This window comes from Pelodiscus sinensis, chromosome 4 (genome assembly GCF_052426305.1).
Source record: "Pelodiscus sinensis isolate ZL-2025 chromosome 4, ASM5242630v1, whole genome shotgun sequence".
Taxonomy (NCBI): Eukaryota; Metazoa; Chordata; order Testudines; family Trionychidae; genus Pelodiscus; species Pelodiscus sinensis.
In genome coordinates this window covers 92,407,685-92,885,880 of record NC_143055.1, presented here as the reverse complement: position 1 = coordinate 92,885,880, position 478,196 = coordinate 92,407,685, and the positions used below count along the sequence as shown (strand labels likewise).

General features: G+C 43.6%; 2 protein-coding genes and 1 pseudogene across 3 annotated transcripts in view; 2 read left to right on the top strand and 1 right to left on the bottom strand.

Moving 5' to 3' along the window:
• Nucleotides 1-103,119: 103,119 nt before the first annotated feature.
• Nucleotides 103,120-460,517, top strand: MAML3 (mastermind like transcriptional coactivator 3). 2 transcript variants are annotated; one of them, XM_006123998.5, is made up of 5 exons: nucleotides 103,120-104,434; nucleotides 322,206-323,696; nucleotides 449,230-449,475; nucleotides 451,620-451,704; nucleotides 455,476-460,517. In XM_006123998.5, exons 1-5 carry the CDS (start codon nucleotides 103,985-103,987, stop codon nucleotides 456,459-456,461), a joined length of 3,258 nt encoding a protein of 1,085 aa, XP_006124060.1. In that variant the 5' UTR covers nucleotides 103,120-103,984; the 3' UTR covers nucleotides 456,462-460,517. The 2 variants fall into 2 exon arrangements, with proteins under 2 accessions (XP_006124060.1, XP_006124059.1); XM_006123997.5 differs by having other exon boundaries at nucleotides 451,617-451,704.
• LOC149524550 (uncharacterized) lies at nucleotides 270,308-274,050 on the top strand (annotated as a pseudogene).
• A 4,032-nt stretch (nucleotides 460,518-464,549) lies between the features above and the next one.
• MGST2 (microsomal glutathione S-transferase 2) overlaps nucleotides 464,550-478,196 on the bottom strand; it is a 24,900-nt gene continuing 11,253 nt past the window's right edge. The window contains exons 4-5 of the mRNA XM_006123999.5: nucleotides 471,029-471,110; nucleotides 464,550-464,968 (exon numbers count right to left, since the gene is read on the bottom strand). Coding sequence (XP_006124061.3) covers nucleotides 464,836-464,968; nucleotides 471,029-471,110 — 215 coding nt within the window. The 3' untranslated portion in view covers nucleotides 464,550-464,835. The remainder of the gene's footprint in view (nucleotides 464,969-471,028; nucleotides 471,111-478,196) is intronic.

The window sequence follows — 478,196 nt, the reverse complement described above, 5'->3', positions numbered from 1 at the left end:
CCTGATGACCCCCTCTGACCGGACGCAAGGCATCTGGCCAGAGGGTGTCACCGGGGAACTGTGTGGCGAGTGGCAAACCTTCGCCTCTTTGTAGAGAGGCAGAGGAAACCCCGGGCAGCTGCGCGAGGCTTCCCCTGCCTCCCTGTAAAGCAGCAGAGGTTTGCCGCTCACCGCGCAGTTCCCCAGTGACCCCCTGTGGCCAGATGCCTTGCTTTCTGCCAGAGGGGATCACCAGGGAATGGCGCTGCAAGTGGCAAACCTCTGCCGCTTTGCAGGGAAGTAGGGGAAACCTTGCACCGGGAAAATTGTGTTATTGCGGGGATGGGGTCGTGTTGTTTGAAAAATGTTCCCTACAAAAAAAATCATGCTATCATGAAAACGTGTTAAGCGGGCACGTCTCAAGTGAGGAATTACTGGATTCCGCTCTAGAGTTAGCAGAGCCAAGATGCAGCTTCTTTCAGCTGGGCACAAATTCAGGGGCAGGGGCAAGGGCAGTGGCAGGCCCACCGACAGGAAGGGCAAAGGAGCTAACTGTTCCAGGGCCCAGCAATACAAAAGGGCCGGAGCTTCTGGCTGCTGCCCTTCCTACTGTGGCAACCACTGTGTCTGGAGCCCCAGGCCCTTTCAGTTGCTTCCAGAGTACCATGTGGTACATTCTAGACAGCACTGAGAGCTTCCTAGCCCCAGCACCATCCCTTCCACCAGAGGCCTCGCCTCTTGTAGGAGCAGGTCCTTCTCCCCCGGCCTTGCCCAGGAGTCCAGCCAGCTGTCAGCCCACAGGTGGCAGGTAACCCCATGTGCCCACAGTGCCCCACTTCTGTCTGCCAGGGGACAATTACCCCTTCCCTCCCCCACAAAAAAACCCCACAAAAACCCCAGTGCTCGTGCTCCCACTCACTGTTTTCTGCAGGGAAGCACAGGAATTCTACAGAGGGGGGACGTTTTCTGCAGGCATGCAGTCACACGGAATCCCTCCAGGAGTAATGAGTAAAGTTATTCACATGTCTAAAGATAGGACCTTATGTACTATGCATAAGTAGGAGGAGAGTGGAGAAGTTGTCACAGACAAATCCTTCTATATTCTTTTAGGTTACATTTTTTAATCAAGTCTGGTAGGTTTTCATGGAATTCTGTGTATATGTTGAATTAGATATGACAAACTAGGAAATGCCCCTTGAACTGCGCCCCTCTTAGAAACATACTTTTGTTGCATTCATGGAACTAAGTGGCCTGCTAGAACTTGTCTTAGAGCTTGTCAACATAGTGAGGTAATTAATGCATACTGTAGGGTAATTGAAATCAACATATTTGAAAATGTAGAAAAAAATCCAAAAATATTTAATAAATGTCAGTTGGTATTTTGTTGTTTAACGCTGTGTCTGAGATCTGTTTTGTTTGGGGAGGAAAGGGCGCTGGCAGCCTCTGTTCTGTAGGAGCTGGGCTCTTTGCATCCCAGCAGAATAATGTACAAGGAATTTAAGAAAATGAATCTCATTAGGCTTACAGTAGCTCCCTTCTTTGGGTTTCCCTGAGAGAAAGGATGTAGGACATGGGAATTGCAATTCTGGATGAGACCATTGGCCACTTAATCCAGTAGCCTGTTTCTGACACTGGCTGTCCCTCTGCAAGGTAGCAGGGGAATTGACTCTTGTTGGAAACTATAAATGGATGGTTTTAAGAATCGTTGTTAATGAAGCAGTAGAGCTGAGCTGAGTAAAATAGATGAGATTTTAATGCTCAGATTCACTCAGCGTCACATATTAAATATACCAAAATGTTTTTTCTTGTAGTGAATAACAGGCCTACTAGTACTTTATAGAATTGTACCCAATGAAGGAATCGCAGTGAGGGCATAGCAAAGTTGGAAAAGCACCTTTAGAATGGCTGCATTGTTATACTGATTCAGTGTAGTGCCAGTGGTCAGATCATTCTCTTAAACCACTGCATTGATATAGCCGCAACATTGTACTTTCAGTAAACATAGTGCATACGCTCTAGGGTTTTTCCATCAGCATAGGTAATCTCCCTCCCCAGAAAGGGTAGCTAGGTCAGTGGAAACTTTTTTTCATTGACCTCGCGCCACCTATAACAGGCGTAAGCAGTGTTTCTTAAACTTTTTAAGACTGAGGAATACCAAACAATTTTTTTTATGGGAAACACCAAGGATTTTTTTGTTGAGCCCCCCCCCCCCCAAAGAAAGAGGTCGGGGGGGGGGGGGAGGAGAGATATTGAGCAAAAAAAAGGTTACCTGCCTCAAAAGGTTGGCCATTTTGAATACTGTTGTTCTCCGTGGCACACGGTTTAAGAAACACTGAGCTTAAGTGAACAAAGTTGCATTTCTCAGCAGTATCAGTTTTTCATACTACTAAGGAGGAGAACTATGCTGATATAAATTTCCAGTGAAGACCTTCCTTTGAAGTGACAGGGAATACTTAGGGCTTTATGTCTGCACTAGTTGAGGGCAAGTATGAAGGAGGTGTACGGCTGTGAGCATTTTGTGGAAAATGTTAATAAATTTCACAGCAGAGCTTTGGTAATAGTTATGAAATTAAAAGAATGGCAGTTTAAGTTTGATTAAGAAAATAATATATTTACTGTGTGGTTTGTGAATAGTAAGGAAAAGGTCCAGAAAAATCAGCAAGTAAAAGAAGGCAATGAGAATAATAATATTACTTATAGTGGGGGCCTGGGAAAGATGTATGGTTTAAAGAGCAACCGATAAAGTGAAAAGCTGCAGTAACAAAACAAAGGAAAACTGTCTTAAAAGAAATAAGCACAACCCTTCCCACTGTTCTGCTAGTAAGAGGTAGGGCAGGGGAGATAAGGAAGGCCTTGGAGGAAGGAAAGTAGCAATGCTAAACTGCTTCAAACTGGTTTTTTTTTTAAATTAGCAAGTTAGCTGAAGTGCACAAAGAAAGTTGTGAATTTGAAGGTTCTTTGTCAGACCTTACCTCCTCGTGCTGGAGCGTGCCAAAACGAGGTCCCTTCCAGTTCTAGTATTCTGTGATTCTATGATTCTGAGACAGTTTCCCTAGGTCTGGCCTATTTCTAAATACCAGTCACTAGGAATGTTAGATATAATTTAATTGAATAGTCGTGTAACTGCACCAAACCTTATTGCCTACTCAATTATTTGATAGTCCCTGGATATGGTGCTGGCAGCTAGTGCACTCCTGGCCCCATTTCAGGGGGACCCCCTGCCACCCTGCAATGCTGACTCTGACACAGACAAGCAGTGTGGGATGGCAACAGCCTCTATCTGCAGGGGGCCCAAGCTCCCACCCTTTGGGCTCCCTTTGTGGCTTGGTTCTAGCTATGCATTTTGCTTAGCTGGAGTTGTGTACCTTAAGCCAACCTTCCTGGTCTAGTACAGACCAGGCCTAGGTGAGTGTCTGCAATTGGTTATTCTTCAAATTCTATGAATGTAGTTGCCAGCAGTTATGACTTACCACACAGCTCTTTCTAAGCAAGCCCATTTATTCTTAAAGTGAAAGCATCAAAGAGAAGACACACAAAACAATAAAAATGGTAAATTATTAATAGTAAAATGTCCCTTCTAATTCTTTGTAAATGCATTATGCTACCTTAACTATGTAACTATTGGAAAATCAATTTTATTAAGTGATGAAATGTACAATTTGTATTTTCAGTATTAAAAATAAAAAGAAATTCAACTGGGGCATTTAATTGTAACTTGATTTTTTTGGTGTGGTGAACATAGCTTGGGGGTATATATTAAGGAAAATTTCCTATTTGTGGTTATAAATTCACATACGTTTTAAAAGATCATTTTGATTTACATTTTTTTCAGTAAAGACAGTGGAGTACTTCTGTGAGTGAAGGATTGCAGAATCAGGCCCCAAACATGTGATTGCATAATTATGTTTGCTCATTTGAGTTTGTCAGCTTTTCTCCAGTTCAGAACTAGAATATTTTTAATTATTTTTCTTTTACAGAATTTGGTCAGACTTCTCCAATTAATCAATCATACATAGTATGTAAAATACTATATTTTTAAAGCATGTGTCTTGTTAGAAAATGACAGCTGTCACTGCATTTCTCTTATAATGAACTCTGATGGAAAGAAGCTATGGCTCATGTGTTTGGTGCATGCTAATAAAGTAATGATATTACTAGTAAATTCATGGCATGTTCAAAGCTAGTCTGTCTGACAATAACCGACTTGCAGAACAACAGCTTACTAAGGTAGTGACAGAAGCGCATTAGAAGTGTCATTCATAGTCTTAACCAGTGAACTGAAATATATTAATGCTTGTCAGTCACTCTCCTAACCATATTTTCTCCCTTTTTTTCTCACTTTCCCCCTCCTCCTGTTTATCAGTTTGAAACACTTGTACATTGTGTGCTGGGGTTCAGATGGTTCTACATGCATTTGGGGACAGATTTTTGAAAACTAAAGGTGTGTGTTGAAAAGTATCTAAAAAGTTGTACGTGCTGTTACACAACTGCATGCCCAAATGGTTCATTGGGCACCTAAATTGCTGTCTGAAATTGCACATGTAATTTTGGTAAATGTATGCACACTTCTTACACGATCAAATTGGGTTTTTTTATGTGGATCTGAGCATCTGCCTTCTGAACATTTGGCTCTGAAAATCCAGATGGACGTTTGCTTCTTCTTAAAATAGGGTCCATTTCTTTAAAATGTAAGTATTATACCAGAGCTTTTGATATGAAACTTTCTGCGTGGTGGTTCTGCATATTTCTCTATTCTCCTGCTGTTGACAATCTCCTCCCTCCTTTGAACCACATTCTTCTCTTCATGTAGCAGCCCTCTATTCCATCCTCAGCAAATTCACCTTCTGTTTCATCATCCTCTCTGATTTCTCCAGTCATTCAGTTCCTTGTTTTCATCTGATTTGTTCTACAACCCTGAATCAATATTCTCACTCACCAAAACAGCTTCTTATTTGATCTGGTCTTCACCAGATATTGTCTCTCTTTCATCTTTGTCTAATAACTACCTCATTACCTGAACCACGTGTCTATCAGCAACTGCTCCTTTTTGGCTCAGTCCTCTTTTCCTCTAATCTTTTCAGCTCTTGCTTTTCTCCATTACAAGCTATTTGGGGCAGCTGCTCACTTTTATTTCGCATGTTTAAAGCACCAAAGCATAGTTAGGCCATACTCGTGGACTTCATGCATTGTAATAATATAAATGTTAAATAATGTTAAATTCAGTGCTAGAGAGACAAGGTGAATGAGGTTTCATCTTTTATTGGATCAATATCTGTTGGTAAGAGAGACAAACTTTTGAGCTACATAGAGCTCTTCTTCCAGTCTGTTTGGCTCAAAAACTCGCTCACCAAGTAAAAGATATTACATTACCCGCCTTTAGGATTGCCTTGCCAGCTTTCTAATTGCACAAAATTGAACACTCCTGCTCCTCATCCTGCCCCACTTCTTCTCTAAGGCCCCACCACCTGCTTGCTCTCCCCCACACTCACTTAGGGTATGTCTGCACTACAGAGTTTTCTTCCTGGAAAAACAGCCATTTTTCCAAAAAAAAAAATGTCAGTTACATCCACACTGCAATTGCATTCTTCCAAAAGAAAATCAAAAGAACAGAGGGGGGTTTCCGACATTGGTAATGCTCATTCTATGAGAAAGAAGCCTTTTTCCAAAAGAGCTCTTTCGAAAAAAGGTATGTGTGGACGGGGAGGAGGGAGTTCTTTCAAAAGAAGAGAAAAGAGGAAAATGCACAAATGCCCTGGTGGCCACTCCGTCCATAGTAATCACAGCTGAACTGCGAGATAGCAGATTGCTTTTCCAACACACTTTTGCAGTGCGGACGCTCTCTTTCGGAAGAAGTTTTTCCAGAAGATCTCTTCCATAAAAGCTTCTTCCGAAAGAAGCCTGCAATCTAGACATAGCCTCAGATACACCAGGTTTGGAGTGCTGGAGTGAGGGCTCTGGCTGAAGGTGTGGGCTCTGGGAGGTGCCAGAAATGAGGTGTTCAGGAAACAGGAAAGGGCTTGGGGGTGAGGCTGGGAATGAGGGTTATGAGGTGTAGGAGGGGGCTACGGGCTGGGATTGGAATTTGGAAGGGGAGTTCAGGGTGTGGGGTCCCAGCAACGTTTACTGCAGCTCCCTAGAAGTAGCCACCAGGTTGCTGCAGTCCCTAGGCACAGGGAGGCTCAACAAATTGACCCTGCAGCCAAGGGTCCCTTTTCAATTAGGAGTTCCAGTAAAAAAAACCAGACCCCAGGCAACCCTACCCCCTTTGTCTCTCTAATTTCCTGAGACAGACATGGCTAGAACACTCCATACAACTTGGAAAATTTCTTTCTGTTCTCCACCCTCAACTCTTTTGCCCCCTCCCAAAAGAACTCCTGCCCTGTCAACTCCTAGTCCTGGCTCACCCTCAACTTCTGTTTCCCCAGCTCCTGCCTTCTTGAAGCTGAGCGTCTCTGGTAGAGGGTCTGAAACCATGTGGATTTCTACTATAAATTTGTGCTTTTTTTTTTCTTTTATCCCTTCTCTCCTTTTAAAGGGGTTTCCCCCAAGACTCTTTCCATGGCCTATTCCCTTTCTTCTGCTATACCATTTTTCTGGGTGCTATTATCTGTTTGGCTTTGATTAATATATTAATGCCAATGACTCACAAATCTGCTTCTCTAGCTAATGAGCTGTCTCCCTTTATCTGATCTAGCATCTCAACTCATCTCTCTGACATTCTTTGTGGATTTTTTTTTTCAACACAAGCTTCTCATTTCTACCTTTAGGTTTCTTCACTATTTAACTCTGCCCGGTCAATCAGATCTATTATTGCAGTGTTGTTTAAAATTATTATTACTTTAACTTGTATTACTATAGTGCCTAGGATTTCCAGTCATGCATCTGGTTCCTTTTCTGGTAGGTTCTGCACAAACATAGAGCAAAAAGACAGTCTCTGCCCCAGCTTTCACCCCTGATCCATTGATTCCAGCCTTTACCTCCAACTTGTCCACTCTTCCCTCAGACACCTTTTGAGTTTTTCTCACCCTGCCTCCTATCCCAAAATCCAAAACCTTACCTCCATATTGCCTTCAAATACTCAAAAGACACCTCTGTGGGGTTCCCACAGACACTGCAATCTTGCTACGGTAGGGATCATACTGACCTTCATGTTCCCTTTAATTGTATCTGATTCTCCTACTTCCCAATTCCTTTGTTTGTGTCTTCTGCTTGCTGAATTCTCCATGATTCTAAACTGAGCACAGAAGGGTCCTCACCCCCTAATTAAGGCTTCTTGGTGCCACTGTGCTACAATAAATAATGATCATGTTAGTCTACTCATTCTTGTTGAATAAACTCAACCTCCTTTTCTCTTCCCCTCCCAATGAAAATGTGCACCAAAGGGGTGGAGCAAATGGGATTTTATTAAAGGAGAAAAATTAGGGGAATAGGATTATTTTTATTATAGTACCTAGAAGTTCCAATCAAAGAGGAAGTTTGCTTTAGGTAATTGCTTCATATCAGATATCCATAATGAGCAAAGTTATAATCTTTCTCAAAAAGATTGTTGATAAATATTTTGGAGAGTACAATTTATCCACTGACAGTGGTTTTTGATGAGTGTATATAGCCATATTACCTAAGTATTTATTTTCCCCCTCTCATATATAGTGTACCAGTGAAGGTGAATTGGACACAGTATGAGACAGGAGTACAGAGGATCAAACAGTGTTGTCACCCTATTCTGGGTAGGTCTGTCTTTTTCTTATAGTTTTGGCAACACTTGTCTAGTTTGTCAGGACAATAAGGTCTCATTAAAATAATTGATCAGAAAATCTCCCCTATTTCTCAGCCCCTTCCAGGATCCCCCAGGACTCCCTGTGATCAGCAATGCTTTGTGTACCCCACTCCACGCATTCCAGAATATAGACATTTTTAACATTAGAGCTGTCTGAATAATTTAATTTTTCAAAAAGTGTACCTTTGTATCACTAGGATTCTGTCTGGTCAGGTGCCGTTCTTCTGGTAGCCACCTTGCCTCTAGCAGGGCTGCTATGCTAGGGGCTATGAGGAAGGGTAGTAGTCAATATGCTGGCCCTGCACAGCTTCTGCTCCAGAGAAATTTTCTCCCAGACTGCTGTGGCTCCTTTATAACTCTGTACATCACCAGAGCAGTCTACAGGGACCTGGGCAGAGACCATAAGCATGTTTGGACCTCATCTATTTTTTTTTCTGGCAGTCAGTGCAAGGAGTTCCCATCAGGCAGAATATATTTTTAAATTCTCACCAAAGGAAATAAATATCTCGCTACCTTGTGCAGGCTGAGCACTGCTTTACTGATAGCTGGAGTAACAGAAGTTACGACTGCAAGCTGTTGACCAACTGCGTAGAAGTGGAAGGTCACTGCAAAGGGAAAATTTTGTATGCACACATTTAAAAGTAGAGGAAATATAAATGTAACTGATATGCCAGCAGTTATTTGTAAATATCTGGCTTCAATATTTCCTGTTTTCCTCTACTGTGTTGCCTGCTTTAAAGGCCAAGTTTATTATTCACTCTTCACAAAAATCCCTGATGGAATGCAGCCATGTGACATGGTGTGACAGATCGGGCCAGGTTTGGGCACCGCTGAAGGCATCCGCTCAGGGCAAATTGCTCAAAACTAGGGCTGCTTACAGCCCCAGACTGGAGACCTTTCCCAAACAGGTCACAGACCAGTCACACAGAGCACTCCAGCTGCCAATCCGGCTAGCAGGAAGCCTCATGAGCAAAACCCCTCAGACACCCCAGCTCTTCCTGTGCCAAATCAACCCCGGGCCTAACACAAAGGTGAGGGATTATAGGACGCAATCTCACCTACTCCGAATGGGTTCTTCTGATCCCAAAGAACCAGCCACAAATCCCCAGTCAGTTTACACTTTGGATCTTACCCACAAGAGCATGCTGGGCCAATCCTTTAGAATCTAAAGATTTATTAACAAAAGTGAAAAAAGGTTGAAAGTAAAGTTATTAAGGAGACTACATTACATGCATCAAATCACCAAATTCTTGATGCAGGCTCTCAGCAGAGATGTTATAAACTGCTATCTTAAAAGTCTCTGGTGTACATCCTATGTCAGGATGGGTCCACGATTCTTCCCAGCTCTCTGTCCCTCACAAAGCTGCATCTGGGATCAGTAGCAGAATTGAAGACAAGATGGAGACAGACTCATGGGATTTTTATATTCCTGGTGTCTCGCAAGCTGGAGCTGGTCACATCATCTAGTGACCTATTTGTGTTTCACATGCAAGTAGCCATGAGGCACTGGCTAGTTTGCAGACTTCCAGACGTATTCCTCATCTGTGTATTGGCCACTCTGAGAGCCATTGTCCATGGAGCAGTGCTAGTTAGTACAGCCATTCACTGAACTATTATTCCTCACAATAGGCAGTCCGGGCCCATTGCTCCCTTCCAGACAGAGAATATTTACAGTACAAGAACAGAGCCCATACTCATCATTTCTCATACAAACATCATAAAAGTACATGAACAGCATACATAGAATCAGTAGATCATAAGCTTTCATTTGACACCTCACATGGCCCACTTTGTACAGAATTTGGGGCAAACATCACCTGTGGGTGCAACAGTGATCTGTGCTCACTTTAAAATCCAATAACTTGACACCAACTCATAGAATTTTATCAAGAGTTTGGTAATATTTGGTGTTTTCTTAAAGCCTCAGCTCCTGGAGCAGGAAAGCATTAACTTCAGATGTGGCAGGTAGCAGCTGGAGAACAACTCTGCTCAACATTTCGCAAAAGGATGTGAAGAATATTGTATCCAATTGAGACTACGTATACAGAAATTAATGAACAATCGCTTTCTTACTTAAACAGTTAGGACTTTGTGTATTCTTAGAGTTCTTTGCATCCTGTGTACTAAGAGTCAAGTCCTGAGATGCTTACTCAATCCTTACACTGGAAAACTCTTTGCCTGAGTAAAAACCAAGTTAAGCATTTGTCCAAAGAGCAGTTCCTTCTCCATCCATTAGAATTTACCAGATCAAGTAAACAATTAAAGGGTAAATTGGTTTCAAAGGTGGGGGACAACATGTTTTTGTCTAGTACTCTTTTCACAGAAAGTCATTTTAGTCTTTATTGACTTTCCCAACAGACTTTAGTACTGTCCTTGTATTAGTTTCCAGTAGATCAGTACTCTGACACACCAGCAGTGTTCTAAATCAACAGTCAGCATTCACTGATGAGGTTGAAATGAATTAATGATAATTATTTTTGCTCTGTGTACTGTATGCTTTGCATGCATATGGAAACTATATCTCTACAGCTATTTTGTTTGACTTGCAAAAAACACAAGCAGCACACAGTTTTATTCCATTTCTTTGTTGCACACAAATTAAAAAGTGAAGTCAGAGCCAAAAGATTTTTAAATATATTTTAATCATTTTCCATAGCCCTACAGCTAGGAGTTGTAACCTTATCATATTTTATAAACTTAAACCAGTCTGTGCCTGGACACTGCTGCAAAAAGAGGTGGAGGCGATTTGTTATAGTGAATGTTTCCCATTTCTAAAATTGTTCCCTGGAGAATTGCTCATTAGCATGTCCAGAGGCTGAGCATTCGTCTATTCTCAGCCACAAACAGAGAAATATTCAGTATCCACACATAATACATGCTTATAACTTCACACACAGACATTATACAATTACATGAATAGCATATATAGAATCAGTATAAAGTAAGCTTTTGTTTGACACCTCACATGGCCCCCTTTGTACCCACTTTTGGGGCAAACACCCCCCCACGGGTGCAGCAGTGATATGGCTGCTCTCCTCAAAATCTAGTAACGTGACATGCTCCTCCCCTCCAAGCTCATAGCTGTGCAAGAGAAATGGTTTGGCAGATGCTTTTCTGAGCAGCGTGTGGGTGGGGCAAGGCAAGCAGGGAGCCTGCCCTGGGGCTCTCCGCTGCATCTGTGGGCCAGATCTAATGGCTTGGCATTTTGCCCAGCCCTGGTCTAATCAGTTCTTTTTTGGCCAACTTCCAGTTTGATTGATTATTTTCTTCTGTAACTTCTCTCTGAAATTTCAGATGAACCTAATTCTACACTGCCTTGCATGTGAGGTTGAATAGTGCTTTACACCTGTCAGAGTGAGTGTAAAACTCTACTTGCAGATTTTGTAGAGAATTAGGGCTAGTAGTAACATTTCACCCCAGAAGTGTCTGCAGCTCTGTGGATGTACATAAAATTGTGGGGGAACTAGGCTAAATGTAAATTCACTACTGTACTTTCTTATCTTGGGAATTCTAGAAGCAAAGCAAGAATTATTTTCAAACCAGAATATGTACTGGTTTTCATAGCACAGAGTTTCATTTAGTTACAATTTTTTTTATTTAAATTTCCTTTGCGTACAATTGGTTTTAATTGAGGAATTATTTAAAATGACACTCAGAATTCTACAAAATCTTAATGTAAAATAAATGATGTTTCCTAAACATCATATCTAGTATAAATCAATGCAATTATGTCAGAATGAATTTGTGAGATATTTTTCTATTTGTTGCTGAATATATTTGTGTAACACATTCATTTAGCACCTTTCATACCAGAAGACCTTGCAAACTATGAGACATATGTTGATCTAAAATATCAGAACATAATTCTTATTGAAGTTCACTGGAATACAACCAAAGAATGACTTTTTTTCTCAAAAGAATGAGGGGAAGAAGAATACTTAATTTAAATGTCTGTCCCAGCCCTTCCGCCTTCCCCCACAATTCTATGTACATCCACAGAGCTGCAGACACTTCTGGGTGAAATGTTACTACTAGCCCTAATTCTCTACAAAATCTGCAAGTAGAGTTTTACACTCACTCTGACAGGTGTAAATCACTATTCAACCTAACATGCAAGGCAGTGTAGAATTAGGTCCATCTGAAATTTCAGAGAGAAGTTACAGAGGCAAATAATTAATCAAACTGCAAGTGCCTCTGTTTCATTGAAGCACTTCGTTTCTATTGTAGTTAGAAGCCACTATTTTTGAGTGGCCTCTAAAACATGTACTGAGATCCTGATTAAAATTAGCCCTTTGTGTGATGTGGCTCAACTTAGCATGTGATACAGGTGTCATCTATACACATTAGTTTGAAATGTTATGCCCTAGGAATAAAGCCCTACTAAATTCATGGATGTGAAAAACATGTCACAAACTGTGAAATCTGTTTTTTTCTTCTTCGAGGATGTCTCTGTGGGTGCTCCACTGTAGGTACTGGGCTACTTTTCTGGAAGCAGTACCCGGCTGGACCGCGCATGCGCCATGGCATCTCACGGCATTTGCGCCCTTTTGCCTGAGTGCGCAGTCTGGCCCCCGCCAGTTCCTCTCAACCACCTCAGGCTGCAGATGAAATGAACTGCGCTCTTCTTCAACTTGCCTTGTCGTAAGATTACCTTGTGTATAGTTCTTACTTTCCTCATTGTAGTATTGTTATTATTTCTTCCGTCCGTTTCTCCTTTACAAAAAATTATTAGAATAATATATAGTTAAATACCTCAGAGTTCGAATGTACCGTGTTTCCCCCTACGTTTCCCCCTCCAATGTTTGTACATAGTTATATAAATAATATACAAGCTGTTCTTTTTTTAAAAAAAAAAGAGAGAAGAGAAGAGAGAGAAATAAGAAAATTCTAAAAGACTAAAATAATCATTATGCTGTCGTTGCCTGGGTTTAAAAAGTTCAACTCTTGCCGCGAGGCAATGCCTGCTTTGGACAGCCATTCCTCCTGTATCAGATGCCACACCCTGCTTCTGCCTCAGAGGATCAGCCCTCAACGCGCAGGGCCTCGTCTCCTTCAGCAGCGTCGCCAACCAGATCTTTACCCTCCGTCTTGCATGGCAGAGTCAGCTCTGGAGACAAGCCCACCACTTCTGGCACAGTGAAACCGCTTTCAAAAATACCCACGGTGCCGAAGCTGACGAAATCGGGAGAAGCGGCACAGTCTGCAGCACCAAGGATTGCATCGGCTCCGCCTGTACCCAAGCCTCCGGCACCGACGACCAAACCGGCACCGAGAGCGTCATCGGCACCGATAGCTACAAAATTGGCATCGGTGGGCGCTACGGCACTGGACAATCATGCAGCACCAGTGAGTGTAGCACCACATCCATCCATGGTCGGCACCGAGACCCCGGCACCGACAATTCCCCCACGCCGAAGCTGCTCCCGTTCACTAGTTTTTTCTCCGGCACCGTCTCCCTTCTCCACTGGCACCGCATTCTCCAGCTTACCACAATAGCTGTCACAGGTCTTCATGCTCCCCACAACAATTATAATCTCCTTTTCTCAAATCATACCCTGACCATGGCAGACATCACCATTGTCATCGCTCCATCTCTTCTGCTTCCTCCAGAGCTTCTTACATCAGCGCTCGCTCTCCACACTCTTCCCACATCCATCATTGGCAGCATACCCAATCTGCTTATTCTGAAAGACGCTTGCCGTTGGACAGACTCTACCACCGTGATAACCTTTACCATCACAACTCTCGCAGCAGATATTCATATCACTGCAGATCCAGGTCTCACGGGCAATCTTGCTGTGAATGTGCATCCTCCAGGTGCTCACCAACTCTGGCTCCCCCTACTCCAACAGGACAAACTACATCCCCACCTCAACTTCCCTTGGAACCGGAGTGGAGTATACCCATCTTGATGAGCGGCCACCAGAGGTGTCTCCTGTTGACTCTTCTTCCCCAGTTGAATTGGATGTCTCTCCACCAGATGACCTTTGACAGTTTCAGGAGCTTTTTAAACGTGTCGTGGTCAGCCAGGAAATACCATTGGAGGAAGTGAAAGACATGCAACATCATCTTTTCAAAAATCTTCAACCACAGCACAGGTCAAGATTGGCTATTCCTTTGGATGAAGCCGTCCTAGAGGTTGCTGAGGAAATTTGGCACACGCCCGCATTGACACCACCGACTGACAAGACAGCCGATAGAAAATCCTTCATCCCCCCCAAAGGGAATGGAATTCCTCTTCACCCGTCCCCAGCCCAACTCCTTAGTTGTGGAAGCGTCCCATCACAGGTTCAAGACTCCACAATATAAACAAACAGCCTCGGACAAAAAAAATACGAAAAGGTTAGACTTGCTGGGTAGAAAAGTATACACATTGGCAACACTAATGCTCAGAATTGCCAATTATACAGCACACCTCTCCAACCATGTCTTCGACATGTTCTCAAAGCTGACCCCATTGATGGACCACTTTCTGGACTCTAAAAGACCCATATTAAAGTCTGTGGTTCAGGAGGGCTATACGTCAGCTAGACCAGCCCTCCAGATAGCCATGGATGTGGCAGATACAGTGACCCGTTTTAATGCCACTGTGGTGGTCATGTGAAGGGCATCTTACCTTCAGGCAGCGGGAGTCTTCAAAGATCTACAAAATAAGGTTGAGGACTTGCCATTTGACAGAGAAAAGTTGTTTGCTGAAAAGACCGACAGCGTATTGCACTCCTCGAAAGACTCCCATACAACTCTTAGGACATTGGGTATGTATACCCCTCCATTTAGAAGGTGATGATACACTCCATACCAGTGAAGATATGACTACCCATATGTTAGACAGCACTGGCAGCAGCCACAACAAAGAAATTTTGACCACCAACTCTCACGGCAAAGACCTCAATGGCGTCGAAACATAGGCAACCATATGCAGACCCCATCAAACAACAAATAGCAGGTTTGATGCCTTGGTCAGGGGCATGCAAACAGTTCTCTACAGCAGCAATGATCACCACACCCTAATTTTCCACCAACGTCTGAAGCCATTTTACCATCAGTGAGCCAAAATCACTACGGACAAATGGGTGATGAAAATTGTTCAATCGGGTTATACCATCCCCTTCATCACCATTCCTCCCCTCCGACCCCATCCCTTTTCAGGGTCCCATCTCATGAGACCCTGCTACACATCGAGGTCAACCATCTGCTCTCGCTAGGGGCAATAGAACCAGTCCCAAGCAAATTCAAGGGCAAGGGGGTTTTACTCCCACTATTTCCTCGCTCAGGAAAAAGTCAGGGGGATGACAACCGATACTAGACCTCCGCTACTTGAACAAATTCCTACAAAAACAGCGATTCAGGATGATCGCACTAGCTGCTATAGTTCCCGCGTTAGATCGCGACAACGGGTTTGCGGCCCTCGACCTCCAGGATGCCTATTTTCATGTTTCAATCCATCCAGCACACAAGAGATTCCTACGTTTTGTTGTTGGCACAGACCATTACCAGTACAAAGTCCTGCCATTCAGCCTTTCGTCCTCCCTCAGTGTATTCTCAAAATCCTGGTTGTAGTTGTAGCCTGTCTTCGCTGACGAGGAGTGATTATATTCCCATACCTGGACGATTGTTTACTCAAGGGACGCACTGCTGCCGAAATAGTAGATATGATTCGCATCACCAAGCAATCCCTTTCACGCCCTTGAACTCCTCGTCGATGAGCAAAAGTCCATTTTGCATCTGACTCAAGAGCTGGAATTCATAGGAACTCGGCTGGATTCAATGACAGCCAGAGCATACTTACCTCTACAGAGATTCGAGGCTATCCAAGACCTCATTCATATCATCCAAGACAGCTCCACTGTCCAGGTCATCACTTGCCTGAGACTCATGGGTCACATGGCCACCACCACTTATGTGGTACGTCATGCCAGGCTACACTTCCGTGCTCTTCAGTATTGGCTGACACTAGTGTACAACTGCACCAGACACGATCTTCACAGGCCAGTAACTCCTCCACAATCTGTCCTTCAATCACTCCTTTGGTGGACAGGTTGCAAGAACCTTCTTTCTGGGGTACCGTTTCATCAACAGCAACCCTAGCACCGCATCACAACTGCTACTTCCCTTATAGATTGAGGAGCACCGTGGGTACGATTTTGGCACAAGGCCGATGGTTGGCACCAGAGACTCGACTCCATATAAACCTTCTAGAATTATGAGCAATTTTCAACGCTTGCAAACACTTCCGCGAATGTATTCAGGATATGACAGTGAGAATCCTCACAGACAATGTCACGGCCATGTATTACGTGAACTGTCAGGGCAGAGCTCGAGCCCGCTCCCTCTGTGTGGAATCAATCCGATTTTGGAATTGGTGCGTTCGCCACGGAATAACACCTGTGGCATCCTTCTTACCTGGCACTACGAATTTCACTGGGGACTTTCTCAGCAGACATTTTGCCATGGAGCATGAGTGGGAACTACACAACGCTATTCTCCACATCCTTTTTCAACGATGGGGAATTCCCCTAATAGACGTCTTCGCGACTCATCACAACAGAAAGTGCCGCAAGTACTGTTCCAGGGCGGGTTTTGGTTCGGGCTTCCTAGGAGATGCATTCTTTTATCAACTGGCACAGACATCTCCTATATGCCTTTCCTCCTACAGCCCTCATCCCCAAGGTTCTGCAGAAAGTGAAGTCAGATGGAGCCAGTATCATATTGATAGCCCCAGCATGGGCGCGTCAGCACTGGTTCCCCTTCCTCCATCGCATGTCATCACGCAGACCATTTCAGCAAAAGGGTGCAAACGCTGAGAGACACTGCAGCGCACGCACAGTCTGGCTGGGTACTGCTTCCAGAAAAGTCTCCATTCTGCAGCACCTGGGCAAGCCCAGCACCTACAGCGGCGCACCCCCGGGGACACCATCTCGAAGAACGACAGTTACTGCACCGAGGTGAGTAACTTCGCTTTTTTCTGTACTTTTACCCTATACTGTACTGATTTCACAGGGGAGAACAGCATTTCTCAGACTGGGGGTTCTGACCCAAAAGAGAATTATGAGGGGGGTCACAAGTTTATTGTAGGAGGCGGCAGTTTAGCTACCCTCATTTCTGTGTCAGGACTGTTTCCCACTCTGGCACTTTGAGTGCAGAAGGTAGGGGCCTGCAAGAGACCTTAAAAATACCTTGCCTCTATAGGTTTCTGCTTAAAAACTCTGCTTAAAAGGTTACAGATTCACTGACTTTGGAAGGTAGCTGCCACCACCAAGTGAAACAAAAGACCCCCTTTCTTCTTGAACCCAGGAAGAAAGCACTTGGATTTCTTCCAGAGGAATACCCCAAGCTCTTTTACCAAAAGAGAGCTTAAAAAAAAAAAAAAGAGAAAACAAACTGCAGTATCTAGTAGCTGATCTCTCAGCCTTAATCATGAATACACACACACAGACCTCCTGTTTCCTTCCAGGATACAAGAATCAAATTGTCACCTTAAAAAAGGTGATTTTATGAACAAAACAAAAAGATACTTGATAAAGCATACTTGGTTGCTGGTTGTTACAGAACAACTGAGTAAAACAAAACATAGAGATCATCTCTTGGTACAACTTAGATAGTGAATGGGGGAGGGAAGGCATAGATTCACATAGAGAAGCTTAACCAAAACAAAGAAAAATACCCTAATCGCAACTAAACATTCATTTCTTTCTCTAATCATGATCCATGCTAATCCGTACTTCACGGCCAGTTCACTCCCATGCCCAATATTCCTTGTAGGCATGGTAATTCTGATTACTGCATGTTCCTCCCTCCAACTCTTAATTTAAGGGTCACACAAAGAGAAACCAGGTGTCTATATACAACTCAAATTTCAACTGTCTTTCCCATTGGTTTTCCTGGCTTTCTGCCAACACATCTTACTAGCTACCTGAGTTTAACCCTTTAGTCACTGAGTGCTGACCAGCACTCTTACTACCCATCACAGCTGCCTTCAGAGCTGGTGGCCATAGAGCAGCAGTTGCTGGCCAGGTGCCCAGCACCCTCTCGGCAGCAGCACAGAAGTAACAGTGGCATGGTATTGTATTGCCACCCTTACTTCTTTGCTGCTGCCTTCAGAGTTGGGCAGCCAGAGAGTACTGGCTATTAACTAAGGGCTCAGCTCTGCAGGCAGCAGCACATGGGTAGTGGGTGAAGGCAGGGCTGGGGGAGGCAAGCCCCTAGCCCCACTCCTTCTGCTGAGGTCCCACCCCCAATGGGAGCCAAGTCACCTCTCTGCCCCCCACTACACTATGATGAGGTAGAGCAGCATGCTGCGCCCTCCCCCCCCCAGCACGGGGAGGGCTGCCCCAGTCTCCCCAGCTTTGGAGCATGAGGAGGGCAGGTGGCACACAGTCCCGGTCTCCCGAACCCTGGAGCACAGGGAGGGCGATACTTGGGGGCAGCAACACTCTGCCCCCAGTATGCCTACAGTAGGTGTTCTGGGGGTGGAGTGTGGGTAGGCCAGGATAGCGGTTTGGGAAGGCAACGCCTTCCCCGGCCTAGCATATCAGCCGCCCATGCAGTAGCATCAGAGTAAGGGTGGCAATACTATACCATGCCTTCCTTACTTCTGCATTGCTGCTCACTGTAGCTTTGTCTTCAGAGCTGGGTTTCACCAGCAGCTGCCACTCTCTAACTGCCCAGCTCTGAAGGCAGCATCATTGCCAGGAGCAGCATAGAAGTAAGGGTACGTCTAGACTACATGCCTCTGTCGCCAGAGGCATGTAGATTAGGCTACCCGACAGTAAAATGAAGCGGCGATTTAAATAATCGCCGCTTCATTTAAATTTACAGGGCTGCCGCGCTGAGCCGACAAACAGCTGATCAGCTGTTTGTTGGCTCAGCACGGCAGCCATGTAAATTTAAATGAAGCGGCGATTATTTAAATCGCCGCTTCATTTTACTATGTCGGGTAGCCTAATCTACATGCCTCTGGCGACAGAGGCATGTAGTCTAGACGTACCCTAAGGGTGGCAATACTGCAATCCCTCTACAATAATCTTGCAATCCCACCACAGGCCCCTTTTGGTTCAGGACCACTACAGTTACACCACCATGAAATTTTAGATCGAAATAGCTGAAATCATGAAAATTACAATGACTGTGAAATTGACCAAAATGGACACTGAATTTGGTAGCACCCTACTTAGGAGTCATTAAATAAAGGAGTTAAGATCTCCAAGAAGCTAATCAACAAGCATGATGACTGTAGGATAGTCTGTGTCAGTGTGAAATACTGTGAAGTAGACAGAAATGTTCTGTTGTTCACCAGTGGCATTGAGTAGCCTTCCTTGAAATGTACAGATGGTATGATACTTTGACATGAGCAATGTGGATTATTCAATAGAGGTAATGTGATGGTCTCAGAGATGCCGTATGCACTGAGACACAACAATCACTTTCAGCAACTCATCATCCATATATCCAAATACATCATAATGATATAAGATGTAGAAATAGATCACAGTTGATCAGAGGTACCTCAGTGCAGGCTTAAAGCAATCCCCAAAGTTATTTTCCAGTAGCTCAGGCACATGCCCATTCATTAAATTCAGGAATAAATAATGTGCAAGTTTCCTGGGCACCATTATTTTTACAGTTTCTATATGGCCCATCATTGCATGAGATGAGGCTTCTCCTTTCATATCTTATAGAATCCTAGAATATTAGAACTGGAAGGGACATCAAGAGGTCATCAAATCCAGTCCCCTGCTTCTCATGGCAGGACCAAGCACCATCTAGATCATCCCTGACAGATGTCTGTCTAACCTCGTGAATGTGGATTTAGTTGGTAGGCATTATAAATAGTATAACAGTTGGAGTGTACTGCATCTTTTAGAGAAAGTCTTAGTGATACTTATAGAAACAAATCTCATTTTGCAAGTCAGTGCTATAGGGGATTAGATACTTTTCTGTACACTACCTCTCTAGTATTGAAAAGAATTAAACTTCATCTCATCTTGTTAGCAGTGTCATGATTGACCATGCTAATAAAAAGTTATACTTTCAGATTCAGCCCATTATCAGAGAAGGATATTCTAATTAATTATGGATATTCCCAATAACTCTAGTTCACTTGAGAATAAACACTACCACAGAAGGATCCTGGGAAGACAACTGAAGGAGTGATAGAATTGATTATCTCAGGAGATCCTTTTGTTACTTAGAGTGGGGGGGGGACCCAAGATGTGACACAAGTCAAACCAGTGATGTAGATGTGAAGATCTTGGATTCACAGAATGTTAGAACAGCTGGATCCAAAAATCCATCTAACTGGCTGGAAACAGTCCCATTGACTTTGGGTCACCTTGTTTGATCTGTTCATCAGTCCTCACAGAGAACATGCCAATCACAACATGCTATTTATATTCTAGCACACTAGTTCTCACTGTTTGTATTGGTGACTCCTTTTATATAGCAAGACTCTGAGCATGATCTTCCCCCTTATAAATTAAAAACACTTTTTAATATATTTAAAACTATTATAAATGCAAAGTGAGGTTTCGGGTTGAGGCTGTCACCTTGCATTCCCCATGTAGTAACTTTGTGACCTCAAATTGGGGGGTAGGGACCCCTCAGTGGAAGTCCTATTGTAGCCATTCCTTCAGCCACTTGCTGGCCCAGCTGACAGTGGCACTAGACATCTGCTTGGCCCAGCACACCACAGCTCAGAACCACTGAGCCCAAGTGATCCACCAGCCTCAGCCTCCCAAGTAGCTGGTGCACTCCACTACACCACAAACTTTGGGTCAGACCCTGAAATAAGGGGGCCTTTTAGGCATGATTTACCAGAAGTGGGGGAATCTCACTCTCGAGAGCTAGATGAGGCCCCCAGCTTGCCTGAATCCAGCCCCCAATGCTCACGATTCCCAACCATTATTGGGAAGCCCACACTGCTGCTCCAGCCCCTCCCCTCCTCCCAACACCCCACTGCGGGGCTGGAGCACACAAAATCTGCTAGCCTGGGCCCCCTTAGGTTCTGATGTGCTAGCTAGAGGAATGTGGGAAGTGTCTTTCTTCTCAGTCAGGGGCCATATCAATGAGGGGTTGTTTGTTTTTGCTTCTCACTTGTATGCGTCCCTGACTGATTTTTCCGTGGGACAGCAGCTACCAACCCAAAAAAGATTCCCCGCTCCTTTTTAAACTAAATGAAACAAGGGGAGATTTTCTTCACTCAAAAATCTCATAGGGACTTCCAGCAAACAGAGTACAGGCAAAGATAAAGCTGTTCCTAAAAAAAGAATTAAGAAGGAATGTTGAAATACTAAAACATCTGTTTATAAATTCAAGGTGCATAGGAAACAAGAACTAGAAGCTAATGATAGTGATTACTTTCTGTTGGGCATAAAAATAACCTGATATTGAGGGATATCATAACTGTAAATTACTACAATCTGTGTATGAGACATACAAAGAGGTGATGGTATGTAACGGTAAGGTACATCTGATACTGTATGGTGATAGGGTGTTTGGTTTTTGTTTTGTTTTGTTTGTTTGTTTTAGGAGAAGGAGGTTAGAATAAAAAGAAATGCAAAGGAGAAACTAATGGAGTAGATTGAACAGAGTTCTTGGACTAAATCTCTGATTGTTAAAACTCACAATATACCAGTGTTGTGGGGTTTTATGTGACCCTTCTAGCTGTTGACTAAGAAATGCAGTTGACTATGATGTATCAAAGAGTTTTGTAAGTTATATAACAGGCAGCTTTACAATCCAAAATGAAAGAAAGGTCCTGGTTAGAGCATACAGGTGTCCATCTGACATCAGCCTATTCATCCCCATGCTTGGAATACAGGGAAAAGTGGCATAGCTCTATGTCTGTTCGGTGCTTGTCTTAGGCAGAGGAATAGTCTGTTTGGAGTGTGTGGCCTTTCTCACTCTATTATCTCTGCTTAGCAAATCTGGCTCAGTACCTCTTGAAATTCTGTTTATAAAAGTAATTTAAATCAGCTTCCATGTGAACAGTCATGCAAATTGAAAACTAACTGAAGAAGTGAAGGTATAAAGTGGAGCACTGCAGGGTATCTGAGTTAAATCACATTGTCCTTAAAATCTTATTTAATGATCCAGAGGAGAAAGTAAACAGAATGTTAATGAAATTCACAGGTGAGGTACTAAATTGGGAAGAATTACAAAAACCAGTCACATTAGAGAAATATAAGGGGAATTACAGAGATTAGATTCAGAAGAAGACAATAACAAAATCAGATTCAGTTTAGAAAAATGTAAATTAACATATGCTCAGAGGTAGGGAGCCAAAATAATAATGTTTTATGCAGAGCCCACCTTTAACTCTTTTTCTACAGTGCCCAGCACAGGGTTTCTGGATAAAGGCATAATATAAATAGAAGTGACAGCAAATTAGACAAATTTTTGGAAAAGGCTAAAATAATTTGGCACTGCTTATATACAGGGAGATACTAGTCCCTTTTTAGTCAACCTCTCCTGAAATAGGGGTTTTATTTTTGGCCACATTATTTAAAACATGACAGATTTGAGTGAGCTAAAAGGTGAGCAACAAAAGTGCTTGAGAACTGAAGGGAATGACTTGTGAGGAAAGACATTAGTATGTAGACCTTGGCTAAGCAACAAACAGAAAGGGTGTTGGCTCCAAATATTTGGAGGGTGAAAATAAGGATTTATTCAAAATGGTGCACTAGCAGTAATGAAATGACACTTATTAAAGAAAAACTTAGGCAAAACTTCCTGATAAGTATTGTGTTATGGAAAGGTATCCTAAGGAATGTAGTGAAAAACCCCATAATTTGGAATTTTGAAAATCAGGTTAAGCAAAATGCTAGGAAACGCATTTTCAGAAGGGTTTTTATTTGGAAGAAATACTAGCTGAACAAATTGGTCTTTTCCATCTCTACGTTTTATGATTCTATTAAACTCATTCATGTAGAACAAAGAATAATGAAAAGTCCTATAGACAGGAAAGTGAGGGCCTGAACTGCAATATTTGAGGGTCTGAGAGTGTTTTAGTTAAAACATTATTTTCTTGGATTTCCACGTATTATAATTACTTCGGCAGTAAAGTTTGCCTTTATAAGATCTAAGCAGTGAGTGGGTTTTCTTTGCAAATTTTCAAAAATGAAAATCAAACTAATCTAAGTTTATCTATTTGGGGATGCTATTTCCTAATCCCAAAGTTCCAAAAATGCTGTATAATTTTAAATTAATTTTTGTCAAAAGCATTATTTACGTGCTAGTAAAAACACCTAAAGATTTAATTAAACCCTTCAAAAATGGAATATTTTCAATCCAGGAAAAGATACATTTATTTGTCCCTCCCTTTTTTATTAGTATAACCTAGAGTTATTGGCAAGAATTATGGCTCTGGTTCTGCAATATTTTCTCTAAAACTGCGATTCTGCATATATTTATTAGTAATTATTTATATTATTTTGGCAGATAGGAACACTATTCATGGACTAGGATCCCATTGTATTAAATGCTACACACGCACAGTCTGAAAAGATACTCCTTTACCCCGAAGAGTTTACAATCTAAGGCTGTTATGTTCAACATGCTAGCTACTAGCTCAGGGGTAGGCAATCATTTTTGATGAGGGGACACTCCAAGATTTTGGAATGTGGTCAAGGGCCACATACTTCCATTATATTAATCATAGAATACTAGAACTGGAAGGGACCTTGAGAGATCATCAAGTCCAGTCCACTGCCCTCACATCAGGACCAAGCACTGTCTAGATCATCTCTGGTAGATGTCTATCCAGCCGGCTCTTAAGTATCTCCAGTGATGGAGATTCCACAACCTCCCTAGGCAATTTATTCCAGTGTTTAACCACAGTTAGAAAGTTTTTCCTAATGTCCAACCTAAACCTCCCTTGCTGCAGTTTAAGCCCATTGCTTCTTGTCCTAACATCAGAGGCCAAGGAGAACAATTTTTCTACCTCCTCCTTCTAACACCCTTTTAGGTACTTGAAAGCTGCTATCATGTCCCCTCTCCATCTTCTCTTTTCTAAACTAAACGAGACCAGTTCTTTCAGTCTTCCCTCATAGCTCATGTTTTCTAGACCTTTAATCATTTGTGTTGCTCTTCTCTGGACCTTCTCCAATTTCTCCACATCTTTCTTGAAATGTGGTGCCCATAACTGGACACAATACTCCTACTGAGGCCTAATCAGCACAGAGTAGAGTGGAAGAATGACTTCTTCGAGGAGTGTCCCCGTGGGTGCTCCACCTTAGGTGCTTCAGTGCTGCTGAGTCCATAGCTGGAGATTTGTGACAGAAGTATCCTTGGCTGGCCATTCACACTAAGGGTGTGTCTAAACTACATGGCTCCATCAATGGAGCCATGTAGATTAGGCTGATCGGCAAAGGGAAATGAAGCCACAATTTAAATTATCGTGGCTTCATTTAAATTTAAATGGCTGCCACGCTGAGCTGACAATCAGCTGATCAGCTGTTTGTCGGCTTAGTGCACTAGTCTGGACGCTCCCGCACTGACCTGAAAGCCCTTTATCGACCTCCCCGTTATGCCTCGTAGGATGAGGTTTATTGGGGAGGTCGATAAAGGGCTTTCATGTTGGCAGGGGAGCGTCCAGACTGCCCCGATCTGCTGACAAGCAGAGCCGGACAGCCATTTAAATTTAAATGAAGCCGCGATTATTTAAATCGCAGCTTCATTTCCCTTTGCCGAACAAACAAATCTACATGGCACCGTTGATGGAGCCATATAGTCTAGACATACCCTAAGAGCCAGTGTGTGTGCGGAGGAGGTTAATGCGCATGTGCAGCTACCCCCCACCCCAGTTCCTTCTCAACTGCCGCTGGCTACGGTCGCAGATCAGCAGTCTCTCCTTCACCTCACTCAACATTTACTTCTTTGTATATAGTTTATTTTAGATAAGTTCAATTATAGTTTATATTCTTAGGTATAGTGATAGTTTATATTCTTGAACTTCTCCTCCCCCCCCCCCCCCAAAAAAGGAGAGAAGTGGCAATCACTTCACTACACTAGCAACGCATAACAGTTATGCACTACTGCAGGCCCTCTGGGATATGCCGGGTTCATCCGGATTTAAGAGGTGTACCACCTGTAAACCTTCTATTTCAATTTCTGATGGCCACACTCAGTGCCTCCACTGTCTCGGGCAGCATCAGACAACTGCCCACATTGCCTGAAACCAACCGCTCTAGGAGAGCGAGAGAGCTTCAATTAAAAATGCTCCGAATAGAGAATGGATCAAGACCACCCGCTGACCCTGATCAATACACCCCTCCCAGACAAAGATCACCTGGGACAGGGTAGGAAAGAGTGTGGCTTCTCCTGAGTCGAGCCCAAAGGAACCGTAGAAGAGTAACCTTAATAAAAGGTCCTGCTCCTCCTTTGGGACTGAGTTGCCATCAAAGAAGTGATCAGCCCAGGCTAACGCTGCACCCCAACCTCGGGTAAAGGGGTTGGACAAGCAGTGATCTAAAGGGACTGGCAAGGAGAAGAGCCAAGATCCCAAGCACACGCACCGTGCATCTGACAATGCTCTGACAGAGGCAAAGAGCGAAGCCTCCCTATCAGCACCAGCAGGCAAACCTGTGCCAACAGCTGAGGCGTGAAACAGCGCTCACACACGGTACCTAGCCGGAACACATTACCAGACGCAGCACAGCTCAAACACGCAGCACCGACAACTCATTCAGTGCAGCGTCTGTTCCAGTTAATGCCACCATTAATGCCTCACACCTCCTGTACTGTTTGCCCCACCCCTGATGCCTCAGTTCACAACAGCAGCTGAACTGACGGTTCACTCGGGGACGCCCCGTTCAGTACCAACTGTGGTACTGAACTAACACTTTGCGGGGCACTCTGTCAGCCACTCCAGCCAGCTCTGTGGCAGCAAGCTCTAGTGATGATGAGGAGATATATAAACCACATCACACACTGAGGCATTATTCCCATAAGCCTCTGCAACTGGCTCAGCAATGGCAGCCACCACAGTGGACCCCTCTCACAAGAGCCTACTTCTGCAAGAAGCAGACCACCTCCTTACTGTGGGGGCTATGGAAGAGGTGCTGAAGCAACACAAGGGTAAGGGCTTCTATTCACATTATTTCCTTACCATCAAGAAGTCGGGGGGATGGAGACCTATACTGGATCTCCGCAAACTCAACCGCTACATCAAATATCAACGCTTTAAGATAGCTACAATTATACCTGCCTTGGAAAAAGGTGCATAGCTATCCACCCTCGACCTCCAGGATGCCTACTTTCACATAGCAATCCACCCGTCACACAGAAGAGTCTTCTGTTTTATAATAAAGGACAGACACTTCCAATACAGAGTGCTACCTTTCGGACTGTCAGCTGCACCTCGAGTATTCTCAAAAGTTCTTGCAGTGGAAACGGCATACCTACGCAAAAACCGAATTACAATATTTCCCTATCTAGACGACTGCTTAGTAACAAGCCTTATACAACAGGAAACACAGCAAGCAGTCTTGACAATCCGAGCCCTCTTTGACTCTCTGGGGCTACTTCTCTCCCCTACTCAAACTCTAGAGTTCATAGGGGCGCACATAGACTGTGTAAAAGCCAGGGCCTACTTATCACACCACAGATGGACCTCACTCAAGCCCTTGATAGAAACAGAACAATCAAGTCCTTGTAAAACAGCGTGATTATGCTTGCAAATACTGGGGCATATGGCAGCAGCCACATTTGTAGTACCATATGCCAGATGATTACACACAATCTATTGGCCTCGCATTCACCGTTTGAGCAAAAGCCTATCCATGCCCAACAGGATAAAATCCTCCCTTACATAGTGGACAATACACAACAATGTATGTGTAGGACTCCCCTTTCAACAGATCGTGCCATCAGTAACAATCACTACAGATGCCTCACTACTGGGTTAGGGGCTCACCTACAATAAGAGCTCATGCAGGGTAAATGGACCCACAATGAGACCAAGAACCACATAAACCTACTAGAACTAAGGGCCATAAGGAATGCTTGCATGCACTTTCTTCCCCTGATTTGAAACAAAATGGTACAAATACTAATACAACTTCCCCATGGTGTATTACATCAACAGGCAGAGAGGAGAACATTCACACCAGGTAAGCCAGGAGGCCCTGCGCCTCTGGGAATGGTGTATCCCATGAAACGTACACCTGATTGAAACCTATGTACTGGGCAAAGATAGTATGCTAGCAGACAATCTAAGCAGACAATTCCCACAAAATTACAAGTGGGAGATAAACCAATAAATGCTAACTCACCTCTTCAAGAAGTGGGGATTCCTGAAAGTGGACCTATTCACTACACACAAGAGTGCTCGATGTCCACAGTTCTGCTCCAGAGCGGGCATAGGTCCTCGCTCCCTGGGGGGTGCCTTCAGTATACGGTGGACAGCACATCTGGCATATGCGTTTCCGCCCTTTCCACTTATACAACGAGTGATCCTCAAGATCAAACACAACAGGTCCAGAGTAATACTCATAGCACCCAACTGGCCCAGATAAACGTGATACCCATATCTGCTACAGATGAGCATTTGGTCACCACATTGCTTTCCACCAGTAACGTCCTTGCTGATGCAGCAGAACAGCCAAATTCCTCACCCAGCCATCCACAGGTTACATCTTCAAGCGTGAATGCTCACTGGTTAACTTCCACGGAAAGGACCATTCCTGAAGCAGTACAGCTCATCCTCGCAAATTCCAGATGACTTGCAACAATAAAGTTATATGGTCAAAAATAGAAAAGATTTGTGGCCTGATGTACAACCCACAGCTATGAACCACTCCACACCACAGTGCCTTACATCCTACAATACCTACTACACCTACACAAGGCAGGCCTCTCCATGAGTATCATCAGGGTACACCTTGCTTCCATCTACACTCTACATGCCCCTGTGCAGGGATATTCGATCTTCACACACCCTTCAATCAAACATTTTATACAGGGTCTACACAACCTGTTTCCCCCTTACAGGGAACTGATTCCAGCATGAGACCTGAACCTTGTTCTGAAGATGCTCATGGGTAAACCGTTTGAACCCCTTGCCTCATGTTCATTCCTACACTTATAAATGAAAAGTAGCCTGCCTCGTGGCAATTACTTCTGCACAGCGAACTGGCGAAATAGCCGCCTTAATGGCAGACCCACAGTATACAATACTCTGTAAAGACAAGATGACTCTTAGGACTCATCCCAAATTTCTACCTAAAGTACTTCCCTTTTTCCACTGCAACGAACCCATACACTTACCTGTCTTCTTCCCTAAACCACACAAGAACAATAAAAAGGCATCTCTCCATACCTTGGATATCCACAGAGCTCTGGCATTCTACTTACAATGAACAAAACCCTTCCAGAAGACTCCTTAACTATTTGCTTAATCAGCGGAGAATTCACAGGGGCAGCCTATGTCAAAACAAAGACTCTCGAAATGGGTATCTAGTTGCATTAAACTAGCATACACCATAGCCCAGAGAGAGCCCCCACCAAGTGTACAAACTCACTCAACAAGTGCAATGGCAGCCACAACAGAATTTCTACAAGGTGTCCCAACAGAGCGCATTGACAGGGCCGCCACATGAGTGTCAACAGATACCTTCACTCAACATTATGCGATACAGACATTTGCCAAGTCAGAGACAACATTTGGCCACACAATACTCTCAGCCTCACAACCTCAGCATTTGAAACTCCCGCCTCCTACTTGAATACTGCTTCATAATCACCTAAGGTGGAGCACCCATGCGGACACTCCTTGAAGAAGAAGGGAAACTTACTCACCTTGTGCAGTAACTGGAGTTCTGCCACTCCAGACAGGGTCAGGAGAGAGACCCAGCTCCAAATATTGGTGGAGCAGGGCCCCTGGCTCTGAATATTCCTGGAGCATGGGCACCACGAGCCCATATAACTCGCTGCCTACGTCTGGAAATGGTTATCCAGTCAGTTCTTCTTCAGGTACTTGCTTATGTCCATTCCAATTAAGTGTGAGTGCACTGTGTGCACATATTCTGGAGCTTTTTCCATTAGCTTTTTCCACTGGCCCATTGGGCCAGTCAGGGAGCCCAGCATATCGGTGCAATATACCTCTGCTGGCCCCTCATCCCCTCAGTTCTCTTTTACCACCTGTTATGATAGTTGGAGCGCTACTAAGGCTGATAGTCCTTACCTTTAGTCTGTACATAGTTCCAATTTTCTCTTGAGTATTGTGTTAACAGTAGTTTATTAGTAGTTCATTAGTGGTTGTAAATAGTTTTAGATAAGGAGGGCTTCTCCCCGTCACCCTCTCCCTGGCTGGGGAGGCGATGCCAGGGCCACAGGGATTCAAGCTGTGTGTGTTGTACTTGAAACTTATGCCCTGCAGGGATCCGCATGACTCGTGCTTGAAGTGTTTCAGAGAGGCCCACCATACAGAAAAGTGCAACATCTGCAAAAGTTTTAAACCGAGGACTAAGTGCGAGAGAGCTCCAGAGCGGGCTCCGTCAGTGCACAGTGCACCGACTTCGGTGTGGGAGTCTTTGGTGCTCTTTGCAGCTCTGCTGCTTTGAATGCTGTGTGGAGCCCACGATCAGCTGGGGACTCCAGGCTCCACGTGGCATTTTCAAAGTGGCAGCACTGCTTGAAGCCCAGGATCAGCTGAGGACTCCCCAACTGATCCTGGACTCCACCCAACATTTCAAAGTGGCAGTGCCGCACAGAGCCCAGGGTCAACTGAGAAATCCCCAGCTGATCCCAGGCTCCAAGCGATGCTGCCACTTTGAAATGCTATGTGGAGCCCAGGGTCAGCTGGGGAGTCCCCAGCTAATCACGGGCTCCACCTGGCATTTCAGAGTGCCAGCGCCACACGGAGTCCCCAGCTGACCCCATTTTCGTCAGCTTTTAAATGTACAAGAGTCCCCCACTGACCCCAGGCTCTGTGTGATGCTTCCACTTTGAAATGCCATGAGGAGTCTGACACTGGGCTTCCTGCAGCATTCAAAGCAGCAGCACCACCACATGGAGGAGCTGATCCCAGGCTCTGTGTGGCACTGCCACTTTTAAGTACCCCCTTCTTCTCCCCCTCCTTGCTGCCTCTATATGATAGAGGCAGCAAGGAGGGGGAACGGCTAGGTGACTACACTGTCAACTAGTCCTTTACATCCCTAGTGGGTGCATAACTGGTCTAATAACTATTCTCTGAAACAGTTCTCAATGTTTCACAGTCATGCTGGAAGGATATAATAAGTGGGGTTCCACAGATCTGTTTTGGGACCTTTTTTCGGAAAAAGGCGCTATGTAATGCAAACTGTGCTTTTTGAAAAGAGAGCATCCAGACTGCCTGGGTGCTCTCTTTCGAAAAAGTGGCTTGCTTTTTTGAAAGTACTGGTTGTAGTCTAGATGCACATTTTCAAAAGAGGCTTGCAGTCTAGACGTAGCCATACAGAATGGGAAGTGACTGTCTAAAGAGGAGTACTGCTGAAAGGGATCATAGTGGACCACCACCTAAATGAGTCAACAGTGTGACATTGTTGGGAAAAAAAAAAAGCAAACATGATTCTGGGATGCATTAACAGGTGTGTTGTGAGCAAGATACGAGAAGTCATTCTTCTGCTCTACTCTGCGCCAATTAGGTCTCAGTTGGAGTATTGTGTCCAGTTCTGGGCCTCACATTTCAAGAAAGCTGTAGGGAAATTGGAGAAGGTCCAGAGAAGAGCAACAAAAATTATTAAAGGCCTAGAAAACATGAACTGTGAGGGAAGACTGAAAAAATTGGTCTTGTTTAGTTTAGAAAAGAGAAGACTGACCGGGGACATGATATCACTTTTCAGGTATCTAAAAGGGTGTTACCAGTAGGAGGGAGAAAAATTGTTCTCTTTGGCCTCTGAGGATAGGTCAAGAAGCAGTAGGCTTAAATTGCAGCAAGGGAGGTTTAGGTTGGACATTAGGAAAAACTTCCTAACTGTCAGGGTGGTTAAACTAATAAATTGCCTAGGGAGGTTGTGGAATCTCCTTCACTGGAGATATTTAAGAGCGGTTTGGATAGACCTCTATCAGCATCTACCAGTGCTTGGTCCTGCCATGAGGTCAGTGTACTGGATTTGATGATCTCTCAAGGTCCCTTCCAGTTCTAGTTTTCTATTATTAATATTAATAAGATACATATTAAGACAAAATCAATATGCTTTGTTTCTTTTTAGGTTTTTTAAATGAATCTTGTCACTAGGGGAACATTGCCATGTTGAATTTCATTTTATGAATATGTATACTTCAGGTCACTCAGAAGACATTCTTTTTATTTATGTCTTAATATTGTTGGCACAATGGTAATAACGTTAATGGAATTATAAGTTGTGTTTTGCATTATGGATCTGCCACTCAGCGGGAAAAATCTTGACTTAGTCTCAATGTCTGTTCCTTTTCAGCATACCCCAAGCAAGGTCATTTTTGTGTCTTACTAATTTTATTAAGATCAAAAGAGGCTAGAAACAGCAGAGCCTCCCTGTTTTTATTCACAAGAGGGGAAAAATCCAGACACACATAGGAGACACGGGGTCCTTCCTCTTTGTCAAATATAGTTCTGCTCTCTGCAGTATAGTCCCTACAGGTGGCAGAAGCAAGGAGGCTGCAAATCAGGCCATTGAATGAAGGGGGAGGGAAAAGTGAACACAAGCACTAAAAGAGGACTTGATCCTGCATTTTAAGAGTGGAACTATAAGAGCACTAGTTTATCATTGTGTGTTGGAGAGAGAGAGCAAGTTGTTTCAAGTCCCCTTTCTCCCGAGTTCTTGTGTTGTCTATTCCTAGTGAGTTGTGCCAGATGAAGGGCGGCTGTCAGGGGACCATAGCCCTTCTGCTTTTTGCCACAGAGGCCCCTGCCCCTCAGGATTCTTGCCCAGGGTAGATGGAGGTATTGAGGGTCCACCCATCTCCCCACAGCTGCTTGTGCAGCTCTTACCCAAGGCCAAAGTGTGGGGTCTTGGAGAAGCAGGCCGGTTGTAGTAAGAGCTACGCTGGCAGCTATAGGGAGACTGAATCCCTCCACCTGCTCTGGGAGGGGATTTCGGGGACATGGGCAGGGGGCTGTTTCTGGCTTCTCACTTGGCCGGGGTGGGACCTCTGGAGGAAGAGTCAGGGCAAGGCTGAGGGCTCGGGGAAAGGGACAGGGTCTTGGTGGAGATGTGGAGGGAGTGGGTGTCTCAGTCACTGTCCCCCCCACTTTTGAGAAAGCTCTGCTGCCCTTGCCCTAAGCGATTTGGTTTGACTGCAGGCTTAGTCTGTTGACTAGTCTGAGAAGTAGCCTCTCTGTCATCTTGGGGCTCATGTATCAATCATTCAGTGTAAAAGAAGTGGCACCAAAATCGACCCATGATTTAGTACATGAGAACAATGGGAGTTGGGCTACAGGAAGGTTTTGGGTGCTAAGAAGTTAGGGCTGCCAAGAACTAGTTGCAGAGTGTGGAGGATGATGGTAGGTTTGGAGCTGATGGAGATGCTGCCTGGACGATGGTGGGTTTGGGGGCTTTTGAGTAGGCTGGTACTTGGAGATGTTTTTCATGTCTCTTAGCTCCTGATTACCCAGGCATCCCTGGACAACACTGCTCTTTTAGAAGCATCACTTCCTCTTCTTTCTAACAGAATGGGGAGAGTGTGACTTTGATTGGGCCTGCAGGGAGACAGTTCTTTCTTCCCTTTCCTTTCTTGGGTCCTAGCAACTGCAGAATGCTTCTAATTTTTCTTTCCTTAGAGGGGTGCAATTCAGTGGGTGCCCCAGATATGTTCTTCTGATTAAGTAGTATTTCTGTATACCGGGACATTTTGTATGTGGTTTTTCAGCACCTGTGTAATTTTTGTTGTTGATAGGCTGCAGAAAGTTTGTCTTGTCTTGTCAAGGGAGACAGATTATTGAAAATGCCTGCTTTCTATAAATGCTATATTGGATGCAGGGACACAAATGGTTTTGAATGGTTTAGATGCTGGATTGTGACTCAGATCTGGATTCAATTTTTTGTCTCTGCTACAGATTTCATGTGTGACCTTGGGAAGGTCTCAATCTCTGAGAGCCCTAGTTGCCCCTCTGTAAAATGGGGATAATATCACCTTTCTTCTACTCTTTGTCTCCTGTATTTAGACAATTGATACTCAGACTGAAGTTTGTGAGTCATAAGTGGCTTTTTAATGTCTCAGGCAGCTCTTTGAAGTGCATGATATTAAAACACTGTGAGAATTAATGATTAAAAAAATCTAAGTTATTAATAAATCAGGATGCTTTTACTATGTAATTAACAATTGTAGTTGGTCATTTTGCTGTGAAAATTTTATATATATATATATATATATATATATATATATATATATATATATATATATATATATATATATAAATGGACTTAATAAACAAATTGCATTACTCACAGATAAAGCCCAGGAGATATACAGATCTATACAAAAACCAAAAAAACTGCACGCTAAACTCTCCCTTCACTGACCTCATCACTCTGAGAGCCCTTTGTATTTTGTTTAGGGTTCCAGAGGTTTCACTTCTAGTCCCCTCCACTTGCCTGATGAGAGAGTCTGCTTTTTCAGAAGCTCCAGTTCCCCTGTCAGATGACACCACCTACCCCAGTGCTCCTTCTAGTCTAGGGGTCAGCAACCTATGACTCTCGAGCCAAATATGGCTCAGTACTGAACCAAATGTGGCTCTCTTGTCATTCCCAAAACACACACAACTTTTTATATTAAAATGAAAAGTTTATTAAAAATTTAAAAAACATAAGAACCTAAGTTTTTAAGTACATAAGAGCACGCTTTAGAGGGTGCATGTGCACTCCCAGCCAGGATAGTGAAAGGGGCTGGCAGTGGCAGATACCTCTATCTGGCTGCGGAGGAGTGGCTCCAGCCCCCACCTGACTGCTGCGGTCTGTCACCAGCACCATGTTCCTGAGGCCTTGCAGCCCAGCCCTGGTGGACTGGCCAGGGTTCCGGCCACGGCAGCATGGCCAACACAGCCTCAGTCGGGGCCCAGCCCCCATCTGGCCACAGCATCCTGTTCCTGGCCTTGATCCTGCAGCTGGCCTTGTAGTCTGGCCCCCATCTGACTGCAGGCAGGGCTGAGGGGCAGCCCCCCTCCTGCTGTGGCACAGGTAGAAGGAGAGGCCACACTGGCTGCAGTGATCCTAGCCTGGCCCCTTGTCCAGCCACTGCTGCCCTTGTGCAGCAGCCTAGCCCCCAGCCAGGTAAGGTAATCTGGCCCCAGCCCTCCGCTCTCCCCCCTGCACAAGACTTCCTCAGCACCCATCCTCAGCACCCTGCCCTGCCTCCTGCACTTCCCACACAGCAACCTCCTGCCCTGAGCCCCTCGTGCACTACAATCCTGACTCCTGCACCATCACATCCACAAACTGCACCCTCAGCAGCAGCAGAAGTGCTATTAAATAAAGTCTGTGAGTACAATGTTTCATTTCTGCCATTATTAAGCATGTCAGTTATCAATAATATTAAGTTGTACATCTTCAGTCATGTAGATGGGCATTCTTATACTGGCTCTTGGTTGACCACTTGTTCTGAATGGTGATGTAGTTTGGCTCTGTGGTTTGAAAAGGTTACCAACTCCTGCTAGTCCCTTGTCGGGAGTTACAGTCATGTACGGATCATATTGGAAAACTGGTATCACTGGTCTACAGCCAGCTCATTTAAATATAAGATCATCCAGGTTAATGACTCTTGAGTGCTGTCCTTTGTTAGCCCTCTGCTCGGTGCAGAGATTTCTTTGTCACAATCTAGGCATTTCAGCTCAAGATGGAGGTTCCAGTGTTAAAGTAAAGGCATAATACAGTCTTGCAGATGGAATAGAGTTTTGCCGTTGACTTCAATGGGTCACAATTTCATGCAGAGTTTCTATCACTGGACTTCATAAAATACCACTGCATTTGGACACATTCAGTATTCTTCACAGGCATAACAATTACACTTTAAAAAAACAAAACTTAAATTCTACAGATGGTGCTGGGTTGGTTAGCAGAGAAATGCAGATTTAAATGATATATCAGTTCTGACTCCTGGCTGCAGCTAGTATATCTCATCTCTAAAAAGAGGGGGGGGAGTGATAAAACAGAGTACTTACCTCCCAGATGTGCCATTTAAATTATTTCCAGAAAACTTAATTGAATAAGCAGATTGTATTAACTCAGAAATAAATTGATCCTTAGTTATTATCAACTCTGGATCTAATATCACCTTCCTTGGCTAATAATTGAATATTCCCTTAATAACAAGATTTGTAGTTATGATATACACATGGCAGAGGATGTTATAAGAGAAGAAATTCCAATTAAGGAATTTGTGACATATTGCTTATATAATAGTACTACTAATTTTCAGTCTATTTGAGTTAAATTATTGAAAATTGTGGGGCAGAATTTTCAGGAGTAATTTAGGAATCTTCATTGAGGCACTGTTGGAAATTACCCAACATTACTTTGGCTTTTCTATTCTTTTACTCTTTTTAACAATTGGCCCTGAATTTGTAGAGCATATTGTTATCCAAAACGTTGGAGGAAGATTGAATGTCTCTCTCTATATTTAAAAGAGCTTTTCCTGCATCATGTCACTGTGCATCCCACAGCCCCTCCCTCACTCCTTCCTTCCCTTTCCTTCCCTGGTGCTCAGCAGCCTGGGGAAAAGCAAGGCCCTGGAGAGGCCCCTCTCCAGCTCCCCAGCGGCTGGGGTGGGGGGAAGAGTGCGAGGCCCCAAAGAGTCCCTCCCCACCGGTGACGAGGGAGAAGAGCATGGGCCCTACGAGGCCCCTTTCTCCCTGGTAGCCGGGAGAAAGCCAGACCCAGTGCAGATTGGGCACAGCCCCTCCCAGCAGTTAGGGAGAGAGCCAGGCCTTCCTGGGCCCAGCCCAATTCCCCAGCAGCGGGGTCAAAGGGAGAGAGCTGCATCAGCTTCAGCCCAGACCAACCTCCCGGTGGCTGGAGGGAGAGAGCCAAACCAGCCGCAACCTCAGCCCGGCTCAAGCCCCCAGCAACAGGAAGGGGTGGAGAGTTGGGTCTGACCTGACCTCAGTGGAGCCCAGCAGCTGCGGGGAAAGAACTAAGACAGGCTAGGGCTGCCATGCCCTCGGCCTGTCCCCCCCCCCCCCCCAGCGGCCGGGGGGAGAGCTGGGGCTGCTTACTCCCAGAGTAGGGTTACCAAGTAGACACTCCCCCCCCCCAAAAAAAAACCCTGGACACACATGATCGTGGGCCGGGGGGGAGAGGTGGGGCTGTCTGGGAGGAAGGGGGGCTGGAGGCGGGGCTGGTGGGGAGAGGATCGGGCCGCGGGGCTGGCCGGGAGGAAGGGGAGGCAGGAAGCAAAGCTGGAGGAGTGGGGGTGCAGCCATTGGCTGCGGCCGGAGTCCAACAGGCTGGGCCCCCAGCCTGTCTAGTTGCTAGTAGAAGCCAGGCGGGAGCGAGGGGAACAACCCTCCCCTGCCTAGCTTCTGCATGCAATCAGAGGCTCCCAGCTGGGAGGTGGGGCCGTGATTGGCGCTGGGAGCCTCTGGTTGCATGCAGAAGCCAGGCGGGAGGAGTGGCTGGGAATCCCAGCCACTGCCCCCACCCCGCCCGGCTTTTGCACACGACTACCGGGCTCCCAGCACCAATTGCGCTCCGCCTCCCAGTCGCTCCACCGCCACGCTTCTGTCCAGCGCCCAGCCAGAAATTCAGAAAATATCGGACATGTGCAATGTCCGGTATTTTCTGAATTTTTCTACTGGACAGAGGGCTCAAATACCGGACTGTCCAGTAGAAAACCAGACACCTGGCAACCCTACCGGGGGGGGTTGGCAGTCATAGTGAGTAGGGGGCACTGCCCCCCGTCTCATTATAACCATTGTTTAAGAGAACATATTGAGTAACAGAACCAAAGTGGCAACAGTTGAGTGAAACACCATAATAGCACCTGTTACCACTACTTGTCTGAGCAAAATAAGTAGTCAGAAGGATGTAGAAATATTTTCATGATTGCATCAGTGCCTTCTTTCATGAATGAATGTTACCACAGAAGAAACTTTGCACTGAATACAATCTTATAGGCTTGTCTCAATTGCCTTACCTTATGTAAGCATTTACACCTATGTAAACTGACTAAAAGTTGGTACCATCAGTTTGAGGGGAGAATTCTTGTTCAGTATTGTTTGCACCTCTATAAACTGGAATTCTCTGGTCCGCTGTGGTCCAGTAGGACCATGGATGTTCCAGAATCAGAGAGTCCTGGCACGATGCAGGGGAGCAGAGGACCAGGAGCCTGGCATGTCACTCAACTGGGCTGGAGGGAAAGGGGGGAGCTGAGAAGGCCAGCACATGGCCCTGCTGGCTTGTGGAGAGGGGTAGAAAGCCCAGCATGTGTGGCTCAGATGAGCTGGGGGGGGGGGGGAGCTAGGGAGTCTGGCACGCAGCCCAGCTGGGTTGCGGGATAGTCAGGGGAGGGGGACAGAAAGCCCGACATGCAACCCAGCTGAGCTTCTGGGGGAACCAGGAAGCCAAGTGGAGTGGCAGGGGGGCCAGAAATTACCTCCCCTGGTCCAGCAAAATCCCCCATCCGGGACAAGTTAGGTCCCAAGGGTGCTGGACCAGGGAGGTCCAACCTGTAGCATATTACATATATTTTGTAGAGAAATAAATGACTGCATAGGGGGCAAGGTAAAGGACACCCAGACTCTCTGACTGTAGAACCTTAGCCTATTAGTGACATAGGAGCTATTAGGGATTTGGGCTCAGTCTCTGGAAGAAAATAGAGCATATATTCAATCCAAGGGGGTGATATTAGAACCCTTAGTGGTTAATAATTCTGTTACAGTTTGAGAGTAGATCATTCCTTTATTGGTAATGTATTGGACAATGCATCTGTGGCCAATGGAGAGCATAATGACAGTAAAAATCAAAGGGTGGCATCTATTGTGATTGGTCTCTGGCTTAGGAACTGAAAATGTCTTAGTATGCTTCCTTTATTGGAAGAAAAAGTGTGACGGAATGCATGGTCTGCTTGTCCTGCTTTGTTTAAAAAAAGGGGGGGGTGTCTTTCTTTCTTACAATTATGCCTACTAGAATTTGTATACTATAATAAACGGACCTACCTGTAAGGTACAAAGATTTCTAGAACAGAGATTATTTTTATTTTTGTGGGGATAATTTATTTTGATTTCTAATGACACCTCCTCAGAATATATTTGCCTGTTTGAGATTAATTATGCATACATGAATAACAGTAAGTTAAACTTGTATACTATTTACAAAGAAGGTGTAACAAGCAGCCCTAAAAATTGCTGTTCCTTTTTTCTTTGCCTAGATTTTCACATGTGCAATGTGCATCTTTGTAAAACACATATTTGCAGATGTCACTTTAAATACTATTTTCCAAGATTTTATTTTCATAGAAAACAGATGTCTGTAATTATCTCTTCTTTGACCTCTGAGACTTATCAAAGTCAAATAGGTAATCATCCAATCAGACGGGCTATCATTATCAGAAGAAAAGTAATTATAATCTGAATATGTTTGAACATGATTATTATAAGCCTTAAACGGTTACACTTCTGATTGGGGCAAAATTGAAGACATTATCACTTCATAATTAAAATGATGTAATTTCACTTTTTTGTTATTTTGGAATATGAAGAGCCACATTTATTTAACAATGTAATTCTTTCTTTAAACATGAACAGATTAATGCAATAGTCTCTCTAAAACCTCAAGAAGGCTTCTTCAAATCTTGACAGTGAAATTAAGGGGAAATAGTATTTAAGAAAATTAGAGCTAGGACTCTAAATCAGATCTCAAAATGAGAGGATGAGGCTTACAGGAGCAAGAGTATGTGCAAGTGCATTCATGTGAAAATAAATGTGAAGAGATGTTTTACTGCCTCAGTGTTTATTTCAGCAAAACACTGAGAATCTTCTACAAGAGGGCTCTTAGCATCCAGTGGTTTTGCTCCAAACCTCAAGATCAGGTTCTAAAACAGGCCTGAGCAAAATAGGGCTGACGGGCCAAATACTGGATGCAGCCTGCAGATGCAGCAGGGAGCCTCAGACAGACTCCCTGCTTGCCCCAGTTCCCGCACACCACTCAGAAAAGCAGCTGCTGGGCCATTTGTGTTTCTCAGTTGTGAGTGGGGCGAGTGGGGAAAGGCTGCCCCCACTCCCAACATAATCCCCTTGGCTACCTTTGGCCAGTGGGAGCTTTCTGTTTGAAGAACAGGCAGCACAAGAATCACCCCTCCCTCCGGTTTTTAGTCAGAGTCACCTGGCTCCTGCAGCTTGTGTGGGGTTGAGGCAGGCATGAGCGGTTGCAGCAGCTAGGGCTGGGGGAGGCAGTCATGGGGAGGGGAGGAGACAGGGCAGCACGCTGAGCGCTCCCCAGCCTCCCTGGAGTGCCAGGGAGGGGAAGAGAGGTGAGGGGGCGAGTGCATGCAGCGAGGCTCCCTGAGCACCAGGAGAAAGGAGGAGGTTGTGTGGTTCCAGCCTCCCCAGTCAGGCGCACAGGGAGGGTGGGCGCTGAGGGCAGCAACACTCCGCCCCCAGAATGCCTACAGCAGGCGTAGTGTGGGCATGGCCGTGCCTGGCAGTTTGGGAAGGCAAAGCCTTCAACTGCCTAACTGACCAGATGCCTGTGCAGACAGGGAAGCTGTCTGAGAAACATGCTGGACTGCTGGCAGGGAGTCACCCAGGTAAGTTTCCCAGCCAGAGCCTGTGTCAGGCACCCCAGCCCCATTCTCCCCCCAACCATCTGTCTCCCCACTCCTAATCCCCTACCCCACATAAGCCAAACCCCCATATCCCCTCCCAAATCCTGGAATGGGTCACCTAGGGAGGTGGTGGAATCTCCATAGAGGTTTTTAAGTCTCGGCTTGACAAAGCCCTGGCTGGGATGATTTAGTTGGGAATGATCCTGCTTTGGGCAGAAGGCTGGACTCGATGACCTCCTGAGGTCTCTTCCAGCCCTAGGATTCTATGATTCTAGGATCCTGCACCCCAATCTCCTGCCTCAGATCACAATCCCCTCCTGCTCAAGGTCGCAACTCTCAAACCCCTGCATCCCAGTCCCTGCCCCACGTCTCAACCCCATCCTGACCTAGGTTATAATCCAAAGCCCTGCACCCCAATCTAGTGTCCTAGGTCACAACTGCCCCCTTCACCTAAACTCCCTCCCAGTCTTCACAGGCTCTCCTGCACCCCAATGTCTTAACCCAAGCTCTCTTCTGCACCCAACCTCCATCCCAGACCCCTCACCTCCTCCATTAATATCATGGAAGAGTGAGACCCATTTTCCAACATCTTGGAGTAGCCTCCCATCAAATTTTATTGCTCACCCCTGCCCTAAAACCATAAATCTCATTCAGTCCCTTCATAGACTACCCCCCCCACACACACACACACGCTTTTCATTGGTATCATTGGGAGTTACACAAATTCAACAAAGGGAGCATGGGGGCATAGTGCTTTATTTTGAGATGGTGATCTCAGTCCAGTTCCTAGAAAGTGGATGTCTGCACTTAGAAGGACCACGCTTACAGCTGGAACTCATTAGCATGCTTGCTGGTGGTTTCAGCAAATATAGGACCTGATTCTTCACTGTCATGCACCATATATGATTATTTAAAGCTATGCTAAGTGGATGTTAACTATTAATGTTCTGATTTAATAGTGGGCTCACTTTCTTTCAGGAGGATCTTTCAGCAAGCATTTAAGGTAATTGGTCCCTTAATCTAGAGAGGCAAGCATCTGTACACCTAAGGTGATGTTTTTGTATCTGAGCGAAGGCAGTTGCATCTCCTTTGTTTCTAGGTGGTATGTATGTGTTTTAACTTCTATTATATTTCCCCCTTTATTTCCTTCTGCTGCATTCTTGAGAAAAAACTACAACTTCCCAGGGCCCAGTCATCTCCACCCATACATGCTGCTTTGTGGCTCTTTGGTCCACTTTCTCTACCCTGGGCTCCAGTTATAAGTTTAACAAGTAGGATGCCTAAACATTCATTTTCACTCTCTTTGGAGTGATTCATTCTTACTAATTTCCTTTTTCTATTTGGGGCTTCCCCTCTGTGTCTCTTGTTCTGGGACCCGGATGTATCCCCATTTTGCTACTTGCTTCTCCTCCATATTACACAACTATTTCTCAACATGTATTGAATGTGTATATAATATGATCACATGCATTCACAGGACAATGTAGCACTTTAAAGACTAACAAGATGGTTAAACCATCTTGTTAGTCTTTAAAGTGCTACATTGTCCTGCATTTTGCTTCAGCTACCCCAGACTAACACGGCTACATTTCTATCACTATGCATTCTCAGACAGTCAAAGAATTGCTTGCCCCTTATGTGATGAGTTCCAGGCTTTCTGCAGTTTCATCCTTGGGATTTGTTTAATTGCTTTTTGGTTTTTCTCCACATACAGCATGAGGAAGTTTTATTGTCTTCTCTGCTAATGAGTCATATTGTGATCTTGGGCAAGTCACATAAGCCAAAAATATTCAAGTGTTCACTAATTTTGAGTGCCTAGCTCTATACACGTACAAAATTTTCAAAGGTGCTGAGCATCAATAACTCCAGTTGTATTCAGTGGGAGCTACAGATTCCCATTGTTAAAATTGTGCAAAATGCTTTGAGAGCCTGATATGAAAAGTGCTGTAGAATGCGAAGAAGGTCACTCGTATATATCAGTTCACCTGAAGTCTCTGGATGAAACTGATGACTCCCTCATCTCTTCACCTTTAACAACTAATACCCACCATTAAAAATTAATATTATATTGAAGATTTTTCTGGCCATAACCCATCAGCTAACCATAAGAGATGGTAGGTAAAAAACAGATAGAACTACCTTTAAAGACATACCCATAAATCCTTTCTCTCACAGCATCTCAAAATTTGCTGGCTTAATAAATTCTGTTTTATAGTTTGATCAGCCTTCAGCTATTAAAGCAGTCCCAACAATGCAGTTGGCCTTCTTTATCAAGACAGATTTTAATAATCTAATAGATAAAGGAGAATGTTTGAATGTTTGTGCTCTAATAACTTGGACACTATAAGACCTACCGCAACCAAACTTTCCATGGGATAACCTTTTATCAAGGAGAAGGTTTTAAGGTACTGTGGAAGGGAAGAGATGAGAAACCGACGCCTCTCCCCGGGGTTTCACAGAGCTTGGCAGTGCGGGGGGAAGCAGCTTCCCCACCATTGCTGGAAGCATATGGAGGCCCCTCTTCAATTCTGTGATTGGCTTGGGGCCCGGTGGCCGACCAATGGGGGGCTGGGTTGCTACCGGAGATTGCTCTAGGCAGAGGGGACAGGATTGGTGTTACCGCTCAGCTGCCTCTTTGAAAAAATGTCCGGAAGGAGGAGGCGCATCGGAGACCCGGAGGTGAGAGCCGAGGGGGGGGGGCGTGGTGGAGGAGGCAGTGAATGGGGAGGGTGGATCGTTGGGGGCAAGTGGGTGATAGGGCAGGATTGGGGGCAGGCTGGACCATTGGGAGTGAGTGGGGAGAGGACAGCGGGGGGGGCTGGACCGTTGGGAGCAAATGGGGGGAGGGCAGCATGGGGGGGGGCTGGACCATTGGGAGTGAGTGGAGGGAGGGCAGGATTGTGAGGGGGTGGGGCTGGACCGTTGGCGGCAAGTGGGGGGAGGGCAGGATTGTAGGGGGATGAAGGAAGTGGGGCTGGACAATCCTGCAGGGAGTGAGTGAGAAATGAAGCCCATGGCAGGGGAGGGGTCTCCTTTGAGGGGCACTGGCCCAAGGGGCAGCACTGGATGATGCTGGGTGGGTGAGAAATTAATCCAAGGGAGGGGGTATCCCTCAAATCTGGGCACTGGTCCTGGGTTTGATACTGGATGCTCCTGGGAGGGATGAGAGATGCAGTCCATGGGAGGGGCATCTGGTCAAGGGGGTGATGCTGGAGGAGGGACTATAGAGGGGCCAGCAGGCTCAGGTAGTTGACTCTTAGTTTCATCAAAAAAGATGGGAGAAGAGTTTGATGTGTCACCTTGAAATCTCTCAGATTCAGTAGGGCCAGCCCCATTGATTGACGCATCCCTATACTCAGCATTCCATGGGATAACCTTTACTTGGATGAGAATTTGAAGACACAGCATGCCTATCCCCTACTTCCCTATAAAAAAAAATTAGCTTCTACAAGGATAATTAGCAAAAATACCATCTGATAGGAAGCAAAACATTGCACTATTGAAGAGGGGCCTCCATATGCTTCCAGCGATGGTGGGGAAACAAGCCATGGTGATTTGTGGGCTCTCCCTTCCTCTGTGCTTTTAATGGCTCCAAGACTCATGACATGGGAAGAAAACAGAGACATAGTTTCTATTGATAGAAATGTAGCCGTGTTAGTCTGGGGTAGCTGAAGCAAAAAGCAGGACAATGTATCAGAGGCAGCAAGAGTGGGGGGAGAAGTGGGAGCCGGTGCCTGTGAGGAGCTAGTTTTCAGCAGGCTCTCCACAAGCACCGGATCTGCCTGTTCCCTCCTCCTCCATGCTGCTGCCTCTGATAGAGAGGCAGCAGCGCGGTGGGTGAGTGGGGCAGACCAGAACCAATATGCACGGGGAGCCAGGTTTCAAGGCAGGTAGCCAGTCCAGGAGGGGAGCCAACATGGACCAGCTCCCACCTGTCACCCCGTGTTGCTGCCTCTGATAGTGAGGCAGCAGCATGGGGTAGCAGGGGGCTTCCCAGGAGTGGAACTGGAATGCACTGGCTGCCAGCTCCACCCCCAGATAGTTGTGTAACTGCTAATATTTTATGCAGTTACACAACTATTCAGTTACATGATATCTGACTTCCCTACTATGATTGACTGAAATTGATTTGTTTTCCTATCATTTCTTAAGTTTCATTCTAAAGCCTCTTTCTTTCTAATTGTCAACTCAGTTATATTAGGTGCTCTGAGATAGCTTTCAGGTGCTCTAAATCTGCTTCATAGGTAATTTTTTTTCCTCTCTTAGAATCACCTTAATTATATCACAGAAATCCAGGACTCACCTTGATAAATGACTTCAGCTTGTGTCTTCGGTCATTGTTATACACTGTTGTGTACCCATAAATTCATTCTTTTGAACAGAGCTTCATCTTTTAGAAGACATCTTTCCTTTGATTTCATTATCTTGAGTGATGGTTTGCTATTTACTTAAGATTCCTCCATAAAATATAGTTCTACCTCTTAGAAAAGGTTCCACTACCTATATCCATTTAATTGTGCTTTTTTACTTAAAATTTACCTCATGGTCTCTCCTTTACTTCTTTGGGATTGAAGTCTTCCTGGCCATATAAAGAAAGAAAATTTAGATAATCTACCAAGAGTCAGCATTATAAGTAACAGTGGTTCCTGTTCTAAATGTTTTACACTGCAGGCAGCTCTTGAAACTCTATAGATTGTTCATTCTCTATACATCTTGCATTCCTGATCATGGAAATCAAATATCTGATCTCCTCACTTGTTTTTGAGTTTAAGCAATTTGGGCACTTAGTTTTAAAGATACATTACTGCCGTGGTCCCCAACACGGTGCCCGCGGGCGCCATGGCGCCCACGGGGGCATTTCTCTGCGCCCGCCAAGTGCTCAGGGCTGGCCTGGCCCCGGGCACGTGGCGCATGCGCGGTGCCGGAGCCGGCCCCGGGCGCATGGCGCACGGAGAGCGCCGGCCCCAGGGGCGCCGTGGATTCACGCCCCGCGTTGCATGGGGGGCGGAGAGGGGAGAAAGCGCCGGCCCCGGGCGCGCGGCGCTTGGGGGAGGAGGGAGAGGGGAGAGAGCGCCGGCCCCGGGCGCGCGCCGGCCCCGGGCGCGCGGCGCTTGGGGAAGGGGGGGGGAGAGAGCGCTGGCCCCGGGCGCGCGGCGCTTGGGGAAGGGGGGGGAGAGCGCCGGGCGCGCGGCGCTTGGGGAAGGGGGGGGGGGGAGAGAGCGCCAGCGCCAGCCCCGGGCGCGCGGTGGTTGGGGAAGGGGGGGGAGAGAGAGCCAGCGCCGGCCCCGGGCGCACGGCGCTTGGGGAAGGGGGGGGGGAGAGAGCGCCGGCCCCGGGCGCGCGGCGCTTGGGGAAGGGGGGGGGAAAGAGCGCCAGTGCTGGCCCCGGGCACGTGGCGCTTGGGGAAGGGGGTGGGGGAGAGAGCGCCGGCCCCGGGCGCGCAGCACTTGGTGAAGGGGGTGGGGGAGAGAGCGCCGGCCCTGGGCGCGTGGCGCTTGAGCGGAGAGCGCCGGCCCCGGAATGCGGCTATGGGGGGGCCCGGCCCCGCCCAGCAGGCAAACGGCCACACCCCCTGGCGCCCGGCAACCCAAAATGGTTGGGGACCACTGCATTACTGTTTGTAGAGAGCCAAATACATTGACATTTGGCCATTAAATAAATAAATGAATAAAAGTAATATGTGTCTCTCAGTTCCGATTCTCTCATTCTTTGGAACCCCTGGAAGTCAGCATGAGACAGGCTGAGCCAAACTACATCATGATGGGGTTATAGACCTATACTAAATCAGAGTGAAGCATGGAACAATACTGGATTAGGGAGGCCTCACTCCTCAGCAAATGCAGTGCATGTTCCAGATGGAGGGACAGTTTAAAAGGGCATAGGCAACCCATGGGAAGCCAGGGGGGAAAGAAGTTACAGGTACACCAGGAATTAAGATTGAGACCTAGAGCTATTGTCAGAGATACTGTGGCACTGATGGGATTGCTCTTGAAGCAGTGACTGTCTTCTCTCCTTTCCTCTCCCTGATTCAGAGGTGGGAACCCACAAGAGGTTCCCAAAGAGCTCTCTTCAATGACTGGTGGGAGAGGCTCAAAGGGTCAAGTGACCCCCACCAAGGCCAAGTGCCCCACTGGCCTAGGGAGGAAGGGGTAGGGCCAAAGACTCTCCTCTTCCAGCCATGCTGTTTGGCACACTGTCTGGTGAGCCAGCATTCCCAGGCAGTTGCTGTGCTTCAACAGACAGCATCTGGGAGTGGCTCCAGGGCTTGGCTGCTGGGAAGAACATGTGAACCTGCCAAGGGAAGCCAGGGCAGTGGGAGCACAGAGCCGATCCCCCTTCCCCTGTAACGGGATGGGGATGGGGCAAGCATGTGGGCCACGGACTTGGGGCAGAGTGGGAAGAGTCTATAGGAAGGTCACGTGTTCCCCATTTAGCTGATGCCCCCAATTGTGTCCCTCTCATGAGTTGCCCCAAACACCTCTTTAGGGCCCTAGGTTGGTACCTGGTGAAGTAAGAGGGCCTAAGACTCCTACCTTTCTCCTGGGGTTGCCAGACATCCGGTTTTCAACTGGAATGACTTCAATCAACATGCAGACTGGGATGCTAAAAGTAGAGTCAGTGGCACAGTGAGGCTAAGGCAGACTCTTTGCCTAACCCTGGCTCCACACGGCTTCTGGAAGCAGTGACATGTCCTGTGGCCTCCTGAAGTGCCCCACCTGCAGGTGCTACTCCCACTGTCCAGGAACCATGGTCAGTGGAAGCTGCAGGTGAGGGTGTTATGCTTATAAGAAGCATACAGGATCTTTTTCTGGGGGAAAAGGCAATATGCCACATTTATCACAAATACAGCATGTGCATATTCTCTCTCTCTCTCTCTCTCTCTCTCTCTGTAGCTGTGTCATAGTTACCAGTCTTATTGGTACTCATGCCAGCCTAGTGGCCAATTAGGCTGGGCACAAGGAAGGAGCCAGGTTCTGTCGGCCATCGTCCAATGCTCCAAAGTTGTTTTCCCAGGACTAACCCAAAGCTTCATGGCTACACACCCCACTTTTATGGTTTTAAGTCCCAGCTTTAGTCTCTGGTATTTCTGCAGTGTCATGCTGATGTCATCTAATTGTTTTACCTCAAGGCTGCTTCCACTGTCATGCTCCATCAGTACATTGATGAATGTCCTGGGAGTGACTGCAGCTGGTTTATCTCACTCATAGATCTCGTTCACAGGGGTATGCCCCTGCTTTTGAGTAGTCAGTTCTGTTCCTCTTTGGCCATCCTGAATTTGGCCAGTGCTTGAGTTCACACCTCCTTGTTAACCATTCTGACCATCTGGTGCTGGAGTCTTCTTTCTCTGGTCTTCCCACATTCCTCACTCACACAAAGAACAGTTCATTTCAGAGAAAGCAATTTCTCTTACAAAGGAACAGGCAGGATTCCTTATAGACTTAAAGTTAAAAAGACAATTTGAAACAATTTCTTACTAACTTATAATGCCTAGAATACATTTTAATACCTAATAGTTGCTATAAAACAAAGCTTATGAAACAAAATCTATATAACTATATGAAACAAAGCTATAAAATAAAGCCTGTATAACCACTACTGTATGTCAGGCCTACAAGGACAACACACGGAGTTGTCTGGCTGCCTCTGTGCCTAGAGGCCAAGGGACATGTTGGGTCTTGAGCTGCCTGATGTAAGTATCCCTCGGAACCTGCATCCTAGTCCCTAGCCCAAGCCATATCCTGCACCCAAACTTCACCCTGCAGCACCTCCTGCAGCACAGTCCCTTCAATACTGGTCCTACACAAAAGTCCACATCCCCAGCCAGAGGCCTCACTCCTTGTCCCAGCCCAGAGCCATCTCCCACACTCTGAACCCCTCATTTCTGGGCCTACCCCAGAGCCTGTACCCCCAGCTGGAGCACTCACTCCTTCCTGCACCCTCACCCTCTGATCTAGTCAGCCACTCATACGCTCAGTACCTCTTGGTCCCACACCACAGTCTGTAGCCCCTCCTGTACTCCAACCCTCATTCTTGGCCCTATCTCAGAGTGTGTACTCCCAGCCGGAGCCCTCACCCTCACTTGCACCCCAGCCTCTTGCCCCAGTCCGGTGAAAATGAGAGAGTGAGTGATGGAAGGAGGAAGTGGAGTTAATGGGGACGGGGCCTTTGAGAAGGGGAAGAGTGGTGGGGCAGGTGCCGGGCAAAGGTGTTCAGTTTTCATCAATCAGAAAGTTAGCAACCCTACTTCCTCCCCCATCATGAGAGAGCCCAAAGGGGAAAAGAAGAGACAGAGGAGGACTGGGGCCTTCCGTATACAACCCAGCAGGGACTCCCTCCAGAATTCACAGACTGAAAAGGACTGTGGAGCCATGGCTTGAACACTAGGCAAGCAGGCTTTCAAACTGACCTGCTAGAGAAATCCATGGTTAGATATGACACGTACCATACAAGTGTTTGATTGTGCTGGGATTAATGTCTATGTCGCTGAAACTCAGACTCCCCAAAGTCTGCAAGACTTAATAGCTAAGGAAATAATATTTCCACACTGGAATTACTCAGCATCTTTAGACAATGCAGTAAACTATGTGAGCTAATAGCTCTGGAGAGAATGGCTTATGAGTTGAAGGACTTTGAAGAGACACAGTGCCAAATAAGTTGCACCAATGTAAACCATAAGTACAGTTACTCCACAGATATTCATGGAGTCCATTTGGATTTACTGTGTAACTTAGAGCAGAATTTGGCATACAATTTTTATTTTGTAGCTGTAACACAGAATAATTGGTATTTTCTAACAAAACTCCTGTACTAGACATTGGTCATGTCTTGATGCAGTGTGTACAGTGTTAGTGCCTTGAACTTCTGTACATCTGAGAAGAATTGAGCCCATGTCTGTACAATGTATCAGTTCTGCTTGATGTGAAATTTTATTATGAAAAATTGCTATATCATGAATGCCTATATGTATGTGGATCCACTATTGCTGACGGGGACTGTAGCAGGAACAAACCAGACAGGTACCATGGGAGTGCTTAGAACTCAATGACCCTATTCTGGTGCAAACACTTGGGACAATAGGTGAGCTGCAGTCTTAGAAGCCATTTAGCTGACTCCTCTAAAGGGAGAGGATAAGGATGGAGCAGTGGAAAGCTACTTTAAAAAACAGAACAAAGAAAGCCAGTGGGGGGTTAAAATAATGAGACACAGGACAATGGGGTAGTAAAACAGGAAGAGGAAATTTGGGGTAGGAAAGGAGAAGGTAGGAGAAGCTGGGAAGGTGTTCTGTCTGTGAAAGAGAGAGACCAGCCAGTGTGAAGTGGCTTGCATGAGGAGGGGTCATCTTGCCTGCCTTGCTGGATCTAGAAAGTCTCAGGCGTGGGAGGTAAAGGTGCAGGAATGGTGCTGCAGCACCCCCAGATTTTGGGCATTCCAGCCCCACACCCCTGTTGCCCAGGGTGCCAGCTGCCAGGCTCACTGCTGCCCACGGCTCCACTGCTGACCCTGGGTCCTGCTTGGCCACAGCCCCCCATGACCAGGGGCTCTGCTGCTAGCCCATGATCCCATTCACATGCAAGGTCTCAGCTTCCAGCCTTAGCTCTAGGGCATGGGTGTGCAATAATTTTCACAGGGAGGCCACTTCATGAATTTTGGAACATGGTCATAGGCTGACTCCAGCCCCTCCCCCCAAAAAAGGTGGGGCCTTGGGCAGATGGGGTGAAACTGGAGACTACAAAGAGAGAGAAAGAGAGTGTTCAAATGTGACACACATACTCGGTGTATGAAAGACAGACTTTGATACACACTACTGCACACAGTCAATCTGTATGTGACAATGGCTGTGTGTGTGTGTGTCAGACACACAGAGAATGCGTGTGCTGGCTACTGCTGGGTAAGTTTCTAAGAGAAGCCACCCGCTGTCTCTTTAAGACAGGGAAAGCTGTCCTGCTCTGTGGTCTTTCCCCCCCCCCCCGCAGAGATAGGGTGGGGGAAGTGTGTGTGTGAGTGAGAGTGCACAGGAGCACTGAAATCTTAGAAACAGCCTCTTAAGACAGACACTCCTCTCTTACCATCAATGCTTCACATGCATCCATGCCTTACTGTGTGTCTCCTCCTCTCTGACCTCTGGTCTGCAGACATGAGGATAGGGGCAGGGGAACACCCTGACTTCAGCACTTCCCTTTCCCCTCTCCTCTGCACAGCTAGCAGGAGAATCCTGGGAGCAGCTCAACTGCGGAACAAAGCAAGGTGTGTGTGTGGGGAGGGGGGACTGAACACATATTGAGGTCTGTAAGTATGTACGCTCTGCTCATCAGCTGGCAGGCCAGAGAGAAATGCTTGGCAGGCTGGATCTGGCCCTGGGCCTGATCTTCCCCCCCCCTTCTCTAGGGGGAGGTAAGAGTCATGGACAGGAATATTGGGGGGCAACTCAGCAACCCCACTCCAAAACGTGTTCCACAACCACTGGCCGAGGACTTGTAAGGGGAAGGTAAGCTAGAGCAATGTTTCTCAACCCGAGGTATGTGTACCCTTAGAGGTATGCAAGAGTAGTCTGGGGGGTACATCAACACATGTTCCTGTCAAATTGAATGTTCAAGCTCGGACGTTAACAGTGCCTGGAGGGAGAAGCACGTGGCGGTGGTGGCAGCTCTGGTGAGACCCAGGCATTGGGTTGTGGGGCTGGGGGTGCCTGGCGTAGACAGGAGGGTCGGGGGAGGGGAATTGCCCTCTGGCACCACGCTGGGGGGCGCCAGACTAGGATGGAAGCACATAGCCCCATGTGGCGAGCCCGGCGTTGGTGGGCCCCTTGCTCCTTAGGGCCGGGTGGCGGGAATAGGTGCTTTGGATGATCTGGACCAGTGTTCCCTCTAGGCTCAAGGCTCCATTGATGACTGACTGGTCAGGGCTGATTAATCACCTGTGAAGCTGTGCTGCCATGTATCAGAAGCAGCAAGGCGGGGAAGCAGGAGCTAGTGCTGGGGAAAGCTGGCTTAAAAGCTGGTTCCCCCCATCAACATCTCCATGGTTCCACCTGCCCCCTTTTCCCTGTGCTAGGCAGCAGCGCATGGGAGGGGCAGGGGAGACTACTGCGAAGCAGCCTCTGCCTGCGGTAAGCCCATGGGAGCTGGGACCCTCCACGGACAGGGGCTGCTGGACCTGGTGCAAGCAGTGACTGAGCAAGGCCAGCTTTGCCTTGGCTCATGTTGGGTCTGGGACCTTTCCCCTATTGTAGTTTTGTAATTTAAATGTAATAGGAGCCTGGTTGCCTGCACACCCAGCGCCTACTCCATTTAAACTGCAGAGCTGCACTGGGGATAGCTCCTGGACCCAGCGCTAGACAGGACAGACCGTCTTCCCTTACCGACTAAGCATGTAGTCGATACAAATTGTATCAATTACACAACTAGCTACTTCCCCACCTCTTAACATCCTTAAAGTACATCACACAGGACATGAAAATGTTCACAATCTTGAGTGACAGATCTCTCAGGGGCATGCATAGAAATTTCACTTTGACCCCATAAGGGGGAGAGACATTCTGTGCCTTTACCCGAGCTGTGGCAGGAGCTTGCTCTTTCCTCCTTCTACTCTTCTGCTGTCCCTGGTGAGAGCTTGAGCTCCTCCCTGCAACTTGGAAGCAGGAGGTGGTCACTCTCCCTGACATGCCCAGGGCTGGAGGAGTTCTGTGCCCCCTGATAATTATGGGGGGGGCACACCCCTGCTTGCCTCACTTGTGCACGCCCCTGGATCAACCTAAATTTTAGATGTAGGCCATTTCTGAGTCTGTGGTCTTTCTACCTCTTCAGCCTGTCTTCTTCTACTCTTTATTCTAGGGGTATGTCTACCTTTATGGGATATGTCTACAAAAGTTGCCCCTTCTGTACCAAGTTTTGTTGCCAAAAACTGCCTTTTGGTGACAAAACAGTGAAAGCATTCACAGTGCAATGCGACTTTTGTTGGGGAAAAAACAGTTTCTGTGACAAAAATCTTCCACCCTTATGGGAGATGTTTTTCTTTTCCCTCTTATTATTGTTGACAAATAGCCAGTATAGATTCTGCTGTTTGTTTTGTCGACAAAACTGGCTTCTGCCAATGTTCCACAATGCCTGCCCTGAAGGCTGTGTTCAGTGTTTGATCTCTGCTGCTTTGCATGCATGCACCCCTACCTTTTGCAAAACTCTGGGAAGTATCTGACAGCTGAGTGAGCTGCTCCATTTAGGGAACAAACAAAGAACAAATCATTGAAATGCTCCTATTCTGCCCTGCACAGGAAAACAGCAGCAGGCAGACTGCTGGGCTATGTCTACACTCGCGGCTTCTTGCGCAAGAACATCTTGAGTAAGGGTTCTTGTGCAAGAAAATGTCCACACTGCCATGTGCGAGCTGTGCTTTTGCGCACGAGCTCCCATGGCAGTGTGGACGCTCTCTTGCACAAGAAAGCTCCGATGGCCATTTTAGCCGTAGGGCTTTCTTGTGCAAGAAATCCCTGCCGAGCGTCCACACTGCCCTCTTGCGCAAGAGCTCCTGCGCAAGAGGGCTTATACCTGTTAAAAAAGAACATAGCTCTTACGTAGGAAGCCCTCTCTTACCACGCCATACTGTAAATTTCCTTGCACAAGAGTGGGCGGGCAGTGTAGACGCTATGCGGATTCTTGTGCAAGAACAGCCATACTTGTGCAAAAAGCCACGAGTTTAGACATAGCCCTGCTGTAGGGGGAAGGCTGGAGAGGCTGTTGTGCTGCTTTGACATTTCTTAACACAGAGCACTCACAGAGCTACTCATGATGCCACTCCTAGCAGCTGAGTGTGTTCTGGGAGAACTCCAAGGGAATTCCAAGATGTGCAGGGATCAGCTCTCCCTTTCCACAACACTGCACTGTGGGATACATAGAAAACAGTCACTGCTCACTCTGTCAGTTATGGTGTCCCAAATATGGACTTGATCTGTCGATAGAGAGAGCAAGTGTCAACACCCTCTGGTGATTTTTGTTTTGATGATTTTTGGGTGTCGATAAAAGTTTTGTCAACAAATCTTGGTAGTGTACACATACCTTAGGCTAGGTCTACACAACAAAGAAAAGTCAGAAAAAGATACGCAAATTGTAAACTACAATCTGCATATCTTTTTCTGACTTTCCTTTTGAAAGAGGCTTTTCTGAAATTTGGCCTGTCTACATGGCACCAAATTTCAGAAAAACCTTCTCTTTTGAGACATCCCTCCTTCATGAAACGAGGTTTACAGAATGGCGAAAGATTTTCCAGGATACCTCCGATATCCCAGAAAAGAGCTGCAGAAGACATAGCCTTAGGTTGCTGACTCTTTCATCCATTCCTGTGGTGCTGTAACTGAACTAGAAAAGGAGTTTTACCTTTCTACTTTCACATAAATTTCTCCAATGTCATGATGCCCTGCAATCATTTCTTCACCTTTGCTTATCTTAAAGTGTCCTACCATTTGAATAGTGATAGAGTGTGTTCACAGATATGTGCTAATAGCCTGCTCTGATTCTGGTATCATTTACATTTCGACTAAGAAATTCTCCATTTCTGAATGATCCCAGCAGCTTTTTATTAAGAAATCTCAGTTCACTTAGCTAGTGCCTCTCTGAAAGTCCACAATTCTACAGTATAGCTAATCCTGATAACTGGGTTTCTGTCTAATTTATTCTACCATCTACTTCAGAAATTAACACAAGGTTGATGTATCACTTAAAGGCCAGGCAATTCTACTCTACATTTGAGACCAAATATTTAATAGTTTGATATAAATATTACAACAGTACATAGTGCTATATAAATTATAACAAATAATTGTCTAATCTCAGTTCCACCTGGGAGGCTATTGCCTTTAATTATTGAAAAAAGAGGCACAATCTTCAAACAAAAGACAAAGACTTCAGAGGTGCTGAGTACCTCAACTCCCTTTGATTGTATTACCTTTAAAGAACATTCTCAGGACCTCACAGACTCAAACATAGTGCTCATAAACAGGAATTCAGAAGGTAACTCAACATCAGTACCTGTGCATGTTGGAAGTTTACATCCCACCATCTCCTTTCTTCTTCAGTGTGTGCTTATTTTAAGGGTGTCTGCACCACCGTACTGCAGTGCTTCCAGAAGTCATCATCATAGACTTTTTGGACAGAAGTTCTTGACGAGAGACCAAATCTGGGCAAGTTGAGTTTGAACCCATAGTGGTAATATCCTTTTACCAGTAGCCTAATCTTGACCCTCCCTAAAGGAATCTCCCAGTCTCCTGAATAGTGGTTATGAGGGGGTCCAACAGCTTCAGTGGGCCCCCAGGCAAGGTGTGTGTGTGGAGGGGGGGTCAGCTCAGCACCCATGGAAGGGGCAGGGCCTTGGGTGGACGGGGTGGGGTAGCCCACCTAGAGCATGACACTGCCCCCCCCCCCCCCAGAACCAGTGCTCTGGTGGTGATTTAAAGGACTAGGTCTCCAGCCACTGCTGCTACTGCTGCAGTAGCAATGGCTGGCAGAAAGGGGCCTCTTTGAATCAGTTGCTCGTTTTGTGTCCCTTCCCCATCAGCGGGCCTGGTGGTTACTGACAGTTCTTCAACTGGTTATTAACTAAGAATTAAGAATCCCTTAGAAGGAGATTCTTGCCATAAATTATGTATCTGATAAAGAAGATTTCAGTTGTATCTATAAACCCATTTTCAGATAACAGAATGATGAATAGCTAGAAAATGTTGAAATTGCTAATGACAGTTATTAATGAAAATGGGGACCGGAATGATCATAATACTATGCAAAGGTGTAATGCAAGAAATTAATAATTATTGCTTCAGTTTGTTTTCATTATTTCAAGGTAATGCTAATGATAGCTATGTTGAGCACATTTATCTGTGTGCAAGAATAACTTGTGTTTGTGCGTGTATGTATTATATACAAAAAAAACTTTGTCAGAAGAATACTATTAAGGCTACATAGTCAATCACTCAAATGTTAGGAAATGCTAGAATTAAGGTTGTCTGTGCAAACTTGATTTGACCATTGTCATGTCATTTTTTATCACATTTTCACATGCTAGTTTTTCCTCTTGTCTTTTTCGATGCACAGAGTAGATGATGCACAGTTAGGGTACATCAACACTGCAATATTGTTTTGGAATAACTGATATTATTTTGAAATAAGAAAATGCACGTCTACACAGCAAGTCATTATTTCAAAATAATGTCAAGCTTGAGGACTTCTTACAATGACTCCTGTAACCCTCATTTCATGAGTAAGGGAAGTCGAAGAAAGAGTGTTCTTCCTTTGACTTCCTGCTGTGTAGATTACACCAAAAAACGAATTAAGCTATTTCAACTTCAGCTACGCAATTGACATAGCTGAAGTTGCATATCTTAATTTGACTTCTTCCCTGCAGTGTAGACGTGTCCAAAGTAAGCAGCTATTTGTTCAATATTTGGTTTCTCCTCATTGTTTAATGTGTGCACATTATTCAAACCCTGCTTAGAGAACAAAATCGTTAATTTCCTAGTGAGCTTTTTTGTGGCATTCATTGCTATGATATCTGAGGGTTTCACGAATATTAACACATTTATTTTCACAAAACCCCTGAGAGATGAGATATCCTTTTTATAGATGGAGAACTTAGAGAGATGAAAGTAAAAAGTACCCTCTAATTTTGGGTACCCAATTTGAAATACCTAGGATTTGGGTTTTTAGAATACTTAGCATTATATTATGCTCTTTATATGTTCAACAAGCACCCCACGTTGACCACAGTTGCAGCTGTGAATGCTAGCGCTTCTGCAGATCAGACCTTGGGATGTCAAGTTGGGCACACATAAAAACAAGGAGTACAGGCACATTTAATGTTAGCATTTCCTAACTGTTGAGTGCATAACTTTGTAACATTAGTAGTAATCTTTTAATATTGTTGTTGTGTATAATTTTCTACGTTTTAAAAAATACAAACTAAAACCCCCATAGATTTCATTGTGTGTTGTCACTGACACTCATCTGGGTCATCAGCATGACTGGAACCTTCATGTCCACCACACAGACCCATATTGCTTGAGCTACTGTAGTAACAAATAGGTTGTCATCCCCTATGTGGCTCAGCGCTACAGGAGTCTCACTGGATATTTGCTGAAACCAGAGGAAAAGTGAGACTTGAGAGTCTTGGGTTCTATTCCAGGCTCTGGAGGGAAGTGTGCTAGAGCAGGCATCAGCTCTTCCCTCCATTTCCCAAAGTTTCCCCCTTTTGTCCCAGCCCCTCAAGCATGCTTGTATTCTACTCCCATCTCTTTCCCACCTCTGCTGTTTGTCCCAGTCCTATTCTCTTCACATAGCCAGTCTGCTGCTCAGGCTTCTAATGCTAATTTCAGGCTCTTGGCACAGCCAATCCCAGGTCCTGTCTGACTCCTCATTCAATCTCTCTCTTTCCTGTTCCCACTGGCTCCCAGTCTCTTTCCTCTCTGGACTCTTTTTTTCAAATATCAGTTCCTCACACCCCCAAACACCTTGTCCCAGCTTTTAACCAGCCAGTCCTAGTTTTCCACTAGCACCCTAACTTCTCATCAGAACTACTTTTTTCCATCTTTCATCTCCTTCCCTCTGCCCACGGGTTTCTAATCCCAGTCTCTCCCCCCACCTCAGTCTCCCACAACCCACTGGCTCCTACTTTGTCCCTTACTCCCACTTTCCAACTTTGTCTCCTGGTTCTAGTGTCCTTGGCCACAGATTCCCATTCTCTCCCTAGTCCCCAGCTCCCAGTCCCATTTTCCTTGTTTAACCAGTCAGTGTCTCCTCTCCATCTCCCAGTTTTCCTCTTCTCTCTTATGACCTGGCTTTCAGGCCCTGGCTCTTTCCATCCAGGTTTAATCTACTCCCTGCTTACTCAGGTCCAGTTCTTGTCACCCCATCATTCAAATTAGGCAACTTCCTCTTACCCTTTGCTGTATTTTAGCAGGAGACATGTAATTGAGAGCATGGACTATAGAGGTTCCCAGCTGTCAGTACCACAGTCTGGCCCTGGCTCATGCTGCAGCAGCCAAAGCTGCAGTTCCAGGGTAGTCCAGCTCAGCCCTTAGCTGGAGCATGCCCAGCATTGATGGACTCTTCTGGGAATTTAGATGCACGGCTCTAGCAAGTTTCTGCTGAGCATATGCAAACTGATACTTTATTTTCCAACTTGGACAAATTTGGCCATATTTTCATGAGGATGGCCAAAAGCACATCCTTGACACAAAGGGCCCCCCTTGCCAAATTTCAAGTCACTGTTCCAAAGCACTGTGGTGCTAAAGCATATTAAATAAAGGTGACCTGAATTTATTAACATGGGCAAAACAGCATTTTTCCTTAGCACCATTCTCTGAAATAATTTAACTATTATGAATTACATTTCCCCAAAAATTTTCAGCCTGAAATAGACACTGGTCATGGAAAAATCTCAAACTGTTAGGATGCATCTAGCCTGGCATGATTTTGCGGAAATACTTTTAACGGAAAAGTTTTTCCGTTCAAGTATTTCCGCAAAAGAGCATCTAGATTGGCACGGATGCTTTTGAGCAAAAGCATCCGTGCCCAGTATAGACGCGCTTTTGCACAAGAAAGCTCCGATGGCCATTTTAGCCATCGGGCTTTCTTGCGCAAAAAATTAAGGTGCTTGTCTACACTGGCCCTCTTGCGCAAGAGGGCTTATCCCTGAGCGGGAGCGTCAAAGTATTTGCGCAAGAAGCACTGAATTCTTACATTAGAACATCAGTGCTCTTGCGCAAATTCAAGCGGCCAGTGTAGACAGCTGGCAAGTTTTTGCGAAAAGTGGCCGCTTTTGTGCAAAATCTTGCCAGTCTAGATGCACCCTTAATGTTTGGCAAAGTGATAAGCAAGTGGATACCAGATTTTAAAATGAAAATTGGCGGGTAATCTTAACAGAGGAATTAGACATATACGCCCAATCAACTTGAAAGTATTTGATAGGTTTGATAATATCACCATGAAGATCTAATCTCAACCATTTTGAGACGGGCCAGTACACCCAGCACAGTCGTGGTTCAGTATCCCATTTTGTAGACAGCAGATGAGATGATAGAAAGTGTAAGAATGAATCACTGTAAGTTTGTTGATGGAGTCAACATTTTGGTGGACCTGGGCTTTAATCTGCCTCAGCTTTTGCGATTTTGCTGTGTTTATCTTGACTTCCTAAAAATTAACCTTAAAGACCAAAATGATCCTTCCTAAGATTTTCTTTGAAGTCTGCACAAAGACTTGCAAGGATGTGTTTCGTGGTACAGGTTGAACCTCTCTAGTCCAGCAACATCCATGGTCCAGCATGATTTTAGACCCGGATGTCCACTTATGGGTGTGGCCAAGTTTCCTGTGGTCCCATAAAGTTTGTTTACAGCCCACGAGTCCTGGCTCTCAGTGTTCTGTGCTGTTATTTAGCTCTAATTTACCCCTAAATGTCTTCTAAGAGCGCAGTAAGCCGTTGAAGTGTTGGTAATATTGCTAGACAATGCTGATGTCTGGCGAACTGTCTGGTTTGTCACCACTAAGTTCCCAAGGGTGCCAGACTAGAGAGGTTCAACCTGTAATACCATCCTTTACAACTTAAGGAATATTTTCAAGTCCTAGAGAATGGGATACACAATACCACTCTGGAAATGGATTTGAGGATATGAGGCATCAGCACTGTCTTATTGCTGTGGATCCTATTAACATTTACTCTGTCTTGACTGTTTTGTAACATGTTGATTGGTTTTTCCAAGCAGACCATAGAATATATGGGAGCCAGAAGGAAGGACCAGTATCCCTGAGGTAACAACTTTGTTCTTGTTTAAAATAAAAAAAACAAAGCACAACCTCCTTAACATAATACAAGATCCAATTGATTGATTGGAGATGGTTGGATTTTTACAGGTAGGAAGTACTCTTGCCCAAAATTTAGTGCAGAGTTGTGCTGTTAAATTGTGGTCACCTACCGCTGCATTTCAGCTATGAGTGAAAGATTCACATGGATGGAACATAGAGCAGCACAAATCTGAAAATAAAGGGAGGGTTGGGAGATATTTTACACTTCTATTGCTCATTCTACTTGAGTATCTATAAGAATCCAGTAGCAAATTAAGCCTTACAATATCCTTGTAAGGTAGATATCACTGCCTGTATTTTATCAATGGGGAAATGAGACAAATATTTGTAGGCTCAGCATAGTCCTGCAGCAAGTCAGTAGCAGACCCAGGAATAGTACCCTGACTCCTAATTGTGTGCTTTAACTACTATACTGTGCTCCCTCTGATGTACAGATGTACACCTCCACATTCTCAGTCTCTTATTACTAGGACGTGCCTGCTCTTCTAACAGTTAAATGTTAGTCATGAATGAAAATAGAAAATATTCCTTTTGTAGTCTCAGAATCTGATTCTCTTGTTCTTTATATAGTGAATACAACACAATGTTAAAATAGATTTCACACTGATGACACACAAGCTGCCACCCCCTAAGACTCACTCAGGAATATTTAATTGTCCACTGGAGATCACGATCCACTTAAAATTCACAGCTTTAGTTCTTGTGGCCATACAGTAATAGTGACTGGTCAGTAGATGGCGCAGCTGCAGCAGGCAGCGGTAAGTCTATGAGGGCCAGGCAAAGGGATGAAGACAGCAGACACCTCGCTGCCTTGACTCCCCCCTGGCTTGTCAGCAGTTGGATGCGTGACAGAGACCGGGGGAAGGGGGGTGGAAGAGCAACATGGGAAAGAGGAGGAGGAATGGCGCTGAGCCAGCCTTCAACACAAAGCTCCCAGTGGCAGGCTCAGGCTTTTGCCAGCGCTGGGTGTCTGTCCTGCTGGTGACAGCTCCAGCCTGAGGGAGGGAGTCATCTAGGAGAAAAGTAGCACGAGGCGGGGGTCCCGTCCCCCTCGCAGAGTAGAGCCACCTCGTCCCCAGGCCTGCAGCAGCCAGTGGCGTTTAGCTGCTTGCTGGTGTTTTGTTGAATCCGTTTTCTCCGTGTAAATGGATGTAGGACCAAAGGAGGGGCGGGAATCTGAGTGCCTGACTCCCGCCTCACAACCAGCTGGGGGTAATCAACAATTAGAGCAGCAGCGGACAAGCGCCGTGTTGCTGCTGCTGTGGCCACACAGGCTGGATTCTCCATGCCCACACCCAGGCTTATTTCAGTTCTCGTGGCAAGCCGATTGTTAGAAACAGGGTTGGTGTCTGTGGGGGAGGGCGTGGTATAGGGGAGCTCTTGGTGTTGGGGAGAGGAGGGGACAAGGGCTTGTAGTGCTGAGGGGCGGGGACGGAGCTCTTGCAGAAGTTCTGGAGTGGCAGAGCTATGGTGCCTGGCAGGGGAAGAGCTGCTGCAAGAGGGCTGGGAGGCTGACCATTGGGAACAGGCTTCTTGCTATAGGTGGGGAGGGGAAAGAGTTTTGTTGCTGCATGGGTGCTGTTGGGGGCCCATATCTGGGTGCCAGTCTTGACACATGATCTGTGTTCCACGGAACATTGAAGTGACACGATCCTTGTGTGGGGTTACTGCTCCTGAGAATATGTTTTGAGGAGAGGGCTGTGAACAGGAGGCGCTGCTTGTGCCACCAAGATCCCACCCTGACTGGAGTAGTGGACTGCTGACAGACCTAGCCCACTGGTTGCAGAAGCAGGGAACAAGTCTCTTGTGGATTCAGCATAGCTAATTTCTCACACATAAGTTTATCTCCTAATTTTTAAAATACAGTATGAAAAGTGCACATGTATTAAAGGCACAGCACACTTAGGAACCACTACACCTGTAAATTGGTAGCATTTGATTAACAATAAAACAGCTTTATCTCCATGCCTATGGAACATGGCTTAATCTAGACAGAGTTCTCTGTGCTGCTGAAAGGCAGAAAACTCTTTACTACATAAAAAGAATCCAGATCCTTTGAAATCCAGTTCTCAGTTTAGATATGATTCTTAGCATTTTTTTTAAAGTTTTATTTCTGCTTTTATTTTTAGATTTAAAAGTATTGAGTACGTTTTCTATCGATATAATAACATTATATAGTTGAATTACACTTTTATTTTGGGGAACAATGGTGTACAAATAGTTCTAAAGTTGTGGCATTTCATTTCCTGTAAAAGGAGCAGAATTAAGTTAACTTCACTTTTACATATTTTAATAAAATTTCTAAGCTTTGTAATTTGAATACTTAAAATGTCTAAGCTTTTAAGAAAATTCCAATAATTTCTTGAAGATTTTTTGTTGTTGAGGTGAGAGAGTGTCTTCCTTCTTAACTCCAAGTTAATAAAGTTCCACACACAAACAGGGTGAGCTATTCACAGAGAACAATTTACTCAAATGTTTGCTGTTTGTGAGTTATTTGTGTATTTACTACTCATGCTGTGTAGTTGGTCATTTAAGTCACATGGTATTGTTTTTTGTTCCTAATTAGATGACTCCCAAACCACATGGAGCATTCAAAATGACCAGGGGAACACTTCAAGTGTAAGTACTTGTGCAAATAGAAGTTCACACATATGTTTGGAATATTCAGTGAATATTCCAAAGTTCCCTGACACAAAAGTGGGGCAGATACTATTGAAATGAATTTGCAGTTGTGTTTGATTTAATGTCTACAGTATTTGCCTATCTCTTTCTGCTGGTGACTGGGATGTAAAAGGCTCTGTATTCCTATTTCTGTAGTCAAGTTTCTGAATCTACAGTAGATTCAGCAGTGATATGCTAGATGGAAATCCATTCAACAGGATCATGAACTGGGTTAATTGATATGCGGATCTATTCTTTAAGAAATAAAGCATTTACAAATTGGAATTATATGAAGTAACACTGCTAACACTTGCTCACTTTACACAGATAGCAGGTGAGCTCCAAATAGAGCAGAAGGTGGAGAAGAGCTGAACACTACTGAATCTCTGTGGTCCAGACATAGGCCCAGGCTAACAAACATCATCAGTATTTCGTAGATGTCTATTTAGGAGACTACTTCTGTTTTTCTAGTACAGCACTTATCCAGCCCAATCCTTCAACCTTCGCTCACTTTGAATAGCACTTAGATAAGTCATTTTCTACATGTAGTAAGAGGAATTACTGGCACAAGTGCTACTCAGTATGACCAAGAGTTTCAGAATAGGGACCTTACAAGGAGATCTGCCCCGTCATGATTTCTCATAGGGTTAGTTAGTTGCTACTTTCTATCCAAACCAGGGATCAAATCCAGGCACAGTTTATCACAAGTGAAACAGCATTTTCTAGGCTTCATGTAATATATCTCCAAAGAATTATTGTTTTGTAGATTCTATCATCTGGTATCTTTGCTGGGGGGAAAACAGAAGTCTGACATTAAAATTTATTTTATTTTAGCTAACCTCTTAACAGCTGATTATGCTATGTGCCATTGTACTCCTCATTTAATATCTACAAACGTTCCATCAAAATAGGAAAACTTTTTTCTTTCTGAAATGGATTATTTAGTTGAGCACATTTCCTTTGGTGATAGACATTTGTATTTGAAATCAGAATTGTCCAGCAGAATTATTATTGAATCATGTAAAACAGAGCTAGAAAAGACCAATTAGATCATCTCATCCATCTCCTTGCTAATGTAGGACTATTCCTTACCAGACATTTGAGTGCTTTTTTTTTTGCATTGCAGTTTTAAATGCCTCTAGGGATGAGGCTTCCATCTCTTCCCCTAGGCAAATATTCCACAGCCTAACACATCATGCTATAAGAAATATTTTCCTGATGTTTAACCTAAATTTGTCTTTTCTTAAATACATTTAATTTCCCCTAGATTTATCGCCTTGTACCATTCTAAATAAATCTGGTCATTTCTTGATATTGACCCCCTCGAATAGGCTGTGTTCTTTTCTCCACACCTTATTCCTTTGTCAGTACAGCTATAGATGTTTAGCTCTTTTATTCTTTCCTCACTATTCTGTCCCTCCAGGCCACTAACCATTTTTCTTATTTTTCTTTGAACTTCCATGTTGGAAGTGATTTTTGTAAAATTTGTCCCCATTAAACCGAGGATCTGCCCTGAAAAAAGGAGTTTGTAAAAGCGGCATCACTGGACTCCATGTTTATTGTCTCTCATGACTTATAAGTCAGATCTTTATGCCATGTTATTATAGCCATGTTGGTCCCAGAATATCAGAGAGACAAGGTAGGTGAGGTGTAATATATTTTATTGGACCAACATAAGCTTGCAAGCTAACACAAAGAGGAAGAACTCTGTGTAAGTTTGAAAGCTTGTCTTTCTCACCAAGAGAAGTTGATCCAATAAAAGATAATACCTCACCCACCTTATCTCTGTAACTCAAATTTAGTCAGTTTACAAGTGAAAGATTGTTTTCTGTATTGCCAGCCTTGTAAACTCAGTCTAGAATCAGACAGTCGGGATGGGTTTGTTTGTTTTTTTTTTCTGGCTCATACATGGCACTAATAATGATTCTGAAATCAGAACTTAGAATCATGTTCTCCTCATGATGCAAAAGAAGTTAAAGAATCCAGCTCACACTTCCATACCATTGTGCTGACTACTCCACTCAAAAGTAGTAAAAGTTCATTTTGATCAGTGAAGCTAAAGCAAAAATGACAATGAATGCGCATAGGGACAAACACAGTTCTGTGAGGTAGGTAATCCATTTTTTACATGGCCATGTTTCCAAATAAAGTTCATTTTAATGTTCACGTTGTGGACTCTTTCTCCAGTAAACACACTAAGATGATAAGAAAAGTACTGGAAAGCTTTTGGAAGATTTCTGGCTTTTTAAAATTCCATCAGCTGTAAAAAGTTCTTAACAGTTGGGCCTCCAAAAATCATAACTGTATTTCTCTTTCTCTAGTATAATGATACAAAATGTATGAAGGTTGGATTTTGTGATCACATAATCTTTGTTGAAATAAAATACCTTTTTTCTAGGGGCCTCTAAAAACATCCATCAGTTTTTACTTCAGACTCTCTGGAGAGACTTGCTGGTACATGTGCAAATCTTGAAAGAACTATTTTATTTTTAAAACTGAAGTCCTACAGCCTATATCATGCTTTCTTTAAAAGGTTAGGTTAAGAGAATTTGTTTTTATATAACAGAAGACAAAAAGAGACATGTACAGGCAGTCCCCGACTTACGCGGATCCGACTTATGTCGGATCTGCACTTACAAACGGGGCTTTCTTGCCCCGGAGCTCGCAGGCAGCGATCCGCCACCTCGAACCTCCGGAGCGAGAAAAGCTGCTCCCGGTGCCCCTGGTCTGCTGGAGACCATCCCCAGCAGACCAGAGACACCGGGAGCAAAGTCACAGCGGCGTCGGGTTCCCGCGCCTCTGAGGCTTTGCCAGAGCAAAGCCTCAGAAGTGCGGGAACCCGCTGCTGCTGCGGCTTCGCTCCCGGTGCCCCTGGTCTGCTGGGGACCGTCTCCAGCAGACCAGGGACACCGGGAGCGAAGCAGCAGCTGCGGCGGGGTCTCGCGCCTCTGAGGCTTTGCCAGAGCAAAGCCTCAGAGGCGCGGCACCTCGCTGCCGCTGCGGCTTTGCTCCCCGTGTCCCTGGTCTGCTGGGGGGGGGGGCACTGCTAGTGTGCCCCCCCCCCCCAGCAGATCAGGCTTTTGTTGTGGACCCTGGGGCAGAGCAGCTGGGGCGCTGCCGGTTGGTCCTGCAGCGCCGCTCTGGGCACTACTGGACCAACCCGGCAGCACCCCAGCGTCTGCTGGGGGGGGGGGGGCACAGCTAGTGTGCCCGCCCCCCCCCCCCCCCAGCAGACCAGGCTTTTGTTGTGGACCCTGGGGCAGAGCAGCTGGGGCGCTGCCGGTTGGTCCTGCAGCGCCGCTCTGGGCACTACTGGACCAACCCGGCAGCACCCCAGCTGCTCTGCCCCAGGCGTCCTGATTCAGCCGCTGCTGGTCAGTTTCAGCAGCGGCTGAATCAGGACGCCTGGGGCAGAGCAGCTGGGGTGCTGCTGGGTTGGTCCAGTAGCGCCGAGTAGCGGTGCTACTGGAGCAACCCAGCAGCACCCCAGCTGCTCTGCCCCAGGCATCCCCAAGTCAGCCGCTGCTGAAACTGACCAGCGCTGATTACAGGAAGCCCGAGGCAGAGTTGCTCTGCCCCAGGTTTCCTGGAATCAGCCGCTGATCAGTTTCAGCAGCAGCTGACTTGGGGGCGCTTGGGGTTCTTAAGTTGAATCTGTATGTAAGTCAGAACTGGCAGTCAGTTTCAGCAGTGGCTGAATCTGGACGCCAGTTCCGACTTGCATACAGATTCAACTTAAGAACAAACCTACAGTCCCTATCTTGTACGTAACCCGGGGACTGCCTGTATGCTGGTTGCAGGTCCAGTTCTAGGTGTATTGCTGTCGATTTCATTGGTAACAAGATTGGTCCCTTTGTTCCACATTGAAATAAAGTAGGTAAAGATGTGTAAAAAGAAAAGATTAAATGAAATTCAGCCTGCATACATGTAACTGGAAAATAGTTTTCATGTCAGATGACCATAAGAACCACCAAGGTTACTACTCAGCTAAAGAAACATAGAGACAATATAACAGAAAACAAATAACGGGACCTTGACTAAAATAGACCTACTGTGATTGTCACAGCCTTATATTCATTACTTAATGACCCTGAATAGAAAAATATTATCTTCTTAGGCTGATATAATAGAATCATTTTGCAGATTTATTCAGAAAAAATATAATATAGATCAGTAGTAATCTGCTGCTACAGACAGGGATTCTAAGTGATGAGATTCTTCAAACTTGCACCCTTGTTGGTATTTTACCAAAATTAGATAGGTGACAGCATAGAGATTCAAAAGTACTTTTATGTGGCATGGTAAGCTTGTTAATTATTAGAAGCCTACAAAAAAGTCTGCTAAAAATTGCATAACTAATGTCACTGGGAATTGCAAACTACCCAAAAATAGAGAGTCAAATGAGCTGCTAAAACCAAAAAGTAAAGCTTTGGAATTCTGTTAGAAACATTTCATTTATTTATTGGGGTGCATGAATTCAACATTGATGGCTAGAGAAATGGAAATGTGAATTGGTCATCAACAGTACACTGTTAAAGAAATAAATTTCAGAACTAAAAAAGCAGTGGAAGGAAATGGGCAGTGTAGTTAGCTATCTCATTTATACCTATGTGGTCCAATTCACCATTGCCCTCCATTCTGCTGTCCAAAGTGAGTTTAAAATGGTCCCAAATCAAAATGGTAGCATTTTATATCCACTTTGGTCTGTTGTGAATGACAGCACAAAGTGCAACCCAATGGGAAATCAGGCCTATAGAGTTAACCAAGGAACTTTCTCGCTATGTTATTGGTAACCAACACAACTTTGTGGCAATGATTTTTCCATATGTTTTTAATATATCTAAGTCTTGGCTCTTCTCTACATCTCCAGGTGGCTTCTGAAAACTGGGTTTATGCTCCTAAATTGCTTAGAGTACATTTGCTGTGCAATAAAAGACATGAGGCACCGTTGTGGCTGGCCCATGTCAGCTGAATTGAGTTTGTGGGGCTCGGGCTGCAAGACTAAAAATTGCTCTGTAGGGCTACATCTAGACTGGCATGATTTTCCGCAAATGCTTCTAATGGAAAAGTTTTCCATTAAAAGCATTTGCGGAAAAGAGCATCTAGATTGGCATGGACGCTTTTCCACAAAAGCACTTTTTGCGGAAAAGCGTCCGTGCCAATCTAGATGCAGTTTTGCGCAAGAAAGCCCCAATCGCCATTTTCACAATCGTGGCTTTTTTGCGCAAAACAATACCGCGTTGTCTATACTGGCCCTCTTGCGCAAAAGCATTTGCGCAAGAGGGCTTTTGCCCGAACGGGAGCAGCATAGCATTTCCGCAAGAACACTGACAATCTTCCATGAGATCGTCAGTGTTCTTGTGGAAATTCAAGCGGCCAGTGTAGACAACTGGCAAATTTTTCCGCAAAAGCACTTGCTTTTGCGGAAAAACTTGCCAGTCTAGATGCAGCCTAGATGTTTGGGCTCATATGGAACCTTGGCTCTGAGATCACAAAGTGGGAGGGGTTCAGAGCCCAAAAGCTACGCTGCAGTTTTTAGCCCCACAATCCACTCCTCATGAGCCCTGTGCAATAGACCCAGGCCAGGGCTGCACTTAAGATCTATGGGGCCCTATGTAGTACTGTTAAACTGGTGCCACTATTAGGGATGTAAAAGTGTAACCATTTAAATGGTTAACCAATAAACACAGTTTCTGTTACAATCACATGCTGGCTCCCGGGTTGAGTTGTGGGCTCTGCAGTATAAAGTTATACTTCAGAGCCCACAACACAGCTAGCTTCTGGCGTACACCAGTTCCCGGCTACTGGTCCCACTCCTGTGGAACTGGTTGCACTGTAGGCTCGACAATATAAAGCTTTATACCACTAGGATTTTTAGCGGTTACATGGTTACGTTTTTAAACTGTTTTTTACAACCCTAGTTCCTATACCTGTTGGCAGCCGGGGGGAGGATGATTTTTGTAGAGATAAGATTTTATAATCTTCAGCAGCACACCACTGAAACATTTTAAAACAAATTTTAAACTAAGGTCCTGTAGACAAGCACAATAAATATAGACGCTGACAGTATATACCTGAGGTTGGCAAATGCCTGTTAAATGGCTTCATTACCACTTGAATGGCTCTTTCATGGGTTCAGTGTTCTGCTAATAGGTCTGGCAGGCTTTTCACTTTTAAGTTAACAAGATCCTCTCTGGAGGAAGCAGAGCCACAGAACAGGGATTGCAAGAGGCAAGTGGAGAGAGGTAAAGACCCAAGTGGTGCCCCAAATTTTTAGATGCCATATGTAACTGCATATTCTTTGTATGGATATGGACAGCCCTGACCCAGGCTATGAGACTCAGTGCTGCAGGCTTTTTATTGCAACATAGTCGTACCCGTAAGGCGTTTTTGAAGAATTTCACCCAATATTTTTAACAATTTTCACACACATGCAATAGACACAACAGAATTTCATCTTTTGTTGTATCAGCCAAGCGTGAATGTGATGCTTTGTATGCTATTCCTGGCTTTGCTGCTTCTGGAGCACTAGCCAAAGGTCAGTTAAGGAGGCATGACACTGCTGATACCTCCCTGACCCCTGCTGTGCCCAATGTCACCAGGGAGTTGTCCTGTAAAATAGCAATGCAATTTTTTGTATACTGGTTCTTAAGCCATAAAAAAAATCTATCTAGATATGCCCTACAATTCCATATTAAGTATAGTTTTTTAATAAACCGAGACCACCAGTGCTTATTTCAACCTGACAAAGCCAGTCACACGGATAAACAGCCTAGCTTACTCTTATGGTGCTTCTCACCATTAGATTAATTGTAAAGTCAGTATGTAGTGGTAAAGAGCAAAATATTAGTTATCTCGAAGAAAGGATGGTCTCATGATAAAGATATAAGATTTGGGTTTTTTTCCCCACCCCTGTCACCGATTTCTGCTGTGATTTTTTTGGGGAAATCAATTGTCTCTGTGTCTCTCTTTTCCTAATTGTAAAGTGGAATCTTTGCCTCATGCTAATGCCAGGAGACTGAATGTATTAATGTTTGTGATAGGGATGTGATAGTACAGGTTTAACTTCCCAAATCCAGGACTCTCTGGTCTGGTAACATCTGTGGTCCAGCAACACCTGTGGACCAAAGGGCTCTGAATAACGCAGAGGCTGGGGAGCCGAGGCTGGGCCAGGGAACTTCTGGCATCAGCAGGGCCATGGGCCAGGGAATCCCTGGCTGCAGCTGGGTTGCCTGTGGCCAGGCTGTCCTGGCCAGGAAACCCCCGATGGCAGCAGGACTGGGGGATGACCAGGCAGCCCCTGCTGGGGAACTCTCCAGCTGAAGCGAGGCTGGCAGAAGTGGGCGGCAGAATTCCCAGTGGCAGCAGGGCGGCCTTAGTAGCAGGGGAGGGTGGCCCCAGCTGAAGTACCTGCGGTGGCAGCAGTGGCCAAGTGGTTCCCACTGGGGAACTCAGGAGATCCTGAAGCAGCAGGCAGGCAGCAAGGTGGGGAGCCATGCTGGGCCAGCTTTAGTGGGGCCAGTGGCAGGGCAGGCAGCCCAAGGGAGAGGAGCCCAGGAGCACTGACATCCCCTGGTCCAGCAAATACCCTGGTCTGGGTCAGCTCAAGTCCCTAGGGAGGTCCAACCTCTGCCCAGTTAATCAATGAGCCTGGATTCATCTTTTAACATTCACGGTTAAACGTAGGATCCTGGCACACACAGGAGCTTTTAAGCCAGCTCCTGGCATGCACTGGATCTTGGGGAATCGCCTGCAATCCTGTGTTGCTGCCTTTGATACAGAGGCAGCAGCGCATAGGGGCAGGCAGGAACTGGTGTGCACGGGGTGCTGGCTTAGAACCACTGACATTTTCAGCGGTTACACGGTTACTTAATTACATCCCTAGTTTGTGAATGCTATGAGATTTTCGTCTCAGAGTGCAAATGTTAAAGTCAGCCATCGGTGCTGCCTGTATCACAGGGAATTTGCCTTCCAGCTCCCTTGAGTGCCTTTAAAAAAATCTCACCCTGTCCTCCCACATTAAAGCTGTGGCTTCTCTCACTCACTGGGGGTAGGATGGGGGATGTGAGTCTGATAACTTACTATTGGTGGATAAATCACATTTAATGATCTGTATGATTTCTTAAAGCTCTAAAACTTTCTTGTTTCAAACAATGCAAAAAAATGAACCGGTATTTGCAAAAAATGTAATATTTGAAAAATGCGTGAGTTTTGTGTGTATGTAAGAGTTCAAGAGCCCAGTAACTGAGAGGCCTTGGAGGGAACTTTCAAGACTGGCAACAAGGGCCTTGCACTGAAGATAAGGCTCACAGGAGCCAATGAACGTGATTTAAAAGGAGTTAATCTCCTACTGCTGTCACTATCACTTATCCCGCTGCATGACTGAGTCTGCTCCCGCATGGGCAGTGCCTCCTGTCAGTCATTAAGAAGGAACAACTGTGTGTTTTAGAGCAGACTCAGAGCAACAAAGTAGTGGGTCAGCAAGAGCCATGGTAGGAGGCTTTCTTTCATTTGAGCAAATGGGCAAAGGAGAAGGCAGGGAAAAGAGAGGGGTCAGTCATTCCCTGTCTTCTTAACACCTCTGTGGTTACAGGAAACAGAAGGAATTGTTGCTCTCTTTTAAGCAAGGATGCGTGAGCTTCCTTCGGCTTATCCACTGTAGCAAAGCCTGGGAGTTGTCTCTCAGTCTCTGGGTATGAGGATGCTGTTTGTACTGCTCTCCAGCAACCCTTAGCAGCTGGTTGTAATTATGTATTGCAGCTTCAGAGGAAGTTGCTGGCTGTGGGGAGTGTGCAGTGCTTGGCTGCAGATCTGCTGTTCTTAAGGGTACAATGGAGATGTAGAGAGTAAAAACAGTGGCACAGAATGAAGGGGAGGATGGAAGTCTAATTATCCCCCACTTGAACTAGCTCCCTTGTTGAGTCATTACATGTTTGTGAAAGTCCCTTGACATAACATATGTATGCCCTAAATGAAGTCAGATGAGGCAGAGTCCACGTTCAAATGCCAGGAACTACTGTCACTAAGGATTGAAACTAAAAAACAAGCATCTGAATCCACCTGAAAAACTATTCTTTTTGGGTTTTCCTACTACTCTGCATAAAATAAAAGTTTAAACTGACGTTAAGCCTTTTGGAGAGAGAGAAACTGCATCAGGCTGACATATTGCAATGACTATTTTTGGCCTTTCCATTAAAAATTGCACAGTTATAAATAGAGCTGTGCAAAATGCAGCTATTTTGATTTTTTTCACATGGGCTCATCCAAACAGGTTTGTTTGTTTGATCCTGGATCCTCATCACCACCTCAACTTCATCACAGATTTTGATTTGAACACAAAAGGACCTAAGCACAATTCAGCCAGAACCAGAGTTTTGCAAGATTCTGATCTATTTATTGTTCTAGCACAGTGATTCTTAATGTACCTCTGGGAGTACACAGAGGTCTTCCAGGGGCACACATCAACTCATCTAGATATTTGCCTAGTTTTGCAACAGGCTACATAAAAAGCACTAGCAAAGTCAATACATACTAAAAGTTCATTGCAACGATGACTTATTTATATTACTTTATATACTATACACTGAAATGTAAGCACAATATTTATATACCAATTGATTTATTTTATAATTATATGGTAATAATGAGAAATAAGCAATTTTTCAGTAACTGTGCTGTGACATTTTGTCTTATTTTGTAAGAGTCGTTTTTAAATGAAGTGAAATTTGTACCCACACAAGATGACAAATCAAACTGCTGAAAGGGGTACAGTAGTCCAGAGGTTGAGACCACTAACTAGCTGTTGATTGAGATGAAACATCTTTTCCATGGATATTCTCAGCTGTTAAAGGCAGCCATCAACTCCCTGGCCTCTGAGGCAAACATGGGTCAACCATGGTCTTGAAGCAGCTGGGGGGATGGACGGGGGGCGAGGAGGAGGGCTCATGTTGGAATCCAAATATCTGAGTGGACAATAGAAGCTTGATAATATTCTGTGCAGGTTTATGTATATTTGCTCTTCCTATAAACCTGGACTCTCTGGTCCAGCAGCATATCCCTGATCTGACAGGTCCATGGATGTTCCAAGATCAGGGAGTCCTGGTGTGCTGCAAGGTGGGGAGGTGGGAGCCCGGTGCGCTGCAGGGAGGGGGGAGGTTAGGAGCTGGGTGCATGGCCCAGCTGAACTTCAGGGGGGAAGGGTAAGGGGAACTGGGAAGCTGCCGCACTACCAAGGAGGGGGCTGGAAGCCAGGAAGCCTGGCATGCGGCTCAGCGGTGAAGAGGAGTGCCGGGAAGCCTGATGCATGGCTTAGCTGGGCTGCCCAGAGGAGCTGGGAAGCCCAGTGCGGCAGCAGGCGGGGAGTGGGCGACAGCAGGGTCAGAAATGACCTTCCCTGGTCTGGCAAAATCCCTCATCTATGACCAGTCAGGTCTGGAGGGTGCCAGACCAGGGAGATCCAACCTGTACCTCAGAGCTCTGACTAAGGCCAAAGAATTTTATTTCCCAGCCATAGTACTTCAAGAGAATCATCCAAACTGAAATCTCCTAGGTTGTGACCAGTCTGATTAATCCATGTTATTTTACCATATCAGTAGCTCTTTCAGCTGATATCGTGCTGTTCTGTATGAATAGTTTAGATGAACTTGCTTTGTGGACCTCACAGATTTCATTTTTGTCCCGATGGAGTGACTGAAATATGTTGTCAGCTGGAGGCATCAAAATTACTTTCCCAGAGTTGACGACAAGGTATCAAGTAGTTAATTCAGTTTGGGGATCAGATCACAAGACAGGATTGTGTCATATGTCTGACCAAATGATAAAATCTGCACATTTTAATTTACATAAATCTTGCATGGATGTCCATTAGTTATTCTTCTGGAGAAATAATGGGAAAAAATCCTGAATTTGTTCCCTTTGTGCTACTCAAGTGGTAACCTATGCTAACCCTATGTAAAAGAAAACCCTGACATAGGAAGTCCTCAGTAGGCATAAACCCAAAGAGCCAGCTCACACACCTTCCTCCTGATCACACTCAGAGCAGGGAGCATAATGGAGAAAAGATGGGTGAGTGATCAGCATGAATTGTACTAAAGTAACCTCCAGTTCTTCGAGGAGTGTCTCTGTGGGTGCTCCACTTTAGGTGTCTGAGCACTGCTGCACACCTAGTTGGAGATTTTTAGTAGCAGTGCTCTCTGGTAGGCTACACACATGGAGCAGGTGTCATGCGTGTTGCTGCTACTATGCATGTGCAGCAACCATCCCCTCAGCTCCTTCTCTGCCGCTACTGGCATCAGTCGGAACCACTTTGTTCTCCAACATAGAATTGTGTTTTATAATAGCAAAGTGTAGCATAGTGACCTGTTAGTCTGAGTTGTTATAGTTGATAGTTAATCAGTTCGTGTTTGTTTTTTTTTGTTTTTTTAAGTTTATTCTATTTTTGTCAGTTAAGACCACGTTTTTCTGCTCTAATAATCCTCCTCCCTGGGATGCTGGGTTCCCCAGGCTTTAAACGTTTCCTTCTCCTGTTGGCTCTCTATTCCTGTGTTGGACGGGCATTCACAGTGTGTCTGGTGCCTGGGCCAGGCACATGCCACAGCTCAGTAACAGCGTTGCAAGCAGCTGACAGCCCGGACATAGAAGGCCAGGGAGCTACAACTGAAGTTGATCTCCCTGGAAAGTACAGCAAGGCCAGCCTCCAACCTGGAGCAGTCCCCTCCACCTCGGCATCCCTTCCCAGCAGCTAATTCCGAAAAGGCAGCCCCATCTGCCTCCACTGCTCGAGACTCTTCCCTAGACCCATCCAGGAAGAGGTCTTATTCTTTGAGCAAAGGTGACTCCCCCTCAAAAAAAATAGGGGCAGACCCCTGCACCAACCCAGTCTAGGGCCCAGGACAGACAGACAGGCAGGCACCAGGACCATCATCATCTCATAGCTCCCGAGGTCCTAAGACCTTGCAAAGGCAGCTGACAGGGCACTGGACAAGTCTAAGTCAAAGTTGGCACCGTCCACCTCTGACTCAGCACCCAAAAAGGCCAAGTTGAAAACTCAATACAGGAACATTCCATCGGCACCGAAAAATCCTAAATCACACACCACACTGTCGGCACCCATGCCACCTCCAGTATCAAGAAGACAGAAGCAACCGCTACCTGCTGTTCAGTTGGTGCCATCAGCACCACAGGTAGCTGCAATACCACCATCTTCAATTCCATCTGCACAGCTCCCGTTAACAACAGCTGAGGAGCAAAGAGTGACGTTTGTGCCAACCATCCCATTATTCAGCACCGACAGTATGCCTGCTTCTAGCACCAGGATGGACAATAATTTTTGACTAGGGGCCACTTCAGAAATTTTTGAAGTGGCCCTGGGCCACTTGGAAGGGATGGGACCAGGACACTTCCATGTTTCCCTGCCCACAGATCCTGATTGGTCTGTGGGTGGGGGAGCACATGAAATCTTTTCCCCATGGACCTAGCCCAAGTGCTCTGGCAGACAGCAGCTACCATACCATCAATCTGCTAAAGGTCAGACTGAAAATATTATGTTGCGCCCCAAGGTGCTGACTTCTTATTCTCACATCTGACCCCTAATTCCATAGTCGTAGATAAAGTGAACCAAATGGGCTTCAACTAGAACCACCCCCTATGAGAGAAAATGGAATCTCCTCGACCTCATGGGGAGTAAGACATATTCCTCTGTGTCTCCACAACTATGAGTATCAGATTATGCAGCCATGCGGGCCGGTATATATACCACATCTTCGAATAAATGACACATTTTATTGAGATTCTACCTGAGGACAAGAGTCCAATTCAGGGCCAGTATTAATGAGGGCATCTTGATAACATGCATGGCCCTTCAAGCCGTGGGTGATGTTTCTGACACTGCTTCCCAATCTTGTGAGACAGCAGTGGTGATGAGAGAGTCACCTTGGCTACATATGTCTGGTTTTACATGTGAGGTCCAGGCCATGGTCAAAGATTTCCCCTTTCAGGGATCCGAACTCTTTGCCAACACCTCAGATGCCTCTCTGCACTTCCTAAAGCACTTGCACACTACCTTGAAGATGCTTGGTATTCATGTCCCTGCAGTAAAATGTAAACAGGGAAGAAGTTTCAATCAGAGGTACAGACCCCCATCTTTAAATCATGCGCGCAAAGGCAGTTTGACAACAGAAGAAGACAATGCCAGACTAGGAGATCGAGTTCTGACCAACCCTCCACCTCCTAACTGCTTACTTCAAGACAAACATTTTGAAGGTCAGGTTGAGAATCTGGTAACATGCATAATATTAGCATATGGACATATCTTAATGATTTATGAAAATAAATGCTGTCCTTATATTTATGATTACCAGGATTATCTTACTGTGCCATTGAGACATGCCATGGAGATGTCTGAATGGGCCCTCTGTTTGTGTAGAATTTATAGTTGAGGAATAGCCTTATTGTAATTGGCTTTTTTGTCTTTACTTCAGCTTGTTGTTTCTTCACATGCAGAGATCATCAATAGCTTGGTCTTTTGGGCAAGCTCCATTCTTTCCTTTATTTCCTGCTCCCTTTCAAAGAGGTCTTCTTTCATCTAATAATCTGTATCTTCATTGGTAAATAGTATAGTGTTAGTGATAGTAATAATCAGAGCATGTCCATAGAGACAGTATTTTTATATTTCCACAAGCCGTCACCAATTATAAAGGATAGTAGCTACAGAGCACTTAAAATAGTTTGCAAGTTTTTATGGGACTGCATAAAACTTGGCCACACTGTTATCAAGTGCAACCTTATTTATAATCACTTTTAAAAAAGTCATCCTCAGTCTGAAATTCTGTTATCTAAAACCAAAGATGATAGCAAAGCTACAATCTCAGCTGGGTGACCCACCAACCACAAACCTCAGGTGCTGTGTTACTGCAAGTACACGTGACCACAAAACAAAACAAAAGCAGCAGGTCTAAATTTTGTCCTACCACTCTTAGCGGTGCCCCTTGAAGACAGTTCTTTTCAGTGTTTCTTAAGGGCCTACAGCTGGAATACATATTGTGTCAATAAAAGTATTGTGAACATTTCCCTAAAGATTTTCACAATACATAGCAGCAGTCCTTTTAGAGCTCATATATTGTACCAACAATTTATGCAGTGGTGCTTTGAAGTTGGGTCAAGGTACTTGGAGCCATGATGCACTTTGAAGCAGCTGGAAACATCTTCAGATCTTCAAGGCAAAGATTAAAACAGCTACCAAGCTGTAAGCAGTTGTTCAGGGCCTATTTCTTATAGTGCTGCTAGGGGGTAAAAAAATCAATCAATCAAATGCATCGCTGTATGTTACTTATGGCCCCCATCACTACCATATGCGGGAGCCCCTATGATCTTTAATTTCTTTTATCCTCACAATACCTCTATGAGCAAGAGACATTATAAAGATGGGAAAATAAGGCACAGAGGACCTGGTAGAGACCTGAGGTACCTGAATTTTCCCAATTAAAGACTGACTTGGAGAGATGGTGAACAACTGTATATCCCACTGAAATCAATAGACCTGTGGCTGCTTGAACACCTTTGAAAGTCTGATGACCTATTGACAAAATATATCTACATATGAATATAAGTATCTAATTTTAATCAACATTGACATATTTGGCAGTTTTTAACCATCCAATTCTTATTGGCATTTTTCCAGATTCCAAAAGGTACAAATCCATATTACTGACTAATAGCATGTAAACTTTGCCTTAAAATATAATGTTTTTGAGTTATGAGAATTCAGAAAAGAACCTGAAACCAGACTACATATCTTTTGGCAGTCTTAGAACTTAAAAAACAGCTGGATTTGCCCCCTTCCCCACCATTTTACAAAGAATTTGCTCCTAGGCTGAAACCTTTTAAGTAGTGTGTTTTTACAGCCAGTCTCTAAAGTCTTCAGTGTACAGGTTTACCGTATAATGGAAGCACTGACAAAATCTTAACTGTAGCAGCGGTATGAGCATTGCTATAGGTTGATAATATCCAGAGTTGTTTTTTCTCATTAGACATAAATTTAATAATTTGAAGATACTAGAGAAACTTTTCTCTTAGTGGTAGCAGCAGTAATGGAGAAATGGTCTAAATATATTTTATATAATATTCTTTTTAATAACAATGTCTATTAAAGACATCTGTTGAAAGTCTGTAATGCTGATTTAATAGGAAGAAAAAAATAACAGTTCTTTAGCAATCCTGTCTTCAGTTTAACATTATGAACTGTTAAGAGAGGGTTTATGTGTATGACATTATTAACTGGAATTCTGCTCAAATTGAAATCAGGCATATTGCCTTGACTGATCCTTAGTATGTTCGGTTTTTACAATAAAAACTTTTTAACTATACAAAAGAATTAGTATAATTTTACGTTCACTAGGTTTTTCTAAATTAGCCAAGCTGTGCAAAGAAATTTCTAACCACATATATTCTGACTTATAAAGTATGCCCTCTCCAGCAATATAAAGTTGCAACAAAAATAACTGATTTACTATACCAGTTTATTACTGTAATTATGGAGAGAGACAGAGAAAATCCACCTCCAATGATTGAATTATAAATTGTAATAAAAAACCCAATATTTTAAACACACTTTGTCGGGTCTGGAAGAAACGTGTTTAGTTACAAGAGGGACTAGGACAGAGAGAGTTGAAGCAGAAGTCCAAAGGTCCTGGAAGAAAGCCTACTTACAAAAATTAAATACTGAATTTTAATTAATCATGTAGGTCCCTGGCCATGTTTAACATCACGGTAATTTAAATTTTAAAACTTAAATGATAGATATTAAAATAAACATAAAACGTGTGTTTATTGCTTGAATTTGAAGACGCCCTTGTTTTCCATGTCCATAGCCTTGTTGATTCTTTTGACAGCACTGTCAGTGATAAAAGGAATAACTCACCGTCAGGGAATTTAGCTGTTTCATCACCTGCATAAAAGGCTAGCATAATTCCATGATGATTGCTGTCTAAATGAGTTATACAGTTTCTTCATATACTTTTTGACGGAGAAGTGATAACTCAGGCAATGAATTATTTGCCATTCATTTCTGAGAGAATCTGCTTTCTTTTTACAGATCATAATGCATCTTTCATATACCCATTTTTAAAGCAATAATCTCTTATGGTATGTCTACACTGCCACCCTAGTTCGAACTAGGGTGGCTAATGTAGGCATTCGAAGTTGCAAATGAAGCCCGGGATTTAAATATCCCGGGCTTCATTTGCATCTTGCCGGGCGCCGCCATTTTTAAATCCCCCTTAGTGTGGACTCCGTGCCCGCGGCTACACGCGGCACGGAGTAGGTAGTTTGAATTAGGCTCTCTAATTCGAACTACCGGTACACCTCGTTCCACGAGGAGTAACGGTAGTTCGAATTAGAGAGCCTAATTCAAACTACCTACTCCGTGCTGCGTGTAGCCGCGGGCACAGAGTCCACACTAAGGGGGATTTTAAAATGGCGGCGCCCGGCAAGATGCAAATGAAGCCCGGGATATTTAAATCCCGGGCTTCATTTGCAACTTCGAATGCCTACATTAGCCACCCTAGTTCGAACTAGGGTGGCAGTGTAGACATACCCTCATAGACTACTAAAAGATTTACCTGGCATCACTCGGGTCCTTAACTCAATTTTTGTTTTTTGGAATCATTTAAATCATTGCTCTGGGGATGAGGAGTTCAATATGCAGGCTGCCCCAGGTAGAGAGGACAACCCTAGCCCTCTCTGACCGCAGTAGCATGGGACCAGGTGTGGAGCGCTTCTCCATGGCCACTGCAGCTCCAGGGGGCACAGCTGGGGGAGGGGTGCATGTCCCTAAGCTGGAGCAGGTCCAGGTTTGTCTGCCCCCTGTGGTCCTCCACCAGAGTGAGGAATGGAACAAACTGTGCACTCATCCCTCGCTCCCTGATGAAGGAGAACAGTCAACAATGTTCCTGCATGAATTGGGGGGGGAGGGCTACAGCCCCCCTGACCTTCCGAAAGGCACCTGAGGGTGGGGGGAGGCTCAAGGATGGGGCAGTTCCAGACGGGGCGGGAAGAGGTGTTTCCCCAGTCAGCCCCTTTTACCAGCCCCTGGTGATGCTGTCTCTTTCTGAATGGCTTTCTGAGAAGCAATCCCATTCCAGGCACATCCTATTTTCCTGGCACAACCAAATCCTTATTTTGCTTTTAAGTTGTGAGGAGTTCTTGAAGAGAGAGACACATGGACAGACTCACAAACTCCCTCAAATATTAGTAGATAGTGAATTAATTTCAAATGTGTCCATTAAATTAGCAAAATCATATCCATTAGACTAATATGTCCATTAGATTAGTAAAATTAGATTTCTTCTCTGTCAACTCTTTGCTTTGTTTACAGCATCTGATGACAATGACAGTTAAGTTCCAGAAGTTGTATTGAAAAGTGAAATATATGCCAAAAGGTGCCACTTTTAGAAACTAAGCAGAGGTATCACTAGGGAATTCACAGCTAGCAGTAGAGGTATTTCCATTCTTTCGCCAAAAGCAAAATGCATTACTTGAGGGCCCAGGAATGAAACCCCAGGAAAAATGGGTTAATACTGCCCTATACTATATGACCCTAGATTTACTGGTCCTCTAGGCAGAGTTTTTATGGTGCCTTAGCTCTCAAATCAGCAAGTGTCCCTCATTTTATTTTATTCCCTGTTGCTAGGGATAAACTCTCATTGCTTATTACTTTTCTTCTCCCCAGCTTCTCTTCCTTTCCCCCTTGCTAAGGTGGGGAACTTTTCTACTGACAGAAGTTTCCTTCCTCAATCCTAGGATACAGAGTCTTCTGTGTAAATGATTTTTTCCTGCAGCAACCACTCTGGGGATGTCTGACTGCAGTGCTTTTCAACTGAACAGTTTTTTCCTATAGCGATATTTCTCCTAGACATGGTGCCCCTTGAAATGCAGCACCTTCAGTACAATAGCTACCTAGCCAATCTATGGATTAAACCACCTGGCCTAAATACATATATATCACTGGACACAAAACAAGCCAAATCTTTATAGAGACATAAAAGAAGATGTGTAATTAAAACAATTACACAATTTAACACATGTTGGTTCCCTATGTTTATTACATATTTAACCACAAAAGACATTTATTTAGATTATAAAAGCTGTTGTTCACAAAGCTTATGGTGTGTGTATATGAGCTGAGCTATGGGGCTGACTGGATTTACTGTGCTTTGCCATTGACTTCAATGGGAACAGGAGTAGGATCTGTGTATAGTTACAATATGAAGAAAAGCTCTGGGTAGCTTGAAAGCTTATCTCTTTCACCAGCAGAAGTTGGTCCAATAAAAGGTATTACCTTGCCCACCTTGTGTGGCTTTGCTATAGTTTTGTTTGTTTAGACCCTTTCACCCCCCTTACATCCCCCGCTCCCAGCTGGCTGAGGACTGCTCAATACAGTCTTGAGGAGGTGCACAGGGGACCTCTTCTTTAGACACCCATTTTTCTCTGTCCTTCATAAACTTGCTTTTCTCTTGTAGTTAACTATTTACAACTGAAAATATCTGTATCCTACAGCTGATGCTGCATTTAGTATTTATTTAAAAAACTTAATCCTACCTCCTTGAAATCTTTGTCTCATTGTTATTGTAGGCATTACTGACCGTGACAGCTATACTTAAGCTTTTTAATATTGATATTACTGTAATATCCAGCGACTCCATTCAGAATTCAGACCTGTTTGTGCTAAGTGGTGTACGTAGAGCCCTGCAAATCCTCCTCTGGTATCTGCATTGGCAGATGTGGATACAGATATCAGTGGCTCATTTTTGCAGTTACAGATACAAATTTTGTATCTAGAACACTGCAAATCTGTGGGTATCTACTTTATGTCCACATTCGTGGATGTGGATTCGATATCCACAGATCATTTTTGCAGATGCATATGTAGATACAAATTTTGTATCCATACAGGGCTTTAGCTGTACAAATATACACAGAAACCTGGCTCCTGCTTTTAAAGTATGTATACTATAAGTAGAACAGGGGTGGCCAACCTGTGAGCCGCATACGGCTGTTCACCCCCAAAAGTGTGGCTCGAGAAGCCTCCCTGCACCTCCCCCAATGGCCCGCCTGTGCTCATTGATGCTGCCCCCAAGATGAACGTCGCACTGATGCTACCTTCAGGAACAACGGAGGTAGCGCGGGCTTCCTGCGGGATGGGAGGGAGTTCTGCACTGTGTGCCAGGTCCCGGAAGTACACGGGCTGTTCTCCCTCGCCCCCACCGCCACCAGCTGGTGCGGTACCTAAAACACGGGTCCGTTGCATGCTGCGGACTTTGTTCCCCTTCTGCCTTCCTGTGCGCGGGGAGGTGATGGGGGTCCAGGACTGTGCCGGCTCTGGCAGTGCGCACTGCTGTGGGGAGTGGAGGAGCAAGGCGTGTGCTGCCCTAGTGTTTGGGATTGACACAGTCTGAGACTTCCCCTTCCCCAGCACAGGAAGGCAGCAGGGGAATGAAGTCCCCAGTGCGCTGGCTCCAGCTGCCCGGTCAGCACATGTTGCCATGGGGAGTGGAGGGGCAAGGCACATGCTGCCCGAGCATTTATTGCTGGCGTGGTCCGGGACTCCTCCTCCCTCCCTCCCCCCCCATGCAGGAAGGCATCAGGCATGCGATGGACCAGCGTTTCAGGTACCACACTGCTGTTTGGGGGATGGGGGAGCAGCCCGTGCACTTCCTAGGCCTTGGTGCACAGCTGCAGGATCCCCAGGTACCGGTCCCTGTCCCCTCCACCCCCTCAAACCCCCACAAGTACCTTGCCCCGGCACCCACTGGCACCCTGTCCCCTGCCCCAGCACCCTGTTCCCTACCCTCATCAGCACAGTTGGGGCCACATTAGTGAGGCTTGGGGGGTTCTGAAGGGGTTGTTTTTTTGCATCTCACTTGTGTGGCCCTGACTGACTTTTCTGTGGGTCAGTGACCCCTTACTCAAAACATGTTCCCTGCGCCTCTCATAAATAAAGACAACGCTGAAACATTTTGTGTTTGACATAATATTTTATTTAAAAATGAAGCCTGGCCAATTGGGGCCAAGCCCCCATCTGGCCGCAGCATCATAACACTCCTGCAGCCACCCCCCAGACTCCAAACCTGAGCCAATCATACACTGGAACCCCCGCCCTGATCCTCTCACATCCCCAGTCTTCTGCCACAACACTCCTGCACCATCCACACACTGCAAATCTGTGCCCATCATACTCCCAGCCTCCCTGCCCTGAGCCCCTCATATACCCCAGCCCAAACTCCTGCACCCTCACATCCACAAGCCTGTGGCTTGCTCAGTACCCTAACCCTCCTCCTGATCCCAACACTCTCCAGCCTGGAGCCTCCTCCCTGAACCAGCATCCTTTTCTCTACTTCCTCCTGCACGCAAATTCCCTCCCAGAGCTTGCACCTCTCACCCCTTCCCAGTGCTTTTTTTTTTGTGATGGTACACCCCAGGACAGTGCACCGGCACCTATTTTCCCCCAGCGCATCTTTTTTTTTTTCTCTCTCAACAAATCCCTCCCTCCTGGTACGTGGCTCTTTGCACTCTATCCACTGCTATTTTGGCTCTTTGTCTCTAATGGGTTGGCCACCGCTGAAGTAGAATCTTCATTTGGTAGCTATGATGTGAAAAGGGGTGCATCTTTTTTCAGTTCTTTTCTCATTTTGAAATGACCGTGTATTGTTGCATAGGCACTCTTGTGTAGGATTGTAGCTCAAAGAATTCCTACACTGTTGCCAAGTTTGGAATTGGACAAAAAATAGCAATAGAAATTATGCCAGAGATGATATAATGTATCCCTATGGAAGAGGAGTATTCCATAAAAGCTAAGAGACTGATCCTGCAAAAATAGCCTATTGGACTTCAGTGGAAGTATTCACATAAAGATGTCAGGGTCAAGACCTAAAAAATGGCCACCAAAAAGCAAGTGAGAACATAAATGACAAATGGGTTGCCTTTCTTTACTTTCTCTCTCTCTCCCATTTCTTATCTCTTTCTTCTAACTTTTTGTTTTTCCCATCTATCCCCAGTCTTCCATTTTAGAGGATTTTAAAATTATATTTTTGCACTGTGAATTTCATGTTTGTGAAGGAAGAGGACTGATAGTGGGCATGAACCAGGTACTCTGTTGGCAGGGACTTCTCTGTAGCTCCCTCATACAAAAGGGGGGAGCCCTTGTTACCACTCAATAAGGGTGTGTCTACACTGCACTGTTATTTTGAGATAATTAACTAGTATTATTTTGAAATAACAATGTGACCATCTACACAGCTATTCTGTTATTTCGAAATAACAGCTTATTCCAAAATCTGTAAACCTCATTCTATGAGGAATAATGCCTATTCCAAAATAGCTATTTCAAAATAAGGTGTGTGTAGATGCTCCAATGCCGCTATTTTGAAATTGCCCCTCGCCAGGGCCATTCTAAATTATTCCTTCCCAGTGCCTCCTAGGGCTCTAAATCGAAGTAGCACATCTACATTAGGGAACGCTGCCTCAGACTAATTTTGAGGCTTCCCTGCAGTGTAGATGTGCTATTTTTGAATAACTATTCCGGAATTGCTTACTTCAAAATAAGCGTGCAGTGTAGACATACCCTCAAGGACAGATAACCCTTGGGTCTCAGTTACACTCCCAAATTCACTGCACCAGCTGAAGCAGGGCTTTAAAAAATGCTGCTGGCATCAGAAAGTTCTCGGGCACGTTTGAAACTCACAGCTGCATGCTGCACCTGATTGCATCTTAACAGGGACACATCTTGTGGGAACAGCACACACTCTGCTTATGTAGAAGCAGTGTTTGGAACTGATCATGGTAGTTTCGTTGCTATTTCAGTGCTGCTCTTTCGGTATGATGCCCACCTACTGAGGGCTTGTCTATGCTACTGCTTACCGTGATGTAACTTATGTCACCCAGGGATGTAAAAAAGCTCACTCCCCTGAGCAATGTAAGTTATGACTTAAAGCGGTGCTATGTGATGCTTTCCTGCTGCCATAGCTTAAGTTCTGCTTCTCACTAAGGTGGAGTAATTATGTCGACAGGAGAGCAGTCTCCTGTCAACACAGCCTATCTTCACCTGATGCACTACATTATGTATTGTTGTGGTAGTGAAGATAAGGCCTCAGTCTAAGGTGAGTCCTCAAGTCTATTCTAATATTTGGGTCTTGTTATGTTAGAGCTGTGCAAAAGTTCTGATATTCAAGTCTGAATTTGTATTTGTGATCCTGACATTCAGGTTTATTTATGTTCACTTTCTACCTCCTTTATCCTAATGCATAGTCGTCCCTTCTTCTTAGCAGAATCTGCCAGTCATGCCAAATTATGTGATGGTTTTGTGGAGACTCAAGAGCATTGAACTCATTTGAACCCAGTGTGACGGCACGCTGGGGTCCCCCATCTCCTGCACCCCCAAATGGCACGAACAGACTCCCCCAGCCAGTAGAATGGAGGTAGTTTATTGCATCTCCAGGATATAGCACAGCACAGATGTCATCTGGTTACAGGAACTGGGGCTAAGAGGCCTCAGTGCCCCCCTTGAGATGGGGGAGTCCCAGCCCCCTCCCTAGCTCCTTCTCCCCTGCTTTCCAGACAGCAACTAACCACCTCTCCTCCAGCCCTGCCCCCAGCCAGGGCAGCCTTCCACCTTCCTTTGTTTCTCCCCATGGGGGGTGGCTGGTCAGACCAGTTTGGAGCCACCTTTGCATAATGACTCCCCCCTTCCCTGCTGGGTCTTGCTACAGACAGCAGAGGTCGCCACAGCCCTAGCAAGGTACCCCCACTACGTCACACAAGGTACCCCCCCACGTCAAATCCAGTGCTCCAAAAGTTAAAGGTTAGTGATTTTTAGTTCATTTAAAAATGTTTGCTTAGAAGTGGACACTGTTGCTCTTAGACTACCCTAATCCTTCTCTATGTAGAATCTGCCTGTGGAGGCAGTGCTTTCGGTCACTGATTAAGAGGAGACATTGCTTTCAGGGATGCGGATTCAGCACCGCTATGAGTTGGTACATCAGCAGTGACTGTAAGAGAATGCTAACTATTGGTACAGTACCAAACTTGTTACTAAGTATGTGGAGATGAAATTCCATTCTGTTATGGTAGCAGATAGTTCAGTACAGATGCCTGATTTCTTTCTGGCTTGTAAAACCAGAAAATGGGGAGTCTGTGCACCGAGATTCTGGCTTCTCATTGCACTACTTCAAAGTGATAACCAAGAGATGTGAAAGCATAAACAAATCCCTGCTACTAACACACATTCTATTGGTGTATTCATTTAGTAGGATTGTATACAGATTCCAGAGAAATAATTATCTTACAGTTAAGTTTTCTTTCTCAGATCTCTTCTTGTCTTTTCCATATCTGCACAGCATTAGATGCTTTTATATATCTCTGCTAACTAGACAAACACCTTTTCTTGGATCAAATGATGCCTTTCTGTGCTAAAAGCTACTTAAGCCCCAGTATAAGCTAAAAGGTGTGACAAACGCTTTAGTGCAGGAGTTAAGGTCTAGCACAAGCCTATTCAACTTTGGAAACCCCGCAGGCCACAAAGATACTCACAGCACATGCCGAGGGCCACACAAAGATATATGGGCATTGGAAAAGGTTCCGAAAAGGGCAACAAAAACTATTAGGGGTTTGGAACAGGTCCCATATGAAGAGAGATTAAAAAGACCTGGACTTTTTAAGCTTAAAAAAGAGGAGACTACAGGGGGATATGATAGAGGCCTATAAAATCATGACTGGTATGGAAAAAGTGAATAAGAAAAAGTTTTTTACTTATTTCCACAATAAAAGAACTAGGGGGTCACCAAATGAAATTAATAGGCAGCAGGTTTAAAACAAACAAAAGGAAACTCCTTGCCGGAGGATGTGATGAAGGCTAGAACTTTAACAGGGTTCAAAAAAGAGCTAGATAGATTCATGGAGGTTAGGTCCATTAATAGTTATTAGCCAGGATGAGTAGAAATGGTGTCCCTAGCCTCTGTTTCCCTAGAGGAGGATGACAGGGGAAGGATCATGTGATGATTCCCTGTTGTGTTCCCTCCCTCTGGGGCATCTGGCATTGGCCACTGTCAGCAGACAGGATACTGGGCTAGATGGACCTTTGGTCTGACCCAGTACAGCTGTTCTTATGTTCTGTCTTAAGTGTGGTTGCATAAACATGCAAATATATATGCAAATATATCCATATAGCTTCTTTCACACTGATGGGCATGAATACAAGATTAAGGCAAAACAGTACAACACACAGGCCCCATTTAAATCAGCTCTGATTATATTAATAAAATGCAATATTTACCCGATTTCCACCCATATGACAGCACTTTTAATGAGCAAGCAGTCCAGGAATTTAACTACTAAAATGCATATCAACAGAAGACCATTATATTATCTCCTTTTTTGTTTTGGCTCCCATCCGCGGGTCATGTGTTGAGCCCCATGTAAACCCAAACCACATAGTGGGCCGCAAACAAACGAGCTGTGGGCTGCATATGGCCCACAGGCCGTGTATTGAGTAGCCCTGGCCTAGCATGTTCTTCATACACAGAAGGAAATCTTTGATTGTATCTAGCCTTGGGTATAGTTAAGTAGCAACAAAACATGGACCAAAACAATCAAGATGAACACACAGTTAACACATCCTAATTTATAGATATCCCAGCACCTTAAGAAATGCATCAGGGAGTTTCAGATGAAGTACAAAAGCATTAGTAGAAAAAGCTATGTCTGTCTGCTGTACCACAGTACTGAAAGCATAAATAAGTTCATTTCACTGCTAACAATTCAGCAGAAAAATGCTAATGCATTGTACTAGATGGGAGTGAAGTTTGGGGCCCAGGTTTAACAGATAATTATGTCAATTGGGTCATAAAATTAATTAAAGGAAACCCTATAACTACAGTCCTGCTAACAAAATCTGGGGTCATGGGAACTCCAACATGAACAGCTACAGAGCAGAATTATGATCATGCCACCGATTCAACCAATTTACAGACAAGAACACCCAACTTTTGGTGTCATTTCAATCAAAACAGCAAAGTGCTCAAAATTAAAATACCAAACCCAAGTGAAGACACAAAGCACTCCTGTATCACATCTCTCATAAATCACAACAGCATTAGTCTGACCAGTGACAGAGATCCTCACCCAAAACCAAACCACGCGTGAGAAACTAGTTTGGATCCTAAAATGCAAATACATATATGCAAACGTCTGGGGGAGAGGGGAGACAAAAAATTAGATTTCTCTATATGTTCTCACACGCGTGTATCCTGCCAACAGAGTGATTCACCAAAGTGAAATGTGCAAAAGTAAGGTGGAGTATCACTAAATACAGAACAAATGGCATAATGGAGAGATGGAAAATGGAAAACAGAGAAAATGAGAGCAGAATGACTTGTGCATCAACTGTGATGCAAAAACTGAAGATTCCTGCTTTTGAACAAACTGCTCACAGACCCCTGTTATGGTACTATAGAAAAGTTGAAGATACTTAGAGATCTTCTCCATGTTATAGGGAATTGTTATGTTGTGTATTTATGTAAAGATGGTGCTGCTGATATGCAGCAGTATAAACTGAAAAATTTCTCCCTCCAGGATATGTGCCACGCAAACCACCTGAACATGTGGGTTCATGTTTGTATAACCTTATTCAATTAGGGTGCCCTACTGAGCTATGAAATACAAAACCAAGCTGTATAAACTAAACTAATTAGCCAAAAATATCTAGTCCCATGGAAACATGCTATGTTACAATGTTATGACCCATAAGAACCTCCCCCCAGCACTGCATAAATATTGGTTATACATACATGAAGGAGGTAGGCAAAAAATAATTATGTAATTACTTCACTCAGCAACATTTATTTGCTGAAAAGTAATAATGATTTGACTAAAAATAACACACAGAATAATTCTCAAGTATCTTGTAAATAAAAGAAGTGCCAGTCTGACTACTAGACTGGGTTCTGGTACTAGATTTGCCATTAACTTGCTTTCACTGAACTGTTCTGTGGCTTAGTTTTCCCTGTAAAGAGGGATAATAATGCTTGTTTATCTTTTGTAAGAAGACCTGAGATCTATCCATATGTGTGAAATACTAGTGTTATAAAAACAGTTTGATATGATTCTGATCTCACGAATGTACATCATAGCAAGTCAGGAATAAGGTAAATGGAGTTGCTCTAGTGAAGTCAGTCAGGCAAAGTTTGGTTTGATTTGGTTTGAAACAGGAAAAATGGAAAATGTTTTTCAAAAACTCTAAATAATTAAACTATTGTTTTAAAACATTAAGTACTTCAAATCTGAAGTAAGATGGTAGGAGTCTGAAAGTTCTGTGGTAACTGCAGTAGCTAAGGAGAACCTCCTCTGGTTTTTGTGTGGCCAGTGGTTAATGACTTTATCACTTTTTGGTTAATCTGACCCAGCATTGGAAAGTGATCATCTCTTTCCTTTCAATGACTTCCCCCGTCTTATTTTGATGTTTTTTTCTCTTGTGGTTCTTTTTTATTTGCAGTGAATCTTTTCCCTGAGTAGCACTTTCTGAACTCAGCAATGTCTCGACAGGACTGCAGTGAAAGCTATCTGAAAAATATGCCTGTCAAAGGTGGGTCCTTTTTTTAAAAGAGATGAATGCAAAATGATGCTTAATATCTCTCTTTAAATATCCTATAAATAAGTTTCATAGCACTGTACATTATTAAGGTTGCCCACTACTTCCCATAAGACCGTGTTCTAGCTGCTTATAATGTTGCCAAGCTTTAACTGTTTGAGTTGAAATTTTCAATGCTGGGTGTTTGGGCTGATTTTTGTGAAAAATCTCAGCTAAAACAGTTCAATAGTTCCTGAGAATTAAGGTAGGAATTCATACTTTTATTTTGCTCATGTTAGGACCCTTCTTTGAATGGAAGCTGATGGGAGACCAAGATCAAATTAAGTGCTTGAAGAGACTGGGAACCCATGGCCTGGATGGAATGAGGTGAGGGGACAAAAGACAGGTCTGCTGAGAAGCAGGAATGTGTCAGAAGATATAGGACTGACTGGGCAAAGAGACTGGGACAAGGAGGTAGGGAGGAGACATTGAGATTACACAAGATGCCCAGGGAGGGAGACCAGAACTGGGAACCATTGAGGAGGAAGAAAATGGGCTTGGTGGCAGTTGGAGGATATTAGAGAAGACAGATCAGATGTGAAGCCATCAGAAGATGGGGAAACTGGGATAGCAGGGCAAGAAGACTAGGGACAGGAGGATTTGGGAGTGGGGATAGGAATATCTGCTACTGTGCTCACTTACATGGTTAGCCCATGTGGCAGAAATCTGTGTGGTGGAGCTAAATGTTCCACCCCTGCTGATATCCCATACAGATGTCAGTATGCAACAACAAGATGGTATTTCTATTTTTGCTCTGTATTCTTTTTTAAATAATCTACAAAACTACACATCCACACACACAAAATACATTCAAAGAACATCAAGATTGTAAGTTCAAGCACTCAACAGTTTGGATATGCTTAATTAAAATGATCTGTGCAACATTAATTTGTCCCTTCTGTGCATATGCATGATGATACAGTCTTTAATTACATGACCTCATACTATTTTCTCCACAGGCCCACTACTTCCTTTGCTGTACAGAATGGCCCTGCTCCAGGGATGAATCAGGGTTATGTAGTGAAGGAGGCTGTTGTCTGTCGGATCCCCGCTTTATATGTTGTGGAAGTTGGAAGGTGTGTAGTGACTGGGGCAGAGGACTGCAGGAAGAAAAAGGGCAGTTGGTTTAGGGCATGGTTTAGGAAGTTGAATGCTGCTTTGGAGACTTGGATTCTATCCCTGCCTCTGCCACAGAGTACCAGTGTGAGATTAATCTATTCATTTTAACCAGACTTTCAACAAGTGGTCACTAATTGTGTATTCTTTGCTTTCTGGGTCCTGACTAGACCCTGGGGTCTGATTAGCAAAAGTGATGACCACTGGAAGCTGTTATAGGTTAAAACTCCCTGATCCAGCATCCTCGGGACCTGAGCAGTCCCGAACCAGGGAGGTCAATGCTACCCTGTGCTGGCTGTCCCACTCCTGGGGTCCCAAGGCTGCCAGAGTTCTGTGGGTTCTGGACAGGACTGCCTAGTTGCTGCCAGCCCTGCTGCCATCCCCGGGACTTCATTCCGAAGACCCTCGGCCATCTTCAGCCCCCCTCAGAAGCCATCTGCCCTGTTGCTGCTGGGGATTCCCTGGGGGTCCCCAGCCAGGACTCTCCTGCTGCTGTCTGGCCCCACTGCCACTGGAGGTTCTCTGGCCTGGGCTGCCCATCCATTCTGCATCCGGAGATTCCCCAGGTTCTCTGCCTGGACCTCCCCAGCCGCCTGGCCCAGATAACACCAGGGATTTCCTTGACCAGGGACACTATGCTGGCTGCTGCTGGGAGTTTCTGGGGTTCTTTGGCTGGGGCCACCTGACTGCCACCTGGCACTACTGCAGCAGGGAGTTCCCCAGCTAGGGCTGGAGCTTCTGGTCCGGCTGACACCAGAGGTTCCCTGGCCAGGATGGGGGCTCCCGGTTCACCACCTGGTCCCACTGATGCTGGAGGTTCTCTGGCCAAGGTGAGGCTCCTCACCTCTGCCTGGCCTCACTGATGCCAGGGGTTCCCCAGTTGGGCTGGGGCTCCCAAGGCATATGTTCTCCAGCTGGTTCCCACTCCCACCTCTGGGAATCTTAGGTCCAGCAACATCTGTGGCCCTGCTGGACCAGAGTCCAGGATTTGGAAGGGTCATCTTGTATTGGAACAAAGTTTGAAACCATCCATTTCATGGAAGTGCTATATAATGCTAAGTACTCTGAAAATTCAGATCCTAGATGTGTCGTGCTGGACTCTCTCTCTCTCACACACACACACACACACACAATTTCCTCATCTGTAAAACAGGGTTAATGTCCCTTACTTCACAGAGATCGTCTGAAAAGAAATGCATTCGTTTTTGTGAAGTGTTTAAATTCAGTAGTGAAGGCTGCCACAGAAAAGCCCATGAAGGAATTAATAATTCAATATTCAGAGCAGGGTTTGAATAGTGCGCAGCATGAGACCACACAGTGAACAGTGAGGAGAAAACAATATATCAAATAGCTACTCATTATGTGAGCACTGTCCATTTTGTGAACTGAATGAGGGAGGGGTCCTGTGGAAAAAACAGTATGTTATGATTTAATTAAAGAATGTGTCATAATTAGAGCTGAATCCTAATTTTTTCAGACATATAGTTTATTCTCTGAAAAAATGCAGTTTGAGTTCACGTGAAACTATTAGCAAAAGTGAAACAAATTTGCTGAACAGTTTTAGCCAACAGTAACTACAAAATCAGGATAGATTAATAAGGGCAGTGGTGGCAGCCCTCTCTAACTTTTAGCCAAGTGTATGTGGGAGATCCAAGTTGAGGTCCCCCTGCTACTAAGGATGTTAAATTGCAGTTACCTAGCTAATTGTGTAGTCGATGCAATTTGTATCGACTACATGATTAGTTGATAAGGACTGCTCTACGGAGCTGCACTTGGGGTAGCTCCAGGAGCCAGCTCAAGCCGGGACTGAGCAGTCCCAGCATGTGCCAGCTTCAGGAGCCACCTGCACTGCGGCTCTGCATTTTAAACGTAGTAAGAGCCATCAGGCCCGATGGCTCTTACTACATTTAAAATGCAGAGGCGCAGTGTCCCAGACCAGCACGAGCTGAGACTGCTCGGACCCAGCTCATGCCAAGTCCAGCATCCCCTAGTCATGGCAGCTTCTGGAGCAGCCCTTGCGCACGGCCAGCCCAAGCTGCTGTGGACAGCTGCTGAAGCAGCCTCTCCTATCCCCTGTCCTGCTGCCTCTGATAAAGCCACCTCCCGCCAGCACCATCTCCTGTTCCCCCCCTTGCTGCCTCACATACAGAGGCAGCAAAGGGGGGGAAGCGAGTAGTTGAGTACACCACTTGACTACTCTCTAACATCTGTATCTACTACATGATGTGGAAAGGATTTTGAACTTAGGTCTTCCTTCTCCTCAGGTGAGCGCCCTAGCCACGGAGCTATGGGTTATTCTAGGCTGTCTCTCTCTCTCTCTCTTGTTAAGCTGTTCCACTAGTATAAAATACTTGATTAGTCATTGGGCCACAACAAACAAGAGAATGACTCCATAACCCAGTGGGTAGGGCAGTCACCTGGGAGAAGAGAGACCCATATGCAAGTCCCTGCGCCAATTAATATTGAATTGTTTCCAAGGAGTAAAACCGCTTCAACAGGAGATATTGAGGGAATGGGCCCCACTCCCAAAGAATAGCCAATTGTCTGGTGATTAAGGCACTGGGCTGGAGGAAAAAGAAGTTCAAATCCTACATCAGTTATAGGTGGGGGGAGGAATACAACTTGTGTGGCTCATATCCTGACTGAGTGCCAACCTGCACTAGAGGGTTAAAAGTTATAAAGTGAGGGCTCCACCTCTTTCTCATCCGAATTTAGACCTTTAAAAAAAGCCATAAACAGCATGTTTTGAGTTGAATTAAACGTTTTGTTTGATCTCAAAGAGGTATTTTTGATTTGCTATTTTTTTTAATTTCTGATTTTAGCTTAACACAGCCAATGTTTGTCTAATATTTTAGAACTGCCAGCAATATGAAAAATCATTTATTCACTCAGCTAATTATAATGCATAAGCACAAGGAGACCAAATTAAGATTGTGCAGACAAACTTAATTCTGACACCTAACTTGACTTTTCAACCTTCATTAAGTTCTTTTTAATGTGGCTTTTTAATGTAATACATATGTACATCTATTGATTTTCTCTATCAGTTTCAGCAAAACAGTCTCTGATATTCTCAGTCAGCACACTGGTAGTAGGATAAGGGAAATATACCACGTATCTTTCTATAAGTATGAGCATATAAACCAGGGCTACTGAACTTTGGAAGCCCCAGGGATCACAATGATACTCACAGCACATGCTGCAACTTAAGTGTGGTTGCATGTACATGCAAATAGCTTCTTTCACACTGATAGGCATGAATACAAAGATTAAGCCTTAAGCTGCAGTGCCGGACCCAAACATGGCCAGTGTGAGCCAGTCAGCACCTCTCAGACTCTGCCTGCAAGACTAAGCAGTCAACACTTCCCACAATGCCCCAGCATTCCTGGCATCTCCTCTCTGGGGACTAGAAATGACGACACCATGTACCCGTCTGTTCCAGCCAGCCTGTCTGCTTGTGTCTTTCAATGCTCACTCCACCTGGGAGACACCTCGCTGTTGTGGAGCATGTTCCCAGTGGAGGCCATGTTCAAAGGATCCCAATTGCAGGCTGCATGTTGAGCTCCGTGTAAACCCAAACTACACTGTGGGCTGCAAACAAACAGGAAGGAGGCCGCATGCGGCCCGTGGGCCACGTGTCAAGTAGCCCTGATATAAACCTTCCAAAGAACTGCTGCTGTAGAAAACTGTCTTTACCTTCATTCAGGGCTGGTGACAAAATTCGCTAGGCTTTTGGGAAGGTGTGTGTGTCGGAGGGTAGGTTGGCTCCAGGCCCTCCCAGGAGTGGGGCTGAGGCTAGCTTGCGTTGCCTATACCGTGCCATGCAGGGCTCAAGCAGTAATTTAAAAGGTCTGGGGCTCTGGCCACCACTGCTATTGAAGTAGAAGTGGCGATAGACCATAGATCTGAGCCCTTTTGAATCACCAGGCCACGGGGAAGCTTCCCCTTTCGTCCCCCCATGCTCTCCCGTTGGTGGCCCAGCTTCCATTTTCCTGTAACTTAAAAATTTAAATTTCTCATTTCAAAATTAAATGTGATTGTCTCTATGCCAAGAGTCACACCACAATTATCAGTCCTTTATATGAAGAATGGAAAGTAGCTTTGAACAGTTTGTCAGTCTTCTGGCTTAGAAATTTCAAAATGGTCACATTCTCGCTCAAACTATTGGAAATGACTGACATTTAACATCAATTGCCACAAAAGGAAATGTAAGTTACTCTTCCCTCCTGTCTTTTTATTCATTACACAGCTGGAATTGTTGGAAGTTTGTTGTCTGTTGTTGTTTAAACAAGAGTCTAATTAAGCTAAAAAGACTAGTGGGCTAAAATATCAGGATGTATTGAGAATAACTAGGGCCTCCAAACCGAAGGTCAGATCAGCTTTTGTGTATGAATATCTGCAATAGGCTGGAAAACCTACTGGAAACCTACAAAGTGTCTCCTATAGGGTGTCTCTGGCATTGTTCCTTCTAAGCATAATTTTGAACCCTCCAAAACCAGAAGATCCCCTGAGCTCAGGGTGCATTTTGACTTCAGCTTAGGTCACATGGATGCCTATGTACTGGAACGTGTGAGACATCTTCTCCAGCTGATGCCCCCAGAGCCAGTATCTCACCAGAAGGATGGGATTCAGACAGTTGTAGGGAAGCACTGCATTAATACTGCTTAACTTTGATGGGATAATGGGATGAAAATGCCCATCTATGTAGCTCCACTCCCACCGTATTTCACTGCTCCACAGCCCTATAGAGCAGGGGTCAGCAACCCCCCAGCACAGGTGGCACGTGAGCCGATTTTTACTGGTATGCAGGATGGGAGCTCAGCTCCCTTCCCCCATTCAGTGAGAGCCTGTGTTGCCGCTTGAGCCTTGTGGTCTGTGTGCAGCCACAGCACCAGCTCCGGGGGGCAGGCAGGGAGGGTGCAGACGGGGCTGTGTGCCAGCCAGTAGTTGGTGCTTTTCCCCTTTTCTGCCCACCCAACTCCATTATAGAAGAGATACCATGGAAGCGGCAGTGAGCCAGTGAAAGCAGGCAAGCTTCTGCTGCTGCTGCTGCTGCTGGTGGTGGGGGCTTCTCCTTTGGCACCGAGACTGGGACAGGGGGCTGCTCCTGGGTGGCTGGGACCGAGGCTTGGGCCATGTGGCTGCTCCTCTGGTAACGGAACCGTGGTAGTGAGGCAGAGGCAGCCTGGCAACCCAGCAGGGGATGGGGCAGCATGTGTATTACTGCATGGGGTGGGTGGGTGCTGGCATTGGGATGAGGTGGAGGCAGGGAAGTAATTTGTGCTGTGAGGTAGGGGAGGTGTAGATAATTTGTTTGTGCTTTAGCTGGGAGTAAGGACGCAACAGACTACTGGTGCTTGCTACTTGGAGAAGCAGGATTTTATCCCAGCCCCCACATGGACTGTGGGGAGCAGATTCCACAGGGGTGGGTGTGGAAAGAAGGGGTGGGGATGTGTTGGCATCTGTGTGGTGAGGTGGAAGCAGGAAACAGTATATTTGGGGTGTCTGTCTGAACACTCAGAGGCTTGTGTGCTGCTTAAAGTATCAAACTACAAGCTCAAGATCGGAGAACACAGCAAGGCAAAGCAAAGCCAAGGACCACACTAACCAGTAAGATCTGCATCTTAATTTTTTTATTAATGAAGCTGATGTAAGTAGGACTATTATGGACTTTAAAAAATATCACCAGCACTCGGACCTGTACATATAGGTGAAGAAGTTAAATCTCGGCACACCACTTCTGAAAAGTTGATGACCCCTGCTATAGAGACTGAGTCTTGAGGCTTCCATGTAGCTTGGGTAAAGGAATCAAAGCACCACAGAATGGTACTGTTCACTTTCCTGGGCACACTTTTCACTGTGGGTTTTGTCCCCTAGACCTCCATGTCCTACGTCCATGTCCTGTGCAATCCTACAGTTTATATAATTTATGGGACCATTATGTTAATAGTATGCTAAGTCCAGAGATAGCTTTTGAATTTAAGCTATTAGGATGGAAAGAAGAATTGAAATTTGATATACAAGGCTTTGGGTCTGGGCCTCTTATCCTGTCCTAGTGACACTTCGTAGGTGAGGAAAAGTTCGTCACTTGTGATGCCTTGGCTATTAGTGGATACCTGACAGCCTGAACTGCCTTCTGAAGCTCATTCAGAAATTCTCATTCCTACAGCAAACGAGAAGTTTTTCTATAATAGGTCTAATTATTTGTTTGCTCTGACTAGACGAAACATCATGTGTGATGTGTAGGGCTCTACCAAATTCATGGTTGATTTTGGTCAATCCCACACTCATAGATTTAAAAAAATGGTAAATGTAATTATTTCAGCAATTTGAATCTGAAACTTCATGGTGGTGTAATTGGAGGGGTCCTGACCCAAAAAAGAGTTAAAGGTCACAAGATTATTGTGGGAGGGAGGTTTGTGGTACTGCTCCACTTCTGCTGGCAGCACTGCATTCAGAGCCAGGCAGGTGGAGATTGGTGGCTGCTGGATGGAAGCTCTGTTCTGAGGGCATTACCAGCAGCAGCAGCACAGAAGTAAGGATGGCATGTGATGGTATTGCTACCTTTTCACCTGAGCCACCCCCTGCAGAGCTGGGCCCTCAATTAGCAGCCTACATTCTCTGGTTGCCCAGCGCTGAAGGCAATGCTAAAATAAGGGTGGCAATACTATACTCTGCCCCTAAATAACCTGCAACCCCTTTTTGTCAGGCCCTCCAATTTGAGAAACACTGGTCTCCCCCATGAAATCTTTGCAGTGTGGGGTAAAAGCACACAAAAGACCAGATTTCATGGGGGAGACCAGATTTCGCAGTCCATAGAGCCAGTAGCTATATGTTTTCATGGTCATGAGTTTGGTTGGACCCTAGTGATGTAATACTGTCTGAAATGTCATGTAACGCCCTGTGGCTGCTTCTCTTATGTTAGTAAAATCTGGATTTAAAAATGATCACACAAAAGGAAGTTAAGAATTAATCTCTCATCTGCAAATATCTGATAAGTTTCTGTTAGCCTCTAATTGGAAAAAGAAAAATGTTCCAACTAAAGAGCAATGGCTCAAATAATATGGGAGGTTGTATGGAAAAAATGATGCACCAATTATATATCCAGCAAAATAGAGACGACAAATGACTAGATTTTTGGTTATATTTTTTTCAGAAATCAAAGTATATTCACTTGCGAAAAAGAAAAACAAACTCCAGCATGTGTCCAGTTTTTTTTTAATATTAACATTTGATAGATATGCCTCATCTGTTAAATATGTATAAACTGAGCGAAATCTCTGATTAATAAAGTCACTAAAAATAACACATCAAGGGTGTTGTAATAGCATTTCTATTTCTGCATAATATCACTCTAAACTAAAGATTATAGTTGTAATTATTGTTTTTTTTTGTTTCTGATACTAACCTGACACAAATTTGTAAACCCGTTAAACTTTGTAAATAAATAATATTTTTTAAAATTCTACTCAATCTGCCTGAAACAATATCTCATATAGCAAAGAATCATAGCAGTAGGTGTTTTTGTTTTTGTTTTAAGTTTTTGTTTTTAAATCCAGGGAAGCCTTTTTGCTCATTGCTGTCTTCACTGCTGGCTTTAGATAGCTTTCTCTTTGATTGCTACATGAAATAAGTAATAAAGAAATAAATAGTTGGAATTTTCTGCTCTAGCTCTAATCCCCCAATAGAGAAGAAAATGAAAAATAGTCTTCTCTAAAGCTTCACATCAACAGTGTTTAAATAGCTATTTTTCCTTATACTTCAGGACTCCTAATGTTATAAATAAAAACTCAAATTTTAAAATGTCTATTCTATTTTGGCCTTCACTAACCAGTCTGAATTACTCATATGAATTGAGTAAAGTAGTAAATCGGAACAGTCTCTTAATTTTGTTGACTAAATGTAAGAAGTCACAAGTAGTCTTGCCAGATTTCACCTACATATTTATGACTGTGTGTGTGTGTGTGTGTGTATATATATATATATATATATATATATATATATATATATATTAACTTTCAAAGGTTCCACCTAGGATTAGGGTCCTGTTGAGGTACATACTGTACAAACACATCTGAAGACAGTCTCTGCCATGGAGAGTCAGGTGGTAGAAACCTTTGAAGAGCATCTGATGTCTGAATGTTTCCTTTCTTGAGCTGAGTATCTCATGAGATCTGCTGGTGTGAGACTTCTGCATCGGCCACATTAGAACATAACCTAGATAATCTCTTCCTTTAATGTTGGATCTTTCATTGAAATAAACAACATAGGGATGGATTTAAATCTGAGAATTTTAATCTGAGGCCCAACAATAAACATTTGGAGATTAGATCTGAAGTACTAATTATTGCATATCTCTAGTCAAAATAGAGCTACCAGGTGTACATTTTGTATTGCTTCCCCTTCCTTATTCCTCTCTACACCTCAATTCAGCAAAGTACTTAAATACCTGACTGACTTGAAGTCCCAGTGCAGAACCTTTTTTGAATTAGAGCTTAGGTGATAATGTTGAGTTAAACAAATGTAAAAACTCAGAAAACTTAGGCTCCAGTTCTGCAAAGAGATCCATGCAGGAAGACCCATGTACCTATACTAAGCTCTACTAAAGTCATTCAGTAGGGTTCGCTGAAGGTGCAGAGATAAACTAGATCAGGGCCTCAGTGATATACAATAAGGACAATATGGACCTTCAAGAACAAAATTGGGCATTGTTTTGACTGTTCTAGCTGGATGTCTTAATGCAGGGGTGGGGAATCTAAGCTGGGGACTGGATGCCTGTATTCAGCCCCTGAGGCTTGGGCCCCTCCCCCCAGCATTCATGAGTCCTCGGTGGTGTTCCAGCCTGCCCCACCTCTGCAGGGCTGGAGCACATAAAATCTACTAGCTTGGGCCCACCTAGGCTTTGGTGTACAAGGGGAATGTAGGTAGGGTCTTTCTCCTTCTCAGTTGGGAGCCACGTCAATGAGGGTTTGGGTTGTTTTGTAGTTTTGTTTTCTTTCTCACTTGTATGCAGCAGCCCTTGACTGATTTTGCAGTGGGTCAGCATACCCCGATCCAAAAAATGTTCCCCATCTCTGTCTTATTGGGTAGACAGGTGCTAATAATTGCCTGAAAGCATTAGTATTTACATCAAATTATAAGATTTGGAAGATTCTAGATTATTATGCCAAAGCTTTGAAATTTATGATTAACTACTTCAGGTTTCTCTCTTACCCATTTTTTTAGTTTCTTTTTCTCCTCCTTTTCAGCTATTACTTGGTGCCTTTTCCTGTAAACACTTTAGAACAATTTATTTTGCACCATACTTAGTTTATCACTTCCAGAACTCCTACAGCTTTTGATGTTCTGGAAGCCAAAACTCATTTCTAGCCCAGCTGTCTTGTGAATTTCAACCATGTTGCTAAACAGTAGTTGTGTTTCACAAATACTTTTCTGAAGTTTTTTTTTATTCACCCCCCAACTTTATGGCGGTGTTTCCTCTGCACTCCAATGGCTATTATTATTCTTTTTTTGCTAGAGCTGGATTTAAGGAAAATACAATGGAATAGTCTTCAGCAATAACTGAGATAATTATGATCTGTTCAGTTAAACAGAGCAGGAGCCAAATGATGTTTCTGGAGGAATCTTTACAGAACATTTCTCTGTGTATAGTAAAGCTTTTTCTCACATTTCCCAAATGTTTCTAACAACAGGTTTTTTGGAGTTATATTCAGTGATTGCATTGAGTTGTTGATACCACTTTAGCCTTCCAGCAGAGGAGCCATTGCTATGTCATCCATTGATTTTAGACATAAGCCATTTAATTACTGCAGAATCCTTCAGAAAGGTTTCTATCCAAGCAACCACACTGAAGGTTAAGCAGCTGCCTGCTCTGGGTTGAAACTTGCTGCCATTACAATTGCAGGTCCCAACCCTGATTGAGAACACCAAACACAAAACTGTGGCCTATTGAGTACAGGGTGATGCACATTATCTACATCATGGTATGTTTTATGTAGACCAACTACTGGATAGACAACAGGCAAAACAGAAGTTGTTTTACTGTGTTTGCACAACACATTTTTCATGTTATTTTTGAGGCTCCTCCTAATAATATGAATAGATAGATTATCTGTAAGGTTGTAATTGTTCTAAAGTCATTATTGATTAAATGCTGAGATGAGTAATTTTTTTCAGAAACTACCATTGAAACAAGCCTAGGCTATACTTGCTGCAGCCTAGCAGTGATGTTTTTGTGTCTTCCTCTAAATTCTTCTCCCAGCTGGGTTCTTTCATATTTCAGCATTAAAATAGATTCTTCCTAATTAGACAGATCTCTGTCATGATAATCAGCTTGAGAACTTACATGGCATTTTCATATCATATATATCTTTTTGCAAATCAGGCATGTACTTTATAATTTTTCAAAATTGTAATTGACTGAATAGCTCCTTTAACAGGCAATTGTCTCCCATAACTAGTAATTAGTGTCCTGTCAGTTGATATCGGCAGGCATTAGTGTTCAAACTGCTGACATCAGCAAATTCATCAAATCACTTATAATTGTGATATATATTTCTTTGAACTATCCAGTTGTTAAGAAAGCTTTCTAAAGATAATAATGTTTGCATGAAAGTGTATAAAGCAAATTTTAAAACCACACAAGCTAAATTACTGCATACAAACTAAGTCCACAGTCATAGACTTAGTTCTGGCACATATATCTATCATAAATCCATAAACAAGTCTATGCTTCTTTCAGATGAGAGACTGCAGTTGTTTGGTCAAGGTTATAGAGAATGTCTGATTTAATGACAGAAGTTAGTACTCGACTAGCACTCTGAGATCTCTCAGGTTTTGTCAGGACTAATCATGATGTTCTTTTTCAGTTTTTATTCACTCATATTCATTAGCTTACTAGCAGTTTTGCCTTGAGAATGAAAGTTGAGCTAAAAAACATCAGGGCTTTCATAGAAGACGGTACTCATCTTTGTAAATAATCTTTGACTAAAAATTACACAAAATAAATATTGAAATCTAATCTCTAACAAATTACCACAATTATAAAATAGGACAGCAATTAGGTAGCAGTTTTACAATATTTTCTGATGGAACTTAGATTCAACTGACAATATTAAAATAGGAGGATAATGCTGTATTTTCTTATACATGGGTATAATACAGAAAAATATAAGCACATCAACTCTTAGTGCTGAAATGGTTGAGGAAATATAGCAATATACATTTATTTGGCTCCAGTTTAACCTCCCCCGAAAAACACCTCTTTTGAGCAACACCCACTATTTTAGATTATATTCAGATGTTTTGCACTAAACTACTGATTGATACACCTATAAAACTTATAACATTGAAAGCCAATTAGCATAAACTAGATCCCAAATGATGCTACTTGGGCTTCAGAGCCTCAAGGTTGGTAAGTTATCTGAACCTGAAAAATATACCTGAAAAATCAAATATCTGAAAAATTCCAAAACATCCTAATTCTAGAATCTAAAAGTTGAAATAATAATATTCTGCACAGTTTTAAAGTGGCTATTTAAACATTTAATAAAACAAAGAAAGAAAAAATCTTCTACAAAGTACATTCAAAAGTAATCTAAAAGAAACACTCACCTTATGCCTCACTCCAGGAATGAGTGTTTCCTCTCTGGGGCCCCAGCAACTTAATTTGCAGTTTTGCTGAGGTGCAGAGATCTGACTTTATAGAGCTGCTTATAGGATCGGGATCTAAATTACCAAAAAAAAACCAAGCACACCATTTCTCTTTTTTCATTGATTTATCTGTTTCAGTTTAATATAGCACATAGCACCATAAGCACTGAAAATAAATAATAATTAATCAATTCCAAATAAAATTTTGCTGCATTTTAAATTAGAGAACTACTGTATTACTATTAAGGTGTGTTGCACATTATACATAGTGGGCCACATCCCATGTGGACCCTAAGTCAGTAAAGTTGCATTGCTTAGACTAGTTCTGAATTTGGCCTGCTGCATCAAAGGCAAAGCAATATATATGTACACACACACACATATTCATCTCTATTTTTCTTGGAATAAGTTATTACCCTTTGGAAGTAAACAGCAACAGTTTAGGCCAAAACAGAGTGTAGATTTGCGGAGTCAGTGTGTTATGAGCATTCTTCTTGGCTTCATCAAGCATTCTTCTTGGCTTGATCTAAAGCTCACTGAAGTCAGTGGGGGGAGTTTTCTCATTGACTTCAATGGCCTTTGGATCAGGCCCCTTTTCAGTAGCTCTTTCATAAGCAGGCCTGTCAGCTGAAGGGGATGCTGCAGAGAGGTGCCTGAAGCACTGACTGTTCAGAAGCTAAGCACATCCCTCTCCCTTCCTTGCCTGCTAGGCTGCCATTTTTACTGCAAAACTTCTTAAGAAATGCACTTTTCTTCAGGTCTTTTCTGTCTTTTCATACTGTGGTAAGACACAGTCCACACCTATGGTACTGTATAAATAATACATATATGCTTGCTAGTATATTGTATTCCTGTGAGGCTAATAGGAGAGAAATACTAAAAAACAAACAAACAAAAAAACAACTCCATGTCAGAGCTTCCTCTCTACTGTTATACAGTGTTTCCAAATCATTAGAGGAAGTGCTGTTTGTAAATGGGAAGGCAATTTCACTTCTCACCTGACTCCTTGGTCTCCTCTCTGAGCAGAGAAATACAACCGATTACATGCTTTGTGTAATAACTACTGATCACAGAGAGTGGTAAATAGTTTCAGCCTGATTCCCAGGTTATTTCTGGAGCCAATGTTTTAGTATGGGGAAATATAATATTTGCCCCACAGCCTTATATACTCTATAAGAAGGGAATAATTACTTTAATATTGCATTTGCCCTCCACAAAATATTCTTATACCATCTTAATCAATGTTATGTTGCAATTGCAAAGAACGGTAAGTATTCAAAAGGCAAATTTCATATTGCAGAAGTGCTTAATGAAAAAAGAAAGTGAGTTCCTCCTATTTCTAGGTTGGAAATAGTATTCTATGCTAGTCTGCAAAAAGGCCAGATATGAATATGGTTTGTCAGATCTTATGACTAATACGTGAGATCTAAATTTTCTTGAATTTCAGATACATTTTAGAAAACTTGGATTTTTACCCTAAATAAATTGTTTTATTATTACTGAAAAATATGGTTTCAGGACAATTAGTGTTATGGTTCCATTTAAACGATGATTTGTGCTGCTAGCAAATCATAAACTCTAATATTTAGTTAAAATATTTCATTTAATTCTATTGGGTCTGCAAAATGGTTTAAAACCAGGTTCCTGAGATGTTATTTTTGATCTGTTAATCATCAGTGTTGTACAGAGGAAGCACCTACTGTTTGCCTGGAAAAAATTTTCTGCTCAAGGTGTCATGTTTCTTTCTTTGTTTTAAAATAGAAAGTTCAGCTCTCTTTATTTGAGGGTCAGACTAGCTTGTTCTAATTGCAATAATTGTTTTAATTGTTCAACAATTAGAACAGAAGAGGAACATAAATCACAACTTTTTGAATTGTTTACTACTTGGTTTGTATTATGTTTGCCCACTACAAACTGTGCAGTGTTGTGTATTTCCTCAGGTTCTTGTCCATGAAATCTGCAATCTTTCTGTTTCAGTTATTTATTATTTACTTCTGCTGTCAATAGCCGTTAGTGCCCTAAACATTTTATCAACGTCTTTTATCTTTCTAACCTAATAGCCTATGTATTTAATCTTAAAAATATGTCTGGTGCAAATATACCTGGAATTTAAGAGTAAACATTTTTTTCAAGTTGCCCTCATTTGTATCCCCTATTAGCTCAATGCAAGTTATCTGTCTATCTTCCTGGAGGGGACAGAGTTTCATTGTGTCCATTCCCCCTATTTTTTAAAGGGGGGATAGTGTGGGAAGAGACATTTTTGCTTCTTGGATCGTTTTAAAACCACTGGCTTATTTACCTTTTCTTTTCCACCTGGATGGAGATGATAGACGACGCCTGCGAAGCTCCAGTGTTTCTGCGTGGTCATAGACAAGTTCTGCAATATAATGCATGCATGTGTAACAGCTTGGGCTTGCTTGAGACAGTAAGTCGTATTGAATACAAGCACAAAGGCACGTTCTCACACAGAGGTCAGGAGTTGAATGAAGGCCGCCGTGCAATCCCCCCCAGTGTATGCGTTGTTTCGGGGAGCCCTGATTTCTAGTCTAGTGCAAGGGAATAAGTAACCTGGGCGAGGGGATTAGATGGGGGATTGCCATGTCCGCTCCCGCTGGGTGGAGTCCGCGCCGGGTTTTGCACCTTGTCCCCGGGTCTGCCTCACGGCCTGGAGGAGCTGCTGCTGTGTTTACTGAGAGCTCTTGTCCTGATATCACTCCGCTGGCATGGAGGAGGAGGAGGAGGTGGAGGAGGAGAGCACTTGATCATTGTGATGGTGGCAGCAGGAGCAGGAGCAGCAGCAAGCAAAGCAAAGCATTAGGCTGTATCAGCTCGGCGATTTGCAAAGACTTCAGCTTCCACTTTTTCAGATCGCCCGGATTGTTCATGTGTTTACTTCCCCCACCCTGAGGATTTGCTATTTAGGTTCCTGTTGAAATGCAACTGAGCAGTCAAAGTACTCTGAGCACACGGTGCGGCATAAACACCAAAACTTTTTTTCTGGAAGGAAAATACAATAAGAAAGCGGCTTTGCCTGTCTTTTGGTGCTGTGGAGTGTGAGTGAGTGTGGTGTGTGACCCGTGTGTGCCTTTGCTGGATGTGTGTGAATGTTTGTGTGTGTGTATGCATGTGGAAGGGTGCGTGTTTCTCTCTATACAGGGGGAGCGAAATCTTTGGCAAAATCTCCGGAAAACTCCTGGAATTTATTTTGAAATGATGGATTATAAAAAGGAAAAGGGAGGGAAGGAACTGATCTGAGCTCTCCTCGAGTTTGCAACCCGAATTGCTGCTGCTGCTCACTTTGTTGTGATTCTTTTTACGGTTGTGTATCTGGCGATGGTAACCTTTTAGCACCTTCTTTTGCGCTTTTACATAAATACTGGAAAATTTCGTACAGGTTCGGCCGAGGGAAGAGAGAAACATTCACCTGTGTTCGCTCTACTTGTTGGTGTTTTCCCCCCATGGTTCACTAAAAAGTATCACAAACAGGACCCCAGAGGAGGCAGGGTGTGCGTGTGTGTGAGAGAGAAGGGGAGGATAAAAAGTTCTTCCAAAATAGTGTGCACGGGGAAGAGGATGGGGGATTTTGCAGCCCCCGCTGCCTCCGCGAATGGCAGCAGTATTTGCATCAACAATAACCTGAACAGCGGCCTCAGCGGGGCTGGTGGTGCCGGTATCGGGGTTAATAGCACTCCCCACGGTCCTCCTGCTGCTGCTCATAGTAACAATAATACTAATAGCGGCGGCGGCATTCCCAAGCACAGCACCGTGGTGGAGAGGCTGAGGCAGCGTATCGAAGGCTGCAGAAGGCACCATATCAACTGCGAGAGCAGGTACCAGCAAGCCCAGGCGGAGCAGCTGGAGCTGGAGCGCAGAGACACGGTGAGCCTCTACCAGAGGACCCTGGAGCAAAGGGCCAAGAAATCCGGCACCGGCGGCGGGACTAGCAAGCAGCAGCAGCAGAGCAAACAGCAGCAAGATGCCGAGGCTGCCACGGCCGAGCAGAGGAACCACACTCTGATCATGGTAAGGGGACGGGCATGGGGCGGTCGCTGTCCGCTCGGAGTTATTGACCTGGGCTGAACAGAAGCTCGGACTTTGGGAGACGGATCCGCTTAGCGGAGAGTAAACTTTACGCCTGCTCAGTCGGGTACAGGACACAGTCATTTGTCGCAGAGTGCAAATGGGAGCAATATTGGGGTTGGCGGCTCGTTGAGTCCCCAAGTCTGGAAAATTAAGAGTGGGGGAAACTTTCCCCTGATAGCTGAGACCTTTCCTTTCACGAGAGAAATAGTTCTAAAGTAACGAAGTGCTCCCGCGCCCCAGGTTATCAGCTCCACTGCAGTTAAAGCGACATTAACAGAGCCGTTCCCTGCAGGAAAAGTTAGCCCAGAGTGTGGAGCATGTATTGGACCAGCCCCTTGGGTTTTACAAAGCCGTAAGAGTTTTAATCAGCCTTGCAGTGGGAGCGGAAAAGTGTGCGGGTGTAGGGATGCTGGCTGCCTGTCTGTTTCTACCCAGCAGAAAGGGACGGTAGGAGCTGGCTTTCCCCGCCTGGAGTGACAGCAGGAGGAAAGTTGGCAGGTTTCTCGCCTCAGCTGCCAGTCCGGGGGCAGGAGCCCCTCAGCGGAAGCCCTCGCTGAAGTTTCCTTGTGCGAGAGGCTTAGAGAGGAGCGAAGGGGGCGGGCGCTGCGCTGCCGGGAGTGTAACTAGCAGCAGGAAGTGGAGTTTCCCACTCCCGGCCTGCCTCGCTGAGGAGCAGCGACGGGGCCCGGGTCCGTGCCAGCCCCTCGGGGCGGTGCTCGGCGAGCGGGCTCTCCCCGGAGCCGCAGGGCACGAGCCGCGCACGGCCCGGGCAGGCTCCGGCGGGCGGCTGGGGCAGTGACAAAGCGGGGCCGGGGCGGGGCCGGCGCCTCACACGTGAAGGGCCCGATTTGTTTATCTCGGGCCTCGCCCCTCCCGCCGCCACCGAGGCGCTTTGTCCGCCCGCCCCGCGGCGCAGCTGGGAAGCCAGGAGGTGGCGGAGCCCTCCCCTCCCCCAGCCGCGCCGTGTCCGGGGGGACGCGACTGGCAGACAGGCCCGCGCCCCCTGTTCCCCCCCCGGCAGGGAGAGTCCCCCCCTTCCCCGGGGAGGGTCCCCAGGAGAGTCCCCCCCCTTCCCCGGGGAGCGCGGCCAGGGCACAGAAGGGAAGAGCGAGAGACACTCGCAGGGAGAGGGGGAGGCTTTTGCTTTGCAAACAGGAAGCTGAAAAGCCTCCCGGAGCCAGTGTAGCTTGTCTGATACCACCAGAAATACACAACCACGTCTCTGGGTGAACCCTCCTCCCCTTCCTCTGGGTCTCCGCCTTGCCATAGGCTTCGGGGCTCGAACTCCTCGGCTAATTCCATTTCCCCTCTGCTCAGCTGTTGAATTGCTGCTGTTGACTCTAGTAAAAGAATCTCCCTGGATCCTGGGGATTTGTTTGTCTGACACAAAACACGCTCTCCATTTTGCTGATCGACAGGCTCAGAGGGTAGATGTCTTTCTGGTGGTTCCTAACACCGAAAAACCTAACAACGTAGTTAGTTGGTTGTGCAAATATTGTAATCAAAATTAGGGTCAGACTTCTGTCTGTCTGCTTCCGTGTCTAGGTTGTAAGACTCCCTTCCCAATACTACAGGAAAGCACCAAGCCCTTGGGTTTTCATTTCTGCTCTTCTCTTTTAGTTTGGTTTTGCATGGAATACAGAGGACAAATCATTATACTGTAAAAGGATATTTTTGATACTTGTGAAAGTGGTAGCACAAAGTGACAAAAGCCAAGAAAATCAGTTGCTTCCTGCGTTGGTAACAGTTTGCTTCACAATGAAAAACTTGAAACAATGGTTTAATGTAGCAGTGGAGTTAACAATGGATTTAATAGCTAAGATAAAGCTGGATTTTTTTGGGTTAAATCATAACTGTTTTTTGTGTACAGTATCCTTCATTTTTATGTTTTTAAAGATACATTTGAACATATGTGCTATGATAGACCTCTCATCAAGTTAAACATTTGTAAAAAAATTATGGCAAAGAGTAGGGACAAAATCTGCTTTGTTGTACTCACATAATGTTACTGGTGAGCTTTGACCAAAGGCTGAAAATACTTTCTGTTCTGAAGTACAGTATGTGTAACATTAAAGAGTTATATTTCAATCTGATAAAATGTTCCATTCAAAGTTACTTTTGAAACTTTAAAATATTTCTTTAAAGCTGAGTGTGTGTGTTTCAGTTGTGCAGAAAATAGTTAATACTATCAAACAGTCACTTGCCAAGTTTGTTTCCTATGTGTCATATTTTTAGATGCAAAAACTATACATAGTTGTTTTGGGCGGGGGGAAGGGGGAATGGCATGTGAAAATAGGAAAACTTTTTTTTCTTGAAATGTGTTAAATTCCAAGAGAGTAAAGGAGTAAATGTTAATTTTTTTAAAAAAGAGGAACTTACTGCAGAAATACAGAGCTGTTATCCAGTTCTGCCCTCAGCTTAGGCTGCAGATTTTGAAAGTGATGCAGTCATTAAAGAAATGATCAAGTAGAATCAAGTAATAAACAGATGTGGGAGGGAGCGTTATTTCTGTGCTGCCTTTTTTTTTTGGTCACTGAAAACATATTGTTCTCTCTTATCAAGTGAAGGAGACAGTCCAAGGAGAACTAGTTTTTTTCAATGTGTTGCCCTCCCCTTCTTTCATCCCAGGTTCACAGACATTGGGGGAAGGGAGAAAGAGACATTGTAATAGTGTACCCACAAAAGCTCATCATCTAATAAACCATCGTGTTAGTCTTTAAAGTGCTACGTTGTCCTGAATTTTGTAATAGTGTAAGCACTGTAAGGCTATGGGTGGTAACCTAGGAACTATAAAACCCTCCCACCAGGTGGTGCTGACACACATACTGATCTGCCCTTTAGCAAGCTGGGCAGCTAATGTCAAGGTTTTAAAAGGATTATTGCCATTTAAAGATACACACCTTGATTTTATTCTTTTGAGGGAGTCAGAATCATCCAACAATGAAGATGTTTGTAATCACCATCCCCACAATTCTCACCAATGCATCCTGTTCCTAAACTCAAATGAGAAATTATGCAATTTCCACTGTTCAGAGATTGTGTCCACTAAAGAGCAACTATCACAGAATGGCTATTTTAAAATAGTAACAAGGAACAGAGGAGCATATAATAAGAATGTGAATGGTTAACTGATAAGCCTCACCCAGCCTGACTGGAGTTGTTTGCAGGGGCAGGAGGGTGATTCAGCTGGGCTGAAACCACATGCCCCCTACCTTCCTCTCCCTTTAATCAATTAACCGGTTAAACTATATGTTTAACCCATTAACCAATTAAATGGGATTTTACATCCCTAGTATAGAAGTGACCATACTTGATTATATCTGTGGTCTATCTAGATTAGGTATGCTATTGGGAATCAGAAATAACCTGCTCCAGGGACAATCTCCTAATCCCAAATACTGTTGCTAGCAGTAATCTTACTTCCTGAAACATAAGGAATAGAAAATAGTTACGGTAATTGGGTGGGGGGCAGAGGTACACAGTTTTCACTTAATGAATTTTGGCTACAAAGTCTCTTCAGTCTTATCAACAACTTTGTTTTTAAATGTTTTTAATGTAGGTAAAATAGTATACAAATGTAAAATTCAGACGTTGTATATAGGCATTAAACAGTGACAAATCTGGACCCCATACAAAATAATAAATTATTTGTAACTGGATTAAAGTACTTTTCCTTTACCCAGTTCAACCTGGCTAAGGCCAAAGTTGTTTTCTCTGCTTCTGAGCTGGATTATTTGGATGCTGTACTAGTTAGCTTTTCAAAGAAAGGACTGTGGAAAATTGCAACCCATCCAAAACTCTGCTGCTCATCTTCAGACTGGTTCCAGGAAACATCAACACATTATTCCAGTTCTTTGGTTCTTTGTGAGCTAATCTGCCTTCCCATTTCCCACTGCATTGACTGCAAGATTCTTCTGGCACTTCAGCCATGTTATTTAGTGACCTTTTTTCAGTGTTACAAGCCATCTTGAAATCGCTACTCTACCAAATTAAATGACCTCTGTATCTTATCCTATTGTACTGCTGTTTTTGGATGATGGGTTTATAATTTGTTATCCATTGAAATGCCACTCCCGTAACTATAATTATTTTATACTCATTAGAATCTTAACTTTGCACTGCAACTCACATGTGTTGAAGTTTACTTTGTCCTAGTTTGAAGTTCTTCAAAACCTTTTTTAAAGTAAACTGTATATATCTAACTTTATCGATTCATTATCATCATATTGACAAGTTCCTATTAGGGATGTAAAATCCTGTTTAGTTGGCTAACTGGTAAACATATTGTTTTAGCTGGTTAACCGATTAAAGAGAGTGAGCGAGGAGAATGGCGCTCCAGCCCCCACAGCAGGCAGGGGCTGCTCCAGCCTGGCCAGAGCTGCCCCTGCCTGCAGCCTCCCCACCACAGGAAGGAGTTGTACTTGTTGGGAAGCTGGAGCAGCCCCCGTTTGCAGCGGGCCAGGGTGCCTAGCAAGCAGGGGCTGCTTTGGCATCCAGGTCAGAGCAGGCCCCTGCCCATAGCTGGTGAGGAGCCGCTCCAGCCCCACTGGTTAACTTTAACCGGTAAGCCTCATCCATTAAGGGTGAGGCTTATGGGTTAACCAGTTAAACCTTCACATTCCTAGTTCCTATGCCAAAGACTAACATCTAAGAACCAAAGAAGATGCAGAGCTAGAATTAAACATAACACAAAATGTTATTCAGATCATAGACGTTAGTGACAGAAGTCAAATGACCTATTAGATCATCTTTTTTTATTTCTCAGCCGGGAAAGACTATGACAGTTCAGAGTTAGTTAAGAGCTAGTGAAAACATGACTTATAAATACAGTATCTTCCACTACTGTTTTTCATACTTCTTGGCTGTGTCTACATTGGCCGGATTTTGTGCAAAATCTTCCAGCTGTCTAAACTGGCCACGAGTTCTTGCGCAAGAACACTGACGATCTAATGTAAGATCGTCAGTGTTCTTGCGCAAGAACTCTGATGCTCCCGCTCAGGAAAAATCCCTCTTGCGCAAGTGTTCTTGCGCAAGAGGGCAGTGTAGACAGGGACAGGAATTTCTTGCGCAAGAAAGCCCCGATGGCGAAAATGGCCGCTGGAGCTTTCTTGGGCAAGAGAGCATCTACACTGGCACGGGATGCTCTTGCGCAAAAGCACAGCTTTTGCGCAAAGGCACATGCCAGTATAGATGCTCTCTTGCGCAAATACTTTAACGCAAGAACTCTTGCGTTAAAAGTATTTGCGCAAGAGAGCACCAGTCTAGACGCAGCCCCTGAGACAGCACTTTGCTAACAGAAGTTTAAAATCTTTTCACTCTTTCACATGGGGTTTGGGAGATGAGCAGGCTCACTGTTTCAATTGACATGGGAGCAAAATGATAAGCCTAAAACAACAATAATCAAGTTCATTGTTGAAGGGGCACTCTGCCTATTCTGGAAATATTCCATTACTAAAAAGGAGAATTTTTCCAAGACAGCTTTTCCTCTTGTTGAATTTGGTATATGAAAATCAGAACTTCCTTGTTTATTTTTGTGATGTTTCTGTAGATATCAGTGTTAGTAGAGTGGATAACAGTTAAACACTGCAAGTGAGTGCTTTCAGTACTTGTAGGCAAGTTTGTTTGTTAATCATATATTGCTACATTAAACATTTGTGTATGAACAGGTACACACACAGCTCCCCTTTGAATCTTGATTTCCCCCTGCTCCCATATTGTAATATAATTTATTAAACTTGCTTCAGGGTACCAACTATATGCAGTTTACACTACAGGAATTATACATTTTTCTACCATCACACAGATGAAAATGAAGAGCAGTCTTTTCTCAGTCCCTACTTAGCACCACTGAGTAAGAACTTCAAGATTAAGCCAATGCTAGACATAATGAGCCACATCTGATCTCATTTGTGGTGGGATAATTCAGCAGAAAGGTCTGGTCTGCTCTAAAAGGTCAGATTGACCCAGATATGTCGCTCAGGGTTGTGCAACACACACAGCTCAGAGCAGCATAGTTAAGTCAACCTAACCTTCAGTGCAGATAGTGCTAGGTCAATGGAAGAATTCTTCCATGAACCAAGCCAGTGCCTTCTGTGGAGCAGATGGATTAATTACAGCAATAGAAGAACACCTCAAATTGTCATAGGTAGTGTCTACACTGAAGCAGTACAGTGGTGCTGCTGCATCTGTGCCATTGTAGCATTTCAAGTGTACACAAGCTCTAACTCTACTGAAGTCAGTGAAATTACACTGGTAAAACTGATATGAGACCAGAATCATGCCCAAAGTCAGCAACATCCTTTCATTTAATTTGCAACAGGGAAAGAGTGATTGTACTGTTGAAGTAGAACTTATTTTGCTGTTTCTCAAAGGGTGGATTTGAATGTCTTTTTCTACCAGCTCCTCTGTCAGACTCATGGCTATCCCATCCTCTCCCCATTTTTCTTGTCCATCTAGTCCCACCTTGCACTTGATGCCCCTGTGTGATCATCACCCTTTGGGGCAGGAGTACTTGAAAGGATCTCCTTTTGCAGCGAGTCAGCACCATAAGTTGTGCATAACGTCAGGACAGGATGGCTGTTTGGAGTGATGCTGGGCATTGCTTCAAGTACTCCTAACTGTTTGTGGCCTGTCCACGCTATGATAGAAGAGGTATTTTTACAACATATTAACTAATAGGTTTTAACTTGTTTATAAATCCTAGTGTAGACAAGGCAAGTTGTATTTTAATGTGTTCAGATGGTCATAGTGAACCCTGACTTCAACTTGTTGAGCTATCACATGTGAAAAGTATTGCAAGCATGAAAGGTTTAGGGTTTGTCTAAACCAGGGCTACTCAACATGCAACCCGCAGCCTGACTGTTTGCGGCCCGTGGTATGGTTTAGATTTTCGCGGGGCTCAACATGCGGCATGCAAGTGGGAGCCAAAACAAAAAAGTACTCATTATAATTGTCTTCTGTTGATATGTGTTTTAGTACTTAAATTACTGGACTGCCGTTGCTCACTAAAAGTGCTGTCACAGGGGTGGAAATTAGGTAAATATTGCATTTTATTAATATCAGCAGAACTGACTTAAATGGGACCTGTGTGTTGTGTAGTCTTCCCTTAATCTTTGTATTCATGCCTGTCAATGTGAAAGAAGCTATTTGAATATATTTGCGTATACAGGCAGTTCCCGGTTTACGTACAAGATAGGGACTGTAGGTTTTTTCTTAAGTTGAATCTGTATGTAAGTCAGAACTGGCGTCCAGATTCAGCCGCTGCTGAAACTGACCAGCGGCTGACTACAGGAAGCCCGAGGCAGAGTTGCTCTGCCCTGGGCTTCCTGGAATCAGCCACTGATCAGTTTCAACAGGCTGAATCTGGACGCCAGTTCTGACTTACATACAGATTCAACTTAAGAACCCCAGGCATCCCCAAGTCAGCTGCTGTTGAAACTGATCAGCGGCTGATTCCAGGAAGCCCGGGGCAGAGTAACTCTGCCTTGGGCTTCCTGTAGTCAGCGCTGGTCAGTTTAAGCAGCGGCTGACTTGGGGACGCCTGGGGCAGAGCAGCTGGGTGGCTCCTGGGTTGCTCCAGTAGCGCCGCTCCTCTGCACTACTGGACCAACCCAGCAGCACCCCAGCTGCTCTGCCCCAGGCGTCCTGATTCAGCCACTGCTGAAACTGATCAGCAGCGGCTGAATCAGGACGCCTGGGGCAGAGCAGCTGGGGTGCTGCCGGGTTGGTCCAGTAGCGGCGCGTCTGGGCTGTCCTGCTGCTCGCGTGCTCTGCGGCTTTGCTCCGCGTCTCCCTGGTCTGCTGGAGACAGCAGACCAGGGAGACGGGGAGCAAAGACAGCCGCGGTGCATCTGGGCTTTCCCGCTGCCCGCATGCTCCACGGCTTTGCTCAGCAGCTTTGCTCAGCATCTCCCTGGTCTGCTGGGGGGGGGCTTTCCCCCCCCAGCAGACCAGGGAGATGCGGAGCAGCTTTTCTTGCCCCGGAGGACGCGGGTGGCGGGACTGGGGTGCATCTGGGCGTCCTGCCACTCCCATCTTCCGGGGCGAAAAAAACGCCGTTCGTAACTGCGGATCCGACATAAGTCGGATCCGCGTAACTCGGGGACTGCCTGTATATTTGCATGTATATGCAACCACACTTAAGTTGCAGCCCTCAGCATGTGCTGTGAGTATCATTGTGTCCCCCCGGGGGCTTCCAAAAGTTGAGTAGCTCTGGTCTGAACTAAGAAGAATGTATGAGCTCATGCTGACGCCATAATTGAACATACTAAAATTGAGCTAAAGATTTTAATGTTTATCTATGCTTGGAAAATTGGTCAAATTTAGGTTGCACTTAGCTATCTGTGTTGTGCTAAGCCTGATTTAAATGTAACCTTTACCTTAATATGGACTAGGGATGTGAAAGGTTAACCAATTACCGTATGTTAGTGAATATAACCCGCGGGTTATGCAAAGTTTTACATAACTCCCCTCCCCCGCGGGCTATACTCGTCCGCATGTAATACAGGTTTTTTTTACTGAAAGGAAAACAAGACTGACTCTTACTTGAGAAAAGCAGCATATTTTAATTTAATAATAGAGGCAGTTATATTAAAATTGATTACAATACATTAAAATTTATTAGTTTACTGTGCAACTAGTAAAAGAATAAAAATAATTAAAAAAAAGCCGTCTTCGCATTCTCAATCACTCTCATCTTTAGAATCAGCATCAGCATCCTCCTCCTCAGCGTCTGAGTTCTCAAAACCATCAAAACTCTCGTCATAGTCACTGTCTTTAAAAATGTCCATAACATCCATAGCCAAAGCTAGCTCGGCTTCGGTGACAGTTGAGGTCTGTGGTGCAGAATCAGTATCGCTGTTGTACTCGGAATCAGAGTTTGAAGAGTCAATGTCGGGAAGAATTTCACATTTGCCATTACATACACTTTAAAATTGGCTGTGTAGGATTTGCGCTTAGGCATGTTTAAAAGGTTTAAAAAGTTTAAAATACAAGTTAAAACCCCTGAAGGAATAAATTAATGGAAAAGCAGTGTGGTTCAAAGCGGTTATATACCAGCGATAAGGGTTGTAGCCTACTTAGTACTCGGCGTTATCAACTGCGGCTCATTAACACTTGATTATAGGTGCTCTGCATTAACATTACCCACGGTTTATCTCCTGCGGGCTATACACGTGTGTGGGGTATACAAGACTTTTTTTACTCAATCAGGGAAAACTGCGGGTTATACACAGGTGTGGAGTAATACTCATGTGTGGGTTATATGCGCTAATTTACAGTATTTGGTAAGCTTCACCCTTAATGAATGAGGCTTACTGGTTCTGGTTAACCGGTGGGTGCTGGAACTGATCCCCACCCACCTCAGGCAGCCGGTGCATGTGCATCACAGGCAGGGGCTGTTCCAGTCACCCTGTTAATCAAACAAATGACATTTGACATCTCTAGTACAGACAGGGCCTCAGAACACATTAGATAGAACGTGCTAACTGACAACACACCTTTTTTCCTAGTCAAGTAAAACCCTGCATTTTACAGGCTGAACCTCTCTAGTCTGGCACATCCCTGATCTGGCATGATTTTAGTGAGCCGGATGTCCACTTACCATAGGTGTGGCCAAGTTTCCTGCGGTCTCGTAAAGATTGTTTACAGCCACCGATCCTGGCACTCAGTGTTCTGTGCTGGTGTTTGGCTGTGATTTACCCCTTAAATGTCTTCTAAGAGCCCAGTAAGCAGTGGAAGTGTTGGTAATGCTGCTAGACAACATTGACTCCTGTGGTTTGGCATATTCTTGGTTTGGCACCAATCAGGTCCCAAAGGTGCCTGACTAGAGAGGTACTATGTTTCAGTTTAGAGAATTACTCACATGCTTTTCCATTCTTTCGCACAGACACTGGGATTATAGGAGGGTCATTAAAAATCATTGAAGGATGTCATAATTAAATTTCAGATAACCAAACAAGGCAGTAAGAGTACATCTAAGTTGAACACTTCTTTTGGTAGTGGGCAGGGTACATATATGTGTAGACCCCCAGCCTGGGTATAGATAGCAACACGGTCAGGGAGACATGATTTAGATGAGTAAAGACATTCCTGAAGGGTGCTGCATATGTACATGTACATATACTGTACATGACTCTCCATTTACCTAAGATGGGCCTTCCATCTACATTGCTGTTTTTTTGTGTTGTGCTGCTGCTAGAATCTTTCCTCAGAAAGGAAAAAGGCTCCAGCTGCTGAAGCCTTTCCTGGCTGCCTCCCCTCTGGCAGAACCTTTCACTAACACATACAGCTACACAGTGCAGTGTGGACACAGCCTGCTTTTTCACTGTGGCGTGTAGCTACATACATTCTACTGGCTGCCTCCACAGTTTGCAGTGGAGATGTAGCCTACAGTTATGTCTACACTGCAAGTGAAAAGTGTGACTAGCAAGGATAGGCATAACCATGCCAGTTTTAATCTAGCTACCAATGTGATGGCGTGGGCTTCAACACACACTAGCAACCAGAGTAGATCCCTGGAGGAATTGTGCTCTGAGTGGTATCCCCTCGATGCTCCTATTGTTCCCTGTGCTAAGTTAGCATGGGTATACCTGCACATCCTATAATTACATCATTGGCAGCATAGACAACACCCTAAGATTTGAATGTATGTAGTATGGCATTCTGTTATGCATACTTTAAAAGGTGTAATTTATGTCAGAGAGATGCTTGGTCTAATGGTTCAAGTACAGGCCCAAGAGCCAAGACCTCCTGACTTTTATTCCCTGCAGAGCAGGAATAATAAATTGTACTGATTGAGGTATAAGACTTGATATATCCAGTCCTGGGCTGTATCCAAAAAGCATGGACTGACAAGTAACAGATTTCAAGTCTAAGAGTTAGCAAACCATCAAGATGAGAAGCATGCCGTACACTTGGTGGGAATTTGAGAATTTCTGCTCTACAGTGCTATACAGGTATTTGTTTCTAGCTATTGTTTGTCTAGATCAGTGTTTCTCAAAGTGTTTGTCGCGAGAATCACAGGTCCGATGATGAATACCCAAGGGGGGAAGGACAGAGCCAGGTGGACAGTTTTATCAAATAAAAAATATTTATTTATGACAGAGGTGAATTTATAATATTTATTCTAAGATTTTTAATAGACCGTGTTAATAATGAATTTACAGTATTTATTATATTTATTCTATGGCTTCTAGTAAAACGTGTCAAAGATATAGGGATGGGAATGGCAAGGGGAATAGTCTCTAATCTTAAAATATCCAGCTACAGTAATTAAATAACAGTGATAACTACAAACTCTTATGTACTACCCAAAAACAACTACAACACTAAGCTTATACAACAGGAAAAAATCAAATCATACATACCAACTTACACAGCACACGGAGCATTTCACAGATATCGGTTCGGTTGCGAAGGCCTTGGTTACGCCCGAGAGTCGGGGGAGGTGGCTGGTCGGTTGATCAGGCCGGCAGCGCTTTGAAGTATATGAGAAGGCACACGCACGGTGGTACGTGTGTTGCGAAGACCTCCTAGAGCAAACTGTGCCATGGGTATTTATCCCCAAATCTGCACATCGCTTTCCCGCGCTTGCATATTACCATATATGGCCCAATGGTCACCAAGTGGGGGGTCTGTGTCCCGGGGTTGGGCCGAAACTGTGCAGGTTTCATGCGACCAGGTAAGCCCCGCAGTTCTCACGTCAAGGTGACGGGTGGGAGAGTCTGAGGCTATTTTCCCCTTTTCACACCTTTCCGTTTTCTAAAGGCAATGGTATGCAGGAAGGGTGCGGCCGGTTTCTCTCAAGGAGTACTGCAGCCCACTATAGCAAGAGCGGCCTGGCCAAACTTTTTTACTGGGGGGGGGGGCAGTTTCTTTTCTCTAACAGTGTTCTGTGGGCCTTCTTTAGGAAAACTGCTAGCAGGCTGGGCTACTTTGTTTACCTAAAGGGTTTGTAGCCACAATGCCTTGCAGCTCCCATTGACTCCAGTTTGCCATTTCCAGCGAAGGGGAACTGTGGAAGGTGGTGTGGCCTTCGCTGGAAACAGCAAACCAGAACCAATGGGAGCCATGAAGCTCCGTGGCTTTGGCCCATTTAGGTAAACAAAGCAGCAAATATGCAGCGAATATGCCCAGAGACAAAACTGAGTTAAGGGTTGAGACAAAACTCTCTGGGCACCCCCTAACTTCTTTTTTCCTTTGGTTCACATTTCTAATCCATTGTGGTATTTTAGCTCTTTCTTCCAGTGTGTAATCTACAGGATTATGGCAGATGACTGGCTAGAAAAGGCATTGCAGGTGTTGTGTGTCTTTAATCACTTTCAGGTATTTTCTTACATTCTTGTGTGCAAATCAGCACCTAACTCAGGAGAGGAATTGTAACATTTCCATACTACTTTTTGTCATGCAGTGTTGTCCTCACACATTCTCCAGTGTTTGTTTAAGACAATGACATTTTAAAAAGTAATTTAACTAAGAACAGTTACGGCCGAACAGCAGAAAACAAAATTGAAAATTTTAACGGTGAAATTCCAGAGTAGTTTATTATTTATCAATGAAGTAGGTGGCTGTGTTTCTGGGTTCTGATTTCATTGTGTTCCACTCCAATACACTTTTGAAGCTGTTGGGAAAACTGTCACAAATTTAAGTAATCCCATTTGAAAAGCTCGTTTGGCAAGGTGCATCTGTAGCCATAACATATATTCTTAATTTGCATTGAACCAGGTAATGCTAACTTTGAAGACTACATCAGGCTTACACTTCTGAGTGCAGACTTCTGTAACTGAGTGACGGCTGCATTGTTTGAGCTCCAAATTGGCTGAAGCATTTCTGGCGTGTAATCCATGATTGGATTTGAAGTAATGGTTCAAAATAATCCCTAGCTCCTTCTATTAAGGTAAATTGGTGGGCTCAGCTTGGAGTCTGTGCATTGGGAAATATGTTTGAATTGCTTCCCCACCAGGTGTGTGGATAAGCATGCTGCTGTCAAAATGGGATGTTTGTTCCTTCTTTGATGGTACGAATAGTTTGTGTTACTGGTTTCATAGGCTGAATATTTATTTATCATTTGGAGTCTCACAGCTTCACAAACTCATCTGAGAGAATCCAGTTTACAGTGTTTCACCAGTCATCACTTTGGTAGCCCTTACTAAACGTTGTAGTTTGCTTAACTGGAGTGCTGTATTTTGAAGAATAAACATATTGACTTTTCTGTAATGCTCATTTGTTTTCCTAATGCAGTTTTCACACAATTTTGAAAAGAGAATTGATGTAAGGGTGAACCGCTTAAATCTGTGTCTCTTGGATCACAGTTGTTGCTGGGCCAGAGAGCCCCAGTGCCCAGTAGTCTGAACTGGTCAGGGACTCCAGCGGAGGGGAGCCCCACCATCAGGACCAGTGATCCCTAGCCAGGTGTGGCAGCAGCGGGACCAGTGAGCCCTGTCCCCGTGGAGTCCTGTCCCAGCGGGGCAGCAGCGGGGCACCTGGAGAGCACCAGTTGGACATGACAGCAGCGGCTGGGGAGCTCCATCCCTGGAGAGCCCCAGCTGGCTGGCGACTGTAGACTGGAGCCAAGCCCAAGCCCTGTAGCAGCAGGGCTGGAGCTCAGTGGCAATGGGGCTGGCGCAGATCCAGCGGGAGGGAAAGACAGTGTCTTGGGAGGCTGGTGGGAGAGGGCCTCCCTAGATCTGTCTAATTCTGTCATTCAAGGGTGCTGGACATGGTTAGTCCACCTTGTAGTTATTGTGGATCTCTCCCATTGTATTTGTTCCCTAATTTTTCCTAGTGTACCTGTGCAATGAATTGGGAGAAGAGATGATCATGTTTGAGACCATTTCAGGAAAGAAAAGTGGTGTGAGAAAAAGGAGAACAAGAAGTACCTGGGGCAAGAGATCTGTAAAAAGAATTACAGCACAAATGTAGGGCAAATCGTAATCTAAGGAACTCCTAACAAATGCTCGGATGTTCAAATTCGTGAATCTATGAGGCCAGAGGTACAAGAGGTCCTGCTGTCCCTGAAATGTTTTCTTCATAATCTGATCGTTGTAGTTCTTTTTTCCCCTCAATAATATTTCTGTTGTGGGAAATGCCTACAATGGAGAGTGATAATGGATAATGGGAGTGCTTGTGAAAGCAGAGCAGCAAAAACAAAATTGATTTGACTAGTGGCGTTAAAAGGTTTCCCCAGCCTCAGCTGTTATTGTGTTAAAAATCCATGCGATTCCCTATCTATACAGCCAAATGTGGAACTTAAGACATAAGCAGATGCTGCTGTTGAAGTTGCCTTGTGGACCTTTGAATATGAGATATGTCCAATTCTGTTGTTAGTCAAAATACTATACTGTTAGTCAAAACACAGTGTGAACAACTGGGAATTGACTCTTCTCCAGTTGTTTGCTTATCTCTCTCTCTCCTTTTTTTACCAGAAAGTTAAGGTCATTTACATGTATTGATGAGCAGGCATATTTGTGGACCAGACTTATTTGGCTGTTAAATCTGGCCATCTAGACATACCACAGAATAGATAAGAACAGTATTCTAACACACAGTCACCCAAACAATGCTCCATCAGAATAGCTCAAGAAGATAACCTCTTTTCAACCCTCTAAAACAGCCATCTCCAGCCTTTTAAAGCATGAAATCACTTTTTGCAACGAAAGATACACTCCAAACCCAAACACACTTGCCCTGCCCCCTTTGTGACCCTTCTCTGAGGCCCTACCCCTGCTCACTCCATCGTCCCTCCCTCCCTTTCACCAGGCAGGGGCAGCAGGTCGGGGTGCAGGCTCTGGTCTTGGATTAAGGGATTTGGAGTGTGAGAGGGGCTCTGAGCTGAGCTTGGGGCAGACAGTTGGGGTGCCAGAAGGTGTTCTAGGTGCAGGCTCTGGGAGGGTGTTTGGATTCAGGGGTGCTCAGGCTAGGGCAGGGACTTGGGGTACAGGAGGGGTTCATGACTGGGGTAGGGTTTTGGGATGTGGGTTCCTGCTGGGCACTGCTTACCTTAGGTGGCTCCTGGGTGGTGGTGCAGTGGGGCTAAGGCAGGTTCACTGTCCAAAAACAGCCAGTAAACTCCCTTCCAAGCCCTGTTGTGCCCCCTCTCTGCCCTGTGGAGATAGGATACAGAGTGGGAGAGAAGGGATCTTGACATCAGGACCATCCTCTCCCTTCCTGCCCTGCACAGCAAGCAAGAGGCTCCTGAGGGGGCAGCTCCAAAGCACAGGACAGGTGATGCACAGCAGTTGTGTGTGTGTGGGGGGGGAGAGCTGAAGTGTTGCGTTTGGTAGCCGCTTGGCCAAACCAGTCAGGATCACCTGTCAGAGGCTCCAAGATCTACCAGTCGATCCTGATCGACTGGTTGGTAACTACTGCTCTAAAATGCTATCCATCTCCGTCTCTCTATTTCTGAGAGAATTGGTCATTTAAATGCTGATCAACAATACTTGGCATTAGTTAAACTAAACAAGTTAGTATTTGTCTGGGTCAGAGAGTGATTTTGCATTTTCTGATTTTAAGACTCACAAGCTCAGCAAATAAACTATAGTTTTAGTAATACCATTATTTATGACACATGTCAGTCACACTGGTGTACTTGAAAGGGTACTGTTTTAGTGTCAAATTTCTTTGCAGGTAAAAATTGGGAAATGTCTGGTATCGACAAGAGATGTATGGTGGGATGGTGTGATATATAGGTTTAATCAATATGAATTTGGGTTGGCCACATTATGAGAGATGAAACTGTGAATGAATTATGCTAACCATGTCATATAAGTACCACTCAAGCATATGTAGCATATCTCACCGTAATGCTTTATGTATAGTCTACATAGTTTTTTCTATAAAATCCTTTTAGAGCCTTTTTAATATATATATATATTTTCAAAATTCAGACTGGTTTTCAGTGCCCTCTAACAGTAAAGTCAGGCTGTCATAGTTATGAGTCAAACTATGCAGGGCTCTGATGGAGAAAAATTATAACTAATACACTTTAGACACCTCTAAAATATCTTTTTATACATAATGTTGCATATTCTTGTCTGGTTGCACAGAACTCCCATTTCTCATAATGATGAGTAGCAAGATATCAGACCTTAAATCTGTTCCTGGGCAAGGTCTGAATATTATTCATCTTACACTTTAGACCAGAAGAGAATTTTTGGAAAAATTCCACATTTGATGGGAAAGTAGAAAACACTTTTATGGCTTATTTTTTAAAAGAAGGGGCTGAAAGAAAGCGCTTAAAGGTACAGAGTGAGTAGTAGTCTCAGTGAAAACAAATTAGTGGGCCAAGTGCAGGTGAAACAGTCAATGCAGTTCTGTTAGGGTGCGTATACACAGCACCCTACAGTCGAAATAAAATATGCAATTTGTGCTACGCAAATTGCATCTCTTATTTCGATTATATTTCAGAATAGCTTATCTTGAAATTTGGCATGTCTACACAGCACCAGCTTTCGAAATAACTCCCTATTTCGAGATATCTCTTAACCCTTGTGAAACGAGGGTTCCAGGGCTGCCGAAATAGCTCACTGGTTATTTCAAAAAATATTTAGAAATAACGGGTGGCTTGTTAAGATGCAGGGTAGCTATTTCAGGATCTCTCCGGTATCCCAAAATAGCCGTGCAGTGTAGACATACTCTTATTTACCATCTGGATGCCGTCACTAGAGGTAGTTTGAATGTGTGTGTGTAATTATCCGTAGAGCTGATAGGACTGCCTGTATTTAAGGTTGCCTAACGCTTTTTAAGATCCTGTGTTCAGTTGCTTATCACTTTGCCAAATTTTAACCACTTTGACTGAATTTTTCCATGCCTGCTGGCTGCCTCACGCTGACTCTTTTGGGAAAATTTCAACTAAAATGATTCAGCTGTTTTCTGAGAATGAAAGCAGGGGAAAATACATGTTTTTGTCCAAATTAAAAAAAAAATCTTACAACCATGTCAGTGAGAACCTCCGACATAACCATGCAGTAGAGCAAGACCTGGGGTCTGGGATATTCCTTTTGTCATCCCTGTTGAACATGCTTAAAAAATTGGCCAAGTTATGAGCTTCTGAGAATTTTCAGATTGTACATGGTCAGTAGTGACCTGTTAGAGTTTGGAAGCTACATTCTCCAAGGAGTCAATTTGCACTGAGCATGTTCCATTCCCTCTTAACGAATAAGTATTGATTGAACTGCATATCCATTATTCTCACAGAGTGGAAGACCATGCTTCAGCCATGGGGTGTAGAGCTGGAGAAGGACTTTCCCCGGTGCTCCTCACAGCTACCAGACACTGCAGTGGCTCTAGGCACCAAAACGAAAAGTGGGGGAGTGTCTCACCTGCACTCTCATTTCTCTCTCTGCTAGTGCCAGGCAGCATGAAGGAGATTGAGGAAGCAGCCACACTGGAGTGCAGACAGGTGAGGAACTGGATGGAGGAGTAGATGAGTAGCAGGAGCTGGAGTGTGGATAGGAGCAGAGGCAAAAGGAGAGGACCAGGAGATGGCGGGAAGCAGAGGGAGATGGAAAGCAGGAGAGGGATGGACAGGAGTTGAGTTGGAGGAGGTGGATAGGAGCAGAGGTAAGGGTAGACAGGAGACAGGCTTGGGGTAGAATAGTGTGAGCAGAGATGGACAGGAGTGGGCCTCAGGGATATGAGCAGAGATAGGTAGGGGCTATAGCAGCAGAACAGTCCATAACTATATAACACTCCCGGGCTGTGCCTGGGATTGTAAGCACTGAAGTAATGAAAGGCAGTATAAAACACAGGGGAGCTGAATTAAGGTTGCATGGATAACCTCAGTGCTGGTATTTCCTAGCTTTTTGAGTGACTTTGCAACCTTAATGTCCTTCTAAGATTGTTTCATGAGTGCAGTTTTATACATACACATATAGCCTTTTCCACCAAAGAAAACTTTAGACCCAAGGTACCTTGAGTGCCAGTCTCACTAACATAATATCACGAAGAAATCACCACAGCGCAGGAATGTCACGCTACTTAAATTCACTCACAGATCCCTTATCTCTGCAGCGAACTCCAGTGGATTTTCAGAATACACACATGCACAGTACATACCACACTCCCCTACATTGCATACATATGTACAATGTTAATGCCAGCTTTGCATTTCCCCCATCTAGAAATAAGTGACAGTGAACTTGACCATGTCTGTAAATAGTATATGTTCACATATTTGTCGTAACAGTCAAGAGCATGAGTTTGCATAATGTAAATTTCAGTATGGTATTTGATTTATTTATTATATGTTGCAAGTGCTACTTTTATGAACATATCAGTGTGATAGCAATAGATTAAACCATTAAACATTTACATACTGCTATAACAAATGCATGTATGTATTTTGAGTACTTTATGCTAAAACCTAGCTATGCCTTTATAAAATTTCTTAAAATACGTGCCCCTCCCACACCTTTTATGCATTATCTATTATCATTGTTATAACAAACATTCCAATACTTTCTTCTCAGTGTCTGTACATCCAGAGTTAATGCATGCAATCTAGGCAAGATGTGGATTTCCAACTTGAGGTGGAAAAGGGAAATTGAGTTGGGTATTGTGTTTTTGCCAAACCAATAGAATCATGGAAGGGATCCTTAAGGAATCCATTTTGAGACACTTGGATGAGAGGAAAGTGATCAGGAATAGTCAGCATGGATTCACAAAGGGCAAGTCGTGCTTGACCAATCTGATTAGCTTCTATGATGAGATAACTGGCTCAGTGGACATGGGAAAGTCAGTGGATGTTATATACCTTGACTTTAGCAAGGCTTTTGATACCGTCTCCCACGCTATTCTTGCCAGCAAGTTAAGGGAATGTGGATTGGATAAATGGACGGTAAGATGGATAGAAAGATGGCTAGAAGGCCGGGCCCAGCGGGTAGTGATCAACGGTTTGATGTCAGGATGGCGGTCGGTTTCTAGTGGAGTGCCCCAAGGTTCGGTTCTAGGACCGGTTTTGTTCAATATCTTTATTAATGACCTGGGTGAGGGGATAGATTGCACCCTCAGCAAGTTTGCAGATGACACTAAGCTAGGGGGAGAGGTAGATACGCTTAAGGGCAGAGATAGGGTCCAGAGTGACTTAGACAAATTGGAGGATTGGGCCACTAGAAATCTCATGAGATTCAACAAAGACAAGTGTAGAGTCCTGCACTTGGGACAGAAGAATCCCAAGCATAGTTACAGGCTGGGGACCAACCAGTTAAGTAGTAGTTCTGCAGAAAAGGACCTGGGGGTTACAGTGGATGAGAAGCTAGATATGAGTCAACAGTGTGCCCTTGTAGCCAAGAAGGCTAATGGCATATTAGGATGCATTAAGAGGAGCATTGCCAGCAGATCCAGAGATGTCATTATTCCCCTTTATTCGGCTTTGGTGAGGCCACATCTGGAGTATTGTGTCCAGTTCTGGGCCCCCCACTACAAAAAGGATGCGGAAGCATTGGAGAGGGTCCAGCGGAGGGCAACCAAAATGATTAGGGGTCTGGAGCATATGACCTACGAGGAGAGGCTGAGGGACTTGGGTCTGTTTAGTCTGCAGAAGCGAAGAGTGAGGGGGGACTTGATAGCAGCCTTCAACTTCCTGAAGGGAGGTTCCAAAGAGGATGGAGAGAGGCTGTTCTCAGTAGTAACAGATGGCAGAACAAGGAGCAATGGTCTCAAGTTGTGGTGGGAGAGGTCCAGATTGGATATTAGGAAAAACTATTTTACTAGGAGGGTAGTGAAGCATTGGAATGGGTTACCTAGGGAAGTAGTGGAGTCTCCATCCCTAGAGGTGTTTAAGTCTCGGCTTGACAAAGCCCTGGCCGGGTTGATTTAGATGGGATTGGTCCTGCCTAGAGCGGGGGGCTGGACTTGACGACCTTCTGAGGTCTCTTCCAGTTCTATGATTCTATGATAAGGGGATGGTTGGGTGAAATAACATAATCTTGGTAACTAATTGACCATTCATTATCAGTTGGAAATAGGTCAATGGAGGGATGATAGGAGTTGCTATAGGGAACTTTCTGGGTGTCTGGCTGGTGAGTCTTGCCCACATGCTCAGGGTTTAGCTGATCGCCATATTTGGGGTCAGGAAGGAATTTTCCTCCAGGGTAGATTGGCAGAGGCCCTGGAGGTTTTTCGCCTTCCTCTGTAGCATTGGGCACAGATCACAGCTGAAGGACTCTCTGCATGTTGGGGCCTTCAAAGTATTTGAAGGCTTCAATATCTGAGACATAGATGAGAGGATTATTCTAAGAGGGGTGGGCGAGATTCTGTGGCCTGCACTGTGCAGGGGGTCAGACTAGATGATCATAATGGTCCCTTCTGACCTTAAAGTCTATGAGTCTATGAGAATAGTGAAATTCAGCTGGTGAAACGTGTTTGAAGTAGTTTGTAATTGTGCTGGCTATTGCCTGTGTGTATCATTGCTCTCTTAATGGATTGAAAATTGCCCACCTGTGTACTTTGAGCGCTATACTGCTAAAAAGCGGAGATTGTTCCTTTTAACTCAGGCAGTAATATCTCTTATTTCTAGAGTATGAAAAGCCAAGATGTGCAACAGGTGTGTTACAGATTTTATAAGGCAATAAGCGATAGTAAAAATCAGACTTTTCCATCAGCAGAATAAGCTTTAGTGGAGGATGCGGGTACTCAGAGCTTCAGAAAATCAGGCCATGGATTTAGATTGTGTACTGTTACTCACCCAAGCTTGAAAAATGTTGCAAGGGTGCTTCGTTGAAGCTTGTTGGAAGGACTTATACATAAGATACTGTATTTCAGACAATGAAGTTAAACAAGTGTATGTTTTAAACTACATATTTTTAAATATTCTTGGAAAACCCCTAGTTTTAAATATATTGCTCAAACTGTTTTCTAATGTAATTGCATGATTTCTAAGGGGTATTCTTCACTGATTTGGAGGATATCCTATTAATATTCAAGTCTGTGGAAAGAAACTGTTTTCTGCTACTTTCTTAGCCATTCAGAATATGTTCTGTATTTCAGTTATAAATATTTTCTGGGGCTCATGTAATGATATACTATACTAGGGGTCAGTGTTCCCTCTAATTTTTCCATTTATGTGTGGAATAAATTTTACTATATGCATCAAGGCATGTGTGGATTTGCACCACCAATAGAAACACATACTGCCAGTTGTGAGAGGCTGTGGGTGCTTGGCTAATCAGCTGGGCAGCATCCAAATCTCTCTTGGCGGCCACCTAAGCATCCAGTTTACAGAGAACACTGCCAGGGGCAGGAAATAAAACAGGTTCACCAGAGAGAGCCCCTGCCTGGCCACTGCTGCTATATTTACCTATGCCTTCACAGATATGAGCAACTGCAGCTCCTATTGGCCACAGATTGCCCTACCTTGCCAATGGGAGCTGTGGGAAGCAATGTCTCAGTCTGCGCTGGTTTCCCACAGTTCCCATTGACCGAAAACAGTGATCTGCAGCCAATGGGAGCTACAGTAGCCTGTAACGATGGAGGCGCAGGTAAATACAGTGACAGTGGCCTGCCAGAGGCACACCCTGGGGAACCAGATTTAGCCAATATTTGCCCACCCTGGTACTGTACACTAAGGGTACGTCTAGACTACATGCCTCTGGCGACAGAGGCATATAGATTAGACTACCCGGCATAGGAAAATGAAGCAGCGATTTAAATAATCGCCGCTTCATTTAAATTTAAATTTAAATGGCTGCCGTGCTGAGCTGATCAGCTGTTTGGCATACCTGGGAGGTCAACAAATGCCTTTGATGTCAACTGCAGAGCGTCCAGACTACTGGACAGTTGATCGGCTCAGTGCAGCAGCCATTTAAATTTAAATGAAGTGGCGATTATTTAAATCGCCGCTTCATTTTCCTATGCCGGGTAGTCTAATCTACATGCCTCTGTCGCCAGAGGCATGTAGTCTAGACGTACCCTAAGGGGTATTAAGTTAGTAATATCACTTGATTAGCTGAACATACCTATTATATAATTCCAATAAAGGATTTCATGGGTATTGTAACATACAATAATGGACAGCTCTATTTATTCAGAATAGTAGGGATGGCAGGAAGAAAGAAATGGTCGTGTGCTTATTTTAAATATGTCACACTTCCTGCCCAGTGCCGAAGGAATAGCTGTATTCAGTATGAGTGAATTTAAATAGTATAAAATACCACTCTCTTCTCAATCCCTGTTCTCTTGAGTTGGGGGAGTTCTAGAATGGGAACAGGGTAGTGACTGGAACAGACTGCAGTTGAAGGTTGACTTCAGTCAGAGAAGTTTGGATTTCGCCTTCCAACTCATGGTGTGAGCTTTGGAGGAGAATGAAACGCCTTTGTTTCCTATAATTCCTGTAATCTTCAGTATTGCAAAAGCTTGTTATGCAATATCAAGTTTAAGGTCTGAGGGCTGCTGGATATTCTAGGTCACAAAATACACCTTTTTTATGGGATGGATAATTGAAGAGTGTGTGTGTTTTGATGGCGTTAAGATGCAGTTTGTTTACTTTGTTCTTTTGCTGTTGATTGCTGTATTTATGTATATTATTTCTATTCCCTTTTGTTGTTGTTTTGTAAATACCAACATAAATAAATCATTTTTTAACCCAGTGAAAATGTTGCTAGTATAATAAAAAGGTCATTTGGCCCTAATCTGGTTCATCTTTGGGAAATGGTACATGAAAAAAAGGGAGGGAATCAGGCAGTCAAATTCTGCCCTCAGGAGACAATAGAAGTGGGTGTTTGTAGCAGCATTTAAAACAAATAAGAAAATTGTCCGAAAGCCACTGCTTATGGGCAGAATCCAGCACAGAAAAAATCCTGTTAGAGTCCCTGTAGCAGATCTAAAAAACTGAGGGTTTGTTGCTTATATTTCAGATATATTTTGTGACGATTATTATTATTAACCCATACCTCTTTTTTGTCGAGTGTCAGTTCGGAGTCTGGATCTGCGCAGAATGTAGGGGAAAACCCGGTTTGTGTGCTAGAGAACTTTGCATTTAAAAGACATAGGTCAAATCTAAAATATCATGGCAAATCTAGGGAAAATTAGATTTTGAATGACTATTACAGTACACTGGTTTTATATGTGGTTTGAGATTGTGTCATCATCTAGTGCTCATCCCAAAGGAAGAGGATGGAGCATTGACTATTGCTAGCTAGAGGGAGGACTCCTCTAGCCTGTGTTTTTTGAGGTGAAGGAAGGTGTATGTGTGAAAGAGAGATTTATGTAGAAATTATGTCTGACGTAGGCAGTAAATAGATTCATTATGTCAATACATTTAGAATTGTTGGTAAATGCACGTGCTATTGATAGATGCAAGATTTCATTCATTAGGTCCATAAAAGGCTATTAGCCAGGGGATAAAATGGTGTCCTTGGCCTCTGTCTGTCAGAGGCTGGAGAGGGATGGCAGGAGACAAATCGCTTGATCGTTGTCTTCGGTCCACCCTCTCTGGGGCACCTGGTGCTGGCCACTGTCGGTAGACAGGATACTGGGCTAGATGGACCTTTGGTCTGACCCAGTACGGCCGTTCTTATGTTCTTATGTTCTAGAAATTAGCTTGTGATGGTTTATTTTTATTAAGAGAAAGGTAGCAGCAGAGGTGCTTTATTATAAGCATAGGCTACGTCTACACTGGCCCCTTTTCCGGAAGGGGCATGTAAATTTCAGCAGTCGTCGTAGGGAAATCCGCGGGGGATTTAAATATCCCCCGCGGCATTTAAATAAAAATGTCCGCCGCTTTTTTCCGGCTTTTAAAAAAGCCGGAAAAGAGCGTCTAGACTGGCCCCGATCCTCCGGAAAAAGTGCCCTTTTCCGGAGGCTCTTATTCTTACTTCAAAGTAGGAATAAGAGCCTCCGGAAAAGGGCACTTTTTCCGGAGGATCGGGGCCAGTCTAGACGCTCTTTTCCGGCTTTTTTAAAAGCCGGAAAAAAGCGGCGGACATTTTTATTTAAATGCCGCGGGGGATATTTAAATCCCCCGCGGATTTCCCTACGACGACTGCTGAAATTTACATGCCCCTTCCGGAAAAGGGGCCAGTGTAGATGTAGCCATAGTGTTTTGCTCCAAGGTTGTCATTTGTTGATTTCGAAGATACTTCATTGGTATTTCAAATACTAGGAGATATTCAGCTACACTTCACAGTTTCTTAGCCTGATATCCAAGTTGCTTACAAGGCAATGTAATTCATGTAGGGAGAACCTTGCGGATACTAATAGTCTTTTTATGGTAAATGTATATTTTAACAACTGGGGCCATTTTTAATTTCCATCTGTAAAATTGAAATTTGATGAATTGGAGGTTTGATACTTTGAAAAACTATGTGATTCGAAAAATAATCTTAATTTCCTCTAGAGATCTGTGTTGATGGCACAAGAATTCTGCCAGATGGAAATAGGCAAAAAAGGGGGCCAGAGGATGTGGGGCAAGCTCTCTACCCCTTGATCAGGGTCTTACTGGTTCCTTCGGCTTAACTGTTCTCTGCTCTGAGATTATAGGGACCTACCTCTCTGTGGGCAGCTGCTTTGAGCAGTTGTCCTAGGTTAAGTCTCAGAGGGGTAGCCTTATTAGTCTGTATCTGCAAAAACAATGAGGAGTCCTGTGGAACCTTAAAGATGAACAGATTTATTTGGGCAAAAGCTTTTGTGTGTAGGTTAAGCCTCAGAATTAGTCTACATTTTAAAATTATTTGAAGTTGCTTATTTTTGTATTGTCTTAATTTTGGCATTTATAGTTTTTCCTTCCTGATTTTGGAGTAGTTAGGAGAGATAGTGACCTTCCTATGAATCCTGTATATGTGTTTATTTCTCTTTCCAGAACAGAACTGGTGCTCTAGGTGTGCTGGTATGTGTGAGTGTGGAGGGAGAGTTTTTATCTCTTTCCCATGTCAGTAAGCTGCAAGATGAATCTGTTTTTCTGTAGGTGATGGTGCAGTGTTGAGTACATCTCTGGAGAGCTTCATGCTAGCCAAAGAGAATTGATTCTATGGTAGGGAAGAATAAATATTCGGACCACCCAGTAGTGATAGCCCTAAGCTTTCTCTAGCACCCATTTTATGTTGTTTTTATTGTTGTTGTTATGCTGCACAGACTCTGATATGACAAAAAAGCCCAAATTAGGTTGGAGTGCAGCCCACTACTATGAAGACACTGAGCAGGCTCCTTCTGTCTAAGCCCCCAGGAAAGCAACTCTTTCCCTCCTATCCTTAAGGAAGAGAGATCCTGGCTGAGGAGAAACTAAGGCCTGACTGTTTAATGGAAGACACAAAACTCTCTTCTAAGGTGATTTTTTTAACCTTTATTTGAAGGGTGAGAAATCTGAGCGAGTAGATCCTTTCCTGGCTGGCTTTAGTATGAGTTTCCCACTCAGCACGCACTCCAGCTCTTCTGGGATGTGCAGCAGCCTATCTGGATATAACACTTGACAGGGAGCATTCAACTGAACTGATGTAATCAGCAAGCCCCAGTGTAATGGATTGATATTATCTAATCTTTTTCTTCTTCCTCCTTTTTTTTTTTCTTTTTCTTTTTTTGGTCCAATCTCCACTTGCTGGTTAAAGGAGATAGGTAGGCCCACTTGCTTGGCTGATATAGGAGGACTCTGAGGCCAACTTGACATGGAAGATCGACGCCGCTGCTATGGAGAAGCTCGTGCTGTCATTGGTTGCTGCTTTGTACCATTTGTGGATAGAGGTGATATTCATTTGCTGGTGCTATCAAACAGAAACCAGCATAGTATAGACCAGCTAAATCAAACTCAGAGGGCACCCACATGGGCTCTGGTACTCCTGCCCCTCACGAGGAGTAAGGGAAGCCAACAGGAGTGTTTGCTCCTGTCAACTTCCCACCGTGTGGATGGTTCAGAAATGCTATTTAAGATACATTAACTTGGCTACATAATTAACATAGCTGGAGTTGTATATCTTAAGTCGACTTTCCACTGTAGCGTAGACTAGGCCTGAGAAACCAAATTAGCTTGTAGAAGATTACTCTTGACCTGTATGGAGGATGTGTGTTAAACCAAATTGTGAGTTCAGAAACATATACAGTATTCAAGTTAATTTAGAACGAATGCAGTAAACTATTGTGTACCAGTTTAGGAGCCAGAGGAAAACCAGATAATGAAGTTTCTACCCTTCTGTGTGTCTGTATACATTACTCCCATGAGATACTGAGTGAGACTATCTGTAGTTGAGGCTGAAAGGCCAGGGGATTAGTAATGGAATAGGAGCCTTCCCCCACTGGGTCAAATGTGGTGCATATGATGATTGAAAATATAAAAGCCTGTTGCATGATAATGATTCAGCAGTCTCAGTTCAATTCCGACTATCACTTGATGACGATTGCCTGTTCTGTTCATTTTCTCTGGGGTGCCTAGCATTGGCCACTATCGGAAGACAGGATATTGAGCTAGATGGACCGTTGGTCTGACCCCGTATGGCCAATCTTATATTTCTATATACTAGATAGGATTTTATGTTATAAAATCATCCCACCATCACAGTAGCTAAACAGCAGCAGCAGCCCTGTGAGAGAGTCTCTTCAGAGAGACCAAACACTGCCTGGGAATAGAGACAGAATTGGCCTGTCACCCTTAAGGTACAATGCTGTGGAGAAGTGTGTGCTATCGTTGGCTGCTGTGTTGTACCATTTGTGGATAGAGGTGATATTTGTGTGCTAGTACCGTCAAACAGAAACCTTTGGTGAGCACTAAAATTAACTTTAAAGAAAACCAGGACATGGAGTTAGATCCCAGTCAGTAACAAGGAAACCAGACTGTCAGCTTTTCTGTATTCTGGGGTGAAGTGGTCAGTTACTGTTCAACTGTATAGTTTTAAGTTTTATTTTGTTTCCGAAGACTGATAAGAGCATTAAATCACTGAAAGGCGTGAGCTGCAACACAGCTTCTCCTATTTTTACCAAGGCACAGACAGTTCAGGTGAAGTCACGTGAAAAGTAGAGCAGCATAAGAGCTTTCACAAATTACCCCAAGCAATCCAAAATGGTTTATTAAAGTATATTCTGAGAATATTATGGTTGTGATATAAGCCCAGGAAAAAAATCAAAATACTTCAATCTGGAATTAAATCTCAGTTCCTAGGCACAACGTGGATAACATTATTGGAGCCAATTCCTGCAACTCAAAAAAACTCTAGGATTACTACTGTGTGCAGAGAAAACCTTGGTAATAAGCCACACACCATCCTGGAGGTAAAAATAGCCAGATGTCTGGGATGTGAGATGGCTCAGTAAGCAGGAGGTAGTGGACATTCCCCTTACATACATTGCTTGTTGCGGCAGTACCTAATCTACCTCATGAACTGGGGCTGAGTTTATGTAGAAACCTTTTTGTTCGGTTGTGTTTGTTGTGTTTGGCTTTTACATTTAGTTAATCTTTAGCCAATGCTAGAAGTACAATCTGACAAATTTAAAGAGAACAAGTACAAATCCCACTAATGAGTAAACCATCAATTAACTGAAGGAAGTAGAGTTTGCTGTCTTGCCAACCGGCAGAACCCCAGTCAAGCTAGCGGCAAAATGTGAAGTGATGTCTCAGCCAATTTTGAAATTCAACATGCAACTCCGTTTCACTTTGTTGTGGACTCTCTGCCTTAATGGCTCATTTGCTGTTGCGCATGCAGTAGCTGGCACTGGAGATAAGCAGCCTCTTTGCCACCCAGTGCAGCATGTGTAGTAGACATTTCCCTATCACACGACCTTCTTGTCTGCTGGCAGTGGAGTTAAAGCTGGCAGCTACAAAGGCTTTGTATTGAATGTATCAGGTGCAGGATTGAGACGGCAGATGGGATCCTGTTTTATCTATTAGGACTTTGGTAACTTTCATCTGGAGTGCCGTGCTTTTTGGTGTCATACAGTGTCCCTACATATTATTTTGTCTGTTTTATTTTTTTTTAATTTATTATTTGCAGTCCAGATGCGAGCATTTTTTTTCCTTGGGCTAAAGTCCAGCTGTTCATTGAACTGCTTTGCTCCTGCTGAGTAAACAGTAAGAAAACGTGCAAACTGCATGAGCCTCCCATGCCTTCTAATGCTCTACCTAGCATGTCTTTGTGATTCAGTGATTTCAATGAATCCTGCATTGGAAGATCTGTATAGCAGGATGCATTTCTCTACAGTAACAGGTTCAGCAGCAGCTATCAAACAGCAAAACAAAGTCGTCCTGTCTTTGTTTCAGAAATCTTGGGCAGAGTTTAAATACCCAAATATGGTATGACAGTAACCTTCAGACTCAGAAAGGCTTGACTACATGATGTGCAGATGCTCTTGTTTCAGAATTCAAGTGCCATATTCCAACTTATCTTAAGCTAATCAGGATAGCGAATCCCCTTTAGATTCACACCTTATTTTGTTCTAGATCAGGGGTGGGCAATCATTTTTGATGGGGGCCACTGCAAGGTTTTGGAATGTGGTTGAGGGCCGCACTCTTCCATGATATTAATGGAGATGCGGGAATCTGGGATGGAGGTTGAGTGCAGAAGGGAGCTTGGGGTGCAGAAGGGAGACTGGAGTCTGGGAGGGAGTTGGGAGGAAGCAGATGGTTGTGACCTAGGGCAGGGGACTGGAGTGCAGGGGCTTGAGGTGTGACCTAGGGTAGGAGGGGATTGTGATCTGGGGCAGGAGATTGGGGTGCCAGATCTGGGAGGGAATATGGGTGTAAGAGGGGGACAGAGGGTTTGGGTATGTTGGGGAGGAGGGAGGCAGAGAGTTGGGGCAGGAAAGGGCTGCGGTGCCAGAAGCAGGCTGTGTCCATGAGACTTACTTGCCAGCTAGCCTGTCTGCCTGCCTACCTGCAGATTTAAAATGTGTCCCCACCTGACTGGCCATGTGCTTCATGAATAACTGAGCCAAGGAGAGGGGGTGTCTTCTTGTCTGCCTGTTACTTCAACAAGCAGCTTGCATTGACTGGTTTCTGCCAGAAACTGGCCAATGGGAATGTGCTGGGGATGGGGCAGCTCCTAAAACTTTCCCCCTCCCCTCCAGTTTTAAAGCAGTCACATTTTTGCACGGGCTGCGAGGCAAGCTGAGGAGCCTGCCTAGGGCTCCCTGCTGCCTCTGTGGACAGGATCTAGCGGCTTGGCGGGCCAGATCCAGCCTGTGGGCTGGATTTTGCCCAGGCCTGTTCTAGATTAAGTTTCGTAAGAAAACAAGCCATTAATTCCATCTACCATTTCAGACGGTCTCTAATCCTACCCCCAAAGAGATACACACATGGAGACACAGGTCCTGCCATGAAGAACTCACCATTTAAAACAGCAAAAGAAACATAACTCTCGGAAGAGCCTTTCAGTGCAGTGTTCAGTGTAGTACCGAAGGGAAATATTGATCTGATATATTTGTTCCCAGAATGTTGTTTGTTGCATTGTTCAAATTTATAATTTAGCATTATTTTTACCTTATTTGTTTGCAGTTTCTGGAATCATATAGGCACAGTTGTAAATACTTATATATTAGCAATCCCTGCTGTTCTGGCCAGCCCTGAGGAGCTCCCAGCTAAGCAGTACAGATCCCTCTAACTCAGCCCCGGGGAGCTGCTGCCATCTGGCCAACGCAGTCCCAGGGCAGCCCTGGGGAACCACTGCTGCCTGGCCAGCGCAGTCCCTGAACAGGTCTGGGTAACTGCCGTTGACTGGCAAGCACAGTTCCCGTTGATGCAAGGAGCTACCACCACCCGGCCAGCATGGTTCCCGCCTGCGCTGGGGTGCTGCTGCCCCCACCCTTACCCTGAGTCCCCCCACACCAAATCTTCTGTATTGACTCCTGCACTCCCCCACATTTCTACCTTGGGTTCCCCCATCTCTTCCCCTGACCCTTGCTCCCCCACTCCCTTCCTTGAACCCCCACGTCTCCCAACTCCTTCTCCTAATTCCCACACCCCTCACCTCCTGCCCTGAGTCCCTAATCTCCTGCTCTGTCTCCTTCACCCCCCATCCCATTGCCCTGAGCTCCTTCTCAGCCCCCCAACCTTAGTCTTGCACTCACCCCAAGGGGCAGAAGTGGACTGATGGCTTCTGGTAAAAATTCAAGTAATTATACTGACAAGGATAACTTAAGGATCCTTTTATGTATGTGGGTGGGCTATTTAACTGACCCATGGTACCTGGAATCCTTGTGAGAGGTCTTAGTGACATTTTTTTAACCAGCTCACAATCTTTTTGGTAGTATAACTGCCACTTAAAATATCGTCAAAAAGATGGAGAAAGACAAATAGTCTGAGTAGACACTGAAGTTGAAGCCTCCATTGTGAACCATTGATCCATTATTTTATTCTGATGTGATGAACACAAAGATGATTTGATAGAAAAGTCTCAGAAAAGCTCTCATGTTTTCAGCTGAGTAGCAAAGCTGCAGGCATTGTAAATAAAAGAATAGTTTGTGTTTTAGTACAGAAATAATGTCCCAAATTCCCATATCATGACACTGCTGTCTCCAGAATCTTAAATTTGGTGTGTAGACGACAAGATTACTAAATTTTCTTGTCTTAATGGGGAAAGATAAAAAACTGAAAATCATTAATTGGAATATCCCTAGAGATAGGAATTAAACACTCAATCATATCTGCTATCTGGTGGTTTGGTAGCATACTTTATTGGGATGTCCCCTCTTTGGTCACTGAAATACAAGATTGTTACTGTTTAATAGTGTGAGAGTCAGTTTAGTACATTTACAAGGACTGTTTCGAACTGGTGTCCAGGAACAAAAAGTTTATACTCTTTAAGATATGAGAAAGGAAAGGCTTTGGACTATAGCTCAGGGACCTCAAGCTGCTCCCCATTGCTGTCAGCAGGAGTAGGAGAGAGATGAGAATTGTTCATGATAAATATCTCAGAAGGTCTGCATGAGGACGTGGATTTGTGAAAGGATTTGAAAGATGAGAGAGAGGGTGCTTGGCAGATGATGTTGTTTTACTTCTGCAACTCTCCAATTTCTGCATAAGTAGAACTCAAAGGCAGGTGGCCAGGTTTTAAACCTGTTCTGGCTACTTTTGGTACAAGGCATGTGTCTTCCACTATGTTTGGGAAGTGACTGGCACACTTTGGGTGCTACCTTCATCTGAATGAATAATAACAGCACTGTGTCACTGAAGGTAGAGCCCACAGAAACAAAGACAAGAAACCTAGACATCGTAGTTGTGTTCTTCAGTATCCATGTGACTGACTGACTATAACTCTGCTGTGTTCTGAGGAGTTGCGTCTAGACTGGCAAGTTTTTCCGCAAAAGACTGGCCACTTTGAATTTGCGCAAGAACACTGACGATCTAATGTTAGATTGTCAGTGTTCTTCCGCAAATACAATGACTCTCCCATTCGGGAAAAAGCTCTCTTGCACAAATGCTTTTGCGCACGAGGGCCAGTATAGACAACTGAGAACCATTTTGCGCAAAAAAGCCCCAATGGCGAAAATGGCGATCGGGACTTTCTTGCGCAAAACCGCATCTAGATTGGCATGGACGCTTTTCCGCAAAAAATGCTTTTGTGCAAAAGCGTCCGTGCCAATCTAGACGCTCTTTTCCACAAATGCTTTTAATGGAAAAACTTTTCCGTTAAAAGCATTTGCAGAAAATCATGCCAGTCTAGACGCAGCCAGGGTGTGTAAAACATCAAATAGCACTCTACTAATAATGCTATATATGTCTGCATTAAACTTATGAAGATGAAGCCTGTGGTGCTGACAGTTCAATAGTCCACCAAGATCTACTAACAAATGTAGTCAACACTTACTTCTTTTTGTAGGTAAAAGGTTTACATTGAATCCGGAGCAGACTTTTCCCATTTAAGTGCGTCTCAGGAATAATTTTAGGATAGTTTATAAACGGTAATACCTTTTTAAAGAAAAAGAATATTTTGACCATATTAGAGAGTGCTTAGCTGAAAGCTATTAATCAGAGCATAGTGAGAGCTGATTAGACATGAGAGAGCATTTCAGACTTTCATATATAAAGATAGCAATTTGGTGTAGAACAGTAAAAAAACCCACCAAACACACCCCTACTTTTTACTTTTCTTTTTGGACATTGAAATTGAGAACAAATTAGCAAATCTGGGCTGTAACCAACCTTTCATTTCTGAACATGGAAAAAGATCAAATACTAGTGAACTAAAAATACTTCTTCTAAAATTGGACTGTGGGAAAAAGATGGGAAATTGATGAAATGCAACAGATTAGTGTAGTAGCATTTATGCGGCTAGGTCTCCTTTTCTTTGTTCATTTTACATCAGAACACAGACAGATGCATCTAGACGGTTTCTTTGCAATAGCTTGGCTTGGCACAAATCTTGAATATGAGATGAAGGCTAAAAATGAGCCTTATTTGTTCCTTAATAGGAAAAAAAATATCTAATGGAGGAATAGACAGCAGTGCATCATGGTTTGTAAGAAACATCTGCAGGAAGTATTTAGTATTTAGCCACATCTGGAGTGCATGCAGTATAAGACCCAAATCAGATTTCCATTCATGAATGACTGAAAGTCTGTGCACCTATCCAGAACTTGGGGCCAAACTGTATTGTGAGTTTCACTGTTATAAATCCAACCAGAGTAAGTCTATTTACTTCAGTGGATTTATTCTAGATTGACTGTGGTATTACTAAGAAAAAAAGTTATCCTTCTGGCTCTCCTACAGAAAAATTGGAGTAAAGAGTTAGTTGTCAGAAACAATTGCAGAATTTTTGGAAGGGCTTTCTCTGCAATTTTGAGACTTTTGTTAAGAAGAAAATAATCTCTTGAGTCTGTTCTGATATTATCTCACAGGTTAATCTGATTTAAGGCCCAGCTCCTGAGCAGAAGTATGTAATTTTGTGTCCTGTGAGTAAATCTCACTGATTCAGAAGCAGTTTGATATAGGTCATAAGAGCCCAATGCATGTGTAACCGCCATAGGCAGATTTGAACCCCTAGACCTCTGGAGCTTAGTGTAGGGGCCTCTACAGCTTGACGCTATAAAGCTAGCTGGCTCTCAGTTTAGGCTGTAGAGCTCATTCATTCTTATCTCTTGCTGTAAATGTTCTACATGCTACTACATGGGACAGGGTACCACACCTACTAGGTGTAGCAAGGTTGTTTCACTGTGACAGTCAGTGGTGAAACAAATTGGGAGAAAAATGATGAATATGTGTCTACCAACACAAAGGCCCCAATTCTCCAAGCTGAACCATGTGGGAAGCCCCAAAACCAACTTTGTTGCCCTTTGTGTGGACACAGAGATCCACAGGATAGGGACCTAAATACCTGTGTTGAATGAGAACTTTAAAAAACAAAACAAAAAATTCTCAAACAGTATCAGATAAGTGAGATTGGACTTGGAGACATCAATAATGTGGACTAGGCAAAACATGCCAAGCCCATGTCTTCTAAATCAGCTAGGTTCAGTATTTCTGGATCCTTTCCAGAACATGTTTTCTTAAACGATTTAATACAGTTTTACCTACTCCACATTGGCCAGCAGGCAAATTATGTTTAACTTGTATTAAATAAAGCCTTAAAAAAAGCCTCAATTCATATGAAGATTTTGAGGGCCCAGTCCTTCTATTGCACTAAAAAATGGACAAGAGAAACTCCAGGGCACAAATAAACATGCCTGAGTCACTAAGGGACTTGACAGTAATAATGTGTCACTCTAGAGAAATGCAGTTGGGGGAGGGGGGATCAGGAGAGGCTGAATGAAATCTACAGAAGAGCCCTGAAGACTGTGTCATTGCAAATGGAGGATCTTATTTTCTCCATTGGGCTTGTGCAGGTAATAATAAATAGCGAATAAATAATCACACGAAGAAAAATGCACTTTATGCTAAGTTAATGCATCCCAGTACTGGCCTTTTTTTGAAAAATCTTTACCTGCGTCTAGACTGCCGCCGCGTTCTTTTGAAAGTAAATAGAAAGAACGCGGCAAATGTTTCGATTGTGGTAAACCTCATTTTATGAGGAATAACTACTTTCAAAAAAAGGCGCTATTGAATGCAAACTGTGCTTTTTCGAAAGAGAGCGTCTAGACTCTCTTTCAAAAAAGCAGCTCGCTTTTTTGAAAAATCTGCTTGTAGTCTAGATGCTCTCTTTCAAAAGAGGCTTTTTAGAAAGGCTTTTTTGAAAGAATCTCTTTAGAAGGAGGCTTGTAGTCTAGATGTAGCCTTAGTTCCCTGCTCATGTTTGTTTGTTTTTATTGTAAATTTTGGCCTTTAGCATGTGAACGGGGCTGAAAGTTTCATTGGATCGGAGTGGCTTCCATTTATGCTTATTGTCCTTGATGGCATCTTAGCTGCTGAGATAGACATGCAAACATATTGAGCACAAGATATATGGTATAACTAAGGCCATGGCTACATAAGCAGGGTGACTGTACCATAGCTATGTCACTGTTGTGCCATTCTGTAAATGCTTCCTACAGCAACGGAAGGCTATTTTCCCATCATTGTAGGAACTCCACTTTCTGAAGAGGCAGTAGGTAGGCCAACAAAAGGATTTTTCCATTGGCCTTGCTGAACCTTCACCCAGTGATAAGTTGGCATAGGTACTACAGCGGTGGGCTTGTATAAAGATTTAAAGTGTAGACCAGGCCCAAGTTCTGATGTCAGAAGTTAGTTTTTCTGCTCCAACATCTCTCTGTGTTTCTGCTGGCAGACCACCAGACTTCCTTCTCCATTTGCTCCTTTCTTTGGCTTCCTGCCAGTGAGCTATAGTGTAAAATCTTGAGCAATCGTGTGCATGCACCAGACCCCAACAAAAACATCCTAGTTGCTGTCTAATTTTTCCCTCTTCTATAACAGCTGGATAAAGAATTAAATGATAGCTAACCATTTAAGTTCTAGTTCTAGTGGCTGAGTAAATGAAATCCACTTAATGTACATAAAGCTGAATATTTGGACTCTATGCACGTGGAATGTGGAGACGCTGAGCAAGTGAAAACCTCTCTCTCTAGTTTCAAGATTCATGGCTGTTGCACAGCCTCCTGTGGCCACTATTCCAGATATCCAGAGTACTTGGATGGCTAGATTTGTATAAAGATGCCTCTGTGACCTTTCCTTGGCTTGCTTTCTATGTGGCTTTTCATTCTTGACTATGCAGGACTCATGCAAAGATCCTGTCTGTGATGCAAAATTGGGCAGAGGTGTAGGTGCTCCTGCAGATTGCTCCGGAAGTGCAACCCCATAGTAGGTGTGGTTCTGTGTTTCCCTGTATGCTGAGGTGAATATCACACCATAGTGGTGACAGACATTGTAAATGGCTGTGTTACCCTCAGTTCACTAGACAGAAGTTCTCTGCTTACATATGAAACTTCAGTGACGTTGCTTAAATACTCTGCTGGATTTGAGCCAGAAGGTGCGGCACCGTGCAGAAGTGACCCCATTGCAAGGAACACTGTGACTTAATATGAATGGGAGATTCTTTCTTTTAAAGCTATGAGAAATTAATTCAGCTTTCAGTCTTTTCTAATCGTAGGTTGCGTGAATATAGCCACTGTGTACATTGTGAAGTTCACATTAGAGAGTTCTTGGTTAAAACTAGTTCTAATCTTTACCTCTTTGTTGTTATCAACATGAAGCATAATTTCAGTCACAGATTGTATTTTTTATAATATTTTTTTTAAAAAACGGCAAATTCTATGGAAAATTTGTATAGATAGTAGAGGAGAGACCTTGCTTTGAAGAGACTGTTCTGCATTGTAATATTCTAGAATCTACTTTTAATTACTGCAGCATGTATGGTTGTAAATTAACTTTTCATTTATATGCCATAGCATGAAGAATGGTGGATGTTCCATCAGATTCAGTCCCATGTCCTTGTTTTCCTTTTGGAGTTTTCTGTGTATATTCTTTGCATTCCAAAAGGAGCTTTTGCCCTTGATTCCTTAGATTATCACAGACCAATCCAGTTAGAATACTTCTTTAAGTGAGAGAAATGGTTTTCAAATCATACATACTAGTTATGTGTCTAGTGCATGGATTATTAATGGTTCAGAATGATTAAAAGAGGATGTTTTATTCCATTTCTAATATTTTAGGAGGTCAGACTATTACATGTACAGGAACTTGGAAACAAGTACAAGCCACAATTTCACGACAGTGAAAATAACTGTCTTTGAATAACCTGTGAAATAGGTATTTTGGATGTGCACAAGGGGCAAAATTTAGGGCAGGAGGTGGAGGAATTTTGGAGTAGGGATCAGTCTCTGTTGCAGAAATGTTGACAGGTTAGACACTGTTTCCCTCAACAGAGTGGCGAGATAACAGGTATTTTGTTCTCTTCACAAATGGAATTTTATTACTATCAGTTGTACTCTAATATTTAAGTACATTAGTAGGGAAGAATAACACATGCTGCAAAGCTTATAGAAATTAATAGCACAAAATCTGTTCTTTCTGACAGACTGTACTTCTGCGTATTTAAAGTAACAAATAGATTAAGGGCAGAGTCTGCAGACTTGTAAGAATTGACATGCTCCCATTTTAAGTAGCTCGACATGGTTAGTTTATCAGTGGGAGACCACCATGATGCTACAGGAAGTGTAGTTGGCAGTGCTGTAGGTGGCACTCTTCCCTTTGAGATAGTACTGAATCATTGCCAGTGTGAAGTGGTAGGGGGCACTGTGTTGTTACAATTCTTGGGCCAGATTCTCAGCTGATGTAAATTAGCCTAGAACCATTGAAGTCAGTGGAGCAATGCTGATTTACACCAGCTGACAGGCTGGTTCTGTCTCTTGAATAAGACATGAAATCAAGTTTTTGACCATTTATCATTAAATATCAAAGATCTCATGACATATTTCTTGATAGTCTTGATGTCTTGACTCAATTCCAGTTTTTGTCATTAACATTTTGTTTACCTAAAAGTACCCCTCCATTTTCAGTTGGATATGTTGTTCTTTTCACTGTTGGCTCTGACCTGTTGTGTAGCTTAATGTTGTGGGACAGCTCTTGTACTCCATCTCACGGTTGCTGCAGTTGACTGGTGAGTAGGATGACCCTACACATTGTAAAGGGTTTTGTGATGAAAGACACTTTTTAAATGTAAAGATTGTATTTGAGTTATTATTTATTATTGTTGTTGATGCTGTTTGTTATTACTGTTGATATTATTTAGTGCACATGTGAGAAGAGACCTGCTAAAGCACAAATATAACTTCACTTGTGTTTGAAGTAATCCTCATGAATGCTGGGGAAAATTCTATTAAACTGCATCAGAACTCAAAAAATAAACTTTGTAGGTTTATGTAAGATATGCAAGTATCTTAACTCCCTAGAACTTGTTTTTTAACTTGCAGCTCTAGAGTGAGGTGTTAGACTCCTGGACTCTCTCTCTAGCTGGCAATGAGCTTTTAGACACTGGCTTAATATCAAACTGTAAAATGGGCACAGTTGTATCATTCATGACACGGACTATATTGGAGCCTCTCCAGTTTTAATTAACTAGGAGTGCACAGTACATTGTGATCCTTGTATGAAAAAGGAATAATAAAGTGTTCTTATTTCTTTGTTAGTTTGTTACTGTAAAGGAGAAGTTTCACTGATTGAAGTGATATGATTGACTGCTGATTAGAGGGCTTTGAAATTTTTGACCGGGTAGATGTTAATGTGCTGTTTTATGTCGAAGTGGGTGGTGGATAGTATCAACAATAAGGCAATTCATTCTTCCTTTCTGCTGCTTCTGCCCCGAAGTGTGGTCCATGCAAGAGGACACAAGTGGAGTTTGCTGCAGGATCAGGGCTTTATTCACAAAATATCCTTCTTTTCAGCTATTTTTCTTCTAAAGAGCAACTTTATGAGCTTGATTTTGTTTTTATTCATTCGGTTTCCAGTTCTTAATTTTCTTAATCAGCCTCCTCTAAATATAAGAATAGCCAGCCAGCCAGCCCAGTCTTTTATGTATTTATCCTTTAACCCCCATGAGGTGGACAAGCATTATTATCTCCTTTTTCCCGATAAGGAACTGAGGCTAATATTCCTTTAAAGCCTTCACCGTGGCAGAGACTTCTTTCTGGACCTCCCAGAACTGTGCGAGGAGACATGGAAAAAGGAGTTGTGTCTTGCAATACAGTGGCACTTGCATGCTGCAAAATCCCGAGGGTGGTCAGGAAGGATATACATAGGTGTGTGTGTACCCTCATTTAAAAGGCCAAGGAATAGAGAATAAGGGGACAACAAGGGGCTTTTGCCACTTAGCCATCTCTTGGTACAGATTTTCCGGATTCTGTTCATAGTGACAGTAGTTTGTTTGAAAAGCCAGCCTGCTCAGGGGAGTGCTGCTGCTGCATCGTACATTACGGTGATTGTTCAGTTTTCTTAAGGAGGCGTTACCCGGGAAGAGGAGGGGAAAATAGAGGCAGCTGAGATTCTCTCTTCTCCCCATCAGCCAAAGCCACAAGCATCTTGAGAGATGATCTATGACTGAGAGAGAGAATTTAATTTATCCCTCTTAGTAGTTGGTACATTCCTCTGCTTCTGATTAGTCATTTAACACTGCAAGGGGACAGTTCACTCACATCCTGCTACATTTTTATACCAGTCACAGTCTTCCTTTTCTCTCCTCTTTCCCTCCCTTCTACCTCCCTACACACTCTTTCTTTCTTTCTTTCTTTCTTTCTTTCTTTCTTTCTTTCTTTCTTTCTTTCTTTCTTTCTTTCTTTCTTTCTTTCTTTCTTTCTTTCTTTCTTTCTTTCTTTCTTTCTTTCTTTCTTTCTTTCTTTCTTTCTCAAAGCAGCCATGTGAGAGGAATAAAATAATTTTGAAGAGCATTATATGGTGAGAATTTTGACAATGAATGGAAGATTGTAATTACTCTCTTCCATTAGACTCAGTGGCTTTGGACAGATAAGCTGTATTGAAACGTGTGACCAGGGCATGGGATCATGGATTGTCTTTCATTGTTGTCATGGCGACAGTGATGCAGGTGGCCTATAACTGCCTGGCTGTCAGATCTTATACATCAAACTGGTGCTAAGTGAAAATATGTTAGAGGCATGGGGGGGGGGGGGGGGGGGCGGGGAGTAGAGAATGCCAGCAGTGTTTATAGTATCAGGTGGAGGAGAGCTAGCCAGTTTTTTGTGGCAGCTTTTGGTGGCTTAGAAACAGCTCATCAAAATTTTTACTGATTTGTAAAGGCAAAATGTGTATTTAAAGAAAGAAATTGCTAAATAAATTCATTGTCTGTTTTTATACTTATTTCAACTTTGGGAAGAAGGCAGAGAGAACATAATAGTATCATGCTGAGCTGTAAAGAAGGACAAAATACCTTTAAGCTGACAGCTGGATCAGACCATACACAACATCAGATAGAGCCCACTGCTGTTTTGAGAAAAGATGGGGCTCTTACCTTTAATACTGTACATTGGTACTATGTATCATTACCCAGAGCAAGTTAGCCTGATGTGGAAATGTTGAAGGAGTATATAAGAGACCAAAACTTACATTGTAAAGCAGCCTGTTATTAAAACCAGGATGTCTGACTTAAAGCAGATGCCTATTAGAGCTGCTATAACATTGTTTCACATTTGCAGCATTTGCATATTTAATAGGTTTTCTAGTCTCTTGTTTCAAAGTAAATTCTTTTTCATCACCCCCTCCACACTATTCCAGCTCCTGAAATTTAGATGAACTAATTTAATGTCAGAGAGAAATCTCTGTAATTTTGTTAAGTACCACTTCTTTACACTAGGTAGTGACCTGCCTTTGTCTTCTGATGAGAGACAAACTCTTTGCAAGTGCTTATAATAATAATGAGAATAATAATGATAGTAGAAAAGTTAAACTATACTGCGTTCAGATTTCATATGATTTCCTGACACAATACATTCGACTTAGCAATAGGATGTGAAAGGTTAACTGGTTTACCAGTAAGCATCACCCTTAATGGGTGATGCTTACCGATTCTGGTTAATGGATGAGGACTGGAGCAGCTACCTCCTTGCCCACTGTGAGCAGGGGGCTGCTACAGCCTTCTGTGGACGGGTGTTCTCATGTCTGAAGTAATATTGTATATATTAGCTTGGAGTACGCTTTTTGGGCCAGTGTCCACAACTTTGATGTATGTTTCACTAAGAATATATCTTTATGCAAATACATAGGCAGAAAAATCAACATTGCTTTAAAGAGTGTACAGAAAAACTTACTCTCCAGAGATATATCATACATTTCAGCTGCTCAGCTAGACAGCACGTCATGAAATCGACTAAAGAAACAAGGTGAAGGGGAAAGTGGTTTAGTCTTTCATAGGTAGCACAAGAGACATAAATGACTTGTGGCAGAACTAACTGTCATCAGGTCCTTCCTGCCTGGAAGCAGGGCAAGGCTCACCATATACTTTATGGAAATTGTGAAAAATAATCCACAAAAAGAAGGCAAATGAGAACTCTACCACACCAAATATTAGATGCTAAAACTGCTAGAAAATATAGGATAGAATAAAGGCAGCTTTTAAAAGAGTAGTTTTCATTTTGTACTTGAATAAGTACATTTGTGTTATCAGCTAATCATATCTTATTTTGCAACATCCCAATATAAACCCAGTAGTACATCAATCGAAGGCCTCAAACTGGATTCAGGAGTCTTGAGGCTTTGAACTGTGAATTAAAAAACATCCAGCCAAGCAATTAAGTATCCATTTCTATCATTTAAAAACTATGACCAGCCTGCTTTCTAATCTAGAGTTCTGTTTCTCAAGACTCCCAAACCCAGTTTTAGATGCCACAATTGATGCACCATTGGAATTTTTCATTGCTCAACTTTTGACTGACAACAGAAAGACTTTTGTTTTTCACTGTATTCCCCTAAGCATCTTTCCACTAGTCAGGTGTTCATATATGAAGCTGTCTATTAAACTATTAATGTCAGCAGATATTTACTATATATAGTAAATTCTTGACTTTGCAAGTGGAAAAAGAACAAGATCTAGCAGGAGCATATAGTATAGGGAATACCCCTCCATTGGTAGAAGAATGGACACTGTGACTTTTAGTATTTCTGATGTCTGATTATAACCCACAGAAACCACTGTCGGGTTGCAGAGAAATTCCTTGAACAAGCATATTATTTTAGTCATCCCAAAGTTCCTAGTGTTTGGGGGGAGTGAAGGGTGTATGTGGGAGGGCGAGGGGTGGAGAGAGTCAGGTCCTTTATTAAGTTCGTTTAGCATATGATCGGTTGATGTGCAAAACTCCTCCAGACCCAACATGGGAGATATTTATTTTATCTTTTCTTTCTTTTAATCTTGGCTAGTATGTTCTCCAAGGTTACTTTTTATCTGCCTTTTCGCTCTTTTGATGAAATACATTGTGTGGGCTAGACATCGTGCAGGAATGGGAGATTAGAATAGAATGTGGTTTTATATAGTATTGTGAGGGAATATTGTCTGGTTTTTAGAGCACATGGAAGGGAGTTGAGCAGTAAGGATTCTATTTCCAGCTTTGTCACTGACTTGGTGTCTGACCTTCAGGAAGTTACTAAAACACTCTGTGCCCAAGTTTCCCAGTCTGTAAAATTGTGATAAAACAAGCACTGTGCAGATTAATTTGTTGATGCTTATAAAATTTTTGAGATCTCAGTACCTTGACTGGAGCATGGTATAAAAGGGCACACACTATGTTATTTATTGAATTATTGTAGGCTTTCAGAGTATCCTAAAATTATTTACAGAATGCTGACTTTTAAGTACCAATAATTCAGTACCAGAACAGGGAGACCAAGAAACGGTTAGGTCTCAGATACTGGCCTGGGCATTAAAATATGTTTATTGTAATGGAGAATTTTAACTGAGACAGTAGCCTGACCCCCCGCTCTTTTCCAGGGTGCAATGGTGTCCTTACCGTTCCTTCAGAGAGAGACCAGAAACAAACATAAAAGACCTTGGATTAAACAACTCATGTAAGGGACTGCAGTTCTAATATAGTGTTAAAATCTTCAAAAGCAAAAAATAAATATAAGTGTCCTGTTGGTTAAGAGAAAGAGAGAGTGTTTTACGATGATGCCTTAATTCTCGTACTTGAGATCCTTTATTGTATTTTTAATCATAGGTTGTTGGTGCCAAATTAGCATTTGTAGTAGTTTTGGCATTAGTATTCAGGAATAGTCTATGATGTGTGTTTTTTATTCAAAGCTAGGATGTGGAGGTGGTTTGATGTGTAAGTTTACAGTAACTGTATACAACTTTGAAGGGTGAAAACAGTGTAGAAATGTAGCTGTTAGAACCATTTCCTGACCAACAGGAGGGTCTGGCTGGTGAACTCAATTTTTGTTTCTAGTATGGTGAATCTGATAATGTAGTTTGGATATTAAGTGAAGGTAACCACAGAGGCTTTAGTCTGAGCAGAATTATTACCTCATTATCCTCGCTGAGGGTTAGCTATAAGATTTGACCATCTGTAGTCAGGCAGAGAGAAGGAGGAGGGAAATGGACAATACAGGTTACATCTTTCAAAGTGCTGTGGATCCTGACTGAGTTTGCAGTTCACTGCAGAATCACAGACCTCCCTGGTTTTGTGTATTCTTGTTTAAAAGGGTCTGCTCAGAACACTGACCCCTGCCAATGCTCTGTATAAAAATGTGCCTCTCAAATTTTGTGCTGTAGTCTTTTATGAGCTTAGTCATGTATTGCTTTAAAATGCTTTTAAAGATAAGCAGTGTTTTCACATCTTAAGTTACCTGGAAGATGTAAGGTCCCCTGATGCTCAAAAGAACAAAAATGAATAAATAAAATGGCACTCATTCTACTCGCAGGTTTTCAGATATAATACTTGTTCCTGGACCTCAGTAATTAATGAGCATCCAGTTTACATTAGTTCATGTACAAACAGCCTTCAACAGTGACATGATTATTGCAATTGCTAATAATATAAATTAATGTGATTACTGTAAAGAAGAAAGCCATGTTAATTGCTTTTGCATTATACTAGGTTAAACACGCTCTTAAAAAAAGAAGTCTTGGTCCCTTTCAGTCCTTCTGACTCAAAAAGATATTTGTGTGGTGATTGAAAGATGATGCATTTCTCAGTTGTTTCTTACTACCATAACTGGTAGTCAGGGGCTCTGACAGGAGAGCAAAAGCCTCTGTTAGTGACTGCCTCAGACAATCCAGTAGTGCCTAGTGGGGAGGGGGAGGTTTCCTGTTGTTACAACAAAGCCAGCAACCATCAGGATGCTCAGTCTGCCATGGAGGAGTGTCTGTGTTTGGGTATGAGCTGAATTTCCTGGCTCACTGTGAATCAAGAATCAATTATTGTGGCGCTCACAGGCTTCTTTATCTATCGAAAGTCTCCCTTTCCCTCTCCTCTTCGACATTTACTTTCAGTGGCCTAATTTTGTCTAATGAAATCGTATGTCTTAGAGCAATGACGTGTTTGCCAAGTCACTCTACTTGCTGTACACAATTTCCAAAGAGCCGAAGCTGGCTCTGGCTGCACTGAAATACAACATTCGATTAATTGATTTGAGGGGTAGAATGGGTTTTGGTTAGCCTGTTACAGAGAGCATGTCATAAGAGCATGTCAGCACACATTGGGAAAAGGTGTATCCAGAGACAGTTTTGGAAAATTCTCTGGAATCAGTTGCATACATTGCTGCATCACACACATACACATATGGCAAATGCAGACAGTGTTATATATTGTTCGTCTGTCACATTTTTAACTGCTCAGTTAAGTGCAGTGGCTGTGTCTAGTGCAAAAAGACTTAAATCCACTCACAGTTAGTGTACTTTCCTACACGGTTAGCTCAGTTTAGTTTAGTTTGTTTACAAAGAGATAAGCTAGTACATACATTTACAAGGTTGTAATGACATCAAAATGAGTCCCTGGATCAGTCTTCATTGACCAAGTCTGTGTGTTTTTATATGGAATGATAAAGCAGGCTGGGCCTATGAATGTGGGGTCTTGAATTTCCTGGATCCAGAATGGCAGCAACAAGATGGAATCCCCCTCCAATTCAAGTTAAGCCCCCACCTCAAGTTTTACCCTTTGCCACTCCCTCCAAAGTTTAGGAAACCTCTTCCCGTCCTATTTTAGCAGTGTTTGTCTCACTTTGCATCCCATGTGATGAGGCTTGTAGTAAACTGACAGATAATGGCAAGTATAAGGGAAAATATATATGTTCTTTTACACCGTGTTAACATTTTATATGACAGAGACATGGCCAGTTGCCTTTGGGGATCTCTTTAATTTTATGTTGTTCTGTTTTCAGACTGAGTGCTGTTTGGGGCAGAGAACTGTTTGGTATTTTCTACTTGGAGTTGCCTTGACTCATATCTCATGATACTGAGAATAATTAATAAATAACCATGATAATTAATCATTCTGCTCTCAGAGCTGTGGGTGAAGAGGGACTCTGGTAGCAGAGAGGATTCACCTTCCGTGGCAACAGTAACAGAAGGGGAAAAAAAGGCAGCTCCTGAGCTGTAGTGATTTCTGTTAATTTTGTGGTGATTCAGGCTACCCTTTTTCAGTCCAGTGTCTCTCTCTACAAAGACTTAGGTATCTAAGATCGAGTAGAGGCCTAACTTTAGGTACTCATGTTTGAACACAGAGGGGCTCACGCTCATAGAAGGGGCAGGAGGCTGGGGTAATGCTGCTCAGTATGTGCCATGCGGCCCCCAGCCAACCCTGAGAACCACACAGAGCACGCTGCATGGTGCTCCACCAGCGATTTAAAGGGTCTCAGGGCAACTGCCCTCTTTACCCCTCCCTCAGTCTGCAGGCATGTTTGAACATTTTGACCACAGTATTTCAAAACAGAATCTTAGAGTGATGCTTATTTTTAAATGTATTTCAGAGTCCACATATGTAATACTTAATGTAAGCATCAAATTGTCATTAAAGATACCCAAATGGTACATTTCAAATGACAACTGCAAGTCAGTCCACTTATATGTGGCTGCTTTTTAAATACTAAACAAGTTCCATTTGCTGGAAAAAGCTCATTTCCTTAGTGCCCTTGGGGGAGTAGCTGATGAAATACAGGAATGTTATCTCTGCTTAATTAGGCATTTTGGAACAATAAAAAAATAAGAAACTTTTACAATGTGTGCTCATAACAATTGCTATTTCATTGATGCAGTGACCAGCGTACTCAACAAATGGGCCAAGAAATATGTCTAGTCTAGATAATGTGAGTGCAGCTGGTCTGTGGTCTTCAAGTCCATCCACAAAGCATAAACAGGAGGAAGAAAAGTGTGGCCAGTCTCTGTGGACACCAAAAACCTGGGAAGTGTGTGTGGAGATGTAAAGACCTCTAGGCTTGTTTTTCTTCTTGGTTTAGCCCCCATCATTCTTGTTTTGTGTTAAAAAGAGAGTTAAAAAGTCAGCTAAAGAAAGGGAAAAGAAGAATGGGGTAACTGGGTTGAAGTTACAGATACGTTTGCTATGCTAGCTATATTCAAGTTATTTGTTAAATTTCCCTGTGAAAGATAATGCATTTGTGAATACATTAGTGAATGCATTTGTGAATTCCCGATAAAGTAAAAAGTGTCCTGAAACTTTCTGAGCTTTTGTTATAAAGCACTGAAATCAGTAACACAGGCTTTTTCATGTTAGTTTTGTAGATTGAAATGTCCAGATTAGATTAATAGAACTTTCTCCAGTTTACCTATTGATAATCTTAATGCCTATGGATACAAAGGGGTCAGAGATAATGGATGCTATGGAAATGGAGGAGGAAGGAGGCACATGACCACTAAAAGGGGAAGAGGAGAAAGAACAAGCAGAAATGCAAAGAAAAGTTTTTCTCTTTCTCATTTCTTGACTCTTTTAAGGTGGCTCCCCCCAGCACTGGCTCCTGCTCCCCCCTCTTGCTGCCTCTCTCTGATAGAGGCAACAAGGGGGGGGGGGGGGGGGAAGTGACTAGTTGCTTCTGCTTATCAGATAGTCAACTAGTCTCTTACATCCCTGGTAGCAGACTGTATCTCAGAATTATGAACACCTTGAAAGTAGGAATAAGAGATGCTCCGGAAAAGGGCTTTATTCCGGAGGATCGCGCCAGTCTAGATGCTTTTTTTCCGGCTTTTCCCCAAGCCGGAAAAAAAGCGGCGGACATGTTTATTTAAATCCGCGGGGGATATTTAAATCCCCCACGGATTTCCCTATTCTGACTTACCTGCTTTGCATGACTATTCCGTTTTATGGGGCCAGTGTAGACGTAGCCCTTGGGAATGGAGGTTGTTTGTCACTCAAATGGTCATAACTCCGAACAAAATGTTACTGTTGTTCTTTCAAAAGTTCAAAACTGAATAGTTGACTTAATAAAGCTTTGACATTTTACTATGCAGAAAAAAAATATAGCTTCTTCCCTTCCCTCTTTCTTTTAGTAACTAGTCAATTAGCCCGTCATAAGACGAGATTTTCAGGTCTCTTCTCCACGTCAGTCTTCTCTCCTGAGCCTCCGGTCTCTTGCTCCGTGTCTCTCTTTCTCTCTCTCCTCCTCCTCCTGCCTCCTCCCCTCCCTCTCAGCTCTCCTCCGCCTCCTGCCTCTCTCTCTGTCTCTCTCTTTCTCTTCTCCTCCCACTCCTGCCTATCATTCGGGGGACCGCAGAGCCCAAACAGCCATTTGGACACCATGCTTTCTGTGCTGCATGGGGAGCACGGAGCCCAAACGGTCACTTGCGCCACTTGCTTCCACGTGGCGGCCTAGCTGAGCGGCGCAGAAGTCAGACGAGCCTCACTGCGGGAGGCGAAGAGGGGCAGGGTGGTGACGTTCACAGCCAGGGGCTGAGGCCTGGAGCCAGTCACGCCACACATCACCGTCCTGCCCCCTTTCGCCACCTGCCGTGGCGCTCGGCTGACTCTGCACTACTCAGCCAGGCTGCTGCCATTTGGGCTCCCCCGTGGCGGCCTGGCTGAGCGTCACAGAAGTCAGCCGAGTGCCACGGCGGGAGGCGAAGGACGTGACTCAGGTAACAGCACCGCCCAGAGGGAACAGCCAGGGAGGCAACAGCGCCGCCCAGAGGGAACAGCCAGCATTTCAGTGTTACAGAGTCACAGACATTGGGCTACTATATATATGATTTGTGTTTATCAGAGTATTTTAGTGCATTTGTTGGATAATTTTGGTTTCTGCTGCTGCTTGATTAAATACATCCAAATGATGTGTATAGTATGCTGGTCAGTTTGTAACTGGAGTGTTCATAACTCTGAAGTTCTTCTGTAAATGGGATCTTTGAGTATTTATTACCTGTTGAAATCTGGCTTGATTGCTTAATTTTAGAGTGTGAAATATATTCAATTTTCTCTTGGCTGCGTATCCAATTAGTGGTCCCAGTTATTTGACACCTCCGTTTGGAGGTGTCAGAGAGAGCTCCCTGAATGAAAGGAAAGACCTGCAAGAGCAGTATTTGGTTCTGAATACAGTGTTTTGTTGTAATTCTGCCCGTCTTATTTTAATATTGGACAAAACATCTAACAGGATTTCTATATGTAATAATTCATCTGAAAGTTGGGTGCCCTGTGCTGTTTGGCACTTTGTCTTTCTGTGTTGGAAGGCAGAAAATAAATGTGTTCTATTGAGTATCCTCCTTCAAAGTGGCTGAGTGTTTTAAAGTCTTCTAGGTCCACCTTTTATTTCCCCTTTCAGCTTCAAGTAATTAGTACTAATCAGCAAAGGTCCTGCTGTTTTGTTTGTGTTAGCTCCCACTATCCAATCAGCTTAGCCAGTGTTTTATATGTAGCACCTGCAGCATCCTCTCCTGATAGCATGAGTCTAGGAGTCTTTGCATAAAAGATGGATTATTTTAAGTAGGATTGCCAGGTGTCTGGTTTTGGACCGGAATGGTCAGTCGAAAAGACTCTGACTGCTCTTGTCTGCTGTGCTAACCAGGCTGTTAAAAGTCTGGTCAGTGGTGCAGTGGGAGCCTGGGGCTCAGGCAAGCTCTCTACCTGCCTTGGTTATCTGTGGCTCTGGAAAGCATCTGCTAGTTCCCTGCACTCCCTAGGCACAGGGAGACTGTGTATTGCCCTCTTGCCCCCAGGTGCCACCCCTTCAGCTCGCCACTGGGAGCTGCATAGTCATCACTCAGGGGTAAGAGCAGTGCACAGAGTGCTGGCTCTGCAGGTTCCATTGGCTGGGAACTATAACCAGTCGGAACTGCTGGAGCAGCACCTGCAGATGCAAGGACAGTATGTAGGAGGAGACCTGGCCATCACTTCCAGGGTGCTGTGGTAAGTGTTTCTGGGACCCCACAATCCCAAACCCCTATATCAGACCAGAGTCCCCTCCCACACTTAAATTTCCAGAGCCCTCACCCCTCCTCCTTCCTCTCAAGTGAACCTCCATCCCAGCCCTGAGCCCCCTTCTCTGCACCTCAACCTCCTGTTCCAGCCCCGAGCCCTCTTCCACATGCTGAATCCCTCATTTTTGGCCCACCCCAGAGCGCACACACCCAGCTGGAGCCTGCACCCCAACCCTCTGCTCCAGTTCTGAGCTCTATCCTTCAGCCCATACCCTTCATCACTAGCCCCACCCCAGATCCCAAATCTCCAGCCTCACCGTCCTCCGGCACCCTAATGCTGTGCTCCAGCTCAATGAAAGTGAGTGAGGGTGGGGGAGAGCCGGCAATGGAAAGAGAGGAGAGGAGTGCACAGTTGGCAGGGCCTCTGAGGAGGGTCATGGCCTCAGGAAAGGGGCGCAGCGAAGTGTTCAGTTTTGTGCAATTAGAAAGTTGGCAGCCCTAGTGTAGGTAAGTGTGTGAAGATTATAATGAAGGGGTGTGAGCTACACTGGGCAGGAAATTAGATTGACTTAATGAGAAATCCTTCTGGAAGCTACATCTAAAATGTGATTCACCTATGAAGGCAGGTATTTTGTCCTGCTGGGAGAGGTCACCTACCGGAGGGGCAGATGGTGTTTGCTCTGCGGATTCCACTAAAGGAAGGGCAGTTTTAACTTACAGTTGGCAGCCTATAAAACTGGCAGTGGCTACCTCAGATGTGGACTGCTTTCCACTGCCAGATTGTTCCCCCTTTTTGGAGCAGGTTGCACAGATTGGCTGCAAATCCCCAGCAAACAGCGCCCAGGTGCTCTGAACTATCACACTATTCCTTTTCCTTTGGGAGTATTGATAGGAAACATTCCAAACTCTAGAAGGTTGGGAAGCACAGTGTAGTGGGTTGATGCATTATTTCAGTTCTGGTGAACCGTTTTCAAATTTTGATTATTACACGTGAAATGCATTTGGTTTCAACTCACCATGTTTGAGCATTTCCCAAAACTACAAAGTTCCTTGCTCTCTGCTCTGGATAAGAATGACAGGGTATTACTGGTCTGGATGGACGCGTATAAGCAGAGCTGTATGTGCAGAGCATTCTTAAGCCTACTGGCACTGATCTTGGCTGCAGTCCATATTATATCACTTTGTCACTTTCATAAGCACTGAACGTCAGCAAATTCACCCCAGATGATTCCAATGGACTTTTTTGTCCAGGCCATCATTCAATCTGCCTTTCTTTTTGTACAACTTCCACTGCACACAGTTGACATGATTCCTGCCTCACAAGTTTGTCAGATGGGGATTGGTAAATAAGGAAACAAAAGACTTTGTGTTCCATTTTGTAGCATAGTGAACTATAATATAGAACTGTGAAAGCACATGAACCCAGCCATGCTGCAGTAATTAAAAGTAGATTCTAGAATATTACAATGCAGAACAGTCTCTTCAAAGCAAGGTCTCTCCTCTACTATCTATACAAATTTTCCATAGAATTTGCCGTTTTTTTAAAAAAAAATATTATAAAAAATACAATCTGTGAACTCCGCTCAACATTAGCTGGAATACTGAAGGGTAGCTTAGCCGTACCTTGCACAGTAGTTGTGTTTAGGATAAAAAGACCTTAATCTGTAGCTATATAGGCTCTGGTGGAGGGGGTTTCTTGTTTCAGAAGCCCTGTTCCAAATCCTGACTTCTTGTTTAGGCTTAGCCTTTTTTTTCTTGGTGATTTAAAATGGCAGGATTCCAGATCACCATTGTGTTGTGATTCACTGGAGGGGGAGGGAGAGATTTCATTCTGCATAAAGTTTCCTTTGGCTTGGAGACAAAAGAAAAAGAGCAGTTTGTTGGCTCAGTTTAGCAAACAGGGAGTCCGTAACAGATCAGCTTATTAATATAAAGAGTTTCAAGTAATTTGGTCAGCCAAAAAAAGCATTTAAAACACGTAAAGAGAGACAAAAGGAAGGGTAAGTTACTCTTGTATTGGCCTTTAATTAACTGAGGTTCACACTCTGGCTACTTGCTTTGTAGGAGCTGCATTGGATCATTCATTCTCTTTGTGAGAGGTGGTGGATTATGAAGCAAAATGCAGGACAATGTAGCACTTTAAAGACTAACAAGATGGTTTATTAGATGATGAGCTTTCGTGGGCCAGACCCACTTCCTCAGATCAAATAGTGGAAGAAAGTAGTCACAACCATATATACCAAAGGATACAATTAAAAAAAATGAACAAATATGAAAAGGACAAATTTTGAAAGTGTGTATGTGTGTGAAAGTGTAGGGTTTCCATAATTAGGAGCAGTGGGCTAGGTGCCATGGCAAATTTAAGTCACCCCTCATTTTTCTGGCTACTAATTAAAAAAAAGTCTTAATTTTTTGTTTTGTTTCTGATTTCTGTAGGTAAACATTGAACAGAATCATTTTTAAATACTCAGGGGAGTATTTTTAAATACTCTGTGGGGAGTTGGAGCCTGAAGATTGCAGTTAGCCAGTGACAAACCCGCTCTCCCACACTCCCAAGTAGGAGGGTTAAATATGGTTAGCACTTCACCAGTTCTTTGTATCTCACTCTGTGTGCACAGAGGGTGGATAGTTTGAGTTGCCCCCTGAATATTTTTCTCTCACTCATGGAAGAACCAATGGAAATTTACCTTGTCAGCAAATAAAATTGATTGTTCTGTACATCATCTGGTTCTTGTTGGCTGAAGAAGTCAGAAATCTTATTTTAGTTTCAGATACCACATTGAATTAGATCCAGCTACAACAGGTCTTCCCTATCCTCTTGGGTGACTGCTGTACAACTTGTGGTGATGGAATGGCATAGGGAGCATGCTGATAAGCTGAGTATTACTTGTCAGCTAGGACTAAGAATCTGATCCCCAAATACTGTGAAGAAGCAAAGCTTTTTAAAATGTGGCTGAACTTTAGCAGTAAATGCCAGCTGTGGTACTTTGTGAATACACAGACATACCTCTCCTGAAATAAACCATTAACCAGTTCAGTCAAAATGTCTGAATATTAACACAAAATAAGATGGTTGCATTGTGCTTCTAGAACAGGCATGTCCAAAGTCCGGCCCGCGGGCCAATTGCGGCCCGTGTTCTGGTTTAATACGGCCCCACAGGTAATTTGGCAATATCTATCTTTTATGGCCCCCAACGAATCCATATGTATTGAGATGAATACATTGTAAAATCTCAGTTAATGTCAGTTGGTCTAAATCAGTTATAAATATATTTGGACACAACATGTATACTTGGTGTTATGTTCCTGTTCATATTTTTTTAACTTAAAAGTTGACAGACAACCTTTATTACCAATAATATGTAACGTACTTTACAATGTTCCTGACATATATTTCAGCTTCCTGGATTTTTTTTTCATCTGGCCTTCAGATATGAAAGGCAGAGTGATTTAACACCTGTTTAGATTTGTCATCCATGTGACGAAATGAAAAGTATGCCTTTTGCAATAAACTTTGCATAAAATAGTTAATTTGCATTTAATTTTAATGGTTCAAAGAATGTCAGGCAAAATGGTCGGCCCTCATGCATGTTCACTTCATCAAATCTGGCCCTCTTTGAAAAAAGTTTGGACACCCCTGTTCTAGAATGAAGACCACAGAGAAGGAAGGGACACACTATAAAAGCAGAGGTGCAAGCTGAACACATTTTCTACATGTTTTGTACACCTTGAGGTACTGAGAAAGTGAGCTTTGAGTAAAATATTCCAGAACGCCATAATGCCTTCAGAATAAGTGGGACTCCTGCATTTACACAATATGTATTTCTCTAGCTAGCTCTAAAGTCTGTCCTTACAGATTCCTCTGCTGTGTCTTGTCAGGGCTCAGTCTAAACTAACTTTCTATTGGCTTTATTTCCTCTTTCTGATTTTTCATCAGCATTACGCCATCTGGCAAAAGCTGGCCAGTATTCTGTCTGCCAGGTCTTTGAACTTGCCTCAAGGAAAAACATATACCCAACATCATGAGGCCACATACCTAGTAGTACAACCACCCTGCCCTTCCCACCCCCACCCCCAAATTATAAAATACTGCCTAACTTTAAGCCAACCTCAGGTAACCAAGTTACTCTGCTTCTATTTCCTGTTCCGCTGTTGACTCTGCTGCTCTGGCTCCTGACGGCACACATTGAAATGCAAATGACAGCAGTAATTGGCTGAGAGATAAACCACAATGAGTGAGTGAGCCATGCAGCAGGGAGTTAAGTGGCTAAGTGACAATTATTGCTCTGCATCCTCAAGTATCATGAGCAGCAGTGCCGTTTGTTCTCTGTTTAAAGGAGCTGTAACACATTAATTGGAGTGCTTCTCTGTTAACATGTCGCACTTAGTTTCTCCTCCTGATTCTCCTTTGGTGCGGGAGGGTGGGAGCTTTCTTTTTACATTTTTTATTATTAAATCGTATTGAAATGATTGTTCACCTCATCATCCTTCCTAAAGACTGACATGTTGTTTAATTTAAAACTGTTTAAAAATAATTCTCACTGTGTGGCTATCATCTTAACTGCAAGTTGCTGAGGCGGTTTTAAGTAGAGTTTAATTCTCTCTGATAACAGACTAGTCAGTTTTGGGGTCCCACATTGCCTTCTCTCTAAATAGAAACTCGGGCAGCAGCAGAAGGTTAAAAGAGGGGAAGATGTAAAGGTATACTTTACCACATCAGGGTTTGTTTGTTTGTTTTTATATATATAAAATGTATCTTTTAATTTAGAATAGCAAATATATATAATGTGTTTTTTAATTTGGGATAGCACTAATCATAGTATTGAAGGCGCCGGAGGAGTTTCCCAATTGGTTCCCAAAGCTCCACCTTAGCCTTTAGTTTTAACAAGTACATAAGAATGCCCTACTGGATCAGACCAAAGGTTCATCTAGCCTAGTATCCTGTCTGCCGACAGGGGTCAATAACAGATGCCCCAAAAGGGAGTGAACACAACAGGTAATCATCACCTGATTTCTCTCCTGTCATCCATTTCCAGACACAAGCTAGGGACACCATTCCTACCCATCCTGGCTAATAGCCATTGGTAGAGCTAAACTCCATGAATTTATCTAGTTTTTTTGAACCTGTTAAAGTTCTAGTCTTCACAGCATCCTCTGGTAAGGAGTTCTACAGCTTGACTGTGAAGAAGAAGCTTTGTTTGCTTTAAACATGCTGCCTATTAATTTCATTTGATGGCTCCTAGTTCTTATATTATGGGAACAAGTAAATAATTTTTCCTTATTTACTTTTTCCATACCAGTCATGATTTTATAGACCTCTATCATATCCCCCTTAGTCTCCTCTTTTCTAAGCAGGAAAGTCCAAAGCTTTTTAATCTCTCTTCATATGGGTGGGACCCATTCCAAACCCCTAATCATTTTTGTTGCCCTTTGCTGAACCTTTTCCAATGCCGATACAGGCAGTCCCCGGGTTACGTACAAGATAGGGACTGTAGGTTTGTTCTTAAGTTGAATTTGTATGTAAGTCGAAACTGGTACATATTGTAGGGGAAACTCTAGCCAAACATTTCTCCAGAGCTCAGTTTTATTCTCCCACACCTCACTTCCCTCAGTCCTTTATTCTCAAGCTGAGGTGTCTGCTGAGAAAAGCCGCTCCGCGTCTCCCTGGTCTGCTGGGGGAGGGCGCTAGCTTCGCGTCTCCCTGGTCTGCTGGGGGGACGCAGCTAGTGCGGGGTTGCCTCACCCCGTTTGTAAGTAGGGATCCGATGTAAGTCGGATCCATGTAACCTGGGGACTGCCTGTATATCTTTTTTTAGAAATGAAGCAACCACATCTGTACGCAGTATTCAAGATATGAGTGTACCATGGTTTTGTATAGATGCAAAAATGGTTTACCATGTTTGTATATGGACAATGAAATAGCCATATAAAAATTGAAGAGATTGGATACAGAAGAGTAGAGTTGGGAAATACCTGATAACTTTGACAGACATGTAGATTGAATTGGCCTTTCTGAAACATATGGGGAGGGGAATGATCAATATTGTAATCTCTGGGTATAATAAACTCTATAGAAAACACTGGTTGGTTTGCAGAAGCAGAGAAATAATGCTGTGCTTAAGGTATTCTACAGACCCTCTCAAAAGAGTATTTCTGTGTGAAGAACCATAAAGTAGAATTTGCCTGGATTAAAAAGCTGATGCCATAAGAATAAAACTACAGCCATAAGAGATGTGCTATCAGTCTTTAGATCAGAGCAGTGATAGCAAATGCAGAGGTTAGGGAGCCACAATCTGCTGGATCTGTAATAATAGGTAGCTCCAGCTACTCAAATATAAGATATTAGGTACAAAATTGTATTGGGACATAGTTTGCAGGAATAAAATGTCAATACCATAAATAATTACTTCTTGGAACAATTTTTCTGGGAACTTTCATGAGAAGAGTCAACTTTTGATTTGGACCTCTGTAAAACAAGATTTTGTTCAAGATGTGAGTGGAGTTATTAACCCACTGTTTAAGAATCACCATACTGTAGCTAACATCAATACTACTCACGAAGGTGAAGGTTTGCATTTTGCATGGCACTACCATGGGTTGTGATCTTGACATATCTTTTAAATTAAGGTCTCTATGGGTCCATTTACACTGCACCCTTACCTCAAAATAAGCTATGCAATTTGCAGTATGCAAATTGTGTAGCTTATTTCAACGTAATTTTGAAATAGCTTATTTCAAAATTTGGTGCTGTTTACAGAGTGCCAAATTTCAAAATAAAGCGCTATTCCGAAACATCCCTTAATCTTCGTGGAACGAGGGTCATAGAGATGCTGGAATAGCACGTCCATTATTTCAAAATCTATTTCGAAATAACAGGCTGATTTAAAGACGCTGAGTAGCTAATTCGGGATACTTCTGGTATCCCAAAATAGCTCCGCAGTGTAAACGTAGCCTATTTTTGCGCTGGAGATTTCCATGAATACAGGATGCTGCAAGAAATAGTGTTGGTAGATGTGCTGGTAACACTGTACCCTTTTGATAAGTATTTCACTCAGATACTAGGCAGTAGTGTGCTGTTCAGATGCCTAAAGTAGATATTGGGGCAATACTGAGCGTAGGGGTGCTAATTGTGCTGGGTGAATTCTGTGTTGTGCCTCTGTAAGGGGGTTCTCAGAGGTCAGCCATACAGCTGTCTTTTGCACAGCGGGAATCCTCACCCAACTATAGCCATGGATTTTAAAGTCGCTTTATGCCAATCCAACCCTTTTACCTAGTGTAAAAGGTTTGGTGCTGGGGTAATATTTCACGTGAGATATATCTTCAAGAATTTTGACCAATATTATGGTAACTAACCTCTGGCACTATTTTCATGAGAACAGGCATTTACTATAACGTCTGTCCAGGCAGGATAATTATATTTTGCCTGCCTGAAGTTTCCTTGCAGTATCAATTGCAGAAGGTATTTTTCACTTCCTCTCCTAAACTATTGTGCAACATTTTTGTTTGGTACTCTAGCTCTTCCTTCTAATCAAGGATGATTCACATAAAAAAATCAGACTCTGTATAGTCTGAAAAAGTGCTTTGGGATGCTTCTAAATTAAAGGTATTATATATTCATAAGCTATTAATGTTACTGTGATTCCTAATGTCAAGAAGGCGGATTTTAAGAAATGGGAATGAAAGAACATCACAACTGCCGTATGGGAATAGAGCAGTGAGGAAACTAATTGGAAAGAGTTTGAAACCAAAAAGTGAGGAAATAATATTTAAAAAACTTCTGTTCAGATAGGGGAAAGTAGGACTGGCTATGGTGAAGTAATGCTGTTTTTACACTGTTTGGCTATGTCTACACTCGTGGCTTCTTGCGCAAGTACGGCCGTTCTTGTGCAAGAATCTGTAGAGCATCCACACTGCCCACCCACTCTTGCACAAGTAAATTTACAGAATGGCGTGGTAAGAGAGGGCTCCTTGTGCAAGAGCTATGCTCTTTTTTAACAGGTGTAAGCCCTCTTGTACAGGAGCTCTTGCGCAAGAGGGCAGTGTGGATGCTCAGCAGGGATTTCTTGCGCAAGAAAGCCCTATGGCTAAAATGGCCACCAGAGCTTTCTTGCGCAAGAGAGCGTCCACACTGCCCTGGGCGCTCTTGCGCAAAAGCACAGCTCACAAATGGCAGTGTGGACGTTTTCTTGCACAAGACTTCTTGCACAAGAACCCTTGCGCAAGATGTTCTTGCTCAAGAAGCTGCCAGTGTAGACAAAGCCTTTGAGAATTTGGCCTACAAAGGTTAAAAAACATTCATTGGAACTCAGAGCTTCAGGATATTTTTGATTCAAACAGTTTAATACAGTTGAATTAGGATAAGACCTTTTTATGAATAAAAATAATGTCTTACACAAAATTATAAGGCTTGTCTGTATATCCAAGAGGGAAGGGGGAAGAAAAAGTAGAGAAAAATGAAACACTGTGGTTAAATGAAAAGGTGCAAATGCTTAATTCAGACAAAGAAATAGCCTTTATAAAAGGAAATTCAGCTCAAGTAATCCTAGTAGAGTGGACCATGAGCTTTGGTAGATAAGATGAAGACCTAGATGGATGAGAGGGAATGAAAAGGACAAACAGACAAAAATACAGTGATTTCTTCAACAGAAATATGTGAGAAGTAGGAAATATACCAAAGATCTAATAAGCCAACTAGACCACAAAGATACTCAGGCAATCAAAGAAGATGAGAAAATTGTAGAAACACTAACTAATTTATTTTCATAGGTCTCTTCTACAGTATGTGCTTAGTTCCTGAGTTTAATTTTAACTCCAGGAAAGGGCATATTGTTGGGGTAGTTAGAGACATCAAGAAAAATTAATAAGGATGGTACAAATCAAACCAAGTGGTAAGATGCCATTTAGAAAGTATGGTATTCATTCTTGAGTTCGGAAGAAACTACAAAGAGAGCTATGAACCAAAAAAAAAAAAAATGATTTCTCATTACAGCAACTATAACAGAATACTGGAAAGTAGCCAGTGTTCTTACTTTTAAAAAAGGTAGTAAGGATGATCTTAGGAATTATATTCCGATGACCCTTATTTAAGTACCAAGAAAATTGTTAGGAAAATCATTACAGATGTCATTATAAAGCACCTGAGTATTATATGATAGACACAAACCACATAGCTTCTGTAAGTGTAAATTGTCTCTAATATATTAGAATTATTTGAAAAGTTAAAATAGCAGATAATGGAGAACTGGTGGAGATACTGTAATTTATTTAGATTCTTAAAGGGCTTTCATTAAAGACTCTCACAAGAAGCGATTAAGAAAAGCCGGGGAGAGATTATTCCTAGGGAACTTCTGCATTATTGAGCAATGCAGAATTTTGGAGAAATTAACATTTTATTGCCAGAATGTCCTTGCTCCACAGAAATGGGCTGTTATGCTGCTGGCTGTCAGTCACTGCTGCTGGACCTGGCAGAGCCCAGCTCGCACATAGAAGACACTGTGGAGAGAGAGGGAGAAAGAGTAGAGCAGCGATGGGCAACCAGGAATTGTGAGTGGACCTCCTTCATCTCAGTGGACCACATGACCAGTGGTGGGCAACCTGCGGCCTGCGGTCCACTGTGGTTCCACCTGTGGCCTGCATACCTCTTCTCTGCTGCCTTCCCTCATGCACCTCTCCTGCACTGGAGCGCTGCACTGATCTGCTCTTCCCCCTTCCTCCAGCACTTTGGGAGCACCATGAATCCACTGATTCACACTCTGTCGCCTCTCCTTCCTCTCCCTTCCAGAGCTTGAACAGCCACAAACAGCTAATTGGAGGGAGCAACGTAAACTACTCTTACACAGTTTGCTTTCCATGTTGTTTTGAATTTTGTTCACTTCATCTTGCAAAAGACATACCGGAAATAAAAGTTCAAATGAGAGAAATGAAAATAATTGGAGGCATTAAGGTGAAAAAATGCAGTGCTTTTGGAAAGAACAAACTAAGTACAGTAAAACTCCAATTGTCTGGCATCCAGTGGTCTGGCACTCCCGATAGTCCGGCACCAACTGGAACCTGGAAGTGCTCTGGCCAGCCGGACAATTGGAGCTGCTGGTGGGGAACGGTGCAGTGAGGGGCAAACCCTCCGCCGTTTTGCAGGAAGGCGGGGGAAGCCCCGTGCCGCCGCCAAGGGTTTCCGGGAGAGGAGCGGGCTCCCCACCCCCAGACTGCAGTAGTTATTGCCGAGCAGGGGGGTGACGGGCGGCGCTGCGGGACCAACCTGACAGCACCCCAGCTGCTCTACTCCACCACTTGTCTGTTGCTCGTCAGTTTCGGCAGCGGCGGACTTGGGGAAGTGGCGGAGTAGAGCAGCTGGGGTGCTGCCTGGTTGGTCCCTCAGCACCGCCCCTCACTCTCCTGCTCGGCGCCCGGCAGCACCCCACCTGCTCTAATCTGCCGCTTCCCCAAGTCCACCGCTGCCGCTGCTGAAACTGACGAGCGGCGGACAAGCGGCGGAGCAGAGCAGCTGGGGTGCTGCCGGGTTGGTCCCGCAGCGCCATATGCTGGTCTCTTTTGAGGGAATGACTTTGATCTGGTGGGAGTAAGGGTGAGATGTTGTGAGGGCTTTGTTTGTTTCAAAGCATCAGCTCAAAGCGGGGGCACAATTATATTCACTGTGGAGGTCACTGAGGAAGACTCCCTCCTTTGCTACTGTTGGTCATGAGATAATATAATTGATTGTTTTATTCCGTTGTGACAATTCCTTTACTTCACTTCTGCTATTCCATTTTTGGGTCAGGGCCACAAGAAGTCTGTAGGAAATCATGCACATTCTTTACAGTTTTCCTACAGACTCTGCAGTCATATTTTGAAACTCCAGGAAAATTCGTGGTACTGTCTGAAGTAAATACTCAGCAGATATATTTGGAAACTCCAGGAGAATGTATGGTATTGCCTGAAGTAAATACCCTCAAGGCATACATGAAAACACCAGCATAGTGGTTACCATTATAAAGTAACCATCTGATGTCCGTTAGTATGCATTGGTATCTGAAACGCCACAGTCCTTCCATAATTAGAAAAGGAAATAACCGTGGTGAGCCTGATAACTGGCAAGTGGCAAATGTTGACTTTTTTGTTCACCACTGAGTTTTTGAGTACTTTAAAATAAAATTGTCTTTTTAATTTCACCCCAAAAATAAAAAAGCTACTGAGGCCTCAATGGAATCTTTCTGCATGAAAATTCCAGGGGAAAAAGATCTCCTGGTCATCTCAGCACCTCCTTTCTCATTGAGTTGGTCTTGCTTCCCTTCTTGCCCTGGCTCATTTGATGAAGCCTGCAACACCTAATTTATTCAAAGCATAAAACTAACTTAGGTTATGCATGATAGTGTGTTCCGTGGAGTCCAGTTAATATCTCAAAACACACATGAGATATATCTGTAATGTATATTTGATAGGTATTCACTTATTTGCCTCTTAAGAACTTGTTACTGCCTTTCTGTGGAATGTTCTTTATGAAAATCCAGCTGTCTGGGACAAAGGCATGTTATTTGCTCAGAACCAAAATAATTAACAGGTTGGACATTTAAGCTCTGTCCATGCTTGAAAACATAAAGTTCTGAAACAACTTTTATGTTTTGAACATAGTTTTGGCTAGCACTTTGTGGATAGAGAAAAAGTTTCTAAAAGCAATGTTTTAAAACTATTCTTGTGCTCTGAGGTGTGTTATCTAGAAAAAGTCTGAATTTGGGTTGCATTGAAGATATTGGCAGGAAGTGTGGACAAGACATGATTGTTATTGTTAGCTTTCAGAGTTAACACTCATCTAGGATGACTGGCGGACACCTCCATACTTTTTTTAAATGTTGTGTAGGACTGTCTCTCTGTACCACTCAGACAGAACCAGATTATGTCAAATTTAGGGGATTATCTTGAAAATTAGAAGAGAGAAGTTCTTCAGAAAATATAGAAAAATGCCAAAATTCTGTTGATATATCCCATTGTTTTCCCTAGCCTTTGTCATGGGCTTCTCCTGGGTACCAACTTGTGTACATATGGTGTGTGCTTTCTCCACTGAGGAAGAAATGGAGACTTACAACCTAACACAAGTTTGAACCCATGTCTCAAGATGTGAAAAGCTTGTGTATTCAAAAACTGTTTTACGGAACACTCTTGCACATAAAGGAGGTGGGTTGGGAAAGCACAGCAGGAATTCTTTATATTATGCAACTTCCCAATTTGTTTCTTACATCCATTTAGCAAACCTTGTTGGACAGATACTTTGAGCCTTTTTTTTTAGTGGGAGCTGATAAATAACTTTTGGTTAACCCACGTTGTTGCCATGGCTTCTGATTTAACTTTACTGCCCGTCTAGATTTCTTAATGTGGGTCTTCAAAGCCAAAGGTCCCATTTTGTAGAAGGGCTGTTGGCAATAAAGCTGGCTGGGTTTAGTGTGGGAAATGTAAATCTGATAGAGTAATAGTTTAAACAACTTCAGCTCCATTCCAGAAAAGCCTTTGAGGAAGATATGCCCTGTTTATTGAGCTGTGGAAGGGCACATATTACTCATGTCTTTGGTACTCTGGAATATAGGTACCATTTCTTAGTCTTCTGACTAGATGAAACAGCACATGTTTTTGTTGTTTACTGAAACTGTGATGGAATCAGATCAGCTAGAGTTTGGTGTTTACTTCTACCGTTTCTCAAACAGAATAATTATTGACTTAATCCCCCTCCTTTTCCTTCCTCTCCGCCCACTGCTTTCTGAGCTTACAAAATGTGCACTTTAATGTAGTTGGTACCTTATCATTGTGTCTGCCTGTAAAAGAGTAGTGGGGAAGCTTACTTACACTGTAGGTCCAGCCACTTAAATCCTCCAAAGGACCAAATGTTGACCTCCAAATAAGAGCAGCCTGTTTGAATTACATCAGATGATAGCTGTGTGTTTCTTTATTTTATTATATGATATGTTACTGTTTTTACCCCTGTAACCTCTGAGTCTTCAACTTGGTTGAAACTAAGCTTATTCTTTTCAAAAGGCAGAGTGCATATGTATGTTCAATGGAAGGAAACAGGATGAAGAATGGTACTTAAGTTGTTTTAGAAAAGACAATAATACTATTTTAATATACCTACTTCAAGCAAAGAAATACGTATTTTTAAAGTGTTTTAACTATTTACAAATATCAGGCTAGTCAAAGACTAGCCAGAACTAAAAAACAGGGACATTTAAATTGTCAGTTGATATTTTGGTATCCTGCAGGTTTGATAGTTGTTTTTTTAAAAAAGCTTCTTTGCACAGACATTTTCTAACTGAACACTTTTTCAAAGCACAGGTTGTCATACCATTAATCCTAGGAATGTTAAAATATGTTTATTTGTATAAACGTGTATCTGCTGAAACTATCAGCGGATATACAAATATGAGAGGGGGCAGGAACTGGTGCTTGTAGGAAGCTGGTTTTAAGCTGGCTCCCTTCAAGCACCAGCTCACATTCCCCTGCCTCTGCTCTGCCCTGCTGCCTCCTGTATCAGGCTGACAAGCGGGGCAATCTGCTCTGTGGGAGCCAGCTCCTCGTGAGCACCGGCTCCTGCTTCCTCCCCTCTGCCCATGCTGCTGTCTCTGTGGGAGGCAGCAGCGTGGAGGGAGGGGAGCAGGCGGCTCCACAGGAGCAGGCATGTGGGGGGAGCTGGCTTAAAAACTAGCTTCCCACTGGCACTGGCTCTCCCCTGCTGCTGCCTGTGATACAGAGCCAGCAGGCAGGGGGAGGAGCTGCGTATAATCAAGAGGATTAACTGACCAGGCCAGGCTCATCGGTTAACCATGTACTCAACTATACAGTCATATGTCTAGATCATACAGGTGTCGGAAAAGACTTACAATTCTAACTCTGAATGTGGTTCTTAGCTACTGCTAGGTAAGTGTCATTTACAGAGGGCATGTGAGCAGTAGCATCTGGAATAGGTAAACAAAAGGGGGGGGGGAACAAACAACCAAGTAATCAGCTGAATACTGCATCCTTTAAAGGGACACCGTCAAATTCAAATCTTGTAACTAAAAAGAAAAGAGTTACGAGTAGTTTCAGATACTGCACCTGCCCAAGTCCCCCTGCCAATTTGTGGCTTTGCAACCACATTTTCCTATGTCTAAAAATGTTTTCTCTGTCTGTTGCTTTATAAAAGATCTTCAATAAAAACAGAGGAAATTGACTACAGTGCAACAGTGAAACTGACTATACACAAATTGCTGTCAAGTGGGCAAACTGAAAAACTAAAGAGAAATATTTTTATCTCTCATCTCTTTCCATTATAGCGATCTTAGGAGTTTAAATGTAAGAATTGCAAGTTTTAAAAAAAATCAAAAACCAAAAACTTATAAGCAGAATTTGATTATTTTTTAAGCTGTGCCTCTTTTTAATTAGGCACATCTGTGGTTTGCTTAATTAAGAACTGAAGGATTTGACCCACTATTTTCAGAATTCTTAGTTATTTTATATCTTATTCTCCAGCTTCTTTACTCATAGTCAGATTTACCAGTGATGTAAAGACTGGTACTCCTAGCAGGCCAGGTTCATCCTGGTATAATTTCTTTGGCCCTAGTGGAACTAAAACATGGATTAATTTGGCTCAGGGTTTCTAAATTGATGTTATAGAAAAAGAAAATGTATATTAGTAAAAGAAGGGGATGGGAGCAAAATGGAATCTCCTTGTAGTCTGTAGTAGCACATCATTGCTAATAGCCTTTCCAGGGCTCTCTCATTGTCTTCCTTTACCCATCCTTTATGCTGATTACCCAAGTTCACTTGTACTTCTGCATATTAACCACTTCTAGAGAAATATACTTGCACATATTGGATTATGTTCTCAATTAATGGAAATAATGAGTATTGATACTATAATAAATATCTACAAATTAAGCACACCTTTCAATTCTGTAAATTGCAATTTGGATTATAGGGTCAGCAAGGATAAAAAAAAATAGGAATAAGTTACTGGGTTGATTTAAACATTTCCTGCATGGAATACATGTAAACAGGAAAAACACTGCTCTACATAGATTGTACCCTCTTTGGAGCAGAGGCTGCTATTTTGTTCTGTATTTGTACAGCACTTAGAACAATAGGAACCGTAGTATTGGACCAGGACCCTACATGCTTCTGTAATGCAAATAAACAATAATAGAGCCAGTAGCATAGGTCTCAGATGCTGACTTCTCTTGTCTAGAGTTTGAAACTGAAAGTCCCAATTCCAGGATATCTATTTACCACTGATTTTACAGTGTAGCCTTGGGAACATAATTTAAATGCTGTGCCTCAGCTTTCTGATTTGGAAAATGAGGATAAGCTTACCTTTCTTAAACAGGTTTAGAGCATCTGGACAAGGTTTTATATCATTTATGCCAGTGTAAAACCAGACTAATTCCAAGTGACTTTTGATGGTGTTACACTAGTATAATTAAAAGCAGAATCTGGTGCACTTGGTTTACTTATGGAGCTGCAACATGCTTCTCTCACTTATACAGTGTAAATCTGGAATAAATCCATAGAAGTGGGTGATGTTACATTATTATAAAAATGGTGTGGTAGGAGTATTAGGCCATAAAATGTTGCTCATTGGCAGTGTGTTTATATAGGCATCATAAGGCATTCTTTACAGGTATCCACGCTCAGCTTTGGGTGGAGAGAAAGGGAATAGTGATGTCAGCTGATGCGGGAATAGCCCAGCAAGGAGATAATTAAGAAAGGCTTTAAAACTCCAGGCCAAATTACACTTGGTGTGCTAGAATAGAAATCTAGAGTAACGCTGATGAGTTCAGTAAAGTTGCTGTGGATTTACATTAGGGTACTGGAGATCAGAATGTAATCCCACTGTCTTTAAGAAGCCTGCTCTATTTAGTTAACTTCCAAGGCCAACTTTTCTTGTGGAGACTTTGTTAGAAAAGCGAAACCCAGTCATTTATTCTGAATCTTCTATTCAGTAATGTTTATGAGGTGCTCAAATACCACAGCGCTGGGGCAATATTATTACCTAGTTAAATAGTTTTTATATGTCCATTGCCACTCCCCTGCAGAAATGCTTAGCGTACTTAAATCAACAGAGAGGATTTCTGCGATAATAATTAAAAATGTAACTGAGGTAGATATACAGCAGAACCTTCTGAAAGTGAAAGTTTTTTCCACAGAAGAACTAGATGTGGGCCCATTGCTGGTGTCTGCAAATAGGAAAACTTCCCTGAGTACTCAGTAGGGGCCTAGTGTCACACTCCCTATCACAATAGAAAGGTTACAGTGCTATCAAATCAGAGTGTGGAAGGCAGTGAGGAATTAGGCTAACATTGGGGTTGCAGATTGTCAGTATAAATCAGAGGCTCGCTATCCTTGGAATTGCAGTTGGTACACTGCCAAACAAGTGAGGATTTTAATCCTTCTTTACAAAATGTTCACTCTCTTTTTTTTTTTTTTTTTTTTTTTAAAGAAAGGTAGGCAAGTTCCACAGTATTCATAACCAATCTAGGGCAGGGTACACAGTAAGAACTCTAAGAGGGGTATTAGTGGATTTGCACTGATTGGGCCAAATTGGTTCCTTGTTTTAAATAGGTGCTGCTTCCATTTGTTTCAGGGAATCTGCAGTCTTTTTTTCCTGAGAATGTGAATAAAGAAAAACTTTTTTTCCCTCTACCATTGAAAAGATAAAAAACACCTCAACTTCACTAAGTGAGGGGTTCTGCTACCTGACAATGCAGCATACAAAAAAAAGCAACTATTTTATTTAAATGAAGAAACTGACTTAATTCCAAGAAAAGGTTAATGAGCACACCCACACGCTGATCTTCCGGTTACACTAAATTCAAGAAAGTATCATTAGAAAGTGGAACTACTGGTGTCCCGTCATCAGTCCTAGTCATTGTGACAGGCACAGTTTCGTGTCTTAGCATGATCCCAGCTCTGCCCTAGCTTCTTTATGGCCCTTGCCAAACTTTTAGCAATAAACACGGTTTCCTTGGAGCAGGAACACAACCCATCTAGATGCAACTGCTGAGGAAAGAAAACATTGTAATTTTACTACCCTTAGTTATCCCCCGATTCTTCCCCTACCCACTCCTAAAATTCACACTGTGGCTGGCTGCTGCTGTTTAGTATTGAAGCAAGTGGTGGCCCTGCAGCTGCTGTTTGAATGTGTAGCTGGAGTTCTCCCTCCCTCTCCCCCCTCATGAATGGCGTCAGAGCATGCTGCAACACTGCCCTGAACTTGTTCTATCCAGTTTACTCAGCCAGCTTTTTCCTAGAGATACATTCCTGTGGCTGCCTGAAACTTTACAGGAGAAAAACCTTCTTGAGATTTTTAATTTTACATCTATCAGGGAACAAAGGTCAGATCATCTTTTCGTATTCTGTACGTCCCTCCCTCACACGCTACCTTCCTTTGCACCCTGATTTCTCAAACAAGGAGTCTGTTCTATTAAATGTATATATCTGCAGGGGAAACCAATAATGGGACAGAACTGAATTTGTGTCTCTGATTTTTACTTGAACATTCTACTTCCTGCTCATCCCTACTTTCCCTTCAAATTATCAGCTTTTAAAATGAGCAAAGCAAATGGGGGGTGGGGGAGGAGGCACAGAGAAAGGGGGTAGGTAGACTGTGTAAGATTCTCTATCACTTTGTTCAAGAGTGCTGCAATTCCAACACTAAAATGAACCAGATTATTAAACAAGACCTCCCCCCCCCAAAAAAAAAATGTTATCGAGACTTCATGATTTGTGGAAGTTCATTCACTAAACCTGGAGGAAGTTGCTGATGGAAGCTGTTGTGTATTTAAAGTGTAGAGAGGTGACTAGACCACTAACTAGTGAAGATGTGGCAGGGTCAGTCCCACTCCTGGGCCCTAGACTCCTCTTCAGTCCACAAACAGTCTAAGTACAGGCAGTCCCCGGGTTACGTACAAGATAGGGACTGTAGGTTTGTTCTTAAGTTGAATCTGTATGTAAGTCGGAACTGGCGTCCAGATTCAGCCGCTGCTGAAACTGACCGCCAGTTCTGACTTACATACAGAATCAACTTAAGAACCCCAAGCGTCCCCAAGTCAGCTGCTGCTGAAACTGATCAGCAGCTGATTCCAGGAAGCCTGGGGCAGAGCAACTCTGCCTCGGGCTTCCTGTAGTCAGCGCTGGTCAGTTTCAGCAGAAGCTGACTTGGGGACGCCTGGGGCAGAGCAGCTGGGGTGCTGCCAGGTTGGTCCAGTAGCGCCCAGAGCGGCGCTGCGGGACCAACCGGCAGCGCCCCAGCTGCTCTGCCACAGGCGTCTGGAGAAAAGCCTAGTCTGCTGGGGAGGGGCGTACTAGCTGCGCCCCCATCCCCCAACCCCAGCAGACCAGGAAGACATGGGCGGTGGACCGAGACGCACCGCGGTCCCGCCACCTGGGTCGTCCGCGGCTTTGCTCCCCGTCTCCCTGGTCTGCCAGGGAGACGGGGAGCAAAGCCTCTTGAGGACGCCAGCAGCGGGACAGCCGCGGGGCGTCTGGGCTGTCCCGCTGCTGGCTTCCTCGCGGCTTTGCAAAGCCTCGGGGAAGCCGGCAGCGGAGCAGCCCAGGCGCGCCTGGGCTGTCTCGCTGCCCGAGCCCCTCCGCGGCTTTGCTCTGCGTCTTCCTGGTCTGCAGACCAGGGAGACGCGGAGAAAGCCCCGGAGTACACGGGCGGCAGGACCGCGAGGTCCCGCAGTCCGTGTCCTCCAGGGGAGCCCCGTTCGTAACTGCGGATCCGACGTAAGTTGGATCCGCGTAAGTCGGGGACTGCCTGTACTGTGGCACGGTCCTGCTTGCCCTTGCTGGGGTCTGGGCTTCTGTCCCTTGGCTAAGAGGGTATTGAGGCAGATGCCCCTAGTCAGCATGGGTTGGGTAATCAGTCCTCCCCAGCTACTGGCTGGACTGTCAGGTTTCTTGGTGAAGGGAGTCCAAATACTCCCTGTTGGAGCCCCTAACCTTCCTTGTCTCCCTGGAGGCTGCTGTTCCCTCTGTATCAGCTTCTTTGATTCTTTTCTTATCAACTATCGCTCTTTTCCACCTCATTCCCAAACTCCTCTTCCCCTTCCCCCACCCAGGAAGGCTTTTTAAAAAGCCCCGTGGCAGCCTGAAGTCCAAGCAGCTGGCCCTAATTGATTTATAGCAGCCCCATCTCTGGTGCTCCTACTCGGGCTGGTGAGTCAGCTGCTCCTGGCTGCCCTGAAGTAACCCTCTCCTAATTATCCAGCACCATTTCTGTTTTCTAGAGCTGCCTCTCTCCCCTTCTAATCTAGCCCTCTAGCCTGACCCTGTCAAAATAGCTTGTCAGGGACAACACTAGCCTACAGAGAATCTTCTGGTTCGTCAGCCCCAGGGAGGAGGGTTGGTGAAGACGAAAATGATGACCAAATTTTCTCTGACCTAAGCTCCTCATTGTTTTTTGGTTTGGCATCAAAATGAAGATGGGAAAGAAGTGGGGATGCTTTGTCCCTATGGCTATACCTGAAGGATGGCTTGCTTTCTTGTTCTGACAATGCATCCACTAGTACCCTGTGAATTTTTTGCATCTGCGGATAAATTAATAAAGTGACTAAGCAGACCTTGCTGACTCTACTCCGTAGTATAGAAGAAAGCTTCATACTCACGCTGCTGTATTGGAAGACAGGCCACAGGGGCGTAACTGCATACATCTCAGAGTGAGGTGGGGAGAGGTAAGAGAAATAATAGGAAATTTTCACTGAGATGTCTCTGAAACAAGACTCAATCAGAGGGATGTGCAAGTACTACCAGAGGTGAGGACAGTCCTGTCCCCTGTAAAGGAACTTATGAATTCCAGTCACCTATAGTCAAACTGTTCTACTCCAATTCTGTGACTCTCTAGGACTGCCGTGGCCAACCTGAGCTTGCAAGCTGCATGTGGCTCTTCTTCCCCTCCCCCCCCCTCCCCGCAGGTGCGGCTCATGAAGCCCCCCTCATGGCTCATAAGCCACCCCTGTACCCCCCAAAATGGCTCTCTCCTCCCAGCTCCCTGTGCTGACCTGGGCAGGGGAGCCGTCCAGCACGGCCATGAAAGACCAGAATTAAAGATAGTGTCAGCAGGCGGGAGCCTAATGTGGCTCCAAAGCCTCTAAACGTGTTTAAATGCATTTTCTTAAAGGGGCAGAGCTTTTTTTTCTTCGACCAGATGCGACTGGGGGCTCCTTTTAAAGGGGCAGTCTACTGCTATCTTGACTTTTTGCCCGGAATGGGTTGGTTGCCCCTGCTCTAGGTCCTATTCTGCTGTTGGTCCCGTGCTGAGCTCTCCCTGAAGGCAAATGGAAGGTTTTTTTAGGCAGTAACTTGTGGAATGTGCATTAGAGATAGGAAATGGCCTTAGTTTTGCATGGCACCAAACAAAGGGCTGTTCCCATATCTTGGGGAGAGAAATATAAATATGTATTTCCATACCAAAATGCCTCTTTTCATTTTTTAAAATAAATACTGCCATCCTCTTTATTTGAAGAATTAGCCTAATTTATAGAATTTGTGTTTTGGACCAAGTCCTGCCCCCCTTCTCACAACCATAAAAAGCTATGACTCACCAGAAGAAAGGATTTGGGGACATCTCTCCGCCTTGGTGTCTTCCAGGTGCCTCAGTGTGCAGAGAATGTTGGGGAGGCAGTGGATGTGGCATTATGTAGATTACAACTGGACATTTCTCTTCTTGGATGGGGAGGAGTCCAAGCTGTGGGAGGCATTATTGCAACCTTGGGAGAGCAGTGCCCGCTGTGGTGTGGCTTCACTGCTGCTTCATGATCTGAGGGAGAGGACTCCCCACACTCCCTATGGAAGAGCCTTACCACTTGAGCTACATGGAGAACACAATGTGTCACAGAGGCCACTAGAGGGAGACATGATCACACATACTAGGCCAGTAGTTCCCATCTGGACCTGCAAAACCATTCACAACTTTTGGTGGACTGGTAACATCCAGGAAAGATAATGGAGCAAGTAATTAAGGAAATCATCTGCAAACACTTGGAAGATAATAAGGTGATAGGGAACAGCCAGCATGGATTTGTAAAGAACAAATTATGTCAAACCAATCTGATAGCTTTCTTTGATAGGATAACAATAAGGGAGAAGCGGTGGACATGGTATACCTAGACTGTAGTAAAGCATTTGATACGGTCTCGCATGATATTCTTATCAATAAAAACTAGGCAAATACAACTTAGATGGGGCTACTATAAGGTGAGTGCATAACTGGCTGCATAACCGTGCTCAGAGACTAGTTATTAATGGTTCACAATCCTACTGGAAAGATATAACAAGTGGGGTTCGCAGGGGTCTGTTTTGGGACCGGTTCTGTTCAATATCTTCATCAACTATTTAAATATCGGCATAGAGATTAAGGGTATTAAGTTTGCAGTTCATACCAAGCTCGGAGGGGTTGCAACTGCTTTGGAGGACAGGGGTCATAATTCAAAAGATCTGGACAAATTGTAGAAATGGTCTGAGGTAAACAGGATGAAGTTTAATAAGGACAAATGCAAAGTGCTCCACTTAGGAAGGAACAATCAGTTTCAGACATATAGAATGGGAAGCGACTGTCTAGGAAGGAGTACGGCAGAAAGGGATCTAGGGGTTTTAGTGGACCACAAGCTAAATATGAGTCAACAGTGTGATGCTGTTGCAAAAAAAGCAAACATGATTCTAGGATGCATTAACAGGTGTGTTGTGAGCAAGACATGAGAAGTCATTCCTCCGCTCTACTCTGCGCTGGTTAGGCCTCAGTTGGAGTATTGTGTCCAGTTCTGGGCACCACATTTCAAGAAAGATGTGGAGAAATTGGAGAAGGTCCAGAGAAGAGCAACAAGAATGATTAAAGGTCTAGAGAACATGACCTATGAAGGAAGACTGAAAGAATTGGGCTTGTTTAGTTTGGAAAAGAGAAGATTGAGGGGACATGATAGCAGTTTTCAGGTATCTAAGAGGGTATCACAAGAAGGAGGGAAAAAACTTGTTCTTCCTGGCCTCTGAGGATGGAACAAGAAGCAATGGGCTTAAAATGCCGCAAGGGAGGTTTAGGTTGGACATTAGGAAAAAGTTCCTAACTGTCAGGGTGGTTATACACTGGAATAAATTGCCTAGGGAGGTTGTGGAATCTCCCTCTCTGGAGATATTTAAGAGTAGGTTAGATAAATGTCTATCAGGGATGTACTGGGTCCTGCCATGAGGGCAGAGGACTGGACTCGATGACCTTTCGAGGTCCTTTCCAGTCCTAGCATTCTGTAGTTCTATGAACATTTAATTTGTATATTTGTATATGGCTTATGAAAACAAGGAATATGCAAATAAAATGTTACCGTTTCACCAAAAACCCTGGTCCCCAGAGCCGTCGCAAACAGCTGACTTCAGCTCCAGCCGTCACCATGTGGTAGGCAGCTGCGGCTGCTGAAGCTGGCTGTTTGTGGTGGCTTTGGGGGCCAGGGCTGGGGTACATACCAGCCCTCTGAGTTCCCCAGTGTCAGCTGGTGCCCTAGCTGGGAGGCAGCATGGACCATGTTGGGAAGGACCTACGGACCTACCCTGGTCAGTTGCAAAGGGTGCTGGACGAGGGAGGTACCACCTGTATTAGGGCCATCTAAGCTAGACGAGAAGGCTTGAGCCTCTGCTCCTGACCTTTCAAAGAAAGAAAATGAAATGTCAGAGGAAGTTAGCCCTTTGCTACCAATCATACACTTAAGGCCTTGCCTCCAAAGTGGACTCATAATGAAGCAGCATAACGTGGTGCTGTACCTATGCCCTTTCACAGGGTGTGTGCCACCGTTCTTGCTGCAATTAAGGAGTAACATAGGGTCAAACAGTTCTGTCCTGATTCTGTGGCATACCAGTCCTGGAAACAAGTCAACCATGATGACTAAGAGTTTCCCCAGGAAGCAGATCAGATCCTTAACAAGCAGGTGGTTTATGAGCTGATAAAATGATCTCAAAGGCCAGGAATCAACTGACAAGTAAAACAGAAAAAATGATCAACATCTGTTTCTCCTGCTGCTGGAGTCAGAAATCAAACTGTGGATTTAGTGCAAAGTGGGTTAATATGTTGGAAATTCAGTGCCTACAAGCTATGAAGCATAATAAAGCCCACTTTTCTTGTTTGGTGTAGAGAGAGAGAGAATGCTGCAGAAACAGGAATATTATTACATAATTATGCCTCCTACATAAAGCTTTGAAAAAAGCTTCTAGAGTTGTGCATCATTAAAATGACACAATATGCAGCCATGACCAGAGTCCTGCATGTGCTTAGGACTGTACAATATGTACACACTGTTTGTGTCTTTGCAACATTCATGAATTTCAGCTCACTCCAGTTATGAGGGAGGAGACCTGATCAGAATGTGCTGCACTCTCTGCCCTGAAAACTGAGACTCATTGTCAAAACACTTTTTTGTTTTACAAAGATTTAATTAAAAGATTGAAAGGAAAGGGAGTGAAAATGCAATTTCTAATTCAAATATATTAAGTTCAGACTCAAGCACATTCCTGTTTAGGCCAACAAGGTATGAACAGCTCTATGAGGGGTGAGATTATCTTGGTTGCTTTGCAGTGGTTCCTCTAGTGAATGTGGAAGTGGCATTATGGGAACTGTGTTGTGCCTTCTTTATAAAGACAAACCCCTCCTGCATTGTGAGGCCATAAGCCCGTGTGCTAGAAAGAGAAAAGAATTGTGTGCGTCTGGGAGGAGTCTGTGTATTATATGTGTATTACTGTAAAACCTGATAATTGAAATGCTTAACATATAGGGAGTTTCCTGTTTTAAAGAATTTTAGAAGCAATTAGTATTCACAGTAGCTGGTTAGGCAAGCAGTGTGATCCCCATTCTATAGATGGAGATGAACACAGAAATTAACGTGTAGTTCTACTCTAAAGAATAGTACAACAGGTTGCTCCTTGGGTATGCTCAGAGTCCTGACTGGTGAGATTAGTTACCATGAGCTTTTACTGCTTAGTACTCCTATTAGCCTGGTAGAATTGACTGGACTCTGAGGGGGGAAGCTGTTCTAGTCAGACACGCTAAATGCCTAATTTGACCTTCAAACTAAGGACGTTAAGGACTAGGTGACTATCCAATAAGCATTTGCCTATTGGATAGTCTGTTGACTAGTTAATTCCTCCCCTACTTGCGGCCTCTATGAGATAGAGGCAGCAAAGTGTGTGTGTGGGGGGGTACTTCAAAGTGGCATCACCTCACAGCTGAGCAGGGACCCCAAGGTGGCATTTCAAAGGGGCAGCTGCGGCACAGCTGATCCATGGCTCAGCTGTGCTGCAGCACTGCCCCTTTAAAACGCCGAAGTGCTGTGGAGCCCGGGGCCAGCTGGGGACTCCCCAGCTAACCCCAGGTTCCGTGTGGCATTCCCCCAGAACCCAGGGTCAGGTGGGGAGTGAGGAGCAGAGCTGGAATTGCAAATTATAATTTCCTGACTTCCAGTCCCATACATGAGTCTGACTTCTCCCTGTCTCTTGGTCTTGCCTGCTAATAAATGCTTTGCAATAACAAAATTGAATCAACAATTTTGTTGATCATGCATCACGCAGAAGAGAATCCAGCTTGCTGCTCTGCTGCTTGACGGTGCTAGCGTAGATGTAAAATCTTTGTTTTGTCATTAAAATGATTTTATCTGATATGTCAGATGCCCGGGGAGAAGATATGTTGCACAAGAGGGTGCTACTTAGTGTATAGTCACTCTATGATGGAAAATCCACATTTATTTGTAAAGATAGTATTTTGGAATATTAGGGTGTAACATTATTTTTATGTCTCCCTTTTACTATGAACCAGGAATTGGGATTAGAACCAATTAAAAAACACTGGGCAAAATTCTGATCTCAGTTCCAGCCTTAATGTTCTTTGACTTCACTGGGACTGACTGGATTTAATGCTGACCAGCATTTGGCCCAATATTTTTCCCTTTTGGGCCCCTCAGTTAGAATAAAAAATCAAACACGAGTATCACAGATTATTGAGTGCATACAGCATGAGGCCACATTCTTCCTTTAGCTGAATTCAGTGGAGCCAGCAGAGATGTAAGTGGGGGCACAAACTGGTTAATGAATTATCTGCTTCTTTTTATCTAGTAGCATTCCTCTGAGCACATGCAGTGCCTATTTCTCAGTCAGCTAAGAAAGGGGTCATTTCTTATCTGGTTATTATTATTATTTTATTTTGGACATCCTGTTGACATGAGGACCTGCATGGTCAGTCACAATCTAATGCTTGGGTTTGATTCCATCTTGAATTAGCAATTGTGGGGAGAGAAGACCCAATCACTCAATCCAGTGAGCAAAGCTTGATAAGAAAGTCTCTAGAGAATGGAAAGGGTGAAACATAGTTAACCACATTTAGCCAGAATAGCTTCTGCCCAACTCAATGCTTTTCTGCACAAACACACAAAATACACACTTCCCTAACCTAGGAAGAAAGTGGGCAGCAGAATCTCCATAAGAAAATGTGTGTCTAGCTTTCTGGCCATTGGAAAACATCTTTCATTCCTAGCAGATTTGGATGAGCCATGTCCTAGTCATTTGATTATGCTCTGAAGGTGTCAAAAGCAGATGTGATTTTACAAATGAGTCACTTGGTGACCAGTTAGCACAACTAGGAGGTCAGGAAAACTTCTTAACAAAAAAGCAATTTCGTTTGTTTGCACAGTTTGCCTGACCACATGTTACCTTAGCAAAAAATGCCATGCATATGCTGGGGATTGGAAACCCACCAGTGGACTTGTTTGTTAATATAGTTTTAAACACTGTCTTAGCTAGAACTGTTTTAAAGCTATGTTAAAACTATTCCACTATCATGGTGTAATTCTCTGGATAGGACCACAGCTATAAGTAGCATGAAAGGGTGAAATTCTGGCTCTATTGAAGTTGATGGCAAAGCTCTTATTGACAACCATGCATAATGATTTCACCCATGATGTATATAGAAAATTGAGAATCAGGCCTAGATTCTTCATTGTTTCTCATCTCCCATTTCCTTGGGTTGGAGGAAACAGATGCAACTTTGCTTTCTTGCAGTTATTATGAGCTGAGAATAACTAAGTGCTGAGGAGATTCAAGAAAAACACATCGATGCCCTGCAACACTTTGGACAGTTCACTGGAGAAATATGACTTGATATACAAAATAATCACAGCAGACACATGATTTACAGATTACACCACAACCTACAATTGACCACCAGCTAGTGGAAATTAATAAACTTTGAGTCACCAATCCTTCAAGTGACTGGCTTTTCCAGTAATAAATTCTCTCTCTTGTCTGAACTATGCAACGGGAGCAAAGTTCTGCCACTGAGAGTGAGATTTAACAGCAGTGAGGCCAGGGCATTGTATGTTGTATTAAAGAGCTGGGGTTGTATTTTGCAAAGCATTCTGAAGACAGGCTGTCAGTGTGATGGAAGTACAAAGTAAGAATACTTTCTCTGAGTTGGGCTGAGTGACTTTTGGAGGAAACTTGCATTCAAGCCCTGTTCTGTGTGTATTGTTCCAATGTTGTGTTTTATATTTTAACACTTCTTTTCACGTAACAAAGGCAAAGGAGTCCTGGATTTTCCATTCTCAGCTTCTATGGGCCTGAATGCAGCCAAATTTTTGGAAGTGTGGTGGAGACCAAGCATGAGTAGATAAAGAGATCCTTGTGATTAGTATTGTGCTCGATAGGTAAAAGTAAGGACACCAGACAGGGAGGGGGACTCAGATGCCAAGATTTCATTGTCAGTTGGTAGCTCGTGGAGTTTCAGACAGTAGTTTCTTTTTGTGCTGTTAACTTTCTGTTCTCCCAAAGACTCTCCACTTTTCTCTGATTGCATCCTTACTGCTTTGGCTTGAAACAAATAGGTTTCTTTATGAATATTTGGATATTTAAATATTGGGCTAGTCTTTATAATACCTGTGCCTGATACATATACCTACCCCTGTTACCTTTTTAAAAAAAGAAAAAGTTTGGGGCTCTCTTGAGTCAGCTGAAGATCCCTCAGAATGTTCCAGAAAGAAGTCTCCTCTTGATATTGCCTGTACAATAGGCTCTCTCTGTGACAGGGGAAGGAAGTGTGTAATCTTTTGGTAGAGCAGAGTAACATATGATATGTTGTCAGGCATTTACTTTCACGACAATGAGTAATAAACTGAGCTATGTTCAAATGACTGACTTTGTTCCAGTAGTAACAAACAGCTGTGCTCTTTTTATTAATTAAAAAAACACTTTAATTATAGCATACAACTGTTATGCTATTTTTGGTAATGTGATGATTGATTAAGCTTATGCAGAGCAGGAAAAGTGACTAGTTTTTGCTACAGTGGAAGGAGGGTGAGAGTATTGGTAGAGTATTTCACTGGCTAATGGTTTTGTACTGTATCTTGGTCGAAAAAAAAAACAGAACAAGAATGCTCCACCTTTGTTCATCTGAGGGTTTCTTGGCAACTTGCCAGGAGCTGTATCTAATTTGCTAATTATGGAGCAGGTTTAACCATTTAAATCCACAGAAGAACCAGTCCATCTCTGCTTCATTTTACTAGTATTAAAGAACTAGGGGATCCGTATGGAGGTTTCCAACTGTAATTTCCTTAGTGCTTCTAAAAACTCAGTAAGTGAAAGAAGCTGAAACTTCACAGAACGGGTATCCATTGTCCCCTTCAGACATGTATCTGCAACTGCGAATCTAGTCACTCTTCTTTGCAAAGTGGTTGGGGAAAATTCCTCTCTGCAAAAGAATTCCAACTCCAGCTCCATTTGGAGGCAGAACAGATTCAACCATTTTGAACAATTCCGGTGGCTGGAAAGAGGGCAGCCAAAGGTCACTCTGTTAGTCGCATTTTCCCTTAGCCTCACCACTGCTGCTTGTGGTTGTGTTGAAGGGTTACCCTTTAGTTTGCTGATGGGGAGATTTCAGGTGGAGAGTGCATGTGCCTGTGAACATGGGACCAATTTCACGTATTTGAATTTCAGACATTGAGAGCTATAGCCTTTTGTAACATAAGTTTCTTCCTAGCCTGTTATAACTGATTGGCTACGTCTACATTGGCCCCTTCTCCGGAAGAGGCATGTTAATTTCCAACTTCAGAATAGGGAAATCCGCGGGGGATTTAAATATCCCCCGCAGGATATAAATAAACATGGCCGCTGCTTTTTTTCCGGCTTGGGGAAAAGCTGGAAAAAAGCGTCTAGACTGGCACGATCCTCCGGAATAAAGCCCTTTTCAGGAGGATCTCTTATTCCTACTTTGAAGTACTTTCAATTACTTTGAAGTAGGAATAAGAGATCCTCCTGAAAAGGGCTTTATTCCGGAGGATCGCGCCAGTCTAGACGCTTTTTTCCGGCTTTTCCCCAAGCCGGAAAAAAAGCGGCGGCCATGTTTATTTAAATCCCGCGGGGGATATTTAAATCCCCCACGGATTTCCCTATTCTGAAGTTGGAAATTAACATGCCTCTTCCGGAGAAGGGGCCAATGTAGACGTAGCCATAATGTATTTCATTGGCATCTGGCCTGTATACTGGTGCGATTGTGCTAATCAAACCTCTAATTCTTAGGGTTAGTGAAAAAGAGCATTTTAAAGTGCTTATGCCATTGGTAAGGAACACAGCTGTTTTCTCAGAAACTCACACTAAACCCAAGGAAGGTTTCTTTTTCTTATTTTCTCTGAAATTGCATGTAGCAAGTGCCTCTTACACCAGGTGCGGCACCCTTCTCCATAAGTGTCGGTTACATTAACAAGTCCCCCAGGAAGAAGGTGCCTGAGCCCTATATTTTAATAACGATTCTTCGTTTTGGGGTGTGGGAAGCAGAGGAGAAAATCTTAGTTGCTGGGTATTGAGGCAATAGTGTATTCCCTAGGGCAGTTTTTCTTTAATTTAAGGGAGGGGGAACAGGTTTCTAAAGAGCTCAGATCAACTGCACGAAGGGTAAAATCCTGGATAACACTCACCACAGAACAGGTCCAGCATAAACTGCAGCTGGCTAAGCCTCTCATACTGTCTGCCGCAGCTTGATCTACACAGATCACCTCAGGGGCGTTCCTAGTTCATGTCCCATTTGATTCTGAGATTCTGCTGAGTCTGTAAACAGATTAGAAATAAGTGACAACTGTGGCTTCTATTACATGGACACGAGTTCAGTAAGAACTGGACTTAGGCCACTTTCTGTAGAGGATGCTGACCCAGTGCTGTTAGTTATTATTGCATCTGATGAAGCGGGTCTTTGCCCACGAAAGCAAGCTTATTCTCCAATACATCTGTTAGTCTATAAGGGTACGTCTAAACTACATGCCTCCGTCGACGGAGGCATGTAGATTTGTGTATTCAAAAAAGGGAAATGAAGCCGCACTGAGCCGACAAACAGCTGATCAGCTAGTCTGGACGCTCCCCTGTCGAAATGAAAGCCTTTTATCGACATCCCCTGTAAACCTCATCCTACGAGGCATAAGGGGGATGTCGATAAAAGGCTTTCAGGTCGGCGCGGCGCGTCCCGACTAGCACACGGAGCCGACAAACAGCTGATCAGCTGTTTGTCGGCTCAGCGCAGCAGCCATGTAAATTTAAATGAAGCTGTGATTATTTAAATCGCCGCTTCATTTCCCTTTGCCTATCTGTCTAATCTACATGCCTCCATCGACGGAGGCATGTAGTCTAGACACAGCCTAAGGTGCCACAGGACTTCTCGTTAGTTACTATTTACATGATCAGCAACCTACAGGTTATGCTTTTTCTAGTGAACCAACACTAACAAATTAAAAGGTTTGTTTAAGAAGCACAGAGTGCTTTATATAAAAAAAAGTTTTCATTATGTCACTGAAATTTTAGCCAGGTCCTGCCCTCCACATTAGTGAAGGCTCAGCCCAAAGGCCATTGAAGTCAATAGAGCTTTGAGCTTTGAATCAATCTCTAAATGGCTTTAGTCAGAAAACACTGTTCCCTCACCCCATTCTGCTTCTGTTTGGGCGGATTAGGAAGTCTGGCTTCTAGTGAAAAGCTAGAAAACCTGTGAAAGGATTCTAATGGCTAATGGAATCCTCTCTAAAGAAATGATCCCTCCTTCAGATTCATCTGGAGGTCCTTTTAAAGCAAATGCTATGTTTGTAATAATAGGATCCGTTTCTGGTAAAACTTATCTGATGGAATTGTTCATGGAGTAATGTGTTATTAAAGCCTATATGACAGAACTGAGTAGGTCTGGAGGAGATTCTGTATTAAGATGAACTACTTTAAGGGTGTAGGAGTGCCTCTAGGCCCTTCTGATGTTTAGACACTTTAGGGTACGTCTAAACTACATCCTTCTTTCGAAAGTGGGATGTAAATTAGACATATTGAAATTGCAAATGAAGCCGGGATTTGAATTTCCTGTGCTTTGTTTGCATAATCGCGTCATGGTATTTTTTCGAAAAACACTATTTCGGAAGTAAAACTGAAGTCCAGATGCGGTTCTTTTGAAAAGAAAAGCCTTTTTTGAAAGATCCTGTACTCCTCAAAAAATGAGGTTTACAGGTTCTTTCGAAAAAGGCTTTTCTTTTCTAAAGAAATTCGTGTAGACCGCGATTTCACTTTTGAAATAGCATTTTTCGAAAAAATACTATGACGCCATAATATGATTATGCAAACGAAGCATGGGAAATTCAAATCCCGGCTTCATTTGCAATTTCAATATGTCTAATTTACATCCCTCTTTCGAAAGAGGGATGGATGTAGTCTAGACATAGTCTTAGTGAAATCACATTTCATTTCAGATACTGCTTAATTTATTAATGTGTATTATATATTCAAAGTAAATTTATTTACTATTATTTCTATTAACATTGTGGGAACAGATTCACTCCCATGAAAACTGTCCCATTTCCTTCAATGGACAGAACTTGAACAGGAATGAATGGAGATGGGGACTGGTATTAGTGTGTAAGAGGATGTGCCTGTTGCTCCCAGACATTCTTCCCAGCCAATCAAATTCTGAGATTGCATGATGTTCTGTGGGAGTATGAAACAAAACTGCAAAGACAATCAGGGCTGGCTGTAGATCAGCATAACTTGGGACAGATCCTCAGCTGGTGTAAATCGGTGAAGCTCCATCTGGCCCTAAGTGCATCAGATCAACGTGAAATCCAGAATACTGTTTAGATGGAGAAGAGAGAGTGATTTATAATAGTGAATGCATGCTCTCCCTGATGTCTTGGCTGCTCATAAATCTTTACTTTCTGGGTGCAGTGGTAACACTTCAGTTATGTCTCTCTGTTCCTTAAATTGGTCCATCTGGCATTCAGTTCACAATAATTCTCTTGAACACATTACGGCTTCTTGTGACACCATAAATCCTCTTTTAATTTTGGTCATTTGTTGCCCTCCTTGTCCTGGTTCAAATTTTCTTTCAGGTTTCTCACGTTTTTATCACAGATTTCGTATTGGGCTGTCTGTTTCTTGGCCTTAAGCGATTAGCACATTGGGATGCCATTACCGATAATTCACTTGCACGCTGTCCTAGAGATTTGTTACATAAGTGAGTTTCATATTTTTTTTATAAAGGTAGCTTTACAAGTTCTATGCATCCTACTTGACTGTTTTCTTTGTTTTCCCCCCCTTGATTACTGCATTCTTTACTTCTTTTAGATTGGTTTGAATACAAGTTACTTCTGAGACTGTGGTGGGACAACTGCCCCACACTGGATGCCAGGGACTGGATGCAGGAGGGAGCTGGCCAATCAGGGAGAGGCTTTTAAGGAGCCAATCAGGGTGTAGCTAGGGCGTAGCTAGGGCAGCCCAGTATAAAAGGAGCTGCTCAACAGAGAATTAGGCCCTGACCAGGGAAGGTGCAGGGCCTTGTTCCCAGAGAAGCACCTTTGGGAGAGAAGTGCTGGGCAGGCTCAGGGGGACTAGAGAGGGAGGCCCCAGCTTGATATCTTCCAAGCTCTTGGCTTTGCCACAACCACAAGGGAAATGGCCCAGGGAACAAGAGGCAGTAAAGGGGAATAGAAGAGGGCAAGACAAGGCTGCCATTAGGGCAGAGTTGGGCAATACTTTTTAAAGGGGAGGCCACTTCACAAATTTTTGAAGTGGCCCTGGGCCACCCCAGAAGCAGTGGAGGAAACTTTATGTGCTAACCCCTGCTCCCAGGTCAATCAGGACCTGGGGTGGTGGGAGTGCACAAAGTCTCTCACTCCCTGCACCTGTCCTGCAAGGTCCGTGCAGCACCTAGAGTGAACCGCCAGCTGGTGGATCACTCTAGATGCCTCACACCCCTGGTGGGGGGAGGAAACTTCATGCGCTCGCCTGCCCCAGGTCTTGATTGGCTTGGGGGGCAGAGGAGCGGCAAGGTGTCCGTGGGCCAGATCAACCAGCTAGGTGGGCTGGTTCCACCCCATGGAAGCTCTCTTGCCCACCTCTGCACTTTACGGTATGTCTGGATTACATGCCTCTGATGACAGAGACATGTAAAATAGGCTACCCGACATAGTCAGTGAAGCGGAGATTTAAATATCCCCGGCTTCATTAAAATAAAAATGGCCACCACGCTGTGCCGGCACAGCGCGCGAGTCAAGACATGAATCGGTCAACAAGGGAAGCCTTTGTCGACCGCTCCCTTATGCCTTGTGAAACGAGGTTTACAGGAGCTGGCACAGTGAGGCAGCCATTTTTATTTTAATGAAGCAGGGGATATTTAAATCCCTGCTTTATTGACTATGTCGGGTAGCCTATTTTACATGCCTCTGTCAGCAGAGGCATGTAATCTAGACATACCCACAGTGTCCCTGGGTCAGGAGCCTGAGTCCCCACCCCCCCTTCCTCCTTGCACCATGTCTACCCACTATGGTTGTGTGGCCTGGAAGGACTGTGGCTTTCTCTGATAAAGGGCCTAGATTAAGGCTGCAGTTGGCCATGGTGGCAGGTGCTACATGAACTGCTGATAACCTCTGGAAGGGGGATGAAAGATCGCTGGAGTGGGCACTGCCAGAGGGCAGTATCCTGACAAAGACAACGTGGTGGAGGAGTGACATGGGTCCGGAACAGGAGCATGGAGTGAGGGCAAGGGATACACCAGCCAGAAGGAGGCAGCCTGTGCTAAAGATCTAACTCCTGGGAGCGATGAGCAGGAGGCACTGCAGTGGTGAGCCTGCCCCATGACAGACTGTGTCTTTTATAACACATCAGCTGCTTGATTCAACTAGGTTTTTCTAACTATTTAGGTTTGATCAATACAAGGCTGCTGGGCTGTCACATACAGCAGCCACATTACAATCATATTCCTTTTGGCCAGATCTATGCTAGACTTGGAAGGATGGCTTAAGGTACGCGACTCCAGCTATGTAGAATACGTAGCTGTAGTCAGTTTACCTTAAGCTAAGCTTGGCGGTGTCCACGCACCAGGAGGCTGATGGGAACAAATGCTCCTGTTGGCTTCCCTTACTCCTCGTGACTGAGGAGTACAGGCGCTGGCTGGAGCTGCTGTCAGTTTTCAATTTACAGTTTCAATCAAACCCTCTAAACTGAACGCCAGAACGTCGATCTCCAGCACAGTGAGTGTAGATATGTCCTCTGTGGCTTGCCAAGACTTGGTGCTTCATTCTCGCTTTCAGTAAAATATTAAGAACTAGACACAGACTTGTGTGGCCATGGAGAATATCTAGTCTGGCTGCTCAGTGCCTTGTATGGAAGGTCAGTTTTCCCAAGAACCAGTTTATTAACATGAAAACTATATCTCTGGTTTTTTTTTCTAGGCAAATTGCGCACTATGTGAACAGACTGATGAACTGTTCAAGGCTGAGGAAAATATTTTGAATCCTAGAAACAAAGCATGTTTGTTTGGGACTTTTTAATGGCTCTTCTCACCTGAATAACTGAAGGGGATTAACCACATTTGTCTTTTCCGGTGTGCATCCTTGCTCAGTTTAATCTCCTAATGATGAGAGCCTAGCCAGCCTTAACTTTCCTTCTGCAACCTTGGCCAATGTAGCATTTGTGTGCGATTCTGTATTATATCTGTGTTCACATCAGTTCTAAATGATAGAATCTAACAAAACACATGTGCCCTTCTGCATCAAACAGCCATGTTCATTGTCTTACTTATGTGAAATAATCTCTACCTCTAGATATAGACTGTTTTTAAGCAGAAACTCTGCTTTATTCAGTTTTTAGTGCAGTGTCAAACAAAATGCTTCTGCTTACAGACCTCAGTACAATTTACTTCAGAAATTCCAGTCTGAATTTCAATGAAAGTAGAGCTCAAATATGGGGTGGGTAATATATCTAGTTGCTAACATGGCTTAAGGTTCCTTGTCAGTTCTTGCCCTCCCCCCCCCCTTTTTTTATCTTGCAACTGTGGACACATTGGTCTGTTGGTGGGTTGTAGTGGTGTTTTTTTTTTTTTTTTTTGGAGTCCCTAGAATTGAATTTGGAGCTTGCAGGGATAGATCATACTTGTCTGTTTATAAGATTTCACTTGTCTTGCCAATAAATCGCCATTGACAGCTTTTGCTGTGCTCCATCTGAAATTCATTTCAGTCTCTATTCTTTTCAGTGACTTACATTCTCTATGGCTTTATGTCTCCACTGAAGGAAGTTTATATCAGGTTTAAAAATAATGGATTCCATTTCTGTGCAGATGATACACAGATCTACATGTCTATTATCAGAACTCAATCCAGTTTCTTCTTGATGGCAATGTCTGGTTGAGATCCAGGTTTAGGTGGTCAAATAGCTGGCTTAGTTTGAAACTTGAAGAAGGGATACGTATTATTGAATGTAGTCACGGTTGCATAATGCCTTTATAGTAATACCATATGACTTGATGGGGGTGCTTCACCAACTCTCAGATGGTAAAGAATATCACAAATTTCTAGGATTTTTATTTTGTTATTATTGTTCATGCATACATGGACTGTTTGTCACACAGATTTTTTCCTAAAGAGTATTGTAAGCCATGTAGACAATTTCTCTGAGCAATGGACAGGGATTTTCATTCATGCTTTCTTGACTATTAGACTGGATTACTTCATTCTCTCTACGTTAGCTCCTTATTCTTGGAAGCAAATTAAGATCCAGCTAGGCTGTTGCCAAAAATCTTCCTTACAGAACAGGTGAAGGCTCTTTCATGTGCTTTATTCAATGGAGTATCAGTTGTAAACTCCTTGTACTGATTTATAGAGCTTTGCATGGCCTTGGACTGTCTGGTGAATCTGATTTGATAACCACCTACTGATGCTGCTTTACTATAGGGCTAGATTTCACTCTGCCAGTCATAGTGCATCTTTGTCATTATTCTCCTGCCTTGGAAAATTCTCTTTCTAGGGAGATAAGAACCTTTATTCTATTGAGGCTTTTAAAAAAGGAAACTGAAGTCTGTTTTTCGGTTTGGTTTGGTTTGGTTTGGTTTGGTTTAACCACTTGACACTAGCAGCTTGGTGTTCTCAGCTTGTATTTCCTTACCACTGATGTCACTTGAAGTACCAATATTGCCAAATGGTTTAGAATTACTTGTTAAGGGCATTTTAATAGTCATTTTTAGTTGGTTTTTGGGTGGTGCCCATTTGAAATCATTAGAGGAATGAGTGCATGTCAGTCAGACGTGCTGAGTTCTAATCCTGACTCTACTCTTGATGTGTGGCCTGTAAAGTTCTTTGGTCATATAGGACGGATTCCCCACCCCTTCATGTTGGTTTTACATAGGTCTGACTTCATTGAAGTGAATGGAGACATATTGATGTAAAAGAGAAGTAGCAGGGTAGAGAACTAGGCCCATAATGCACTGTGTAAGTATTCACTTTGAGAAGCTCTCAGAGATACTATTTATAATATGTGTTAGCTTAATAAAGTCACATTGTAGTGCTTTGCTTTCCTATCTGTGACTAATAGCAAAACTTGATTGCTCTGTGGTCACATTAAATTTCTGAGAGCAGAAGCAGACTGGACATTTTAAAGGCAGGCTGATTCTGTTGCTAAAATTTCCATTTAAAATAAAAATAATGTCAGTCTTAGAAGCTGTGAAAATTCCTTTGACTGTCTGGAACTCCCAGATTACTTACTCTGAGACTCTCTACTTAACCCTTTTCCTTTGAAGGAGTATCCAAACAGTTGTGTTGAAATTAGGTGGCCTCCAAAGGCTGGAGTCCAGTTAGAACATAGAAGGAAGTCTCATGTTACCAGCGTTATATGGGCATATACTGGATTGTCTCTTCAAAAGAATCATACAAGAAGGGAGAAGGGAAGCACACTTTTGTTCTTGGTTTAGTGTAGAAGAGAAATCGAGATAGTTTCCAAGATGTTTGTCCCTTAGGTTTTCTCTTGAGTTTCCAGGATCCACAAGAATGGCCATACTGGGTCAGACCAAAGGTTTATCTAGCCCAGTATCCTTCCAGCAGTGACCAATGCCAGGTGCCCCAGAAGGAGTGAACAGAACAGGCAATCATCAATTGGCATCCATTTCCAGCCTCTGATAAACAGAAGCTAGGGACACCATTCCTACTCATCATGGCTAATAGCTAGGACCTAACCTCTATGGACCTAACCATGATGGACCTAACCTCCATGAATTTATCCAGTTCTTTTTTGAACTCTGTTAAAATCCTGGTCTTCACAACATCTTCTGGCAAGGAGTTCCCCAGGTTGACGGTGCACTGTGTGAAGAAATACTTCCTTTTGTTTGTTTTAAACCTGCTACCTATTAATTTCATTTGGTGATCCCCCTAGTTCTTAGGTTATGGGAACAAGTAAATAACTTTTCCTTGTTCACTTTTTCTACACCAGTCATGATTTTATAGACCTCTATCATATCCCCCCTTAGCCTCCTCTTTTCTAAACTAAAAAGTCCCAGTCTTTTTAATCTCTCTTCATATGGCACCTGTTCCAAACTCCTCATCATTTTTGTTGCCCTTTGCTGAACCTTTTCTAATGCCAGTATATCTTTTTTGAGATGAGGCAACCATATCTGTACGCAATGTTCAAATGTAGGCATACCATGGATTTATATAGAGACAATACAATATTCTCTGTCTTATTCTCTATCCCTTTTTAAATGATTCTTAACATTCTGTTTCCTTTTTTGACTGCTGCTGCACATTGAGTGGATGTTTTCAGAGAACTACCCATAATGACTCCAAGATCTCTCTCTTGGGTGTTTATAACTAAATTAATTTCCATTATTTTGTGTGTCTAGATGGGATTTTTTTCCCAATGTGCATTACTTTGCATTTAACAACATTAATATTCATTTGCCATTTGTTGCCCAATCACCTAGTTTTGTGAGATCCTTTTGAAGTTCTTCACAGTCTGCTTTGGTCTTAACTATCTTGATACATTTTTCCTTTTCTTTCTTTGAGTTGGAAGCTGCAAGCATCTAGTCTTGTTTATACACAAAAATCTTTTCTTTGGTAAGTGTAATTTATATCAGCAGAAAGGATGCTGGGGGAAATTCAATTGTTTGTTTCCTTCTAAAAGTTATGTATTGTTGTAGCTAATGCAAAACCTTCATTTTCCCTTATAAAGCTAGAGTCCTTAGCGCAAAATAAAAGGGTAGGAACCAGATTTCCATAGTTAAACTGTGCAAGGGTACTTGATATTTTTTTTAGAAAAAAAAAAAAACACGGAATGGCAAGGGGGTTCCCACTTATTGGAGTAAGAGTAAATAAAAATTAAAAGGTGAGCTGAGAGCAGTAACAGACTTGTCATCAAGTCCCAGCAATGCAGAGTTTGGCACTTACACACTTAATTAAAAAATTAGCTCTTGACTCCTCAACATGTAGCACATGCGTAATCCCTGCATCTATGTGCAGCCCAGTGACATGTGTGGTGATGCAGGACGTGAGCTTTAGAAATAAAAATCCTCTATTCTCCGCTTGGTCAAGCCAATGTAGATGAAGCTCTGTCCTAGAAAGATCAACTCTAGTGGTAAAATAGTAGATTTAACAAATGATCTATGAAGATTATTTTTCTATTTTGATTGCCCATATGGTTCTTTCTCTATGTAAAATGTTATGCAGTTTTAAATAATAACAACAACAATAATTGTGATGTGAACACTTCATAATGAATTGGACTGATATCACCAGCTAATTTCACACACCTCACATGATGACAAAATAGACTAATTAAAGAGTAGTGTGTATACTCTATTGTAGATTATCACCTAGTCCCCAAAGCTCACATTTTGACCTTTTAATTTATTTCAGGTTTTTTTTTCAGTTGTGCCTGTCAGTTCTCTGGGAACAAATGGAAAAATATGAATTTAAAACACCCACAATGATCAAAAAAGTGAAAAAGACAAGCCTTCTAAACAGCCCACCTAACTCTAAGAGACCCCACCCCATTCCCCTTACCCCTGATCAAAACTTCCTGCCTCTACACAGCTTTATTCTACCACCTTAAGTGGTAAGTGTTCCAGGCATAGTCCCAACGAGGACCATACAAATGAATTTCTGGTGTAGTCACTGCTCTTAGGACTCAATCCAGCTCCAGTTGAGGTCAGTGAAACTGCAAGTGAGGTAAGATACTACATATCAGTAAGTGAGAAAGAATGGAGCCTTCATAGAGAGACTGACAAAATGGGCAAATCTCACAGAGTTCTCTGAAGTCCTCAAATTGCGGCTAGGGCAGGCCAAAGAGATGTGATTTCCAAAGACATGGAATGGTTTTAGTCTAACATAAAGCTACCATGACAATTATGTGATGCCTTTTGTTATAGGTATATTTATTTGTCCGTGGGTTTAAGATGGTGGTTACCATAGTTCCCTGTAAGGTGCGTGCCTGCATGGCCTCACACAGTTTTCTGCCGACCCACCTCCTTTGCAGATCTGTGCAGCAGCACTCACATTCCTACTGGAAGGTGAGCAGTGCGGCAGGCAGCTGTTCTGGGTTGGGCCATCTGAGGTGGCATGGTGGGAGGGCCGCTTGGGAGCTGGCTGAGGCCTCATGGTGGGGAGCCTGCTTCAGCGGCTGGGGCCTGCTCTGGTAGTTGGCCATGTGGCGGAGGGCGGGGGCTGCTCTGGAGCGGGGTTGGGACCTGCCACATGGCAGGAGGCTGGGAATCGGGATCTGCTCTGGTGGGCCTGGCCGCGTGGCAGGAGCTCTGCTCTGGCGGCCGGGGAGGGGCACTGCAGCAGCAGCTGGGGGAGGGGCTTACTCCAGGGGCCAGCTCCAGCCATTCCCCAGGGCTGGAGCTATGGCCAGGGCCCCGTAATGGCTGCTCAATTGCTCCCTGCGCTGGCCATGTGGTAGCTGGCCAAAGCTGGAGCTGGGTTGTGGTGCGGCTGCTCTTGCTCCTGGGGCTGTGGCCCCCTGCATCTCTTTCCTCCCTCCCACACCTCTCTTTTGACCCTCAGAGCCCCCTGTTCCCCCAGCCCTTTGTCATTCCCTCCTCCCCCTGATCTTCACATGTTGCTGATCCACCCCCAGCACCTGACTCCCTGCAAACCCTGAGGTGCTGCCTCAGGTGGGGATGCTCAGCCAGCCCCATGAGGAGCAGCCTGGGATAGTCCTTGCCCTGCACACAGGCTGCCCCAGGAGCAGCGCTCCCTGGGGGGCAGCATGTCTTACCTCCCCACAAGGTGGCGAGGCACTACCTGGGAGCAAGGCTTGCGGTTTCTGTGCTGGGAGAGTCTTTTGGGAGCATTGCCATTGGTGGGTGCCACAGTGGCACACATCCAAGCAATCACATATGACCTCATTGTTGGTGCACAAGACAAAATTTTTCCTTAACAGAAACTCCAACTCAGTGAAAAAAAACAAGCGAAACAGATGCAACCCCCCTCCCCGTCTTCCTCAAATATGAAATGAAAAAGTAATTACAAGAAGAGTAAATTTAGAAAGAAACAGGTAGAGTGAGAGAAGTTAAAACTCCCCAAACTCAAATAATTAAAAGCAAAATAATCATTCGTGAGAGATTAAATGAGCCAGCAGGTCTGATGTATCCGCTGAGAAAACTAAGGTAAATGTGACCCTTTGAGAGCCTGGTATCGGTCAATCAGAAGTTTAATTTTACATTTTTGTGAAACTCTCATTCAGAAGCCAAACTATGCATTGTGGTTGCCAGGGTTGATACTGTACAGGAAAGAAGTTTTACAGTGAGGTAGACGGCTTCCTCCATACTGCTTTGTTTCTTAACTTAGACGGTAACAGAAAAAAAAAAGTGAATGGAAGGTCCCACACTATGTAGAGTAAACTTGCTTGCCTTCCTAAAGTGTGTCTACTATTTGCATTTGTTAGCCATGATTTATTACAAAGGAGGGTCCTGAAAACAGGATACTTTGCATACTTCATATAATTTATTTTGTATTGAATGCTGAAGCTGTGATTTAGGGCAAAGGACTAAGAATGGATTTCTGCACCTTTTACGCTCCTAGGTTGCTGTATTCCACTAGCATTCATTCATGAACCTTCAATCTAACAACTTCTGAAACATATAAAACTGTCTTTTCCCCATCCTTGATCATTTCTTGTAGTACCAACTTGCAGCTCTTGGTATCTGCCTTAACATTCAAATCCTAAAGCTATCTTGCCCTCACTGAGAAGGTCAGTTCCTATTACATCATAGCAGAGGGAGGAGCCAGACCAGCAACCATCATTGTGGGTGTGTTTCTAGGACAGTCTACACTTTCCTTTAACATATTTTATCCAGAAGGAAGTACTATTTCTTCTCATTCACTATAAGGCTGTTGCATTTTTTAATATAGATAAAATCCAATAAAATAGTCACAGAGGGGCAAAGGGGATAAAACTTGGTTGAGTTTAAACTCCAAGCTTAGGGGTGGGGTTGTTTTTTTTAACCTAGCTGACCTATTGGGAGCAGTGAAAAGTAGAAGCTGTCCAGCTCTGCTCTTTTTAATACATTTTGCTGTAGTGAAGGCTATAATTAGGATGTAAGATGTTGGGCTACTATCAAATTAGGACAGTCCAAAAATTGTAGACTCAGTCTACAGACAGGGACACATTTACTTTAGTTTTAGAACTCAGGTTTAAAAAGGCATTAGCAATTTGGGCAAAGGATTAGGCTAAAGTTTGTATTTTAACTTTCAGAATGAACTTGTTGGGTGGCACTTTATATAAAAGCTGTTGAGTTCCCCTGTCCCCCATACTCTAGGCTCCTCATTAGCAGTGGCATGAGGTAAAGAGGGCTTTGTTGCTTGTTCCTTAGATGCTTTTGGTATTGGCCATTATTGGAGATACAATCATGAACTAGATGCCACCAGATACAGGTTGAGACATGCATAGCAGTTTCTAGGTCCCTTGAGTGGCACCCTGAATGTTAACCTCTCCACTAAATAACTTCCTATCATTTTGCTTCTTTTCCATAAAGAAAACAAAAAGCCTTCCATACAGATTCCTCCTCTCCATGTCTTTCTCTGTTCTTTCTCTTCCTTATCACCTAAGGAACTGGTTGCTTTAGAAGTAGCTGCAGTAATTGATAACTCTTTTATAGGCTGAATATTATTATAGCCAGTTGTTCACTCAAGTCTGTTCAGTTTTACATTTTCATGCCTTGAGAAACAGTAGGTAAAAAGGCAGGTGAAAGTAAACAACTTGTTTATAATGTTTCATATAAATCTGGGTTCTGGTTTCTCTCACTCGTCTTTTTCTTCTAATGCATCATAGTTTATATCCCTTTTTATCTCAGAGACAGAAAACATACACTTTACAACTCATATTAAATATATGATATAGCAAGACTATTTCTGGTTTTGTTGTTCTTGGTACACTGATTAAACCCCTGTGTTACAAATACAATATGTTGGACTGAGGCTGCTTTCACTTGATGGGACTCTATAAATGTATGGCACACTCAGAATTCCCACTCATGTCCAAGGAAGCTCATAGTACTTCTAAAGGTTGGGCCTTCTATGTGTGGTACAAGAGCAGAGCTTTAAAACCATTCACACTTGCAGATCCAGCTAGTGTCTGGCTCTTCTGCTTGCTGTTGCTAAGTGAGCAGCACCATATCACACACAGGACTGAGCCAATAGCATCCTGACCTCCAAAGGCTGGTAAAAGCTGAAGAAAGAGACTCTAATGTGCTGTAATTTCTTCATTCTTTTTCTGAAGAGGGCTGGTGAAGTAGGAGAGAGAAAATGGAAGAGATAGTCCTAATAGGCATTGTTGTGCTAGAGATTAATGCCATTTTTCCTTGTGAAGCACAGAGAATGTCTGCTTCAATGTATTTACAAACAACAAAGACGTTCATTGTTTCCCTTTGCGCTGCAAATTCCAAGCTATGATTAAGAATTTTGTTAAAACTGTGTGGCTGCTGTGCTGTGAAAGTGTAGCTATGAGTTTTTACTAGCAACTAGCATGGAACTTATCTTGAGATTGATCTTCCTCTGTCTCAGCAAAAGACATTCCATGGAATCCATGAAACCCTCTAAACCCTAACTAAAAATTACATATTTTAATCCACTCATAATTATTGTTACTTATTTATTGTGTGGCGAAGGGTTGCACAGTCATGGAACACTTGTGAGACATGCTTCCTGAAATCTATCTTGTGGAGGTAAAGGAAAGAGTCAGTTGAAAACAACCACACAAGATGTTGGTCATTGTTTGTGCAAGAATTAGGCACATCAGTAACTCCTTAGTGTGGGATAGCTTATGGCTGATTTAGATGCAAACAGAACTTCTGATCTTTATGAATATAATATTTAGATAAAACATGTTACTGATTCTGTGAAGTCTGAGGGCAAGCTATAGTCTACCTTGAATAGCTCACCGTTGTAACTGTTTGTTTCCACTTGCCACAACAGTTCTCTAGGCACAATATAGAGATTAATAAGTACGCACTTTAAGCTTACATCAGACAAAAAATGCTTTTGAAGAAGAACTTTCCCAATTCTGCACCTAACATTATCCTTCCCACCCTGTTTCCCAATTAATCTTCTGCTTCCTGATAAAGCTTGTCAGCTCACTCTTACCATATGTCTTATCTGTAACCGAATCCAGACTTTGACAGATCATGGGGGTCCGTACTGATTCCAAGAGTTCCCTTCCTTCAGCCTCCTCCTGTTTAAACCCTCTTAGTTCAACTACAGGGTTGCTTCTGTTGTGGTATTATACAGGACCCAATCATTTAGGGCTTACTTGGACAAAAGCGACGCTTCACCCTTCACCTAAAATCATCTGTGCAGATGACAGAGAACAGGTGTAATGCATTTTCTCTGTGAAACATTGCTTAATAAGTAGACCTTTGTGCTCTGCACTTTCTGAATGGTAGAAAGCATAGGTACATGTGCAGTGCATTGAACTGATCTAGCCTCGAAGCAATAGAAACATGGATAACTGCAGTGAGGTCTGTATCTGGAAGAAAAGGGCATAACCTTTTTGTTGACTGCATATGATAGACAGCACACTCAGCTGCTACTATTGTGTGGATATGCAAAACCCAACCAAGATCCTGTAGCTGCAAGCCTTGAAAAAAAGTAGTATTCCTTTTCCCCATTTGTTTTTCCCGTCTTTTGCGTGCTATCTCAGTGTAGGGTTGCCAGTATTCTAATTGCACAAACTAGGGATGTAAGTGACTAGTCAATTACCTGATAAGCAAATGCTTATCCCGTAGTCAAGTACGAACTCGACTACTTGCTTCTCACCTCCTCACACTTGTTGCCTCTATCAGAGAGAGACAGCAATGGAGGGAGCACAAGCTGGTACTGGGAACAGCCAGCGTAAAAGCGAGCTCCTCCCCCCCCCCCACAGCACCATCTCTGCGAGTGGCAGGGGGTAGTGGGGAAATGGTGCGAGGGGAGATTGAAACAGTCCCTCTAGTGCCAGTCCCACTGCTGCTCGTCTCCCTTTGGAATGTGTGCTTCAAAGGAAGAGGCACAGAGGAAAACCTGGGCCAGCAGGGACTGCTTTGCTCCCCGCTGGGCCAGGGTCCTGCTGCTTCTTTCTCTCTGAAATGTACAGGAGCTGCCCATGGCTCTTGTACATTTCAAAGGCAAAGAGGCAGCCTGAAAACCACTGCCTCTCTCACTTTGAAATATACAAGAGCCAACAGCTTCTGTACATTAGAGAGGCAGAGGCAACCACTGTGTCTCTCCCTTTGAAATATACAAGAGCTGCGGGTGGCTCTTGTACATTTCAAAGGGAGAGGCGCAGTGGGATAACAAGCACCCCGCCTTATCGACTGATCGAGCAGTCGATGGAAATACCATCAACTATTTGATTAGCTGATTAATCATAATTTATCATCTCGAGCACAAACCTGAAGCCTCTTCCATGTTCCTTCTCTGAAGCCCTGCCTAGGGCTGGGGCAGAGGGTAGGGGTGGGGTGAAGGCTGTAGCTGAGAGTATAGGCTAGGAGTGGGCAATAATTTTTGACTGGGGGCCACTTCATAAAATTTTTGAAGTGGTCCCAGGCTGCCCTGGAAGGGGCAGGGCTTTAGGCGGAAGGGGTGGGACCAGGACATTTCCGTGCTTCTCTGCCCACAGACCCTGATTGGTCTGTGGATGGGGGAGTCCATGAAGTCTTTCTGGTTCTGAACAGCTGGTGGGTCCCTCTAGGCACCCATGCCTCTAGCAGTGGGAGGAGACTTCATGTGCTCCTCCTCCTGCCCCCAGGTCAATCAGGAACTGGGGGGTTGGAGGAGCATGCGAAGTCTGCACCCTCCCTGCAAGGGAGCTCTGGGCTTAGTCACCCATCAGCTGAACAGCAGCTGGCAGTTGAGTCCAGGTCCAGTCAGGGCTTGGGGGTGAGGGGAGCGCATGATATCTCTTCCAACCCTGACCCCCATCCTGAAAGGAGTGCACGGCATTTCTAAGCACCATGCACTCATTGCAGGGCAGCGCAGGAGGAGACTTTGTGCACTTCCCCCCGCTCCCCAACCCCAGCCCCTGATTGGCCTTGGGGCAGGGAAGCATGAAGTTCTCCAGCACCCACCATGAAGCCCTCCAGCCCCCAGCACTTACTGTCCATCGCCAAGGTTGACTCTAAGCGCTGCACACTCCCCCTTCCCTAGGCCTAGATTGGCCTGGGGGCAGGGGAGCAGCAGGACCTCCACAGGCCGGATCTGGCCTGTGGATGCCCTTTTGCCCACCCTGCTGTGGGCTCTGAGATGGGGCCAAAAATGAGGGATTCGGGGTCTGGGAGAGGACTTTGAGCTGGGACAGTGTGTTAGGGTGTGGGAAGGGGTGAGGGTCCTGGGGTGGGGACAGAAATAAGGGATTCAGGGTGCAGAAGAAGTCTCCGGGCTTGGGCAGCTGATTGGGGTTGATGGGAGGTAAAGGCTCCAGCCGTAGGTTTTGGAGTGGGGCCAGGGATGAGGGCTGCAGGAGGGAGCTCTAAGCTGGGGTTGGGGATGGAGTTCGGGTGTGAGAGGGAACTCTAGGCTGGGAGGTTTGGGTGTGGGAGGGGTTCAGGGTCCCACTGGCGCTCACCTCAGGTGGCTCCCAGGAAGTGGCCTCTGCTACTCTGCCAGCTGGACCTTTAACGGCCTGGTCAGCAGTGCCAACTGGACCCCCAGCGTACCTTTTGGACTGGGCATTCCAGTCAAAAACTGGGCACCTGGCAATCCTACCTCAGTGTTGTGTGAGTTGCCTCAGGTAGCAAACACTTATCTGATTTGGGTAAGTCACTGCCTCACTAGGATCTGAAGAAAGGGGAAAATAAAGCTGGATGTCATGAGCACAATGAACCCCTCAAACTGCCTCATGTATAGACTGAAAGAAGGGCTGTTAAGAACACCCTGTAGCCCAACATAAGAACACACAGGACAGATAGGCCATTGCTCTGTATCACCTTTTAGGAACTCTCATTAAAAGTATCTTGAGTAGCCCTAGGATCCTCTGATTAAGGGTCACAGACAATTTCATAACATCTTTTGGTTTGGTGTCAGAAGGAGCTAGTAGATCTAAAAGAATCAGCACAGACACCTCTTTTTCATCCATCACCAGCCGATCAGCTAACAACATGAGTAAACGCTAACATATGTCAGAGGTTAAAACCAAATTGACTGGGATCACAGAGTGCTTGAGGGGTCCAGGTGCTACTGGCAGTGCTTTGCTTGATTAGCTACCCTAGACATTGAAGATAGTGCAATATGAGCAGAGACATTTTGTGCAAGATATGGTTTCTTAAGCATGGGTCTTACAACTGGTCTCCCTAAAAAGAAGCCCTGCCACAGGGAGGCACTGACTGTCAGCACTAACAATAGCCCCCATACCAGCTCGCTGGCTTTCGTCAACTGGGAGGGTCTCCAAAGCATTGAAGAGTAACGCTCAGACACAGAAGAGGCTGTGTTTGTACCTCCAAAAACTCATTCTGCTACCAAAGAAGCTGAGTGATCTTAACTGCAAAATAATTTGAGACCTCAAACAAAAAAATACTGCACTCTGTCACCAGATGCAGATCACCTGGATTACTCCAAGTGATTAACCACTCAGAATAATTCTGCCGATGGAAACTTTGTCTTCTGCGCAGACCGCAGAAGAGTAGTACTTAATTTTGTTTTACTTCTTTCCCTAGAAGCCCCCCTCTTCTGCTCCCTGTGCCTGAAGTTTTAAGGGGAGCTGGGACTGCCAAGAGACAACAGGGCGATTGAGCAGTAACTGTTGTTTCCTCTCTAGCTTTACCTTTCCACAGCTGTGTTATTTTATGCCAGTAAGAGATTCAAACAGGTCTGATTTCTTAGTGCAAAAAAATAAAAAGAAAGCTGGACTTCAGTACTAAAGATTGAAATTTAGATAGCTGGTCAGCATGATCTGATCACTTTATGTAGGGTCAATATGGCTTCAGTAGATGTTTCTTTAAACCCAAGCTTATGATGTCAACAGTTCAGGCACCATGTGGATCTTTCATGTCATTTTGACTTGACATTTCACTGCCACCGCTGTGCCACCAAGCAGGGACATGACACCGGCCCTTTAGGCCAACAGAAACCGTCTGTTAGTAAAGAGATGGCAAATTTGTTTAATGCACTGCAAAATTAGCATTGTGTTTACTTCTTTAACTCCACAGACTGTTGTAAAATGGATACAAATTAGGGAAACCTTACCACACTTAGTAATCTTGCTCTGTGCAATGGGATCTAATGCTACAGCCGTCAATTACTTTAATTAACAAATGACACATTGTCAATCCACAATAGTGCTGAATAGTTTTAATTCCCAGTGCTGAACAACTTCTATTCTTCTCAGATTAATGCTCCTTGGATAGAAAGTCCTTTCCATGCATGCTCACACGTGTACATTTCTTAACTACAGAAAAATGCATTTTGATAATTTCAGTTCTAACTATTTAAAAAAAAAAAAGAATGTGGGCAACATTCTCCTCTCAGGGCTACATAACAAATCTATGCTCAGATATTCTGCTCTTCTTAAGGATGCAAGGCACATCTCTGCCTGCAGGCTGCAGCTAGTGCATGTAGCAGTTGTGCTGCATTTGTATGGTTGTTCCTCCAGCACCTAGACTAACACTGGGGCTCTTCTGTCTTCTCCCCAAACTCCTTCTCTCTGTTGGATTCTGTTGGACTCTGTTGTTCTTGGCATACTCCTGCTTACAACTCTGCAGCTACCCACTCCCCTTCTTAGACCATGTCTCCACTCACCAGAGGATTGACGCTCTGGCGATCGATCTTTTGGGGTTCGATTTAGTGAGTCTAGTAAAGACCCACTAAATTGAATGCTGAGTGCGCCCCCATCCGTGCCAGTGTACTTCTGCAGGAAGTCAACAGGAACTTTTGTCCTGTCGATCTCCCGCTATGGAGATGGCGCCAAGTAGGATTGTCAGGTGTTCGGTTTTCACCCGGACAGTCCGTTATTTCTGGACCCTGTCTGGTTAAAATAAAACAACAGAAAATACCAGACATGTAAAATACACGGGGAGTGTTAAAGGCGCAGTGACTTTTTTTTTGTTCTCCCATGGTTTGTTTGGGGGGGATTTTGGGTGAAAGCATCTGGCAAACCTAGTGCCAAGCTCAGCTTGAGGTATGCTGACTTCAGCTACATTATTTACGTAGCTGGAGTTGCGTAACTTAAGCCGACCTTCCCCCCGTAGTGTACATCTGACCTTAGAGAAAACTTAATTTTGCTGTCTATAGGGCAGTGGCATTGATGGGGCCCATGCCCAGGGGTCCTGGCCAATTGAAGGCCCTTGGAAGAATGGGTACTCTGCTTCCAGCAGCAACCTGCCACAAAGCAGTAGAAGGCTGGCGCATGGCAGACGTTCTTGGCAGGCTGGGCTGGGGAAGCCCACACTCTCCAACCCCAGACTATGGCAGAGGGCAGAGGGCAGAGCGGGGCAGGTCCCTCTGCTGTGATCCCGGTTCCCCACAGAAGCACAGGGTGGCAGGAAAAGCCACTGGGGGTCTCACTCTTTACTGTGGCTCCAGGGCCCTGACTATGGAACAGTGCTTCTCTGATCTTGAGGCTGCAGTGGGGGAGGAGGGTTGAATGGGATGGACTGTGGATTGAACAGGAGGCAGGCCGTGGAGAAGGAGCAGAACGGGGAGAGGAGATTGGGACCGTAGGAAGAAGGGGTAGGGTGGGGTCTACCACTTACACTGGCCCAAGGCATACCAGATTGAGCATACCTTAATCTGACTCTACTTGGGGGTCTCCACTGCCCCTTGTGAATAAGTTAATTTTGTGACGTATGCCTTGCTCTCTCGTTGACATCAACAAGAGGTATCCATGCAGATGTGAATAGAGAATTTTTCACTTGGATTTCATGTTCTGCTCATTAAAGATTCCATGTACCACAGAAGGTTTTTTTCCCCTCTCACTGAAAGCTCTGTTTTATGCATCACGGGTCTGGACCTATGACGCTGGTGATTACGTCACTCCTACAGACGTCAAAGGAAATTGTGCATGTGAAGGGCCTGCAGTATCCAGCCCTGAAATTTTACTCTCTATGTGCAAGCAAAATCTCCTGGTAGACTCAATTTTTTTCTTTTAATTTTAAATGTATGTTAATGCCACTCATATGACATTCACTCTGTTTAAATCTCTGTCTCATCTCCTCCGTTCTGCGGTATTTCTAATGTGACTAGCACTATGGTATCTAAGCACTTTTTAATACATTCCATCTGAAATTCACCATGTGTTTCAAATTTAACAGGACCTGAATGAGAGAAAGGGCCGAGGAAGAAATAACATTGTAAAAGAGTAGTTAGAGAAGAAAAATAGATTTAAATCATCCCATGGTTAAGTTACATTCTCCTGTTCTCGTCTTTCCAAGAAGGATTTATAAAAATGAAATTTTGATATGCAAATTGAGGGTGTCTTGTGTCAGTTCAATTTACCCTCTGAACCTAGACCTATTGATTGCTCTGTCACTTCCTATCATCATACTGTTCACTAGTCTCTTCTACCTCACTCCTGCCTTCAGTGCACATTACTCAGGGCTTGTCTATATCAAGAAATTTTGTACTGCTATAACAAAGTTGACGTATCTGTGCTGTTTAAAACCCCAGTGTAGACACTATGCTGGTGCCGAGTGGGGTGATTATACTGGGTTTATCTAAATTAGCCTAGTGTAGTTTAATTTGAATTAAATACCTGTGTGGTTGCAGCGTGTCTATATTAGAGGTTTGCACCAGTGTAGCTAAATCAATTTATATACATTAGCGCACATTTTCTTAAAGTAGACAAGGGTTCATGCAGCCTAACAGTATAGGTAAACAGAGTGCTACCTACTGCATCACACCACTGGTCAATCAAATAAGGTAGCATGATTCTGGCAGTGACCCACATCCTATGTTTTAGAGAATATCTAAAAGTAATACAGTGTACTTGCTCTGGACAGTGTGTACATGGGGGCAGTCGAGGAATTCCTAACCTTTTGCAGTGATCAGTTTTGTCCTGAGGCATGTTATTTGAGTCTTTCTATTTTAGTTTATAGTATGACACAATATTCATTATGAATAGGCTTTTCAATAGCACTTAAGGGAGTTTTTCCCAACTTTCATTGGAAATCAAGTTCTTTTGAAAATCTCACCTTCTAAAGCTATCTCATTGCATGTCTGTGTGAAAAGGGTCTGTCTTTAAATATGTGACATCCCGTGGCAGTGAATTCCACATGCTGTGCTCAAGTACAACATTCCCTTTATAGTTTTGTACATGTGGGAGGCACTATAATCTGGGGTAAGACACCAGAGTTCTCTGGTTTCTATTCCCAACTGTCTCAGTTGGTGGCTGTGAGCAAGTGATTTACACTATATTTTTAAGCTTTAGACACCAGTGTACAAATTTTTCCTTAATCTCTGTCCACCTCTGTTTACCTTCAAAGTTGAGAGAATATGTGCCTGCCAAGAAGGTGTGTTGTGAGGGTTAGAATAAATTTTATTTATTTATTTAATTTATTTATTTTAGCTTTTGATTTCCAGGAACATTTAATTTTTGTTTAGACTAGACACACAGTCTGGACATTTTTTTTTTCACTTTGCCCTTCCCAGAGATATCTATACTTGAATGCCCCACACTCATCCCCAAAACATCCTTGCATCTTATTCCCTTGATTGATGTTACAGTAGCACCTACACATGTACCGAGCACTTTAGACACTCACTAGATATGGTCTTTGTCCCAAAGATTTTACATTCTAAGGGAGACACCTAATGAAAAGTATATGTGTATTCATCGGCCAGATTTTCCATTTCCTCGCACCTTGCATGCTTATTTATGTATATGTGAAAAGAGAATATAAAAAGCTACTAAATCAGGAATATAGCCTTCTACATCCATTTTGTACAGGTATAAATGACTACTTTAGGTGCAAGTTAGTGAGGAATCAGGGTTGCTTAGTTTCATTCTCCTAGAGCTCCAACCAGCATTGTCTTAGAGCAATCAAATAATTCTATGAATAGCAGTAATAATGGCTTGAATTTTTACAGGTCCTCTCATGCAGAGGATTCCAAAATGCTTTCAAATCTATGCTTGGTACAAAGAAAGGTAATTTCAATGCAAAAATAAGACTATTTCTCTAGTATACGATCATCTGTAGCTTTTCAAATATTTAACAGAGTGAAGTGGATCATGCCTTCCAGATTTTATACAACTGTAGAATTCCTGTAGTATCATATGATCTCTATTAATCACATAGATAGAACTGTCATCTTTGTGGGCGCTACTAGAATTGCTAAGGTGCCCTCTGCAGAAGATACTGTGGCTAATGTTCTCATTACCAACTAATTGGCTAAAGAGACTTCTCTCACATTGCATTTAGCCTGATTGATAGTTTTCTATCACCTGATGGGTGGAATGGACAGCCAAACCAATTATCACAGCAAAGAGTGCTATATACCAGAAGATTGCAGGCAGAGACAAAAGACCATTATAAGATTATGTCTAGTCACAGTGCCAGCTGAGATTTTGTGAAACTACAAATGATTTTTTTTAAAAGCACAGTTTGGATTGTGTTGCTATAGCTGTGGAGTTCCTGAAGTTGCTAGTTTTGTATCACATTGTTAATGATGGATTATGAAAAAACAGATTAAGATGCCCCCAAATAAGTAGCTAGCTCTCTCGCTTTGTCTACACTAGGGATGAGAATGGTTAACCAGTAAGCATCACCCTTATTGGATGATGCTTACCAGTTACAGTTAACCAGCTGGGGCTTCTCCAGCACTGTGGGCCCACTGCAGATGAGGGGCACACCAGCATGGCTGGAGCAGCTCCTGCCCACAGCTGGGGGGCCCCGCCCATCCTTGTTTAAACCTTAGGTTTAAGGGTTAACAGATTAAATGTGTTCCTGCTGCAGCCATCCCATGTGCATGCGGTGCACCGGCTGCTGCTGCCCCCTCCCCCCCCCCCCCCCCCGCAACCCATGCAGGGCTTCCGCTCCTGGCCCAGCTCTTGAACCCCCACAGGACTGGAGCAGCCCTTGACTCACAGCAGGCTGCGGCTCCCTGGTACTGGTTAACTGGTACTAGGGTTGCCAGGTGTTCGGTATTCAACTGGACAATCCGGTTTTTGGGCCCACTGTCCGGTAAGAAAAATTTTTAAAAATACTGGACATGTGCAACGTCTGGTATTTTCTGGTTTTCTATCTGGGTGCCCGATGGAAACGTGGCGCGGGTATGGGGAGTGGCTGGGAGGCAGGGCGCGATCGGCACTGGGAGCCTCTGGTTGCGTGTGATGTAGGAGTGACGCCTTGGGGAGGAGGAGAAGCCCTATCCGTGTTCCTGAGCTCTGTTCAAGCGCATTGTGTAGCAGTAGCTGGACTCACTTGTGCTTCACCGGGACTGTGTGCGGGATGGGTAGCACCTGGGATCTGCATGTGCCCAGGTCAGTCCTGCTCCCTGCTGGCCAATTCTCTCCTCCCCCTCCTTCCCTTCCCCCCGCCAGCCCCGCTCCCCCTGGCCCCTCCCAACCAGCCCTGCTTCCTGCCGGACAGTTCTCTTCCTCCCGATCTCTCCTGGCCAGCTCCGCTCCCCCCAAACCCTCTGCCCGATCTCCCCCAGCCAACCCTGCTCCCCTCCCGGCCGGTCCTTTCCCCATCAAGTATGTCTGGTATTTTTTCTGAAGCTACCTGGTAACCCTAACTGGTACCCGGTAAGCATCACTTAACTGGTTACCTGTTCACATCCCTAGTCTATATAAGCATTTAAGTTGACTTAACTATATCTCTTGGGGATGTGAATTTTTTACACCCCTGAGTGACATAGATATATTGGTGTAAGTGTAGACAAGGTATGCGTAAAAATAATAATTTTAGGAAGTTTATATCTGAAAGAGCTTTGTGATTCATTACACGTTGATATGTGGACTGTTTAGACAGTAACCCTTAGATATAGGGCATTATTCAGATTCTTTTTTGCTCGTTTTCCTTTCATGTAGCTTCAGCCATTTGATGGCTTGTGCAGTTATTTAAATTAAGAGTTATTCCTTTGTAGTTAATGTATTCGTTTTTAGAAGTATTTGCTTGAAATGTAAAGGCCAGTTTTTGAGGGGGAAAGAACATGTTAAATTCTCTTTAAAAAACATTTCAGGAACTTTTGGGAACATTTAATTACTTTCCCAAAGCCATGGCTAAGGATATGAAGAGGTTTCTAATTGTGTTAGACTATATCTTCATGGCTCCAGAGGAGCAATGGGCAACCTAGGCTAGTGTGTGGGCGCATGAATGGCCCTCCTTTATCTCAAGGGGATCTAAGCTTGTTGTAACCAAAACGGTCTCTTGGGGTAGTTTTGCCAACGGCACTTGTGTAGAATTTGCAGCGTGTGCTGACTGAACCTAAGCAGCACTTGGATTGGATGCAGAGGGAGTACATGCCTCTGACAGTCAATGTGTGCACTCAGCAGGCACCTCACTTTACATGCTTTATGTGCGTGTCTCACCACTACCGCTAGGAAAAAATCTATGCAGATGGAAACTCCTGGAATCTGGCACCCCTGCTGATGGGCAATGGTAAGCAATGGGTCTTGTGAGCCACACACAGTACCCCAATGGGCTGCATGCGGTCCTTAAGCCGCAGGTTCCCCACCACTGTGCCAGAGCCTTCTTTTATGAATCCTGCCCTGCTTAGTGACTGCCCTCAGTAATCTCTTGACTTATTTTATCCAAGAATTAGCAGTAGAGTATGTGCAGGTAGAAACTAACTTAGTGCTACTGCTGACTCTAGGGCTACGTCTACACTGGCCCCTTTTCCGGAAGGGGCATGTAAATTTCACTAGTCGTCGTAGGGAAATCCGCGGGGGATTTAAATATCCCCCGCGGCATTTAAATAAAAATGTCCGCCGCTTTTTTCCGGCTTTTAAAAAAGCCGGAAAAGAGCGTCTAGACTGGCCCCGATCCTCCGGAAAAAGTGCCCTTTTCCGGAGGCTCTTATTCCTACTTCAAAGTAAGAATAAGAGCCTCCGGAAAAGGGCACTTTTTCCGGAGGATCGGGGCCAGTCTAGACGCTCTTTTCCGGCTTTTTTAAAAGCCGGAAAAAAGCGGCGGACATTTTTATTTAAATGCCGCGGGGGATATTTAAATCTCCCGCGGATTTCCCTACGACGACTACTGAAATTTACATGCCCCTTCCGGAAAAGGGGCCAGTGTAGACGTAGCCTAGGTGTTCCCAGGCAAGGCCAGAGTATGAAAACCTTGTGCTTGTCGCAACATCAGTGTGTTCTAAGTTAATTCACTGCAACAAGTTTTAGTTGGTCTTATGTGCTGGATGTAGACAGTAAAGTAAATGCTGCATATTCAACTCCTGGTCACCTGTCTAAAGCCTGAATAAAAGGACTTTGCTGGGCATGGGACAATGCAGAGAGCGAGAGGATTGAATCCATACTCCTATCCGGGAGGGAGGGTACAGAGAACACCAATTGGCTATGGCTGCTACTGCAGTCTATTGACAGACAGGTCAGGGCCCTCTGAGCAGTCTCCATGTTTTATGCCATCTCCACCAGCCAAGCCCATTCTTGGTCCAACATACCCGCTGTGGAATTCTGCATTATGATGTGTAGGGCATTGCAGAAGCCTCCTTCACTGACTCTCACGTGGCAGATAGGCCACAAAAGCAGAAACAAAGCATTTCCACTTCATTTTGGTGTTTGCATGCTTGAGGAGTGGCTGTGCCAAAGTTTTGCTATTAGTTATTAGTTCATAGTGGTAGTTGTGGTCTTTGGTGTTCTGTAAAATATGCAACCAACAATAAAGATCATCTCCAGTACAAGAAGGCAGGAAGCAGCTCATCTGTAGTGGAATGACTTTAAATAAGCTCTTCTTGAATCATTAAAAATATCATGAGAATTAGCAGAAAAGAAATTCCTTAAAGGCAGGTGACGCTGGAGAATGTAGGCTTCCTTTTAGCTCAGAAAGACGAGTGCACTTTTTTTTCTTCTTCTTCATCATCTATAGCTTCTTGCTGCATTCTTGGTCCTATTTTTTTAAATTGAGAGCCAGTAGTGTGTTAGATGCTCTGCAAAACATAGATCAGAGAAAGGAAAGGACATAGATTCTGCTGTAAACCGTTGACAGTCTGAAGAGAGATATAACAAGTGAAAACAAAATAAAACAAGGAAGTGGATGAGAGGGAAGAAAAGAAAGGGTTGCAAAGAGAGTATCACATGACTATTTAGGTGACTGTACATACATTTGCAGGGGCAGTTGGTTCTCCTTATTAAGTTTTATTGCTTTTGGGGGGGTGGGAGCACTTACGATGGTTGAATGGAGGAAGGGAAAAGAGTGTAGAGCAGATGAATCTTCTTCAAGAAACATCAGTCTCCAATGAACCTATGTGATTGGACCACAAGGTGTAGGTTTCGGCCTGTCTTGGTAGTAAAATAAAAGGGGGATTGTGTACTGCGGCTCTGCAGTTATTTTAAGATGGAAAAATTAGAAACTACATATTTCTTTCGTCCTTGTCATATCTCACTGACTGACAAGGACACTATACGCTGTAAATGTTCTTGTCTCTTCTTTTTGGGCATCAAGGTCTCTACTCCTCACTGCCCCCCACCACATTATGAAAACCAAAGAAAATGTAATAACATGAGTCTGGGGTTTTTTTTTTCATAGTGCAAAATGTGTTCTTTCATGTTAGGACATAAAACCATCTGCTTCATATGGTTTAAGAATGTGCATTCTAAAGCATTGATGCTTTATTTAATGAATACACTAAATAAAAGCACATCAAAAGGGTGAGTGCAATTAGTATCAGCAAGAAAATCAAAATACTGCTGTATTACAGTAACAAACCATTTAGAAACGCAATAAGCCTCCTCCCTTAATTTCTGATGCTGTGCATTCCATTGCATAGACAGGCTTTGTTTCTTGTTTCAGAGTTTATCTGAGTTCATTCTTGAATATAATGATACTCTTCATTGGCTCCTCCATTATAAATACACCAGGATAAAACTTTTAAGGAAAAAGTAGGCATTGTTCTGAAAGGAATTAGACCAAAGCTTTCACTCTCAACTTCCAATGGTGAAAGGTGGTGGTAAACGCTATTGTCCTATTAGCATTCTCTGCAGGAAATACATGATCTGTCTCTTTAAAAAAACATATTTTATTAAAAGATGCTATCCAGGATAGCACAGTTATGTTTCTGAGTGAAGAGAAAGAGGAGTTTGAGGCCACGATTGAAATTTCAGCCTACGAAGGTTTGTTTGTTGTGTCATTCACCCATTCATAATAGAACAAGATTACATCTGAGACATGTAATTTTTTTTTTTTTTTTACAGTTTTAGTGTTGTTAAAGCCAGCCCTGAGGAAGAGCATTTGAAGTGAATTTCAGTCTGGAGATTTATTTTATCTTCTCCACCTAGCATGGTGTTAAGTTTCAAACATGTTAATTACCTACTGGATCACTAAATATCTATAATGAAACTTAAGCCAGTTGCATACTGTAAAATATGTTTACAGATAAATTATAATGCTAAATATCAGGGCTGGCTTTCGGGGTGGGTGAGCAGGGCAGTTGCCCAACATGCAAAATTCCAGGGCCATGCCACTATACTTACTGGTTGGCCATTGTTTTCCATTCTGTTCCAGACATTTTCCATTTTGCCAGCAAAATGCCAAGAGTCATCCTTGGCTGCTGCTGTTCATTTCAAATAAAGCTTTCAGTCTTCATTTCAATTGATTATATTCTATTTGGCCACATTTGTAATTGATTATGAATACATATTTTATTTAACAATGATTTCTTATAGATAGAAGTCTATCATAGCTGTGTAAAGGGTAACAGAGAAGACTAGCTGGGTTTGAATCTCTGGTATACCAGTTAGGGATGTAAGAATGTAGCCATGTAAATGGATAACTGATAGGCTTATCAGTTACCCACACGGCTACATGCGACACCCTGATAGCCCCTGTATGAGAGGTGGCAGTGCAGGGTGGCAGCTGGCTAAATTGGCAGCAGGGTGGCAAGTGGGAGCCAGTGCGCACTCGGAGCTGGCTTAAAAGCCAGCTCCCAGCACACGCTGACTCCCGGGGAATTGGCTGCCACCCTAGTGTAATGGTGTAACCACTGACATTTTCAGCAGCTACATGGTTAATCAATTACATGCATTTTAACATCCCTAATATTGGTTAGTATTATTTGTATTGCCATAACAGCTAGGAACCCCAGTCATAGATCAGGACCCCATTGTGCTTAGGTGTTGTCGATCCAAACAAAAAGCTTTAGACACCAGTGTCCCTGCCCCAGAGACCTTATAAGACTAGAGACAAAGGCTGGATGTAGACAGACCAATGGGGGAGTACAAAGGAACGGTGAGAACATAAGAGTGGCCATACTGGATTAGACCAAAGGTCTGTCTAGCCCAGTGTCTTGTCTTCCAAAAGTGGCCAATGCCAGATGCCCCAGAGGGAGAAAATAACAGGGAATCATCAAGTAATCCCTCTCCTCACACCCATTCCCAGCCTCTGATAGAGGCTAGGGACACCATTCCTACCCATCCTGGCTCATAGCCATTGATGGACCTAACCTCCATGAATTTATCTCGTTCTTTCTTGAACCCTGTTAGGGTGCATCTACACAGCAGGACTTAACTCGAAATAAGCTACGCAAATTGATCTATGTCAATTGTGTAGCTTATTTCGAAATAGCTTATTTTGAAATTTGGAGCATCTACACAGCACTTATTTCGAAATAGAGCACTCTTCCTCCAGTTTCCCTTATTCCTCATACAATGCGGGTTACAGGAGTTGGAGTAAGAAGTCCTCCAACTTCACAGTATTTCAACATTATTTCAAAATAACTGCCTGCTGTGTAGACGCAAACTAAAATATTTCAAAATAACACTAGTTGTTTTGAAATAATGTTGCTGTGTAGACGTACCCTTAATGTCCTGATCTTCACAACCTCCTTTGCAAGGAGTTCCACAGGCCGACTGTGCTGTGTGAAGAAAACATTCCTTTTGTTTGTTTTAAACCTGCCTATTAATTTCATTTGGTGACCCCTAGTTCTTATATTGTGGGAATAAGTAAATAACTTTTCCTTATTCACTTTTTCCACATCAGTCATGATTTTATAGACCTCTATCATATCCCCCCTTGATCTCCTCTTCTATGAGCTGAAAAGTCCCAGTCTTTAATTTCTCTTCATTTGGGACCTGTTTCAAACCCCTAATCATTTTTGTTGCCCTTTTCTGAACCTTTTCCTTACTTTATCTTTCCCTGTTTTACTTTACATTTAACAACATTAAATTTCATTTGCCATTTTGTTGTCCAATCACTTAGTTTTGTGAGATCTTTTTTGAAGCTTTTCACAGTCTGCTTTGGTCTTAACTATGTTAAGCAGTTTAGTTACATTTGCAAATTTTGCCACCTCACTGTTTACCCCTTTCTCCAGATCAGTGTTTCCCAATTTTATTTGGCCATAGAATCCTTTTCAGCTTAAAGAATTTCAAGGAACCTCTAGAGTTGCCAGGGTAAAATTTGTCAAGCAAAAACTAAGAGGGGGTTGGGGAGTGCTGAGTTCTTGCGAAACCCTTAAGTTCGCTTTGTGGAACCCTGGGGTTCTGTGGAGCACCAATTGGGAAACTCTGCTCCATATCATTTATAAATAAGTTGAATAGGACTGGCCCCAGTACAGACCTTTGGATGATACCACCAGTAACCTCTCTCCATTCTGAAAACTTACCATTTATTCCTACATTTTGTTTCCTGTCTTTTAACCAGTTATAAATCCATGAGAAGACCTTCCTTATCCCATGACAACTTACTTTACTTAAGAGCCTTTGGTGAGGGACCTTGTTCAAAGGCTTTCTGGAAATCTTAGTACACTATATCTAGTGGATCCCCTTTGTCCACATGTTTGTTGACCCCTCAAAGAACTCTAGTAGATTAGTAAGGCATGATTTCCCTTTACAGAAACCATGTTGACTTTTCCCCAACAAATTATATTCATCTGTGTCTGACAATTTTATTCTTTACTGTAGTTTCAATTAATTTGCCCAGTACTGACGTTAGACTTACTGGTATGTAACTGTAAGGATCACCTCTAGAGACCTTTTTAAATGTTGGTGTCACATTAGCTATCTTCCAGACAGTACTGGTCAGCATGGTTGGCAGCAGTCACAGCACACCAGCAGCCTAACTATTTTGTAGGCATCACAGCAAAATGATGCTTTCTCCCTAATATCAATGTAGCTAGGAAAATGCTCTCTGCAGAAGTGATACGAGTGTTGCCCACCATCAAATCATGTCCTCTGTACTTTTAAAAATACATGCATAGTAACCTTAATTGCAAGACTAATTTGGCCTTTTGTTTATTTTAAAATAGTTATGATGATGTCAAAGGCTTATTAAAATGCAAAGGTTAATGAAATCCAATGAATGATATGAAGAGGAGCATTTTCCTAGTCCATCACTTAGACCATGCTCCCCTCCTCCCACTTTGCATCTCTCTCCACTGGTCCCTCTTTTGTATCTGATCAACCAAGCTACTTTTCTTCATATCCAAGGCTCTTCACAGTCTATCTGTACTCTATTTACCATCTCGTCATTCAGTATCAAAAGGTCACCTCCAATCAAGCCAGCCTCCATCACCCACTTGTTACATTTTCAAACAGGCACTTTTGTGCTTTCTCCTGATGTTGCTTCTTGTGGTTGGGCAGAGCTTCCCGTAAACATCAACAGAACTGACTCATTTTCTTCCTTCACATCCCTCCTCAAAACTCTCCTTTTCCTAACTACCAGATGGTTTTGGAGCTGGGTGGTCTGGGCTTTTCTTCCCATCTGTTAAATATTTCCTTGGGAAAATCACTTCCTTTCTCCCTTCTTCAGTTTTCCCTTTGCATTTTGTGGAGGCCAAATTTACTGTTTCTAAGGCAGTTTGACCCCTGGTGATGATGGGAGTACCACGGCAGCACACAGCATCACTAGCAGCAGCACAGTCCCCCTAGTGAAGGAGGAGGAGGCTGCGGGGAAGAGCTGATCAAGAGCAGGGGAGAGAAAGGCAGAGGAAGAAACACATCTTTGGAGGGAAATGGCTGGAGGAAGAGAGCTGACGTGAAATGGAGCAAGTGAGGAAGAAACAAGAAGAGCATGTGGAGCAGAGAGCACAATGCGAACTGAATGTGGGTTGGCCTACCAGTCTTACAGTGCCCCAACCAAGCTCAGGTCTGAGTATGATGTTGGAAATTCAGTACTGGTGCTTCATATTACTCTCCAGCCATCACTTCTGGCCAAGTGAAGGAGCAGCATCAAGTGGCTCTGTTTATTGCTTCTCAGTGGCAGTGAATGGGACTGTCACTATGACTGGTCACTTCTGAGGATGAGGGAGGGTAAAAGGAGGAGAGAGGATCTATGTGAGAACACTGTCCCGTAAGTGGGGAGTAGCGAGAAACAAAACAAAGGGAACTGGGGGAGAAGAGAAATATGGAAAAAAAGAGGGGGCTAATAGGAATAAAGGGGTTGTTGGGGAAATTCTTCACAAAACTAAGAGGGAACTGGAAAAAAAGGAAGAAAAAGGATGAATTGCTCACTTTTGTGAGACTGGTTACATTTGACTTTTTAGCTACCTGTTTAACCCTGCCAGCCTGAAAGACTATGGTGCATGTGGGAGATAACGTGACAGAGGAGGCAGAGATTAGTCTGAATAATTATTGCATTTCATTAGAAAACAGCATTCTGGGTTAAAAATCAAATCTGTGATAAAAGAAGTATTTAGATTGATTCTTCTGTCTGTAATTTGCAGAAAATAATAAATTGGTGGTTTGGTTATTGTCTTTTGTGAAGAAAAATGCACAGAATTGTTGGGCTAATGTAAAAATGGCATTTCAGTAATAATTATGGGTATCTTATTTGTCTTGTTTGGAAACATATAATTGAAGTGATCAATGTAGTATTTATAAATAGTATTAGGGTTACTCATATAATAGTGAGCAGATCTCTCACTCTTCCTTCAGCCTTTCATTCATTTCTCTAATGCTTTCATTTCTAAGGTATCTGATTTTGTAAGATCTTGCTGCTAACTGCATGTGTTATCATGCCACGCTATGCCATGCTACTTTGTGTGCAGAGGAGAACAATCCCTTGCTGCTATAATTGAAGCATGTTATCAGCCATACAGGTGCTATAAGGAGCAGATGAACAAAAATAATAAGAAAGGAGCCTTAGAGAACAGAAAGAGTTGGAGAGTTTGATTTTGTAGGTGCAAGTGCAACATAGTGTGATCTCACTCCTGACATAACATGGATGGGTGCAAGTTATAGGTGGAAGATAGAAAGGAAAGACTGGAGGGGAGCAGAGGTGTCATAAAATGTTAAATGTATTACAAAAGTAGCAGAATGACATTTGATAATTCAGAGGAATATTGCAAGGACAGAATAAATGAAAACATGGAGTGTGGCATCTCTAGTATTTAGATGTACAGAAGGAGAATAAGAATGAAAAATTGCAGAACCTGCTGTTGGGGAACTTGAAATTGCAGTGTATAATAGATTTGAACAAGCCTTCTTTTCAGCCCTGAATGTGTGCACAAGAAGTGTTGCATACCTACAAGTACAAACATTTTTCACTCTTTGCAGGGGCTGGTGTGAAGACTATTCAGAATTTGCACCAACAAAATGCTCTCACCCTAAATGCATTTCCAGGTGCAAATTCTACCACTTATGTTTCCCCAGCTGTTAGAGTATTTTTAGAGTGTGTATAGAATTTTACACTTACAAAATGTGCACGGGTGTATGTGAGTGTTAATTTTGTGTACACGCGAGAGGCAGTTGAGCCTGGTTGAAGGAAGAGTGACATGGGTTGTATATGGTCACTGCAGCTGTTGGAAAGGGTTCCTTATAAGTTATACTGAACCTCTTCTCAGTTTTGCTTCAAGCCCTATTTGGGCCAACAGTGTTTGAATAGCTTCAGGGGGTAGCCGAGTTAGTCTGTACAGGACAAACTTAAAAAACAACAAATGGTCTGCTAGCACTTTATAGACTAACAAAACATGTAGATGGTATCATGAGCTTTCGTGGGCGCAGCCTACTTCTTCAGATGATTGGAGCTTATCAGATAGTTGACACATGAGTCTACTAGTTGCTTCCCTTCCCCCTTGCTGCCTCTATCAGAAAGAGGCAGCAAGGTGGGGGAAGAAGATGGGGTGCTGGGGGAAGCCAGCTTAAAAGCCAGTTCTCCCAGCTCCAGGGGTGCAGAGGTGGCATTCCACCTTTGAAATGTACAGGAATCCCTGCTGGGGCTCTTGTACATTTCAGAGTGGAAGCGCTGCATGGTATTCTGGGGCTGGTGCGGGAATCAGAGTCTCCCACTAGCCCCAGGCTCTATGCAGCGTTTCAATCTTCGAAATCCACAAGAGTCCCTTCTGGGGCTGCAATGCGCGACACTTCAGCCTTTGAAATGTAATAACAGCCGGGTGGGTTCTTGCTCCATTTCAGAGCAGAAGTGCCCTTATCGACTAATTAAACTAATTGATTAATCTAATTTTAACATCTCTAGTCTAGCCTTACTGCTCATTTCCTTGTTTTTAAATGTGATAGCTGAGTATGTTGTTCATAGAATCATAGAACGATAGAGCTGGAAGAGACCTCAGAAGGTCATCAAGTCCAGCCCCCTGCTCTACGCAGGACCAACCCCAACTAAATCGACCCAGCCAGAGCTTTGTCAAGCCGAGACTTAAACACCTCTAGATCTGGAGACTCCACTACTTCCCTAGGTAACCCATTCCAGTGCTTCACCACCCTCCTAGTGAAATAGTTTTTCCTAATATCCAACCTGGACCTCTCCCACCACAACTTGAGACTATTGCTCCTTGTTCTGTCATCTGTCATTACTGAGAACAGCCTCTCCATCCTCTTTGGAACCTCCCTTCAGGAAGTTGAAGGCAGCTATCAAATCCCCCCTCACTCTTCGCTTCTGCAGACTAAACAGACCCAAGTCCCTCAGCCTGTCCTCATAGGTCATATGCTCCAGCCCCCTAATCATTTTGGTTGTCCTCCACTGGACCCTCTCCGATGCATCCACATCCTTTTTGTAGTGGGGGGCCCAGAACTGGACACAATACTCCAGATGTGGCCTCACCAGAGCCGAATAAAGGGGAATAATCACTTCTCTGGATCTGCTGGCAATGCTCCTCCTAATGCACCCTAATATGCCATTAGCCTTCTTGGCTACAAGGGCACACTGTTGACTCATATCCAGCTTCTCATCCACTGTAACCCCCAGGTCCTTTTCTGCAGAACTACTACTTAGCTGGTTGGTCCCCAGCCTGTAACAATGCTTGGGATTCTTCCGTCCCAAGTGCAGGACTCTGCACTTGTCCTTGTTGAAGCTCATCGGATTTCTTGTGGCCCAATCCTCCAATTTGTCTGTGTCACTCTGGACCCTATCTCTGCCCTCAAGCGTATCTACCTCTCCCCTTAGCTTAGTGTCATCTACATACTTGCTGAGGGTGCAATTCATCCCCTCATCCAGGTCATTAATAAAGATATTGAACAAAACCGGTCCTAGAACCGAATCTTGGGGCACTCCGCTAGAAACCGACCACCATCCTGACATCGAGCTGTTGATCACTACCTGCTGGGCCTGGCCTTCTAGCCAGCTTTCTATCCATTTTACCGTCCATTTATCCAATCCACATTCTCTTAACTTGCTGGCAAGAATATTGTGGGAGACCATATCAAAAGCCTTGCTAAAGTCAAGGTGTATCACATCCACTGACTTTCCCATGTCCACAGAGCCAGTTACCTCATCATAGAAGCTAATCAGATTGGTCAGGCACGACTTGCCCTTTGTGAATCCATGCTGACTATTCCTGATCACTTTCCTCTCTTCCAAGTGCCTCAATATGGATTCCTTAAGGATCCCTTCCATGATTTTTCCAGGAACCGAAGTAAGACTGACTGGCCTATAGTTCCCTGTATCGTCCTTCTTCCCTTTTTTGAGGATGGGCACTACATTTGCCTTTTTCCAATCATCCGGGATCTCTCCCGATCTCCACAACTTTTCAAAGATAGTGGTGAAAGGCTCCTCAATGACATTTTCCAACTCCCTCAGTATCCTCGGATGCATTAAGTCCGGACCCATGGATTTGTGTATGTTTAGCTTTCTAAATAGTTCCTAACCTGTTCTTTACCCACCAAGGACTGTCCATCTTCATCCCATCTTGCATCACTGCACATTAGTCCGGGAGCCGACCTTGTCCGTGAATACAGAGGCAAAGAAAGCATTGAGTACTTCAGCTTTCCCTACATCAAAGCTGAAGTCACTAGGTTACCTCCTTCATCCAGTAGGGGACCCACAATCTCTCTGATCACCTTCTTCTTGTTAACATGCCTATAGAAACCTTTCTTGTTATCCTTCACATCCTGTGCCAGCCTTAATTACAATTGTGCTTTCGCCTTCCTGATATCTCCCTGGCATTCTCGAGCTATACATTTAAAGCCCTCCCTGGTCATTTGTCCAAGTTTCCACTTTTTGTAAGCTTCCTTTTTGTGCTTAAGTTCACCAAAGATTTCCCCTGTAAGCCAATTTGGTCTTCTACCATGTTTGCCTCTCTTGCTATGCATCGGGATGGTTTCTTTCTGTGCCTTCAATAAGGCTTCTTTAATATACTGCCAGCTGTCCCGGACTCCTTTCCCCTTCATGTTAGCATCCCAGGGGATTCTGCCCATCAAATCTCTGAGGGAGTCAAAATCTGATTTTCTGAAGTCCAAGGTGTGTATTTTACTACTTTCTTTTTTTCCTTTGGTCAGGATCCTGAAATCTACCATCTCATGATCACTACTTCCGAGGTTGTCACCCACCTCTACTTCCCCTGTTAGTTCCTCCCTGTTTGTGAGCAGAAGGTCAAGCAGCGCACGCCCCTTCAGCACTTGTACCAAGAAGTTATCCCCAACATTCTCCAAAAACTTCCTGGATTGCCTGTGTACTGCTGTATTGGTCTCCCAACAGATGACAAGGCAATTAAAGTCCCCCACGAGAACCAGGGCCTGTGATCTGGAAACTTCGCTCAGTTGTCCGAAGAAAGCCTCATCTACCTCATCCACCTTATTCGGTGGCCTATAGTAGACACCAACCACAACATCACTGCTGTTGTTTGCACCTCTAAACTTAACTCATAGACTCTCAACAGGTTTTTCTCCCTCTGTATACTGGAGTTCTGAGCAATCATAGTGATCTCTTACGTATAGTGCAACTCCTCCTCCTTTTCTCCCTTGCCTGTTCTTCCTGAACAGTTTATACCCTTCCATGACAGTGCTCCAGTCATGCGAGTCATCCCACCAAGTCTCTGTTATCCCAGTTAAATCATATTTCGTGGATTGGGCCAGTGCCTCCAGTTCTTCCTGTTTGTTGCCCAGGCTTCTCACATTAGTGTACAAACACCTCAGATAACCAGTTGATCGCCCTATCTTCTCCATTCGAATCAGGGGTCCTCCTTTCTTGTTCATTCCTCATTGTATTTCTTCCCGGTATCTGACTTTCCCACTCCCCACAGGGTTTTTGTCACCATCCCCAAACGAACCTCGTTTAAAGCCCTCCTCATTTGGTTTGCAAGCTTGCCCACGAAGATACTCCTTCCTCTCTTGATTAGGTGGATCCCATCTCTTCCTAACAATCCTTGTGCCTAGAACAGAGTCCCATGGTCGAAGAAACCAAAGCCCTCTCTGCGACACCACCTGCGCAACCTCAATTTGACGATCCCTGCCCAGTCCTTTCCCTTCAATGGGAAGGACGGACGAGAACACCACTTGCGCTCTGAATTCTTTGATCCTTCTTCCCAGCGCTACATAACCTGTAGTAACCCGCTCAAAGTCATTCTTGGCCGTATCATTAGTTCCCACGTGGAGAAGCAGGAAGGGGTAGTGATCCAAAGGTTTGATCAGTTTTGTAAGCCTCTCAGTCACATCATGAATTTGAGTTCCCGGTAAGCAGCACATTTCTTGAGATTCCAGGTCCGGACGACAGATGGATGGCTCAGTCCCTCTTAGGAGGGAGTCCCCGACCACCACCACCCGTCATCTTCTTTTGGGTGTGGTGGTTGTGGAACCCCCATACCTAGGACTACACATCCCATGCCTTCCAGTAGAAGATGTTCCCTTGCTGTTTCTTCCTTGTGAGAGCCCTTCCAAAGCATTCACCACTGCAGAGCCTGTGGAGAGAGCCTGAAAGCAATTATTTACCTCTATAGCATTGGCGGATTCCTGTGCTGGCCTTTTTCCCCTTCTAGAAGTTACATGCTGCCAGTTCTCTTCCTGGTCCTGTACTGCCCTCTCCAGCTCTTCCACCTGCCGTGCTTGCAGTATTAAACGCTGCCTTCTATTGAGGAAGTCTTCATCCTCTCTGATCGAGCGTAGGGTCGACACTTGGGCCTCCAGTCCTCTAATTTTTTCTTCCAAAATGGCGACTAGCTTGCACTTCGTGCAGATGAAATCATTCTTTTCTTCCGGGAGGAAGGCAAACATGGCACACGCTGTGCAGGTAACAACAGTAGACCTATCACCATCCATCCCTGCTGTCCTGGAGAAAGGATTTAAAAGTCAAGAGAACCTCGCACTCTTCCCAACTCCCTCTCTAAACTCCCTGTTAGCACTCACCTGTTCGCAAGCTCCTTGGTCACTTGCTCACTGCTTTATAAAGCCCTGGACTGCCTGAAAGTCCCTCCCCCACCAAGGCTTAGCCAATCAGTAGAGGCTTCTAGAATTCAAACTTTAATTAGAAGCCAACAGTTTCCACCTGCTAGTCACAGCACACACTCCATGAAGGAGTGGGGGAGGGGAAAGAGGAAGTGGGGGGGGGAAGCATCACTCACAAACACGGGGGGGGGGGAACCCACACACCAACCCTCACTTGTCATTTAGTAGCCTTTATTTGTTTTTAAATAAAGTTTTTGTTTCTGGAATTTCTTGGGGTGTGGGTTTTTTTAATGGCTTTACATTTTTTCTTTTGTATATAGATTAAATGAAGGTATAGTTTTAAAAAATTAAATCAGTGAGAAGGCAGAGTCAAAATATTATTAGCAGGGCAAATGGAGCTGTCCAAGCTATTGATGTTTGTAAGCCGAACAGCCAGCTTTAAAATAGTTTTAGAAAGAATCTATGTAGGAAAATGCATTGTCTTTCACAATATAGCACCCCCAATATATCTGTTAGGGTTATGGAAAACACTTGTTGATGAGCAATGACTGTGGAGTAACATCACCACACCCCTGCACTTCTGGTTTTATCATTGAAATAATTTATAAAAGACAACAGCCACAGTGGCTCTTATGATTCTCTGTCAGTGAAGATGACCGAGAAGAGTGACTAGGTTTTCTAATACTGTCCATGTCTTAAGTAGGGCTGTAAAATCCCATTTAATTGGATAACAGGCTAAACAAAAATAATTAAAGGGAGAGTGGCCCACCCACCCTGGCCACCTCATTCCATGGCGGGTCCTGTAGGGCTGATGCAGCCCCCTGCCTGCAGTGGACAGAGAGCTGCTCCATTCCCCACTGGTTAATTGGAACCGGTAAGCATCACCCATTAACCTTTCACATTCCTAATCTTAGGACAATTTAGTGGTCTTGCCATTGAAAATAACTTATTGCACAAGCCAGCATCAAAGTCTTCTCATCTGTTTATTGGCATGTATAAAATGCTGACGCTGTACATGAGTACTGCATGTGGACTGACACCAACAATTGTCATTCCAGCATTCTTGGCTTAAATGGGACTTGAGTCTGGGGGCAGTCATTAAAACTGACTTTTAGGATGTAATGGGGCTTCCTTGGATTTAACGAAGGATAAAAGGAAAGACACAAAAATTTTTAAAAATTTTAAATTGTCAATGTTTTCATCAGAAATTTTACTTCATATATTGGGATGTACAGGACACATTCTAGTTATCAAGGAAAAATTGAAATCATAAGTATTTTTTCATTGACTGTATTTTAATTTTTTGGCTCTACTAGAGGGATTAAATTTTTCCCTAACTATGGAGCAGCTACTGTAACTCCACAGTAAACCACCAATACCTGCAGAACCAGGCCTAGTCTTAAAACATAGGCCTTCCACTAGTTTTCAGTACAGAAAGGTTTGCTACCTCTTACTAGTAAGCTCTTGTGTTCTTTCTAACAGACAGTAGAGTGCAGCATACTCAGATGTCCATAGGCTCAGATCCTCACCTGGTGTAAATCAGCTCACCTCCATTGAAGTTAGGGCTGGTTCACACATGGAGTTATTCAGGAATGACTATTCTTAGTCTGGAATAGTGTGCCTCGTTCCTTATAAATCAATGGCATATTTCATTGCCAATAACTTCAGGGAGGGCTGTATCAGGACACGATAGGTCCCTAAGAAACAGGAAAAAACATCACTATCCCCAATCAGAATGTCTACACATACAGTTATTTAGGAATACCTGTTACTGAATAACTGCTCCTGAATAACTCTGTGTGTAGCCCATATTGGAGCTATGGTGAACTGATACTGTCCCTGCTGAAGTCATTGGCAAATAAACCTCCCACTGGCCTCTGCAAAGTTGGATTGGCCCCATAGGACCAAATCTACAAAAATCACTGCTGATTTTCTTCAAATGGAAGTAGCTTGTGCACTGACAAGGAGAGTTGATTGTTTCAAAACTGTAAAAGAATAGTAGTAATCCATTTGTGAACTGGAGGGAGAAAAATAAAAGTTTGGCCACCTAAATTTCCAATTGAAGTAATTATGTCTTGTACCTCAAAAACAGTGTAGCCAGTTTTCTTCAAACTCTGTAAAAGAATTATCTCCTTTGCCTTTTGAGTAAAACTGCGTGTTTTCATGTCTAATTTTCTAACACAAAGTAGGGGATAAAAGAAGTATTTAAAATGGAAGCTCATTGCAAACTTAAATATGGAGAGACTACTTCCTCTCCATAACAACTATATTTTGTACAGATTTGTCCATGAACAGCTCCCCTCAGTTTTAAGTTGGTGGGGAGTGAAGGGGCGAGGCTAAGGAAGGCACCTGGAGCTATGGGACTTTTGTCTGTGCTTGGGCAGATAGATTAATGGAAGTGACTATTGTATTGATTGTACCTTTTTTTTTTTTAAACTGGAGAACAAAAATATTCATCTATTCCTACTCTTGGGCAAATGAATACTACTTTGCAACATAATGACATAGATCTTTTATGTGCCATGTTAAACATTCTTATTCTATGGGCATAGCTGGCAAGGCTATTTCAATGTCCACTAAAGCAATCTCCAAAAGAAGTTAAAACAAAAGTCATTACAGTGTGTATGTGATCTAGTAAGTTTAAAATCCTGGGAATGTGCTTTAATAAACTTCCATTGGGTTTCCCCTTCCACAGCATCATATAACAAAATCTGCATTTCCACTGTTTATAAGAAACTGAATCCCTACAGGACATATCCTGAGGACCACTTTTTCTTTCCACATCAAGAGGTATTTATTTGTGAGAAACACAGAAGCCTACCTTACAGTCAATTTCACCTCCAGTTTCTTAAAGATGGAAATAAGAACTCTATCACTGCAGAACAGCAGAGTGCCTCTGTCTCTCACACACATTTTATTTTACATCAGAGTTTTTTCAAGGAGTTGAAAAAGTTATTTTTCAATTGGAGGGATGCTTTATCCTTCCCGAAGGCTGAGCCACTGTTTGTATATACCTCCTATGTATGCAGTTCTTGAAATATAGCAGTGGATGAGATAGCACAGGCTTGTTAATACTTAACACTGAATAAATAAGGCAGGTCATATCCATTGTTATTACTTACCTCCAAATGTAACAGCAGTGATGGCGGCTGACAAAGGTCAGGTGAAAAACAGTTCTGCTGTCTGCAAAGTGGAAATCTTTTGAAACAAAATGCATGGAACTACTAGGGCCCTGCACCCTTGAAGATTGGTCTTGTCCTAATAAAGTATATTGTCCAACTGAAAAGCAGTGTCTAATGAATGATTTGCAAATAAATTGGGAACAAAGAAGCAGCAAGAACCTTGCAATAAAGTATTCTTATAAGTTGAGCTTTACTGTGAGGCTTTCTTGTTTACTAAATTAACTTGGCAACTGCTTCTATATTTTTTTAAAATATTTTTTATTCATGGAAAAATACAAACCGACCCACTGCTTTTTTAGGGGGTTGAATTTATAGAATTGATTATTTGGGTTTTATTTTCCTGGAATACAAAACTCCTCCTTTAAATGTTCTTGTTGTTTTCTTCCTTATTTGATAAGTCAGCTGCACTTGGATATCCACTCACGTACTGGGATTGTGAGGTATTGTCATCCCCTTGCATTTAGTGGCAGGTGTTTGGAGGAGAACCCGGTAGAACAAATTGTAGCATCCATGGGAATTTAAAGCTTCAGACGTGAAGTAGTATACTTATTTCGATCCAGCACATTTAAAAGAATGTTTATTCTTAGTGCTAGGAGGTCCTTGCCTTCAACTAGAATTCCAATCTTATTCAATAAGATTCAATCCAAAATCAAAACTAAACAACCTCTCAATCCCCGATATCTGACCAGTAAAAATGTTTTGCAGAGTGCCTGTCAATACATTTTGCTAGTTTGGATGTACCAATAAGAGGAGTAATTAATAAGTCCTAGGACAATAAAAATGCTTTTAGGTTGAGAGATGTGCCAGATTATAAACCAAAATCCCAGGATTGGGAATAATTGACTGTTCCATCTAACTACAAACATGTGACTGACTTGATATTTACATGGGGTCTAATCAAAATGGGGCTTTGCTTTATCTGATTTCCCAGAGTGATTTTAGTTATGAAGGTCTTGGTAATTAAGAATATGGAGCCTTGCAGCCTTAATTTTCACCCAATTAAACTGTAAAAAGAGTATGTTCAGTTGAACTAGTTTGTGTGTCAGATTTCCGAAGATGCAGTGTAATTTGGGTGTTTGATATGTGGCATTTCTATAATTTAGCAGCAAGGCAGTGTGCCTAGATTTTATTTGCTGCTTTTTTATTTTAAAAAGAATAAAGAAATCCCTCTGCATTCATTCTAGGGTGAGGAGCAGACTTTTTTGTTCTGAGGGTCTTGAGATCTTCCATGGAAACTAAGTTTGTATTTAAAACAAAATACATTTTTAGTCTTTCTGGTTCTGCAGTTAAAAATCTAAGGCTACGTCTGTGCTGCAAGGTTTTTGAGTAAAAACCCAGGGAGTGTCCACACCTCAAATGCGCTTTTGCACAAGGAAATCAAGAGCAAAATGGCAGAACAGAGGGCTTTTTCCTCTGTAGTTAAAGCTCCTTTTACGAGGCATAACTCTCTTTTGCACAAGAGTTATTGCGTAAAAAGGCAAGTGTGGATGCTCCTATGGGAAAAAGCACAGATGCTCTGATGGCCATTCTGTTAATGGCCATCAGAGCTCTTTTGCGCAAAAGCACATCACTTTTGTGATGTGCTTTGAGGTGTGGACGTGTTTTTGCGCAAAAAGTCTTGTGCAAAAGGCTTCTTGCGTAAGAAGCATGTAGTGTAGATGTAGCCTAAATGTAGATTCCTGTACCAATTAGTTTTGCTGAATTTATGGTGTATTACCTCACAAGTTGTAGAGCTAATGCTTAATAAAGCACAGTACTGTGGGAAATGGAGCTCTTCAGGGCAAGGCAGGTTGTCTTTGGACTTGTCTACGCTTACAGTGCTGCAGCGGAGCAGCTGTGTAGAGTTTAGTGAAGATGTTACCAATGCTGCTAGGAGCACGTCTCTCGTTGTAAGCATTCCATCTCCATGACAGACAGTAATTATGTTAATGGGAGAAGCCCTCCTGTCGACATAACGCTCGCTTTACAGGGAATTCAGTCAGTATAGCTGTGTAGCCTTGAGTGAATTAGTTACACCTACTTAAGTTTGTAGTGTAGACCAGGACTTAACGATATGAATAAAACACTGTTGATAATCATAAAGCTATAGAAATTATACATATAAAAGCTACACTTATTTCCACTATCTTCATTTGATTAGGCATCACAGTGTTTTTAAGGACCTGATTCTGCTCCCACCCACACCAATGGAAAACCTCCTACTGACATCAGTGGGAGCAGGATATCTAAGGTAGGAAAACTAGATGATCCCCGTTTTTGGGGTGGGGAAAGGTAAGGGTTCAGTGATTTGCTCATTGCCCTACAGCGAGTTAGAGTGAAAAACAGTGGGGAGAACCCAAGTATCCAGGCTTTGGAGATAGAACTGAGGAAAAAATGTGATTCTTTACTAAGCTCTGCTTACAAACCAAGATCTGCCTTTAGGATGACAAGATGAGATGCCATTCACATTACTTCTGCCACTCTTGCCAATAGGGATGTAAAATCCTGTTTAACTAGTTAACTGGTTAGACATAATGGTTAACCAATTAACTGACAGTGAGTATGCTGCAGTGCCCCAACTTGTCATGGCTGGGCTAGAGCGGTTCTCCCACTCTCATCCCTCAGCTCAATTAGCAAGTCTTATGAAGCAACTTGATGCGTTCACGAGGAACCCATTGAATTACTTGTTTCTCTGCCTACTCCGTCTGGGTCCAGCACACTGCATCTGTATCAGGTAAATAGACATCGACGATCCTATGTGTAACATGTGCTTACAGTCATGGGGGTCATTTTCAACTCAGGACTTAAATCCAGAAGATACAAATATCTGCTTCAGTATGAGCCCAATATGTGGCAAAGAGCAATGAGCTGGAGAGATTTGTGTGCGCTAAAGCATGAATTGGCTAAAGCATATGGTGTTGAAATTCATATACTCATGACTGTATTAAGGGTGGGGTGGTAGCCATTGGAGAGAGTGGATGGTCTCCATCCTGTGTGTAGCTAGAAGCTGATGGAAGAACCAAAAGCAGGGTTAGGAAATTCACAGTTAGTTTGAAATCAATCCTAAGTTTGTAGTGTCTAGGGAGCTTTAAGATCTGTGTATTAGTACAGGCAGTCCCCGGGTTACGTACAAGATAGGGACTGTAGGTTTGTTCTTAAGTTGAATTTGTATGTAAGTCGGAACTGGTACATATTGTAGGGGAAACTCTAGCCAAACATTTATCCAGAGCTCAGTTTTATTCTCTCACACCTCACTTCCCTCAGTCCTTTATTCTCAAGCTGAGGTGTCTGCTGAGAAAAGCCGCTCCGCGTCTCCCTGGTCTGCTGGGGGGGGGGGGGCGCTAGCTTCGTGTCTCCCTGGTCTGCTGGGGGGAAGCAGCGAGTGCGGGGTTGCCTCACCCCGTTTGTAAGTAGGGATCCGATGTAAGTCGGATCCATGTAACCCGGGGACTGCCTGCAGTGTTATTTTAATGGGTGTAGTAGGATGGTTATTTGATGGTCTTAATCTTAACTCTATATTGAAAAAGTTTTTTGTAAGCTCACTTGTTTGCTCTCTTTCAGTCTATATATACTTTTCTAAGCTCATCTGATGAAGTGGGTTTTACCCATGAAAACATGATGCTATATATATTTGTTAGTCTTTGAGGCTCCGTCTACACTGCACAATTATTTCAGAATAAACTATTCTAGAATAGTTATTCCAAAATAGATTATTTCAAAATAGCACATCTACACTGCAGGAAAGCCTCAAAATTAGTTCGAGGCAGGCTTCCCTCATGTAGGCGTGCTATCTCAATTTAGAGCCCCAGGAGGAATAACTTTAGAATGGCCCTAGCAAGGGGCTATTTCGAAATAGCAGAAGTGGAGCGTCTACACATGCCTTATTTTGAAATAGCTATTTCGGAATAGGTGTTATTCTTTGTACAATGAGGCTTACTGAAGTCGGAATAAGCTGTCTGTTATTTTGAAATTATTTCTAAACAACAGAATTGCTGTGTAGACACTCGCATTGTTATTGTGGCATAACAGCCATTATTCCAAAATAACTTTGCTGTGTAGATACACCCTAAGGTGCCACAGGATTACTCATTGTTTTTAAAGTTACAGACTAACACGGCAACCTCTCTGAGACTTTTCTAAGCATTCACTTGGTAGCTGGAAAACTACAGTAATGTAAGTTTAAAATTTCGACTGCATCCTTAACTCTTGCATTGAACTATTGCAGCACAGTGGCTGCATCAAGAATGGCATGATTTTCCGCAAAGGCTTTTAACGGAAAAGTTTTTCCGTTAAAAGCATTTGCGGAAAAGAGCGCCTAGATTGGCATGGACGCTTTTGTGCAAAAGCACTTTTTACAGAAAAGCATCCATGCCGATCTAGACGCAGTTTTGCGCAAGAAAGCTCCGATCGCCATTTTCGCCATCAGAGCTTTTTTGCACAAAACCGTTTTTAGCTGTCTACACTGGCTTTTTCCAGAACGGGAGCAGCACAGTATTTGCGCAAGAACACTGACAATCTTACATTAGATCATCAGTGTTCTTGTGCAAATTTCAAGGGGCCAGTATAGACAGCTGGCAAGTTTTTCCGCAAAAGCCATTGCTTTTGCGGAAAAACTTGCCAGTCTAGACGCAGCCAGTATGTATGGAACATTCTGCTGGATACAAATCTCAATTTGTTCCTCTTTACAAGGCATGCCATTTACATTTACTTTCATCCCATGCAAACGTGGGTATTAACTCCCTGTTTGTTACAGAAGATATTGACATTAACAATGCTTTATCCTAAGTTGTGGGTGAGGATGATTTTTGTTACATATTAAAATTTCTCTCTCTCTCTCTCTCTTTTATTTTAAAATTTCATCCTTTTATTGCATGGGAGTCTATCAGTTTGGCCTTGTCACACATTTAAAGGCCAGAATCATCAGCTTGCAGTCTGGTGTACTGATTTCAGACTCTGTATTAGTTGATGCAGTCACAATGGCTATAGTTAGCATTGGACAGGAAAACTATCCTTAAATTTTTTTCCTTGAATTTTGTGAATTTTAATCCATACATAAGTAATCTTATTTTGGCTGCGAAGAATTTAATTGTATTCCGGATGTAAACATTATGCACTTTTATCCCCTCTAAAGTTTGTTCCCAGGGAAACATAATTACCTTGTGTTCCATAAAATAGTGCTAATATAAGCTGAGGGCAGATGGGAAGATCAGTCCCTGTTGAATGTTCACCGTTAGAATTCTGCCTGTGTGGAGTTTGGAGAGCACATTGCCCTCTGAATACTCATCACATATTATTACACATTCAAAGAGACTGATGGGCAAACCTGATGATTCTTGCATGCAGCCATGATCTCTGTACTGGGCATGCTTCCTTTTATCTGCTGAAAGGGAGCTGAAAGTAAGCCATCAGTCACTACCGTTAGAATTTCAGACATCAGGAACTGCTCAGAACAAATAGTCTTGTCATAATGGGAGAAGACACTATGGTTTCAAAAAAAAAAAAAAAAATTGGGTGGACTTTTTAAAAGAAAATCTTATGATTGTCTGTGCAGCTTTACTTCTCTCCTCCTCCCACCCACTTCCACATTATTTGTGATCTATTATTACTGAAATTACAAACCAGAGCTCTATCTAGTTCTCATTCCAGGTCTCTCATAATGGGGTTAGCTGAGTGCCCTCAGACTTCACTGGGCACAGAGAGAGGCTGAAAAGCAGGCACAGGACCCTCCGTCTACGTCTAGATTGCAAGTCTCTTTCGAAAGAGCGTGTAGACTACAACCAGTACTTTCGAAAAAGCAAGCCACTTTTTCAAAAGAGAGCACCCAGGCAGTCTGGATGCTCTCTTTCGAAAAAGCACAGTTTGCATTACATAGTGCCATTTTCCGAAAGAGCACTTTCGAAAAAAGGCTTTATTCCTCATAAAACGAGGTTTTCCACGGTCGAAAAAACTGCTGCGTTCTTTCGATTTACTTTTGAAAGAATGTGGCAGCAGTCTAGCCACAGGTGAAGTTTTTTCAAAAAAACCCTGTAGTCTAGACACACCCTCTGTGAACTTGTCTAATATATTACCTTTTGCTTGTATATGTTTTCCATTGAAAAACAGCATCCTGCCCCCCTTTTGCTGACTTTTTCTTATGTTGGCTAGTCAGTTTCAAATCAGCAGAGAAAGACATGGTATCCGGTGTTTTCTTACAATCATGACGCAGTGACTACTATGACATTTAAATGGTACACTTCAGGCAACACAAAAGAAAGAAGATGCTCTCCTACCCCTTCCCAAACCTTAACCAATGTATTGCATTGAATAAGATAATGAATTCATGCTTTATTTTGTGTATTGTTTGTTATAAGGTTATGCATGGGGACACTGGAGCTAGCAGCGAGCCAGTGTTTATTTGCAGGTTGGCTGGATTTATAACAAGTTGCTAGGCAAATGCACATCTATACCTCTTTGCTGTAGACAAGAGTGTGAGGGGAGTGCACTGTCATCTTAAAATGGTCTAAAATGGTCTAACGACATAGAAAGAATTTAGGAGGGAAAGGCATGTCTCATGGACAACTTCAGAAACCATTCTGAAAGAACTCTTGTGTGCATGCCTTTATTTGTGTTTATATATTGATATATTCCTGCACAAAAACCTAGGTTAATTTGAATTAGACTTCATATTCCACTGATGAAAACTATAAAGAACAATTAATCGGTCAGATAAAAATCACTCCTTGCATTCAAGAGTAAGCCTTAGAGCGTGGATTGACAGATCCACACCAGCTCTGCTTGAGCTGGCATGCTAAAAATAGTAGTGTGAACATTTTGGCATAGGCTGCAGTTTGAGCAAGCCTTCTGAATCCAGTCCTGCCTTACCCCCTCGCTACAAGGACAAGTGGCTAGCCTGTGTCACTGCTCATGCTGCAATGTCCACACTCCTTTTTCTATTACAGAAGATAAATCAGTGGTAGTGTGAGGGGAGGCGTGCTCGCAGCTGCAAGGTAGAGACACCATTAGCCCTGGTGTACACTAGGGAGTTACTTTGAAAAAACTCCCCTTATTTTGAAACAACAAGCAGAGTGTCCACACTACCAAGCCTGTTATTTCGAAATAAGGGTTATTTCGAAATAACAACTCTTTCTTTCCATGGGAAATAAGCTTATTTTGAAATAATTTCCTAGTGACCCACGTATCTGTAGGGCTTTGAAAGAAAAAAATCCCTTGAGTAATGCTGGATCTAGAGGTGTCAACACTGCATCAGGAAAAGCATGTTTTATCAGCTGTTCTACTTTCCTTCTGTGACAGACTTGGTTCGGCACCAGCTTGACTTGCTTTTTCTTAAGACAAAGACATGTATCTCTCATTGTGCTCCCGTCAATTGTTTTTGTTTATTGGAATAAGACAGAGACCATCTAAAAGGTACGCCATCTTTTTGAGTGGCTGTAAATGCATGTGAAAATAAAGCTTTAAATATTATTAAATTGCCACAACCCATTAAAAAGACATGATGTTATGCTATGTTGTGACAGTTACTGTGTGATGTCATCAATAGAAGCATAATGTGGTGACCCCATATCACCACATAATGAAATAAATGGCACTGATAAGGACCCTTCTAAAAGCATTTTATGGTTTGTATTTAACCCCTGAAGAAATATGAGAAACATCTTGGGTTTTTTTTGTAAAGAGAAGAAACATGAACATTACATGGCAGATGCAGAGCTACTGTGCTGACTCCTCTGAACAGTCAGAGCAAGCGTGATTTGTTAGTTCTCTTTCAGCAGAGAGGAAAGGCGAAGAGCCCCTCATAAAGGTAAAGCTACAAGAACTGATGGGAAGGTAAACTCTGGGAATATTCAGCCGAGGACAGAGCCAGTTTCATGTTTATGTTGACCTGTTTTGAAATGTGGCCCTGAGTTCAAGACTTTGTTGTTTGGAATTAAATCACTGAGGGATTTGTATAAAAGACATTGCCAAAAAGGGAAGGAACTCTATGAGAGCCTGGTTTATCCATGCTGAGTAAATTTTCAAAATGCTTATTTGACACATGAGCCTAAATCCTATTTTCTAAAGCAACTTTGGGACTTAGGTTCCTAAGCCCTTTTTGATTTTCAATTAGACTTAAGTTCCTTAAGCGCTTTTGAAAATTTTACCTGATACATTATTACTGGCTGCAGTTCCTTTCAGACTTTTCTTCTTTTAAAATAAGCTGCAAGAATTCAGAAGGAGGGAAGGAAAGGATGTGTAGGGTAACCGTCACTGGGAAGACTAAGAGGATTTAATAGAAGGAAATAGCAGCTTATGATGAAGGAGCAGATAACAAGTTAACATGGTATACACTCTGGCAGGGTCAACCTGTGCTCAATACACTACTTCTCAATACATATTTATTAAGGCAACCTAAATGAAGAGTACCAGCAGTAGTAGTAGTTTATGTCAATTGGCCTTCACCATAACACAGAAACAAGTAATTTTAAAAAGTCCCAGTAGCTATAATACATATTCATATATTTGATTTGCGCTTGCACATACATGTGCACAAACAATGCATGGCTAGGATCTCTTTCCTTGCTTTTCCTGCTAGGTTAGGAAAATGTAGCCACAGTTGTGCTGATATCTTTCTTTCATTACCACTGCAAGGAATGGACCAAGAGAACCTATTGGACAGCTAGAGAGAACTTCACTGCCTATATTCATTAACAAATTGAACTGAAGAGGAGATAAAAGCAGTAGTCGGGATAGTTCTATAAGTGGGGAATAAAATATTCCATGCTCTTCTTTCTGGGTACACATAAATATCAGAGATTTATTCTCTAGAGAGAAGCAGGCTTCCTGAAACAATAATTATGTTGTAGATGGCTGAAAAGCTGTTCCATTCCTCAAAACAAAAGGCAAGGTTTGTACTTCAATATGAGGTTCAGAGTGGGCCAGATCATGCACATAGACAAATACATGCAAATTGAAGTCCATAGAACTTTCCCAAAATAATTCCTAGAGCAGAATAATTATTCCTACAGGAGAATCCACCATGACCCTTAGCAACTAATTTGGTTAATTACCCTAACTGTCAAAAATTTTTGCCTTATTTCCAGTCTGAATTTTTTATCTTCAGCCTCCAGCTATTGGATTGAGTTATACCTTTCTCAGCTAGACCGAAGAGACCATTATTAAATAGTTGTTCCCCATATATTTATAGATGACAATCAGGTCACCCTTTAACCTTTTCTTTGTCAAACTCTTTAAGTCTATCATTACAAGACATGTATAAATATACAGGCATAAGAAAAGAGTACCAGTCCAGAGTAAGGCTAGAGATAATGAAGTCAATTCAGTCAGGGAGGATGAGGCCCACTTCTACCAGCTGATGTGGAGGTGTGAACACCAAGAAAGGAGAAACTGCTTTTATAGTTGGCTAGCCATTCAGTCTTTCTTTAATCCTAAACTGATGGTATCAAATTTGCAGATGAACTGTAGCTCAGCAGTTTCTCTTTGAAGTCTGTTCTTGAAGTTTTTTTGTTGCAGAATGGCTATCTTTAAATCTGCTACTGTGTGTCCAGGGAGACTGAAGTATTCCCCTACAGGTTTTTGTATATTACCATTCCTGATATCTGATTTGTGTCCGTTTATTCTTTTACGTAGGGACTGTCCAGTTTGGCCAATGTATATAGCAGAGGGGCATTGCTGGCACATGATGGCTTATATTACATTGGTAGATGTGCAGGTGAATGAACCTATGATGGTGTAGCTGATCTGCTTAGGTCCTGTGATGGTGTCGCTGGTGTCACAGTTGGCCCCACAAAATGCAAACGTTTTTATGGCGGACCTGGAACAACGCTTCCTCAGCTCTCGTCCACTAGTGCCCCTTCTCAACTTACTCTACATTCATGACATCTTCATCATCATGGGAAGGAGGCTCTGGAAGAATTCCACTGCAATTTGAACAACTTCCACGCCATCATCAACCTTAGCCTGGACCAGTCTACACAAGAGATCTACTTCCTGGACACTACGGTGCAAATAAGTGATGGTCACATAAACATCACCCTGTACCGAAAACCTACTGACCACTATACTTACTTTCATGCCTCCAGCTTCCATCCCAGACACACCACACGATCCATTGTCTACAGCCAAGCACTAAGGTATAACCGCATCTGCTCCAACCCCTCAGACAGAGACAAACACCTACAAGATCTTCACCAAGCACTCTTGAAACTACAATACACGCCCAAGGAAGTGAGGAAACAGATTAACAGAGCCAGATGTGTACCCAGAAGCCTCCTACTACAAGACAAGCCCAAGAAAGAAACCAGCAGAACGCCACTGGCCATCACCTACAGTTCTCAGCTAAAACCTCTCCAATGCATCATCAGTGATCTACAACCCATCCTGGACAATGATCCCTCACTTTCACAGGGCTTCGGAGGCATGCCAGTCCTCGCCCACAGACAACCCCTCAACCTGAAGCAAATTCTCACCAGCAACTATACACCACACCACAGTAGCTCTAGCTCAGGAACCAATCCCTGCAAAAAACCTTGGTGCCAATTCTGCCCACATATCTACACCAGCGACACCATCACAGGGCCTAACTAGATCAGCCACACCATCATGGGTTCATTCACCCACACATCTACCAATGTAATATAAGCCATCATGTGCCAGCAATGCCCCTCTGCTATATACATTGGCCAAATTGGAAAATCCCTGCATAAAAGAATAAACAGACACAAATCAGATATCAAGAATGGTAATATACAAAAACCTGTAGGAGAACACTTCAGTCTCCCTGGACACACGGTAGCAGATTTAAAGGTAGCCATTCTGCAACAAAAAAACTTCAAGAACAGACTTCAAAGAGAAACTGCTGGGCATCTGCAAATTTGACACCATCAGTTTAGGATTAAAGAAAGACTGAATGGCTAGCCAACTACAAAAGCAGTTTTTCCTCTCTTGGGGTATGTCTAGACTGCATGCCTCTGTCGCCAGAGGTATATAAATTAGACTACCCAACATAGTCAATGAAGCCGGGATTTAAATATCCCTGGTTTCATTAAAATAAAAATGGCCGATGCGCTGTGCCGGCTCACCTGATTGTTAGCACGGCACAGCGCAGCAGTCAAGACGCAGATCAGTCGACAGGGAATGCCTTTGTCGACCGCTCCTTTATGCCTCATGAAATGAGGTTTACAGAAGCGGTCGACAAAGGTGTACCCTGTCGACTGATCTGCGTCTTGACTGCTGCATTTTGCCGACAATCAGCTGAGCCAGAACAGCAGGGAAGCCATTTTTATTTTAATGAAGCTGGGGATATTAAAATCCCGGCTTCATTGACTATGTTGGGTAGTCTAATTTGGCGACAGAGGCATGTATTCTAGACATACCCTTGGTGTTCACACCTCCACATCAGCTGTTAGAAGTGGGCCTCATCCTCCCTGACTGAATTGACTTCGTTATCTCTAGCCTTACTCTGGACTGGTACTCTTTTCTTATGCCTTTATATTTATACCTGCCTCTGGAATTTCCACTACATGCATCTAATGAAGTGGGTCTTTGCCCACAAAAGCTTATTATGCTCCAATAAATCTGTTAGTCTATAAGGTGCCACAGGATTCCTCCTCACTTTTGCAGATGTAGACTAACATGGCTACCCCTCTGATACTTGACTACAAGACATGTTATCTAATACTTTAATCATTCTAATGGTGCTTCTCCAAGCCTTGTCCAATTTATCAATATCCCTCTTGCTTTGTGGGCATCAAAACTTGCAGCAGCAATAGTCTTCTTGCCAAATAGAGAGGTAAAATTACCTCTCTAGTACTACTTGAAATTCCCTTCTTTGTGCATCCCAAGATCACATTAGTTCTTTTAGCCATAGCTTCACATTGTGAGTTCATGTTCATCTGATGATCCATCATAATCTCCAAATCTTTTTCAGAATCACTGCTTTCTAGAATAAAGTCTCTCAGTCTGTAAGTATAGCCTACCTTCTTTGTTTCTAAAAGTACACATTTACATTTAGTGATATTAAATCCTATATTGTTTGCTTGTGCCCAGTTTATCAAACCTTTAAGATCGCTCTGAATCAGTGACCTACCTTCGTTATTTACTACTTTCCCAATTTCTGTGTCATTTGCAAATGTTATGTCTTCTTCCAGGTCATTGATAAAAATGTTAAACAGCATAGAACCAAGAACTAATGAAACATACACTTTCAATGACAGTTCCCTGTTTACAATTACATTTGAAGATCTATCAGTTAGCCAGGTTTTAATACATTTAATTTGTCATGTTAATTTTATATTATTCTTATTTTTAATCTCATCAAAATATCTAGTTAGTTTGACAAGATCTGTTTTTCATCATCCCATGTTGATTTGTATTAATTGCATTACCTTCCTTTGATTCAAGTCTCATAACAGCCACTATCTTGCCCAGGATTGATGCCAGGCTGACATGCCTATAATTATCCAGGTCATACTATTTACCCATTTAAAAAAAATGGTACATTAGCTTTCATCTAGACTTCTGGAACTTCCCCAGTTTTCCACGTTTTATTGAAAAACAATGTTAGTGTTTCAGTGAGCTCATTAACCTGGTCTTTTGAAACTCTTGGGTGTCAGTTATCTGGACATGCTTATATAGAAACATCTCTGACTTTTAGCAGCTTTTGTTTTTCCATTTCACTGGTATCTTCAGAGGACGTTAGAGTATTATCATCACCATATGGTATTATCTAGTTTTTTCTAAAACGCAAAACAGAAATATTTATTGAATACTTTTTCCTGTTCTGAATTAATATTGATGATTCTGCTATTACTAACTAGTAACTATGAGTGCTATTATCAGGAAAGTTTTTGTTCCTGATATATTTAAAAATACAAACTTCTTCTGGCAATAGATTTTGCCTTATACCCCTTTGCTTCACTTATCAATTTTCTACCAGCTCCCCTTTCTTCTGTTTATTATAGATGATTTTTTTTATTTTACTCAATTCTTGCTCATATTAAACTCTGATTACTTTTAATTAGAGCTGATGATATATCAGAGAAAAAAATTGCCATTGCAGGCTTGATTCTGCTCCATTGAGGAGGTGCTCAAACATGATGCAGTTATGTGACCTTTTCACACCCCTCTCTAGCAGTCCCCCCTACATACACATCTTTTTTCTATTACTATTCCTCTTTTTCCATAGTTGGCATGAATTGTATAGATCATATAACACTATGTTTTTCAATCTGTAAAATGTGTTTCTTGTGGAGGGGTTGCCCCTCCTCCCAGATTGGCAAAGGATTTGTTAAAAGGGTAAATAGCCACTGGCTGTCTAATTGTTTGTTTTCTTATGGATTCCCTCTTCTCTTCACTCTCCTCCTCAATTTACAGCCTTACTGAAAATGTGGTGAAAATCCAGTCAAGTTTGCTATTCAGTTTCTTAGTATTTTAATGGTAACACCGCATTGTGATTCTTACACATACATGCACATATATGCACATGTCCTTCAGCAAATGATTGTAAAAATCTTGGGAGAGATTCTACTCTAGAAGAGCTCTCCCATATAGGTGGTACCAAGCAGATTTGGCGATTAAGATGAGTGGATGATCACACAATTTAGAAATAAGGATCCGTGTAAACAGTTAAGCTTTTTGTTTGAAGGAGATTAATCGAATCTTTCCCCTCTCCTGAACCTGCATTCTTTGTTTCCTCCTTACAGCTGCAATGAACCTCCCAGTAATGTTCATGGACAGCCCCTGCAGTCTTTTCTCTGAAAACACTGTCCTGAAGCTGGGGTGCCCACTGCAAATATTTATCAGACTGTGTTAAAGGATTGTTTTTATATACTTTTGTCAGAAGACTATAAGGCTCTCAGTGGAGTGCAGGCCCATAAAATATGGAGGAGAAAAACACTGCAGTGCCATTCCAAATAAAACAGCCCTGTAATCTCTCTTGCAATTATGGTCCCTGATGTGGCTCTCCTCCCCCAGTGCCTTTCCAGTCTTCTGGCACAGTTTTTCAGTGGGTGGGGAGGGAAATAGTGCGTCCAATCCTGCCACAACATTCCTGAAGGGAGTCCCAAAAAATGTACAATCCAGTCAAAAATCTTCTTTTTACACAAATGCAGTAAATAGATTGGATTTTGCTTTGGGGCATTGCTCCCCTTCATTCACTGGAAGACATTGAACACCCTGGAGTGAATTACACATTGTGCATTCATTCTGTGGTTTTCTCTTTTCTGATTGTCTGTTCTAATGGTCTCCAGATGTTTCCCATGTAGGCCAAATGTGCAACATTCTGGGAGCCCAAGAGCTCCCATAATTCTCATCAAATGGAGCAGATTGAAGACATTCTGGTATTTGATACCAAAGTGTGGCTCGGGTAAACTTAAAAAGTCCCAGTAAGCAATGTTGCCTAGTAAGGAGTAGGATCACAGGTGGGGGGCATGTAATCCCCTAGAACCTCCTGGTCCAAATGGACCTCCTTATGAAAGATAAGATGGCTGCTGGATTCAGTGTATTGTGTGTAGAAACCTCTGATCTAGTTTGTCTGAAGTGTCTTACAGAAGCCACAGACTGAGGGAGGTACAGGTTCAGCCGAACATAGCAATGCCCTTAGAAAAACTCCTGAGGTTCAATTGCAGAAATACTTATTAAAGTGTGTGATCTGTAGATGTAGTGTCTGTGATGTTAGTTGGACTGATTGTACTAGTCAAGACGTGGAGTCCTGTGGCACCTTATGAGTTATTTTGAAATAAGGGCCTCGTTATTTTGAAACAATAACTCCTGCTTTCAACGAGGAATAACACTTATTTTGAAATAGTAATTTAAAAATAGTGGTAGTGTGGACACTACACTGCTGCTATTTCGAAATAACTCCTCCCCAGAGTCATTCAAAGTAATTACTCCCCAGTGCTTCCTGGTAGCACATCCACATTAAAGAAGCCTGCCTTCGACTAATTTCGAGCCTTCCCTGTAGTGTGGTAACACTATTTCAAAATAGTTATTTCAGGAGTTATTATTTCAAAATGTTATTTTGAAATAATTTCCAAGTGTAGACATGCCCTTAGAGATCAACAGATTTATTAGTACAAGTTTTCGTGGGTAAAACCGAATTCATCTGATGAAATGGACTTTACCCACTAAAGCTTATGTCCTAATAAATCTGTTAGCTTCTAAGGATATTTCTACACTGCACAGCTATTTGGGATACCAGAGGTATCCCAAAATAGCTACCCTGTATCTTTTACAAGCCGCCTGTAATTTCAAAATATTTTTTGAAATAACGGGCACATTTTTTCGGCATCCCGGTAACCCTCGTTCCATGAGAATTAAGGAATGTCTCGAAATAGTGTGTTATTTCAAACAGTAGAGCTGTCTTGATGCATCACATTTTGAAAAAGCCTATTTCAAAATTCAATCAAAATAAGACACGCAATTTGCATAGCACAGTTGCATATCTTATTTTGAGGTTAAGGTGCCGTGTAGACGCACCCTAAGGGGTGCCACAGGACTCCTCATTGTTTTTGCAGATATTGACTAACACAGCTACCTCTGTGAGACTATTCTGGATATATAAAACTTCTTGTTTTGCCCTGGCATTTTGTGGGCACAAATAATTGCATAGTCCTGTGCAAGAGAAACTGGAATCATTTGGAGTTTAAACTACATTTAACGAAGGTGCATCAAGGCAGACTGAGTAAAAGGCACAGTGTCTGTTTTATTGTTGCATACATTTTAAATAAAAGATGTTTAAAAGGATGGACTGTACCTTTAATTTTTGTTTTAATTTATTGCAGGGGCAGATTGTTCATCTACTGCCTTTTGGATTTGTCCTGTTACCCTCTTTATGATCCTCACTTTCCCATGCTGATCCTTTTTGCATCAAGGAGGCTGTAGACATTCTGTTTGTTCTGTTATTCAAGCTGTCTCATGCCTTAAGATTAGTGATTATTTTGGTGTTTCCAGTTTGGGATGGCTTGCCAGCATCTGACATGCCACCCTGCTCTAAAGGCAACTTGCTGCACATGGTTTGGGGGTGAGAAAGCCAAAGTGACCCAAAATTATTTTAATCTGACCTGACAGGGGTTACTTCCTAGAATAATCTGCCTGTTGTCAAGAAGAGATGGAAGAGTCAGTAGCATATGTGTAACTGCTTTCGCTACCCATGTGGCTGACAGGGCGATACTTCATATGCACATTTTTTATTATTTTTTTCCCCCTTCTTGATTTGAACAGTCCATATTTTTCAGGCAAGGAAGGATTTGGGGCTACTTTTTGAAGCAAGAGTAAGTAACAAAACGGTGTTACATAATGAACAACCAAAAGGCACAGGAGGAAGATTAATATCTGAAGGGAGAAGTAACAAGTGAGAGTAGTGCATGTGACCAGAACCATGCCCATGTTTAAAACTGCCATGTGAAGTATAAGGAACACTAATTGAAACATTTTACCACCCACAGAAACTGGTGTGATTTATCTGTCTGTTCTGCTATGGTTATTGTTGATAATTGAACCTAGTTATAGGACCAAAGTAATTCTGGCTCGGAATTGAGCGGTAGCCTGTATTTTAATCCAGTGTTCCCGGTGTACTTCTCTAAGTCTTCATTGTTTCCTTGTGAATATCAGGGTGTTCTTTGTCTGCATTTGCTTGTGTCGCAGACTCACAGGCCCAGTTTTCTCACTCAGCCTCTTATTTCTGTCTCTCTCAGGATTTGTGAGTGTTATGGTAATGTATATGTGAAGAAGGGGCTGTTTCTAATGAGCTTCTAGGAAGTTAGAAGGCAAGGTAGAAGGCTTTTAGAAGGATGAGGGTGGGAGTTTACACAGAGGGACACTGTATTCTTTAAAAGCGGCGAGGAGTTCTGTGGCACCTTATAGACTAAGGGTACGTCTAGACTACATGCCTCTGTCACCAGAGGCATGTAGATTAGGCTACCAGACATAGTAAAATGAAGCGGCGATTTAAATAATCGCCGCTTCATTTAAATTTACATGGCTGCCGCGCTGAGCCGACAAACAGCTGATCAGCTCATCCCAGGAGGCTTACCTGGGTGGTCGACAAATACCTTTGATGTCGACACCCGCGCGTCCAGACTATCGCGCTGAGCCGACAAACAGCTGATCAGCCGTTTGTCGGCTCAGCGCGGCAGCCATGTAAATTTAAATGAAGCGGCGATTATTTAAATCGCCACTTCATTTTACTATGTCTGGTAGCCTAATCTACATGCCTCTGGCGACAGGCATGTAGTCTAGACGTACCCTAACTGAAGTGTAGGAGCATAAGCTTTCGTGGGCAAAGACCCACTTCATCAGATGTGACCAGATGTGCCCACGAAAGCTTATGCTCTTACACTTCAGTTAGTCTATAAGGTGCCACAGGACTCCTCGCCACTTTTGCAGATTCAGACTAACATGGCTACCCCTCTGATACTTGTATTCTTTAATAGATTCTTATTTTAATTAAGAACACTTCTGGAGATGAGGGTGGGGGGAAGGGCTCAGTAACATATTGGAGGACAGCAAAATAGTTCTGTTTAGATTTTTTTCCCAAAGCATTCTGGGATATATATCTTTGAGAGCTGCCTTTGTTCTCCTGGTTTACATGCCATGGTTAATGAAGGAAGGAATATGATGAAAAATCTATCGAGAAATGTTTAGATATTTTGCAATCCATTGAAATAAATTCTTTGGTGCACTTTGAAGTGCAATTCTACTCTGAACAGTTGACTGTACAAATGGCATAGTGGGGGTTCTGTGTTTATTGTGCCCCATTGATTTTTTAATAAGATTTGCTCTTTTTAATAATAAAAAGGTGTTTTTTTGCACAGCTGTAAAGGCAGGTGTCATTTGAAGACAAAGGAGATTATCTTTACAACCTGTGATTTGACCTGCAAAATGTTTAACTGGCGGTATGAAGAGGAAAAAACCTGATTTGATTCCAGGTATAATCCTTCCTCCATTAAAATCAGTGGGAGTTTTTCTGTTGATTTTAATGGAACCTAGATTTCATCCTCAAGGCTAGTAGCTGGGAAAAAAATCTGGTTTTGAACTGAAGAAATTGATCAGGATGTATTGAGATCTCAGTTTACCCACCTGTAAAATGGGTATGTTAATGCTTGCTTAATTCAGACATATTGTATGGTTTTATTAATGCATGTAAATCACTTTAAAGATTTGCGATTGTCTGTTTCAGTTTTGGATGTTCACTAACATTTTCCACTTTTAAAATGTTTACTGTCACTGATGGTACAGTAAACATTTTAAAACAGAAAAATGTTAGTGAATATCTTAAACAGAAACATATAACCAGCTCGCTCTCCAAAAACCCAAGCAAACACTGTCTTTCCCTCTTAGATTTGTAAGGGGAGGGGTTGTTTTATTTTTTTAGTGAAATTTGATGGAAGATGCTGACTTTTTATTGCACAAAACTTTTATCAGTTCAGATCTAAGTTCCTTTGCATAAGTTTGAAGGATTGATAGGAGGTACAGGCATGAAGCCAGATAAACTGTTTTGAACCATCTCCTGATTATCCAGTGTATTGTCCTCCAAAACATATATAGCTACCTAACAGCAGAATTACTTGTTCAGATGTTGCAAATATATTAACAATATTGGACAATATTCAGACCTCATGTAACCGGGTTCGGTATTATTGAATTCACTGTAGTTGCACCTACTTGTTTTTAAAGTGTTTTTCTTCTCTCCGGTGCTGCATTAAACTAGGGCAACAGTGAAACTGACTATAAAAAGTTTATCTAACCCCCATGGCTACTAGAGTAGCTACTGTTACAGCAAACTAGCCACACTCATCTGGCCAAATAGCCACATGTGACTAGCATGTTGGATATCACAGGTATAACCCATTTCAGTTATTATGATATAAACAAATCAAAGTTATTTTGACAGTAGAAGACAACTTTCAGAGAGAAGGATGGTTAAGCTGATGTCATCTCTTTAATATATATCTTACTCTTTCACAATCTCTTTAGAAAACTGGAGTTGGTTTATTTTAACAGCAACATTATTAGGTACAGATCCCAGTGTTGACTGACAATTTAGTTGTGTCAAAAATACGATTAAGTTGCAGCTGTGGGACACAAAAGTGCCAGATCACATTAGTTAACACAATTTGTGGTTTTACAGCAGCAGTCACTACTGCCACTAAGGTTAAGGGTCTTTACAGTTTTGATGTGGACCCTAATTTGAGGGCCGGAGGGAATTATAAATTGAACGTTTTAATTCATATTACTCGGTAATTTGTGATTAAACAGCAATTGTGCTATACTGTAAAGTCTGCTGGTGTTTGGACTAGTATTAATGGCAGAACTGAGTCAGGATGAGACTCTTTACCTTTGACCCACTAATATGGTTGCTGTGCTCCTAGCTTTCTAGTTATATTTTCAGAGGTGCATTTGTGTTCGTACCTGACGTGGGCGCATGCAGTCTCCGAACATAGTACAAATCAAGTGTGTCTTCGTATTGATATCGATACATGGCTCCAGGGGAGATTTTCTAAAGCCTAACTTCCTTTGATTTTCAATGCGATTTAGGAACCTAACTTCAGTTGGTGCCTTGAAGATCACCTTTTCCAGTGCACAGTATTGAAACCTTGTAGAAAAGAGTCCAGCTCTGTCTGAGACCAAATTGTTCTTTCTGTCTGATTTAAACTATTTCCTTGTGCTGCTTAATTGAACAGACATCCATGATCTGTTTTTTTCCGTAAATCTAGCAGCCCAGATTAATCCATGACGTTAGTAGCATGACACAAGAGATGCATGAGGCTTGCTCTCTAAGTGCTTTTAAAAAAGGTAACAATTCCTTTTTAGCTCTTGTCCCTTTAATTCTCCTAGCACTTGTGCTTGTTGCATGATAGAGACATTTACCTTCTTATTTGCATGCATGATCATGAGGCATTGTGATGTTTATTTTGCAGTGAGAGAGAGGCTATAAAGAAAAAATATCAATAGGCCCTATTTAGCCACATGCCTAGTTTTATTCACCGGGGGGAGGAGGGGGAGAGGGCAGGTTTGTAGAAATTTTGGTGGTGCCAAGAGACTGCATCCCTCCCCCACACACCTGCCTAAGATTCTGGGAAGGAGTTTGGGTGGGGGAGAGGATTTGGGGTGCAGCTCTGGGAGGGAGTTTGGGTGCTAGGTTGGGGCACAGGATTAGGGTGCAGGAGGGGATGAGGGGTACAGGCTGTGGGACAGGGTCTGGATGCAAGCTGGGGAGTGCGGGGCAGGCTCTGGCAGGAAGTCTGGGGGTAGGAGTAGGCATCAGGAAGGGGGTGGGGAGTGCAGCACTTACCTGAGGCACTGTCCCTCTGGCAGTAGCTCCTAGGTGGGGGCTAGGTGGGGGTTTCCACACAGGTACCACTCCTTCAGGTAAAGCTCCCACAGTCCAACATAATTTTTTCCTGGTGTTTTTTTTTGGGGGATGGGGGATGTTTGGTAATTTTTGTTAAACCATCTGACAATCCTACCTAGGCCATTTTAAATTGCACGGGGGCAGCAGATGAGCTGTGGAAGCACTAGGAAAGGCACAATTGGGGGTGACAGGCAGGGCCGGAGAAAAGACTTGGCCTTGAACTTTGCTGGAGCAGGGCCCCCAGGCCTGGAAAATTCCTGGAACCTGGGCACCATGGGCCCATGGAACTCACGGCCCCTGGTCCCAGGAATGCTAATTTCTGCCTTTAATTTCATTATTGAAATTTCAGGACCTCACAGGCAATGTCTATGCTGCAGTTAGACACCCACAGTGGGTATGCGCTAGCTGACGGGCTTGCTCAGGGAGCTAAGGCTAAGGGGTTGTTTAACTGCAGTGTAAACATTTGGGCTTGGGCTGCTGCCCAAGCTCTGGGTCTCTCCCTCTTCACAGAGTCCTAGTGCACAAGCTCCAGCTTGAGCCTTAACACCTGCCCCTCCATTAACCAGCCCCTTAGCCTGTGTTGGCTGGCATGGGCCAGCTGCAGGTTTTTAATTGCTTGTAGGTTTACCCAGAAAGATCTGGCTAAATCCCAAAATGGCCTCTTGAAAACTGTCTGCTGAGTTGCTGCCGTGTGCAGCCAAAGGTCTTTTCCTCAAAATATTGCTGGAAATAAATAGTAGTGATTTATAGGGACAGTGTCTAGTGTCATATCTAACAGATTTCCATATAAATAGAGACAGACAAGGACACTAATTTATCCTCTTCTCCCAGTTTGCAGCTGAGAACAAAGGACTGCAATATTATCTGGATGTCCCATCATCTTTGACTATGCACCTTAGGACTCTGTGAGATATTCAAATGGGCTGACTCAATTGAAGGAATAGGAGACAATTAATATGTAATGCTAACCAAGCTTCAGTGCTACATATTGGTTAATTAAGGAACATTATTGACATCCTTGGAACAATTGTCTGGACATTTTTACAGCAGATGAGGTAGCCAGTTAAAATTGTGACCAAGGCATATGGTGAGAACATAGAGGTCATGTGCATTTTCACCAGTTAGGAACTTTTGGCTTCTGTGTTGTGGGAATATTTTGATGGAGAAAATTAGGATAATCTACTGCAACTATGCCACAGGTTGATCCTGTTCTTAGCAGTGATAACAAATTATGGAAGGTTTTATAGCCATGAGGACAAGGTACTTACGCCCTAGTTGAATATGCGATTTCTTTACAATACTATTCAGGATCACTTCACAGAAGAGTCCTCCTTGTACACTAATCTCTAGTTATTGCTATCAGGGGGCCAGATTTTGCTTTCATGATCTCATTTATACCAGTGGAATTCCAACAAAATTAGGCTCCATTTGGAGGGGTATTTGTGAAATATCTACCTAGCCAATTTTGCCTTTTGCTACACCCACTCCATTGGCCTCAGAAAAGTTTCACTGAAGAGAGAGACTGCCATTTCATTCACTGTCTGTAGCACCGACTGTCTAGGATGTATTTCAATGATCTCCCTTCAAAGAACTCCCTGTTGTTGGGTCTTTGTGCAGAGAGTTAGGGCGGGGCCAAGAGCTGCCCTAATTTGTGTCCCAGCCACCATGGCTCCTCATCTGCCATTGATGTGCTCCTGGTGCCAAGGTACTGTGAAGCTATTTCATACAGTTCCTCTGTGCCTGCTACAGAAACCGTTGCGCCATGGTTAATCCCTGATGGGATAACACAGACTTCAGCCCTTGGTGGGGTCTGTTGTCTCTAACGCACAGTAGGCAGGATGCCTTTATTCTGTTTCTGACATATCCCTGGTACAGCCTTGATCCAAGCCCATGAGAATATTTCTTGATTAGAATTTCAGGACTGGGCCTAGAGTTTAGTGTAACCAGTGTGTGGTTTGGGCATTTCTCTATCCAGAACAGCTGCTTGCCGTATGCAAGCACTAAGGGCCACGAAGTAACAGAAATAGCCTCTTCATAACTAGTATTTTATTTGGGCTTTTACAGACAGTTTTAGGGATTTGTCTTTGGGAATGAGCAGCACTGCCGTATGACTGTCTACCAGACTCGTTTCTCTTTTTTAATATTGTTCTATTTAATTTGTGCCTACATCGTCGTCAGTAGAATTCCAGCTGGTAAAGTCAGTTGCTCTAGCTAGTGGTGGCCATTCATTTAAAGTGGATAAAGGCATCCACCTTCACTTCTGAAATTCACCCATTCAAGGACATTAATACTTACCATAGAAACATCACAGCAAGTAGCTTGTAAGTGTCCATTTACTCAGTCACACTAATAAGCAACAACAAGAAGAAGATGATATATTAATTCTGCTGTGACATTACTGTAGCTGCCTAAATGGGAAAAACTGAAAAAAGAAAAATGTGTAAAGCCCATATTGAGCCATTTTGTTTAATTACTGGAAAAAAATAGGTGAGGTGTCACCATGGAAAAAATTTACACACCAAACGTGTCACTAAAATATGCAATGAGCACAATGGCTCAGATTTGATACGAGCATTATTTTCATCTCCACTTGTAAGGAGACACTGGATAATTCTCAAGTGACACAGTCACTTGATCTTCTCACTTGTGAAGATAAAATGTCATATCGAATCATAGCTGCCATGTATTTTCTCTGTATGTGTGAATGTATGTGGAAATCTGGTGCCTGACCTGAACACTACACAAATCTTTCTGGTTTAAACAAACTCTGAGGTTAGGTCTACACTCTAAACTTACATGGATACAACTACCTTACTCAGGGGTATACAAAATCTAACCCCTGAGCAACAAGTTTACACCAACCTAGCCCCATTATAGACTGGGGATGTGAATGGGAAACTGGTTAACCGGTTACCTGGTAAGCATCGACCTTACCAGGTGATGCTTAACAGATAACTGTTAGCTGGCCCCAGGTGTAGCTCCTGTGTCACGGTGGGCGCGGTGGAGCCCTGCAGGACTGGCAGCCCCAGATGGGGTTGGTGGAGCTGACAAAGCTGTATGAGGGGGTCAGCAGAGCCAGCAGCCCCATGGTTTGGGGGCTGTTAGAGCAGTTCGCCGCCCTTAATCAGCTAACAGATTAAACCTAAAATTTAAGCAGTTAACTGATTAAACAGAATTTAACATCCAAGGGTAGACAACGCTAATGTTAATGGGAGGTTCCTGTTGACATAGCTACAAGTTGAAACTCTCTAATCGGGCACTCTCTGGTCTGGCAACAACCATGGTCCAGCGTGATTTTAGTTACCCATCTTATCATTGGTGTGGCCAACTTTCCTGCAGACCCATAAAGTTTGTTCATAGTCAGCAGTCCTGGCTCTCATTACTCTGTGCTGTTATTTATTTCTAATTTACCCCTAAATGTTTTGTAAGAGCCGTGAAAGTATTGGCAATGCTGCTAGACAATATTGACCTCAGGTGGTTCAGCAAATTCTCTGGTTCCACACCAGGAGTAGCCTGAGGTGGGCTGCAGCAGCTGGCACCCCAGGCAGAACACGCGATCGGTGCCCCCGCCTGCACGGCCAGCAATGGAGTGACGTCATCATCGGGTGCCCTGGGCGCCCTGTGACGTCATCATCAGGTGCCGTTGAAAGCGGCACCCTAGACAATGACCGAGTCGGCCTATAGTCAAGGGCCACCCCTGATCAACATTAATCAGGTCCTGAGGTTTGCCAGACTAGAGATGTTCAAACTGGACTGCCTCTTGCAGAGGTGGATTAATTTCACCGCCGGGTGAAAGTCTCCCATCAGTGTAATAGCACCTTCACTAAAGTGCTACAGTGGTGCAACTGCACCAGTGCGGTATTTAAGTGTACATTTATCTTGACTGAAGCATCATCTTCCTTTTTATGGGTCCAAAATATTTAAATAGGAGTGATCATTTGCATGTATTATTATTATTATTATTTATAAAAATGCCTATCCAATTATCTGGGCATTTAACCAAATATAGTATGTTAATTATCAGGACAGGTAGACTCATCCAGCACTGAACTTTTTGCTGCCTTAGGCTGATGCTTGGCCCTGAAGATTGACAGGACTCAGCTCTTGTGTGTCAGTGGAGAAAATGATTTCCAGAATCATACTGAAAATACCCTGCCTCCAGCCCCTAGATCGGGGGAGAAGAGGGGGAGACGGGACGGGACATCTGGCCCGGGGGCCAGCTGGAAGTGGCCTGCAAGGCTCAGGGCCCCCCACCACCATTGGGGAGTCTGCGTTGGCACTCCAGCCCCCCTGCTGCCCCACCACAGCACTGGACCACACATAATCTACTAGGCTGGGCCCCCCGGGCTCTGGTGTGCATGGGGAATGTAGGGAGTGTCTTTCTCCTCAGTTGGGGGCTACATCAGTGAGGGTTTGGGGGGTTGGTTCTCACTTGTGTGTGGCCCCTGAGCTGGAAAAGGTTACCCATCCCCTGCCCTAAATGTTTAGCTAAGCACTGTTAGCAGTGCCATGGTGGCAGTAGGTGATAAGAAAAGCTTTATATACAGTTCCTGCTCTGCAGTGGGGTTCTTGTATGGCTTGTCTCCATCCTCTATTGGATGGAAATAGAGAAGATCTGATTTAGTGCATTCTCAGGAGAGCCAGTTTCTCCTAGGAAGTAAATGTGTCCTGCAGTACAGCTGCCCTGATGCACATTTCACCTTGTTGCATTTGCAGGGTGAATCAGGCCTGATGTGGTAACCTCATTCAGCATCCACCTGAGTACTATTGTTATCTTTTTTGAAAAAGAATGTCCACTTTGAGATTCAGAGCTGCTCTCCAGCTAAAGTAATTGCTGCTAAAGTCCAAAGCTATGACAACTTCATTTTTGTTTTGTTTTAAATCTAAATAAACCTCTCTTTTTAAAAAATTGTTTGCTTTTAGCCTCAGTCTGCAAAAGTTCTAGTCACATTGGTCTCTGCAGAATGTTTCAATGAAAAGCACTCTTGTGAAGGTCCCCAGTCTAACAAACAAGAACTTGGTCACTGACCTTCAAAAAGCAAAGGTCTAGGGTGCACTCTCTTAATTTGCTTCTCAGAGAGATAATTCCCCATGGTTATCAGGGGACCTCAGAAGACAAGAAGGGATTAGGTGGTGCTAGGTGAGAGTGATACCTAACTGAAGCCGTTATACAATACCTCTATCCATTATAATTTTCAAAGCCCTCAGACCATGTGAGTTACATTTGATAGATTCTGCAGACCCCCATCCTTTGATGTGTGAGAATCAGGGAAGCTTGGCAACACCTCTAAAAAGAACATTTATCCAAATCAGTCAGACAGAGCTTTCAAAGCAATCTAGAGTCAGCCATGTAAATAAATAATTCCTCAATATGCAAAACTAGTAATATATTCTAGAACCAGGAAAAGGTATAGCCCATAGTAGGTAAGTTGCTGAACGTGACGTTGGATTCTTAAACTACTCAATTGGGGAATAATGTGCATTCCATGGTGAAATAAAAGATTAGAAACAATTGTAGAGGGAGGGAAGATTTTATTTTTTCTATCCCTGCTAATTGCTTAATTGACTCAGAATATTTGGTGTCCAAGAACACCAAAGCTGTTCCCTCCACAGCTCAGGTTTCTGGTTACTGGTGTGATGGAACCAAAGTGGTGAGGGTTCTCCCTCTGTGTCTCTAGATCGGGCATGTGAACTGAATGGGACAAGGAGTGGAGTGAGACGTCCGAAGGAAGAAATTTGCTGTGTTTTTTTATTGAGCCCCAAATGATAGAATACATAACAAGTTGCTGTGGTTTCCTCAGAACAGCCCATAGATGGAGCAGGAACAGAACAGTTTTCTTCACAGTATTGGCAAATTACAGTAAAACAGCAGTTTCCAGAACCTGTTCTCTGCAGTGCTTGACTAAAGGGCAAGCTGGGAAGTCGTTGCAGCTTGTACGGTTCATTTGTTTGCTATTCCTTTCCAAGAAAGGAAGCCTTCAGTGCCCCATATTACGTTTATTAGTGCATTTTAAATTCATTTATTGGTTAGGTTGGCTGGGGGAGGGGGGTTAAGTAATATTTTGAAATGAATGTAGTGCTGATGACAGATGGCATTCTGGCAGTTCTGGAGATTGAAATACTCTTGGTATGTTTGTTCTAGTGTCTAGAAACCCCAGTCATGAACCCATTATACGAGGCACCGTGCAAACACAGAACAAAGAAGTCCCACCACCACCGAGTGTGCTATCTGAGTATCCACTCAGCATTGGCAAGAATCTATCAAGCTTCCCAAACCTGCCCCACCAGAGTGCCTCAGCAGTCTTGGAGTCAGCTGTAGAGCTGAGAACGTAATTCAGACACCATGACTTTTCAAACTGGGGCCTCACTGCTGAGACTGACAGCAGTTGTGAGTAGCAGTGTTTGCGTAGTAAAACCTGTACCATAGAAACTACTTTGTTCATTTCACAAAGGCCAAATTTCATTTACCTGGCGCCATTTGGCATTGTGCAGTGAACTTGCCAACTCTTCAAATTAACCATGGCCAGGCTGGGTCAGCACTTGCACAGAGACTTCCCAGAATCACCAAACCTCTGCTGATTATGATGTTTGGTGGCAGTTCCGTAGGTGGCATTCTTCTGAAATCTAAACAAATGAGTGATCCAGTGTGGTAGGGGGAGATGAGATATAAAATTGAGGCTACAAAATGTCATTATGAAAGATACTATGGCAGTGTTTCAAGAATGGGAATTAACCTGGTATCCTTCTCATCATACTTAGCACTTATTAGTTAATACAAAGTTAGTAACTGAGCCAAAATGTTAACAGTACAGTTTTCTTTCTTCCTCCCTCACCTGTGAAGGTACGCATCCTTATCTTCGTTTTACAGATGGGTAAATCCTGCCTAAATATCCAGATTGAGTAATTGTATTCTATCTAAAATTCTTCTGCAGTTTCCATTGGAAATAGTTTTCTTCACTTCCAGTCCTGAATTACTATATGCTGGTTCTCTGCAAACTAGTAGTGGATGAGGTGATCCCCGCATACAGTTTTTAAAAATACTTTTTGGTGCTTATTTCTTCTTATTTTATTACTATTAAAATAAGGTGTGCTTTTCAGCACACTTCTTGTGTTCAAAGGAAGCACTGCTATAGAACATATGCTTTTCTGTAGAAATAATTGCTACAAATTCCTCCTGGGCAGTTATATTCTGTAATCATATGGAAGTTTATTTTTGCTGAGTTAACTAAATGTAATATGATTGTAAGAATGGTTCTGAGGAGTTGTCCAAGTTGCTGAGTTGTCCCTGTGGTTGGCAAAGCTGTGGCGTCACTCCCATGTTATGGGACAGTCTGCCATATGGCAGAAGGAAGAGAGGAAAAGTTGGTGAAGAGAGGATAAGACCATGTGAAGTCAGGAGTCTAGCTGATTGATAGCAAGCAACCAGTCAGGAAATTAGGCCTGGTCTACACAGTTTTTGTATTAACATAATGCTATGGAATGATTATTTTATTTTACTGCCAAAATAGTTATACCTGTACAACCTCTATGGGCATAGTTTTACTGGTCTGAAATTGCCTTGTGTTAGTCGAGCTTATTCTTCTTCCTATATGGGAAGTTAGGTTGGTATATTATAGGTAGTACAACTTTTATGTGTAGACAGATAAGCCGTTAATTGTGGAAAAAGTACCTAGAAAAAAGGGGAACTTACAGTGAGGGAAGACTCAGTTAATTAGCAACTCGGTCTGCCTAGAACAGAACCATAAACTTTGGTCTGATTCTGCTCTCTCTCACTGAAACCAGCATCAAAGTTTTATTTCCCTCTGTTATAAAAAACTGGAAGGGAAATAATAATGTTCATGATGATGAAGCAAAATGTTGCTGGTCAGAGATGAGAAGCCTGGGAAGTGACATCAGAGTAGGCAGGAGCTGGGCTGAATAGTACACAGACTGTTAGAAGCAGACATGTGGGACGGGAATGGGCTTTTTGCTTCTTGTAACCACTCACTGCTGCAGCAACAAATATACGCTCATGTGAAATTGCTGATGCAGGGACATTTCACTTTATGCTAGAACCATGGTGATCAACACGCTAGCCACGAGCCATATGTAGCTATTTGGCTGGATGTGTGTGGCTAGTTTGCTATAGCTGTAGCCACTGTATTGGCTACTGCTTCAGAACTGGTTGGACACCTCAGTGCTAGAACATGTATAAACTGTGTCATCCTATGCAGAAAAGTTTGCTTAAATTTAAATAAAGTTTCTATATTAAAAAGAAGAAGAAAACCCCATGTTCCTTTTACATTTTTGAAGTTTTAGCTGGTCACTATATCACATTTCATCTTGCATACGTGCTCATGTCTTTTAAAACTGACAGGATTGCAGCGCTGAAGCTGATAGTGCAGAAGTGCTAAGTGCATTTGATCGGTATCATTACCAGTCCCCAGCAATTGACTATTGTTCACAGCAAAGTTTCAGGGCAAGCAGAGAGCCAATAGCAATCTCTTAATTCATCAGGCCTGCAGTTCTTGTTCTCTGACATCTATCAGCCATATAATATCTGGCCATTCCAGGCATATCATAGACGGCTGTGTCACATGTGCAATTATAGTGTATCCACTATATTTCCTGCATTTAACCAAGTGAACTATCTGCAATGTGCATGGGCAGGGAACAGAACCTTGTCCTCCATTAGGCCATTTGTTGTCCATTTTCCTCTTCCTTTTCAAATGGATTTAGTTGAGCTTTCTAAAATGCAGTGCTCTGATATTTTGGTTGGTATCAGTATTAATTGCAAGACTCAAGGTAGATTGATTAGAAAAAGACCTCATAGAGGTGTTTGTAATTCAGATATTTGAGATGTGACTAATGAATAGCAACCACCACTAATCAGGTTTCAAAAACTGATGGTAATGAAGAGAAGGGGGGGGGGGGGCGATAACCTGTGGCTCTGCTAATCCAGCATCTCAGTGAACTGTATTGATGCTGCTTCTTGACTAAAACAATTATTTCACTTATGAGGGGCTCTTTGTTGTCACAGAAAAGAGATTTTACAAGGCCAGTGCTTAAAGGCTGATTGCAAGTGACCAGCTATCAGTGGTGACCTGTACATTTAGGGCTATCTTTCACTGCTGGAATTGTTTGGAGACACACAGGTCATCATGGCATCTTGTAACTTTTTTTTGTGAATTTTATTTTGTTTTTTAACTGAGTTTTTTATTTATGGAAGGTACCAGTTTGAAGGCAGTGAAGACTTAATATCCTTTATCCACAGAAGTGGCCAACCGAGGCAGCAGCAGGGCCTTCCCCTACAGAGTCTCACCAATGTTTTCCAACCTTGACCTGTGCAGGGCCTTTTCGAAAACTGACAGGTACAGTAGCCCTCTTTCTGACACCATTCGTCCTTTGCTTCTTGGCTGGGATGCCAGAGGTACATCTGCACAGCAACATTATTTTGAAATAACTTAGTCTGCGTCTACACAGAAGGCAGTTATTTCAAAATAATGTCAAAATAGTGTCAAGATGGAGTGATTCTTACCCTGACTCCTGTAACCCTCATTGTACAAGGAGTAAGGGAAGTTGGAGGAAGAGTGCTCTATTCGAAATAAGTGCTGTGTAGATGCTCCCAAATTCAAAATACCTATTTTGAAATAAGCTACGCAGTTGACATAGCTCAATTGAGTAGCTTATTTTGAGTTAAGCTCTGCTGTGTAGACGCACCCCAGGCTAACCATATGCCAAAGTGCTGTCTTGAACAGAGGTGGACTTTGAGCATATGCTTAAATGGTTTCATGAATCAGAACCTAAATCAAAGGATAACCCCATTGAAACCAATATAGTAACACATCATAGACGTCTTGTGAGATCAGAATTAGGCTTTTTTCTCTTTCACTGTTCCTCTTTCTCCTGTATGCCCAACCCTCTTTCAACAAAAGCATCATTTTCCTGATAAGTCCACAGGTTGCATGTTATTTTTATGTTTTACAGGTTTCTGTTTGTGTCTATCATCAAATCGTGCTCTCCATACTTGTAGGGACCTGCAAATCTGTGGATATCTGCTTTATATTTGCAGACCATGTTTGTGGATTGTGGATCAGATATGAATATTAATTTTGTATCCATGCAGGGCTCTCTCTACTTGCACAATTAATTCCATTGAAACTGTTAGTACTAATCACTGGAATGACACAAACAGAAATAGGCCTTTTATGGTGGAGTTCATCTGCATATCTCTTCCATGTTATATAAACCCATTTTTAGAAGCTCCACAGAAGTTTGCAGCCTATCAGAAAGATTTCAGGAATCCATTTTTATCATTTGACATAGAACTGTCATAAGGTTTGTCTTTTAAATAATAGCATGGAACTTAGCTCAATATGGGCATGATGATAAGGTTCCTCTTTCAGCAGTGAGCAACGTGGTTTCTAAATATGGTTTCTGAAGGAAGCTTGTTGTACTTAATGCCTCAAGTACAGGGGCACAGAGAACACCAAGATGTAGGTTGTGTGTGTGTGTGTGTGTGTGTGTGTGTAATATATGAAGGGCTGATCCAAAGTTTGCTGTCAAAATGTGGTTTTTAACTAAGCAGAGTTTTCATGGAAAGTGTCTGTTGTCTATTGAAAATTTAGAACTTTGGTCTAAAGCCTCAGAACCTGAAAAATCTTTTTTTTGATAGAATCAAAAAGTTCTGCTGCTTCACCTTGCAGATCACCCTCCCATCCACACACACAGACAAATACAGAATATTCTTAGAGGCATAGGCTCCATTTGTGCTCTGGGCTTGAAGCACCCAGGGTTAAAAATAAGTGGGTGTCTAGCATCCACCAGCAACCAAGCTTCCTTTTCCCCCAGCACCTCTCACCCACTGGAAGTCTTGCTGCTCAACTTCTCAGGGGTGCCCGCCCACTGTGAACAGATGTTTTGTGGTGATCAGGAAGGTCCAGGAGGAGGAGGAGCAGGGATGTGGTGCACTCAGGGGGGAGGAGGTAGGGAAGAGGCGAGGCTAAGACTTGGGGTAAGGAGTTGAATGCCGGCAGAGATGGAAAGAGGTGGGGCGGAGCAGGGGCTTAGGTAGGGGTGGAGTGAGGGCAGGGCCTGGGGTCGGGGGAGTTGAGAACCTCCTGGCTAGAGAGAAAGTTAGCACCTATGCTTAGGGGGGAAATGGGGGAAATGCTTTTATCAAGCACCTTTCCCTTTATGGAAAGATGTTATAGAATTTAATTTAAAATTACATCTTTTATATTGCTCTTAGTTATCCTACAGAGAATTTCTTAGTAGAGAATTTTGCGAAACTCCTAAATGACCCTCATCAGCATAGTAAGATAGTGCCTCCCAAGTGTCAATTAATATCTCTGACATAGGATTTTGTAGGATGGCTCACAAAACCTATAGAAACAAAATCATTCTGTGAATTAAGTAGGAGTTTAAAGTAATTTCTCCAAAGCATAATTGTATTCACCATTATCAAATTTGGTGTATTTTCCATACGGGCTGTGTGAGGATTTCAAAGCATTTGTACAAATGTGAATTTACAGACCTTTGACACACATTTTATGACTAACCCTGTTTTAGAGATGGGTAAACAAACACAGAGAGGTGAAGTGACTTACCTAAATGCACTGTAGTAGAACAAGAAAAGGATTCCAAGACTCTTCCTTTGCTTAAACCATAATCAGCACTCTGACACATATCCATGTAAATATTAACAGTAAATCTATTACTATTGTCTTATAATCCAGACCAAAATAAAATCTATCTGATCTCTCCATTTGTGTAATTGTGAGTCATATATAAGTCAGGCTATTGTAATCTGTGTAATTCTGTACAATATGAGGGAGTATGGCATATGTGTCTAGGGCCTTGTAAGTGCCACTTTGTTAGTTGTAATCCCTGGACCAGATTCTGCTCTGAATACTACTGTATAAATTCAAATTTTTTTCGCTGACTTCAGTGAAATTCCTCTGGATTTTGTACACATGGAACAGACCAGATTTGCCCCTCCAGTATCCATAAGGACTTGGAGAGCTTAATTTATCTATAAAGAGTTCTGTATTCCCACTGATGGATAAGGATTTTTTTCTGTAACTCCTTTTAACATTAATGGGATTTTAGTGTGTGCACTGATTAAAGGATAAAGATTTTAATATTCTGATGAAGACTTTGAAAGCTCATATTGCTGTACTTATGCTTCCAAAATTCCCCTTGACTGCTGAACAAGTCACAAATGCTGGAAGAGCTGCTGGTCCAGTGTAGTTAGAAATAGGAATAAAGAATTTAAAAAGTTGCAAAATGAAATGTCTATTTTTAAAATGTACATCACAACTGCTGAGTACTGTGTTGTCAAAGAGCTTTTAATATGTTTCTATGTTAACATTTTACCACCCAAATCATAAATTTGAGTCTGTTTTAGCAGATATTAAAGTCAATGAAAATATTTTTGGTAGCACGCACTACACAATTTGTATGTCTACTTTATGGGGACTGTACTGGCATAGCCACATTGCTCTAACTATGGTGACATTACTTTATAATGTAGCTGCAACTTTTTGTAGACATATCTGCTTTTGTAGTAGGGTTTGGGCAGCATAACTACATCAGTCAGAAAGCGGTGTGATTTTTTTACATCCCTGGGCAGCATAGATGTGTCAACCTAAATTTTAAGTGTAGATCAGGCTAAAGGCTTTGTCTTATCTACAGAACAGAACCTATACCAACATAGCTATTCCTGCATAGCCCCCTAGTGTAGATTCAGTGTATGCCAATAAATGGAGTTTTCAGGCTGGTGTAGAGACACCATTTCCCCAATAATGTTCCTTATATTTTTTTTCCATCCATGTGCAGCATACATTTTGTTATAGGCACCTAAGGTATGGGTGGATGTGCACCACCCATAGCAACACATGCTAATGTCTGCTGCCAGCTGTAGGCACTTTGCTAATCAGCTGGGCGGCATTTGAATCTCTCCTAAGTGGCCACCCAAGCGCACAGCTTACAGGGAACACTGCTCCCCAAGCAATATTAACTATGCTGACAGAAGCATTCTTCTCTTTAAAAAGCTGTATCTACACTTGGGCTACATTTATACTGCAGGGTTCTTGCGCAAGAACTGTTTTGCGCAAGAGTTCTTGTACAAAAGGTTCCACAAGAGCGCATCCACACTGCCATGTGCTTTTGTGCAAGAGCATCCATGGCAGTGTGGACGCTCTCTTGCACAAGAAAGCTCTGATAGCCATTTTAGCCATAGGGGTTTCTTGCGCAAGAAACCGCTGTTGCCTGTCTATATGGCCTTCTTGTGGAAGAGCTCTTGCGCAAGAGGGCTTATTCCTTGTGGAGAAAGGAATAACTCTTACGCAAGAAGCCCTGCTTTCCAATGCTTTACTGTAAATTTACGTGCACAAGAACGTGCGTGCAGTGTAGACGCTCTGCAAGTTTTTGCACAAGAACAACTGTTCTTGCACAAAAAGCCTGCAGGGTAGACATAGCCACGGGATTTTATCATTATAGCTACATCAGTCAGTGGTGTGGATAGTTGGTTTTTTTTCTGACCCCTTACCAACATAGCTATGACAGTGTAGATTTTAATTGTATACTAAGCCTCCATAGGAAGGCCCAGCCATCCTATATTAAGATTGTATAATTATACTGATATAGTTGCATCAATGCAAACCCCTAATGTAGACCTGCTGAACTGGTGCAAACTGGAATTTGTGCCAGTGTACCTTATTTCAGCATGTGACTGGATTAAGATATCCTGGCTAACCCCTTCTTTGACACAGACTGTCTCTGTTAGGGGATTGTGCTGGTGTAACTACATCAGCAGTTACACTGGTGCAGATTGCCTTCTGGTAGACAGCGCTTACGTCTTTAGTGAGATTAAGATCCTTATTGATGGAATGGCTAGAAGATTTACCTGTCACTGCTTGGATCCTTAACGCATATAAGTTTTGTTTTTCTTCATTTAAATCATTGTTCTGGGGTGGAGCTGGGGAATGAGGTGTTCAGTATGCAGGAGAGAGAGGACAACCCCAGCACTCTCTCTCCACAGCAGCCTGTCCATGGCTGCTGCAAAAACAGCAGGCACAGCTGAGGTAGGGCTGCATGTCTCCCAGCTAGGGGACAGACAGATACACAGGCAGACACACAGAGAGACAAACTCTCTGAACTATATAGTAAACAGCTGTTCCTTTCTCCTCCCCTGCCTCCTACTGGCCCAATGAGATTATAGCTGTCTGGTCCCTATCTCTGGCCCCTTGCTTCCTCCCTGTGGTTATTCTACAGTATAAGTCCCTCCTTCCAGACCACTCCCCTATTATGCTGTATTATGAGACACAATCACATTTCAGGCACATCCCATTGTCCTGAGACAACTAAACCCTGACCCTGTTTTAAGTTATGATAAGAGGAAGCTGCATACCAAATTTGGTAGTCCTAGCTCTTACTGTTTAGGAGGAGTTCTTGAACAAATGGGCTCACAGATGGAGAGAGAGAAACACATTTCTAAAATATATAGTAAGAAAGATATTGGGGGGGGGGGGTCATTCATGTATGAATTCCTAGCACAGTGTGGTGCTACAAGGAAATATATGTGAGTCTTCCTTTCTCTGAGTGAGGGCCTCAAATGTTGTGACACTTAAAGGAAGAAACAGAAATGGGGAGAGCAGAGGACAAAGGGAGACTTAAACAGATCCTCATTCCTCTGCCCCCCTCCCCCCTGCAGTGCTGTTGAGAACAGAAGGCATTTATCTTTTATTTTGTTCTCAACAGCTTCCTTAATTTTGTTGCCTCTCCTGACAGAATATCTGTGTATTGATGATCACAGAAGGGGCCAGTGAAACAAATTGTGTAATTTATTTTTCAGTTGTGCTTTGCATGAGAACAGAGATCAGAGGCAGCAGGTTTGTTGGGGGGCGGGTGGGAGAATGCCTTTAAACACGCAGCATTTTCACTCCTCATGGTGGCATGGATGTGTAAAACAAGCTGAAAAAGAGGGAAACCGGAGCCAGCATTGTCCTGTATCGGGGAAACGGGGAGGGGAGGTGGGTTTGCAGATCATTAGTCATTTATTCGCGCAGCAAGCTTCTTCCTCTGCCCATTCAGCCAGCTATTACTGACTAGTGAAAAGTCACAAAGCCCTGTCATTAGTGGAATCAATCACTGCAGGGCCCACAGAGCACTCTCCCGCAGCCTCTCATTTACTCAGCTAAAGAGCTCAGAGCTGCTGTCTGCGGCTGACTCAGCTCCTGTGTCTGCAGCCCTCTTCAGCAGTTCTCTGGGTTTTCCTTGCCTCCTCCCCCTACACTTCCTCTTCGTGTTGTCCCTTGTGCCATACAGTTTGTGGATACAGTGTGCTAGCTGTACCAAATGGGCTTTTGGGCAGCGTGTATGCAACAGCCTTTTAAAATACTGTCCCTGAGCCTTCTGAATTTTGAAAGTTTATTTTGTATTTACCAGAAGTAATGTCGGTTTGGGCTAGACTTGTAGCTGGTAGTTTATTCTCTCCATTGTTCCATCTCCAAATCTGATTTCTATGGTGTAAACCAGATATCTGTCTAAGAAGAAGTTAATGATGAAGCAGAAGGGAAGATATTATTTGGGTGTATTCAAAGTAGTTTAGGTAAGTGGTAGGAAATAAAAGCAAGGCACAGTTTTGTGCAGATTATTTTTAAAAGTCTAAAGGGCTCTAGCAAATAGATAATAAATGAATATATTCTGTGTGGATTTTGTTTCGATATACCCCTGGTTTTAAACTGGTGGTGTCCACACCCTTTGGGTCTACAGACAATGTCTAAGGGTATGTCTACACTACCCCGCTAGTTCGAACTAGCGGGGGTAATGTAGTCATCCGCAGTTGCAAATGAAGCCCGGGATTTGAATTTCCCAGGTTTTATTTGCATGAAGCCGGCCGGCGCCATTTTTAAATGCCGGCTAGTTCGAACCCCGTGCCGCGCGGCTACACGCGGCACGGAGTAGCTAGTTCGGATTAGGCCTCCTAATCCAAACTAGCTGTACTCCTCGTTCCAGTACTCCAGTACAGCTAGTTCGGATTAGGAAGCCTAATCCGAACTAGCTACTCCGTGCCGCGTGTAGCCGCGCGGCACGGGGTTCGAACTAGCCGGCATTTAAAAATGGCGCCGGCTTGGATATCTATATTCAGAAACACTTTCTAGGGTAGATCTGACCAAAGAGAGTCTGCATACTCAGGAGTAGCTAGACTCTATTCTTACTCTTTGTTTGTGCTTTTTTTTCTTTTCCTGTAGTGACTGAAAGACTACGCTTGTTTTAGTGTTTACATCCACTTTACAGTCTTTTCCAAAGAAGCTTGAGAGAGAATATTTTGATCATTTGTTAACCACAGTGCAGATATTTTTGTGTGTAATTTCATTTAAGTATCAGGGTAGTTGCCAAGGTGATGGGTGTCTTGGAAATACCTAAAATTCATAGATGGACTTTTTTAATGAAAAATTGCATTTCGGATTCTAAATGCATTTGATCTTTTTGGCATTCAAGGACACCTGGCTTATGGTTGGTATTATTTTCAGGAAGTCAAGGTCTCTGATTTAGTCATTTTCCATGATTCTAAAGTCCTGAAAGAACTTTAACTGTATAGACATGGGAAACCACACAGAATTCAGGAACCTTTCAGAAATAGTTTTATTCTACACATGAATAAACGGGAAGAAATTCCATCATTAGGACAGACGATACTGGAACTGACAAATTCAGTCATGTAAATACCAAGCCTGTCTTGTTAACGTTCCTGTGAACAAGAGATGTGCCAGCGAAATTAAATGTAGCCCACAAAAGGCAGAGGCAGGAATGTGTTCCCTCTGTTTAAGGGTTGCCAGATAGTTTCAACAAAAATACCGGACACACGTGACATTACATCACAATCTACATTACATCTTATTTAGAAAATACCGAACACTTATATTTTCTCAGTTATATTTTCTCAATTTGTTTCCCTAACAGAAAGCTCATATACTGGACTGTCCGTTTCAAAACCGGACACCTGGCAACCCTATCTGTTTACCTTCAATAGCACAGATTCTCCCTTTTTTATAACACAAAAAAATCCTCCAGAAAACAGCTAAAATGAAGGTTGCCCTATGAAAGGTTAATGGGCCAAATTCTGTTCTGTTGCTGCAGCATATGTCCCCACTGAAAGTCTCAGATAAACCTGTTACTCTAGACCAGTGTTTCCCAACCTATGGGTAGCAACCCAAACATGGGTCGCCATTACATTTCAAAAGGGTCACCAGGTACCTCCCGAGGTGGATCTTTTTAAATTGCCCATGGAAGGAGGGTCACCAAGTCTTCCTGACAGGAGCGGCCCATGACTATAGGCCAACTTAGCCATCGCCGAGGGCGCCACTTTCAACGGTGCCCAATGATGACGTCACGGGGCGCATGGGGCACCCGATGATGACATCACCCCACTGGCAGCTGTGCAGGCAGGGGCGCTGATCGCGTGTTCCGCCTGGGGTGCCAGCTGCCGCAGCCTGCCTCAGGCCGCTCCTGCTTCCTGAATTGTCAAAATGGGTCCCCATCTGGAAAAGGTTGGAAACCGCTGCTCTACCTGTGCCAGTGTATCTAAGAGCAGAAGTTGGAGCTATGTCACAATACAAAAATTAATCATATGTGAATACATGAAAAACCCAAACCCTGAATAGTAAACCATCTCTTTAAAACTATATCTGCCCATGCACAAAACAACTCAGTTGCCCTTTAATATGATGTGTGTGATGAAAAAATATATGATGTTTGTTTACTTGTCCATCAAAAATATTACTTACCTTGAGTGGGTGAGTAAAATTTTTGCTAGTGTGTATTAACCTTAATTTAATTCTCCCCTCACACCCCCAGCCTGACTTAGTCAGTTACTGTTTTAATGTAATTTGTGCTGGGGGAGATGCCTTGTTTTTGCTTTTGATTTATTGCTTTTAGCTTGTGTAGTGGCAAAAAGACACCAGCAATATCATGTTTTAAACATTATCTCTCAGGTTAATCACATTGCTTCGCCAGACATTTTTTACACGTCTCCTCACCTCCCACCCTTTGAACAGTAACTTTCTTTTGCTATGAGTCATACTGTAGTGTACTGTTTGTAAGCAGGTGTGCTTGTTGGTAAAGATCTGCAAATAAATCTTAATAGAACTATCCTGCATGATTTAAAAAGGGGAGAAAAGAGAACACAGTGTGCAAGAACACAACTTTCTGGAATGTTTTCACTCTGAAACCCTTTGCTTCAAAACAGTGGGCATTATGGTCCCCTCCACAAGGCACAGAGGGTGGAAAAGTGTGGCAACTACAATCATATAGGGCAGAATATTGAAGGATAAGGCGAGCAGAGCCTGTACTGTATGCTTCTCTCTGCTCCTGGGTTGATGGAAGCCCTCTATGCAGATTCTCTTGTGTTTCAAAAGGAATTCTGTAGGCAGCTGCTTTAGACAGTCTGCTCCCTCCGCCCCCCCCTTTGGAGACCTCTCACCTTCTTATCCACAACCAGCCTGATTGAATTAGCTCTGATGTAACATTCCCATCTTTGTATTCCTACTATGTGTTTCTTTTTTCTTTTACTTCGTGCATCTGATGAAGTGAGCTGTAACTCATGAAAGCGTATGCCATAACATAATTGTTAACTCACCCAACAATAGGAACTTTTTCCCATGAAAGCTTATGCCCAAATAAATCAGTTAGTCTTTAAAGTGCCACAGGACTCCTCGTTTTTGCAGATACAGACTAACACCGCTACCCCTCAGAGACTGAACTCCTGTTGTTTTTACTGAAACAGACTAATGTGGCTACCTCTGAAATCAATTTCCTGTGGGTTTCCCCTCATAATTTGATATGATTCCATGTAATGTTAATTTTTGATCTGTGCTTCTGTGGAGGTAGATTATCTATGATTATGGACTGGGGTTCAATGTGTAGAGCCCTGCAAATTTGCAGATATCCACTTTCTATCTATGAGTATGTGGATGCGAATATCCACAGCTCCTTTTTGTGGCTATGGATGCAGATACACATTTTATATTTAGAACCTTGCAAATTTGGGGATATCTGTGGGTATTCGCATCCATGGATGTCAGTGCAGGTAGCTGCGACTCATTTTGCAGATATAGATGTGGATGGGGATACAAATTTTGTATCCACTCGGGGCTCTATCAATGGATGCATGCTTGCAGAGCCAGTCATGTTTGCTGAGGAAAAGGTGGTGGATGTCACACAAAGGAATTAGTTGATGTTGTGATGATTTGAGAGCCACAGGTTTGGGGCCAGGATTCCATATGAGTTCTCTTGCTAGATGAGAGCCTGAGTCCTTTATTTTTTCTATGAAGCTGCTTAGTCCCTCTCTTCTACAGGGAGGATGAGTTGGCTTCTGTGCACTAAAATATTCAGTTAGTTCCTCCGGCTCCCTTTGTAGGGTTTTGGTGGTGGGAAGGGAAGGCCCATTATTTTATTTTGTAACCAGGAGAGGGTTTTTTTGTTTACATTAAAACACAAACTCAGGAACTAGGGCTTGACTCTGCTCTGAGTTGTCCCTGTGGGGAGCCCCATTGACTCCAATAGAACTCTTTAAGAGCACAAGGATCTGCCCATGCAGAACTCATTACAGAATCAGGCCCTCGGGCAGTATTGCAATGATAACTGGCTTGAGAAGCTATAGAACTGGTAACATTTTCTAGTGTTTCTGTATTGCAGTCAAGTAATTAGCAACAGGAAATAAATAGATTGGGATAGAAAATGAACAGTATCCAGAACTGTAAGGTCGGTGCATAACATGCTGGATAACCGTTCTCAGAGAGTAGTTAACAGTTCACAGTCATGCTGGAAGGGCATAACGAGTGGGGTTCTGCAGGGGTCTGTTTTGGGACTGGTTTTGTTCAATATCTTTATCAATGATTTAGATATTGGCATAGAGAGTACTATTATTAAGTTTGCAGATGATACAAAGCTGGGAAGGGTTGCAACTGCTTTGGAGAATAGGGTCATAATTCAAAATGATTTGGACAAACTGGAGAAATGGTCTGAGGTTAATATGATTAAGCTGAATAAAGACAAATGCAAAGTACTCCACTCATGACGGAACAATTAGTTTCACACATACCGAATGGGAAGCGACTGTCTAGGAAGGCGTATTGCTGAAAGTGATCTAGGGGTCATAGTAGACCACAAGCTAAATATGAGTTAACAGTGTGACACTGTTGCAAAAAAAGCAAACATGATCTTGGGATGCATTAAAATGAGTGCTAGGAGCAAGACAGGAGAAGTCATTCTTGTGCTCTACTCTGCACTGATGAGGCTTCAGTTGGAGCATTGTGTCCAGTTCTGTGCACCACATTTCAAGAAGGATGTGGAGAAATTGGAGAAGGTCCAGAGAAGAGAAACAAAAATGATTATAAAGGTCTAGAAAGGTCCTATGAGGGAAAGCTGAAAGAATTGGGCTTGTTTAGTTTAGAAAAAAGAAGATTGAGAGAGGACATGATAGTTGTTTTCAGTTATCTAAAGGGGTGTTGCAAGGAGGAGGGAGATAGGATAAGAAGCAATGGGCTTAAATTGCAAGTAGGAAATTTAGGTTGGACATCAGGAAAAACTTCAACTCTCAGGGTGGTTAAATTGCCTGGAATAAATTGCCCAGGGATGTTTCGAAATCTCGATCATTGGAAATAGTTAAGAGCAGGTTAGATAGACATCTTTCAGGGATGATCTAGAAGGTCTCCGACCTGCCGTGGGGGCAGAGGACTGGACTCAATGACCTCACAAGGTCTCTTCCAGTTCTATGATTCTATGATAAAAAAAAGCACGGCAATGTTTTCAAGTGCTCTCGATTATGTGAAATGAATTCTGACCTTTCAACGTGTTGGCCAAACTGCTTAGCTTAATAGGGTCATGCAATTACATAGACCTTGGGATTGTCAAGAAAAAAACAAAAAACAAACAAAAAATCCCTTATCCCACTATAGCAGGGATTTCTTTTCAATTTTCTGGAAAGAGAAAGCAATTCTGATTTTTCCCTCTATTACAATATGTAGGATCTTTAAAATCAAGACAACTTGAAAATGCTCCACCACTTGTTTCTCTCTTTCTTTTGGTGTCATCTGCATCAATAACATTTGTTCTCCTTGGCCTCCTTGCAAAAATTAAGAAAGTTGACTGGCATTAATGGAATGAAAGAAAGAACTCAAACAAGGCCTACTACAATTTCTGGGCCATTACATTGCTATGCATTTAGAGCTGATTCACTGATATTAGTGGAGTGAGTTAAGTGAGAGCAGAATCTGGCCCAGTGTCTAGAAAATTGAGTGGAACCCAAGCTTCATAAAGCTAATTTTTGGTTTTGAAGTGGAGACGTCTTACCTGTGATGCAATTGTATTTGAGTTCCAAAACCTTGCCATCTCTATTTTTTCATTTTGCTCATTAGCAGTGGAATATAAACACAGGAATTGTCTAGCTGGACCAGACGAGGGCTTCATCTAAGTCTAGGTCCTCCTGTCTCTGTGTGGTCAGACCGAGGGGCCAGATTTACAAAGGCATTTAGAAGTTTCTCATTACAGCACACAAAAAGACAAAGACAGTGGGGACATCTGAGCCTGTTGCAAAGGCAAATATATCCTTATCCAAAGCTATGGAAGCACTTGGAGTGCATTGGGTACTTCAAATACTTTTGACTCCAAGGGGCACTAAACATCAATTATCTAGATATCCAACGTAGAATTGTACATTTACTGCTGCTCTCAATATTTGGGGAATCAAAAATATTACCATGAAGTGTAAAATGAAATACCTGCATGCAGGCTCTTGTCCTCAACATATTGTTATATATATTAGAATTGTGGACACTAAGGCCTTGTCTACACTTACCAGGAGATCAATGCTGTGGAGATTAGTCCTAGCTTGGTTAAAATTTCAATAATATTGCTTAAATAAGTACATGTATAAGAGATACAGTATGCATTCTGACCAGAGTATGGCAAAATAAAGCCATGGTATTGCATATTAATCCCCTTCTCAAACCCATCAGCTGAGCAACCTACAGCCTACTACTATAGCCTAGACAACTTTTAAAGGAAAGCTGTATATGCTATTGAAAAGGTGTTCCTTTGATTTTGCCGGATTATTTGGGTGTTTGATATAACAGAAAAAAACATATTCTGTGTGCTGTGAGTGACAAAATTCTACTTGTATAGGAAATGAGACTACAGAAAATCCAAATCCTTTCTGTTCATTCCAAAGGGCTTCAGAAGGATCTCTAAGTCTCTTGCTTAGATTTGGCAACATCAAATTCACTTTTACTCAGGGTGACCATATATCCCATTTTGGCCAGGACAGTCCCATTTTAAAGCCCTGTCCCAGCCATCCCAACTTGTTTTTGCAAAACTGGGCATTAGTCCCGTTTGCTTTTGCCAACTGATCATCCTATGCTCACACTTCCCAAGTGCAGCTGGATATTGGTGGGAGCAAAGTTGTGCAGTCATAAATGGGTTGAGTCCTCTTTAATAATTAAACCCAGTCTATCAGGGATTGCTGTGGTCTGAGAATGGATCAAGGAACCAGGAACTTCAATTCAATCTTGGCTCTGACACTGATATTCTCTGAGGCCTTGGATAAGCTACATAATAACTAGTTTCCTACAGAATCTGCCTACCTCATTGTTGTGTATGTCTTGTTAAACATTGTGGAGCACAAAGAAAATGAAAAGAGATACATTTTAATATTTTCATTAAGAATCTGGTCTGCAATTCTAGTTTTACCCTTCTCATTTATATTTCAGCTTCTTATTCCAAAACAGTGCTGAATTTTCTATGTTTTTGTAGCTGTGAGTTCTTTTAAAAATGTGATAGCTTATTCATTAAACCAACACGATAGACTCCTGCTTCCTTGGACCTTGTCAGGTATTAAAACAGTTTCATGCTCTGAAAGTTACACTCGCTGCACATTCTGTGTGATATAACTGGTGTTCAGCTTGTAACATCTTTATTATTAAACTCCTGATCTACTACTTTGGAATGCTAACCAATGTGTCAGAGGGTCAGAAGCAGGAAGTCCGCCAGAAGGAACATGGACTCTGCTGTGCAGCATCAGGAAGTGAGGGCAGGGATCAAACAGTAGATGGCATCAACCGAGAAGAACTGTGGAAAAGGAGGCCAAAGGATGCTGTAAATCAGCACATCCCTTCAGCAGCTCCATTGCAGGGTCCAGTGGATCCATTCCCCCCCGCCCAGGTAGGGCAAGGGGCAGTTATATCAACAAGGAGTCAAAGTGGCAGTAAAAGATGACACGTGTTCCTGTCTTTGTCAGCTTCGGTGAACTTGGCTCACTATTCTCACCTCTCTCAGGTCTATAAAATAGAGCTTAATTGGGTATATCAGTGAAAACATGATGAATATCTGTTCTCTATGCTTTTGCAGAACCAGACTAACACGACTACCCCTCTGATACTAGTTCTCTATGGGTACATCTACACAGCAGAGTTACTTTGGAATAACATCTGTTATTCCAAAATAACGTTATGCGCTGTCAACCCAAGAAGCCAGTTCTTTCAAAATAAATTCAAAATAACGGGCTTCTTGCTCCGACTTCCTGTAAACCTCGTTGTACGAGGATTGAGGAAGTCAGAGGAATAGCGATTTATTTCGAAATAAGTGCTGTGTAGACAGCACCAAATTTCAAAAAAAACTATCGAAATAAGCTATGCAGTTTGCGTAGCTCAAATTGTGCAGCTTATTTCGAGGTACGCACTACTGTGTAGACTTACCCTATAAGAGGGCACAGAGTGGTGCTGTCTTCCTGTTGGGCTAGCTCAGATATCTGTTTCATATGTCATTTACTCACCTACCACGTAGGGTGGTTATGAAGATTAATTAGTTAATGTTTGTACAGCACTTTGAAGATGTAATGCACTATTAGGCTTTAGTCTCTGCTTGATGCATGAGCAGAACTCCCATTAATGCTAATGGCGGTTACAAGCATTTCTCAAGCAGAGAATATATAAATGCTAAGTATAATTATAATTATACATTATATTGCACAATATTACTTGATCAGCCTTTTGTAATTCAACTTCATTATTATTTTTAAATCTAACTTGCAGAAATTAAAACTATTCTCAATTGTGAATCTGGCTCTCAAACACAAGCTGCAGAAGCTACAGTAAGCAAGAAGTCCTTCCTAGTGTTGCTCTGTTTTCCTTGCCTTTTGTATCTTGTGTATCTTCTGACCAGAGGTACATTTCCACATTCTGAAATTGGCTGTCAGAGATACCTTCCTGGCTAAGGAAGCAAACTCTCAACACCTAGCACAAATAGTATTTGATTACTGCTAATTACAGGGCTGTCACATAGAAGAGGGAAAGAAAGACGGCTGGCTTTGTCAAATAGCAATGAAATAACCTGCTGTCTGTCTACTGACTTAATGGCTTTAATTGCCAGTGCATAATCAAGATCTGGTGAATTTGTTTGAACATATCAGCAGGCACCAAATATTTCAATTAAGTTCAAGTTGTGTAAGGAGTTTTGCTCTAGCTGGAGCTGAAGCAATTCTGACAAAGTCCATTTTGAAACTAATGAAAGGGCATTCCGAGGTACGGTAATGGAACCATAACCCAGACCCTCAAGTTTTAAGTAAAAGCCTCCCCCCCAAATTGAACCTTAGTGGGAGTCTCCATTTTTTTTTTAAATTAAGTTGATTTTCTTCATCAGAATAACCTGCATCAGCACAATCCATGTGCTGACCATTTTTACTGCAAGGAACACCTCCTGCAATTAATCCCGGACAAAGTCATGCCCAGAACATTTCTGGATTTAATACTGAAGGTGGTGTTCCCCCTTCCATGTCAAAGAAAAGATATCTCTTCCTTTTTTTCTGACCCACACCATCCCACCAGGACCATGCTTTCAAAGAAATCAGCTGATCTCTCTGAAGCCAATGCATATTACATAAAAGGATGGGGGGAGTGGGGTGCACCAAATTATACTGTTACAGCAGCTCACAGAGCAGAATTTGTTCGGAAGTGCCACTTTATCTAGATCAAAGTCTCAATCAAAGAATCTTATTCTATCTTTGAACACATTTCTTTGAAGCATTCACGCCCATTCAACCAGCTTATTAACAGCTTCCTAAGCACTGAGGAACACGAGCTCATGAAGAAAGCTGCAAGGCAATGACCTGGACCTCCCTTCATTCTTTCACTAACCATATATGTGTAAATACTTAAAAAACAACAAATAGTCTAGTAGCACCTTAAAACTAACAAAATATGTAGATGGTATCATGAGCTTTCATGGGTACAAGCCACTTCTTCAGATGACCGGATTATCATCTACATGTTTTGTTAGTCTTTAAGGTGCTACTAGACTGTTTGTTGTTTTTTAAGTTTTTCCTGTTACAGACTAACTTGGCTACTCCTCTGAAGCTTTTGAACATATATGTGTAGTGGCTTCCTCTGATGTGTCTTTTGGTTGCTGGTTTCTGCAGATTGTCTTCTCTAGCAATATTTATTTAATCATAATAAAAAAATCCGCCCTTTCTGAACTTGGTACAAAGCTGTGCCTATTAAGTTAAATGGAAAGACAAAGCAGGTGAGGTAATGTATTTTATTGGACTAACTTCCCCTGGATGGAAAGTACAAACTTTGAGCCATATAGAGCTCTTCTTCATGTCTGAAGAAGAAAAAAAAATCAGTGTCTGAACTAAAAACAAGTTGGGACAGATTAAGCATTCGGGTTAATGCATGATGTAGGAAGCAAATTGCTCTAAGAGGTTAAATGCAAATTGATAAGCCTTTCTCTGTTATTCTTTCTTCCATCCCTGCAATCTCTACTGCTTGTTACATCCCAATAGTAAATCCAGATGTGGGGCAGCAGCTGTACCTAGCTGTCCAAGGTGAAGGAAGTTGCTGAGAACAATCCACCTATCTACCAAAATTGCAACTTGGAATTCTTCACAGGCATGGTCATTATGTTTTGGTCTCATGTGAAAGGGACTGTCTTGGCACATCAGTCGCAGAACTAGTAGATCGCAGATATCACAATGTGGAAGATCCTTTGCTTCTGTACTCTGGCAGTCCCAATCATTTACAGTAAACTTCCGATAATATGGCACCTTTAGGACCCAGGGGGTGCCGGATTATCAGATATGCTGGAGTACCGGAAGGGGGGCTATAAGGAGTGGGGGGGTCAGTGGGGAACTGCGCAGCGTGGGAGAGGGCGGCGCTTCTGGACTATCAGGAGTGCCAGACCACTGGATGCCAGACAATTGGAGTTTTGCTGTATATGGGATAGCACTACTACTGCTAGGAGATGCCAGTACCTCCCTGACAACATAGATGCTGGTGTCTCCTCATTTACTTACTGCTTGTCTTAAACATTGGTATGGTTACCTTACTATCATAGTATAGTATGCACTGACACAGGAATCTGTTGACTCAGTTCAAGATAATTTCAAGACCAGTATGCATAGTCCCTCCGCATGATAATCTCGTCATCCTGATTGGCCTAAATGCAGTTCCTGGTTCTTTGCAAACTGGGTTTGAACAGCTCTCTCCACTTGCTTACATTCTGTGCCTTCCAGAATCCTTCCATTCTTAGATCATGGTTCAAGTGGCAATGTATGCACCAGATGTTATGGATCTCTCATGATGGCATCACTCAGAAGGAGTTGGACCACATCATTACATGAGGGGTGGCATCTCTTCACCTCCTGTAGAATATATTCTGGTGCTGAATGTGTGGTGAACACAGATCACCATCTAGCAGTCGCCTGAATGGTGTTGATGCTCCAGTGAGCAAGTAAGATGATGCAGTTTGACAATGACGCACTCCAAGTGCCAGGTTTAGCAAGCAGGTTTTATATTAATGTCAGCAATAGATTCTAATCTGCCAGACGACATGGAGGTTGCGTGATCTCTGTTCACTTCTGTTCTTACGAATCTGCTGAGCAGATGATTGGCTATAGGCATTCAGCGCATCAACCATAGATATCTGAAGAGGCCTTCCAGATAATTAAATTGAAGGCTGCTGTCCTCCAATGCAGTGATAAGCACATTTGTAATCAGCTGAAGTGAAAATTCAACTTCCTGGTATTCCACAGTTACAAGATATCTAAGCCGGGGCAACTTGAAGCCAGAATTCCATGCCATTCACAGTCTCTGTGGTCAAGAGGTATTCACTACAGTGGGCATCCTGAATGACAAACAAGACCATGTAAATCGGATGCTGACCTTCTCTCACGCTGGGTGGAACCACTAGCGCAGTGTCCTGAACCATAGTCCAGCTGCTGCTTGTTCAGAGCTGGATGGCCTGCCAGTCACTGAGGTTCTAGATTTAAACATTTGTATTAATGCATGGAGTGCAGAACACCATCTCTACATTGAAAAATGGATGTGCAGCCAGTGCTGATGGCATCCCCTCAGAGCTTCTAAAGTGTGCTATTGATTCTGTAGCAGAATCACTTCTGGGTATTGTTCATCTGCTGTGGAGAATCAGACACATGACAACTGTCTGGAAGACCGGTACTGTGAATTCACTCTGTAAGGGCAAGGTGCCATGTAGTGAATGTAGGACCTACCGGCTGATCATTCTGCCCTCTGTTCCAGGAAAGGTGTTCTCATATGTTTTGTTGGCACACTGGGGGTGTGTCTAGACTACAGAGTTTTGTCGACAAAAGTGGACTTTTGTCAACAAAACTATACCTGCGTCTACACTACCGCTGAGTTCTGTCGACATTACGTCGACAGAACTCAGCAGTTTTGTCGACGCTGGTAAACCTCGTTTTACGAGGCATAACGCCTTCTGTCGACAGAGTTTCTGTCGACAGAAGGTGTTATTGCATGTAAACTGTCCTTTGCGTCTACACTACCATGTCGACAAAGCAGCTTGCTTTGTCGACAGAACTGAATGTAGTGTAGATGCTCTTTGTCGACAGAAGTTTTGTCGACAGTATCTGTCGACAAAACTTCTGTCGACAAAAGCCTGTAGTCTAGACGTACCCTGGGAGTCTGAAGAGTGATCCCCAACAGTCTGACTTTATGAGGAATGGGTCTTAGACATCGTTTTGACTCTTCGCTTGTTGATGGAGATACATTGTGAGTTCAGGAAGCATCTGTACATAGCATTTGTGGATCTTAAGGCTACATTTGATTCAGTAGAGTAGATCATGTTGTGTTCTGGAAGGCCTTAAAGGGCATACATGTCCCTCCCACTCTGTTGGACTTCATTAAAGAGCTGCATAATGAAACCACTGCCCAAGTTCATCTGCGGAACCAGATGTCAGTGCCTTTTACGTCAGTATCCAGTGTTAGGCAGGGTTGCATTCTGGCCCCTGCACTCTTTTGTCAGGCAATGGATTTCATAATGCTGCACTGACAAATGGCAGGTCAAATGGCATTGACGTTGGTGATCTCTTGCTCACAGACCTTGACTACACTGATGACGTTGTTCTTTCAGTACAGAGCCGCAACAGGTTTTGTGAGGTACTCCAGCATATGGTGGAGGAGTCAGCTAAGACTGGGTCTCCATGTTACATGGTCAAAGATAAAACTGCAAAATCTAGGACCGGGTCTACCTGCGACTCCAGGCTCTTTTGAACAACGAAACTGTCAGATCAGTCTCCAGCTTTTGCTGTCTGGATTCGGTACTCACAGCTAATCCAGTTCTCACCTGCCGGTTCTCCATCAGACTGGCATTACAGCAACTGCCATGGGCCATTTACAATGGATATGGAATCAACATCATCTTAGTATGACAACCAAGTTCAGAATTTGTTCGAGCTGAATCCTTTCTATATTGTTGTATGGCTGTGAAACATGGATAGTACACTGCTTAGACTGGACAAAGCTGGAGGATTTCCACACAAAATGGGAACATCATATACTGGGCATAAAGTGCAATGGCTTTATCTGTAATGCAGATATTTGTGGTTGTTTGGGTCTACAGGCTGGTGGGCCGTTGTCTGCAGGTGGCACCTTAGCTTTTTAGACATGTTGCAAGGATGCCACAAAATGTTCCTGCAAACATTTTGGCTTGTAACATCCGGGATAAAATTTCACCAACTAAGGGGAGGAATCAGTCCAGAGGCAAACTCCCCTATTACATGGGTTCCTCAAGTCTGTTCCAGTGTTGGACTCTGAGGCTGTCCAGCCTTTGTGGTTGTGCCAAAAAGGAGCAAATGGTGAATGATCATGGAGGCCAATTGGCTAAGCATCGAAGAAGAAGAGGAAGTAAAATCCGGATCAGTGGATACTCCTGGCAATAAACTTACCTTTAAATTGAACTCATCATACACTTCACACTGTGGGAAATCCCAACTATTTTTTCTCTCTTATGTTTTGATGTCCTTGTTCCCATTTTTGCAGATTCCTGCTGGTGTTGTGAGCACAAAGTGATCTTCAAAAAATTTAGACTAAAAAGTTAAAAAATACACCTGTTTCTGCCAGAGCTTAAAATGGCAAGACAGCTCAATGGTTGCAGATAACACAGAATTACCTTAGTATATGAGTCTGAGGCTGGCTTGCCAGTAGTACAGTCCACTGAGATGCTCCTCTCTGATGCAACCAATGGGAAATCTCCACTATTTGATCTGAGGAAGTGGGTCTGGCCCACGAACGCTCATCATCTAATAAGCCATCTTGTTAGTCTTTAAAGTGCTACATAGTCCTGTATTTTGCTCCAGTGTTTGTGCCCTTTTCTTCTTACTTTCCACTGTCATCCTCTGGCCTGAACTGATGAAGATACCAAAATGATTTTTTTTCTTCTTTGCTTTCTTTCTTACCCCACATATTTAATGAAGATGTTCTTTTCTTTTGTGGATATCTTCTTCCCCTTTCTGGGGCATCGGGAGGGTGTGTGTGAGTGAGAAAGAGAGAGAGTGAGAGAGAGATGAATAAGAGCATCAGGGATTTTGCTATCATGAGTACAGCTACACCACAGGTAACAATTATAGGGAGAAGAGGCATTAGTGGCTATAACTCCTGTCTTCAAGGTGAGAGAGTTGGCCACTGTGACCTGTGTTTATCCATATCTGTTTATCCATCAATCCAAAGTTGTTCAATATCTGTGCCTTATTTTTCTTCCAAAAGTTTGATCCCCTTTTATCCTTATCGGGATACTGTTTTACTCAGCTTTGTTCTGAACCCAAGAAGAAGAAGAAATACCCTTTTGGAACATATTCTGTGTGCCCTGAGTGACAGAATTTTTCTTATATGGAAAACTGGAGTTCAGAAAATCCAAATCCTTTCTGTTCATTCCAAAGGGCTTCAGAAGGATCTCTAAGTCTCCTGCTTAGGTTTGGCAAAGTCAAATTAACTTTTACACAGGGTGACCTTATATCCCATTTTAGCCGGGACAATCCTATTTTAAAGCCCTGTGCCATCCTGATTTTGTGGCAAAACTGGGCATTAGTCCTACTTACTCTTGCCCACTGATCATCAGGAGGGAGGAAGAGATCTTTACCAAAAATCCTTCAAAAAGTAATATTAATCTGTGGTGTATTGGTAGCTATTGATATCAAGCTCTTCAGTATCCATTCTCACAATTTGTTTTTTTAATTTGCATTTTACTTCTGCTGCTGCAGTTCTTGTTTGATGCCCTTACCTAGAAAACTTAGTAATTTTCCTACATAGTTAATATTCAGATATGAAAAATCCATTACAGTTTAATGATGAATAGATGCTAATTTATACATATATACTTATACTCAGAATGCCTAATTAATGATCTTCTGTGTCAGTCACAGATATGCAAATGATTATCTTTTGCAACTGTATCGTAATTGTATTCCCCCTCTCCAGCTTAAATTTGGGGGAACGTTTTAACTGTGGTTTAGAAAAGGATGTAAAATAAAACAAACAGCAAAACAACCAACAATTATTTAATTATTCATAACTTTAAAATGTGTGGAGTTGTATTGACAACAGTAGTTTTATAAATCCTAACCGGAGAGGCAGCAGAAAGAGAGATTAATGTTTTCTAGCAATATCAAGCTATCATATGTACAGCATGTTCTATTTGTTTATATGCATGTCACTGACATTAGCAAGACACATTACAAAACAAAATATCCTCCTTCCACTAAAGCTCCAGGGGAAGTGGTAAAAGGTAATCATGGGAAACTTCCATAACTAGATTAAAGTGACCGCATGTTCCGGGTGGCCTGGCATATTCACGTGTTTAGTGGGCCTGGATTGATAGGGCCAGGGAGCTCTGTCAGCTGAATGATAGCTCATGTGACTCATTAAAGCACTGGTAGCTCATACTCCTTATAAGAGTGAAATTCAGCCCTGCGCAGGCCTTTTCCCTTGTGCTGTCCATCTAGACAGAAGTCCATTTGACCTACGCACATAAAGAGCCATAATTCCCTGTATCTCTTTCATTGCTACAAAAATGTAGTCATCCTGCAGTGGATTCTACAGTGACTGTTGTACATAGTCATTGTTCTTAGTTTCCTAGGGTATGTCTACACTACCCCGCTAGTTCGAACTAGCGGGGTAATGTATGCATACCGCACTTGCTAATGAAGCCCGGGATTTGAATTTCCCGGGCTTCATTAGCATAAGTGGGGAGCCGCCATTTTTAAATCCCCGCTGCTTCGAACCCCGTGCAGCGCGGCTACACGGGGCTCGAACTAGGTAGTTCGGACTAGGTTCCTATTCCGAACTACCATTACTCCTCGTGAAACGAGGTGTACCGGTAGTTCGGAATAGGCACCCTAGTCCGAACTACCTAGTTCGAGCCCCGTGTAGCCGTGCTGCACGGGGTTCGAAGCAGCGGGGATTTAAAAATGGCGGCTCCCCGCTTATGCTAATGAAGCCCGGGAAATTCAAATCCTGGGCTTCATTAGCAAGTGCGGTATGCCTACATTACCCTCCTAGTTCGAACTAGGAGGGTAGTGTAGACATACCCCTATATAGTTAGTTAACTAGTGTTAATTACCATAATTAATTTCCTCTTGCCCCATTTGGGGTGTACCCCACCTCCAAATTTTTCTGAGGGAGTGTGCCCCACATTCTGGGGTTTAAGATCTGTGCTTCGTGCCCTTGCTTGTTCTCAGTGAGTGAAGAGCACCAACAATGTCTTTACTGCCTCGTGGAAGAACACTGTGAGATAGCGGCAAGGAGTCCTGTGGCACCTAATAGACTTCTGTTAGTCTATAAGGTGCCACAGGACTCCTCGCCACTTTTGCAGATTCAGACTAACATGCCTACCCCTCTGATATTGTGAGATAGTAAGTCCTTGCAAGGCTCATCTTCTCTGCCTGTGTAAGTTCTCATGGAGGAGTTCAGCTCATCAAACCCAGCAGAGCTCCCCCCTCTACCAGTGGCGTATGCCCTGCTTAGCCCATCCTTAAGATGTTCCGGGGGTACAGCTGGTACAGGACAAGCTTAAGCATGAGAGTTGCAAACTTTCTGTGGGCATCACAGCAAGTCCTTGTCACTGATTGATGCCAAGTGAGGCAAGATGCCATCTGTAGATCCTACCGCATCACTGTCTGCACTTCCCCATTCTGAGGGCAGAGCTAAGAAGAGGGACATGGTAAGGATGGTAGCACCACCACCAGATGCATTGGATGCCCAACAGGATTGCTCTTTGGGGATCTCATCACCAGTTCAGTCTGCGTTTCTGCACTCTGCACCGTGGACACATTCCTAGAAATGTCGCCTAGACTCCGTCAGGTGATGCACGCAGACCTGCCTTACCTGTCTCCTCAGCTGTTCCCGGCACTGGAACCCCCAATCTGGAACTTACCTAGCCCTCTGCCCTAGCCCTCTGCCCTCTACCTAGAACTTACCTAGCCCTCTGCCACAGGCTGCTCATACCAGCAGGGCTGGCTTTAGGAAGAGCAGGGCCCAATTCGAACAATTTTAATGGGGCCCCGCAGCAGACATCAATTTTGGTTGAGCAAAAAAAAAAAAAAAACACACACAAGTTTCAATGGGAAGCCCCAGTAAAAACCCTAGCTACCTCATCCGCCAAACCCTGGAGGTAGCTAACACACACACCCCCTCCCACAGCGCAGCGAAACACTGCGCTCAACTCACACCTCCTGCGGTGCAGGCAGCCACTGCACTCCTCCTCCAGACCCGCTCCCGCAGCGCGCACCACACACTTCTGGCTTCAGGGCACGGGGCTCCTTTAGGCGCAGGGCCTGAATCGGCCTAAGGCCGGCCCTGCATACCAGCTCCCCCACTACCAGACATCTCCTCCAACTCTGGCACTTTCTCGAAAGTGGAACCATCTTTCTTTCCTTCTTCTAGCCATAGCTCAGACTTTGTGAAGGTCTGTGCAGTACCAGTATCCTTGAGACCTACCATACCCCCAGTACTCCACCCTCCTTGGCAACACTCACTGCTCTGGGAACTTTATCACTAACCGTATCTACTGTGCTATCCAGAAGACTGCGATACCTCTTGCATCCTCCCGCTTCCCCTCCCCCCATACTGACTGCTGCTTGTTACTTACCCACAATTGGAATACATATAGACTATGTCTACACAGCAAGATTATTTCGAAATAATTAGCACTGTTTCAAAATACTGTCAAGCTGGAGAATTTCTTATTCCAACTCCTGTAACCTTCATTTCATGAGGAGTAGGGGAAGTGGGAGGAAGGGTTCTCTATTTCAAAATAAGTGCAGTGTCGATTCTCCAAATTTCAAAATAAGCTATTTCGAAATAAGCTATGCAATTGACACAGCTCAATTTGTGTAGCTTATTTCAAGTTAAGCCCTGCTGAGTAGACACGCTGGTAGGGACTGTCCCTCTACGAAGAGGTTACTTTTTTGTAACTAGAGGTTGTTGGAGACTTATAGCCCCCATTTGCATTCCAGTGCTTACTCTCCAGCCCCTCTCCTGCAGTCCATGCTGCTCAGCAGTACAAGGATGACTGAGGGAGCACCGTCATGCATAGCCTCGTATAACCTTGCCTGGAACACGAAGCTGCGTATGTCACGCATGCAGGTCAATGAACAGCACTTGGTATCCATGTGCAGCCTTGTGCGGAATACCAGTAGGAATTACGTATTTTGAAGAATCTCTAGTTCCAGGCAATTAACCTCCTTTTTCTATGTGATTACCTATATAAGCAAAATAATTCCTTAATTTATCAAACTGAGGTCTACTTCTGACTTATCAAAAATTATATTGGCATCATTGTTCATTGTCCTCCCATACAAAAGACTCTTCCTATCTGTTCTTCTTTGGGTGTGTCAGGATCCTAAGAAATGGGACATTCACAGTATGGGGATGGTGTAGTTAGATGTATTAGACAGAAGGAAGATGTTACAACACAGTGTAGGATTTTCCCCTCATCTTTCCTTTCCTTACTAGGCATTTTTTCCAGGTTCTAGGTGAGCATATAGGACATTTTCACAGCTTGTCATTCTGGACCACAATTTTCCTCCTTTTTTCATCTAAGGAATTAAGAGCTGTGCTAGGAACAGAGCTGTAAACTCAACGGCTACGTCTACACTGGCCCCTTTTCCGTAAGGGGCATGTAAATTTCACCTATCGTCGTAGGGAAATCCGCGGGGGATTTAAATATCCCCCGCGGCATTTAAATAAAAATGGCCGCCGCTTTTTTCCGGCTTTTAAAAAAGCCGGAAAAGAGCGTCTAGACTGGCCCCGATCCTCCGGAAAAAGCGCCCTTTTCCGGAGGGTCTTATTCTTACTTTGAAGTAGGAATAAGACCCTCCGGAAAAGGGCGCTTTTTCCGGAGGATCGGGGCCAGTCTAGACGCTCTTTTCCGGCTTTTTTAAAAGCCGGAAAAAAGCGGCGGCCATTTTTATTTAAATGCCGCGGGGGATATTTAAATCCCCCGCGGATTTCCCTACGACGATAGGTGAAATTTACATGCCCCTTACGGAAAAGGGGCCAGTGTAGACGTAGCCAACTAGCGTGTAGGCAGGATTCCAGTATTCTGAATCATAGAAACATAGGACCGGAAAGTATCTTGAGAGGCCATCTAGACCAGTCCCCTGCACTCATTGCAGGATTAAGTATTCAATGCACCCTTACAGGTGTTTGGAGATTTTTAAGGACAAATTAAACAATGATGGAAATTCTATAATTTCCCTATTAATCTAATTTAATCCAGTTCTTAACCATAGTTTCCTAATGTCCAACCTAAACTTCCATTGTTGCAATACAAGCCCATTGCTTCTTGGCCTGTCTGCAGAGGTTCTGAAAGACAGTTCTTTCCTCTTCTTTTATGTACTTGAAAACTGTTATCATGTCTCCTCTCAGTCCTCTTTTCTCCAGATTATACAAACCTTTTTTTTTTTTTCAATTTTCTGTCATGGGTTGTGTTTTTTAGACCTTTAATCATTTTTGTTGCTCTTCTCTGGACTTTCTCCAATTGGTCCCTGTCTTTCCTGAAATGTGGTGCCCAGAACTGGATATTCCCGTTGAGACTTAATCAGTGTGAAGTAGAGTGAAAGAATTACTTCTCCTGTCTTGTTTACAACACTCCTGCTAATACATCCCAGAATTATGTTTGCTTTTTTTGCAACAGTGTTACAATCTTCATTCATATGTAGCTTGTGATCCATTATGATCCCCAGATCCCTTTCTGCAGTACTCTTGCCTAGTCACTTCCCATTCTGTATATGTGTAACTGATTGTTCCTTCCTAAGTAGTGTACTTTGCATTTTTCCTTCTTAAATTTCATCTCCCCCTCCCCAACCATTTCTCCAGTTTGTCCAGATTATTTGGAATTATAATCCTGTCCTCCCAAGCACTTTCAACCAATGTTCTGTCTAATTTTTCCATCCGTGTGCAAAATACATTTTATGTGTGCAGAAGCATGTGGGTGCTCTGCTAATCATCTGGACAGCATTTGAATCTCTCTTGGGTGGCTACCAAAGCGCACACCTTACAGGGAACACTGCTTGCAGCCCCTCCCAGTATTGTCATCCACAAACTTTATAATCATACTCCTGTGCTATTGTCTAAATCATAGATGAAGATATTGGGCAGAACCAGACCCAGACCTGATTCCTGTGAGTCTCCATTTGAGATGCCCTTCCAGCTTGACTGTGAACCAGTGTCTGGGAACAGCTTCCCAATCAGTTTTGCACCCACCTTATAGAAGCTCCATTGAAGTGATATTTCCCTCATTTGTTTATGAGAAGATCATGTGAGACTATATCAAAAACCTTACTAAAGTCAAGAGATACTACATTTGCTGCTTTTCCCCCCTCCACAAAGCTGTTACTAGGGATGTAATAGTACAGTTGACTAAACGATTAACCAATGAGCAGTTGCTTATTAGTTAACATTATCAGCTACATGCAACACTCCCCGTCTCCCCAGTAAAGTTTTAGTAGGCTGTCTGACAGGCTGGCTCAGTCCTGACTCGTGCTGGGACCTGGCATCAACCCCCGCGCCAGCTCTCAGTGCTTGTACTGCAAAGCTGCGGCAGGGACTGATGCTGCATCCCGGCGTGAGCCAGGACCGAGTCAGCCTGACCGCATCCCTGCTCTTAGTGCCAGGATCCAGCATCAGCCCCCCACTGCTCTTTAGCAGAAGTGCTTGTAGTGCAGAGCCACAGAGGGGGCACTGGCGGAACCTGGCAGGAGACGGAATTGAGTGCTAGCTGTGCTACCCCTTATCGATTAATCGCTGGGTTGACAACAATTTTTGTCAACTACACGATTAACGAATTACATGCTTCTTAACATGACTACTTGTTACTCTGTCAAAGAAAGCAATTAATTTGGTTTGAATAGATTGTTACTTATCATCTCCTTATTGTCTTATTGTGTTTGCAAATAATATGAGGAATAATGCCTATTCTGAAATAGCTATTTCGAAATAAGGCGTGTGTAGACGCTTCACTGCTGCTATTTCAAAATAGCCCCTCACCAGGGCCATTCTAAGTTATTCCTTCCCAGTGGCTCTAAATTGAGACAGATCATCTACATTAGGGGACCCTGCCTTGGATTAATTTTGAGGCTTCCCTGCAGTGGAAACATGCTATTTGGAAATAAGCTATTTCAGAATAACTATTCCGGAATAGCTTATTTGGAAATAAGCGTGCAGTGAAGACATATCCCTAATATGTTTATGTAGAATGTTTTCTTGATACCTGTCATGTCTTTAGCTAGTTTAATTTAATTTTGAGCCTTGGCCTTTCTGATTTTGCCCGTACATACTTGTGTTTTTTTGTTTTATAGTCACCCTTTGTAATTTGACCAAGTTTCCACTTTTTTGTAGGACTGTTGACAATCTCCTAGTTAAACCAGGGTGGTCTTTTGCCATCCTGGCTTACCCAGTGAGTCTTTAATATGGCAGTATACAGGCAACACCATCACTCTGTCAAACACCAAACCAAATCTCAGGGAAGAATTTGGGAGGAGTTTACAGAATTCTGTGCTATCAAATCATGCAGCAGAACTGATCCTCTGCACGGTGATGTCAAAACCTGATTAGTGATGACCTGACTCTGGGTAGTGAGTCAGTCTAATCTGTACTGCTTTGCGTTTGCTAATACAAATTATGACCTTTACAGCCAAGGAACCTAATAGCCCCATGACATCAAATGCTTCATCATCATGAGATCTACTTTTCAGTTCTATGCAAAGGAAGACAGACATGATGGGGAAATTTTGTAAGAGCAGAGTCCAATCTGTAAACACTGAAAGGATCAAGCATTCTCTATGTTGCATTACTCATAAAGAGTGAATTTAATTCTTATTCCGTATTCCTTTTTTTTCCTCTGTGGAATGAGGGATTTTATTTTTAAAAATGCTGATACTTAAGTGTTTGTTCTTCCTTTATGGATTGAGTCTATAACTAGCTGAAACCCTCTGAGTGTATAGTCAGGTGTCAAGGCTTGTCTGATGCTTATTACTTATTTGAATGCCATATGGTGTGTTGGCATGGACAGTGTTTTGACCACTTACTGCTACTTTGTTCGTCATATATTCATGTCCACAGAACCTGAAAATAATCACAGGTTGGACCTCCCCAGTCTGGCAGCCTCGGGACCTGATCTGTCCCAGAGCAGGGAGTTTGCTGGACCAGGGGAGGTCAGTGCTTAACTGATGGTTGCCCCACTGCCAGTTCCTCTCCCTGGGGCTCTGCAGGTTAGGGTTTCCTGCCCTGCTGCTGCTCTACTAACACTGGCCTGGCCAAGGTTCCACTGCCTCTGGAGGTTCTCCAGCCTGGGCCGTCCCAGCTGCCTGATCCCACTGACGCTGCAGGGAGGCTCCCAGACACCATCTGGCCAGCTAACAGCGGGGTTCCCCAGCCGGGACTCCACAGACCCAGGGCTCTTTGGCACAGCAACATCCCTGGCCTTGCCAGACCTCAGACGTTGCCGAACCAGAGAGCCCCGGATTTGGGAGATTCAACCTGTATAAGCATAGGTAAACTAAGGAGTACATGCATTAGGCTTTCCAGAAATTCCATGGGCTGTAAAGATGAATACCATAAGGACAGTTTGTTGGAAACTCACCTATACATGGCATTTAACAACCAACATGGAAAATGGAGAAATAACAAAACTCACAGAGAAGCAGAAACTCCTGTGCATTGACATCTTTCTGGATGTACTGTAATAGCTTTCTGTAGCAAAGCTTTGCCACACAAATGGGCCATTTCCAAGGGAAGGTTAAGAAAATCCTCTTTTGGTTTTGACCTTTTCCATTTTGTAAAATTGTTTCTCTTTCACGCTGGGATTTGTAGAAAACAGCAGTTTGAAGGGCTTTATTCCATTTGCTTGCTTCATCTACCCCAGCAAACCTGTGGAAGGTGGGCCTGTTAATTTTTTCTTCCTCAGCTATGCACAAAACCTTACAAGTCCTATGTTAATAATATTTTTATAGATGTTTTTAATTTTAAAAAAGCCAACAACAGCTATTTAGAATCTGGGTGTTTCTCATCAGATTATGATGATTGCTTGAAAGTAGGTTAAATTTGGCGCCTAAAGTTTTTGATTATTGTCTTTTCAACCTTGTTTGTCCCCACTAATTAGTTTTTAACTATTTTCAGGTACTGTTTTTGTTTCTGTTGTAACATTTCAGTTTCTGTTTTTAAAAAACTGGAGAAAAAAATGTCCTCCTGGAGCAAAACTTGGGAGGAGAGTTTCATAAAGCTGCTGGAAAAGTAGCACAGGCCCCTCTCTGAGCCAACAGCAAGGAATGGTTCCCTCCTCCTTCACTTTGCATGCGTCAGCCACAAAAATAGCAACATCAGGAACAAAGCTCTGTTGGCTAATAAAAAAGAAGAAAGGTGATGCCGTTCCAAGCTGCAGTAATCAGATCCTTTTCCTGTGATAATCAGGGAACCGGGGTAGTTGTAGCTACAGAAGTACAGAGTCCTGGCATTTCCACTTCTGTTTCTCCTCCTTGCTTGCTTGCATTGGCTTTGTGGTCACTTTTAGCCATGTCAGCATGTTGAAAATTGCTGACAGTAAACACTGAAGGCATGCATGCATGCTACTGAAGAAACCACAAGGAAAACAGCCTTGAGTAAATGGCGGATTTGGTCATTGTAACATGTTCACGGCTCCCAGGCAAAATAGGGAGACTCTTGCAAAATGTAGGGCTTGGGATAGTTTTTATGGAAATGGATATGACCCACAAGTTAGATTTGCTTTTCTTTGTAGGTAGTGATTTGTGCAACTGGAGAGAAGATCACTGTGTATGATGTTGTACAATACAGGAGAGGCTTTAAAAATCCCACTTGAGCCGCAGACACAGACTTTTACACTAGCAGTGTGTACAAGTTCCAGTTATTCAGGTAATAGTATTTGGTTGTCCCTGTTAGGCCATAGAGTGCCTCCCTGGACAAAAATAGAGCCCACAAAATTCTGTGTCATCATGGTCTATTGCTGCCATCATCATGTGCTTGCCAATTTGTCACTGTGGCTCTTAGCTTGGCATATTTTGAGTGCTCTTGAGGTAGGGCAGAAAAAATTCTCATTGTGATGACTTCACACAGATTTTTTGTAAATTATCTAGATGGCAGAGTGTTTGTGCCATGGATGAGTTCAGCCTCTGGACCAAAGTGGGGAAGAGGTGAGAGACAGCTCTGATGCTTGTATTGCTTATTGCTGTCTGAGCTTCATACTGCAATGTAAATCTGTCTAGTATGGAGCCACAGGGCCCTGCCTACACTGAGCCTGGAACTATGTTTGCTTTACAACAACATTGAACTGCCTCAGGCTGTGTGTCCACTCATAGAATCTTAAAATCATAGAGCTGGAAGAGACCTCAGGAAGTCATCAAGTTCAGCCCCCTGCCCTAGGCAGGACCAATCCCAACTAAATCAACCTAGCCAGGGCTTTGTCAAGCTGAGACTTAAAAATCTCTAGGGATGGAGACTCCAGTACTTCCCTAAGTAACCCATTCCAGTGCTTCACCACTCTCCTAGTGAAATAGTTTTTCCTAATATCCAACCTAGCCCTCCCCCACTGTAACTTGAGACCATTGTTTCTTGTTCTGCCATCCGTCACTACTGTGAACAGCCTTTCTTCATCCTCTTTGGAACCTCCTTTCAGGAAGTTGAAGGCTGCTATCAAATCCCCTCTCACTCTTCTCTTCTGCAGACTACACAAACCCAAATCCCTCAGTCTCTCCTCATAGGTCATGCGTTTCAGCCCCCTAATCATTTTGGTTGCCCTCCGCTGGACCCTCTCCAATGCATCCACATCCTTTCTGTAGTAGGGGGCCCAGAACTGGACATAATACACCAGCTGTGACCTCATCAAAGCTGAATAAAGGGGAATAATCACTTCTCTGGATCTGCTGGCAATGCTCCTTCTAATGCACCCTAATATGCCATTAGTCCTTTTGGCTACAAAGGCACACTGTTGACTCATATCCAGCTTCTCATCCACTGTAACCCCCAGGTCCTTTTCTGCAGAACTGCTTCTTAGCCATTTGGTCCCCAGTCTGTAACAATGCTTGGGATTCTTCCGTCCCAAGTGCAAGACTCTACATTTGTCCTTGTGAACCTCATCAGATTTCTTTTGGCCCAATCCTCTAATCTGTCCAGGTCACTCTGGACCCTATCCTTGCCCTCCAGCGTATCTACCTCTCCCCCTAGCTTAGTGACATCTGAGAACTTGCTGAGGGTGCAATCCATCCCCTCATCCAGGTCATTAATAAAGATGTTGAACAAAACCGGTCCTAGAACAGATCCTTGGGGAACACCGCTAGAAACCGACCGCCATCCTGACATTGAGCCGTTGATCACTCCCATTGGGCCCAACAGTCTAGGCAGCTTTCTATCCATCTGTATATCCTAAGCTGGCTTCCCATGTGCACCGGATCTGCCTGCCCCCTCACCTCTGCGCTGCTGCCTCCCCCCACTTGCTGCGTCCCACAGAGGCAGCGGCGGAAGCCCCAGCTCAGCGGTGCCACCTTCCTCCCATATATCAGAGGCAGCCGTGTGGGGTGGCAGGCAGGAGCCAGTCTGTGCAGGGGAGCTGGTTTTTAAATTGGCTTCCCTCGCGGATCGGCTCCCGAGTCCCACCCTGTGCTGCTGCCATCTTGCACGCTAGCTGCCAGCCCTGCCCCTGGGGACTATCAAATAATTGTGTAACTGATAAAATTTTGTGCGGTTACATGACTATTCTGTTACACGCTATCTAACATCCCTAGTGTTTAAACAGAGCTTGAAACCATTTTCTGCCTAAAAAGCTGATTCTGACCTTCCTTATATCAAACGTGCACTGCTGTAACTCCAATGTCACTGCTGATTAATATCAGAGTAAATTAAATCAGAATTAGGCCCATTCGTGGCACTTCACAGGAGGCATTGCTCACAGGTATCAGGGGAAGGGGCATGAATCATGGATTTGGTTTGGGTGCTGCTTTACCATTATATCAGTTTCCCCAGCCTGCTGTTAACTGAAGCACAGAATGGTCCAACCACGTCCATTCTGCCACAATGTGTCTCCTCGCATCCCGGCATATCTTTGTAATAAGGGCTTCAAAACTAGGAAGCGTAGGGGTATAGGAATTTCCAGGTAGGGTGATTTGCTTCCTTTTCATCCTCTCCCATTGCAAGAGTGGCATAAAGTCGGGATTGAGGCACAGAATTTGAGCCAACCACCTCCCAACCCCCATTAGAACACAGAACAGATTATATTTTCTTACTCTGGATTTACACCACTGTTATTCTGTTGAAGTGAAGTTACCCCAGGTTTACACTGGTACACCTGAGATCAGGATTTGGGCCTGGATACCATAGGGATCTATGAGAAAACATGATTTCTAAATTCTTTGTAAACATGATCTGTTCTCCTTCCCACTAGTCAGCCAAACTGCATTTAAACTTAGTTAGTTTGAACTGATTTAAAACTGTGCTTTTAATTTATTCAGTAAAAAATGGCTCACAGCCCCATGCAGATGGAATCATTAATACCTTGCCAGCTAACGGTAAAGTGCCATGTGAAACAGCAGTTAGTAGCTGGGAAAGAGATCGATAATAGGGGAAAATTCAAGGGATTTGTCTATCCTTTGTCTGCTGTGTAGGCTGTCTGCTTAAGGCAGATACAGCTTCCTGGTTGTATATGTCCCTGTGAGAAGTGCTATGTAGATAATAGGTAAAACGCAAAAAATCTTAATTTCTTGACATTAATGCTTACATGAAAACTCTGCTATGAAGTACCAAGAATTTTTTTAAGCAACCAGTTCATTGTAAGGAGGACACTGACGACATAATTTTTTATAAATTTCCCTGAAAAAAAACCAGTTGGGTTTTGTACAATGAGGAGACTTCTGCTATATTTAGAATAAAACTTCATGCTCCCACTGTCAGGATGTGAGCTTAATTATAGCATGCCTCAAACTTTGCTTTTGTAAAGGATATTTTGCTGTGCAGCTTACTTCTGGAAGAAGAGTTTTGCTGCTATTTTTGTTTTGCTTTTGTAACAGCAGCAGGGGTCAAAATGTATTTAGTGCATCATGAGCGGAATTCCTTCAAGGATCAAAGTTGGCAAAATGCTGTTTACAGTAGCCCCTACTTCCAGCTTTTCTAGTAACTGAAATCAAAGTACTTTGGGGGGGAAATGTTCATTACTATAGCTCTGTTCTTTTTACTTATTTAAATTATCATTATCTTACTGCTCTGCTTTGCATTATGCCATTATATTGTAGCCATGTTAGGCCTTTAATAGGGAGACTCCTTTGCTGATGTGCTGGTGATTTTGTAACTGCTAGAGGATCAGGGTAGCAAAATAAGATGGGTAAATTTGGGAAGTTGCATCAGTGAACAATAAAAAATATGCACCAATTGGATTATTTCTCTGAAAGACATAACTGATAGCTCTTTATAACACTTACCCAGCTGACTTTTGTCCTTATAAAATCACTATGTGGTTTGGAGAGACTGGCACACTGTGCTCCGGATAATAGCTGAGCTGTTGCAGGGCAGGGCTGAAGGACAGTGGCAGAAGGCTTGTGATCTCCACAGGGCTGCATTTTAAACAACAAGGAATGTTAAGGTTGCCGGGTGAAACTGGAGAAGTTCAGCACTGGCAAAGGTAGTCTTTGGTGAATCCTTAATCTTCCCTCCCCTGGGATTACACTAATCACATAATGTTGTTTTCCTCAAGACCCTCACCTCGTTTCGTGCAGCAATTGTCTATTTGTCTTCTTACACTGGATACACATGCAGGGGAATCCACACATTATGAACTCGGCTACAGTCCAAAGCCTCATTTATTTTTGAGTAACCTGCAAGGCCTGAATTGACTCTGCACCTCACTGTGTGGAAGAGGCATTTCATTTATAGTGACCCTCTTTACTTGAGGTGACCCATTCGTACAGATTCTGAATGTTCCCTGTAGGTAAGCACCTTCAATTCCATTGGAGTTTAGTCAGTGGGAGTTAAGGGCACTCAGCATCCCACAGAAAGTGCTAATATGCAATGCAGGGGTGAGCTCATGGTAAAGCTGTTCTCTGACACTTCACTATAATAAACAGGTTGCACTGTAGAAAGCAACTATGCCTAATATCAATCCAGACACATTTGATTTCCATAGCTAACTGGATTTTGAACGCCTAAACCCTTGCAACGTCTATGTAGTTTGTTTGCTGCTAAGTCCTCTGAACTGCAGAAATGGAAGAGACCTGGAGAAAAGGGATTTGTAATTACATAAAGCATTTCACATAAATTTAGGGCTTGCTCTCATGAGCAAACAACGATAGAGCAAAGCAGAAGAAAACCAGAAAGGGATGTAGAGTGGGGAGTGACACTGAACCTGAATAGTGGTTGGGATTTCAGAGAAGCCTTTTTTTTCTGATTTTGAATCTAACAAACAGAATTGCATTACTGTATTTTCTGTTATTGACCTGATAGGATGACATGTTCGGCAATAACTCTGAGAACAATCTGAACTCCACAAGTCGTCACAAGAATGCCATTTGTTTATTGTAGCATAGACACAGAAAGTTTAAAGAAAATGTAATATTGCAGCTAATTAATTTTTAAAGGGGTTGTATTTGGCCCTTTTATAGCGAGGAACAGCTGGGAAGTTGGGATTAAGAAGCCCCCAAAACCAGTGTAATTGTCATAACAGGCACCCTTGTTATAATGATGACTTGTATTACAGCAGTGCCTCAGGACCCCAGCTGAGATCATGGCCCCATTGTGCTAGACATGGTACAAACACATAGTAAAAGACTATGACCCTGAGGAACTGGCCATGTAATTAAACAAAGGAGAGAATGGGAAACAGGTGAAATGGCTTGACTGAGGTTATGCAGCAGATTTGTGGCCAAGTTGAGAAAAGAACCCCAGTCTCCTGATTTCTAGTCCAAGGCTTTATCCACTAGGTCCAGTGCTAGTGTAGAAGCTACTACTGAGCTCCTACCTTGCCTGGAAATAAGTCACTTTTTCTCTCTGCCTACATGCTCCCTAAGCTTAGGTATGTTTCACCATTCAAATGGCTCTCACGCTGTACTAGTGAAGCCAGAAGGTTCTAGGGATGTTAAATAGTGGTTAATTGAACAGTCGATTAACCTCATGAATTCTTATCAGTTAGTCAACTATGTGATAGTCTCCAGGGGTGGGGCTGACAGGGGTGCTCCAGCCCCACTCCCCGGGAGCCACCTTTCACTCTGTGCTACTGCATCTTGATCAGAGGCAGCAACGTGGGATGCCAGGCATGAGCTAGTCCGTGAGGGGAGCCAGTTTAAAAACCAGCTCCCCTGGTGGACCAGCTGCCGGCCGCCCCGCACTGCTGCCTCTGACAGAAACGCAGCAGCATGGGATGGCAGGGAGCTCCCTGGGAGTGGGGCCGGCATGAGCCAGAACTGAGCCAGGCTGCTTGCCCGCCTGGCTCCTAATATACTTTAAATGCAGAGCTGCAGCAGGGGTAAGTCACAGACACAGCACAAGCCAGGACTGAGCTGAGCTGCTGGCCAGCCTGCTAAAAAATGTACTGGTAAGGGTGGGGGAGAAATGCATGTAATCTATAGCATTAACTGATAAGCTTTTGCTTATCGGTTAATCGGTTAACGACTACACTATTACATCCCTAGAAAGTTCCAGAAAATGTTGGGCCTCTCTGTGGCAAATTGATTCCCTGGGCACCCTGAGGCTCTTACAATGGGCTCTGTGTTAAAGAAACAAAATTTTCCCCAGAATTTAATTTATTGATATGATACATTAAAAATAGCTGCAGTGTACCTTGTAAGAAGAAACATCATTTTTATTTTTAAAATAGCAGTGTGAATTTTAAAACAACCCTCCCCCCTCCGCGGTTATTAAAAAACCCCAGATGTTTTCTGATTTAATGATATATTATGCAGTACAGCAGCTTGACACCTGATGGAAATTCCCCTCCCTGCAAGGCTCTTTATAATATAGCAACATAAATTCAGATGTCTAAAGGTAAACCATTTCTACTGATCCCATGGGGTAGAAAAATTGCTCCCATTAGCGTGGTTTTGAGGCTGCTCACCTTATGAGTAGAAGAACCACTAAGTGGCCTTTGAAAACCCCTGCAGAATGAGGTTCTAGCTGCAAATCATCATCAATAATTAATAACTGTTTTATTTAGAGAGCACCTATGCCCCAATGCATATAAGTACCTTCACAGAAAATAACTAAAAGCAGTAGTATAATAATAACAGGTCACCGAGCCTATGGGAAAAATCATCCCTCCAAGATCACAAGGTGGGATTTCATCAGGGCACTGTGCTACATGTTGCTGATACTACATTTACATGAGAGAGGGAAGCTTTAGAGCTACAGTAAAACTCTGGTTGTCCAGCATCCAGTGGTCCCGCACTCCTGCTAGTCCGGCACCACCTGGAACACAGAAGTGCTCCAGGCAGCCGGACAATTGGAGCTGCTCTGCCCCAGGCTTCCCCAAGTCAGCTGCTGGTCAGTTTCAGCAGCGGCTGACTTGGGGAAGTCTGGAGCAGAGCAGCTGGGGTGCTGCCAGGTTGATCCCGCAGCACAGCCCCCCAACCCCTCACCCCAGACCTCTCATAGCCCCCCTTCTGGTAGTCCGGCATATTTGATAATCCGGCACCCCCTGGGTCCTAAAGGTGCTGGATTATTGGAAGTTTACTGTACATAGATGTCATCTTCAGCTCTTGACCTGAAGAGGATCTTTGGGTAGCTCAGAAGTTTGTCTCTCTTATCAACAGAAGATAGTCCAATAAAATTATTGCATTGGTCCTGGGACCCATGCAGCTACAAAAACACTTCTGCATACATTATATTTACATGGCAATCTTTCTCTAAGTGAGGTGGCTGATGTCTTAATGAAAGGGGGATGGGTATGCAAGGTCCATCACTTTTCAAACTAGTTGAAAATCCTTGGCTCCAAAAACATTTTTGAGCAATGCTGCTATCCATAAGTCAAGCAAATAGCTGCACCCAGATACATTGGCATGGAGAAGGATGTTGGACTAAGCAGTATTTTTCACAGAAAAGGAAAGGATTTGCTGAAGTGAATTTATTAATTATAGGCCAAACCTTGAAATGCTGCATCTTGAGCCACTCAAATATTTCAGTGTAGGCACGCTCTACAGCAACAGGTGTGCTTCCATTAAGTCAGCTCCCTGAGATGTGTCAATAAAAGAATTTTTCCATAGACCGACCAGCACCATCTACACCAGGGGTTAGGTTGTTTAACTACATCACTCAGGGTTGTGGATTTTTCACATTCCTAAGTGATGTAGCTGGATTGTAGGACTAGCCCAAGACTAAGTAGAAACCGAGGTAAGGCCTCAGGATTTGGGTCTTGATAATTTTGTGGTTGTTTTTCAGAAGGGAGACATGTCAATTAAAAATAACATTATAGATAGGAAAATATAATGAATGTTTTGCATAAATCCACTTTTATCTGTTATTTATCTATTTCTTAAAATACGGTTTAGTTGTAAAAGAAAATATACCACTGAGATTTAAGCTTTAACCTGTCAGCCTCCCTTATTGGAAATACAGGTGATGGATTATAGAGAGTAAGAACTATTGAACTTGCAAAGGTTTAGATATCTCAACATCCCCCCCCCCCCACCAGCCCCAAAAGAGTCTTGTCTACGTGGGCCATGTGACAGTGTCTCTTCAGAAATCTTAAGACCAAGGAAGGGTATTGTTTGCTGAAGAGAGGGCACTTCAGTAACAACCTAATAAAGCACATGTTGGCACTAATACCTTGCCCAGGACATTAAGTAGCTGGCAAAGGAGAGAAAAATGCTGCTAAACATTGTTCCACTTGCATGAAGGTCCCTGTTGTATAAATTGGGCTGGTCTGATGCTGTGAAATGTTTTACTTATTGAGACAAACTGGGCACAAGAACTGACAGACAGAAAATGGTTACATACCATTGGTTCCCCTCTCTCCTTCCTAAAGAATCTTGCAGCATCTTTGTGTAAAAAATTATTAAATCCAAAATCTGTATTCCTTTCCAGAAAAAGGCAATTTATGTCTTATTCGCAATCCCCACACTAATCTACCATTACACAGAGGTACATTTTAATTTTATTCAGTGCCTCTTTAATTTAGCCCTACTCCGTTGCAAGGCTAATCAGAGAATTGCCTGCCAGGAATTGTGGTGGGGTTTGGGGAATAGAACATCTCAGAAATTACTGTCCTTTCTTCTCCAGGGAAGTACAGATATGTGGAGAGAAAAGGGAGAAAAGCACTAGAGAAGGATGCTCTATCTACCATGAAAGGGAGTGTTGAAGACCTCATGCAATTTTTTTTCCATGTAAATGTATTTCCAGCAGGGGTGTGAAGTGTAAAGCTCTCATCTGTATCTTTCTCTTTCCCCCAGCCCCAACACAATGACTGCTAAGTTCTTGTTTTCAAACTAAACCCAGTGCAGACCTTAAGAAGCAGAAGGGCACAAGGGTCAAGAGCAGTCTATTATTATAATACGTTTATCAGACCTGAAGTTTGGTTGGCCAAATTGGATTAGGTAAATATTTAGCAGGCATGGGCTGTCCTGACTGTGCACATCAAAGAGTATATGACAGGCTCAACCACTAGTAGTTGGCAAAAGGCCCAGCAAATGCAAGCAACAGTACAGAGCATTCACTACTGTGAATTAGGGGCCAGTGCCTCTTTGGCAAAGTCCCAGTTACAGAAAAGAGCAGAGGAAGGCACGTTTTAAAATCTAGATTTTCGAGGGCTCCCTTTTTTCTTTTGTGACACTAAGATCTGGTCATATTTTCATTATCTTTGGGCCATTTCAGAAAGAACAGTTGGAAAGAGAGACAGAACTATTCACCAGCTTTTGTATGCATGTGTTTGTGCCGTGGGGCCTTTCATGCTTTCTCAATTATTCTCTGGAGAAGTTTTTCCCTGAGTAAAAACAAAAGATTATTAGTAACTTTTTGAATAGCACCAACAGGGTGCTACTGTAGGCACTTTGTAGCCAGTAGGAGATGTATAGACAGAGTTGCCACAGAAATTAAGGGGCTGCCTACAATCTTTTCCATCAGTGTGCAGATTTTTTTCCATCCATATGCAAAATAAATTTTTACATGCACCAAGGCATGTGCGAATGAGCACCACCAGTAGAAACAAAAATCAAGCAGTGGGCGCTTTGCTGTTCTGTTGGGTGGCATTTAAATCTCTCCTGAGTGTCTGCACAAATGCCCAGTTTACAGAGAACTCTGGCTGCTTGTGTAATCTACCCCTAACGTAGGTTCTGATTTTTATTTGGAGCCATTCCAAAAATGTGACATTGCTGTGAAGTTCAGATCCATATTCAGAATTTCTCCAAGTCTTGGTTTGTTTAATCTGGTGTTCATTTTGGGTCCATCACTAATAAAAATGTTCTCAAGTTCCATTTTGAAGCCCGTTTCAGTGAATGTCCTTGACTGTGTTTGTACTTTTTTTTCCTTCTTCTTTATAATCTCTACACCCCACCTGCTGCTACTGAAATCAGTGTGCATGTTTACTTAGGAGAACAGCAAAAAATGCAAAACTAAGACAGGTGGATGTGTTGCCCTTTCTTGGCACTTTGACATTACCATGATGGATTTACAGTTAAATTTGTGTGTGTCTATCTACTTTAGGGGTGGAAAACCTTTTTTGGGTCAGAGACCACTGAACCACTCTGAAAAATCAGTTGAGGGCTGCACAAAAGTGAGGAGCAACAAACAAACAAAATATCTACTAGGCCCAACCTAGTAGATTTTGTAGGGGGAAAAGTCTCCAGGCAGAACTTTACTGTGCCAGCCAGGGGGGCGGCAGGGGGAGCAGTAGCACACAGAACCGCTTCCTCCCCTCACCGGGCAGAGCCCTTGGGTCAGATCCAGCTCTGGCTTGTTTGGCTCCAGCCCCTCCTTCTCCCCCCAGTGGGAAGCCAGCACTGGTGGTCCACATGGGAAGCTGCAGGGAAAGCTGTGGAGGGGAAGGGGGCGTGGGGCTGGAGTTCCAGAATGGTCTTCCCAATGCTGGGGAAGGGGGATCTCAAAACTTAGGGGCTGAATCTAGGCAAGCCAGGGGCTGGATCCGACCCCTGGGTGTTAGGTTCCCCACTCCGACCTGCTTGATATTGCCTGCAGTTTTCTACACTGTTGCTTGTTGCACCAGAGAACAGACCAGAGATAAAAATCCTCTACAACTGAACAAATGCAAATCAGAAAACTCACAAAGATCTGAGATATATGATGAGCTTTCTTACCTGTCCAGGCCCTCAGCAGTGACAGCTCACGGAGCTACTTATGATGCCACTCCTAGCAGCTGAGAACGCTGTGGGAGAACACCAAGGAAATCCCAAGGAGTACAAGGATCAGCTTTGCTGTCCCACAACACTGCACTGTGGGATGCTTACCCACATTCTTTGCTCTGTCTCTTGGCAGGGTGCTAACAATGTAGCCATGCAATGTTGGCCATGGAAGGCAGAAAAACCGGTTTGACTAGTTTTCACTTTTAGTGACTCTTGCATGTCGACAGCACTTTTGTCACCAAACCCTTCCCAGTGTAGCCTTAATGTCCAAGACTATGGCCGTGTCCAGACTCAGGGGTTTTTTCGGGAAAAGTAGCCTTTTCCCGAAAAAACTTCCCCTGCATCCAGACTCAAGCCGCGTTCTTTCGAAATTATTTCGAAAGAACGCGGCTTTTCTTTCGATGGCGGTAAACCTCATTTCACGAGGAAGAACGCCTTCTTTCGAAAGTTCCTCTTTCGAAAGAAGGCGTTCTTCAATGTAAAGAGGCCGTCTTCGAAAGAGAGCATCCAGACTCGCTGGGTGCTCTCTTTCGAAAAAGCGGATTTTTCTTTCGAAAGATCCGCCTGCAGTCTAGACGCGATCTTTCGAAAGAGGCTCTTTCGAAAGATGCTTTCGAAAGAGCCTCTTTCGAAAGAAGCCTGCAGTCTAGACATAGCCTATGTGAACTCTTGCTGCTCAGATGATAGTTCTCTATGCATTTACTGTAAGTAAAAGCATGTTAGTGACTTCAGAGCCTTCCTTTCAAAAGTGTGTGTAAAGTGCCAAAGGTCTGATCTACACTACCGAGTTAGCGCAACATAAGGTATCTTAAATTAAACTAACTCTTCAGAGGGGTAGTCAAGTTAGTCTGTAACAGGAAAAACTTAAAAAACAACAAATAGTCTGATAGCACTTTAAAGACTAACAAAATATATAGATGGTATCACGAGCTTTCGTGGGCACAGCCCAACACTCGGGTCATCTGAAGAAGTGGGCTGTGCCCATGAAAGCTCATGATACCATCTACACAGGGGCGGCCCGTGAGCCTAGGTGAGCTAGGCAGCTGCCTAGGACGCCGCTGGTCCAGGCACCCGATGATGACGTCATGGCCATTGACGGCCGTTCAGGCAGGGGCGCCGATTGCGCCGCCCCGCCTACGGCACCAGCTGCTGCATCCGACCTCAGGCCGCTCTTGCATCTACATAGTTTGTTAAACTAATTCTGTAATTGTCTATACTAAAATATAGCTCCTACCGATGTAACTTGACATTACACCAACTTAACTCCCCTTCTGCCAAAGGTGCAGTGCTTAAGACAATGAACTTAAGTCAACATAGTGTTAGTGTAGACACTGTGTTGCTTACATCGATTGTCGCTGCCTTTCAGAAACTGTCCTGCAGTTCCCCACCCTGGTAGTTAAATCAGTGCAAGCCCTTCTGGTGAGGACACCAACACAAAGAGTGTAATGTGGACATAACTTAGGTTGGCTTAATTCTGTAGCATACTTGCTTGAAGACTCTTTTAGAAGTGAAAAGCAGGCTCCCAACACTCTTAATCCTTTTGAAAATTCTACTGTTCACCACCAGAACTTAAAGTGCTTTATTTGGGTATCTTAAGCATGAGAGGCATCAACCTTTATCTTTATTCTGTAAGCTTCCTAAAGTACCCAATCAAAAATGGGTAGTTGCAACTTCTAACATGAGTTTATCAGTCCACATATATATGATTGTGTTTCATTGAAATAAAATACAGCTGATAATAATGATGCATTTTTTGTACAATAACATATGGACGGCTGCTTTTGCGGAAAAACTTGCCAGCTGTCTACACTGGCCGCTTTGAATTTGCGCAAGAACACTGACGATCTAATGTAAGATTGTCAGTGTTCTTGTGCAAATACAATGACTCTCCCGTTCGGGAAAAAGCCCTCTTGCGCAAATGCTTTTGCGCAAGGGGGCAAGTGTAGACAGCTAAGAACCATTTTGGGCAAAAAAGCCCCGATGGCGAAAATGGCGATTGGGGCTTTCTTGCACAAAACCGCGTCTAGATTGGCACCGACGCTTTTCCGCAAAAAGTGCTTTTGCGCAAAAGCGTCCGTGCCAATCTAGACACTCTTTTCCACAAATGCTTTTAACGGAAAACGTTAAAAGCATTTGCAGAAAATCATGCCAGTCTAGACGTAGCCATGGTGTATTAGGCTCATTTTCCTTTCATTCACATTTTTGGTGGTACCAATGTAATATCATTAACTTCAGTGGAATCATTCCTGATTTAGAGTAGATAGAGCAGGAGGAGAATTTAAAAAGTGATTTGTGATTTTGATTGCCCGGACTGACACTGGGAAATATTTCAAGAGCCTGATTTCGTGTGGTTGACACTCAGCACTTTCTGAAAATCAGGTCCTTTTAAAATGCTGCAAGTTGGGCATCCAAAATTATTAATCATTTAGAAATAGAGGGTTATATCTTTGCCATCCTGTTTCTACAACTAGACTTAGAGTAGGCATTATTTTATATAATCATCAAATGAAAACAACTGAAATAAGTTTGTCTTTTGTAGTAGAACTACAAGCAAACTGATTCACCTGTGGGGTCTGGGGAATTGAAACCAAGGAAGAAGGCGATGGACACCATTTTTATTCTCTTCCCCCAACTCTTTGTCCTCATCCCTGCTCCTCCTCCCCTTGCTACTGCTTCATCTTAGGCAGAGCTGTTTTGTTGCCTGCTTGTCTCCAGGGTACTTCCCTTTGGACCATGGAAATGCGGAATACACATTTAGTCTGCACATTGCTGTTTGGATAGCTAATCTGATGAAGTCCCTCTCTCTGAATTTTCTCTGGAGGAAATGATGCAGGAAATGGCATTTTCTCCATTTCCTTTACCTCAGCATCACCCCCGTGCATCATCTGATGAGCTGACATTATGCTGTGAGAAACACTTGGGGGATTTTCTCCTTCCTTTTTCTCCTTGCAAATGTAGTCTGTCAATCCTTATGTCTCCCTTGCCAGTGTGAATCATAAGAACTTTCAGGATTTTTAATCTAAGCAAATTGTACAGACATAAATCTAATTCTTTACCCTCAAACTAAATTGTTTAATGTGCAAAAAGCTTCCCATTGTGTCACCCGGGGTGCTGGAAAAGGCCACTTTATTCTCAGGAGTGAATCACCCAAACTCCAGCAATGTAACCATGATACGGCAAATGTTACTTAGAAAGGACAAGAAAAAGGAACTATATGCTGTGCTACTTTAAATCATAATATGTTTTTGTCCGTCTCCTTTAGCTAGGTCTCAAGGGTGGGAAATGCAAGGCTCCTCCGAGGTAGAAATGGTATTTGTGAATCAAACAGTGAAATATTTAATTTTTGAGACTCTGTGAATTGTTAAATACTAGTGAATTATTAAATACTAATTCCTAAATTCTCCTGGAATTTCAATAGGACATGGTATATCTTTCACTTCCTGTCCTGAAATGTCATGTGATGTTGCTGTTAAATAGTTGCAGTTGTCCTCAGCAGAGGTAATTCCATTCTAGGGGCAGATGAAATTATTTGTATATACTGTATATGGCTTGTAGAGGGACTTTAGGATCCTGCAGCATTAATGGCACTATGTCAAAATTATAATACTAAAACTGTGCCCATTAACATATGAATTCTCTCATAAGGAAGGAGGTTTTATTTAGTTGATAAACAACAGGTGGGGAAGTGAGAGCTTGAAAATGTTGTAGACGCACACACGTATACCAATTAGCTGGAGGATGACTGAGGAGGATATGGAAATGGAAAGGTGTTCAGTGATGTCCAAGAATACTGCACTGGTGAAAAATCTAGTTTTGCATCATACAGCTTCTCTTCCCTGTCTGAATTGAGGACATCCCTTCTATTTGGACTTTAAAACATTTGATTGACTGCCTGCCTGCCAGTGGAACAGAAAATAGGAAAATTTTCTTTGGGGTGCTGGCAGGAGGGCAGCTAAGTCGTCAATTTCTGTAGTATTCAATTTTTAATTAAAAAAAAGAGGTTCTAACCTTCATGGCATAGACGAATCAATGCATTGATGGAAGTGAATGTGAGGATTTTTTTAAGGACATTATGTCTGGAGTCAGACCCTTCTGGAGACTCCATCCTTTGTGTCAGCTTTTGACTTCCTCTGCTTGCTCAAAGGGAGCAAATAGGAAACCCATCTCTGCTGCTGATTGGAGGTTCCCTAAGTAACTGCAGAAGTGTAAATTGGCATGATCCTTGTCAGTTTTGCTGCTGCCCAGAGGGTTCCAATGATCATTAATGAATCTTGTTGATTTCACTGTGTGGCTGCTCGCTCCCAACAGGAGCGACCTGTCAGCAAACTCAGACACAGTACTGGAGTGAGTAACCTTTGGAAGGCAGTCCTTGCAATCCTAAGAACTAGAAACTTTCTTTTAAGGTTAAATTCTGCAGCAACCGATGATGTCAGCAACCGCGTCTTTCCTCAGCCTTAGGGGAAATCACCCTACCTGCCATTGCTCAGTAAATGAATGGATTTTCAAGCCCTAATAGAAATGACAGCCTCAGCTCCAAGAGGCAGAAGTGTTTGGTATCACAACAGACTCATTTCAGTCCTTAGAATGCAGTCTGTTTCTTTCATCTGGTTGCTGCATGAGTCCAACAGGAGGAGTAATGAGGACACTCCTTTTTTATAGGGACTTGCTCTGACCTATCAAGAACCATCCCTGTTGAGGGGTGCTTTCAGTGGGAAATCCACTGTATTGGAAATTACAAGATCACCATCTCAGATCTACAGCCGGTCAAGAAAGGATATTTTCTTAGAAAATGTCAACAAAAACCAACATATTTAGAGTATAGAATGAGTAGTCCTGTGGCACCTTAGAGACTAACAAAAATAGCTGCTTCTAGCTCATCTGAGGAAGTGGGTTTTATTTACGAAAGCTCATGATACTATATATATATATATATATATATATATATATAGTGTCTCTACGGGTACATCTACACAGCAGTGTTATTTCAGAATGACTGACGTTATTCCGAAATAACATAATGTGCATCTACACAGCAAGCTTTTATTTTGAAATAATGTCGAGCTGGAGGACTTCTTATTCCGACTCCTGTAACCCTCATTTCACAAGGGTTAAGGGACGTTGAAAGACAAGTGTTCTTCCTTCAACTTCCTGCTCTTCAGACAGTACTTAAAGCTGAGTTAAGCTATTTCAACTTAAGCTACGCAATTGACAATTGACGTAGCTAAAGTTGCATAGCTTATTCTGACTTTAGCCCTGCTGTGTAGAAGGTGCCAGAGGACAACTCGTTCTTTTTAAAGTTACAGACTAACACGGCCACCCCTCTGAGACTTTTGAACATATTTTCTTGTTCATCAGAATGCTAGCTTTTTAAAAACGGGGGTTCGAAGGATTATCAAAAAATCAAACAGGAAAAGCTTTTGCATTGTCACTTTTTCAAGTGGAAACAAGAAATGGATGGCTTCCTGTCAGTGTTGGAGGGGAGGGGAACAGAGACAAATTTTTGTTTGGGGGAAAAAAAGATAAACATTTTGATAGCAAATTTTCAACTCCCTGTACTCAGACCCTCAACTGTACCCCATTGCCTGTTCTCTGGAGTCTGAATCCCAGGAAGAAATGCAGTTGGAGGGTAATTCCAGGCCCCTGAGGTGAAGTTTTGATATTTCCCCACAGTCTTTTCCTCCCAGTCTCCCCCAAACCCATTGAAAACAAAAAATTATCAAATCCCATGTTTTGAAACAAAATGCTCATTTCTCCCTTCTGTTGTGAGGACAGCAGTGTTTGTAGATGGGGCTGACTGCAATTCACCAAGACATTTATCCTCCAGTTAACTGGCACAGATGTTTATCTTTCAGCCAGTAATTCTTAGGATCACATTGGATTTCTGACCCAGGAGAACTTTGCCCAAGATGCTTTTAAGGGACTGCTTGATCCTCAAGTCCTTTAGCCAAGTACTGCCACCGGCCAATGTTCATGGCAGATAGCATGATATGGAGACATTTTTTTTTCTCTTGCCCTGTCAGTCATTAAAATGGACTGAGTTCAACCAGTTCAAGGCATAAGCCGATCATTGCAGCTTCCAGAGGGGATATTTCCCCTAATTTGCAGCTCTGTACAATCAGTCAATTGCAGTATGGGGGCTGGCTGGGGAGTATCAGCTTCTACAGCAGCAGGTGTGGGCCTCTGCTGGAGGCAGGATGCCAGACTTGATGGATCATTGCTCTGATCTGGTGTGGCAAATCCTATATTTCTAGATTCCTGATAGTGAGTGTGACCACAGCAAGTGCTTAGAAAACTTTCCACATAAATTGCAGTGCTGCCCTTTGAGTGAAGCCCAGTTTAAAGCTGTTAGATAATGAAGGAACACCCCCTACGCCCCCCCCCACCTCTTTGTCACTCACTTTAAAGCAGAGGAAGTGGGACATTTTACAAATCCTTTGTTTTGATGTATAATAAATTGAAATGCCATTTCTGTGTCCCTTGATTTCCTGCCCTAGTCGAGCTAGAAAGCTGATCCACTGAAATATTGACTATCATTAGTCTGAGATTTGCTTTTTTTCATGCCCTCTGAAGGGCAAGCCTTTTTTTGTTTCTGCAGCCCTTTTTTGTCCTCTGTCATTTCTGTCCCTTCTGTGTTTCTCTCTTCCCCTTTGATATGACAATGATTCTGTACAGGGAAGGAACCCTTCCAGAAGAGAATTGTTTCAAGGACTGATGAAGAAAAAAATTGGCAGTATATAATTTTTTTTTTAAAGGCACGTCTTAAAGTAACGCTCGGTAAATGCAGCAGCCAGCATTGTTAACAGACCAGCTTAAAGCCCTCTTAACAATGTGCAGTTGCTCGTCCATTGATTTCCTCCTGCCCTCCATAGGCCAGGCTGTAGTTAAGCCTTGTGTCCTCCACGTGATACTGAGCCGAATCAGATTTTCCTTTTAGTTGTTCGATCAAATTTTCCTTCCTAGAGCTTAGAAGGCACACTTGGGACCTTATAGTAATTGCCTCCCCACGCTGAACTGCTGATACCTTTATTGGATTGGCGTAGGGTTTCAGAGGACTGTGTTTAACATGCAGTGAGCCGCAGCAATGCAAACAGCTCCAGTGTTTAAACAAGCATCCATTAGACCAGGAAACAAGACTGTGCCAGCCCATTTGGTGCTCTTTAGTGCTGGCAGCTTAAGGTGAATGGTGCAGTAGTGCTTGCTGGGGGGAGGGAGAGGCGCAATTGCAGCGTCAGGAAAACAAGCAGAGATTCTCTATAGGTTTGTGGAAGGTGGAGGGGGGAACTGTTGCGGCTAGGGACATGTGCAAAGCTCATTAATATCTCATTATGTTAGAATCGCAGTCTCCCAGCAGATCGGCATTAACATGTGCTGTGCCAGAGGAGGAGCTAGAGAAGAACAGCAGGCATGTTTTGGGCAGCACAAGCTCTTTTTTCTTTCTCCCTGGGCATTGAACTGGTCAGGGGGTGTTCTAAGCACCAGAAGAAATAATTTGTGCAGGCAAAAAGCCAAAAAAAGAACAACAAAACTAGGATGTTTTGTATATCAGGCTAGCACACTACACTTCATCAGACAAGAATAGTGCCCTATTGGGTTTATAATAGCAGTATCCACAAGCATCTTTCAGTATTTCTAATAAACCTCCTTTATTTTCAGGAGTGCTTAACTCAGCTGTAAAATTTGGCTCTGTGGAATTGAGCTTTCAGGATCTTAGGCCAGGTATATATTTTTTTTCCTTCTCACAAAACCTGTTGGGGAAAAATAGACTGACACACACACAACAATAGATGTGAGAGAGGTTTGACTTAAAATTTTCTTTCAACTCAAAAATTGGTTTCATTTCATTTTACATTGGAACTTTTGTAGGCCATTCACTGATAAAACAGCAGTGTCTATTCTAATGGTTATGTGGGCAAATTAGTTCTTTGGGTGCAATCCTGGCTCCAATTAAATCAATAACAAAGCCCCAGTGGGTCCAAGACTTTACCCTTTGACTGACTATATACATGCCCAAATTATGCCCTTTGGAAAACAGCTATGGCTCATAATGACTGTTTAACAAAACTGTTGGAGTATTTCTAGAATAAGGCCTCCTCCCTGTGCTTACTATTCTTTAATTTTTGTTCATGTGCCAACTTTCAGTGAGTAGACTGTGTCACAATAATGATAAAAAGTGCTATTATTACATTCTATACAGTACTGGTCCTGTTTAGCTGAAATTACATTACAATGATGAAATTTTACTTTTACTTTTTTGCATGGGCCTAATCACTCTAATATCACATACAAAAATAATTTTAATAGTTACCTGGTCTATTGGTAGCCAAACTGTAAGAACATTATTCTCCTTCAACTTTTTATACTATATAATCAACAAATATTAGTTCTGATTTTCACTAAATATTTGTATGCCCACTGATCTTGGTTCAGACTGCCCATTTTGTTTGAACTTTATAGCTCATTCAGTTTTTTATGTTTTCAACCTTCCCAGTACGTGTCTGTTACTTTCATGGAACAATATTGGAGCCCTCCAGTGGCCAAATTAGTCTTTCCAAGGGATGGAGTTCAGATTCTGTGGAAGTAGTATTCTTATTAACAGTCTAGTAATTTCCCTCCATAAATAAGATAAGATTAAGGATGTCTGATTCATAACTTCTCATATATAAAATAAGTAGGATTAGGAAAGGGACAATTAATTCCTTTAAAGATGAATATTGTAGAAAAAACAGTAGATTAGGATTAGCTATTTAAATAGTTAAGATAATTAAGATATAATTAGGTCTAAGATGGTCCCACTTCTACAGCGAGTTCTCATGTGTTTATAAAGAGGGGCAAAGTTAGCCTTTGCTGTACTTTGCTTTGTTTGACAAATTAAATAGATAACTGTTTATTAATGTGGCTGTTTTTCTCTCATGGCTTGATGTGGTTGAGCTATTCTCTTCTCTAGCTTGGCTAGGGTTGCCAGGTGTCCAGTTTTGAACCAGACAGTCCAGTATTTGAGCTTTCTGTTCAGGAAACAAATTGAGAAAATAGAAATGTCCGGTATTTTCTAAATAAGATATAATGTAGATTGTGATGTAATGTCAAGTATGTCTGGTATTTCTGTTGAAACCATCTGGCAACCCTAAGCTTGGCTTATTTTACATACGTAACGTGTGGGTCCCGATCAGTATCCTCTGCTTGTGAGTTGGGAGGATTGCAGCCTCCATACTCCATTGTTTGCTTCTTCCTCTCACATCTCTGTGCTTTTATTCTCTGTTGCCCCTATACATGGGAGATTATATACATACATACAAAGGATTCTGAGGTACATCTGAAGGGGATATTTATGAATGCCTGTGAGGTTACAGTATAAAAATATTGAGAACCTGTAAAGGACCTAAAATCTTCTAAATGTGCCTGCTGCTGCTTGAGGTGGTAATTGTTATAGCTCTTTCTTTTAGACACTCAGAGATAACAGTGCCCTTAAAATCCAATAGACAGAAGAGATATAGGTCAATAGTCATGTTTTTAAAAAATCAGAGCTGCCACAACTTGCAGTCCTTGGCCCTGCTTCAGAACTGTGAAGCATGTGCTAAAATGTAAGGTTTTGATCTGTCCTAAATGGAGAAGCTTTAATGAATGGAAGCAACAGAGATGTAGGAGTCCCTAAAATTATGACATAGCATTTTGTGTCCAATAAAATACTACAATGTTAAATTATGTCCTGGGTTTTAAAAACTTCAGAATTAGATCACATCAAAACATATTAACAATTTCCTTAAAAAAAAAAGAGAGAAAAATGATTTTTCATTTATTTGAGAAAATTATTCTTAAAAAGGTTGGGTTTTGGAAATCTTCATCTTTCAGTTTTTGGTTTATTCCCTCTCCCCACATGCACACACTTTCTTCCTTTCATTTGACTGAAATGGAGAGGAAAAGTTAGAGGCAAGGGAAAAACCAAAAACTAAAATACAGCCTCTCTCCGGCTTACGAACTGGTTACGGATCAAGCAATTGGTCATAAGTTGGACCCCACACAGTTACACGCGACTGCACTGTTCATAAGCGCGGATTGTGTTCGTAACTCGGGGTCCGCCATTTACGACAGTTTCGGTTGTAACTGCAAACAGTCGTAAGTCTACCGTTCGCAACTTGGGGACCGGCTGTAAATCAAAAGCAGAACATTTTCAATGTGGTGGTGTTTAAAAAAAAAATTGAAATCAGTTTTTGGCAAAAGTGCTTGGTTTTCAGAGAGAATATTTTTCAGTATTGTTTCCATTTTATAATTTTAGCCCAAGCTATGCAAAAACTTGCAGGAATGGTCTCAAACACTGCATCTTACAAGAATGACACAGCAGTGCTGAGGACCATGCCTGTAGACTACGATAGTGTTTTTATAAAGATGTTTTCGAAGGCCGGGTTCTACAGCTCAAGGGCTTCCAGTCATAACCCACTTGGCTCTTAAATTAATCTGACCCTGTGTACAGCAGCCATCATCAGCTCCAAATAGACAATGTGTATATTTCAGACTGAATGCATCCAGAGAGGAGTTTTTCATTTTCTCTCATTATTATTATTGGTAATTTTTTTTTAATTGCAAAGGGGGATGAAAATTAGTTGTCAGGAAATGCTGAGTTTCTGCAGGAAATTCTGTTCTCAGTTTGTACTATGCAAAAGGGCAAATCATGCAAAATTCTTTCACTAGCACAACTTCGAACTTTGGAAGCACCTATGCCACCATCTCCTACAGAATTAATGGTAGGGTTGTTAATAGCATCTGAAAGAGTTAGGTACCGTCTCCTATTGACTTTCACTGGAAAATGGGTGGCACAGATACTGACTTTTCAAGGTGCCAGGTGATCAAACCAGCTGATCTTGGCAGGCAAGAGGCACTGGGAAGGAGTAAGAGGTGCTGAACAGAAGGGCCTGCTAGTGGGCCAGAGGCACTGAAGGGTTGGGAGGAGTTGATAAGGGGGCTGCTGGCTGGAACACCCACGGATTCGGTGTCCATGATGGGTGGAATCCCAGCAGGTGGGGGTGGAGATGTTCTGCTGAATGCTTCACTGAGGCATTGCCCTCAGCTTCACTGATGAAGTCAGGTCCCCTCCCAGCTGGCTTTCAGACAAGCCTCTTGCTGGTGGTTTTTCTAAGTAGTTTTTCAAGTGCCTGCTGATATTTCCAAAACCTGTACTACTGGGGAAATCTCAGAACAATGGGTAGTGTAGCCGGTAGACATGTAAGCAGCACTTCAAGGGAAGAAGTTGTGTTCTAACTCAAAATGGTCTGGGTTCTTTTTCTCGTTAAAGTGACGAGAATAAGACTGGTTCTGCATCATTAATAGTACCCTGGGAATTCCATTAATTTTCCTCTGCACTGCACCTCCTTTCCTTCAAGGCCCCATGGACTTACTGACTGAGGGTGACTGGATTTAGAGTTTGTCAGGTTAATGGTCCAGGAAGTGCTTCCTATTCAACAGAGCAAGGAATTCTCCTCCCTGCCCTTGGCTGCCCAGCATTTCTAATCCTTGCGAGGCTAGGGACCAAGAAACTGCAGGACTGTGAATTCAACCTGCATCTTGCCTTGCATTGTAAAATGCAACTCTTGAACTTTTGGGGATTGCTAGGTCAGCCCATTAACTTTATTTTGAAATATCCTAATTGGTTTTCATGTGACAGTTTTCCAGAAAAAGGAAAGAAAAAGAGTCTTTTTGAAATATCATGACAGAAAATCCCAACTTGATGTACATGTAATTTCTTTTTAAGAGGAACTTTCATATAGCAGGAAACTTTCTCACATATATTTATACATAATACCATATGCTTTTCACATGATTTCCCCTCATTTACTTACCAAGTTTGCTAATTAGCAAAGCTGATTATTATTTATATAGCATTCAGTGAATGTAAAGCACTTTATAGACAAAAAGGACATGCAGTTCCAACCTCAAAGTGTTTATAGTCTAAATAATCTAAAATGATTAGACTTTTAAAGGTGCCAAATGATCAAACCAGCTGATCGTGGCGAAGGATGTGAAAGACTAGTTGACTATCCAATAAGCAAATGCTTATTGGATAGTTTTTTCACTAGTCGACTAGAGACTATAGGCTGCTGGGGCTCTTGTACATTTCAAAGGAGGAATGAGGAACTCCGCATACAGCTGGGTGCCAGCGGGAAGTCCTGCTGTCTCGGGCTGCATGTGGGTGCCTGCTTTGAAATGTACAAGAGTCCCCAGCAGGGGCTCTTGTGCATTTCAAAGCCATGGAGCCCGGGATCAGCGGGGAACTCCCCAGTTGATCCTGGGCTCCCATGGAATTTTCCCAGAATCCAGCTGATCCCGGGTTCTGGGAAAATGCCATGGGAGCCCAGGATCAGCTGGGGAGTCCACGGATCAGCTGTTTGGCAGCTGTCCCTTTGAACCACGTATCCGCGCGATTCAAAGGGGCAGCTGTGGGTAGCCCAGGATCAACTGGGGAGTCCCTAGCTGATCCAGGACTTCATGGCTTTGAAATGCACAGGAACCCCCTCTGGGGACTCTTGTGCATTTCAAAGAAGGCATCCACATGCAGCCCGGCATCAGCGGGACTTCCCACTGGCCCCGGGCTGTACGCAGAGTTCCGCATTCCTTCCTTGAAATGTACAAGAGCTCCTACTGGGCCCTACTGGGGCTCTTGTACATTTCAAGGGAGGAATGCGGAAGTGCCTATTGACTAGTCAATTAACCACATTTTAACATCCTTAATCATGGCAGGCAAGAGGTACTGAGAAGGAGTAAGAGGTGCTGATCAGCAGGACCCACCAGTGGGCCGTAGGCACTAGAGGGTTGAGGGGGAGTTGATAAGGAGGCTGCTTGCTGGAACACCCATGGATTTTACAATCTAGGTAATTAAACAAAGACTTGATACTTCACAATCTGTATTCGGTTGCTTGGCCTCTGCCAGGAAATAACAATCATTTCCAGAGCAAGCAAGTCTGTTGTCATCATTGCAGCTAAATCATTAAGGCCTTACTTACTTTTTTTCTCAGGCTTCATTAAATCAAAACTCCCAATGAGAAAGAGTGGAAAATTAGGGATGATAAATTTCAATTAATCAGCTAATTGAGTAGTCGATGGAATTTTCACTGACTACTCAATTAGTCGATAAGGGAGGTGTTCGCTATTCTTCTGTGTCTCTGCCTTTGAAATGTACAAGAGCCACCTACAGGTGGCTCTTGTATATTTCAAAGGCAGAGGCGCAGTAGGGAACCTGTGTGAGTGGGACCTGCTTCGATTCCCGCTCGTGCCATTTCCCCCACTGTGCCTCTGCCTCCCCTGCCTGTCCACGGAGACGGTGCTGGGGGGAGCCAGCTTTTAAGCTGGCTCTCCCCAGCACTGGCTCCTGCTCACACATCCCCTTCGTGCCTCTGATACAGAGGCAGCAAAGGAGGGAAGTGACTTTTCAAATAGTGACTCTACTACTGGATATTGGATAGGCTTATTGGATAGTTGACTAGTCACTTACATCCCTACTGGAAATGCAGCCTGGGAAAAAACTTCAGAGTTTGGCCCCCACTTGATTGACTGCAGTGCTGTGAAGAAGGAAACCCTTATTAAACTCAAATGTCCTATGCCCAAACACATGGCTTGCCCTGGTAGCAGTGGAAGGCTGCTAGAATTGTCAGTCCCTTGGGAGACCATTGTGGAAAGACTCCACCCTTCTACATTCTTCCCCAGCTTTCTCTGTCTCTACTAGCTGGCTCATAGCACATTCAGTAGCCGCTGGCATCTTTTTTTACACAGTATTTCTCTCTCTCTAATGGGAACAAAGAGGGCAGAGAAATATATATACTACTGGTCAGTGAAACTATTGTGATCCTATATATTGGGGGCAGGAGGAAGAGACTTGTATTTGAATCTTGGCTCTGCTTCTTATTTGATATGTGCCCTTAGGCAAGTCATTTAACCTCTCTGTACTTAAATTCTCCTGCCCTCACACATATGCCCTCTTTCCACCCTAAGATCAAGAAGACCCACATAATTTTGGTTCTAACCCTAGAGTTATTTTTTTCACAGACTAACCAATTAAAAGCAGTTCAGAGCTAACCGCTGGATCATTGGTAATGCTGCAAGAGAAAAAGTGTTTTATGGAAGAAAATAAGATCGTTGGAGGAGCAAGCTGTTTTGGGTGCATTTCCAGAGTTTAACAGCAAACTATGGTATCTTGTGCTTCATGCCTTAGAAGGGTTTAGTAAAGCACTGTCAAACTCAGTGACTCAGCCTTAGATCTTGTTTACCTGGAGCATCTAGCAATAGAAAATACTCCTTTGTTCCTTGTGTGTTTATTCAACATTGTTAGAAGGCAAGGAGTTCTCATTGGTGCATAGGACTGGAAAGCTAAATTTAATTTGGATTAGCCACTCACATATGCTTAGTACATATGGATCTCTGAGGTGAAAGACCATGTGACTACAACAAGCAGCAGCCATTCATTCATGCATGTGTGGAAAATACATAGGGGTTTCTCTGTCACTTCAGGTAAATGCTAAAAAAACTAGTCTATGTATGATGCACACTTAAAGGGCAAATGATACATTTGAAGATGTAACTACTATTTGAGAGTGTTTTTGCTTCCAAGTATGTGGATTTTGGTGGCACCTGGACAGTGATGCATCTTGTTATTCTCTCATCCTTTGCCTCCAGTATGTACTTAATTGGGGTGTCAGCTCCCTAACACAGCCAGCTTGCCAGCCATCCAATCAATCTCCCCTGCACTGACTACCGTGACCTGGAATGATTGTGGAGGAAAGAAAAAAGAGATCTAGGCTACATCTAGACGGCACTGTTAAATCAGAAAAAGATATGCAATTTGCGATATGCAAATTGTGTGTCTTTTTTCAATTTACTTTTGAAAGATGCTTACACAGCATCAGATTTTTTTTAAAAAGTGTTCTTTCAAGCCATCCCTTATTCCCCATAGAACAAGGTTTACAGGGATAGTGACAGAGCACATCTGTTTCCGGTATCCCAAAAAAGCAATGCAGTCTAGATATAGCCCTAGGTGCATTCTGAACATTTGCTTTATTACTTTTTTCATTTTTAAAAATTTTAAGTTTGAATTTTGTAATAATTATTTTTGTTATTAAAAGTAGTGACCAAAATAAGGTGTTTTTTTAAATGCAAGTTGTCATGGAGCCTAAGCCATATTCAGTGGCAGTGGGCATTTGTGTGATTGTTTTCCTTTCTCTTCTTCCCCTAAACCACATAGCTTTGTGCCATAATTGAAAACTATTGGTACTCTTTTACAGTGCAGCAAACACATTTTTTTCCTTTCTACTTATTTTGGAATATCTTCTACAACACCTACTTCTAGCCTTAATTATTATTATTATAATGTTATTTTAAAAACTCAGGACTAAAATTATGGCTTCTCATTGATGTCATATATATACCACCAGTGAAAGACAGTGGCTTGAGCATATATTAGTGTATGATTTTGATTGTCTAGACACTTCTTTCAACTTCTCCTTTCTTTGATTTTGCTGAACTGTTTCTTGTTAAGAGTACATCGTTGCAGTTATCCCAGGGGCTGAATATTACCGAGTGGGGTAGTGTTGGGGACAGTGAGAATGGTCATGCCTCACTCTATAGAATTCCAGAATATCTGGCTGATGCTCTTAAAACTAGCAGCCATAAACTAAGTTACCATTTAAGTGGTCTTTATTAGGTTCCAGAGTTAATACCCCATTTGTTGAATGGAAGCCATTCACACCATTTTTAGAACTATTTTTTCTGGTTGTCTGAAGATTGTCAGAGCTGAATTAGTTCACATTTAAAAGCTTTTTTCAAGTCACATAGGTTGGAAACTAGGGATGTAAATGAGCGGTTGAGTATATGATTAACCGATAAGCTTAGGCTTATCAGTTAATCTTCTCGACTATTCACATTCTCCCCCCCCCCTTGCTGCCTCTGTATGAGAAGCAGCAAGGGGCTGGTGCTGGGGAGAGCCAGCTTAAAAGCTGGTTTCCCCCAGCACCAGCTTTATCCGAGGCAGCAGCATGGGGGTGGGAAGGAGAAACTGCTGCCAAGCAGAGGCATCAGCACAAGGTGACAGGGGGCTTCCTGGGAGTGGGGCTTCCAGGTCTGTCCCCAGGGACTAAGGATAAGGAAATTAAGTACTGGTTATTTCACTAAAGAATAGTCGATGCATTTTTGCATCGATTATTCGATTAGTCAATAGGGCAGTGCTTGGGACTTCCCAGCTGACCCCAGGCTCCGTGTCGCGCTGCCCCTTTGAAACCCGGGATCGGCTGTGCAGTGCTGCCCCTCTGAAATGCCACCACGGCTTTTTAAGTGTACGTCTAGACTACACGCTTCTTTTGAAAGATATCGTCTAGACAGCCACAAGACTTTTGAAAAAGCGATCTGCTTTTTTGAAAGAGAGCACCCGCTTTGAATTACCCCCCTCTGGCCCTCCCTTGCTGCCTCTATCTGATAGAGGCAGCAAGGAGTAGGGAGCAACTAGTCGACTATCTTGTTGGCTATCAGATAAGCATTTGCTTATTGGATAGCTGACTAGTCCTTAACATCCCTACTACAGAATAGTCGAGTAACCACTAAGATTTCATGCAGTTACTCAACTATTCCATCCCCTGATATCTAACATACCTCTTGGAAACTTAATATTTTTAAATAGGGACTGCACATTTTGCAGGAACTGATGGAACTGACCAGAGAAGTGCTGCATGGGATGCCTCCTGTCCAACTGAATGCAGCTGTGGCTGTGCTCTCCCCTGCCCTGTGCCATCCTGCACCACAGCCACAGTAGCAGGCTCGCTCCTGCTTCCCTCATGAGGTTGTTTTTTTAATTCATCCTCATTAGTTAAGGCAAAGTTGCACTTAGAGGGCTGTTTCTGATCTCCCACCTGCAGTTTAAAGAAGGAGTAACTCTGCTGAAGACAGTGAAATTCCCTAGTGTAAATCTGGTATGGGAAGGAAATCAGAACCTCTGACCCTATCTAGTGCTGTTTGCCTTAGCTCTTTTCTTATTGGTGAGATAGGCAATTAGGTAAATGGGGTCCCTTTGTTGAATTTGTGCTTCAACTAACAGGAGAGTCTTTAAGAGATAAACTTTAGTAATCCCCTGTGACTTCTTTCTATCTCCAGTTTGTGTGTTGTTTAAATACAAACCAGACTACGGTACCTTTTCAAAGGCTAAAGGTTTAGCTGCACAACTCCCATACAAGTCAATGGAGGCTTCATTGCTAAATCCTCATTCCATGCTTTGACAGTATAACTCCTGCTGTCTCTAAGGCCAGTTGTAGGAAGAGTGTAACTCTGACTATTTTCTGTGTGACAAGAATAGCCACTGTTGTCTAAATGGTTTAACCCTTGTACACTCAGCTCCCTTGATTAAGACTTCTGCACAATCTGAAATGTTCAGTCACAGGTAGCTATTTGAAATCAAAATAACGCTGAATGGACCTAAAGAGAAAGGAAGCACAGTAGATTCAGAGAGTGGTGTAGGCTATTTGACAATTGTAACAAAATTTAATCCTTGAAATAATGACTATTCTGAGGACCAGTTGGACATGCAGCTAATTTAAAACTAAGAAAAGTGCTTGCACTTCAGTTGCCCATTTTTGCTCGGCATGTGCCCAAAGGACGCTGCATTCTGAGTCTCCTTAGAAACAGCCTTTAATGCTGTGGTTCTCAGACTGTGGGCTGGGTCTCCAAAGTGAGTCACATCCCCATTTTAATAGGGTTGCCTTACAAACTGGGGTTAAAACTGAAACTTACGGGCTTCAGCCCTGATGGCATGCTCAGTTTACTCCCTCCCCCCCTTTCCCCGCCCTCCACTCACACACTTGGGGCTGAAGCCCTTGGGACAGACCTGTCCATAGGCTTTATGGAACCCTATATAAGTTACTTGAGAGGGAATATTAAGGAATGGGAGAGGGGAAAGTGGGGGGTTCACTGAAAGCGGTCCCCAGCCAGCACCATTGACCTTAGTGTGCCAAGGGGCCATGGCCATCATCCCCATCCACAAACCCTTAGTACTTGCCCAGCGCCACTCTTCTGCCAGGGCACTAAGGTGACCACCCTGTGATTTGGGTTATCTACTTGGGTGCTCATTATTCTGGGAGTCCCATATTGGGTGAGGGGGAGCTCTGGGCACATGCCATGTTGGCCTGTTAATCTACTGGAGTGGGGGTAATGGAAGCTCTGTTCAGAGGAGATTCTGTTTTCCAGCACACACAGCTCCCTCTCAGCACCCACAACAGCTCCTAGTTGATCTGCTAGGGCATCTGCTTCTCATCCAGTGGTATGAGTACCCTTAGGGGTACTCGAGAGAAGTCTGGGGGTACGTCAACACAACAAAAATGACGTTTTCTCCAAATTTCAGTTAAGTTTTACAGCGTTTTATTATTTTTGTGCTTTTTACACCCAAAAATTTCATTGCCCGCCCGGCTATGATTAAGTTGTTTAAACAAATGTGTTGCAATGGTAGAAAAAAAATTGTGTGTCTGAAAACTGTAGGTACTTGGGGTACTTATATATATATATATTTTTTTAAAGGGTTACTTTATTTAAAAAAAAAAAAAAAGCTTGAGAGACACTGTGTGGGGGATAGAGGAGGTTCCCCTCCAGCCAGCAGAGGGCTGAAGGGAGTGAGCAGACTGGGAGGGGCTAGGCCCTTTCACGTCTCCCCCACTGTTTTTAAATTCCCCACCTGTACTGCTGATCGGGCCTCCTGATTCACTCTGCACATGTTCAGCAAGGAAGGCACTGGGTGCAAACTGCACACAACCTTGGCCAGCCTGCCTACAGGCAGCACAGGGAGAAGAGGCCAGGGACCCATCTGAGCATGGACTCGGTGCCATGATGCCACTGGCGCTATTGTAAACTTGGTACTGTACACTGTGGCAGTAGGGTTGCCAGGTGTCCAGTATTCTACTGAACAGTCCGGTTTTTGGGACCTCTGTCCGGTAAAAAAATCCAGAAAATATTTCCTGGATTTCTGGCTGGGCACCGGACGGAAGCCTGGCAAGGGCGGGGGGAGTAGCTGGGAGGCGGGGCGCAGTTGGCGCTGGGAGCCCTGGTTGCGTCTGACACTTTGGGGAGGAGGAGAAGCCCTGTCCCTGCTCCTGAGCGCATGGTGGAGCCGCAGCCGGGCTCACTCACGCTTCTCCAGACTGTGTGCGGGACTGACAGCACCCTGAGATCTGCACGTGCCCAGGTCAGTCCCGCGCTCCCCCCCCCCCCGCTTCCCCCGACCCTTCCCGACCAGCTCCACTGCCCCTGACCCCCTCCCAGCCTCCAGTTCCCTTCCCCATCTCCTCTGACCAGCTGTGTTGTCCCCGACCCCTCCCCCATCTCCCCAAGCCAGCCATACTGCCCCGCCCGCTAGCCCTGACTCCCTCCCCATCTCCCCCGGCCAGCTGCGCTGCCCCCGACTCTCCCTATCTCCTTGGGCCAGCTGCGCTGTCCCCGACCCCCTCCCCGCCAACCCCTCCCCGCTCCCAGATGGTTCCCCCCCATCAAGGGTGTCCGGTATTTTTTCTAAACCTACTTGGTAACCCTATGTGGCAGCCCAGTGGTGCCCCACATTTTCAAGTGCTGTACTCAGCTGCATATGCTGTCTGTGCCTAAAGAGGACCCTGCCTTGGGCTTTTGGTTTGAACATAGGTAGGCTCAGTTCCCTCTCCAGGGGTCATTTAGTAATTTTTGTTGTCAGTGAGAGGTTGTGGTGCAATGAAGATTGAGAACCCTGCTTTAGTGTATTTATATTCACATTTCCTTTGGATCTGCATGTTAAATAAAGAAGGAGAAAAGTAGAAATGTGAAATGAAAATGTTTACAGGAAAATGCAAGATTGTTATGTAAGATTTATGAACCTGTATTTCAGCATTGGCCACCAAATTTTTGTGCACATTGTACAGATAAACAATTTGAGCAGCATATTTGCTGTATTTGTCATACACTTACTCCTGCTTCTATCTATTCACAAATTGTCAAACTCTTTACTGTGTTGATAAGTAAAAGATAGATACATTCTGTGGTTAAAAAGAATATTAAGAATATCATTAAAACTGAATATTTGTCTTTTTATTGGAATAACATTAATATTTACATAAACGTTTCTGGTGTGACAGTCCTGGAGACAAGATCTTTATTTATTATCCACAGCCTGGGCAGAGGTAGAGCAAACTTCTCTGCACTGCCCTTCTAATATAGCTCAACTCTGAACCGGAGGAGCCTGTGGCTAGTGATGAATAGATTAATCTACGGTACTCCCACCTTTCTTCTTCCACAAAAACACTGTCTCAATCCTCTCTTTTTCTTTTCCCCTTTCCTCACCTTTTCCTAATAGACACCTTACCACTTTCCACCTTACCAAGGATTGGAATCTGTACTTCATCCAATCCCCTGACCATTACAGTGTCTACCTGATTTATCACTGCTGGAATCCTTACCATCCTGCACTGCTCCTCAGCTGATTCTGTCACAGTTGTTCCATGTCTTCAGCCTGATCTCCCAACATGACCCATTCTCACTTCTGGTTACTAGTCTGCCATCTGGCAGTAGGGAGAGGTAGGTCAGATAGGGTGCGTTTACACTGCACCCATAGCTCAAAATAAGCTACACAATTTGAGCTATGCAAATTGTATAGCTTATTTTGAGTTAATTTCAAAATATCTTATTTTAAAATTGCTATTCCAAAACATCTCTTACTCCTCGTGGAATGAGGTTTACAGGGACATCGGAATAGTTAGCTTGTTACATTTCGAAATAACGGGCGCACTCAAAAGACGCGGAATACCTCTGGTATCCCGAAATAGCACTGCAGTGTAGACATAGCCATAGAGAGCCCTGGTTGGAGTTCTGGCCCTGCATGCAAGCAGATATAAACCCTCCCTGTTTGGAACACTAGGACTTCACACCATAACAGCTCAGCTGAAATACTAGGAAAATGATCATTTCCCACATTGTTTTGATAAGCACATCAGGGTTAGCCAGTATTGTGAGAGTTAACATGGTTTACTGTTCAGCGTTAAGAAATCAAGTTTGTTGTGGTGAGAACTGTTGGCAAACATCTGACCGTTAGAGATGGTACTTAAAGCAGATTTCATAAAGTGTGTTTATTGCACATTTTAAATCTCTCTTCTGTTCACAAGGCCCAAGATGGAGGAGTATGACATGCTTTCTGTGTGCAATGGCAATCCAAAATGATTTGATACAGCAGGATTCAAATTATGATCTCTCAGCCTTGGGAGCATTACCATCAATAGGTTGCAGAAAGAAGAATTCAAATAGTTGGGGAAGGATTGGAGGTGATAAATATCTTAATTAGTTAGAAGTGGCCTTATGTAATGCACTTCTGCTTTGCTCAGCCATTTTTCTGTTAAGAGTTCAGCATTAATTTGTGAAAGGCTATCTCATTCCTTCCACATTCTCCCCCCCCCCCACACACACACTACATGTCCAGTGTTTGCTGTTAAAAATCCAACAATCATCCCTGTCCCCCCGAATCTGAATTACTGTAGCTATTTCGTATTCCACACAGAGAAATGCTGCTCTTTCTCAAACATCAGCATGTTGTAACGGTTGGCTTTCTTTAATAGCACCAGCAGGGTTGGGACACCCCCCACCAGTGCCACGGTGAGCCCGGCAGGGCTACAGCGTCCCCCCCCCCCCCAGCAGCATGGTGGGGCCGGCCGAGCTGTAGTGCCCTCTCCATTTGTGGCGTGGTGTGATGGGGCAGGGGTCCACCGCAGCCCTACTGGGCCACTGGTTCACTGGTTACCCAGTAAGGGTGCTGTTTATCGGGTATCTCGTTGACCCTTTATATCCCTAATCAGTGCATGCATGTGTAGTAGAGAGACTAGGGAAGGAATGAGAAGTCCATTCACAAGCTAAAGCTGAATTCATAACTCATAAATGGCCAACCCCAGAGAGTGGGAAGGTCAGTGGCAGTGGCCATGTCAGCACTCTGGGAAGCCCCCCCCATGGGTCTCTGTGACCTCACCTCAGCTTGCCTTATGCCATATTGATCACCAAAGGACACGAGACTATTACACCTTTGCCAGGGAGTCAGTTGGAGCAAATAAAATTACTCAATGTCATTCCAGCTGTGATATTTTAGGGTATGTCTACACTACCCCGCTAGTTCGAACTAGCGGGGTAATGTAGGCATACCGCACTTGCAAATAAAGCCCAGGATTTGAATTTCCTGGGCTTCATTTGCATAAGCGGGGCGCCGCCATTTTTAAAACCCCGCTGGTTCGAACCCCGTGCAGCGCGGCTTCCTAGTTCGAACTACCGTTACTCCTCGTGGAATGAGGCTCCTCGCGTCTGGGCTGTTCCGCTGCCCCCGTGCTCCGCGGCTTTGCTCCGGGCGCCTGTGGTACAGCAGCTGGGGCGCTGCCGGTTGAATCTGGACGCCGGTTCCAACTTACATACAGATTCAACTTAAGAACAAACCTATAGTCCCTATCTTGTACGTAACCGGGGGACTGCCTGTAGTGATAGAAATGTAGCCGTGTTAGTCTGGGGTAGCTGAAACAAAATACAGGACTATGTAGCACTTTAACGACTAACAAGATGGTTTATTAGGTGATGAGGTTTCGTGGGCCAGACCCGCTTCCTCAGATCAAGTGGGTCTGGCTCACGAAAGCTCATCATCTAATAAACCAACTTGTTAGTCTTTAAAGTGCTACATAGTCTTGTATTTTGTTCTAGCTAAAGGAGGCAGGGTGCTGCAACTGGAGAGGTGGTGAGAGAGGAAGGTGGGGCACGCACAGTAAAATGTGGAAAGTGAAGGTCAGAATGTAGCTGTTGCTACAGGAGAGAACTTGAGCTCATTTGAGCACAGTTGGATGACAGCTCAGCCCATTTGAAATGGGAGGGGGGATGGAAAAGATGATTTTTTAAAATTTATTTTAGCAGCTTGAATCGTGATAGTTCTATGAAGGGAATATTAAGCTGGGTTCTGTTTAGATGCACCTTTTCCCCCTGAGAGCTTCACTTTGGGGTTTGTATGTTTGTTTTTCCCCTGACAACAAAGGACAGCTACAGAACAGAGCCTCATCCTACTGCACCCAGCAGAACTTCCAGATATGCACACAGTAGATGCCATAGTTGTCATTCATGCCATGTAGCATAGGGATTGAAATGGCCACAGCTGGGTTAACAACAGAAAAGAACAGTGGCAACATGACTGACCATTTTGTAGCTGGTAGATGAAAACATCTGTAATAGCATCTGGAGCCGTCTTGTCTAAGGGCCTCACTGATCATCTGACCATCCAGCATAAGGCGAACTGTGTTGAACACTATGAAGTGTGTTTGACTTTTACAGCCAGATAGGAAACAGAAAGAGAATTTAGTCTCTGAGCTTTTTCTTTAAGAGCAATAAAAGGACTAAACAGCAGCAGTCCTGGTCACTCCCCATACATAATTGAAATAGCTGCCCACTGAAGTCAGAGTGAGATTGGGGGGATGGGGCTGTATAAGTGGCTCTGACTGTTGCTATAACAACAGCACCTTGGTCTAATTTCTTTTGAAAAATGAATTGCTGCTGGTGGGATGAAGCAGAGCAGCTTCTCCCAGCAGATGAAAGCTCTGCCGACAGCCTCAAGTGGTCTGTTGTTCGTGTTTTTGATACATTGTGCTGTGCCTGCTGCAGCCCTGTTGAAATTTTCAAAACTGGTTAGATTAGGCTGTTAGAGTGTGTGCATGCATTTGTGTGTGTTTGTGTGCGCACATGCACACCCTTTAGATTTGTTTTAAAAAACCCAGCCCACTAAAGTTTGACCTTTTCCAGTTCCACAAAGTTCCTCTAAGGATATATAAATAATGTTGAGTCCTGCTCCAGCATGCTTTCTGTTTTTCTGCTTTGTGGTAGAAACCTGCTGTGAAATGGAGACCCATCAAGGAGATATTGTCTATTAATAAGAATAATGTCCTACTAGCATGCAGAGGTTTTTATTTTATTTTATGCATCAAGAATATTTTGCTCTTAGAGAAAAAACTCCAAGCTGCTTGCAAATAACTACTTTATGCAAACTGCACATTGCATGTACAAGAAACATATCGTTTCTTTGAGGGAGATGGAAGGTGTTTTATAGTAGAATCTTTTATTCAGACTTTGTTTTCAGAGGTCAAAAGTGACACCGTGAGATTTTATACAAAAACAAGGTAGACTCTTGATGCAGGGAGCAGTTTGCCCATCTACAGTCAATGCAAGACTTCTCAACCATTCACTGCTCTCTAGAGTTGGGGAATGAAAATAAACATTTGAACTAAAATGGTCTAGTAAGAATATTTAAGTTTTATGTCTGAAGAGAAGACAGATTTCCTCTCTAGCCCACCTGATGTAGTCTCAACTTTTTCTTCTTCTCTCTCCAAAGTTTATGACCAGTGCATTCCCTACAAGTGCATTTTTCATGTGGTGTTTCTGTCTAGCATAACTGTTACTAAGACTATTTCAAAGTGCAAACAAAGGAAGTCACACAAGTGTTTATTTTTGATTGTGCAATTCTTGTATAGCCCCAAATCCTGAAATTGCATTAGGAAAATCAAATAATATTAGATGCAAACTTTGAATAAGGTTCACTTGTTTTCATATGCAACAGTACCTGCTTTCTGCACATTAGACATGTGGGGAGAAATGGTTTCCTTGTGGCTTTTTGTTGCAATAAAAAATAAATGTAGTGATTAATATTCATATACTGCTCCTGCTTTTACTCCTGCTGAAGTCAGTAAGTGTTTGTATGTGTGTGAAGTCAGACAGCCAAGTTTTGGAACATCAGGAAATCTTTAAGAATTGGTATCCGGCAGGAATGTTGTTGCTGGTTTTTTGGCACTAATTTGTGTTAGTTTTCATATAAGCATGTCCATATAATACATGATAGGTTCAGTATAAATCATTTAATGATATAATGAAACCTGTAAAGAGATATCTTTATCAGCAAACTCATGTTTAAAATAACCATCTTCAGAGTCTTCCCAAATGAACTGAGTGTAGTTCAGCACCACATGTCCTCTTTCATTAAGCCACATATTTGTTGGTACCTTGAGTGACCACTTGACAAATTTATTTTGAGAAAACAAAGAAACAAAAAAACCTGAATTTAATAGCCTGATATTTAATGCAGGTATTTGTTATGAGACTATTCCGGGGAAACAAAGGGCCCAGCTCTACAAAAGCAGTAAGTTACGATGGGGAACCTGATGAGAGCATAGCCATCCCTTTGCATCAAAATCAGACTTCAGTATCGCAACCTGAGCAACTGTGTTTTAATTGCATATTGCAGGGACATGGCTAAAACAAAACTGGGTTCTGACTGCTCTAGAGGACCAAACCATATAGTAAACTCTCTCCACGGATTATCAGTACAATAAGCAGGTCTTCCAACATGGTTGTTTACACACTGTAGATGGGCCATGCTAAGGACCATAGACAGTTTTCTTCAGGAACTTTGAGCACAGCAACTTCCAGCGCTTTGAAATGCTTCCTAGCTCAGTGTCCGCTTTCATTATTTTATCAGCACAGCAAGTTAGGGTCATTTGTTTAGTGGTAGTGGGAGGTTGGTAAAGGGGAGATTTAGAGGTACTTTTTAACTGATTGTTTAATAGCTGAAATGAAGAGGTGTAGAAACTGAGTACAGTGGATGATGTGTGCCTTTGCCTGAGTATCAGATACTCTACTGGCTTCCCTTGTATATTTTAAAGTGACTCTATCAGTAGTTTCACTGAAGACCAGCTTTTGGGCCAGAACATTTTGACCTTTCTTTTCAAGCTCTAAATCAGGAAAACCTCGAAATGACTGGAAGAGGCAGTATAATATCCTTTGTTGGTTTGTGCAGTCTGATCTAAGGCTATAAAAATAAGCTCAATGGCGTGGCGGTAACCCACTGCCACACACTCGTGACATGGGTTCAAGAGCAGTGAGAGGAGTCTCACCCTTTGCATGGAGCTCTGATGTCAGAGAGTGGTGATCAGGTAACTTTCTCCTTTAGAGGTTATTCTCTAATAAAGCCTGAGTCCTGATTTTCTGTTGGCACTAGTTTTGGAGAAGGGTCCTTCCCCACAGGGAGCTGCCGTGAGACTAAGGATGTTAAATTGAGGTTAAATGACTAGTCCAGTGGTTGATAGGCACTTCCACATTCCTCCTTTGAAATGTACAAGAGCCCCAGCAGGAGAAATGTGGAACTCCGCCTACAGCCTGGGGCCAGTGGGAAGTCCAACTGACTCCAAGCTGCATGCCAGTGTGCCTGCTTTGAAATGTACAAGAATCCCCAGTGGGGGCTCTTGTGCATTTCAAAGAGGTCAGCGGGGGACTCTCCAGCTGATCCCAGTTGTGCTGAAATGCTGACCCCGGACTCCACAGTACTGCCTCTTTGAAACACCGAGGTGACATTTCAAAGGGGCAGCCGCTGCACAGCTGATCCCAGGCTCGGCTGTGCAGCGCTGCCCCTTTGAAACACCAAGCCTGATAGAGGTAGCAACGGAGGTGGGGGAGAGGTGGGGGAATCGACTAGTTGACTATTCAACTAACTATCTGATAAGCATTTTCTTACCGGATAGTCGTCTAGTTCTTAACATCCTTAAGTGAGACTGTTGGGGATGGAGTTCAACTATAGGAATGAGGACCCGGAATTAAGGAGAACGGGAAACTCCGAACTCCAGATCGTGCTTCCAGCTGGCAATAGGTGCATTGAAAGTAACCCAGATGCATGCAAAAAGTAAAATACCAGAGTGATTGACCCTAATCTTATCCATGCTGCGAAATTCATTCTGCTGAGTTTATGATAGGCTTTTGGCTGATGTTGCATCTCATTTATCTATAAAGAGGTTTAGCCAGTGAGAAAAGTTAGCACTGATGACAGATTACAGTGGATGATTATGTAAATTTACTCTATGTTCCCTCATTTTGTCACCTGTGCTTTCTGGTAAAGTGTGTTGTAAAAAGGCATAGGAGGTGGATTATGGTATGTATACTCTGTTCTTCTTGGGTGACGGAGAACAAACTTCCATGTTTATATGCCAACAGAACCTTACTTAAGAGAAACAATCCTTATGTTACTTAGCAACATATTAATCACTTTCCCGTACTGTCCTTCTAAAAATCTCTCCTACTCTTAATACATTTCTGTGGAGTCAGGAGCTGGGATTGGGAAGAAGAACCTGATGTTTTGGTTTCCTTTCTATGTTTATAAAGGGCGAAAATAATTCCTGTGCAGAGGACCAGCACAAGGTCTGGGCAGTGCTAAAGTGACCCCATTTACAACAGTGCTTAAATGGAATTTTAGCATGCATCGGTCCTGTCCTGTGAATTTCACTCCCAGCAAATAAGTCATTCTAAAGCATGTGCACAGACTGGAAAGGGGAATCATCAGGATTCCTCCAAAAAGAGAGAAGAGACCTATTCTATAGCTAGGGAGGGAAGGAGAATGGAACTCCTACTTTCCCATTCCAAATAACCAGAGGATAAAAGAGAAAATGAATGCCGTACCTCCACCCCTCAAGAATTCTTTGATATGCCAAGGGTGACCAAACTTTCCTTCAAGCATCATGAGAACTGGTCTGGAGGACTCTGGGATGGGAAGTCACTGGAGAAATTTTTTTCCTGAATTTGGAAATGTGGGAAGAAAAAAGTTGAACCTCTAGTAGGGGGAGAAGGAAGGCTAGGAGATGAATTTCCATGAACTTAGTCAAGGCAAGATACTTTAAAATAGATAAAATCATCAGTATTTTGTTCTCCATTGTTTTAATATCAAGCATGAAAATATGTCCTGAATGAGTTTTCTGGAGTTGTGACCTCTTTACTTCCTCCACTCCCTAAGTTTCTGCATTAGCCTAAGAAGGCTGCTTGTTTAGCCTGGTACGTAAGCAATAGCCTTAGTGTTTGGCCTAGCATGGGGTAGAGCTGCAGATAGTTGCATTGATGGAATATAAATACATCAACCTGAGCTAAAATACTTGTTTGCTTTTCACGTAAAAGGCTAATTTGGACTTGTTTTGTTAATTGATTATTGCTATTTTATTGTTTTTATTTGTTCTCTATGACTTATGTTATAAGTAAAAAGTTTGTACAATTTTGTTTCTCTGAGCATCTGAATTTATTTAATGTCATATAAAGTGCTAACAATCTTTCTTTTTTAAGTGTATATAGTTTTACATTTTAAGAACAACTTCCAATATACCTCACAGTCTAGTATATTAGAGCAGAATGCTGACTGGATAAAACTTTTTAAGTAAATCATTTGTCTAAAACAGTAGCTCTAAAAGTGTTCTGTGAGTCCCCTTTGGGAAAGCCACTAGCTTTGGTTTCCTAAAGGTTCCATAGCCACAGAGCCTTGTGGCTCTCCTGGGCTCTGGTTTGCCGTTTCCAGCTAAGGGAAGCCATTGGAAGTGGCATGTCCCAGACCACCACTTCCCACATCTCTCCTTGGCTGGAAAAAGCGCACCGGAGCCAATGGGAGCCATGAGGTAAGTAAACAATGTGGTGCAGGCCTGCTAGTAGCTTTCCCAAAGCAGGCCCGAGGAACAGTTTGAGAACCACTGATCTAAAAAAATAAGAGAAAATAGCTCATGTTTGGAATACCAGTATTTATATTGTATATAACTTGTTCAGAAATGGTTAGTGATTTTTTTTTTGTTCTTGTTGATTCAGTTTTTGAGTGCCCAGCATATGAGACAAGCTTACATGAACCTGATTTTCAGAGGGCAAAAGCTCAGCACTTTCTGAAAAGGAAGCTACCTTAAGGTGTCTCAGCTACTTTAGGCACTCAAAATTCCTAGTCACATTTGAAAATATTGGCCAATCTCTTTGGCTGTGTCTAGACTGGCAAGTTTTTCCGCAAAATATCTGCTTTTGCGGAAAAACTTGCCAGCTGTCTACACTGGCCGCTTGAATTTCCGGAAAAGCACTGACGATCTTATGTAAGATCGTCAGTGCTTTTCCGGAAATACTATGCTGCTCCCGTTTGGACAAAAGTCTTTTTCCGAAAGACTTTTGCGCAAAAGGGCTAGTGTAGTCAGCACAGTACTGTTTTCCGCAAAAAAGCCCCGATCGCAAAAATGGCGATCGGGGCTTTTTTGCAGAAAACCGTGTCTAGATTGGCCTCGGATGCTTTTCCACAAAAAGTGCTTTTGCGGAAAAGCATCCTGCCAATCTAGACGTGCTTTTTCGAAAATGCTTTTAACGGAAAAGTTTTCCGTTAAAAGCATTTTCGGAAAATCGTGCCAGTGTAGACATAGCCTTTATGTTTAGTGAGTCATGTAGCAGCTCAATCTTTATAGAAAAGATGCTCAGATGGCAAAATAGCACCAGCGGGTAGGATTCTGCATCTCCTATTCAGTATGGTTCTGCAACCCTATTCAGATTTGTTTCAAACCCTCTTTTCCAATTTCACCTCAATCTAAAGGCTTTTCCTTCTCAGAATTTCTAAAACCTGGGCAATACAAGGAGGGGAAATGATTGTTGTAAAGTTCATAACATGGTTGTGTGAAAGAGAAATTTAGTTATTTAGTTTTTAATTTTTTATTTGTTTTCTTCTTTCAAGCTACAAGAGACAGTGAAGAGGAAACTGGAAGGAGCGCGTTCACCCCTCAATGGAGAGCAGCAGAATGGTGTCTGTGATGGCAGTTTCTCTCCAACCAGCAAGCGGATTCGCAAGGATGTACCAGGAATTGATACAATCAGTAGCTTGCCCAGTAACTTGCCTTTGCCTTCTGTTTCTCCTCCTCACCAGCTTGACATGAAGCCTTCCTTACCTCTGCAGAACAGTGGAACTCATGCTAGTGGGCTGGAAGACTTAGGTAAAAATGGTGGACTTCCAGAGATAAAGCTCCCAGTTAATGGTTGCAGTGATCTTGAGGATAGTTTTAACATCCTGCAGAACAAGGAATTAAAACAAGAACCTTTGGATGACCCCACCTGCATAGACACTTCTGAAACATCCCTTTCAAATCAAAACAAGCTCTTCTCAGACATTAATCTGAATGATCAAGAGTGGCAGGAGTTAATAGATGAACTAGCCAACACTGTACCAGAAGATGATATACAAGATTTGTTCAATGAAGACTTTGAAGAGAAGAAGGAACCAGAATTTCACAGGCCTGCTGCTGAGATTCAAGAAAGTCCAAGTGTTAAGAGTGACCCGTCTCATTCTCCATTTGCTCATGTACCAATGGGGTCTCCCCAGGTGAGGCCTTCTTCTTCAGGCCCTCCATTTTCAAATGTCTCCACAGCTTCTAGTATTCCTTCTGTCTCCAGTGCTCCACCAGCTCCAATCCCTGCCATCTCACCAGCAAACTGTGTTGTTCAGTCACCCCAAACTCCCAACCAAGCCCATACACCAGGCCAAACTCAGTCACGACCTGGAAATGGTTATCTTATTAATCCAGCATCAGTAACTGTTGCAGGTTCAGGGTCTGGTCCTGTGGCTATACCCAGTGCTGACTTGTCTCCAGCTGAACAGCTCAAACAAATGGCAGCACAGCAGCAACAAAGAGCTAAACTCATGCAGCAGAAGCAGCAACAGCAGCATCCAAATCAAGCATCAAGCTGGTCACCTGTGGGACCTCCATCTAGTCCGTATGGAGGACCGTTCACTACAGACAAACCAAATAGTCCAATGATGTATCCCCAAGCCTTTAACAACCAAAACCCTATAGTGCCTCCGATGGCAAACAATCCACAGAAGACCACCATGAATAACTACCTCCCTCAAAATCACATGAATATGATCAATCAGCAGTCAAATAATTTGGGTACAAACTCTTTAAGCAAGCAGCCCAATATGCTTACTTATGGCAACACTAAACCTCTGACTCATTTTAATGCTGAACTGAGCCAGAGAATGACTCCACCAATAGCCAATCCCAGCAAGAACCCCATGATGCCATACATCCAGCAGCAGCAGTCCCAACAGCCGCAGATGCAAGCTCAGATGGCCCATCTGAGTGAGGAACAGAAACGCATGCTTATTATGAAGCAGAAAGGAATGATGAATCAACCAATGGCATACGCAACAATTCCCTCCCTCGGCCAGGTAAGCACAAATACAGGACATACTTTATATAATGCACATGTACCGTTTGTAGAGACGCGAGGCGAGAATAGCACAAAGCTTCAGTGTTAGCAGCTCTTCATGTGTGTCTATATGTTTTCTTTAAGTGGAGGGGTTTTTTTGCAGCAGCTTCTTGTTTTCAGTGTGAATGCTTTTCATTGTGAGCTGACATACTCCGTGACTCCGCTGACTATAGCTTGGTAGGGAGGCTATAGAGAAGATGGGTTTTGAAGTTTCATCTCCTCTGAAAGCTTGTTGCTCTCTCTGTGTAACTTTGTACCTTTGCATCTGGTGCTGCTGTGCTGTTTAATTTTCAAAATGTTAACATCCTAAGAGGGGGGCTTAGCGGTGTCACTTTCCTCTCACTGGTGAGAAAGTGAATGTTCAAGCCAGCATGAAGCAGAGTATTTGGAAAGGATGTGGTTGAGCGGCATGACATGGCAATGGAAGGGCTTCAGGATGCTGAATGCCCTCAATTCCTACTCTAGGAAATAACTTTAAACTGCTTTGAGGTTGAGGTTTTGGGGGTACACAAGTAGATTGATCTAAAATAATTGAGCTAAATAACAATAATATAAATACCAAGTAATGTTATGGGTCAGCCAGATTGGGGGCCCTCCGCTCACACTGGAAGACTACTGGTGTGCATAACTGTTCGCTACCTGTGTGAGGAAGAGGGACCTATATGACCATTTGAGTGTTGTTTTGTTAATTTTAAAAAGAGCTACAGAAAATAATCAACTGTTTTATAAGCAAGCCAGACTTACAGTTAACGTGATACATATCATGGAACGTATTCCACTGAAGTATGTCAGGAATTGTGATGAAATGATATGCTAATAGAATTGTCTATTGTTAGTTTTAGTCCAAACAGCTTTTACTAAATTAGCTGTTTCCACAACCACCTACAGTAAGTGCTTCCTTTTGAGCACAGTTTGAGATAATTAATTGTGACTCACGTTGCTAATGCATATGTGAATAAAGCGGGGTTTTGTATTTCCTTAACCCATTGAGTTTTAAAATCTACCAGTAGGGGGAGCATATCTTTTCCACCTTAGAGCCCTTCACATTTAAAGTGAACTGCAAAGCTAAAAGAGATATGCTAGTGCCTTCCATGTTTGTTCATGATGCATGAGGACAGCTCAAAGGTTTGTTCTTCCGCTTGTCTTTTGCATTTGAAAGTACAGGTCCAACTTCTCCTGGTGAAGGCCTGTCTAAAGAAACAGTGGAATAATGACATCAAAACAGGCTGAAATGTGAGCTACAGTTTTCCTAGCCTTTAACTGAGAGGAAAGGGGATGCTTAGCCAGACTATCTTGTAGTCTGTGGTTTCTATTCTTTGTTGGTTTGTTTTTAAACCTGTTTGAGTCACACACCTGTCAAACACTTCAGAGGGATAGCCGTTTTAGACTGTAACTGGAAAAACTATAAAAAAACAAATAGTCTTGCAGCACCTCAGAGACAAACAAAATATGTAGATGGTATCATGAGCTTTCGTGGGCACAACCCACTTCTTCAGAGGAAGGAATATCTCCTATCAAACAATTAGGAGAAAAGCTGCCACTGTGAAAGATTTAACAACCCTTCACTTGAAGGCTGAGAAATCATTAGTGCAGATATTACCTTAAAAATCTGTTATGTCTCATTATATTCCTCCAGCAAGAACAGGAAAGTCGAGACTTTATATTCCTGTTGTTGGTATGGCTTTTAAAAGTCAGAAAACGCTTGTTTAAAAAAATCACTGAAGTCAACTTAGAAGTTTAAAAGAAAGCAACTTAAAACCAAAAATGTTTTTAAAAATCCTTTGTGTTTCATCTTTAAGTGACCTCACCAGAAATAGAGACCTATTGCTTCCTTATTGAAAGGTCCCTCCAATCTCTGTGGGCCACTTAAGGTGCATGTATAGAAAACGTTCAATGAGGTGGGGAAGGTAAAATAATAGATTTGCAGTGGAAAGTATTTCCCTACTCCTTTCCTTACTGCTTCCCTGAAGATTACTTTTCTGTGGAAAACTGGAAAGCTGTTGTTATTCTGAGGTCTGCTCATTCAGGAATGGATTGTTTCACACAATTATGGGAAAGATCTGTTGATAATTTTGAGCCAAATCTAGAGATAGATGTTGAGCTCCTGCTACAGACTCCAGGATACAGAGAGTCAGAGGTGCTAGAATACCAGATCAGACCCAGATTTTAGATATACCTAATGGAAACCTCTTGTGTTACTTTTTTAAACAAATTTCAAAATATGCATGTGTATTTTTCTGTGGCTTTATAATTGTTATTCTCCCGCTGCAATTATTTTAAGTTTGACATGTATTCATATGTTTTATAGATATATATTATTTGGTCCCTAAAAGTAAAATCAGGATTATTTAAAAACAAAGTTGGTACACAGAACAATAAATAATGCTATAATAGTTGGGTCACACAGTTGACACTGAGCATATATTAATATCACAACTGGTATACAGTGCATACATTTTGCAAGGGCTTAACTCAGCCCCTCTAGGCAGGTCAGTTTGTCACCCCAACACCTCTCATCTTGGCATGCCAGTTAAGAAAGTAAAAATGAAATTACTTGAACTTTAGCTTCTCTTTCATTCCAAATTAAGTTTTTCTGGTATCAGAGGTTATTCAACGGATTGTATAGGACAACACGTGTACATACAACAGTCTTGAGTATTACTTCTGTAATGGCATTCAAATTAGAGTACAGTTTGAACTTCTCTGGTCCGGCAACATCTATGGTCTGGCATGATTTTAGTTAGCTACATGTCCTCTTACAGTGAGTGTGGCCAAGTTTCCCATGGTCCCATAAAGTTTGTTTACAGCCACCAGTCCTGGCTCTGTGTTCTCTGCTGTGATTTAGCTCTAATTTATCTTTAAATGTCTTGTACGAGCCCAATAAGAAGTGGAAGTGTTGGTAATCCTGCTAAACAATATTGAGCTACTGAGGTTGGCAAATTCTTTGGTTTAGCATTGGTCAGTCCTTGAGGGTGCTGGACTAGAGAGGTTCAACCTATATATATCTTTATATCTTAAATCCATACATATCTGCATCTGTATGATTCAGTTTATAATAAATAGAACATCTACCCATATTTATTTTGCATCATTCACTTTATATGATGTATACACTTTATATGATGTATACACCGTTTTATCAGCAAAACTGATGCTATATAAACATTCTATGGCGAGGTCACAAGCCTATAACCTTCTCATTAACATGTCAGTGACTGCCTGGTATTCTGGGCTTATTTTCTATGTTTTGATGACTAGACTGGCATGATTTTGCGGAAATACTGAAAAGTTTTTCTGTTAAAAGTATTTCCGCAAAAGAGTGTTTAGATTGGCAAGGATGCTTTAGCGCAAAAGCATCCGTGCCAATCTAGATGCTCTTCTGCGTAAGAAAGCTCCGATGGCCATGTTAGCCATCGGGCTTTCTTGCGCAAAAAATTAAGGTGCCTGTCTACACTGGCCCTCTTGCGCAAGTATTCTTGCGCAAGAGGGCTTATCCCTGAGCGGGAGCGTGAAAGTATTTGCACAAGAAGCACTGATTTTGTACATTACAAAGTCAGTGCTCTTGCGCAAATTCTTGCGGACAGTGTAGACAGCTGGTAAGTTTTTGCACAAAATCTTGTCAGTCTAGACGCATCCATTATGTTTAAAAGAAAAGGTGTGCAGCTAGAGAGGAACACATGTAGCTCAACATGAACATGAGAAATTGGACAATCAACAGAGTGTTAAATTGGTGGTCATGAGAGAAACTTGTGAATGAGAAACGTTCTTGCATGCACAAAGGTAGTAGAACCTCTCTTAATGTGTGTCTCCATTTCTTGCATTTACCTATTGTGACGATCTGGGGACTCTATCCCAGTAAAGCTTAAGAATTCTGTTTTTGTTATCCAGCTGTACTATGGAATGCCTCTGGTGTTTGTGGAATCCAACTTTTGATGACCATGCTGTCAAAAACAGAGACAATGGAGAATTATTAACCTTAACTACTGGGCTCTAATCTTAACTGCTGGGCTCTTACTGAACAATGGGTATGCTAAGGAGTTTGCTTGAGTGGGGAAACCAGCTTGACCAAGTTTTTCTGCTGGGGGACTGATGAAATGAACAGTGGAAAATCACCAGCAGAACACCACACCCGCACACACAAAACTCAGACATTAGCAGGGGGAGTCATAACTCCAGGGATTCGGAATATTACAAAGCCACCCAAGAATCTTTTGAGGCAGTGGTATCTAATGTTGCCCCTCAGATTTTCCAGCCATGAGCGGAGTGAGTTTTAGCTTGTGCAGCAATATTGAGGTCATGTGCGCTGGTCATGTGCCTGCCGCGTGAGTGCTGCTGGTGTGCACCTCTACAGAGGAAGTGGGCAGGGGGAGAATTTTTTGTGCATGGCAGCACACGCACGCACCTTAGCAGGAACTATTGTGATATTCTGTTCAACTGTGGGATGAGCCAAGGTTAGAGAAAGGTGGCTGACCTAGAGAGGTTCAGAGGTCCTCAAGAAAAGCCAAGAGCTGCAGGGGAAGGATCTTGGAACCTCCAGAAGACTCTGCTCGATCCTAGTGAATATTCCTGAGTGACCAGGAACCTGGGGGCAGTGGAAATACATATTTGAGTTTATTATTCTGTCTGAGTATTTCTTGGGCAACTAAGTGCATACTTATTAATGGTGTTTTAGAATCTTGTGCAAAGCTTCTTTTCCTTCATTGTCATGGACCCCTGAAGAGTAAAACTGTGAACCCTGAGAGCACAGAAGGCTGGAATTATGGGAGAAATTGTGTTTAAACTGTGGGGAAATCTGAGAGGTTATCAGTGGTCCCAGGAGCTATGCATTTGGCCCATAGGATCACAGCTGTGAGGAGGAGGCAATAGCTCTTGTCCACCCAAGCATATGCCTAGAGATTAGGGATGTGATGTTTACTGGTTCCAGTTAACTGGTGCAGCAGGTGGGGGCTGCTCCAGCTCAAACTGGCTGGAGCAGACCCCCTCTTCCCTCCCCCCCAGCCCCCTTTAATTAATTGGTTAAACATCACATTTAACTGGTTAACCAATGAAATGGGATTTTACATTCATACTAGAGACCTCAGCCAGGAGAAATGCCTGATCTCTGTTCAGACTCAGGAGGCTTAAAAAGCACATAGTGCTACTGAGATGGGCTCCAAACACAACAGCCTGAGGAACATCCTGCTGGAGGGGTGTTCTACCAGGCCTGTGTATGTGACAGCACCATTGAATATTGTTCCTGGTAAGTGTACTAGTACTGACTCACTGTTCAATTAAAAGCCTGAAACAGGCACGCAGTGTTTGGAACAAACTGCCACCAAAGCTGAAAAAAATCCTAATTCCTGGAACATACACACTCTAGCACTTTAAGTCCTATATTTATATTAGCTCTAGTTCTGTAACAGTGGACACTTTGTTTTTTTCTTAAAGCTAATTAGTATTGATTGCAAGAGTGCTACCTTCCCCCCCAAACTGTCTCACCAGTGAACCTCAACTGTGCTTCAGAGGGACCACCAATAAGGATACATTTTCAGTGCAGAGTTACTTTGGCTCTTACTTACTTATGCTCTTCTTAAATCCACTCCAATCTACACACACAACCCTTTCCCCCAAGTTTAATGTTTTAGCCTGGGCTACCTGGCTTTCCTGGTGCTGTAGGTTAAACCTCAGGGCTGCGTCTAGACTGGCATGATTTTGCGGAAATACTTTTAACGGAAACGTTTTTCCGTTAAAAGTATTCCCGCAAAAGAGCATCTAGATTGGCAAGGATGCTTTTGCGCAAAAAGTGCTTTTGTGCAAAAGCATCCGTGGCCAGTCTAGACGCGATTTTGCGCAAGAAAGCCCCGATCACCATTTTAGCCATTGGGGCTTTTTTGCGCACAACAGCTCTTCCCTGTCTACACTGGCCCTCTTGAGCAAGTATTTTTGCGTAAGAGGGCTTTTTCCCGAGCGGGATCATGAAAGTATTTGCACAAGAAGCACTGATTTTGTACATTACAAAGTCAGTGCTCTTGCGCAAAATCTTGCCAGTCTGGACGCACCCCAGGTGTTTTCATTTAGACTGATAACCCACCCACTTTGCACTGAGGACGGAGACTAGACCACTCTCATGATGATAGTCCCTTGCCACAGGTCCCACAGGACCCCAAAAGGCTTACAAGTTTCTTGGGAAAGGACCAGAGAGTACCTTCAGTTTACTGCAGCACACAAAACCAGGCGGAATGCCCTAAAAAATCTGAGCAACGTGCACATGGGAGTTCAGAACCAACTGTGACTGAAGATACCCAGGCAAACACAGCAGTGAAGCCCTATAAGGGTGACAGGATAGTTCAGTCTGTATGTAACTTAATATCGGGTTCTGCTGGGACTGCTAACAAGAATGACTATCAGTGCTAGTTGTGATAACAGTGTGTAAAGAAGCTTGTTTACTGGGAATTAGATTGAGATTGTTAACCTGGGCTGGATTATGTTAACCAGGGACCTAGACATTACAAATTCTTCACTCCTTTGCCCATTCTGTGTATTTTCGTTTTACCTTGAGCCACCACAATGGAGGTATGCTCTTTTGTTATGCAGGAATTGATGTAAATTAAGAGCAAAATAAACAACTGAACTTTAACTTCAGTCCTTTATAAAGTGTAAAGCTCAACGAGACTTTGCAAATTAATAAAATCAGCCTTTCTTTATCTGCCAGCTTTAAGATTATCTGCAGTCCTATTCCCATTTTGTACCCCTCCTCCAAAAAACCCAAACCAAACAGTAGTGTTCCCTAGACTGCTTTAAATATAAGGGGGTTTTAGTAGTAGAAAAATGCTAACCACAGTTCTCAGGACAAAGTAATTTCTGAGGCCCTCATTCAGGTAGCTACTTAAACACATAGCTAATTTTAAGCACATGTGTAGTCCCACTGATTACAATGGGACTGCTCACATGCTTTAGATTAGGCATGTGCTTAATTATCTTTTTGAGTTGGGGCCAAAGTGCAGAGTAGTGATGACTAGAGAAGAGAAATATGGTAATAGTGATAAATTAAAAAGAAACCATATTCACATTAGTTGTGTGTTTACATTTCTGGGTATTCCAGATTTGCAAAGCTGACTAAAGTGAATAATCCTGTTGATTTCAGGGTATCATGTTTACACCTGTGCATGTTTCCAGAATTGTGGATTTAGTTAAGTAACCTCAGTAGTGATATTTATTAGCCATGCAGTCCAGATTACCCTGAAATTGGGACCTAACAAAGCCAGTGTGTACTCTGAGCTGTTTAAGCTTGTGTATCCCAAGCTATTTTAGACAGGGAAGATTGTTAGTCAGGGCTGTATTTTGAAGTCATTACATTTTGCTTTTCTTTGCAAAATTAGAAAAAAATCTTTGAACTCTTTAGTGTAAATGTAAATTGTATAGGAAAATAAGCATCACAGAATAGATCTTGTATGACAAGGATCAAATCAAATCTTTGGAACTGAGTGATCTGTCAGAAGTTAGGGAGTGTGAGAAAGTAGAACAGACAAAAGCAAAAGAGAATTTGTTGTGGATGTAAAAATAAATATATAAACTTGTGATTCTTCACCCTGACTAGTTTGTGACCATGCTGTGGCTATCATTTCTCTTGAAAATTCAGATACCTTGTTTGAAATTAGAAATATGTGGGGAATGGAAAGGAGAAGGGGATAACATCATAGAAGAATCTCTTGAGATTCCCTTCTGTATCTTTTTGTTTTAACTTTGAAAACATGTAGCTGATTCAATCAGTCTTTTTGTGTCTGAGTGAGGGGAAAGAAGGACTTTGTATCCATAGATCATTTCTAAAGTGTAACCAGCTTTTCTACTTTAACTGAAAAATAAAAAACATAGAACTATGAAAGAGATCTTGGCTTTCTTCTTGGTTTTTAATACAGTGCCTTTTATACCTAGCCCAAAACAGTCATTCAGATCCAACAGTTCTACCATGAAATCTGAGATTATAGTAGTTCCCCAAACTTGCTTTTGGTACTTCAAAGGCTGTGATAGAATGCTCACACTCTGGTCCAAGGAGGCACACAGGACTGGAATAACAAAAATTTGGCAGTTCAAAATTGTGAAGTGCACTTGCCAAACAATCTGAGTAACTGTAGAGACTACATGTTTGGCTCCAGCCACAGCTTTTACGAAAGTGCCCTGTGGCCTTCACTTTTTCAAACCCTAAAATTCACTCTTCAGAAAGCATAGACAGGGAGAAAGCAATTCACTGAGTCACAGCTACATGAAAAACATAACATGGGTTTAGTGAGTTACATGAAAAACTATGGGTTTAGTGAGCTCATTTGATATCCTTCATATTTAAGAACAGGCTGGTTCAGTTCTTGGTTTGAATTCTACATGTTCCCATTTTATTTTTAGTGAAGGCTTCACAGTTTTTCCTCTCCTTATCCAACATGAACCACTGTCTCCACATATCTACCTTCCTGATAGCTCATTGGCAGCTTCAAGATTTTACATAATGCTTGTGTATCTCTGTTGACTTACCCTAATCCCTATGTCTGTCATCCTGCCTGGCCCAGCTGCCAGTTAAATCATAATTTTAACTGGTGTTTCAAAATCTGAAATTGATTTGAAGCTCTATCACTGTTCTTAACTTTTGCTCCAGACTAGACATCTAGGAGTTCTTCTTGATCCATGAGTTGGACTTTCCTTCAAAATCTCCCTTGTCTATAAATTGGCTTATTGGTATCTCCAGAATGTCATTGGAAATCATACTTAACCCTAACTTTACTGAAATCTGTCTTCCTTCTCCAATTGTTTTCCATCTCCATGGTTTCAATTCCCTCTTTTATATACTATGGAAGAAAATAGAGATAGGGCAGTATCCCTTAAAATAGTTTCTGAGCCCTCAGGTCATGCTCCCTGTGTTTTCTGTTGTAGGAGGTGCCTCAAATCAGTAGTATGCATATGGCCAAATATACCCTGCTTGTTCATTTTGTTAAACCCTCTTTTTGGGATGGAAGTGTTTCCATGGTTTCTTCATACTACCGATGTTGTGTAAAGAGCAAAAGACACAACGGCTTCCAAATTCCTTTGAAAACTTCAGAGAATCCGGAGAGTTTTAACTGTTTTTCACTTTTTTGCATGTAACCCCAACAAGTGGCCATCATGATTTCTCATTCAAAACTGCCTTGCTGGTTTTTAAAATTCTCCTGGGTTTTGCTCCATTCTCTCTCTCTGATTGCTATTTAAGGATTGGGGAGGACAGGAAAATAGCATATAATATTTTGTAGTTCAGTGGCAGTTTTCATGTTAGGATCTTTATTTGCTTTACAAATATTGATGAATTAAACCTTATAAGCACCCTGTCTGATAGGAAAGTTTTGATTTACAAAGGAAGGGAATGAGGCGAAGAGATGTTACATGAACTGCCTAAAGCCATATAGGTTGTCTGTGGGAAAGCTACTATATCTTAATCCAAATATGTTCCTTTGGTCAGAATTATGTTCAGATCATTAGTGCTAAGTAGAGATTGCAGCTCACCTGCTGTTTTCCCCTCTTACAAATTCACTCTTCTTTCCAATTCTTGGCCCTCCCCTCTTTTTCTGACTCTCCAGTCTCCTTTTTCTCTTTAAAGTTGTCTTCTATGTTCAGCTGAATGTACAATTTGAGCTGGAGTCCTTTTAACTAGCATTTTGTTTGGGTTGGAGAAAAAACGTTCACAGCATTTACAGTTTTTTATTTGCCTGGTTTTTTTTTTTCTTATTCTAATTTCCTTGCCCAGTTTAAGGGTTTTCCCATGTTTTCAATTTATTCAGGCGGTTTATCATTCTTGGCCCTACTAATGCAAGTTATAAACTAGATTACCATTTCTTTTTTTTCAAATTCACAATGCCTTATCTGAATCGAAAATTGTTTAAGTAAATCCAGATCTGAATGTATCCAAAAGTCAGCTTATTTGTACTATTCTATATTGTCTACCCTAAGTGTTGAGCAATCCTGAGATTGGAGTAGAAACCATCAGATTTTTCAAAACAGTAATTGTTGGTTTCTTTTTATTTGCCCTCTGCCTTTAGGGTTAAAGTTTCCAAGCTCTTCTCCGCAACTATGTGGGACAGAAAACTTTCTCTCTTTCTTGAAATCTGAGATTCTTACTTAGCCACTTGTCTCCAGAAGCTGGAGACTTGAGAAAAAGACCAAATACAGGCAGTCCCCGAGTTACGCGGATCCGACTCATGTCGGATCCACAGTTACGAACGGGGCCCGTCTCCCTGGTCTCCAGCAGACCAGGGAGAGGAAGCAAAGCGGCGGAGCACGCGGGCAAAGGACAGCCCAGACCAGGGAGACGGGGAGCAAAGCAGAGAAAAGTTTTCCGTTAAAAGCATTTTCGGAAAAGCGCATCTAGATTGGCAAGACGCTTTTCTGGAAAAGCACTTTTTCCGGAAAAGCGTCCAAGGCAAATCTAGACGCGCTTTTCCGCAAAAAAGCCCCGATCGTCATTTTCGCTTTTGCCCGAACGGGAGCAGCATAGTTTTTCTGGAAAAGCACTGATGATTTTACATTAGATCGTCAGTGCTTTTCCGGAAATTCAAGTGGCCAGTGTAGACAGCTGGCAAGTTTTTCCGGAAAAGCGGCTGATTTTCCGGAATAACTTGCCAGTGTAGACACAGCTGGAATGTTTTATAATTGTCCACTCATCTGATGTGTAAGGGTACCACAAATTTCTCACCTCCTAATAAACCAATAAGGAGTAGCAAACATGGGTGAATGTCTATATTATATGGAGAAACAGGCATTTACTTTGAGAGGTTTCTTCCCTGTTTATGTTTGTGCTCTTTAACAATAAAACACTTCCTGTTTTGAGATGGAAGACCCTCTTTTGTTGTTTCACCATCTTTTAAATATATTTATAAATTAACAAATAAAGATTTAACCCTTATTAGATATTCGTAAGGTGCTTTAGATTTCTGAGAGATTAATTGGACCCTCAATGCTTGGTATGTGAACATAGAGAATTATACCTGGTCTGCCTTTCAGTCATTGTTTCAGTCCTGGACAGTGCCTGCCAGTTTTGGGTGTCCATTTATATGTCTGGGTTGATGATGTTAAATTTAAATAAGTCATTCTTGTTTTATGTGTGCTCCTTTGACAGTATCACCTGGCTTGGAATTAAACAGCAGAAAATTCTTTTGCCAGAAAGCCCCTTTCCAAAAATACAGGCTACGTCTACACTATTGCAGTAATTTGACCTAACATATGCAACTTCAGGTTGGGCTCTATCCTGCGGGACAGAGTGGTGTCCATGGGCACTTACCTTACTCTTCTCGTCAGGGGTAGAGTACAGGGGTTGACTCAAGAGCGAGCTGTCGTAAACTTGGTGGGTCTTTTCATTAGTGCAACGATTTCAGAGCATGGATCCCAGCTGTAGTGTAGACCTGCCCACAGAGAGTTTACTCTTCAGTTAGCATTTGTTTTCTGTATGTGTTTGCTAAAGAAAGACAAAAACTAGTTTCAGAAAGCTGCCTCACATAATGATGGCAGTACAAGCTGGGTTATCATCCCAAGTCATGCATCATTTCTTTCTTCAGTAGCTGATGGAAAAAAATAATTTTACACAGAAAAATACCAAAATTGTTCTCAGGCCATTAGTATCAGCCAGCCTCACATTGGGACATCCACTGTTGTACTCTCTCTAGCAGACTCCTTGCTCAGCCTCTTCCTCTAAAGCCCACACTAGATGATTGATACCCTGTGTGTCTTAAGGGACATCCTTTCTTTAGTGCTCAAACATTCTATGATCCATATCCAGTCAGGAGCTAGTAACATGCCGTTGATTAAATAAAAGCACTATTTTCAAGCTCTAGTCGTTGAAAAGATCATACTCTCTAATTAAAATGCCTGGCTTTGTACTATGGATTAAACATCGTGGGTCCCTTAAAATTAAGCTTTGTCCTATGTTTTTCACAGTTCCTCATTTCTGTGAAATATAGGTGATTGTCTAGCTCCTACCCAAAACACACACTCAGATAAATGGAGGAAGAATGGAGCTCCAAAAATGGAGGTAAATTATAAAAAGTTGCTATGGGGCCTGTATTCTTTGCTGCCTGCTGCTTTTCCGTGGGTGGAATGTTTTCAACACTCTGTGCTCTATGAATCCCTCTTTGTGGTCTCCACAAGGAGTTCCTCTTTCCTGTTTACATGTTAATTGGTGAAGGCTCTCCCTGTGGAAGGAGGCAGAAGGGTTGCTACTCCATTTCAGTGCCTGGACTTTGGTAAACACTGTTTGGCAGTGTGGGAAGGTAGAGGAAGCGCTGCACACGAAGAAAAGAGCAGGGGTAACCCAAGAGGGATAGGAGAAGAGGAAACCAGTAGAGTATTAAAGTAATGAGGAAATTCCTTTTTTGGTGAATGGGAAGGAAGTCAGGAGTTGGAACTCTGAATCCTTTCTAGCTCCTTGTGAAAACAGTCACTAGCATTTCTTGTATAGTCTAGTAGGGATGTCATCATGTAGACAACTACACGATTAACCGATAAGCCTACATGTTTTGTTAGTCTATAAAGTGTTACCAGACTATAGAATTTTAAATGTTGTTTTTTAAGTTTATCCTGTAAAGAACTAACTTGGCTATTCCCTGAAGTTTTGATAAGTAGGGTTACCAGGTAGTCATAAAAAATACCGGACACGCTTCATAGGGGGAGGGACCGGCCGGGAGGGGAGGGTGGGAAACAGAGCTAACCGGGGAGGGCAACGGGGCTGGCAGAGGGAGATGGGGGGGCCGATGGGAAGCAGGGCTGGTCAGTGAGGGGGTAGGGTGAAACAGGGCTGGCCGTGGGATATCGGGGGGGGGGGGGAGCGCGACGGCCGGTGGGGGCAGAGCTGGCCGGGGGAACTCAGGAGGAGGAGGAGGGGAGAACTGGCCGCCGGAAGCAGAGCTGGCGGGGGAAGATCCAGAGCAGGAATCGGCCAGCAGGAGGCAGAGCTGGCGGGGGAGGAGGGGGGGATGAGGGAAGGAGGGGAACTGGCCAGAGAAGAATGGGAGGAGAAGTTGGGGAGAATCAACCAACCGGCCAGCTAGGAGGGGGCGGGGAGCTAATCAGCCGGCAGGGAGCAGGACTGACCTGGGCTGTGCAGATCTCAGGGCACTCCCGTCCCGCGCGAGTCAGTGTGGCTGCGGCTCCACCATGCATTTGACCAGTGTGCAGGAGCGTGGACTGGGCTGCCCCTCCGCCTCCTCACATGCAACCAGGGCTCCCAGCGCCCGATCGCGCCCCGCCTCCCAGTCACTCCCCCCACTCCTGCCAGGCTTCCGTCCGGCACCCAGCCGGAAAACCAGGAAATACCAGACATTGCACCTGTCCGGTATTTTCTGGATTTTTTTTACCAGGCAGAGGGCCCAAAAACCGGACTGTCCAGTAGAAAACTGGACACCTGGCAACCCTATTGATAAGTCTAGGTTTATCTGTTAATCTGGTCGACTACACACATTTCCCCCCCTTGCTGCCTCTGTAATAAAGGCAGCAAGGGGGGAAAGCCAGGTCCTTGGGGAACTGGCTTAAAAACTGGTTCCCCACCCCCGTGTTGCTGCCTCTGATAGAGAGGTAGGAGCATGGAGGGTGAGAGGGGCAGGCTAGAGCAGATACACTCCAGAAGCTAGCTTTGAAGCCTGCTCCGCACATGTACCAGCTCCACAGCAAGCCTGGACCTGCTGCGGACAGAGGCTGCTTCATGGCAGCAGCCTTTGTCCATGGGGAGCTCGGACCCCCCACAGACCAGGAATGCTGCCACCCCACAAGCAGGCAGCTGGTCCACAAGGGGAGCTGGTTTTTAAACTCACTCCCCTTGCCGTCCGTCTCCACCTGCCACCTCTCGCTAACCCCAGGGGGCTCCCTCGGAGTGGGGCCAGGAGTGTACTGGCTGTTGGCCCCGCACAGGGGACTATCAAATAGTCCTGTAACTGCTGAGATTTCATGTAGTTACATTACTATTCAATTACACAATATCTAACATCCCTAGAGCCTAGTCAACCTGATGAAAAAGCAGCTGCCATAAAAGAAAAACATTACTTCTTTCTATCTTGGCAGCACCCAAAGGTCCAAGATAGGACCAGGCCCCATTATGCTGTTAAGCTGAAGAAACACCTAGGGAGATGTAATACTGGCCTCAAAAGCTTGCAAGCTAATTAAAGATTGCATATAAAAAAATCCATTAAAAGTACACAGAGGTTGCAAAGTCAAGCACTCAGAAGTTAGGAAATGCCAGGCTGAGGGGATTCTACAGTTACAGAGACTTAAAATGTGCACATTTTGATGGTTCCATGCCAGGAGCGGGTCAATGACCCAGAGGGGAGCCCAGGAACAAGGGCTGGTGGCCAGCAAGGAAGCATTGACAAAGGCTAGTGGCCAGCAAGGAAGCATTCAGTTCCTGAGGGTGCCGGACCAGGGATGTCCAACCCGTGGTAGTTATGCTGCTCTCAGGGACAGTGAGGTGAGGCTAGCATGATGTACAGAAGGAAAAGCAATATACAGGCAGTCCCCAAGTTACGCGGATCCGACTTACGTCAGATCCGCAGTTACGAACGGGGCCCTCCCTCTCCCTGGTCTCTAGCAGACCAGGGAGAGGAAGCAAAGCGGCGGAACACGCGGGCAGCGGACAGCCCAGACGCGTCTGGGTTGTCCGCTGCCCGCGTGTTCCGCCGCTTTGCTCCCCGTCCCCCTGGTCTGCAGACCAGGGGGACGGGGAGCAAAGCAGAGCAAAGCCACGGAGCCTGAGTGCAGCAGGACAGCCACGGCGCGTCTGGGCTGTCCCGCTGCCCCCGTGCTCCACTGCTTTGCTCCGGACGCCTGTGGTACAGCAGCTGGGGCGCTGCCGGTTGGTCCCGTAGTGCCGCTCTGGGCGCTACTGGACCAACCCGGCAGCACCCCAGCTGCTCTGCCCCAGGCGTCCTGATTGAGCCACTGCTGATCAGTTTCAGCAGCGGCTGAATCAGGACGCCTGGGGCAGAGCAGCTTGGGTGCTGCTGGGGTGGTCCAGTAGCGCTGAGGAGCGACGGCGCTACTGGACCAACCCAGCAGCACCCCAGCTGCTCTGCCCCAGGCGTCCCCAAGTCAGCCGCTGCTGAAACTGACCAGCGCTGACTACAGGAAGCCCCTGCCCCGGGCTTCCTGGAATCAGCCGCTGATCAGTTTCAGCAGCAGCTGACTTGGGGATGCCTGGGGTTCTTAAGTTGAATCTGTATGTAAGTCAGAACTGGTGTCCAGATTCAGCCGCTGTTGAAACTGATCAGTTTCAGCAGCGGCTGAATCTGGACGCCTGTTCCGACTTACATACAGATTCAACTTAAGAACAAACCTACAGTCTCTATCTTGTACGTAACCCAGGGACTGCCTGTACTATGCTCCACTCTCTAATGAGCATCCTGAAGGCACCGCATGAGCATAAAGTAAAGATTCCAGAGGCACACTTATACTTCAGAGGGGAGAAATCACTCTAACCATAAGCCCAAGATCTACAGGGCCGCAGCCAGAATTCACCAAGCAAAATACTGTTATCACTGGCTTCTGGTCACCTGTGTACGGCACTGTGTATATGTTGTATGAGGTGGCAGTAGCATTGATCTCTTTGAGCTTATCACTGTGGCCCCAGATATCTTAACTGCTGCATCACATTTGCTCCTTACCATCCATCTCTATAGAAGCTGCTTTGAGTCCAGCTCCCCATTAACATTCATTAAATCATCTCCTTTGGCAGAGTTGTTTGACAGTCCATGCCAAGAGCCAGGAGAATTGTTACCTTGTACCAAAATTCTGCTTCACAAACTTTGCCACATTCTCCCCATTGCAGTATTTCAGTGGTGACTGAAACAGGATTTAAGTAATTTGCATGTATAGCATGAAAGAAACATCTTTCTCTTAACCGTGTACCTGTAGTTATTAGGTGATGTTTGGACTGGAAATACGGAGTCATGTTTTTGTACTTTGAGAAGCAATTGGTGTATTCTTCATGATATCTCTCCAGGCCTTTTGTGTTCACAGCAATCAGTGATTTGTGGACTGTGTCGGCTTTGAAACCGTGGCCAGAGAAAATCATGAAATTTTGTACTTCTGCATGCACATCCTAGTATCTCTTTTTCAGTGTATATATACATTCTCTTTGTTGCTTTCATAACTCTTGTGGCATATGTCACAAACAAACATTCGCTCCCGTGTCTCTGTAGCATCTGTGATCTCTTTCTTCGGGTCAAAGAATTGCTGCACTGGTGCTGATATTACTACATGAACAAATCCTGGAACTCTCCTTCATGCTGATATCCATGTTGGTTCTGTGTCTTTGTAAAGGTGTTTTCTTGGGGGAGTTATCAAGGCTGAATAGCTGGGTATGAACTTAACTGACCTAATGCAACATACCTTGCAGTTCCAGAATTTCTTATCTATCTCTGTGAAAGATTCAGTTGAATCTTGGAATCAGTGGGCATTATTTTCTTTGTGGTCAGTTTCCCTAAGTAGGTGATTCCAGTTGTTTTAATGTGGCATTTTCCTCTATTCATTTTAAGGTTATTTATATTTCCAGTTTCCCGTACAGTCTACATTGTCCTTCATGATATTTAGTAGCAGGGCTGTCCCAGTCTGCTATGTCATTTAAATGTGCATGCTCTCTCCTGTAAGATTTTCTAGCAGTGAAATACTTCCAATGCTGAATGTACTCTAAAAAGTAATCTCAGGAAAAATGGTGTCTGCCAAATACTGTAGTGAAAGTGCAAATCTTCGCACTTTCCACATACAGGAGATTCTGCCAAAACTTGGATGATGCATCTGATTTGCTGAAGAATTTGGCTTCTGCCCTCTCAGCAAACATTTCACTTCTTATGAGCAAGTGGAAATGTCGCCTTTTAATGTCTGTGTTCAACTCCTTAGAATCTATGCAACCTCTGAGTCAGCAACCTTTTTCCTTCCCAATTACTGAGGAGTTGCCCTGTCGGTTGGCTCTTCAGTTCTATGAATTCTGCTCTCCTATTTGCTGCCAGCGCCGTCCCTGGGTCCAGTTGGCAGCAATCAGTGAGTTGCGTCCATTTTCACAGGGTTATGTGGTCTTACTTACCCGCTGACTTACAGATTCTGGAAAGGCCTAATCAGAACTTTTCCTCCAATAGAAAAGCTTACCCCTCAGAGGCACTTGAACTTTATTCTTTCTGTGCTCAGTAAGCCTCTCTTAGAATCACTGTTAAAAATTTTGTATGAAATAAACCTTTTGAGGTATCACTTGAAAACTGATAACTTACCAGTCAATAATGTCATAGTGAAATATATATAACAACATTACATATAAAATTATGAATTCCACCAAATGTTACTTATTCAAAACTACTTTGGTCTCCTAGGCAAAAGTTGTCAATCAGATCTGTCCTTAATAAAGGAATGTCTGTTGACCTCAGTTTACATATAAGTAGTAAACAGAACCTTCAAGACAGCAAAGGGAGGAGACTGCAGAAAATCAAACAATTTGCGTTTTAGCGAACGTGAATGGGAGGGGGAAAAATAGAGTCTCCATTATCAGACGCTTGTTGCCTTCTTCACAGCTTGAGTAGACTTTGCTTTGAGGAGTAAGCTTCAGAAGAATCCATTTCTAAGATTCACTGGACTAGAAAAGAAAGTGCAGAAAACCCAACTATCTCTTGCACGGGGCTGGTCCCAACCAATAGGCGGTCCCACGTGATTATCTGGCTCACCCGTAGGGTTGCCAGATGGTTTAAAAAAAATACCAGACAAAAATTTGTCAAGCAAAAAAAAAAAAAAAAAAGGAGGGGGGAAGGGGTGTTGGGGAGTAACCAGGAAAACCTGGAGGGGAGGATTCGGGAGGTCGGGACGAAATGTACTCGTGGCCTGCCCTTAAGCCTGGCTCTGTCGGTGGCCCCTTAAAAATGGCGGCCCTGGGCGACCGCCCAGCTCGCCCACCCCTAAGACCAGCTCTGTTCTTTCACCTCGGCAGTCCAACGAACTAGCCCTTCCGGAAGAGATCCTGAGTGAGAAAGGAGGTCAGCCATAATCTTGTGAGAAAAACAATCTGGAACAAAGCCTTGAACCAAATCTTCCTAGATTAAGTTTTAAACTTTTAAATGTGTTGCTTGTAACCATTTCTAACTTTTACTTATCCTTGCATTACTTTAGAAATCCTGTAATCTTTTATTAATACACTTGTTTTACTATTAATACTCTTACTGTGTTTATATGAGAGTCATTGTCAACTCTGGTTAATGAGGCAAGCTGGTGAGGTTTGTTTGTTTGTTTGTTTTCTCCTTAAAAGAGCAAATGGATCTTATTATTCCTCTGGGTGTTGCAGGAGAGGACTGGACATAGCAGAGCACACAGGTCTGAGGAAGTTCATGGGGCCACCTGCTAGCATTAATCAAGTGTGATAAAGACAAGACTGTATATGTGATAATTGCTAGGAGGCTGTTGGATTTAAAATGTTTGAATAAGAGCCAGACAGTGTACAGAACACTAAGTGCATGATGGCTGTGTGTATGTCCCAGGCAAGGATCCACAAGTACCAGAAACACTTTGGGGCTCTCAGGGTTATCCTACAAGTGGTGACACATCCTCTCACTAGTCTGGATTGCACCCCAGAACAAGGCATCTCTCCAGTCCGTGAAGGTGGCATTTCTGGTGGCCCTCACCTCAGCCAGAAGAGTAGATGAGTGTGGAGCGCTGAAGGTCCTTATGCCGTATTCTGTAAAGACAATTCAGTCTACATCTTAAGTTCACCCTCAGAATACTTAATTTTAGTCAATTCATTTACCTGGGTTCTTTCAAAAAATGACACATACCCTCAGAAAAGGAGGTTCCATTCTCTCGATGTGTCTTTTCCCCCAAAGAACAAAACCAATCAGAAAATCTGTTAAACTGTTTATTTCCATAGCAGAAAGAGTTCGGGGTTAATTACAGAAGTGGATGGGTGAGGTTCTATGGCCTGCAAAGTGCAGAAGAGGTCAGACTAAATGACCATGATGGTCCCTTCTGGCCTTAAAGTCTGTGAATGAGTCTGAGTCTATAAACTCTCAAAGAATCTCTAAATGGATCTCAGGCTGCATTTTGCTCAGCTATCAATTGTCTAATCTCCCTGCAACTCACCAGGTGAGGCTCATTTCAGAAGAGCACAAGCAATATTTATGGCTTAACTTCAAGAAGAAAATTTGCAAAGCGGCTCTGTGGAGTTCCAGCCACACACTTGCAAGGCATTTTGCCTTTGTGCAGAACTCCTACCCAGATACCTCATTTGGATGGAGGTCCTGTGTTCAGCTCTGCAATCTCCATCCTCTCCTACTTGAGTACAGGCAGTCCCCGGGTTACACGGATCCGACTTATGTCGGATCCGTACTTACGAACGGGGCTTTTCTTGCCCCGGAGGACACGGGCGGCGGGACTGCCCAGACGCGCCGCGGTCCTGCAGGATCCTCCACGGCTTTGCTCCGCGTCTCCCTGGTCTGCTGGGGGGGACCCCAGCAGACCAGGGAGACGTGGAGAACCCGGGCAGCGGGACCGCGGCGCGTCTCGGTCCCGCCGCCCACGTCTCCCTGGTCTGCTGGGGGGGGGGGGGCGCAACTAGTGCGCCCCCCCCCCCCCAGCAGACCAGGCTTTTCTCGGGACGCCTGTGGTAGAGCAGCTGGGGCGCTGCCAGTTGGTCCCGCAGCGCCGCTCTCGGCGCTACTGGACCAACCCGGCAGCACCCTAGCTGCTCTGCCCCAGGAGTCCTGTTTCAGCCGCTGCTGGTCAGTTTCAGCAGCGGCTGAATCAGGACGCCTGGGGCAGAGCTGCCTGGGTGCTGCTGGGTTGGTCCAGTAGTGCTGAGGAGCGGCGCTACTGGAGCAACCCAGCAGCACCCCAGCTGCTCTGCCCCGGGCGTCCCCAAGTCAGCCGCTGCTGAAACTGACCAGCGGCTGACTACAGGAAGCCCGAGGCAGAGTTGCTCTGCCCTGGGCTTCCTGGAATCAGCCGCTGATCAGTTTCAGCAGCAGCTGACTTGGGGACGCCCGGGGCAGAGCAGCTGGGGTGCTGCTGGGTTGCTCCAGTAGCGCCGCTCCTCGGCAGTGCCCCAGCTGCTCTGTCCCAGATGTCCAGATTCAGCCACTGTTGAAACTGATCAGCGGCTGATTCTAGAAAGCCCGGGGCAGAGCAACTCTGCCTCAGGCTTCCTGTAGTCAGCCGCTGGTCAGTTTCAGCAGCGGCTGAATCTGGACTCCAGTTCCGACTTACATACAGATTCAACTTAAGAACAAACCTACAGTCCCTATCTTGTACGTAACCCGGGGACTGCCTGTACTGCTTTTCAGTCACCCATTGTGGAATACACATAAGGACCAGCACTGGTAAATGGAGGTTCTTCAAGGTATACGGTCTCCATCTGTATTCCACTTGCCAGCCTCTTTCCCTTTTGCTTCAGATCATCTCTGATTCATGATAGAGAAGGTACTGGGAAAATTGTTGGTCCAGCCTGCTCTTTATCTCCTTGGTTGGTGGCATGAAGAGAGCCAGGGTACATGCACTTACCAACACACAGTTTTCAGATTTCTCCGACTCTGGATTCATTGGGCACAAGCATACCTGCTGTGGAATACTAGTAAGAACCACCATCTTGAAGAATCTCCAGTTACAAAGCAGGTGAGAGGAGACTCCCTTTCTCCTTGGCATACTACAACCAACATTTGTTCTAAAGTTTTGCCTTTGTTCCTCCCTGACATTTCACACTTACCCAGGACTGGAATTTGTTCCTAATTACAGGAGCTGAGTCTCATCTTTGACTATTCAGGCTAACACACTGGTGTTAAAATACTGTTTTGTCATGTGTTATCCCAGTTCCTCACTACAGGTAAATGTTCAGCTTTTACTTTAAGCAATGAAAAAGTATTTCTAAGTTGTGTTTTGTTTCTTTATCCCCTTTGGAGATTCTGAAGGGAATGCAATTTCTTTAGGGAAAAGAAACCAAAAGATTTTTAGAAAGGTCAACCTGAAAAAGAGTTTGTCTGCCCTGAAGTAATGTACCCTTTTTCTGTGCCATTCTACTACTTACCCCAGCACAAGACAGAACATTATTGAAATAATCTACATTCTAAATTAATATTTATATACAATATTGCCTGGAGGGAAGAAATAGTTTCTGAGAATTCCTGAACCATTAGTTCAATATGCACAATCAAGAGAAAAGTTTTTCCAAGGAGCCGTTCTTTCCTTCACTCAGTATCTGTTTTATAGTATTCCCTGTTGTTTCTCTGCTTCTGTAATCCCTTTTCTTTCTTTCCTTGATTCCCCAACCATGTTTCTTCTGCCTCTAACTCCTGCTTTCCTCACTTCTGACCTCTCTTAGTCCTCATCCTATTTTCCACTCTGTAGCTCCTTCTTTTTGTAGTCTGTCTTGTTTATTATCAGGGGTCTATTGCTTAGCACTGTAGTTCTCATGGCAGCTGATAAAGCTGGGCACAGTTTGCAGGAGATGGCACAAGACAGACACTAGGAAGCCCCATGGAAATAGCATTAAGTATTTGTTGTCCCATAATTGTTTTTGACCAGTCATGGGACAGATGGAAAAACAGGGATCTTAGATACAGTCTCACATAAGTGATGGTGCGGTCCATGTGATAAACTTGGCAATTGCACCTGCACTCTGCCCACTAATTCATGTCCACCAGGCCTATCGAATTCCAAACCACTGAGCAGCTCAAAGAACTGACTTTTTTTTAAAAACAACCTCTGAGAGAAATGTTGCTTTCTCACCAAAAACTACACTGCCAACATTCTTAGTCCAGTGAATCCTGATTCCTCAAGGCTAGAAATAAGAGCTTTATACCATTAGATACTGTGGGTGGACCATTTCCCATGGTTTGGTTTGGTTTGGTTTGGTTTCTAGTCCTAGAAGGAAGTGAGATGTTAAAACCATTAACAATCACAAGTCCCTGAAAGACTTGCCACAGGGTCCCTATCAATGGAGCAGGTCCAATGCAATGTTCCTTCTAATTTTTTATGAGCATGTGTGGAATGAATTTTGTTGTGTGTACTATGTGGAGATGCTGTGTGGCACTTCACCTCCATGTTGGGGCACATAACAAAATTCATTCTGCACATGGACGATCTGTGGTGGGGGTGGGGCCTAGTGGTTTGGAGTATGCGATGGGGCTCAGGGTTGGGGAGAGAAAGGTTCTGGCTGTGGGGGCAAGCTCTGAGCTAGAGCTGGGGATGAATTGTTTGGGGTACAGGAGGGGCTTCAGGCTGGGGCTAATGGGGTTGGAGTGCAGGAGCTGGCTTAGGTCAGGAGATCAGGGTGGTCACAAAGCCATGCAGCTGGAACCTTGGTCCAGCACTCTTGTGCCAGAGCAGGTGTTCCCAGTTTGATTGTAGGAAATAGAAAAGTCCAAAGAGAGCTTAATGAGGGAGGGAGCATGCCTGTTGCATGCTGACCAGCCAGCCCAGTGAACTAATGCTATCGGGAGCCTGGAGAAGGTCTCTGGCGGTGTCTCTACACAGCACCCTGAACTCGAAATAAGATACGTAATTTGTGCTACACAAATTGCATATCTTATTTCAAATCTATTTCAAAATAGCTTACTTTGAAATTTGGCATGTCTTCACAGCACCAAATTTTGAAATAATGTGCTATTTCCAGATATCCCTTAACCCTAGCTACCTCCAGTATCCCGAAATAGCTGTGCAGTTTAGACATACACTGGGGAAAGATGCTAAGAGTAGAAATCTCTCCATGGACCCTCTTTGGAAATATGGAGAGAGGAATTAACACGAAACCAGTGCATGGATTAGCTTGCTGATGTAGACTTTCCTGAGCCAAAGCTACTGCTAGGAGGCCGAACAGGGGTGAAGGCCAGGAAGTCAGTGGAACGATTAGTCTGCTGACTGTTCTAAGACAGAGTTATGGCCAGAAAAGGCTTGAGTGGGCTGACAGCAACAGAGGGAGGTGCCTGCTGGTTTCTGAGCCAGAGAGCCAAAGCCTGAGGGTCAGAGAAGGCTTGCAGCTGGAGAGCTGGAGCATAGAGGGGGAAGAGAGGCACCAGGGCCGATTTTGACCTATTGTTTGGACTGTGGTATTACAGCTTGATGTGGACATATGAGGATATTTGTGATAAATTAACCCCACAAAGGCTATGGGCACAAAGAAAAGCTGTTGAGAGTATTTCTGGGGATTTTGAAGGAGCCAATGTGGGGCAGGTGCAGCTATACTGTGGCCTGCCACATGTGGGGGCTGCAGGTGGGACAGCCAAATTATAACACCTTAAAGATCACAGTGCTGTTATATATAGGAAAGCAATTTTAGGGATTTTCACTTGTTTCTAAGCTGCGTTAGTTATATCTTCTCCTTCCCCATGAGTCTTGTGGATTCAAAAACTAGTACCAAGAAAAACATTTCAAATTCTCTATTTCTGAAACCCTTGTATGTTAAGTGTGTGTATATGTACAGGATGGTATGTTGTGGCAGACTCAGAGGGTGGTATTAGAAACTTGCATTTCTAATAAACATGTCGTACCCCCTTTTAAGGATAAACTGAAAATTTTCAATCTCCAGAAGGGTCGATCCAGCACTAGACAGAAGCTAGTCCCTTTATCTTGGCACACAGCAGTCTCTTCTTTGACCGAATTCATAATGCAGTGGCTATGGTGTTTAAAAAGTTTCTATTCCCCTCACTCAGTTACTGCACCTAGGTTGCAGAAAACATGGGGATTACATCTCCAGTTCTTCCCAGTAACTCCATTACTCAGAAAAAGATCACTGACTCTGATTACATAAAGGGTAGGATGTTTTCCTTGAAATGGGCACAGGTGTCACCTGCAGACGCAGTCACAGCTTGAGTGAGGCTGTTCTGGCTACGAATGGTAGGCATAGCAGATGCATTGTAAGCGTACAATTTTGATGCTAATGAAGCAGCAGAAAAAGCTCAAGATCAGTCACAATACAGCCATGGCAATGACTGGGGAGTGGGAGAGAGAAAACACAGCCTAGGTCAGGAGAAAGGCGCTCATGAAAATGGAGGGGCCTTTACAGCTCTACTCCCTTGAAGAGAAAAGCTCAACTCCTTGCTTGCTTTCGTGTGCGTGTGTGTATATGTGTGCGCACGCATAGACGTGTGTAGTTACGCAACAGAATACTTCCCACTGCGGGTGTGCAGCCATATAAAGACCTCTTATTATTCATAAATGTTTCACTAGAGTATTGCTCAAACCACTAAATACTAATCCTGGATTTCTCCCCCTTTTTCTCTTCCCAATCACTCTGCTTTTCTCTGGCTGCCCTGCCATCATGGCAAACCCACTGATTGCTTTGTAGCTTATAGCAAAGAGTTCTGTATAGTGAGTAGGGATGTAAAATTACGCTTAAAAAGTTAACCGGTTAAATGTTATGGTTAACGGGGCCTGGCAGATGACTCCAGCCTAACTGGACCCACTGTGGGCCTGGCTGGGGTGGTGCAGCCCCCCCTTAACAGTGCAGTAGGCCCTCTCCGGCCTGGCTGTGCACTGGTTAACTGGTTGCCCCGGTAAGAATGTCAGTAAGGCAGGGCTTATCGAGGAAACAGTTAACCCTTTACATAAATCCATGATTTTGTGAGTAAATCCATGATTTGTGCCAAAAAAATTACTTTTAAATATTTTTTATTATAATGTGTATCCCAATCCATTTCAGTCCAAACGCATGTACACATTGACACTGATATAAAATAAATCCAGATATTGGATATTCATAACCATGTAATGCTGATCTACCCTAGCCAAATGTCTCAGCTCTAATTCATTACTTGCGCATCTCCAGCTGCTGTTAGCGGTGGTTTACATTTGCGCTTCCACAAGGTTTGTGTGTTTTTACCACTATGCAGGTGACGCCATGACAAAAGTACTTGTGCTCTATTTACACCCTAGCATCCACTATCACTCTTACTCAAGGATTAGCTCTAGTGGTGAATTATGGCTCATGCAAACACCACACCACATACTCCATGCAGTGCACACACACTGCTCTAGGGTACACCACCATTTGCACAGGTGCAGTTTATTGTGTTTTGAAAAACACCCTAATGTAGAGGAGCTCCTGAGTCTACACTAACGGACTTCATAGTAGCCATAATTCACCACTAGAGCTAATCCTTGAGTAACAGCGATAGTGTATTTTTCTCAACTTCTTAGAGATCTCCTTGTAAGTTCCCCCCCACCTTTCAAAATTAGCTCAGCAACCACATAAGAACCTAACTTCTCTGAGGGTATGTCTATACTACCACCCTAGTTCGAACTAGGGTGGTAATGCAACCAGGATTTGAATTTCCCGGGCTTCATTTGCATCTCGCCAGGCGCCGCCATTTTTAAATGTCCGCTAGTTCAGACTACGTGCTGCGCGGCTACACGCGGCACGGACTAGGTAGTTCGGACTAGGCTTCCCATTCCGAACTACCGTTACTCCTCGTGAAACTAGGGTGGTAGTGTAGACATACCCTGAGAGGGGTGGGTAGTAATTGGCCCACAGGCCAGATGTGGTTTGTCAATATTAGCCCCTGGCATGCTGCCAGATACCGTATTTACCTACGCATCCAGGTACTGCTGTTTGCTGCCTCCATTGGCTGCAATTCGACATTGCCGGCCAATGGGAGCTATGGGAAGCGGCGCAGGTTGAGCAACCACCTCCCACATGTCCCACTAGCTGGGAACAGTGATCTGCAGCCAACAGGAGCTGTGAGGTGGTCGTACTTGCGGACACAAAGTTAAATAAACTACCTGGCAGCCTGCCAGGGACTAACTTTGGCGAACCACATCCAGCCCCTGGGCCACTTATTGCCTACTCCTGCTCTATATGATCTCAGCTTAAGTGCACAATGCCTGCTCTTACTTACGTTTATTCCTGTGCCTTCAAAATTATATAAAATCCAATTGGTGGGACTTTTAATCTAAGAACATAAGAACGGCCGTACTGGGTCAGACCAAAGGACCATCTAGCCCTGTAGCCTGTCTGCTGACAGTGGCCAGCACCAGGTGCCCCAGGGATGATGGTGGACCGAAGACAATGTCAAGCGATTTGTCTCTTGCCATCCCTCTCCAGCCTCTGACAAACAGATGCCAGGGACACCAATTCTATCCCCTGGCTAATAGCCTTTTATGGACCTAACCTCCATGAAATTATCTAGCTTCTCTTTAAACTCTGTTATAGTCCTAGCCTTCACAGCCTCCTCTGGCAAGGAGTTCCACAGGTTGACTACACGCTGTGTGAAGAAGAACTTTCTTTTATTAGTTTTATACCTGCTACCCATTACAGTGAGCCCTCGCTACTTCGCGGTTCGACCATCGCGGATTCACGACTTCGCGGACTTTTTTCATTACATTATGTATATACGTGAATCCGCGATGGTCGAACCGCGAAGTAGCGAGGGCTCGCTGTATACATGTTAAATATACATGTCCCTACTTCGCGGATTTTCAACTATCGCGGTCGGGTTCGGAACCTATCTACCGCGATAAACGAGGGTTCACTGTAATTTCATTTGGTGTCCTCTAGTTCTTCTATTATGGGAACTAATAAATCACTTTTCTTTATCAGCCCTCTCCACACCACTCATGATTTTATAGACCTCTATCATATCCCCCCTCAGTCTCCTCTTTTCTAAACTGAAAAGACTGGGACTTTTGATATACATAAGAAAGCACAAAGATTCTGTTTGCCATCCTGTATTTCCTTCCTTGCTCTGCAATTTTGGGTGTGCAGGCTTGCAATAATTTTCTCTCTCTAAGGGAAAACCTTATGTAATACATATGGAGATACCATAATGCTAATTTATGTTCTAAAAATCAATGTGTATATGTCATCCAGCAACGAGAGATGGTCCTCTCAGAAGCAGAATTGTATCATGCATTGCCTTTGTAGTAAGTCTATTCAGATAAATTTCACATTTATTTAGGCAGTAAATCAGAGAGCACTTCATGATAATCGTTTGTATGTGATTGCATTTTGTTAATTTGTAATCATGTAGAATGCATTGTACCTTGTACGGGCATCAGCTGTTCCCTGGCTCACAGTTTATCCAGTGATATACCTGCAGATCATGGAGGGGATGGGCTAAATACTGTGCATCAAAAATGAGCGCATCAGGAAATCACGCTGTGTATGTTTGCATCAGGGGACAGGTATTAACTATCATTTCTTCCTTGACTTCTGTGTGACCGTTTAATCCAGCTGAGGATTTATCTTTAGGTATAGACAATCCACTTAAAAATTGTGTGTGGGGGGGTGGCGGGGAGCGCTTTCCAAAGGTGTTTTGGAGTTTGTCAGGTTGCCGGCATGGCAGACCTCTGCTGCAGCCTTATCCCTTGGTGCTGCCGTCTTTTCAGGTTGCACACGCCTGGTAGCATCTGGCACAGAGGAGTTCCCTAAGGAAGACCTATGTGCTGCAGGAAGCCATGTTGATGATTCAGCTCTGAGTCTATACTGACCAATAGTGCCCCCACCCTTTATTAGGGGGCATTGTACTGCTGAATAGGGATGTCAAATCCCATTTAATTGGTTAACTGGTTAAATGTAGTGTTTAACTGGTTAACGGATTAAAGCGGAGGAGGGGGCACCGGTGCTGGCCCAGCCCCTCTGCCTGAGGTGAGGGGCTGCCCTATCCCTGGGAGCACAAGGGGGCTCTGCTGACCCTATACAGGGTTGCCAGCTCCCAGCCTGTGCGGGGGCCTGGCGAGGCTGGCGCAGAGCTCCCGGCTGCTGGCTAACCCATAACCCATTCACATCCCTACTGCTGAAAAGGTCATTTTGAGTGCATTAAATGTGAAATTGAGTCCTAGAGCCCATATTACTTTTTATAAAAGATAGGTGTTTGCCCTAGGGTCTTGGCCTCAATCCAAGTCAGGTATTCTTACCCAAAGCTAAGTCCTACTCTCATTTGAGCTGATGGAAAAACTCCCTGTCAAGGCTGTTCCCCACTCTGGCCCTCCGAGTGCAGAAGGTAGGGGCCCACAGGGGACTTGCCTATATAGGTTCTGCTTACAAAAACTCCCCAGAGTGACAGATTCTCTGATACTGGGAGAAAGGCTGCCACCATCAAGTGAATTAAACCCTGAAAACTAGGAAGAAACACTTGAATTTCTTCCCAATGGGGTACCCTCAAGCTCTTTTTGCCACTAGAGAGCTTGAAAAAAGAAACAAAAAACACAGAAAACAAACTGTCTCTGATAGCTGACCTCACAGGTAAGGCAGGCACGCACACAGACCTCATGTTATCTTCCAGGACACAAGAATCAAATCATCGCTTTAAAAAAGGTGATTTTATTAATAAAACTAAAAGGTATACTTGATAAAGCATACTTGGTTGCTAAGTGTTACAGAGCAACTAAGAAAAGAACAGATCAAAACATGAAGAAACACAGTCTCTTGGACAGCAGCTTAGATATGGTGAATGGGGGAAGGAAGGTACATGGAATTCACACAGAGAAGTTTAACCAAATAACCAAAACAAAGAAAAATACCCTGATTGTGACTAAACATACATGTCTCTATCTACTTACGAGCTGTACTGATCTGTATTTCAAGGCCCCGTCCATACCCAATATTTCTTGTAGGCATGGTAATTCTGGTGATTACTTCATCTTTTTCTCCTCGGCCCAACTTAGAACTCTCACACACAGAGAAACAACAAGGTATATATTCACAATTTAAATTTCAGCACTGTATCCCATTGGTTCTTCTGTCTTCCTGCCAACACCCTTAGCTACCTGAGTTTAAGCCTTGAATCTCAAAGTGCTGAACAGCACCCCTCCTATCCATCAAACTCCCATTATCTTCAGCTGGAACAGAAACAATCCCTAACCCTTATAGTTTGAATTTGCAATTGTCTTCTTCACTTGTTGCTCTGAGTGTCTGTGTGTTTTGCTATTCGTCTCCTGCGTTTAGTTCAGGCTTAAATCCTCACCAACAAATCTGGGCCTCACTCTTGTCTTTTCTGCATTTCCATTGTCATTTCTTCTTGATCCTTCCCTGCTATACAAGTCTCCCCATAACATCTATTTGTATCATCTTCTCACTCTTGCCTTCATGCTGTCTTTCCTGCTGCCCTTCGTGCTTCAGACTCCTCCTTGTGTGCCAAACAACCACTTTCACTTAATTCAAATCCTTTCTTTAAAAAACTAAATCTTTTTAGCATGTGCTCCCCAAAGGAAAGAGGCAGAAATAACATTTACAGACCATTTTGGATTCTGTTCTACTTAGGGCTAGTCTACACTAGGAGCACTGCCTTGGTGCAGCTGTGCTGCTGTAACACACCTGGTGAAGATGCTCCATGCCCACAGGAAAGAGTTCTTCCATCGGCATAATAAAACCACCACTTCAAGAGGCAGAGGCTATTTCGGTGGAAGAAGCTCTGTCTACACTGATGCTTAGGTCGGTGCAACTGGTGTCACTGGGTGAGGTATCTTATTCAACACCCTGAGAAATGTAAGGGATACCAATGTGAGTGGTAATGTGTACAAGCCCATAGAGTCGGATGCTGTGTGCTCATCATGAACCTAACTACATCTAATCAGCTAGTGTTTGTTTATACTGTTTTGTGTGTCTAATTAAGAGCCAGAACAATATCAATCTCCTGGGAAGCACACAGTTCCCTCCATGCAGGCCTGAGTGAGAAATGTCTGTGTGTTCTCCTGAGGAAAAATTTCTCCTTGAGTTCCTCTCCAGACAATACAACTCTGTAATTTACAGTCTGGACCTCAGATTATGGAACCCTAGGGCAGAGACTAAATCCTCTTCTGTGTATTACACAGTGCTATATAGATACAGGCTGACGGCATTGGCTGATCTTGCCGTGTGCTACTGTTAAACAGCTGGTATGTTTCTTACAGTGGAAATGGTCTTTGTGTGTGGTTTATATTTCAGTCCTTGGAGCGCCTTTGGAGACGGGGGCCAGGGAGGGGAGGAGGAGATGGTTCTAAAACACAGTAAGATCAATCACCATTCAAGGAGCAGCCATCATTTAAACTCCTCCCATAGCTATTCTGTGTTGTTCTGTTCAGGGAGTGACAATCAGTTCGACTGAAGACTACCCCTTTTTCCTTACACAATGCTAGAAACAACAGCCTTGTTTCCTATCTGCATTGGCCACGCTGAAGGAAATTCTGTGATAGCACGTTTAACGAAAGACCTTCCAAGATTCTCTCCGCTGTAAGAAATCATGATAGTGTAGTCCGGTGCTTCTGCAGAGCCTAATCTGCACTTTCTTGCTCCGAGTCTACCCTTACTTATCACTGGTCCAATTCAAGGTGGTGTTAATAGTTAAGCAGATGTTAGAGGAGTTACCAGTATTAGAGGAGAATCTGGGCCTCTGTTTAGAAAAGGGAAATAAAATAAACCCTCCATGCTGTTTGTTAGTTTTTAAGAGCTGAGCATCCTGAAGACATTCTGTATCTCCACTGGTTTTCATCCTCTCTCTCTCTCTCTCTCTCTCTCTCTCTCTCTCTCTTTCTCTCTCTCTCATGCATCCTTGCCTACAGCCTTGCGTATTAGCAATGCAAAGCAGATTTTGAAAGCCAAGGGAATCGAAGAGTCTCCAGATGAACAGTGTAAGTTTAAAAAAATGTCAAAAGGAAGAAGGTTATCCAGGTACCATATGGCATGAGTGACCCTGCTGTAAGGACAGACTTACGGTGCTAATGGTAATCCTATACTGTAGACAGATAACATTCTAAGGTTAGGAAATCAGAGTCTGTGAATTGAGGTAGCAGAGAATTCATTTGTAGAGCTTGCTTTAACTCATTGGTTTGGTTCTTAGTCCTAGTGAAATGGGGAATTAGTCATGGTAGCAGAAAAGATCCTAGCCTTTTAGATATCCCATGCAACAAAATTAGACTGCAGAAAGTTTAACTTAAGGTTGAAGTGCCCTAACGGAGCATAGACTGGTGCCTGCTGCTAGTAAGGGTAGATTATAGGAGCTGATTCTCTATTATAGCAGTAGATGCTTGGACATCTGCTGCCAAACTGTGCTGTGTTTAGCTGAGTGAAGATGGCATGAGTCACCAGGAACAGTAAATCCCTGGAGTCTGCTGTTGCAGAAGTGTGGTATAGGGGACACTATATTGTATGTGTTGATCATTGAAGAAAACAGCATATATTTGCCATTATGCACTTGAGAAAACTGAGGTACTGTAATTAATTTTGGGCAGTCATTTCCCAAAATGATTTTAGGTGGCTCAGTGTTGAGACTACATGATACTGATTTTCAAAAGTGCTCAGCACCAGTGTTTCCTCTAAGATTTTCCTCCATGAGCTGAATGAGTTTTGTCTTGTGCACCAATACTGACGTCATGTGCGCTTGCTCGGATGTGTGCCACTATAAATAAATTTAAACTATGTAAGAAAAAATATTAAAACAAGGGATAATTAACAAGGTGTATGAACCTGCACCCACCCACCCTGAAAACCACCCAGCTTGGCACCCAATTTCACTCTCACCCAGCCTCACTCCCACTGTTCCTGCATTCATGGGCTCCTCAACCCCCTTCCTGTACACTCTTTACCATTAACTCTTGTGACGTAGTGGGGGTACTTGCTGGGATGTGGTGACCTCTACTGTCTGGAGCAAGACCCAGCAGGGAAAACCTCACTAGGCCAAGGTAATGCCAAACTTGTTGAACCAGTGGCCAGACACCCCCCATGAAGAGGAACAAAGGAAGGTGGAATGCTGCCCTCGCTGGGGGGCAGGGCTGGAAGTGAGTTAGTTGGTTGCTGGCTGTCTGTGAGGATGGAGGAGACAGCCTAGGGAGAGGAGCTGGAGTTTAGGGGCCCAGTCTCCCCCCAACTCAAGGGGGCCTGAGGCATCCTAGCCCAGCTCTGTGACCAGACTACATCTGTGCTATGCTGTATCCTGGAGAGGCAATAAACTTCCTCTATTCCACCGGCTGGTGCAGTCTGTTTGTGCCATTTCGGGGTGCAGGAGACGGGGAACCCCCAACGCGCCGTCACAACTCTGCATTGTGCCCTTCTGCACAGAGTCTCCTTCATCCCAGCCCCTAAACTTTCCTCCCAGCTCTGCCCCCAATCCCCTAATGCATATTTTCTGGCTTCTAAGTGCTTAATTCAACTGGAGCAGGTAAAGTTTTCAAAATCTGAATTTCAAAAAAGGGGGAAAATGGAAAATACGTGAAATCTTAGCTTTTTAGTCCAAATGTATATACAATTTTAATATTCTCTTAAACTAGTTTTTGGAAAATTGACGACTGACAAGGTGAGCATCAGTATGTTGGTCAGAAGTACATAGACGAAGTAAAAAGATGAGCACCTCAAACAGATCTTTATTTTCACCAAAAATAAGATATAGTTAACTACTTCAGAAGTTAACTATATACTTTTAGACCTCTAAGTGTATTTCCCTTTCAGAAAGTGAAAAGAAAATATTTATATTTAACACAGATCATCAGGGAGAGGTTTCAGATCCGTTGTAGACAAGCATTCAGAAAGCATGTAATGATACTTTTCTTCTTTTTGTATTTCCTGCTTACAAGTCCCAAGCTCTAACCAAGAGATGAAACCACCTCAAAATTAATTTACCTTTCTGCAACTCACCACCAGTTAACCATGCACATATTGTACTCATTTCCACATGTGCTGAATGACTGCTCCTGACCTCTTATTTGACCACTGTGCGGGAAACATAAGTTCATCACCTGACAGTTGGCAGCGAATCATTGGTTAAGATTTCATTGGTTAGGATTTTTCTACACACAATACACACGGTACCTCCCTCACAGGAGTCTTGGGCAATGCAGTGTGGTCCAGGATTGAAGGAAAGTCACTCCAGGTGTCTGATATGTGAGGGAGCTGGGCGGTGCCCTGCAACTAAATCCTCAAAGCGGGGCAGCTGCCTGCCACCACGTGGTCTGGCCAGCCAGCCATGGTGTTCCGCCCGTGGGAGCTGGAACCAGGGCCAGTGAGGCTGCCCCAGTAGGAACAGCCTCAATGCGCCCTGGCTCCAGCCAGAGCAAAGGGGGGAAGCCGCTGAGCCTACTGGCCACGGCGTTCCACCCGTCGAGGCTCCCCAGTAGGGACAGCCTCACCATGCCCCGGCTCCAGCCAGAGTAAAGGAGGGCAGCCGTTCACCACCACACAGCCCTGCAAGAACCCATTAGGCCACCACTGCCACCACCTCTGCCATCGCTCACCTTCTGTTCCATCAGGAAAATGAGCGGTGGTAAGTGCTGGTGTGCGGTTCAGCAAATTAGGTAGGTGGGCTTAAAATGTCTTGTGTGGCCGCACAGGTGCGCAGCTTAGGGGGAACCCTGTTCAGCACCCACAACTTAAACTACTGTCAGCAAAGTCTGGCTCTTGGTTGCTCAAACTGGGCACTAGAAAATTAAAACAATGAAAATCATTGGACACATTTGAAAATAGGGATATCAGTGACTTGCCTAAAGCCAAAGAGAGAGTCAGTATAAGAGCTGGCATTCAAGAATTCCTGGTCTTTGCTCTGACTTCCAGACTGCTGTCTCCTGTTGTGGTCCAGGGGTCAAAAATTATCCACCAAGCCCTTTCTGATACTGTGTAGAATGAAACATTTTGAGACCTTAGCACTGGGACATTGGAAGGGTTCCCAAAAGCATCTGTGAGAAAGGACTTTTCACTTACAAACTAGTCTGAGGGATCAAAAAGTTGGAGAAACAGTGTCCCTACATCTCTCTCTGCCACTACTAAATCAAAGAAAAACAAAACATTTAACTAGGTTTTTAAATGTGGTGGTAGAAAATTACCAAGCCCAAGACAAGAACAGCTTTATGCAAGGGGGAAAAACAAGGCTACAGGCTGGGTTGTTTCTTATGCAGTGCCTCATTCTCAATGGAATCACTGTTGGAAAAGTAGTATCATGCAGCAGAGAATCAGGACCAAGATATTTTGACTAATGTATAAAACCACTGTTTGTTTTTTCATCCAGCTTCAATGGCTGGTAGATTTGGATGACAGAAGCTAAGCACAAAGACTCGGCAGAATAAACTTTTTTTAAAGTTTATAAGAGTTCGCAGAATAAACTTTTTTTAAAAAGTTGATAAGATTCATTGAGCCCTTCTGTACATTACAGATGACCAAAATCAACAACATTTTGTTTTATCCTTAAAAAAATAAGATTTTGAATTTTAGAATTGGATGGGCATTAGTCAGGTGTGAAGCTCAGGCTGTCATTTCTTCTTTCCTATCTAATAGATTTCTAATGATCTCACTGCCATAGTATCTAGGTGTCAAATACAAAACTAAAACTTATGAGATATTCAAGGACCTTTGCAACCCTTAGTTGTATGTGCTTTACTTGTTTATTTATATTTAAATGTATTTATCAGCCCTTAAAGAAGCAAGGTGGGTGAGATACAGGTTAGGGATGTGACTAGTTGACTGTTATCAGAGACAGCAAAGGGGGGGAGCAGGAGCCAGTACTGGGGGAAGCTGGCTTAAAAGCCAGTTCACCCCAGCACTATTTCCACAGAGGGGCAGAGGAGAAAGAGGCGTAGCAGGGGACCTGGCAGTCCCAGCTCACACTGGGTCCCAGACACTGTACCTCTGCTTCTTAAATATAGTAAGAGCCGCCAGGCCCTAAGGGTGCCAGACTAGAGAGGTTCAATTTGTAGTATCTTTTATTCTGCGACCAACCTAGCTACAATGCTGTGTATCAGCTTTTGTTTAGTGGAAGAGTTTGTGAGAAGCTGGAGTTTGTACCTTGTTCTGAAGATAGGTTGAACCTTCTTCTGAGCTGGTCATTTTTGTTATTTGTTTTCTCTTTGTATTTTTAAATTAAAATGGCAGTTATGTTAACTTTTAAAACACTGGCTTCTGTGCACATTCAAGGTGCTTTTCCCTTCCACTGCTTGCTGCTTTTTTGCAAATTGGGCTCTATTACTATGCTATATTCATTGGGAGAATATTAAAATTGGATTAAAATACTTAAGCAAGGAATACTCCACTCCTTTTCAGCAGTGTCCCTGAAAAAAGCAACACTAGATATCGTCTGTACACACACAGACACTCTTCTATCATGAATGTTTAAAAATGCAGTCATTCACCAGAGGAGCAGCAGCGTATTTGTTGCAAGTGATCAGCTACTAATAGTTTAAAAACTTAGAAATTCTGGGCTTCTTCAGTAAATCAAGGAGGATGTTGATGATCCAATCAAAATGCAGAAGTGTATTAACAGAGCTGGGATTGTGCACTCTGGTTCATTACTTTACAATGTGTAATTTGCTAAGCACATGTACTCAGAAGAAAACCAGATCAAACAGCTAAAGATCAGCTGTCTGCTACTTCCTGTAGATCAAGCAAGTGAACAAAAACAACAAAACACTATTCTTTCCACTGGACTCTCATAACGACTCTGCTTTATGAAATGTATCTTTGATTTACACAAAACTGTAATAATTTAAAACATTTATCAACAGCTACTTGCCTTTTGGTGAGATTGAAAGGTCATTCTAATATAGGTTTATTAGTTTATCAGGGTTTGCAATCAGAGGGGCTCCCTGTTAGTATTTTGGCTAGAGACGCAGTTAAGGTATTCTAAACGGAGGCTTAATTTGACCAAATGGTTCCACTTTTGCTCTGTCCTCCTGACTGCAGGTTCAGTATATTTGAACACACTGTCTTCTTCTCATGGCTTACAAGGAGATTTTTCTAAAAGGTACAAATTCAGCTGTGCTACCCAGTCACTTAAGTCTTGCAAAGGCTTATGAATATGCTTAACTTTATACTCCAGAAGCAGTTCCTGTGAAGTTAATGGGACTACTCAGAGTTAAGTGTGTGCATAAATTGTTGCAGGATCAGGGAATTAAAATAGATCACTTTCACATGTTGCAAAGTGTTTGTATATTCCCGAGACTTTGAGTTAAAAGAGTGGTTGCTAGGGATATACAGGATTTTCTCATAACTAGGTATAATATAGTTGAGTTTTTGTTTAGGGCTTCAAATGTTTTCTGTACCATTATTGATCTTCTAGTTCTTTAGTTTCACTTGAATATTTAATCTATAGGGGAATATAGCCTTGATTACCATGTTGTGAATTCAAAAATGTAATGTCATTTCCATTAGTAGACACCACAGCTTGAAAAATATACCCAAAGCCTACTAGTGTAAGGGCTATACTTACTCTCTGGACTGAAATAAACCAGTGCCTTGAATCATGCTGCTTCCTACCTAATCTCCCCCTGTTCAGGAACTCCTGCCTCTTGGTTCTGAAAACCACTGGCTTTGTTGAAGTAATTAGGCCCATTGTGACTGGTGGTGGTAATTCCCCTAATGGCCTTTCCTCCAGAGCAGCCCCTTATCCGGCACAACCACCTCCAAAGCAACCTATTCCTAGCAGCAACAGCAACTGGAGTCCTTCTTCCGCTGCTGACCTAACACTGATGGTAACCAGACCCTCCTCTTCCTCTTTACAAGTGAGCACACTCAAGCAGTTCCAGTGAAGACTTTGGATGGTATCACATAATCAATTGACACGAGGTTCATTTTTGGAAGACTTTTTTTTTTTTTGAGAGAGAGAGAGAGAGCCCCAGTGCTCTTAAAGAGGATGAAAGTCTCAAGGGAACAGAGCATTCAATGGGAACAGAGGGAAACCATCCCGTAGTTGGGACCCTCCTTCCAGAGAATGTTGCAGTATCCTCTCGCACTGAGGATACCTCTGAGCGGGAGGGAATGCCAGTTGTTAGGAAGAGGCAGGTGTTAGTAGTGGGTGATTCAATCGTTAGAAACATAGATAGTTGGGTTTGTGATGACTGGGAGAACCGTATGGTCACTTGCCTACCTGGTGCGAAGGTTGCGGATCTCTCGAGGCATCTAGATAGACGTATGTGTAGTGCTGGGGAGGAGCCGGTGGTCGTGGTACATGTAGGTACCAATGACTTAGGGAAGGGTAGGAGAGATGTCCTGGAGGCCAAATTTAGGTTGCTAGGAAAGAGACTGAAATCCAGGACCTCTATGGTGGCATTCTCGGAAATGCTTCCAGTTCCACGCGCAGGGCAGAGCTTCAGAGTCTCAATGCGTGGATGAGAAGATGGTGTAGGGAAGAGGGGTTTGGCTTTATTAGGAACTGGGGACACTTTTGGGAGAGGGGGAGCCTTTACAGGAAGGATGGGCTCCACCTAAACTAGGGTGGAACCAGACTGCTGGCACTAGACATTAAAAAGACCGTAGAGCAGTTTTTAAACTAAGAGATGGGGGAAAGCCGATTGGTGCGGAGATGCACATAAATCTGATGGAGACTTCTCTTAGAGGAGAATCCATTGATAGAGATTCTCTAAGCTGTAGGCAGAAAGAGAGGAGGGGAGAGGACAAACCATGGGCCAGAGCAGACAAAAAAACACATATAAAGGAATCCAATGCATCAGGGAAGGGCAGACAAATAAGCAGTGGCAAATTTTTAAAGTGCTTCTACACAAATGCTAGGAGTCTGACTAATAAGATGGGTGAACTAGAGTACCTCGTGTTAAAGGAGGAGATTGACATAATAGGTATCACTGAAACCTGGTGGAATGAGGAAAATCTGTGGGACACAATCATACCGGGATATAAAATATATCGGAAGGATAGAGCAGGCTGGGTGGGTGGCGGAGTGGCACTGTATATGAAAGATAATGTAGAATCAAATGAAATAAAAATATTAAATGAATCAACATGTTCAATAGAATCGCTATGGATAGTAATTCCATGCTCCAATAATAAGAAATTAGCAGTAGGGATATATTACCGACCACCTGACCAGGACAGTGATACTGACATTGAAATGCTGAGGGAGTTAGAGAGGCTACCAAAATAAAGAACTCAATTAAAATCCCCCATTATTATAATCCCCATATTGACTGGATACATGTCACCTCAGGAAGGGAAGCAGAGATAAAATTTCTCAATGGCTTAAATAACTGCTTCTTGGAGCAGCTGGTACAGGAACCCACAAGGTGAGAGGCAATTCTCGATGTAGTCCTGAGTGGAGCGCAGGATCAGGTTCAAGAGATAACCGTTATAGGACTGCTTGGGAATAGTGACTATGGTGGGAAGAACACCTCAGCAGTCCAGCACTCTGGCATTTAATTTCAAAAAGGGAAATTACACAAAAATGAGGAGGTTAGTTAAACGGAAATTAAAAGGCACAATAACAAGAACCAAATCCCTGCAAGCTGCATGGAAACTTTTTAAAGACACCATAATAGAGGCCCAACTTAAATGTATACCCCAAATTAAAAAACATAGCAAGATACCTAAAAAAGTGTCACCGTGGCTTAACCACCATGTAAAACAAGAAGTGAGGGACAAAAAGGCATCTTTTAAGAAGTGGAAGTCCAATCCTAGTGAGATAAATAGAAAGGAACATAAACACTGTCAAGTCAAGTGTAAAAATGTAATAAGAAAAGCAAAAAAAAATTTTGAGGAACAGCTAGCCAAAAACTCAAAAAGAAATAACAAAATGTTTTTTAAGTACATTAGAAGCAGGAAGCCTGCTAAAAAACCTATGGGTCCCCTAGACGATCGAGATATAAAAGGAGCAATCAAGGACGATAAAGCCATTGCGGATAAACTAAATGATTTCTTGGCTTCAGTCTTCACGGCTGAGGATGTTAGGGAGATTCCCAAATCTGCACCGTCCTTTGTGGGTGATGAATCTGAGGAACTGTCCTGGATTGAAGTGTCATTAGAGGAGGTTTTGGAACAAATAGAAAAACTTAATGTTAACAAATCTCCGGGACCGGATGGCATTCATCCAAGGGTTCTAAAAGAACTCAAATGGGAAATTGCTGAACTATTATCTGTGGTTTGTAACCTATCCTTTAAATCGGCTTCCGTACCTAATGACTGGAAGGTAGCCAACGTGACACCAATATTTAAAAAGGGCTCTAGAGGCGATCCTGGCAATTACAGACCAGTAAGTCTAACTTCAGTACCGGGCAAATTAGTCGAAACAATAGTAAAGAATAAAATTGTGAGGCATGTAGAAGAACATCATTTGTTGGACAAAAGTCATCATGGTTTTGTAAAGGGAAATCGTGTCTTACTAATCTATTAAGAGTTCTTTGAAGGGGTCAACAAACATGTGGAGAAGGGGGATCCAGTAGATATAGTATACTTAGATTTTCAGAAAGCCTTTGACAAGGTCCCTCACCAAAGGCTCTTGTGTAAATTACATTGCCATGGGATTAGAGGGAAGGTCCTTTCTTGGACTGAGAACTGGTTAAAAGACAGGAAACAAAGGGTAGGAATAAATGGTAAATTTTCAGAATGGAGAGGGGTAGCTAGTGGTGTCCCCCAAGGGTCAGTCCTGGGACCAATCCTTTTCAACTTATTCATAAATGATCTGGAGACAGGGGTAAGCAGTGAGGTGGTAAAGTTTGTGGATGATACCAAACTGTTTAGGATAGTCAAGACAGAAGCAGACTGTGAGATCTCACCAAACTGAGTGATTGGGCAACAAAATGGCAAATGAAATTTAATATGCTAAGTGTAAAGTAATGCACATCGGGAAAAATAACCCCAACTATACATACAGTATGATGGGGGCTAATTTGGCTACGACAAATCAGGAAAGAGATCTTGGAGTTATCGTGGATAGTTCTCTGAAAACTTCCACACAGTGTGCAGCGGTGGTCAAAAAGTCAAATAGGATTCTAGGAATTATTAAGAAAGGGATAGAAAATAAGACACAGAATATCTTACTGCCCCTGTATAAAACTATGGTACACCCATATCTTGAATACAGATGTGGTCTCCTCACCTCAAAAAAGATATTTTGGCCTTGGAAAGGGTTCAGAAAAGGGTAACTAAAATGATTAGGGGTTTGGAACGGGTCCCATATGAAGAGAGGTTAAAGTGACTGGGACTTTTCAGTTTAGAAAAGAGAAGACTGAGGGGGGATATGATAGAGGTCTATAAAATCATGAGTGGTGTGGAGAGGGCGGATAAAGAAAAGTTATTTATTAGTTCCCATAATAGAAGAACTAGAGGACACCAAATGAAATTAATGGGTAGTAGGTTTAAAACTAATAAAAGAAAGTTCTTCTTCACACAGCGCATAGTCAACCTGTGGAACTCCTTGCCAGAGGAGGCTGTGAAGGCTAGGACTATAACAGAGTTTAAAGAGAAGCTAGATAATTTAATGGAGGTTAGGTCCATAAAAAGCTATTAGCCAGGGGATAAAAATGGTGTCCCTGACCTCTGTCGGAGGCTGGAGAGGGATGGCAGGAGACAAATCACTTGATCATTGTCTTCGGCCACCCCCACTGGGGCACCTGGTGCTGGCCACTTTTGGCAGACAGGCTACTGGGCTAGATGGTCCTCTGGTCTAACCCAGTACGGCCTTTCTTATATTCTTATGACTTTCTTCACAGCCAGGAGGGTCTTGGCAGTGTGTACACTGCAATAAACCATTCACGGTTGGCCCCGTTAGCTGACGCCCGAGCTCAAACAACTGCACTTAGAATTATAGCCCTAGAGTGAGACCATGAGCCTGAGTCAGCTGACCCAAGTCAGCTGCAGGTGTTTTACTAAAGTGTAGACATACCTTTGGAGACTTAGGACTGGATTCTCTGCTGTTTTAAATTAGTGTAACGCCACTGAATGTGGCCCATTATTATTCTTATTTTAAAGGAAGTTTAGATTCTGCAGAAATTGATGGTAGTGATCCGGAAAAGATATCTACTCGCCCTGGGTAAGTGGATTCTTTGAGCCCCGTCTAAGTACTATGATTCTAGACGCACTCATCCATACATACTCATAAGAGACAATGACATTTGTCAGGAGACAGTTAATCCAATTGGTTATACAGAAAACAACGGGGCACAGTTAGATAGCAGTGAATCAGCAATGAGCAAATAAGGCTGAAAACTATATCCTGGTTTTTCAAATGGGAAGGAAAAGCAGCAGAATAAACCATGTTAGAAGAATCAAATATTGAAAGCCACACTATACTATAACTTGCCTGTGACCAGTTATATTGTATTATTTATTCCCCTGTGATGATTTTCCTATTATACCAAACATATATTTCAAAAATTTTAACATTTTCAGATTCAGAGGAGGGATCTGAGAGCTGCACTTATGCTTGGGTCGCTAGAGCCATCAACTGTCTTAATATCTTAGGGGATGGATCCTGAGAGACAATATACCACATCCAGTCCATGTTCCTAGTGACACAGTTGTTACAAAAGAATCTGATGTGCAGAAGTATTGAATGTTAATATGCACAGATGAAACCTAAAATAGTCAGTGTTGAATTAGATCACTTATAAAATCAGAAATTAAAAATTTATTTCTCTTAGAATATTGAACGATGAACAAGGTTTAAATAATATGAAAAGGTTCTACACTAAGTTCTCAGCATCTAAACTAGGAACAACTTCATACAGTTTCTAATCCCTCTGGGAAGATGTTCTATCCTGTGATTAAACTAACAGAAGATTTCACAATCTGTGGCCATGACAGCTCAGTCCTGTGACTTACCAGCAGCCATGTGAAAATGAATTGATAGGGTTACTCCTTTATTGCACAGCTGCAATCAATTCTTAGTAAGTACTTTGCTCTGTATTCATTTCTTGGTCCAACTCCAAGATAAGGTGTTTCCCTTAATGTCTCCCAACAGCCAGTTTCAACCAGTCTGGCCTCCAGGAGCTTAACATGTTGCAGAGACATTTTGCTTAGCTCTCAGGTGGGGGAAGGGTGAGTTTCAGCTTATCTCTCAGCTGCTGCCTCTTTCAAACAATAGAGTAGCTCTGACAGTGCAGAAACCTCTAGCCTTTTCCTCTTTGGACAGAAATTAAACCATAATTTTGAAAAGTGGTTGCTTCTTTAGAGTCTCATTAGTGGCACCAAAAATTGAAGCATGCAAATCAGAAACCACGTTTGAAAATGTGTCTCTTTTGTCTGTGATGATGTTCCTGCAGGAGGAATGGAAGAGGGTAAAAAACCTAGACTTTGGGGATTTGCAGAGTGTTACCTCCCACACCCACCAGGGTGCTCCTTTAAGCCTTATCTACCACTTATCAGTCTTTGCTGGAAGTGGAAGTGATGACTACTCCGATTAAACATGAAGATGCAACTAGGTTTGCCAGGTGTCCGGTATTCAGCCGGACCGTCCGGTTTTTGGATCCTCTGTCCGGTAAAAAAAAAGTTAATACCGGACATGTGCAACGTCTGGTATTTTCTGGTTTTCCAGCTGGGCGCCTGACAGAAGCCTGGTGGGGGCGGGGCACGATTGGCGCTGGGAGTCTCTGATTGTGTCTGACATAGGAGTGTGACGCCTTGGGGAGGAGGAGAAACCCTGTCCGTGCTCCTGAGCGCTGTTCAAGCGCATTGTGGAGCCGAAGCCGGACTTGCTCATGCTTTGCCGGGACCGTGTGTGGGACAGGCAGCGCCCTGGGATCTGCATGCGCCCGGGTCAGTCCCGCTCCCCGCTGGCTTATTCTTTCCCCTCCGTTCCCCCTCCCCGGCCAGCCCCGCTCACCCCAACCCCTCCCGATCAGCCCTGCTTCCTGCCAGCCGCCCCCCCCAATCTGCCCCGGCCAGCCCCGCTGCCCCCGAAGCCCCTCCCCTGCCAGCCCTGCTTCCCGTCCGCCCCCCTCTTCCTGGCCAGCCCCGCTCCCCTCCCCCCCCCAATCAAGTGTGTCTGGTATTTTTTCTGAAGCTACCTGGTAACCCTAGATGCAACATATTCACTTCACACTACTCATTGCCCCAACCATTTTTTTTCCAGGTGCTCATAGCCCTGGTTCTCAGTTCATCTCTTTTAAACTATTCTTAACTCTTAAAGAGAGACTTTTTGGTCAAGAGGAAATTTTAGAAGAGAATTCTCATGCATATTAAGACCAATTCATCTGCACCTGCAATAGCACCAGTGAGAGCCATAGTGTTGACAAGGCTTCGGTAGCTACCAGGGTTCTTACCAGTGTGTTGCCAATGTTCCCTCTAATCTTTTCCACCTACTTGTAGATTTTTTCCAGCTGTGTGTGGAATAAAGTGTTCAATGTGCACTGAGGCATGTGCAAATGTGCACCACCAGTAGAAACAAAAACCTAGCTGTGGGTGCTCTGCTAATCAGCTGGGTGACACTGGAATCTCTCCCAAGTGGCCACACAAGCACTAAGTTTACAAGGAGCATTGCTCCTTGCCCCAGATCTCCACGACTCTCCTGTGACTGATGCTCTTATTTTCCTTTTCCAAGTAAGCAGAAAGAGAGGGGTTTCCAAGAAGGGCACTGGGGGATTGACAGGTTGTAGCAGAACTGTGGAGAAGGGTGTCTTCAATTTGTATTTCTCCAGAGTGGACTTCTTTTGCCAAAGGTGTGTGTCCCTATTTGTGAAGCTGGAATGTGGGCAATTATGCCCTTACTCAGAACTTCATGATCAGGCAGGATGAAAAACGCAGAGTTGCTCTTTTCTGCTTGAATTGTGAAGGATGATACTAGTTGTTCACCCAACCATTGCAGATTCAGTAAAAGGGTTTTGGGAAGCACCAGTGGAATGTAGTTGTTCCCAGGGCACATGTATGTGGGAAGGGGGCTACTAGCAGACGCACACTCAAACCAAAGGAAAAACACAGAATTTTTCCCTGTCTGTGCCGAGATCACGTAAGAATACCATCTTCTTAAATGGCTATTTGAAATCGTGCATGATTAATGGATGAAGTGCAAATCAGACTGTGTGTCTTTTCTCTCCCTCTGACCTCTGTCTTCCCCTGCATGAATTAAAGATAGGACTGTGCTAAAATCCTGATCTGAACACCTGGAAGCTTTGTACTGGGGCTAAGAATTTTGGATTGGGAATTTCAGACTCCCAGTCCAAATTTTCCAGCTGACTGCTAACCCCATAATGCCCAGAATCAAAGCCTTGGATCCTAACACCCCTGAATTTTGCAGTGTTCAAATCTGGAGCCAGTTCTAAATGTTTGTGTTTCAGGCCCTCACTAATCACATTATATATCAATTACCCATGTTGCACTATATACCATGGCATATACTGATTGTCTACTCCAGCCCCACGCAGGCTATCACTTGCCATTCAGATAAATGCAGGCAGTCATGAAGGACAACTGATTTCTTAATTAGCTGATTTGATTATGTATTACCCATTTCAGGACCCATTTGGGATATAAAATTATAGTTAAATTAAAACCCTTCAAGAATCCGTGATGTAGAGTTAAACTGCGTGCGATGGAGGTTACAGCTTCCAGGAGGGAGTGATAGATCAGTGCTGGGTGGAGGCTGTACTGCCCTTTGCTGAAAGGGGAATGAGGGAAGTTGCAAAAGGGCGGACAGGCTGTACCTCGGACACAGAGCAATCTATAGGTGAATGACTGGACTGAGAGTATTACTCTCCCCCGCCACATACACCCCTTGTTTCCCAGATGAGGCTTTGAATTGCTGAGACTGCAAGGAGACGGCTGGGTCCAAGCCTCAGGCCAAAGGGAAAACAGGGGAAAGAGGAAACAGTAGAGCAGAGGCTGGTCTGAAGTATTAGCCAGAAGGAACTGAGCTGTCCCTTGATCTCTGCCATTGGGCTCTGGATGACGTCTTGGTTGAGTGAGAGGGTCCCAGTTCTTCTCTTCTTTCCTCCTTCCTGACTGGGCTCCCATAGGAGGGAGGGAGTGGGATACACATTGTCATTTGGTTGCCTGGAAGAGCCATCTTAAGTCTCAGAGAGACTTTTTGGTCACAACCTGACCACTTGGCTTGTTGGCCTGTAAGTGAAGCCTGCTCTGCTACTCCCTACCTGCTACGTATAGAACAACACCATGCTAGTCTACAGGGTCTTCTTTGGGTAGCTTTGCTATCCCACAAAGGTGAATTCTGGGGCCAAGCACCTAGTATGCTGTGTGTACTGTCACTATGTAAATAATCACAAGATTGGTGTGATTTCAGAGCCATCTGTGGGTATGTCTACACTACAGAATTTTATTGGAAAAACAACCGTTTTTCCGACAAAGCTTGAGGAACGTCCACACTGCAATTGAGTTCTTCCGCAAGAAAACTGAAAGAACAGAGGAGTTTTTCCGGCATTGGTAATCCTCATTCTACGAGAAAGAAGCTTTTCTGCGAAAGAGCTCATTAGCAAAAGTGTATGTGGGCGGGGAAGAGGGAGTTCTTTCAGAAGAAGAGGAAAGAGCACAGGTGCCCTGGTGGTCGTTCCATCCATAGCAATCACAGCTTACATGCAAGAGAGCGTCCATTCAGTCAGGATGCTCTCTTTCGAAAAAGCAGATTGCTTTTTCGATGCATTTTGGCAGTGTGGATGCTGTCTTTCAGAAGAAGTTTTTCTGGAAGATCTCTTCCGAAAAAAGCTTCTTCCAAAAAAAGCCTGCAGTCTAGACCTAGCCTGTGTGTGCCACTAACTGCTCTCCTAACATGATTAATGGGAAAACTTAAAAAACAAAAAATAGTCTACCAGCACCTTAAAGATGAACAAAACATGTAGATGGTATCATGAGCTTTCATGGGCACAGCCCACGACTAACATGGCTATCCCCTGACGCTTTAACACATGTAGATGGTATCATGAGCTGACACTCAGCATATATCACTGCAGAAAGATGTTTGAAAGGCCACTTGAAAAAGGTGATGGGCCCTAGCATGTCCCCTAGATCCATCTACACAAAGAGTCTCGTCTGCACATAACTTCCTCTTTCCTGCTTGGAAGGAATGCTCAGCCACCTACATCTGGTATCACCTCAGTGGGTCTTCCTGGTTCTGCCAAGGAGGAAGAGAGCATGGAGATGAAAGGTGAGTAACTGGGCCTCAGGGAAGTCTAGGCATTTGGATGGATATTGTTCATGAGGGAGAATGGCTCTTGTGCAAAAGGGGGTTTTTGTGCAAAAAGGAGCCGTCTACGCAGCACTTTTTTGCCCCAAAACCTCTTGTGCAAAAGGGATCCGAGGACGAAATGCAAATGAGAGCGCAACATATGCACTCCATTTGCATTTCCTCTTACAGAAGAGGATCGTAGTATAGACATAGCCTCAGTATTTGCAGTATGTGCTCCACAAACTGTGCCAAAGCAGACAACCAGTGGCATAATTTTATCCTAAATATCAGGATGTTGGGGTCTTGCTTAAAGCCCTAGCTCCTGGAGTCATGTGATCACATGAAAATCTCATTTTTAATTTGGAGTCTTTAGCCCTGATGATAGTGAAGGATAGATAGCTTGAATGATCAAATGCTATATTAGACCGACTGTGAAGATACATATAATGTTTCTTTAAATCTACAACAGGAAGGGGCTAGAGAAAGTTCTAAACAGAAGTTCTACAGTGGTGAAAGAGAGAGCATCTTTGGGGGGGGTGGCACAGTAGAAGGGAAAAAAAAGTTCTTTATTCATAGTTAGAGGAAAGCAGCTGGGTGATTTTTCTCTTGGCACAGACCAAAATCAGGAAGTTCAAATCAAGGTTATTAATTCTGTCCTTACTTTACCCCATTTCTGCCTGGTGTATTGCAGGATTCTCAAGGGGGTTGTTTTGCCCTGCTGCTCACTCATATTAAAAATTACGAAACCCTACTATACTTCTTGATGATACTTCTAAATGCGGCAACATCACTTGTGTTCTGGCCCATTCCGGTGTAGTGCTATTTAGAAGGGGCAGGCCCGTGGAAGGGAGATAAGGCGTGTCAGCCGTTTCTTTTGGCTTCATGCCAGTTGTTGGTTTCTTTTGCAACTTTACTGTTACTTGTATATGCATATTTTGTCTTCTTTTAATGGCCCATTTTATAAAAGAAAAAACTCTTGAGACTTTGTCTTCACTGCAGAAAGATGTGTTTTTGCATGACAGTCTGGAGACAAGACACGGGTAGTTGGTACCTCAGCCGGGCAGATCTTAGCAGCCACCAATGAGGTAAAATCAACAGGGCCTTGTCTCCCTTAGGATTTTACAGCAACATAGCTCTCTCCAGTTAGCTATCCTGGTGTCAAAACACATTGCTTTGGCAGTGAAGATGTAACCGCAGCGAGTGTAAAAAGGGCTTTAGAAACTTTTATATAGAAAATCTTAGGGATTACTTTACATGCAATCTATTGACGCTTCAGTTCCTTTGTCTATTGTGTGTAGCTGTGGTTGGGGTCTTTTATGGTATGAGAATAGGGGTCTACCCTGTATCTAATTGGGCACACCTTTGTATACAGAATTTTTTTTTCTAGACAGATCACTAATGGCTCCAGAGAACCTGTTCTGTTCTCTTGTATCATTGCAACTGTCACTCAGACATACTTCAAGAAGTATGTGCTGCTCTTTATGCATGCATGTCACTTATTAATATTAATAGGAGTTGTATGTGCATATGGAACAGTGAACTGCCCCTGAGTGTCCGTGCTCTATATCCTTTAGGAGCTGGGAGGTTCCTGTTCATACAGAGTGGCAGTTCTAAAACTTTTGCAAGTTACATTTTTTGTTTTGCTTTTTAAAGAGGGTGGAGCTCACTATATTCAAGGGACATTAGTTTGATATTTCCCTTTACAGAACAAAGTATTTTTGATTTACAGAAGCTCAGAGGCATTTCATCTTCCTCACTTCTAACTTATGATCTGTTCTTTGTGACTTTGTCTGTTAAAAATGACCAAACTGAATTTCTGCCCCCAAAATGTATTAACGTGTATTTTCTCCCAGTTTGTTGCCCCTGTCGGCTAAAAGGGATTATTAGAGCAGGAGACTGGAAATCAGGAGATACTGGAGTTTACACCCTTCTCTGACTGTAGCTTGCTATGTGATATAAATTCTTCACTCCTCTGTTTTCTCATTGGTCTGATGATTTCTCCCTATGTTCTGTCTCTCTCTCGCTGTTAGTCCCCTCCTCAGAAGTGAAAATAACTTAAATTTCTTACATGTGCTGCTGTATCTCACCTGGGGCTCAGGGACCCCTTAGGTGAATAAAGCAGCGCGGCCCACTAGCGGCTTTCCCAAAGCAGGCCCATGGAACACTTTGAGAAACACTGCTCTAGAATATGCATCTTCCATGTTGTGGGGCTGTTTAGATGCCTGGGGTAGCCTGCTCAGTGATGCTGTCTACTAAAGTTCTGTGATCTGGACCTGTGTATATTCAGAGTTATTTTGATACCAGACTGATATAAGGCATGAATAGATTTGCCTGGTGCTGTACTTGTTGTTCTGTCAATAAGTATGTTTGTTGGAACCCCTCACCAACATAATTAGTTGTGTGTAAGCCTGGGTAGCTAAGTAATTAGTTTTGTGTATTTAAAGGAACACTGGAAAGCTATTAGCATTTGCCAGTGGACCAAGAACAATAACAACACCACCACTTTTTTTAAAAACTGTATGCGGTGGTTATTAGTCTCTTTGTCATACTAATGGACAGCTTGTAAGAAATCTGACTTCCTGTCACTGGCACCAAGTAATACTGATCATGTGGGGCATTGTTTCTTTCCGCTGTTGATAACTGCGACTTGTGGAGAGCAGCGATAGGGTGCTCATTTTTATCTGCTAAGTGCACAGCGCTTGTAAAAACGGCACTGGCCTTGTTACCACTTGACATGACACTAGTTTTAGCTGTTTACATTGACGCGCCACTACACTCTGTTAGAGCTGCAGCTTGGGGTCAGATTCATTAGAGTACTTCAGAAAGGATACTGATACAGCATCTGGTCTGGTTTCTTTTGCTCCATTCTCTAAAGAAGGGGGAGGGCATTAACATAGGTCAATGCACAATTCCATGTCTCCCCAGATTTTATTTCTGTGTGAGGTAGACCAAGGCATTTGGGTGAGCATATGAGATGCTTTATTTGTGTACATATTTTGCTGCAAGCTGAAATGGGGGGGGGGGGGGGAGTGAATCTTAATCCTTTGAGCCCAAAAATCTCCAGCCCCGCCCACAGTGGTGGCTGAATGTAGCTGACTGACATTAATGGCTATGAATATTCCTGAGAAAACAGCTGTCCAAGCACCTGACACCAGTGAATATCTGCAGGTTAATGTCTTGCAATTCTCTAGACCTAAAGAACTTAATAAGAATTAAACCAATACTTTTTAAACCCATAGATTTTAATAGACAACTGTACATTTCTGTAGGATTTCTGAGTCACCCTACAGAGACTACAGAATTAGTTTATTACTAGTTAACTATTTCCTTATTATAGAATTCTGTTATATGATTGATAATTCTGTAGAAATATTGTTGTTCTCTGTTGAACTGTACAACTTTTCCATACAGGATGGTTTGTCATGAACTGGAAAAGGAAACGAAACGTAGCTAAACTTTCTTTTATTTTTTTCTTTTGTGATCATCACTGAACATAAGCCATCTCACGTCTAACCTTTGATGCTTCCATGTCTTAGACCTTCTCTTATATTAAAAGGCATAACGATAATAGTTTATTAACCATGCTAGGCTCCCAAGCAATGCTCTCCCTAGCAAGGGGGTGAAAATATTCTACAACCCATCATTGGGATTATAATAACCATAATGCGATCTGATAAGCTAAAGTAGAGAGGGTAAGTTGCATTAGGAGTCCTCGCATGAGCCTTGGCAGTTAGTACCTATTATTTTGTAACCATAAATCAGTTTACAAGTGGAACTGTTTTCCGGAAGGACAGAAGCTGCGACTCCCGATCCCCATCACATTATTTTGAGAAGACATTGCTAACTGCAAAAGGGCAGAGATAGGAGATGGTCTTCTGTAAATGTTAGGGAACTGCTGGCACTGGAGCATCAATATAATCCATCTCAGAGTTGTCAAGACTCCTTTGTCTGAGCTTCTGCAGGAGCTCACCTTCAGGTCTCTCCTTTCTTTAAGGCCATCCTGGGTAATGTTGGGATATAAAATAATAAACCCATTTAAAAAACAAAAACCCCTCCTCTTGGTGACCTCACGTTTGGCTAACAAGTCATTTTATGTGTTGCGAGGTGCTGCCTTTGCCAAAGCTTTTCTTCCTGTCACTGTTGCGTGTGCATAGCATGTGATCTAAGTAGCACTGCTACGCATCTGAAAGCGGCAGCCTTTTGATCAGAGACACTGTGTTGCTTTTTAACTTCATGCTGCCTTTTGGTGCCACTTTTTGTTCCTGTTCCAAAATCCTCTGCATGTGGTCATTCTGTTCTGTTAAAAAAATCGGCTGTGCGCAGGAGAGCTACATGCGTAACCGGTCTGTAATCAGCACAGCCTCAACCTAGAGTGTGCAAAACACATGAGTAAGGCTTTGCAAGTGGATTTTAGTCATTTGCAGTGAGGTTCTGTTTCCATGGGAATTAGTGAGTGAAAGAAGACACAAGTGAGTCTTATTCATGACTCCTTCTGGAGTCCAGCTGCATCACACATGCAGTCTTCAGTGCCCGTAATTCAGACCTACCACAGGCAAGAGAGCTAATTTTTCTTTTTGATTTTTATTGCAGCTTGTACATAGTGGCTGACCGGGAGAGGAGGGAATATAGGATGGTTATGCTTTTACACATTAAAACTGTGCAGCCCCATGGCCCAAACTTCATCATGTGGTGCTGTAAATATGCCATGTTCTATGTTTGTGGTGAACCACAAACACTCTTGTACTTTTGAGGAGCTGAGGGAGATGCTTCTAGATCCTGAAGAACAATTCATCTCTTTCCCCCTCCCCCTATACACACATACGCCATCCCCTTGTCTCTTTTTAGGTCATTTATAATCAGCAGTCATGGAGCACTGGCCTCATTAGCGATATAGCCATTCCTTCAGTGCTTCAGAAATAATCATTTAGAAAAAATGCACAGTTTTCTTCCCTTGAGAGCCCATGAGTGATGAATTTATTTCAGTCTGGCTGGCTTGGCTGGCTTGCTCAGCCTTATTTCCATATTTATTTCAACCAACGTAGAGTGGGAACAACAAAATGCACTCTGTGCCACAGAACAAGATTACCTGCATGTGGAGGGGTTAACAGAAATGATGGGAGAGAACAAACAATTTGAAAAAATGGGGTTCAGGGGAAGAAGGGTGTTTTAACTGTATATCCTTTCTGAGTGTTTATGAAAGAAGCCCTGGGATTTGGAGATTGATTTATTCATAGGGCACCATTTAGAGAGCAGACATTGTCCCTTGAGTGATCTCAGACACAGCCCTTCCTCCTGAAGGGACTGTCCCTTTTGTAAGGGTGGACAGGTGATTAACTTTCTATGCTAGCTAATGAGTTGGGTCTCTCCCAAGCAAGCATTGCTAATTGTGACCAGTGGTGAGGGCTGGTGTATTGGGACCAAGGTACTCAGAGCCAGCAGAGTAAAATTCCAGCTGCATAGTCACTCGGTCGCCAGGAAGTGGCAGTTTAAACTATTGTATGTCAGCCTCACCCAGGGGCTTACATTACTGATTTTTTTGTACTGCCAGGCAACACTTTAGTGATCACGTCTCATGGCTTAGATGTTTGAAACACCAAGCTGAGTGATCACTGTGGCCAAGGGGGTTGGAAGAGAGTTAGGGCCCCTGGATTTTGTTCCAGCACTGCGACAGACTGGCTGTGTGACTGCTCTGTGCCATATGTGAAAGAGAAATTATCATAATTCTTAACTGCTAGCTACCCAAGGATGTGAGCTTTCATTAAATAATACTGAATACTCGAGAGCCTCAAATGAAAGGCTTCTTCTGTGGACCACATTCCCAAAAAGGGTAACCTTTTGGTTTTGGTGGGTATGTTTGGCGCTCCCAATCCAAGGCTAAGCATATACTAAAGATTTCTGCCGGCATAGATAGGTCAGTCAGGAGTGTAAAGCGATATGATCCCTGACTGATGTAGCTGTGCTGGCAAAATCCCCTAGTGTAAATGCAGTTATACCAGCAAAACTGTTCACCCTAGGAACACACTGCCAGTAGAGTATACTAATACAGCTAGAGACCAGCAAAGCACGCTGTAGTGCAGAGGTGATCCAGCTGTGGGTATAAATGTAAGTATATGCACATCTTCTTACTACTTGTTACTACTTGATTGCAGATGCAGAGCAGGTGCTCTTAGTAAAGATTGGGTAGCCATCTAACTACCTAATTTGTGCCAGTGCACACAGATACTTACTTGGTCTATTTCAAAGAATTCTAACATAATAGTTTTGATGAACACCATCTCCTTTTCTAAGAATGTTCCTTCTTCTTCATGTGGTTTTAAAATGGATTTTTTTATTTCCCCACTTTTTCACTTATCTAAGACCTGGTCCACACCTGGGTTTTGTACTGATTTAGCTATATGGATTAGAAATCAATACATCCAAAACCCAGGTAGAGAACAGAGAAATGCTAATTTAGACCTTCCGAGTCAGCTACTTCAGATACCAAAAAAGACACACAAAATCCTTCTTTCTTTAAAAGCAAAGTGTTTGCTCCCCTCCTTCACATCTGCTACTCTCCCTCAGCTAACATGTCAACCTGGGAGTGCAGTTAACCTGGCTTACCAGGTAATGAAGGATGAATAAGCAACAATTATCTTCTTAGGACTACTTTGGGAGAGAGAAATGTGAAGATAAGCAGCTTTTAGTGACAAGGCCAGGGGTGACCAATATTTTTTGACCGGGAGCCACTCTGGAAGGGCCAGGGCCTCAGGCGGAAGTGGCAGGGCCAGGATACTTCTATGCTTCCCCATCCACAGACCCTGACTAGTCTGGGGGTGGGAGAGAGTGCAAAGTCTCCCCACTCTCCTCAGAGAGAACCGCCAGCTGCTCTGAACAGCTGGTGGTTCCCTCTAGGTACCTGTGCCCCTGGCAGTGGGAGGAAACTTCTTGTGCTGCCCCCGGGCCAATCAGGGCTTGGGGGTGGGGGGAGTATGCAAAGTCTTCTCCTGCCCTTCCAGGAGTATGCGGTGCTTCTAAGCGCTGTACACTCCTTGCAGGGTGGGGGCAAGGCAGGAGAAGACTTCACGTGCTTCCTCCTGCCCCCAGCCCGATTGGCCTAAGGGTGGGGGGAGCGGCAGGGCCTCTGCGGGCTGGATCAGCTTGCTTGGCGGGCCAGATCCAGCCAGCGGAGGCCCTTTTGCCCATCCCTGGACAAGGCCATGTTGACGCAGCCTTGTCGCTAAAGGATGGCACATGTAAATACTCCAACAAAATACTTCTAGCCCCCACGAGCGTCTTTCTTTTTGCCGGCAGGAGAACACTCTGGCCAACAAAGCAGCGTTTGCACCTGGACTTGATGCAGCAATGCTTTTTTTATTATGGGGGGATGCTCAGTCATTCACTTGCCAATGTAGACTAAGCCTTAGTGATTATGGCATCTGTCTTTAACATAAGAGACCATTCTCAATCTGTGAGTGAGTGGTTCCCACTTCCCAGATGGTGGTTCATATTCTGGTTCTGGTACTTACAGTTTTTGCTGCTGGTGCTTTCCTAGTCATCCTGCATTTGACTGGTGTTCCCTGCTACTACTAAAAATGGGCACTGACCTACATTTATATCCTTGTAAGGTTTTTTTTTTACATCTTTATAGTTTTGAAAGCTTGAGAACCCCCCTCTTCCCCTCACAAAGGGCCAGTGAGAGGATGGGGGCAGATAGTCACAAGAGAAAAGAAGGTTGTCTGGGATTTTTATCTTTTAAATATCAGGAATATCAAATCTGGTCCTGCCAGCCTGTGGGCGGAGAGTGCTTGCAACTGAAAGGTTTGGGAGTGTTGTATCTGTAATCAAGATGTCCTTTCTCCAAATTTCTCACGTGTCAATGAATTTTAATCAGTGTTAACAAAAGAAACTTTAAAGAACAAAGTAGGCATTTTAGAGACTGACTACAATTCCCTTTCCCTCTCACTTTTCTGCCACTTTCATTCTTGGCTCTTTTAATATCACCATTTTGGTACTTCCCCTGTCAACATAGACTTCTAGTCTAGACCTGAAAAATCTATTGAGGCCTTCAGTATAAAAGGGAAGGGGGGAAAAGCAGCGGGGAATGGGCACAATTTATTTTGAACCTTTTGAGATCAGAATGAGTTCAGGATCCAGCCTCGGTGCTGGGGTATGATGCACTGTTTCTGGTTCCTGTTATACTGTGTATGTCAAGTGTAGTCAATTGGTTTGTTTTTTTGCCAAATTTCTCAATCAAGGTATGGCCAAGGTCCAGTCCAAAGAAAATAATGAAAAAAAAAATTAAAACATTTGAGGGCCATTCCAAAGCATCTGGCAAGTCCAGATTTGGTCTGTGGACCAGCTACTGACTATCCTCCCTGATGTATGCTGTAACCTTCACGGAAACTGCACCAGACGAGAGCAAGCCCGGGGTGGTATGTTATGGTATCAAAGGGGATGCACCGACCCAGTGCCTACTTCAGAGACTAGGCTCTAGCTGAGCTCACCATTAAGGTAGGGAGGGGGAACATCAGCGGAGAAGGGGAAGGTAAGAGGGTAATGGAAACTACTGGTCGTTACACCTAAGTTTTAGTCCAGTAAATCACAGTTGCTCAAAAAGGTTGGGATCTGCTGTATGGCTGCTGTTGAGTATTAATTTGTTACAAATCCTTCCCATAAGCTCTTTGGAGAGTTACATACTCTGAGCTCCTTTTTCTGTTAATCTGTTCTTTTGTGCATGTGAATTTAGTGCTAGTGAAAGGAATCCTGAAACCCCTGGAAAATGAAGGCCTCTGTTTATCCATAAACTACGTAGAAGTATAAACTGAAGTAGTACGCACTTCCTCCAAACTGTCCTAACTACCTGCCCCACCAATGCATCTCAACACTGCACGTGCAGAGTGAGTGAGTAGATCACTCTCTTTGCCAAGCCAGAAAGCCTTTCTTACTGGGACTCCCAGCAGGACTGTCAGTCAGTGCAATGGGATTCATGATATGGATACATCCATTGTGAGTTAGTGTGAGACCATTTAATTTACCAGAGGCCTTTCAATAGCCACCAGAGGGCAATAACTTTGTTACCGTGAGCTAGATCTGGTAGGAAGTAGGGATGTAATAGTGTAGTTGATTAACCAATTAACCAGTAAGCAAAAGCTTATATGTTAATGCTATACACCAGTGTTTCCTAAAGTATGGTCTGTGGCCCAGTACCAGTCCTTAGAAAAAAAAATACCGATCCTTAGAAAAATTATCGTGCACGATCCTATTAATTTGTGTGATGGGGTAGCAGCATCCCGCACTGCCGAGCGCAGCACCGCGGCACTCTTGAGAGAGAGCCTGCCACCGTGGCGTCTCTGCCGGGCATGCTCCCAGGCAGCAGGGCTAGATCCAGTGAGTGCTAGAACCCAGGGAGAAGGCCAGGTGCCATGTGCACCAACGCAAAATGCCCGGTGCTGGATGCAGCTGGGGGAGCCGGCACCGGCCGATGAAGCAGCTGGGATTGAAGCCGGGGGGGGGGGGGGCGAGCATCCTGCCGGACAGGAAGGGCCAGCGACACAGTTTATTTGCATATTCATCATTTGCTTAATGAATATGCAAATAAATATTACTGGTCCTCCAAAAGCTTGTGAATGGGTTTACTGGTCCCCAGTATCAAAAAGATTGGGAACCACTGCTGTAGACTGCACACATTTCCCTCTCCCCCTCTCCCTGCCAATGCATTTTTTAGCATGGTGGCCAGCAGCCTAGCTCAGTCCTGGCTTGTGACGGGTCTGGGACCTACCCCTGCTGCAGCTCTGCATATAAAATGTATTAGGAACTGGGCAGGCAGGTTTGGGCCGGGTCCAGGAGCTCAAACCCACGCTGGACAGGGGCTGCTGCCACCCCACGCTGCTGAGTCTTTATCAGAGGTATCAGCACAGGGTGACAGGCAGCTGGTCCACGAAGGGAACTGGTTTTTAAACCAGCTCCCCTTGCAGACCAGGTCTCACATGGCACCCCACACTGCTGCCTCTGATACAGTGGTTGCCAGCTTTGCCCCCTGGGGAATATAGAATAGTCAACTAACCGATAACGTTTCATGAGGTTACTTGACTATTCAGTTAACCGATATTTAATATTCCTAGCTGGCATCCCATGCTTCTTCCTCTAATACAGAGGCAGCAGCGTGGAATGGCAGGGGGCTCCTCAGGAATGGGGCTGGAGCACACTGCCTGCCAGCCCCACACCCAGGGACTATTCCATTAACCGATATTTAACATCCCTAGTTGGAAGTCGTGTATTCTTCATCACTCAAGTCTCTAAATCAAGCCTCGGGCTGCATCTAGATTGGCATTTTTCCCACAAAAACAGCTGCTTTTGCACAAAAACTTGCCAGCTGTCTACACTGGCTGCTTGATTTTGCGCAAAAGCACTGACGTTCTACTGTCCAAAATCAGTGCTTCTTGCGCAAATGCTTTGATGTTCCCGTTCGGGCAAAAGCCCTTTTCCAGAAATGTTTTTGCGCAAGAGGGCCAGTGTAGACAGCTAAAAACTGTTTTGCGCAAAAAAGCCCTGATGGCGAAAATGGCGATCAGGGCTTTCTTGCAAAAAAACACATCTAGATTGGCACGGACGCTTTTCCGCAAAACGTGCTTTTGCGGAAAAGCGTCCGTGCCAATCTAGACGCTCTTTTTTGCAAATGCTTTGAATGGAAAAACTTTTCTGTTAAAAGCATTTGCGGAAAATCATGCCAGTCTAGACGTAGCCTGGATGTCTTTCTAAATGATATGCTCATCTAGAAGTTATAGGCCTGAGTAGTTTGTTCTGTGTTGTGCAGGAGGTGAGACTGGATAACCATAATTGTCCACAACATTTTTATCAAAAATGGAGAAATGGTGAATATTTTCATGAAAAGTCTGGACCAGCTCTGCTACCACCCTGGCCTGGATTCCAATTTGTAGCATGCACTAGATCCCAGTCCTGTCCCTCTAAGAAGCATGCGGTAGTGAAAATCTCTACAGAAGGCATTTTGAATAGTGAAACAAAAGCATGGTTGCACAGACCTGCTTCCTGATACTTCAGCCCTAGTTGGTTTTGTTTTAAGGCAGTAAACATAACCAGCTGCCTACTGCACTTCCCTTTTCTGCAGCTGCCTCAGCATCCCATAAGGGAACATAGATTAATTGTATTTTCCTTCCCCCACACATGGCTTTTTTGAATGTCCAAAACACCTGCAGGTTATGGTGTGGCCAGAAATTCAGCTGGATTAATTTGCACTTATCTTCCACACCTGCAGCAAAATACAAGGGAAAATCTTCCCTTCCTCTCACCACTAGTGTTGTGACAGATTTTCAGAGCATGGCTTTTGCTGTTAGACCTCACCAGTTTTCAGCAGCTTTGACCTGTAAAGGTTAGCAAAAATCTCTTTCCTCCAGGTTCACCAACTGTGGTTTGGGTCAGCAAAACTCTGTCACAACTACAAAGTTCCACTTAGTTTCCACCCAAAACACAAGCTGTGACTGTAATGATGGGAGACTTTTTCTAGCATTTGTTGTTGATGCTTTTAGCATGGAACAGATGTGACAGCAACCCTTCATCTTGTTAGCTGGGCTGGTCTTTTCTTATCTAGCACTGATACCCTCCACTCCTGTGCCTCCAGTGTTGACTTATTTTGTTTTAATTGCCAACTTTAGGATTTGACCCTGCAACCTAAGCAGCTACAGTGGTCTGCTGGTGAGCCTTCTTGGCCAACTTTCAGCTGCATACGTCCTGGGTTGTGAGGACAGAAATGTTCTGCAAACAGCTGTCATGAGAGTTCTGTGCAAGTAGCAGGCAGAGCTGCTAGCATTTAATTCCCATGTTTATAATAGTTTTCCAATCATTACAGCCCCAGACTTGCATGATTTTCATCCCAGGTTCGCTGAAAGATTTGTTGTTCTTTGGCAACCCTACCAAGAGCAGGATTTCATCTTGGTTAGATGCCATTTGTCTACATTAGCTTGTCTACACTGACCTCTAAGACACATTGTGTCATCTCGCTCAGTTGCTCACAATCACATGCAGATGCACAGAATTTGAGACAAGTTTGATTTTCTTGAACCTCCCGTCTTTAGGCTCCCAAAAATGTGGGGAGGGGAATGGCCTCAGTATCAACAGGAGCCCTCTAGGAATCTGAGAGTGAAGTACAGGTTGGACCTCCCTGGTCCGGCACCCTTGGGGAGCTGGCTGGTCCTGAACAAAGGAATTTGTCGGACAAGGGGAGGTCAATTCTGCCCCTCTGCTAACAGACTGGGCTCTTCTGCAGTCAGTCAGCAACCAGACAGGGCTTGCCTCTCAGCTGCAGGGCTCCCCTGCCCCCTGCTGCTGGGCTCCCAGCTCTGCGACCAGCCCCAGTGCTGCTGGGGCTTCCGTTGTCCCAGAGATCTGCAGCCTGGAGTCAGCATGGGCTCCCGGTTCCACACTCTGCCTCTAGGTTACTAGGGCTCTCTGGTCCAGCAATATCCATGGTCCTGTTGCGGACCAGACAGGTTTTACCTGTACATCAATGCATGTGTGGTATAGTTTCTGCTGGGAACACTACACTTCCTAATCAGAAAGCAATGAAAAGGAATGAATTTGCGTGAGAACTAGCACCAGAGCCCTATTTTATAATGGCAGTGCTTTGTTTCTGCCGGGTTCTTTCTCTCGTGCTGGTTACTGACTTTCTGGTGCTGAATTAGTAGGAGAAGCATCACACATTTTCTTGGTGATTCTCTTCTCCCTTTCCTTCCCTTTCTCCTCCCCCCATCCTGTACTTCTTGTACTTCCCTCTCCCCAAATCGAACATGTACAGATTTTACGGTTCACTGGAGAATAAGTGGCTGTCATTTCACAGACGGGCCAGGATGTAATTAGCCACAATGCATCGAAGTAATGGAACAGATGTCTCTTTGTAAACTGAGTTTGCTGTTGCACACTCTGTGTGTGTGACCTGCTGACTGCTCCAGGCTATTCCTCCCCAACCACCCTCCCCCTTCTCTCTGTTTCTGAGCCAAGGGCTTAGCTGACATGAAGTGTTTGTATGTTTGCTGTTTTTGTTTTTCCTTTCTCTTTCTCTCGCTGGTCTCCTGCTGTAAAGCCACTGATTGCGTGACAGAACGTTAGCAAGCTGAACCTGTGTTTTATCATTGCAGTCATTCAGAACAGAAAAGGTGATACCCCCTCTTATAAGATAATTGGTTGTTTCAGGTTGCACTTATTACCCAATGATAATACACCAGCAAAATCATAAATTGTTGTTATGATGCCTGCACTTTTTTTAAACTGAAAATAAAATAGCTACATTCTGCTTTAACCCTCAAATTAGTATTTACATTTACATAGGAGATGGGGCAGTGGACTGATGACAGTGTGATTACACACAAAAGCTATTGGCAAAACAGGGCGGTGTCAGACAGATGTGTGCTTGGTTCCATCAGAAACCCAAATACAAACACATTCAAACTTTGTGGAGTACTTGAAATCTAGACTTGAACCCCCAGTCTTCATTGTGTTGCACAGGCCTATCTTCTTGTCTCTTCATTTTTCTCCTTTTTTTTAAATTGAGACACGTTTTCAGTCCATTATTCACACAGATTTTCTTCCCTGGTGATTCTGTGTCTCTGCAGCTCCCAGAATCTGCAGAGCTTCGTCCTCGGTGGTTCTTAAGATGTGTTAACTGTGTCATGCAAATTACTCTGCAGTTATATCTTAAAGTTTCCCACTGGTGACAGCACCAGTGCAGCATCACTAGCAGGAGCAACTGTGACCTTTTTACTATCCAGGTAGAACTTTTTACTACCCTGCCATCTAGCACTTCTAGAGCAGATCTAGAGGAAGTAGTCATTCTAATACTAGTTCTTGGTTTCTTGTAATACATTAGATTTCCTATCACTGGTGCACCAGCAGTGGAGGTAGTAATGATGGGAAATATTACGAAAAAATACTTGTTGTAGGCATGGTGTTAGGATTAATTTCTCTCTACAGATAGGGTTACCAAGTGGGTTCAAAAAAAAAACGGACACACTTGATCTCGGATAGTGTGGGAGACCGGCCGGGAGAGGAACGCGGCTCGCCAGGTGGGTGTGTGTGGGGAGAACTGGCTGGCGGGAAGCAGGGATGGTAGAGGGGGAGTCAGGGACTGGCCAGGGGAGATTGGGAGGGGAACTAGCCGGCGGGAAGCAGGGCTGGCCGGCGGGGGAGTTTGGGAGCAGCGGGGCTGGCCGAGGGCAGATGGGGGAGGGGGAAGGACCGGCCGGCGGCAAGCAGGGCTGGCCGGGAAGGGGTTGGGAGGAGCGGAGCCAGGGAAGATTTGGGGGAGGGGGCGGGGGGAGAACCGGCCGGGAGGGAGTCGGGGGGAGAGAATCGGCTGGCAGGGAATGGAACTGACCTGGGCGCACACAGATGCTGGGACACTGCCTGTCCCGCGCACAGTCCCGGCGAAGCACGAGCGAGTCCAGCCCCAGTGATTCCATCCCACCCCGGCCTCAACCCCCCCTATTGTAGTTGCGCACTGCCTGGCTGGTAGACAGGCTCATGCAGCATGAGCCTGTCTACCAGGCAGGCAGTACGCAACTATGTACTGATACTCCTAATAATAATAAAAATTATCTAATTAGAAAATACCAGACATTTTATATTTGTTTCCTGGACAGAACCTCAAATACCGACTATCCGGTTCAAAACCGGACACCTGGCAACCCTATCTACAGATGCTTTTTGTGTATCAAAGGCATGCATAGCCAAATTATTTGTACAGGCTCATTGTGAGTGTATGTGCATATTTAAGCCTTTTTGCGCTCGTGTTTTATAAAGGACTAAATCCTGGCTGACATGCAGTAAATGATACAATTCCTATTGGTCTGAATCGGACCAAAGTTTCACCAAAGTTCTTATCTCCAGAGTGCATGGCTTGTTTAGAATTAGAAGCAATGGCCTTCAAACTGTCTTGTCCAGCACTCTATGGGCCGGCAACATCAGTGGTCTGCCATGATTTTAGTTAGCGGGGTGTCTGTTTATCATGGGTCTGGCCAAGTTTCCCGTGGTCCCATAAATTTTGTTCACAGACACCAGTCCTGGCTCTCAATGTTCTGTGCTGTTAGTGGTAGAAATGTTGCCGTGTTAGTCTGGTAAAAACAGGACTGTGTAGCACTTTAAAGACTAACAAGATGGTTTAATAGGTGATGAGCTTTCGTGGGCCAGACCTACTTCCTCACCATATACAGGCAGTCCCCGGGTTACGTACAAGATAGGGACTGTAGGTTTGTTCTTAAGTTGAGTTTGTATGTAAGTCGGAACTGGTACATATTGTAGGGGAAACTCTAGCCAAACATTTCTCCAGAGCTCAGTTTTATTCTCCCACACCTCACTTCCCCCAGTCCTTTATTCTCAAGCTGAGGTGTCTGCTGAGAAACGCCGCTCCACATCTCCCTGGTCTGCTGCGGGGAGGGCGCTAGCTTCGCGTCTTCCTGGTCTGCCGGGGGGAAGCAGCTAGTGCAGGGTTGCCTCACCCCGTTTGTAAATAGGGATCCGATGTAAGTTGGATCCATGTAACCCGGGGACTGCCTGTATACCTTATATACCTTTGGTATATATGGTTGTGACAGTTTTCTTCCACTATTTGATCTGAGGAAGTGGGTCTGGCCCACGAAAGCTCATCACCTATTAAACCATCTTGTTAGTCTTTAAAGTGCTACACAGTCCTGTTTTTTGTTTCTGTGCTGTTAGTTAGCTCTAAATTACCCCTAAAGAGACCAGCAAACAGTGGAAGTGCTGGTGATAAAGCATGATGTTTATGCTTTATCTACTTATTTCCTTGTGCCAATACAGTAAAATTATGTAACACTTTGTTAGGAAGAGAGCTGATAAGCCTTGGCTAGGCATAGGCGTATTTATATACAGTACAGTCATACATTATTAAGCAGTGTTACAAACGTTTTTCCGTTTGTTCTCCTTGGCGAAATAAAAATAGAGACTCACTCACTACAATATTGACCTCCCATGGTTTAGCAAATTCTCTGGTTCATCACTGGTCAGGTTGCGAAGACACAGGAGTAGAGAGGTTCAACCTGTATAACACTAAACAGCAGGATTCCTAAGGGGAGGTGCATGCCACTGTCTCAAGAACTGAAGTGATACAAGGTTAGTGGCAGGTAAGAGAGTTGCAGGAATTACAAAATTGGGTTACAGACCATGCTAAGAAGAGCACTTTTGATATGCTGATGAGATTAAACTAGATAGTGGAAGAAAATATCCCATTTTATTGTATCTTGGTAGAATTCTCTAGGGCTGAACACCCGGACTAGGGCCCAGCTGTCTACAGAGGCCCTTGGCCTTTTACCTTCTTCTTTCTTCCAGCCACAGTGAGTAATAGGATATTTTAGACTGTGTAAATATTTGTCTCCTTTCTAGTGCTTTGGGTACACTGCATGAATACAGCAGCTATAATTAAAGTTGAGTGAGTGTGTTTAATCCAGAGACAGTTTTACTCCATGGGAGACAATTAATTTCTCTTCCCTACCCCACATACACACAGGTGAGCTCCTATGTGAATTCCCTGCACCGGGCAGCATGCAGTCCCCGTGCTTACATGGATGTTGGTGTAAGGCTGGCAAGCCAGGTGGCAGCCCTTGCCAAGGGTTTAGGCCTCAGCCAAGCACTGACAAATTGTTGCGGGAAGCCAGTCTATTTCACCCATGTGTTAGTCCATTTAAAATGCGTATTGAGCTTATGACACTGTGTTTAGTGTTTAGACTTTATGAAACACTTGTAAATTACTGCCTTATTAATTTCACTTATTAATTGCTTTATCAGGTGTTGCAACATAATATCTAAGCTTTTGGTTTGTAACTCTAACAAATGTTTGCCCTGAAACTGCCATCCCCTCAGAAAGGATGATCACTTGCTCCTCAGGAAGGACTGTCACAGTGAGCTGTTGTTGGACATCGTGATACAGAGATTTTTTTAACAGGCTATGTGCAAAAGGATTTGTCACATCAGCTTGAATTCTTGAAAAAAGAAATAAAGAGTGAACAAGACATTTTTTTTCATCTCTTTGGCTGTTTGGACTCTCTTAGGGCTGGAGCTAGAAAACAGAAGTGGAGATCTCCAGAATCATCCTGGGTTAGCCCTAAAAGACATTCAGAGGCAACAGATTTCTACAACTCTGTCACTTTTTGGAAGCATAGGCCATAATTCACTTCATAGAATCATAGAATACTAGGACTGGAAAGGACCTCGAGAGATCATCGAGTCCAGTCCCCTGCCCTCATGGCAGGACCCAGTACTGTCTAGACCATCCACGATAGACATTTATCTAACCTACTCGTAAATATCTCCACAGATGGAGATTCCATAACCTCCCTGGGCAATTTATTCCAGTGTTTAACCACTCTGACAGTTAGGAACTTTCTCCTAATGTCCAACCTAAACCTCCCTTGCTGCAGTTTAAGCCCATTGCTTCTTGTTGTCTCCTCAGAGGCCAAGATGAGCACTTGTGTCTATGATTTCCTGCTTTAACCTGTAAATAACTCCTTTATTTTTCCTAATTAACAGATCCTTAGTTAGTTCACTGTAGAATTGGCTACAAGTGTTGTCCTTTGGTGTGAGATCAAAGATATAAATTGACTTGGGTTAAGTGACTTATGTCTTGGGGACTGGAAGCAACCTAATCCTTTTGTGATGTTTGGTGCAGAGCAACCAACTATCACTCAGTCCATTTTACCTGAGTGAAAAGGCAGTCTGGGATGCCCAAAGATACTGTCTGTGATTCGATGACAAGGCAGTTAGAATGCTTCAGGAGCTCACGTTTGTTACTGGGTTGGTGAAGTCTAATTTGAGAACAGTTTGGAGTATCTACCCTGCCTTCTGATCTAAGACTGGCACTCACAGTCACAAACCACTGGAGACCATATGACATTTGACAGGCCTGGATACCCCATGCTGAAGGAATCAGTGTTTTGAATCCATAGGATTGTTGCAGTGTAATCACACTTTGCTTTTGGATAAGCCCTCGCTGTTGAGCTGCATACAGCGATGGGCCTGTTTCAAAGAAGGTTTGACCCTTACTGCTGTTGCTTTTCCCACCAGGGTGTTCTTTAAGGATATTTGATAACCAATGTGATGACATGCATTGTGCTTTCACATGCAACAGGGGAGACCATCTCTGCCTAAGAACACTTGTTCAACACAGGCAGAGGCTGCACTAGCTTCTTCCATGCCAGTTTCCCAAAGAATTTGGTCCCTGACTTTGGAAACCCTCTGTCTGTTCTAAGTTTAATTTCTCAGAAAGAATGCCAGTCGTAGTGGTAAGGTCCATAATGTTTTTGTGGGTTTTCTTTTTATGCAGGTGAAGAGAGAGTAGAATAAAGCATCGAGTTCATTTTCACTTGTTGAATGAACAGGATTTGGACTTCGGTCTCCGGAAGTGAAAAGCTTGTGCATTTTCCCTAGAGTGGAACACAACCACTTTTTGTTTTGCTTTCTGGTTGCTCTCTTTGGTTACTGCTTATTTCAGTGTAGAAAATAGAAAGCAAAACCTTGTGACATGGCCACTGCAGCCCATTTCTATGTTCTTGCAGTCTAGTAGGTCTGGAAACAGGATTTAGTGTGGGAGGGTCACTGCTGCTGGGGAGTGCTGCTTAAGTGTCGTTTATGGATTGGTTCATCACAAGCGTTTGAAGCGGACTTCACTGGGGTTCTTCTCTTCCAGATATTTTTTTATCCAAAACTTTTCTCCCTTGAGAGCTCTGGAGTAGATTTCACTGGGTACAACTTCTACGGAGTGACTTTACATCTGTGCCATATCAGAGTTTGTTAGTGCCTAACTATTCTGTTGATGCTTTTTAAAAAATGCACTCCGTCTCTCTTATTTTCTGTTCAGTCTTGTAACCAGTACACTCAGTGTCTATTAGCATATGTCCTGGTTTTTTGTTTAGTTTCTACCCTTCAAGAGGCAGGAGTTGCTTAATTCCAGAAAATACAATTAGAGCTTCCAAACAGGTGCTGAGTAAGTAGATCAACTGAGCTTTGCCTTTACTTTTTCCCAAAAGCCACCAAGTAATACAGCAAATGCAAGCTCATGGCTAGAGCTAGAATTCATGAGGGAATTTCTATTTCATTCTAAAATAATAAAGGCATCTTCTGGCATCTCCAACTAAAAGTGGCTTGTATGTCCCTTAACAGCAGGCAATTATGTGACACTCGGGAAGACTCTATAGCAGACGGCACTTATGACAAAAGAGTATACTCAGTAAACTTTTCAGAGTATAATCAGTTTGAGACAAGCTTTCAATTCTCTCACAGTAATAATTGTAACGGTGCTAATCCTGCAGTCTACACTAGGTGAAATCCCAGCTGGGGAATGCAAGACCCAGGCCCACTCCTTCCATCTGAGGCCCCGTGCCTGGAGCCAAGCCCTGCCCACCCCCAGCCTGATCCTCCCTGGCCATGTGGAGAGCCAGAGCTATCATGATGTCCCTGGCCCGGCCCTTCCCAACAGCCAGGGAAAGCTGTGCTGCCCCACCGTGGCTAGGGACATAAGCGACTAGTCAACTAGTCGACTATCCAATAAGCGTAAGTTTATCACATAGTTGACTAGTGATGTGACTGATCGCTTCCTGCCCCCCCTTGCTGCCTCTTATCACAGAGAGGCAGCAAAGGGCAGGGAGCAGGAGCCGGTGCTGGGGGGAGCTGGCTTAAAAGCCAATTTCCCCCAGCACCAGCTCCGCCGGGGACAGGGAAGGTAGAGTCACAGTGGGAAATGGCACGAGCAAAGATTGAAGCAGTCTCCGCTTGTGCTGCTTCTGCTGTGATTCTGCTTTTGAAATGTACAAGGGCCCCAGCAGACCTTCCCTGCTGGCCCCATGCTCCTTGCAGGGCTTCTGCCTTTGAAATGTACAAGAGCCCCACCAGGGCTTTGTACATTTCAAAGGCTCAGGCACAGGGAGTGCGGGGCCAGTCCCTCACTGGCCCTGCGCTCCCTGGGGGGCTTCCATTTTTGAGCTGTAGCAAGAGCCTGGCAGGGCTCTTGCTACATTGCCGGGCTCTTGCTACCGTTCAAAGACAGAGGTGCCCTTATAGACTAATTGAATAGTCAATGGAAATCCTATCAACTGTTCAATTAGTTAATTAGTCTAAAATTAACATCCCTAACCATGGCTCCATTCCCCTTCCGCCACATGGGCCAGGCTGCTGAGCTGGGCTGCCTTCCCTGGGGACCAGGGGCAGCTGGGCTGCCAAGGCAGGCTGCTGTGCTGCAGTTCCTGCCTTCCCCGGGGTCCAGGGAGAGCTGGACTGCCACGCCATGGTTCCAGCCTTCCCCAGCGGCCAGGTGGAGCCAAGCTGCAAGGCTGCAGTTCTGGCCTTAGGCAGTCGGTCACGTAAGGCACTTTTGGGAAGGCTGTGCTTCCCTTGCCTACATTACCAACCGCTCATGGTTCACTCAGTTTTTACTTAGTCCTTGCTCAGGCAGAATGACCACTGAGTTCTGATGTAATTCTGATCCCAGTTAGAACTAGGTGGTGTACACAAAAACTTAGGGCAGGTCTAGAGTGCAACTACACCCCTAAGGGGGTGGTGCTCAGACCTAAGATTCCAGATACGGACAGCCAGATGTGAACAGGTGGGGAAAATCCTCCCTCTGGCAATTGTGGGGAAGGATGGTGAGTCGAGACTCCCCAAAACCACATAGTTCTTTCACATGGCCCATCAAAGGCAGAGGATAAGGGGGTAGCATTTGGGGTAGTGGGGAAGGAACTGGAGGCAGAGTAGTGAGGGTGCTATAGGGTGCTGAGGGAAGCTTATAGGGGCTGAAAGGGTGCAATGGGGAAAGATCTGGGGGCCAGGATGGGATGAGATGACAGAGTGGAAGTTGCCCAGCTATGAATGGGGAGGGGGGGTGGGAGGGTGTCAGGACAGGAGGTACTGAAGAGGAGGTGTTCCCTAGCTGCAGGGTGGAGGTACTTTGGGGAGCTGGAACTTACAAGAGAACTCAACACCCAACTTTCACTTGGCTTTGTCCCATGGGCTGGTATGGCTCAGCTCCCTGCTCTGGAGTAGCAGCATTGCTCAGGTTTGGCCTGGGCCATATTTTTGTAAATGATGTTGTGACCTAGCCCATCAGGTCCCAGTGCTCTCCTTCAAATTGGTCCTGGCCAGCCTCCTGCCACCATGTCAGAGGGATGGCTGGGCCTAACCTGAGCATCAATGTAATTACATGCACCAACTTGCAATGCCTGGTGCAGGGAGCCAAACCCAACCAGCTTGTGACCCTTTGATGCATGTTGGTGACCTAACATGACTCCACTGCTACAGGTTGTCAGTTACCATATGCACTTCTGTAATTAGCGAGTCCTACACTTGTTACCCTGCCAGCAGACAGGGAGAAAGTGATCTTGTTTATACCAAGAGCGTGACTGAGGGGATAACATTTCAAAACCCTGAATCACTTAGAAGTCTAAGTCATATAGACTTTCAATGGGGCTTGTGCACCCAAGGTACTTATGCACTTTTAAATATGGCACTTTGTCTCCTGAGTCACTTAGGTCCCTTTGAAAACTTTACCCCTAATCTTTAGGGTAGAGTTGCGAATCAGATAGTTGGGCTTGTGGTCAGTGTAAATTTGAGATGAGGAGACTCTTTTGTAAAGCAGAACTCCTGCGTGGGCGCTGAAGGGGGAGGAAAGTGGACTCCTGCTGAAGCCACTTGGGCCTATTACAAGAATTAGCTTTTGTGCAATGGAAGGTTTCAAGCCCCTGACCGGGGAGAGCCATATTACCAATGAGGATGGATGCTCTGCTGAGAAATGTAATCCTCTATCAGGACAATCATTCTAGAACATGCATTTCTCTCTCTCTCTCTCTCTCTCTCTCTCTCTCTCGCTTCACAGCTGACTGATTATCTATTGCTCTTCTTCACCACCGTCTGCTTGAAGGGCTTCATAGCATTTGAAGGTTTAAGAATATGACTTTTTCCCCCTGCCTTAAAGTAATTGTCTATATTTAGGTCACTGACATGATGAGCGATGTGTATGTGTTTTTACCTAAAGCTGGAAATTGCCTCTCCGTATATCTTTGAATGGAAAAACCCTAATGGAGCTTTGTTGTGCTTTCATTGAGTTTGCAGTGGCGTTGTTGTTTTATCTCTACAGTGCAAGAGTCATTGCTCGCTGCTCACTCCCCTCAGCACACATCACTGCATCCCGGGCACCGCTAAAATCTCTGCTTCTCTCCCTGCATGCTCTTGATGGCAAGCACATTCCAATGGATGGAAGGGAATTATAAAAAGGCAGGAGGAAGGTCATAGGAAGTTGCATTATCCTCCTTCTACCTGGAACAGATATTGTGTGCACTGGCCTATCGAGTAGAAAATGTGACAAAGATAAATCCCATCTGCAAAGGAGCCGAGCCTTTTTAATATGCAAATACTCAGTCAAAGAAAGTAAACAGACATCTCCTTCTGCAGGGAATTACTAGACAAACGTCGCCCTCCCATTTCCCTCCCCCTTTCCATTTAAGTGTAGGAAATTCTGCTTGCTTTATATGATAAAGAGGAAGAGGGGAAGGGGCATGTATTGAATCACTGTTAAGCTGCTGCATTCCACCCAAGACCTTTCAGTCTAGATGTGCTTCATTAGTTTGATAAGCAGACACTAAAAAGAGGAGGGTGAGAGGTTTTGCATGAGGGGATCTGCCTAGGGGCTGCCTGGAGGTTTAAGAAGATGAACTGCTAATGATGTTGAAGATGTACCTTTTTGGGACCCTGGCTCCTAGACGAAATGTGGGTCCTTTTCACTAACTGTGCTGTAGTTGATGGTATAATGAAAAGGGGCTCACAGGGGAGTGAAATGGAATGATGGCTGGCAAGTTTTTTTCCCTCCACACATACCCTCTCCCCCAACATCATTCTTTTCCTTTAGCAGAATATCTGGCATTAAGTCATCCTAAATATCAGGAGATACCATTAGGAAAAGAGATTAATATGCTAGGTCATTTATTTGAACAGTCTGGCCTGATACTTACAAACTAAACACAGATTTAATGAGTATAGTCCAAATTGGCAATGCAACTGTTTTGATGAATAGCTACCAGAAAGACTGTGAACCTTGGATACAGACCCATGCATGTGCAAACACTGGGATCTAACGACTTTCGAACTTCACTTACTCTAATCCCTTGCCAACTCTTTTCCTTTCCAGGCAGTTTCAAGTCTTAGAAGCCAATTGCTTTTGTCCCCGGGGTTCAGTCGGATTTGCAGGTTTTCACCCAAGGCTGTAATGGCTGAATCCCTGGTGTATTTCTTTTCCTATATGCGGCTACCTTTTAAACTCAAGACAGTGTCACAATTTAAAAGGTAACGTGTAATTCCCAGTTACACTCTCAGAATGCCCAAGGAAGTTTTTTGTTGTTCATCCTTCATTGAAATCTAGATAAGCCTTGCTGTAGCTTTCATTTGGATGATAATAATGTTCATATTTAGCATAATAAAATTTAGCATTGTAAACATAAACTGTCTTCAAAGTAGATATCCCCTTTTGTCTCAAGAAACTCAGGTCACTTTACAAACAGAGATCACTCTGAAGTGCTGCAATATTTAATATATAGGAAAGAATATTCCGTAGAAAGAACAAGAGTGGTTTCAGTAGACCGCAGTTACCACACGTGAATAAAGCCTCCGATTTGCTGTACATTTCCTCTAAAAGACAGAGGGCCTACTATTCAGTTCCTCCTGAGGGACAGGACAAGGTGGTGAGTACCTGTTTGGTGAGATAATTGAGCCTGCACAGGTTATAAAATGCAGCTCTGTGGACATGCCACAGTAAGGCTATGTCTGCCCTGGAAAGGTTTGGCTACAAAAGCGCTGCTGAGATACAAAAGTCACCAAAAGTGAAAACTGGTCACACTGTTTTTTCTGCCTTCCATTGTTGACATTACATGGCCACATTGCTAGCACACTGTCGACAGACAGAGCAAAGCAATGTGGGTAAGCATCCCACAGTGCAGTGTTGTGAAAAGGCAGAGCTGATTCCTGTACTTGCGATTCCCTAGTAGCACTGTGAGCTCTCCCTCCTAAGGAATATCAAAGCAGCACACTAGTCTCTCCAACCCTTCCCCTGCTGCTGATCCTACCAGGGCAGAACGGGAGCATTCCAATGATGTTTTCTTTTTTTGTTCCCTAAAGAGAGTAGCTCACTCAGCTGCCAGATACTTGCAAGAAGGGGGGGCGGAGGGAGGTGGGGGCACATGCCTGTAGGACAGCAAAGATCACAAAATACTGAGCACAGCCATCAGGGCAGACATTGTGGAATACTGGCTGAAGCCAGTTCTCACAACAAAACAAACAGCAGAATCCACACTGGCTTTTTGTCAACAATAAAGGGAGGGGAAAAGACAAAAATCTCTTGCAGGTTTCTAAGTTATTTGTTGCCAAAACTGGGTGTTTTTCCAACAAAAGTCATATTATCGTGTGAATGCTCTTGCTGTTTTGTCACCAAAAGGCAGGTTTTGGCAACAAAACATGCCAGTGTGGTCAAGGCCTAAGTCTAGCGTTGACAGGTGTCCAGTAGTGACCCGGACAGTCCGGTATTTTCGCCTCCTGTCTGGTAAAAAAAAATTCAGAAAATACCGGACACCTAAAATGTCCGGTATTTTCTGGTTTATTTCCCTGCCAGGAGGTGAAAATACCAGACACCTGGCAACCCTACAACACACACAGCAATTGGGCCTAGCCCCCAACCACCCTCCTGAGCCTCCCGCCCCCAGACATGCTGCTTTCCTGGTTCCCCAGGGAAGCTTCCTTCTAGCTCTTTCTTCCTCTCCTCCTCAGCCTCCACAGAGATACATTGAGGCATTGCAACTGATTTTAAACTCCAGAAACTCCAGTATCTTTATTTGGACTAGTTGAGTCAGTCTTTAATGGCCAACTTTTACAGCCCCGTCACTGCAGACTGTGTTGTGGAGGGCAGCTCTTTAACAACAGAGCATTACCAAAGGCATCAGCTCTCACTGTTCGGCCCTTATTAGCTCTGCCTTTGTTGTTGTTTTCAAACTCTCACACCAGAGGGATAACATCACACAAGGCTGTTTCTCCTTCATTGTAAAAGTCACTGGCTTGGGAGTTCAGTGATCCCTCCACTTAATGGTGCTGGTAACTGGTTATGCATTGCAGTCTGTTGTTTTCCGTGCCCTCTTGTCATTGCTGTTGACTCATAAGGCTGGTGCATCTGAGCTTAATTGAAGCAGTAACAATGCAATCAACATTTCTCTCTATTTTTATCTGTGTCTTTTCCCCTCCCCTCTGATTTTCTACTGCTTGACTCACTGTTTCTGGGCATGAACGTTTGGCAGTCTTATAAGGATTGTGGAAAAAAGAACCACAAATGGAACAAAATATAACAAAGATACCAGTGTTGTTTTTTTTCTTTTTGTGACACTGGATTCCTAATTTTTTATTTGTTGTTGTAGTTGTTAGTTTGCCCACCAGGTCAGAGTTGAGTGCTAAAGGAATGAGAAAGCACTGGCTTGGATATTGAACTGTGAGGTAGACACACTTTGCCCAAATGACGACCAAAATGGCATTTTTCCAGTAGCCCCAAAGATATACCTAATTTGTATAAAATGGCGCAGATTGTAGCTACAATCTTTAGGCTGTCCTCCATCTTGAAGCAGTCTGACCAGAGCCGAGAAGTAAGTATCAATCTTGACAAAATCTTTTAGAAACCAGCCTTTAAAAGTCATAACGCTTGAATTCAAGAAATGAAAATGAAGCACCTTTTAGTTATATATGTATGTATCAAATGAATTATGCAGTATAATGCAGTGTTGTTGTAGCCGGGTTAGTCCCAGAGTATTAGAGAGACAGCACGGATGAGATAACGTCTTTTGTTGGATCAACTTCTGTTGGAGAGAGAAACAAGCTTTCGAGCCACACAGAGCTCCACTTCAGGTAGCTTGAAAGCTTGTCTCTCTCACCAACAGAAGTTGGTCCAATAAAAGATATTACCTCTCCAATCTTGTCTCTCTTAACACAGTATAAGGCCTATGTTCACATTTTCAAACTTGGGTACCTAAGCTTAGGCCCCTAAAGATAAATGACTTGGTTTTCAAAGACAGTGAGTGCCTGCAGCAGCCATAAACATCAGTGAAAGCTGTAGATGTGCACCACTGTGGAAAAGAGGTCACTTTTATTTAGATGCTGCTGAATTTTAGACAGCAAAGTCTGAAAAGTCTCTTTGGAATCTGTTACATTGCCAATGTACTACTTCCAGCTGCATAGGGGGCATTGACAGGGTACTCTGAACAGCCAGCATCATGAACAGGCAATACAAGAACTTCAAGCAAATAGCATTCTCATTGGCAGTGTGCAAGGATAGGTCCAAAGCAGTGATCTATCACTGAGTCCCAAAGCTGATCCTGCCAGTTTCTCTGTCCAAAGCTAAATAATTGTGCTGATTGGGACATACTTCAGCTTCTAGTTCTTTGGTCCAAGAAGCTACCAGTGGCTGTAATAGCCACCCAAAATGTTAGGCAATGGAGATTTCACCGCTAGCTGACCACACCACCAGATAGCTATAAAAGCCACACTGGATGAATCATAGATTTCATAATGCTGAATCCTGGAAAGCATTAGCAATATTGCTGCTTTATTCCTTACAAAGAGGCCAGGTGGGTTTTTTTCTACTCCTTCTCCCCCTCCCCCATCTACTGTCTCTCCAAATTAGGTAAAATTTGATACAGAATGGCAGCAGGATCTGCTGTAAAGTGTATGGCTATAGCAGCTTATAAAACCATTTCCCTTTATATTCCATTCTGTATAGCCTCTTTTACCATGTTTATCACTGTAGTGGCTGAGATTTTTCCATAAGTTCTTTAAGCCACAAGACTAATGTCAGCCATGTATTGTTTACTCTCTCATCCTCTCCCTAGGAGAAGTGTGTCCAGGAGAGGCTTGTTCTGGGTACATTTTATAGTTTTGTTTGTTTTGCTTTGCTTTGTCGGGGGGGGGGGAGGGTAGTTCTTGGATTTGGTGGTCACATTTAATGCCACAGATGCCATGAGTAAAGCTATGTGGAGGAACCAAAAGAGCAACACGCCTGAATTAGCAGCACTTGAAATCCTGGAAGAGCAGCACACTTGAATTAGCAGCATTCTTGATGTGACTCCTTCAGCTGTGACAGTGCTTCTGACACCTGGGTCTGGAGGGCATACAGCTATGGGAATGGTCCAAATCAGTGGTGGGCAACCTGCTGGCAGGCCACCGGTCAGGCTGGTTACCTTGCCTTTGCAGGTACCGCTGCTGGCTGCTCCCATTGGCTGTGGTTTGCTGTTCCCAGCCAATGGGAGTTGTGGGAAGTGGCAGCCAGCACGTCCCTGCATCCTGCATCACTTTCCACTGCCGTCATTGGCTGGGAACAGCAAACCGCAGCCTTTGGGAGCTGCGGGCAGCCATACCTGAGGACTCGAGGTAAACAACCTATCTGGCAGTCTGCCCTGACAAGCTGTGTTTAGCCTGTAGGCCACAGGTTGTCTACCAATGGTCCAAATAGTAAGAAGCAGCTGGATCTTAAAAGATGATGACACAGCAAAGGGAGACCACCATCTTAAAAATATTGATCTAAAACTGTACTTTAGCTACTTTTGTTAACTGCAATCTCTAAAGTGACTAGAGGTGAAACAGATTAAAGAAGTCATATTTTTCTATTTCTCCAGTTTAACATTTGACAGCATATTGCATATAATCAGTTTCACTGTTATTCTTGTATAGTTAGCTAGTTTCCTCAGTTGCTCATTTCAGTCTGTCACACAGCAAGTGGAGAGAGATTTTTTTTTTAAACATGAGGATCTGATTATAAAATAACAAAAATTGGTGGAGGCATATAGGCAGTGTATTCAGTGAAACTACTTTTAACTCATGTTTTGAAATTGACTAGCTTTCAGGTATAAATGATGCACAGGCATCCTTTGTGTGACATGCCATATAGATGACTTTACATCATTTTTTCTATTAGAATTTATTGTTGTTATTGGGTTGTTCATCTCTCTCTCTTTAACTGTTTTGCTCAAAAGTTATAATACTGTTCTTTTCAAAATTCTCCAAGGAAGAATAGTATTGTGTATCAAAAAAGAGAATTGTTTCTGATGGTAATAAATCTAGTTCTAAACACATTAGAACTGATGTTTTAGCTAATTGTGTTTTGGATGATTTTATGTATTTGTGTTAGGTTATGCTTCCTAAATAAAAAAAATGAAAATTTAATAAAAAAACAAAAGATTGTCAAATGCATTTGGAGGTTGCTGCATCCAGTGACAAACTGACAGAAAGAAGGGACTTGGTGGCTCAGTCAGTTAAATGCTTCTTTATACTTTTTGTTGTAGGCAGACTTAGGTTTTAATCAATCAGTCTGTGTGTCCATCTCTGTCTTCTGGTGTTTGCATTTGGCTTTGTCAGTGTGCTTGTGTGCCTGTGGTGTTTTTTTCCCCTATAACTGCATAACCCTTGGTGCATGTGTTGCATGCGTCTCTGTCCATCTGTGTATGTCTGGGAGAGCTTTTGTTTCACTGTGTATCTATCTGTGAATGTGCGTGTGCCTTTGTGAATCTGTGGACTTGTTTGTGTGTGCAGTCTGTCAGTACATGTTTGTGCCTCTCTGTGTGTTTCTGTCTTTCTGTGTCTCAGCGTGATTGTGTGTTCCTGCCTGTATCTGTGTCTGCATGTCTGTCTACCTACCTGTATGTCTTTGTGTGTATTGGGGCAGGGGAGCATTTGAAACAGAATTTATGGATTGTTCTCTTGTTGAGATGGAGACTCTGTCATTTTTCTCCATCAGCCAAACAGACACTTGTACTAGCGAATAAAAGCCGTTGCCTTGGTGGCTTCAGTGGAGTGAAATAAAATGCTGTTTTGAGTCAGTGTGAGCCAGGATCATTCTCAGATGTCAGCTTCTTAAAAACGGCCCCATTTAAAATGTATATGGAGAGAAAGGAAGAAAATAGATTTTCCTGTTATGCTTTTTTTCCTCTTGCTTTTTTTCTTGCTTTTTTTCCATTTCCAAACAGAATGCAGTGCTCCAAAGGGAAGGGCTTTAAAAACAAAACAAAAGGCAGCTGTCAATTTAATCCAAGCTCCCTGATAAAATTCCAGCAGAGTTCCTTTTTTTTCATAGATGAAATAAGAACCCTGGCAGGGCCCTTTTGACTGGTCACATAAATCATTCGTAGTAATTGCTCTGAGAAAGAAGAGTGCCTCTTCTGCACAGGAAAAAATCCTTTCTGACTGTGCACCACCTCAGGTAGCCCAGCTGCTGGAGGTCATTAGCTCCCCGCTCCTGGGAGGAGCAGGACACCTGCACAGGGGTGGACTCTGAACTGAAGGAGAAAGCATAGCACCGAGTCTTAATAATAGGTTTTCGTGTAGCCTTCCCTTTGTTGTTGATTCTGCTTTAATCGCTCTGGAGGGATTAGAAGGCAGACAGGGTCTTGGGGAGTGGGGGAAAGAAAAAGGATAATACAGAGAAGGGAGGCACACAAGGCAGGGGGAGAGAGAAGATTGGAGTGGCTAGCGTTTAGTGCACTGGTGGTATGGTTTCAATTAGCTAATATCGCCTTAGCTCATTGCATGACTCTGCATGCTCCTCATCTCACAGGTTAGAAGTGGAATTGCCATAAAAAGCAGAGTGCTGTAGTCTGGTGTCGGCTTTTTGGCTGCAGTGGAGCAGTAGGACAGCTGCTTAGGAAAGCCGCAAAGCTCTTTTCCCTGGGTGGTCGTAAAGATGGTGATAATAAAATAACTGGGTTCCAAAGAAGCATTATAGTAGCAGCCACAAACCAGTGAGGAGGCAGTTCTTAATTTGCTCCTTTCTTTTCACAGTGGCAGCAGGGGGATTTTATACATATTTATAATTAGTGGTATTGCAATTGCCCTTTCTAAACCTATGTTGAATGTTGATGATACACTATTGTTTTGGGGTATTAGCCAGTGCCACATACAAATATGTAAATTAAATACTAAAGAAAACGAATGCAAACCGACAAGTATCGGAATATTAGTGACAAGGGGCACAGGGTAGCAGAAAGACAGCATGATGGAGGAAGGTCCTGGAAGTTAGAAAGCCTGTATTCTTTTCCTAGCTCTGCCACACCTGCTGTGTGACTACTGGCAAGTCACTTCATCACTTTGTGCCTCTGTTTCCTGTCTTTGCCTTTCCAATATAGCTCTGGGCAGAGATTGTCATGTATGCGTTTGCATAGTGCATGGCACAATGGTGCTTGAATCATGACTGTGACTTCTCTTTCTGTCACTACTGCAATGCGAAGAATGGACGATAACAGGTGCTACTGTCAAATAATAACAGTAACATCTTCTCACACACACATCCCTTCACTAAACATGCAGAAATAGCCCTGATTATGCAAGGACCTTATTTCTTCCTGTGAGACCTCCTGCCCACTTCAACTCAGATTAGTACCGATGAGGGGTCTGATCAGTCTTTTCCTTCATTTTCGTAGTATTCTGGTGCAGATTATGATGAGTTCTCATTAATATCTGGTCTGTTGCAGATACAGATCAAATTTCCCCACATCTATCAGTGTCCTAGCCCATGACACCATCATCCCGGACATGAGGCCCACCTTGTCGATCATGCTAAACTGGCCTACAAGACTCTTCATTTGTGACCCAAGTAAAAATAGTGTATTTAATCCCTTAGGCAGGTTTTGTCAAATTTGGATGTTCAAAGTTGGATACCCTTTTATGTGGCTGTGAGTGTTTGGTAAAAACCAAGGACATTTTGTAGTATGGTTCTGTTGTGCCTGCACATTGCACCATATATGAATCTCACAGAGAAATTGCTAGTAGGGGGCAATTTGCCTAACAGGCACCAATGCTCAAATAGAGCAGGATGGGGATGATGGTTCCTTCTCTTGGCTGTACAGCGTAGTAGCAACAAAGGGTGCCAGTTTGCAGGGGTACAAAGCACATCAGCTTTGCAGAGGAGCAATATGGCAATGCTGGTGCTATGCCTTGAGCGTCGGTTGTGCTGCATTCTGTGTATCACTAGCACTCGGCTTACATTTTGCACCTGTCACGTACTTGTGGTGCCGCTTTTAAGTCCTGAGCCTTCCATCTCAGACATGGATCTGTGCTAAGGTTATTCCGATTTTTTCGAATACATCTTGAGCAGATTGTTTCTCTGGCAACCAGGTATCTTACTGATCTCCATCGGGGGCCTCCCTCTTCAGGACAGAGTCAACGATGTCATCCTCTCTTTCCTTCTCTGCTCAGATGTTGCTGCAAAGCACTTCGGGTCCCTCCCTTACTCCTTTCTGGTCCTGGAGCCCTGTTGCTAAACATACTCAATGCAGCTTCCACTAGGGTGGCCATAATAGCACCTCAAGAATAGAGGACAGTTGAATTTAGTGCCTAGGGGGCCCAGGGCAGGAGGATGCAGGGGGTTCAGGAGTCAGGGATGGGGAGTGGAGGAGGGGGCAAGGGAGCCGTTTTGTGAGGGGAGAGGGGCTGCAGCCGCGCATACTGGGTCACTGCTGCTCTTCTTCCTTTTCCTCTGATTCTCAGGGAGTCAGGGGAAAGTTCACAGCCTGCTGCATTCCTCCTCTGCCCTCCCCTCTGTAGCCGGGAGCAAGAAGAAGCCACAAGTTGAACACTTTCCCCTCGCTACCTGCTCCTTAGCAAGGCAGCCTGCAGGAGAGCCTGGGGAGCCCAACCCAGGTGTCCTATTTCATATCAAGAGAGAACAAAGTAGCAAAAAATAGACCTGTCCTCTATAAAAGAGGGTGAATGGCCACCCTCGCTTCCACGCGTGTTCCAAAGGCAGTGATTCAGAGAAACAACAGCGTACAGCTTGTGACACTTTCCTGGGGCTGAATTCTCCCTCACGGGACACAAGTAACTCTTGCTGACTTTAGTGGGAAGTGTTTGTACCTTCTGGGCAGAGCAGAGGAGAATAATCGTGCCCTTGCAGGACCATTTTCTCTTTTTTCTGCCAAAAAGGAATGATTGGGCAAAGGGAGTTTGATTCTCCCAATTTGCCACGGCTCTCTAATATTACTGTAACATGGATGTTGAACTTTGTACAGGCTCTGCATCTGTCTCTCTGCTTTTTAAAAAGGATTGTCAAACAAGCACTTAGATCAGAGAGAGAGAGAGAGAGGAAAAAACGCTCATTACAGGGTGTGAACACAAGACAGACAGGTGGATAGGAGCAGATACGCATCTTGGCTTTTTTCCATCCTGAAATCCCAAAATATGTATCTAAACAAAATGACTTTGCGAAAACACAAAGTTAGTAATACTCCCCAGGTTTAATTTTACATGGAAATTGCTTCCAGATTAGCATAAATTGTGAGTAATATAGTCCTGTCATGTATCAGATAAGCAGTACTAGCCTCCTCCTTTCTTTTCTCTCTAGAAAAGACAAATTTGCACAGTATTGGATGATAATGCTTTGCATTGCTATAGACCCCAAGGGTTTCAGTGTGTTTTTCCAAGAATAGGACTAAATCCTGGAGATCTTGCTCACACAAAACTCTCATTGAAGTCAGTGGTACCTGGGTCAGTGTGTCTGGAATTGGCCCAGTAATGAATTATCCATTCCTGAAGGGGAAGTAAAGATATCTATTGCCTTTTTCACAAGTGAGAAAACTGAGGCACAGATGGATTAAAAAATTGGCCAGAGGTCACAAAGTCAGGGGAAGAAGAGCTGAGAATATAATCCAAGATCTAGAGTCTCAAACCTTTTCTTTAGCCACAAAATCAACCTTCCTCTCAGCAAACTGCCTGTGATTCATGTTACTGTGTTTTGTATAAAAAAAAATTTTCTGCCAATATAACATTCAGTTTCCTGTTTCTTTTCTCTCCTATTCCCTTTATTTTCTCCCTTCTGTTTGTACCACTTGAAAAGAACATTAGCAGTAGGGATATATTACCGACCACCTGACCAGGACAGCGATACTGACATAGAAATGCTGAGGGAGATTACAGAGGCTACCAAAATAGAGAACTCTATAATAATGGGGGATTTTAATTACCCCCATATTGACTGGATACATGTCACCTCAGGAAGAGAAGCGGAGATAAAATTTCTCAATGGCTTAAATGACTGCTTCTTGGAGCAGCTAGTGCAGGAACCCACAAGGGGAGAAGCAATTCTCGATTTAGTCCTGAGTGGAGCGCAGGATCAGGTCCAGGATATAACCGTTACAGGACCGCTTGGGAATAGTGACCATAATATAATAACATTCAACATTCCTGTGGTGGGAAGAACACCTCAGCAGTCTAGCACCCTGACATTTAATTTCAAAAAGGGGAATTACGCAAAAATGAGGAGGTTAGTTAAACAGAAATTAAAAGGCACAGTGACTAGAGCCAAATCCCTGAAAGCTGCATGGAAACTTTTTAAAGACACCATAATAGAGGCCCAACTTAAATGTATACCCCAAATTAAAAAACATAGCAAGAGACCTAAAAAAGAGTCACCGTGGCTTAACCACCATGTAAAAGAAGCAGTGAGGGACAAAAAGATATCTTTTAAGAAGTGGAAGTCCAATCCTAGTGAGATAAATAGAAAGGAACATAAACACTGTCAAATCAAGTGTAAACATGTAATAAGAAAAGCAAAAAAAGATTTTGAGGAACATCTAGCCAAAAACTCAAAAAGAAATAACAAAATGTTTTTTAAGTACATTAGAAGCAGGAAGCCTGCTAAAAAGCCTGTGGGTCCCCTAGATGATCAAGCTATAAAAGGAGCAATCAAGGACGATAAAGCCATTGCGGAGAAACTAAATGATTTCTTTGCTTCAGTCTTCACGGCTGAGGATGTTGGGGAGATTCCTGAATCTGCACCGTCCTTTGTGGGTGATGAATCTGAGGAACTGTCCCGGATTGAAGTGTCATTAGAGGAGGTTTTGGAACAAATAGAAAAACTTAATGTTAACAAATCTCCGGGACCGCATGGCATTCATCCAAGGGTTCTAAAAGAACTTAAATGGGAAATTGCTGAACTATTATCTGTGGTTTGTAACCTATCCTTTAAATCGGCTTCCGTACCTAATGACTGGAAGGTAGCCAACGTGACACCAGTATTTAAAAAGGGCTCTAGAGGCGATACTGGCAATTACAGACCGGTAAGTCTAACTTCAGTACCGGGCAAATTAGTCGAAACAATAGTAAAGAATAAAATTGTGAAGCATGTAGAAGAACATAATTTGTTGGACAAAAGTCAACATGGTTTCTGTAAAGGGAAATCCTGTCTTATTAATCTATTAGAGTTCTTTGAAGGGGTTAACAAACGTGGACATCGGGGATCCAGTAGATATAGTATACTTGGATTTTCAGAAAGCCTTTGACAAGGTCCCTCACCAAAGGATCTTGTGTAAATTACATTGCCATGGGATAAGAGGGAAGGTCCTTTCTTGGATTGAGAACTGGTTAAAAGACAGGAAACAAAGGGTAGGAATAAATGGTAAATTTTCAGATTGGAGAGGGGTACAAGGGTCAGTCCTGGGACCAATCCTTTTCAACTTATTCATAAATGATCTGGAGAAAGGGGTAAGCAGTGAGGTGATAAAGTTTGCAGATGATACCAAACTGTTTAGGATAGTCAAGACAGAAGCAGACTGTGAGGGACTCCAAGAAGATCTCACCAAACTGAATGATTGGGTAACAAAATGGCAAATGAAATTTAATGTGGATAAGTGTAAAGTAATGCACGTCGGGAAAAATAACCCCAACTATACGTACAGTATGATGGGGGCTAATTTGGCTATGACAAATCAGGAAAGAGATCTTGGAGTTATCGTGGACAGTTCTCTGAAAACTTCCACACAGAGTGCACCGGCGGTCAAAAAGGCAAATAGGATGCTAGGAATTATTAGGAAAGGGATAGAAAATAAGACACAGAATATCTTACTGCCCCTGTATAAAACTATGGTACGCCCACATCTTGAATACTGTGTACAGATGTGGTCTCCTCACCTCAATAAAGATATTTTGGCCTTGGAAAGGGTTCAGAAAAGGGCAAGTAAAATGATTAGGGGTTTGGAACGGGTCCCATATGAGGAGAGGCTAAAGAGACTGGGACTTTTCAGTTTAGAAAAGAGGAGACTGAGGGGGGATATGATAGAGGTCTATAAAATCATGAGTGGTGTGGAGAGGGCTAATAAAGAAAAGTTATTTATTAGTTCCCATAATAGAAGAACTAGAGGACACCAAATGAAATTAATGGGTAGCAGGTTTAAAACTAATAAAAGGAAGTTCTTCTTCACACAGCGTGTTGTCAACCTGTGGAACTCCTTGCCAGAGGAGGCTGTGAAGGCCAGGACTATAATAGAGTTTAAAGAGAAGCTGGATAATTTCATGGAGGTTAGGTCCATAAAAGGCTATTAGCCAGGGGATAAAATGGTGTCCTTGGCCTCTGTTTGTCAGAGGCTGGAGAGGGATGGCAGGAGACAAATCACTTGATCATTGTCTTCGGTCCACCCTCTCTGGGGCACCTGGTGCAGGCCACTGTCGGTAGACAGGATACTGGGCTAGATGGACCTTTGGTCTGACCCAGTACAGCCGTTCTTATGTTCTTATGTAACATATTAAACTGCATTTCCTGCTGTTTTAAATACGAACCAGAGAACTAAAGGGAGCCTTGCCCTTTGAGACAAAGTTGTTAAAAATCCTAAATTGGAATTAAAATATCATCTTGCTTGCTTCACGGTGAGCCCCAGTTACGTGGAAGCAATTGAGTTGGTGGAGAAGCTTGCAGTTCACTCCTGGTATGAGGGGAGGTGTGGGAAGAGCCATTTCCTGTCCTGAAGTGCTTGCCTAGAGAGGTGGTGAGTCCCCTTGTCTTTTGCAGACAGAATCATCGTCTCGAGATCTGCTCTCCCAGGCTGTTCTACAGCCAAATGGCTGATTGAACGTGAGGACTCTGTGGGTGAAAGCAGCTGTTCTGCAGAAATGGAAGGTTGAGCTGTTGCACTTTTTGTTCAGTCACTGAATCAAGGCTGTCTGCTGTTGCTTGCCCTACATTCACCTGTATGCACCAAAGCCAGCCCAGGGAAGGCCAGACATTGTAGTCACAGCACGCTTTTGTCCTTGGCATCCTGCAGTAGTTATGCTTCACAGGCGGGGAGTGACAGCAATAAGATTGTTCTGTTTTAAATAGGAAGAAGACTGACAGGATGAGAGTGTCGGGAAATCCTCCTGATCAGGGAGAAGAGAAGGGAGAAGTGAAAAAAATCTGGTGCCTTCCAGGCAATTCTAGCACATCACCTAACCTATGTAAGATTGCATTGTTGCTAACCCTCCGTTGGTCTGTGTATCAGATTACCAGTGGGTGCATGGAGGGGTCTCTGTAATTTCCTCAATTGTCCCTTATTGATGTATTTCTGAATCACGGGGAAGCTCTATTAAGGTTCATTAGTTGCTTGACTTTTGCCAAATGTTCTCATAAAACTGTACAGAAAAGAGACAGAATCATTAGGCAGGTGAAAGGGGCAGGCTGGGGGTGCCCTACCCCTGGAACTGCCCCAGCCCCAAGCCCTCCCCTTCCACGCACCATTTAGGGAGGGCAGGGGGGAGCTGAAGCTCTTGCCTTCCTCCCTCCATTCCTAAGGGAATATTGCTGGCTGTTTCCTTTTGTCCGAGAGTGAGGGGCAAGTGTGCAGTTTGCTGCATTCCTCACTCTGGCTGGGGAGTGCAGGAGGCAGACGAACCTGGACCTGGACCTGTTCCAGCCAGAGGACATGCACTTCTCACCTGGCCCCAAGCTGCTGCGGTGAGGGAGGACTGGAGTTGTCCTCTCTCCCTGGAACTGCCTGCACACTGAACCCCTCATCCCCAGCACCACTCCAGATTTAAATGAAGCATGTACATTTTCATTTTATTTTCCAAAAAATAAAAATCAGTTCAGTGAAGGACCCGAGCAATGCCGAGTAAATGTTCTAGTGTGTACAAAGATTTCAGTAAAATGTCAATGATGACTGCAGAATGGGAGTTGTGGTTGTGGACCAGTAATGAAGCAGTGAGTGTAATACTGTGCACACGAGTTATAATGGATGGTCTTGCAGCGATCGAATATATTTCAAGTTCCAGAAATAATTTTTCTGATTGGCTGCGTCTGGACTGGCATGATTTTGTGGAAATACTTTTCACGGAAAAAATTTTCCGTGAAAAGTATTTCCGCAAAAGTGCGTCTAGATTGGCAAGTGCCTTTGCGCAAAACATTTGCTTTTGTGCAAAAGCATCCGTGGCCAGTCTAGACGCGATTTTGTGCATGAAAGCCCCAATCGCCATTATAGCCATCGGGGCTTTTTTGCGCAAAACAGTTCTTCCCTGTCTACACTGGCCCTCTTGCGCAAGTATTCTTGCGCAAGAGGGCTTTTTCCCGGCAGGAGCGTGAAAGTATTTGCTCAAGAAGCACTGAATTTGTACATTACAAAGTTAGTGCTCTAGCACAAATTCAAACGGCCAGTGTAGACAGCAGGCAAGTTTGCAAAATCATGCCAGTCTAGACGCACCCTTTTTGTTTCATTTGGGGGTTAGAGTCATGGATTATTAACGTCCAGGAAGCATATTTAATAGAAACATCCTTGTTAAGTAGGACTCTTCTCTAAAAAGTAGTTCTGTAAAAAAGACTTTATGAGGTTTCTTTCACCTGCATATTGGATAAACTCAGTACATCTTTTCCCCTAATTTCTATCCCTTCTTATTGTATCTGGGATCTGAAAGCCAAGCTGGGTTCTCTGCTCCTCATATCTTATCATCAGCTATGGCAAGTCCCTCTAAATGTGTGTTTATGATGGATTTCATATGAAATGTAAGAATGACCATACTGGGTCTCACAAAGGTCCATTTGTAAATTAGTTTAATAAGGGCTTTATGAGCATTAATAAAATTTGTATATTTGCAAGTTAAGGTACTGATATAAAGATGAGTAGGCTTAATGTTTGCAACTGCCAATGGATTTCCTGTGGGGCATAGGAATAGATTTTTTCCCCTTCTCAGTACTAGGGATGTAAAAGCCCGTTTAACTGGCTAACCAGTTAAACAATATGTTTAAACGGAGAGCTGCTCCAGCCCCCACTGGTTAATGTTAATCAATTAAGCCTTCACACCCCTACTCAGTAACAGCATTGTACAACTGGGTACTTGTACCTTTGGATTGTCTACTATTTATTCTGACATATTAGGTATTGCCCTGTGTCTGAGGGAAGATACCAAACTAAATGGATTTATGATCTCATGCAGCATGGTAATACCTCTGTACCTATTTATTAACAAAATTTATTTCTCTTAACTATTTTCACATCAGCATTTCTGATGTGAATAATCAAATAAAAAAGTGCATTAATAAAAGTGAAGTAATATCAGATCAATATGAAATGAAGGTAAATTAAAAACTAAACTATGGGTCATCCCTTATTTTTCATAACCATTTGAGAAAGGCGTGTTTAGAAATGGCACGGAGAAGATATATCACTAAAGACAACATGATTTGTTCTTAGTGTCAGATGGAAACCCTGCACTGGTATTAACCCAAATCATGACCCCATTTTAACCTCAATTGTGTGAAATGCATAATCCAGGGTTATCCTTTACTTAAATGTAAGCAATTGCTGAGCTAAGTTTCCAACTGTGAATACAACCTGCCTGGTGACTGCAACACTTGTGGTATTGACAGATATGTCTGTTACCAGCTGACACTTGGAGAACAGAATTGATTGGCTCCAACAAGAATCCAGAGATTTATCTGAAGGGTCATACGGGTTCTTCACAACATCTCCTCAATTCCAGCTGTCAGTGCTGCCTTATGAGAAGACACTGAAAAGTGGATGTACTTTTGCAGGCACTGCACTGATATGAAACAAGGTTAAAATTACAATACATATTTAGGGTTTTTTTAATACGTTAAAATAAATCCAAGGTTCAGTACTGTCATAGTTGTTCATCTGAAACACCATGTAGTGGATGGTGGTGTAAGCCTACAGTTTTGATCACAACTGGGATTTTCAGGATGGCGTATTGATACTACTGTTCCCTCTTCGGAGGTCAGAAGATTTATACTTGCAGTGGCATTTTTAACATAACATATTGCTTTTAATTTTCTTCTGACAGATTTTTGAACAGTTGTGTACCTGTGTGGGATAGGTCTGTAGATGGTTCTCTGCTCACTTCTCATAAAGTAGTCCTGCAGCCATATTATTCTTCCTGGCTTTTATCATGCACACCATTCTTTCTGTTAGGGATCGGGAATATCCCCAAATAACATTTAAGTCGATAGCTGCAACTGAAGTCCTCCATTTCAAAGGATTTCAAACTTTGCATAGTTAAAATACTTAGTGCAACTCCTGCCCTTGCAGCTCGCAGGGCTATCCTGTAATCACAAGAGATGCACCTGCCACCATTTGATTTTTAACTTCTCAGTAATGCAGTATTCCTTTTGCTGTATTAAATCACATTGGCATGAACTTTCCTGTTTATTAGTTAGAGAGAATGCCTCTGACTTGGGAAAATTGAGAGAATGGAGGCCAATGGAAGCCTAGTTGCAGTTCCCTAATCCTCAACTACCAAACCCAACGTAAGAACATGAGAACGTACTGGGTCAGACCAAAGATCCATCTAGCCCAATAGCCTGTCTACCGACAGGCGCCAACACCAGGTGTTGCGGGAGGGTGTGTGGACCGAAGACAATGATTTAGCGATTTGTCTTGTGCCATCCATCTCCAACCTCTGACAAACAGAGGCCAGGGACACCATTTCTATCGCCTGGCTAATAGCCTTTTATGGACCTAATCTCCATGAAATTATCCAGCTTCTCTTTAAACTCTGTTATAGTCCTAGCCTTCATAGCCTCCTCTGGCAAAGAGTTCCACAGATTGACTATGCGCTGTGTGAAGAAGAACTTTCTTTATTAGTTTTAAAGCTACTATCCATTAATTTCATTTGGTGTCCTCTAGTTCTTCTATTATGGGAGCTAATAAATAACTTTTCTTTATTCACCCTCTCCACACCACAAGTCAGAGGCACAAGGGGCCTATTCTAATATCTACCATTATCATAAGGTCTGTATCAGATCTTGAATGAGTGGAGTATCAGATGTAGTGGAACTGTGTTCCACCACCGTATTCCTGGAACATCTCTGACATCACCCCCACTTTCCCCTCCCATTAGGGTTGGGCAGGATGGTTGGCACCACAAATGGTTACGCAGCATAAAGTGGCCTTAGCAGACCAAAGAGTCTGTCCCTAACTGTCGTCTTGTGGCTATCAGTGGTGAAGCTAGATGGAAACGTCTTTGCAGCATCTTCTATTGGATGTCCATATTTCTGGCTTCATAGCTGTTACTACTAACTAATTAGCAGTCACTCTAGAAATGTCACCTTTAATACAGTCTTCCCCCCCAAAAAATATTTTTGCTTCAATTAATTTTACATTTGTACATAGCGAGAGATGCTTCTGATCTTGTGACCTGCCATGGCACTTCTTAGCACTTCTTTCCAAATATCAACGATGTGCACCACTGGAAGTTTAAGGCCGTAGTAATTAGAGGTGGGCCTACTGCACAGCATTCAGGTTCAGCTCTGGGGATCCAAACTGCACCAAAGTTTGAGGGTGTTCAGTTTCAGCATTCTGTTTCAATCCATTGTAAAGAAAGGAATAAGTCACAAAGTTTGGATTTGAAACTGGGTCCAGATTTGGATTCAGATCCCGGCTGGGGATTTGACACCAAAATTTCAGGTGTGGGCAGTGCTTGGGATCCAGTGCTTCAGTTCAGGTCCCTCCTAAAAATAAAGTATATCCATAGCTTATTTTATGCTATCTGAGCCTTACTGACAGTAGCCTCCTCTGAGGGTTTTTTCCCTGTCAATGGTGGATAGGCAAAGCAGAGAACAAGAAGAGGAATGATACTGGGTTTTTGATACTATTTAGTCACTGCTTTGCAATTGCATGATTGCGCATGAATCCATTTGCAGGAAGTCACCAGCACGACTCACTGATGGAATTTGTTAAAGGGCAGGAGATGAAGTATTCTTAGCAAGTGGAAGTAAATCACACTGGAGAGGAGAGGGAGAGAGAGAGGGAGAAGGCTCCCCTGAGCCTCATTGCAAATGCCGACTGTGCTGTGGACAGTCTAAGAGAGGTCTGAAGCGCCACAATGCACATTCTGAATCCGTTCATCTTGTGACTTTCCAGGACTGCTTGGAATGCTACTGGAGATGCAAGTGAAATATTTTATAACACAGTTTTAGCAGCAGGATATTGGAAGTGTAACAGGCTGGGGGCAGGGGCAGCAGGAGCAAAGTCTTCATGTAGGTGGATCGAATTTTTCTCTCCTCTTGTCAAAGGGTCACTGTTTGAACACTTTTCTTTTCCCTAGCGATACCTTATTTAGGGATTTCATTTCTGATGGAAACACATAATGTGTCTGGCCATTTCTGTCTGGTTAGGAGAGCCAACGTGTGGGTTTTGAAATATGTCTATTCCCCGGAGGGACACGGCACTGTTTCCTGTGCCCAGGTGGAAAGGGATAAACGCAGCCAGTGGGCTCCCTGACGTGCTGTGGAGTCTGAAAATAGCCTGCTGAATGCATAATAAAGAGCCTCCTGAGGAGTCACCCTGCATGTTAAAACGGCGTTCAGCAGCCTGTGCTGTCACACAACATAATTTGAAGATGAATGTGCATCCAATCAGACAACCAATAACTGACTGTCGCCGGTCTGGCCATTCGCATTGCCTGTCTGCTCAATGGCAGCAGGGTATCCAGGAGGCAAGAAGTTCGCTAGCTCCAAAATATGTTTTACATGTGAACAAGACAAATGAGGAACTCTGTGTCTTGGCTTTGTGCTCAGTGCCAATTTCATACTGAATGGCTTATTGGATCTCGATGGCAAGGACAAAGGAAAAGGCACATTTTTCTTCAATGAGAAGCTTTGTGAATGATTAGGGAAAGAGAAATCCCTGCTCCCTGACAAGCCCGGTTCAGCTGGACCAGTCAAACATATATGAACTCCTGCCTTTCTTGGTGGTTCTATATTTACTGAAATTGTGAACCTGGACCCTTTTAAAATGTAAGCCCCTATTTGAGCAAAACAGCTTGCGCAGGAATTAGCCAGGATAGTTTCCTGACAAGTGGTTTCCGTGTCTGCTGCTGTTTAATTCACAGCGCAGTAGCAACACTTGAATGAATGATATGTAGACACCAATTTTGCATCTCAACTTCTGACAGCAATTAGGGCTTGACTCTAGGGGTGGGACATCATACTAACCCTGGAGAATGAAGTTAGAGCAAAGAAATTAGCCATCTGCCTGATGGAGACTGTATCCTCAAAGACATTTTTACATGTCAACAAGCAAAAGATATTTCCAGTTTCCTTGTCCTGCACTTTAGCAATACACAGTGACAAAGGCCCAAAGAAACCCATTCTCCTTAAGATACCTAGCTCTCTGACAACAGCAACTCATCAAATGCTTCCTGACTGTTGCTGTAGGCATTGTAGCATAAGATAGCCTTCTTCCTACCGCATCACTCATCCCAGATCTCTATGGGTTTCGGATGGCCTGTGATGGAAAGATAGGAAAGAGGAAGATGTATGTTTTTAGTGGTGAAAAATTCAGTCTGATATAGACTAGGCCTAAAGTCTTTCTAACAGCGTATGCTACTGTCATGAAAAATGCAAAGCAAGCCCACACAGAGACTCTCACCATTCAGCACTTTTCTGGTCTCTAAGCCCAAAATACAGTATTTTGCTGCAGAGCAATAGGTCTTTGACAGTTTACATCCGTACAGTCTGGGTCCACTTAGTGTCCATATAATGCAGTGATGCTGCATAATGTTGAAATACAGTACAGGAGCCCCTGGCCATTCACAGAATCATTATTCACAGTTCCACATATCTGTGGGTCTCCTGTCCCAGGGGCAGAGGGCTGGGTCTGCATGCTGTGGGGAATTCACCACAGCTTCTGCCCCCCATGGTAAGTTTCCCTTCACTCCCAGCAGCTGTGGTGAGTTCTCCATGGCTCTACACACCATGGTGAGTTCAGGAGCTGCAGGGAGCTCACCACAGAAACATATCCGCTGCATTTACTAAATCTATCAAGTCGTAAGAACATACGAATGGCCATACTGGGACAGACCAAAAGGAATGAACAAAACAGGTAATCATCAAGTGATCTGTACCCTGTCACCCATTCCCAGTTTCCTACATCCTGGCTAATAGCTATTGATGGATCTATGCTCCATGAATGTATCTAGTTCTTTTTTTAATCCTGTTAATGTCCTGGTCTTCAAAACATCCTCTGGCAAGGAGTTCCACAGGTTGACTGTGCACTGTGTGAAGAAATACTTCCTTTTGTTTGTTTTAAAACTGCTACCAATTAATTTAATTTGGTGACCCCCTACTTCTTTTGTTATCGGAAGGCGTAAGTAATTCTTTATTCGCTTTTTCCACACGAATCATGATTTTATAGACCTCTATCATATCTCCCTTAGTCTCCTCCTTTGTAAGCTGAAAAGTTCAAGTCTTTTTAATCTCTCTTCATATGGGACCCATTCTAAACCCCTAATAATTTTTATTGCCCTTTTCTTAACTTTTTCCAGTGCCAATATATCTTTTTTGAGATGAGGCATCTACATCTGCACACAGTATTCAAGATGTGGGTGTCGCATGGATTTATTAAAGAAGCAATATGATATTCTGTCTTATTTTATATCTCGTTTTTAATGATTCCTACTTTTCTGTTTGCTTTTTTGACTGCTGCTGCATGGGTGCCATACAGTACTTTGATTTAAGGAACTTCCAGTCACCTTGGACATGACAGCCAGGCTGAAGCAGAACAGTTTCTGCTGGCCAAAACTTAAGAAGTTCCTTTGTTTTGGCAATTGGAAACACAAGCTATTTTAGTCATTCTTGGAACTAAAACAGCCAGGGAGAACTGCAGAGTCTGTCACTTTCTAGCAGTTTCAGTACAACAGGGACATTACAAAATTGTACCAACCATATTTTCTTATCAGGCATCCAAATTTGAAATCCGGGATGTCGTTGGGCAAGTGCCTAGCCTAATGTAGGCTGTGGGTAGTGTATTAATTTCCTAGTGGAAGTACATAGATTGACGTAATGGACTGTTTTGTTGTGTGCACGAGCTAACTTTTGAAAATGCAAATTATGCAAACTTGTAACTTTTTGTATTGAATTCCAGTCAAGATAGATGAGGGCAAAATCTTGACCTAGACATTAAAGTTCCAGAAGTGTAGTTATTGTATAAACGGTCTCAAAATCTTTACTTTCTATATCCAGCAAAAGGAAAAACAATTTTTTTCTCCAAATATGCGAAGAAAATATAGGTTGGACTTCCCTGCTCCAGCATCCTCACCTGATCCAGTCTCAAATTAGGGAATTTATCAGAGCAGGGAAGGTCAATGCTGGCCCCTCTGCTCTGAGTGCTGGCCCCTGGGGCTCTGCTATTCTGGCCACCAGCTTGTAGGACTTCCCTCCTTAGGTTACTGGCCCCTGGGGCTCCCTTGTTTGTGCCTCTGGGGCTCTCCAGCTTGGCCACCTGAGCCCCGTTCTTCTCTGGTCTGGAAATGCTTCTGGTCTCAGCTTGCTGTTTTTCCCGTGAGGGTTCCAGTCCTGGAGCACATATGGCATTGCTAACAATGCTAGACCAAGGTTTTGCCAGACTAGGAAAGTACAGGTACAGCAACTCAGACCAGGCTGGGATACAGTGATGTTTTTGAGGAAGACTCTGGGACTCTTCCTTCCCATGAGTCCTGTGCTAAAATTCTATCAGCAAATCAAAGGAAAGATTGGAATAAACTTGCAATTTGAAATATCTGTACTTCAGATGACCATGTGACCTGTCCCCTGGGCCAGTCCTAACCAATTGGCGGCCCCGGGAGACTGCCCGGCTCGCCCGTAGGGTTGCCAAATGGTTTAAAAAAAAATACTGGACAAAAATTTGTCAAGGGAAAAAAATTACACAATTATCCAATAGTTCTTACTGAATTCAGACATCTGCGGTTCTTCCCTTTGGTAGTCTGTGGCCAGTGGTTAACATAATGACCAGACAGCCACCTTAAACCATAGTATTGTTTACTTTAATGGTAGGAAAAAATAATTTTGGGAAAGAGGATTTTAAAACCAATCTCTTTTACTTGTAAGCTTACCATCATCACCCATGCTTTTCCCTAAGCAGCTCCTAAACCACTACGCACTGCTTGAGTAGAAGTCCATTTTTAAACTGCTTTAGTCCTTTCTTTTTGTCCTTTCCTGGGTGTTGGCCCAGCTTATCAAAATTTTGTTCTCTATAAATTGGCTGGAGCCAAGAAGTCTCCAGAGCAAATAGATTTGGCATTTTTTGTTAAAAAATTAAAATGTTTACTAAGGAGGTGGCTTATCTTGGAGCTGTTGTTTCCTTGCTACTTGCTTTCCCTTAGTTTCTCATGATATTAAATCAATGTATTGTTACAGTAAATATCCCAACAACTGCATTATAATACACTTTTTCATATATAATTACAGCAGAGCTGCACTTCTGTCACAGACCACATTAACTTTTACAGACAAGCTTTGAATTGTAACCTCTAAGGCAATGAGCAAGTTGAATTTGGTCTGGGCCGGTTTTCATAGAATCATAGAACCATAGAGCTGGAAGAGACCTCAGAAAGCCATCAGGTTCAGCCCTCTGCCCAAGGCAGAACCAATCCCAATTAAATCAACCTAGCCAGGGCTTTATCAAGCCAAGACTTAAACACCTCTAGGGAGGCAGACTCCACTACTTCCCTAGGTGACCCATTCCAGTGCTTCACCACCCTCCTAGTGAAATAGTTTTTCCTAGTATCCAGCATGGACCACTTGAGACCATTGTTCCTTGTTCTGCCATCCACCACTACTGTGAACAGACTCTCTCCATTCTCTTTGGAACCTCCCTTCAGGAAGCTGAAGGCTGCTATCAAATCCCCCCCCTCACTCTTCTCTTCTGCAGACTAAACAGACCCAACTCCCTCAGCCTCTCCTCGTAGATCATATGCTCCAGCCCCCTAATCATTTTGGTCGCCCTCCGCTGGACCCTCTCCAGAGCATCCATATCCTTCCTGTAATTGGGGGCTGTCAGCCAACAGTCAGGGCAGTGTGTGTGTGTATGTTTCCGAGAAAAGGTTTAACGTCTGTGTCTTTACTGCTAGGACTGGGGTCCCGTCACAGAGGGTGGCCAGCAGGCCAACATACGCCCCGTTATATAGGAAGAGCTTATTACACCTTAGATTTTAGCTGCTAGAACACAGGGGTTCCTTCGCAGAGGGCAGCCTAGGAAAGGCTGAAAAGGTGCCCCAACGGATCTTGTCACCTGGGAGTGACACAGATCCAAACGCCCAAGCTCTCCCTATGTCTGTCCCTTTATGACTGGCTGAAGTTCTTTTAAATTGTGCTTGGTTCTGTTACAGCAACTGGAGGAGTCAGGTTAAAGCTTAAACAGTTACAGGTTTATTAAAAAGACTTATAAAAGCATATGGTTACAATGGCTATTGCTCTATTTTTTTAAATGCTAGCAAATATATATATATATATATATATATATATATAGGTCTTAAAAATGATTACAGGAAAAAGGTAAAGATAGAAAATAGAAATAATGGTACCAAGTGACAGCTTAATCTTTAAAGAGCTCTAACACTATGTATATATATACTTAAACAAAGGACCACATCCAGGTACAATTTTTACCCCTTTCTGTGCCTCTCGACTCCAGCGTGTCAGGCCAGGGCCGGTCTCTCAATTCCTAGGAAAGACGAATACGAGGTGGGCGTCCCCTCTGGAACCTCGGGAGATCCAACACCTACCCCGACCAGCAGATAGATGGTAGATTGACACTCAGAGAAAATGCGCTGCTGGACCCATCTATATACCCCTGGGAGCCCGTATCCTCTTTCTTATCTAAGAGGCCAAATTGTACTGGTCCGTTTTGTGGCGCCAGTTCTTACAAGCAAGTTTCAAGTTAATTTACACTTGCAAGAGAGATAACTAAATTGTGTATACTAGACATTTTTTTACTGGGCGAGAGATTCCTCCCCCCCACGGATGGCTGTGTGTTCGTATCAATATGGGTTAAGTCAAGGACACTCCTTGGCAACCTCTTGGTCAGCAATTGGCGTATCTCTGTTTACAGCCATTCATGGTCACAGCAGCCTGGGTCTTCTGTTCTGTGTGCCCTGCATGCTCCAGGCAAGCAAAAATGGATGTTACAAGGGGGGTTCCTGTCTGGCTACAGGGGCCCAAAACTGGACACAATACAGCACTAAAGAGGAATAATCACATCTCTGGTTCTACTGACACATATGGCATTGCCAGACTAGGAAAGTACAGGTACAGCAGCTCAGACCAGGCTGGGATACTGTGCTCCTCTAACTGCAACCTAATATTCCATAAGCCTTCTTGGCTACAAGGGCACACTGTTGACTAATGTCCAGCTTCTCATCCACTGTAATCCCCAGTGCTACTTAGCCAGTTGGTCCCCAGTCTGTAACAGTGCTTGGGATTCTTCCGTCCCAAGTGCAGGACTCTACACTTGTCCTTGTTGAACCTCATCAGATTTCTTGTGGCCCAATTCTCCAATTCATCTGTCACTCTGGACTCTATCCCTGCCCTCCAGCATATCTACCTCTCCCTCTAGCTTAGTGTTATCTGCAAACTTGCTGAGGGTGCAATTCATCCCCTCATCCAGGTCATTAATAAAGATATTGAACAAAACCGGTCCTAGAACCGAATCTTGGGGCACTCTGCTAGAAACTGACCGCCATCCTGACATCAAGCCATTGATCACTACCCGCTGGGCCCGACCTTCCAGCCAGCTTTCTATCCATTTTAGCATTCATTTATCCAATCCACATTCCCTTAACTTGCTGGCAAGAATATTGTGGGAGACCGTATCAAAAGCCTTGCTAAAGTCAAGGTGTATCACATCCACTGACTTTCCCATGTCCACAGAGCCAGTTACCTTATCATAGAAGCTAATCACATTGGTCAGGCACGACTTGCCCTTCATGAATCCATGCTGACTATTCCTGATCACCTTCCCCTCTTCCAAGTGTTTCAAAATGGATTTCTTGAGGATCTCCTCCATGATTTTTCTATGGACTGAAGTAAGACTGATTGGCCCATAGTTCCCTGGATCATCCTTCTTCCCTTTCTTAAAGATGGGCACTACATTTGCCTTTTTCCAGTCATCTGGGATCTTTCCTGATCTCCACGACTTTTCAAAGATAATGGCCAAAGGCTCCTCAATGACATTTGCCAACTCCCTCAGTACCCTCAGATGTATTAAGTCCTGACCCATGGATTTATGTACGCTTAGCTTTTTTAACTAGTTCCTAACCTGTTCTTTCCCCATTAAGGGCTGTCCACCTTCGTCCCATATTGCGTCACTTAGCGCATTAGTCTGTGAGCTGACCTTGTCCGTGAAGACAGAGGCAAAGAAAGCATTGAGTACTTCAGCTTTCCCCATATCATCTGTCACTAGGTTACTGCCCTCATCCAGTAGGAGCCCCACACCCTCTCTGATCACCTTCTTCTTGCTAACATGCCTGTAGAAACCTTTCTTGTTATCCTTCACATCCCTTGCGAGTCGCAATTCCAATTGCGCTTTCGCCTTCCTGATAACTCCCCTGCATTCTCGAGCTATACATTTATACCCCTCCCTAGTCATCTGTCCAAGTTTCCACTTTTTGTAAGCTCCCTTTTTGTGCTTAAGTTCACCAAAGATTTCCCCTGTAAGCCAATCCGGCCTCCTACCATATTTGCTTCTCTTGCTACGCGTCGGGATGGTTTCTTTCTGTGCCTTCAATAAGGCTTCTTTAAAATACTGCCAGCTGTCCTGGGCTCCTTTCCCCTTCATGTTACCATCCCAGGGGATTCTGCCCATCAGGTCTCTGGGGGAGTTAGAGTCTGCTTTTCTGAAGTCCAAGATGTGTATTTTACTACTCTCTTTTCTACCTTTGGTCAGGATCCTGAAATCTACCATCTCATGATCACTGCTTCCCAGGTTGTCACCCACCTCTACTTCCCCTATTAGTTCCTCCATTTGTGAGCAGCAGATCAAGCTGCGTATGGCCCCTGGTCGGATCCTTCAGTACTTGTACCGAGAAGTTATCCCCAACATTCTCCAAAAACTTCCTGGATTGTCTGTGTACTGCCGTATTGGTCTCCCAACAGATTTAATAACAGATTAAAATCCCCCATGAAAACCAGGGCCTGGTATCTGGAAACTTCTCTCAGTTGTCCGAAGAAAGCCTCATCCACCTGATTCGGCGGCCTGTAGCAGACACCAACCACAATATCACTGCTGTTGCTTACACCTCTAAACTTGACCCATAGACTCTCAACATGCTTTTCTCCCTCTATATTCTGGAGTTCTGAGCAATCATGCTCTCTTATATACAGTGCAGCTCCTCTTCCTTTTCTCCCCTGCATGCTCTTCCTGAACAGTTTATATTCTTCCATGACAGTGCTCCAGTCATGCGAGTCATTCCACGAAGTCTCTGTTATCCCAATCAAATCGTAGTTCTTGGACTGGGCCAGGGCCTCCAATTCTTCCTTACCAGGCTTCTCGCATTGGTGTACAAACACCTTAGATAACCACTTAATCGCTCTACCCTGTCCATTTGAATCAGGGGTCCTCCTTTGTTGCTCGTTCCTCTTTGCATTTCTTCCCGGTATCCGTCTTCCCCACTCCCCTCGGGGTTTTGGTCACTGTCCCCCAACAAACCTAGTTTAAAGCCCTCCTCGTTTAAAGTTTTGCGTATGATGATCCAACAAGTTATTGCTGAGAGTGGATTTCAGGCTGTCAAAAGTCCATCCATTTGTGCAGAGCTCAGTCCAGAACACTGTATTTAGAATAATGTGATTGGAGGAAAATTGTCATCCGTTTCATTTTGAATAGAGCTAGTCAGAGAATGGTTGGCTGTTCTGTGAAAAAATTGGACTCTTCCTTGATCTGATAATTTTCCATTTTTTTTTCAGTTCTTTTACTATAATTCAAAATTTTCCAATGACGGCAGAAGCTATTCATGAAAATGTTCATTTAGTTGAAATCCCAATTTTCCATTGAAAAAGTTTCAAAGGAAGGTTTCTGATTAGCTCTAATTTTTAAGCATATTTTTCCTTGCTTAAGTCCTGTATAGCTGTGAAACCACCCGGAGGAACCACACTGCTTCCTGTCTAAGACACTGTGTCATAGTCACAAATTTTCCAGCTGTTGCTGGCTGAGGTCTAGAGACAATCTGTGCTGTTCCTTCATTGGTCAAAGCGATCTCTGAGTGAAGCAAGCTCTTTCCTTTAAAGGCTGAGCACATTACCTTTGCAGTGCTCCCCATTGTGACAGTTTCAGGGTGAATCAGAAATCAAATCCAAGTATTTTTAGATCCTGTTCCTGCATTTTGTAGTATGGACACAAAATTCACTTATTCAGTCTCTAAACTGCCCTGCTGAATTATCCCATATACATCCACAATCAAAATTGGAGTGAGGTGGAGGAATAGACAGATGGTGATTTTTTTTCAATGAGCAGATCGATGTATCCTCCTTGTGCTTTATTCAAGCTTCACCTCCTTTTTTAGACTTTTGAGAGGTATCATCTTTCCTCTGCAGGCTGTAATTCTCCTTATGGAGCTGTAACATGTATGCACATAGTTAGGGTTTTTTTTATTGGCTTGGTAGGAGCCACTATGTTCTATCATGTTGTGAGGGATGAGTCGGCTAGAATACATCTAATGCAAACTTTCCAGTTTACTAAACGACTAGCTTAGGAAAAGTAACTTCTCAGCTGTTTGAATATTTTGGAGCATAGACTCAGTGCTCAAAGGAATTATCATATAATGTCAGGTATAAATACACCACTTAGGCACCGTTTAACTTTTGCTTTTCAGTCCACTTGCTATAAGGGGAGATGAAGAGTTCAATAAGAAGTTCTATAGAAGTCCAGTGGTGTGAGATAGAAAATGTCTATGTGAATTTCTACTTACTCTCTCATCTGTGCTATGGATCTAACAGACACAACCTTCATGAGAGTGTGGGCAGTGTGGGTGGGGTCTCCTTCCACCTAGCCAACTGTAGGCAGCCGAGCATATATACTACTGAAAGCTGATGTCCATAATAAGTGGAGTGGCTGAATTGTGCAAGTGCCTGCTCTGTATGCTAGTTTCCCATGATGCCCCTACAGGAGGAAGAAAGGAATGTCAAAAAAGAAATTGGAGGTAGGAAATAAGGATGTTAAGAGGCAGGTAACTGGATAATTGTGTAGTCGATACAATTTGCATTGACTACACAATTAGTCGATAAGGGACAGCGCTCAGAAGAAGCTACCTCCACTACGGATCTGCAGTTTAAATATGGTAAGAGCCCGATGCACAGGCAGCCCGGCTCCTACTGCATTTAAACTGCAGAGCCACAGCTAGGGTAGCCCCTGGACCCAGTGCAAGACAGGCTTGCTCAGTCCTAGGTCATACTGGGTCCAGCAGCCCCTGTCTGCGGGGGTCCCAGTGGGGAGATGGGATCCCTCACGAACAGGAGCTGCTGTGGCAAAGGTCTTTAAATAAGTACACTTATTTTTCATAGTCATTTTAGCTGCTGAACTCTTCAGCAATCTTGATCTGATCACACTGCCACACAGGTCTGCCTTCTGACACAGGTACTTATTTAAAGACCTTACCTCTAAACCGATTATTAAGAATGTACACAAACATGAATGCTGAGTGAGATTGTTTATTTCAGCACATGCAGGTCAAAGATGTTCCCAGTTCTATAAACACAATTTTAAATTAGCTCTCCTCTCCAGACACTCAAAATCCTCTAAGCACCGCGGTGTCCTCTGCTAGCAAAATTCCATTTTATAAAGACATTTTTTTTGCAAGTCATTGCTATGGGCAAGTTAAAAACACCATTAACCTACTTGGATTTTTTTTATGGCATGCCCCTTTAAAATGATAAAAGTAAGGGTCTTTTCTCATATATTTCATAAAAAATGTTAGCATTTTTTCACATATAACCAGATCCCACTCTGCCTGAGGTCTTTTTGGGGGTCTAAAATCAGTAGGCCTAATTCTTCTCTTACTTACACCAGTGAAAATCAGTAGCAACCTGGAGATACACTGGCATAAAACTATCGTGAAAGAGAAGAGAATCGGACCCACCAATGTGGCCATATTGTAAGCCCTTGAAAACAAGAGTTTACAAGGAAAAGAGACAGGCGTGTAAATAATACTCCTAGAATACCTGCCCCATTACTGTAGCCTAATATCGAAAAGAGAGAAAACATAGGGCATATGTTAAAACAGGGAACTCTTGAACAAGCATGGGTATACTCAACATAAAGAGACACCTTGTGGAGGATCTGAACAGAAAGGTTACTGTGGCTTTCTTCTCTGGAACATATGATTTGGTTCTCCACTTCTCCCCAACTGGCTGCCCCTTCCCCTTTTTGATGTTGAAAGTGTACACAGCAGTAAAATTCCATACAAAGGCTGTTCTTCTTGCATGTTTACCACTTATTGCTGCATGCTATAATTGACCACATGTACCTGAAACCTTTTGGAACTGCTCATTACACATAGATGGCCAAATGAATCTCTCAATCAAGCAGTGATTCATCTGTAACGCAATTAATTGAAAGCTCAGAAAGTAGGCTAGAGAAGAAACTGATTACTTAAAGTTTAGAAACAACAAAAAAATTAAAATATCTCTTCCTTTGTTGTATGTCATGTAATTCCTCTTTTCTTTCCAAAATGAATCATCTGGATTTTCACAAAGTATGTGTGTGTGTGGCTGAGAGGTAACATTAATTGTTAGTTGTTTCAGAGAGAGGCGGTTAACACCCAATGGAAAGAAGCCTCTGCTGGAAAACAGACAAACAACAACAGGGAAACAATGCCTCTCACTAAACTACAGTCTGTCTTGGAAGAGTAGCCACATCTCCTGTTATTGTTGGCCTGACCTATGTGGGCATCCAAGAGCAGAATTTTGCACACGTAACAGGATAGTGTCGCCAACTCTCATGATATTATCATGGGTCTTGTGATGTTTGGTGTTTTTTCTTAAAGCTCCAACTCCTGGAGTTGACACAGTTAGTCTCAACTTTCAGATTTTTAAGATAGCAAGTTTACAGCCCTCGTGATTGTAAAGAAGAGCTTAAAATGTGAACCCCAAAGACTCAAAGCAAAAATAAATAATAAATGCATTCCTTAGCCTGCCTTCCTAAAGCCAGAGCCTGCTCCATCCCTGGGGATGCTGGTGGGGGATGTTAGGGGAACAGGACTGGAACCCACCACTCTGTGCTTCCCAGGTAAATGTAGTACTATTCCCTATGCCACTCCACAACTCACCTGATTTTTAAGCCTATCTCATGATTTTACAAGGCCTGATTCATGAGTTTTAAATGCTTGGGGTTTGCAACAGTGCGAGCAACAAGTTTCTGGAGAACTCTGGAAGCCTTTTCATTCAAGTTCTTGGAGCAATAGCGATACTGAAGGTTTATGTTTTTGGTGGTGCATTATCTTGCTCTATATATAAAAAAGTTTTTCTTGCCGGATGACAGAATATTCCTGCTGGGCGACAGAATGATGCCTTCATGTCATCAGTGTCAACAGGCTCTCTCAGCGAAGCGAAAGTGGCCAGAGAGAGGAAGGTTGGTGAGCGTAGCGAGCAGAGGGCACAGCCCTCTAGTTATTATTTAATGTTGTTTGGTATATTACAAGAGAAAGAATGTTACAAATCTAAATTGTTTCCCAGTTGTTGCAAAGGCCTGACAATTATGCCTACCTGCCAGATTCTGCAGATTTCTGCCACCCAACTGTTACCAACTTTCTATCTTGCCACTGATTGTGCATTTCCCAAACTTTTCCAGGATTTCTTAGTTGAAAGAAGCACAGTGGCACCCCAAGCCCATAGCCCTATTGGGAACCTTTTGCCAGGAGCTAGGGGTGTGTGGTTCCCACCTTGAAAAGACATACACAGAATTGCATGCTGAAAAGAGAGTGTAGCCTCAGCAGGCATTGGTGATGGGACAAATTAGCTGCTGTGAGTGTATTCCCATCTGAGAGCATAGGCATGTACTCAGGCAGCTAGCCTGTCCTGCCACTTGCATCACAGTGGCTATACTCAAATTTTAAGCACGTGAGCTCAATCATATCTACAGCGTGTATGTCTCCTTTCTCCTTGATTTGGGAATCACTTCCAACTTGAACTGTAGATATATCCCTAAAGATGGAGCACTCCCTCCACACTATCATATGTTTTCAAAGAGTATTGAATTACCAGGGGAACTGTACATGTCCCAATGGAAATTTTCACGGGGAAACTAGAAAACAGTCCCATTGAAAATACTGTCATTTTTATTAAGGTCTCACTTACAGAGTTCTTTCTGCACTCATGGGAGTCTTTGGGTTTGAATGCAGGACAGCCAATGTCCTCTCAGTGCCAGTAGGAATCTTTGGGAGGGTCACATTAGCTGCTAGCAGAAACTTGCTTTTCACCTTGGAAGTCTACTGACAAAGCTCCCCAGCGCCTGCGTTAGCAGGAGATTTGTGGGAAGCTACTGGTAGTGGTACTCCTCTTTGTAAGGGGCAAAACCACTTTATCTTTGCAAGTCATAGGGTACGTCTACACTGGAAAAAAAAGAGGTGTGTTCTTAATTCACATTTGTCCACCCATGCTAACCTAACTTGGGTTGAAATGGCAGCTTTAACTTTGTCTAGCACTAGGAGTTAAAGTGTATAGGGGAGCCAAGGGCTGAACTGAAGCGTTTAAAGCTAAGTTGCTGTGTTTTCATTGCTATTTTAACACAGGTTCCGAACTAAGACCACACTTTTTTTTTCCGAACTAAGACCACACTCCCTTAAAGGTGAGACCCCCATAAGGCTGCCATGCAAATCAAACCTCACACCATGATGTGTTGCTGGAGACTCCTGGGCTCACATGACCCCCCTTTTTTTCTTCCAAAAAAGAATAAAAACACCAGAGGGATGTGTCAAATGATAAAAGGGCTTCTTTAGAGAAAGCTTTGCCTTCCTTTAAATGTAATATTTCAAGGTCTAAAATAGTTCAGAATGTCCCTTTATGTCTCATTTTCTAACACACATTGTATGGTTTCATATTCATCTGAGTAGTTAGGCTGTAACTGTCTGAATTGAGTCAGGGCAAGTTGCTAAAAAGTGACATGCATCTCTTTTTTTAAAAAGGTCATGTGCCCACTTGGATTTTAATAAGAACACTCCCCAAGAAGGACCAGTCTTCTGAAAGGCATTTGATGTAAAATTCTTGATCAGCCCTTACCTGTTTTTTCATTTGTTTGTTAAAGAGTGGTAGTGGTGCTGTGAGTTTTTCCTGTCCTATCAGTTCTTGAATGTTGGACAGAATGTCCTGTGGGGAATAATCCTACATTGGTTGAGAGCTGGGCTCACTGTTCTCCATTTGTGACTTCTTTACTCAGTACTGTACACTATACCTCTCTATGCAGTGCCCTTAGAAAGCACTTTCAATAGTAAAACCCTAAAATGCTGGGATTATCCAAGGAGAGCCTTTGTACTTCAGAGTACCTCACATAATAGAAAGTGTAGTAAACTTAACCAAGGCAGTGGTTTTTCATTGTAAGCCCACGATGAGAGAGAGCATGGTTTGAGTCCCATCATCTGCCAGTGGATCCTGACTTGACACTGTAAGCATTGGCGATTGTAATGCACTATTGTAAGGGATCTATCTACACTCGGTGCCTTGAGGAGGAAGGGTTCCTGAACAGCCTTGTATCCTAGTGCCAGGTCATTTTCCTGCAACTGCTTGACACAGAAGCTCTCATAGCTCTCCCACTCCAGGGAAATTTTCCACGCCTTCACAGTCCATCACTGGCAAGGAGTCTTCTGGTTACGGCTAAACTTTGATTTGTTTAGTGAGTTCAGCAATAAACTAATGTTGGTAGCGTAACAAGCCGGTGCTGCATGTGAAACATTGCCCCATTTGCTGAAGCACAGCTCTGCTGGCTGGCGGACTGTAATAGCTCCATGAGTCCTCAGCCTCATTCTTGAGATAGTTCCTTAAATCTTGCGGTGCTGACGGAGCCTCACTCTGGTATTGCAAAGCCATCTGTAATGAAGGGGCTGAATGTGCCTGTTGGCGTGTAGCACTCAAATTACACCTGTCAAAGGGGAAACAGATTGTTGAGGAGTGAACGTACAGCTGTCAGCTCCCGACAGCCGTGACAGATTCTCTAGCCTCTGCTGCTTGCTTACTTTGAGCTCCAGGGGTAAGCAAATGCTGTGCCAGAATTCGGCAAAACTAGTTGCTGTCGAGACCAGAGACAAATCCTGCTCACTAGCCAAACAGCCCTGTTCTCTTCTGCTTAGCCATTTTCAGGTAATATTACCCCAAGGGAAGAAGGGGACTAAGTTATTTAGCAATGAATCTGCTAAGCAGGGGAATACAGCTCCCCTTTGCCCCCTCCCCACTGCAGATCCCTGATGGGGTCACCAGGCTTTTTGGAACTGGTGTTGCCATGGCAAGCAAGGAACTGCAGGGACGCTGAAAAAGGCCCCTCGCAGCAAGCAGGGAGCTTGAATGCAGAGTGGAATCCCCAGGAACCTTATGCAGAACAGTGTGTGGAACAAGCTGTGACTGCTGGACATTACAGCAGGGTGCAGATCTGTGTGGATTTATGGGAGAGCAGCAGAGGGTCCAAGCAGAAGGAACCCAATGAGAAATACTGAGCCTGCCCTGGGTTTGCTTGAAATAGAGACTGGACTGGAGAGGATAGGCGCCTCATGCAGTAGGCCTGATGAGCCCTGATTCTCCACTGTTACTCACTTTGAACTTTTGTCTGTTCAAACTTCTGTACCTCCTGCCAGCTCCAATAAAATACACTTTCCTTTATTACATGTCTGTTGGGTCACACACAAGGACTGTCACCTACAAGGCCTAACTGCTGAAACATGGACTGGGTAGCAGTAGACCTGGCATGCTACTGGCAGCCTAGAATTTTTAGGTACTGCACAGTCCCAATAATGACACTTTGCTATTGTTCCATTCCAAGTGAAATTTCTCCCTGCTGGTCTGAGGATGGCTACCTGCTAAAAAACCAAGTACAATTTGGACTCTTTTCGAAAGAAGAATTGTCTTCAACCACACAATAATACCTTGCACTGCTGTTACACCTGCCAGGATCTCAAAACACTTCACAGCTCATAAATGACTAAGCCTCAAGGCAGTTCTGTGAAGTGTAGAGATATTCTAATGCTCATTATACAAATGGGGAAACTGAAGCACAAAGCAGTGAAGTGATTTGTCCAAGGTCAAGAGTGAATCTGTAGCTATGAGGAATAGAACATGAGCCCTACTTCCCACATAGGGGGTTAACACAAAACCTGCACACATTACAAGGCTTGGATCCTTCACTCCCTTTTTTTGAGTTAATGATCTGTCTACAGGCAAGGAAATTAGTTTGTATTTGTGAGACTGCTCAGCTGGTTCTTTAAGGTTGGGTGGGACCAGCCATTTTCAGATAGTTTTATTAGTGTTAACAACATTGCTGCTTAGGTATCATTGGCATGCAAGGCCTTAAGGTGGGGTGACGCTCATGCAATTTAAATGGCTATTGATTGCCCTGAACAGCTTTTTAAAGAGAGCAGATTTAAAGTTTGTCTTTTTTACTAACCTCCCATCCCCAAACCTAAATATTGTCCTATTACTAGTCAAAAAAGAGGGGCATACTATGTCCCCCAGAGCGTGGGAAACACACACAAAGAAAAGGTGGGATGCAAACTCAGTCAGATGGTTTTTACATTATAGAAAACAATGATCTAGAATAGGAACTTCCTAACAGAAAACAACTTGTTCTCTACATATTATTTTTCCATTACCCCAATGGAAAACAATGGTACCTGTTTGGGCAATGTTTGTATCTCATTTAACTTAACAAATAAAGGCTTCATCCTGAAATGTACTGAGTGCCTTCAACCCCATTGATTTTGGTGGCATTTAGAACCTTGCAACCTTAAAAGACTAAGGACCAGTGTACACTCTCAGGCCTGATTTCTATTGTTTTTATTTGTTTGCTTGAGTGTAGCTGAGTCACAGGTTAGGGGTTTGCATAGTGTAACTACATCAATGTGGTACGAACTTCCCTAATCCAAGCAAACCCCCATTTCTCTCACGTAAAACCTAAACCACTAACTTCACATGAGAGCAGAATGCAGTCCCAGAGACTTAAAATTATAAGTTTCCATAGTTACATTAATTTGTAATTATTTTAAAAACTTCTAGCACAAAAATCCTGCTAATTAATTCTCCTAACCCTTGCCTCCCATAACAATGTTCTTCTCTGAGGGCTACTCTCAAAAAGTTAACCTGCAGCCATTCCAACATAGCCTTTCCCAGCATGAGTTGTGTTGGCCACAAGCACTGAGTAGCCTTAAAAGCACCAGGCAAAAAATGAAGTCTAAAAATTAACAGGGCAGAGCAAAGCTGAATGAAAATAAATTTTTAAGACCGATCATGGAGTGAAGCCTGCTGCAGATTTTGGTGCTGCAATTTGTGTAGCATTAATTAAAAGATTCATATTGATTAATTTACTTTCTATTGAAATAGTTTGGAGGATTATTAGGTTTCTTAAAGTTTCAGAGCAGGAGGAGGATATCGTTTTCCTCTTTCAGCAACAATTCACACACATGCCTTAAGTTCTCCTCCTCCCCTATCTCTGGAATTCTTCCCCCAGCCAGCCCCTCTGTGTGAGTACAGGCCAGTGTTGGGTATCAATTCAGTATTACTTGAGCTGTAGAAGAGCCTGCCACTATTGCTATTTTTAGGTTGTTGGGTGCATCCTGCTTGCCATGAACTTAGTATATTGAAGTGTTTAATTCAGCCTTCTCTCTCATTTAAAAAGGAGACTGTTCCAGCACTGTGACCACCACAGCTCCACTTTTACAGCTGGTCATAAATTTCCGAGCTTCCAGTGATATCTTTAGCTTTGACTCCAGAGATTTCCTGTTGAGCTTCAAGATGCAGTCCTGCAAGCACACTGAAGCTAAATATACCCTCACTCCAACACACAGCCAGATAAACAAGGGCAGAATCAACCTGAGTTTTTTCCAGAGCAGAGCAGTTTTTGGGGGGTTGCATGGAGGGGTTAGTTAGATTAATTGAGCAATTTAGTTTATTTTGGCAACTAAAGTCACCCTGGTTGCCTCTCAGCTTTTACACCTAATATTAATTTTATTCCTTGTGTAAAGACCAGAATATCCCAAATATGGGATTCTTTAATACTTTTCATTCACTTCACTTCAGCTACCAAAATTATTGAATCCCATTGTGGGGTCCAGCCTTCATACTGTAATGAAGCCACTTCATTTCGTAATAGTGTAGCAGCTTTTCACTGTTGCCTGTCAATCTAGCCACAGCCTTTGGGTGACAAATGGAAGGGCTTTGTATTTATTTTATTTTTATTTTGTAAGCAGTTTCATTTTGGAAAAAGCAAAGATCAGCTAGGAAAAATAGCAGTCATGAAGTACAAATGTAGTACAAATAGTGTAAATAATTGGATTTCTCCACTTCCTCCCTCTTATTCCCAATCAGTACAAGGAGTTTTATAAATTCTTTCCCTGCAGTTTTTGTAAATCCCTTGCTTTCTGCATTTTCAGATATGATTTTGAATGTTGTTCTAATTCTTTTGGTTACACCATCAGCTGTTTCAGGGCTCACCTTCTTGTTCCATGAGTAGCATTTTAAGTTACAACACAACAAAGTTGTATTTTCAGTAGGCTTCTGCAAATGTACCTGAAAAATGTTGCAGGAGGATTCAGCTTCACACTAAAAAGCTCATTTATGAATGCAAGTAAATAACTTCATACATGGCCATTTGAATGCACAAATGTGTTGCTCTGCTCACTAACAAGAGCACCCATATTACTGCATGGAAGTCTGCTGGCCACTTGATCAGAATCTCACTAAGAATGAATGTATTCTTCAATTGAAATATTGTGACCATATCTTGCCAGCTGAAATATTGTACCAGAGAACCAACCCAGTTGATCTTCAGGTGACTCATTACCTGTCCAGTAATTAGTAACCAGCAATGCTGCTGAAACAGAGATCAAGACATGTTAAACTTGTCTTAAGCAAGGGTAATTACCCATTGATGTACCTTCTAGTATATTTACAACCTTTCTTTGTATTAAGGGTAACGAATGTGAAAAAGGTTTTAAGGATGTTAATGATAGAATTACAGCAGCCACTTAAAGAAAAAAAAAGTTAACTTAAGAATAATTCAGTAGGAAGCAAAGACAGAAGGGTGGCTTTGAACCTAAGACGCTCCCACTCTTCAACAAGTTGTATTGCTAACATACCACGGATATGCATTATAGCATAGAGCACTGCAGTTAATAACAAGATGATTACAAAGAGCTGTACTTATTAGCTTGATATTTTGTAATAAACAGTTGAGAAGCTGAACCTAAAAAAACCCACAAATTCAGTATGTTAATAAAAAGGCAGTATGGGGTGGCCCAATGACAGCAGAAATAAAAGTGAGGATCATCCTTTGTTTTATAGATAGATATTTTGATTTAAGATGCAGAAGCATGCTGTCTGTGTTGTTCTCACATAAATGTCTTCCTCCCTGTGGGTGTGGAAGTGTACAAGAGAGATAAAGCACGCACTAAGCAATATTATTGTACTATATATTTCAGGGAGTTTGTCTGTTTGTTAAAGAACTTCTCCTAAACGTTAAGAGCTATGATCCCCAAATACGCAGCTTCCTCTTATCATAACTTAAAGCAAGGCAAGGGTTTGATTGTGCCAGGAAAATGGGATGTGCTTGGAATGGGATTGTGTCTCATAAACCACACAGAAAAGAGACAGAGTCACCATGTAGGTGAAAGGGGCTGGCTGGGGGCTTGCCCCGCCCAGGTCTGTCACAGCCCCAAGCCTCCTACCCACTGGGCACCCTTTAGGGAGGGCAGGGTGGGCTGAAGTTTCCATGCCCTGATTTATATTGGGATGTTGCTGGTTGCTTCCCTTCAACAGGGAGAAGAGGGGCAAGTGCACAGTTTGCTCCATTCCAGGGAGACAGACGAACCTGGACCTGCCCCAGCCTAGGAACATGAACCCTTCCCTCAGCTGTGCTCACTGGAGAGAGGTGCTTCTTCCCTGGCCCTAAGCTGCTGTGGTGAGAGAGGACTGGGTTAGTCTTCTCTCCCAGGCAGCCTGAATACTGAACCTCTCATACCCACCCCCACTCCAGAGCAATGATTTAAATGAAGCATGTACATTTTCATTTTATTTTCCAAAACCCCAAAAATTATTGAGTTAAGGACCTGAGCAACACTTGGTAAATATTCTAGTTCAGGTAAATAGAAAGAAGGGGTTCGTAGTTTGCTAACCATGCTGCTCTGTTTATGCAAATCAGTAGGTGTGGATAATGGTGATATTAAACTCATTTTCCATATATGGATTCCTCTTGCAAATTTTCCCCAACTTCAGTTGACAAGCTGCAAACAAAACATAGTCTGAAAGAGAAAATCTTATGGATTTTAAAGGAATACGTCAGACTTATTCATGAAGAAAACAATTGGGATTGTGTGAAAAGATAAGCGAAAATACCCTCGCCAGGCAGGGCACTTATGTCACTGTACAAATAACGTTCAGTTAATTCTTGCTTCATCAGCTATCACTGCAAAGCATGAGGAGGATGCAAATAACACCAACTTCCAAACAAGAAGACTGTACAATGGCACTCAAAATAATTGGCTCTAAATCAGATTTTAATCATTGATGCTAGTGCACAGAGGAAGGAAATACAAGATGCATTAATCACATAAGAACTCTCTATTACAAACTTGCCCAGTTGTGTGAGATCCACGTCTGAGGCTGGGCGTGCAGGAACTTCTGGGGGAGGTGCCTTTTTTTGTAAATATGGACCGCAAGGGTATGAATGCACCCCTCGTGATCCCTCAGGTAAGTGGGGAAATCAGCCCCAGCCTTTCCCCAGCTGGTAAGAGTATGTGGGGAGTGAGGCTCGGGCAGCGCACTGCTCCTGCCTTCCCTGGCTGGCCAGAGCATGCTTACTTGGGGGACCATAGAGGGGTACTTTTGCACCTTCCCTGCATATAGTCCTGGAGGCTCAAACTCAGTCATTCCATACCAGGCTGGGAGCATTGGGAAGGCACTATGCTCAGACTATCAGCAATCTCACTGATTAATTCAGGAGCAAAATAGTTGGGAATTCCTTAGAAAGATCCAGCCCACTCATCCAAAAGAATGGAACAGGCATCCTGTAACATTGAAATAAATAGGGGTTTTATCATTGACTTAAAAGGGAGCAAGACTGAAAAACAAAATCCTTGGAGGTTGGGAGAAAGGAGTGAAAGAGAGTGGGATTCTCAGGTCACTGAGATAGGGACTGAAAGCTGAGGGAGAGATCAAGGCCAGAGAGAAACTAAATTACCAGTGCATAAACATACAAGGTTTATCTATGTAGGTACGCTGGAGATATTACGTTCAGAACTGGATTTGAATTTTTCCCCTATTCAGAGCTATTCAGGTCTGGGTATTTGGTTCGGTCCCATTTCTACCTATTGCATTTTTAATCTATTCTTCTGGAATTTAATTATAATGCATATAGGAGCTGGCTAAGGCAGGGATCTTTAACCGTATGTTTGTTCCCTTTCTTCTTGTAGTTACAAAACATATACTTCAAATCAATAGGTAGAGAAAGGTGAATTCTGGAATTGCATACGTCACAGATAATGTACACAATTGCCTATCAAATTCATTCAGCTGGATTTCATACTTTAGAGGCCTAAAGGAAAGATGGCCTAAAAATAGCCCTGCAAGTTCTACACAAAGGGAAGATAATGGCCATTTCCTAGAGATCAGCCAAATTTGCCTCTAGTGGAGCAGGAGCAGCAGCTGCTTGAGCATTTTAAGTAGTGGTAATAGAAAGTAGTAATATGGAAGATCTCTCATTTTCTCTGGGGACTTGATTTTATAAAGGATTAAGAATGATGGATGAGAAATCTTTCCTATATAAAGTTAAAGGGCTTCTAATGCCACATAAGAAGAGGCAGAGAGTGTCTGTCAGTTTTGTCAATGTTTTAGACTAGAGATGTGCAGAAAACAACATCACTTTGGTGATTGGGATTCTTAGGAATCACTCAACATTGTGCCATTTGTTGTTGTTTTTTCAGAATACCATTTGGCACCCTATTGACACTTTAGGGCACAATCAAATTCAGTGTCATTATGGCACCTGCAGTTACTTCATATTAATAAAAGGGTCATCATTCTTTGCAATCATTTACTCTCCTAATAGCAGCAGTTGCTGAGCTGTGAGTTTTTCTACAGATTTTATTTGAGGTTTGGAGTTAATTAAATGGAATGGGTGGGAGGAAAAAATACACCCCAAACCCTGTAAAATAATTACTGCATTTTCCAAAACTCAGTATTCTTCAGTCACGTTGGTGATAGCTCAAAGAAAGTGCCACATTTGAGTGGCAACTGCACCAATTAGCAGTGCTGCTGTTGGTTTGTGAATTGCATGTGAAATGTAGAATTTGTCCAGAAGTGCTAATGCAAATTGCTCAACAAAAATGTGCCCTCTATGTCAAGTCTTTTTACTTGTTCTGACATACTGATGTCTTCCCAGATTTCTGTGATCGGCAGATTCCCCCCTCACTTGACAGCTACCAGAGCACGTAAGCGAACGGAAATATTTCTTGTTGCCATTAGCCGTTTCTGTGATGAGGGCTGTGAGCGCCTGCTAGGATTGGTTACTAACTATACAACATAATTTTGATTTCTGTTTGGAGGATATTTAACTTTGATATTGAGAATTAAATGCAGAAAGCTCTGAGAATGGTTGAGATTGTATCTGCACAGAAGTTAGGAAGTTCATAGTTATGGTTCCTGCAGTGATGGTTCCTTGGAGTTCAGCATCCTCAGTTATTGTAGATGGCGATAACTTTCCTGCCTTGAGATTTGAGGCTGTTACAATTGCTGTGGGACCCATAACTTTGCATTTCCTGATGTTTATGTACATAAAATCCCACTCCTAATATTACATTATTTTAAAGAAGCCATTGTACATTGATATTGTAGTGTTCCCAGATGTCTGATATATAATTGCCTTTATTATTAATATTAATTATATCAGTAATAATAAATAATATCATAGCACATAGGAATTGTAGTTATGGATCAGGATCCGATTATGCCAGGTACCAGTCAAACACAGAACAAAAAAGAAGAGTCTGTGCCCAAAAGGCCTTACAGCCTATTTCAGCATTCCTCAAAGGAGGCTGCAGGCCAGCTTTGGGAAAGCCACTAGTGGGTCTGTGCAACCTTGTTTACCTTAAGGATTCATAGCCATGGAACCTTGCAGCTCTCATTTGCTCCGGTTTGCCATTTCCAGCCCGGGGGAGCCGCGGAATCATTGAGACAGTATTTGGTAAGCATTCTTCTCAGCACAAGAATGGCCTAACCTCTGTCAAGTTTTCTGTAGATATCATGGCAAAGGAAAATTTGAAGGAGGATTATAATGTGGCAGTTGTGTGGATGGTTATGGAGAGCTCCTCCCGAGCATGAGGGGCAGCCTGGGGAAAGCACAAAGGTGTTTGTTTAAAAATTTAGCAAGTGGGTGATGGAGGCTGGCGTCATGGGCCAGTTGGAAGTAGGAATCATATCTCCAAGGGTGATAGGTGGGGTAGAGATAAATCACAAATGGCTTTGAAAGTGAAGACCAGTAGTTTACGTTTGATGGACTAGAAGCCTGTGGAGAGATGCAAAAAGTGGTATGATGTAGCCAAAGTGATGGGCAGGGGCGGCCCATGTGCCTATGCAGACTAGGCAATCGCCTAGAGCGCCACCGGCCTGGGGCGCCCTATGATGACGTCACTGGGCGCCCGGGCGCCTGATGATTACGTCACGGCCATTGATGGCCGTACAGGCGGAGGCGCTGATCGCGCCTTCCACCTGGGGTGCCAGCTGCCGCAGCCGGCCTCTGGCCACTCCTGATGATGGGTGAGGAAATGATATTTGCAGCCAAAGTTCTGAATGGATAGGAGCAGGGAAAAGATTGCATTTGTTAAAGCCAGAGAAAAGCCATCATAATGGAGATGCAAGAAAAACGATGAGAGAGTGGGCAAGAGTTTACCTGTCTGGATGGCTAGGAAAGGCTATAATTTAGAGATATTATGCAGGAAGAATTAGCAAGATTTAGACACATTTTGGATGTGAGGACCCAGAGATATGTTAAGGTTGAAGATCCTAAAATTCAGGTTACAATCCAGATTCCTGAGTGACAGGCATCATGGTGGTATTATCCACGGTGATCAAGAAAGGCAGCATGGGGAGCAATAGGGGGAGGTGAGAATACAAGTTTTATTTTAGCGTTAGCCTTGTGTTTGAAGCAGATGGCAAGACAGAGGCTGAAATTTTAGTTTGGACAGAAGACGACAGGTCTGGAGTTGAGAAGTTGTTTTGAGAGTTGACAGCATAGAGATGGTAGTTGAATTTGTGTCTCGGGATGAGATTATCCCAAGGTAAGGTGTTGAGAGAGAAGAAAAAGAGGTGAAGGACAGAGCCCTCAGGAAGCCCCACTGAAGGGGCAATTAGAGAACTAGGAGGAAGAAGCAGAAGAGAACAAAGTCTCAAAATCCAAAGGAAAAAAAGACTTCAAGAAGAGCATTGTCAATGGCAGTAGAGGTGCTGACGGATCAAAGTGGATAAGGATGAAGTGCTGGTTCAGAGCCTTAGTTAAGAAGAGCTCCTTAGAGACTTCAGTGAGAGCAGCCAAATTGAAGAGTCTATGAAGATGGAAGAGGAGGAGAGGAATTCCACACAGTGATTGTACATGGTGCATTCAGTGAACTTAGAGATGAAAGGAAGATGGGACAGTAGGTAAAGGGCCAAATGGGGTCCAGGGTGGGACGTTTTAAGATAGGAGAGACTTAAGCATGTTTTTATTCTGAGGGAAAGAGCCGGAGTCAGAGGTTAAGGAGAAGAATAAGGGAGATGATGAGACAAGGTGCAAGGGAGATCAGGTGGGATGGGGTCACTGGGAGAAGATCCATACTTGTCTATAGTGGCTCAAAGTCACTGCTTGACTGTTTGTGCATGGGTTGGCAGGAGGCATCCAATGGCGTTCCTCACATGATGCCCAATTACACTGACTTTTTATGAGGGCACCAGGTGAGGGAGGAGCATGGGGGAGAAATCTGTCTTTTAATTTGAATAGGTCGTCACTTGTAATAAATGAAAGTGTTTATTTCAATGCATTTTAGCCAAACAGCCACACTCAACACATGCTTTCATCTGCAAAGAAAGTGATGTATTGCAGTGGTTCCCAACCTTTTTTATTCTGCGGACCAGTAAACCCATTCACAAACTTTTTGTGGACCAGTAACATTTTATTTGCATATTTATTGTGCAACAAATGAATATGCAGCTATGCAAATAAAATGTTACCGGTCCACCAAGGGGCTGCGGTGAACAGCTGGCTTCAGCTGTTGCAGCCACCTGCCACATGGCAGCTGCCAGTGCTGAAGCCGGCTGTTGTGCAGCAGCTCAGGGGGCTGGGCTATACCCCAGCCTGGGCTCCCAGAGCTGCTGCAAACAGCTGGCTTTAGCTCCAGCAGCCACCGAGGCCTGGCGGCCAGCAGTTTGCGGCCCGGCACCAGTCTGCAGACCAGCGGTTGAGAACCGCTGATATATTGCACACACGTGGGATTCATTTGTTCCTAATGGCCAACGTGCTTCTATCTGTTATGCAATGTATCGTGGAACAGAAAGATAAAAATCCAGAGAAATGGGGATGACTCCCATCAGCCACCATGGCGTGTGCTTGGTCTCACACAAGAGTATAGTTTGATGGGCAGTGGAGAAGGGGAGAGGAGTCAAAGGAGCAAGTGTGCTATGTTTCTTTGACAAAGTGGTGTGAATTCTGACAAAGGCAATGCAGCTCTTCTCTGAGCATTGGTAACTTGGCACCTGCACCCTGATCACATTACTAAAGGTTTCACATCAGGCAGTAGTTAGGGAGGGCCAATGGCAACAGAGCACAGGTGTCAGAAGAGGCCTTTGAGGCATACATATAGAGATAGTCACTACATATGATTATCCCAAGATCCATAGTTTTAACACTGGAGATTCCAGGGGATCCTCTGCATCTACAGAAACAATGTTTTGCAATTGCAGCCTCTCACAAGCATCCCAGGTAAGTGCCCTCCACGCAAGGTAAAGAGAGCCTGTGGGCCAGTACTTTTATTTCTCAGCCAGTATTCTTTCAGCCCTGGCAAACCACATGCTCCTTGCTGAGCACTGACTTAATTGCCAAGTTTTCATTCATTGCAATACAAAAAAGGGCCACAACCATCCAGGAGAGATTTCAGCCCAACTCTAAAGCCTGATCCCATAAAGTGCTGAGTACCTTCCAGTGTTGTCTTCAAGTCATCATTGTCAAGTCCAAGTCGAGTCTCAAGTCACTACAGTTCAAGTCTCAAGTCGAGTCTTGAGTCCCTAAAGTCACTTTTGAGTCAAGTCCCAAGTCGAGTCTCAAGTCTTAATTTAAAAAATGCCATGTCACTTTTGTACAAGCCATCAATATCGGCATTTTTGGACAATTTTTTCACCAAGTCGATTTAACAAAATTAGCAAGTCTCAAGTCACAAACAATGAACCCGAGTCGAGTCTCAAGTTGAGTCACCTAGGCGACTTAAGTCAGACTTGAGTTCAAGTCGTGGGACTCAAGTCAACAACTCTGGTACCTTCCATACTCAGTGAATGCACTGCAAGTGAAAGGTGTCAGTTCTTTCATAGACATACTATGAAAATGTCTGCCCAGTTAAAGCAATAGCATTGCTGCTGCAAAGCTCCTGAAGGGCATCTTTTCCATGCACCATGCTTTTTCCCAATGGTGCATCGTTTCCTGAATATACTGGAAGCTTTTCTTTATAGAACTTTTTTTTTCTTGTGTTATTTTCTGTCCATTCCCCTTTCAGTTGGTCCCGTGTGTTTGTGTAAACCCTCCACCTACTCTCATTTTCCACTGTTGTCTCCCCCGCTTTATGCTGTCAGCCCTCTGTTCTGGTGTACACAGTCCTCTCTCTTTCTAGTTTGAGGGTGCACCTGAGCCTGGAAAGTGTCATTGACCACCATTAAAACCCCTACGCTAGAAACTCAGCCTGACACCTGTTTTAGGACCCTACTTTCCTCTGAGGATATGATTTGCTCTGTAGCTTGCTTCCTGAGTGCTATCCTACTTGTTAAAGTCTAGGAAATGTGACGGGATCAGCCAAATCTCTAGCTGGTGTAAATTAGCATAGTTCCACTGAAGTCAATGGTGCTACTCTGACTTACACCATCTGGAGAATCTGTCAAGCTGTGCCAGGTTTGAACTACAGCTACTCTTTTTTGGCTCCTTGAAGATGGTTACATTCTATTGCTGGGTGGTAAGACATACTGTGTGACATCATGATAGCATTTCTTACAATAATTGCTTCATTTTGTAATAATTACAGTATTCCTGGTATATTTGGAGTGTAAAAGCTGTGCAGTTGGAATTTGTTTCTCCAAAATAAGTATCACTCCTTTAACCCTTATTTAACACAGAATGGGGTTAAGAAGTTAGTTTGCATGTAATAGAGAATAAGTGCTGGTCATTGACCAAAGATTGGAGAGGGCAAATTAAACTCTGGTGTAAACCCACTGAATGTATTCCTTTAAAATAATCCTAAAATCAATATTTCATATCAATCCTAATACTGGTGCAAGCTGTGTGATTGAAAGCACTGGAGACAGTAGAACTCTGCTGATTTTCAGAGCAGCTGCCACATAGATAGAAACAGTACAAACTCCCCCCTTAATACCCACAATTATGCTTCAGTACTGGTGTGAAAGGATACGTCTATGGATGAGCAAGGAGCTCAGTCGTCTTTCTGTGTGAATGCCAGCAAGGTCGCCAATCAGGTGTTTTTAGTGATGTAGGCCTGTCCCTTGGGTCTCAATTGGCATCATCATACCTAGTTCACCAAGACAACAGAACAGATAGCAGATAGTAACCACTTTACATCAGTACTGACCAGGGTTGTACTCAAATCTCTTTAAAAATATCAATGTGTATTTTACTGTTTCACTGTTCATTTATTTCAGGGATCCTCTCCATACTTTTTGTCAAGATAGGTTAAATTTGGCTCATTTAAATAAGACCAATAGAATGTTTTAATTCCATTCAAATCGGTTATTTTCAAATACTCACCTTATAGCATATGCAACCCAGTCATTGTAGCATTTTGTTTGCATCTGAGAATTAGAATGTGAAACTCCCTAGAAACTAAAACTAAAAAAGTGAAAGTGATTAATTTCACTAATGAAGATGTTTTGTTACGTTTAATTATCAAAAATAATACTAGTAATGAAGGCAAGGAAACTAGTTTAACATATAATTTTAACTGGGTAGTATTTCTGTAAATTACTATATTTCCAAACTGCTTAGGGTGTGTAGATTCCAGTGCTGCCTTGCTGCAGAAGTCACTGCTGTAACACTGAACATACAAGAATAACATTCAAAGTGAGTGCTTCTGGCTCCTCAGGCCACAGGGTAAAATTAGGAACCAATTTGGCCTTGCATTCCTTGAGATGAACTTCTGACACTCTTCAGCTCCTAGATGATAGGAAAGTACTAGTTCATTTAGAATCTTTTGTTGCATACTTTGTCGAGGGACATAAAGAAATTAGTCTTTTCAGTAAAAAAATAAATACACAGAAATAATAGTCTGACAAATGCTATTTGTTCTACAGAATGAATAAAGTATATTAAGGACGTGAAGAAGAGAGATGCAGGGAAGGGAGGTGAAAAGAAAACAAATTGGCTGCATGCAGAGGTCCAGTGTCAAACGTCAGAGGGATCTTGTTCCCGCAGATACTATAAGAAAGACCATGGCAACCAGGGGCCCAGAGAGAGTGGGAGAGACAGACAGGAGAGATTTGTAGCTCCTCCCTTAGATTAGATGGCAGAACAAATACATGAAGCAATCCACTTTACAGAGCCTGTTGGTGATTTCAGTGTTGTAGAGCAGCATATATGTTCATGCGTGCATGTTGGTTTATCAAAGACCAAGAGTCTTAAATGAATGTATTTGTGTGATACTATCTACAGTTTTTGTTAGTCTCTAAAGTGCTGTAGGACCATTCATTGTTTTTTATGTAATTCTTCCAGTTATTCATAATGGTCCCACTCCACTAAAAGTGGCCTTGCATTTTAGGGCTGCCACAATTATAGCAGAATTATAGATTAAGGTCATTTCCACAGCAAGGGACACCAGCATTACTAATCAATCAACAGAGATATTTCCAGGGGAAAAGAGGAACATGCCTTTAGCTTGCACTGAAGTACATTGCAATACTTTTTTTGTGTGTGAGATAGTATATATAAAATGTTAATATTTTGTTTTAAAATGGAGACTTCCCTTAGGGTGACTGTATTTTCCTAAAGGGGCTCACCAACCCCACTGCATGTGAGACCTCCTGAGGCCAGCCCGAGCCATGAATTTCTCCCATATGAGGCTGGCATTGCCATTCACACACTTGGGTGGTGCCATTGGAGGTGAGGAGCAAGGGGGATTGGATAACAGGTTGAGGGTCCGGGGAGGGGGGACTGTCAAGTGGTGGGGAGCAGAGGAGGTTGGTTAGGGGCAGGGGTCCTGGAGACCAGGGTGCAGGAGCTTAGATAGGGGGTGAGATGGTTCTAGGGGACAGTCAAGAGGTGAGGGGTGTGGGGGGATGGATAGGGGGTGTGAGGGTACCAGGGGAGGGGAGTTGGGCCACTCCTGGCTGTTTGGGAGGCACAGCCTTCTCCACCCAGCCCTCCATACAGTTTCCCTACCCGATGTGGCTCTCAGGTCAAACAGTTTGCCTACATCTGGCCTAGATGTATAACAACACATGTGGCTGTATTAAAACACATTTTGTTTGAATGCATACATACCTTTTGAAACTGTACAAGCTACTCTGTTCTTGCCACATCCATTGGCTGAAGTGAACCAAGAGGGACATAAAACCGTCCTCATTGGGGATGCATTTAGTGCCTATTTTGAACATTTTTTAACAGGAAGGGCAGGCCTGCTTCCACTAATTTCAGGGAGGCCATGCTGAAATTATGGGGAACCTCGTACACTCCACTTGCCCTGGGTGGTGAGCCCCAGGAAGGCAGGGGCACAGGCCGGGGCTGCTCTCTGGCACCCAGCATTCCACTCACAGTCAGTGGAGGGTCCAGGTTAGCGCAAGTCTGTCTTCCTGGGCTGTGAGGCTCACTGCCAGCTGCAGAGCTGCCATATCCTAGCCGAAGCTATGTCTGCACTACCAGCCGAGCGACAAAACCTTGCTGTTCACAGGTGCTTTAAAAACCCTCCCCTGAAAGACAAAAGTTTTGCCACTGCAAGTGGCAATGTAAACTGGTGTCAGCAGGAGCACTCTTCTGTTGACAACGCAAACTCCGCTCACAGAGAGTAGAAGTATTTTGTTGGCAAAAAAGTGTTTTGTCAGGGAAAGAGCTTCATATTCTTCTCCGGACTAGGTAGTTTTCTCTCACGTAGCGGGGTCTCTCCACAAGAGACTACAGAAGGAGGAAAGTGCATTTGTCAGGCTTGAGCCAGGGGATGAGTACACAGTGCAAAATCTATCCAACGTTGCTGTAAGAACTGTGCAGCTGGCTTGATGATTTGCTTTGAACCTGACAGTAGTGGTGTGGACAGCCTGGCAGGTAATAAAGTACAATAAACTTCCGATAATCCGGCTCCTTTAGGACCCAGGGGGTGCTGGATTATCAGATATGCCAGATCAGAAGGGGGGGCTATGAGAGGGTCTGGGGTGGAGGGGATGGGGGGGCGGCGCTGTGGTACCAACCCAGTAGCACCCCAGCTGCTCTGCCCCAGGCGTCCCCAAGTCAGCTGCTGCTGAAACTGACCAGCGACTGACTCGGGGAAGCCCGGGGCAGAGCAGCTCCAATTGTCCGGCTGGCCAGAGCACTTCTGGGTTCCAGGTGGTGCCGGACTAGCAATAGTGCCAGACCACTGGATGCCGGACAACTAGAGTTTTACTGTATATTGTTACTGAGGCGTTGGTTCCCCCATCCCAGATGCTGGAGCACGGAAAGCAGTATAAAATATTCCAGGAGACAGACTAATGTGTTTGGCCTTAATATGGGGGTTACTTGGTAAATATCAAAACTGAAGATACGGGGCATGAGTCATAAATCTAAGCTCCTGTACCCATCAATAATCTGTGCAAGAAGTAACACATTTGTAATAGTCTTCAGATTTGTGCTTAGAAGAGAACCACTGAAAGCTGGTGTGCATGTCCATTGTCTTATTTTCTGACTTTTTGAAAAATATCCTGGAATGGACTTGATTGTGTAATGTGATACAAAATTAGGTGACATCCCTGGACGTGCAGCAGAGTGCATGTGTGTGTAAGGGAGCCAGAACGATCATTATTTAAGTGTCTTTTTGAAGTAAGTCTGGTTTGGTCTCAAACCACTGCCCCAGCAGGCTGTTCCATGGTGGGGATTGTTGGAGGACGCTCCTAGTGATGTCACTTCACAGCATGACCTCTGGCTCCTGATTCCCCCCCCCCCCCCCCCCCCCGCTTTCTTTTTCCTTGTAGTAGCTGCAGGAAAGGGCTCCGTTTGGCAGCATGGCAGTGCTGTTGTCTATAAATGGAAGCAGTTGGCCCATCTCCCAGTATAACACAAGATAGTCCTGTGCATCAGTTATGCAATCTTTAGCTTGATGACTTCATCAGAACCGGTGGGGGGGGGGGGAAGAGGGGGGAGAGAAGAGGCGGTGGGATGGTAGGAAAAAGCCTTTGCAATCAGCTTTGCCCAGAGACAGCTGACATTTTTTTTTCCAAGCAAAGAAAGAAAGTAGCAGGCAGATAGGGTGGGTAAAAGGGCTCAATTCATAGAGCAGCTGAAAGATCACTAATGTGCTGCACTTTGTGACACAGGCTGCTTAGAAGCTGTAGCAGCTGCTCTGTTCCACTGTGCAGGTGACACAACACAGTTACACTGCTGTGTGAATGTGTTCAACCAGCTCTCAAACACAGCACGGGGGAGGAAACGTTTAAACCAGGACTTTTTTTTTTTTCAAAACCCCAACCTAAATATCTAAGAGCTACATTTCAGCAGAGAGCCCTTCAGGGAATATCTGTTCCAAGTAGAGATGTGGACAAATTGTATTGTCTTATTTGTTCTGAAAAAGTCCTTGAAAACCCAACCTTCAGGCAGAAAGGCCTGATCCTACTTTCCCATGTTATACTCTAGCATTCACTTTCAGGGACTGGGCTGATGGGGTGATATTATTTTACTCCAGTCGCACAGACACTGATCCAACTCAAAGGGTTTATGTTGTAAGTGAATCTAAAGTTTGTTATTTCACATTGGTGCCAAAAATTATGTAGGCCCATGAGTAACCAGGTGACCTAGCTGCTGTATGGAACAATTGAAGAGATTTTACTGAGTGGAGTATTAGGCCCAGTTGTGTTAAGCTCATGGTTGCAAGATTGTGTCTAAAGTTTAGGCTTCAGAAAAGATTAAAAGTATTGATGTAATTATTATTTATCTAACAATAATAGCTCCCATTATGTGCCAGGCACTTTCTAACACTGAAGAAAGACAAGCCACTTGTATTACAGAGTTTTTGTCTGAAGGGAAGCCAGGTTAAGTCAAGACTAGCTGTGTTCATCCCTCTCCACATGTGAAATCATGCTTTTTGTAAATTTATCTACAAAACCCCCACCCCTCCCCACACTACCTGTGCATAAATTGAATATTGAGGAATGAGAAAGTAAATAAGTGAATAGTCAGTGATGGAGTGGAAAAGGAACTTTGGTAGGTACAGCAAGGCACATGGCAGTAGAAGCCATTGAAAAGGTAAGAAGGATGGTAGAGAATAAGTTACTGGGCTTGAGAGACTAGAGTTCAGTTTCTAGCTCAGTCGCAGACTTGCTGAATGACCTTGAGTAAGTCACTTCAGCTGTTGTGTGCCTCAGTTTCCCATATGCAAATTAGACCAGTACTTCTCAATCTCCCAGGATAAAATGCCCAGGTGATTATGAGATGCTCAGACACTGAAGTTGAAAACCATATAAATGGATGGATAGAAATGAGCAGCAAATCCTCCATTTCTTTTGAATCAAGGAGAATGCAGAAGAGAAAGGGAGGTTCCTGAAGCTTTTATAACCAAAAGCAGAAATTATTAAAAAAAAAACCAACAACAACCCTATATTTTCTGAGGTGAAGCTCTGTTCCTAATACTTGAGTAGATTCCAAAGGGAGATACTGGATTTTTTTCTCGTGATTATATGGTCTCATTTTGTAACCTTTGTAAAAAATGCCAATATTGATAACGGGGATCTTCCCTGCTCAGGATGGCAAATGACTTGTAGGAAAGGTTTGTGCTTTCCCAGGCATTTACCATGATCCTTGGTATATTTTCTATTTTAATATTCCTTATTTATTCAGACCCTCTTGCTTTTTAATCTGTATCTGCTGCATCTGCTTAGTTATTTATACCCTACTCCAGAGCATTGTAACTGACTGCCTTCAAAGTATTATCACACCCATAGTATGATATCCATCATGTAGTTCCATTTCTGCACTTCCCTGGCTATAAAGTGCTTGTTGCCTTATTATCTGAGTGCTATAGTTGATACGCAGCATATACCCATTCCATTTATTTCAAAATCCTTTATGTTTGGTGTTTTCCCAGATGGTCATTCCTTGGCCTGGCTCTGCTGCTATCACTAGCTCAAATCATTCCTAAACTGCAGCCTTTAAAATGGATTCTCTCACTCCTGCTCCTCGTGTCACCACAACAGCACTCAGGAGCCAGAAGGAGCTGGTATGGTGTTTCCAGTGGGATTCTTCTGCTTTGCTTTTAGATTGAAAACTCCCTAGGGAAGGAGATATGCTTCTTCTGTGTTCTGCACAGCTCAGTCTACACCCTGTCAGCATTCAGCACATGATAACAGCCAGCAGGGTGCTGTACAACACTACTGTGGCATGGTTCTAATCTGTACACTGCTTTCACCAGCACAACAATCCCGACAGTGTGACTTCAGGCTTCGGCCTCCATCCGGAGAGCCTGGGCTGGCTTTAGACACATGTAGACTGTGCCCTCTCTGGGAGTATGACTTTAGCTCAGTGTAGTTTTCATATTGGAGGGTGCCTGCAAATTATGGAGAGAGCCACAGGCCAGCCTGTAAGAGCCTTGAATGCTTGTCCTAGATCTTTCCCTAGATCTTTTTAATCCACCCTGCAAACTGCTCAGCAGTACAGTTATACCGACCAACTGAACTGCTGGTGTAGATAGTGCTCTGTCAACCAGAGGGTTTCTCTCATTGACATAGCTGTTGCCTCTGTGGAAGGTGGAGTATCTGCACAAGGAGAAGTCTACCATCCCAGTAGACAGCTTCTTCACTGAGTGCTACAGCAGCTGTAAGCATAGACACATCATGCAAGCTGGTAGTGTCTATAGGCCAGAGAGATGCCCTGTCCTCAGCTCTACAAATCCTATTTCCTCACCCATAAATCACTGCTAGCAGGGACACTGGTGGTCAGGAAATGCCAGGGAAATTGGTCAAATATGTAAAGATTGAATAAATCCATTATTTATTGAATAAAACTCAGGGGCGCCCTCACTTGGTGTGGGATAGGGGAGTGAGTGCTGTTTTGATTCTCTTATATATGCCTATTGTTATGTCTTGGTAAATTTTGTAGCAGAAAGACTATTGTCTTTTGTTTTTCTCTTCTCCCTCTGAAAATTCTCCTAGAGTTTTGCTCCTTCTTCCCCCGCTTCCTTCCCAACCACAGACATACATTATGTGTTGTTTGGTGCTTGGAAATTTGACAGCCTGGGTATGTCTCTGCTTCCTGAGCTCATTAGTAAATAGCAGCATGCTCTGTAGAAGAAGTGTCAGGAGTCCCCTCAGTATCGCATTGAATTTGGAGTCTGAGACAGTGCACTGCAGTTCTGCCTGCAGCTCTCACCAGGGGGAAGAGTTGTTTGTTTCTTTGTTTGGGAAAGCAGGGTGGGGTGAGGGATTTGGGGTGTGAGGTTTCCTATCTATTACTGTCTTCTTTAAGTGCCCTTTCAAACATCCCTGCTGTGGAAAGGGCTTAAAGAACACCTGGGGGTATTGGAATAGATCGTTCAGATATGAATCACAATGTCCTGCAAATGACCCATTGTATTTTAAAGTCTTAAAAGGTACACACCCTGGCATGCCACAAAACTCCCTCTCTCTCTTTTTCATGCATCCCTTTCCCCCCAACCTCCAATTATTTTCACTGGGGAAAGCCAAGGCCCTGATTGGAAACAAAGATTCAGAAAGCTCCCTCCTCCTCCTCCTTGCTCAGCATAGCCAAGCCTCAGTAGCTAGTTCAGGGCACCCTGATTTAAAACCTCAGCGTGTTGCCTCCACCATCAACAAATAACATGCCCTTTGGGCTACAGGTAAAGTGAATAATAGGGAGCCAGTTTGCTGGTTAGATGTCAAGGAGAGAAAAGGGGGGAGGGACACCCAACAGATACATGGCAATGGTGAGAGAGCTCATTTTGTGTAAAGAGGGCCTCAAATCACCAGGGAATCCCTGGATTGTCTCAGGCTGTCGTGTGTGATGTCCATCATGCTGTACGAACACCATCTGTTCGGTATTATACTCTCAGTTGCCAGGCTACCTGCCCTACGCTGTAACACTTGACTGCCTAGCTCTACGTTAGCAGCATTATCCCAGACGTACTGAGGGGGTGTGCGCGGGGGGGGGGGGGAACAGTAGTCATGATTAAGCCATCTGCAAGCGTGGGGGTAGGGGAGAAGAGAGAGAGGGAGAATCAGGGCAGCAGTCACCAAGCTGGGCGGAACGGTGGAGGATCAGGCAGATATCACCATCTGCTGGCACAGAGATAGAACAACAGCACTGGCCATTTTCAAAAACGCAGAAACGGGCGTTCTCGTTCTCTTCCCTTGTGGGGGCTGCCTGTAGTAACAGGAGACATCCAGACTAATAAATGGAGCTGCATTGTAACTCAAGGCGGAGGGTCCTGTGTGACACTGAAGCCCCTGACTCATGGATTCAGTGGAGTTTGGGGGTGCACTGGGCCTTGTTAGATGGGCACAGCCTCTAGAGATTTCATACAATGTACCTGAATTTTGAGGGAAGCAGGGTTCATGAAATATGTCGCTCTGGCTTTGTAGATTTCTTGGAATTAGCGGTGGTGTACACTAACAACCTATGTCAGTTTAACTGTCGCTCAGGGTGTTGCAAATAGTTATACTGGCCGAATTCTCAGAGACGTTAATGCTGTGTTGATGGGAGGGCTTCTCCCATACACATAGCTGCAGCCTCTTGGAGATGGGAAGTACTGACACCAATGAACAAAGCTCTCCTGTTAGCAGTAGGAATGTTAAATATGATGTAATTGTCGTGTAACCGTATGAAATCTCATCGGTTACACAACTATTAGATAGTCCCTGGGGGCGGGGCCAGCAGCCAGTGTGCTCCTGGCCCCACTCCTGGGGAGCCCCCAACAACACCCTGCGCTGTTGCCTCTATATCAGAGGCAGCAGTGTGCAGTTGCAGGCAGGAGCTGGGCCGCAAGGGAAAACCGTTTAAAAACCAACTCCCTGTGCAGACAAGAGGCAGCAGCGTGGGATGGTAGCAGCCCCTGTCCATAGAGGGGCCAAGCTCCCTGCTGACAGAGGCTGCTTTGCGGCAGCCTCCCCTGCCTGCCTGCCTCTGATAGAGTTAGCAGTGCTGGGTGGGGCAGGTAGCACTGTGGAGCTGATGCTGGAGGAAACTGGCTTTTAAGCCAGCTCCCCCCAGGACTAACTCCTCCCTGCCACCTCTCACTGCCTCTGTAGGAAGCAGTGAGCAGAGGGGCAGGTGGGTCTGCAGAGCCAACACATGCGGAGACCCAAAAGCCAGCTCCTAGCATGTATCGGCTCCAGCTTGCCCCCCTCACCCTTCACACTGCTGCCTCTGTATCAGAGGCAGCAGCTTAGGGGTGGGGGGAGCAGGTGGATCCAGTGTTTGTGGGGAGCCTGCTTAAAGCCAGCTCCTCACGGACACCAACTCCCATTCGCCTCCCTCCCCCCGTTGCCTCTGATACAGAGGCATCAAGGGGGGAGCATGCGAGTAAATTGATAAGATTAAAAGATAAACCCAGGCTTACTGGTTGATCATATAGTGGACTACACATTGGCATCCCTAGTCAGCATAAGATAGGATTTTCACTAAGGGCCACAGCAGCGATGCAGCACTATAAGTGTGGACAAGCCTTAGGCACTGACTTCTTGGAAAGCACCCTAACAGAACCTTCTAATCAAAAGATCACCTTTGGAAAACAGGATAAATGCTGCTCACAGAGCTGGTAAGGAAGATCCTCCCAGTCCCCTCCTCAGCTCTGGTCAAACACTATGTGCAGTTCCACAGGAAATAGGTGAGGGGGACAAGGTGATAGGCTGAGAGTGAATAGATGTCAGAGTGACCTTGAAATCCAGCCTGCCTGTCCCTTTTTAGGCCATACCCCAACACACCTTTACAACATATTAGATGGGAGGCAGAGGGGGAATATGGTATCATCTTAGGCAGAAGAACCCATGTCACAATGGTTTCCTGCTTCTTCTCCTCCTCAGCCCTGAGCTCTCACAATGGGATTGGGATTTGAACCTTAAATTATTCTATTTTGTGGCTAAATCCCAAACTCTGCTGTGGTCTCCAGGAATCAGTGTTGTTTCTTCTCAAGATTTTATTTCAAGTCTTCCGATTGTTGGTAGGGATGTTAAAATTCGTTTATTCCCCACATGCACCATTTCCTGCTTCCCCTATTGTATCAGAGGTGGCAGCTGGCGCTAGAGTTGGTGCGCAGGGGGAGCCGATGTAAAAGACAGTTCCCCGTGGGTACCGGCTCCCGCCTGCACCCTGTGCTGCTGTCCCTGATACAGAGGTAGCAGCGTGGGGGGTCAGAGGAGAGGCTATGTGTAACCGTGCATGTTACCCAAGCTCATCGATTAACCGTGTACACGGTTACACTTTCACATCCCTAGTAGTCAGTGATTTTCTTAAAGCTACTGGAGTCAAATGATGTGAGAATCTCCGTTTCCTTGTATGGTTGTTACTTGTTTTTTCAAGACAGTTTCTCAGCCTCATGAGTGTAGAGAAAAACAGTTTGAAAACATGACACCTAGAAGCTTAGAAACCTGAAGGAAAATGAAAAGAACCCACCTCTTCTTGTTCTCGTGATTGTAAAGAAAATCTCTTTATTTTGGGGTCCTAATTCACATATATTGGATGCCTGCAGTTGGCAATACTTAGGAATGAATTCAGAGCTGGAGTTTGAAAATCCTGGTAAAACCCAGCACTGCTGTTAATTGACAATGTGTCAAAACACTTCTTTGCCTCACTTTTCCCATCTGTAAAATAGAAATAAATTCTGTCCTTTGTGCCAAGGCAGTTGTAAGGATCTTAATAATTAACTTCTATGTAGAGTTTTCAATGTAAGTTTATGTGGTATTAAGTATAATTCAATCTAATGTCTATTCCGTTTGGGAATGTGCTATATGAAATTGGTTATTTGAGCATGGGTTTTTTTCAGGGGTCTCTTTCTTTTTTCAAAGGTCTATTAGATTCACAAGTGAGTCAACCACTTATTGTTCCTGGTCCATATTTTCCCTTTGTATGTGGCGTACACTATAGTGAAACTGTATCACTTTCTTTTATACAGGAACAGCATCCGGTGGGACTTTCTCGGACCACAGGCCCTATGCAGCCCTCTGTCCCACCAAGCTCCAGCAATGTGGTCACAGGTGCAAACACTGGAGGTCCCAGTTTCCTGGGAAACCAGCCGCAAGCAGCCATCATGAAGCAGATGCTGATTGAGCAACGGGCCCAGCTCCACGTGATGGAGCAACAGAAGCAACAGTTTCTAAGGGAGCAAAGGCAGCAGCAGCAGCAGATCCTGGCAGAGCAGGTACTATGCACTTCTGTATTTCAGACAGTACAGTACACACATGAGAACAGGGGCAATGGAGGCAGCACAGCACAGCCTTTTCTTGTCTTTATTTTTTTTAAACATAGGACTGGAAGGGATTTGAAGAGGTCAGCCAGCCAGTCCCCTGCTTTCATGGCAGAACTGAGCACCCTAGACCATCCCTGACAAGTGTTTCTTGAACCAAGATTCATGTGTTCAAACTGTAATGGATGTAATAAGCACATGGTTAAGCTATAATCTTTAGTCTTCCAGCTTATACTTTGGCCTTGACTTTGATTTCAGACCAATGTAAATCTGCAGCTACACTTAAGAAGTCAGTGGAGTTACACTGGTGTAAAACTGGTGTGAGTGAGAACAGAATCAGTGTGCACAGATTTGGCAGCCTGGAGTGAACTGTACATTTGAAAAGCACAAAGCTGCTTCTGATCTCAAGCCAGTCTCACACTAGCATATTCCCATCGATTCCTGGAGCTGCTCCCCATTTACACTGTTATATAGGAAATCAGAATCAGGTTTTCGTTTATAAAGGAGGCACCTGAATAAAACTTACCCATAGTAGCACAACAAATGGTGCTTCTAATCCAGTATCTGGAGATGAGATTGAATTCAGTCTTAGGGCATAATTCTCATTTGCCTTGTCATTTGTGCCTTTGCAAAGTGAGTATTTTAAGCTGCCCAATCAGAGTGGTAGTGTTTTACATCACTTTGCACACCTGTTCATCACAACACAAGGGAAAGCCAGTGGAGCATCAGACCCTAAAAATACAGGGGAAAAGCAGCTGTGGGATCAAGTGTATCACATAAAACTAAAAATTCGTAGGACCAATGGTCCCCTTGGATTCCTGGCTTTTACTGGTGCACCTGAAATTGTAACCATTTTTCTCTTTGTATTTTGCTAATACATTTTTCAAAGTTGTGCTATGATTCCTACACACTCTTTACTCAGCAGTGGGCTCTTCTTAAGGCTCTTTTCTGTGAGCTGAGGGAATCTACATACTGTGAACAGGAAGTTTATAATGAACATTTGTAGGTCAGGGAATACAGTGGGTTGGTTTTCATTCCTCTTTTGCCATGTCTCTTCAAATGTGTAAGCCCTTGCTTTTAGGAGGGTGCTCATTCTGTTTACAGTACGTTCATGCAGCAACCAGATAACCTCAGGGTCTTATGAGAGCTGCTTTGCAGAATACCTACTAGTCTTTTGAAGGCACATATAAACCCAGACATGACTTGACTTCCATTTATATTAACTATCAACATCTGAATGTGCTTTAAATAAATTAAGAATATTCATATACTGCAGCCATGAGAGAAAGCTCAACACAGCTGTGCCACAAATCCGGACTCAGCAGCATTTCACAATCACTCGCTATCTTAGACCATTCACTTGTCCTGAATGAGTTATCAGCACATCTGTCATGCGACTGTATGTGGTAAATAAAGCAAGTGAATGGAAACGACAAACAAAAAAACAAAAATAGCAACAACAACAGGTGGAGGGCAAAGGAGAATGCAGGAGGGGAATTGGGCCCTACTCGCCCATTTGGTTTTGGGTAGAGATGGGCCTGGGTCACAAAGTTCAGATCTGAATTCAGCAGTCCTCATAGTCGGGGCTGTTATGTATCCCAAGTGTGCTCCCAATTGTAGAGATATAGGCCAGCCACTAAGTCTGGATCCAGAAGGAGAGCTCAAGTGGTTTGAGATCCAGAGTTTCACTTTGGACCCACAGCTCATGTTTATTGGACAAAGACAATTCTGAAAATATTCCCTCCTATCTCCTCTCTTTCCCGCTGCTCCTTCTAGACTGAAGACAGTTATACTGCTACTTAGCAAGCGCTTGTGAGTAGGGATGGTTGATGTGAGTCTAAGTGTTGATTCCTTTTAAAACCGAACAAGAAGCCCATGTGCTCTCAGTAGGACTCTTCACATAAGGCTGCTGCACACTTTGCCTGCCCCGACACACAGCACTTGTCTCACCAGAACAGCCTGCTAGCGGAAGTGCTGCAGTTGAGCTGCTGTTTGTAACTGCAGTCAGTCTCATAATGGTCACATTCAATCATTCATTCATTAATCATCTTTTTTTCCTCTGCCGTCATCTCTTCCTCTCTCTCATTCGTTTCCAGCAGTTGCAGCAGCAGTCACATTTGCCTCGGCAACATCTCCAGCAGCAGCGGAACTCGTATCCAGTGCAACAAGTCAGTCAGTTCCAAGGTAAAAGTTATAAATGCTTTTCAACCCTCCAAGTCAGTGCTGTCCTGTGTAGTAGGCATCTGGAAGTTCATTTTATTTGTGTATGTTGGCGGCTAGGGAGGATGTTGAGGAAGAAGATTTCTCTCTCTCTCGGCCTCCTGCACCCTCACATATACACACTGATATAACACACTTTCACAGAAAGGCATTGTTCAATTTTACATGGAGAGTTATATTTCTGAGTTAGGTTTTGCTTTTCCCAATAAAATCTGCCCCTTAAAAATTCTCCCAGTCACTTCTTTCTTTCTTCTCTGCCTCTTTGACTCTTGGATTCTGAGGGTACTGCTACACTGTCTATTTTTTTCGGAAGAGGTATGCAAATAGCGCTTGCATTTCCATGCCTTCTTCCGTTTTTTTTCCCGGAAGAGGCTTTTCCGCCGTTAGGCCCCATCTACACGGGGCCAAATGTCGGAAAAAACCCTCTTTTGAAAGCCCCCTGTAAACCTCATTTTATGAGGAAAAAGGGGCTTTCAAAAGAGGGGGGGTTTCTGATATTTGGCCCTGTGTAGACGGGGCCAAATGATGGAAAAGTCTCTTCCAGGAAAAAAATGGAAGGTATGCAATTCGAGTGCTATTTGCATATCTCTTAAAAAAAAAGACAGTGTAGCTGTACCCTGAGGGTATGTCTACACAGCAAATTCAAATTTGGTAAACCTCATTCCACGAGGAATAATGCCAAATTCGAAATAGCTATTTCGAAATAAGTGCTGTGTAGATACTTATATCGAAATAGGGAGCCTCCAGCCTTCCCAGGGTGCCCTGGTGGCCACTCCAGACTCAACCAAGAACACTCCTCTCCCTCCCTCCTCCCCGGAGGCCTTAAAGGGGTTGACTCGGGTCACAGTGCCTGTGCCAGCTCCAAGTCTGCCAGCCCAGAGCCACTGCCCCTGACCCAGTGGCCCCAAAACATGAGCCAGAAAGCCACTGGCAGCCAGCCCTCCACCGCTTCCCAGGAGCAGTCTGCCAGCTTCCAGGAGACTGCCAGGGCCCGGAGAAGGCGGGCGCCTTCCTGGTCCATGGTGGAGATCATGGACCTTATTCAGGTTTGGGGGGGGGATGCTCCCAACGTCCATGATCTCCGCACTAGATGCAGGAACACAGCCATCTATGACAGGATAGCTGGTAGCCTGGCCACCAAAGGCCACATGTGAACCCAGGAGTAGGTTTGCATGAAAATTAAGTTGGTCCGGCAAGACCCCCAACCCTGAGCCCTGAGCTTCCCCTCCCGCTTCTTCCCCTTCCTTCCCCCTTCCAGCTCCCTTCTCCCAGGTTTCCTCCTCCCCTCCCTCACCCCACCCTCTCTTCTCCCCTCTCCTGCCTCCTTTCCACAGTCTCACTAGAGTTTGATCCCCCCTCCCCCTCCGTTTTGTTAAATAAAGAGAGTTTGTGTTCATGAAAATACATGTATTTTATTTTACATCAGGAAGGGGGGTTAGGGAGGAATAAGTGGAAGGATGTGAGGAAGGAATGAGGCACAAGCCCCCAGTGAGGAAGACCAGGAAGGCTCTTAGTCCTCCTCAGGGTGGAAGCTCTCCCGCAGGGCTTCCTGGATACTGACAGCCCCCCAATGGACCTCTTGGATGGCAGCCTGCAGTCCAAGAGAGGCACCAGAGTGCCCAGGGTCAGCTCTGGCTCCATGTTGCAGAGTGCTGTGGTGTCCCGAGCGAGGGCAACCAGAGCACGCAGAGACAAAATGCTTTGCTGTTCCTCATCGAGGTAGGCAAACAAGCAGGGAACCCTGAGAACCGGCTGTCCGGGGGGCATCCCTCAGCCTCAGGCAGCAGCCACACAAAGTAACTCCTCACCTGATACCCTGCTGGATCTGGTTTCAGCTAACGCCTAAATGCGATTTAGCATCCACTCAGTGTGGACGCGCTATTTCGAAATTGAAACACTTCCCTTACCTGTATTTTGCACCTCAACCCAGCCAGGCAGAGGAGCTGGGGCCATCCATTGAGCCATATGTAGAGCACAGTTTTTCCGTATACTCCTGAAGAAGTACCATCCATTTCCATAACAGGACCTACTGGTCTGTGTTGTGCTGTGGGCCATGGTGGCAGGGACTGATTCAAGGACACCATGTTTTGCTGCTGCTGTTTAGTTTGTGTCTTACAACAGATTTTTTTTTTAATTTTAACTTAATAATGTTTGATATGGAAAAAAACTGCGATGCTATTTGAGCTTCACCTGCAGAGAATTTTATTGTTTTAGTTCAGTATGGTATTGACTTGAAGCCACAACGAACCCGTGGCATAATCAGAATTCCTGTAATTGTTTTTAAATAAAGATAGTAAATACAGAGGCATATTGGCTTCCCAGAAATCGATGATCCCACATCAGGAAGACACAACAAGCATGGTGCAGTTATCTGCCATGGTGTGGGATTTAACAAGGTTAGGATTTTCTGGTTTCCCATTATTGGTCCAAGGTGGAGTAAAATGTGCTTATAATATTGATTCACTAATACACTCTCTCTGCTCTGCATGTCCCGAAAAAACAATTTTTCTTCTTTCCATAGACTTAATCAGTAACAATGATATAGAAAATCCATTCATTTATGCCTCCTGAGCTATTAAAAAATTGATTGGCCTTCTGAGTCTGACATTTCCATTTTCATGGCTCAGTTTGGAAAGACAATGGAGATATTTAAAAGAGAGTCTTAACTGGCTGGCTGGAGCTCAGTTATTTACTCTGAAATCCAGTCAGACAAAATATCTTTCTAGCGACCGCATGCCAGATCCTGCTTCCTTTCAAGTCTTTTACTTTGATAGAAGCACCATTGGGCCTCATGTCTGAAGGGAATGACATAGGTGCAGCTGAATAGTGCTAGAGAAATTAATATCTATGTGTGTGTCATTTTTAAAAAAGGGTCCTTGTTCCCCTTTTTCCCAGTGAGGAAAACATACATTGGTATGTAATTTACTGTTTTTATAGACTTAAGAGTGCAAATTTCAATAGCTCTCAAGCACCTACATTTTTTAAAATGGGACTGAGCCCCTAAGTATCATAGAAGCCTTTTGAACATTTTATCATTTTTCGCAACCTTCCTCAGTATTGCTGTTCCAATGGTACCTGCTTCCTTGAAGCCTCACAGTTTTACTAGAAGAGCCTGTATAGCACATGATCAAGATGGCTCTGATGGTTTAAGCTGGATCATGCACAGAATCAGTTTTTCTTGATACTTCAAAAGTGAATGAAGAACCAAAAACTCATGGGTCAATGGGGGAACACATCCAAAAATTGTCAAAAAACGAGAATTGCTTAGCAAGTAAATCTTCAGCTTTTAACCTCTCCAGCCCTATTTTAGGTCTTAAGGGAAATTAATCTAATGCCCTGTATTGATGGTATTCTCTGCTGAACAGTCTTTCACTTTACAAATTGAATACCTAACATGATCAGCAATTCCTGCTTAGGGTAAGACTGGAGCTGTAAATTTTCTCACCTTCAAGGAAAGGAGACTGTGCAAGTAAGCATTAAGGTCACAGCCGGAACATGATGGGGAAGCACATTCTGTCTGACAGGTGAATACTAGGAAGACTAGAGTTTTCCTCTCTGGGATGGGCAACCTTCTTCTCTCTCTCTCCTTTAATTCTCATATGAGAGAATCATGTGTTCACCCAAAAAGCAAAGCAATCTCAAATCAGCCCACAATCTCTAAGGCTTCTACAAATTGTTTTGGTATGCAAAGATGTATTATCTAATACTTACAGATTTCCCCCCTCCTTTCTGTAGGTTCTCCCCAGGATATAGCAGCAGTGAGAAACCAAGCAGCGCTTCAGAGCATGAGGACCTCCCGAATGATGGCCCAGAATGCAGGCATGATGGCAATGGCGCCCTCTCAGAACCCTGGTACAATGTCGACAGTGGCTGCTCAGTCCGAGATGGGAATGACTCCTTACAGCAACACATCTACCAGCCAACCAGGAATGTACAATATGAGCACAGGAATGAGCCAAATGTTGCAGCACGCAAACCAAAGTAGCATGACCATGGCACATAGTGCGGGCCAGGGACCAAGGCAGCCCACGTCCGGACAAGGGGTTGGAATTGTCAGCAGCTTTGGTCAAAGTATCCTGGTAAACTCTATTCCCCAACAGCATCAGCAGATGAAAGGACCTGTGAGCCAGGTCCTGCCCAGAGCACAAGCTCCTAGGCTTCAAAATATGATGGGAACTGTCCCTCAAGGAGCACAAAACTGGCAGCAGCGAGGCTTACAAGGTATCCCTGGAAGGACTAGCAGTGAAATTGGGTCATTCAACAATGGCACGGCATATCCAGTGCAGTCTGGGCAACCAAGGCTGCCCAAGCAACATTTTCCACAGGGAATTAACCAGTCAGTATTGGACACGACTGGAACAGTCAGAGCCCTGAACCCAGCAATGGGAAGACAAATGCTGCAACAGCTCCCTGCGCAACAAGGAACCAGCCAAGCAAGGACAATGGTCATGCCTGCAATAAGTCAGGGGGTTCCCACAATGCCTGGTTTCAGTCAGCCCCCTACACAGCAGATGCCAGGTGGGAGTTTTGCTCAGAGTAGCCAGGGTCAGGCCTATGAGAGGAATCCCGCTCAGGACATTTCTTACAATTACAGTAATGATGGAGCTGGAGGTTCCTTTTCAAGTATAACAGAGAGTGCAGACCTTGTGGACTCCATCATTAAAGGCGGACCAGGTGATGAGTGGATGCAAGAACTTGACGAGTTATTTGGAAACCCATAGTGAATGGGATTGTACAGTTTAACACTCTGATTGTTAAGTTAAAAAAAGAAAACAGGATGTCCCCCCATCCTTGTTTTTTGCTTTTTACTCTGTGCAGACTGAGCTGGCTGTGGGAGAGTCAGGAGGTGATTAAAACATTGACGTGTTGATTTCACAAAACTTCCACAAAGCAATCTCCACTGCACAGCAGTACCTGCTCTGCCTGGCTGTGAGACATGGGGATGGGGGTGGGGAGGGGCTGGAAAAAGCAGCTGCGCGCTGCCCATGGAAAGAGCTGGTGCACTCTGTGTGGTGAGGCACGGTTGCATAGCGATGTGATGTTCCCAATCTCTCCCATTCCATTTTACTGTAATTGCTGCAGCTTTCAGGGCATGTGAAGAGCTAGATCCCTGAGGCCGGGAACAAAACCTAAAGGAGTTGCCAGGTGATTGTGCAGCTCAAAAATGTGTTGAACTCTGGGTATAAATAGATCCCAGATTTCAAAGTGTTCCTGTCCCTTTGATTTGATACAGAGCATGGCTTCTGGAGCCTACTCAGTTGCCAGCGAATGTCCAGCACACATGTGATTAGCCTAACCAATCATCGAAGGGTTACCATTTTCACTGGAGAGTGATAAAACATGAATAGCTTGGCAGAACATAAATCTGGCAATACAAAGAGCAAGACAGAGTACAGGACTGTCGGTGGATAGGAATGGACATCCCCACTGTTTAAGTGGGTGGGTTAGCTTAATGAGCAATTAATTCTCTTTTAGGCTCAGCACTGTGTTTCTGTATTTGGGTGCTTTGGCACATCTGTGCTGGCTGGTAATGTACTGTAGGCTAGCAGCTAAACGAGGTGTAAAAGGACTAAGCAGAGTGAACAGATTACACTAGAGTTCTATGTAGATCCAATTTAAGCCCCCTTTTCCTCCTCCTCCTCCAATATACTTATAATTCTAGGGCTGTGTCTATACTGGCATGAATTTCCGGAAATGCTTAAAACAGAATAGTTTTCGTTATAAGTATTTCCGGAAAAGGAGCGTCTACATTGGCAGGCTGCTTTTCCGGAAAAGCCCTTTTCAAGGTTAGTAGGTATTACTTGGGGCTGGGATGCCCCTGCAGTTGATTTAATACTACATGTAGCCTGCTTTTCTGTCTTAAACGGATGTTCTGTGTAAAATTCCCACTGTCAGGGTATCCAAACTGCAGGAATCAAGACAGACTGGTGTAATGGTCATCCATGGAAGGGCAAATAGCTTTTCCAGAAAAGAGCCCCGAGCGTCATTTTCGCGATCGGGGCTTTTTTCCAGAAAAGACTACTGGGCTGTCTGCACTGGCCCTTTTCCGGAACAGTGTTCCGGAATAAGGACTTATGCCCGAGCGGGAGCAGAATAGTTTTTCCGGAATAGTGGCTGATTTTGTACAGTAGAGCATCGTTGCTTTTCCGGAAATTCAAGGGCCAGTGTAGACAGCTCACAGCTTATTCCGGAAAAGCGGCTGATTTTCAGAAATAAGTGGCCCAGTGTAGACACAGCCACATTGTTTTTCCTTAATAGTAGGGACAAACATGCACTGTTAACACAAGGCCATTGCACTTCACTTTTCTTCAGCCAAACAGCAGTCCCCATGTGCAGGGACAGGGAGGAAAGGAAGCCAGCATGAGAACATTAAAATGCACCACTAGCGTGTGGAATTCTGAATAAATTTCCCTTCTTCTGAGTGTGCAAGGTTAGTAGGTATTACTTGGGGCTGGGATGCCCCTGCTGTTGATTTAATACTACATGTAGCCTGCTTTTCTGTCTTAAACGGATGTTCTGTGTAAAATTCCCACTGTCAGGGTATCCAAACTGCAGGAATCAAGACAGACTGGTGTAATGGTCATCCATGGAAGGGCAAATAGCTATCTATTGGTTATCACCACAAATATTGGGTCTCCCCAAACAAGCTTGCTAGGCAGTAGTGGTGACGTATCTCAACAGGTTGAAAGCAGATCTGTGCTGAACTTGTAACAAAACTGTGCTATGTCTTTCAAAATGGTGCTTTTAAAAGAATAAAGCCCAGCCCTTCGGCATGTTACTAACCCATCCCTGTGAGCCAAAGCTTTCGTTGAAGTTAAAATTGTTTAAATGATCCAAACCTACCAATTGACAGATCTTTAGTTAGGCCCCATGGTGATGAAGTGCTGATCCACTGAAATCTGTAGGAGCTGAGGATGGGCAATCAGTACCTCAGAGGTTGCCCTTTGTTTCTGCATACAGCACAGGTATGAGTAGGAGCAAGGAATGGGAGTAAATTGGATTCCTTAATCCTTTTATGGTGTGTCTACACTGCAGCCAAGTGGGGTGATCCCCCAAACAGGTAGACAAACTGGAGATACTGTCCTAAAAATAGCAGTGTCCGCCTCCCTCCCCCAGGTCTGATCTTGGGTGGCTAGCCTGAGCCACCTCAGCAGCCTCACGGCTCTTTTTAATGCACTAACTCGAGCTGAGTTAAGACGAATCTCTGTACCTGTCCTGGGGATTGTGCTTAAGGTTGCAGTGTGGATATAGCATCCGGTAACTCATTGCCCTGCTGCTTGTTCACTCTTGTGTGGTAACCCTTTGCTGAGCTTGTCTACACTATGACAAAGGGTGTAGAGAGGGCACGCCGTATTTTAACATGGGCTAGATGGTTAAGGGAACTCCCAAACAATCGGTGTTAAAATACAGTGTGCCCTGTCTCCACCAGAGAATGCATTAGTTAAAATGTGCTGGGTAAAACATGTTAATGATCTACATGAAGGGGCTGATCAGTAGCTGTTTGAAGTCCAAGGGATTCAGTCTTTCCACTGACATCAGTGGAGGTGAGGGTGCATCCTAACACTATAAAAATGAGCACCAGCTGAAGACTTCAACCACAAGCATTTTATAGCTAGTGGAATCTTAGACCAGCGTAAAAAGGGGGATGGATGAAGGGTACAACTGGCACTCCCAAGGGGAAATTGTGTGGCTAGTGTAAATGTTACAGGAGTGGGTGGGGCACTTCCTTGTCCTGCACTGTATCATACAGCTGCACCATGCTAATCAAGGGTCACATACAGCAGTGAGGATGCCAGGCCTTGTGTGGATGGAGCTTTTCCCCAGGTAGTATCACTATTTCTTGGCCTTGGTAGCAAAGGGTTCCTTGTGAAGGATGGATACATCTACACAGCAAAAAAACAACAACAAAGAAAGAAACAAACAAAACCCTTATGCTGCTGAGTCTCAATGCATGGGTCAACTGATTTGAGTTCACTGGACTTGAGCTGTGGGGCTGAAAATAGCCTTGCACGTGTTTGGGCTTGGGCTGGACCCTGGACTCCAGGACCATCTCCCTAGCCATGTTTCAGCATCCAGACTGCAGCCTGAGTCAGAACATCTGTGCCTGGCAGCATAAGCCCTGTGAACCCGGGTCACAGTCGGCCCAGGCTGAGACTCACTGCCCCGAAACTGGTCTTGCTTTGTAGATGCATCCTCAGAGAGGCCAACAGGGAAATTAGATTTAGAAACACGCACACACTGAAAAGCAACATAATGGAACATCACTTTTATCAGAAGGGTACAGGAATTAGCACATGTATTGTGACAGGAAGTTTGCTGATGAGGACTGAGTCACTGGTGTCTTTGGAAAGCTTCCTCCAAATACTCTGTACTGGGACCAAGTAATAGAAGTAGATTTTAATAGTTTTTTTTTTCTTACTATGGTGCTGATGTATATGTAATGTTTAAAAAAAGGTTATTTGTAAATAGATTTTTACAATTCTGCAGATATCACTGGGTCTACTATCTGTAAAATATATACATATAAATATATATATACTGTTTGTTTAAAATAGAGTATTTTTATTTCATTCCTTAACTCATCCTCACTGCAATGATATTGCACTTCAGATGACGTCTAATTACTAATTTGTACTGTATCCTGACAGCAACTTGCTCCATTTTATTCAGATTTTTCTAGTGTTCTGTTTTTACTTTGTACATTAAGCATTGCTTATTTCCTTTGAGACCTGTACAGAGCTCTGAAAATGTAGAAATGACCTGATGTTAACATACCACTTTTAAAGAAAAAACAAACAAACAAAAAAAGCAAATAAAAGATTGTTATCTGAATCAAAGAAGAGACTGATTTATAGGACTCTCACTCATGGTACCTCACATACTTCCTACCATGATACCCAGATATTACCATTATTGTCCCATTACCCATTATTGGGGCTTCAAAGGAAGAAGAGGGAGCTAGTTTAAATGGGCATGAGTGTTATTTTATTTGGTTGGCTAGCTATAAAATTACAGTCAATAAGAAGAAGGGGCAAAGTCTGTTGGGGTTTATTGATTGCAGGAGAGAGCCATTCACTTCATGATACACTGTCATGACCTCCAATAACAACAGCTCTAGTTAACGTTGCAAAAGTGTTTTCGTGATAAGTCATTTTTACACGCTTTCCACAGTAATAATTTTTCAGTCTTAATTTCACCCAGGTTTGGGCTGTATTTGAAAGTTTTAGTTTAATGTTATTTTAATTAAAAGCGTGAGCAAAATTGCCACAGTCCTATTTGAGTTGTGGGTGAGTATAAAAGACACAGTGTTCCCATTGTAAAAAAGAACACACAGGGCTACAGCAAAATCAGCTGAAGTTCAAAACTTGATATTTGGCACACAATATAGTGCTTTTGCCTCATTTGAGGGGGCAAAATTGATTTTTTTTTTTAAAGATCAGCTTCATTGAAGTTGAGGGCGCTCAGAATTCCCAGGGAACAAGCCCTCATTTTGTATTTGTATTTGTATTGTGATAGTAGCAATTTAATTTGCCCTCAGTAATAATCCAATTCCTTCCTTGTGAGTGAGTGGTCAGCCTTTTGTCCTGTACTGGACTTTATCCTGCTGAGAATCTGCTTATTACCCTGTAAAACAGAGAAGAAAAAAATCTGAAAGGAGCATATGCTACTGCAGGAGTCAGAACTCTGCTGAATCCTGGTCTTGGTACTGCTGCCATGTCATGTGGCCTTGAGAGAGCCTTCCAGGCCTGTCAGTCATGCCACAGAATCCAATGGAATTACACTGATACAAAACAATCACACTGATGTTTCCCCGTATGTAAAATGAAGTTGTGAATATGCACCTACCTCCATAGGGTTGCCAGGTGTCCGGTTTTCTACCGGACAGTCCGGTATTTGCGCCCTCTGTCCGGTAGAAAAATTCAGAAAATACCGGACAGGCACAGTGTCTGGTATTTTCTGAATTTCCAGCTGGACGGAAGCCTGGCAGGGGCGGGGGAGCGACTGAGAGGCGCGGCCACAATTGGCGCTGGGAGTCCTGTGGTCACGTGCAAAAGCCGGGCGGGATGGGGGCATTGGCTGGGACTCCCAGCCACTCCCCCCGCCCGGCTTCTGCATGCAATCAGAGGCTCCCAGCGCTGATCGCAGCCTCGCCTCACAGCTGGGAGCCTCTGGTTGCGTGCAGAAGCCAGGCGGGGGGAGTGGCTCCCAACCACTCCCCCTGTCCCTGCCCAGCTTCTACTAGCAACTAGAGGGAGTGCCTGCCGGGGTCGCGGCCTGTTGGACTCCGGATGCGGCCAGTGGCTGCACCCTCCCCCCCCTGCCAGCTCTGCTTCCTGCCCCCTTCCTCTGGCATCCCCCTCCTCCTGTCCAGTGCCCCTGGCCCCTGATCCTCCCAGCTCTGCTTCCCGCCCTCCCCTTCCAGCCACCCAGCCTCCCCCAAGCCCTCCCCCCCCGTCAGCCCCGCTCCCCTTCCTCCCGGCCAGCCCCTCTGGCCCCCGATTTCCCCCCTTCCACCTCCCTTCCTCCCGGCCAGCCCCGCCCCCCTCTCGGCCGGTCCTTCCCCGCCCACGATCAAGTGTGTCCAGTATTTTGGGGGGGGGTCTACCTGGTAACCCTACCTTAGAGGGTTGTTGGAATTTGTCCACTGCTTGGTAAATTGCATAAGTGAGCTATCTAAAGGCAATGTGGTAGCCTTTCTTTCATTTGAGGTAGCCCACCGCAGATCTGTAGTAAGCAGGTGTAACTCTAGAAATTTGGTCCCATACTTCGTCTATAGTACTGTTGCTCTGTGCCATTAATCAGCTGCTGTATTTCATTCCAGAAGTGGCAGCATTTCATCGGTGAGTAATACATATAGTTAGTATATCTCTTTGCTCCTTTCATACAGGGGTTAGGGTCCTTGGAATGGCAGGTTCTCTATAAACGATCAATGCCAGGCTAAGGTTTAGCATGCCTGACCACTGCTTAGAGAGGTCCTTGTTCTGGGAGGAAAGAGTTTCTGTCTCTTTTCTTGCCTCTTTGCGGACCAAATCCAAGGCCCATTAAAGTCCATGGAAACACTTCCGCTAATTCAGTGGGTGTGGCCTTGGGCCCTGTGTCTCCTGTTTTCTCCCAAATTGGGAATCTTTCTGGCCTCAGTGGCTTTGAGGCAAGTCTCCTTTAAAAGCATAAAAGCCAGGCTGTTCATCATCATCATTGTTCCCTCTGCAGTCATAACTGGCCCCTTGCACATGCAGGATGTGGAATGTTAATATATGGCTACGTCTACACTGGCCCCTTTTCCGGAAAGGGCATGTTAATTTCAGCGATCGTAATAGGGAAATGCGCGGGGGATTTAAATATCCCCCGCGGCATTTAAATAAAAATGTCCGCCGCTTTTTTCCGGCTTTTAAAAAAGCCGGAAAAGAGCGTCTACACTGGCCCCGATCCTCCGGAAAAAGCGCCCTTTGAAGTAGGAATAAGATCCTCCGGAAAAGGGCGCTTTTTCCGGAGGATCGGGGCCAGTGTAGATGCTCTTTTCCGGTTTTTCTAAAAGCCGGAAAAAAGCGGCGGACATTTTTATTTAAATGCCGCGGGGGATATTTAAATCCCCCACGCATTTCCCTATTACAATCGCTGAAATTAACATGCCCCTTACGGAAAAGGGGCCAGTGTAGACGTAGCCTATGTGTTTAGCAGCCTCATCACTAGGATTCAGTCCCCACAAATGCTGGAATATGGGCAAGTGATCTATCTACGGTGGCTATGGACTGCCTCAGCCTCGACCTTCTAGTCACTCGTCATGTGGAAGATGATTGATAGACTGCTACAACATCTGTTTAAATCACTGGTCTTTGGATTAGCCTCTAAATGCCACCTATCACCTTGAATCACCAGAACTAAGTGCAGACACTGTTTATGGCCAAACCCCAGATGCAGTTTGGGGCCAAATAGAGACACTGCCTACCAGCTCCCATTTATCTGAACAGATTTGGTGTCACCCAAATAGTTTTTGGATAATCAGGATTCTGCTATAATTTTTATTTAGATCCATTTAAAGACATTTAACAGTTTGTCTTTTTCCTTTCTTTGGTGCTGTTTAAATTCAACCCCAGCACCATGCCCAGAAAGCCTGCTAGGCTGTGATTTTTCTCTCTTCCCCACCCCGTTTTAATGAAAACTGTTTTCACAGTCAGTTTGCTTTCGTTATTATTTTATGACTCTCTGTGAGCTTTGGCTGTGCTGGAGCGTTTGTCTAGCCTCTCCCATACATCAGCCATCTGTGCTTTACTGAAAGACAATGAAATAGATTCAATTTCTTGACTCACATCTGTGCCTAGCTGTGTTCAGTTTGGTCCTAATCCCACTACTGACTCCATGTTGGCAGTCCCCTGTGCCCTCATGAAGACCCACTGACTTCAGTGGGGTTCTGTGTGAAAATAAGGGTCTGCCCACACATTTGCCTCAAATCAAGGAAGTGTCCCTAATCAGGAAAGGTGCTTAGTGGGACATAAAAACACACAGCGATTTTTATGATGTGCTTAACTTCAAGTAAGACTTAATCACGTGCTTGAAGTCAATGAAGTCTGTCTACACTCAGGAAAGCACTTTAAACACATGCTTAAATGTTCTCCTGAATCAGGGCTGAAGTTGCTTGCAGAACCGGTGCCAGAGATTCTGAATGCTTATATGCCGGGACCCTGCATTTCTCTATGTTCAGCACCAAACACAATACAGAGCAGGAAGAATCCAGCAGTTGGTCAGAGCCAAGGGACATTGGGTAAGATAACCATCAGGAGCAACAACTGTCAAATAAGCCACTCAGCCACAACTGTCAAATAATTTTTACTGTCATATAATATTGTATACAGGAGACCAGTACATTAAACCTGTAACTCAAAGAAGGAAGCCACATTCACTTTCTTCTTTGTGCCTGCTTTTTCTGTAGTATGGGGGAGAAACAGTGTAAACAAAATGTCAGGAAAGAGGTGCACTTTATACTGCAATGGACGAGTAATAAAGAATCTAGATGCTTTCATTCCACATGATGCAGCTCATCTTCATTTTAATATCCAGGGAAAGCATCTGCTTTATTTATTTATATATAAATAATCGTCAGAGCAATTTATGTAATTTCTTTCCTATGCTGAAGTCCAAGTATTCATTCAGAAAGCTGTTACTAATTCCAGCTGCACCCAGGGCCATCAGTGAGAGCAGAACCACCATACTCCAATAAAAACCTGTTATCCTAGAGGAGGAAAACAGAAAGAAACACAGTTACAAGATGTACAAACTGTGTGCGCTGTGAAACTTTTCAGTCTATACGAGTTGGTCTATACTTGTTTATACTGTGCTGAAGAAAAATGAGCCACTGATGAAAATGGTTTGGAAAAAAAATGACCTTTTCATCCAAAGATGATTTTTGCAGGGAATACTAGTCCATTTTCCTCTCTGGAAATGGTGATGTTCCCCTGAGGTAGTTGTGTGAACAATTTGCAGTTTTTTCCAGGATGGGATTGATCACAGCATAAAGAATTAGTCACTGGCTTGAAATGGAAAAATGTCACCAACCTAGCCCTGCAAATGTGGTTGTAGCCAGGTGGGACCAATCAGCTAATTAGACTGCAGAGGAATCTTAGACTGGAGGAAGCTAATTAAGAACAGGCTTTAAAGAGGCCCTGCAGGAACAGGCAGAGTCTGTATAAAGTAAGGTGACCAGAATTTGAAAATGTCTGAGAAGGACACTGAATTGACAAAAAATAACAACACCATACTTGTATATTAGGGTTGCCAGATGGTCGAGCAAAAAAAGCGGGTGTTTTTTTTTTTTTTTTTTTTGGCAAAGTAGGAAAAGAAGGACAATTTTTTCAAAGGAGGACATAATTATTGGGGAGGACAAGCCCCTCAAAGGAGGACGCCTGGTCACCTTATATAAAACCAAGTAGCTGGTTGCAGAGCGGGAACTGTTGCTACTACTGAGAAATGCTGTAGTGACTCCCTGAATAGACGGTGTTGGAGGCTGGCAAACTCAGAGAGGTGGGAAGAAGCCCAGGGAAACAGCAGCAAGTTCTGTACAGCCAGGAACTGTGGTTGCTTGGTATAGGATCTCTTTAGCCCTATACATGGACTGTGACTGTTTGGAACCCGTTGGTCTGTAATCCATTGTTGTGGCCTGGGTTCCCCTGCCATCCACTGGGGAGTAGCAAGGGCAGCGGGTCTAGACACTGTGGCTGTGTCTACACTGGCCACTTATTCTGGAAAAGCAGCTGCTTTTCCGGAATAACTTGCCAGCTGTCTACACTGGCCGCTTGCTTTTCCGGAAAAGCAATGACAATCTAATGTAAAATCGTCATTGTTTTTCTGGAAAAACTATGCTGCTCCCGTTTGGGCAAAAGTCCTTTTCTGGAAAAACTGTTCCGGAAAAGGGCCAGTGTAGACAGCACAGTAGTCTTTTCTGCAAAAAAGCCCCGATCGCGAAAATGACAATCGGGGCTTTTTTGCGGAAAACCGCGTCTACATTGGCCACGGGCGCTTTTCCGGAAAAAGTGCTTTTCCGGAAAAGCATCCTGCCAATGTAGACGCGCTTTTCCAGAAATATTTATAATGGAAAACTGTTCCGTTTTAAGCATTTCCAGAAAAGGGTGCCAGTGTAGACGTAGCCACTGTGAATTCCCCAGAAGAACTTTGTGGCTTGCGCAATCAGCCAGGTCACTAAAGAGGAAGCAGTAAACCTGGCAGTGAGCTGGCCAGCAGAGCAAGACAAGATGGGAGAAGACAATATTGGAGGGGCATATAAACTGGAATAGCTCATCCCTAGGCCAGCTAAGAGGAGATGCTGTTGCGGTGAGTGGACTCATGTTGGTCATCACTTACCAAATTTTACTAATGCTCCGGACAGCATGACAGTATAGAAACCATTTCATATTTAGCTAGAAGCCATCTTGTATAACAGAAACCATTTCAGCTTTCTGCTTCTGCACATATACCAGAGTGAACTTTCTGTTACCCCAGGACAGAGGCCTGCAGGATGAGCTATTGGTATGTGTTAATTGGGCTGGTTGAGAAGGAAGATTCACTCCCGAATACCTGCCCACCATCTTGCTGATAAGACTTTGATTTTCCAAGTTGAATTGATGATTTCTGTAATTGGATGCCCTGACGTCAGACTGTTTGGCTAAGGGTATAAAGATTCTAGGATTGATTGTATTAGCCAGCCTTACCGGGCCCGGCTCTGCTTTGCTTTATTGATCAATAAAGCTGTCTGTTTTGCCGCCTAAACTGAGTGAGGCCTTTGCCTCGACAACAGCCTTCTTGCAAAGCTGGGAGGTTGGCACTACGCTACTGCAGACATGTGGGGTCAGATACATAGACTCTCTCAGTGATAGTGGGTTATTAGTCCAATTTCTAGTGTGCAGGTGTCCTTATTAATGCTGGCAACGTTGTCAGTCAAAGCTGAGAGCTAAAGTAAGGAGCATGGGGACTGCATTGCCCCCTTATGGACAGGACTGTCCTCTCCAGATTGAGAGCTACTGACTAAGGGTATGTCTAGACTACATGCCTCTGTCGTCAGAGGCATGTAGATTAGGCTACCAGACATAGGAAAATGAAGCGGCGATTTAAATATTCACCGCTTCATTTAAATTTACATGGCTGCCGCGCTGAGCCAACAAACAGCTGATCAGCTGTTTGTCGGCTCAGCACGGCAGCCATGTAAATTTAAATGAAGCGGCAATTATTTAAATTGCCGCTTCATTTTCCTATGTCCGGTAGCCTAATCTATATGCCTCTGGTGACAGAGGCATGTAGTCTAGACGTACCCTGAGCAGAGTGGACAAACTGTCTCTGTCTGGCCAGTATGTTTTGGGTCCCATCGAGTGTAAGGACTGATCAGTGTGGACAAGGGCTGCAGAAACAGGCCCTTTTGCCCAGCTCCTCAAAGCTGTTTAACCGTTTAACTCCCATTCCACTCCATGGCCATTAGTGCCTTGAAGAGGTGGGCCTTTGTGAATAACTCAGGGCTGCCAGTCTGGCCCTGGACAGCAGCACTGAACTCAGTTTAAATAACGGAAAGAGAGTTCCACCAAGTAACAAAGAGCAAGCCCCACTATAACAATAGAACCAGGCAATATTTTTGTTTCCTCGAGTACAATTTTGCTCAAGACATAATGGTATCCGTTTATAATGGTATAATATATCAGAGTTGCAGAGGAAAAAAGGGTTCTTAACAAAGGTTTTTTATTTAGTTAACAAAAAAGGCCATTTAATTTCAAAATGTGACATTCCCTCCTAGATTATTCCTTACAGCTGTGGTCCTTTCTGGTTTTTCAGAGGGTTATTCTGATAATTGCAATTGTGACAAAGGGCAAATTTTGGGAGATCATTTTATCTGGGAATCTTTCTCTTCCTCACTCCTTAGGGGCAGGAAGGAAGCCTTACAAAATGGGGCAATGGGATGGGGCAAACAGGCCCCGCACTGAAGGGCTGGGAGCAGCCCAGGCCCAGCTGGCTGAAAGAGGTCTGCCCCCCCGGCCCTACTGGGCCTGCTCCCAGCAGAGTCAGAGTATAAAGGCAGAGGGAGCCCTACAGGAAAGGAGGCAGCTGGAGGGTAGAAGGGCCCAGGCAGCAACCCTGGTGTTCCTGCAGCAGCTGAGGCCAGAGCAAGGGTGAGCATCGGACTCCAGGAGTGAAGCCAGCAGCCAACCCCGCCAGAGGGACTGGACCACCTAGCCCTGGTAAGGACCGACGCCGAGGCAGACAGACTATCGGGGTGCCAGGGCAGTAGGAAGTAGCCCAGGGCAAGGGGTTGCTGTCATAGCTTGGGGTATATCGGCTGGATTCCCCACCGAGCAGGGAGGAGCAAGAGTCCCTGCCTACAGAGCCCTGGGCTGGGACCCGGTGGAGAGGGAGGGCCCGGGTCCCCCTACCCCCCCTTCCGCGCCCTGGGCAAGCACCCCTGGCCGGGAGAGGCTTTTCCCGGGGCTAGGCCTCAGGTACTGTATAGGCCCTGATAGAGAGGCCTGGACTGTACATTGGAACTGTTAGCACCGACTGTGCCCTGATCGAGGGGCCAGGACTGGGGACCTTAGAAGGGGGGCACACCCCATGCCAGGGGCGTACCCCCCCGACAGGCTACTGGTTGGAACTAGGTATCTTGAGGAACAGGGAAAAGACAGAAGGTTGGCGTTAGTGCATAGATTCAGGAAAGCAGAGCTCAATAGATCTGTTAGGCTTCTAGTGCATTGCTCTGCTACTGGAGGGTTGTTCCCTACAAATGTAAAGTGTGGATTTTTTTTCAGTCTAATTTTAAATGTCTCTGGGAATAGTGAGTTTCTTTTCCTTTAACTTACTGATATGCTGTATTCCATTTTAGAAGGAAACAACCCCTCCTTTTCAATACAGACTGGACCACACTGATTTGGCACCCTCGGGACCTGACTAGTCCCGAATAAGGGGATTTCCCGGACCAGGGGAAGTCCCCTGCTACCAGCCCTCCTCCCCTCCCCACTGCCGGCCCTAGTTGCCCCCTTTGCTGGGCTCCCATGTTACTGCAGCCCCGGCCCTGCTACCAGGGCTGCTGTGGCTGCCTCATCCCTAGCCCCAGCTCTACTACTGGGACTGCTGCATCCCCGGCTTCGGTCTTAGCCCCAGTAATGAACCACGGATCATGGATGTTGCTGAACAAGAGAGTCCCAGTTTTGAGAAGTCCAACTGTACCTGATTTTTAGGCAATCCGGGATAATCCAGTACAGAGATAAAAGAGGGGAGTGTGTGTGTGTGTGTGTGTGTGTGTGTGTGTGTGTGTGTGTGTGTGTGTGTGTACACATGCACCTGCAATCAGTGGAAGCGTCCGATTTTGAAAGGGAGAGTGGCAGGTAGTGATCTTGCATGGATTCTAAACCTATTACATGTTTATGCCCCTTCAAGTCTTAGGAAGAGTAGTTCAAACACTGTAAACTTAACACACATTAAGTTGTGCCATCTAAAGCCTCCTTATCTTGTGTTTGGTGAGAGCTCCTCTAGCTACAAGGCCAAAATTGTTGGCTTGTTCCCGTTGTGTATTCTGTGTGGTCTACATAGTAAATGTGTTAATACAATGATTTTACTACAGGTTGGACCTGGTCCAGCACCTTAAGGGATTTGCTGGACCATGCAAGGCCCCCACCCATTGTTGTGCTGCCACCGGGTTAGGGCTCCAGCCTGCCCCTGCTGCTGCCTCAGCCCCTGCTGCTGCCTCAGCCCCCGGAGCTATCCCTGGCCCTGATACGCAGCCAGGCAGAGTTCCACAGCCACCTGGCTACATGGTTGGGGCCAGAGGGATGGCAATGTTGCTCCACAGTCCAGGCCACAGCTCCCTGGCTGCCGCTGGGGCTCGGGCTGGAGTTTTCCAGCCTCTGGAGCCAGAACATGGCCAAGGACAGAGCCAGAGCTCCCTGGAGGCCACTAGCCGGGGCTGGAGGCCCATGACCATGGCAGGGAGCTCTGCTGAGGCCAGAACTCCTGGCCAAGCCATCCATCCTTCCCTTTCTCTCCACATGTTCTGGGTTCCTGGCTGAGTCACTGGTGCCCCTTATGGTGCTCTTGCCCCACCACCAAAGCTTCCTCTTCTTGAGCTCTGTGGTCCAGGAACATCTATAGGCCGTGCTGGACCAGGGAGTCCTGGTTAAGGGAGGTACAACCTGTACTAATAAATTGAGAAAATGCTAGCAGGAGTACCTGCCAGACAGGTTTCATGCAAGCTTAACTTCAGCAGTTTCCCAAAGAAGTGCAATCCTCTCTGCAAAGCTCTAGGGTTTCTATTTCTGGGCCTCTTCTGTGCACATATGCCAACCCTGGTGGACTGTGTGGTGTAAAGCAATGTTCCTTGTAAAATGAGTACATGGGCAGCCACTCAGGAGAGATTCAAATGCTGCCTAGCTGATTAGCAGCGCACCCACCATGCCTCTAACTTGCAGCATGTGTCTGCTGGTGGTGCACATAAACACATGCCTCAGTGCACATAACTAAACTTATTCTGCACATGGATAGAAAAATTAGAACATTAGTGGAAGTAGGCACCCACAAGGCATTACACTGAAACTAGCAAACCTCCTTTCTCTTGCCACCTGCAGGACATTCCCACTTTAACCTAGTCTGCTGCAACTGTAACCAGCTACCTTTCCTGAGGCTTTTCATTTCATACTTCTTCCTGGCACTTTACACTCATTGCATTCAATTAGTCATTTTTCACTACCAGTTGTTGACTGTAAGCCCAGTGTCAGACCACAGCCTGGTGCATTCAACCTAAGCCCAGACAGTGGGTCCTTCTTACCTTCCTTTTGCAGATTCTGCATATCCGTGGAAGTACTTGTGACGGCTATACATGTATACCAAACCCAGAAGGGCAGCCAGTTCTGAAGAAGAAAGATATTAATGGGAGAGAAAGTTAATGGAGTATTTAAAAATCAGGACTGGAAGGAACTAGTCACTTTTGACTGTGATTATTTATGTGGTGCCAGGGTGGCATTTGAATGACATCTCAACCACTTGGTGCAAACAGTCACACTGTGTTTCTGAAACAAGAGACTCTTTTTGTCTACTTATTTTATTTGTTGCTATTGGTACTTTGCATTTATTTAGCATCTTTTAGCCAAGGATGTGGAAGAGTGGTACACACTGTAATGAGTTAAGCTCATTTGATATTCCTCTGAGCTAGGTAAAATATCCCCATTTTACAGCTGGAGAGAATTGAAGACCTGAAAGGACATACCCTGCCAGTGGTCATGTGGAAGTCAATATCAATGCTAGTCCTAGAATGTATAGCGTGTGCTACTTCAGTCCTGAGCTTGTACCCACAAGCCCTAGCTGTCCCCGTTTGTTTAATTAGCTGATTAGTAGTGTACAGGTGAATTTATGGACTGGAAGGAGTGAAAACTTTCTTCTGCAATTCAAAAGCCTACTCTGTTTGGAGAGCTTCACTTCACTGCCTTACCACCAGCTTAGCCATAACCTAGAAAAACCACTTTTCTCTAAAGGTAAGAGGTAGATCGGTCCCCACAACGTGGGGACTCATTTAGTAGAGACATCACAATTCACGGAAAGTGTCCAATATTTTTGGAGTAAACTGAGAAAGGGATGAATAACTTAGTCACAACAAGCCAGAAAACAGGGGTAAGGAATCTAAAGGATGCCCTGTACGTAACAGATAAACATAGGGGTTCAACAACTGTTGAACAGCAATAGAGCTAGATTTCAAAGCGTCAAAAGTCTGACAAAGTCTTCCCTTTTTCTAAAAGCAATGTACTTTGTTATGAACACACTAAACTGCTCTGACTGATTAATTTAAAATGATGTCTTTGTTTCAGTGAGTTTAAATATGTAGTAGTCTGGAAGGCTTAAGGATATATTTAAAATAGAAAATGTAAAACAGAGAAGGGCTGCATCATGTATTCCATAATATTTAGGCTACGTCTACACTGCAGGCTTCTTGCACAAAAAGTTTTTGCAGAAGAGATCTTCCACAAAAAGTTATTGCGCAAGAGCACGTCCACACTGCCATGTGCTTTTGCGCAAGAGAGTGTCCACTCTGCCATGGATGCTCTTACGCAATGGCCATCAGAGCACCTGTGCTTTCTCCGATAGGAGTTTCTTGTGTAAGAAACCCCTGTTGTCCGTCCACATACACCTTTTTGTGCAAGAGCTCTTGCGCAAAAAGGCTTATTCCTTGTGGAAAGAGAAATGACTCTTATGCAGAAAGCCCCGTCTTCTAACGATCTACTGTATTTTTTCTTGTGCAAAAACGTGCGTGTGGTGTGGACCCTCTGCAAGTTTTTGTGCAAAAATGGCTGGTTTTGCGCAAAACTCTGCAGTGTAGACGTAGCCCCTATGTTGTGTTCAGCATCAACAGGACAACTGACTTGCCATTGCAATAAAGCTTTTTTAAAAACATCTCTGCTTAACTACAGGGTGTATCAAAAAACCTGTGACTAACATTTATATTCCCAAATTCAGTGCTTTACATTAGGTACCTTCTGTGCATGTCCAGTCTTGACAATCTGGCATGCAGTGGGAAACATGCTCCATTTTCTTAGAAAGACATTTTAGAAGAGTGTCGTTCCCCCCCCCCCCCCCCCAAACATCATTTCATTGCTACATTTGGGATCAGGGATTTGGCTAGAAAGGGTGAGCAGAGAGAAAAGGAAGACAGTGGGGAGGAGAAGGGGTTGGAGCAGTGCAGAGGTGGAGTATGGGTGGGGCCACAGGCTGGGGAGCTTGCCACCTCAAGTAGCCGCTTCACCAATCACCCATTACCCGCACTGATAAAATATGCAGAAGGATTTAATCCCTCAATCTTTCCCCAGAGCTGAATCACACCCACTTTGCTGAATGGCAAAACAAATAGTCTGATAGATTTGAGATATGTAAATGGAACTGAAATGTAAAAAAAAATCTTGTTCCTTGGGCAATAGGGAGCAATATGTATACACAAAGTGTTCAGAAGTGAGCCCATTAAAGAATATTTAGCCGGTTGTTGAAAACAATTTAAACATCGATCCCAACAGCCCAGACTAATCCCTGCCAGCTCAGGCCCCAGTGCCTTCAACTCTACTTTCCTGGCAAAGACAAGATCAGACACCTTTTTAATAAGATACCAAATGGCTACTGAAAATTTTTCAGTTTGAATTTTTGTATTTGATTTCATATTAAATAAGCCTTTAAAGTAATGCACCTTGTCAATTATCCCTTGTTTTAGTAATCCTGAGACCAACAGCTCCCTCCCTCACCCCTTCCACAGAGACCCGCAGCCTGCTCTTACACCCCCTGGCCAGACACCCTTCCCACAGCCTACTCCTGCACCCTCCCCCTGGCCAGACACCTACCCCCAGAGAGAGGGGGGTTGGTGAGCATAGCGAGCAGGAGGTGCAGCCCCTAGTTTTAGTTAAAATATATTTGGGCACCAGCACCCAATTGTTCGGCTACCTACTTAGCTTAATAGTGATGTAAGTTTGAATCCCTCCTCTGTCTGCCTCAGGGAGGGTGATGTGCATGGCACATGATGATGTGATGTGCATGTGCCTTGGGTGATGTGGGGGTTGCTTCCCTCTTGTCTGTGGAAGCTGTTTAATTAAATGTTGGTTAGGCCAAGAGCTATTTCTGACTTCCACTGTAGCCTGGAAGTTTGGCTATGGGCTTGGACTGTAGCAGGTGTGGGTTTGGTGCCTGTGCCTGCTCCTGTTCTGTAATAGCTCTGGGCTTGCTGCTCTCTTGCCTGTTGAAGCTGTTCTGCTTGAGTTACATTTGCTTTGAGCCAGGCTCACAGCTACCCTCACTCTTTAGTCCAGCTGCTTAAGCAAGGCAGCAGGAGGCTGGAGGCATTTCATATGCTCTGTGAACAGCAACTGATGGGCATTTTTAATAGTTTAATTTTTATTAGGAATAGGGATGTGTTGAGAGGACTGAAAGTTTGAAGTCCTCATTGGTCACTGCTAGCTGGAACTTTTTGGTCATATAGCCTGCCTCAGAGAAAGTCTGTGTTATAGAAAACAATCCCATTTCATCACACATACAGAATGAGAAGCGACTGTCTAGAAAGGAGTACTGCTGAAAGGGATCTAGGGGTCATAGTGGACCACAAGCTAAACATGGGTCAAGAGTGTCACACTGTTACAAAAAATGCAAACATGATTCTGGGATGCATTAACAGGAGTGTTGTGAGCAAGACACGAGAAGTCATTCTTCCCCTCTACTCTACACTGATTAGTTCTCAGTTGGAGTATTGTGTCCAGTTCTGGGCACCACATTTCAAGTAAGATGTGGAGAAACTGGAGAAGGTCCAGAGAAGAGCAATAAAAATGATTAAAGGTCTAGAAAACATGACCCATGAGGGAAGAGTGAAAGAATTGGGCTTCTTTACTTTACAAAAGAGAAGACTGAGGGGGGACATGATAGTGGTTTTCAGGTATCTAAAAGGGTGTTACAAGGAGGAGGGAGAAACATTGTTCTCCTTGGACTCTGAGGATAGGACAAGAAGCAATGGGCTTAAACTGCAGCAAGGGAGGTTTAGGTTGGACATTAGGAAAAACTTCTTAACTGACAGGGTGGTTAAACACTGGAATAAATTGCCTAGGGGGGTTGTGGAATCTCCATCACTGGAGATATTTAAGAGCAGGTTAGACAGCTGTCAGGGATGATCTACCAGTGATCTCCAACCTTTTTACACCCAAGATCACTTTTTAAATGACAGAACAAGCCAAGATCTACCACCCCGCCCCTTCCTTGAAGACACACCCTCTCTATTCTCCTTCTCTCAATCTCTTGCTATCCCCAACCCTTATACTGCTGCTTCCCCCCTCCCTCCCAATTCTTCTGTAGGAAGAGGTTTTTCCAGCATTTGGCCTGTCTAGACTGGACCAAATGTCAGAAAAAACCCTTCTTTTGGAAGCCCCCTTATTCCTCGTGGAAAGAGGAATATAGGGGTGACTGAAAGATCATGTTTGCTCTTCCACTAACAGAAGCGGAAGAACAAATGCATCCCTGGATGCAGAAGAGTTTTTCTGGGATATCTCCAGAATCCTGAAAAACTCCTGCAGTCTAGCTGTACCCTCGCTGGGTTGAGACAGGCTCTGGAATGGGAATGAGGGATTTGAGTGTGGGAAGGGGTGAGAGGTGCAAGCTCTGGGAGGAAATCTGGATGCAGGAGGAGGTGCATAAGGGGATGCTGGCTCGGAGAGGGGGCTCCGATGTATTGGGGTCAGATGGAGGGTTAGGGTACTAAAAAAGCCACAGACTTCTCGATGTGAGGGATCAGGAATTTGGGTTGGGGTATGTGAGGAGCTCCGGGTAAGGGGTTCCAGTGTATGATAGGTTCAGATGTAGGGTCTGGGGGAAAGGGGAGTTCAGGAGTGTTATGATGCTGTGGCCAGATGGTGGCTTGGCCCCAGCTGGGGGTTTGTTGGCCAGGCTTCATTTTTAAATAAAATACTATGTCAAATACACAAAGTTTCTACACTGTCTTTATTTATGAGAAGGGTGGGGAACCTGTTTTGAGTCAGGGGTCACTGACCCACAGAAAAGTCAGTTGGGGCCACACAAGTGAAATGCAAAAAACATCCCCTCCAACCCCTCCCCCCCAAGCTTCACTAATGTGGCCTCAACTGTGTTGGTGGGAGCAGGGGACATAGTACTGGGGAAGGGTGCTAGTGGGTGCTTCGGCAGGGGACAGGGTGCCAGTGGGGACAGAGTTCTGCAGCTGGAGGCAGGGGAGAGGGAACAGGGTGCTGGGAGGGGAGAAGACAGGGTTCTGCAGCTGGGGACAGGGTGCCACTGGGGACAGAGTTCTGTGGCTGGGGAGTGGGAAGAGGAGGCTTGGGTGGTGGGGTGCCAGTGGGGCAGGGAGTCTCCTGCACCCGCCTCCTCCCAGGATTCCCCCCAGAAGGAAGCTGGTGTGTGCCTCCTCCGGGCCCAACTCCCGCCCTGCCCCATGGCGCAAGGAAACCCCCACGTGCGCCTGCCCCGGGGCCAACCCCCCCCCCCTCACGGAATGGGGAAACCCTTGTGCGTGCCTGCCCTAGGGTCAACTCACCCCTCCTGCAGTGCAGGGAAGCTGCCGTGCTCCTCCTCCGGGGCCAACGCTCCCTCCCTCAGTGCACCTGGCACGCCACAGACCTGTGGGAAGGGAGCAGCCAGCGCACTTCCGGAAGCACCGGAAGTGGTGCAAAGCTGCAGGACTTCCGTCTACCCTGTCGGAAGCTGGCACTACCTCCACTGTTGCTGGAGGTAGGTAGCGGGGTTTCTTGGGGATGGGGGGGAATTGAGGCGGGCCGAACGTCTTGCGATCGACTGGTCGAGGCCTTGCGATCGACCAGTCGATTGTGATCGACCGGTTGGTGACCACGGATCTAGACAGTGCTTGGTCCCGCTGTGAAGGCAGGGGACTGGACTTGATGACCTCTTGAGGTCCCTTTCAGTTCTATGATTTTATGACTTCCCATTTTTCTGGCACAACCAAACCCTGACCTTGCTCTAAGTTAGAATAAGAGAAAGCTGCATAGCAAATTTGGTGGTCCTAGCTCTTACCGTGTAGGAGGAGCTCTTGAACAAATGGACTTGCAGATGGATCAACTCATAGACAGATGCACGCACTCTAAAATATACATAGATAGACAGATTGTGGGCTGCCTTTTTTTCAGTGGATTTGAAAGGGTAAAAACCTGGCACATCTAATTTTCATTCATACCTCTAGTATTTCCTTAATTTATATGTATTTCTAGAATATTGCCCCTTGCTGCAGTTATTTTACTCCATTGACCATGTTGTATTTGTTGTAGAACAATTAGGGAGATGAGTCAGAATCCCATTTCATTTTGTCCTGCCAGAATCATTCTGTTACTGAGTGTTTACTCCACACTTGCCCTGAAAGCACAAATGCAGACTGAGAAGGGGACTGACTAACCCAACAAGGCTCAGTGGAGAGATGGGTGGCTAAGCAATCCCCTGATTGAATAAGGAAGCCCAGCTGAGGAGGAATGAGCTGGGCTGAGACTGTAAAGGCAAGAAAAGGGCAGCAGAAGGGGGCTGCTTGGAAAGTTTGCAGTCTTCTTCTGGGAGACGAGAGGTGCATTTGGGCTGGCAAATCGGGGAAGGGAGGAAGTTAGGAATATATAGGGGCCTTGAGCGAGAACCTGGAGTAAAGGGCAGGCCTGTGTTCCCTGCCAGACACAGAAGGAGTAGCGTTACAAGGAAGTCAATAAGTAGGCTGCATAGGACTGCTGAAGAAGACATTGATATCCCAGAAAGGAAAAACACGTGGAGCGATTATCTGGAGGGCTAAGTCACAAAGAGGCGGCAGCTCACAGCAGAGGGGCTACAGACCAGAGAGAGGCAGATAATTACGTGCAACCATGGGAAGGGATGTTGACCTTTCAAGGTATTCTCCTGAATTACCAGGAGGAATGGTGAGTCGAGCACTCCGTCACAATCAGGTTCCTGGGGGAACCCAGGGGAGAATAAATGGGAACTTCCTGAAACGAATAAAAAAAACTTAAAAAAACAACAAATAGTCTGGTAGCACTTTAAAGGCTAAAAATATGTAGATGGAATCATGAGCTTTCGTGGGCACAGCCCACTTCTTCAGACAACCCTGAAGAAGTCATCTGAAGAAGTGGGCTGTGCCCACGAAAGCTCATGATTCCATCTACATGTTTTGTTAGTCTTTAAAGTGCTACCAGAATATTTGTTGTTTTTTTAAGTTTATCCTGTTACAGACTAACTTGGCTACCCCTCTGAAGCCAGCTTTTGAATAAATAAAAGCAGCTAAAAAGACAATTGGGTGGAGGGAGACAAAGTGTTTTACCTTGTATAAGGGGACTGTTACCCCTTACTAAAACTCTGTGGGAGTTTTTGGTTTGCCAGCTCGCAGTATCTGAAGGGGAAGAGTTCATGAGACTGACTGACCCCAGAGACAATGGAAAGCAGCCAACACTCCAGCTCAGCCTGATTGA

Bases quoted from the DNA above. Each gene is read 5' to 3' on its own strand.
- MAML3 (XM_006123997.5), top strand. From the start codon at position 103,985: ATGGGGGATTTTGCAGCCCCCGCTGCCTCCGCGAATGGCAGCAGTATT. The intron at 104,435-322,205 runs GTAAGGGGACGG...TCTTCTTTCAAG, and splicing joins GGAACCACACTCTGATCATG to CTACAAGAGACAGTGAAGAG. The intron at 449,476-451,616 runs GTACTATGCACT...ATTCGTTTCCAG, and splicing joins AGCAGATCCTGGCAGAGCAG to CAGTTGCAGCAGCAGTCACA.